The sequence below is a fragment of the Dendrobates tinctorius genome, unplaced genomic scaffold (assembly GCF_039654945.1).
Source record: "Dendrobates tinctorius isolate UK_male_01 unplaced genomic scaffold, ASM3965494v1 ptg000004l, whole genome shotgun sequence".
Classification (NCBI taxonomy): Eukaryota; Metazoa; Chordata; class Amphibia; order Anura; family Dendrobatidae; genus Dendrobates; species Dendrobates tinctorius.
In genome coordinates, this window is record NW_027361672.1 from 41,364,887 (window position 1) to 41,941,602 (window position 576,716).

At 43.7% G+C, this 576,716-nt stretch overlaps 1 protein-coding gene across 1 annotated transcript; it reads left to right on the forward strand.

The window, feature by feature from the left end:
- The first annotated feature begins 140,360 nt into the window (after positions 1-140,360).
- F13A1 (coagulation factor XIII A chain) lies at positions 140,361-450,191 on the forward strand. Its single transcript, XM_073567328.1, has 15 exons — positions 140,361-140,486; positions 159,554-159,718; positions 184,282-184,470; positions 268,680-268,931; positions 272,561-272,679; positions 292,123-292,230; positions 313,336-313,510; positions 349,795-349,933; positions 357,417-357,520; positions 368,984-369,072; positions 376,780-376,933; positions 392,721-393,008; positions 410,862-411,022; positions 432,794-432,930; positions 449,327-450,191. Exons 2-15 carry the CDS (start codon positions 159,565-159,567, stop codon positions 449,475-449,477), a joined length of 2,220 nt encoding a protein of 739 aa, XP_073423429.1. The 5' UTR covers positions 140,361-140,486; positions 159,554-159,564; the 3' UTR covers positions 449,478-450,191.
- The last annotated feature ends 126,525 nt before the right edge of the window (positions 450,192-576,716 follow it).

Below are 576,716 nucleotides of genomic sequence, written 5' to 3' on the forward strand. Positions count from 1 at the left end.
TGTCTGCAATCTGCCAAAACCCTATCAGAGACAAAAGCCAACAAGCTGATATAGAAATGGCCCTGAAGCAACTAAGCTTCAAAAACTAAATCAGCACTCAGGTACTTTCAGAAGACAGAGCTCACGGAACACTGCACACTCCAGCAGGAAGTGGCAGAATCCAAAAAGCAAGAAAAACAAAAACAAATCTTAAATGCAAAAAGGCAAAACAGAAAACTTAGCTTTAGGAGAGCAGGAATCAGACTGGTGTCCAAGAGTCCACAGAGAAATCACCCGCAGGGCAGAAAGGGCGTAGGCTGCCTTAAATCCAGTCAGAGACTCCACTCAGCCAATCGTCTTCATTAGTCCCAGGTGCCTGATAATCAGGCTCACTACCTTCCTTCACTAGAATAGGGAGTTCACCAGGCCTCAGTGACGGAGGGGAAAATGAACTCACAACAGTACCCCCCCCTTGAGGATGGGTCACCGAACCCTCAACAACGCTACCAGGGCGATCAGGGTGAGCCCGATGAAAGGCACGCACCAATCTTTTGGCATGAATATCAGAGGCAGAGACCCAGGAATTATCCTCCTGACCATAACCCTTCCACTTAACCAAATACTGGAGTCTCCGTCTAGCCAGACGGGAATCCAGAATTTTCTCTACCTCATATTCCAAGTTACCTTCAACCAATACAGGGTCCGGAGGTGCCACCTCAGGCACAACTGGCTCAACAAACCTCTTCAACAAGGACTTATGGAACACATTATGGATCTTAAATGTGACAGGAAGAGCCAAACGAAAAGAGACCGGATTAATAATCTCCAAAATCTTGTAAGGTCCAATAAATCTAGGCTTAAACTTAGGAGAAGCCACCTTCATAGCAATATTCTTTGATGATAACCACACCATATCACCAATCTTAAACTGGGGACCAATGGTCCTATGTCGATGGGAAAACCGCTGGGCCTTTTCCTGGGAGAGAGATAACTTATCCACCACTTGGTCCCAGATCTGGTGCATTCTCTCCACCACAGTGTCAACACCTGGGCAGGCAGAGGGCTCCACCTGCCCTGAAGAAAATCGAGGATGAAACCCAAAGTTACAAAAAAAAGGTGACATCAAAGTGGCAGAACTAGCTCTATTATTTAAAGCAAATTCGGCCAAGGGCAAAAATGAAACCCAATCATCCTGATCAGCGGAAATAAAACATCTCAAATACGACTCCAAGGTCTGGTTTGTTCTCTCTGTCTGCCCATTGGTCTGAGGGTGAAAAGCAGAGGAGAAGGACAACTGAATTCCCAACTTGGAACAGAACGTCCTCCAAAATTTAGACACAAATTGAACTCCTCTGTCAGATACAATGTTCTCAGGAATCCCGTGCAAGCGAACCACCTGTTGCAAAAACAGGGGCACCAACTCAGAGGAAGATGGCAACTTAGGGAGTGGTACAAGATGAACCATCTTAGAGAACCTATCACAAATCACCCAAATAACAGTCATTCTTTGAGAGTCCGGCATATCAGAGATGAAATCCATTGAAATATGGGTCCATGGCCTCCTGGGGACCGGCAAAGGCATCAACAACCCACTAGAGCGAGAACAAGATTTAGACCGGGAGCAAGTCCCACAGGACTGCACAAAATTCCTGACATCATGAGACAAGGTGGGCCACCAAAAAGAGCGACTCACCAGATCTCTAGTACCAAAAATACCCGGATGACCAGCCAATGCAGAGCAATGAACTTCAGACATCACTCTCTTCTTCCACTGGTCAGGAACATACAACTTTCCACTGGGGCAATGCTCAGGTTTGTCCTCCTGGAACTCTTGCAGAGCAAGTCTCAAATCGGGCGAGATGGCAGAAAGAACCACCCCTTCGCCTAAGATGGTAGCAGGCTTGGTCACCACAGGAGAATCAGCAAAGAAACTCCTAGAGAGGGCGTCTGCCTTGACATTCTTAGTTCCAGGAAGGAAAGAGACCACAAAATCAAAACGTGTAAAAAACAAGGCCCACCTAGCCTGTCTAGGGTTCAAGCGTTTAGCCGACTCTAGGTAAATCAAATTTTTGTGGTCAGTGAGGACCACAACTTGATGTTTGGCTCCCTCCAACCAATGTCTCCACTCCTCAAATGCCCATTTCATGGCCAACAGTTCCCGATTCCCCACATCATAGTTACGTTCAGATGAAGAGAACTTTCAGGAAAAGAAAGCACAGGGATTCATTTTAGATGTTACCGGATCCTTTTGGGACAACACTGCTCCTGCACCAATCTCAGAAGCATCCACCTCTACCTGAAACGGGAGTGAGACATCAGGTTGCCGCAGAACCGGGGCGGAGGTAAATCTACGCTTCAGCTCCTGAAAGGAAGCAACCGCCTCCGGAGACCAATTCAACACATCCGCACCCTTCCTGGTCAGGTCAGTCAATGGTTTGGCAATACTAGAAAATTTTGCTATAAATTTCCGATAAAAATTAGCAAAACCCAAAAACTTCTGGAGGGCCTTCAAAGAAGTGGGCTGAACCCAATCATAAATGGCCTGTACCTTGGCCGGGTCCATTTCAATAGTTGACGGAGACAAAATAAATCCCAAAAAAGAAATCCTCTGTACTCCAAAAAGGCATTTTGATCCTTTGACATACAGAGAATTCTCTCTCAAGATCCGGAACACAGTCCGAATATGTTCCACATGAGCATCCCAATCCTTGGAGAAGATCAAAATATCGTCCAGATAGATAATCAAAAATTTATCGACAAAGTCTCGGAAAATATCGTTCATGAAGCACTGGAAGACAGAAGGGGCATTAGTGAGCCCAAAAGGCATCACCAGGTACTCAAAATGTCCCTCCGGAGTATTAAACGCCGTCTTCCATTCATCCCCCTGCTTAATGCGGATAAGATTATACGCCCCCCTGAGGTCAAGCTTGGTAAACCAGCAAGCACCTCTGACTCTAGAGAATAGATCCGAAATCAGGGGTAACGGATACTGATATTTAATAGTAATTTTATTGAGGGCACGATAATCAATACACGGCCTTAAAGAACCATCCTTCTTGGCCACAAAAAAAAACCCGGCACCTAAGGGTGAAGAGGATGGTCTAATATGACCCTTCTCCAATGCCTCCTTAATATAGGACCGCATAGCCTCGTGCTCGGGTACAGATAAATTGAAGAGCCGACCCTTAGGAAATTTACACCCCGGGCTTAGTTCAATAGCACAGTCATAACTCCTATAAGGAGGCAAGGACGCAGACTCATTCTCACTAAATACATCATAGTAGTCCGCCAAATAGTCAGGAACCTCATGCGACTGAGGAGAGGTGGAAAAAACCGGAGCCTCAATAAAGGTACACCGGCAACCCCAACTCACCACAGACACAGACTTCCAATCCAAAACTGGATTATGAATCTGCAACCAGGGAAACCCCAGAACAACGGCATCATGCAGACCATGCAACACCAAAAATCTGCAATTTTCTTGATGGTCTGGGGCGACCCGCATGACCAACTGGGTCCAAAACTGAGGTTTATTTTTAGCCAGAGGGGTAGCATCAATCCCCCTCAAAGGGATAGGCGTCTGCAGAGGTGTCAACGGAAATCCACAACGTTTAGCAAAATCCAAGTCCATTAGGTTTAGCGCTGCTCCCGAATCCACAAAAGCCTTGGCGGAAAAGGTGGACAGGGAACAGATCAGAGTAATCGCCAAAAGAAACTTAGGCTGAATCCCACCAACAGAAAACGTGTGTGCAAAGCGTTTCTCACGTTTAGGACAAACAGAAATAATATGTGAGGCATCTCCACAGAAAAAACACAGCTTATTGCGCCTTCTGAATTCCTGACGTTGCGCCTTAGACAAAACTCTATCACATTGCATAGGTTCAGACGTCTGCTCAACCGGTGGCAACACCTCTCGTGTAATCCTGCGTTCACGTAAACGCCGATCAACCTGAATGGCTAAAGACATAGAATCGTCCAGACCAGAGGGAACAGGAAATCCCACCATAGTATCTTTTACGGTTTCTGACAAACCCTTCCGAAAGAGAGCAGCCAAGGCACTATCATTCCAGGTAGTAAGGACCGCCCACTTTCGGAACTTTTGACAGTACAACTCTGCAGATTCTCGACCCTGGTTCAATGCAAACAGGGTCTTTTCAGCCTGATCAATAGCATTAGGTACGTCGTACAGCAAGCCCAAGGCTTGAAAAAATGCGTTCACATTAGTCAGAATAGGGTCATCTGGTTTCAAAGAAAACGCCCAATCCTGGGGATCGCCGCGCAGCAAAGAGATGACAATTTTAACCTGCTGCGCGGGGCTCCCTGACGAGTTAGGCTTCAAAGCAAAAAATAATTTACAATTATTTTTGAAACTCAAAAATTTAGATCGATCCCCAAAAAATACATCAGGTGTGGGGATCTTTGGTTCAACAGCATGTGAACGAGCAAGATAGGCGGAAATTCCTCGCACTTCAGCAGTGAGCTGCTCCACACGATCAGACACTTGCTTTATCTCCATTGAGAGAAAAAAAAATTCCCCCTACGGCCTCAGAGATATAGAGGAAAGAATATACACACTCCTTTTTTTTTTTTTTTAAACACAATTCTTTCCTGCTATTGAGTACCCCAGGATCTGCGGTTTGGCGGGTGATTCTGATATGATTGAGTCACCATAGGAGTCAAAAACAGAAATGCTAGCTAAGTCCAGAAAACCAGAGAAGTTGGCAACTATCAGATTGCAGACCCCTGAACCTATCAACACAACTAGCAGTAGCCGTGGGGGGTTCCTACGATGACCTAGACCCCTCGATCACAGCCGGAGAGATACATAGGCCTAAAGAAGGAAAGGGGAAATCTAACTGCCCCAGAGCAGACCCCAAAGCAATAGGCAGCCCCCCACATATAATGACAGTGAAGCAAGATGAAAACACTTACACAGACAGAAAGACAGGCTGAGCAAAGACGGGGCCCAAAAACTACCTAGATAGGAACGGATAGGAAGGCTGCTGTCTGCAATCTGCCAAAACCCTATCAGAGACAAAAGCCAACAAGCTGATATAAAAATGGCCCTGAAGCAACTAAGCTTCAAAAACTAAATCAGCACTCAGGTACTTTCAGAAGACAGAGCTCACGGAACACTGCACACTCCAGCAGGAAGTGGCAGAATCCAAAAAGCAAGAAAAACAAAAACAAATCTTAAATGCAAAAAGGCAAAACAGAAAACTTAGCTTTAGGAGAGCAGGAATCAGACTGGTGTCCAAGAGTCCACAGAGAAATCACCCGCAGGGCAGAAAGGGCGTAGGCTGCCTTAAATCCAGTCAGAGACTTCACTCAGCCAATCTTCTTCATTAGTCCAAGGTGCCTGATAATCAGGCTCACTACCTTCCTTCACTAGAATAGGGAGTTCACCAGGCCTCAGTGACGGAGGGGAAAATGAACTCACAACAGTGATCCCCAGGATTGGGCTTTTTCTCTGACACCTGAAAATCCTATTCTGACTAATGTGGATGCATTTTTTCAAGCCTTGGGGTTGTTGTATGATGAACCTAATGCTGTTGATCAAGCTCAGAGAACCCTGTTGGCATTAAACCAGGGTAAGGATTCTGCAGAGTTAGACTGTCAAAAATTCCGAAAGTGGGCGGTCCTTACCACATGGAATGTGGCATTGGCAGCTCTCTTTCGGAAGGGTTTATCAGAGACCGTAAAAGATGTTATGGTGGGATTTCCTGTTCCCTCTGGTCTGGATGATTCTATGTCATTAACCATTCAAGTTGATCGGCGTTTACAAGAATGTAAAACTACACGGGAGGCGCTGCCACCTTTTGAACAAACGTCTGAACCTATGCAATGTGATGGGGTTTTGTTGAGGGCGCAACGTCAGGAGTTTAGAAGGCGTAATAAGCTGTGTTTTTTCTGTGGAGACACCTCTCATATGATTTCTGTCTGCCCTAAACGAGAGAAACGTTTTGCACACACATTTGCTGTGGGTGGTGTTCAACCTAAGTTTCTTCTGGCAATTACTCTGATCTGCTCCCTGTCCACATTTTCCACTAAGGCTTTTGTGGATTCGGGAGCGACTCTGAACCTGATGGACTTGGATTTTGCTAAACGTTGTGGGTTTCCTATGACACCTCTGTGGACGCCTATCCCTTTGAGGGGTATTGATGCTACTCCTTTGGCGAAGAATAAACCTCAGTTTTGGACCCAGGTGGTAATGCGGGTCGCCCCAGACCATCAAGAAAATTGCAGATTTTTGGTGTTGCATAATTTGCATGATACCATTGTTCTGGGATTTCCCTGGTTGCAAATCCATAATCCAGTTTTGGATTGGAAATCTGTGTCTGTGGTGAGTTGGGGCTGTCGGTGTGCTCTTGGTGACGCTCCTGTTTTCTCCATCTGTCCCCAGTCGCATGATGTTCCTGACTATTTGGCTGATTTTTATGATGTATTTAGTGAGAATAAGTCTGCATCAATAAGTATTGATGCCACTCCTTTAGCGAAGAATAAACCTCAGTTTTGGACCCAGGTGGTAATGCGGGTCGCCCCAGACCATCAAGAAAATTGCAGATTTTTGGTGTTGCATAATTTGCATGATACCATTGTTCAGGGATTTCCCTGGTTGCAAATCCATAATCCAGTTTTGGATTGGAAATCTGTGTCTGTGGTGAGTTGGGGCTGTCGGTGTGCTCTTGGTGACGCTCCTGTTTTCTCCATCTGTCCCCAGTCGTATGATGTTCCTGACTATTTGGCTGATTTTTATGATGTATTTAGTGAGAATAAGTCTGCGTCTTTGCCTCGTCATAGGAGTTATGACTGTGCAATTGAGTTGAGCCCTGGGTGTAAATTTCCCAAGGGTCGACTTTTCAATTTATCTGTACCCGAGCACGAGGCTATGCGATCTTATATTAAGGAGTCGTTGGAGAAGGGTAATATTAGACCATCCTCTTCACCCTTGGGTGCTGGGTTTTTTTTCGTGGCCAAGAAAGATGGTTCATTAAGGCCTTGTATTGACTATCGTTCCCTCAACAAAATTACTGTTAAATATCAGTATCCATTACCCCTGATTTCTGATCTATTCTCCAGAGTTAAAGGTGCTTGCTAGTTTACAAAGCTTGACCTCAGGGGGGCGTATAATCTTATTCGCATTAAGCATGGGGATGAATGGAAGAGGGCGTTTAATACTCCAGAGGGACATTTTGAGTACCTGGTGATGCCTTTTGGGCTCACTAATGCCCCTTCTATCTTCCAGTGCTTCATGAATGATATTTTCCGGGACTTTGTGGATAAATTTTTGATCATCTATCTGGATGATATTTTGATCTTTTCCAGAGATTGGGACTCTCATGTGGAACATGTTCGGACTGTGTTCCGGATTTTGAAGGAGAATTCCCTGTATGTTAAGGGATCAAAATGCCTTTTTGGTGTACAGAGGATTTCATTTTTGGGATTTATTTTGTCTCCGTCAACTATTGAAATGAACCCGGCCAAGGTATAGGCCATTTATGATTGGGTTCAGCCCACTTCTTTGAAGGTCCTCCAGAAGTTTTTTGGTTTTGCTAATTTTTATCGTAAATTTATAGCTAATTTTTCTGGTATTGCCAAACCATTGACTGATTTGACTAAGAAGGGTGCTGATGTGCTGAATTGGTCTCCAGAGGCTGTTTCTTCCTTTCAGAAGCTGAAGCGGAGGTTCACTTCTGTTCCGGTTTTGCGGCAACCTGATGTCTCACTCCTGTTTCAGGTAGAGGTGGACGCTTCTGAGATTGGTGCAGGAGCTGTTTTGTCCCAAAAAGATCCGGTAACATCTAAAATGAATCCCTGTGCTTTCTTTTCCCGAAAGTTCTCCCCATCCGAACGCAACTATGATGTGGGGAATCGGGAACTGTTAGCCATGAAATGGGCATTTGAGGAGTGGAGACATTGGTTGGAGGGAGCTAAACATCAAGTCGTGGTCCTTACTGACCACAAGAATTTGATTTACCTTGAGTCGGCCAAACGCTTGAATCCTAGACAGGCTAGGTGGGCCTTGTTTTTCACACGTTTTGATTTTGCGGTCTCTTTTCTTCTGGGCACTAAGAATGTCAAGGCAGACGCTCTCTCTAGGAGTTTCTTTGCTGATTCTCCTATTGTGACCAAGCCTGCTACCATCTTAGGTGAGGGGGTAGTTCTTTCTGCCATCTCGCCTGATTTGAGACGTGCTCTGGAAGAGTTTCAGGAGGACAAACCTGAGCGTTGTCCCATTGGAAAATTGTATGTTCCTGACCAGTGGAGGAAGAGAGTAATGTCTGAAGTTCATTGCTCCGCATTGGCTCGTCATCCAGGTATTTTTGGTACTAGAGATCTGGTGAGTCGGTCTTTTTGGTGGCCCGCCTTGTCTCGTGATGTCAGGAATTTTGTGCTGTCCTGTGGGACTTGCTCCTGGTCTAAACCTTGTTCTCGCTCTAGTAGGTTGTTGATGCCTTTGCCGGTGCCCAGGAGGTCATGGACCCATATTTCAATGGATTTTATTTCTGATATGCCTGTCTCTCAGAGAATGACTGTTATTTGGGTGATTTGTGATAGATTCTCTAAGATGGTCCATCTTGCACCACTCCCTAAGTTGCCATCTTCCTCAGAGTTGGTGCCCTTGTTTTTGTAACAGGTGGTTCGCTTGCATGGGATTCCTGAGAACATTGTGTCTGACAGAGGAGTTCAGTTTGTTTCTAGAATTTGGAGAACTTTTTGTTCCAAGCTGGGAATTCAGTTGTCCTTCTCCTCTGCGTTTCACCCTCAGGCCAATGGGCAGACGGAGAGAACAAACCAGACTTTGGAGTCTTATTTGAGATGTTTTATTTCTGCTGATCAGGGTGATTGGGTTTCATTTTTGCCCTTGGCCGAATTTGCTTTAAATAATAGAGCTAGTTCTGCCACTTTGATGTCACCTTTTTTTTTTACTTTGGGTTTCATCCTCGATTCTCTTCAGGGCAGGTGGAGTCTTCTGCCTGCCCAGGTGTTGACACTGTGGTGGAGACAATGCACCAGATCTGGGACCAAGTGGTGGATAAGTTGTCTCTCTCCCAGGAAAAGGTCCAGCGGTTTTCCAACCGGCATAGGACCATTGGTCCCCGGTTTAAGGTGGGTGATATGGTCTGGTTGTCATCAAAGAATATCTCTATGAAGGTGGCTTCTCCAAAGTTTAAACCTAGATTTATTGGACCTTACAAGATTTTGGAGATTCTTAATCTGGTCTCTTTTCGATTGGCTCTTCCTGTTACATTCAAGATCCATAACTAGAGTTGAGCGATACCGTCCAATACTTCAAAGTATCGTATCGGATGGTATCGGCCGATCTTTAAAAAAAGTATCGGTATCGCCGATTCCGATACCGGAAGTCCCATTCAAGTCTATGGGACTTCCGGTATCGGAATAAGAAAAACCCTTTCCTGCCCTTGTACAGCCTCTCTGGGGTCTGTACGGGCCTTTCGGGGGGCTGTGCCGGCCTGCCAGGGGGTCTGTGCAGGCTCCGGTGGTCTGTGCCGGCCTGCCGGTGGTCTGTGCAGGCTCCGGGGGGCTGTGCCGGCCTGCCGGGGGGCTGTGCCGGCCTGCCGGGGGGCTGTGCAGGCTCCGGGGGGCTGTGCCGGCCTGCCGGGGGGCTGTGCCGGCCTGCCGGTGGTCTGTGCAGGCTCCGGGGGTCTGTGCAGGCATCGTCCGATGGGACTACAAGTCCCATCTGGCGATGCCTGCTACCATGACAGTGATTGACACATTAGCCAATGATGGGACAGTAGTAGTCCCATCATCCGGCTAATGTGTTAAATGTAAAAAAAAAAAAAAAAAAAAAAAAAAAAATTACATGCTACATACATACAACATGCATACTACATACATGCTACATTCATACTACATACTACATACATGCTACATTCATACTACATAAATACTACATGCAACATACATACTACATATATACTACATGCATGCTACATACATACTGCATGCTACATACATACCACATATATACTACATATATACTACATGCATGCTACATGCATGCTACATGCTACATACATAACACATACATACTACATATATACTACATGCATGCTACATACTACATGCTACATACATACTACATATATACTACATGCATGCTACATACATACTGCATGCTACATGCATGCTACATACATACTACACACATACTACATGCTACATACATACTACATATATACTACATACATACTACATACATACTACATGCATGCTACATACATACCACATACATAACACATATATACTACATGCATGCTACATACATACTACATGCTACATACATACCATATACATACTACATGCATGCTACATACATACTACATGCATGCTACATACATACTACATGCTACATACATACTACATATATACTACATGCATGCTACATACATACTACATGCTACATACATACTACATATATACTACATGCATGCTACATACTACATGCTACATAAATACTACATACATACTACATGCATGCTACATACATACCACATACATAACACATATATACTACATGCATGCTACATACATACTACATGCTACATACATACCATATACATACTACATGCATGCTACATACATACTACATGCATGCTACATACATACTACATGCTACATACATACTACATATATACTACATGCATGCTACATACATACTACATGCTACATACATACTACATATATACTACATGCATGCTACATACTACATGCTACATACATACTACATACATACTACATGCTACATACATACCACATATATACTACATACATACAATACATTCATACAATACATACATAGACATACAGTACATATAACATAGAGTAACATACTTACCAATACTTGTCACATTGTTCCCCGAAGCCATTGTCTTTTCCGGGATAAATATTAACATAACAAACCACAAAAATACTCACCCACGATCCGAAGCAGTCCACGAGTGTGTCCCACGACGATCTTGGGTAGAGAACTGCAGCATCAGCTGTTGCTGCCGTTCTCTACGGGCTGCAGGAATCCAATGACGGAAGGTAGGTATCCTTCCGCACTGTATTCCTCCGCCACTTAAAAAAAAAAAAAGTCCCTAGTCTCACTTTATGCCATTGCTGTGTGGGAAATTCCCACGCACGCAGCAATGGCATAAAGTGAGACTAGGGACTTTTTTTTTTTTAAGTGGCGGAGGAATACAGTGCGGAAGGATACCTACCTTCCGTCATTGGATTCCTGCAGCCCGTAGAGAACGGCAGCATCATCTGATGCTGCAGTTCTCTACCCAAGATCGTCGTGGGACACACTCGTGGACTGCTTCGGATCGTGGGTGAGTATTTTTGTGGTTTGTTATGTTAATATTTATCCCGGAAAAGACAATGGCTTCGGGGAACAATGTGACAAGTATTGGTAAGTATGTTACTCTATGTTATATGTACTGTATGTCTATGTATGTATTGTATGAATGTATTGTATGTATGTAGTATATATGTGGTATGTATGTAGCATGTAGTATGTATGTAGTATGTATGTAGCATGCATGTAGCATGCAGTATGTATGTAGCATGCATGTAGTATATATGTAGTATGTATGTAGCATGCATGTAGTATATATGTAGCATGTATGTAGTATGTATGTGGTATGTATGTAGCATGTAGTATGTATGTAGCATGCATGTAGTATATATGTAGTATGTATGTAGCATGTAGTATGTATGTAGTATGTATGTAGTATGTATGTGGTATGTATGTAGCATGTAGTATGTATGTAGCATGCATGTAGTATATATGTAGTATGTATGTAGCATGTAGTATGTATGTAGTATGTATGTAGTATGTATGTGGTATGTATGTAGCATGTAGTATGTATGTAGCATGCATGTAGTATATATGTAGTATGTATGTAGCATGTAGTATGTATGTAGTATGTATGTAGTATGTATGTGGTATGTATGTAGCATGTAGTATGTATGTAGCATGCATGTAGTATATATGTAGTATGTAGTATGTATGTAGTATGTATGTGGTATGTATGTAGCATGTAGTATGTATGTAGCATGCATGTAGTATGTATGTAGCATGCATGTAGTATGTATGTAGCATGCATGTAGTATGTATGTAGTATGTATGTAGTATGTATGTAGCATGCAGTATGTATGTAGCATGTATGTAGTATGTATGTAGTATATATGTAGTATGTATGTAGCATGTAGTATGTATGTAGCATGTATGTAGCATGTATGTAGCATGTAGTATGTATGTAGCATGCATGTAGTATGTATGTAGCATGCATGTAGTATGTATGTAGCATGCATGTAGTATGTATGTAGTATGTATGTAGTATGTATGTAGCATGCAGTATGTATGTAGCATGTATGTAGTATGTATGTAGTATATATGTAGTATGTATGTAGCATGTAGTATGTATGTAGCATGCATGTAGTATATATGTAGTATGTATGTAGCATGCATGTAGTATGTATGTAGTATGTATGTAGTATGTATGTAGTATGTATGTAGCATGCAGTATGTATGTAGCATGTATGTAGTATGTATGTAGCATGTAGTATGTATGTAGCATGCATGTAGCATGTATGTAGTATGTATGTAGTATGTATGTAGCATGTAGTATGTATGTAGCATGCATGTAGTATGTATGTAGTATTTTTTTTTTTTTTAACATTTAACACATTAGCCGGATGATGGGACTACTACTGTCCCATCATTGGCTAATGTGTCAATCACTGTCATGGTAGCAGGCATCGCCCGATGGGACTTGTAGTCCCATCGGACGATGCTTGCACAGACCCCCGGACATCAGCACAGCCCCCCGGCAGGCCGGCACAGCCCCCCGGCAGGCCGGTACAGACCCCCACAGGGTGCACAGACCACCGGCAGGCCGGCACAGCCCCCCGGCAGGCCGGTACAGACCCCGGGCAGTCCACACAGCCCCCCGGCAGGCCGGCACAGCCCCCCGGCAGGCCGGCAGAGACCCCCGGAAGGCCCGAAATGACGGCGCATCATGATGCGCACACACCGCGCATCATGATGACGTCAGGCCGTCAATCAACTGAACTTCCGATTCCGATGCCGAATTCCGATATTGAAAAAATATCGGAAGTCGGTATCGGAATTCCGATACAGCAAGTATCGGCCGATACCCAATACTTGCGGTATCGGAATGCTCAACACTATCCATAACGTGTTTCATAAGTCTCTGTTAAAGAGGTTTGTTGAGCCAGTAGTTCCTGTGGTGGCACCTCCTGACCCTGTATTGGTTGAAGGTAATGTGGAATATGAGGTTGAGAAGATACTGGATTCTCGTCTGGCTAGATGGAGACTCCAGTATTTGGTTAAGTGGAAGGGTTATGGCCAGGAGGATAATTCTTGGGTCTCTGCATCCAATATTCATGCTGAAAGATTGGTTCGTGCTTTTCATCGGGCTCATCCTGATCGCCCTGGTGGCGTGGATGAGGGTTCGGTGACCCCTCCTCAAGGGGGGGTACTGTTATGAGCTCATTTTCTCCTTCACCTTTGATGTCCGATGAACTCCCTCTGCTGGTGAAAGGAGGTAATGAAATTGATTTGGATTGGGAAAAACCTGTCATCTGAACAGGTGAAGTGTGATTGGACATCTGGAATCTCTGAGTGGATATAAGGCCGCCGACGCCCTGCTGGGTTGCTGGTGATCCTCTCTGCTCTGAGCTCTGGCCTCCAGTTTAGTCCTGTCTACTAAAGCTAAGTTTTTGCTCTGCTATTGTTCCATGAGATTTTGTCTGGTATACTTAGTGTTTGTGTTCAGCCAGCCTTGGTTGGGACTGGCTGAACTTCATTTTTTGTCTCTGATCAGTTGATCTCTTTGCTCTGTTTTCGGAATATACCTGAGTGCTGATATAGTGATTTTGAAGTCTAGTGACTTCAGGGCCTTTTCTATCAGATGTGTCGGACTTTATTTTTGGCAGGGTTTTTGCGTGATTGCAGACAGTTGCTTCTCTTTCCTGTCCTATCTAGTTAGTGAGGGCCCCATTGTTTGCTCAGCCTGTCTTTCTGTCTGTGTTTGTGTTTTCATCTGTTTTCACCGTCAATACATGTTGGGGGCTGTCTATTGCTTTGGGGTCTGCTCTGGGGCAGTTTAGATTTCCCCTTTCTTTCTTTAGGTTTATTTAGTTCTCCGGCTGTGAACGAGGTGTCTAGGACCACCGTAGGAACACCCCACGGCTACTGTTAGTTGTTGTGAATAGAATCAGGAGTCTGCAATCCGCTAGCTACCAACCTCTCCCGTTTTCTGGACTTAGCTTATATTTTTGTTTTTTCCTCCTCCGGTGACTCATTCATAACAGTTGCCCTATGGGAAAATTGTATGTTCCTGACCAGTGGAGAAAGAGAGTGATGTCTGAAATTCATTGCTCCGCATTGGCTGGTCATCCAGGTATTTTTGGTACCAGAGATTTGGTGAGTCGGTCTTTTTGGTGGCCGGCCTTATCTCGTGATGTCAGGTATTTTGTACAATCCTGTGGGACTTGTTCTCGGTCTAAACCTTGTTCTCGTTCTAGTGGGTTGCTGATGCCCCTGTCGGTGCCCAAGAGGCCATGGACCCATATCTCAATGGATTTTATTTCTGATCTTCCTGTCTCTCAGAGAATGACTGTTATCTGGGTGATTTGTGATAGATTTTCGAAGATGGTCCATCTTGTACCACTCCCAAAGTTGCCATCTTCCGCTGAGTTGGTGCCCTTGTTTTTGCAACAGGTGGTTCAGTTGCACGGGATTCCTGAGAACATTGTGTCCGACAGAGGAGTCCTGTTTGTTTTCAGATTTTGGAGAGCCTTTTGTTCCAATCTGGGAATTCAGTTGTCCTTCTCCTCCGCATTTCATCCCCAGACCAATGGACAGACTGAAAGAACAAACCAGACCTTGGAGTCTTATTTAAGATATTTTATATCTGCTGATCAGGATGATTGGGTCTCATTTTTGCCCTTGGCCGAATTTGCGCTGAATAATAGAGCTAGTTCTGCCACTTTGATGTCACCCTTTTTGTGTAATTTTGGGTTTCATCCTCGATTCTCTTCAGGGCAAGTGGAATCTTCGTCCTGCCCAGGTGTGGACACTGTGGTTGAGAGAATGCAGCAGATATGGGACCTAGTGGTGGATAAGTTGTCACTCTCTCAGGAAAAGACCCAGCGATTTTCCAACCGGCATAGGACCATTGGTCCTCGGCTTAAAGTGGGTGATATGGTTTGGTTGTCGTCTAAGAATATTCCTATGAAGGTTGCATCTCCAAAATTTAAGCCAAGATTTATTGGACTTTATAAGATTTTGGAGATTCTTAATCCTGTTTGTTTTCGATTGGCTCTTCCAGTTACGTTCAAGATCCATAACGTATTTCACAAATCTCTGTTGAAGAGGTTTGTTGAGCCAGTGGTTCCTATGGCAGCACCTCCTGACCCTGTGTTGGTTGAAGGCAATGTGGAATATGAGGTAGAGAAAATATTGGATTCTCGTTTGGTTAAACAGAGACTCCAGTATTTGGTCAAGTGGAAGGGTTATGGCCAGGAGGATAATTCTTGGGTCTCTGCCTCTGATATTCACGCCAATAGATTGGTTTGTGCTTTTCACCGGGCCCATCCTGATCGGCCTGGTGGCGTGGATGAGGGTTCGGTGACCCCTCCTCAAGGGGGGTACTGTTATGAGTTCATTTTCTGGTCTACCAGTTGTGAGTTCTCCTTCCAGGCTCCCTCTGGTGGTAACAGGAGGTAGTGAGGCTGATTTAGTCAGTAGAGATTTGCCACCTGATAAGGAGGATAACGATTGGACCTCAGGAATCTCAGACTGGATTTAAGACAGCCGACACCCTATTCTGGTGCTGGTGATTCCTTCTGGCTTGTCAAGTCTTGGTTCTCAGCTCTGTTCCAGTCAGCTCAAGCTAAGTTTTTCTGCTAATGTTCACACTTGATTTTGTTGGTCTATTCAGTTTTTTTGTGTGATCAGCAAGCCCCGGCTGGGGCTGTGCTGAATTTCCACTCTTACTTATCTGTATTTGCCAATTTGCTTTTTGTCCCTTATTAGATTGGCCTCTTTTTGCTCTGCATCAGAATATTTCAGAGTGCTGATATAGTGGGAGAAGTCTAGTGAATTCAGGGTTAATTTTGTTATCAGAAGTGTTGGACATTATTTTTGTAGGGTTTTTGGCAGATTGCAGACAGTGTCTTTCCTTTCCTATCCTTTCTAGTTAGTTTGGGCCCCATCGTTTACTCAGCCTATTTTCCTGCCTATGTTTGTGTTTTCATCTTGTTTCACTGTCAATACATGTGTGGGGGCTGTCTATTCCTTTGGGGTCTGGGGCAGGTAGTTTTCCCCTTTTCTTGCTTTAGGCTTATTTAGTCCTCCGGCCGTGAAGAGGCGTCTAGGTTCATTGTAGGTACACTCCACGGCTGCTGCTAGTTGTGTGGTTAGGATCAGGGATCTGCAATCTGCATAGTTACCAACTTCTCTGGTTTTCTGGGGCTTAGCTTGTTTAGGTTTTTCCTTAACGGTGACCCATTTATAACGCCCCTCCCTCTCCCTCCTTTTTTGGCTGTTCGGGGAATCTCTTCCTCAGAGCTGCTCCAACCACCTTCCTATACCTCACGCCATGAAGGGTCAAGGACCTCATCATCTACACTACCCTCTTCAAACGACTGCTTCTCCTGGGTAGTCTCAACAGCACAGTACGCACCAGAAAGTGGCACCTGAGTCTCATCATCAGATGCGTACTGAGGTGTGCTGACCATAGGCACTGGCCCACCCGCCTCTTCAGATTCAGAGAGACAAAGCTGTTGCACATCATTGCATACTACTTCTTTTTCAAATTTTCGAATGCTGCTTGGCTGGCCCCCTCTTTCCAAGCCAACAGATTCAGAGAACAGAAGTAGAGATGGCTCCTGTCCAGGGCTTTCTGACTGCCTGGGCAATTTGGCAGGTGGTGAAGAGACAGATGGGTGCTCTTCAGTGCTCTGGACCTGAGAGGATCTGGAACTAATTGAAGTCGATGCGTTTGCTGCCATCCATGCGACAATGGCTTCAATTTGTTCGTCCCGCAGCAGTGGGGTACGGCGAGCTCCTACATAGCTGCACATAAAGGACTGTTCCTTGGTAAAACTGGGGGATGCTGAGTCACTGGTGCCCGCAGCAGGCACAGAATCCCCACGTCCTCTCCCTGCAGAAACTCCATGCCCACGACCACGTGCCTTACTCCCTGCCTTCATCTTGGTAAACTGATAAAGATAGGCAGAAAAGTACTAAGGTCTTAGTGTGCTTATTCCTGAGCAGCTGCTAACAGATATAAGAAACACTAATTTTTAAAGTGTGGACTAGACTTTAATGTGAGCTAATGTGGCCTACACAACTGTAAAGTGGAGTGTTTGGTGAACTTTATTAACTTTTTTTTTTCACAAAAAGACACTGGATGTGCCCAAAGATGCAAAACCGATAGTATCACAAACTTTTTGTAGCTATTACAATGCAGGAAGGTAACCTACAATGCAATAGATGAGGCTCCAAAAAATAGGCTAATACTAATCTGGCTGGGGCTGCAGGGCACAAACCAGCAGAAACGCTCCTCTATCTACTCCTATATAGTGTTTGCAAATATTCTAGCTGGATACGGATGGAACCACACTAATAGGAGAAATCTGGAAAAATGAGCAGCACTAATGCAGGGAGGAAATGGTTGAGGAGGTAAAAGTGGCTGGGACCCTAGGAGGTAGCGACCATGCTATTTTAGAATTTTGGATAACTAGAGGCGGAAGACCTGTGAAGACTCAGACGTCAAGGTTAGATTTCAGAAAGGCAGATTTTAAGGGATTCAGAAAGAGAATTGGAGGGATCCAGTGGCTGGATATCCTTAAAGACAAAAATGTCCAGGAAGGATGGGAAATCTTGAAAAATGAAATTCTCAAAGCACAGTTGTTAACAATTCCGAAAAGAGGGAAGAATAGGAAGCAGTTAAGGAAACCAGGATGGATGAACACAGAACTTAAGCACATGCTAAAAAGGAAGAAAAAAATGTTTATAAAATGGAAAGAGGGAGGCATATCTAAAGAAGAATATAATGCTGTCTGCAGAACCTGCAGGGCACAAATCAGATTAGCTAAAGCTGAAAATGAATTGAGGCTTGCAAGAGATGTCAAAAGCAATAATAAAGGATTTTGGGGATATGTCAAAAGTAAAAGAAAAGTCAAAGATGCTATAGGATTTTTACAGGATGAAAATTATGAAATGGTAAGACAGGATGTTGAGAAGGCTGAACTTTTAAATTCCTATTTTGCATCTGTTTTCTCTCAGAAAGGAAATGTAACATCAACTGTTATTCACTGTCCTATTAAGGGAATAGAAGAATCCAGGATATCTATAAACAGAAAGATAGTGAGGAAACACTTAGCTAGCCTAAATGAATTCAAGTCTCCAGGTCCAGATGAATTACACCCCAGAGTACTGAAGGAGATAGCAGAAGAAATTTTTGAACCCCTCTCTATAATCTTTGAAAATTCTTGGAGAACAGGAGAAGTGCCAGAAGACTGGAGAAGAGCAAATGTTGTTCCTATCTTCAAAAAGGGGAAGAAGGTGGACCCAGGTAACTATAGGCCGGTGAGTCTGACTTCTATACCAGGAAAGATCTTTGAACAAATTATTAAACAACATGTATGTCAATACCTGGATAAGAATGAAGTGATTAAACAGAGTCAGCATGGGTTTGTAACTAATAAGTCATGTCAGACTAACTTAATTTCCTTCTATGACGGTATCACTGATTGGGTGGATCAAGGAAATGCTGTAGATATAGTATATCTTGACTTCAGCAAAGCATTTGACAAAGTCTCTCATACAATCCTTATTGAAAAAATGATTAAGTATGGAATGGACAAGGCAACTGTTAGGTGGATTCATAACTGGCTTAGTGATCGGACCCAAAGAGTGGTCGTAAATGGCTGCATATCCAGTTGGAAGAATGTCTCAAGTGGGGTACCACAGGGCTCTGTCCTGGGCCCTGTATTGTTCAACATCTTTATCAACGATTTAGATGAAGGAATTGAGGGTAAACTGATTAAATTTGCTGATGACACAAAGCTAGGAGGGATAGCTAATACTAGAGAAGAGAGAGAGAGGATTCAAAAAGATTTAAATAAACTGGAGAAGTGGGCAGCAACTAACAGAATGGTTTTTAACAGGGAGAAATGCAAAGTACTACATCTGGGCAATAAAAATGGAAAAAGCATATATAGAATGGGAGGAATAGGGCTAAGTGACAGCACATGTGAAAAAGACTTGGGTATACTAATAGATCACAGACTGAATATGAGTCAACAGTGTGATGCAGCAGCAAAAAAGGCAAATGCAATTCTAGGATGTATTAACAGAAGCATACAGTCTAGATCACGTGAAGTCATTATTTCCCTCTACTCCTCTTTGGTCAGACCTCATCTGGAATATTGTGTCCAGTTTTGGGCACCACATTTTAAAAAAGACATCAACAAACTGGAGCAAGTTCAGAAAAGAGCGACCAGAATGGTGACCGGTCTGCAAACCCTGTCTTATGAGGAAAGGTTGCAGGATTTGGGAATGTTTAGTTTGCAAAAGAGAAGACTGAGAGGAGACTTAATAGCTGTCTACAAATATCTAAAGGGCTGTCACATTGTAGAAGGATCAACTTTATTCTCATTTGCACAAGGAAAGACTAGAAGCAATGGGATGAAACTGAATGGGAGGAGACACAGATTAGATATTAGAAAAAACTTTTTGACAGTTAGAGTGATCAATGAGTGGAACAGGCTGCCACGAGAAGTGGTGAGTTCTCCTTCAATGGAAGTCTTCAAACAGAGGCTGGACAGACATCTGACTGGGATGATTTAGCGAATCTTGCTTTGAGCAGGGGGTTGGACCAAATGGCCCAGGAGGTCCCTTCCAACTCTACGATTCTATGATTCTATGCAAAAAAGGACAATGTATGAGGCAGTGACGCACGCTGAGTGGACTACAACCAGAGGTGGCTGCAGAACACACTACAGTGTGAGCTGCACTCACACACAGAGACCTCGCAGACAGCCGTGAACAGCGCTGCAAGGCAAAAGAAAACTTCTCACACAACGGTTGCTAAAGTAGCCTGGGTAAAGCACAATAGAGCAAATCGCTAGCTCAAACTGTCCCTCAGAGTCAGAACAGCAGCGTCCTGTCCCTAAGTAAATTCACAGCAGAGTGAACCCAAAATGGCGGCGGCGGCTTTTATAGTGCATTATGAAATAATTTCAGCAGCCAATCACAGCCATGCCATTAGTTAACATGCCTAACATGCATAACAGGATGTGCCCACACTTCTTAGGATTCCTCATTGGCTGAATAAAATCAAACTGGCTCATTGCATTAGGGGAACTTCTGATTCCAGTATTCGATATTCTAAAAGTATCGGAACAAAGTATTGGAACTTCGATGCCGCGAATATCGGCCGATAACCGATATTGCAGTATCGGAATGCTCAACACTATTCAGGACCGAACAAGAGGGGGGGCACTACTAGACCTGATATTAACCAACAGGCCAGACCGCATATCAAATATAAGGGTTGGGGGTCCCTTGGGTAATAGTGATCACAAATTAATAAGTTTTTATGTATCCTTTAATAAGATGTGCAGCAGAGAGGTTACAAGGACACTAAACTTCAGGAAAGCAAATTTCCAACGGATGAGAGATGATCTTGGTGCAATTAACTGGGATGATATCCTGAGACATAAAAATACACAAAGAAAATGGGAGACATTTATTAGCATCCTGAATAGGACCTGTGCACAATATATACCATATGGGAATAAACATGTTAGAAATAGGAGGAGACCACTATGGTTAAATAGAGCTGTAAGGGGCGCAATAAGTGACAAAAATAAAGCATTTAGAGAATTAAAGCAAGTAGGTAGTGATGAGGCATTAAATAAATACAGAAAATTAAATAAATTCTGTAAAAAGCAAATCAAAATAGCAAAGATTGAGACAGAGAGACTCATTGCCAGAGAAATTAAAAATAATCCCAAAATATTCTTTAACTACATAAATAGTAAGAAGCTAAAAAATGATAGTGTTGGTCCCCTTAAAAATAGTCTGGGTGAAATGGTGGATGAGGATGAGGAAAGCGCCAATATGCTAAATGACTTTTTTTCAACAGTATTTACACAAGAAAATCCCATGACTGATAACATGATCAGGGATACAAATTCTCCATTAAATGTCACCTGCTTAACCCAGCAGGAAGTACGGCGGTGTCTAAAAATCACTAAAATTGACAAATCCCCGGGCCCGGATGGGACACCCCCCCAAGTACTGCAGGAATTAAGCACAGTCATAGATAGACCATTATTTTTAATCTTTAAAGATTCCATAATAACAGGGTCTGTACCACAGGACTGGCGTATAGCAAATGTGGTGCCAATATTCAAAAAGGGGACAAAAACAGAACTTGAAAATTATAGGCTAGTACGTTTAACCTCAACTGTGGGTAAAATCCTGGAGGGTTTTCTAGGAGATACAATACTGGAGTATCTGCAGACAAATAACCTCATGACCCAATATCAACATGGGTTTATGAGGAACTGTTCCTGTCAGACTAATCTGATAAACTTTTATGAAGAGGAAAGTTCCGGACTGGACCAAAGGAATGCAGTGGACGTGGTGTACATGGACTTTTCAAAAGCTTTTGATACGGTGCCACACAAAAGGTTGATACATAAAATGAGAACAATGGGGATAGGGGAAAATATGTGTAAGTGGGTTAAGAGCTGGCTCAGGGATAGGAAACAAATGGTGGTTATTAATGGAGCACACTCGGACTGGGTCATGGTTAGCAGTGGGGTACCACAGCGGTCAGTTTTGGGCCCGCTTCTTTTTAACATATTTATTAATGACCTTGTAGGGGGCATAGAGAATAGAATTTCAATATTTGCAGATGACAAGAAACTCTGCAGGGTAATCAATACAGAGGAGGACAATTTTATATTACAGGAGGAGTTATGTAAACTAGAAGCTTGGGCTGATAAATGGCAAATGAGCTTTAATGGGGATAAATGTAAGGTCATGCACTTGGGTAGAACGAACAAGATGTATAATTATGTGCTTAATTGTAAAACACTGGTCAAAACTGTCATTGAAAAAGACCTCGGTGTATGGGTGTACGACAAACTCACATTTAGTGGGCAGTGTCAGGCAGCTGCTGCAAAGGCAAATAAAATAATGGGATGCATTAAAAGAGGCATAAATGCTCATGAGGAGAACATAATTTCACCTCTATATAAGTCACTAGTGCGACCACACTTAGAATACTGCGTACAGTTCTGGTCTCCAGTGTATAAGAAAGACATAGCTGAACTGGAGCGGGTGCAGAGAAGAGCGACCAAGGTTATTAGGGAACTGAGGGGTTTGCAATACCAAGACAGGTTATTACACTTGGGGTTATTTAGTTTGGAAAATCGAAGGCTTAGGGGTAGAGTTGAGTGACTTTGGTCGGATCGGGGTTCTTGAAACAAAATTTGTTTCAGATGAAACTCGTCCGACTAGGGCAAAAAAAGTCGGAGTTTTGTCCGAAACCCGACCCCAATGCAAGTCAATGGGGAATAAAAGTCGGCATTGAGTGGATGACATTCATCCGCTCAATGCCGACTTTTATTCCCCATTGACTTGCATTGGGGTCGGGTTTCGGACGAAACTCCGACTTTTTTTGCCCTAGTCGGACGAGTTTCATCTGAAACAAATTTTGTTTCATGAAACTCGATCCGACCAAAGTCGCTCAACTCTACTTAGGGGTGATCTTATTACAATGTATAAATATATGCAGGGACAATACAAAGACCTTTCTAATGATCTTTTTACTCTTAGACCTGTGACGGGGACAAGGGGGCATCCTCTACGTCTGGAGGAAAGAAGGTTTAAGCATACTCACAGATGCAGATTCTTTACTGTAAGAGCAGTGAGACTATGGAACTCTCTGCCATATGATGTTGTAATGAGTGATTCCCTTCTAAAATGTAAGAAGGGCCTGGATGCCTTTATTGAAAAGTATAATATTACAGGGTATATACACTAGTTTCCTTAATATTGCGTTGATCCAGGGAGCTAGTCTGATTGCCGTATGTGGAGGCGGGAAGGAATTTTTTTCCCCAATGTGAAGCTTACTGTTTGCCACATGGGTTTTTTTTTGCCTTCCTCTGGATCAACATGTTAGGGCAAGTTAGGATAGAATATGGGTTGAACTAGATGGACGTAAAGTCTTCCTTCAACCTTAATAACTATGTTACTATGTTACTATGGAACTATAAGTATTTACATCGAATCTTGAGTTAGGAATGATTTGCTTTTGGTAATTTGTAAATAATACATCAGCAAAGACTGACACTATACTCTGTATCTCATCTGCTAAGTCACTAATAAAGAGGTTAAAAAGAACTGGTCCTAGCACAGATCCCTGTGGTACCCCACTGCTGACTATATTCCATTAAGAGAATGTACAATTTATGATGACTCTTTGTTTCCTGTCATTTATCCAATTCTTACTTACCCATCTGCATATACACTGCTCAAAAAAATAAAAGGAACACTTAAACAACAGAATATAACTCCAAGTAAATCAAACTTCTGTGAAATCAAACTGTCCACTTAGGAAGCAACACTAATTGACAATCAATTTCACATGCTGCTGTGCAAATGGAATAGACAATAGATGGAAATTATTGGCAATTATCAAGACACCCTCAATAAAGGAGTAGTTCTGCAGGTGGGAACCACATACCACATCGCAGTGCCAATGCTTCCTAGCTGATGTTTTGGTCACTTTTGAATGTTGGTTGTGCTTTCACACTCAGTGTAGCATGAGACAGACTCTACAACCCACAAAAGTGGCTCAGGTAGTGCAGCTCATCCAGGATGGCACATCAATGTGAGCTGTGGCAAGAAGGTTTGCTATGTCTGCTAGCGTAGTGTCCAGAGGCTGGAGGCGCTACCAGGAGACAGGCCAGTACACCAGGAGATGTGGAGGGGGCCGTAGGAGGGCAACAACCCAGCAGCAAGACCGTTACCTCCGCTTTTGTGCAAGGAAGAACAGGAGGAGCACTGCCAGAGCCCTGCAAAATGACCTCCAGCAGGCCACAAATGTGCATGTGTCTGCACAAATGGTTAGAAACCGACTCCATGAGGATGGTCTGAGGGCCCAACGTCCACAGATGGGGGTTGTGCTCACAGCCCAACACCGTGCTGGACGCTTGGCATTTGCCACAGAACACCAGGATTGTCAAATTCGCCACTGGCTTCCTGTGCTCTTTACAGATGAAAGCAGGTTCACACTTTGCACATGTGACAGACGTGACAGAGTCTGGAGACACCGTGGAGAGAGATCTGCTGCCTGCAACATCCTTCAGCATGACCAGTTTGGCAGTGGGTCAGTAATGGTGTGGGGTGGCATTTTTTTGGAGGGCCGCACAGCCCTCCATGATGTGCTTGCCAGAGGTAGCCTGACTGCCATTAGGTACCGAGATGAGATCCTCGGCCCCCTTGTGAGACCATATGCTGGTGCGGTTGACCTTGGGTTCCTCCTAATGCAGGTCAATGCCAGACCTCATGTGGCTGGACTGTGTCAGCAGTTCCTGCAAGATGAAGGCATTGAAGATTTGGATTGGCCCACCCGTTCCCAAGACCTGAATCCGATTGAGCACATCTGGGTCATCATGTCTCGTTCCATTCACCAATGTCATGTTGCACCACAGACTGTCCAGAAGTTGGCGGATACTTTAGTCCAGGTCTGGGAGGAGATCCCTCAGGAGACCAACCATCTGCCACCTCATCAGGAGCATGCCCAGACGTTGTACAATAGGGAAGTCATACAGGCACGTGGAGGCCACACACAATACTGAACCTCATTTTGACTTGTTTGAAGGACACTACATTCCACTTTAATTTTGCATGTGATGCCAAATCCAGGCATCCATTGGTTAATAAATTTGATTTCCATTGATGATTTTTGTGTGATTTTGTTGTCAGGACATTCAACTTTGTACAGAACAATGTAGTCAATGAGAATATTTCATTCATTCAGATCTAGGATGTGTTATTTGAGTGTTCCCTTTATTTTTTTGAGCAGTGTAGTTTCCCCCCAGTCCTTGCTTCTGTAGCTTCAGTATAAGGCTGTTATGTGGTACAGTATCAAATGCCTTTGCAAAGTCCAGAAAAATCACATCAGCCACATTACCAACATCGAAATTTGCACTTACCTCCTCATAGAAACCCAGCAATTGATCTCTGCAGGTAATCTCTTATGATGCCCTCAAAAACTTTGCTCACTACTAATGTCAGGTGTACTAGATGGTAGTTACCTAGCTCCACCTTCTTACCTTTCTTAAATATCGGTACCACATCAGCCAGCTTCCAATCCGGAGGCACAACCTCTGTTACAAGAGAGTCTAAGAATATAACATTCAGTGGTCTGTCAATTACTGAAATCAATTCCCTCAGTATCCATTTATATATGCCATCTGGACTGGGGGACTTTTTCAGATGCAGGTGTACTTCTTTTCCTTTTAAACTAGTTATATCAGGTGGTGAAATATGATTTTTGCCTTGTTGACAGATCACTAAAACAGTCAGTTCATTAGTGAACATAGAAGAAAAGTGTCTGTTTAATATCTCAGACTTTTCTTTGTCCTCTATACTTATCTTGTTATTATCGTCATTTAAGGGGCCGATGCTATCTGTTTTTTTCTTTTTTGGCATTGATGTATTTGTAATTAATATTGCTGATGCTTTGTTTCTATGTAGATGACCTTGTTAGCTTGATTTCTTTTTTTACATTTCTTATTTAGAGCTTTATACTCCTGAAATGCTATTTCTGTATTCTCGGCCTTCAAGAGTGCCCTTTGTTTTTGTCTTATTAAACTTTGCACTGTCTTATTTATCCATAATGGTTTCTTTTTATTCCTTAACATTTTATTTTCAGAAGGTATAAGTTTTCAACCGGATTGTAGTAGTATTTCCTTAAACATGCCCCATTTATGGTTGGTATCCCCAGTTACCATGACATGGTCCCAGTCTACTTGATTAAGCTCTTCCATAATTTGTTGAAATCTGCTTTCCAAAAGTTCCACATTTTTTCATTTTCCCTTTTGAATGTTTGATTGAAAATTACATTGAAACTCAGGGGCGTATCTAGGGGGGGGCAGCCGGGGCAGTTGCCCCGGGCGCAGCCAGCAGGGGGCGCAGTCGGGCCGCCTAATGCAGCGGTCCGCAGTGTCCTCCTTGGCGGCTGCGTTCTGCCGCCCCCCCGGCCTGAGAGTCGGCGGTTCTCTGTGTCAGCTGTCAAACTGACAGCTGGCGCAGAGAAAGTGCGCGTGCCGGCTCCCAGGGAACAATTGTACTCAATTGAAGCTCTGACCGCCGAGCCAGAGCAATGTCAGCAGCGTGATCAGGTCATGTGATCACGCTGCTGACGTCACTCCCCGGCGCCCAAAGCAAACGCTGGTGGTAAGTGTGCTCCTCTGTGGAGCTGAAGAACCACCAAAGATGGGAGATGAGGGGGAGTTAATGAGTGGAGATGGGGGGGATTTGTAGAGGGGATGGCGGTTAATGTGTGGGGGTATTTAGAGTGGGGATGGGGGTTAATGTGTGTGGGGGTTAATGAGTGGGGATGCCATGGGGTTAATGTGTGGGGGGATTTGGAGTGGAGATGGGGGTTATTTAATGTGATGGGGGTTAATGAGTGGGGATTGGGTTAATGTGTGCGGGGGTTAATGAATGGGGATGGGGGTTAATGTGTGGGGGCATTAATGAGTGGGGATGGGGGTTAATGTGTGGGGGTATTTGGAGTGGGGGTGGGGGGATTTGGAGTGCTGATGGGGGTTAATGAGTGGGGATTGGGTTAATGTGTGGGGGGATTTGGAGTGGGGATGGGGGTACTTAATGTGTGTGGGGGATTGGGGATGGGGGGATTTAATGTGTGGGGAGATTTGAGGACACAAAATAAAGAGTATGTATGAGGAAACAGTATGGGGGATTGGTGCAGACAGTATGGGGAGCGAATGGGTTAATGTATGTGAATGGACACCGTATAGGGAGTCAGGGATATGTGTGAGCAGACAGTATAGAGAGTGAGGGGGTAAATATATGAGGAGACAGTATGGTGAACAGGTGGGATGCTAGAGGGGAATAGTGTGAGGAGACAGTATATTGCAGATATTTTTATTTAGGAGCATTATAATGACACTTCTATCTTTAAGGGCATCGTGTGGAGATTTGCTGCAGAAGACCGGAGAAGTTGGACGTCTACAGAGACGAGATGTGGATGAGAAAACTCATCATGGGGTCTAGAAGAAAAGGAGACCGACTGCAGAGACGACGTCATCTATAAGGTACCTGGATGTAAATGTTATTTGTGATACTGACTAATTCTCATGTTTTTATTTGTTAGGAACATTATAGGGGTTGTCCAGGTTTGTGCTGAGTCTGCAGTCATTCTAGGTGACTGCAGACTTCTGAATTCTCACAGTGCTCACTGAACACTGTCAGGATTCTCTTGTGCCGGTAATTTACATACATGCGGTCACATGCTGACTAGACATGCGTGGCCTCACTCAATGAAAATGAACGGAGCGAGGCCGGGCATGTCTAGTCGGAATGTGGCCAGAAGTATATAAATCACATACTTGTGCTGATATGACATCAGCAAGGGAGAATCCTAAAAGTGTGCAGTGCATTCGTTGTGAGAATTCAGAAGCTGCAATGTCAGGATTCAGCTCTGCAGGTTCCAGTAGTCATCACATGGACACTTCACTCATATGCGATTTTCATAGGTATGGTCCTGTGACAACGAGCTTCTCTTCCTGCTTCTCTCAGTTTTTTACTGAACATTGAGAGCATTAGGAGGAGCAGCTCGCAGGTACATGGCTAAGTGTTCAAGTCGCATATGAACTTGGGCGGGGGGGGGGGGGGGCGCCGAACCGAATTCTTGCCCCGGGTGCCAGAAAGCCTAGATACGCCTCTGTTGAAACTTACCATATTATGGTCACTGCTTCCCAAATGCTCCCTGACCTGTAGATCTGAAACTTTATCTTGTCTTTTTGACAGAACCAGATCCAGCAGATTACCTCCCCTGGTTGGTTCATCTACCAGCTGAGAGTGGTAACTGTCCTGAACTGTGGATAATAACTTGCATCTTTTAGCACAACCAGAAGATTATGTGTTGCATTTAATGTTTGGATAGTTAAAATCCGCCATAACAAGGACCCTATTATTATTTGCTGCCTTTTTAATTTGTTGCAGCATTTCACCCTCCACCTGTTCTGCTATAATAGGAGGCATGTAGCAAACTCCAGTAAGCAGCTTTCCATTATTGCCATCCCCATTTACATTTACCCATACTGACTCTACATTGTCACAGCTCCCAACAATGTCGTCATTGAGCACGGGTTTTAAGTTAGATTTTACGAAAATACACACGGCTCCACCTTTTTTGTCTTTCCTAAATGTAGCGTAACACCCTCTATGTTTGTTACCCAGTCATGGCTTTCATCCAGCCACATTTCCGTAATGCCCACCACATCGTATTCTGTGACCGACTTAAGAGTCGTTTTTGTCATTTTGTTTTCAAGACTTCATGCATTTGCCAGCAGAAAGACAGAGGGAGAATAAAAGAGATTTTTTTTCTCCCTATAAAATTACTACAAAATAATGAAAATCAATTAAAATATAGTCATTTTTAATGCACTATTTAAAAAAAATAATGAACATCTCAAATCAGCAAATAACATGGACATATTTGCTGCCCTTCTAAAAGCAATAATCCGCACACAACACAGCTATCAGATTATTTACAGGATCGGTAAATGGTGCAAAAAATGGCGTGATTGATATTTTTTCTGTATTAAACCTGTAAAAATGTGTTAAAAATGTAACGCTGAGGCTGTGTTCACACATAGCATAAATGCTGCATTTTTTTCTACAGCTTTTTTCCTGCAAGTTTTCTGCAGGTATCCTCATCACACGCAATAATTAGAGAACACTGTGATTCCGTCATGTTTGCTGCGTTTCTTTTATGTGTGTTCCCCCATATTATATGCAATTTTGGCGCAGATATGAATCCGTGGTTTAATACTTTTTTTAATACTACATAAAAGCTTTGATTCTGCACTTAAAAAAATGCAACAGCATTTTTTTCATATATTTTTTTTCCAGAAGAAGCCTATAAAGAAAAAAATGCACCAAGACGACATACTTCAGCTAGGGAGAGAAGATTTCATGGAATCACATCCACTTTTGCTTAGACATTTAGACTGTGTTCACATGTAGCATAAATGCAGCATTTTTTTCTGTTATTTTTTGGCACAGAAATTCTACTGTGTTTAACTGTTCAAGCAAAGTGGGTGTGATTTCATGAAAGCTTCGCCCCCTGTGATCTAAAGACGGGGCAGAACTGTGCCGTCTTGGTGCTTTTTCTCTCTCATGTCTTCTACGTGGAGCCTAAAAAGATGCATCTGAAAAACGGTAGTTACTTTTTTAAATGCAGAATCAAAGCTTTTATGTACTATAAAAAAACACATTATAAACGCAACTTTACATCTGCATCAAAAAATAGATCAAACAAGGTGGAAAAGGCCTAAAAAATGCAGTAATCAAAGAAAAAACGCAGTATTTATGCATCGTGTGAACACGGCCTTACAGACACAAAAAAAACAGATGTCATATAGTCAAGCTACATAAAGATGAGAAAGTTTCTGACGGCTACAACTGTGAATGCTTGAGATCTGATTGACGGAGGAGTGGCAGAGCTATTAATAATGGCTTTGGAGACTTTTTCTGCTATAGGTTTATTTCAATTACTATGTCCAAATTTTATAAAAGTTATTTAGTGGTTAATTAATGTTGATGTTATATATATATAGCTTTTAAGTTCTCTTTCTTTATAATATAGTTCTCTTTGTATATATTCATCACTTTTCGATTAGTAGTAAGTGGGTCTAAGAAATTATTACTGCAAAGTGATGTTTATAAAAAAAAAAATGGACCAATGGGCTTAGCTACTGTAGATAATACCGTAGTGGCCCAAAAACTGTGAATTGGTGAATTAGTAGAACAGACTATAATACATGAAGTATAATAGTTTTGGAGGTGTGACAGATGTCATTATATAACAGGTATTCACACTGTGGCTAACACTTTTATTGCGGTTTACTTTCCACATTACTCATTACAAGATGCCCATTACAGGATGCTTAGTGACTGTTATTTCGCTTTAGTTACCGTACTATCAATCACAATTTGGTAGAGTTGCATTGTTTAAATTAATCTGTCGTTCCCCTGAAATTTTGTTACTTGTATGCACAGTCTTTCCATAGCATGTAGGACTGGTTGATGATTTTATTAGGCAGATATGATGGTGGTTGAGTACATTTAAGATGTCAAATGTCCTCTCTGGTGGCAGTTTAGGAGTCAGGTGGAAGTTGCAGACAAGCTAAGGTGGACTACCGTATTTTTCGGACTATAAGACGCACCGGACCATAAGACGCACCCCAATTTTCAGTAGGAAAATAGGGAAAAAAAAATAATGTGTCAAATGGGGGTCCGTCTTACAGTCCGAATTCAGCTTACCTGGGAAGGGATCCAGCACAGGTGGAGAAGTAGTCACAGGGGTCATTCAGTGGTCCAGGCTCGTGCGGTGGCGGCTCTGTGCTGGGGCAGGTTGTTTGTGCTGGGGCAGCTGTGCTGGGGTAGGGTCAGCTGTGCTGGGGCTGGGGCAGCTGTGCTGAGGCAGGGGCAGCTGTGCTGGGGCTGGGGCAGCTGTGCTGAGGCAGGGGCAGCTGTGCTGGGGCAGGGGCAGCTGTGCTGGGGCAGGGGCAGCAGTGCTGGGGCTGGGACAGCAGTGCTGGGGCAGCTGTGCTGAGGCAGGGGCAGCTGTGCTGGGGCAGGGGCAGCTGTGCTGAGGCAGGGGCAGCTGTGCTGGGGCAGGGGCAGCTATGCTGGGGCAGGGGCAGCAGTGCTGGGGCAGGGGCAGCAGTGCTGGGGCAGGGGCAGCTGTGCTGAGGCAGGGGCAGCTGTGCTGGGACAGGGGCAGCAGTGCTGGGGCAGCTGTGCTGAGTCAGGGGCAGCTGTGCTGGGGCAGGTGGGCTCTGCAGTGGTGGCAGCGGGCGGCGCTCTGCAGCGCGGTGGTGGCAGCGGGCTGTGCTTCAGTGCAGGGGCGGCGGCTCCGCCGGCATTTCTTCGCAGCCCGGAGGCCCTCGCACTTCCCTTGCTGGCCGCCGCCATGTTGCGGTGGCCTCCGGGAACATGGACGCCGGAAAGATGGCCGCCGGTCCGGGGACGGCGCATGCGCGGGATCAGATCTCGTCCCGAGATCTCTGGGGCGAGATTCCAAAACCTGGTCGTGGAAGATGGTGGCTGATCGTCCATCAGCTTGGAGGCCAAGGAGTGGATGCTGGACTTGTCACCTGGAGAGTAGTTTTAGCCCAATAGGCAAGCAGGAGGCCCTTCAAGTCACAGCAGATGCCTGGGTGACTATCCAACTCTGTACCCAACTGTAATCGTCCCCCAAAGTAATTTTTTCCCTCTAACAAGTGTCATGGTGACAATTACATGTTTCTCCCAAACTCTGGTCATTTTCTGGAACACAATGAACTCTGAGCTCCCAGGATGGCAGTGGATTTCTCTCTCTCTCTCTTTATTGTTTTCCTCCAATCAGCTTTCTGCTCAAACTGAAAAACATCATAAGGTCTGCAAAAGAGACTATCCAAGCAGAAACAGTGACATCTTGTGTCCGGAGTCCAATAGAGCAAGTCTATTAATTACTATCTCACATACCACCCCACTAGAAGTTTGTGTCCCCGATACACCTTTCCAGAAGAAACTGTGCTTCACATAACATTGCGGGGGTACTCCCACCGTAGCCTGAGTGGTCCTTCTCAGGACTGGGGCTGTCAGCTTCTCCCGTGCATTATCGCTGAGGACAGCCACAGATTGTACTGGGGCAATTGTTTCTTCCTGTATATCAGCATGCACGTGTCGCTTTCGAGGGGGTGAAGCATCTGGCAAAATTTATTCTTGTACTGTAGATCTAAAAGAGTGGCAAACCAATAGACAACACTATTTATAATTCTAACAATACTGCTAACAATCATGTTGCAGATAGTGCAGCAAGAAGGCGCTCATGTGTTGGGTGCTTTTATGAGATCCAAGCACATGGTGTGTTGATGGCGGAGTAACAGTCAAGGTTGCTTGCTCAGTCATCTCCTGACTGTTGCATGCTCATCACTTCTTCCTCCTCTATTTGTTCCTTAGCTCATGCACCTTTACTAACAGTTTGTCTGTTACTATGAGCCCCCCTTGATCTCTGTAATCCATCCTCCCATGACACCCGCCTGTGCGACGACAGTTCACATCTTAGAAATGTTATTGCCCACTCTGCAAGCATGATTTCCTACACGTTCGTACTGCGTTGGGCCAAACTATGCAAAACGTCATACTTTATCAGGGGTCGTCACTGCTACCACAGTCACTGCAACATTTGCAGAGTGGAATTCCACCATGTCAGCACAGCGCATATCAACCAGTTACACGGTAGCCCGAAAGACCTCTGTAGCGAGGCAAGTCAATGACATGTAGGGTGTGGACACCAGAAATGAGCACACAGTGATTGTGCTTTCTGCAGAAATACATCAAGGCTGGGATAGTGGGGTAGAAATTGCTGTACCACCAGTTTGAAAATGTGAGCCATGCATTATTCCAGGTTCAGTGGAGACACAGGTGCATCTCACAAAATTAGAATATCATTAAAAAGTTAATTTATTTCAGTTCTTTAATACAAAAAGTGAAACTCATATATTAGATGGAGTCATTACAGAGTAATGTTTTTCAAGTGTTAATTTCTGTTAATGTTGATGATTATGACTTACAGCCAATGAAAACCCAAAAGTCATTATCTCAGTAAATTAGAATACTGTATAACACCAGCTTGAAAAAAATGATTTTAAAATCTGAAATGTTGGCCTACTGAAATGTATGTTCAGTAAATGCACTCAATATTTGGTCAGGGCTCCTTTTGCATCAATTACTGCATCAATGCGGTGTGGCATGGAGGCGATCAGCCTGTGTCACTGCTGAGGTGCTATGGAAGCCCAGGTTGCATTGATAGCAGCCTTCAGCTCGTCTGCATTGTTGGGTCTGTTGTCTCTCATTTTCCTCTTGACAATACCCCATAGAATCTCTATGAGGTTATGCTCAGCTGAGTTTGCTCGCCAATGAAGCACAGTGATACTTTTATGATTAACCCCTTAGTGACAGAGCCAAATTTTAAAAATCTGACCAGTGTCACTTTATGTGGTAATAACTCTGGAACGCTTCAACAAATTCCAGTGATTTTGAGAATGTTTTTTCATGACACATTATACTTTATGATAATGATAAATTTAGGTCGATATGTTTTGTGGTTATTTATAAAAAATATCAGAAATTTGACAAAAATATATAAAAAATTAGCCATTTTCAAACTTTGAATGATTATCCCTTTAATCCAGATGGTCATACCATAGCAAAACATTAATAAATAACATTTCCACCATGAATGCTTTACATCAGCACCATTTGTAAAATGTTATTTTATTTTGTTAGCATTTTAGGAGCTTTAAATATGCAGCAGAAATTTTTCATTTTTCAAAGAAATTTACAAAATAATTTTTTTTTAGGGACCTATCCAGGTTTGAAGCGACTTTAGGGGTCCCGTATATTGGAAAACCCCCAAAAGTGATACCATTTTAAAAACAGCACCCCCTGACATACTGAAAACTGCTGTCAGATAGTTTATTAACCTTTTAGGTGCTTTTCAGGAATTAAGACAAAGTGGCATGATAGGAATGAAAAAGTTGATTTTTACCACCTAAACGTCGCTGACTTTTGAACAGGTCAGTGTAGCCAGAGAACTTCATGCTTCCCTCTGCTGACAAGCTTCTTGGAGTTGGAAATTTCATTCTCCAGCAGGACTTGGCATCTCTCCACACTGCCAAAAGTACCAATACTTGGTTTTAAAACAACAGTATCACTGTTATAGAGAAACTCTGAGGTATTGCAAAAAGGAAGATGAGAAACACCAGACCCCACAATACAGATGAGCTGAAGGCTGCTATCAAAGCAACCTGGGCTTCCATAACACCTCAGCAGCAACTTTGATGGTCTGTATCCACCAGGCAGAAAGGCAGCATTTCTGTGGTCAACAAATTGGATTGACCTACAAACTTGTCAAGGATTTCATCCAATTATCACAGAGATCACAGGGCCAGAAGTCATGCTGAACCACTCGAACAGCTCATAGCTGGCCCCTATCTTCCTGACAATTACACAATTGGGTGACGATCAACCGAGGAGGCCACAGTCTGTTGCTAATAATTATTTATTGGGAAGCTAACAGTGAGCGTATGGCATATACACCTCCGGATTACAACACATGGAATATGTGTACATACTGCTGTACGATCACCGATAATGCCACGATAACCCCACACTACTTGCTGTAACCACCAAGCCTTTTTTTTTTAAATAAATACAGGCTGATTGGACGCCATACTTCTTTTGAGGTACACACCATTAGGTTCTTCCTTCCCCTCTCCTTCAGAATATCTGTCACATACCATCCCCAAGGCACACCCACCCACATCCTTGACCACTTTTCTGCCTGGCTGCCGCATTTCATGTCTCCAGAAATGCCAACACTTTCCTGGGAAACTTCAACATCCCCATAAACAGCCCTACCTTCCGAACTGCATTCCAGCTTTTATCTTTAACCACGTCTCTAAGCCTCTCACAACTTTCTACCTCTGAGACACACAAAAACGGTAACATTCTTGATCTGGTCTTTGTCTGGCTCTGTTCAATCTCCTACCTAGATAACTCGCCTCTTCCCCTCACTACCCCAATAAATTAGGACTAACAAAATTTTAGGTGCTCCCTAAAAACACATCTGTTTGGAGCGGTCTATCACGTTTTCCAACCAAAGTCCTTTTTATATATATCCCATTCTCTACTTCTCTAAAATGTAACTTGGTCATCAAACTCCACCGCACCCAAAAGCACTACAAATATTGACTGGTGACTGCCACAGGCAGCCTTTATCTCTCACCCCCATTTCCTCATCTCACCCCCCCGTTTCCTCAAGATGGCTGGACCATCATTGCAAATAGGCACGTGTACTTTGCGTCACCCCCACCTCATAGTAAATTATAAGCTCTTACGAGCAGGGTCGTAATTATTTTTGCTTTAATTATTGGATTATCGATAACTTTGCAACTTATGACTGTTTTATATGAACTGCTGACTTGTAAAACATTGCGGAATATGTTTGTGCTATATAAATAAAGATTATTAGTAGTAGTAAATTGGAGATGATGAAGTTCAAGCTCTTACCTTTGCCATGTGTAGGAGGAAACAATCTTTTACGTGACCACAACTGCACAAACGAGTGCTGGCTGCTGTGCTGACAGAGGGTGGAGTAGGGTGTGTGACAAAGAAGGCAAGGACAGCAAGCCAATGAACATTCCAACAACTTTTATTGAGACGGGGAAACTATAACACCATACGTAGATTCCTTAGAGTCTGCAAGATAGCCACACAAAAGGGACAAATCCAGGGGCACCACCTGAAAATCCGACGCCAAGGAGTATGTAACAAAAAACTCTAGATTCGGTCCTCAAATCCAACTGGGTTGTAAGACATCCCAATTCCAAGTGATAAATGATCTTCTATCTCCATACATGGCACAGGTCTTGGCCGCAGCTGCAGATCCTCACCCTTCCCAAGATGCATCAACAACTAAAGGGTCTTTCACACATAGCGATATCGCTAAAGCGTCACCGTTTTGTGACGCAACAGCGATATTGCTAGCGATCTCGCTTTATGTGACGCGTACCTGCGACCGCCCCCCCGACTGGATATCGCTGATTGCGCTCTAATGTTCTGGGTCATTTTTTCCTCATTGGCAACCCACTGGCGCCGACTAGCGACGCATGGACGCAGGCGGAAGTCGTCATCATCGCTGCGGTGTGACAGGTAACAGCGACCACAGATGGATCGCTTATCGCTGCTGCGTCGCTGGTGAGATCTGCCTGTTTGGCAGCTCACTAGTGACCATTTACTGATGCACCAGTGATCCTGACCAGGTTGTATCATTGTCGGGATCGCTGGTGCATCGCTAAATGTAACGGGACCCTAACTCAACATGTGGCTTATTGTCCTTCCTCTCTTGGTATCAGCCCCCTTGTTGGGTAGAGATACTAATACCCACCCTCTTAAACTTTGCTCAAAGGATGAAGAATATTCCAGAAGCCCTGTCTGAGCCTGTCTGCAGGTTTGTGTATTCCTGGAAGCCCCCTGCAGAGAGGAACAAAGACCAATATGACCCCATCAGATGCAGGACAAGGAATGCTAACCTAGGCCTGATTACAGTATGGTCCATGTGTACAGGCTGGGGGTGACACTCTGTTACAGGATGAACACAACAAACTGCTGTACTGTGAGTGAGGTGCAGGTAGGGATATTAAGGTGGATTGAGAAAGATGTCATGTGCTCGGTGTCTGAGATTGGTGAAAAACTGCTGACTGGCTCTCACTCACTACAACTGTAGAGGGTAATCAAGTGGACACTCTGCAGACAGAGACCTGTGCGAGAAGACTTGTCACATTGATGGAGTTGAAAGAAGCAGCAGATGTGCTTGATGGGCCGGCCAGTGGTTGTCGATGCACGATAGCCACATTTTAAGGCAGTGAGATTCCCAGACTAACGCATATTGACTGGTTCATGCAGGAAATAGGCAAATTATTGGATTTTTGGCCTTTACTGAGTCATTTTTTACAAAGCTTGCAGATAACGGGAGTTGGGTCATCTTTTGTGGTCTCAAAACAGGGACAGACTAGCCAACCCTTGCTGCCCTTGGGAATTGCAGATCCGTGACCGCTGCTTGCCACAGACAGAGTTGTGGCTGAGGATGAAGTGCTTGTCATGGTTGCATCACTCAGTGTCTATGTCAAAAGCCCTAACATAACCTACTCGTCTTCCTCCTCCACCTCCTCCACTTCCTCTGATGAGCTACTTAGCTGCGTGCCTCTGGAGTCACACCAAGTGGGATCTACAATGTCATTGTCATCCTCTCTGTTCTCCCACTCCTCACCCTGAGAATCACTCTCCTCCTCTTTCTTCCCTGACAGCACAGTACTGTCTGCATGTGCCTCGGGTATCTGAGTCTCATCAGGATCACCTCCACACCCAGGGTTAACTTCTGGTGATTAGTGTTTGGATTCTGATTACACCCTACTTCATCTGTCATTGGATCCAAATGAAAAACATTTTGACCATCAGTGCAGATGCTTTCCTCCTTATGGGTCTGTGAATCTTTGAAGCGGACCTTTGATGCCCAAGGAATAGAATGTGCAAACAGCTCTGCAGACTTGCCCATCTGTAATTCCCCAAAGTCATTTGAGCAGTTGGAGAGTTGTGACATGGTGTGAAACAAGGGTAATTGGAGTGCCATTTTTGAGGACTGTACTGTGTGTGATGTTAAGGTGGAGGAAAAGGAGAAGAGGCCACTTGATGCAGAGCTTGCCATCCACTGCAGCACATGCACTTTCTGGCCCTCATCTACAAGGAGTAGCATTGTGCGGCTGCCAAAGTAAAGGGAGTTGAGTAGCCCATCCAGTAACACAAATTGTTAAAATGCTGCGCAATTACTTATTGTAGCAAAGCAAGCGTGCTTTTCATGTCTCATATCATCCCTGTCTCACAATGCTAAACAGATATTTCGTACTTTCAATTCTCTCCTCCGCCCCCAGCTCCCCCTCCCTCTCCACTCATTTCATCTGAAGACTTTGCCCCATTCTTGAAAACAGACAGCGTGGCGGTGGACCCGGACCCGGTGAGGGAGCGCGGAGAGGTAACATGGACAAGCTGTGAGGCCGGGGAGTCAAGTGGTCCGAGGTCAAAAGCCAAGAGAGTATACCATAGACAGAGAGATGAGACAAAGGCAAAGCCAGATAAAAGTCCAAGGTCACAATACAAGAAAGTAGAGGATCATGAGAAAAAGGGCTAGGCAAACCCAAAGTCGAGCAGCAAAGATCAGAAAACAAGACTTGCTCTGAGTAAAGACAAGGTTCTCGAGCAAAGCTGCAATTGGCAGCAATCTAAGGCAGCGAGCTGGCTAAATAGCCAGGTAATTACTCTGAACAGGAGACACATGGCACAAGCCTCGGCACACTCTGGTCGTGATTGGACGGCTTAACTGTCACTCAAGACTCTAACAGCTCACCACGCCCCAGCATCCGATTGGATGGCTGAGCTGTCAAAGTACTGACAGCTCATCACATACCTGTCCTTGATTAGACATCAGAACTGTCATTCACTGAATTTGGACATATTGAGAGGAGGAATCGTGACAATAGCACTGTGTAGTTACAATTGCTCATTTTGCCTTTCTACAAAGTTAAGTCTTTTGTTTCCCATTAGGTCTATGACATCCCATGATTACAGACTTACTAGCTGAATTATTCTCAGCTCTATGTAGGAACATGAAGTATATTTTCTCTGCACAAGTCATGAGTCACTGCAAAGGTTTATGGCAGGGGAGATGAGTGGAACAGCTGGGTCAGGAGCTGAAGAGGGGAATGAGTCATGCAGGGATAAGAGACTTCCTGTTTCTACATAAAACAGAGAAAAAATAACTGGGTAGAAAGGCAAAATGAGCAATTGTAAGTATGTAGTGCTGTATAATATGATGGCTGCAATATATTAAGAGGATACAAATTTTGATGGGAGTGCTTCTTTAGTCAAAAAAAGTTTTGAAATAAGTAGAACAAAGTTTTTAAGCCTTGATGCACTTAAATAGTTCAAATCAAGTTTAAGCCTTGTAAGAACAGTGATTATATAAATAACCCTATTAGTCTTCACTTATATCATCCTGCAGCACTGCTTGCTGCCCTGTAGTTATATCCGTGAGTTAGCAATGTTCCTTAATTTTAGTGAAGCAGAATTAATAATACAAACAAGCAGGACAATTAGGAATGCCCTTAATAGGCAGTTGCCGTAGTTCACGCTGACCTTACCATCCCTTTAGAACTTTATGTAATTAGCTTTTTTTCATAGGAATTAGACGGTAAGAAAAAAGCCTTCTACCTTTACACCCCGTAGAATTGTTCTTCTGATGTTTAACAATCTTTGAGTTCACCAGCTCTATTCAAATGTTACATAATTATATCTGAAATCAATTTATTTTAACAAGAGCATGATTCATCCAAAATGCAGTTTAATGGATTCCTTCTGGACACACTTCAAGAACTCCAGTTCTGCTGAGCACTCAGGAATTCTAGGTACACACAAGGATCTTACCGTGTTTCTAAAACTTGCTTAAGCTCATTGTGACACACAGCTAAGACACTCATCATGATGCTAAAACCAGACGCCGCTAGCGTGAAGCAACAAGCATCATGGCACTGAAACAGACTGGCACACTAGAGGCATACACATTTGTTAATACATTAATATATAATGTTCCTCGCTACCTAAAATATCTTTTTTTATTGTTTCCCTGTACAGTTTACCACATCCAAGAAAAAGGATTTGCATACATTAACTACAGCCTATTTCTACTGACAAAACAACCTCTTAATAATCCTGCATTTCTCATATTTACAAACAAGATACTGTAGAAACTATATAAATTCCGGACATCAATTACAGGAAAAGCCTGGTGCTTGGAGCAAGGCTGGTGACTAATACTAAATCGGCCAGAAATTAAAAGGAAGGAAGTCATAACCAACAGAAAACATGGAGGTGGCATTTATACTGGAGTTAAGGTGCTGTCACACTTAGTGATGCACCAGCGATCCCGACCACTGATATGACGCGGTCAGGATCGCTGGTGCATCGCTAAGTGGTCGCTAGTGAGCTGCCACACAGGCAGATCTCACCAGCGACATCGCTGGGGACGGGGGTCGCTACTTACCTGTCACACTAGGCTATCCTGATGTCCTCCCACCCGCGTCCACGCTCGTGGCTCGTCTCTCCACAGGAAGCCCAGCAGGAAGCTGACGACGAGAAACGGTCCAGGACGTTCTCGTGCGATCAGCGATAACCAGCGGGGGAGCAGTCAGAGGTAAGTATCAGACATAGCGATGTCGCTAGCAATATCGCTATAACGTCACAAAACCTGCGATATTGCTAGCGACATCGCTTAGTGTGACAGGCCCTTTAGGTTTTGTCCTTTTAAGATTCAGTTGCCACAATGAGCCTAATTGGAAATCTGATAAACCCATTATAGGTACAAAGGATTTGTTTAATGTCAATCAAAACGGATCATTCATATGTGTACAAAAGTGTAACTATAATAGGTGATTGCAAACGAACCAGGGCCCTGGAGCCTAGGGAGCCCAAAAGGTAACTTTGGCCAATAAGAAAAGACTATTACTATTAAAAACTTGCAATAGTTGGGGGACCCATTTGACTTTTTGCATTGGGGACCAAAAGCATCAAGTTACGCCACAGCGTGTCGAGATTGTTTAAAAAAAAGGAAGCCGTGATACCAATGTGAACGCATGTAGAAATGCGCAAAAAGAAACATTAGAAAAGTTGTTATAGAAATAATAGGAATTATCAAAAAATCACAGTGATAACACGGAGTAGGTCATTCATGATGAAGCTGGCAAAATCTCTGAGATTTTTGTGGAATTATTCCACTGTGACTTCAATGTAGTAAGAAAAAAAAACATATATACTGTAAAACAACAAGTTTATAAGTTCTAGGAACAATTTGAAAACCACCTTCTCTAAATTAATTTACATTGACAGTTCCAGGAAAACTCTTTAGGCATAGACGTGCTAGGAAACACAGCTATAAAAAGTGCAGACGTAGCAGTGGACCTTGTTCCTCATTCATTCACAGAAGATGACACTCTGGAGGAAAAATTGGCTCTCTTTAGGCCACGTTCACATTATTAGTACTTATTATCAGTATTTTAAATCAGTATTTGTAAGGCAAAACCAGGAATGGGTGATAAACAGCATCGGACTGGAGCACCTTGGGCCCACCAGAGAAAATCATTCTTGGGGCCCACTATGTAGCTACATAGAAATAAATACAAAACCACCAATTGTGCGGTAAAACACGCTAATATCAGGGTATAAAATAAAGTAGTACAAATCTTAATTATGTAGCAGGAGTTGGGGTAGAATCATAGAGTAGCCCCCTCATAGAATATAATGTAGCCTCTCTCATAAAATATAATGCAGCCCCCCTCATAGGGTATGCACCCCACAAAATATATTGCAACCCCCTCATGAGGTATAATGCAGTCCCCACCATAGAATATAATGTAGCACCCTCATAGGGTATAATGCAGCCCCCCTCATATAGTATAATGCAGCACCACCACAGAATATAGCATGATGTAGCCTCTCAGAATATAATGTAGTCCCCGAGAGAATAATGCAGCCCCACCACAGAATATAATGCAGCCCCCCATAGAGTATACTGTAGCCCCCTCATATAGAAATATGTAGCCCCAGGAATATAATGTAGCCCCCTGAGAGAATAATGCAGTCCCCCACAGAATATAATGTAGCCCCCTCATAAAGTATAATGCAGCCCCTCTCCACCCCATCATTATCCTCATCACCACCTCCATCATTGCCTTTTCCCCCACCACCCCTATCATTCTCCCCCACCACCCCATCACTGCCCATTCCACCACCTCAATCATTGCCTCCTCCCCACCATCATTGTCCATTTCATCACCTCCATCACTGCCTCCCCCACCACCATCATTGCCCATCACCTCCATCATTGCCTCCCCCACTGCCATCATTGCCTCTCCCCACCACCATCATTGCCCATCACCTCCATTATTGACTCCCCATCTCCATCATTGCCTCCCCCACCAATCATTGCCCATCACCTCCATCATTGCCTCCCCCCACCAATCATTGCCCATCACCTCCAACATTGCCTCCCCCCACCAATCATTGCCCATCACCTCCATCATTGCCTCCCCCACCATCATTGCCCATCACCACCATCATTGCCCATCACCTCCATAACTGCCTCCACCACCATCATTGTCCATCACCACCATCATTGCCCATCACCTCCATAACTGCCTCCCCCACCATCATTGCCTCCCATCACCTCCATCATTGCCTCCCATCACCTCCATCATTGCCTCCCCCACCGCCATCATTGGCCATCACCTCCATCATTGGCCATCACCTCCATCATTGCCTCCCCCACTGCCATCATTGTCCATCACCTCCATCACTGCCTCCCCCAACATCATTGCCCATCACCTTCATCACTGCCTCCGCCACCATCATTGCCCATCACCTCCATCATTGCCTCCCATCACCTCCATAATTGCCTCCCCCACCACCATCATTGCACATCACCTCCATTATTGCCTCCCCCCACCAATATCATTGCCTATCACCTCCATCATTGTCTCCCCCACTAGCATCATTGCCCATCACCTCCATCATTGCCTCCCTCCACCCCTCTCACACTCTCACAGCACCGGTCCGCATCACACACTCGCACAGCACCGCATCTCACACACACACACACAGCACTGCATCACTCTCTCACACTCACACACCACACCACATACACACACGCAGCAGACACGCAGCAGTGACAGCACAACTCACCTCCCCGCAGTAGCAGCACATCCCAGAAGCCTCTTTCTCTCCGGCAGCTTTCTCTCTGAGATGCACGCTGGATGATGACGTCATCCAGCTGGGCTGTCTCATACAGGAAAAGCCCAGAAAGCAGGATGCCGGGATGTGCTGCTGCTGCGGGGAGGTGACTTGTGCTGTGTGTCTGCTGCGTGTGTGTATGTGGTGCGGTGTGTGAGTGTGAGAGAGTGATGCCATAGGGGCGTGGGGAAGCGTGAATATTCATTTCGCTTTAGCAGCGGGGACAGGATCCTGTCTCCCGCTGCTGCTATGCTGGCAAAGGGCGGGCCCCCTTGACTCAGTGGCCTCATAGCCACTGACTTGGGGGCCCCTCGAGCAGTGGGGGCCCTTGGAGCAGGGGGGGCCCTAGGCACCTGCTGGCCAGTATGCCAGCAGGTGTCAGTGCCTGGGCCCACCGGAGAATCCTCCAGTTCTCTGGTGGGCCAGTCCGAGCCTGGTGATAAATACAGAAGTGGTGACGTGTTTCTATTAGACTTTTCCTCTGATGGTTCCTCTTCTGATTTTGTCTTAGAAATACTGAGGAAAAAAACTGACCAAATACTGAATGTGTGAATGTGGCCTTAAAGAGACCATCTGAGTATGCAGTCTTATTGACAATGATCCATGGGAGAAAAGAATGCAAATTTCCTCTCTTGCAAAACAGTAGAAACTATCTTGAAAATACCAACAGTGAGAGGTGGCTAATTTATCCTATAAATCAAAGACCCAGCCATTTTTTTCTTTTTGCACTTTAGTTTTTTCTTCCTCTACCTCTCAAAACTATTTTTCTGCTGATATAGCCATATGACAGCTTCAATTTTTGCGTAATAAGATGTAGTTTTGACAGCAAAAATTCATTTTTGATGTAATGTACTGAAAAACAAGAAACAAATGTAAAGAGTTTGAAATAAAAAGCAATAGAAAAAACAATTCTGCCATACTTTTGTACAACATTTAGTATGCAGTAAAAATGGCCTGATATTTTAGTGCCTAAAAGGTGCCATCAAGCTTTTTTTTTCTCTGTTATTGTTATACTACTTCACATCATATCAAACTTAGGAGAGAAAAGAAATGTGAATACAAAATATAGCTTGTATTGAATAAAAAATAAAAGATTAAAATCAATTGTGTGTTTTAATTTTTTTTTCATTTCAATAGTTTTTATTTGGGGAAATTTTACAATATCATGATAGGGGAACAGGTTATATGCGACAATATAACATGAATTAAGAACACATGAGACATGCACAAAAAATGTACAGGTCAGTAAGAAACTGTTCACACCACCCAAAGACTAAGACACAGAAAAAACACACAGTATGACAAACGTGCATAAATACTCTGTTGTAAAATATATGTAACAGTAAGCAGCAAGTTCTAGTAAAAGATGATAACAAACACAGGGTATATAGTTGATATGTTTTTTGCAAAAAATGTATACCAAGCTACTCCACCACGTCACAGTAACCCATCACGGAGCAGTCGTATCTAATGTATTTAAAACCTGATCTTGTGAACAATACCTACATGAGAAGGATTCAGAAAGGCGCTGCACGGTATGGGCACACTGGGCAAAATGGCTCCTTATGTGCATGTCCCACAAGAGAGAGGTGGGGATCTCCCAAAGCTTGCATATGCAAGAAATTAATTGATTAAGAACACTTGAGACATGCACAAAAATTGAACAGGTCAGTAAGAAACTGTTCACACAACCCAAAGACTAAGACACAGAAAAAACACACAGTATGACAAACGTGCATGAATTCTCTGTTGTAAAATATATGTAACAGTAAGCAGCAAGTGCTAGTAAAAGATGATAACAAATACAGTTCATGCGAACAATACCTACATGAGAAGGATTCAGAAAGGCGCTGCCCGGTATGGGCACACTGGGCAAAATGGCTCCTTATGTGCATGTCCCACAAGAGAGAGGTGGGGATCTCCCAAAGCTTGCATATGCAAGAAATTAATTGATTAAGAACACATGAGACATGCACAAAAATTGAACAGGTCAGTGAGAAACTGTTCACACCACCCAAAGACTAAGACACAGAAAAAACACACAGTATGACAAACGTGCATGAATTCTCTGTTGTAAAATATATGTAACAGTAAGCAGCAAGTGCTAGTAAAAGATGATAACAAATACAGTTCATGCGAACAATACCTACATGAGCAGGATTCAGAAAGACGCAGCACAGTATGGGCACACTGGGCAAAATGGCTCCTTATGTGCTTGTCCCACAAGAGAGTGTTTGTCATAATTTTTTGCGCATTTTTTGTCATATCTGAGTGCTTTTTCTGAATCTTAGACAATATAACATGAGTTGAAATGTAACATATATAGTATAATATTATTGGAGTATGATGAAAAATGCCATATAAACTATATGACACTATATGAAGGATAATAATACAACATTAGACAGGATAATGGGGAAGAGAGGAAAGGGAAAGAAAGGGAAGAAAAAAGACGAGAGGGGAGGAGGTGAACTTGGATGCAGTAGGACAAAGGGGAAATTAGGGATAAAACAAGGGAACAGACCCAAACAATAGTCCACTGAGAGTGGTGACACAGTAAAGAGCAACAATCTTAAAAGATTTCTACTTGACAAATCCACTGTCTAGAGATCCATATCAATCAGTTGTGAAGGACTGCATGTGGAGAAAAAACTGAATTCCATAATGCCCATTTAGATTTATACTTGGTAAGAGAGTTGTTGTTAAAGGCAAAAACTAATTCAAAGGTGTTATGGGATGCCATTCTGTCCATTAGCACATTGAGATTGGGAGTGATCTCAGATTTTCACCTGGCACCTATAAGCATTTTGGCAACTGAGAAAATATGAAAGGAGATTAATTTAATATCTTGAGGAAGAGAGTCAGAGTCTAGAGACAAAAGAGAGAGTTGAGGAAACATAATTAATTTGTATTTCCCTATTTTAAAAATTAGAAAATAAACTTCCTTCCAAAAGAGCTTTATTTTTGGACACAACCAAAAAATGTGCATTATATTGCCTTTAAATCCACATCCTCGCCAACATGTGTCTGGATAGGACGGGAAAGCTGGGTTAAGCCTGACAGGGGTAAGATGTAGTGACGAGTAAATATACTCGTTGCTCAGGTTTTCCCAAGCATTCTTGGGTGTCCTCCGAGTATTTTGATGTGCTCGGAGATTTAGTTTGTGTCGAAGCAGCTGCATGATTTGCGACTACTAGACAGGCTGAATACATGTGAGGAATGCCTATTTGTTAGGGAGTCCTCACATAAATTCAGGCTGTCTAGCAGCCGCAAATCATGCAGCTGAAACGACACAAACTAAATCTCCGAGTACAACAAAATACTCGGAGGACACCCGAGCATGCTCGGGGAGACCCGAGCAACGCGTATACTCGGTCATCACTAGTAAGATGCTATTTTGCAAAAATTTTAAAATAATTTTCCTGAATATTGGAGTTGATATTGTTTTTTATACATTAATTTAAAGGCTTGTTGTCAAGTTTTATTAGAAAATTTTTTATTTACATCTTGTTCCCATTTGATTATGTGATTTTTGTTTTACAAATTCCGTGTCAGAATTAAAAAAGTATATATTTTCCATATTCCACACTGAAAAGAAATGGTGATTTCTTAAGAGTATTAATAGCCTTAGGTAAAACTAAGGGGAGAGATATTTTGCTTCTAATAATTTTTCTAAGATCTAGGAGTGGTATGGAAATAAATATGTACATGTATTTCATATAGATCTCACTTGCCTGCTATAGGCTATATACTGCTATATACTCCATATACTCATGTATTCTTATATAGCCATATGCATACAGATACATATTCACAGTTTGAACCTTATAACTAGTTGGTGGAAGTTGACCTGCTACCCAGTCATCTCATGATAGCATTGTCTTCTGACTTGAGAAATATCTAGCAGACATAGGGAATGAGGAAGTAAGGCCAGATGGTCCAGCCGATATTGGAGACTTGCTGACGAGTGCAAGACTCCGGACAGTAAATCTCGTAGTGTCTAAGTAAACCCAGGTCGGACACCCATATATGTTCATGTATTTAAACTGACCAATTAGATAAGAAGTAAAGCCTTTATGTTAATGAGTAACCACTCCTTTCTGTACAGCTGATAAAACCAAGTATATTCAATAAAGGTTCCAGAGTTCTGCTGGAATGAATTGTTGCTAACCAAGTGTAGCTTCCTCTTTTCCTTTGAGCGCTTAATAAGACTCTGTCTAATTAGGACAGGCCACAGCATGCACAGAGATATATATCTACATCAATCAAAATTTCCACATCAGGAGGTTGTAGAGTTCCTCATCTGGCAGACCAAATGTGAATTTTAAAGTTTGAAATTTTGCTATAATATTTTTTTTGGGGTCTGTAAGTAGACACGAACAGTCTTTGATGCCTAGTTTAGACCATTTACTGCATGGAAAATTAGGAAGAATGGGAAAGAAAATATGCAATGGCACTTTTTCTAGTGGAAGAGAGGATAGAGTCGGAGATGTTAATTTATATATTTTTTCCATTATGTAATTGTGGTGTTTAATAATGGATGGGAAGGTAGTGGAAGGGAGGGAACCCATAAATGTTATAAAATTAGGGATATTAATGGCTTTTGGTTATTTTAGTCTTCTTCCAAAGTAAATTTATGTTTCATGTTGGGTATAACCCACTTTCCACTCTGCAGGGTAATATTTGCTCGATAATAAGCTTGTAAATTAGGGAGGCCTACACCCCCTTTATCCTTACTTTTGAAAAGGATATTTTTACTTATTCTTGGTGTTTTTTTTGCCACATGAAACATGATAGCTGTGAAATTTTTGATTCCAGGATGAAGAGATAATTAAAGGGACATTCCTAAAAACATATAGAAGTCTAGGAAGGATCAGCATCTTGTATATCACATTTCTACCCAACAATGAGGTATTTGTTTTGTCATATTTATCCAGTAAGATTTGAACGACCTTAAATATTTTCAATAAGTTGGTCTCCAGGGTTCGGCTTAGTGGGTTTGTTAAACTAATTCCCAAAAAGGAAATCTCTGATGCTTCCCATGAGTAAAAGAATTCATCCTTTATCAAATTCAAGTTTGTCCTTCATAGTGATCAAGATTTTACATTCTTTGCATGTTTTAAAGGGAAAAGTCTCCTGTAAAATGGCTGCCCATCAATAATTTAGTGATAGATGTAGCTCTACGATAAACAAAGGAGGCATTTTTCGTTAAATGATCTCAAAGGTCTGGGTCCGATCACAATGTCATCAAATGTTTTATTCAGTATGTAAAGCATTTTGTTCCAGTCTTGGTGATAATTAGTAATAAATATGATAATTTTCAGGGATAATTATTAGCCAATTGAGGGGGCAGGAGGTATCATTGATCTGTTAGTAGGGCAGTCTTGTGGACCTTCTTTATTGCCCTTTTTGAAAATTATATTTCCCCAAGTCAGTTTTTCAATTCTCCAACTCTCATTCTAAAAGTAAAAAAAGTTGAGCAATTCCTGCGTAAATGAAATAATTCTCCATTAGGGATTGTCCTTATGGTTTATTTTGAATTAGAACTTGTAGCATCGAATGGACTGTTTATGGCTGTTTCATTTTGATAAAGGTCTGACTTCTACATTTTTGCATATACATATCTCAATCTTAGAAATTGTGTTTATACACACATATGACAGTATTTGGCTAAGCGAATGTTTGATGTAATCTAACGGTCGTTATACTATTTGTCCTTTTTCTCAAAGGCAACTAGTGTATAAGAATAAGAAGATTAAAATAATGTACCGTAGTCTTATTTTTTATTTAATAAATACAGTAATTAATAAAAATTATATCTTAATTTAAATTTCTTTCCTCTATTACTTTTTGTAAAACTGACCTGCTAACATGATTCTGCAGGACAGTATGATTACCATGTTCAGCACAACTTTTTTTTTTATTTGACCTATGTAGCCCAGCCACAGGCATAAGAAACTGCCATACTTTTTTTCCAGTGTTCATGTGTTTATTTGTAGTGTTCTTTCAGTTTGGATTTGACTTCACAACTTTACATCATTGTATTGATTCATGAGTGAATACATACAGTATATTATATTCCACTAACATTGTAAGCATTCGATAATCAAAGCTTAATCAGTGATAGTGACAGGAGACCTCATTAACCATCAATAAAGAGTTAAGAAAAGTCCTTAGTTTAAAAAACCCATAGCACTCTAGTTTCTACCATGCTGCATCCCACAATATTAGTATACAGGTCAAAAAAAATGTGATGCTCTCCCAATATTATGTAAGAATTTAGCATTATGATACATGATCAGGTATTATTAACTAAATGACAGTCTAGATCACTTCTCAAGTTCAGACATAGTGGTGGTCTGTTTTCTATAGTGGAAAAAAACCTGAGTATGCTCCATGCATGAATGTTTTTCTTCTATCCTCTTATTTTTTTTTTGTTCTGTTAACCCTTTTCAAACCATCTAGCCATACCAGTGTTAAATGTCCTACATATCAATTTTAAGGTAGCGCTGTTATTCGAGTAGTGGATACTCGCTTAGCCGCCACAAAACTAGATCCGGCACGGGTTTTCCTTAAATAATCATAGTCCATGCGGTTTATTATGCAGCATAAACCCACAGCAGCAACATAAAGTTCACTTAATCAGCATAGCGTCCATGACAGAGTTCAGCTCTGTAATCCCTGTGGTCACACAGGTTATGCATACACAGGCTCTTCAGCCTCTGTTATCTCACCCACTCAGGGTTTCCTCATGGCTCCTTCATCATGCTGCAGATGTCCATTCCCTCCAGGGAATCATCAGGCACGTGCAGCCATTCAACACAGCATTCACGTGCTGTCAGGAAAGGAGACACATCTCCCAGCGGGACCTTCCACAACGGACCAACCGGGTCCCAGCATTCACCTCATGTGACCTACCCTAGCCACCTTATATGGTCTGTAGCCATGCCCACCAGGTCACATGGCTATGACCTCACCACAGGTCCTTGAACCATTCACACATACTTTGGATTAGCGTTCTTAAACAAACCCCCTTGGTGGGTTTGTAGGTAACTGGCTCCTCCCGTCTCCCCAGCTACCTGGAGACGACTTCTCCCTGACATATTGAAACAACACATCAGCAGTATCACTGCTGATCAACACACACATAAGTCTCCATCTCAAGGCCACCCACCTTGAGATACATAATGGTCATTCAGGACTCTGCCATTCATCCTCTCTCTTAGGACATCCACACAGCGCCCCCTAGCGGATACAGTGGTCACTACACCACATAATCAAGAACAAGGGGTATAAATGTACACAGATATAGTAGATAAATGGGAAAGGTTCACAAAATAATAGAAGTGGAGGAAGAGCAAAGCTAACTAAAAGAGAAAAAAAGAAAGGAAGAAGGTAGGCTGTCCAGCTTTAAAAAAAAATTCTATCCAAAATTAGATCTTCATAGCAAGAACTTTAAGCTAGTAATAGCCAAATGTTGTTGATTAAATAATTATGAGGCTTACAATTTGGGGAGTATTACTAATTTACTTGATTGATTATTTGACTAGCCTCTCTAAATCTGACATCTCCTTCTCTGTGGGTGGCACCATAATAATGCCTAGGCAGCAGGTGCACTGTCTGGGTATTATGTTTGACACCAATCTTTCCTTCACCTCCCATATACATTTTATTGGCCTCTCTTGTCGCTTACATCTGGAAAAGAAGATTATGATAACAATAAATATGACTGTTGTACTATTGTAGGCGCTAATCATAAGTTTAGAAATATAATGTGATCTTTTTTTACAGCACATCATTCCTCCAACAAGCCAATAGGATGATCAGTGGTCTTCTATTATCGCTGCCAAGTCTGATGTGCATGCGACTGCTTGTCCGACTCCACCCTCCTGTGATAAGCAGCTCACTGTCAACAGAATGTACATAGAGAGCCTGGTGTGGATGAAGTTAGCTTTCCCAGCTGTGCTGCTGTAACGAATGGAAACGGAGGCACAGATGGTGAACTGCACATTCATTTATTGAAATTTTTGTGAAACCACGGGACCACCCCCCGGGAGCTCTGAAGGGGGCATGACTAAGCGAGCCCCAGGCTCCCGTAGTAAGACCCCTCAAATAGGGTCAGAATGGAAAGTGTGGGAGATGCAAGGTGCTACCTCCAGTTAGACCCCGGGGCTGTGGAAGCTGACTCGGCCGGACTGGCGAGCAGGCTGGTACTGCAAGTAGTGGAGAACTAGGCAAGAGATGGGTGGCTGGAGCTGGTAGCGGGCAACAGCTGGCATGGAGAGATGCAGGTGGTGCAGGCGTTGTCCTGGTAGTTGTGGATAGACACACAGGGCACACTGAGGAGACAAACTGCTATTAGCGAGGTGTAGGCAGAGTGTGAACACGCAGATACAAGGTACCTGAGAACTAGTAACAGGGAACAATTGTTGCTCAAGCACCTCCCTTAGGTCAGAGGTGTCTGAAATAGTGCGAGACACTCACCTATTGGATAAGACCCTCTTTAGGAAATGGTGTGCTGGTGCACATGCACCCTTAGAGCAGTGCCTGAAGACCTGCAGACCACACGCTGAGACCAAGAAGCAGCAGCAGAGGCAAAGCACGTGGGACCCTGAAGGGAGGCATCGAGAGAGGGCCCCAACTGGTAATGGGAAGCAGATCGGGCATGGGAAATATGGCAGTGACCTTGCAGGGGAAGGGGACCAGAACTATGCAGGGGCACGGGCGTTACAGCTGTATTGCTAAAATGTAGCTTTTCTGTGTGGTCTCCGCACACATCAAACCCCTGTGTTGTGAGCTCATTTTCTGTTTGCCTCTGGCTTCTGGTGAGGGTTATGGAGCTGGCTGTGCTGACAGAGGAGTAGTGAGTTCTCTATCTGGACTCCCTCTGTTGGTGAAGGGAGGTAATGAAGCTGATCTAAATGGCAGAGACTGGCCACCTGAGGAAGAGGACTGTGATTGGACATCAGGAGTTTCTGATTGGATTTAAGGCAGCCGACTCCCTAGTTTCTTGCTGGTGATTTTTCCTGACTGTGGCTCCTGGTTTCCAGTTTGGTTCCTGCCTTCCTAAAGCTAAGTTTTCTCTGCTATTGTTCATATGAGTTTTTGTCTGGTTTACTTAGCTTTTGTGTTCAGCCAGCCCTGGCTGGGACTGGGCTGAATCCCCATTTTTGTCTCTGATCAGTTGATCTCTTTTGCGCTGTCTTCAGAATATACCTGAGTGCTGATATAGTGATTTCAGGGCCTTTTTCTATCAGACGTGTTGGACATTCTTTTTGGCAGGGTTTTTTGCGTGATTGCAGACAGCAGCTTTTCTTTCCTGTCCTTTCTAGTTAGCTAGGGCCCCATCATTTGCTCAGCCTATCTTTCTACCTGTACATGTTGGGGGCTGTCTATTGCTTTGGGGTCTGCTCTGGGGCAGTTTAGATTTCTTTAGGCTTATTTAGTTCTCCGGCCGTGACGAGGCGTCTAGGACCTCCGTAGGCATGCTCCACGGCTACTGTTAGTTGTTGTGGATAGGATCAGGGGTCTGCAATCCGCTAGTTACCAACCTCTCCGGTTTTCTGGGCTTAGCTTGCTTTTTGTTTTTTCCTCCTCGGTGACTCATTCATAACACCGCTGCATCCGGACGCATCCGCATACAACTCATGTCCCTGCATGCCCAATATTAAAGATAGGTATGCAGGGAAATGCAGGTCGCATACAGAAGTAGGCAGAGCATAGTCGCAGCTTCAGGGAGGAAGAAAGGAGGAAGTTGGCAGCCATCCGCAGCCCTCCTCCTGAACGCAAGTGTGAAACCAGCCTAAGCTATCTAGCTTACAGATTTTTGTTGCATTTATGCCCATGAGGTTACATTATTTTGGTTGCACTTGCATGATATATTGTTCTCAGATGTGGTAGCAAAACATGCTGAGTGCTGACAGATTCTCTTTAAGAATCTATTCCTCAAAGGGTTTCCTTATTGGACCATGTATCATTATCTAAGGTCTCTGATGTTGCTTTAGTGATTCCTTTAGGTTTGATGAAAGGTTAATACAGGAAACATTTCTACACTACTGTCAACCATGCAATACTACTGTCACTTTAAGCAATTCTAATGAAATGATGTCATTTTTTGGATATGTGAAGAAACTAATAAAACCTCCTCAGCATATTTGTGCCTATTGGTGTGCAGGTCCTCGAAATAACTTTATGCCATAATTGAATTTAGGAGCACAGTGATCTGCATCAGAAGAACTGGCACCCTCCATTTAACCTACAAATCAGCTAGAGTGTGTAACCCACATCCCTTTAGCAGTACTCTTTTGCACACCATGACAGGTTTTTCTGTGTAAATATAGCAATAGAATATTGGTCAACGTATGGATTCCTCTGCAACCCAGGAATCCATGTTTACAGAAGCCTGTCTTCAACAGACCGTAGGTACACATGCTTGTGCTCCACTCTATTGATTGTCTATGGGACTACTGCAGAAAGCTCAGTGCACCACTTAGCAATGTCCAACAGTCCCCTAGCCAATGAATAATGCAGATGTTGCGCATCCTATGGATAAGGAATAACTTATTAATTTGTGAATATTGTGAGTGTCTGAGCAAAGGGTCTGAATACTTAAGACCATGTGATATTTCAGTTTCTCTTTTTTAACCCCTTTCTGACATCTGTCCATGTGACCTAGGCCAATTTGACCATGGACGGAATATTTAGTCATCATGATCGGCTACGCACACGGGGGGTGTGTTGTTGATCCCCATCGGGTGTCAGCTGATTCTGACAGCTGACATCCAGCACTAGGTGCCAGGAGTGGTCACAGACTGCTTTCTGCACTTTAACCCCCGAAATGCTGCAATCGAACATGATCACATCATTCTGGAAGCCAGCACAGGGCTGATAGCCCCTCTGACTTTGTATCAGAGACCCCATGGCGTAACGCGGGGTTCCGATTGTTGGATTGATTGCAGGAGGTCTCCACGTCCCTGTTCCCTATCGCAGGGCCCACTGTTGTAACTGTTTCCCCTTCTCCCGTGTCTTGTTGTTATAGTTACCGGCCTGCTGGCTGTGTCACACTGGACAGTTTCACGTGCCGTGTCTTGTTTCAGTTACCGGCCTTCTGGTCACGTCACCCAGGATGGGTCCACGTGACATTATCACCAACCTTACATTTTTCTCTGGTGAACCATGGGCCAAGTTCAGACCAGTGAGCAGTTGCTTCTGGCCCTCACTGAGATTAATGAGGAGCTGAATGATGCGGTTCAGCAGCACTTGCAGCGGAATTATGGTCTGAGGCCTACCCTCTGCCTCAGCTAGAGGGTCCATATACGGCTTTGGCCAGGATGTGCTGTGGAGTCCCTGCTGGGGAGCAGGACTTGCTTATACAAGCGGATGTACCCAGGCAGGTGGGTGGAGTTGGTGTAACCATAGTGCTGCCTGGTGTTCTCCAAGGTGAAGGAGTACATCGCTGTAGTGAGCAGACTAATGATTTAGTCCTTGGCACTCACTCCGAAACTTCGGTTATATCAGAGAAGCCATGACCCCCTGGCCATGTGGAGGAAGATGACCTGGGAGAGTATATTTCCTCCTCGCCCTCAGAAGGTACTTTGTCAGCAGAGGTGATGGTTGGCGAGATACCTGAGGGCATACCAGTGCTTGTTAACAGTGGAGCAGAAGTCAGTCTGGTGGATGCTCAGTTTGTCCAGACCCATGGTCTGATGGTGAGACGCCGGACAAACCCATAAGCGTCCAGGCCATTAACTCTGTCCCACTGAGCCAGGGGGGGTTAAACCAAGTCGTAGAAGACATTGCGCTGTATAGTGAACATCATGACGAGTCCCAGTCATACTACATCTTGGAGGAAAATCCAGCACCTATCGTTGTGGGCCCCACTTGGTCTAAAAAACACAACCCGGTTTCAGATTGGCGGACTAGGGAAGTAATCAGCTGGGAGCAGTTGTGTGAGGGCTGCTGCCTAGGGGCTACTGTCTCTGCCGTCTCTCTACAATCGTCCCCTTCCTCTCCAGTGAGAGCAGCGGAGATGCTGCAGGAGAGTAGGGGCAAGTCTCAACCCTCGCCATTAGCCAACCCTGGGAGGCGGAGACCTCGTGGTGGAAGGGGTTAGAGGGTGGTGTACCCCATGGTGAGTTGCGAGGGTGTGAGTGTGGTGACACAGGGGGACGACTCTGCTGTCAGCTACAGCAAGATTTCACTGTATTGTGACAAACAAATGTGTGGCAATAAACGTTCAGGTCCGGACCTGTGTGTGAACGAGCAAGTATGGGTGGCCACCGAAAAACTTCCAGTGGAAGTGTGTTGCGGAGTCTTACCAACTCGAGTTACCCCAAAAAAGGTTTGCATGGCCGCTCAGCCATGCACTAGTATAGACATTTATTGTAACTTGTATGTGTGATGGTGGATGTATGGAACTGGTGATTGACTCATTATAAAACCTCATCCTTTGATACGCATGTTGTAGGGTATCTTAGTCTGAGTCAGCGCCTTGCAGTGGCTAAGTCTAGCGCCACAGTGCTTCCTATCCACAGAACTTCTCTTAGTGCCATATTGTGCCATCCAGCACAAGGCACCTAAGCAACTGCATCCACCAGCGCAGCGCCGTGCACAAGTAGCGCTTTCTTTACCCAGTCAGGGTGGTTAGTGGCATCCGCCAGATTGGTGCAGTGCACACTTAGTGTGTTAAATATATTCTGTTCATCTCTTGCTGGCACCGCTGCTGCGGCACCGAGCGCCAGTGGACTAGAGGGACTCCCACCCCATGTCCTTGGGGCAGAGGCCTGTGTCCATATCCTAGCGCTTATTCAGCTGAGCCCTGTGAGCTTAACAGGCTTCGGTATTTACTTTGTGCGGCACCGCCGTTCTGTGAAGGAACAGAACTCGCTCCTGTACACACCAGGTGACGCTAACCCATGTGTATTCACTTATAGAGTTGAGCGAAACGGGTCGAAAAATTTCAAAAGTCGCCGACTTTTGGCAAAGTCGGGTTTCATGAAGCGAAACCCGACCCTAGGATGAGGTCGGCCACAAGGTCGGCGACTTACGCGCCAAAGTCGCGTTTCAAAAGTTTGTTTTGCGCTCTTTTTCAGCCAATCAGGATCCACGGACACTGTGGGCAACGTGATGACATAGGCACGGGTCACCACCATCTTTCAGAAGGGCATGCAAGTGATTGGCTTGCTTTGGTGGGCATCACAGGGGGTATAAAAGGGCGTGCACTCCGACCGCCATCTTACTTCTGCCGATCTTAGCATAGGGAGAGGTTGCTGCTGATTCTGTAGGGAGAGTGTTAGGCAGGGAAGAAGAAAAAAAAACTGCTTCTGCTGCTAGCGATTGTGCCTGTACAACACACCAGTCACTGTGTGTGCAGTGCAAGGGGAGGCTATATTGTGGTGTATCAGTGGTGTTGGTTGTTGGGCTGCCTTCTAAGGCTTCCTGACAGCTGCATTGCTGTTTACCCACTGCTCTGCAAACTGCTTTTTTAAAAGCAATCCCAATTTTTTTTTTGTCCTGCTGAGATACTGAGCTGCAAACTGCTTTTTTAAAAGCAATCCCAATTTTTTTTTTTGTCCTGCTGAGGTACTGAGCGTGCATGTTTTCACACCATACAGCGGAGTACGCTCCTCACACACTACCGTGTAACGGCTGTTATCACAGCCACAGTGAAGCTATCTGTGTCACTCTGTGAGAATAAGTCGAGGACATGTTCCGTTCTTACAGACCTGCACTCTAGGGAGATTCCTACTCTGCCCAATTCTACATACACCTTGTAGTTTGTGATACACTAGCAAATTTCTGCCTGTGACATAGCGCTGTGATATTCAGTGGGCCTCACACAATCCAAAAGTGTCCAGTGTCCACAAGTGTCTGCAGAAATTCAAAATCTCCCTTATCCTCTAGTCACTTTGGTCACAGCTGTGCCATCGAGCCTGTGACATAGCGCTCAGATATTCAGTGGGCCTCACACAATCCAAAAGTGTCCAGTGTCTGCAGAAATTCAAAATCTCCCTTATCCTCTAGTCACTTTGGTCACAGCTGTGCCATCGAGCCTGTGACATAGCGCTCAGATATTCAGTGGGCCTCACACAATCCAAAAGTGTCCAGTGTCTGCAGAAATTCAAAATCTCCCTTATCCTCTAGTCACTTTGGTCACAGCTGTGCCATCGAGCCTGTGACATAGCGCTCAGATATTCAGTGGGCCTCACACAATCCAAAAGTGTCCAGTGTCCACAAGTGTCTGCAGAAATTCAAAATCTCACTTATCCTCTAGTCACTTTGGTCACAGCTGTGCCATCGAGCCTGTGACATAGCGCTCAGATATTCAGTGGGCCTCACACAATCCAAAAGTGTCCAGTGTCCACTAGTGTGAGCAGAAATTCAAAATCTCCCTTATCCTCTAGTCACTTTGGTCACAGCTGTGCCATCGAGCCTGTGACATAGCGCTCAGATATTCAGTGGGCCTCACACAATCCAAAAGTGTCCAGTGTCTGCAGAAATTCAAAATCTCACTTATCCTCTAGTCACTTTGGTCACAGCTGTGCCATCGAGCCTGTGACATAGCGCTCAGATATTCAGTGGGCCTCACACAATCCAAAAGTGTCCAGTGTCCACAAGTGTTTGCAGAAATTAAAAATCTCCCTTATCCTCTAGTCACTTTGGTCACAGCTGTGCCATCGAGCCTGTGACATAGCGCTCAGATATTCAGTGGGCCTCACACAATCCAAAAGTGTCCAGTGTCCACTAGTGTGAGCAGAAATTCAAAATCTCACTTATCCTCTAGTCACTTTGGTCACAGCTGTGCCATCGAGCCTGTGACATAGCGCTCAGATATTCAGTGGGCCTCACACAATCCAAAAGTGTCCAGTGTCCACAAGTGTCTGCAGAAATTCAAAATCTCACTTATCCTCTAGTCACTTTGGTCACAGCTGTGCCATCGAGCCTGTGACATAGCGCTCAGATATTCAGTGGGCCTCCTACAATCCAAAAGTGTCCAGTGTCTGCAGAAATTCAAAATCTCACTTATCCTCTAGTCACTTTGGTCACAGCTGTGCCATCGAGCCTGTGACATAGCGCTCAGATATTCAGTGGGCCTCACACAATCCAAAAGTGTCCAGTGTCCACAAGTGTTTGCAGAAATTAAAAATCTCACTTATCCTCTAGTCACTTTGGTCACAGCTGTGCCATCGAGCCTGTGACATAGCGCTCAGATATTCAGTGGGCCTCACACAATCCAAAAGTGTCCAGTGTCCACTAGTGTGAGCAGAAATTCAAAATCTCACTTATCCTCTAGTCACTTTGGTCACAGCTGTGCCATCGAGCCTGTGACATAGCGCTCAGATATTCAGTGGGCCTCACACAATCCAAAAGTGTCCAGTGTCCACTAGTGTGAGCAGAAATTCAAAATCTCCCCTGTCCTATAGACACCTTTTACCTTGTTTTACATTACTATATAGTTTGTTGGATTTTGTCTACATTTCTACCAAAAATGAGGAAGGCTGGTGGAAGAGGCCGTGGAATTGGGCGGGGGTTGGCAGCTGGTAATGATGGTGTTGGTGGTGGATCTGATGGTAGTGGCAAGAGCAAAATAGGACCGAATGCAGGAGGTGTTGAGCCTGCGTCATCGTCTGGCTCCATAAGGCTTCGAAGGCTTAGTTTTCTAGGAGTTGGCAAACCGCTTTTAAAGCCAGAGCATCAGGAAAAAGTTTTGTCTTACATTGCTGACTCAGCCTCCAGCTCTATCGCCTCCTCTTCTTCAGTTGTAAAAAGTAAAAGCACTGAGTCGTCATTGGAGGCTCATGTTCATGAACCACACCTTTCCTTGTGTCCTTCACCCCAACCAAGATTGAAGGATGACGCAGGCCATACTACTGATTACTCCATGGAGCTGTTTTCACATACCATGCCTGGATTATCAAGTCAAATGGTGAATTACCCAGGCCAAGATGAATCTGACATGGAGTGCACTGATGCACAGCCGCTGATGGATGATTCTGCTGGTACATTCACTCAGAGCACTACATTGTCCTCACAGTGTACAGAGCCAGATTCTGACCCTGATGAGACTCAGGTGCCCCTTCCCGCACACTATACCACCATACACGGTGACACAGAGGAAGGTGCACATGACATTGAAGAGGAGGTGATGGATGACCCAGTTGTTGACCCAGATTGGCATCCATTGGGGGAAGAGGGTGCTGCTTCCAATAGCTCAGATGATTGTAGAAGGATAGGGAAAATAAGGGGAGGTCAGCTCACCAGTCTCAGTTGTGATCCATAATCCTCCTGCGCACGGAGTCACCTTGATCAGGGGCGTTGACTGAAGCAAAATAGAGGATAGAATCTCCAGCGCTGGACTTCAGTTAAAAATTCATCATTTATTATAAATTCTTAAAATCGGACAAGAAAAAAGTATGAATAAGGACATACAGGCAGATGGGGTCTCTGGTGGTCTCCAACCAACGCGTTTCGACCTAGAAGGTCTTACTCATGGTTCCAACCATGAGTAAGACCTTCTAGGTCGAAACGCGTTGGTTGGAGACCACCAGAGACCCCATCTACCTGTATGTCCTTATTCATACTTTTTTCTTGTCCGATTTTAAGAATTTATAATAAATGATGAATTTTTAACTGAAGTCCAGCGCTGGAGATTCTATCCTCAATAGCTCAGATGAGGAGCATCCACAGCAGACATCGACATCGCAACAGCTGTTATCTGGCAGGCCCGGAGCACTCCAAAGACAGGTTCCAAACATCAAAAGAGTTGCTGGACAGCTTGTCCAGAGAGTCAAAAGATCACAGCGTGCTAGGCCGCAAAATGTCTGCCAAAGTAGGAAGAGTGCAGTGTGGCACTTTTTTGAACAAAATCCTCATGATCAGGCCAAGGTTATCTGTAAGAAGTGCGCAAAGACCTTTAGCCGAGGGAAAAATCTGAAAAATTTGAATACCAGTTGCATGCTTAGACATTTAAACACCATGCACTTGCAAGCGTGGACACAACACCAAATCTCAAGTGCCACATGTGCAACTGATCACAACGAAGGTAGTCAGCAACGCTACATTGTTTCCCCCACTGTAAGCCCACCGGTTAGCACAGCAGCAAATGTTGAGGTGTCGTTGCAAGGCCACAGCAGTCAGGGAATCCCACTGTTATATCAACGAAAGACTGATTCTAGGCCATCAGAAAGAACACCAACTCCATCACCATCATCAACCCTCTCTCAGTCCGCCCTGTCCACCGCTACTTCCACCATATGCAGCTCTCAAGTCCAGCTCACCCTCCCAGACACTATGAGTAGGTCAAGAAAGTACTCAGTCTCTCATCCGCGTACACTGGGTTTGAACGCCCACATTGCCAAACTAATCTCGTTTGAGATGATGCCCTTTCGGTTGGTGGAAAGCGCAGCTTTCCGCGAACTCATGGCCTATGCAGTACCACGCTATGACCTACCCAGTCGCCACTTCTTCTCTCGCAAAGCCATCCCAGCCTTCCACCATCATGTGAAAGACCGCATTGTCCATGCACTCAAGCAGTCAGTGAGCGGAAAGGTGCACCTCACAACTGATGCATGGTCCAGTCGGCATGGCCAGGGCCGTTACGTGTCCATCACTGCGCACTGGGTTTGTCATGATCCAGGATGGGATTTCGCTTTGACCCGTCCTGGTTAGACTATGGGTTAATTGTGCTGCCTCTCTCTGGCAGCAGGAGGCTATTTAGTGCTCACTGGACCTGGGTCCGGTGTCAGTTATACTCCTGCCCTCGGATGAGTTAAGTGACCTCTTGTATTCGTGTGCCTTGTGCCTGATATCTTGCTTGCTTGTTCGGTTGTGATCTGGTTCTGTCCCTGTTACGAGTTCTGCCTGACCCTCTTGTACTGCGCTACCTCTCGTGTATGACTCTCTGCTTGTGACCCAACTCCTCTCTGCTCGTCCCCTTGGTACCACGTCGCCCTCTTGTGTATGACCTTTGGCTCTGTCTGACTACCCGTCTGTTTGTCGCTCCTGTGCCTCGTTTGCCCGTACTGCTGTGACCTCTGTTTTGCCTGACTCTGAGTTGTTGTATGGTGTCCTGTCCTATCTGAATACAGGACACTAAGCCCCGCCCCCTTGCAGTCACATGACCATAGGTCCCGTGCAGACTATTCAGTTTCAGTGTCCGCAGGTCCTATGCATCTTTACTTTCCAGCACTGACTGGACCCTGACACTATTAGCCTGAAGCACGCCTGGTCACCTCTGCTGCCCTGCTCCCCAGATAACTCTTAGCACTGCTTCTGTACTCAGGACACGCGCACTGGCTCTATGAGCAAGTGCAGTGCGGTGTCTCTGACATTATAACTGACCCATACCATTTTTTTTTCTCTGCTCCCATTCACCTGTGTGTGTGATGGATCCTATGCACGCTCTTTCTGAGCAGGTTAAGCATCTGACGCAGATGTCTCAGAAACTCCTTGGAGAACAAAGAGTCCTGGCTCAGTCTCAGCAGCTGATCGCCGACACTGTGCAGGGGGTTCTTTCATGGGGGGCTCGGGATGTTACATTAATTTCCCCTGAGTCTCCGGTTAAGTTACCAGATACCTTTTCTGGAGATAAAAATGACTTCAGAGTTTTCAAGGAGGGCTGTAAGCTTTTTTTTTCCTTAAGACCACACTCTTCTGGGGATGAAAGTCAGAGAGTGGGGGTCATTATGTCACTGTTAAGGGGAGCCCCCCAAGCCTGGGCTTTCTCCCTTCCTACTACGGCCCCTGAGCTTATGACTGTGGATGCATTTTTTGAGGCCCTGGGGCATATTTATGATGAGCCTGATCGGGTGCGTATGGCTGAGGACAAGCTGATGAATGTTTGTCAGGGGAAACACTCAGCCGAGTGGTTTTGCTCAGAGTTCAGACGCTGGGCTGCTGAGGTCTGCTGGAACGACGCCGCTCTCCAGGGGTTGCTCCGTAGAGGCCTGTCTGAGCATCTGAAAGACGCCTTGGCTCTCCACTCCCCACCTGATGCCCTGGAGGAAGCTATGACACAGGCCGTCCGAATGGATCGCAGGTTATGGGCAAGGGGAGTGATACAAACCGAGACATCATTATTCTCCCAAGGAAGGGGAGCCAGTTCTTCATTGAAAATCACGGAGATGGGAACCGTCAACCTTAAGGAGGAAGAAAGGAGACAACGGCACGTGAGAAAATGCTGTGTTCACAGTGGCGAGTCTGGACATTGGAAAAAGGATTGCCCCTCTCGGCCACTAACCAGCAAGCGACTGAGCCCGTGTGATTATCGTGGTGGTCACCCAGGCTCTCAGGTACCCTTTTCTGCATTTTCTAAAATGTCATTTCAAGTGGAACTTTGTTGTGGGGGTGTCTCCACATCCACTTCTGCCTTCGTGGATTGCGGTTCATCATTGAACTTTATTGACTCTGACTTGGTGGCCAGGTGTAAGTTAGGGACAGTTAGGTTGGAAACTCCGATTCACCTTGTTGCTATTGACAAAACACCACTGGTTAAGAATGACATTGTGTTTTGTACTGAAGAGTTTCTCCTTAAAGTGAGTTCCTTACACCAGGAACGTATTTCATGTTTTGTAATGAACAACCTGCCTGCGGGACTGGTGTTGGGGTTCCCCTGGTTACAGCTGCATAATCCTGTGATTAATTGGGAATCTCGGGACATTGTTAAATGGGGTCCCTATTGCTCTGAGAAATGTCTTGTTTCTGTGTCTGTGTCGTCCGTGGGTCTAGAAGGCATTCCAGAGTGCCTGATAGATTATACTGACGTTTTCTCCGAAAAAGAGGCTGAGGTTTGACCACCACACCGCCCATTTGATTGTGCCATTGACCTAGTTCCAGGTGCTAAATTGCCCAAAGCCCGCCTGTATAACCTCTCGGGTCCGGAACGGGCTACGATGAAGGAATATATTTCCGAGAGCCTCCGTAAGGGACATATTCGTCCTCCTGTTTCTCCTGTGGCGGCAGGGTTCTTTTTTGTAAAAAAAAAAGACGGTGGTTTGCGCCCATGCCTCGATTTTCGTGAGTTAAATAAAATAACTGTGAGGAATACTTATCCCCTTCCACTTATTCCTGATTTATACAATCAGTTGTCCGGAGCTAAGTGGTTTTCGAAATTAGATCTACGGGGAGCGTATAACCTTATCCGAGTCCGGGACGGAGATGAATGGAAGACCGCTTTTCTCACTACTGAAGGGTTGTTTGAAAATTTGGTCATGCCCTTCGGCCTGACCAACGCTCCAGCGGTCTTCCAAAATTTCATAAATCATGTGTTCTCCGATTTGATTGGACGTTTTATGGTGGTGTATTTGGATGACATTTTAATCTACTCGCCTGATAAACAGACTCACATTGGTCATGTTCGGGCAGTTCTCCAAAGGCTCAGGGAGAACTGTCTGTTTGCTAAACTTGAAAAATGTTTATTTTTTGTTCAGGAACTGTCCTTTCTGGGGTTCATCGTGTCTGCTGAAGGGTATCGCATGGATCCTAATAAGGTGCAGGCCATTCTCGAGTGGGTTCAACCGTGTGATTTGAAGGGTCTGCAACGTTTCCTAGGGTTCGCTAATTATTATCGGAAATTTATAATGGGGTTCTCACAGGTGGTTAAACCCCTCACAGACATGACTCAAAAGGGGGCCGATATCAAGAATTGGTCAACCGCAGCGGTAGCGGTATTTCAGTTTTTGAAAAAATGTTTCATGTCGGCCCCGGTTCTTATCCAACCGGACCCCTCTGAACCATTTATTGTTGAGGTAGACGCCTCAGAGGTGGGGGTGGGGGCGGTATTGTCCCAGGGACCCGCCACTTTGACCAATTTAAGACCTTGCGCCTTTTTCTCAAAGAAGTTCTCCCCTGCGGAGAGAAACTATGATGTGGGGAATCGGGAACTTCTGGCCGTAAAATTGGCTTTTGCAGAATGGAGGCATTTTTTGGAGGGGGCTGTTCATCCTATAACGGTAATCACGGACCACAAAAACCTAGCTTACATTGAGTCAGCTAAAAGGTTGACTCCCAGACAGGCTAGATGGTCACTTTTTTTTTCCCGATTCAACTTCTCGATCACTTTTCGCCCAGGATCCAAGAATATCAGAGCGGATGCATTGTCACGCAGTCTTGATCCGGTGTCCCCCCCGGAACCTCCATCCTCCATTCTTCAGCCTGGGGTGGTGGTGGCAGAGGTTTCTAATGTGTTGGAATGGGAGATTCGAGAAGCCCAGGCTCTTGCACCTCCAGCTAAGCCGTTGGATAAACTTTTTGTGCCAGCTCAGTTTCGTCTCAAGGTCCTCCAGGAGTTCCATGACTCAGTTCTGGGTGGACATCCAGGGATCTCAGCGACCCGGAAGGCCATTGCTAGAATATTCTGGTGGTCTTCTTTAGCCTCTGATGTTGGGGAGTATGTGTCTGCGTGTGAGGTTTGTGCCCGTGCGAAAACTCCCCATAACCGGCCGGCCGGGGAATTGGTACCACTGCCAATTCCTGAGAGACCATGGACTCATCTGTCCATGGATTTCATCACCAACCTTCCCCCTTCCAAGGGTAATACCGTGGTCTGGGTCGTAGTGGACAGGTTTAGTAAGCAGGCACATTTTGTACCTTTGGCAGCTCTACCTAATGCGGAAACATTGTCCAGATTGTTTGTGGAGCATGTGGTGCGGTTGCATGGGGTACCCCTGAATGTGGTGTCTGATAGGGGAGTGCAATTTGTGTCCAGATTTTGGAGAGCTTTTTGTAGGAGGTTGGGTATTGGTCTGTCCTTTTCATCCGCCTACCATCCAGAGACTAATGGGCAGACTGAGCGGACCAATCAGTCTCTGGAGCAAATTCTGCGTTGTTTGACCTCAGCCCGACAGGATGATTGGTGTTCTGTGTTACCATTGGCTGAGTTTGCATTTAACAACCGCACTAACCAGTCTACGGGTACATCTCCTTTTTTTTGCAATTATGGGTTTCATCCTCATTTTGGAGAATTTTCCTGCTTGAATTCTGGGTGTCCTGGGGCGGACGAGACAATCCAGCGGTTGGGGGAGGTATGGCGGGAGGTCCAGAATAACATTACGAAGGCCCAGGACAAATTTAAATTTTTTGTGGACAAAAAACGATCCGTGGGTCCAGTGTTTCAGGTCGGAGATAAGGTATGGTTATCCACCAAAAATATAAGGCTCAAGGTCCCCTCTGCGAAGCTTGGACCCAAGTTTATAGGTCCCTATGTAATTACCGAAGCAGTTAACCCGGTGGCTTTTCGGTTGAGTCTTCCGCCATCTCTAAGGATCCCTAATGTTTTCCATAAGGCCCTTTTGGAACCTGTGAGGTCCACTGGGGAGGGATCATCATCTTCCCCGACACCGGTTCTGGTAGATGGGCAGGCTGAGTACGAGGTGGAACGATTTGTCGACTCCAGGTTGGTCCGTCGCGCCCTTCAGTATCTGATACATTGGAAGGGCTATGGTCCTGAGGAACGCTCGTGGGTTCCTGTTCAATCAGTTCATGTGGATCGGTTGATCCGAGCCTTTCACGCCTAGTACCCTGAGAGACCTGGGGGTCCGGTGGCCCCCCATTGAGAGGAGGGTACTGTCATGATCCAGGACGGGATTTCGCTTTGACCCGTCCTGGTTAGACTAGGGGTTAATTGTGCTGCCTCTCTCTGGCAGCAGGAGGCTATTTAGTGCTCACTGGACCTGGGTCCGGTGTCAGTTATACTCCTGCCCTCGGATGAGTTAAGTGACCTCTTGTATACGTGTGCCTTGTGCCTGATATCTTGCTTGCTTGTTCGGTTGTGATCTGGTTCTGTCCCTGTTACGAGTTCTGCCTGACCCTCTTGTACTGCGCTACCTCTCGTGTATGACTCTCTGCTTGTGACCCGACTCCTCTCTGCTCATCCCCTTGGTACCACGTCGCCCTCTTGTGTATGACCTTTGGCTCTGTCTGACTACCCATCTGTTTGTCGCTCCTGTGCCTCGTTTGCCCGTACTGCTGTGACCTCTGTTTTGCCTGACTCTGAGTTGTTGTATGGTGTCCTGTCCTATCTGAATACAGGATGCTAAGCCCCGCCCCCTTGCAGTCACATGACCATAGGTCCCGTGCAGACTATTCAGTTTTTGGTGTCCGCAGGTCCTATGCATCTTTACTTTCCAGCACTGACTGGACCCTGACACTATTAGCCTGAAGCACGCCTGGTCACCTCTGCTGCCCTGCTCCCCAGGTAACTCTTAGCACTGCTTCTGTACTCAGGACACATGCACTGGCTCTATGAGCAAGTGCAGTGCGGTGTCTCTGACAGGGTTAATGTGGTGGATGCAGGGTCCACAGGGGACAGCGGTGGTGGGACAGTGCTGCCTAGCCCACGGTATAGGAAACAGTTGGCTGTAGGCGTTCGACCCTCCTCCTCCTCCTCCTCCTCCAGAAGCGAAAGCTCGTCCACAGAGCGCAGTCGTACGAGCACTCCATCTGCAGCTGCCACTGTTGCACACGAGGTGTCCCCCTATCGAGCAGCTAGTGGAAAGCGTCAGCAGGCTGTGTTGCAGATGATGTGTTTGGGCGACAGACACACCGCCGAGGTGCTGGCCGAATACTTGAAGCGACAAACTGAGTCATGGCTGGGCAGTCTACATCTTGAGGCAGGCAAGGTAGTTAGTGATAACGGCCGTAATTTTGTGGCAGCCATAGCCCTTTCAAAACTCAGCCACATACCTTGCTTGGCTCACACCTTGAACCTGGTGGTGCAGTGCTTCCTCAAAAATTATCCGGAGTTAACAGCCCTGCTCCAGAAGGTGCGAAGACAGTGCGCGCACATCCGCCGGTCGCCTGTACACTCCGTTCGTATGCAGAAGCTGCAGCGATTGCTCCACCTTCCCAACCACCGCCTCATTATCGACATTGCAACAAGGTGGAACTCCACCCTGCACATGGTGGAGCGGCTGTGCGAGCAGAGGCAGGCCATAATGCATTTGTGGGAGGATACACGGCCAGGCACTTTGAGAGCAGACATGGAGTTGACAGGTGTGCAGTGGTCGAAGCTGAAAGACCTCTGTAAAGTCCTTCAGTGTTTTGAGGAATGCACACGGCTGGTAAGCGCAGACGATGCCATCCTAAGCATGAGCATCCCACTTATGCGTCTGCTCATGCAAACTTTGACGCACCTTAAGGAGCAGGCTTCTGCAGCCAATGTTGATGAGGAGGAAGAGGAGGAGGGAATCCTTGATGACATTCAACCATTGTCTGCTCAGGGACCTCTCCTGGACCAGGTGGAGGAAGAAGAGGAGGAGGAGGATGATGGGGATGATTACTTAGGGGAGGAGGATGCATCTCATGGGGCAAGTGAAAATGTTGGCGTGGCAAGGTCTGGTACAGGGTTTGTGCGTGACTGGAGGGATGTGGATTTGCCAGAAAGTGCTCCTCCAACCAGCACTCGCAGTGCATCATTGACACCGGGAACATTGGCCCACATGTCAGATTATGCCTTGCAGATCCTAAAAAGGGACCCCCGCATTGCCAAAATGATGAACGATGACGACTACTGGTTGGCCAGCATCCTGGATCCACGCTATAAAGGCAAATTACAAAACATCATGCCACAGGAGAACCTTGACCTAATATTGGCTAATAAACAAGCAACTCTGGAAAATCGGTTGCTTGAGGCATTCCCAGCACACAGCAGCGGTGATGGTTCTCACACGAGCTGTACGGGCCAGGGTCAGCTTGGCAGAGGTGTTCGTGGTGCACACAGCAGAAGTGGCGTTGGAGACAGGGGTTTCATGACAATGTTGTGGACTGATTTTTCAAGTACCGCTCACACAACTGGTAATACTGCATCGATGGAAAGTGACAGGAGACAGCAGTTGTCAACTATGGTTACAAACTACTTTTCCTCCCATATCGATGTTCTCCCACACAGGTCATTCCCCTTTGACTATTGGGCCGCTAAACTGGACACCTGGCCTGAATTGGCCCAATATGCCTTACAGGAGCTCGCTTGCCCAGCTGCAAGTGTGCTATCGGAAAGAGTCTTCAGTGCAGCTGGATCAATCCTGACAGAAAAAAGGACCCGTCTGTCAACCCAAAATGTGGATGATCTAACCTTCATTAAAATGAACCACGCATGGGTTTCCAAGGATTTTGTCCCACCTTCCCCTGATGACACATAGGGTGACAGAAAAATGGCTTGCTTTGGTCCACCTCTTCCTAGGACTTGACCTATTTCACCTTTTGCATCAGCTGAATGTCCAACATCAACATATGCCACTTTCTAAAACTCCCTAACTGTGCTGCCTCCCCCCCCATGGCCGGGGTCACCACCTAGCGCACGACACCGTGCGAGTGCCATTGCCCTGGACAGGTGGGTAGGCCGACTCTTGGGAGCGGGCACTGGCAAAGGGTCCCTCATAGTGCAATCAAGTGTCTCTGACGGTGGTGGTGCACACCCGCCGTCAGACTCACCGCCGTACTATGAGGGGCCCAGTGCCAGTACCGACGCCCACGAGTGGGCCCCCCTTGCTTGGGCAGGGCCCCAGCATTTGCAATCTTTACCTCTCCCTGCTCCTCCGCTGTGTAGTCTGGGCCGTCAAATCCATACTGTGCCTGACACCGTTTGAGCCAGCCTCCTGATGTATAGACATATATTTTGAATGTGTACGCTATCCATACATGTTATCTGGGGATACGGTACCCTTTCTCACCTTTGTGCAATCACGTGCAATCCATACTGGGCCTAACACCGTCTGAGCCTGCCTCCTGATGTATAGATATATATTTTGAATGTGTACGCTATCCGTACATGTTATCTGGGGATACGGTACCCTTTCTAACCTTTGTGCAATCACGTGCAATCCATACTGGGCCTAACACCATCTGAGCCTGCCTCCTGATGTATAGACATATATTTTGAATGTGTACGCTATCCATACATGTTATCTGGTGATACGGTACCCTTTCTAACCTTTGTGCAATCACGTGCAATCCATACTGGGCCTAACACCGTCTGAGCCTGCCTCCTGATGTATAGACATATATTTTGAATGTGTACGCTATCCATACATGTTATCTGGGGATACGGTACCCTTTCTAACCTTTGTGCAATCACGTGCAATCCATACTGGGCCTAACACCGTCTGAGCCTGCCTCCTGATGTATAGACATATATTTTGAATGTGTACGCTATCCATACATGTTATCTGGGGATACGGTACCCTTTCTAACCTTTGTGCAATCACGTGCAATCCATACTGGGCCTAACACCGTCTGAGCCTGCCTCCTGATGTATAGACATATATTTTGAATGTGTACGCTATCCATACATGTTATCTGGGGATACGGTACCCTTTCTAACCTTTGTGCAATCACGTGCAATCCATACTGGGCCTAACACCGTCTGAGCCTGCCTCCTGATGTATAGACATATATTTTGAATGTGTACGCTATCCATACATGTTATCTGGGGATACGGTACCCTTTCTATCCTTTGTGCAATCACGTGCAATCCATACTGGGCCTAACACCGTCTGAGCCTGCCTCCTGATGTATAGACATATATTTTGAATGTGTACGCTATCCATACATGTTATCTGGGGATACGGTACCCTTTCTATCCTTTATGCAATCACGTGCAATCCATACTGGGCCTAACACCGTCTGAGCCTGCCTCCTGATGTATAGACATATATTTTGAATGTGTACGCTATCCATACATGTTATCTGGGGATACGGTACCCTTTCTCACCTTTGTTGAATCACGTGTAATCCATACTGGGCGTGAGAATGGCTGGCGAGCTGTTAAGCAACCTACAGCACCTGTGGTTTGCATACGTAAGTTTTTCATTTTTTCAGGAATGACGGTTAGGCCTAATTCCGGAACTGCGGTTGACCTGCACTTACTGGGAAATCATTGTTCGCGGGTAATAATTGTAATCAGTGATCCCCATCACTAACGTTGTTCAGCGGGTTATCTGCACCTGTAAGCGACAAACGCTGGCCTTTTCAGTGTAGCGCACATGCAGCCACGGACATGTAAGGGCATGACACACCAGTTATTGGCCAATCTCATGTGCCAGAGCCTCACGTGTCCCTCTAGTAAGCCGGACTCGGACCGCGGGGCATGACGGAGTCTCGTTCGTTAACGGAATTAAGCTTGCAATGTGTGCATCTGTTCTGTAGCTGGCATGGTTGAGGTTTCCCAGGTGGAGTCGAATTTAACCGTAGGCTCCACTCCTGGTGGTGCCATTCTGGACATTCCTTTAAGGTTCAGCTTTGCAACAATACTGCCCACGTAAAACAAACACTTTGCCTTCATGAACGCTGTTTGGAGGGTCATGACTCGTGGGAATAACGCCGCCCAATCAGTTAACCTGCTAGAGAGATCGTTCGTTGCTCCCAAGCATGACATCACACTCCCTAGGAAGAAGGTAATGCCACTGTGGCGACCGTACTCCTGGGGGCGACACAAGTGCACTGATGCCCAGCCACTGCTCTTTGAATCTGCTGGTACATTGACTCAGACCACTACATTCCCCTCGCACGCTACACGGCCTGAATCTGACCCTGATGAAACTCAGGTTACCCTTCCCATATACAGTTCCATCTTACACGGTGACAAAGAGGAAGCTGCAGATGAAAGTGCAGGTTCGGCCCACCCGCCATCAGACACACCACCATACTATCAGGGGCCCTGTGCCAGTGCCGTCGCCAACGAGTGGGCCCCCCCTGCTTGCTCAGGATCACAGCACTTGCAAAGTTGAAATACTGTGCAGTGAGATGGAAGATGGGGACGACGAGGAGTCCAGACAAGTACAGGGATTCCCTAGCGAGGAGACTTATTTGATTGTTTTCAATGTTGGGACAGCAATTTTTGGGGAGCACTATACTCTGGAGAATGATAGATGGGGCCCACCCTACACTGGAACATTCCAAAGGTGGACATCAGACACTGGAGCAGCATTTACAGGGCCCATTATACACTAGAGCATTAGAAATGGGGCCCATTATGTTTGGAGCATTATTTGGGCCCATAAGACAGTGGAGCTTCATCCATGGGGACCAACATATACTGTAGCATTATGTGGAGCTCATCATATACTGTTTCAAACATTATATGGGACCAATGATTCTGTATGGAGAAATAGATGGGCCTCGTCATGAGATGTAAAAAGTGCAGTATTTTTCATTGTACTATACCGCTATTTCTCTGCCGTATCGGAACATGATGAGTTGTGGTATGTGTTAAAGGGACGCTCTTTCGCCCAGGGCACATGAAAACCTGGAGCCAGCCCTCCCCCCCCACAACTGTAGCCAAATAACCCCCATTTTTCAGTGCGTAACTTGTATTATGAAGTTAATTAAGGTTGACAAGCTTAAGTAAGTAGAATTGATGCTTTTGGCATTCAAATGGGCACTGTTGGTGTGTTTCCTGTCCTCCTCTCACTGCCGACTTTTATTCCCCATTGACTTACATTGGGTTTCGTGTTTCGGGACGACCCCGACTTTTCCCTATAATCGGACGATCTTGCTCGACCCAACTTTTGGAAAAGTCGGGTTTCACGAAACGAAACGCGACCCTAAAAAACCAAAAGTCGCTCAACTCTATTCACTTATTATTTGTCATGAGCAGCAGTTTTCCATCTCTGCACAGTGGACCCCGGGCTGCGAATGTACCTTATACCATCTTCATTATTTGTTGCGTTCCGCCAGCCACTAACATTATACTAGCAACAGGGTCTGGCTAGTAATGGCGGACGAGCAGCGACTTCACAGGTACATCCAGCAGCTGGGGGGCAGGTTGGCAGCTCTCAAGCGGTCAACCTCAGCTGTGGATCTTACCGTGGTCGCTGTTCCGGCGGCCACGGAGGCTGTCTTCCATGTGTCCACTGCCATCTCTGCCCCAACTTTGTCCCACCTCCTGCTGCCCGAGAAGTTCTCGGGCGATAGTACTTCTTGTAGGGGTTTTGTGAGCCAGAGCACTATATAGCTGGAGCTGCTGGCTGCACAATTCCCCACCGAGCGGGCTAAGGTGGGATTTAATTTCCTCTTGTCGGGCAGGGCTTTGGAGTGGGCTACACCGCTGTGGGAGCATGGTAATTATGTGGGGCAGAGTGCCTCGCAGTTCTTGGGCAATCTGAAGCAGGTCTTCCTGGGACCACGAGTCACCATGACACCGCGCTCCTACTGCTGGCATTGTCACAGGGCTCGTCCATGGTCAGCCACTATGCCATCCAGTTCCGGACGCTGGCCTCTGAGTTGGAGTGACTCGATAATGTCCTCATTCCGGCATTCTGGAGAGGTCTGGCTGACCATGTGAAGGATGCCCTGGCCACCAGGGAGATTTCCGCCTCACTGGAGGAGCTTAAGACCGTCTCCAGCCGTATAGACCTTCGCTTTGCCGAGCGAAGGTTGGAATGGTCCCAGTGTAGGCAGATGTTTAGGTTGGCACCCAGTTTTGCTAAACCTATAGAATCTCCCGATCGGGCATCTGAGCATCAGGGGGCTTCCCGTATGGGATCCAGGCCCCGGTCCGCTCGAGCTCCTGTGACCTGTCATGTTTGCCGGCAGTCTGGTCACCTTGCCAACCGGTGCCCACAGCAGCCCGGAAAACGCTTGCATCTAGTGGCCGTAGGAGTCGGCTCACTAGAATCTACAGCGTTTTCCTCCAAGCTGTCATTTAAGGGGACACTTGAGTTTGCTTCTTCCACTCACTTGGTGCATTCCGCCAGCCCCTAACAAATAATGTAAGTGGTTTTAAATTGTGAATATGACATTGAGAGATTTGATGTTTTATTATCTGTATATTTTTTACTTGATTGAAGTGGGCAGTACATTGTGAGTGATTGGTGTGCATGTGCCACCACACTATATAAGGCTGCCATTTTATGAATTTTGTATGCTTGGTAAAGACCTGCAAGGGTCGAAATGTTGCATCATGGCAGAATAAAGTCTTCATGAAATTTTCAATCACCTGGATGGGATGCTGTTCCTTTTCTTTATGGGCTGTGAAGGTAGGCTAGGAGTGGTTGGGGAAGTTGTTACAGGGGAAGTGGCAGTCAGTTGGAGGATTGAGTCAGAAATACCCCTTCTGACACAGCCTCTCCTGCTGCACTTTCATATGGTGGCTTCCACCTTTCTCACACCCCCCGCCCCAGCAGCAAACATGGCGGAGGAGTTGGTTTTCTCCTGTCAGATACCTGCTCCTTCACCCCAATCCCACTGCCACCCTCTGTTACCCTCCCTTCCTTTGAGGTGCACTCTGTGCGCATCTACTCCCCCTCCAACCTCCAACTGGCTGTCATCTACCGCCCCCCCAGGGCCAGCCACCACCTTCTTTGACCACTTCACCACCTGGCTACTTCATTTCCTTTCCGCAGACATTCCTACTATCATCATGGGCGACTTCAACATCCCCATTGACACTTCCCTCTCAGCTTCCACTTAACTTCTATCTCTCACTTCATTCTTCGGCCTCACTCAATGGTCTTCTACAGCCACCCACAAAGATGGCCACACACTGGACCTCATCTTCACCCGCCTCTGCTCCCTATCTAACCTCTCTAACTCACCTCTTCCTCTCTCTGACCACAACCTTCTCACATTCTCTTCCCTCTCCACTCCATGTCTACAGTCCCCACCCCACAAACTTTCACACCCTCGCAGAAATCTTAAACACCTTGACCTACACTCATTCTCTGAATGCCTCCTCCCTCTCACAGATATAAGTTCCTTACACAATGCGGATGACGCTGCTGCTCTATATAACACCACAATAGCTGTAGCTTTGGAATCTGCTGCCCCACTTACACATACCAAAGCTTGCAAAATGAACAGACAGCCCTGGCACACCAGCCTCACCAAAGAACTGAGGCGAGCTTCCAGGGCTGCTGAGCACAGATGGAAAAGATCCCACTCCAACGAGCACTTCATCGCATTCAAACAGTCCCTCACTACTTTCAAGACCACACTCGCCACAGCTAAACAAACCTACTTCTCATCTCTCATATCCTCCCTGTCTCACAACCCTAAACAGTTATTCAACACCTTCAATTCTCTCCTCCGTCCCCCAGCACCTCCTCCCTCCCCACTCATCTCAACTGAAGACTTTGCCTCATTTTTCAAGCAGAAGATTGATAACATCAGAGACAGTTTTGGTCAACAACCCCCCAGAGCCCCTCCTCCCAACTTCCCAGCCCTCCACCTCCAAAACCAACTTCTCCACCATTACAGAAGATCGACTCTCCACTCTGCTCTCAAGATCACATCTCACCACTTGTGCACTTGACCCGATCCCTTCCCACTTCATCCCAAACCTCACCACAGTCTTCATCCCAACCCTAACCCATCTGTTCAACCTATCACTAACAACTGGTGTTTTCCCCTCAAGCTTTAAACATGCCTCCATCACACCTATCCTCAAAAAGCCCTCTCTTGACCCATCCTCTGTATCTAGCTATCGCCCTATATCACTTCTCCCCTATGCCTCCAAGCTACTGGAACAACACATCTACCTTGAACTGTCCTCCCATCTCTCTTCTTGCTCCCTCTTCGACCGCTTACAATCTGGCTTCCGGTCACACCACTCCACTAAAACTGCCCTTACTAAGGTCACCAATGACCTCTTAACCGCCAAGAGCAAGCGACACTACTCTGTCCTCCTCCTCCTGGACCTGTCGGCTGCCTTTGACACAGTGGACCATTCCCTATTATTACAGACCCTCTCATCCCTTGGCATCACAGACTTGGCCCTATCCTGGATCTCATCATACCTAACAGACCGGACATTCAGCGTCTCCCACTCACACACCACCTCCTCACCTCGCCCCTATCTGTCGGAGTCCCACAAGGTTCAGTCCTAGGACCCCTGCTCTTCTCCATTTACACCTTTGGCCTGGGACAGCTCATATAATCTCATGGCTTTCAGTATCATCTCTATGCTGATGACACACAGATCTACATCTCTGAACCAGATATTACCTCCCTTCTAACCAGAATCCCTCAATGTCTGTCCACTATTTCATCCTTCTTCTCTGCTAGATTTCTGAAACTTAGCATGAACAAAACAGAATTCATCATCTTTCCCCATCTCATGTGACCCCCCCCAACAAACCTATCCATTACAGTAAATGGCTGCCCACTCTCCCGAGTCCCACAAGCTCGCTGCCTCGGGGTAATCCTTGACGCTGATCTCTCCTTCAAACCACATATCCAAGCCCTTTCCACTTCCTGCCGACTTCAACTCAAAAATATTTCACGAATCCGTTCATTCCTCAACCAAAAATCTGCAAAAACCCTAGTCCATGCCCTCATAATCTCTCGCCTTGACTACTGCAACCTCCTGCTCTGTGGCCTCCCCTCGAACACTCTCGCACCCCTCCAATCTATTCTAAACTCCACTGCCCGACTAATCCACCTGTCCCCCCGCTATTCCCCAGCTTCTCCCCTCTGTCAATCCCTTCACTGGCTCCCCATTGCCCAGAGACTCCAGTACAAAACCCTAACCATGACATACAAAGCCATCCACAACCTGTCTCCTCCATACATCTGTGACCTTGTCTCCCGGTACTTTCCTGCACGCAACCTCCGATCCTCACAAGATCTCTTTCTCTACTCCCCTCTTATCTCCTCTTCCCACAATCGCATACAAGATTTCTCTCGCGCATCACCCCTACTCTGGAACTCTCTACCACAACATATCAGACTCTCACCTACCATCGAAACCTTCAAAAAGAGCCTGAAGACCCACCTCTTCCAACAAGCCTATAACTTGCAGTAACCACCGATCGACCAAACCGCTGCATGACCAGCTCTACCCTCGCCTACTGTATTTTCACCCATGCCTTGTAGATTGTGAGCCTTCGCGGGCAGGGTCCTCTCTCCTCCTGTACCAGTTATGACTTGTATTGTTTAACATTATTGTACTTGTTTTTATGTATACCCCTCCTTACAGGTAAAGCGCCATGGAATAAATGGCGCTATAACAATAAATAATAATAATAATAATAATAAATATTGGCAGAGGATACATTGGGAGAAGAGGACACATTAGGAGTGGAATACAAGTTGGAAGGGATTGACACATTGGATGGGATAGAACAAAGGGAAGGTAGGGAGAGACTTGGAAACAGAGACACATTCAGAGGTGAGGGTGGAGGGGTTGGGTAAAGTTTTGTCGCTACTTTTCTTTTCCGGACCTTCGTTTTGCTGGTTCCGCGGCATTTTTTTCTGGACATGTTCAGTCTGAAGTACGCATGCTTTTCAAACACATGTGTACGCATGTCCTTGCGCTCCAATGCGTTGCATTTTCTTCCCAGAATAAGACGGAGTTGGCTGGGGGACATCACAGGGGAATGCAGGAGGGTCCATGGACACCGAAGGTACTGGAGGTGGATCGCGGGACCCCCTTTCTCTCTCCTCTGATGTGTGATCACATCAGAGGAGAGAGAAATTAAATGAGAAATCTGACTTTTTTTTGCGTTCGCCGTTATTATGTGAATAACGGCGGTTGCAACGCTGGGGTCGGTAAAAAATGACCCGAACCATGTTTCCCGACGCTGGGTGGCGCTTTTCCCTTTATTTCTGTGCCATTAAAAAGCGTGCTGTGGAATAAGTACCCTTAACTGCTGCCAATAAAAGGCATATCGGCGGTCGTTAAGGGTTAAGAAATTGTTACAATACTTTCAATAAAATTTATGGAAAAATAAGGATAGACACATCTTTACTGCAGGTATTATACAAGGAGAGGGTTGTCTGACAGTAAAGTTTTTTTTTTAAGTAATGGATCATTTTAAAATAATAAACTGAGGCATAGTCACCTTCCAAGTGCCCTGGTTGATCCAACTCAGGCTTCTCTGGACTAATGTCTGATTTATGTGGAAGTCACAGGGCCGCTGTAGCCTGTGATTGGCTGCAGGGGTTAGTTGACTACAAAAGTGCAGCGAGAAAAGTCTGATAATGTGCTATTCTTGCCACCTGATTACTGTAGCCAATCACAGGCTGTAGCAGTCAGACTTCTAAACAGTGCAGACATCACTTCTGGAGCTGGCACATACTTCCAAAGGGCCTGTACTAGATTCATAGTCACATTGTAATGTTAGTATGCTTCCATTTATTGTTTTAAGACTAACCATGCAAAATATATGTTATGGACTGAGATGGTTTGGAGCAGTGATATTGCAACCACTAGGGGCAGCATTGGCAGGTAGCATAGTCAGGGATAGCCAGAGATCGATATCAGGAGCAGCAATGTCTTTTGAAGGAATAAGCAGGAATCATAATCAGGGAAGCCAAAGGTCGATATCAGGAGCAGCATGTCATTTGAAGAAGTAGCAAGTGGAAGGAAGATTGACTAGAGGCTGATAGCTCAATAATCACTCTAGGAAGGAGAGAGGCCAGGTTTAAATAGGGTGTGCAATAAGGATAAGCCAATCAGGAACTCAGGGTGGTGAACAATAGAAACTCAGGGTGGCGACCATCAGCAACAACATAGGTACAAGTATTTGGATTAGCATGGAACTGTCCAGCAAGCTGAATAGTTCAAAGGGAAGAGCTGCCGTCTGGTGCACAGGATCTGCTGGGTTCAAATCCTGACTGTAATCCCCTCCTTCCTGAATGGCCTGTGGACATTTCAGGCACTGGCTTCCCTGGATGTCTCAGATGAAAAACTCTTGTAAGCCTGTGTTCATGGACGTTGCCATCTGGCTGCCATGAATTATCTTGTGGTCCCTAACCCCTCCATTGCACCATATATTGTAGTCTCCCTCTAAATTTTCTGGAGTCCAGAATTTTATCTGCAATGTACTCGTTTTCATCATGGACTTTTTCTGGTGGAGGAGGTGGCTGAGTTCTTCCTGGAAATGGGTTCTCACTGAAAAGGGTGAATTTTAAGGCTGCTAGGAAGTTTTAAACGGCAAGCAACTGGGTTATTTTGTGCAGAAATTTGGAAAGGTTCTATGAATTTTTCACCAAATTTAGAAGACGATACCTTTGTTTTCAGATTTTAGGTAGAAAGCCAAATCTTGTCACTGACTTGAAGGGTTGGAGGGGCTTTGCGACATTTATCTGCTGTTTCTTTGTAATCTTCTTGGGCCGTTTGAAACATCTCAGTTAGTTCTTTTTGAGCTTTCTGCAACTCCATAAGTCTGTTTGTAAAAGAAGGAACCGAAATATTAAATGGAAGATTAGGTATAAATACCGGATGCAAGCCATAGTTAGCAAAAAATGGGCTTTACGATCTAGAACTGTGTTTGGAGTTATAATAGGTAAATTCTGCGGCTGGTAAATAATCCACCCAGTCATCCTGTAGGTAAGAAATAAAACAGTAAAACAGCGCAGGTATTGTTCAAGGGTTTGGTTAGTTCTTTCACTCTGGCCATTGGATTGTGGGTGGAAGGCAGTAGACAAATTGACAGTATCTCCTAAGGCTCTACAGAAGGGTTTCCAAAATCTTGATGTAAACTGAACACCGCTATCAGAAATGACATTGTCAGGAAGTCCATGCAGCCTAAATAGCTCTTTTACCACTAATTCTGTGCTTTGTTCAGCAGTAGGAAGTCCTTTAGGCCTCTTTCACACTTCAGTTTTTTACAATCAGTCACAATCCGCCAGGTTTTGAAAAAAACGGATCCTCAATTTTCTTTTGAGGATCCGTTTTTTTCCCCATTGACTTGCATTAATGGCGGATTGTGACGGATTGCTGTCCGTTGCATCCGTTTTTTTTGAGGATCCGCCAAAAGTTGCTGTCCGTCACATCCTCAAACATTTCAAAGCGGAGCTTGCAACGTTTTTTTCTCTGGCGGATCCTCCAGACACTCATTTAACCCGAATTTCTTTCTGGGTGCCGGACAAAACAAGAAAAAAAAAATATTCTCTCTCTCTCTCTCTCTCTCTCTCCTTCCCGGCCAGTTCCTTTATTTCCTCATTTTCGGGATCCGTCTGAAAACCGATCCTGTGCCATCCGTTCACATCAGTTGAGAACGGATCCGCTTCTCTGACTTTTTGGCGGATTTGAACTGATGCAAAAAACTGAAGTGTGAAAGAGGCCTTAGTCGGAATAAAAAGGGCCATCTTTGTGAGTAAATCCATCCCAACAAGGATGACAGTTATTTCTTTTGAGGGAGGTAGATCCTTGATCAAATCCATTGAGATTGATCCGAAAGGCCTAGATGGAGCTGGAAGAGGTTGAAGAAGTCCTAGAGGAGAAGATTGTGGTGTCCTGTTCAGTGGACATGTTAAACAGGAAGAAACATATTTTCTACAATTAGGCCACCAAAAAAACAAAAATAGTAGTTCTTGCATTTTCATTACTCCAGGGTGTCCTACAAGTTTAGAATCATGGACACGTTTGAGGACTCCAAGTCAAGCAGATTTGGGGACATATATTTGGTGGTTCTGCATCCAAAATCCCACCATGAAAGAAAGATCAATGTCTTTAGAAGAATCGTTAAAAAAGAAGTCAGTTTGGTATCCCTCTTTAATTTTCATCAAAAATTCTTTGGAGTCCAGTGTTCCCCAAAATATTTTTGGACGTGGTATGGTAGAATCAGTGCTAGACTTCTCCTGATGTCCAGGTTCAGCAAATATCCTGGACAGAGCATCAGTCTTGTCATTTCTTGAACCAGGCCGATAAGAAATTATAAGATTAAACCTGGAGAAAAATAAGGCCCAACGTACTTGTCTTGCAGACAACCTCTAGCTGTACGGATAAATTCTAAATTTTTATGGTCATTAAAAACAGTCACCAGATGATTGGACCCTTCCAAAAGATGTCTCCATTCAGAGAAGGCAACCTTAATGACTAAAAGTTCCTTATTTCCAATGTCATAGTTCTTTTCTGCAGCTGACATGACATAAGAAAGAAATGCACTCGGATTAAGCTGCATTTTGTCTGCAACTGGCTGTGATCAAACAGCTCACCGCAGAGTCAGAGGCATCTACTTCAGCAACAAACTGCAGTTTAGGATTTGGATGGACAAGTAATGGTTCATAATCATAAGTAAAAAATGTCTTCAGTTTGTCAAACACCACTTGTGCCTCTGGACACCAAATAAATACTTTGGTTTTCTTTGTGAGTGAAGTAACTGGTAAAATTATTTTTGAAAAGATTTTAATGAATTTTCTGTAGAAATTTGCAACTCCTATAAAGCGCTAAACGTCTTTTAAATTTCTTGGGGTAGGCCAGTCAACTACTGCCCTGATTTTACTGGGATCCATGCTCAGACCTTCTGCGGAGATGAAATATGGAAAAAATTCCAGCATCCAGATCAATAATTAGATAAAAAAAAATTTTATTCCTTTATTCCAAAATTTAAAAAATCATAAGATTCTCCATCATGATAAGAGACGCATCAGGACGTGTAGTTGGACGCGTTTCGGACAAAAAACCAGTCCTTATTCTAAGACCAAAAATTGAGTTCTGGTTTGTTCTAATTCACATTTTTCGAGTTTTGATATAGAGATGGCTTCCCTGTAGATGTTCCAGGACTAACTGGACATGTCTCAATGCTCCTCCAAGGTACCTGAAAATTTAAGAATGTCATTGAGATAAACAACAACAAATGGATCCAAAAAATCTCAAAAAACATCATTGATGAAGTGCTGAAAGGTGGCAGGAGCGTTGCTAAGGCCAAAAGGCATAACCAGATATTCAAAATGTTTATATGTAGTTATAAAAGCAGTTTTCCACTCATCTCTCGGACGGATTCATATGATATTATAAGCCCCTTCTTAGATCGAGTATTACTGTATATGCCTGTCTGAATGTCACCCACTATTGACCATCCTCTAAGCTTCCCTGGTAGCATAATGCTGCATGTAGTACTGTCCTTACTTTCAAAATGACAGACGCAATATAATAGATCCCCAACAGACTCCATTGAAAGTATTGATATCTGTAGTGTGCGAATCCTACAGAAGCCAAGATGCAGATCTGAGTCTAATTTTGTGGTCACGGGTTGGTCACTGTTGGAATGTAACTGGTTGTTTGCCATATTTTGCGAAAATATTTGGATCATTTTGCCAAATAAACTAAAAATTGTCAGACAGCATGTTTAAATAAATGAAAGTTGTGCACAAAGTTATTTTTGCAAGTGAATGCTAAAAAGGATACGTTTTATAATGTTGGTAAGGAATAGTCAACATTGGTAAAGATCCAGTGAGAATCTAAAGGCGATGAATTCTGTATTATGTGATGAATAAAGTATGCCCTCAGGCACTAACAAATAGCACAATGACTTTCTGAAAAATGCCTGCTATCCAGGGACCATTTATTCTTTTACACAGGTAGAAGCAATCATTCGTATTTATCTCAGAATAAATGTACTGGGATGTACAATAATAAATGATTTAAAGCTTACTAAATTTGTACAGCTTAAACAGATGCAAATGGAGGACAGGATGGAGTGCAGAAAACCAAATAGAGAGAAATACGAAGAATTTCTTAGAAAAAAGAAGCAGATTTTCATTTAGGAGGACTGAGCAGAAACAAAAGTTTTTGACATAGACCTCAGTATGGTACTGTAAGACATAAATGGGGTCCCATGGGGCTTCCTGGAATGTTAGGCACAAAAATAGGGTAGTCCATCACTGATATAAACTTAAAGAACCCTGTTAACTTCAATGGGACCCATCAAAATCCACTAGTATCCATTTTAAAAAGGATCTGACATAGCAGTCATTCTTCCATTATAAACTGGAATAGATAGAATAGACAGTTTTATTAATATTGCCATTAAAATCAAAGGTTCTGCTGCACTCTCAACTACACTGATACACATTGAGGGCTCCTAAGAGAGTGGGGATTGCGCAATTTTCCGCAACCTAGCGCTGGCCATGATTCTGTATTAAAAATATATTATTCCTCCTTTAATTAAAAAAGCACTACATCATTTAAAATAAGTAATTTAATTAAAATAGAACAAAAGTTTAGAATGTCCCTATGTAGAAATCGAGGTCTGGATGATCCTCAGACTGCTGGTAAGTTCTTTGATAATACATAGTAACATAGTTATTAAGGTTGAAAGAAGACTTTAAGCCCATCTAGTTCAACCCATATCCTATCCTAACTTGCCCTAACATATTGATCCAGAGGATGGCAAAAAAAAAAACATGTGGCAAACAGTAAGCTTCACATTGGGGAAAAAAATTCTTTCCCGATTCCTCATACGGAAATCAGACTAACTCCCTGGATCAACGTAATATTAAGGAAACTAGTGTATATACCCTGTAATATTATACTTTTCAAGAAAGACATCCAGTCTCTTCTTAAATTTTAGTAGGGAATCACTCATTACAACATCATATGCCAGAGAGTTCCATAGTCTCACTGCTCTTACAGTAAAGAATCCGCGTCTGTGAGTATGCGTAAACCTTCTTTCCTCCAGATGTAGAGGATGCCCCCTTGTCCCCGTCACAGGTCTAAGAGTAAAAAGATCATTAGAAAGGTCTTTGTACTGTCCCCGCATATATTTATACATTGTAATAAGATCACCCCTAAGCCTTCGATTTTCCAAACTAAATAACCCCAAGTGTAATAAGCTGTCTTGGTATTGCAGACCCCCCAGTTCCCTAATAACCTTGGTTGTTAATTTACATAAAACCTCCTGTAATATAAAATTGTCCTCCTCTGTATTGATTACCCTGCAGAGTTTAGTGTTATTATTATTATTATTATTTATCATTATAGCGCCATTTATTCCATTGCGCTTTACATGTGAGGAGGAGTATACATAATAAATCATCTGCAAATATTGAAATTCTACTCTCCATGCCCCCTACAAGGTCATTAATAAATATGTTAAAAAGAAGCGGGCCCAATACCGACCCCTGGGGTACCCCACTGCTAACCGTGACCCAGTCCAAGTGTGCTCCATTAACTGCTTCCTGACCGCCCACAGTAGTTAAACGTCGGCGCTAGCTGGGCTTTGTGCAGCACTGACGTTTGTCTACGGTGGGTGGTCTCGCAGCGCTCAGGACCCCCAGGAGCCTGCAAGTGCTGCGATTCCCATGCAGAGCCGTTGCTCTGACAGGTGACATCATCGGGACCTGATTAGGAGGAGACCCCTGCTATTGTTACCTCTCAGACGCCCCCCGCAGTCAGATCAGCGTTGCCTGGCAGCCGGAGGTCATGTGATGTCCTCTGACTCTGTCAGCTATGGTGGCTTGTTAGGCTCAGCCTGCAGCTGAGTCTAACAAGCGATCTCCCTCTGCAGCACTGACAGGTCTCTTGCAATGCAATACATGTGTATTGCATTGTAAGAGACCAGTGATCAGACAAATGAAAGCGCCAACCTATAAAATGGTCACACTTGTTCACGCCTTCGGTGCACATCATAAAAAGAAAAAAAAAAAAAAAGGAGGAAAAACCTTTGCTTTTTCATCATGTCGCAGGACAAAAAGTAGAATACAACGCGATCAAAAAGTCATATCAAAATAAAAATGGTATTAATGAAAACGACATCTTGTCCCGCAAAAATCAAGCCACCATCCAGCTCCAACAGCGGAAAAATAAAAAAGTTATAGCTTTCAGAATAAAGTGATGCAAAAACAATTTTTTTTTCTATAAAATAGTTTTTACTGTGAAAAAGCGGCAAAACGTAAAAAAAAATATAAATGTGGTATCACTGCAATCGTACTCACCTGAAGAATAAAGCTGCCTTATAAATTTTACTACCCACAGAACGTCATTAAAAAAAAAAATTCCAGAATTCCTTGCGTTTGATCATTCTGTCTCCCAAAAATCAGAATGGAAAGCGATCAAAAATATTCATGTGCCCGAAAATGGTACCAATAAAAATGTCAGCTCATTTCGCAAAAAACAAGCCATCACATGACTCTGTGGGCCAAAATATGGAAAAATTATAGCTCTCAAAATGTGGTGTTGCAAAAACTTGTTTTCGCAATAAAAAGCATTTTTTTAGTGTGTGACAGCTGCCAAACGTAAAAACCGGGTATAAATTTAGTATCGCTGTAATTGCACCGACTCGAAGAATAAAGTCACCTAATCACTTATACCACACAAGGAACGGCATAAAAAATAAATAAAAAACTACTTCTACACAGGCTATTGGTTTTTTCATTCTGCCTCCCAAAGATCGCAGTAAAGGTACTGTCACACTTAGCGATGTACCAGTGATCCCGACGATGTGATATGACGCGGTCAGGATCGCTGGTACATCGCTAAGTGGTCGCTAGTGAGCTGCCACACAGGCAGATCTCACTAGCGACATCGCTGGGGACGGGGATCGCTACTTACCTGTCAGACGAGGCGATCCTGCGTCCTCCCGCTCGGCTCCACACATCGCTCGTCTTCACAGCAGGAAGTGCCGCAGGAAGCTGACGACGAGAAACAGTCCAGCCTGTTCTCGCGCGATCAGCGATAACCAGCGTGGGAGCCGGTCGTAGGTAAGTATCAGACACAGAGATATCGCTAGCAATATCGCTATAATGTCACTAGTTATAGCGATATTGCTAGTGATATCGCTTAGTGTGACATGCCCTTAAGGCTTGGCGCACATTTATCCTGCGCTCTGCACTGAACGCTTACACCATGGTTTCTGTGTAAATCTCTGATTAGGCACATCAGGGGCTCTCCAAACGCAACATGACGTCCGCTGTCGATTCCAGCCAATTTTGCATTCCAAAAGTCAAATGGCGCTCCTTCCCTTTCAAGCCCTGCTGTGCGCCCAAACAGTAGTATTCTCCCACATATGGGGTATCGGCGTGCTCAGAAGAAATTGCTCAACAAATTGTATGGAGCAGTTTCTCCTGTTACCCTTATAAAAATGCAAAATATGAAGCTAAAACGATTTATTTGTGAAAAATGTTCCTTTTTTTATTTCTACAGCTCTATGTTATAAACTTCTGTGAGGCACCTGTGGGTTCAAGGTGCTCAATACACATCTAGATAAGTTCCCTAAGGGGTCTAGTTTCCAAAATGGGGTCACATGTTGGGGGTTTCCACTGTTTAGGCATGTCAGGGGCTGTCCAAACGCAACATGGCATCCGCTATTTATTCCAGCCAATTTTGCATTCCCAAAGTCAAATGGCGCTCCTTCCCTTTCAAGCCCTGCCATGTGCCCAAACAGTAGTATTCTCCACATATGGGGTATCGGCATGCTCAGGAGAAATTGCAAAGCAAAATGTATAGTCCATTTTCTCCTGTAAGGCCGGGGTCACACTGGCGAGGAATACGGCCGAGCGAGAGGCGCTAAAAGCACGCATTAGACGGACCAATGATTCTCTATGGGGTCCCTCGCACCAGCCGTATATTTCTCATCCGTATTCTACGGTCCGTGCCAATCGCAGCATGTTGTGATTGTCAGCGTACTACGCCCGTAGTATGCCAATGCAAGTCTATGGGTGCGCAAAAAATACAGATTACACACGGACCACACATGTGACTTGCAAGAAATACACACCCGGTGTCTTTTAGCAAAGCCGGCAATTCAGTGCACTATACAGTAAACTCACACTGACAGGTTTAATAAAGAAACGAAAGGATAGATATATACACATAGAATACATATATATATATATATGCATTCTATGTGTCTATAGCTATTCTTTGGTTTCTGTCATAGGGCTCCATTATATGTCCATTTTGCAAGCCTGCGAGAAAATCTCGCCATACGGATTACATACGGATGCTTTCATGCGCAAAATACACCTTGATTACGGATGACATATGGAGCACTGTTTAGGGGCCATTCATCCGTATTACGCATGTAAAATACTGACCGTATTTTGCGTCGGTTAGTGTGACCCCGGCCTTACCCTTGCAAAAGTAAAAAAAAAAAGGTCTAAAGGAAAATTTTTGTGAAAGAAAAGGAAATGTTTCTTTTTTCCCTCCACATTCCATTCATTCATGTGAAGCACCAGAAGGGTTAATAGACTTCTTGAATGTGGTTTTGAGTACCTTGAGGGGTGCAGTTTTTAGAATGGTGTCACTTTTGGGTATTTCTTGTCATGTAGGCCCCCAAACTCACTTCAAATGTGAGGTGGTCAATAAAAAAAAATGGTTTTGTACATTTTGTTGTAAAAATGAGAAATCGCTGGTCAACTTTTAACCCTTATAACTTCCTAACAAAAAAAAATTGGTTCCAAAATTGTGCTGATGTAAAGTAATCATGAGGGAAATGTTATTTATTAAGTTTTTTGTGTGCTATATCTTGCTAATTTAAGGGCATAAAAATTCAAAGTTGGAAAATTGCAAAATTTTCTACATTTTCTCCAAATGTCCATTTTTTCACAAATAAATGCAAGCTATATGAAAGAAATTTTACCACTATCATGAAGTACAATAAGTCACGAGAAAACATTGTTAGAATCAGCAGGATCCGTTGAAATGTTCTAGAGTTAAGACCTTATAAAGTGATACTGGTCAGAATTGAAAAAATTGGCCCAGTCACGAAGGCAAAAACAGGCTCGGGTGCGAAAGGGTTAATAACCACCCTTTGTTTTCTATCCCTGAGCCAGCTCTTAACCCACTTACACATATTTTCCCACATATTGCAACATTTAGAAATTGATCTTTGTTAAAATAAAAGATGTATGTGTCTAGGGTCGTAGGTGAATCATGGGCAATTCTAGTAACTACATAACTTATTAACGGAACCTGTTAGCAAGTTTGTACATATGGAAGCGGTGGTATTGCTGCATGTGCATTTGACCCCCAATAAAAATTATATATGTTTTTGAATTCAGAAAGATTCAATGTGACAGTCATGAAAAATCTAGTGAAGAAGCCATATGCAAAATCAGGCTGGAGGTGCAATGGGGGAGTGTTAATGCACTTTCATTTGACACCCCCCCATGCACTCTCTTTCTGATTTGCAGTTAATTTCTGTTACATTTCTCATGCCTGGCACATAATATGTCTACAAAGATGCATTTTTTATTGCACCTGTACAGCCAATAATTATGTTGGAATTTTAGAGCATGGAGAGCAAGAAAATGAAATGCAGACTCTTGGCTCCATTTCTTTGACTTGATATATTTTGTGGTTATTCTGTAAACAGAACCTGATCACTAAATACTAAAAAGTTATGCAATTTCCTAATATATTTTAGACTTTACTTCCCCGGTTCATAAGACCTCTGCTTGCAATCAGTGGATTCAATAAGGAATAAATTCTTGGACTTTGAGTGCGCTGCCAGACGAATTCAATAACCACACAAGGTTAAAAAAGTTAACCCTTTAATCCCTACGCGTTTCGAAGCGTAACGCTTCTTCTTCAGGGGTATCTACCCCTGAAGAAGAAGCGTTACGCTTCGAAACGCGTAGGGATTAAAGGGTTAACTTTTTTAACCTTGTGTGGTTATTGAATTCGTCTGGCAGCGCACTCAAAGTCCAAGAATTTATTCCTTATTGAATTGTGGTACGGTTCCGCTGTGGACCGTTGGACGTGCAGCAGGCTGACTCACTATACAAGCTTTATTTTATCTTTGAGAAGGTGAGTTTAACACATTTAGTAATTGAGCATTTTACCCGGATAAGACCCTATTGCGCTTTTGTTTCAACCTTCTAGTGAAAATAACCTTGCAATCAGTGGATGGAAGTCCTATCATTGCCTGTATTCAGTCTATGCAACTCTGTAAGTTGGGTTCATCAGTCATGGAAGTCTCTCTCGTCTTTCTACTTTGCTTCAGTACATCCCTGTTATGGGCTTGTGCACATGGCCATATTTTTGCCAATGTTATTCTATGGGGTTGTGTCATTCTATGGGGCCGTGCACATGTCAGATTCTTTCCTTGGACTGAGCCGGTCTGAAGATAAAAATTGCTGCATGCCCAAGTTTGATCCAATATTTGGAATGCACTCAGCCATGCAAGTCATCGAGTCCATGGAAAATATTGTACTGCACTCAGATGACATCTGAGTGAAGTCCGATTTCCACGAACTGACAGAATCAGATCACGCTCTAATCAAACTCTGATCAGAATGTGATTTGTATAGTCAACCCGATTCCCTCGGGCGAGAGAATATACACATATGTGACCCTAGCCTATATCAAAATATCAGCCTGAAATCCAGGCTATTCAGCTGACAGATGACTGCCTACAATAGATGCAATTAAAGTAAACCGCCAGCTGTGAAAATTAGGCAGCGTTCATAAGAACATAGTTCACGGTCAGTATTTGGACCACAATACTCAGTGAGGCGGTGAGTCTCCATACCCGAACTTTATGTGTGTCTATGAGGCTTTAACCCCTTCACCCCCAAGGGTGGTTTGCACGTTCATGACCGGGCCAATTTTTACAATTCTGACCACTGTACCTTTATGAGGTCATAACTCTGGAACGCTTCCATGCATCCCGGTGATTCTGACACAGTTTTCTCGTGACATATTGTACTTCATGTTAGTGGTAAAATTTCATTCCAATAACTTGCGTTTATTTGTGAAAAAAACGGAAATTTGGCAAAAATTTTGAAAATTTCGCAATTTTCCAACTTTGAATTTTTATGCCCTTAAATCACAGAGATACGGCACACAAAAAACTTGATAACTAACATTTCCCACATGTTTACTTTACATCAGCACAATTTTGGAACCAAAATTTTTTTTTGTTAGGAAGTTATAAGGGTTAAAAGTTTACCAGCGATTTCTCATTTTTACAACACCATTTTATTTTTAGGACCACATCACATTTGAAGCCACTTTGAGGGGTCTATATGATAGAAAATACCCAAAAGTGACACCATTCTAAAAACTGCACCCCTCAAAGTGCTCAAAACCACATTCAAGAAGTTTATTAACCCTTTAGGTGCGTCACAGGAATTTTGTTGAATATTTTAAAAAAATGAACATCTAACTTTTTTTCACAAAAAAAATACTTCAGGTTCAATTTTTTTTATTTTACCAAGGGTAACAGGACACATTGGACTGCAAAAGTTATTGTGCAATTTGTCCTGAGTACGCTGATACCTGATTTGTGGGGGGAACGACTGTTTCGGCGCATGGCAGAGCTCAGAATGGAAGGAGCGCCGTTTGACTTTTTCAATGCAAAATTGGCTGGAATTCAGATCGGACGCCATGTCACATTTGGAGAGTCCCTGATGTACTTAAACAGTGGAAACCCCCTACAAGTGACCCCATTTTGGAAACTAGACCCCCCAAGGAACTTATGTAGATATGTGGTGAGAACTTTGAACCCACAAGGGCTTTACAGAAGTTTATAACGTACAGCAGTACAATTAAAAAATCATATTTTTTCCACAAAAATGATCTTTTCACCCTCAATTCTTATTTTTCCAAGGGCAACAGCACCCTAAAAGTTATTGTGCAATTTGTCCTGAGTACGCTGATACCCCACATGTGGGGGTAAACCACTATTTGGGCGCATGGCAGAGCTCGGAAGGGAAGCAGCGCCATTTGACGTTTTTGGCTGGAATTGAGATCGGTCACCATGTCGCGATTGGAAAACCCCTGATGTACCTAAACAGTGGAAACCCCCCACAAATGACACCATTTTGTAAACTAGACCCCCCAAGGAACTTATCTAGATGTGTGGTGAGCACTTTGAACCGCCAAGGGCTTCACAGAAGTTTATAATGCCAGGGCATGAAAATAAAAAAATCGTATTTTTTCCACAAACATGATCAATTAGTCCCCAATTTTTTTATTTTCCCAAGGGTAACAGGAGAAATTGAACCCCAAAAGTTGTTGTCCAATTTGTCCTGAGTACGCTGACACCCCATATGTGGGAGAAAACTACTGTATGTACACACGTCAGGGCTCGGAAGGGAAGTAGTGACGTTTTGGAATGCAGACATTGATGGAATGGTCTGCGGGTGTCATGTTGCCTTTGAAGAGCCCCTAATGTACCCAAACAGTGGAAACCCCCAACATATGACCCCATTTTGGAAACGAGAACCCCTAAGGAACTTATCTAGATGTGTGGTGAGCACTTTGAACCCCCAAGGGCTTCACAGAAGTTTATAATGCCGGGCATGAAAATAAAAAAATCGTATTTTTTCCACAAACATGATCAATTAGTCCCCAATTTTTTCATTTTCCCAAGGGTAACAGGAGAAATTGGACCCCAAAAGTTGTTGTCCAATTTGTCATGAGTACGCTGACACCCCATATGTGGGAGAAAACTACTGTATGGACACACGTCGGGGCTCGGAAGGGAAGCAGTGACGTTTTGGAATGCAGACTTTGATGGAATGGTCTGCGGGTGTCATGTGCGTTTGGAGAGCCCCTGATGTACCTAAACTATTGAAACTCCCCACAAGTGACCCCATTTTGGACACTAGACCCCCCCCCATGGAACTTATCTAGATGTGTGGTGAGCACTTTGAACCCCCAAGTGCTTCAAAGAAGTTTATAACGCTCGGACGTGAAAATAAAAAAATCATTTTTTTCCACAAAAATGATATTTTTATCCCCCAATTTTTTATTTTCCTAAGGGTAACAGGAGAAATTGGACCCCAAAAATTGTTTTGCAATTTGTCCTGAGTAGGCTGATACCCTATATGTGGGGGTAAAACACTGTTTGGGCGCATGGCAGAGCTTGGAAGGGAAGGAGTACCATATGACTTTTTCAACTCAGAATTGGCTGGAATTGAGATCAGACGCAATGTTGCATTTGGAGAGCCCCTGATGTGCCCAAACAGTGGAAACCCTCAATTCTAACTCCAACCCTAACCCTAGCCCTAACCCTAGCCCTAACCCTAACCCTAACCCTAACCCTAACCCTAGCCCTAAACCTAGCCCTAACCCTAATGGAAAAATGGAAATAAATACATTTTTTTTATTTTATTATTTTTCCCTAACTAAGGGGGTGATAACGGGGGGTTTGATTTACTATTTATGGCGGTTTTTATGTTTGGCAGCTGTCGCACGCTAAAAGATGCTTTTTATTGTAAAAATAGCTTTTGCATCACCACATATTGAGAGCTATAATTTTTCCGTATTTTGACCCACCGAGTCATGTGAGGTCTTATTTTTTTCGGGATGAGTTGACGTTTTTATCGGTACCATTTTCGGGCACGTGACATTTTTTGATCGCTTTTTATTCCGATTTTTGGGACGCAGAATGAACAAAAACCAGCGTTTCATGAATTTCTTTTGGGGGAGTGCGTTTACACCGTTCCGCGTGCTGTAAAATTGATAAAGCTGTGATAATCAGCTGACACCCGGCCGCGATCAGCGGTGCTCACCACGTGGGCGCCGCTGATCGCGGTAGACGTACTATCCCGTCCATGGGCATAGGGGCCCGGGTCCCATGGACGGGATAGTACGTCTGATGTCAGAAAGGGGTTAAGATCAAGTCAAGAAACTTGCTGTCAGTCTATGCATTGCAGTTCATAAACAGACCATAAAATATACTCATGTGATCCCGGCCTTATTGTGTTTGGACTAGTTTTCAACCTCTGCATGTAAGGCTGGTTTCACACTTGCGTTTTTTTGCGCTGTTTTTTAGCGCAAAAAAAGCATGGGTTTTTTTTCCCATATCTTTTACATGGGTGCGCATAGGTGCGCATACACATGCGTTTGTACGCGTTTGTATGCGCATGCGGTTTTTTGTAGTGTGCGCTCGGGCGCACAAAATGCATCCTGTTGCATTTTTTGTGCGTCCGACTTGCCCCAAAACAACGCATGCGCACGCAATGCGTTTTTTTTTTTACAGCAAAACACCCTTTAAAGTCTACGGGTGCGCATACGTGCGCATGGTAATGCGCACGAATGCGCAAAAAAACGCACCAAAACGCACACAAACGCATGATGCGTTTTTTCATGCGTTTGTGTGCGCAAAAAACGCACAGCAAAAAACGCACAGCAAAACAACGCAAGTGTGAAAGTAGCCTAAATAGGAATATTTCAAGAGTAACCATCACCTACATTTTTTTCATAAATCAATATAATACATGAAAAGAAGCAACTTTATAATATATCTTATCATATAAATCTTATCAATAGCAGCTTTCATCTCCTATACTAGTAATGTAAAAATCTGTCTTCACTGAATACAAATTTCAGCATGAATTAAGAATTTTGAGCATGAAAAATCAGTCCAGAAGGTTAAAAAGCAGATATATTACAAAGTTGCTTATTTTCATGTGTACTAATTATTTCTGAAATAAAAATTAAAACAACAGTTACTCTTTAAAATTAAAGATAGCAAGCAAGTGAAAATTGTCATATGCTAATTATATTTAAACAAGCTTTGAAACTATGTGCTATACAATTAGTTAAGTCTTTGGAGCAGTCTATCAGGTCGGTGTCACACTACCGTAGAATACGGTAGTGCAAGAAAACATGGCATAGCACTCGGACCAGTGTTAATGTATGGGGCAGCTCACATCACCGTTTATTTTCTCGGGCGCAGTCTGCGTACGTGTAAAATCGCAGCATTCTGTGAATGTACACGTATATCATTCCAGACTCACCAATGCAAGCCTATGGGTGCGAGAAAAAAATTACACAGCGCTCGGACCATACGAGTGTTGTACAATTTTTACGCTCCGGTGTCCTTTGAAAAGCCGGCAATTCATGTGTTGCATATAGTAAAAACACACTGACAGGTTAGAATAGAATAGATAGAAAAGATACAGTAGGTGCAGAAAGTTTTCAGACCCCTTTAAATTTTTCACTCTTTGGTATATTGCAGCCATTTGGTAAATTCAAAACAGTTCATTTTTTTCCCATTAATGTACAATCTGATAGGCGTCGGATTTCTGCGTTTATTCCGCAGGGATCCAGACCCTCACATTCTGCAGTCTCCTGCTGTTTATCTACTGCAGAGGAGATTGCAGAGGAGATTGCCTTGCAGCAAATCTCTCCTGAGGCTAAAGCGCCTGTCACACTAAGCGATATCGCTAGCAATATCGCTATAACGTCACTGGTTTTTGTGACGTTATAGCGATATTGCTAGTGATATCGCTATGTCTGATACTTACCTCCGACCACTCCCCCGCTGGTTATCGCTGATCGTGCGAGAACGTCCTGGACCGTTTCTCGTCATCAGCTTCCTGCTGGGCTTCCTGCTGTGGAGACCAGCGACGCGTGGACGCGGGTGGGAGGATGTCAGGATCGCCTCGTCTGACAGGTAAGTAGCGACCCCCGACCCCGGCGATGTCGCTGGTGAGATCTGCCTGTGTGTCAGCTCACTAGCGACCACTTAGCGATGCACCAGCGATCCTGACCGAGTCATTTCGCTGGTCGGGATCTCTGGTGCATCGCTAAGTGTGACAGTACCTTTAGTCCTTCTGTCCTCCTACTGAGCATGCTCATGGGATGATCTCCCATTGGAGATCGGGAGTCTTGTGCTCAGGTCCCGCTCCAGATCTCATTGGTCCATCTCAGAGATCTGGAGGCTTGCGAAAGGTCCCGGCTGCTATAAAAGGTGCGCAGGGCTGTTCCGCCATGTGCTAGTATAGACTTACTTGCTGCTGTGTGTATGAGGATGGATGTATGATTCTGGTGAATGACTCATTATAAACCCCTTCCCTCTGATATTACGTATGTGGTTAGGGACTGAGTTAGAATCAGCGCCAGTGTTCCTCTGCTGCAACATCCACAGCTGCTAGCATCCGACATTGCGCTTGCATCATAGCTTTGTCGTTTAGCGGCAGTGTCCACGTCGCGCTGCAGTAGCAGCTCTCCTTAGCGTCCGCAGCTGCGACGCCGCACACACGGTAGGTCTAGATGGACGTAGTCAGGTGGGCCCTTTGGGGTTTCTTGCCAGCACTGACTCACTGGCTGATGTAAGGGCGGATGCCCAGATTTTGTGTAATTTAACTGCCCCAGAATCGGTCCACCCCATAGATGAGGAATCTTTCAAACCTTTTACAGGGGGGGTGCCATCTACGTTTATGCCCCAGGTGACCCCTGGGAATGTAATTGATTTATTCAAAACACAGGTATTGAAAGATGTTGAATCTATTACTGTATATATCCGATTGCTCCGCCTAACCTCACAGCTTTAGAAAAATGCACTCTCTCTGAAATTAGAGAATGGCCTGATGTGGTTGTGAGGAATGTTGACAAGGGAGGTAACGTAGTCCTATTACCAAAAAAGCAGTATTTGGTGGAGGCCACAAGACAGTTATCGATACGTCTACTTATTTAAGATTGACACAAGACCCGACAACTAGGTTTAAGAATGAATTGCGGAGTTTTTTACATAAAAATGTGGAATTAGGTGTGTTGTCTACGAAAAAGGCTGAGAAATTGCTACCGGAGTTCCCACGTCGCCCCCATTGGTATTATATCCCAAAGGTCCATAAGTCCCTTACTACCCTGCCAGGACGCCCCATTGTGTCAGGGATTGGATCCCTTACAGAGCCACTGTCACAGTATATGGATTGGTTGTTGTGCCCTTTGTTGCATGACATCCCCTCTTATATTAAGGATACTGATGAGTTTTTGGGGGTCCTTAGAGGTATTACGTGGCAAACAGGTTTTTCCTTGGTTTCTATTGATGTAGAAAGTCTGTACACAAGGATCCCTCAGGATTTAGGTGTAACAGTTTTGAGGAAAATTTTGGGGTCACTAAAGAGAAGTGATAGCTTTGTCAATTTTGTATGTGAGGGCGTGGACTTCATATTGAAGCATAATGTGTTCAAATTTGAGGACTCCTGGTTTTTACAATGTACTGGGACAGTGATGGGAACTCCGGTCGCTTGTACTTTTGCGAACCTTTCTTTAGCTTTGTTGGAGGAGGATTATGTGTACAATGTTGGAAACAATTTTCTGAGACACATTAGACTTTTTGTTCGTTATGTGGACAACATATTCATGATATGGGATGGACCTCGTGAATCATTTGATGAATTTGTTCAGTATCTTAATGAGTCTAACCGAATGAATATGTCGTTCACATCGAGATATGGAGATCTCGATCTAGATTTTTTGGACGTACAAATTAATGTTGTAGACGGTGAGATGTATACCAAAGTATTTCGAAAACCATCTGCCACAAATTCCGCTCTACGGTTTGATAGTTTCCATCCGAACCACGTAACGCGTTCTCTCCCCTATAGCAAACTATTAAGATTGAAGAGGATCAATAACACTCACGAGGGTTACACTCAGCAAGCGGAGGAGTTGTGTGATAGGTTCCGCCGCAGGGGTTATCCTAATGATCTTTTAAATAAGGCTAAGGATAGAGTTAATCAGGTAGGAGACTATAATCGTGGTTCTGCCCATAGACTAAATATAAAAAAATTTTTTAGTTTTAAATTTGGCCCTATGGATGGTATTACATGATCCGCTATTCGTAGGAATTGGCACATTCTGGAGCACGACAAGGATATTGTGGAGGTGGCAGCAAGGGGTCCTATTATTTCTAACAGACGTAGTACCACTCTGGGTGACATAATAGTGAAAAAACGCATGATGAAGCAACAAACTGATTGGTTAAGTAAGGGTGTTCCGCATGGTAATTTCAAGTGTGGACATTGTCCTTTCTGTAATTACCATGATGTAAGTCGAACACTTTGTATAGGAGGAGTGTCCCATGTTGACAAGGATTTTATTACCTGTAAAAAGACCCATGTGGTTTATGTTGTTTTGTGTCGCTGTAAGGCTTTTTATATCGGTAAGGCCATTCGTACTCTGTATGAGAGGTTCAGAGAGCACTACAACTCAATTGCATCAGGTAAGGGTGTTCCACATTTAATTAAATATGTTAGGGAATTCCATGGAGGAAATCCAGAGATGCTTTCTTTTACTGGCCTGGAAAGGGTGTCTCTTCCAGCACAAGGAGGAGATTTATATAAGCTACTGTTAAAAAGAGAGGCCATATGGATTATGCGCACTCGAGCACAGGAATCCGCTGGTTTAAAAGAAATGGCCAGAGTGAGCCTCCCAGCCCCCTGTAGGAGGCGTGGGCGAAGGCCATCATGACGGGGGGGTTGGAAGGTTTAGCGGAGGGAAGGGTTACTGGGTAGGGGGAGCTAGGGGGTATTTAAGCCAGGGGCTGGGGGGTTCCCGCCCTCTGTTCCCGCGTTACCAGCTCCAGAACAGTCCCACACGCATACCGGGATGTCTGGAGTGGATCAGGCCCTGGACAGACTGCGGGCGGCAGCGGCGGGTCAGCCTCTGGGATGGTTGGAGGCTCAAGTGGCTGGCCTGCTTCAGGGGGCACCAGTGCAGGCCGAGGTGAGAGAGCAGAGATCCAGGCGGGCGAGGCCTCGGAATGGCTTTCGCCCGACACCGCTCCCCGGGCCTCGCGTCGCCGCCGGAGCCCCTCCCGGGACCCTCCAGGCCGCGCGACTCTCACCCCCCCGTCCAGGGCATCGCGGCCTGGGAGGAATCCTCAGGTGCGGCGGGGCCCTGCGGCGGTGTCCGGACCTTCGCCCCGGGGCAGGAGGAGGGCGGAGTCGGCGCGCGCCCGGCTTCAGGCTGCACCAGCTCCTTCAGGGGGCCGCGGCGGTTATGGACGTGCCACGCGGCCTGCCTCTTCAGTCTCAGGTATTTCAGCCGCCAGCAGAGTGGCGGCCAGCAGGGTGGAAGGGCCGGGTTCTTCTTCGTCCCCCAGCGGTGTGGGGGAACCGGCCGTGGCAGGGGGCACCACTGCGCTGGCCCCGCAGCTGCGCCTGCTTCAGATGACGTGACAACACCTTACAGCCCTGAGGCTGCAGCGGGACCGGCGGGCAGCCTGGCGGGGTTGGTGCCGGCTGCAGGAAGATTCGGGTGAAGGAGGACGGTTTCGGGCTCCCAGCTGTCTTGGGGGGCTCTAGACGCCCAGGTGCAATGCAATGGCACACCGGCAGGAACCCTCGGCGGGAGGTGCAGGAGGCTTTTGACTTGGGGGTACCGCCGCCTGGTTCAGTCCAGGGGTTCAGGCCTCCCACCCCAGCCCTCATTGCGGGGGTGTTGGGGTACAGCAATGCAGCAGCGAGTCCGCCACTGGGAGTCGCGAGGTCCACGAGGCGTTGGGGAATCCAGGCTTTCCGGCTGGAGGGCACACAGCCACCTCGCAGCCCGGTGAGTATGTGTCTATGTCCCCTGCTTGTCACCCGCTTTTATCTTCATCAGTGGTGGTAGGGGGGCCCTCAGCGGATTCCAGCGGTGTCGGGTTTGAGGCTGGGTTGAACATTTCAGGGTCAGCCGGGGGCATGTGTGATATGCTGGCGGATGTGAGTAGTTTGCTGTCGCGCTTGGAGCGGGTTTTGTTGGGTCATCACCGGTAACAGCGTGGGTCGGGCCACAGGGCGGAGGGTTGTCAGGTCAGTGCGTGGCAGTGCCGGGCCCTTGCGCTGGCGAGCCAGTGTCGGTGTCGGTGCAAACCGACAGAGAAAAGGAGTGTCGTGTGCATCTGGATGATCGGGCGCATGGCGAGGTGTACGTGTGCTTCGAAGGTTCGTTGGGGGCTCATTTAAAAAAGGAGGTGAAAGAGCGGATTTGGAAGGATGAATATGTGGAAATATTTTCGTTATTGCCTCTTGAGAAGTTTAATTTGGATAAAAGTAAAAAAGAGGATAGCAAAAAGGAAGAGGAAGAAAAGCGTAGGTGGCGTCTGATTCCTCAGACATTTGTAAATTGGCAGCAAGCTTTTGCCATTTTGGCAAGTGTTATTGGGGAAAAGGCCCCTGACAATTGCTCTGCGCGGTTTTGTTATTTGGACACCATTGGGGAGGCTTACAAAGTATATGGCGATCAGGCGTGGCTGAGGTATGACGAGCAATTTCGTCAGAGGAAAGCTGTGCATCCGGCTATTCGCTGGGACCAAAAAGATATTGGTCTGTGGATGCGTGTGATTGCGCAAAATAAGTTTGGAAGTTCCTTTCATGGGGGGGCTGGAAGCACCAGCCAGAGTAGCGGCACCTCCAGCTCTACGGGTGGCGGGGGTCAAGGGCAGTCAGGAACGCACAAGGCGGGGGTATGCTGGCATTTTAATGACGGCCAGTGTAAGTTCGGGGCCAACTGTAAATTTAAACACCTCTGCTCAAATTGCAATGGCGCCTCACACGGGGCATCAAAGTGTATCAAAAAAGGGAAGTCCAGAGTTGGGGGCGGTAATTCGCAAGGGGGAGACTCCGGTGAATCTGGGAAGGATGGTTCCCTATCTAAATAGGTACCCGGATAGGGAAAGAGTGGGGCTGTTATATTCAGGTTTTAAGGAGGGTTTTCGCATTCCGAGTCCTCCATTTGAAATCCCGTTTGTTTTGAAAAATTTGCGCTCAGCCTTGGAGCATTCTTCAGTTGTTTCGGAGAAACTCAGGAAGGAAGTTTCGTTGGGTCGCATGGCGGGCCCTTTCCTGGGCCCTCCTTTTCCAGATTTGGTGGTTTCCCCGTTGGGTGTTGTTCCGAAGAAGGAGCCGAATAAGTTTCGGCTCATTCAACATTTGTCTTACCCACGTGGGAGGTCGGTTAACGATGGTATTGATCCAGAGATTTGTTCGGTGGTATACTCTTCGTTTGACGAGGCGGCGCGTTGGGTGCGAAAATGTGGTCGTGGTGCCCTTATGGCTAAGACCGATGTTGAATCTGCTTTTCATCTACTTCTGGTTCACCCTGAAAGCGTGAGCTGCTGGGCTGTTTTTGGGAAGGCAGGTTTTTTGTGGATAGGTGCGTATTTCGAGACGTTCCTTTCTTGAGTGGGTCGTGTGCGACGTTTCTGGTTTCGACTCGGTTACTCATTATTTAGACGACTTCTTGTGTGTTGGTCCGGCAGATTCTTCACGTTGTTTCAGGATTTTGCAAGCCATTGAGTGGGTGACGGATCGGTTCGGGGTCCCATTGGCGCCCGAAAAAACGGAGGGCCCCAGCACGTGTTTGCGTTTTTTGGGGATCGTCATCGATACAGTTGAATGGGAATTTAGGTTGCCTCAGGAAAAGCTAGAAGATTTGAGGTCTGAAGTGGTCCGAGCGTGTCGGTTGCGGAAAATATCGTGGCGGGATCTTCAGTCGCTGTTGGGGAAACTTAACTTCGCTTGTCGGGTGATGCTGATGGGTCGAGTTTTTTCACGTAGGCTGGCTAGCGCTACTTCGGGGATTCAGGCTCCCCATCATTTTGTTAGGTTGTCGGCGGAGCTCAGGGCTGATTTGGCGGTCTGGGAGTCCTTTTTGGAGGAGTACAACGGTCGCTCGTTGGTAATGGCAGTTGTGGTTGGAAACGATGCATTGGATTTGTTTACAGCCGGCTTAGTGCGTAACATCATGTTGTTGGAGATTTTTCTGATTCTGGTGGCGGTACATTTGTGGGGGCAGGATTTTCGGAATCGGCGTGTTCGTTTTAATTGTGACCACATGGTCTTACTGCATCGTCCCCTTCAGTTGTTCGGGTTTTGCAGCAGTTGGTGCTATTGTGTTTGTCTTTGAATGCACACGTGCCCGCGACGCACGTGCCCGGCGTGAAGAACGAGATAGCTGATTCTCTCTCTCGTTCGCAGTGGGATTGTTTTCGTTCCTTGGCTCCAGAAGCAGAGTTCGAGGGTCTAATTTGTCCGGAGGAGCTGTGGAGGGTGGCTTATGAGCCGCAGAGTCACTGATCGAATCGTCATTGGCACCGAAAACTTGGGAGGCCTACCGGGCTGTGTGGCGCATGTGGGAGGAGGTTCTTACGGCCGGCCCCACCAGTGGGGTTGGGCTCGAGCAAGAGGGAATGTTGTTGTCTTGGTTGGGGCGGGGTGAGAGCGAAGGTTGGTCCCGTGCGAAGGTGACACGCTTGTTGGCAGGTTTGTCTTTTGGTTTTCGGCTGCGTGGGTGCAGGGATTTGACGAAAACATTTCTGGTAAGACAGGCGGCAAAAGGTTTCCGCCGTTTCCGAGGGGGGGGTGATTTAAGACGGCCTGTGTCATTTAATATGCTGGAGCAATTGGGGCTGGTTCTGGGATCGGTCTGTGAGGATCGATATGAGGTTAAGCTGTTTCGCCTTGCCTTTTCATTTGCATTTTTTGGGGCTTTGCGGATTGGGGAGCTTGTGTCTCCCAATAAAGAGTCGACGGGTGGTTTGTTAGCCAGGGATGTGGTATTGACCTCTCAGGGGGTTGAATTCTGGCTGCGTCGGTCTAAAACGGACCAGTCTGGTAAAGGCCGTCGAGTTGTGTTGGGTGGCGTGTCCAGGTCTGGAATGTGCCCGGTTCAGTGTTTGCGTAATTTTTGGGAGCTTCATCCCAGTTTGAGCGGATCCTTGTTGTGCCACGCAGACTGGGTAGTTTGTCTCGGTATCAGTTTGGTGCAGTTTTTAAGAAATCCATTCGGTGTTTGGGGATAGATGATTCCCGATTTGCCTCTCATTCATTTAGGATAGGAGCGGCGACCGAGGAGGCAGAGCGTGGTTTGGGTCCCTCTTTCATACAGCACATTGACGGGTGGAGGTCTAATCGGTAACGCAGTTATGTTCGGCCTTAAGTTGAGGGGGGGGTTTGGTTTGTGGTGTACATGGGGTCGAATAAATGTTCGAGGGGGTTGGCGTTAAATTTATGCTGTAAGTATGTTTTCCTGTTAGTGTCGTTTTGTGTTTCAGGTGCGGAACCGCTGCTGGTCTGGATTTTTGGTCACTCCGTTTATTGGGGAGCATTGCGAGCCAATGTCAGGAGCGAAGGCAGACAGTTGGGGCTTCCCAGGACGGTGACGGTGGTGCGGTGGCTCGGTTTTAGGGGCCTGGTGTGGCGTCGGGTGTTGCTGGAGATCCACGAGTGCGTCCGGTTGGACCGGGCACCAGATATTCTCGTTATTCATGCTGGGGGTAACGATCTGGCTGTTCGGCCCTTTCGGGAGTTGATCAAGGACATTAAGCAAGATTGCTTACGGTTGTGGTTGATGTATCGGGGGATCACGATTGTGTGGTCTGAGATTGTGCCACGCAGGTGTTGGCGGTCCATGAGATCATTGGAGAAGGTTAATCGGGCCAGGATTAAGGTTAACAGAGCGGTGTATGCTTTTATAGTTAGAAATGGGGGTGTTGCCGTGCAGCATTTCGATTTGGAAAAGGGCAAGGGCGATTTTTGGTTGGCGGACGGGATCCATTTAAATGCAGTGGGTTCCGATATTTGGGCCCTCGCCCTTCAGGAGGGCATAGAGAAGGCCGTCGCATGGTGGGTTGTGGAGGTCTCGGGTCATTGAGGTGTTCAAGGCCCCCTCGTTGTGGCGGTTTTGGGGGAGGGGGGTAGTCCTTGAAGTCGGTGGAAATTGGTTTTGGAGACTCGGTGTGTAGGGTCTCCTTCGTTAAAAGGTATGCTGGTCGTGATCTGGTGAAAGGTGGAAGAGGAGTTTTCCGTCGGAAGAGGGCGGATCTCCAAGTAGTTTGTGGACAATATCTATTGGTGTGCTGGTGCTCCCGAGCCTGTGGGGTAATGGCTGGGAGCAAATGGACGGTGTTTGTTCACAATATTTTGGACTACTTCACCATGATCTTGTGGCTTCAAGGACTTCTCCTTCCAGTGTTAAAGTCATTGTACTTATGTTATTTATGATACAGTATTTACTGTTTGTTTTTGTTGATATAATAAAAGGCTGCTGTGGCCATAAAAATTCCAAAGAAAATACCGGTGTCTGTGTATTAGTTGGCGCCGGTGAGGTGGTGGTGGGGGTTTCATGGTCACGCAGGGGTATCGGGGGAAAGTCAAGACGGTTGATCTCCCCAAGAGGTATACACTTGACAATACCAACGTCATGAAAGATTGGACATGTTTATTTTTAATAAGCCGCTTTTTTTGTATTTGTGTGTTTTTTGCATTTGTTTTTCAAAAGCATTTTAATTGTCATGAGTAGCTGCTGCACATGTGTTTAGACACCGGGGGTGGGGTTTGGCTATCTTCCTCCGTTAAGAGGTGAGGCCAGTCCCACTCTCCTATGAGACCAGTAGAAGCGCTACTGCAGCGCGAAACGGCTGTCATCATTTCCACTCCTGCTCCCATCCTCCCTATGCCGATGTTTTAAAGTATTGGAATAAAGAAGATTTTAACCGGTGAGTGCCATCCGTTTTCTTTTTTGGTCTAGACGCACGTAGTGCCGCCGTCTTGGGCTACTCCTGTGACGGGATACCATGTGTGTATTTATACTGAGTCCTGTGACCTCAACAGGCTCAGTCTTTGTATTTGTGTTTATTTGGCATCTCTGTGACTTAACAGAGATTGCTCTGTGCACCTGGGTGACGTTTAAACCTGTGCATATTACCGCCATATTGCTCCTGCCACCACTTAGCAGCGGTTATATCGCCTTCTGCACGGTGGACCCCGAGCGGCGAATGCACTTTATTATTATTTTTATTTAGTGCGTTCCGCCATTACTAACACAATCTGCACCCTATCTTGACTGAAAAAAACAGACTAAATATCACATGGTCATAAGTAGAGTTGAGCGACTTTGGTCGGATCGGGTTTCATGAAACAAATTTTGAGTCTGATGAAACTGGTCCGACTAGGGCAAAAAAAAGTCGGAGTTTCGTCCGAAACCCAACCCCAATGCAAGTCAATGGGGAATGAAAGTCGGCATTGAGCGGATGACATTCATCCACCAGAAGTCTACCTAGACCTGGCCGTCCAGCCAAACTGAGCAATTATGGGAGAAGAAACTTGGTGAGAGAGGTAAAGAAGAACCCCAAAATCACTGTGGCTGAGCTCCACAGATGCAATAGGGAGATGGGAGAAAGTTCCACAAAGTCATCTATCACTGCAGCCCTCCACCAGTTGGGCCTTTATGGCAGAGTGGCCCAACGGAAGCCTCTCCTCAGTGCCAGACATATGAAAGCCCGCATAGAGTTTTCTAAAAAGCACATGAAGGACTCCCAGACTATGAGAAATAAGATTCTCTGGTCTAATGAAATGAAAATAGACCTTTTTGGTTATAATTCTAAGCGGTATCTGTGGAGAAAACCAGGCACTACTCATCACGTGCCCAATACAATCACAACAGTAAAACATGGTAGTGGCAGCATCCTGCTATGGGGTGTTTTTCAGCTGCAGGGGCAGGATGACTGGTTGCCATTGAAGGAAGCGTGAATGCAGTCAAGTACAGAGATATCCTGGATGAAAACCTCTTCCAGAGTGCTCTAGACCTCAGACTTGACCAAAGGTTCACCTTCCAGCAAGACAATGACCCTAAGCACACAGTTAAAATAACAAAAGAGTGGCTTATGAATAACTCTGTGACCATTCTTGACTGGCCCAAGCAGAGCCCTGACCTAAACCCAACTGAGAATCTCTGGAGAGACCTGAATATGGCTGTCCACTAATGTTCACCATCCAACCTGACCGAACTGGAGAGGATCTGCAAGGAAGAATGGCAAAGGATCCTCAAATCCAGGTGTGAAAAACTTGTTGCATCATTCCCAAGAAGACTCATGGCTGTATTAGCGCAAAAGGGTGCTTCTACTCAATACTGAGCAAAGGGTATGAATACTTATGACCAGGTGATATTTCAGTTTTTCTTTTTTAATAAATTTGCAAAAATTTCTACATTTATGTTTTGTCAGTCAAGATGGGGTGCACAGTGTACATTAATGAGAAAAAAATGAACTTTTTTGAATTTACCAAATGGCTACAATGAAACAGAGTGAAAAATTTAAAGGGGTCTGAATACTTTCTGCACCCACTGTATATATTGTGATGTACCACTCTCACTGTGTTAGCAGGGATGTCACTGAAACTCAGAAGGATGGGGGTATTTCGATTTATTAATGCAGAGTTCACTGGATTTCTTTTGAGGGGTGAGGAGCCAAAGCATTTTCCAGATCCTTTGTGCTACTGTTAACAGGTACATAGATTGTTCTGTTGATACAAGTTAATGACTAATATCTCCGAGGGTATCTTGCACCTGATACCTTGACCAGAAGTGCATCACAGTGCTATTGGGTCCATCACAATCATCACTCTCTCTCTCTCGCTGGATTTTTTCTACAAAGTATTTTTGTTGGCCCTCACAATTGCCAGGAAGTACCGGTACGTCTACTTCCGGGAACAAACTGCAAAAGAGGATGTTTTAGTATGTTCAATGTCATGAAGAGGTTAAATTGTTCTTGTTTGGCTTATTACAAACAGCAGAACATTTGTAAATTTTGCTACTAAATCTTATTTGCAATGGGGTTGAATAATTGTTTCTTGTTGAATAAAATTGTTGAATAAAAGTTTCTTTTACACCTGCATTGGTCATTGAATTAGGGATGGTAATTCTCTTCTCTTCAATGTTAAGATGCAGATAATTGAATTCATGTTTCCCCCTTAAAGTTTTAAGTTAGAAGTAGAGTATTGAACTTAATAAATGTTCTTCACAGATATTATCACATACCTGCTTTACGACTAAAAGTAGTACTTCAAGTTCTCTAGAATGTTCCAAACTAGTATAGGGTACGACCTTCCCATTAAATCGAATTCCTTTCATTCAGTTTTTACTGACAGCTCTACTAGATACATGGTGTTCCTCTTACAGCATTAACAACGGTAAAGCTAGGAAGCTCAATCGTGGTTTACAATATGGTGTGTAATGTAAGAGTCATCATTAGACCACCGTCTTGTGAAATTTCAGCACTAATCAAAGTTTTAGCCAACTGACTAACGACCATTATCCTTCAGCAAAGTTGTCTACTTTTTAGATTTTTGACCGCTGGTCTCAAGTTCACAAAACATTTTATTTAAGAAAGAACGCACCCAGAGTAATCCCCGTAAAGATTGTGTGTCCATTGCCCTTTATCGTTGAACATGTCCAGTCAGTTTGAATTTCTGTAACAGCCAACATTGACTGAAATGTGTATGGTTGCATCAGTATAATTTTCTTTCATTAGATAAATAGTTGTCAACTATCAACTGACCTCTATCACTGAAAAGCTTGCCAATATATACAATGAATAGAGCAGTGAGTGCGCATGCTGACTACACCAGGGGACATTGGGATCCCAATTCCAGTAATCTGTGGGTGTCTCAGCAGTCAGACGCTGGATATGTGATATATGTTGCTTATGGGACTACCCATTTAAGAAACTGTGGAGAAGATAGTCAAAGATGAAGAGAGGAGGAAATACTGCAGACTTGGCTCATCGGTAATACCTAAGTTGTCAGAAGAAGGGAAACTGTGGGTAAACAACTGTTTGTATCATAGTACACAGCACAGGTCTGCGTCTCTATGCCAATAAGAGCCCACCATCTCAGAATTTATAGAGATAAAAACAACATTTACAAAATTAAGAGGAAAATTTTCTGGCTCCACGACATCTATTGTGTTGCTACTTGTCAAATTAATGTTTTTTAAATAACTTATTGTTAATTGCAACCCACTACATTTTCTTACCAGCAGTTCATTTCTGGTGGGCCAGTATATATTAGGAAAGAAAAAAAAGAAAAATATATATTATTACAGAAGATTGACAGCCCCGATAATATTGTCTAAATTACATTTACTATAGTATATACAGTGCAGATAATTGGACTTTCTCCAAACAATAATGCTAAATGGTTTTCTGCAGTCTGAGCAGGGTAAAGGTAAAGTATGCAAATTTACAGGAAAACAAAAAGTGAGTTAATCTCCTGCAGGTTTTTTCTGTTTGCACGTCTAACATATGGTATTTTCTGTTCCCTTTCAGTCATTTTTGTATTGCATAATTTGAATTCTTCCATAAATATTGCAAAACTTTTGACAATAAAACTGTAGCACATCTGCCAGTTGAAATATTGCCATTTAACCGTTTTTTTCTGTTTAGAAATTACTTACTATAGGGTACTTGCTCACATAGATAATTTAGTAAGTAAATAAGTAAAAAATAGTAATAGTACATGTAAATTATATATGGTACTTGGCGTACAATATTTTGATCAAAAAGCTTAAAAGCCATCCCACTGCAACAGGGTGTACCCAGTCGGGACTGTTCTATCCTGTGTCTAGTATTAAAACTTTATCTTATGTCAGCAAACCTCGAAGTTAAAAAGGACAGAGCAGGACAGGGCCCCAACTGGTCAATCATCAGCCCCTGTTTGTACAAAGTACAATAAACTACACTAAAACCAAAGAAATGAGCACGAGCATAAAGTGGTGCATGTGCAAAATATAAGCGCACGTTCACAATGTGGCCATAGACTAAACAAAAAAAACAGTTTTACTTGGGCAATCATTTTTTTGAAGCGGGGAATAATTGTTTTTTTAAATATTAAACAAAATTTACAAAAATCCAGATACTTATCTGGGACTGTCTACCAGACCAATATAGCGTCTTATTGCAGAGCTCATCCATAAACTGGGCTACATGGGATGATAATTTCTTTAGAATATTACAATACCATAAGTTTAAGGAGGCCACAGATATATCATAGATGTTGGCCAAAAATTATTTGATCTTCAACATTATGTCTTAGTTGCCCAAGAGCTTGACATTTTAATAGGAACCTAGACTTTAGGGAACAAAAAGATCTAAGCCTGCGGAAAGCTTTTTTTTTCTGCTAGCAGTTTGGCATTCCCTATAGAATCCAAAATTGAACAAACTCAGACTCATGATCTTCATGTAGCATCTACATTAACCCCTTCACCCAGCAAGCCAGTTTTCACCTTTATGACCAGGCCAAATTTTACTACAGTGTGTTCGTAAAGTCATGGTGCACTTTTGACCAGTCACTGGAAAGCAACAAAAGACGATAGAAATGTGAAATCTGCTCCAAATAAAAGAAAAACTCTCCCAGTTTCATACCTATTCAGTGCAGTTTGATGTGGGCTCCATTTGTTGCCTTACACACATCCAAACAATAGTGACGTTCTTGCCACACACGGGTAAGGACGCCTGGTGTAATTGAGTGAATAACGTCTGTGATTCTCTGCTTTAAGTGATTAATGTCGTTGATACGTTCAATGTACACATGTTACTTCACATAAACCCAAAAGTGAAAGTCTAAAGGCGTCAGATTCGGGGATCGTGGTGGCCATGGCTTGACAGAATCCCTGCCTATCCACCACCGGGGGAATGTTCTATCCAGAAACTCACGAACAATGGTGGCATAGTGTGGAGGAGCGCCGTCCTGTTGAAAGATGACACCCTCTGGAAATTGTGGCACTGCATACAATTCCAACATGTCAAGATATGTGTTTACCATCACAGACTGCTCCGAGGAAAAAAATGGGCCTATCACATTATCATGCATCAAGCTACACCACATGTTCACTTTAGGGGTGTTACGTTCGTACTCGACATAGGCATGAGGATGTTCAGCAGCCCATATTCAGACGTTATGGCGATGAACATGTCCACAAATATGGAAGGTCGCTTCATCACTAAACACAATCTTCTGCAAAAATCTTGCATCATTGTCGATCTCATGAAGCATAATTGTAGCAAACGCGCATCGTTTGGGTCTATCCGCCGGTTTGATAGTAGCCGCAATTTGTAGCCTGTAAAACACAGACATTTCTATAACACCTTATGAACTGTAGTCTTGCTTAGGTATAATTGTCAAGCACACGCACGCACAGATGTTTTAGGTAGCTATCCCGTATAGCCTCTACAGACTCGTCACTGACTGATGGCCTACCAGAACGGGGTTTCTCCACCAAATTGTCGGTTACCTTCAACTGCTTATCCCTCCGAGTAATGTTATTCCTATGTGGTGGTGCTTCGCTATAAACGTGCCGATATTCACATAGCACTTTGGTCACAGATTCTGAAAAACTGAAAACTGGGAGGGTTTTACTTGTATTTGCTGCAGATTTCACATTTCTATCGTCTTTTGTTGCTTTCATGTGACTGATCAAAAGTGCACCATGACTTTATGGACAGACTGTATTCTGAGCAGTGTCAGTTTATGGGATAATAACTGTGCCTTAACAGTGGAAACTCCCCAAAAGTGATGACATTTTGGAAAATAAACCCCTCAAGGAATTCATATAGATGTGTGGTGGGCACCTTGAATTCTCAGTTGTTTCACAGATGTTTATAACATAGAGCCGTGAAAATAAACAATACATTTTTCCCATAAAAATGTTTCTTTGACCCCAAATTTTTATTTTCGCAAGGGTAACAGTAGAAAATGGACCTCAAAATATGTTTTGCAATTTCTCCTGAATATACTGATACCTCATATGTGAGGGAAAACTACAGTTTGGACACATGGCAGGGCTTGGAAGGAAAGGAGCATCATTTGAGTTTTTGAACTCAATAATGCCTTGAGTCGAGAGCAAACACCATGTTGCATTTGGAGAGCCCGGATGTGCTTAAACAGTGGAAACCCCACATAATCAACCCCGTTTTGCAAAAAAGACTCCTCACGGAATTTATCTAGATGTGTGGTGAGCACCTTGAACCCCTAGGTGCTTCACAGAATTTTGTAATATAAAGCCATAAAAATAAAAAAATCACATTTTCCCCCAAAAAATGTTTTTTAGCCCCCAATTTTTTTACTTTCACAATGGTAACAGGAGAAAATGTACCCCAAAAAATTGTTGTAAAATTTCTCCTGACTACACTGTAGACTTATAGTTAACACCTTGAGCCCACAGGTGCTTCACAGAATTTTTTAACGTTGAACTGTGAAAATTAAAAAATACATTTTTTTCACTCGAAAATATTGGTTTTGCCCCAAATTTTTCATTTTTACAAGGGAAACAGGAGAAAATAGACCATACAATTTGTTGTGTAATTTCTTCTGAGTATATATTAAGCACCCATAGATAACAAGTGTCATGGATAGCTGAAGCTATGTATAGAAGTATCAGTAATTTTTTTGTAGCCAGAAAGACACAAAGTATTCAGACCATTATGCAATGTCAGATACCAGCTCTGCGCACCAAGCTGTCACTCCTGTGGGCATGGAAAGGAGGAATTAGATAAGGCGAACAGCCATGTTCAGAGTCAGACAGCCCTGCAGATAAGAGACTTTTGTGGAGCTGTGTATTAAGCTATCTGTCCTGCACACTGCAAATCACCAGCTAATAAACTACTTCAGGAGGGAAGGGCCTCTCAATTATGTAACTTCTGCTGCTGACGCATATATCTCCATGACTGAATTAATTTCAGATGTATAAGTCTCTGTGGAACACAGAAAATGAGAAATGATTCTTACATTATAGCCATAAACACATAATGATTATAAATTACAAAGAAACAATTGGAAGCATATTTTATGATTCACTATATAACAATTCTTCCTGACTTATTGATGTAACCAGCCACATTAAGAATATTTTTGTTATTAAATATCATAATAAGTCATTGGAAGAAATATATTTTTCAAAATATATATTGAGGGCTGGCTAAAAATTGTACTTTGATGCCCCTGGCATCATTTTCTTTGCTACCACAACGTTCTATCACTAGGCTAGTCAATAAATCCAAGCTTGAGACATGGTCACACTTATTACGTGGATTATCTTAAGCATTAATTTGATTGCTCCTTAAACGTCCATATAATGACAGGGGTAGATGACAGTGTATTCTCTTTAACCAAGATAATTGGGTAGATTGTGCAAACGCAAACCACACTCTGATCGATATCTGATGACCATAATGTGATTCTATTCTCTCGGATGAAGAGAAGATGGAGAAAAAAAATGTCTCCGTCTTTTCCATTGTGTCAGTCCATGGAAATCGGACTCCACTCAGATGTCACCAGAGTGCTGTCCGATATTGTCCAATAACTCATTGACTTGCATGGTGTGATCCAAATATCTGATCAAACTTGGACATGCTGCAATTTTTTCCCCAGACCAACTTAGTCCAGCAAGAGTTAATGTCAGTCTCTTGCTTGCAGCTTCTTTTAGGCTGGTCAGCTGATGTTGTCTGGTAACCACTCCCACTTCCCTTTAAATTTTCACATGACCCATTAGCTGATCATCAGTTATAGAGTTACTTCTATGCAGACCAGCTAAGGATGTGGAGCTCTCCTGTGACGGTGGTATTGTCGCTGTTTGAGTCTTGTTTACCTTGTGCCATTCATTCTGCTGCTGTGGAGCTTAGAAGGAGATTCTGAGCTAAGTTGTATTGTTTCTGTGAGTCCCTTGTTTGTCGCTTTCCCTGTGTGTGACCATCGGCAGTGGCGAGGCTAGCGTCCTTGCCAGCCAGTGCACTAGCCAGGGTTAGTAGAGGTGACAGCCAGGGAGTAGGCATGTGGTGGCAGAGGGGAAAAGGACCCACATAGGGCGTTAGGGGAGCTAAGGGACAGGCAGTGGTTGGAGTCCCATCCTCCTCTCTCTACCGTTAGGGCCTTCCTCTACCTTTATCATCCCATTGTACATATATGTTGTGTCATCTGCCAGACATACTCATGTCCATTCATGACACATACATAGCAATGTTCGACTGATTGCTCCTCTGTTTTCTGAGAGTGCCGATATCATACTCCTCAGACATTCGGCACCATGTGTTAGGGAACAGTCGGGAAGGTACCACAAATTTTACACTGTCAGCTGATCCTGCTGATATCGCCAGATGGTTTGGACAACTGTGGTGTAATGTGAATGGGGCCTTAGGATAGGTTAGCTGCCATATAATGTTATGTTAGGTTAGCTGAGATATAAATGCAGTATGCACAGATACTGGGACATAAACAATCACTTCACAGTGTTTGGTAGATGGCTAAGAAACCATAGTAACCTCCACAATGAAGGAGAAAATAGTGGAAAGAAATTACTTATTGGATTTGAGCCAATTTTGTGAGGTAAAAGTAACAAATTATGGCACAAAGCAAATTTCTTTCCACTCAGCACTTTTAAATGAGGTGAGGAGCAGTGAGCAGTCTTTTGCTGTATGAAGAAAAGCCCAACAAGTACAGAAAAAAACAGCTTTCATATTTGAACACAAATGCAAAATGAAAGCTGTGTCATGATTGTTTGTAATGACCAACAAAGAGAGTAGTACTTTCCCATCATTTCATAATTCTCTCCCGTTATGGCCGGGTGTGGCCGGAAGTCAAGGAAGCAAGACATGCCAGAGAGAACTCTGATCCCACAATATCCATTCCTGGGCTAACCATTATGCTTAAAGTAAGAAAATGGTTCAAAAAGCTCAAGATTTATTCAATTCCCCTCTTCACCCACCAGCCTGTTTTCACCTTCCTGACCAAATTAATTTTTTCAATTCTGACCAGTGTCACTTTATGAGGTCATAACTCTGTAATGCTTCAACAGATCATCGTGATTATGGGATTTTTTTGCGACGTTTTACTTCATGTTAATGGTAAATTTTAGTATATATGATTTGTGTTTAGTTAAGAAAATATTGAAAATTTGAGAAAAAAATTGAAAACTTTGCAACTTTCAAATGTTGAATTTGTATGCCCTTAAACCAGATAGCTATACCACACAAAATTCTTAATAAATAACATTTAACACATGACTACTTCACATCAGCATCATTTTTTATGCATCATTTTTATTGGTAGGACGTTAGAAAGGTTAAAAGCTTCTCAGCAATTTCTCCGACAAAATTTAAAAAAACTATTCTTTTAGGGACCACATCCCATTTTAAGTGACTTTGAGGAGTCTACGTGACAAAAAAAATTCTCAAAAGTGACACCATTTTAAAAGCTACATTTGTCAAAAGTGTTCAAAACCACATTCACGAAGTATATTAACCCTTTAGAGATTTCCCTGGAATTAAAGCAACAAGGAAGGAAAAAATGAGAATGTTACTTTTTCCCACAAAAATATTGCTTTTTACCTAAATTTTGCATTTTCAAAAGGGTAACAAAAGAAAATGGACAGTACAATATGTAGTGGAAAATTACTGGTTGGGCGCACTTCAGGGCTAGGAAGAGAAGGAGCACTATTCAACCTATGGAGCGCAAAATAGGCCATGTTGAGTTTGCAGAGGCCCTGGTGTGGAAACGCCCCTTAAGTGACCCCATTTTGGAAGCTACACTCATCAAGGAATTTGTCTAGAGGTGTAGTGAGCGCCTTGAGCCTGAAGATTCTTTACAAACAGTTATAAGGTTGAGCCATGAAAATATAAAAATCAAATATTTGCCACAAAAATGCTGCTTTAGCCCCAAATTTTTCATTTTCACAAGGGTAACAGGAGAAATTGGATCATACAATTTATTGTGCAATTTCTCTTCAGTACATCAATACCCCATATGTGGTGAAAAACTACTTTTTTGGCGCACAGCAGAGCAGAGCAAACAAAGTAGCACCATTTGACTTTTGGAGCGAATAATTGGGTGAAACAGATATAGGATGCCATGTTGCATTTACAGAGCCCATGATGTGCCTAAACAGTGGAAACCCTCCACAAGTGTCCCCATTTTGGAAACTATACCCGGCTCTGAACTTATCTTGAGGGGTGGTGAGCACCTTTAACCCACAGTTGCATCACAAAATGTTATAACATTGAAAAATGAAAAATAGATTTTTTCCTCAAGAATGTTGCTTAAGCCCCAAATTTTTCATTTTCACAAGGGTAACAATAGAAAATGGACCACAAAATCTGTTGTGCGATTTCTCAGTACGTCGATAACCCATATGTAGTGGAAGACTACTGTTTGGGAACATGGCAGGGCTTAGATGGGAAGGAGCACCTATTGAATTCTGGAGCGCAATTTTGGCTGGAATAGATTGCCTATGCCATGTCTCAGTTGAAGAGCCCCTGATATGCAAAACAGCTTTAATCCCACAAGTGGTTTCATTTTGGAAAATAAACTTCAAGGAATTAGTCCAGGGGTGTAGTAAGTATTTTTAAATCTCAGTCAATTCACGAAATTGTGAACAGAGACCCTGAGGTGCCAGAACAGCTACAAACTACACTTCTCAATTAATTCATCTAGGGGTACAGTGAGCATAACATATTAACATCACATGTGCCTCACAGAACTTTATACTAATGGGCAGTGAAGAAAGAATAATTAAAGAAAGAATTATTACATTTTTACCTCTAAAATATTGCTTTAGCACCAAGTTTTGAATTTTTATAAGAGCTAATAGGAAAAAATGGACCGCATAGTTTGTTGTGCAATTTCACCTGAGTGTGGTAATACCCTTAATATAATCATGAACTACTTTTCATGTACAGTGGAAAGCTCAGAAGGGAAGGAGTACCATAATATAGTGCAGATTTTTCTGCTATGGTTTGCAAGTGCCATGACCCAATGAAAGAGGCCCTGAGGTGCCAGGACAGCAGAACCCCACCAAAAGTGACCCCATTTTACAAACTACACATCTCAATGAATTAATCTAAATGTGCAGTGATCATATTGGCACCACGGATGTTTCACAGATTTTTATACCATTGGGCAGTGAAAACAAATAATTCCTTCTTTACAACACAAATTTTGTTGTAGCCCCAAGTTTTACATTTTCACACTGGGAAATGGGTAAAAATGGCACCAAAATTTGTCACATAATTATTGATGAACGTGGAAATACCCCATATGTGGCTGTACATTACTGCTTAGCCGCACAGCGAGACTTTTGAGGGACAGAGTGCTATTTGACTCTTGGAGAACAAATTATGGTAGAGTACTTTGTGGACTCCATATACAGAGCCTTTATGTGCCAGAAGAGCATAATCCCCCTCAAGCAACCCCATTTTGGAAAAACACCCATCTAGGAATTTATCAGCAATTTTGAATCCATGGGGGTTTTCCAGAAACAAACAGCAGGGGATTTTGCTGAGTTAAAATTGCAAATCTGCCATTGTAGTGCCAGTACATTGTAATGCCCAGAACATTGTGACCAGCTTGTGCACCTGGAGACATGGACCCCATAAGTTAAGCGCACTCCCGTAGCTACAGAAGCGCCAAACATGTGGATGCTAAATGCGGTTTAGGCATACTGAGGGGCTCAGAAGGGAAGGGGGGTATTTGGATTTGGAAATGCAGAATTTGCTGTATACCTTTTTGAGGGGAGGAGCCATTATACTTTTTCAGATTCTTTGTGCTACCAGTAACATTAAAAGGAATCTGTCACCGGAAGTTGGTGGCCTATGTAAATGGCCTGTGTCCGGTCAGATGGGCGGTGTTTCTTCTTTTTTTCTCCACCCCATCCATGGCTCCCGTCCGCGATCTTTTCCAGAATTCTAGTAGTTCTACTCCATAGTTCGCGCGTGCGCTAAGCAATCTTGCTTCGCGCACATGCAGTATGCTTTGCCCAACTGCGGGCAAAGCTAAAAATCATTACTGCGCAAGCGCCGGTACACTATGTCCCGGAACACAGTGAAATACTTCCGGGACATAGTGTACCGGCGCATGCGCACGCGTGAACTATGGAGTAGAACTACTAAAATTCCGGAAAAGATCACGGACGAGGGCCACAGATGGGGTGGAGAAAAAAAGAAGAAACACTGCCCATCGGATCAGACACAGGCCACTTACATAGGCCGCCAACTTCCGGTGACCGATTCCCTTTAAATCTCCCAAAAATTTCCATTGACAGATGATGGACCTGAGTGGGGACTTGCTTTTTTTAATGGATTGAGTTGAAGCTTTTACTGGGAACATTTTACATTTTGGATCACATTTATCCTATGCCCTACCCTGAGCACTTACATTTGGGTTTCCACCTAAATCTATGAATGATGTTATTCAGATGAAAGCGACGAAGGAACCATTCACTATAATGAGGCAGCAGAGTTACTCTGGACTGCATCTGGTCTCCATTCAGAGGTGCCTTTCTTTTCATAACTGCACAAAACTGGTGCCTGAGGTTCCATCTGAATCATGTGTTTCAGAGATTTAAATAAACAGAGACTGTGAAGGGAGAAGAGCACAATAGGGTAAAACCCTAATATAGGAGACAGTAAAAACAATAGGTTTGCTCACCTTGGGTGGTTGGTGTTTGTTTATCTATTTATTTTTCTTACACTTGGTAAAGAAGCCAGAAAGGCATTGAAGTGCGTAGTGAACAATAAAGAACCTTCTAAGAAATATTGCAGAAAGAGACTTCTTTCCAGCAGCGCAGCCAATTTTTAAACATGTTTTTTTCTGTTTTGGTGTTTTCAGAAATTTACACAGAAATTCTAGTGTTAGTGCTCAGCATAGAGCGCAGGATAAATGTGAGCAAAGCCATACTGCGATCTTTGGGATGCAGAATGAACAAATCAACAGCAGGTCAAGAATTGGTTTTATTAATTGTTTACACCATTTCTCATGTGGTATACGTGATTAGATTACTTTATTCTCTCGGTCGGTTCGATTACAGTGATACCAGAATTATATTGGTGTTTATTTTTGGCTGCCATCACACACTAAAAGTGCTTTTTTTGTGAAAACAAGTTCTTGCTTCTCCACATTTTGAGAGCTATAATTTTAACCATGAACCACCAGTAAAGTTAAAAAAATAGTTGATTGAAATTAAAGTTATTGAAGTTATTGCCATTATATACACATAGGTCTACAAAGGAGGAAATAAAAGGGAGAGCATCATAAATCCAAAGAATAAAATGCAACACTCAGCAAAAAAAACACCTATTGGAACAAAGTATATGCAGTGAACATACCATTATAAAAGCTAAGTGTCCATAACAGGTTAAATATGTAATTATTATAGAGTGTTGCTTACCCATAATGAGGAAAGATAAAATGATCCCACCACGCTGCCCCAACATGCATTTCGTGTTTAACCTTTCTCAAGGGGAAGTATACCTTGAGGAATGTATGACTGAGCATTTACTGTACATATTCTTTTTGTACGGGTTGGATGGTCTCTCTCATTCCTTAACATACTGTAATTTGCCCTTTAATAATTTGTGTAGTATTTATTTATTTGCTCTTGAGCCATATAGGGCAGGGATTTCTTGTAGCAAGCTCATAATTTTACTATTCTACTTTTGTGTAGTTTATGCTCAATATCTGCGCTTTCTTTTTTGGTCAGATCGGGTAGACTGTTTTTTAAGATTGGGAAACGCCTGCTATCATCTGCAATACACTTTCACTTGTCACTTCCTTTGCTTTTGTGGTTTCCAGCATTATATCTGATACTGATTACCACAATAAGACCAATTTCCTTGAGTAGACTGCAAAGAAAATTTACTCATTTCTTTACTTGTTTTCACTATAATAAATTGAAGAGAAGCCAACAAAAAGGTCTAGTGTAGTTTATTGATGGTCTTTACAAAGAACTGTCCTTGGGTATCAGGCTCTATGCTTGGCTTCTGTCAATACTATAGACAATGAATAGATTGGAGATTGAGCACAGGCAACTCCACTTCATTCAAGACCTTTATCTGCAGAGTCCAGGTTATGGGCTCCAGAGCACTATCCTTGGTATTGCTAGGATCCAAACAGTTTGAAAACCAGTGACGAGTAAGTTATTCCCTATCCATTATGAGATTGGGCCTCCATAAATCTGGCTTGTTTTTCCAGCACATCCAACAAATGCTTGATCAGTATGACATGGTACATTATCTGCTAAAAGAGGCCTATGCCATTTAGGAATATCATAGCAATGAAGAAATGTACTTTGTTTGCTACAGGTAAGTGTTACATATCAAAATAACAACTAAACGGATGACAATATCTAAGGTATCTTAGAAGAAACAACTCAAAGCTATCACATTGCCTTCACCTGCTTTACCTTCTTGCTCTAGTTCATCCGGTTGGCATCTCTTCCCCATGTAAGCATCTGGCTGTCCACACAATGGGGCATATTTATCAATACTGTCAGATTCATAGACATTGCAAACCTTAACCATGCAATATTAAAATGTGCCTGATTTTTCAACGTGATTCATGCTGATTGATAAATCTTCTGCATATTTAAACAGTCTAGTTGTCTTACTTTATATCAGATTTTGCATCACAATTTTAATTAATTTTTGATAAACAGTTTTTGCATGTTGGACCATGCCAACTTTCTAATTTTCAGCAAAGTCATATTCTCTTGTCGGACAAGATACAGAAAGTGTCCAAAACACATCAACATAAATAAATATGGTGAAACTCACAAGAGACTTTATTTTTCACAATGGTAACAGGTTTAGGCCAAGTAGGCTGAATGCTGAGTGGAATCTTATTAGACTTACAGGTACCTGTCCTTTTAACCTTCTAGGACAGTTTTCTCTTAGTATAAGAAGGCAATAGCCATTTTGTTGTAGACAAAATGATTGTAATTTGCTAATTAAAGGTTTATAGGAAATTATTTAGAATGTTGTTTCCATTCTTCTATTTATTTCATTCTATTCCCATAGAACTTCTTTGAAAAGGTATGTTTCATGTTATGGTTTCTATCATGTTATGTCAACCACATGGTTGAATTAAGATTCACACATATGTGAACCCAGAAGATGCTCTTTACATAAATATGTGATAATTAAAATATTTTTACCACACTTAACCAATAGCCACTTCTTAAGCAGAAATTAAAACTAAAATCATATTTAATCAAAACAAGTGTACTTGGTGTTCTGAACTGAAACATGTGTAAGCCTCCAACTTATGTTAGTATATTTTAACACTTGACCATTTTACTTTATTTTTAATAACTTTGCAACTAATATGCTGGTTTCACATAGGCAATATCTTTCTAAGTGCAATATTCTTGCAGTGTATACAGTTAAATATCAACAAATATCAAACAAACTTACTTTGCATCCCTCATATCCTCACTGTCTCACAACCCTAAACAGCTTTTCAACACTTTCAACTCTCTACTCCGTCCCACAGCACCTCCTCCATCTCCTCTCATTTCTGCTGAAGACTTTGCCTCCTTCTTTAAGCAGAAGATCGATACGATCAGAGAAAGCTTTGGCTCGCAGCCCCCAATGCCCCTCTTAGCCGCTCAGCCCTGTTCTTCCAAAACCAGCTTCTCCACCATGACAGAAGATCAGCTCTCCACCCTCCTGTCAAGATCACACCTCACCACTTGTGCGCTTGACCCTCTCCCATCCCACCTCATCCCTAACTTTGCCACAATCTTCATCCCAACTCTAACACACCTCTTCAACCTTTCACTTACAAATGGTATCTTTCCCTCAGCCTTCAAACATGCCTCAATCACACCCATCCTCAAAAAGCCCTCCCTCGACCCATCCTCTGTGTCTAACTATTGCCTGATATCTTTTCTAACCTACACCTCAAAACTACTGGAACAGCATGTATATCTTGAACTGTCCTCCCACCTCTCCTCCTGTTCCCTCTTTGACCGGTTACAATCTGGCTTCCGACCACATCACTCAACTGAAGCTGCCCTAACTAAAGTCACTAACGACCTACTAACCGCCAAGAGCAAGCGACACAACTCTGTCCTCCTTCTCCTGGACCTGTCTTCTGCCTTCGACACAGTGGACCATTCCCTCCTGCTGCAGATTCTCTCATCTCTTGGCATCACAGACTTGGCCCTATCCTGAATCTCATCATACCTAACAGACCGAACATTTAGTGTCTCCCTCTCACACACCACCTCCTCACCTCGCCCCCTGTCTGTCGGTGTGCCTCAAGGCTCAGTCCTCGGACCCCTACTCTTCTCCATCTACACCTTCGGCCTGGGACAGCTCATAGGATCCCACGGCTTGCAGTACCACCTTTACGCCGATGACACGCAGCTCTACCTATCTGGACCTGACCTCACCTCCTTACTGACCAAAATCCCACAATGTCTATCTGCTATTTCAGCCTTCTTTTCTGCTCGCTTTCTCAAACTGAACATGGACAAAACAGAATTCATCATCTTTCCCCCATCTCACTCTACCCCTCCAACAGACCTATCCATCAATGTCAATGGCTGCTCTCTTTCCCCAGTCCCGCACGCTCGGTGCCTTGGGGTGATCCTCGACTCTGCCCTCTCTTTCAAACCCCATATCCAAGCCCTTGCCTCCTCCTGCCGCCTCAAACTCAAAAATATTTCCCGGATCCGTGTATTCCTCAACCATGAAACCACAAAAACACTAGTGCACGCGCTTATCATCTCCCGCCTCGACTACTGCAACCTCTTACTCTCTGGCTTCCCTTACAGCACTCTGGCACCACTCCAGTCTATCCTACACTCTGCTGCTCAACTAATCCACCTGTCTCCCCGCTATTCCCCTGCCTACCTCCTATGCGACGCCCTTCACTGGCTTCCTATTGTCCAGAGGCTCCAGTTCAAAACCCTAACCATGACATACAAAGCCATCCACAACCTGTCTCCCCCATACATCTGTAACATGGTCTCCCGGTACCTACGCAACCTTTAATCCTCTCAAGAGCTCCTTCTCTACTCCCCCCTCATCTCTTCTTCCCACAACCGCATACAAGACTTCTCCCGTGCTTCCCCCCATACTTCGGAACTCTCTGCCGTAACACATCAGACTCTCACCAACAATGGAAAACTTCAAGAAGAACCTGAAGACCCACATGTTCCGACAAGCCTACAGCCTGCAATGATCCTCGGTCTACTGAACCACTTCACAACTAGTTCTACCCTCTCCTAGTGTATCCTCACCCATCCCTGTAGACTGTGAGCCCTCGCCGGCAGGGTCCTCTCTCCTTCTGTACTCATGTGCCCCTTGTCTTGCACATGTTTATTGTACTTGATAAAGATGACAGACCACAGGGCTAGAACAAAGTAACATCATAAATCATATATGAATAAGATGACAATAAAAAACACATCAGTGTCAGACCATAATAAATCAGTGCAGGACACACTGTAATTCAATATACAACGAGAGAAGCAGAGAAGCAATCAGTGCATAGACGTCCAAAGTATGATGTTGAATCACAAATATTTTTATTAGAAAACACAGGTTTAAAATTGGCACAAATGGCAGAGAAAAGGGTGACACAAAACTAAAACTGAGCTACAGGGTATACAGTGTCTAGAGGGCCCCCATACCCATAATAGCATATTATAGGTGATGGAAAAATTGTTATCTATTAGCCTGGTATCAAATAGTATCCCAGCTTCCACCAAGAAAAACTTACAGGCCATTATAGAATATAGTAAGGGGTATAATCCCCAATTGGACAGACATTTTGAAGGGGGCATGACCCTAGTCTTAGGAGTGGAACCAACAAATAGGAATGGCCTAATTGACCTCCGCCGGCGATTCCGGACTGCGGTGCCACTAGCTGAGATCCCGATGTACACAGAAGAATCGGACTCCGAGGTATCAGCGTCAATACTGGCTGAACCGCCGACAGCAGCTGAAGTGCCATCGGTGGTAGCAGATATGCCATCCCCACAGGCAGTTGACATTTCCATGGCCCTTTCAATTACCCCGACCTGCCCCTATCTCACCCTTTGGGAAGCATACATGCAATTGGCAAGTAACCAGCGACAGGATGAAGACACCCAAAGTATCTCCCCTGGAAACAGTTCCAGTAACCAGTCTCCAGAAATCCCAGGAGGAGACCACCACTAGTAGAAATAACTCTCGTTACCCAGGAGGGTATTTTCACGTTTGTGCTTTTTGTTTTTCTTATTCTGACCATTATAGTTTAGTTTTGTTTTTCCAGTTGTTGCCCAGTTTTTGATTGGCAGCTTACATATTGAACTGCAGAGATCATGAACGCTGAATGGTCTAGAACTGTTACTGTAAATAGTTGCACCTCTTTAGGTGCCCTCTCTTGGTTTTACATAGACACTTTGCGAAGATAAGGACTACCTAATCTGGAGCATGGCTCCTACTAAAGGACACTGCAAGAGATCCCGGCTGGGAGCGGTGTCCAGCACTTACAAGAATTATTGAAAGTTTTATTGTGGAGTATTTGATAATGTGTCTTATGAGAGTATTGAGGACTAGAGAATAGCTTCTACATAGGATTTAGGAATGTTTTAATAAAGAGATATGAATAAAGAAATGCAAGATTTGAATAAAGATTTGAGAAATGTAAGTGAGGAACCAGTTATCAGCGGTTATCACTTAAAGCTAATGACAGAAAATGTAGAAAATGTGAATAGAAAAGATGATAAAGAAATGTGTTGATAGTGAAAACTTGCACTTTGAATTAGGAATTGCACTAAGACATAGTTAAAATTGTTTGCAACGTTCAAGAATGAGTGCCTCTCACATTGAGAAGTTTAGTATAAGAAATGTTTATTCAGCATTACAAAAACTTTTTGCATGGAGGCAGGCATCTGTGTGTATTACAGACCGTGAGTAAAGCTTTGGAACTACATGCCCTGGTGTCCTCCACTTATTCCTGCACCAGCACACCCTGTACCACTGCATCTGGGTACCAGCCACTACACCGCCTGTGCCTCTCCTCTATCCACACATCTACACTGCCCTGGGACTACAGCTTCACCTGTGGGGAGCTTCACCATCTTGGCTGCAACACACCACCAGTCCCAGAGGATCTGCATGCAGCGTCGGCTTAACATCTCACTTGCCGAACACCACAGGTGGCGTCACAAACTATTCCTTCAATTAACTACATTTTCCACCATGCAATCACCCCATTACTTGGGCGCCCAGGGCCACGGACCGGATCACTGCTGCTGTGACACATCCCGCTGACACTGGCCCAGTACCGAGTGCCCCACGGCCTTGGGAGGGCGACCCACATGAAGTTACTACTCATCTCTCTTCTTTTTATACAGGTAAATGCTCACTGATGCTGATGCTGATTCTGCAGGGACAGAGATCTACTCAGCCCAGCAGTGAGTCCAGAAACGCTCATTTCCTTAAACCCCATCCCGAGCATTTTCCTGTGATGGAAAAGGATGGGGACTTGGACATATTTCTACAGGGGTTTGTTAAGACCTACAGACAGTACCAGCTGCCTGAGAAGCAATGGGCCCGATATTTTACTTAAAGGAAAAGCTCTGGAGGTGTTTACTTCTCTCCCTTGAGACCAAGTTGGAGACTATGAGGCCATCAAACAGGTCCTGATAAAAAAAAGTAACAACTGACTCCTGAGGTTTACTGTAAAAAGTTCCGGAACCTCCAACGTGGACCACACAACAGCTACAGCGATGTGGTGCATGAACTCAGAACCCACTTTGAGCAGTGGGTCTAAGGACTGTCAGTGATCACCTTTGAGCAGCTGAAGGACCTGATGGTAAAAGACCAGTTCCTACATCTTTGTTCAGCTGAGGTGCAACAGTTCAAGATGGACCGGGACCCCAAAGTCGCGGACAAAACAGCGCAGATCGCCGACACCTACGAGGCCAATCGTAAACTGGAGGCGCGGAAGTCGGTCACCGCAGGCTGGAAAGGGGGTAAGCCATCGCCCAACAGCCCTACCCCTGCCAGTCAACTCTCCAGAGACCTTGTTCCATCTGCCAATGCCAGGCCTACACCTAATCCCCGCAAGTCTTATATATGCAGTCAGATTGGACAAGTCACCGCCACTTGTCTGGAGAAGCCAAAGAAGAGCCCCCCAGCCAAGGCACTAATGCAGCAGTTCTTTTTGTGGGTGGGGCTGTTGGGAGGGCCTGTGAAAATTTGCAGAGAGTCACTGTGGGGGACACTGTCACTATAGTCCTCAAGGACACCGGAGCTGAACGAGCTCTCATCTGACCCAAACTGATGACCCCTGAAGAGATTATCCCAGGGAAAACCATGACTGTTGTCAGGATTGAGGGAGCCAGCTGTCCCTTGCCGATGGCCCGAGTTTTTATAGATTGGGGAGTCTGGAGTAGGGTGAAGGATGTGGGGGTGTCTGAAAACTTACCCAAACACGTTTTGTTGGGAACTGATTTGGGGAGGATGTTTACGTATTATGTCAATGACACCTCTTCCCGATCTAATACTGATGGTAATGTTGATGCTAATGATGTGAATGTGCATGCTTTACCTGATAATTATGTATCTGGAGGTACAGGAGTACTCAGCCATGTCAAGCTGTGGGGTGATACGGCTCAGGTACCCCTAACAGGAGCAAGCGTCTGTGCTGATGGAAATGGGGAGAGGCACAGGAACCATGAAGAAGGTGATGCCGTGCGACTGACCAGTGCCACAAAGGAAGGTGACCTGGACGATGGTAATTGTCCCATATATAGCACTGTTCCTGAGAAAATGGGGGAGGATGGGGAGGTAGTACCCATCGCCGAGCAGGCTGATGGAACTGTAATATTTCCCGGGGAGACGGCGCTGTCACCTGCAGTCAGAGTGCCCAGAAGGCAGGTAATGCCCTGCCTTCTGGACCCTCCTCAGTCAGAGGGATGACTGAACCAAGAGACAGACCCAGAGCAGGACCCAGAGAGTCCTCATGCGGAAGGGACCTTAACGCCGCTTCTGGCTGCCTCCAGCCAGAAGTTCCAGGCTGCTCTACACTCAGATGTTAGCCTAGAGACCCTGAGAAACCTCATCAAGAAGCCCACCTCCGAGACTGATAAGGAGAGGGTATTCTGGGAACAGTTGAGGTTGTACCAGGAGACGGTTCCCTGTAAACCCCAACAGCAGTGGTTGAGGGAGAGACAGCTGGTCATACTCTATCAATTTAGGGGTGAGTTTTTACGGATTGCCCATGAGATTCCACTCACTGGACACTTGGGGGTCAGCAAAACTAAGGCCTGGCTGTATCAACAATTCTATTGGCCCAAAATGGGGACAGATGTAACCAACTACTGCTGCTCCTGTATCACATGTAAAAGAGTGGAAAAGACAGAGCCTGCTCCCAAAGCTCCCCTGATCTCTTTGCCAGTGATAGAGGAGCCTTTCCAGAGGATTGCTGTGAACATTGTGGAGCCACTGTCTATGCCCAGCAGCTCTGGAAAATGTTACATCCTTACTATGGTAGATTATGCTACTTGGTACCTGGAGGCAGTGGCTCTGTCCTCAGCTTGGGCAGATAAGGTGGCAAATGCCCTGTTGGCCATCTTTTCACGAGTAGGATTTCCCAAGGAGATGCTTACCGACCATAGGGCTCAATTTATGTCTCGTCTAATGGAAGCTCTCTGTAAGAAAATGCAGGTGCGGCGTCTTGTATAAAACGTGTATCACCCCTTATCCAAAGGTTTGCATGAGCGCTTCAACGGTACCCTTAAACAGATGCTAAAAATGCTGGTTAAGACCCAGCGACGCGACTGAGAGCGGTACCTCCCAAACCTTTTATTTCCTTACTAAGAGGTTCCACAGACCTCGATGGGGTTCTCCCCCTTTGAGCTCCTGTACAGCAGGTGAGTCCAGGGACCCCTTGGGATGGTAAGGGAATCCTGGGAAGAAGAGCTGAGGCATTCAGAAGTGTCCATCGTGGAGTATGTCAAGCTTCCTTGACAAGATGCAGACCTTGACGCAGTTGGTGCATGACAACATGGCGCAGGCCCAGGCTGACCAGAAGCACTGGAACAACCATAACACCCAGGAATTGACCTACCAGGTGGGTCAGAAGGTGTGGGTGCTGGTCCCTGTACCAAAGAATAAGCTTCAGGTGGCCTGGAAAGGTCCATAGGTCATACACCAACAGCTCAACTCAGTCACCTATGTGGTCATTCCTCTTATCCTTGATGACTAGTGATGTTTACTGATATGCTAATTATGCATTGTCTAGGCCAGATAGTTTGTTGAGTTCAAAAACATAGGAAAAACTATGCAAATAGATTAAATAATCAGGTAATGCTACTTAAGCTCATTTCCATTCTTACACTTTATGTAAATGCTGAATGAAGGACACTTGTTATTTATAAAGAGGTTACTTGCCTCTAGACAGAGAGACAGAGACAGCCATAGATTCAGCCAAGACATTCAAACATCCAGGGACTCTACAGGACTGCAGTCAAGACATCATGGCTCTATCATGAGTGACACAGATTTATTATTCTACAGGATACCAGATTAGGGAACTTCGACCCCAGCTGGAAGAATACAGATCTGCTCCATTGACCATTGCAAATCCATGGATATGTTTGGAGAAAGCCAGGATTGGGACCCGCAGGTTGCCTGGCTCCATGGAGATGTTCAGAGAAGCCAGGTTGTCACTCTCCAGTCAACTGGCCTTGTACGAAAATGGACTGTCATCTTCCTATGGGTATGTTTCCACTTTCAGTATTTGCTGCAGATTGCACGCTGCGTACAGCTGCAGTATCCAATTCGCAGCGGCAAGATGTTACAGCACAGTGGATTGGATTTTATGAAATCCCATCTCCACTATGCGTTCAAAGATACAGGTGGCAGACCTGCATATACGCACATGTGGCGCGTCTTTATAAACCGTAGAACATCTATTTAGCTTGCGGAGAAGCTCACTATCCGTAAGATAAATATCACAATCTATGTATAGGATGCGATGATTCCGCATGGCTCAATGAACACATGCAGAATCAGTGCACTTACAAAAGCCGGCAGTGCTTTGGACGGAACTGTGTCCAAAGCGCTGCCGTAATGGACTGTGAAGCATACCCTTAGCATGTTGTTACCTTCTCTCTGCGTGCCACAGGTGGGGTCGTCAAGCCTGGAAGATGAAGCCAGGTCATGACCCTCCGATCAACTGGCCTTCTACCTGTATGTACTGTCATCTTCCTACATTTGTCATTACCTCCTCTGTGTGTGTGCCACAGGTGGGGTAGTCAACACTGGAAGCTCTGATTTAACAATTGTCATTATCCCGTTGAGTCACCGGAAGGGTGAGACTCTGTAAGGTGCACCATCTTAGGGTATTTTCCTGGGACTGTTCTGGGTGTTATCTGCCTGTTTTGTGGATCAATAAAGCATTGCCACCCTGTTTTTCCTTCACCCTGTGATATTTGAGTAGCGTTATGCCCACATTATAAGGAGAGTGGGCGTCCAGTGGGACAATCTCTGGTCCATGCAATTTTGGCTAGCGGACCGGGGTGCCTGCCGACGCCCCGGGTCTCCAGAGGGGTGAGACAAAAGAATAGTTTGGTCACAGTCCAGACATAAAATACAAGGAAGATATTGGATCAAGCAAAGGGTCAAAGCAAACGGAGGGTTGGGGCACGGTCCTAGGTCAGGCAGCAGTAGATCAGAGCAGAAAGTACAGTGAAACAAGTCAAACATACACCAGTGAGCAAAGTTACAATTGGCTCTAGTCTGAGGCAGAGACATGGCTAAATAGCCAGGTAATTATCGGAACAGGAGGCACATGGATAAAGATCATTCAACACCCTAAGTCCGACTGGACAACTAAACTGTCATTCAAGATACTGACAGCTCAGCATGCCCCAGCATCTGATTGGGTAGCTGAGCTGTCCATCAAATACTAATAGCTAAGCACACCCCTGCTCTAGATCGGACGGCAGACAATAATTCACTGCATCCAGACACACTGAAAGGTGTAATCTCTACACTGTCAAAAATAACGATATATTAACAGTTAAATGCAATAGTCACTACTCCCTGATGATTCTCCTGGATCTCTCTTCTGCATTTGACACCATGAATCACACATTGTTCCTCACTATACTATGCTATTTTGACCTGAAAGAAGCTCATCTCTCTAGGATCTCCTCCTACCAACTGATGGGGTTCCTCAGGGTCCAGTCCTAAGCCCCCTTCTATTCTGTCTATACCCTGCCCTTATTGGACAAACCATTATCAGATTTGATTTTCAGGACATCTATGACATCTATATGCTGATGATACCAAAAAATGCACATCTTCTCCTGACATCATCTCCACCTTAATAAAAATACCAGGGATTGTCTGTTTGCTGTCTCTAACACCATGTCCTCCCTCTGTCTGAAACGGAATCTCTCCAAAACTGAACTTTACTTGTTTCCTCCCTCTACTCACCCACCTATATCGAATATTGCAATTGCCTTAGGTGTGGTCTTTTTGACATAGAACTTTCCTTTATTCCCTATAACCAATAACTAACTTGCTCATGTCACCTGAATCTTAAAAACATCTCAAGAATCTGACCTTTTCTCACCTTTGAAACTGAAAAAATTCTCACTCTTATTAATTCTTGACTGGACGCCTGGACATCTGCAGTTCTCTACTGTGCATTTATGGGAGGAAGATGGCAGTGTCAAGCAGTTTCCTTGATACCTGTTCCTACTGCAACTCTCTACTGATTGGTCTCCAAACTTACCAAACTGTATTGGCAGCTATTGTTGTATTTATGTCTAAAGTAGTTGCTTTCCCGATGCCTCTAACATGTGCCAGTCATTGCACTGGTGACCCATCCACTTAAGAATACAGTATAAACTTATCTTTCTCACCCACTAAGCTCTCCACAGTTCTGCACCACCCTATATATCTTCCCTCCTCTCTATCATCTTATCCAAGCTCTCCATTCAGCAACTAATCTAAGACTAACATCCTCCATAATCTGAGTCTCCCATGTTCATCTTCAAGACTTCTCTCATGCTTCGTCAGTTTTCTGGAATGCACTATCCTAGACTATCTGATTAATACCTACCTTTTAAGTGTGCTTTAAAAGCATGTCTCTTTAGACCAGCCTATCACCTCACTTCACTAACCTAACCATTACCTGTTACTGCTTTCTAAATTTTCCTCATTTCCTCAGTTGCTGCTCCCTCCTATTCTTCTGTCTCCACACGTTCCATGCACCTGCTCAAGGTGCATTACTTGAAAACCCATTTTTAATATGATGACTGGACAAGTACTTCATTTTTACCTCTTGTGTACCTCTATTTCCTTATAGATTGCAAGCTTGCGAGGAGAACCCTCACTCCTCCTGTAGCTGTTGAACTACAGTATGTGTTACTTTGTGATGTCTGTATTGTTTGTACATGTCCCGCGCTTAATTGTAAAGTGCTGTGGAATATGTTGGAGCTAAATAAATATAATTATTAAAATTAATATGCTATATTCCTACTGCTTATTCACATCTCTGTCAGCTGGTCCAAAGTGTGAAGAGACAAGAGAATTGAAACTTGAAAGATGCTCTGGAAAAGTAAATGATCCTGGACTGCTCTTTGAACTTTGTATGACCTCTGGCATGGAGGGAATGCCCTTACCTAAAGAAAGATCCTGGCTTAATGGGTTTGTTTGGGCATGGAATATTGATTGACATCACTATCAGGTCGGTTGTGGTCTGATCAGACTGTTTAGCTTTATATAATGCTTGCTAATACCTGACTGCTTATAAAAGCTTATCAGTGGGGGTGCTGGATGTCTGATCTCAAACAATAAACATTGTTATTGATGACCTGTTCTAAAGATAGTTCATCAATAGTTTTAGTAAAAGTTTTGGTATCTTGAAAGAGAAGAGAGTGTCTTATGTGCAAAGAAGTCACAGTAGCCTGGACATGAGAACAGTGCTGTAACCTGAGACAGTGAGAGTAGCTGTGGCTGGCATTGACGAGATCTGCTGTGGTCTCATCTGTGAAATTTTTCTGGCCTGAGACAGCAAGAAGAAACTGTAACCCATTTTATGAGAAGGGTGAAGGAACTAAACAAATCGTTGTCTGCATCAGGGACAGACATACTATTAGTGCAACCTGTGCAGCCGCAGAAGAGCCCAAAAGGTAAGGGGGTCCACTTCAAACTCCAGGTTGGACCCTTTGCAGTCCAAAAGCTCATCATAATTGTGCATTATGATGAGCTATTGGACTAAAAAAGGGCCCATATAGTATTATTCTTCTGGTCTGCATCATACAAAGTGTGTGGTAATCGTTGCCCGAGACCCCAGAGTAGTCTTCAAACAAGTATCATCTGTTGTTCCAGTAGTAGACTATTACTATTATAATGAAATCATCAAGTCTAGTGTTTCTGTGTAGTAAGCTACTCCGTATCTATATATTGAAGTGTGACTGCCAAGCCTACAGATTATTCCAGGTAAATACCAAGCTCCATTGTGACTTATAGCTAACAATGTTTGCTCCATCATTGTGTTGTATAACCAATAACCCGTTCACAACATCTGCCGTACATGTACGGTGCCTATGGAGGTGCGTTCCCGGCGCTATCATCGGCGGGCGTTACGTATATATTATAGCTGATACCCTACAGAAATGCTCATGATCGGTGCTAGCACTGTTCGCAGGCATTTAACCCCTCTGATGCTCAACAACAGCAGCGACATCGATCAGCTTAGAGAGGGAGCTCCATCCCTGCTATCATCAGCATAACGTGATTGCATTCGCGTTGTGCCGATGGTCTCCATCGTGGCCCTGGGCTCAAATATGGCCACGGGGTCACCCAGCTAAGGTGGCCTGTAAGATCATGCTCAATTCAGGAACAGATACGCCTCCTCCCTTTGACTGAAAGCATTGCAGAGTGTTAGATCTGTGATCATGGCGTGAGCGTGGAATACGGTGAATATTCATTTCTCTTAAGTAGCGGCACACGTGACCACCGGCGGCTGCAGGAAGGCTCCGGTTGACACTGTGCTCGCTATAAAAGAGCAATGAATACTCATTGCTCTCCACGCACACAGTCCTGGCGTGCAGAGCAGTGAGTAATCCGGCAGTGAGTAATCCCTGCCATGCGCTGCTTACAAGCATAAAGCAGCTTCTGGCCTCGGAAAAAGACACTGCAAGGGATCGCCTTGAAGGTAAGTGCAATGGGTTTCTTTTTATGTTTTCTAATGGGGCCAATCATACCAGGATAAGGATGAGGCCATGCATACCAGGATGGGGATGGGTGTTAATCATACCAGGATGTAAAGAGAAATGAACATTCATTGCCCTCCACATCCATGGGAGTGGAATGCAGCGAATATTCATTTCTCTTTAGCAGCAAGCACAGGAGTTAGCAGCAGCAGCCAGCTTCCGCCTCTGTGGCTCGCTGCTCCACCAATGCCGCTCCCCACCTCCCCACCACAACCAGAGCCGGTACATCGGGACTATATGACACCCCCCCCATTTTCCTCAACATTTTTGGAGGAAATAAGTGCATCTTATAGTCCGAAAAATACGATATACGCAGATTGGTAAGAAATTGGCTAAATGTCAGGACACAAAGAGTCTTCATAAATGGTAAGGTTCTCTGAATCGGATGTAGTCAGCAGTGGGGTACCGTGGGGATCTGTGCTAGGACTGATTCTTTTTAACCCCTATATTCATGACCTTGTGGATGGGATTGAGAGTAAAGAGTCAGTCTTTGCTGATGACACCAAACTTTGTAAAATATTAAAATCTGACCTTGACATTCCAATATTGCAAAACAATCTGAATAAGATGACTGAATGGGCAAACACTTGGCAAATAAGGTTTAATGTAGATAAATGTAGAGTAATGCACCTAGGACGGAGTAATCCTATTGCTGCATATACATTAAATGGAAGTATTCTCAGGACTACAGAACAGGAGAAGTACTTGAGTATTCTGGTTGCAAGCAAGCTGAGCAGCAGTACTCAATGTCAAGCAACAGCCGCAAAAGCAAACAAGATTTTTAGAGCGATATAATCACGTTATCCTAACGTATTAATAACCCTCTATGAATCACTGATGTGGTCACATCTAGAATATGGGATCCAGTTTTGGGCTTCACACTTTAAAAAGGATATTCAGAAGTTAGAATCAGTGCAAAGATGGGCAACTAAATTATTACAAGGGATGGAAGGCTTCTCATATGATGAAAGGTTGGAAAATTTGGGCTTGCTTAGCTTAGAATAAAGATGCATCAGAGGAGATCTCATTTACATGTATAAATATACTGTATGTGTGGCCTTTACCAAACACTGGCACATAAGTTATTACTTCCAAAGACCAAACTAAGGAGTAGTGGACGCTCATTACAGGTGGAAGAAAGGCGTTTTCAGCAGCTAAATAGGAAAGGGTTGTTTACAGTAAGAGCAGTCAGACTGTGAAATGCTCTACCACAAAATGTAGTAAGGGCAGACACTATAACAGCTTTTGAAACAGGGCTGGATGATTTCCTTGATACACATAACATTGCTGGTTATAGATAAATTAGTGACGAAATGTACAATTGGTGGAGAAAGGTCCTTCAAGTTCAGCCTAGGTCATTTTTCACCCTATTTAACTATGCAACTAAGTAGCTATATAATGTTATAAATTTTCATGAGGCACCTGCAAGTTCAAGGTGCTCACCACACCTCTAGATAAACTCCTCGAGGTGTGTAGCTTCTAAAATGGGGTAAATTGTGGGGGATTTACACTATTTAGCACATTAGGGGCTCTACAATTGTTAGGGTACGTGCACACGCTGCGGATTCTGCTGCGGATTGATCCGCGTGGATTTTGCTAAATCCGCAGATAAATCCGCAGGTCAAAAGACCTGCGGTTTATCTGCGGATTAGCCTGCGGTTTTGCCCTGCGGTTTATCACCTCTACAATGGAGGAGATGGTAAACTGCAGCGGAATCCGACATGTCAATTCTTTCTGCGGATTAGAAACCGCAGCAAATCCGCGCGGAAAAATCCGCACCGTCTGCACTGGGGTTTCCATTTCCCATAGGATATTATGGTACTGTACACTGCAGCAGTTTCCGCAGAAACTGCTGTGGATCCGCAGGGCCAAAACTGCTGCGGATCCGCAGCAGAATTCGCAGCGTGTGCACACACCCTTACATGGCATTCACTCTTTATTCCAGCCAATGGTTCTCCTTCTACACCGAGCCCTGCCATCTGCCCAAACAGTAGTTTTCCACCACATATGGGGTATCGGCGTACTCAGGAGAAATTTCACAGCAATTGTTGGGATACATTTTCTCGTATTACCCTTTTGAAAATATTGTTATATATGTCTATGAAGCACCCGGGGTTCAAGATGCTAACCACACATCTAAATAAGTTCCATGCAGAGTCTAATTTCCCAAATAGGGTTACTTGTGGGGGGTTTCCACTGTTTAGACACATTAGGGGCTCGCTAAACTCAATATGGCACCCAATTTTGTGTTAAGAAAGTCAAATATTGTTCCTTCCTTTCCGAGCCCTGGCGTGTTTTCTCCTGTTACCCTTGTGAGCATGAAAAATTTGGGGCTAAAGCAACATTTTTGAGGGAAAAATATATTTTTTCATTTTTACATTATGAAATTCTTTGAAGCATCTACATATTCAAGGTGCTCACCATACCTCCAGATAAATTTCTTGAGGGGTGTAGTTTCCAAAATGAGCTCACTTTTGGGGGCTTTCCACCATTTAGGCACATCATGGCATCTGTTCAGGAGGAATTGAACAACACATTTTGGGGTCCATTTTCTCCTGATACCCTTGAGATAATAAAAAAATGTGGGGCTAAAGAACCATTTTTGTTTGAAAATTGAATATTTTCTTTTTTTCCTTAAATATTTTTTAATTCCTGTGAAGCACCTAGTACTGAGTGCTTTGTGAGGTGCAGTTTATAAAATGGTTTCACTTTTACGTGTGCTCAAAGTCATTTCAAACAAGCTATAGTCCCTAAAAAGATGGTTTTGTAAATTTTATTGGAAAAATGAGAAATTGCTGATAAAATTTTAACCTTTCTAACTAAAAAAAATTATGTTTAAATATCATGCTGATGTAAAGTAGACATGTAGTAAATGTTATATATTTTCTATTTTGTGTGCTATAACTCTCAGGCATATAAATTCAAAGTTTGAAAATTGCAAAATTTTCAACATTTTTGCCAAATTTTTTATATTTTGTCAAATAAATACAAAATATACCAGCATAAATTTAGCACTATCATAAAGTACAATGTGTCAAGTAAAAACAATCTCAGAATCAATGGGATACATTGAAACGTTCCAGAGTTATTATAAACCGACAGTGGGTAAAATATGAAAATTTGTCCTTGTCAGGAAGGTGAAAACAGGATCAGGAGAGAAAGGGTTAAAAAGTGCTCTCAAAGTCAGACTGAAACCATTAGGCTGTGTTCACACGTTCAGGATTTTTCACGTTTTTTTTGCGTTTTTGCCGCGTTTTTCCGCGGCAAAAACGCTTAAAAAATGCATACAATAAGCATCCTATTAATAGAATGAAATCTGCAATTCTTGTGCCCATGATGCTTTTTTTTTTTCCGCAAAAAAATGCATTGCGGAAAAAAACGCTGCATGTTCATTAATTTTGTAGAAAATTTGCGGATTTCATTGTATCAGGAAGCTCCTGAAAAAAACGTGAAAAATCCGCAAAAAAATTGGGCAAAAAACGCAAAAAAAAACGTGAATAAAAAATTGCTGATTTCCTGGGAAGGAGTCAGGTTTTTCTCAGGAAATTTCTGCATATGTGGGCACATAGCCTTATGGTTGCCTGCCTCAACCTTTATTAAATTTGTAAGCTAGACTGGCCATTTATGTAATTCTGTGCCATTTTCAACCTGGGACTTGTAAGGAACTACATACAAGTTCAAAACTGCTTACAAGCTGATGCCCATTATGCGATGGAAGATTGGCATAAACTGGTCTATTCACACTATGCACAGAATCTTAGGTTTTGGTGGATGACGTGTGTAAAAACGGCTCAGCACAATACATTTTAGATATCCAGATCCTTCTCTCCATGAACAAGCCCCCATGAACTGTACAGCATTCATAGTGATCTAAGATCACATCTTGTCTATGAACAGGGATCCATGAGTAGGAATACGATGTCCATACAATCCTGTAACTAGGACACTAAGCAAAGTGGTCTCATTTCAAGTGGGAAAACTAATTTTTCTTAAAATTTTGTAATAACCACAAGACTTATTGGTGAATGTTTGCGTATTACACCATTGCTGAAATTGCAATGGTGAGACAATTACGGAGAATTCCACAACTGACACAGATTCCAATAAAATAATAGAAACTTTGCCTAAACCTTTCACGAAAGGATGGCAATTTTTTATATTTATTGTCAACTCTTTCCTATATTCCACTTAATGCAAAATATAATTCCAAATGTAATAGTATTACCGTATGTGTTTACTCTTCTACATGTAATGAAGATATTGGTGCGCACCAGCAAGCTATATAACTGGAAATTCCACAGCAGCAGACAGTTAGCTAATATTATTGTAAAAAGTAGCAGCCATGTGTTAAATTGTTCTGCCCCAGAATTTATGACTCTTCATTCTATTTGTGAAAATGCCAAACAGCTCTATCATTTATACCGGAGAAACCAAGATTAGCACTGATTATGCTCTTGCTATAGTCATTAGATAGACCTGAAATAATGACGACGTATTGGAATCTTAATCAAGGAGCTCTCAGTTCCGGAAAAACATTGAGTATATACAGTTTTTTTGCAATGTGTGGAACTTTTGACCAAAAAAAACTAATTTGGGACTAGAATTAATTCCTAATTACAAATCTAAAGATTTATTACTGCTGTGTTGTTTTCCTGATGCTCGAGTTCAACATTTCCTGGATAGGGTTGATATATTTTTCAGAGGGGCTGGTGAAGATCGAACGGAATAAGGAAAATAATCAAAAAAGCTTTTATAATCTATTAATTTCCAATATCGCTTAGTTTAATTAATAATCATTCTTTTTTATTCTAAATAAGTTTCCTTTTTATTCAAATCAACTAGGAAGATCTTTGTTTGGAAAGGCAGATTTCCAAATCTGGGTTAGATGGAAGATTCTTTAAAATTATTCCATTGATTTGGGTAATAAATTTAAGGGTAGGTTAGTATTTTCTGAAATACTACCTGTACTATGCGCCAGGCCAGAGACACAGCAGGCGATTAGGGAGGTAAATAAGTTTCTTAGAAATTGGTGCAGGAAAAAGAGTTTTTGTGTTCCTGAGGAACCGGACTGACTTCTTTATTGGCTACAGGTTTCACTGTAGGAAAGGACTGTACCTAAATAGCGAAGGGTTCAGGTATGCTGGGGAAACAATGGCTAGAAAGTTGAAGGAGTGTTTAAACTAGAAACTGGAGGCCGGTGGGTTCAATTAATGTTGAGGATGGCAAATTATTGGGATAATGAATTGAGCTTAAAAATTAAAAGTAGGTGTGGCATGGATGACTAGGGCTGGAACAATTTAAACTGAGAAAAGGAATAGACAGAAAAATATAAAAAGTGCATGTGTGCAATGCCAGAAACCCACCAACAAGATGGAGGAATTAGATTTAATATTGTTGAAAGAGAATTATGATATAGTGAGGATAACAGAGACATGGATAGCTAAAATGCAGTGTTTTGTTCACATCTGAACCTCATTACAGCAATTGTTCAACCTTATATATACGTGGGTTTTTCCCCACCCTCCTCCTCACCACTCCCTGAGGAAGCATTGCAAAAGATGTGTGTCACACTGTAGCTCTGCAGGTAAATGCAAACTCCACGAGATGGCAGCAGAGTGGAGGGAAGACTGAAATACTGCTCAGAGTAGACCAGCAGCACTGCAGCAAGGCTACCACCAGGTGGCAGCAGAATAGTCAAACAAGCCGGATCGATACCAGAGAGTAGCACAGTACCAAGGGAAATACCAAACACAGAGTCAGATGACATGCCAAAAAGGTTAGTACTGGTCAGAAGCAGAAATACTTGAAGCAAGAGACAGGAGCAGGTCAGAACCAAAGCTGAGTCGGGTACCGGGGGATCCAAACATACAAGGACACACAGAGACGGGACGGGAGGGGATGGAGAACACAGACGCAAGCATCGTCAGCTAAGCGCAGCAGGACAAACCAGGGGTTCTCCAGAGTCAGCTACACAAACCATAGGCAGGAAATATAACTGACACTGCCTGCAGGAAGCAGTGCAGGGAAATCACCAACCTGACACCAGAACGAGGCAGAGAAAAGTTATTATTATTATTACTTATATAGCACCATTGATTCCATGGTGCTGTACATGAGAAGGGGTTACATACAAATTACAGATATTACTTACAGTAAACAAACTAACAATGACCGACTGATACAGAGGGGAGAGAGGACCCTGCCCTTTCGGGCTTACATGCTACAGGATGGTGGGGAAGGAGACAGTAGGTTGGGGGGTTGCAGCAATTTCGGTGTTGGTTGAGGTGATATCACCGGTAGTGGTGAGAGAGAAGGAGGTAGCGGGGTCATTGCCGGCTGTAGGCTTTCTTGAAGAGGTGGGTTTTCAGGTTCCATCTGAAGGATCCAAATGTGGTTGATAGTCGGACTTGTTGGGGCAAAGAATTCCAGAGAATAGGGGCTATTCGGGAGCCTTGGAAGCGGTTGGGTGAGGAGCAAATAAGTGTGGAGGAGAGGAGGAGGTCTTGGGAGGACCGGAGATTACATGAGGGAAGGTATAGGGAGATTAGTTCAGAGACATATGGGGGAGACAGGTTATAGATGGCCTTGTAGGTCAGTATTAGTAATTTGAACTGGATACGCTGAGGGAATGGGAGCCAGTGAAGAGATTTGCAGAGGGGAGAAGCGGAGGAGTAGCGAGGAGAGAGATTAATTAGTCGGGCGGCAGAGTTAAGGATGGACTGGAGAGGTGCGAGGGTGTTAGCAGGGAGACCACAGAAAAGGATGTTGCAGTAGTCGAGGCGGGAGATGATGAGGGCATACACAAGCATTTTAGTAGATTTAGGGTTGAGGAAAGGACGGATTCTGGAAATATTTTTGAGCTGGATGCGACAGGAGGTAGAAAGAGCTTGGATGTGCGGTTTGAAGGACAGGGCAGAGTCAAAGGTTACTCCGAGGCAGCGGACTTCTGGTACTGGGGAAAGTGTGATGTCATTAATTGTTATAGCTAGGTCGGGTAAGGAAGATCTGTGAGATGGAGGAAAGATGATGAGTTCAGATTTGTCCACATTGAGCTTGAGGAAGCGAGAGGAGAAAGAGGATATGTCTGAAAGACACTCTGGGATTCTGGACAGCAGAGAGGTGATGTCTGGGCCAGAGAGGTAGATCTGAGTGTTCTCAGCATAAAGGTGGTAGTTGAATCTGTGGGACTTTATGAGTTGCCCCAGACCAAGTGTATAGATTGAGAAGAGTAGGGGAAGGGTCCTAAAACAGAGCCTTGGGGGACTCCAACAGAGAGAGGGTGGGATGAGGAGGTGGTGTGGGAGTGGGAGACGCTGAATGTGCAGTTGGAAAGGTATCAGGAGATCCAGGATAAGGCAAGGCCTTTGATGCCGAAGGAGGAGAGGATCTGTAGTAGGAGGCAGTGGTCAACTGTGTCGAATGCAGAGGACAGGTCTACAAGCAGGAGTATAGAGTATTGTCCATTTGATTTGGCTGTAAGTAGGTCGTTAGTAATTTTGGTCAGGGCTGTCTCAGTGGAGTGATGGGGCGGAAACCAGATTGTAGATTGTCAAAGAGCAAGTTAGATGATAGGTGGGAGGAAAGCTCAGCGTGGACGTGCTGTTCCAGGAGTTTGGAAGCGAATGGGAGCAACAATATTGGGCGATAGCTGGACATAGCGGTTGGGTTGAGGGTTGGCTTTTTAAGGATAGGCGTGATTGTGGCATGTTTGAAAGCAGAAGGGAAGGTACCGGACGTTAGTGATAGGTTGAAGAGGTGGGTTAGGGATGAGATAAGTGTGGTGAGGTTGGAGAGGAGGTGGGATGGGATGGGGTCGAGTGCACAGGTTGTGACGTGCGATTTGGAGAAGAGATGATTAAGACCCCTTCACTGATTTTGGAGAGTGAGGTTATGGGGTTTGGGCATTGGTCTGGTATACAAAGGGGTTGTGGTGGTTGAGTGATGAAGACTTGCCTTGTTTGGTCAATCTTGCTTTTGAAGTGTGTGGCAAAGTCCTCGGCAGAGATGAGGGAGGTTGGATGAGGCAGTGGTGGGCGGAGGAGGGAGTTAAAAGTTTTGAATAACTGTTTTGGGTTGTAAGATAGGGAAGATATGAGGGTTGTGAAGTAGGCCTGTTTAGCAGAGGTGAGGGCAGATTTGAAATCGAGTGTTGCCTGTTTGAATGTGGTGAAGTCGTCTTGAGAATTTGTTTTCTTCCAGCGCCGTTCTGCAATCCTGGACACTTACCGGAGCTTTTTATTGGTGATATTGTGCCAGGGTTGTCTGTTGACACGTCGCATTCTGTCATGAACGAGAGGGGCAACCACGTTAATAGCTGATGCGAGAGTGGCATTGTAGAAAGCAGTGGCACCATCTGTGTCATGGAGTGAGGATATGGATGCCAGTGGTAGAATAGAGTCAGAGAGCGCGTGGGTGTCTAGGTGTGCAAGGTTTCTGTGGGGGTGCGTGCATGGCTGGACATGGGTGCCAGGTGAGGAGGACAGGGATGAGAAAGTGAGTAGATGGTGGTCAGATAGAGGGAGAGGGGAGGTGGTGAAGTTAGAAAAAGAGCAGAGACGGGTGAAGACCAGGTCCAATGTGTGTCCGTCTGTGTGGGTGGCTGAGGAGGACCACTGAGTAAGTCCAAAGGATGAAGTAAGGGACAGGAGTTTGAAGGCTGCTGACTGAAGGGTGTCAGTGGGGATGTTGAAGTCACCCATGATGATAGTGGGGGTGTCAGTTGAAAGAAAATGAAGAAGCCAGGTAGAAAATTGGTCAATGAAGGCAGTGGTCAGGCCTGGTGGTCAGTATATGACAGCCACTTGGAGGTTGGACGGAGAGTAGATGCGGACAGAGTGGACTTCAAAACAGGGGAGGATTAGGGAGGGAAGAGGTGGGATTGGGTTGAAGGTGCAGATGGAAGAAAGGAGAAGACCCACTCCTCCACTGTGTCTGCTGCCAGGGCAAGGAGTGTGGGTAAAGTGGAGGCCGCTGTAACACAGCGCAGCAGGGGAGGCGGTGTCAGAGAGTGTCAGCCATGTTTCTGTGAGGCCGAGGAAGGCAAGATTGTAAGAGAGAAAGAGGTCATGAATCACATGGAGCTTATTGCAGATGGAGCAAGCATTCCAAAGTGCTCCCGAGAGAGGGAGCAGGGGGTTGGGTGTCAATGGCACAGGTTTTAAGTTGAAAAGATTGCGGTAGTTCTTATTAGATAGGGAGCGGTAGGAAGGGGAAGTAATGGGGGGTATGAGCTGTGGGGTTCCAGGATTGGGAGATATGTCGCCAGCAGTGAGGAGAAGCAGGGAAAGGGAGAGCAGATGGGAGAAGGAGAGTGGGCAGCTTGTTTTATGTTTCATTCAGACAGATTTGAGGTTGAGGAGCAGTTCAGCAGAGGAGGTCAGGTGGGGAAGAAAGAGGAAAGGGGAGATGATTATTTGGTTAGAGGGTGCTGGGGTTTGGGGATAGCGAAGGAGAGTGAGGACTAAAGGAGTAAACACTGTGAGGGCATATGTAAACATGGTGAAGAAATAAGATAGGTTAAGAAAAGCTAAGTCCAAGTAATAAGAAGGGCTCACTCAGCAGACATACCCAAAAGAGACAGGTAGATAGTGTGGGATCCTGACTCCTACCGAGACTAACTGCCGTAGCAATAACTGCATTTTCACAATACTTTTGCTATCTGCCGTAATAATAACTGCATTTTCACAATACTTTTGCTGCAGTGATACTTATGCTACAGGGACACACGTGCCTGACCCGCACACGTGCCCCCCTAGGCAGCATCTGAATATATAGGACTGAGTAGAGGATCAGGTGAGAGGGATTGTGGGAACTGATTTGGAATAAATTACCAATTGCCTAGCACACCAGGGGATGTTAGACAATCAAAGGCTCAGGGCCTGGCTACATCCATATGCTAGTAACACCTTACACCTGATAACATCTCTACCGGCCCCAATATGCAGTAAGTATTGAGTTCAATGCAACAAATGAATTTAGCAAACATTCAGTAGGCACTGTTATATACCATTAAATGAAAGGTTGCACTAGATGACAGCAAACACATTGTCATGATCAAGTTAACCCCTGAATGACCAGACCGGGAAAAGGAGAGACAGGAAAAACCTCTGGATAATGACAATGTGTGGGATGGTGAGATGGAGGATGAGCAGTGCACTTTGACACTATAGGCTTGTAGTCCTTTTATTATTCTAACATGGATGTGACCCTTTATCTGTGAACTTTGCATACTTATTTATTTTTTTTATTTATTTTACTCATTTTTATAGCGCCATTAATTCCACAGCGCTTTACAGACATTATTTGCACTGTCCCTGATGGGGCTGACAATCTAAATTCTCTATCAGTATGTCTTTGGAATGTGGGAGGAAACCGGAGAACTCGGAGGAATCCCACGCAAACACAGCGAGAACATACAAACTCCTTGCACATGTTGTCCTTGGTGGGATTTGAACCCTTTTAGGTTATTTATTCTTGGTATTCCATCATTCTCTATGAATTGAACACTATATCGTTTATTCTATTAAAAGCTGCATTTTTTTTTCTATTGTGCAATGGCACTTTATTTTTTGTATTTATACATCAATTCTTTTGCACTCTACACTTTATTTTGTCAACTAACTTCTAGAGAGGGATATCATGAGCCAAGCACTTTTTGATAATTTACCAGGTCTATAGGATTTTCTATTTGATTAGTTATTTTGTGCTGGTCCCTAGGTCACTCCTTAATATAGATTTATATAATAACTTTTGTACAGTATTCCTCCACCTACATTTATTTTTTTCTAGTCTGTCTTGTCGCATATAGTTTTCATTAATGTGTCTTGTCCGCTTTGTTTTCAATAAATATTATTTTAATATTTCATTATCAGTCCTGTGCTTGATTTTTATAGGCGTTAGTAATATTGTCATAAAGCAAATAGATGATTCAGCAAATCAGGAATAAGCAATTATCTATCTATCTATCTATCTATCTATCTATCTATCTATTATCTATCTATTTATACATCTATCTATCTATCTGTCTCTATATCTAATATCTATCTATTATCTATCTACCTACCTATCTATTTATATATTATCTATCTATCTATCTATCTATCTATCTATCTATCTACCTATTTAATATCTATTATCCATCAACCTATCTATCTATCTATCTATCTATCTATCTATCTATCTATCTATCTATCTATTTTACTGAATTAGTGGCTGTATAGAACATGCAGAACTTTTTATTTGGCATGACATATTTATTTCCATGTCAGAACACTGTATGTGTCTTATTAAACACAAACTTGCAAAGTATTCACAAGTGAAACAACAGTTCCTCTGTTGAGCCCAGTGTTTGTCATCTGTTTCCTTTCTGCAGGCAAGGACCACAAAGAGGACTATTTTAAAAGCAGCCAGCAATGTGATAATAATTAGTCATCTGAAATGGGTGGAGAATGGAGATCACAGAGAGGAGAAACCAATGAGGCCAGGGTGGGAGTAGGGGGAGGTTTCACCAAAAAGACAACTTTCCCGGACAGTGTTAATTCTGATGGAAGCTAAAAACCAAAGCAACCAGTAGAAGACAAGGTATGACCTCGCTTTACCATTTTAAAGCATGTAGCCATCAATATCTGTGTGCATATGAGAGTTCACGATTTGCAGTGATAAATATTATTATTATTATTTATTGTTATAGCGCCATTTATTCCATGGCGCTTTACATGTAAGGAGGGGTATACATAAAAACAAGTACAATAATGTTAAACAATACAAGTCATAACTGGTACAGGAGGAGAGAGGACCCTGCCCATGAGGGCTCACAATCTACAAATGGGATTATGCATTTCCTAATGTAAATTGTCAAAATATTAAGTTTTTCTCTTCCTAAGACAATAGAAAATCACAAGTCCAAAGATAAGGTACATTTACTAAGACCCCCTGAGGAATCTTTTACTATTCTTTATAATTTATAGTATGGAGTAAATAAATCTGTATAATACACTTTTCCAGCTGCTGCAATATATCTTCTTGTAAAGAAAGTTTCTTATCTACCATTACAAGCAAGATCTCTGGATGCTGATTGTATATTATGTTATATTGCTGCAGAAGGGACGTAGAACTGTTTAATACATTGCTGCAGCTTCTGAGGAACCTCTTTTTGGAGAAGGGGGCACAACATGTCAGCCAATCGGTGGTTCACACAAAGAAGTATCGAGGGCAGACCATTTCTGTAGGATAAGCAGCGTCTTTGCGGTGTCTCTCATTTCTGTATAGTCATCACATTCTGACATCAGAAGGCATGTCAATGACAAATCTCCATTGATACACTGATTAATGTTTCGCATGATCTGACCATATTTCTACCTACTTGCACTGTTTTGTGATTTGATGGATCCATATATCCTCTGTCTTTTTAATATAAATTGTATCTGCTGTGTTTTACATTACTGACTGTGAAAGTGTCATGATCTGACAGTTTTAAATTGCACTGGGTGAACTTTTTTTACTTTGGAAAGTTCCAAGGTGTCTTGACTGTCCCCAGTGGTGGTTAGTGGTATTGCACTTTAGGTTTTTGTGCACGTAATTATGTATCAGGTGTGACACCCTATAAAGGTGTGCTAGGGGTGTGCAATCACTGCCTGTGATATTGTGAGATTGTTTTCACTCTGAGTTTGAGAGCCTGGAGGAAGGATGGAGCTGGTGAGGAGTCCTGCGCAGCTTAGCCAGGGGGGACGTGTTTCAGCTATGGTGTCTGGACGAAGGGCTGGCATGGCGTGGTGGGGTCGCAGTGATGGTGGCAGCGGGAAGTGTCTGCATGGGCTGGTGGAGTGGCGACTATGGAGAGTGGCACTCACCATGTGGGACTTGGCTGCTGAGCTGGACTCAAGCATGCTCGACTTCGTGTCAGAAGCTGAACTCATCCTTGGGACTCTGTTACTAAGCAGCTGCAACTGGTGGTGGACTCTGCTCCAAGGCTGCACTAAGGTGAAGGATCCTGTTATGGTGATGGATCCAAGTGGAGGAGAAGATGCACGCAGGTGGTGGGCTCTGTTGCTAGGAGCATACGCAACAGATCAAAGCTAAGTGGTGTTTCCCCTGTATTGTCTCTTTCCTCATGTGTGTTATTAGTGCAGTGGTGGGATTAGTCTCCGCACCGACCTATTCCCTAGTAAGGGTTTAGGTTCAGGGCGAGCAAGGGGTTAAGGTTTGCGTGCGGCGACAGGTTCGGAGCCTGTATAGGGAACGTAAGGAGTGCAGGGACACTGGCTCAGGGGAGCTTAGGAGGTCTCCACGTCCCCCATTCCCTATCGCAGGGCCCACCATTGTAATTGTTTCCCAGGTCCCCCTTATTATTTAAATTCGCCTTACTGGAGGCGCGGTTTCCAGATTGTATGTATAACGTGTAATACCCAAATTCGCCAGGTGGAGGCGGCGTATCCACCTGCACGTTTTATTATTTAAATGCGCCCCACTGGAGGCGGTGTATCCAGGGTCACGTGTGTCACATGGGTTCGCCTTGCGGAAACATCTGCGTCCAGACACACGTGATCATGACATTATCACAGGCCCTACTTTTTTTTTCTGGTGAGCCTTGGCCATGTGGAGACCTGTGGTAATTGCTGCCGGGCCTCACTGAGGTGAGTGGGGAGCGGCATGGTGTGTTAGAGCCGCTGCAGCAGCAGTTATCAGGGTCTGGGGCCTCTGCTCAGGTAACCAGGAAAAAAAAATGGCAGCTGCGGTCTGGCTAAAAGCCCCCTAGAGTCGCTGCTGGGGAGCAGGACTAGTTCATGCATGCGGGCGCACCCAGGCAGGTGGGAGGAATGGTGCCCCACGGAGCTGCCTGGTATTCCCCGAGGTGAAGGGGTACGCCCCTGTGGTGAGCTGACTGGTGTGATAGTCCGCGGGGTTTCCGCCAAATCTTCTATACCACCGAAGAAGCCGCCCTCCTGGTCGCTTGGAGGAAGGCGACCAGCGAGTGTATATTTCATCCATATTCCTGTCCCCTTCTCCTCCAGGTGTGTGCAGCAGGTGCGCTGCGGGGGAGTAGGGACAAGTCTCTACCCTCGCCATTGACCAACCCTGGGAGGCGTAGACCTCATGGTAAAGAGGGTTGGAGGGTGGTGTCCCGTGGTGAATAGCGGGGGTGTGAGTGTGGTGACTCAGGGGGACGCCTCTGTTAGAGTCCAGAATGAGTTCACCAAATTTATGACAAACGAATGTGTGCATTAAACGTTCAGGTCCGGACCTGTGTGTGAACGAGCATGTATGTGTGCCACCAAAAAACATCCTGTGGAAGTGTGTTGTGGAGCCTGATCAGCTCATAACAAACAAACATACACATACATAAACTCGTTCCCCAGGTCGGCGCTGTGGAGATGAGTGGTGCCTCCAAAATGAACTTTATTGCCAATACCAGCGGTGCGTTTGTCATAAACCTGAAGTGTCAGGTAATGGTGGGGTGAACTCAGGGTCTGGGTGTCCCCGCTGTAGGTGTTTCCCTAATGAGGGGTGGTCTTGAGGGTCCAGAGGCCCCTCATTAAGGAGGGGGTACTGTCATGATCTGACAGTTTTAAATTGCACTGGGTGAACTTTTTTTACTTTGGAAAGTTCCAAGGTGTCTTGACTGTCCCCGGTGGTGGTTAGTGGTATTGCACTTTAGGTTTTTGTGCACGTAATTATGTCAGGTGTGACACCCTATAAAGGTGTGCTAGGGGAGTGCAATCACTGCCTGTGATATTGTGAGATTGTTTTCACTCTGAGTTTGAGAGCCTGGAGGAAGGATGGAGCTGGTGAGGAGTCCTGCGCAGCTTAGCCAGGGGGGACGTGTTTCAGCTATGGTGTCTGGACGAAGGGCTGGCATGGCGTGGTGGGGTCGCAGTGATGGTGGCAGCGGGAAGTGTCTGCATGGGCTGGTGGAGTGGCGACTATGGAGAGTGGCACTCACCATGTGGGACTTGGCTGCTGAGCTGGACTCAAGCATGCTCGACTTCGTGTCAGAAGCTGAACTCATCCTTGGGACTCTGTTACTAAGCAGCTGCAACTGGTGGTGGACTCTGCTCCAAGGCTGCACTAAGGTGAAGGATCCTGTTATGGTGATGGATCCAGGTGGAGGAGAAGATGCACGCAGGTGGTGGGCTCTGTTGCTAGGAGCATACGCAACAGAGCAAAGCTAAGTGGTGTTTCCCCTGTATTGTCTCTTTCCTCATGTGTGTTATTAGTGCAGTGGTGGGATTAGTCTCCGCACCGACCTATTCCCTAGTGAGGGTTTAGGTTCAGGGCGAGCAAGGGGTTAAGGTTCGCGTGCGGCGACAGGTTCGGAGCCTGTATAGGGAACGTAAGGAGTGCAGGGACACTGGCTCAGGGGAGCTTAGGAGGTCTCCACGTCCCCCATTCCCTATCGCAGGGCCCACCATTGTAATTGTTTCCCAGGTCCCCCTTATTATTTAAATTCGCCTTACTGGAGGCGCGGTTTCCAGATTGTATGTATAACGTGTAATACCCAAATTCGCAAGGTGGAGGCGGCGTATCCACCTGCACGTTTTATTATTTAAATGCGCCCCACTGGAGGCGGTGTATCCAGGGTCACGTGTGTCACATGGGTTCGCCTTGCGGAAACATCTGCGTCCAGACACACGTGATCATGACAGAAAGTTTCACATGTGTGCTGGGGCGCTTGACTACATAACCAAATCACATACAGCCACAGCAAATATCCATCCAACTTCAGCTGAGCAATGGAATAAAGACACTGAAAAACATAGATAAAGTGCATGTATGCTAATGCCAGAAGCTTAGTCAAGAAGATTAAAGAATGAGAATTAATAATGTTGGAAGAGAATAATTATATAGACTGAATAGTAGAGACATGGCTAGATGACAGCTATAGATAGCGTGTAAATTTGTATTGTTATACTCTGGTCCGGAATTAGCTATGAATTGTTTGTATGTCAAATCTTCCCTGAAATTCATCCCGTGTGATCATTTATGGGAGGCAAATGAAATTGTAGGATTGCTACAGTTAGAAATAAAGGGAATAGAAAGAATAATAAAGTACTGAGAGGTGCTTGTTATAAGCCTCCACGTATAATGGAAGCAGCAGAAAATATTCCCATAACCTAAATAGATAAGGCAGTGAATTCCTTCTTACCCTGATATACAATAAATTGTAAAGCAGAAACCTGCAATTCTGGAATAAGAAAAAGGGTGTTGAGGATAATAATAATAATAAATAAAGCAATTACCTTTCACAACTAGTACAAAACTCAATAAGACCTAACTTTAACCAACAGGCCAAAAAGATTATCAAATGTAAAAGTAGGGGTCTCTTAGGTAACAATGACTTCAACATAATTGTCACTTATCCTTTAGTAAGATGTTTAGACGAGGGGCTACAACAATATTAAACTTCAGGAAATCTCAATAAATAACAGAATTTGTGACTATGTCCTCAAAATTAAAAGTGCACAAAAATTGGTTGACTTTTATAAGTATTTTGAATAAGACATGTGCACAATATATCCACTATGGGAATAAGCTAGGAATTTCTACTTTTAGAGATTTTTCAGTTTTAGCTATGTAATGCTGTACTACTGTATAAATGAAACATTATCCTAATGTCTAATATTCTTTATGTTTAAATGCTGACAAATTTCAAAATCTTTGATTGCTATGAATGAATGGCAACATTGTTGAAATCCCTTTATGTACCCAGTTCTCCACTCAGCTGAGCAGGGCTGCCACTAGGAATTTTGGGGCTTCATACTGGCAAAATTTTTGGGGCCCCCTTGAGAGTCCACCCAGGCTCCAGCCCAGTCCTGCCTCCACCCTTCGAACTGTCCACAGTCAAAAGATTTTTTAAGCCGCCACCACGACAAGGTAGACTCTTTTGGCCGGGCCCTACTCTACTGTAACCGATTAAACATTTTTGTTAAAATATCCAATACAATTTAGGTTAAATTTTTTTATCTTTCAATTTTTTAAATGACCAATAATATCACATACAGGGGACAAATACCACCGCATCATGGCCAGACACCATATTACCACACAAAGTGACCTATAATTCCACATACAAGGAACAAATACCACCTCACCATGTCCAGACTACATATTACCACCATATGATGACCAATAATACCTCATACAAGGAACAAATACCACCACACCATGACCAGATCACATATTACCACACATAGTGACCAAATAATAGCACATACAAGGAACAAATATCACCACACCTTGGCCGGACAGCATATTACCGCCACATAGTGACTCAATACTACAATATTCCATTCTGCCCCATGTCTCAATTATGCCCTGTGTCTCTATTCTGCCCCGTGTCTCAATTCTGCCCTCGTGTCTCCATTTTGCCCCTTGTCTCCATTCTGTCTCTTGTCTCCATTCTGCCCCATGTCTCCAATCCTGCCCCTGTGTCTCCATTCTGTCCCTGTGTCTCCATTCTGCCCATGTGTCTCCATTTTGCCCCATGTCTCCAATCTTACCCCTCGTCTACATTCTGCCCGTGTCTCCATTCTGCCCCATGTCTGCATTCTGCCCTTTATCTCCATTCTGCCCCCCTGTGTCTCCTTTCTGCCTGATGTCTCCAATCCTTCCCCGTATCGCCATTCTGCCCTGGGGAGGATATAGACACATGGTCCATGTGTCTCCATCCTGCCTGTGAAACATAGTGCGGTTGTCGCTTTCATTAAAAAAAACACCTTTCCTCTTACCTGGCCGCGCTCCTGCGGTGATGATCTCCCCCGGCGTTTCAAGGGCGCACTTGCCAGTGAATGACAATGACGTCATACGCCGGCGACGTGCGTGCTGACATCACTGCCAGCCTCTGATTGGATGGTGGCCTTAACTACTGCCTTGCAGGCCTACACAGGTTTCAGTTACTGCACCAGAGAATCCTGCCGCTGGGGCCCGATCAGCAGACCGGGCCCCATATGCCAGTCAGGGCACTAATGTCCTGATGGCAGGCCCCATACACCAGTCAGGGCACTAATGTCCTGATGGCGGCCCTGCAGCTGAGACATGGATGCGTAGAGCTTAGAATGGACAATGATCTGAAGGTTAAATAGATCAGTAGCTGTACAATAAATCATCCTTCTAGCTTGCTACAATGTATCATTCTGTAGTTCAGGATGTTTAGATCATAGTACATAGCTTACACCGAATTCCACCACTCAACTGGAAGCACAACTAGCTATAAGCTTTCTGCCTTTGAATGTAAAACATAAATTTACACACAGCAAACTAATACATTTAAAGTGGTCACCAAGAGTGAAATTATTTTTAACAATCTTCTATTGAAGCTTGTTACAAAAAGGTTGGGCCTTAAAAATGAGCAAAAAGATTTCCTAGTTCCACTTTTACACTCCGAGGCAGCTGGTTGTGAGAACTTTACTGACAGACACGTTAGTGCTGGCACCTCTTGCTATCACTAGACCCCTGCAATGTCATAATGTCATAAGACCAGGCTAACGCAAATCTTTTTGCTCATCTCTGCAGGCGCTATGTGACAACCTTGGAAAATCGCTGTATACCACTGCTACACCATAGCATAATGCTAGTGAGTGAAATTGCATTGTGAGCCACAATACACCGTGACAAGAAATTCGCAAAGAAATATGAACCATTTGATTTTTGGGGGATTTGCTGTACTCCTACCATGTAGCAATGACAAACAGCAAAGTTTAGCAAGGGATTTATATAACTAACACAATTTTGATGCCATCCTTCCCATTTGAAGCGGCTAACCGTATTATATATGGAATCATGAATTTTTGCAGTAATGTGATAAAATATGAAAATAGAAAAATAATTACAATGTTAAAGTTCGAGGAGAGGGATTACAATATGATTTTATTATGTGGGGGTGGATGGGTCATAGTGGAAAATTATGGATATATAACAGGTGAAATAAGTATTGAACACGTCACCCATCTTCCTAGTAAATATATTTCTACAGGTGCTATTGACATGAAATTGTCACCAGATGTTGATAACAACCCATCCAGTCCACAGAGGCAAAGAAATCAAACAATAGATATCAATAAATTAAGCTATGTGTTATAATGAGAAATGACAAAGTAAAAAAGTATTGAACACATGAAGAAAGATAGGTTCAGAAAGCCATGAAAAGCCATGACACCCGCTGAAATCTATCAGTTGAATCTACCAAATAGAAAGCAATACTGCTACTTAGTGAAGAATAATATCAGCTGTTCCAATTGAGAGGCTATAAAAAGGTGTCTCATTACTAAGGTGCTACACAAGAAACCAATAAGCTGTATCAAGACTTTTCCAACTTTATTGTTGCAAAGCATATGTGGCGCTCCTGCGGGTCCAGTCGCCACAGAGGTACTGCATCTCATCCACAGGTGTGGTATCTCACGACCAGGTAAGATGGGGGCACCTCACCACACTCCTAACTACACTCAAATCACACAAACTAGCTAGTCAGGGCACCTGGGCGTACCCTACGGGAGGATGGCCTCTTCCCAGACTGGCTAGGAAAGGGTGTTGGGAGCTAGTGGTAAAGGTAGGAAATGGGGAGGATCTTAGAAAGTGGAGTGACATAGAGCAGCCAATGAGAATAGCGAGTGGGTGGAGCTTAGAGAAAGAGTGGGAGATTTGAAGACAGTTGAGGAGAGTTCCCTCAGGGGAAGAGCAGGTGAAAGGATGCGTTTGGAGCAGCTCCTGTCAGGAGGAGCTGCCAGATAGATTGGCTGGGAGGAGAAGCTCCCGGGAGGAAAGAAAGGAATTTCTAGAGTCCCACGCTGATTGCTATCAGGTGGGAGAAGAAATTAGGTCGCAGAAGGGTCTCAGCCCCTAGCCTAGCAAAGTAAACAACGAACTTAACTAGCAAGCTGACAGTTGTGGTTGCTGTATGGGCCACATTGAATCCCACAGTTACCTTCCCAGAAAGGCAGCCACATAGGATCAAAGAACTGCCTGAGTGACAAATTCTGACAGGATCCGTAGCAGCTAGCCTGGGACACTGACTGTGAAGGTGCTGGAAAGGGAGGAAGGAGAGGAAACCAGTACAGTGAGACGGCCTAGGAAGGAACATATTGAAAGGGAGTGTTGGAGGGGTGTACTCATCTACCTGAAAGTTTACTGGACCCCTGACCTGGAGGACTCAGCACTGAAGTGGGCATCTGTACTGCAGACAGACTGTGAGTAAAGCCCATTGAACTACATGCGATTGTGTCCTCCATTTTATTCCTGCGCCACCCCTTTACACCACAACCCTACAAACAACTTCATCTATTCTACCCTGGGACTACAGCCTACCTGTGGAGGGCTACAACATCATAGCTGCGCCCAACATCCATCCCAGAGAAGCAACACCACAGCGCTGGTCACCTCTGACCAGAATACCACAGGTGGCGTCACGTTTTTAACCAACCATAAACTTTATTCCCATCTCCTTAAATACCACCCACACAAATTATTGCCATGACCGCCTGGGGCCACGAACTGGGTCCCCGCCGCCGTGACACCGTCCCCCGTTGAAGTCGACGGGCCCGGCTCCGAGTACCCCGTGGCCCCTGGGGCGCGTCACATACTGATGGCTTTGATTACATTAGAATGTCTAAACTACTAAAGGTTCCAGTGAGCACTGTTGAGGCCATAATCTGGAATGAAAGGAACATCATTTCACCATAAATCAGCTCCCTACAAGTTTTCAGGTGGAGGAGTGAAGACAAGTTCAGATGAGTTGTCTAGGAGCATGAACCATTTATGAAGAGCTACAGAAAGACCTGGAATCAGCAGATACAATTGTTTAAAAAAAATATATATAAGTAACGCACTCAACCTCCATGGCCTGTATGCTCACCACGCAAGACTTCATTGCTGAACAAAAACATGTTCAAGCACGTATACAGTTTGCTCAACAACATTTAGACAAGCTTGTGAAATACTGGGATATTATACTCTGGTCAGTTGAGACCAAAATTTAACTTTTTGGATGCTATAATACACAACATGTTTGGTGGCTAAAAGGCACTGCATATAACCCCCCAAAACACCATACCAATAGTAAAGTTTGGAAGTTGGGACATCATAGTGTGGACCTGTGTTTCAGCATAAGGCACTGGCAAACTTCATATGATTGCAGCAAGGATGAATGGACAAATGTACCAAGACATTCTTGAAAAAGATTTGCTGTCATCTATCAGGATGACATGAGGGTGGACATTTCAGCAAGATAATGATCCCAATCACATAGCCAAGAAAACTCTCAACTGGATTCAGGGAAATAAAATGATTCAGCTAGAATGGCCCAGCCAATCACCTGACCTGAATCCAATAGAAAATTTATGGAAAAAAATAAAGCTCAGGGGTCATAGAAGTAGACCACGGTACCTTCAGGATTTGAAGAGTGTGTGGAACAATGGGCCAAAATCACACTTGAGCAACGCATGATCTTGAAGCTGTCAGCACCAACAAAGGCTTTTGTATGAAGTATTATATAAATTTCAGTAAGCGTGTTCAATACTTTTTCCCTGTGTAATTTCTCATCACTACACACAGTGGGTACAGAAAGTATTCAGACCCCTTTAAATTTTTCAATCTTTGTTTCATTGCAGCCATTTCGTAAATTCAAAAAATTTCATTTTTTCCTCATTAATGTACACTCTGCACCCCATCTTGACTGAAAAAAAAACAAAAATGTAGAAATTTTTTCAAATTTATTAAAAAAGAAAAACTGAAATATCACATGGTCCTAAGTATTCAGACACTTTACTCTGAACTGAGTAGAAGCATCCTTTTGAGCTAGTACAGCCATGAGTCTTCTTGGGAATGATGCAACAAGTTTTTCATTATTCATTATTCATTTTTCATGTTTGCATGGTTTGGCGCTACAGTGTGCTTCCTTTTTGTGCTTGAATGTATATGAGTTGGTGACTCTAGGTTAAGCACCTGTTCACATTATGCTTGGAGGTGATGGTCAGTTTTTGAAATTTTGATTCATTTACCTTCTGACTGAGCACTCCACCTGTTAGCTGCAGGTGTTTTTAATCAAACCAGGGCCATTTCGCCCTCCACAGAGATATAGACTTCAGTCCTAACAGAGGATTTTTCATAGGTTCCCATTCAGATGGAGACTACAGTCTTAGTGAGGATTGGCATAGAATAGAGACCTGGAAAACGAGAAATGCCTTAACGTGGCTTCCAGGAACACATAACTTGGCCATTTTATGCGCTAAATTTTCTCAATTTTTCATACTTCTAATGCAGTAATGCAATTCATTATTCATTTTTCATGTTTGAATGGTTTGGCGCTACAGTGTGCTTCCTTTTTTTGCTTGATTGCAACAAGTTTTTCACACCTGGATTTGGGGATCCACTGCCATTCTTCCTTGCAGATCCTCTCCAGTTCCGTCAGGTTGGATGGTGAATGTTGGTGGACAGCCATTTTCAAGTCTCTCCAGAGATTCTCAATTGGGTTTAGATCAGGGCTCTGGCTGCGCCAGTCAAGAATGGTCATAGTGTTGTTCTGAAAGCACTCCTTTGTTATTTTGCTTTGTGCATAGGCCAAGTCTGAGGTCCAGAGCACTCTGGAAGAGGCTTTCCTCCAGGATATCTCTTTACTTGACCACATTCATGATTTCTTCAATTGCAACCAGTCGTCCTGTCCCTGCAGCTTAAAAACACTCCCATAGCATGATGCTGCCACCACCATGTTTCACTGTTGGGATTGTATTGGGCAGGTGATGAGCAGTGCCTGGTTTCTCTACACATACCACACTAGAATTATCATCAAAAAGTTCTATCTTCATCTCATCAGACCAGAGATCTTATTTCAAATTGTATGGGAGTCCTTCATGTTTTTTAGCAAACTCTATGCGGGCTTTCATATGTCTTGCACTGAGGAGAGGCTTCCGTCAGGCCACTCTGCCATAAAGGCCTGACTGGTAGAGGGTTGCAGTGATAGTTGACTTTGTGGAACTTTCTCCCATCTCCCTACTGCATCTGTGGAGCTCACCAAGGCTCTTCTCGATTGCTCAGTTTGGCTCGATGGCCAGGTCTTGGAAACTTCTTTCATTTAAGGATTATGGAGGCCTCTGTGCTCTTAGGAATCTTGAGTACTGCAGAAATTCTTTTGTAACCTTGGCCAGATGTGTGTCTTGTTAGGATTCTGTCTCTGAGCTCCTTGTTCAGTTCCTTTGACCCCATGATTCTCATTTGGTCTGATATACACTGTGAGCTGTGAGGTCTTATATAGACAGGTGTGTGCCTTTATAAATCAAGTACTATCATTTTAATTAAACACAGCTGGACTCCAATGAAGGAGTAGAACCATCTCAAGGAGAATCACAAGGAAATGGACAGCATGTGACTTAAATATGAGTGTCTGAGCAAAGGGTCTGAATACTTATGACCATGTGATATTTCAGTTTCTCTTTTTTAACAAATTTGCACAAATTTCTACTTTTCTTTTTTTCATTTTTTCAGTCAAGATGGGGTGCAGAGTGTACATTAATGAGAAAAAAATGAACTTTTTTGAATTTAGAATACAGATTCTCCAATCAAGTATATTTGAAAATAAATTTCAACAGACAGTGCAATGCACAAATAGCATCCAAAAATATAGAAAGTAGGACCGACTCATTTGGAAATAGACAACAAGGAGGAAAAAGAGTCCAAAGCTACATGAAAAATCATCAATTTATTAAATATTCAGAAGCACAAGAGAACAGGATAAAAATCGGGCAGAAATATAGTCAAAAGAGGATGGTAACCAAATACCCAGAACAATAACAGCCTGATTGACAACAACAGGGGTCACTCATATGTAACAGGTTGAGAGTTGAAGTAGCTGGAATAATAACATATACCTGGGATATTTAATATGTAAAGTGACAAAATTGATGCACAAATAGTGCTAGTTATGCCAAAAAAAACCCCAAAAAGGAACTGAATGGGAGTAGTAAATGGGTAAAAAAGATCATAAAGTTCACTCATCAAATAGTAATAGCCTGGGGATTGTCAGGCACACTGCACATAAGTGAAAACAAGTTATTGCACACTGACCCGGTAAATGGAAAAAAGAAGGAAACAAAATAAAGGTTCAAGACCTCAAAAACGTACCCATCATGACAGACCTCACTATGTGTGAATCAGGAACGCGCGTTGGGGTTTCCATGATTCACACACAGTGAGGTCTTTCATGATGGGTACGTTTTTGAGGTCTTGGACCTTTATTTTGTTTCCTTCTTTTTTTCAATTTACCGGGTCAGTGTACAATAACTTGTTTTCACTTATGTGCAGTGTGCTTGACAATCCCCAGGCTATTACTATTTGATGAGTGAACTTTATGGTCTTTTTTACCCATTTACTACTCCCATTCAGTTCCTTTTTGGTTTTTTTTGGCATAACTAGCACTATTTGTGCATCAATTTTGTCACTTTACATGTTAAATATCCCAGGTATATGTTATTATTCCAGCTACTTCAACCATCAACCTGTTACATAAGAGTGACCCCCTGTTGTTGTCAATCAGGTTGTTATTGTTTTGGGTATTTGGTTACCATCCTCTTTTGACTATTTCTCTGCCTGATTTTTATCCTGTTCTCTTGTGCTTCTGAATATTTAATACATTGATGATTTTTCATGTAGCTTTGGACTCATTTTCCTCCTTGTTTTCTACTTTTTTGAATTTGTAGATTGTGAGCCCTCGCAGGCAGGATCTTCTCTCCTCCCGTACCAGTCGTGACTTGTATTGTTTAAGATTACTGTACTTGTTTTTATTATGTATACCCCTCCTCACATGTAAAGCACCACGGAATAAATGGCGCTATAATAAATAAAAATAATTTACCAAATGGATGCAATGAAACAAAGAGTGAAAAATTTAAAGTGGTCTGAATACTTTCCGTACCCACTATATAGCTTAAATTATGGACATCTATGGTCTGATTTCTTTGCCTGTGTGGATTGGATGGGTTGTCACCGACATCTGGTGAGGATTTCATGTCAATATCACCTTAATTAATATATTTACTTAGAAAATTGGTGACGTGTTCAATACTTATTTCACCCGCTGGAGAAAAAATAAAACAAAAATTATATTAGAATATTGCAGAACCTTTTATGTTTGCAATGAGATTTTATTTGTATAAATGAAAAAATCTCGTTACCTTTTTTTCTAGTATTATGTTGCTAACTTTTACAACAGAATTCAGTCTGTAATGTGACATGTCACATTTGGATTTTTTTTTCTTACTCTAGTGTCAGTATTATTTTTACTGAAAATCCAGTTTAACTAAAAAATGCTCCAATAACTTTATGCCTGAATGTTCCAGCCCAGTGTTATGCAGTTCTCCTGTAAAGCTCAGTGACCAGTGGAGCTTGCATTCTCGGGCTATCGGAAGGTAGTTATTGCTGTTTATTACAGGAGCAGATTTTTCTCACATCAGCTCACATGCTAAAGATAAAAAAGGTTGAGGAACAGTTATAAGAAAAGGATATGAAGGGATGTGTACCAACAGCTTATTGCAAAACAATTCATTTTGCAAAACATACAGGAAATGTGATGTTTCAAAATATGTTTTTATATGAGTAGTAACATGATAATTGCAAAAGTTTTGTGCGGAATTTCGATAAAGACCCAATGCTAATAATTTACTAGTAGTAAAATAAAATAAGTTCATGTAGTTAAATTCACACATGATCTAAGCAATAAAAGAAAAGCTGGTGATAGTAAAAATTTTTGTACACATATGTTCCATGTGTATAAAGTGCAGAGAGGATAAGAAAAGCCACACTCACTGAATCCTTGTAGCTTTTAAAGTCCTTTAGGGTGTGTGCACACGTTGTGGATTGTGCTGCGGATTTTTCCTCGCGGATTTGGCTAAATCTGCAGGTAAATCCGCAGGTCAAATGACCTGCGTTTTACCTGCGGATTTAGTGCGGATTAGCCTGCGGTTTTCCCCTGCGTTTTGACACCTGGTAATGGAGCAGGTGTCAAACTGCTGCGAATTCCGCACAAAGAATTGACATGCTGCGGATTTTAATCCGCGCGGAAAGATCCGCAGCATGTGCACTGCATTTTTCCTTTTACATAGACTATAAAGGTACTGTAATACGCAGCAGAAACTGCCTCGGATCCACAGGATCAAATCCGCTGTGGATCTGCAGCACAATCTGCAACGTGTGCACATACCCTTATTCCATTACATGTGGAAGGTATCCAGCAGTATGCAGGTAAATGAGGGAATCATGTAGGGGGATGACGTCTATCTAGAGCTTCTACGGGTCCATCATGGATGAAAATCTCTCACACAAGAATTAAAAGACTCTTTTCTGGCTATAAAAAGCATTTACAAGCTGGGATACTTGCAAATGGGATGCTACTAAGTACTAACCATGCAGGGTGCTAAAACTTTTGCATCTACCCATTTTCTTTTTTTGCAATTTTAAAAATGTAGAAGATTAATTTTTTTCTTTTGCCTAAAATACAAAGGAAATGTGTTATCTTTAACTTTAGACCTTTTTAGATATCATTTCATCTTTAACTGGCTTAACTGTTCACAATAATGGTTATTTTCACCTCAGGTGCCCAAACTTTTAGATGCCACTGAGAACCTTGAATACTTGGGTTTTCTAATTTTAATGACTAGGTTTCCTAAATCTTTATAGTACTTCAATTACACTTAAATAGAGGCATTTTATTGCAGTAGTAGCAATTGACAGCATATCTTGAATATTCCATTACTTTTTTTTAGAGATCTAGACCAAACTGCTGGGATACCGGCCGATTACCATGAATAGTCTCTGTGCCATCATTGTTTAGTCGGTGGGGGCAGGGGAATAACTACAAGAGGTGCAGGGGTTGCAATTGCACCTGTGCCCTGGAGACTAGGGGGCCCACAAAGTCACTTTGGCCTATAAAAAGACATGCTATTAAAAACTTGCAATAATTGAGGACCCCTTTGGAGCTTTGCATTGAGGCCCATGAGCTTCAAGCTACACCACTAGGTTTGTAGGCCTTGTGGATTTTAGAATGAACTCACATTGGTACTTGGAAAGTATTAATCCTGTACAGTAGTATTTTCTTGTCTTTCACTGGACATTCCATAATAAGAAATAGCTGATCATACAGGTTGTAAAACCTGATACAAGACAGGGGCTTGTTGCGTGGTATTGAAAACACTCAGGGTAAGTAGTACCAGTCAAGAGTTTGGAAAAATATCTTCATGCAATGGTTTTTCTTATTTTTACTGAAATGTGCACATTGTAAATTTAGACTGAAAGCAGCAAAACAAAGAAGGCACACATATGGAAAAAAAGGAGCAAAGAAGCACATGTGAAACAAACTAGAATACTGTATGTGCTCCTCAAAGAACCCCAGCTTTTTAATCTGATTATAGCTTTAACTCCCTTGGCATTGTCTCAAGCAGCTTCATAAGGTTCTCTCCTGTAATGATTTTCCAACAGTCTTGAAGGAGTTCCCACAAGTGTTGAGAACATGTTGGTTGCAGTCCATCCCTCTCCGCATAGCACAGTTTTGTTTTGGGTCGTTATCCTGTTGCCGCAGAAATTATGTTCCCACTAAGTGCAAACCAGATGGGATGGCATGTTAACACAGAATGTTGTGGTAGCCATGCTGAGTAAGTGTGCCTTGCATTTGGAATAAATCACTAACAGTGTCACCAGCACTGCGCTCTCACACCATCACACCGCCTCCTCTATGCTTCAGGGTGAACACTACACATGTAGAGACCATCCTCTCACTTTTTATGTGTCTCAGAAAGAAATGGAAGTTGGGACCAAAAATCTCACATTTTGACTAGTTATCAGACAACAGTAGAGTTTTCCACTAATCTAATGTTCAGTTCTTGTGTTGCTTAGCCCAAACAAGTACTTTCTTGTTTATAGTCCTCAGTAGTGGCTTCTTTATTGGAATTCGTCCATAAAGGCCTTCTTCTGACAGTCTCCACATGGTAACGTGTCTGCTAATTGATATCTGTGCATAATTTATGAGGGCTGTTATCTGAGCTACTGTCAATTAGCATTTTCTGAAACTGACAACGCTGATGATCTTAAATTCTTCAGAGGTAAGGGTACCGTTACACATAACGATGTCCCAGTGATCCCACCAACGATCCGACGTGGATGGGATCACTGGGACATTGTTAGCTGATCGCTGGTGAGCTGTCACATAGACAGCCCCTCCAGCGATCAGGACCAGCGAGCACGCTGGTTACCAACGTAAACATCGGGTTTCTAAGGGCTTCGAGATTCTAGGAAATTTCTGGATTGATTAACCTTCATGTCTAAAAGTAAAGATGGACTATTATTTTTCTTATATGATTGTTGCCGAGTTCTGATTTAGAACAGTTGTTTAATAGAGCTTAGCAGTTCATGAAACTTTGTACCAACACTGCTTCTGCAAATCACACCTGATGGTCACAAGCACATTCTGAAGTTCGATGATTCCACAAATGAACTTTTGGTCAGACCTATTTATTGGAAGCCATTCCAGGTGACTACCTGATTAGCCTGCTTGACAGAATGTCAAAGATGTGTAAAGCTGTAATCATTCAAAATTGGGGATACTTTGAAGAATCTAAGGTTTAGCAAATAATCTGGTTTATTTCACACATAATTTTTTTAATATTTGTTTCCATAAGTGTTATTTTGTGGGGGTGTAACCAATCTTTAGGCTATTACTGTACATTACAATGCAGCTCCTTGGCCAGTTCCTTTGACCTCATGAGTCTCATTTGGTCTGACATCCACTGTGAGCTGTGAGGTCTTAAGGCCCCGTTACACATAACGATGTCCCAGCGATCCCACCAACGATCCGACATGGATGTTATCGCTGGGACATCGTTGGCTGATCACTGGTGAACTGTCACATAGACAGCCCCTCCAGCGATCAGGACCAGCGAGCAAGCTGGTTTCCAATGTAAACAGCTGGTATCTAAGATTGAAAAATTTAAAGGGGTCTGAATACTTTCTGTACCCACTGTGTGTAGTGATGAGAAATTACACAGGGAAAAAGTATTGAACACGCTTACTGAAATTTATATAATACTTCATACAAAAGCCTTTGTTGGTGCTGACAGCTTCAAGATCATGCGTTGCTCAAGTGTGATTTTGGCCCATTGTTCCACACACTCTTCAAATCCTGAAGGTACCGTGGTCTACTTCTATGACCCCTGAGCTTTATTTTTTTCCATAAATTTTCTATTGGATTCAGGTCAGGTGATTGGCTGGGCCATTCTAGCTGAATCATTTTATTTCCCTGAATCCAGTTGAGAGTTTTCTTGGCTATGTGATTGGGATCATTATCTTGCTGAAATGTCCACCCTCATGTCATCCTGATAGATGACAGCAAATCTTTTTCAAGAATGTCTTGGTACATTTGTCCATTCATCCTTGCTGCAATCATATGAAGTTTGCCAGTGCCTTATGCTGAAACACAGGTCCACACTATGATGTCCCAACTTCCAAACTTTACTATTGGTATGGTGTTTTGGGGGGTTATATACAGTGCCTTTTAGCCACCCGCTGTTTACATAGATACCCGCTGTTTACATTGGATACCAGCGTGCAGCGTAGCTGATCGTCGGTCTCCCGCTGCCACATGCAGCGATGCGCGCTGGCCAGCGGGAGACCAACGATCAGAAAACGGCCCAGGACGATCCTGCACGATCAGCATACCCAGCAGGGGGGCCGGTCGCTTATCCATGTCACACACAGCGATGTCGCTGGCGAGATCGCTGTTGCGTCACAAAATCAGTGATCTCGCTGGCGATATCACTGTGTGTGACGGGGCCTTTATACATCCAGGTGTGTGCCTTTACAAATCAAGTCCTATCAGTTTAATTAAACACAGCTGGACAACAATTAAGGAGTAGAGCCATCTCAAGGAGTATCACAAGGAAATGGACAGCAAGGGACTTAAATATGAGTGTCTGAGCAAAGGGTCTAAATACTTATTATGACCATGTGATATTTCAGTTTTTCTTTTTTAATAAATTTGAAAAAAATTCAACATTTGTTTTTTTTCAGTCAAGATGGGGTGCAGAGTGTTCATTAATGAGAAAAAAATGATCTTTTTGAATTTACAAATGGCTGCAATGAAACAAAGAGTGAAAAATTTAAAGGGGTCTGAATACTTTCCGCACCCACTGTCTATCGTCACTAATGGTTCGAAAGCAAATGGGAACAATATCTTGTGCAAAACTTTGTTCTTTTCTGCATCTGTTTGTGATACTTATTTTGTAAGAACAGTCTATTTCTATGACTTCTCCAAGTATAAGCCACTGTAGGTGCTGAGACCTTCACCGACTGTTTAGAAAGGAGAGGAGAGCACTACTGAACACTAAAGATCCTTCATTATAGCGATCAGTGGGGGTCTCACACAGACCCTCACAGATCAAAACTTTTGACATGTCTCTGTGAAGCGAAAAAGTTTTCTGAAAATATAGTTACACTATGAATTAACACGTTTAGCATCATATATAAAGTGATACATTAGCTGTCTCTTTTTCTTCTTGTTTCAATCTATGCAATGTGTCCTTAAAATTTACATTTTCAGTTACAGTAAAGAAATTATTTTGAAAATAAGAACCTTCATTTATTGTATAATAGTGTGTAAAAAAAAGCTCATTTTTATTCTCTAGAGTTTGCCATAATGTCAGCACCAACAGGAACTAATGTGAAGAAATCGAGAACTGCAGCATATACAGGTCGATTATCAGTGCCACCAAACATATCCAATGAGGATGAAGATGAGGTTCCCATCATGGAAACATTTGGAGTTCTCCCAAGGACTTTTGATAAGAAAGGTAAACACAAAAGTTCTTATTTTTGAGCACGGGAGCAGAACATTGTTGTACAGATCACAAAAGCATCCAGACAGAAAGCTGGGTTAAATGTATATACTGTTTACATATACAGTATATTCTGCCAGGTGTAGATTAAGAAAGCATGTCTTGTATTTTTCAAGAATTCCAATATATTTTTAACACCCTTGCCAATCAAAATATTTATACAGATGGCAGCAGCCATAAGAACTGAGACGACAATAACTAGATCACTTGTTCCACTAATCAGGGAAAGTGTAGAAGATGACATAGTACTGTTAACTGAGGTTACCACATACATAGATCAGACATCAAAAATTTGACATTTCTGAAAACTTTTTCTACATCTGACATACTATATAATCAGTGAATATTTGTAAAGATACATTTCTTGTATCCCTGTTCATCAATAATATGTAAACTTTTCCAGAAAAAGAGATGATTCTTTTTTTTAGATTTTGACTTATTTTGGAAGGGATATGAGCTCAGTCCATATTAATTTCATTGCTTTTATGAGGTTTTTCTTATGCTATTCTTTTTATTTTAGAATGCATTATGAATGACTTAAAGGGAATATGGCACCTGTTTTCTACTACCTAATATGAGATCAGCATAATGTAGAGACAGAGACCCTGATTCCAGCGTACTGGTCTGCTTAGTCTAGTTTTTATAAGATCACTATTTTATCAACATGAAATTATCACTAGAAATGGGTGAGCACTAAAATGCTCGGATGCTCGCTACTCGAATCAAGCAATTCCTAATGCTCGTTTTGAGTAACAAGTATAATGGGAGTCAATGGGAAATCCAATTTTTTCCTGGCAGACGCTACAAGGCGGACTGGGGGGCAGTGAAAATGTTGAAATAGATGGAAAAAGTGCTTAACCTCTTCCCGACCGCCCACAGTAGATAAACGTTGGCGCTTGCTGGGCTTTGTGCAGCGCCGACGTTTATCTACTGTCGGCGGTTTTGTGCCCCCCCGGACCACCACATACCTTACAACACGGGGATCCCGATGCACAATGCATGCTGGGACCCCTGACATCATCGAGACCTGATTGGTTCAGGTCCTGATGACGTCAGCGTCACAGCAGCCAATGGGAGAGATCGCTGGGAAAGCTGCTTGTTTCCCGGCGATCTCACTCATTGTAACGCGGCTTCTCCTCTGATCTAACAATGACAGATGATCAGAGGTGAAGCAGCGTTACTGTGTGACTAGATCACTGCCTGGCACAGCTGATCGCTGTGGAAAAAAAATGATTTTTATATTTTCACGCCTCTACATTATAAACTTTACTGAAACACTTGGGCGTTCAAAGTGCTCACCACACATCTAGATAAGTTCCTTGGGGATCTAGTTTCCAAAATGGGGTCACTTGTGGGGGGTTTCCACTGTTTAGGTACATCAGGGGCTCTGCAAACGTGACTTGACACCCGCAGACCATTCCATCAAAGTCTGCATTTCAGAACGTCACTACTTTCCTTCCGAGCCCCACCGTGTGCCCAAACAGTAGTTTTCTCCCACATATGGGGTACCAGCGTACTCAGGACAAATTGGACAACAACTCTTAGGGTCCAATTTCTCCTGTTACCCTTGTGAAAATAAAAATTGGGGGCTAAAAGATCATTTTTGTGGAAAAAAAATGATTTTTTTATTTTCACGCCTCTACATTATAAACTTTACTGAAACCCTTGGGGGTTCAAAGTGCTCACCACACATCTAGATAAGTTCCTTGGGGGGGTCTAGTTTCCAATATGGGGTCACTTGTGGGGGGTTTCCACTGTTTAGGTACATCAGGGGCTCTGTAAATGCAATATGACACCCGCAGACCATTCCATTAAAGTCTGCATTTCAGAACGTCACTACTTCCCTTCCGAGCCCCACCGTGTGCCCAAACAGTAGTTTTCTCCCACATATAGGGTACCAACGTACTCAGGACAAATTGGACAACAACTTTTGGGGTCCAATTTCTCCTGTTACCCTTAGGAAAATAAAAATTGGAGGCTAAAAGATCATTTTTGTGGAAAAAAAATGATTTTTTTTATTTTCACGGCTCTACATTATAAACTTTAGTGAAACACTTGGGGGTTCAAAGTGCTCACCACACATCTAGATAAGTCCCTTGGGGGGGTCTAATTTCCAAAATGGGGTCACTTGTGGGGGTATCCACTGTTTAGGTAAATCAGGGGCTCTCCAAATGCGACATGGCATCCGATCTCAATTCCAGCCAATTCTGCATTGAAAAAGTCAAACGGCACTCCTTCTGTTCTGAGCTCTGCTGTGTGCTCAAACAGTGGTTTAGCCCCACATACGGGGTATTGGCGTATTCGGGAGAAATTGCACAAAAAATTTTGTGGTTCATTTTCTCTTTTTACACTTGTGAAAATAAAAAAAATGGTTTTGAAGTAAAATGTTTGTGAAAAAAAGTTAAATGTTTATTTTTTCCTTCCATATTCCATTCATTCATGTGAAGCACCTGAAGGGTTAATAAACTTCTTGAATGTGGTTTTGAGTACATTGAGAGGTGCAGTTTTTAGAATGGTGTCACTTTTGGGTATTTTCTGTCATATTGACCCCCCAAACTCACTTCAAATGTGAGGTGGTCCCTAAAAAAATGGTGTTGCAAATTTTGTTGTAAAAATGAGAAATCGCTGGTCAACTTTTATAACTTCCTAAAAAAAAAAATTATGTTTCCAAAATTGTGCAGATGTAAAGTAGACATGTGGGAAATGTTATTTATTAACTATGTTGTGCGATATCACTCTCTGATTTAAGGGCATAAAAATTAAAAGTATGAAAATTGCAAAATTTTCTACATTTTAGCCAAATTTTGATTTTTTTTAACAAATAAGCACAGATCATATCTAAAAAATTTTACCACCATCATGAAGTACAATATGTCATGAGAAAACAATGTCAGACTCAGTAGGATCTGTTGAAGCGTTCTAGAGTTATGACCTCATAAAGTGACACTGGTCAGAATTGAAAAAATTGGCCCGTTCACGAAGGCAAAAACAGGCTCGGGTGCGAAGGGGTTAATGGAAGGAAAACAGCATGGGGAAGACACATGGGAAGACTCCATCTCCTCTTCCTCCTTCTCCATCGCTGCCTCCTCAGCCCATCAAGTAGGAGAGAGGGGACAAAGGTTGTGCGGGTACTAGCCTTTGTTGCTTTCCTATTTCTCATCCTCCTCTTCTGACTTCACGTCTTCATTGTTACCTAATCTGTGCTGCGCAAATGAGATGAGGCTGGGTAATATCCCCCTGTTTCACATATTCCTCTATCTCTGTCAAGATCCAGGATGGGGTTTTGTCTTTGGCCCGTCCTGGTCAGACAGGGGTTAATTGTTTCTGCCTCTCTCTGGCAGAGGGTGGCTATTTAGTGGCCACTCGACCTAGGTCCAGTGTTAGTTATACTCCTGCCCTCGGCTGAGTTAGTTGATCTCTGGCGTACATGTGCCTTGTGCCTGATAACTTGTTGCTTGCTTGGTTTTGATCCGGTTCCATCCCTGTTATGAGTTCTGCCTGTCCCTCTTGTACTCCGCTACCTTCTCTGTGTATGACTCTCTGCCTGTGACTTGACTATTCTCTGCTCATCCCTCTGGTACCGCGCCACCCTCTCCGTTTATGACCTCTGCCTGTTTGACCTGCGTTTCCCTCTCCTCTACTACAGGATCCCTGCAGTTAGTATATTACATCATCTGCAGCAGTAGGATGCTAAGCCCCGCCCCCTGCAGTAACAGGATCGTAGGTCCTTGTACTCCTTACTACTTTCAGTGTCGCAGGTCCTGTCTGCTTGAACTTTCACTGCAGTATCGTACCCCGGGCCCTCCCGTAGTGTGGGTAAGTCACCCTGCTCAGCCGTGGCAGTTTGCCGACGCTGACAGGATCCTGACATTATAACTGACCGTTGCCTTTTTTTTTTCCTGTGTGTGTGTGTGTGAGATGGATCCTATGCACGCTCTTTCTGAGCAGGTAAAGCATCTGACTCAGATGTCTCAGAAACTCATTGGGGAACGAGTCCTGGCTCATTCTCAGCAGCTGATCGCTGACACTGTGCAGGGGGTTTTATCATCGGGGGCTCAAGATGTTACAGTAGTTTCCCCTGAGTCCTCGGTTAAATTACCGGATACCTTTTCTGGAGATAAAAAGGAATTTAAAGTTTTCAAGTAGGGCTGTAAGCTTTTTTTCTCATTAAGACCGCACTCTTCTGGGGATGAAAGTCAGAGAGTGGGGGTCATTATGTCTCTGTTAAGGGGAGCCCCCCAGGCTTGGGCTTTTTTCCTTCCGACCACTGCCCCATAGCGTATGACTGTGGATGCATTTTTTGAGGCCCTAAGGCATATTTATGATGAGCCTGATCGGGTGCGTATGGCTGAGGACATGGTGATGAGTGTATGTCAGGGGAAGCACTCAGTCGAGTGGTTTTGCTCAGAGTTCAGACGCTGGGCTGCTGAGGTCTTCTGGGATGATGCCGCCCTCCAGGGCTTGTTCCATAGAGGCCTGTCTGAACATGTGAAAGATGCCTTGGCACTCCACCCTTCGCCTGATTCTCTGGAGGATGCTATGACACAGGCCGTCCGAATGGATCGCAGGCTATGGGTGAGAGGAGTGATGCAGATTGAGACCCCGTTATTCTCCCAAGGAATGGGAGCCAGTCCTACATTGGGAACCATCAACCTCAAAAAGAAGAAAGGAGACGACGGCGCTTTGGAAAACTGTGTTTTTACTACAGTGATTCTGGACATTGGAAAAAGGACTGCCCCTCCTGCCCACCGACTAACAAGCGGCTGAGTCTGGGTGATCATCTTGGAGGTGACTCAGACTCTCAGGTACCCCTTTCTTCATTTTCTAAGATACTGATAAAGGTGGAACTTGGTGTTAAGAACTGTTTTTTCCCTACTTCAGCTTTTATGGACTGTGGGTCATCCTTGAACCTGATTGACTCCAAGCTGGTGGCCAGCTGTAGATTAGGGACAGTTAGGTTGGAGACTCCTATAAAAATAATGGCCATTGATTCTACACCTCTCACCAAGGACCGTCTCCATTTCTTTTCTGAGGAATTCACCCTCAGGGTGGGGGCCCTTCACGAGGAGCGTATGTCATGTTTTGTTTTGGATAACCTCTCTGCTGGCCTGGTGTTAGGGTTTCCCTGGTTGCAACGGCATAACCCAATTATTGACTGGGGTTCCCGGGATATTGTTAAATGGGGACCTAATTGTTCTGAAAGATATCTTGCTACTGTGTCTGTGTCGTCCGTTGGTCTGAAAGGTATTCCGGAGTACCTGAAGGACTATATGGACTTTTTCTCCGAAAAAGAGGCTGAAGTTTTACCACCACACTGCCCATTTGATTGTGCCAGTGACCTGGTTCCAGGTGCTAAATTGCCCAAGGCCCGCTTGTATAACATTTTGGGTCCCGAGCGGGCTGCTATGAAAGAATACATTTCCGAGAGTCTTCGTAAAGGACACATTTGTCCTTCTGTCTCTCCCGTGGCGGCGGGGTTCTTTTTCGTAAAGAAAAAAGATGGTGATTTGCACCCATGCCTCGATTTTCGAGAGTTAAACAAGATAACTGTGAGAAATACTTACCCCCTCCCACTTATTCCTGATTTGTACAACCAGTTGTCTGGGGCTTAGTGGTTTTCAAAATTAGATCTACGGGAAACATATAACCTTATCCGGGTCCGGGAGGGAGATGAGTGGAAGACTGCTTTTCTCACTACTGAAGGGTTGTTTGAGAATTTGGTCATGCCTTTCGGTCTGACCAATGCTCCAGCAGTCTTCCAAAATTTCATAAATCATTTGTTCTCTGATTTTATTGGACGTTTTATGGTTGTGTATTTGGATGACATACTTATCTACTCACCTGATAAACAGGCTCACATTGGTCATATTCGGGCAGTTCTCCAAAGGCTCTGGGAGAACTGTCTCTTTGCTAAGCTAGAGAAATGTTTATTTTTTGTTCAGGAACTGTCTTTTCTGGGAATCATTGTGTCTGCTGAGGGGTATCGCATGGATCCAAATAAGGTGCAGGCAATTGTCGATTGGGTTCAACCTTGTGATTTGAAGGCTCTGCAGCGTTTCCTAGGATTCGCTAATTATTATCGCAAGTTTATAAGGGGGTTCTCACAGGTAGTTAAACCTCTCACAGATATGACTCAAAAGGGGGCTCATATCAAGAATAGGTCAACAGCAGCGATAGTGGCATTTCAGTTTTTAAAAAAATGTTTCATGTCTGCTCCGGTTCTTATTCAACCAGACCAGTCTGAACCATTTATTGTTGAGGTGGACGCCTCAGAGGTGGGGGTGGGGGCGGTGTTGTCCCAAGTACCCGCCACTTTGATTAATTTAAGGCCCTGTGCCTTTTTCTCTAAGAAATTCTCCCCTGCAGAGAGAAACTATGATGTTGGGAATCGAGAACTTCTGGCCGTGAAGTTGGCCTTTGAAGAATGGAGGCATTTTTTGGACGGGGCTGTACATCCTATAACCGTAATTATGGACCACAAGAACCTAGTTTACATTGAGTCACTAAAAGGTTGACTCCTAGACAGGCTAGATGGTCACTTTTTTTTTCCCGATTCCAGTTCTCCATCACTTTTTGGCCAGGATCCAAAAATGTCAGAACTGATGCCCTGTCACGCAGTCTGGTCTGGATCCGGTGTCCCCCCCTGAACCTCCATTCTTCAGCCTGGGGTGGTGGTGGCAAGTATTTCTAATGTGTTGGAGTGGGAGATTCGGGAAGCTCAGTCTCTTGCCCCTCCGGCTAAGCCGGTGGATAAACTTTTTGTACCAGCTCAGTTTCGTCTCAAGGTCCTTCGGTAGTTCCACGACTCAGTTCTGAGTGGACATCCAGGTATCTCGGCTACCCGAAAGGCCATCGGTAGGATATTGTGGCGGTCTTCTTTAGCCTCTGATGTTGGGGAATTTGTGTCTGCTTGTGGTGTATGTGCCTGTGCGAAAACCTCCCATAACCGGCCTGCCGGGGAATTTGTGCCACTGCCAATTCCTGATAGACCATGGACCCATTTGTCCATGAATTTCATCACCAATCTTCCCCCTTCCAAGGGAAATACCGTCATTTGGGTAGTGGTGGACAGGTTTAGTAAGCAGGCACATTTTGTACCCTTGGCGGCTCTACCTAATGCGGAAACGTTGTCCAGATTGTTTGTTGAGCATGTGGTACGGTTGCATGGGGTACCGTTGAATGTGGTGTCTGATAGGGGGCTACAATTTGTTTCCAGATCTTGGAGGGCATTTTGTAAGAGGTTGGGTATTGGTCTGTCTTTTTCATCCGCTTATCATCCAGAGACTAATGGACCAATCAGTCTCTGAAGCAAATTCTGCGTTGCCTGACCTCAGCCCGACAGGATGATTAGTGTACTGCGTTACCTTTGGCCGAGTTTGCGTTTAACAACCGCAGTAACCAGTCTACAGGTACATCTCCCTTTTTCTGCAACTATGGGTTTCATCCACATTTTGAAGAGTTCTCCCGTTTGGACTCTGGGTGTCCTGGGGCGGATGAGACTATCCAGCGGTTAGGGGAGGTATGGCGGGAGGTCCAGAGTAACATTACAAAGGCTCAGGCTAAATATAAGTTTTTTGCAGACAAAAAACGGTCCGTGGGGCCGGTGTTCCAGGTTGGGGATAAGGTATGGTTGTCTACCAAGAATATAAGGCTCAAGGTCCCGTCTGCGAAGCTTGGACCTAAATTTATTGGTCCCTATGAAATTACTGAAGCGGTTAACCCGGTGGCTTTTCAGTTGCGTCTCCCGCCGTCTCTACGGATCCCCAATGTGTTTCATAGGGCCCTTTTGAAACCTATGGGGTCCTGTGGGGAGGGATCATTGTCTTCCCCGCCACCGGTTTTGGTAGACGGGCAGTCTGAGTGCGAGGTGGAACAAATTGTTGACTCTAGGTTGGTCCGTCGTGCTCTTCAATATCTTGTGCATTGGAAAGGCTACGGTCCTGAGGACCGGTCATGGGTTCCTGCCCGATCGGTTCATGCGGATCGGTTGGTCCGGACCTTCCATGCCAAGTATCCTGAGAGACCCGGGGGTCCAGTGGCCCCCCATTCAGAGGGGGGTACTGTCATGACCCAGGACGGGGTTTTGTCTTTGGCCCATCCTGGTCAGACAGGGGTTAATTGTTTCTGCCTCTCTCTGGCAGAGGGCGGCTATTTAGTGGCCACTCAACCTAGGTCCGGTGTCAGTTATACTCCTGCCCTCGGCTGAGTTAGTTGACCTCTTGCGCACGTGTGCCTTGTGCCTGATAACTTGTTGCTTGCTTGGTTTTGATCCGGTTTCGTCCCTGTTACGAGTTCTGCCTGTCCCTCTTGTACTGCGCTACCTTCTCTGTGTATGACTCTCTGCCTGTGACTTGACTATTCTCTGCTCGTCCCTTTGGTACCGCGCCGCCCTCTCCGTTTATGACCTTTGCTTGTCTGACCTGCATTTCCCTCTCTACTACAGTATCCCTGCAGTTAGTATATTACATCATCTGCAGCAGTAGGATGCTAAGCCCCGCCCCCTGCAGTCACATGATCGTAGGTCCTTGTACTCCTTACTACTTTCAGTGTCGCAGGTCCTGTCTGCTTGAACTTTCACTGCAGTATCGGACCCCGGACCCTCCCGTAGTGTGGGTAGGACACCCTGCTCAGCCGTGGCAGTTTGCAGACGCTTACAGGATCCTGACAATCTCCACCTGGTCTGCATGCAAAGCTTTATGTTTAATTGTCAGCAGTGACTGATTAAGTAGGAACAGAAGCGGGATCATTGTGCTGATGATGGCGTCATCGCCACTCACCATCTTTGTGCAGTCCTCAAAATCTTGGACAACTGCACAAATTTCAGACATCCATGCTGTCATGTCGGACACTGTTCACACCAGGGTGTCCGGCAGACAGCGGTAATACCCTATTCCACTACAGTATTGTCATGTCGGACACTGTTCACACCAGGGTGTCCGGCAGACAGCGGTAATACCCTATTCCACTACAGTATGCTCAGGGACTTTGTTGGGTATTCTGTTCCAGTCGGGATAGGGTTAACCAGGTTGTCATGCTGGCTGAGGGCTGGGCCACGCCCTTGGTCTTTAAATAGTCCGTCCTGACTATGGGCGTCGCCGACTATAGCTTTTGCCTAGTGCTAGCAATACCGGTCAGCAGTGGTGGTTTTGGAGCGTCTGATATCTGGTGCAGTATATCTCTCAGTTGTTCTTTCTCCTATCTGTTATATATATATATATTTGGTTGCCCTTGCACATTATTGTATTCCCTTGTGTATTAACGGTGTGGTGCTTCTTTTACCCCTGTCCATACGTATTTATGGGGTCTGGTGTCTGGTCCCCTCACTGGGTGGAGGGTGGTGGGTTCAGCTTAGGGCTGGACAGGAGACAGGGACAGGGTGGAGGCCCAGGCCTCAGTGTAAACCCTGGGTTGAGGGACAGACAGGGTTTTCCCTAGTCTGAGGGACACTGCAGGGGTCCCGGGGTTTTAGCCTAAAGTAACCTAGGCATACCATGACATTATAGTCGGCCCAAATACTAAAGTAAAAAAAAAAAAAAAAAAATATAGATAGGGAATATAGGGGTTACTTACTATGGATCCTATACTTTCCCTAACCAAGCAGCTGGAGGCTCTATCCATACAGGTCACTGAACTTAGGGGGGCGGTCCAGCAACAAGGCCTGTCAGCTCCTGCGGTACCTGCTGAGGCTGCAGCCAGGGCAGCTGAACCCAAGTTTCCCCTTCCTGAACGATTTGCTGGTGATCGTGGTAAGTTCACGTTTTTTTGTGAATCATGCAAATTGTATTTCCGTATGCGTCCACATTCCTCAGGTAATGAGGCTCAACGCGTGGGCTTGGTGATTTCTTTGCTGAGTGGTGATCCACAGGCTTGGGCCTTTTCACTCCCTTCTGACTCACCGGCATTTGAGTCTGTAGATTTTTTTTTCTCTGCTCTGGGTTTGATCTATGACGATCCGGATAGATTAAACTTAGCAGAGTTTAAGATACGCTCACTACTACAGGGTGAGCGACCAGCTGAGGATTACTGCACGGAATTCCGGCGCTGGGCGGTGGACACGCAGTGGAATGACCCTGCGCTTAGAAGTCAATTTTTGCATGGGGTTTCTGGAAGGGTTAAACAGACTCTCCTAATGTACGAGACTCCCGCCTCTCTGGAGGCTGCGATGGCACTTGTAGTACGCATAGACCGCCGTCTCCATCAGGGGGCGCTGGTTTCGTTGCCTCCGGGAGGTGGGGGAGTTGTAGGTGAGGTTGCCTCGGGTGAATCCGTGGAACCCATGCAGATCGCTGGTATAGCACAGTCACCGAGTAACAAGCCTAAACGTCCTTGGCACAGAAGGCAGGGGGTTTGTTTTTTTTGTGGCAAAGGAGGACATTTTATTAACGCTTGCCCCCTGGTACCTAAGAAGGGTGCGCCGGCGGAAAACTGATAGGCTCAGAGGGTTTGGAGGAGTCTAGTCTGAGCCTTCGTGTATCCTCCGTCATGGTTTCCCAGTGTATGCTCCCTGCTAGGGTAGCACTTGGGGGGCAAATGCTCTCTATTACAGTGTTTGTTGATAGTGGCTCAGCTGCCAATCTCATTGATGAGAAGTTCGCGCATACAGCGGGATTTCCGGTGGAGAAATTGCCGAACCCCATCCGGGTGGTTACCATCAATGCTTCCCCGTTGTCTCAAGGGGAGATCACAGAGTGTGTGTTGGATATACAACTCCACATTGGAGTATTACACTCAGAGCGGGTAACTTGTAAGGTGCTTAGTAACTTACCGGCTCTGATGGTTCTGGGTTTTCCATGGTTGTCAATGCATAATCCTGTTATTTATTGGAAGACCCAGGACATAATTCAGTGGAGCAGGGAGTGTCAGGAGAGGTGCCTGGCTACATGTATTTCCGCTTTGACTCCCAGTATCCCGGAGCCGTTGCTGGACTATGCGGATGTATTTTCTGAGAAAGGTTGTTCAGAACTACCACCGCATCGCCCCTATGACTGTGCTATTAGGTTGAAACCAGGGGCCACGTTACCTAAAGCTAGAATGTTTAATATCTCAGGTCCCGTGAGGCTAGCTCTCAAGGAGTACATTGCGGATAGTCTGAGCAAGGGTCATATTAGACCTTCCTCTTCTCCTCTGGCTGCTGGCTTCTTCTTTGTTAAAAAGAAGGATGGTGGTTTACGCCCGTGTCTGGATTTCAGAGAACTCAACCAGATTACGGTTCGTGATCCTTACCCTATGCCACTTATACCCGATTTGTTCAACCAAGTGGTTGGTGCCAAGTGGTTCTCCAAACTGGACCTCAGGGGGTGTACAATCTTATAAGAGTCCGTCAGGGGGATGAGTGGAAGACGGCATTCAATACCCTGAGGGTCACTTTGAGAGTTTGGTAATGCCGTTTGGGTTGACTATGGCACCGGCGGTCTTTCAACATTTCATAAATGATGTCTTCTCTCATTTGTTGGGGAGATTTGTTATAATTTATCTAGACGACATCCTCATTTTCTCTCGCGACCATGATACACATATAGAGCATGTTAAACAGGTCCTGCAGTTGCTCAGAGAGAACAGGCTCTATGTCAAGCTTGAAAAATGTGTGTTTGTCGTACAGGAGCTACCGTTCTTGGGTTATATAATCTCCGCCTCAGGGTTTAAGATGGACACCGCAAAGGTGCAGGCGGTACTACATTGGGATCGGCCTGATAATCTTAAGGCGCTTCAGCGATTTCTTGGCTTCTCCAATTACTATAGGAAATTTATTAAGAATTTCTCTATGATTGCCAAACCACTTACTGACATGACTAAGAAGGGTACTGACTTTTCTGACTGGTCTGAGCCTGCGGTACAGGCATTTGAATTCCTCAAGAATAGTTTTGCCTCAGCGCCCATTCTGGTGCAGCCCGATGTCTCCTTACCGTTTGTCGTGGAGGTGGATGCGTCGGAGGTTGGAGTGGGGGCTGTACTGTCTCAGGGCCCATCTTGGGCCAAGTTGCATCCGTGTGCCTACTTCTCCAAGAAGCTGTCGCCTGCGGAGCGTAATTATGATATTGGCAACAGGGAATTGTTGGCCATCAAATTGGCATTTGAGGAGTGGCGACACTTCTTGGAGGGGGCTGTTCATCAGATTACTGTGATAACCAACCATAAGAATTTGCTTTATTTAGAATCTGCTAAGCCCCTGTCCTCCAGACAGGCTCGCTGGGCATTATTCTTCACCCGGTTCAACTTCATTGTTACCTATCGACCTGGTTCGAAGAATATTAAGGCAGACGCTTTATCCAGGTGTTTTCCTGGTGGAGAGTTATGTGAAGAGCCGGTGCCTATTCTCCAAAAGGGTGTGGTGGTATCTGCCATCACGACAGAAATTGAGGCAGAGATTGCGGAGGCTCAGGAGGAGGTACCGCCGGGGTTGCCTGCTAATAAATTTTTTGTGCCACTACATCTACGCTCTAGAGTGTTAGGCGAACATCACGACTCGGTACTGGCAGGTCATCCAGGGGTTAAGAGCACTCTGGAACTGGTATCGCGTCGTTTTTGGTGGCCTAAAATCCGGCAGGATGTGGCCTCATATGTGTCTGCCTGTACCACGTGCGCACGGGCCAAGACTCCTCATTCCCGTCCCGCTGGTAGGTTGCAGCCTCTCGGGGTGCCCAGTAAGCCATGGACTGAGATTTCCATGGATTTTATTACAGACTTGCCCACCTCGGCGGGGAACTCGGTCATTTTGGTAATTGTTGATAGGTTCTCCAAAATGTCACATTTCGTTGCTTTACCATCTTTGCCCAATGCTAAGACTCTTGCTCAGATATTTATTCGCGAGGTGGTCAGACTTCATGGTGTCCCATCTGACATTGTGTCTGATCGAGGTACGCAGTTTGTGGCAAAGTTTTGGAGAGCTTTTTGTTCTCGCCTTGGGATCAAATTATCTCATTCATCGGCTTTCCACCCTCAGTCGAACGGGCAGACTGAGCGGATGAACCAAAACCTGCTTTGTTTCCGACAATCAGGAAGAGTGGTCAGCGTTTCTTCCTCTGGCAGAATTCGCAATAAACAACCATTGCCAGGAATCGTCTGGGGAATCTCCTTTTTTTTGTGTGTATGGTCAACATCCTCAATTTTGTACCTTGCGTCAGGGGTGCTCGGTTGGCGTCCCTGAGGAGGACCAGTTGGGAGCTCAATTGTCGTCTGTTTGGAGGAGAGTCAAGCAGCGCTTGTTGAAGGTGGGTTCCAGGTACAAACGGGTGGCTGACTGCAGACGTGTGCCAGGTCCGGACCTGTGTGTGGGTGATTGGGTGTGGTTATCTACAAGGAACATCAAGCTCAAGATACCGTCACTTAAGTTGGGTCCCAGGTTCATTGGCCCATTTAGGATCTCCGCAGTGATCAACCCCGTGGCATTTCGTTTGGAGTTGCCGGCTGTGTATAAGATTCATAATGTGTTTCACAAAGCATTGCTAAAAAAGGTCGTGGGTTTGGTGGATGGTTCTCCCGGGCCACCACCTCCCGTCTTGGTGGATGGCGCGTTGGAATTTGAGGTGTCCAAAGTCGTGGACTCTAGGGTTGTGCGTCGCACTCTACAGTACCTGGTACACTGGCGTGGCTATGGTCCTGAGGAGAGGACATGGGTGCCGGCCTCGGACATTCATGCTGATCGACTGGTTACTATGTTCCATCGTCGCCATCCGGACAAGCCAGGTCCTCGACATGGTGAGGTTCCGGAGGTCCCTCGTAGAAGGCGGGGTACTGTCATGTCGGACACTGTTCACACCAGGGTGTCCGGCAGACAGCGGTAATACCCTATTCCACTACAGTATTGTCATGTCGGACACTGTTCACACCAGGGTGTCCGGCAGACAGCGGTAATACCCTATTCCACCACAGTATGCTCAGGGACTTTGTTGGGTATTCTGTTCCAGTCGGGATAGGGTTAACCAGGTTGTCATGCTGGCTGAGGGCTGGGCCACGCCCTTGGTCTTTAAATAGTCCGTCCTGACTATGGGCGTCGCCGACTATAGCTTTTGCCTAGTGCTAGCAATACCAGTCAGCAGTGGTGGTTTTGGAGCGTCTGATATCTGGTGCAGTATATCTCTCAGTTGTTCTTTCTCCTATCTGTTATATATATATATTTGGTTGCCCTTGCACATTATTGTATTCCCTTGTGTATTAACGGTGTGGTGTCTCTTTTACCCCTGTCCATACGTATTTGTGGGGTTTGGTGTCTGATCCCCTCACTGGGTGGAGGGTGGTGGGTTCAGCTTAGGGCTGGACAGGAGACAGGGACAGGGTGGAGGCCCAGGCAGGCACACCTTCAGTGTAAACCCTGGGTTGAGGTACAGACAGGGTTTTCCCTAGTCTGAGGGACACTGCAGGGGTCCCGGGGTTTTAGCCTAAAGTAACCTAGGCATACCATGACACATGCCCACTGTTCAATTGTTATGTGCAGAGGCTAACCAGAATACCGACGGGCATGGGAGTGTTGGAGCTGGTATTCTACAACTGGCCTCTGCTGCTCACCAAACCTTGCCAGCAGGTGGAGTGTGGAGTTCCAGCATGTGGTGATGTCGCACACCAGTCGGTGAACTGGCACTTGTATGCGCTGCTATAGCATTGCCAGAGTGGTGAAAGCTGTATCTGACTTGCAGAAATGGGCGCTGACATAGCGTACCATGACTTGAAGCTCTGGTTAAATGTGGGTAGGTTTTCAGAAACTGCCAAACTACCAAGTTGATCACGTGGGCCAAGCATGGTATGTGTGTTAGCTTGCCAAGCATCATAGCTACCACCAGGTTATGGCCATTATCACACATGACCATGCTTAATTGTAGGTTCAGCGGCGAGAGCCACAGATCTTTCTGGTCTGTTATTCCTTTCAATAACTGTGCAGTGGTGTGCAGTTTGTCTCCTAGACAAATTAGTGTCAGCAGAGCCCGTTGTCGCTTCACTGAGCCAGTGATGTAGAGCTTGCAGCTGATGTGTGCTCTATGATAGCATGTCGGAGATGGAGGATGAGGAGGAGTAGGGCGGAGTGTAGGAACTGGTGTAGTAGGTGGAGGAAACCTTGATAGACGTAGGGCCATCATTCCTGTGTAGAACATGTGCCATACCTGGGTGGGACTCTGCAACGGCCTCCACGATGTTCACCCAGTGTGCCATTAGTGAAATGCAGCATCCCTGACCACAATCGCTTGTCCATGTGTCAGTTGTTAAGTGAACAGTAACCGTGTTGATAAGGACACGGGTGATGTTCCTGGACTTATGCTGGTATAAGGCGGGTATGCTACAGCAGGAGAAATAGTGGCAGCTGGGACTGAGTACCATGGGTGGGCTGCCACAAGGAATTTCAGAGCCCCATATTGGCCACATTTTCGAGCACTCTTGAGACTCCATCTAGGCTCCATCCCAACTCCTCTTCCACCCCTCAAACATTCCACAGTCCCACTGCCCACTCTTGGAAAAACTCCACTTCTACACCATGTCCTCACCAATCACAGTTCCCATAGAAGACCATATCATATACACTTCCAAAACAAAAGTTGTTGGCTAAGATATTTTAAGCTGCCAGCACAACAAGGTACACGCTTTTGGCAAGGCCCTACTGCACTCTAACCTATTAAACATTTGTTAAAACATCCAATGCTCTTTTTAAGTATATTTTAATTTAGTTTTCTTTAACACCTTAGTGACCAAGCAAATTTTGACCCTAAGGACCGAGCCAAATTTTACAAGTCTGACCAGTGTCACTTTATGTGGTAATAACTCTGGAATGTTCAATGGATCCCACTGTTTCTGAGGCTATTTTTTGTGACATATTGTACTTCATGAAAGTGGTCAAATTTCTTCGATATGACTTGTATTTATTTATGGAAAAAAATGAAATTTGGCAAAAATGTGGAAAATTTAGCAATTTTCAAACTTTTAATTTAGGGACAAAATAGTTCAGAGATAACATCTCCCACATGTCTATTTTTCATCAGCACAATATTGGAATTTTTGTTTGTTAGGAAGTTAGAAAATTTAAAAGTTGACCAGCGATTTTTCTTTTTTCCAACAAAATTTATAAAACCATTTTTTTCTAGGGACCACATCACGTTTGAAGTAACTTTGATGGGTCTTAATGACAGAAAATGCCCCAAAGTGACACCATTCTAAAACCTGGACTCCTCAAGGTGTTCAAAACCACAATCAAGAAGTTTATTAATAGTGATGAGCGAATAGTGAAATATTCGGAATTGGGAAAATCAGCACGAGTAATTTATAGTATCTGTGTATTTGTATCCAATGCAAGTCAATGGGAAAGACAAATATTTTTCTGCTGGACCCAACAAACAGGTCTGGGGGCCTGATAAGAAAAGCTGAAATGGATGGGAACATGCTAAAACTAAATAGAAACAGCATGGAGAAGATGCCTGCATGCCTTTCTGACTCACCGCGATAAATGAAAAGCTGGCAATTCATCTGCCATGTACAGTAAAATCATAGCAGGAGACGACAGGATAGAGTAGACAGATTGCATACAGTATATACACATAGAATAGATAGATATATAACTGTCAGTGACATATACAATTAGTGCAGTGTGTGTGCAGATTACTGTACATGTATTTAATTAATAAAAGATGATTTTTCAGAAAAAAAATGGTGTGTGCTCCTGTGTAATTTTCTTAACCAGCAGAGGGAGAACCGATGGCTGGGTGCAGATGTTTATAGCCTGGGAAGGGAGTAATACCCATGGAGCATACCAGGTTATTAATATCTGCTCAAAGCTGTATACTTAGCCTTTACTGACTATAAAGATGGGGGATCCCCCCAAAATGACGTAGGGTCCCACTATAATTAATAACCGCCAAAGGCTAGGTAGATATTTGCAGGCTGATATTAATAGCCTAGGAAGGGGCCAGAGACACTGGATCCCCCCTTCGGCTAAAAACATCAGCTCTCAGCCACCCAGAAATGGCGCATCTATAACATGTGCCAATTCTGGCACTTAGCCTCGCTCATCCTACTTGCCCTGTAGCTGTGGCAAGTGGGATGATGTCACCTTTGTGTTGTCAAGTGTCTTCAAGCCCAGAGGTTTGTAACAGAGAGGCATCAATAAGATGCCGTTAGGCGTCGGGTTCCTGCCTTTGCACAGCAGGAATCCCAGGCCTTGCCTTCTGCGGTCTCCCATTCCTCTCCAGCCACAGAGAAGCCTGCTCAGCAAAGACATCGTTCCCAGTGTCTTGCTCAGGCTAGTGCTGTCAGGTTGGTTGCTGCTGCCACCTCTGGTTCAGTTTTAGCAATCCACACTAGCCTGCAGCGAGCAGCTCCAGAGTCTGTCCTTTTTGCAGCCTACTGAGCATGCTCATGGGACAACCTCTCATTGGAGGTCGGAGGTCACATGCTCAAGTCCTCAAGCGGCTCGGATTGGACCATCAGGAAGGTCCCGGAAGGACGCTCGGCTAGTATAGATTCATTTGCTTATGGGGTGTATGATGATGGATGCAAGTATCTGGTGACTGACTCATTTCAAACCCCTACCCTTGGTTGTGTCTGTTGTTAGGGTCTTGTGGTTAGAGTCAGCACCTGTCAGTGGCTAGGCTATATGCCACAGTGCTTCCAGGTCAGCACCTCACTTAGCACCATATTGTGCCATCCAACACAAGGCACATAAGTACCGCATCTACCATGGTGATGGCCCCCTTGGTTCCGGCCCGGATACACAGCGGGGACTCCTCCTCCTACACTCCCCCATCCTGTATGCTCGCCAGTCCTCTGGCGAGGGCTTGGGGAGGCCTGGGTTGGTGTCTTGAGACGAAAGTTTCCTTTGCCATACAAACTGATCCTGTTCATAGCGTTCGGGGGGTTTGCCAGCTGTTGACCGCTCGGAGCGTCTTGGTTCAACTGTGGTGGAGTATTCTGGGGTGGTGGAAGGTGGCGGGTCAGTCGGGCCTGGTGGGTCGACTGGGTCTGCTGGGATATTATTCCTTGAAGTGTCCGTTTGTACTGCTGGGAGGTCTTCCTCATCGTCCTCATCCCATACTGCTGGCAGAGGTTCTGAGATCTGAGGCGTAGTCTCAGGTCGTGTGGGGTCGGTGGAAGTACAGGGCTGTAACATATTACGGTGCACGGTACAGGTAGGGAGATCCCCGTCTTTCTCAGGTTGTATTTCGTACACTGGCCCGTCGGGGCTTACTCGGCGCAACACTCGATATGGACTCTCTTCCCAGCGGGGTTCCAGCTTGTTCTGAGGGCGCTGATCTTGTACGAGTACCCGATCCCCAGCCCAGAGGTCGATGGGTTGAGGCAGAGTCCCCCCTGGATGTTCCAGGTCCTGGAGTTTTGTGTGGACGATTTGGTGCAGGGTTTGTAGCCGTTGCCGGTGGTTCCGGACCCACGATGAGACCCCTGTCCACAGTTGTTGCTCTTCCGGATTTAATTACACCTCCGTGATCCCCTTGCCTTCCCGGCCAAACAGCAAGTAAGGGGTGTAACCGGTGACTCGGTGTACCCGGTTATTATAAACCCACACCAGTTCAGGGATGTACTCAGGCCAGCAGGCCTTCCGGTCGCTCTCCAGAGTGCGTAACATTTGAAATAGCGTTCAATTAAATCGTTCGCAGGCCCCATTCCCCTGTGGGTGGTACGGAGTGGTCCGGGACTTATCTATACCATATAGATGGTGTAGCTCTTCCATGACCTTTCCCAGGAAACATGCCCCCTGATCTGAGTGTATTCATTGGGGGCAGCTGTATACTTGGATAAAGCTTTTGCAAATCGCGTAGGCAGCCGACTCTGCAGTTTGATCTCGGGTAGGCGTTACCATGGCGAATTTGGTGAAATGGTCCACCATGACGAGACAATGTTCATACCCCTGGTGCGCGGGGCCAATGGTCAAATAGTCAATCATCAAGAGTTCGAGGGTTGCTGATGTTAGTATTTTTTGTACTGGGGCCCGCTGTGCGGGTGGTTTAGCTAGCTCGCATAGGCGGCACACCCAGCAAGCCTCTTCCACTGCAGTTTGTAAGCGAGGATGGTACGCCATTTGCTGTAACCAGTGAAAAGCCTTTTGAGCCCCGAAATGAGCCCCTTTTTCAAGGGCCTCTCGAGCTAGTTCACCAAGTTGGGCTCCCGGCACGACTACCTGCCAAGCTGTTCCTGATGTTGTCCGCGATACTGCCTTGCGGTACAATAGTCGCTTTCTGATCACTAATTTCTCCCATTGGCGCAGCATTAGCAACGTGTCCTGAGTCAAGGTCTGCCTCTGGGAGTCATTAGGTATTTTGCCGGTGGCCACCCATTGACATAGGGGTCCAATTTCTCCATCCTCCTGCTGTTGCTGGATCCTCTTATCACAGGGTTGTTCTAGCATGCCTCTTGGGGGCTCCATATGGGATTGTTCTCGCGTGGTGGCCGTGAGTCCGGCAGGGGCCAGAGCGAATGGCGTTTCCTCTCCTTCCAGTTCATCATCTCGACTTTGCCCTGGGGTTGTATGCCGGATCCTGGAGAGGGCGTCGGCATGCACATTCTCCGCTCCCCTTTTATAGATGATTTTGTACTTGAATTTGGCCATCCGGGCCACCCATCGTTGCTCCAGAGCCCCTAATTTGGCATTTTCGAGGTGGGCCAGCGGGTTATTGTCAGTTCGTACCACCACCTCGGAGCCCGCCAGGTACTTTGCGAACCGCTGTGTCATAGCCCACACTGCTGCGAGGAGTTCGAGCTTAAAGGAGCTGTAATTGTCGGTATTACGTTCGGAGTCGTGGAGTGATCGACTGCCGTAAGCGATCACTCTTTCCCGGCCGTCTTGGACTTGGGACAATTCAGCTCCTAGCACGTATTGGCTCCCATCAGTGTGCAGTATGAACGGCTGCAAGAAATCCGCATACGCTAACACCGGGGCGTCCAAGAGAGCGGCTTTGAGATCTCGGAAGGCCTCTTCTTGCGGTTCGCTCCACTGAATCTTTCACCCATTCGCTCCAGCAGGGGCCCCTTTCAGCAGGTCTTGCAGGGCTCGAGCGCGTCATGCAAAGTTCTTTACGAAGCGACGGTAATATCCGGCCAGCCCCAGGAAGGCTTGTACATCTTTTACCGTCTCGGGAGTAGGCCACCCTTGGTTCGCAGCGTCCTTTTCCATGGATGGTCTAACGCCTTCGGCGGAGATGGTATGCCCCAGGTATTCGATCTGTGTACGAAACAAGTAGCATTTCTGGGGCTTTACCTTCAACCCGTACTTCTGCAGCCGCCCGAGCACCTGCCCCAACTGCCGCAGGTGGTCCTCAAATGTGGCGGCATAGATGATGTTGTCCAGGTATATCAATGTGGCCTCGAAGTTGAGATCTCCCAGACACCGCTCTTTCAGTCATTGGAAGATCCCAGGGATGTTGGCCAGCCTGAACGGCATACGATTAAATTCGAACAGTCCCATGGGGAGAATGAACGCGGTCTTGGCACGGTCTTCCTCTGACATTGGCACCTGCCAGTACCCGCTGGCCAGATCTAAAGTCGAGAAGTATGTCGCCTTCCCCAGGGCGGATAGGGACTTCTCTATCCGAGGCAGCGGGTATGAGTCTTTGATGGTACAAGCATTCAATTTCCGATAGTCCACACAGAACCGCAAGGTGCCATCATTCTTGCAGACTACACGATGGGGGCCGCCCAGGGACTCTGGCTTTCTCAGATAACTCCTTTCCACAGCATTTGGTCCAGTAAAGTTTTCACCTCCTGATATAGTTGCGGGGGAATCTGCCGATACTGCTCTCTGATGGGAGCCGTTCCTATCGTGGGAATGCCGTGCATAATAGCTGTGGTACATCCAAAATCATCCTCATGGTTGGCGAATACCTCCTGGTACTGGCCCAAAAGCATTTCTACCTGGAGAATTTGGGCTGGGGTAAGGCCAGAGAGTTCTGCTCGCATTCTCTCCAGGATGGCTTGGCCCTTTTCTTCGGTCGAGGTCCCGGTGGTCTGAAGAGACCGGATAGACACCTCCCAAGGATACCCGGCCTGCACTTTTAGTTGGAACGCAGGGGTCGGAAGCACCTCTTTCAAAGGTCTCACCAGCTTCGCCATTTCGGCTCGTGGCTTCAGGACGATCTCTTGGTCTTCTAGGTTGACGCAATGCACCAGGACGGTCCCTTTCCGCACAGTGGCTAGGGTGCGGGCCACCAGGACTCTAGAGGGTAGGTGTACTGAGAAGCACGGCTCCACCTGCATCTCTACTCCCTCCAGGGGCACAGGGGACCGGATAGGCAAGGCCACTACTGTCTGCCCAGGCGTCAGCACGAGTGGAGGAACTGCCGGCGAGATTACCTTCCCCAGTACCTCGCCCTCCTGGCAGTCCTGCAGGACTCGCGCTCCCTGCACCAACTGCTGGAAGACCTGACCTTGGGGCATGTGGGAGCCCCACTGGCTCAGAGTCTCTTGCGTGGGCTCATTGAAGAGGAGGTTGCCGAACTCCCGCAGTATGTTCATACCCAGGGTAACCGGATGTTTGTTGTTTGCTTCTCCCGGCGGCTGAGTGATTTGCTGCTTAGCGAAATCTGCATCCAGACTACTCCGATGACAGGAACCGTGTAGCTGCTTGGCGGCTACCAACTTTATCACGGACCCCCACTGAGGTCTCACTGCTTCAGGAAAATGCTGCTGAAGATAAGTCTCTGGCATGGTCGTTACTTGCGACCCCTTATGTACTAGAGATCCAGAGGCACGGCCTTCAACCTCTGCCCATACCACTGGACACTGCGTGACCAGGTCTTCGTGACTTTCACCACCCCGTGTGGTGGGCTTTGGCACCGAACGGCGTCCCCCCAGCTCAGGGTCCTCTGAATTTATTGGCCAGCGGGGCAGGTTCCTCCTGCAACGTGGGCACTCTAAGGTGGGGTGTCCCAATCCTCCACAAATGTAACAGGCGAGTGGTCGTGGGAACCGACTCTGGTGAGGGCCGCGATGGTTCATGCCTTCTCTGCCCGGCCCTAGCTGACTTCTTGTGGCCTCTTTTTTCGCTTCGGCCATTTCGCCTTTAATACTCTGTATCTCTTGCTTCATCTCTTGTACCCAGTGGGGTTCACCCAGGGTGCTTACGGATGCTTCGATTCTCCGAGCCATCCCCACAGGGACAGTCACCCCTTGCTCCTGTTCCTAAACACGTGCCTCCTTTCCTATCTCTGAAAAGGTCAGATGCGGGTCCACTCGCACCTGCTCTCGCAGAGCCTGTTTCGTCAGGTTGTCTCTTAGCCCGGTCACTAAAAGGTCATGTAATGTTACGTCCATGGTCCCCACTCCAACTCCATCCTTCCTTTCAATGGCTACAAACAATTCCTGCAAAACATTCATACAGTATATTGCGTCACTGTTTTCCCCTCTTTCTGCATGCGACTAAACATCCGGGTTCTCAGTTCTCCCACATCAGTCGGGTCCCCATGGGTCTCCTCTAAGACCTGTAACACCCTGACGAAGGCATTTCACTGCCCCGGGGGCCTCAACATTACAGACCCCCGGGCCTCCCCTTCCAATGTCATTAGGGCCACTTCTGCCTCTAGGTCAGGGGTCAGCGGATGCATCCTAAATAGCCCACGCATTCGCTCCACCCAGTTCTACAGCATAGTATTGCTGCCGGAGAACCTGGGTCGATTGCTCAGCATAGCCCCCAAGCATAGGCTGGGCCGGGGCCCACCGTTGCCCCCCTGGCCCACACCATCTCCACTCGGAGACTGCATCCTGCCGACTACGCCAAATGTAGTAATCGCAGGTACGCGGGATGCAGTGACGAGGCGGGAGACGGGAGGAACTTTAAGATGTAACCTTTATATATATATATGCCTATAGGAGCTATCTCGAGCCACAAAACAAGTTAACAGCAGTTATCCTCGCAGGGATCAACACAAGAATACACTGGTAACACAAACACGATTAACCCGGCAAAGACTGGTCACTATAGGGGAACGGTATGGCCGACTACGGGTCCAGAATGTTAAGTACAACGTTTCACTTATCCTCTCTGACGTCCGGCAGAGCGATGGTCAGTGATGCTTTGGCATATCAGCCGCTGGGCCCAGCTGACGAGGATTTGGTGGAGACTTTGGGCTTTCCTGCGCCCCGGCGAAGTGGGGGCACAGCAGGCCCCTGAAGAGTTCCTCTGCATCGCACCTCCCGCCGGAGGTGGGACAGCGTTGCTCAGGGTCCGGATGGTGTAGGCCGCAGCTGCGGGCCGGAGCCGAGCTGGGGGGCCACAGGTGGCAGCAGACAGGCCACAACTGCGGGCTGGAGTGGAGCGGCCGTGGGCGGTAGCGGATGGGCTGCACCCGCGGGGTGGAATTGGGCGTCGGCTGCCATGAGCGGGGGCGGTCGGACTGCACCCACGGGGTGGAGTTGGGTGACGGCGGCCATGGGCGGGAGCGGTTGGGCTGCACCCGCGGGGTGGAGTCGGGCGGTGGCGGCCGCGGGTGGCAGCGGACAGGCCAAACCCGCGGGACAGAGCCGGGCAGTGTCTCTCCGTTGGACAGCTTGGTGCCATCTCCCTTCTGTTAGCGGTGAGTCTCCCTTCAATCTCTCCCGTCGCTGCTCTGCTCTCCTTGCTCTGGTTCTGGCTCTTGCTCTGGCTCTCTGGCACCCTCTAGCTTCCTATCTTCTCCTCTCCTGCTGCGTCGACTGACTCCTGCTGGCGTCCTCAGCCCCTTTTATAGTAGTTCCTCCCCCAACCTTTCTAGAAGTCTCTGCGGTCCATCCCCCAATTGTGTCCCCCGGAAATAGTTTCCCTAAGAACCTTGGTGACAGCCCCCTTGGTTCCGGCCCGGATGCACAGCGGGGACTCCTATTCCTACAAGCCAATATGCCATCCTCTTCAGGACTCTGGCCTCAGAGCTGGAGTGGTCAGATAAGGTTCTTATACCCATATTCTGGAGGGGCCTGGCTGTTCACGTCAAAGACGCCCTGGTCACCAGGGAGGTCCCCGCTACTCTGGAGGAGCTCATTACTGTCTCCACCCGCATCAACCTCAACAGTGACAGCAGAAGAGGCTGTTGGAAGTATTCCTCACCCACCACCTACACTATAAATAAATAAATATAAAGGCTTTGGAACTGCACCTCACTTGTGTCCTCTGATTATTCCTGCGTCACCTGCCCTGCATCATATCTACCAACATCACCTTTAACATCTACATCCAAGCTGCCCTGGGATACAGCTCTACCTGTGGAGAGCTCAACCATCTCTGCTGCCCTGTCACCATCCCAGGGGATCTGCATAGCAGCGTCAGTCCCCTGACCGAATACCACAGGTGGCGTCATGGACACTTTATTATAAACATTATAAACTTTATTATTTCCTTGTAAATATCCCTTTAATTGGACACCCAGGTCACTGCTGCCATGACACATCCCTTTTAAAAACTGGCCTGGTACCGCGTATTCCCCACTGCCCTGGCCGGCGATCCACAAGCAACTCACTTGGTTAACAATATTTGTCATTCCTTATCTGAAGTTGGTCACCTAAGATTCATGAATAATACAATATTCAGATATCGGTAATTTATAATATTCTCTTTATTTCTATAGATTATCTAGAAGTTGAGAACATTGAGCTGTTCAAGCAGCAATATGAAAAAAATAAGAGAGAACATCACACAGATAGATACTTCAACAACAAACTGATCATACGGCGTGGACAAACTTACAGTATTAGAATCGACTTTAATCGTCCATATAATCCAGGGAAAGATCAATTTTGGTTGGAATATCTTATTGGTAAGTAACTGGTATGTAATTTTTCTGATATTTGCATTGTGGCTTTACAATAATGTGCAATCTATAATTGGAGTGGCACTGTTCGGAAAAAAGCCAAAGTGGCTAATGTACTTTACTAAGCATAGATACCTCTTTGTTAAAAGCTCAGACATCAATCTAATCATTACATCATTAATGCGGGAGAAATCCTTTAAAAAAAAAAAACAGGTTTACTTGGAGACCAAAACTCAACCTTAGTACCACTGGGTCTATATTATAGTATTCACCTGAGAATAAACAACTAATGTCTTAGTCGTTGATAATTATTTAACCCCTTTATCCAGCAGACAATTTCCATTTTTTCATTTCTGTTTTTTCCTCCCCTTCTTCCCAGAGCCAGAATGCTTTTATTTTTCTGCCCACATAGACATACGAGGGCTTGATTTTTGTGAGATGAGTTGTACTGTACATTTGAATGACACATAGTGTACTCGAAAACAGGAAAAAAATTTTCAAGTGCTGTGAAATTGTGAAAAAAAACACAATTCTGACATTTGTTTTTTGAGAATTTTTTTGATGGTGTACATTTTGTGGAAAAGATGACCATTCAATATGATTCTCCTCATCAATGCAATTATGGTGATACCAAATGTACAGTTTTTTAAATTATTTTAGTGGTGAAAAAAAAATGAGAAGTTTGCAAAAAAAAGTTGGAGTTGTGTCGCCATTTTCCGAGACTCATAACATTTTTTTACTTTTTTGTCCAATGGAGCTGTGTGATACTTTACTTTTTTGTGGGGACAAGATGATGCTTTTATTAAGTACAATTTTGGGATAGATGGGACTTTTTGATTGCTTGTTATAGCATTTCTTGGGAAATTGCAGAGACCAAAAAAAACATGATTTGAGCTTGTAGTTCTTAAAAAATTTTCACATTTTTAAAACTTTTTTTTATTTTTTATTGATCTTGTTAGGCCCCTTAGGCTGCTTGAAGATGTGATCATCCAATCGCTTGTGCTATATACAGTGATGCCTTAGCATCACTGCAAATAGCAGAAATCACAATCTCCTTTAAAGCTCCATAATGAAAAGCATGGGAGTCATCAGCTGATCCCCAGCTGTCATGACAACCCATTGGCGACCCGTGATCACGTCATGGGCGTGCCGATGGGAGGAACTACTGACATGCACTCAAGTTAAAAATTAACAGTGACCTTTAACAGGTTAACAATTTCGACACCATCTGCGATTGTTAACGGCAGGTCCTTGCTGTAATACTCAACTATCGCCTGCCGGGTATAAGCCGACTTACTGTCTGAGCCAGCACCATACACCTGTTCCTGACATGCGCTGTATATATATATGGCGAATGACGTGAAGGTGTTAAAGGTTTTGCTATAATGGGTTTTGCTTATTTGTGTCAAAAAGAATAATAATTATTATTTATTTATATAGCACCATTGATTCCATGGTGCTGCACATGAGAAGGGGTTACACACAAATTACAGGTATCACTTACAGTAAACAAACTACAGTAAGAAACTTATACAGAGGGGAGAGGACCGTGCCTTTGCGGGCTTACAGTCTACAGGATGGTGGAAAGGAGACAGTAGTTTGGGAGTTGCAGCTGCTCCAGAGTTGGTGAGACAGTAGCTCCAGTAGTGGTGAGGAGGCAGCTGGGTCATGGCAGGTTGTAGGCTTTCTTGAAGAGGTGGGTGTTCAGGTTCCGTCTGAAGGATCCGAATGTGGTTGATAGTCGGACGCATTGGGGCACAGAATTCCAGAGGATGGGGCATATTCGGGAGAAGTCTTGGAGGCGATTAAGTGAGGAGTGAATAAGTGTGGAGGAGAGAAGGAGGTCTTTGGAGGAACGGAGATTACGTGAGGGAAACTATCGGGAGATTAGTTTAGAGATAAATGTAAGAGACAGGTTATTTATGGCTTTGTAGGTCAGTATTAGTAATTTGAACTTGATACGCTGAGGAAATGGGGGCCAGTGAAGAGATTTACAGAGGGGAGAAGCAGTGGAGTAGCGAGGAGAGAGATGAATTTGTCAGGCAACAGAGTTAAGGATGGACTAGAGAGGTGCGAGAGTGTTAGCAGGGAGGCCACAGAAAAGGATGTTGCAGTAGTCGAGGCAGGAGATGATGAGGGCATGCACAAGCATTTTAGTAGATTGAAGGCTGAGGAAAGGACGGATTCTGGAAATATTTTTGATGTGGAGGCGACAGGAGGTGGAAAGAGCTTGGATGTGGGGTTTGAAGGACAGAGCAGTGTCAAGGGTTACTCTGATGCAGGGGACTTCTGGTACAGGGGAAAGCGTGATGTCATTAATTGTGATAGATACATCAGGTAAGGAAGATATGTGAGATGGAGGAAAGATGATGAGTTCAGATTTGTCCACATTGAGTTTGAGGAAGCGAGAGGAGAAGAAGGAGGATGTGTCTGATAGACACTCTGGGATTCTGGACAGCAGAGAGGTGACGTCTTGGCCAGAGAGGTAGATCTGAGTGTCATCAGCATACAGTTGTTACTGAAATTCATGGGACTTTATGAGTTGTCCCAGGCCAAGTGTTTAGATTGAGAAGAGTAGCGGACCTAGAACAGAGCCTTGGGGGACTCCAATAGAGAGAGGGTGGGATGAGGAGGTAGTGTGGGAGACGCTGAATGTGCAGTTGGAAAGGTATGAGGAGATCCAGGATAAGGCGAGGTCTTTGATGCCAAATGAGGAGAGGATCTGTAGTAGGAGGCAGTGGTCAACTGTGTCGATAGCAGAGGACAGATTTAGAAGGAGGAGTATAGAGTATTGTCCGTTAGCTTTGGCTGTAAGTAGGTCGTTAGTAATTTTGGTCAGGGCAGTCTCAGAGGAATGATTGGGATGGAAACCAGATTTTAGATTGTCAAAGCGCAAGTTAGATGAGAGGTGGGAGGAAAGTTCAGTGTGGACGTGCTGCTCCAGGAGTTTGGAAACAAAAGGGAGCAGCGATATTGGGCGATAGCTGGACATAGCTGTTGAGTCGAGGGTTGGCTTTTTAAGGATAGGTGTGGTTGTGGCATGTTTGAAATCAGAAGGGAAGGTACCAGAAGTTAATGATAGGTTGAAGAGATGGGTTAGGGATGGGATAAGTGTGGTGGTGAGGTTGTGGAAGAGGTGGGTTGGGATAGGGTCTAGTGCACAAGTGATGAGGTGTGATTTGGAGAGGAGACAATTAAACTCACCTTCCGTGATATTGGACAGGGAGGTTATGGAGTTTGGGCATTGTTTACATCTGTTTCCATCAATTTAAATGTCTGGATAATCATTATGCATGAGAGAATATCTTTTAATAATCCCCTTTCAAAAGGGCAATATAACTGATTAAAAACCAAACACAATCAGGACTGGCTCCAGGTTTATGTGCCACTTTGAGCCCCTGTTCACTTTTGATTTTTCTTCTTTGCCTGCCAAGAGCTAGACCTTCTTTCATATTGTTTGGTGCTGTAGTTTTTATTGCTACCATTTTGGAGTCCATACAACCTTTTAATCTCTTTTTAATCCATTCTATTGGGAAATTCAGTTATTCAGAAATAGCAATTCTGCCAAGCTGATTTGATTTTTTTTGTTTTGGCATTCACTGTATGGGATAAATATTTTAATTTTTTATTAGTTCTGAAAATTATGCACACAGCAGTGTGAAATACATAATCTTTTGTTTTCTATGTTTTATTTACATTCTAGAAAAAGAAGGGAGAGGCTGAATTAAAATATGATATATTTATTTTTTGTTAAAGGTAACCTATTATTAGATTTATCTTGTCCAAATCATCGGCAATGTGAATCAGAGCCTGGCAGCATTATAGAAAACATAGTTTGAAAAGTTGGTCAGTGACTAAAGGAGAGACAAGACTTGTCCAGTGCCATATAGCTTCTCCCAGCTCCACTCCAGGAGATTGATGGCCTCTCAATATGTACACACAATAGTGACCTTTCAATCAACTAGAGTGGTTGGGCTCAGGGTGATGCATGTGTAGTCTTATCTATCCCTATAGCACATATGTCAAACTCTGGCCTGTGGGCCAAATCTGGTCTGCAAGGTGGTATATTTGACCTGCAATGCTGGGTGGGCCCAATACAACACGTCAGCTATACCGAGTTGTGCAGAGGATCTTAAGACACCATGAAGAGACCAGAGCAGCAGAGGAACGGGCAGAGATGAGTATTTATTTTTATTTTTTTAATGTGGAGCTCATTATACTGTATAGAGCACTCTGTAAGGCGCATTATACATTATGGAGCACTATGTAGGGCCATCATACTCTACGAAACACTATGTGGGGTAATTATACTGTATGGAGTATCATCTGGGACTATTATACTATATGGAGCACTATGTAGGGCCTTTTATAATGTATGGAATACTATTTGGGGCCATTATACTGTATGGAGCACTATGTGGGGCCATTATACTTTATGGACCACTATGTGGGGCCATTATACTGTACGGAGCACTATGTGTGGCCTATTATACTGTATGGAGCACTGTATGGGGTCCATTATACTGTATAGAGCATTATGTGAGGCCATTATACTGTATGGAGAACTATGTGAGACCATTTATACTGTGTGTAGCACTACTGTATGTGGGGCCCATTTTCCAAACTGAAAAACAGTACACAATGAGATGCTATGCCTGAATCTTCAGTGACGAGTGGTGACGTCATAGAGTTTACCGCCGGTCACTGAAGATGCGTTCCCAGGCTCACTTCACTGTGAGCTGGGATGGTGAACTGTGGTGACATCAATGAGATCACCTTGAGCACCATGAGAAGATTCTCACGGTGCTCGCAGAGATCTCATTGAGCTCACCGCAGTTCATCATCCCGGTTGACAATGAACTGAGCTCGCAGCACCTCATTGTGTCCTGTTTTTCAGCGAGGAAGGTAGCATCATGGCACTGTTCATGTTGAAAACCATGTAGTGCAGAAATGGGTTACGATGTGGGACAGTATGGCTTACCTGTTTCTTTCCAGGGGACATGGTCATTGGTGGATTAGACGTAAGGTGAGTATTTTTGTTTATTATTTTTTGTCTTTTACAGGTGACAAGGACTTCAATGGATTAGATGTAAAGTGAGAATGATTTTTTTAAAATAAATGTGTAAAACAGGATGTTGATTTTTATTTCAATTAAAGGACTTCATTCTGTGTCTTTTTTATAATATGACAATAGGGTTAGTAGTTGGTGTGTCTAATAGACACCTCTGCATTACTAAACCCTGGGCCTGAAAAACCAAAGGTGACATCAAGCCCAACCCTATTACCCCACTTGCCAACATCACAGATCAAATGTGAAGACTGAGGCTAAGCACCAGATTTGGCACATTTTATGGATGCACCATTTCTGGGATGGCTGATGTTGGTAGCCCGGTGGCGGGGGGGAGTGAAATATCTGTGACCCTTTCCCAGACTATTAATATGAACACACAGCTGTCTGTTTATCCTTTGCTAGTTTGAATTTTTTATGGGGACCCTACGTCATTTTTTCCCTGGGGTTCCCCATAAATTCATCAACAAAGGCTAAATAAACAGCAATGAGCTGTCATTAATAGCCAGGGAACCTTATGCAGTATTTTCTCTTGTCCCAGATTATTAACAGCCCCCAGCCATGGACTTTCCCTCTGCTAGTTATGAAAACTGTGCGGGAGCCCACTCCATTTTTTTAATTTAATTCTTTATTTTAGACAGGAGTTACACAGCTGCTGCTGAATATAACTACCATCATTGTTTCCTGACCGCACTGATCTCAGCACAAGCATGAACCAATGATGAGAACTGCCTCCAGCAGCCATCCAGCCCAGGGAACAGCACGAACTGTACCGCTTCTTCCCAGGCTCTTGTATTTGTCATGCTGATGTTAACTCACATAATTGTCTCCTGGTAGCGCTGATCTCAGTGCAACCAGGCAACAATGATGAGAGCTGCTTTCAGCAGCTGGCACCTTTGATCAGCATGAACTGTACTGCTTATCTCAGGAACCAGTATGTGACACACGGACGGCACACGAATGGCACATGGATGTAACACACAGACACAGGGTATTGTTCCTTGTCTCCCATTATTAACCCCTTTCCTACATTGGACGTACTATTCCGTCCATGTGACCTGGGACCTAAGTCCCAAGGACGGAATAGTACGTCTAATGCGATCAGCGGCACTCACGGGGGGAGCGCAGCTGATCGCAGCCAGGTGTCAGATGATTATCACAGCTGACACCTGGTACAATGTGTCAGGGGCAGTCACGGACCGCCCCCGACACATTAACCCCTGGCACACCGTGATCAAACATGATCGCGGTGTACCGGGAATTAAAGGAAGCATCGGCAGGGAGGGGGCTCCCTCCGTGCTTCCCTGCGACCCCCACAGCAGCGCGATGTGCAGCGCCGCTGCGGGGGTCGCCTTCCTTGCAGGTCCCCGGATCCAATATGGCGACGGGGACCTCCGGGGGCCTGCAGGGAGCTGGCTTCCTCACTGCCCGCAGAGCGCAGGCATGAGGAAGCCTGCAGCAGTGCCTGTGAGAGATCGCTGATCTGTCACAGTGATCTGTGATGTGACAGATCAGCGATCTGTCACAGGACAGTGATGTCCCCCATGGGACATTATAATAAAGTAAAAAAAGAAAGTGTAAAAATATTTAAAAAAAAAAAAATATTCCTTAATAAATTCATTTTTTGAAAATAAAAAGACAAAAAAACAATAAAAGTACACATATTTGGTATTGCCACGTCCGTAATGACCCACCCTATAAAACTGTCCCATTTGTTAACCCCTTTAGCGAACCCCTTAAAAAATAAAAATAAAAAAACAAAGCAAAAAATAATGATTTATTATCATACCGCCAAACAAAAAGTGCAATAACGCGCGATCAAAAAGACGCATATAAATATCCATGGTACCGCTGAAAGCGACATCTTGTCCCGCAAAAAACGAGCCACAACACAGAATCATCAGCAAAAAATTCAAAAAGTTATAGCTCGCAGAAATAATATTTTTTATATAGAAATTGTTTTCATTGCATAAAACCGCCACAACATAAAAAAAGACATAAATAAGGTATCGCTGTAACCATACTGACCAGAAGAATAAAACTGCATTATCAATTTTACCGCACGCGGAACGGTGTAAACGCACCCCCCAAAAGAAATTCATGAAACGCTGGTTTTTGTTCATTCTGTTTGCCAAAAATCGGGATAAAAAGCGATCAAAAAATGTCACGTGCCCAAAAATGGTACCAATAAAAACATCAACTTGTCCTGCAAAAATAAGACCTCACATGACTCGGTGGGTCAAAATATGGAAAAATTATACAGTGGGGAAAAAAAGTATTTAGTCAGTCAGCAATAGTGCAAGTGTGGCAACCTTGTGAAGACTTACAGAAACGTTTGACCTCTGTCATTGCCAACAAAGGATATATCACAAAGTATTGAGATGAAATTTTGTTTCTGACCAAATACTTATTTTCCACCATAATATGCAAATAAAATGAAAAAAAAACAGACAATGTGATTTTCTGGATTTTTTTCTCTCAGTTTGTCTCCCATAGTTGAGGTCTACCTATGATGTAAATTACAGACGCCTCTCATCTTTTTAAGTGGTGGAACTTGCACTATTGCTGACTGACTAAATACTTTTTTTCCCCACTGTAGCTCTCAAAATGTGGTGATGCATAAACTATTTTTACAATAAAAAGCTTTTTTTAGCGTATGACAGCTGCCAAAAATAAAAACCCGCCATAAATAGTAAATCAAACCCCCCATTATCACCCCCTTAGGGAAAAATAATAAAATATTTTTTTTTTAATTTATTTCCATTTTCCCATTAGGGCTAGGGTTAGGGTTAGGGCTAGGGTCAGAGCTAGGGTTAGGGCTAGGGTTAGGGTTAGGTTTGGAGTTAGAATTTGGGGATTTCCACTTTTTTGGCACATCAGGGGCTTTCCAAGCGCAACATGGCATCCTATCTCAATTCCAGCCAAAAAAGCTAAATGGCGCTGCTTCCCTTCCGAGCTCTGCCATGTGCACAAATAGTGGTTTATCCCCATATATGGGGTATCTGCGTACTCAGGACAAATTGCACAGTAACTTTTGGGGGCCTGTTACTCTTGGGAAAATAAAAATTGGGGGTGAAAAGATCATTTTTGTGGAAAAAATATGATTTTTTTAATTGTACGGCGGTACGTTATAAACTTCTGTGAAGCCCTTGGGGGTTCAAAGTTCCCACCACATATCTAGATAAGTTCCTTTGGGGGTCTAGTTTCCAAAATGGGGTCACTTGTGGGGGGTTTCCACTGTTTAGGCACATCAGGGGCTCTCCAAACGTGGCATGGCGTCCAATCTGAATTCCAGCCAATTTTGCAGTGAAAAAGTCAAACAGCGCTCCTTCCCTTCTGAGCTCTGCCATGCGCCCAAACAGTGGTTCCCCCCACATATCAGGTATCAGTGTACTCAGGACAAATTGCACAATAACTTTTGCAGTACAATTTCTCCTTTTACCCTTGGTAAAATAAAAAAATTGGAGCTGAAGTATTTTTTTTTGTGAAAAAACTAAATGTTCATTTTTTTTAAACATTCAAAAAATTCCTGTGAAGCACCTGAAGGGTTAATAAACTTCTTGAATGTGGTTTTGAGCACCTTGAGGGGTGCAGTTTTTAGAATGGTGTCACTTTGGGGTATTTTCTATCATATAGACCCCTCAAAGTGGCTTCAAATGTGATGTGGTCCCTAAAAATAAAATGGTGTTGTAAAAATGAGAAATCGCTGGTCAACTTTTAACCCTTATAACTTCCTAACAAAAAAATTTTGGCTCCCAAATTGTGCTGATGTAAAGTAAACATGTGGGAAATGTTATCTATTAAGTTTTTTGAGTGCCATATCTCTCTGATTTAAGAGCATAAAATTCAAAGTTGGAAAATTGCGAAATTTTCAAAATTTTCGCCAAATTTCCATTTTTTTCACAAATAAACGCAAGTTTTATGAATGAAATTTTACCACTAACATGAAGTACAATATGTCACGAGAAAACTTTGTCAAAAACACCGGGATCCATGGAAGCGTTCCAGAGTTATTACCTCATAAAGGGACAGTGGCCAGAATTGTAAAACTTGGCCCGGGAATTAACGTGCAAACCACCCTTGGTAGTGAAGGGGTTAACATCAGCCCCCAGCCATGGTCTTTTCCTCTGCCTGTTATGAAAAGTGCACAGGAGTCCATTCTGGTTTTTTAATTTATTTCTTTAGTTTACACAGGAGTTACACAGATGCTGATGAATACAACTCCCACCATTGTCTCCTGTTTGCGCTGATCTCAGCGCGAACAGTAGACAATGATGAGAGTTGCCTTCAGCAGCCAACCAGCGCCAGGGAACAGCACAAACTGTACCGCTTTTTCCCAGGCACCGGTACATATCACACTGATGACACATGAATGTCATCTGTGTGTCATCAGTATGCACATGTGCAGCATGCATTTTGACCGTGCTGCACAAAAATAACTGACATGTCTGCAAGGTTTTCTAAACATGGACACATGGTCCGTGTGAAAATCTGACATGTGCGCACCACTATTGAATGCAATGGGTGTGCGTGTCTCCATATTTGCGGTCCTTTAAAAACAAATGGCATTCAGACACAAAAAATGGCTGTGTGAAAGCCATATAGCACTGTAATTCTGATTAAATCAATACTGTGTTGAAGAAATCCACTTTGTTCCTATTCTTTAATCACCATTTGAAGTTTTACACTAATTAGATTTCTCCAGTACAAATGAATGACATAAATAGTCCTTTCTTTAGGCACAATGAAACAAAGCAAATGTAGCAGCCTCAACAATGTTGGTATTCCAGGTAGTATAATCTCAAGCAGGTTTAAATGCATTGACCAAACACACACGCATCTATTCTGCTCCAGCCCAAACTCCACTCTGCTGAGCTAACCCAGCTGCTGTTGTTCAACCTGTAAGCTCCAAGATGAATTATGGGACATTTTCCACACAGACTCTTCTGGTTGTTCCCAAATCCCAGACCCAAAACCCAGTCAAATTAAAACTCTCTCAGTAACTTAGTGTTACTAGTACAGACCTTTTGTTACTGAGCCCAACCACCTCGGTGACATATCTGCCATCCAGGACCTTAAGGCACTGTCACACTTAGTGATGACCAGCGATATGACATGGTCAGGATTGCTGGTGCATCGCTAAGTGGTCGCTAGTGAGCTGCCACACAGGCAGATCTCACCAGCGACATTGCTGGGGACGGGGGTCGCTACTTACCTGTCACACCAAGCGATCCTGCGTCCTCCCGCCCGGCTCCATGCGTCGCTCGTCGTCACAGCAGGAAGCGCCGCAGGAAGCTGATGACGAGAAACAGTCCAGCCTGTTCTCGCGCGATCAGCGATAACCAGCGGGGGAGCGGGTTGTAGGTAAGGATCAGACACAGCGATATCGCTAGCAATATCGCTATAACGTCACAAGTTATAGTGATATTGCTAGTGATATCGCTTAGTCTGACAGTACCTTTGCCTCCTGCTTTCTTATGATATGCATATTCTGATTAAAGAAAAACCACAAAGCAGATTTCTTCACCAAAGGTATTGATTTAATCACCATTTGAAGTTTTCTGCTAATTAGATTTCGATGCATAGGGGCTGGACTGTACACTGGGTCTTCTCCCTGTCTGTGATTCTCAAGCCCCTCCACCTAACACTGGTCTGTGAATGACCTGCCTTCTCTGTTTGATATCTCAGCAGTTACCTGTCATTCACAGACCAGAGGCAGGTGGAGGGGTTGGGGAATCACAGACAAGAAACAAAAGAACCTGTGTACTATCCAGACCTTGTGCACCAAAATCTAATTAGCAGAAAATTTCAATTGGTGGTTATAGAAAAACAAGAAAACGGATTTCTTCACCAAAAGGTATTGATTTAACCAGAATAACAGCACCACTACAGCCATATCTTTACTTTGCATTACAAAATTGTGCTGACAGGTTCTCTTTAATGTTTTTGTGTTTATACACATTCTCTAAGTACAGTCATGCAAATTCAGAAAATGTGAACACATTAATTATATACAAGCAGTATATACATACTGTAAGAAAGCATGAGGTAAGGATCTGGATAGCATCTATGTGACACCAAAGTGGTTGGCGACAGTAATGCAAAGTCTCTACTAGTAACACTAGGTTACTGAAATAGTTTTAATTTGACTCGATTTTGAGTCTGGGATTAAGGAGCAACCAAAATAGTCTGGGTGGAAACTGTTATCCCATGATTCAGCCTGGGGCCTAAATATCTAATAACAGCAGCTGGGTTAGCTCAGCAGAATGGAGATTGGGCTGAAGCTAAAGAGATGTGTATGTTTGGTGAACAAATTTAAAACTGCTTTAGCTTATACTGCCTGGAATACTAAAATTTGTGAGACCGCTACATGTACTATATTTCATTGTGCATGAAGAAAGTACTGTTTATGTTATTCATTTTTTACTGGAGAAAAACTGTTTTCATTTTGGAGCAGTAAAGTTTCTGATGAACAATAAATTTTATTCTGTTTTGATATAAAACCTTGAGCAGGTGCATATCTCAGGGGCTACCTGAGAGCTAAAACCCTACATTTTAAAGTCAGACTATCCTGCATAAAGGCAACTACAGAGTTGCAAACATGGTCTAAAAGCATGGAGGAGTCTATTAAACAATTGTTCCAGGGCAAACTTCAGCATCAGCAACAGCACCATCATCATCAGCATATGACTCACCTGACAGATATTGTTCAGGCCAGAGAATCGACACCTCCTGTAAGCCAAAGAAATGGTACCCATGTGATACGAAAAGTTCGAGAGGCCGTGCAGAAAATGACTCTAGAAGACAACATCAAGGTTTTCCTGAATGTCTTTGAGAGGGTGGCAGACAGGAAGAAACTGCCTTCAAAGCAACTGGTTGATGTTCTAGCTCTGTACCTTACTGGGGAACCACAGAAAACCTTGCCTTGCAGAATGCCAAGGAATATGGCAAGCTGAGATTATGGCATGTTTGGGTGTAACCCTTGCAGTCAGAGCGCAACAGGTGTACCTGTGGCTCTACCAAAGGGACAAGCCTCCCAGATTTCATAGGTTTGTTTCATCTGGTGCAAAAATGGCTGCAGCCTGAGATCTTCTTTATGGCACACATGATGGAAAGAGTGATAGTGGACTGACTTATCCACTCACTACGTAAGTCTGGGTAAAGCATGGTTGCCCAAGGAGGTCCACAGAATGCAAAGCACCTTGCAAGCCTCATGGAAAAATACTTGGCTGTGGTGGACTCCCTGAGTCTTCAACATAACCTTAGGTCACCTTTGTGGGATACAAAAAAGAATGGGTCCAAGTCCACATATGAGGGGCACCCAAAGACCAGGAGGGGTCAGAGGCAGTTCAAAAGGTACATCTCATACCACCATCTGTTGGACATGTTAGGCCATGGGTCATATAGGAGCCCATTGTCCTATGGTCCAAGAACTGATGGACTGCTCCATAGGCAGGCACATCATTTTTTGCGCATCCTGCATGCAGTGCTGTACCTAATCCTGGTGATGGATCTCAGCTGTACCAGGTAGCATTGAATAGTGTTACTGTCACTAGGTTCCAGGACTCAGTGAGTTTGGTTACCTTCTTAACTGCCACACTCCCACATCTGATAGTCCCTAGGAAGATGGTGAAGTATCCACAGATACATCAAAAACTAAACCATGGCCCAGGTCACGATACGCACAGACTGTGGTTTCTTGTCGCACCAAGTAGGAATTGTTGAGAACTTGTTGCATGCTGATGTTATCGGAAAAGATTTTCCTTTGGTCTGAGACATATAGCTTAAAGTTGAAGCATGCAGTAGTCTGGTATGCTGCATGATGTAACCAGTGAATTTCCTTTCACTGTGCTGGCTAAAGAAGAGAATGAGGAAGCATTGGCCGAAATCAATATCCCTGACCTGGAGGAGTCCCAGGACAACTTTAGGACTTAACATTGAAAAGTGTTCTGGAAATGTAACGTTGCTGAATGGTATGTACCAGGAGCCGATAATTGCTTTCCCCACTTGACCAGGCATAATGATCTGTTGTACAGAGGGAACAAATTGAGGAGCCAGGTAAAAGAGCACCTCCTCAGGGCACAAGAGGCACAACAGGTTGGCTTGAGTGAGAAAATTTCAGCATGGGGATCAGGTACTTGTGTTAGCGCTCACAGTGGAAATCAAGATACTTGCCAAGTGGCAGGGACCCTAAGAGATGGGAGAAAAGGTGGGAGAGGTCAACTATAAATTACACCGACCAGGAAAAAAGCCCTTGACAATATATCATATCAACCTACTAAATTCTTGTAAGGATAGAGACCAGCTTGAAATCCCTTGCTTGTTGTCCCAATCAGAAGTTAACATTGCCGGTGGCAGAAATTTTGCCACTTTCCCAAAACCAGCATTGCCGTAAATTAGTATTCCGAAATCGGGACAAATTCTCGAAGTTACCAGCCCCCCCCCCCCGCGGCATCAGGCATGAGATACACACTGAGCCTCACACTCAGCAATTTAAAGACTTATTGGACTCCTGAGGCCCAACTGGAGGCAGTCTCAGAGGAGGCGATACAGAACTGGTTACGTCCCCTCACAAAGAAAAAACAGGTCAGAGCAATTCTGGTTATTCTAGACTATTACAGCTGGTTTGTCCCCAATTTTGTCATAATATCAGCACATTTAACCGATCTCCTAAAAGGTACTTAAGCAGTTATGGTTAAGTTGTTTCCAGAGGCTGAGAGGGCATTTCAAGGGCTTAATTGGCCCTCTGTAAGCAACCAACATTGGTAGCACTGAATTTCTCCAAAACATTCATAGTCCAGACACATATATTGTCAGGTTAGTAGCTGTCCCAGGAGATCAGTGGGGAGCATAAACTCAGTAAGTTACATGGAAATGAGAATGTACAGTGTTAAAAGGTGTTCAAGGGTACAGTGTTAATTGGTAAATGTTTGGGCAGAGTGGCTGGTTATGTAAGAAAGCAGGAGGTAAGGTCCTGGATAGCAAATATGTGTCAACAAAGTGGTTTGCCTCAGTAATGTAAAGTCTGCACAAGTAACACTAAGTTACTGATAAGAGTTTTAATTTGACTAGATTTTGGGTTCGGGATTTAGGACCAACCAAAAGAGACTGGATGGAAAAGGTAATTCCCATAATCCAACCTGTGGCTCACAAGCCTAATAACAGTGGCTTGATTAGCTCAGCAGTGAGGAGTTTGGGGTGGGGCTAAAAGATATGTGTTCCGTGAACGCATCTAAAACTGTTTAAGTTGATACTGCCTGAAATACTGAGATTGGTGAGATTGCTACATTTATTTTATTTCATTGTGCCTGAAGAAAGGACTGTTTATGTTATTCATTTTTTACTGCAGAAAAGTTGTTTTCATTTTGGAGCTGTAAGGTTTATGATGGACAATAAACTTTATGAAGTTCTGATATAAAAACCTTGTGCCAATGCATATCCAAGTAGCTACCGGAGAGCAGAGTTCCAGCAATATAAAAAACAACCTACATTTGTATATTGATCAGCCTTAAAATAAAATCAACTATCTAATATTGTGTAAGTGGCAGTGCCCATTTTATTTCCAAAAAAACTCTGACTCATCAAGACATCGATTCCACAAGACCTCTGTCTGAGGGTTTCCATAGTGTCTATCACCAAGATTAATGAACTGGACATGTTTTTCCAGTACATCCAATAGATTCTAAATCTGATAGAGATCTAGAGTCAATACCTTGAACTCTGTTATATTCATCACTCCATTTCTGAGTGATTTGGCCTAAAGGTCCCGTTACATTTAGCGATGCACCAGCAATCCCGACAACGATACAACCCGGTCAGCATTGCTGGTGCATTGCTAAATGGTCGCTAGTGAGCTGTCAAACAGGCAGATCTCACCAGTGACGCAGCGATGCTCGGCGGTCGTTACCTGTCAGACGGCAGCGATGATGACGTCTTCCGCCTGCGTCCATGCGTCACTCGTTGGCTCCAGCGGGACTCCAGTGAGAAGAAAACGGCCCAGGACGTTCTTGCGCGATCAGCGATATCCAGCAGGGGGGCCGGTCGGAGGTAAGAGTCACATGTAGCGAGATCGCTAGTGATATCGCTGTTGCGCCACAAAATCGGTTACGCCTTAGTGATATCGCAAGCGATATCGATATGTGTAAAAGGCCCTTATCATTGGCTAAAGTTGAAACAACACATGGACTAAAAAAAAATTACAAGTCTAGTTCTCATTTCTTAACCATTTACCCATGTATACTGCATGACTGATTGCTCATTAGCCTCCAAAATGACGTGAGGCAGTCTGACCTCTAGTATTTCTTTATATCTTATTCTAATTCCCACAATGTGTTACCATAAATCAGCAGCTGAGATACTATTTCTATAAGTACATTTTGTTTAATTACTAGTGATTACTTTGTCTAGAGTGCAGAGCTGTCATGTATTGAATTGCAAAATCAATATATAAAATGATGTCTCGAATCAAGCAGTAAAATGAACATATTAAATCAACTTATCAGTGACTAATTTGCCGACAACCTATTATTACAGAGCTAAAGATTAGTAATAATATCTTTGTTGAATATAGTAGGCCTAATAATGACAACAGGAAAATCGTGTGATTAGATCTGATAATGTAACCATCGATCTCTGTTCTAACGGCGAGATGCTACGAACGTCCATAAATAATCCTAAAGCTTGGGTTCTTCAGCTCTAGTCTTAATGGTATACATAGTATCTACATAAATCTTACAAACAGAAGAACACAACACAGCTGATCTATTAAGAATGTCTGTATCAGTGTAGCCAGAAAAAAAATCATTACAAACTACTTAGTCATTGGTTGACACCCAAAATGCAAGAGGCTTTTCCGAAAAGAGAAGATTCTGAGGTTGTCTTCTTGGTAAGTTTTGTTTTGACTGAAGCAATACTTTGTAATATGAGTCTTGTGGCCAAAGGAAATGCATTGCAATATGAGCTTTAGTAGATAAATGCCCTTTAGCGATATTTTAGAACTTAACTCCATCAATACCGACCAGACTGCCATATTCTAGGGAAAACCTACACTGTCTAAAAATGAAGACTGCAGGAAAAATGAGCATTCAGTAAGAGGGTCATGGTTCGTGCTGAGCGTTGGAACAGTCTGCAGACACAGACAAACTATCTCAGCTCTCTAATTTAGAAAACGATCATTGTCAAACACTTTGATAATGGAAGGGATTTCCTCATTTTTTGTCACTACCACTTATACGGTGTAAAAAGCTGATATAATGCTACATCTGTCTCTGAAGGATCTTCCATATACAGCATTGCGCAAACATCAATGTCTCCTGTTTTGGAATTTAACACCTTCCACCAGACTCCATGCAGTTAGTTCACAGATTATGGCTCAGGACTCCAAAAATAGGATTCCTCGATCAGCCTATTTTCAGTGAACTTTCTTTTAAAAAAAAAAAAAATCGATCGTCAAACACAGATGTCAACTTTAGCATAGCCAATTAAAGAGTTTCAGGAAAGCTGATGACACTTTAAAGGAATCTTATATATTTGCAGCATGATATAAAGCAGAAGGAACTGAGCAGATTGACATGTTGCTTTGTAAAATAAAATTACTGTTTATCTATTTTAATTCCTGCTCATTCTGGGCTTAAGAGTCCAATGGGCGGTGCTACCCACTGACTGACAGCTAAACCTGTATACACTCCTACTGTAAAATTAAGGTTGTTATTCTCTGGTAAGAATTACAAGTTATAGAGAATATTTTCCATTTTCTAAAAAACTTTTGCACAAACGCTAATTTTTGTGTTAGAAAAAAACAAACTGAGCTTTACTTCTCAACACTGGGTTCAGCGCTGCATCCGGTGATCAGCTGCAGGGGTGACATCACAAGGATAATGCTGCCACTCATGACAGAGCTCGGCAGCTTCTGACATCTAGTTATATACCTAATGTTATATCCATAATCCTATGCCACATTGTCCAGCATTTCAGCCTGTCATGTTAGATCAAGTATTTTCCAAAGAACTTTTTGGCTTTGATTCATCAAAGCAATTTCACCAGGAGCCTGGCGTTCTCATGTCAGTTCCTCCCAGCTCCGCCAAAAAGCTGGTATGGGGGCATGATGCCACAGCTCGTCTAATTCATGATGATCTTTGACATTTCCTATACCAGGAACCTTACTCCAGTCCCTGAGTAGAGTAAGATTTTATGGTGAGGTGCAGGGAGGCACATGTCAATTGTCAGACGCTCTTCATTCATGATGAGGCATGCACCTTTCATGAGCCAGACGCTCTTCATTCATGATGAGGCATGCACCTTTCATGAGCCAGGAGCATTGGACTCCAATACGCCCCCTCACGAAGACTTGAGAGAAAATCACTAGTGATGAATTGAGGCCTGCTCCTATAGTATAAAGAAAAACTTTGAAGGTCACACTTCAAAACATGTATCAACTTACATACATACAGCTTTCTCCGTGTCCCGTCTTAATAGAAATTCACAAAAAGATTTGAACTACCCTGCTTTAGGGCCTGATTAGATCATGGCTTTATAGAGTGCTGTTGCGGGGGCCTGGTAAGTGGCTAGGCAGTGGATTTTCCACACAGAAGTGGGCACTGCCCGTGTCCGCCTGCCATGGAGCACTGCATTGGATGCTGAACCAGGGTAATTAGAACCTTCTGCTTCATCTCTTTTTTCTAAATTTTTTATTTTCACACCGATGCTGCTATGAGGGCCTAATTAAGACGTAGAGACCTATACATACGGTTCATAGCATTTATATGTGAATGTCAGTTATAGTCACAAAATACATCCTTAATTAATTATGAATGATTCTCTCCACAAATATGTAATGTATTCACATGTGTCCTGTTACATGGAGGTGCGAAGAGTCAATAGAGGAAGACACAACGGCACATGCGCCACAATCCAAGGCCGGTCATTCACCATGTCAGCCCATCATCTTGCCATCATTATGCTGCATTTTATGCATTATAAAATCCCCTTATCTTCCCCCTATTATGTGTATGCTACCTGAGGAAGTACTGAAGCACACGTGTCATGGTGCTGAGTTTATGCAGCATTATATAGGTTAGTTCAAATCTATTTAACTATTTGTCGATCTTTCATCCCTCCTATGGCTATACTTTTTTTTTTTATTACATATCTTGATTTTTTTTTACCATTTGTTAAAAAAAAACAACACTATAGTATCACTTTGCACTGAATTCCTTACAGGAATTTTCTATCTTTAATGGTAAATCTACATCCACTCATACGTTGAATGGGCTATCATCACATTGTCTACTCCTATTTATATATTTTCTACATTTTGGCAAAGTTTATGCATCACCATATACATCATTTATGTTGTGTGTAGATTTATGTGCAAATTTACCAGACTGCTTCACTATATACATCTGGATCCTGTGTTTCTTCATATGTGTTTTTTAGTGGGAATAATAATAATTTTTGATACGCATTGTAAATGTATTTCTTTCCCAGAAATGCCCACAGGTATAGATCAGCTGTGTATATAGGTTAACATAGGCCTGATTGCCATTCATCATTGCTAGAAACATGATGATAAACATTTAATGTCTATTTAATAGTGTTGAGCGAATAGTGAAATATTCGGATTCGGGAAAATTGGCACAAATAATTTCTATTATCCGTATATTCATACCGAATAACAAATCCAATGCAAGTCAATGGGAAAGCCGAATAATTTTCTGCTGGACCCAACAAACAGGTCTGGGGGCATGGGAAAAAAGCCAAAACGGATGGGAAAGAGCTAAAACTAAATGAGAACAGCATAGAGAAGATGCCAGCATGGTATCTGGGAATAATGTTGTCAGGCTATTGCGCCGGTTTTACAGGTTTACAAGAAGATCTACCAAACCAAACCTAGTTTTTTAAAGTGGAAAATGCTAAGAAACATTTCTTCCTTCATATAACATGTATATAATGGAAAATAAAATTAAAAAAAAATAAAAATTTTTACCTCCCTTTAGCATATGTTCACACAAAGCATTTTGGCTTTATTTTTTCCTTTAGGTTCTCACTCCTACATTTGGGAGGTCCCTCCCTCCTTCCAAATTGTTAGCTAATTGTTAGTGGAATACATATTCACCATCACTTTACAATACCAGTTAAAACATGCCCATTCGAATTTTGGGCTTTGCTTGCCACCGCCACCATTTCCACCGCCATGTCACTATGCGGCCCTCGCTTGACATTTTCAGAGGGCCAGCGGGTGCCGTGAAACCTGAGTTTTGTGAGCTCCACAGTTCATTTTGGCCACCGGATTCCAATGGAGCCAATATCATAGTGGGTGAAGCCGCTGTAAAGTGAACATGATACAGGAGTTGAGGGAGCAGAATGTTCAGTCTCAGTAAATTGGATTCTACCAGACACCAAAAGCATTAGAATTAAACCCTGAATTCAGTGTATGCAAGCTAGGGGCTGTATTGTGGCCAGTCTGTCAGGCCTGAAACCCATGTCAGGAACATGTACAAGCCTCATTTCACTTGGAAGCAGCCTCCACAAGCGAAAGAGACAGGAGTGCCATTGACCAATCTGCACAAGCCTACGCACTTCTTCTGGAAACTACACAACCAGGCAGAATGCATCTTTTTATGGTTTTGAGCAACAATGGAGTAACATAGTAACGTAGTTAGCAAGGCCAAAAAAATACATTTGTCCATCCAGTTCTGCCTATATTCCGTCAGAATAAATCCCCAGATCTATGTCCTTCCAAAGAACCTAATAACGGTAAGAAATAGTAGCATAGTTACTATAATTGCAGGATATGTCCCAGAGAGTGACGAGGTCTGTGAAGTGTATTACTCAGGTGACAGGCAGTGCTACAGAGCTCAGGTAAAGGCCAAGTGTGACAATGACCATGTTCCAATATGTGTAAGACTGCAGCCTGAATAAATCTGTCGAGTGTACTAACCCGGTCTCTTAGACGTGCTTAAAATGTACAAAAACTGGTTAATACCCCACCACCATTTTTTTTAGGACCCAAAATTAGAAACTGTAAGGGAAGCAACAGTTTAATAAAGAGACATAAGACTCATTTACAGTAGGAGCCTGGAAAAGCCAGCATTGGTCTTTGTCCAGCTCCGGACAATGTAAAGTGGTAACGAATATGTATACTATATCTAACTAACAATTTGTGAGCAGACATATATGCTGACAAGGGACAACTGAATGCTGCACTGGGACAACGAACTGGACGTGGTTGCTGACTGTTGTGTCTGTGCAACTGCAGGTTGTGGGCAGGCATCAGCGCCTGCTTCCTGGACAGCAGATTGGGAGTGCCGTAACACAAGGGAAGGACCAGTGGATTCACCCTCAGACACAGGTTTTGTACACAGGCATTCCGCCCACCTACTGGGGTGCTGCGTATGTGATCAGTATATGGTGTATGCTAGCAGAGGTATTATGTAGAATTTCCCTTTATAAAGGGATGTGTGGGTAAGATTTTCGAACTTGCAAGATATATATAGAGCATGTTTCATTACTCATATTATTATTCTGTGTAAGGCTGAAACCTGAAGAGGTGTGTGGAGCATATTAATGCATTAATGTTCCAAAATGTCCAAGTGCAGACCCAAAAACCAATCAACATCAGGCTACCAGATACACTCTGAAAGAGTCCGTGCTGGGGACCTTACAATAAATTTTGCAGTTATTGTCATTGCTATAGATAGGGAGTACAATTTTCACCATTGCACAATGTGCAAATGTTCAAAAAAATTACCTACAGGATCTGTATCAGACAAGCTGAAAGAGGCCGTGATGGGAACCTGACAATACATTTTGTAGTTATTACAAGAGGTAGAGATAGGGAGTACAAGTTTCACCATTGCACAATGTGCAAAGTTTTCAAAAAATTACCCAAGGGGTCTGTATCAGACCAGCTGAAAGACGCCGTGATGGGCACCTCACAATACATTTTGCAGTTATTACAAGAGGTACAGATAGGGAGTAAAAGCTTCATCATTGCACAATGTGCAAATTACCCATCGGATCTGTATCAGACTAGCTGAAAGAAGCCATGATATGTACATTACAATATGTTTTGTAGTTATTACAAGAGGTAGAGATAGGGAGTACAAGTTTCACCATTGCACAATGTGCAAAATTTTCAAAAAGTATAGAACATTACCCACGTGGGGTATACATACATTAGGTGACCACTAAGTACTTGTTGCAGAAGCAAGAGGAGGGAAGAGGCAATTTCCTGACCAAAAAGGGTTTGTATGGTAAGGGATAGACATTAAGACAACTTCCCATTATATTGCTGTCATCTGTAGAGCTTACAAAGTCGGAGGAAATCCAGCCCTTGTTCAATTTTAGAAGAGTCAACCTGTCTGCATTTTTCATTGACAGCCATGTGTGCCTATCCGTTATGATTGCACCAGCTGAACTAAAAACCCTCTCAGACAACACACTTGCGGCAAGGCATGGGAGCACCTCCAGTGTTTACAAGGAGATGTTGGGCTAAACGTGCAGCTTCGACTACCAATAGTTAAAGGGCACTGAAGAATCAGGAAGGACACTGGAATGGCCACTTATGTAGTCCTTCACCATCTTGGTCAACTTCTTCCTCCTCATCTTTGTTACATCCACTGATTGCTGATAATGACGGTTTCATGAATATGGCCCAGTTAGTGGACATTTCCCCCTCTGAGTTGCACCTGTTTTGTGTGGCCCTCCAATGTAATCCTTGTGGGTGAAAAGAGCCGGTACCTCTGCCAGCAGGGTTGCATGAGGGTAATCTTTTTAGCAAGTCTTCCACAACGACCCTCTAGCATGCATGCACTGAAAATGGCACGTCTGCCTCCCACATTAGAGAAGCAAATTTCTCCTTGTACCGTGGGTCAAGAAAGGTGCACAGCCAGTGTTTCACGGTGGACAAAATGTGTTTCACGCGAGGGTCTTAGGTAAAGCATCTGAACATGAACTTTGCCATATGTGGCAGACTACAAAGAATCAAATGTTCAATGTCCTCACCAGGAAGAACTCAAACAATCCTCTCCTCCTCACGACACATAACCTCCTCCTCCTCCTCTTCAGGCCATCCATACTGGACAGGCATGAAGCTGGGATTGGGAATCCACTGTGTAGCTGTAAGGGTAACAAGCAGGAATGAGGGATGCAAGGAGAGCAAGGGTTAACAGGTTTATTTACAGGGGAAATACTCCACGCAGGGAGGTAAAGAGTTAAACAGTATTAAAGGCACAGAACAATGCAACGGTTCAAATATTAGCAGACGTATAAGGAAGTCCTAATACTGCAGCTCCTGCTGCGAACTCAATGGTGCCAGCATTGCCGACGCAGTGTCCTCATTAATGTGGTTAAGCAGACAACAATACTCCCGTCTTCTGGTGATAGTGGTCAGTCTCCGGTACCTTCCACTGCCCCTAGTCCATTTACTGTAGTTTCCTACAAAGGTAAGGGCCACGACTACTGTCTAAGCTTGAAGAGACTCCTGCACAACTCTTCTCACAGTCTCGGTCAAGCGAGCCCAAAGTGGCTGACGGTCAAAGGGGCCACGATCTGGTTCGGGCCCCACGTGGCTCAGAAGTTGTTTAACGGCACGGTGAGGGTACAAGGGTCTGTCCTGTCCTTGGTCACTCATATGGGGCATATGTGTTGTACTCATGAACACGGAGTGTTCTATCCTTGCTTTCTGACAGTCACCGAACCCGCGCTGTACGTCCCATTCTCTCTGGTCACCGCTTTTGGCGACGGGTAACGACAGACACTGGCTTGCACACTGCTGGTGTTCTCAGGACATGGCGCTTCTCCCTCTGGCTGCTGCAAGGCTGGCTCAGCTCTATTCAGTGTGCATGTCTCTGCTCTATGTACACGGCTTGGTTCTGCACGGTTCTGCCTGGGGTATACAGCCTTGCTCTGCTCTGATTTGCATGGCTCCCCAGCAGTCTCTCTCTCCAGTGTGCTACTGTGCACACTTGGCTCTGCAGGCGATGGGGCTCTTTCTCTGTACTCTGTGCAGGGGACAAGGGAAGCAGAGCGCTTCACTCACCTCTCTGCACGCTGCTCTGCCCTGGTGCCAAACTCTCTTGTTTTGCGCGCTTTCCCTTTTTATCTGCCAGCTGTGCGCCCTTTTCAGGCTCTCCCTGCCCCCTCCTGTCTGCAGGAAGCTCTGTCTCTCTCTGGCCTCCCCCAGGCAGCAGGGGAAGGTCCGCCCTGCTCAGGCTTCCCCCCAGGAACAGAGGATGCAGCCCTTCTAGTTCCAGACCTGGCATGCAGGTATCCAAGGTCCAGTCTATCTCCTTATAGTGCACAGACAAAAAACTCCTGTTACTCCTCCTCCTCCTGTTCCTTGTCATCACACAATGTGGCCTGAGAAAATTTTGTGAGGCTGGGCTGTGTGGTATCAGCCACTGTAAAATCATGCTCCATAGCCCATTGCTCGGCATTCAAAGCATCCTCTTTGAGATTCTGCAGCAAATGTTTTTGTAAACAGAGCAGCGGCATGGTTACTCTCATAATAGCATCATAAGTCAGTTCACCCATTAGATGTCCAGGAGTCGGAGCACGGAAAACTGTGGTGCAGAAGAAAAGCAATCGATCACATTGGACATTGTGACTTCTATGCTGGATGTTATATTTTTAAAGATTTTTTCAATAAAATAAAATATGCTTTTATGTGACTAGTGGAGCTGGATTATACCTTCTTGATCAAAGTTTTGAAGAACCTCACATTTGTCAGCGATCCACACACACTCGGCAGTTGTTATATGTGTGGGCTGAGTGTTACTCTGATGGGTATTGAGAGGCTGGAATTCAGACACTGACCTGTGCTGCTCACTAAGCCTTGCCAACATATGAAAGGTCAAATTCCAGCTTGTGAGCATGTCTCAAATAAGTCGGTGACAAGGCAAATTAAAACGCTGCTGCAGCGAAGCTAGACCGGTGAAAGCCTGAGATGACTTTCAGAAATGTGCGCTGACACAGCGTACCTTGGCAAGTAGGTCTGGCAAGTCAGGGTATGTTTTTAATAACCACAGTACAACCAAATTCAGCACAGGGGCCATGCATGGAACGTGTACAAGCTTGCCGAGCTTTAAAGCTGCCACAAAGTTATGCCAAGTTATCGCGCACATCCAGACCTGGTTGGAGGTTCAGCAAGGAGAGCCACTGATTGGACTGTTCATTTGTCCCTTTCAACAGCTCAGCTGTGTTGTGAGCTTTATCACCTAAACAGATGAGCTTCAGTGGAGCGTGCTGATACTTTGCCGAGGCAGTGCTGCAGACGTCCCAGCTGGAGAGTGATGGATTGGCTAGGTCTGCTGAGGATGAAGAGGAGGAGAGACAGAAACTGGAATACAAGGAGACTAAAATCTTGATGGAAGTTGGGCCCGTTATTGTTGATTTGGGTAAGATGTGTGATGCTCCAGTGTTTGACTCTCTCCCAGGCTAAACCAGGTTAACACGGTGTGCCGTCATGGAAATGTAGCTTCCTTGTCCACAAGAACTTGTCCACGTGTCTGTGGTTAGGTGGACCTTCCCTGTGACTGCGTTGGCCAGAGCACAGCTGATATTGTGTAACACATGCTTATGTAACGAGGGGATGGTACACCGGGAAAAATAGTGGTGGAAGGGAATGGAGTACCGTGATGCTGCCACTGCCAGGAGGTCGCAGAAAAACTAATTTCCCACAAGTCGAATTGGCAACATTTCCAGGACTAGCAATCTAGCAATGTGGGTATTTAGCATTTGGACCTGAGGATAGGTGGATATTTCTTCTTTCTGTTAAATGACTGAGGCAGGGACAAATGAACGTTGCGCTGAGACAATGAACTGGACGTGGTTGCTGACTGTTGTGTCTATGCAACTGCAGGTTGTGGGCAGGAGGCATCAGCACCTGCTTAATGGACAGTAGATTGGGAACACCGTAACACAGGAGAAGGGGCAGTGGTTTCACCCTCAGACACAGATTTTGTACCCAGGCATTCCGCCCACCTACTGATGTGCTTGACTGCCATGTGCTTTTGCATGCTAGTGGTGCTCAGGTTGGCAGTGTTCTTGCCTCTTTTTAGCTTGGTTTGGCAGATGCTGCAAATTACAGTTGTTTTGTCTGAAGGAATTTAGGAAAAAACTGCCATACAGGGAACAACGCACCCTTGGCCTGTTATCTAGCCGATTGGAGGGGCTCTGTGGAACAGTTGACCGAGTTCTCCCTCTGGTCAAGCCACTACCTCTTCTTGCCTGTTTTCTTGCTATGGATCCATCCCTTTCTGCACTGCTATGCTAGCTAGGCATGCCACCTTGCCAGGTTGGATCAGTGGCCTCATCACTGACCACGTCGTCTTCCAATTCATCAATCTGATCCTTCTTCTGAGTTGCGATTTTAGGCTGACCTGATGGCAACTTTGTGTCATGATTATGATTATCCTCCACCTCTTCAGACACGAATTGACCTGGCCGTGGGTGCTGAAATGTTTGGGCATCATTGCACGCCACCTCCTCATCACCCTCTTTAATGGTGCACGTTGAAAGGCCTGAAAAATTACAGGGCAATGTAAACAGTTCCTCAGACTGGCCAGCGTTGAGGTCATATGTCTCCTGGAACTCTTGATGGTGGGAGGAAGGAGGACCAGGTTGAGGATTCAGAGGCCCAGCCTCTTGGCTACTGAGACTGGACCGTGTGGAAGACTTTGTGGTGCTGCTTGTCAACACACTGGAGCATTTGTCTACCATCCAACCCACAACATCCTCGCACTTGTCTAAGTTCATCAGTAGTGTAGTGCTCTGACCAAACTTTGACAGAAAGCTAGAACAAGATACAGTCACCTTCTGATCTGTCACACTGCCTTGGCAGGCATCACCACAGTCACGACCCTTAACCTCACCCTTTCTCATATTGAATATGTTAGTTCCTGGCTTTAATTTTCACAAGTACACTCACAGAGGTGTTATGTACAATTTCACTGTATGTAGCAATGTGTGGCTTTTTTTTCAGATATCAGCTTTATTACACATGGCAACAGCAGACTCACAAAAATTACAGGTAAATACTCATGTTTGCGTATCTCAGCAGGCTTTGCACCCATCACACAACTGCTAGATAAAGATATGCTATTTATTAAACCAATAGAATATTAGTATTTTTATATCGCCTTGCTGACACACTGCAACAGTGGACTAATGAAAATTATTGCCACTGGTAAATTGTAACGTTTGCTTATCTTTACCAGGATTTCGTCAGTCGCACAACTGCTAGACAAAGATACGCTATTTATTAAAACAATAGAAAACTAGTATTTTTTTATATCGCCTTGCTAACACACTGCAACAGTGGACCAATGAAAATTATTGCCACTGGTATATTGTGACGTCTGCTTATCGCTGCCCGGATTTCGTCAGTCGCACAACTGCTAGATAAAGATACTTTGAAGCTTGTCACTTCTCATGGCCAAGCCGTGAGTCAGAGCAGTCAAGGAGTACAATGTCAGAAGCTAGGAGGGTACATCATAAGCAGAAGGCAGAAATAAAAGTGTAGTCAGGTAATATTCCAAGGTCAGAGTATCCGGGGGGATAATGGATCAGAGCAGAATGGGATTAAACAGGTGGATGGTCAGAATGAAGTCCAAGGTTAGGCAACAGATCAAGCATATAGAACTCAAGGCACATGAAACACAAACCTCTCAAGCTGAATGTACGTCTAGCAGAGTTCTGGGAGACACAGCTCAGTTAAGAAGCATGGAAATTTATTGGAATAGTAAACACATGAAGACAGCCAGCACCTGAGAGCAGCATCCTTCCATAGAACTTTGATGGACCAGCCGAAACTCAGTACTGTAGTCCTCAGCTGTGCGACCCCCCTGTGCCAGGTTCATGATCTTAGCCTCAGTGTCCTGGATTCTGTCAGGTTCATCATAATCAGACCTAAACTGTCAAAAAAGGCATCAACAGAAAACCATTCTGTGGCTTGTGGGGACAAAGAAAATGCCCAGGTCTGAGGACCCCTTCGCAGTAGGGACATGATTATTCCCACCCACTGGAACTCCTCCCCTGACCGGGGGTGCAGGGTAAAAAATAACATACAGCTCTCCCTGAATACCTTAAACTCGTCTTTCTCTCCTGAAAATTTATCAGGGAGGGATATTACAGGTTCGGGAGAGACCAACTGTATATCAGAGGGTAATGACGCTACAGCCACTGCTGGCAGTGAGGGGTTATGGGGGTTCTTCATCAAGTTGTTCAACTGACCCTGCAACTGATATTGCAATCACTCCAGTCTCTGGCAATTTTTCACCAGATCCTGAGTCGTCTGTATCAAATTCGCCACCTGGTCACAAAGCGTGTAAACAGGATCCATGCTGGTGAAAAAGAAAAACGTATTGACCAGACATAATGAGACGCTAATTACTTCTCACAACCAAGCTGTGAGTCAGAGTAGTCACGGGGTCCAAGGTCAGAAGCCAGGAGGGTCCATCATAAACAGAAGGAAGAGACAAAAGAGTAGTCAGGTAACATTCTGGGGTCAGGGTACTGGGAGGATAATGGATCAGAGCAGAAGGGGTTAAACAGGCGGATGGTCAGAACGAAGTCCAAGGTCAGGCAACAGATTAAGCATACAGAACTCAAGGCACAGGAAGCACAACCCTCACACACTGAATGTACGACTGGCAGAGTTCTGAGAGTCACAACTGTTAAGAAGCATGTCAATAAACTGGAATAGTGAACACATGGAGACAGTCAATGCTTCACAGTCTCAGATTGGATAGCTGAGTCATCAATCAACACACTGATAGCTCAGCACACCCCTGAACCAAGTTGGATGGCCAAGCTGTCAATCAAAGTACCGACAGCTTCAGCCCACCCCTATACCAGATTGGATGGCCGAGCTGTCAATAACTGCATCCCAGACACACTGAGGGGTGGAACCATGACAGATACGCTATTTATTTAACCAATAGAAATTTTTGGAGATTTTTTAGATCCCTTTATGAGACACGCCTACAGCAGACTCAGGGAAATTACTGGCAAATCGTGACATTTCCATAACTCAACAGGTTTAGCACCAGTCGCACAACTGCTAGATAAATATTAGCTATTTAAGTAATAGGCAACGGATATTATTTAGCAATTAGCTTTTAAAAAAGATATTAAAATATGCTGGCACTGAGAAATATTATTTAGCTGTGAAAAAAATAAAATGTATATGCTGCTACATAGGAATATTATATAGCTCCAAAAAAATTGTTTTTGTATATGCTTCTACTAATATTATTTTCCTCTAAAAAGAGCTGATTTATGGATTATGGAAGTGGAAGACAGCCTGTATAACTCTCCTAATCCTAAAATATACAACTTACAATGCAAAATAGCAGGGATCTCTAGCATGTACTTGCAATGATGATGTGAACTGAAAACACCCAGGTGCCTGCCTTTCACTCTCCCTACTATTAAATCTCTCCCTACGCTATCTCCACCTAACAAATAACTTGTCTTCACCCTCAGTAGCTCTTAAAATAGCTTTTTGGAGTCAATAAATCTCCCTATACACTCCTTTCACTCTCCCTATGTTCACACTACACTCTCCCTACGCTGTTTCCAGCTGCATTGTGCGCAAGGTGGCGCCGGGAGGGATTAAATATCCCCTATGACGCTGTATGGCAACCCATTCACAGTAATAACACACCAAAGATGGCGCCGGCATTACTTTGATTGGCAAGCCAGCCCAGCATGTTCATTGGATGCAAATAAAGTGCCAAACACGCTGAGCAGGTCACTCAAATATATTGAGGCGAATACCTAATTACTCACTGAGTAACGAATAGCCCGAATACCGTACTATTCGTGCGAGTGACGAATAGTGCCGAATGTATTCTCTCATCACAACTATTTAACTAATTATACATTATAACACTTTGCCTTTGGTTTCCTAATTACTACACATAGTAATCTATATATATAGAGAAAAAAACAAGACTTTTTTTTTAAAAAAAAGGTTGTTCAGTATTGTACCAAAATTAATCAATATTTCAGTGTTATTGCTGTTAGCATATAAATAAAAAAATAAAAATATATCTTTATTTTTATATAGCGCTAACATATTCCGCAGCGCTTTACAGATTGCACACATTTTCATCACTGTCCCCGGTGGGGCTCACAATCTATATTCCCTATCAGTATGTCTTTGGAGTGTGGGAGGAAACCGGAGTGCCCGGGGGAAACCCACGCAAACACGGGGAGAACATACAAACTCCTTGCAGATGTTGTCCTTGGTGGGATTCGAACCCAGGACTCCAGCGCTGCAAGACTGCAGCGCTAACCACTGAGCCGCCGTGCTGCCGTGCTGCATATGAAATGAATTCTGATGGAATTCCGAATGCTTCTTTTATTTTACTAGTTTGTAGCCTCACTTATTTCACCAGTTTGCACAGTTTTGCTTTGTGCTTAATAATAAATGAGAAGGTTCCCAGACTTACGGCTTGACACAGTACTTATCTCAGTTTGATTCTCCAATATTCCTAGATTTAGCCATCGGTGTTTGGCTTATGATGCAGTAGGCTTTGTAAACAATTCATAAAAAGTGCTTTAGGATGTCAGCTCAGTACAAAATATGAATTCAGACCTTCTCTTAATGGTGTTTCTGGTTTCTTCCTTTTAGGGCTAGAGCAAATGGATTAAAGATTTCATCAGGTGTCATGGACCAGTGATAGATAAAAAATAATTCAGATTAATAAAAATATATTTCACAAAGTTGGCAACTAGTATCCTTTTCTGTTTGCCTTTCTATCTTTCTCTATTACAGCCCAATGACAATTGTATTATTCCGCCAAAAACCTTTCACTGTAGTTCTCTTCGATCATAGAAATAATCAAGATTCAAAAGAACCCTAAGAAAATAAATAGCTGCGCATGCTGTACGTAAAATGCAAGAAATTAAAAGCATATTGCACTTTTGAAAAATTTATAGTATCAAAAAATGAGAATCTATGTGCATAAAACAATAATCTTATTTTTTGTTTTAACCCCCTAAGGACCATGGGTCTTTCAGTTTTTTTGTCTCCATTTTTTGGCCCCCTTCTCCCCAGAGCCATAACTTATTTTTACATCAATATGGCCAAGTGAGAAATTGTTTTTTGCGGGACAAGTTATACTTTTGAACGGCACCATTGATTTTACCATATCACTACTGGAAAATGGGGAAAAAAAGTGCTGTGAAATTACAAAAAAAAGTGCAAATCCACAATTGTCTTTTTGGATTTCTTTTTACCATGTTCACTAAATGCTAAAACTGACCTGCCATTATGATTCTCCAGGTCATTATGAGTTCGTAGATACCAAATATGTATAGGTTCTTTTTTTATTTAAGTTTTTATTTTAAGTAGCGTCTCCATTTTTCAGGTTTTGGGGCTGGGTTGGGGCTGACGTTTTTATTGATACCATTTTTGTGGAAATATGACCTTTTGATCGCCTGTTAGTGCATTTTATTGCATTTTACAGTAACCAAAAAAACTTAATTCTGGTATTTTGCCTTTTTATTCTCATTATGCCATTTACCAATTGGACGCTCTTCCTGTGAGTGCAAGTTAAATGCCGCTGTCAGACATTGACAGCAGCATTTAACATGTTAACAGCCTTGTGTGTATTTTGATTCCACCCTCGATTGTTAGGGGGACATGACAGCTTATCAGATCAGCTTCCTTGAGCCAGAAAAGGTGTGAGCTTTGGCACTAGGTTGTGGCTTCCAGTATCATATTTATCTGTCATTGGACGTTAAGGGGTTAAAGGGAATCTGTCAGCAAAGGAATGTTATGCAATCTGTGGCGTGCATGTTATAGTGCAAGAGAAGCTGAACAGATTGATATTTAGATTTGTGGGAGAAGATTCAGTATTATTTTTATTAAAATCTCGGCTCATTCTGGGCTTACCAGTCAAGTGAGTGGTTTACTCAGTGATTAAGAGCCATATCTGTATAAGAGTGGATAAGTGTAGCTGTCAATCACTGATTAGGAACAACTATGTGACGCCTAAACTTAACTGGTTAACAACAAATGACATGCATTTTCACCATAAGTCACTAAGCAAAGTATGAAGCCTGCTCAGGAGCTGAGCCTGCTTCATACCAGGCATATTTTCATGGTATTTAATTCCATCATCCATGTGTGCTGTCTGACAAGTGTGAACTGCATCATATGTAGCAAGATATTTTCATGGTATTTAATTCCATCACTCCTGTGGTGGGTCTTTCTTTTTTTGTTTCTGCTTTAAAGTGTTGAAAGGTTTTTTTTTTCTTTCTTTCACTGTTTTATGGCCTTGTCCAGCATTGGTTGTTTACCCTGCATAGTAATGCCTGCTCTGGCCTTGTGCTAATTGGTTAATTACTGATTGTGGCCATTTGGTGGCTGAAGCTAGCAGACATTTCATTTCATATATATTTAGCTCTGGCTGGGATAGCACGCGTGCGGGCTCACGCGTGCAACAGATATTAAGTGCAACGGGATCAAGTGTTTTGCAGTTAGACAATGGCAGTTGGACAGGGCAGGAGACAGGTAAGGTGCATAAGTTTTTCATGCAAGCATGCTTCTTGGTCAGTCATACTACATTATGCATTGATCATATCAATCAACCTGCTGCTTATTTGTCTTCACTTCTGCTTTCTCACAACTCGCCGCCCTTTTACACATTCTGTGCACACTTTGCATATCCACACCTCCCTTCTCTCTCCCATGTATAACTCTGAGGCTCTACTGACATTTCTTACCCACTCTAAACCATCCAATACCTTCATGCAGCAATCAAAACGTTCATACAAATCATCCCACCACCTGCTCTTTCTGTTTTTTCTCCTTTTACTAGTTGCAGGCAACATCTCCCCCAACCCTGGGCCTCCCTCCACCAGCATACATTACTCTCCCCCGGCTGCATATAGAAACCCTGCTAATCTGATTAACATTCAGTACATGCCTTCTCCTATCGCTTTCCAATGTGCTCTCTGGAATGCATGGTCTGTGTGTAACAAACTGACTTACATTCGCGATTTTTTTCTCTCTAATTCCCTTAACCTTCTGGCTATTACAGAAACCAGGATCCAGCATTCAGACACCACCGCTGCTGCCACTCTCTTGTTTGGTGGGCTGAAATTTTCACATACCGCCAGACCTGAGAACAGACAGGGTGGAGGTGTTGGTTTGCTCCTTTCATCACAATGTGCTTTCCAGGTCATCCCCCCGGTTCCCTCACATTTCCTTCCTTTGAAGTCCACGCCGTCAGACTCTTTAAGCCCTTCTCCTTACCAGTGGCGGTTGTCTATTGCCCCCCAGGCTCCTCCCGCCAGTTTCTAGACCACTTTGCCACCTGGCTTACTCACTTTCTATCCTGTGACATCCCCACCCTCATCATGGGAGACTTTAACATCCCCATCAATGATCCCCTCTCCGAATCTGCCTCTCATCTTCTTTAAATTCTTCATTCGGCCTCTCACAGTTTACTAATTCTCCTACACATGAGGACGGGAATACTCTGGACCTGGTTTTCTCCTGTCCCGGCTCTCTGCACGACTTTACTAACTCCGCTCTCGGACCACAACCTTCTTTCCTTCTCTCTGTCAATAATTGTCTCCTCACCCGGGACACTCCCACTTACCACACTTATCGGAATACAAGTACTATTAATACCCAGCAGCTTATGAACAATCTCAACACATCTTTAGCCCCCATCTCCTCCCTCTCCTGTCCAGACTTAGCATTGTTACACTTCAATAATACACTGAAGAATGCCCTAGATCAAGCAGCACCTTCTACACGCAGAAAGACCCGACACAGACAACGGCAGTCCTGGCACACAATGCAAACACGCTTTCTTCAGCGCTGCTCAAGGTGTGCAGAGCGGCAGTGGAGAAAATCTCTCTTAGCTGAAGACTTCATCCACTATAAGTTCATGCTCAAAACCTATAACTCTGCCCTTCATCTGGCCAAACAATCCTACTCCACCACCCTCTTCACCTCACTAGCTCACTAGCCAACAACCCAAGATGACTTTTTGAAACCTTAAACTCCCTCCTGAAACCTAAAGTACAGGCCCCCATCACAAACCTCAGCGGTGAGGATCTGGCCACTTATTTCCTAGAAAAAATCAACCACATCCTTCAGGATATCTCAGCCCTATCTCCTCAGTGCCTGGATCCCCTTCCCTGCCACACCTCAAGCTCACTAGATATCTTTGAACCTGTTTCAGAAGAAGAAGTTTCCAAGCTCCTCGCTTCCACTCGGTCTACAACCTGCAACAGTGACCCCATTCCTTCACAGCTCCTGCAGTCTCTCTCACCAGTGGTCACCACTCACCTGACTAAAATATTTAACGTCTCTCTTTCTTCAGGTATATTTCCCTCATTTAAACGTGCCATCATAATCCCTTTACTTAAAAAGCCATCCCTGGACCAGAACTGCACTGCTAACTACAGACCTGTCTCTAACCTTTCCTTCATCTCTAAACTCCTGGAACGCTTGGTCCACTCCCATTTAATCCGCTATCTCTCGGATAACTCTCTTCTCGACCCCTTACAATTTGGTTTCCGCTATTTACACTCCACTGAAACTGCCCTCACTAAAGTCTCTAATGATCTAATAACAGCTAAATCGAAAGGTCATTGCTCCCTGCTGACTCTCCTGGATCTCTCTGCCGCATTTGACACTGTGGATCACCAGCTCCTCCTCACTATGCTCCGCTCTATAGGCCTCAAGGGCACAGCCCTCTCCTGGTTCTCCTCCTACCTCTCTGACCGCTCCTTCACTGTATCTTTTGCCAGCTCCTCTTCCTCTCCTCGTCCCCTTACTATCGGGGTCCCGCAGGGCTCGGTCCTAGGCCCCCTACTCTTCTCACTATACACTGCCCCTATTGGACAAACAATCAGCAGATTTGGGTTCCAGTATCATCTCTATGCTGATGACACCCAATTATACACTTCATCCCCTGACATCACCCCTACCCTAATTCAAAATACCAAGGATTGTCTGTCTGCTGTCTCTAACATCATGTCCTCCCTCTATCTGAAACTAAATCTCTCCAAAACTGAACTTCTTGTGTTTCTCCCCTCTACTAACCTCACTCTACCTAACATCGAAATAACCCTGGAGGGTTCAGCCATAACTCCCAAGCAGCATGCCTGCTGTCTTGGGGTCATATTCTGAAGAGGAGGATGAATGAACTCATGGAGATCAACATCCGACACTGCGGAGACACCATCACGTGTTTCTCAACGCAGTGATTCTAGAGCACTGCCCCCATCCCTTATGGGAAATATGCAAAACATGCAAAACAGAAGCCGCGGAGACACCATCACGTGTTTCTCAACGCAAGCAATGACCAGCCAGGTCTTTGTCCGGGAAGGAACAACCACGGGAAGGGCAGTCTCCAATGAAGGAAACCACCTATGCCAAAACATGGTATCCATCCACATACAGCTGTTTCGGGGTATTGCCCCTCATCAGTGTGGAGTAGGAAACTGGCTGGTAGGAGCAATGCCTAGTAAAAAGACTATGAAGAGGAGGATGAATGAACTCATGGAGATCAACATCCGACACTGCGGAGACACCATCACGTGTTTCTCAACGCAGTGATTCTAGAGCACTGCCCCCATCCCTTATGGGAAATATGCAAAACATGCAAAACAGAAGCCGCGGAGACACCATCACGTGTTTCTCAACGCAAGCAATGACCAGCCAGGTCTTTGTCCGGGAAGGAACAACCACGGGAAGGGCAGTCTCCAATGAAGGAAACCACCTATGCCAAAACCAGCCAGTTTCCTACTCCACACTGATGAGGGGCAATACCCCGAAACAGCTGTATGTGGATGGATACCATGTTTTGGCATAGGTGGTTTCCTTCATTGGAGACTGCCCTTCCCGTGGTTGTTCCTTCCCGGACAAAGACCTGGCTGGTCATTGCTTGCGTTGAGAAACACGTGATGGTGTCTCCGCGGCTTCTGTTTTGCATGTTTTGCATATTTCCCATAAGGGATGGGGGCAGTGCTCTAGAATCACTGCGTTGAGAAACACGTGATGGTGTCTCCGCAGTGTCGGATGTTGATCTCCATGAGTTCATTCATCCTCCTCTTCATAGTCTTTTTACTAGGCATTGCTCCTACCAGCCAGTTTCCTACTCCACACTGATGAGGGGCAATACCCCGAAACAGCTGTATGTGGATGGATGCCATGTTTTGGCATAGGTGGTTTCCTTCATTGGAGACTGCCCTTCCCGTGGTTGTTCCTTCCCGGACAAAGACCTGGCTGGTCATTGCTTGCGTTGAGAAACACGTGATGGTGTCTCCGCGGCTTCTGTTTTGCATGTTTTGCATATTTCCCATAAGGGATGGGGGCAGTGCTCTAGAATCACTGCGTTGAGAAACACGTGATGGTGTCTCCGCAGTGTCGGATGTTGATCTCCATGAGTTCATTCATCCTCCTCTTCATAGTCTTTTTACTAGGCATTGCTCCTACCAGCCAGTTTCCTACTCCACACTGATGAGGGGCAATACCCCGAAACAGCTGTATGTGGATGGATACCATGTTTTGGCATAGGTGGTTTCCTTCATTGGAGACTGCCCTTCCCGTGGTTGTTCCTTCCCGGACAAAGACCTGGCTGGTCATTGCTTGCGTTGAGAAACATGTGATGGTGTCTCCGCGGCTTCTGTTTTGCATGTTTTGCATATTTCCCATAAGGGATGGGGGCAGTGCTCTAGAATCACTGCGTTGAGAAACACGTGATGGTGTCTCCGCAGTGTCGGATGTTGATCTCCATGAGTTCATTCATCCTCCTCTTCATAGTCTTTTTACTAGGCATTGCTCCTACCAACCAGTTTCCTACTCCACACTGATGAGGGGCAATACCCCGAAACAGCTGTATGTGGATGGATACCATGTTTTGGCATAGGTGGTTTCCTTCATTGGAGACTGCCCTTCCCGTGGTTGTTCCTTCCCGGACAAAGACCTGGCTGGTCATTGCTTGCGTTGAGAAACACGTGATGGTGTCTCCGCGGCTTCTGTTTTGCATGTTTTGCATATTTCCCATAAGGGATGGGGGCAGTGCTCTAGAATCACTGCGTTGAGAAACACGTGATGGTGTCTCCGCAGTGTCGGATGTTGATCTCCATGAGTTCATTCATCCTCCTCTTCATAGTCTTTTTACTAGGCATTGCTCCTACCAGCCAGTTTCCTACTCCACACTGATGAGGGGCAATACCCCGAAACAGCTGTATGTGGATGGATACCATGTTTTGGCATAGGTGGTTTCCTTCATTGGAGACTGCCCTTCCCGTGGTTGTTCCTTCCCGGACAAAGACCTGGCTGGTCATTGCTTGCGTTGAGAAACACGTGATGGTGTCTCCGCGGCTTCTGTTTTGCATGTTTTGCATATTTCCCATAAGGGATGGGGGCAGTGCTCTAGAATCACTGCGTTGAGAAACACGTGATGGTGTCTCCGCAGTGTCGGATGTTGATCTCCATGAGTTCATTCATCCTCCTCTTCATAGTCTTTTTACTAGGCATTGCTCCTACCAGCCAGTTTCCTACTCCACACTGATGAGGGGCAATACCCCGAAACAGCTGTATGTGGATGGATACCATGTTTTGGCATAGGTGGTTTCCTTCATTGGAGACTGCCCTTCCCGTGGTTGTTCCTTCCCGGACAAAGACCTGGCTGGTCATTGCTTGCGTTGAGAAACACGTGATGGTGTCTCCGCGGCTTCTGTTTTGCATGTTTTGGGGTCATATTCGACACTGAACTTTCCTTTACTCCCTATATCCGATCACTCACTCACTCTTGTCACCTGCATCTTAAAACATCTCCAGAATCCGACCTTTTCTCACCTTTGAAACTGCTAAGACTCTTACTGTCGCTCTAATTAATTCTCGTCTGGACTACTGCAACTCTCTTCTGATCGGTCTCCCTCTTACCAAACTTTCTCCTCTCCAATCCATCTTGAATGCGGCAGCCAGGGTCATATTTCTGTCCAGCCGCTTCACCGATGCCTCCATCTTGTGCCAGTCATTACACTGGCTACCTATTCGCTACAGGGTCCAGTATAAACTCATCTCTCTCACCCACAAAGCTCTCCACTGTTCTGCACCGCCTTATATCTGCTCTCTCATCTTCTCTCGTGCTGCTCCAGCTCTCTGGAATGCACTTCCCCAGACGATCACACTGATACCTAGCCCCGACCTATTCAAGCGCGCTTTGAAAACCCATCTCTTCAAACAAGCCTACCACATCAACTACTCAGTAAACTAACTTTGCCCTGTTCCCTCCTTCAAAATATTATTCTGAATCTGCACCCTACTATTCATCTGTCTCCACACTCTCCATGCACATGATAACTGCACTTGATACTTGACTATTGCACTTAAACACACGGGCTGATGACCGGATCATGCATCTTTATATGAAAATCCCTATTTATTATAATTGCCAGACCTGAAATAACAAGCACTTCTCACCTACTGTGTCCCCCCCATTTCCTTGTAGATTGTAAGCTTGCGAGCAGGGACCTCACTCCTAATGTCACTGTTTAAACTGTCTTAACTTGTATTGAATTTATTGTCTGTACATGTCCCCGCTTAATTGTAAAGTGCTGCGGAATATGTTGGCGCTATATAAATAAAAATTATTATTATTATATACCACTATGTTAGGACCTGTGCACACCTTGAAGATTTGTTGCTTTTTTTCTGTGCAGAATTGTAACAAAACCTGAAGGGTTTCCTGATGCCAGCAAAGTGAATGAGAATCCTAAAGTCTCATGTTCACGTTGCTTATTTTTTACTTGCAGATTTAAACCTCCAGCATATTAATTCTTTCAGCATTTTTGCTGCATATTTCACTCATGCTAATGAGTGGGGAAAAAATCTGCACCAAAAACACATAAAAAATACACCATAAACGCGCCTATATTGCACCACGTTTTTCTTTGTCAAGAGATGGCGAAATGGTGCATTTCATTAGTATTGCACAGGTTGTGGAATTCTTGCCTGTCCCGGTGATGCAATTATTACCTGGGAAATACGAAGGAAATCCTGAAAACACGACCTTTTGGTGGAGTTTAAGGACCAGAGTTGGGGAACACTGCTGTAGAGATTAGCGGTAAGGTGATTATAAATGTTCTTCTTATTTTTTAATTATTTTAATCCATGGGCCTCCATTTTACTGAATCTGGTAAGAATCAAATTGCCAAAAATCAGAATTTTGGCAATTGCAGATTTTTGTAATATTCAAGCAGAACTCAATTCCAATATACAGTATTTGCTCAGCTCTAGTTACCATGGCAGCAGGGTGTCTGATATAGGCCCCCATAACTGCCATGTTAGTTATCCTGTGTTATTCACTCACAAGTTGGGCTTCATTAGAGAATCTTGATTTTACTATACATCAGTCACTGATGCTGCGCTACCTCAGCCTGACCCGCGCTGAACTCTTCAGCATGGGAAAATGCTGGCATCATCTCATTCATTCAGCAGTACTTTGCAGCCAGGACGGTTGCATCTTAGCACCATCCTGGTTGCAAACTGTTTAACCCCCCAGATATGGATTACGACATGGGACTGAACACCAGAAAGGTATGGTATATTGTTGGTTTATTATTTTTTCTTTATTTTACAGGAGAATGAGGACGTCGCATGGATTAGCAGAACAGTAAAGTTGGCAAACTGTGTTTATTATTTTATTTCATTAAAAGTCTTTATTCTGGTGGTGTGTTTTTTTTAATCACTTAACAACGCTAGGATTAGTAATGGATAGGCATCTTATTGACACCTCTGTTGTGAATTCTCTTTCTGGCCTCCCTCTGGTTATTACTGAAGGTAATGGAGCTGGTCAGATTGACAGAGGGGTTGCGAGTTCTCTTTCTGGGCTCCCTCTGGTGGTTACTGGAGGTAGTGGAGCTGATCTGATTGACAGAGGCTTGCCACCTGACAATGGGGATGACGATTGGAGATCTGGGGTTTCAGATTGGGATTTAAGACAGCTGACTCCCTCTATCCCTGCTGGTGATTTTCTTCCTGTGCCTTCTGAGGTCTGATGTCTCCTGCTCTGTCCCTGCATGGTTCAGTTAAGTGGTTCATTTGCTATTCTATTTGCATTTGATCTGGTTTTGTCAATATCTGCTTTGTGCGAGTCAGCCAGCTCCGGCTGGGGCTGTGCTGAATGACCGACTATATGTTACTGCTTGTGCCAGTTTGTTTTGTCCCCTGTTATATTGGTCTCTTTTTGCTTTGCTTTCAGAATATACCAGAGTGCTGATATAGTGGGGACGAAGTCGTGCGACTTCAGTGTTTTTTGTGCATCAGATGTGTTGGACTTTTTGCAGGGTTTTTTGCGTTTTTGCAGACAGTGTCTTTCCTTTCCTGTCCTGTCTAGTCAGTGTGGGCCCCATCATTTGCTCAGTCTATTTTCCTGCCTGTGTGTGTGTTTTCATCTTGTCTCACCGGCAATATATGTTTGGGGGCTATCTATTCCTTTGGGGTCTGCTCCGGAGCAGTTTAGATTTCCCCTTTCTTGCTTTAGGCTTAGTTAGCTCTCCGGCTGTGCCGAGGTGTCTAGGATCATCGTAGGTACGCTTCATGGCTACAGCTAGTTGTGTGGATAGGATCAGGGGTCTGCAATCCACTTAGTTACCAACCTCTCTGGTTTTCTGTGGCTTACCTGGGCCTGCTATCCTTCTCGGTGACCCATTCATAACAGAATGACCAGCCTAACTGTAAACTCTAGGGTACTCTAAAGATGGAAAGAATGTTAAAAAAAAAAGTGTCAGAATTTTTTTATATATATATTTTTTCCTCTTTTTTTTTTCCTGGGTGTGTAGGAGGATATTTTTTGTCTAAATGGAGATTAAGCAATTGTCTGATTGTGTTGAGCAGCTCGCTTCTGAAGTGCGGGGAATTTCTGCCTATCTCGCTCAATCATCTGCTGTTGAACCAAAAATCCCTACTCTTGATGTGTTTTCTGGGGATCTGTCTAAATTTTTGAATTTTAAGAATAATTGTAAACTATTTTTTGCTTTGAATCCTAACTCATCGGGGAGCTCTGTGCAGCAGTTTAAAATTGTCAACTCCCTGCTACGCGGTGATCCCCAGGATTGGGCCTTTTCTTTGACACCCGGAGATCCTATTCTGGCTAATGTGGATGCGGTTTTTCAAGCCTTGGGGTTGTTGTATGATGAACCTAATGCTATTGATCAAGCTGAGAAACCCTTATTGGCATTGAACTAGGGTCAGGATTCTGCAGAGTTATATTGTCAAAAATTCCAAAAGTGGGCGGTCCTTACTAAATGGGATGACGATGCCCTAGCAGCTCTCTTTCGGAAGCGTTTGGCAAACACTGTAAAAGATGTTATGGTGGGATTTCCTGTTCCCTCTGGTCTTGACGACTCTATGTCATTGGCCATTCAAATTGATCGGCATTTATGTGTACGTAAAACTACATGAGAGGCATTTGCACCTTTCGAACGAACTTCTGAACCCATGCAATGCGATAGGGTTTTGTCTAGGGCCCAACGTCAGGAGTTTAGAAGGCATAATAAGTTGTGTTTTTTTCTGTGGGGACGCCTCTCATAGTATTTCTGTCTGCGTTTTGCTCACACATTTGCTGTGGGCAGTGTACAGCCTAAGTTCTTTTTGGCGATTACCCTGATCTGCTCCTTGTCTACATTTTCCGCTAAAGCTTTTGCCAATTCAGGAGCAGCTTTGAATCTGATGGATTTGGACTTTGCTAAATGTTGTGGTTTTCCCATGATTCCCCTGCGGACTCATCCCTTTGAGGGGTATTGATGCTACTCCTTTGGCGGAGAATAAACCCCAGTTTTGGACCCAGGTGATAATGCGGGTCGCCCCGGACCACCAAGAAAATTGTAAATTTTTGGTGTTGTACAGTTTGCATGATGCTATTGTTCTGGGTTTTCCATGGTTGCAAACTCATAATCCTGTTTTGGATTGGAAATCTGTGTCTGTGGTGAGTTGGGGTTGTCAATGTTTTCTTAGTGACACTCCTGTTTTCTCCACCTCTCCCCAGTCTCATGATATTCCTGATTATTTGGCTGATTTTTCTGACGTATTTAGTGAGAGTAAGTCTGTGTCTTTGCCTCGTCATAGGAGTTATGACTGTGCAATTGAGTTAATGCCCGGGTGTAAATTTCCCAAGGGTCGGCTTTTCAACTTATCGTTACCCGAACATGATGCTATGCGATCTTATATCAAGGAATCGTTGGAGAAGGGTTATATTAGACCATTCTCTTCACCTTTAGGTGCTGTTTCTTTTTTTGTGGCCAAGAAAGATGGTTCATTAAGGCCATGTATTGACTATCGTTCCCTTAATATCACTGTTAAATATCAGTACCCATTACCCCTGATTTCTGATTTTTTTCCAGTGTTAAAAGTGCCTGCTGATTTACCAAGTTTGACCTCAGGGGGGCGTATAATCTTATTCGCATCAAGCACGGAGATGAAGGGATGAATTGAAGACGGCATTTAATACTCCGGAGGGACATTTTGAGTACCTGGTGATGTCTTTTGGGCTCACTAATGCCCCTTCTGGCTTCCAATCTTTTATGAACGATATTTTCCGAGACTTTGTGGATAAGTTTTTGATAATTTATCTGGATGTTATTTTGATCTTTTCCAGTGATTGGGATTCTCATGTGGAACATGTCCAGACTGTGTTCCGGATTTTGAGGGAAAATTCTCTGCATGTTATGGGTTCGAAGTGCCTCTTTGGTGTACAGAGGATTTCATTTTTGAGATTCATTTTGTCCCTGTCTGCTATTGAAATGGACCCAGCCAAGATACAGGCCATTTATGATTGGGTTCAGCCCACTTTGAAGGCTCTCCAGAAGATTTTGGGTTTTGCTAATTTCTACCATAAATTTATAAGTAATTTTTCTGGTATTGTTAAACCACTGACTGATTTGACCAAAAAGGGCACTGATGTGGTGAATTGGTCTCCAGAGGCAGTCTCGGCTTTTCAGGAGCTAAAGAGGATATTCACTTCTGCTCCGGTTCTACGGCAACCTGATGTCTCACTCCCATTTCAGGTGGAGGTAGATGCTTCTGAGATTGGTGCAGGAGCCGTTTTGTCCCAAAGAGATCCGGTGACTTCTCAGATGAATCCCTGTGCCTTCTTTCCTTGAAAATTCTCCCCATCTGAACGTAACTATAACATGGGGAATTGGGAATTGTTGGCCATGAAATGGGCATTTGAAGAGTGGAGACATTGGTTGGAGGGAGCTAAACAACAAGTTGTGGTCCTCACCGACCACAAGAATTTGATTTATCTTGAATCAGCCAAGCGCTTGAATCCTAGACAGGCTAGGTGGGCCTTGTTTTTCATGCGTTTTAATTTTGTGGTCTCTTTTCTTTCAGGCACTAAGAATGTTAAGGCGGATGCCCTTTCTAGGCGTTTCTTTGCAGATTCTCTTGATGTGACCAAGCCTACTACCATTCTAAATGAGGGTGTAGTTCTTTCTGCCATCTCACCCGATTTGAGACATGCCCTGGAGGAATTTCAGGAGGACAAACCTGAAGGTTGCCCTATGGCAAAATTGTATGTCCCTGACCAGTGGAGGAAAAGAGTAATGTCTGAAATTCATTGCTCTGCGTTGGCTGGTCATCCACGTATTTTTGGTACCAGAGATTTGGTGAGTCGGTCTTTTTGGTGGCCTGCCTTATCTCGTGATGTCAAGAGTTTTGTGCAGTCCTGTGGGACTTGTTCTCGGTCCAAGCCCTGTTCTCTTTCTAGTGGGTTGTTGATGCCCCTGCCGGTGCCCAGGAGGCCATGGAACCATATCTTAATGGATTTTATTTCTGATCTTCATGTCTCTCAGAGAATGACTGTTATCTGGGTGATCTGTGATAGATATTCTAAGATGGTCCATCTTGTACCACTCCTAAAGTTGCCATCTTCATCTGACTTGGTGCCCTTGTTTTTACAACAGGTGGTTCGGTTGCATGGGATTCCTGAGAACATTGTGTCGGACAGAGGAGTCCAGTTTGTTTCCAGATTTTGGAGAGCTTTTGGTTCCAAACTGGGAATTCAGTTATCTTTCTCCTCTGTATTTCATCCTCAGACCAATGGGCAGACTGAGACAACAAACCAGACTTTGGAGTCCTATTTGAGATGTTTCATATCTGCTGATCAGGATGACTGGGTCTCATTTTTGCCCTTGGCTGAATTCGCGCTAAACAATAGGGCTAGTTCTGCCACTTTGATGTCGCCCTTTTTCTGTAACTTTGGGCTTCATCCTCAATTTTCTTCAGGGCAGGTGGAATCTTCGGCCTGCCCAAGTGTGGATTCTGTGGTAGAGAGAATGCAGCAGATTTGGGACCAAGTGGTGGATAAGTTGTCCCACTCTCAGGAAAATCCCAACGGTTTTCCAACCGGCATAGGACCATTTTTCCCCGGTTTAAAGTGGGTGATATGGTTTGGTTGTCTTCAAAGAATATTCCTATAAAGGTTGCATCTCCAAAATTCAAGCCAAGATTCATTGGACCTTATAAGATTTTGGAAATCTTCAATCCCATTTCTTTCCGTTTGGCTCTTCCAGTTACGTTTAAGATTCATAACGTGTTTCATAAATCTTTGTTGAAGAGGTTTGTGGAGCCAGTAGTTCCCATGGCGGCGCCTCCTGTCCCTGTATTGATTAAAGGCAATTTGGAGTATGAGGTAGAGAAAATATTGGATTCTCGTTTGGCTAGACGGAGACTCCAGTACTTGGTCAAATGGAAGGGTTATGGCCAGGAGGATAATTCTTGGGTCTCTGCTTCCGACATTCATGCCGAAAGATTGGTTCGTGCTTTTCACCGGGCCCATCCTGACCAGCCTGGTGGCATGGATGAGGGTTCGGTGACCCCTCCTCAACTGCTAGTTGTGTGGATAGGATCAGGGGTGTGCAATCCGTTAGTTACCAACCTCTCTGGTTTTCTGTGGCTTAGCCTGGGCCTGCTATCCTCCTCAGTGACCCATTCATAACACTCTCCATTACTAAGCCAGGCTTGTTGTCACCTTATAATACAAAGGTGGCATCAACCCCCAAACCCCCAACTATTACCCCATATGCCACAGCTACAGGGCAGTAGGAAGAGAGAGGCTAAGTGCCAGAATTAGCGCATCTTAGAGATGCGCCATTTCTGGGGCGGCTGGGGGCAGTTGTTTGTAGCCGGGGGGGGCAATAACCATGGTCCCTTTCTAGGCTATGAATATCTGCCCCCAATCGCTGGCTTTCCCTCTCTGGTGCAGAAAATTGCGCGGGAGCCCATGCCATTTTATTTCTCCAAAAATTAATTTATTAATTAGATACATGTCCAATAATTTGCACACATGCTATACTAATTGGATTGGTCACTGACATGTACATATCTAACTATTATGTCTTCTACCACGTCGGCTCCTGCAATGATTTTTACAGAAGCCACCAAATGAATTACTGGCTATTCTTCTATCTCTCTATGAAATATAAATGTATGTATATATATATATATATATATACAGTGGGGAAAAAAAGTATTTAGCCAGTCAGCAATAGTGCAAGTTCCACCACTTAAAAAGATGAGAGGCGTCTGTAATTTACATCATAGGTAGACCTCAACTATGGGAGACAAACTGAGAAAAAAAAATCCAGAAAATCACATTGTCTGTTTTTTTTTTCATTTTATTTGCATATTATGGTGGAAAATAAGTATTTGGTCAGAAACAAAATTTCATCTCAATACTTTGTGATATATCCTTTGTTGGCAATGACAGAGGTCAAAAGTTTTCTGTAAGTCTTCACAAGGTTGCCACACACTGTTGTTGGTATGTTGGCCCATTCCTCCATGCAGATCTCCTCTAGAGCAGTGATGTTTTTGGCTTTTCGCTTGGCAACACGGACTTTCAACTCCCTCCAAAGGTTTTCTATAGGGTTGAGATCTGGAGACTGGCTAGGCCACTCCAGGACCTTGAAATGCTGCTTACGAAGCCACTCCTTCGTTGCCCTGGCGGTGTGCTTTGGATCATTGTCATGTTGAAAGACCCAGCCACATTTCATCATCAATGCCCTTGCTGATGGAAGGAGGTTTGCACTCAAAATCTCACGATACATGGCCCCATTCATTCTTTCATGTACCCGGATCAGTCGTCCTGGCCCCTTTGCAGAGAAACAGCCCCAAAGCATGATGTTTCCACCACCATGCTTTACAGTAGGTATGGTGTTTGATGGATGCAACTCAGTATTCTTTTTCCTCCAAACACGACAAGTTGTGTTTCTACCAAACAGTTCCAGTTTGGTTTCATCAGACCATAGGACATTCTCCCAAAACTCCTCTGGATTATCCAAATGCTCTCTAGCAAACATCAGACGGGCCCGGACATGTACAGGCTTAAGCAGTGGGACACGTCTGGCACTGCAGGATCTGAGTCCATGGTGGCGTAGTGTGTTACTTATGGTAGGCCTTGTTACATTGGCCCCAGCTCTCTGCAGTTCATTCACTAGGTCCCCCCCGCGTGGTTCTGGAATTTTTGCTCACCGTTCTTGTGATCATTCTGACCCCATGGGGTGGGATTTTGCGTGGAGCACCAGATCGAGGGAGATTATCAGTGGTCTTGTATGTCTTCCATTTTCTAATTATTGCTCCCACAGTTGATTTCTTCACTCCAAGCTGGTTGGCTATTGCAGATTCAGTCTTCCCAGCCTGGTGCAGGGCTACAATTTTGTTTCTGGTGTCCTTTGACAGCTCTTTGGTCTTCACCATAGTGGAGTTTGGAGTCAGACTGTTTGAGGGTGTGCACAGGTGTCTTTTTATACTGATAACAAGTTTAAACAGGTGCCATTACTACAGGTAATGAGTGGAGGAAAGAGGAGACTCTTAAAGACGAAGTTACAGGTTTGTGAGAGCCAGAAATCTTGATTGCTTGTTTCTGACCAAATACTTATTTTCCACCATAATATGCAAATAAAATGAAAAAAAAACAGACAATGTGATTTTCTGGATTTTTTTTTCTCAGTTTGTCTCCCATAGTTGAGGTCTACCTATGATGTAAATTACAGACTCCTCTCATCTTTTTAAGTGGTGGAACTTGCACTATTGCTGACTGACTAAATACTTTTTTGCCCCACTGTATACCTGCAAAAGATACAGATAGGGTAATAGATATCCTTAGGTAGTAGCAAAGTCTATGCTGCTAAAAATAAGAGAAAATTATGCAGAAGATTGGTACACCGAAAAACCAAGGTTAAATCATTGGCATAAGTGTGTAAGAGTGGTGAATTATTGAGATGGATACCTGGTATTATATAGAGGCTGGAGCACGATTCTGTCTGGTTGGAGTTGGATTAATGTGACTAAATAAGAAAATAATGAGAGAAAATTCAAAAGAGTGTTCCATGGGGCTGGATATTATATATACAGTCATATGATAAAGTTTGGGCACCCCTATTAATGTTAACCTTTTTTCTTTAGAACAATTTTGTTTTTTGCAACAGCTATTTCAGTTTCATATATCTAATAACTGATGGACTCAGTTATATTTCGGGATTCAAATGAGGTTTATTGTACTAACAGAAAATGTGCAATCTGCATTTTAACAAAATTTGACCGGTGCAAAAGTATGGGCACCTCAACATAAAAGTGACATTAATATTTCGTAGATCCTCCTTTTGCAAAAATAACAGCCTCTAGTCGCTTCCTGTAGCTATTAATGAGTTCCTGGATGAAGGTATTTGTGACCATTCCTGTTTACAAAACAATTCCAGTTCAGTTAAGTTTGATGGTCGCCGAGCATGGACAGCCCGCTTCAAATCATCCCACAGATGTTCAATGATATTCAGGTCTGGGGACTAGGATGGCAATTCCAGAACATTGTAATTGTTCCTCTGCATGAATGCCTGAGTAGATTTGGAGCGGTGTTTTGGATCATTGTCTTGATGAAATATCCATCCCCTGCGTAACTTCAACTTCATCACTGATTCTTGCACATCATTGTCAAGAATCTGCTGATACTGAGTTGAATCCATGCGACCCTCAACTTTAACAAGATTCCCGGTGCCGGCATTGGCCACACAGCCCCAAAGCATGATGGAACCTCCACCAAATTTTACTGTGGGTAGCAAGTCTTGGAATGCTGTGTTTTTTAGCCTCCATGCATAGCGCCTTTTTGTATGACCAAACAACTCAATCTTTGTTTCATCAGTCCACAGGACCTTCTTCCAAAATGTAACTGGCTTGTCCAAATGTGCTTTTGCATACCTCAGGCGACTCTGTTTGTGGCGTGCTTGCAGAAACGGCTTCTTTCGCATCACTCTCCCATACAGCTTCTCCTTGTGCAAAGTGCGCTGTATTGTTGACCGATGCACAGTGACACCATCTGCAGCAAGATGATGCTGCAGGTCTTTGGAGGTGGTCTGTGGATTGTCCTTGACTGTTCTCACCATTCTTCTTCTCTGCCTTTCTGATATTTTTCTTGGCCTGCCACTTCTGGGCTTAACAAGAACTGTACCTGTGTTCTTCCATTTCCTTACTATGTTCCTCACAGTGGAAACTGACAGGTTAAATCTCTGAGACAACTTTTTGTATCCTTCCCCTGAAAAGCTATGTTGAATAATCTTTGTTTTCAGATCATTTGAGAGTTGTTTTGAGGAGCCCATGATGCCACTCTTCATAGGAGAATCAAATAGGAGAACTACTTGCAAGTGGCCACTTTAAATACCTTTTCTCATGATTTGATACACCTGGCTATGAAGTTCAAAGCTCAATGAGGTTACAAAACCAATTTAGTGCTTCAGGAAGTCAGTAAAAAGTAGTTAGGAGTGTTCAAATCAAGAAAATGATAAGGGTGCCCATACTTTTGCACCGGTCAAATTTTGTTTAAATGCAGATTGCACATTTTCTGTTAGTACAATAAACCTCATTTGAATCCAGAAATATAACTGAGTCCATCAGTTATTAGATATATGAAACTGAAATAGCTGTTGCAAAAACCAAAATTGTTATAAAGAAAAAAGGTTAACATTAATAGGGGTGCCCAAACTTTAACATATGACTGTATATACGCGTGTGTGTCACTGATATATATATATTTATATATATACACACCTATTCTATGTGTATATATGTATTGTATCTATTCTATTATAACCTATTCTATTCTATACTGTATGCGGCAGATCATTTGCCGGCTTTTAATCAATCTATCTAATATTTATATTCTATCTGTCTATCTATCTATTGTAGAGATCAACCATATGAGTAGACGGGGATTAACTCACTTGGCTGCGATATTGAGGCACACAGGAACACTTTTGATTAAAGTAACAGTCTGTGTGGTTTATTTCCTTCTTAAACCAATGTCACAGGAACACAAAGCAAACAGTCTTACATCAGATGGATGAGTTCTTAATGTCCATAGTAGAGCTTCGCTCTCTCGGGCCTGTCGGCACACAGGCTGTGCCATATCCAGGACGCATGCAGTGTTACCATGTAAAGCATACAAAGTCTCTTACTGACCCCGGTCAGCGTTACTCACAGTTTATCCCTCACAGGTTATCAGGGAAGAGGCCGCACTGGGATCACTGTTCCAGACAGTGCCTTGCTCACTAGGCCATCTACAGTTGCAGAGCCACAGCCGGGCAGTAGCTTCCCTACACAGAGCCGTCACAGACTCTACCAGGTCCGGACCTTTCCACGTGCTCTTCCAGGAAGTTCAGTCCCAGACACTTCCAACACCCACAGGCCTTCCGGGACCTTGCAGCCTGACCACTCAGGATCAAAACACACAACCCATGTGATCAGACCTCAGTCACATTATATATCACACCACCACCATATGTGGCATGTGTATGTGATCCCGCACAGCTCTCTGACTAGCCCTATAAGCCGCCCTTATAGATAAACAACTCGTGGACTACAAGTCCTAGCATAACAACGCTATTTTGGCTTATAGCGCAGAGAACCTCTGTGACACATACTGGACATTTACAACTATGCCGGTCACTGTTTCACCATCAAGGAAATGTCCACATACATATTCGGAGTCGTATATGCAGCGCCCCCTAGCTTTAACAGAGGTTACTGCACCACACTATCTAAACAAGAAAAAGAGGAAACAGCACAGTACTTATCTTCGGGTGCAAAGCCCCCCTGGCAAAAAGTCAAATCCTTTTCCCAATATCCAATAGAAAGTCAAAAATGAAGGCAGCGCTCCATATGCCATATATTGAAAAAAGTGGTAAATTATTCAGACCCACATATCGCCCAGACATGTGGGTCTGAATAAATTTACCACTTCTTTTTTTCGTTTTAAAACGATGTGTACAGTTGTGTATTAGAATGCGATTTTAACATGAGCTTTTACATACAGAGAACTGCTGTATGTAAAAGCTCATGCTAAAATCACATTGCATACGGATGGCATAAGCATGTCATACGGATGTACCATGTAAAAATCGCACGGAAATCGCATTACACTCGCATGGCACTTGCATGAAAATTGCATGGCAATCGTCCAATTTTTCGGTCCAGAAATCAGACCGTTTTTTTTCTCACATATGGGTATGAGCCCTTATATGCAGATCGAAATGCACTGAGGTACAGCCAAAGCAATTTTTTTTTATGCCGAGTACAGCTGAGAAAAAAATATGCAGATCTGCACTGCCTCATTCAATAACATCTCAGCTCATTTCAGCATTATGGAGATCAAGGAGTCCTGAAAGAGATTACATGACCCCTACAGAGTCCTGATGTCAACATCTGTCTGTCTGGCATTGCATGAAGAGACATTTGCATAAGCCTTACATCCACATTAGATTTGTAGTTAGTTCTCAAACATGTTTGGAAGAGCCTCTGTCAAAAACTATGTGCAAGTGTACCTAGCAGAATTAAAGAATTGATGCTGCTTTAAGGCAAACAAAAATGGATTTTATTTAGATTTCTCTTTTGTGTAATCACTTTGCATTTTGTTAAATCATTACAAAGCTAAACTAATAATTCTATTTTTGAAAGCACTCTAAGGCTAAGTTCACACTGGGCATTTTTGCTGCGTTTTTTTCTGCAGCAAAACCTGAGTGCTTGACAGGAAAGAAGCTGCGGCAAAAACACAGGTTTTGCTGTGTTTTTTGTGGCATTTTTTATGTGTTTTTTTCCATTCAATTCAATGGGTTAAAAGCGCTGAAAAAACCCTGAAAGAAGTGACATGCTCTATGTCCAAAAAAAAACAAGCAAATCACAAAATACTGATGACAAAAAAAACAAGCTGTTGTCATGAGATTTCTGAAATCTCATAGATATAGCTGGTACTGTGAAATGAAGCTGAAAATTAGCATAAAAAAGCATTAAAAAAATGCAGCAAAAACGCCCAGTGTGAACTTAGCCTTACAGCGCACAGTATAACTTTTGCACAGTACAGTATGTATGTGCTCACGTCTGGTCATTCAGTTGTAGTTCCGTGTGCCGACTGGGGGGTGGTCCCTTTTGGCTACGGAACAGACTGGAGACAGACTCAGGAATCCATTCAATCAGGTCCAACTTTACTGGGTGTCCTCCTGACATCCACGGCATAAATGACAGCTTCTGCCCCTAGGCCCGGGTACCCATCACCTCCTGCTGTTCCTATTGGCAAAGCCCCTCCGGGTTTCTTCACCGTGGCTGCCATAAGGCCCACGGCCACACTGCTTCCCCCTGGCTGAGTCTGCCCGCTGTAACACTTACTCACTCTTCGGTGTCCAGCCATCCGGTGCCCCAGACCTTCCATTAGTCACTGCCGTCCTGTCCTGCGGTTGTCCTCTCAGGGCCACCCCCCTCTCTGAGTAACTGTCTATTTCTCTTCTGCCTTTCCTGAGCTTCTCCTCCCTCCGTCCTCTCCTGAGCTCTTCCCGCTTTTCTCCTCCTCCTGGGTGTCTGCCCTTCCCCTGGGACTCTCCTTCCTTATATCTCCTCCTTCTGGAAATCCCCTTCCCATTCCCTAACTCCACCCACCATGACTATGCAGTTTCCCAAGCCTAAGGCCTGATGTTGCGTCCTTTTCTCACTACTCTATGTCCCCATCTTGTGGCCAAAACCCAGTACTACACCATCTTTCACTAATTCTAGCTGTTGTCCCACACATACAAGTCAGAATAAAGCATTGTATACATCATCTCCTTACATTTCCCTTTTTATCAGACAGGTCCATAGATAAGTCCACCCCCTACACAGTGAGGAGGATTTTTCTTCTAGGCTTATATGAGCATTATGTCACACATTGGAGCACTTTTCATATTTACAATATCATAGTGCAGATTGGATGAGATTTTTATACTAATAACATTTTGAAACTGCTGACAGCCATATGTAAATATGTTCTCTTTGCAACCCATGAAACTACTGTGTTGTCTGTGGCCCTGGGTTCTGCTCCATGGATATCCCGCTATAGTTTTTGAAGTAATAAAGCCAACCCTTCTCTCAATACAAATACTTTATCCTACTGTGTTTTTATGTCTGTTTGACTACAGTATATTACAATCTTTCAAGACAATACACACTTTTTATCGATAAATGTCTCCTAATTTAATTCTATACACAATACTTTCATATTCCCTTGAAAAGAACATTATATCCCCATATTATTCCAGAGCTAATATTCCACAACTATAGAGATTTCTGGATATTATATTTATTTGGCACCATAATGCTGTATTATTCATTTCCATTTTCTGCTTTTTCTGTGTACTTTCCATTCTCAAATCATTCCCTTCTTGTGACACAACCCTTGAATGCTAAGATAGTAAAGCCAAGAAGATGCATATTTCCTGGGAACAGCTGCAAAATTGAATCCTTTTTGGTTAAAGATTCCTCCACTGCGCATAATAAATTAATTATTACTAATATATTACACAATATGTACATTTAAATGAAATCTGTTAGCAGGATTTTCCCCCCCAACTATTCATATGTGCATGTTATTCTTTCAAAAACAAGTCCAGCAAACACTTTACATGGTCTGTCCATTCATCCGACACTGATAAATCAGCATTTGAACACCAATGCAAATGAGGCTGAAAGGCTATTGTAGGTCTGAAGCCTCTGGCAATCCAGCTCTATTCCCTGCCCAATGAGGAATTGCTCAAACATTTTGTGACTCTTGGCGTTTTCAGGACAAGCGGGACATAAGGATACGGGGGCCGTGATGTCACAGCTTGTCTAATTCTTGATGAGCTGTGGCATTCCTTATACTAGAAATCTTACTCCGGTCTTTGACTGGAGTAAGATTTGTGATGAGGCACACAGAGGTTCTCCTGAGTCAGACACTTTTAATTAATTAAGAGAGTCTGACACCAACAGGCACATCAATATTATTTTTATTTATTTATTTTTAGAGCACTATTGATTTTATGAGATTTTACATAAGAGGTTACACATAATATAAATTACAGTGAACAATCTAATAATGACAGATTGGTACAGAAAGGAGAGGGCCCTGCCCTCACTGGCTTACAGTGTATAAGATAATGGAGAAGGAGAAAGTAGGTTAGGGTGATAGTGACAACTCCAATGGTGGTGAGTTGGGCTAATGCAGACTGTAGGTTTTCCTTCCTTCATTTTCCTTCTGAAAGTTCCGAATGTGGTGGATACAGAATTCCATGATACTCAGAAGAAGGTTTGGAGGTGATTGGATGAGAAACGTATAAGAATGGAGGAGAGGAGGAGGTCTTGGGATGACCACAGATTACGTGTTGGAAGATATCAGGAGATAAGTTCAAAGATATACAGAGGAGACAGATCATGAACCGCTTTGTATGGCAATATCAGTTTAGGACAGACTGCAGAGGTGTAAACATGATAGCAGGAAGGCAAATATTGCAGTAGTCAAGGCAGGAGATGATGAGGGCAAGCACTACAATTTTAGTAGATTTAGGATTCAGGAAAGGATGAATTCTGGAAATATTTTTGAGTTGGAGGTAGCCCGTCAACACTGCATTGAAAATCACCAGTCTTAATGACTCGTGGCCATAGTCTCTGAGTAGTCTTTGAACTGGGGCGGCACGGTGGCTCCGTGGTTAGCGCTACAGCCTTGCAGTGCTGGGGTCCTCGGTTCACGGTGGATGAGAGCATTGCACCACAGCATCTGTAGATGATGCTGAGGAGCATAAATATAACCAAGTGTGTTTGGAGACTCAAATGTGCATTCAGAAAATACATGGGGGACAGTGAGACTTACAGTGAGATTGAAAGGAAGTTTGGACTTTTAGTCAGTCACTGAATAAAATGCCTGCAGACTGTGAGAGATGGAAAAAATAGAGCCTGTGTGATGATAGTGGGTTATAGAGATGATATAAGTCCTGAAACTTCAAGGGGGCATGATGGAATTGAGAGTTGTACATTGGAAAGATTTTGGAAAGTTTTTCTTTTTGGCTGTTGTCACACACCAAAAAACACTTTTATTGCAAAAACTAGTTCTTCCATCACCATATTTTGAGAGATATAATTTTTCCATATTTCAGCTGACAGATACATGTGAGGGCTTGTTTTTTGCAAGACAAGTTGACGTTTTTGCTGGTACCATTTTCAGACACATGACATTTTTTGATCGCTTTCTATTTGGATTTTTTGGAGGAAGAATGAACACAAACCAGCAATTCAGGATTTTTTTGTGGGGGGGCCATTATGTCATTCCACTAGTGGTAAAATTGATAAGGCAGTTTTATTCTTTGGATCAGTAGGATAACAGCGATACCACAGTTATATTTTTTTCTATGTTTTGGCGCTTTTACACAATAAAAACTATTATATAAAAAAAATAATTATTTTTGCATCACTTTATTTTGAGAGATATAACTTTTTTATTTTTCTGCTGATGGAGCAGTATGATGGCTTGTTTTCTGCAGGACAAGATAGTGTTTTCACCGGTACCAATTTTATTTATATTCAACTTTTTGATCTTGTTTTATTCCACTTTTGCTCGGCCGTATGATCATAAAGCATTGCTTTTTGCCCTTTTTTTGTTGTTGTTCACTAAAAGGGTTAACGAGTGGGACAGTTTCATAGGTCGGGACGTTCCAAATGCAGTGATACCAATTATGTGTACCTCTATTTTTTTAGGGTTTTTTTTACATAAAAATATGTATTCATTCAATATATTTAGATTTTTTATTACTAATTTTTGATTTTTTTTTAATATTTTTACAATTTTTTAATCTTATTTTCAACTTTTTAAAACTTTTTCCCTTTGTCCCACTATAGGACTTTCATTTTTGCAGGTTGATCTCTTGTATAGCATGGGGATGCAGGAGCATCTCTATGCTATGCAAACTGTCAGTGCTGCACTTACAGGGTAAGTTGCTAATCATACTCTGAGCATGATCAAGCAACTTTCCTAGATCTAGTGACCCGGATGTTGTCATAACGACATCAGGTAACCATGGCAACAACAATTGAGACCCGCGGGGTCTCTGATCCAAGGGCAGAGGGGCTGTCATCCCTCTGCCCGCTCCCGAAATGTTGCGTTCGAGTTCGATCGCAGCATTTAAGGGGGCTAAAGTGACAGGAGCAGTGGCCAAACACTTTGATTGCAAATATCTTTTCAACTAAGAAGCGAAATAATAATAAAAAAAAATATTTTATTCCATTCTAAAGCCATTCTTATATTCTGTGTCTAGTTCAGCATGATACATTTGGTGAAATGGCCACAAGAGGCCCAAAATGTTTTCTCATTTGGATATTCAATAATTTTTTATTCTCCTTTTCATGATACATTGGACCCAGTTTTATGCCATCTTTATGTTATTAATCCTTTCTCCAATATCAGGGGAAAATGTGAGGAAATAAGTTTCTGCTTTTCACATTTCTTGATGCATTGGACCCAATTTTTATGTCATTTTTAAAAAAAAACATGAACAAAAAAAATGGCTTACTACTACAGGGCAAAATGACCGGTCTTGGATAATAGCTTCTCTGCTCTATTTATGGCTAAAGAAACAGACCAATAGAAAGAAAAGATAATTTTTCAAACATAAGAGCAAGATGCTCAAAAAAGTATCTAATACTAAGTATCGTAATACTAGCCAGCCCCGTTTGGAATGTGTATTCTATCTAGCACACTGTCACTAACTGGAAGAAAACCATTGTTTCAGCTTATTTTCCACATTCCAGGAATGCCATGATCACAACCTACGAGTATATTGTATGTGTATTACATTCTACCTACTAGTCATGATTTGCATAATTTATTAAATTTTACACAATATGTTTTCTCACTTCCTTAAAAATGCTTAGACGACAAGTTACATTTTGGTTAGCATCTATCTTCTGAAGTCAGTTTGTATTCCTCTTCTGATAAGGCACCTTCCATCCCGTCGCTGTTACTTCATCCCACAGTATCATATTTCTTTCACATCCAAAGGATATGATTTATTTCCCTTTTCTCCACACATAGTCTCTTTAATCTAATTCATATTGATGTTGATGGGAGGAAATGCTATACACAATGGTATCAGCTATTTTTAGGCTATGTTGTGCAACAGAAATTTTAAAAATCCATCATTATTGATCAGGGTCATGTGTAGTTTTTAATGCGCCAAATATAATCATGAATGAAATAACCACTTACCATGGATAAATGCGGTAAATGTGTTTCTAAATATAGTGGGCTATTGAATGGAACTTTCACCTTACCGATATAGATGTTTGAATTATATGGAGTAGTGGTACCGCAGAGTCACAGACAGTGTCTTGGAATGATCAATCTTTGGCTGAGATGTCACTGAGAACTGATGTATACATGTTTAAATTGGTATGACCCATATACAAGACAAGGCTTAGGCTGTGGCTGGCCGTACACATTAGAAGGCTGTTTGTGAATGATGCTTAAGTCGAACATTCAGCCGACAACCATGTCAGACATCTTTCCCACACACAGAAGCACTTCTTTATCATCTATCTGTGTAGGCCACCATCAGACTTCTTTGTCGGCGGCCTTTAAAGGGAATCTGTCACCCCTTTTTTGAGATATCATATAATGATATCATTCAATTGTGTGTCACATAAGGATTCTCTTAGTACTTTTGCTTCCCCCTGACCCCGCACCTTTCATGCATAAATACCTTTTTTATATCGGTTCAGATGTATGTAAACTGCCGCTGTCCGGTCCGATGGGCGGGGCTTATTCGCCTGCTCCCCCCCTCCCTCTCTTGCACTACGCATTTCTTCTTGTGTAGTTTAGAGTGTCTGCCGAGCCTGTCGATATGATTAGGTTTGACTGACATTAGGCTAATGTATTTGGGGTCTTTTTCTACATGGTTTTGGATTCTCTGTAGATCACAAGAATAACCTTGCACACATTGCTATTATTATAGTGGTTTGAAAAAACCATGTCTTCCGAACGCTACTAACTACTTCTTCTTATTATTATTAAGTTGATTTCCGCAATTAATGCGGCCCGAACCGCTACACGCACAGACTCCGTTAAGGTGTCGTTTCGAAGCCAGCGTCCATGAGAGGTGTGCTAAGTATTTTTCATGTCGATCGGATTTGTAGTTTTTGCGCAATTTGCGTTTGAAAATTTTTTTTCCCGTCATTGGAATGAATTGTCTCAATGCTTTTCAATGGGAAATGGCAAAACGTGCCCTGAGGTGATTGAAATGGCAGTTAAGCTCATTGATATGCGCAGGCAGACCCAGTTATTATGCCAACGTCTACGAACTTCACTTGACCCCCAAGACAGAGCTTCTGCCACATAATATCAGCTCTTAAAGCGAAACCCACAGCACAAATGCAAATCTAGCTTCATCACATGACACATGCCCCTGAGAGAGAATGTCCGCCAAAGTTGATTTAGAAGAAGCCCAGTGAGCCAAACTAGCTATTAAAGGGCCGACGCGCCAAAGTGATTGTTAAAGGGCCGGCGCACTGAAATGAGTCTTAAAGGGCCGACACGCCAAATCGAAAGCTGAGTGACCCCAGGCTCCAAATCGGAGGCTGATCGACCCCGGCCTCCAAATCGGAGACTGATCGACCCCGGCCTCCAAATCGGAGGCTGAGCCACCCCGGCCTCCAAATCGGAGGCTGAGCCACCCGGGCCTCCAAATCGGAGGCTGATCCACCCCGGCCTCCAAATCGGAGGCTGATCGACCCCGGCCTCCAAATCGGAGGCTGATCGACCCCGGCCTCCAAATCGGAGGCTGATCGACCCCGGCCTCCAAATCGGAGGCTGAACCACCCCAGCCTCCAAATCGGAGGCTGATTGACCACGGCCTCCAAATCGGAGGCTGATCGACCCCGGCCTCCAAATCGGTGGCTGATCGACCCTGGCCTCCAAATCAGAGGCTGATCGACCCCGGCCTCCAAATCGGAGGCTGATCGACCCCGGCCTCCAAATCGGTGGCTGATCGACCCTGGCCTCCAAATCAGAGGCTGATCGACCCCGGCCTCCAAATCGGAGGCTGATCGACCCCGGCCTCCAAATCGGAGGCTGATCGAACCCAGCCTCCAAATCGAAGGCTGATCGACCCCAGCCTCCAAATTGGAGGCTCATCGACCCTGTGCTCCAAATCGGAAGCTCATCGACCCCGGCCTCCAAATCGGAGGCTCTTTGACCTCGGCCTCCAAATCGGAAGCTCAACGACCCCAGCCTCCAAATCGGAGGCTGAGCGACCCCAGCCTCCAAATCTTACCCACAGTGGACCCACCCACCAAATCAGACCCAGAGAGGCCCTGCCCACCAAACCGGACCCTGAGGGGCCCTGCCCACCAAATCAGACCCTGTGGGGCCCCGCCCACTAAATCGGACCCATAGTGGCCCCGCCCACCAAATCGGACCCTGAGACGCCCCGCCCACCAAATTGGACTCAGAGTGGTCCCGCCCACCAAATTGGACCCAGAGGGGCTCCGACCACAAAATCAGACCCTAAGGGGCCCCACCCACAAAATCGGACCCTTAGGGTCCCCTGCCACAAAATCAGACCCTGAGGGGCCACAACAAAATCGGACCCTGAGGGGCCCCTGACACAAAATCGGACCCTGAGGGGCCCCAGTCACAAAATCAGACCCTAAGGGGCCCCACCCACAAAATCGGACCCTGAGGGGCCCCTGCCACAAAATCAAACCCTGAGGGGCCCCAACAAAATCGGACCCTGAGGGGCCTCGGCCACAAAATCGGACCCTGATGGGCCCCAGTCACAAAATCGGACCCTGAGGGGCCCCTGCCACAAAATCAGACCCTGAGGGGTCCCAACCACAAAATCGGACCCTGAGGGGCCCCTGACACAAAATCGGCCCCTGAGGGGCCCCAGCCACAAAATCGGACCCTTAGGGTCCCCAACCACAAAATCGGACCCTGAGGGGCCCCTGACACAAAATCGGACCCTGAGGGGCCCCAGCCACAAAATCAGACCCTAAGGGGCCCCACCCACAAAATCGGACCCTGAGGGGCCCCTGCCACAAAATCAGACCCTGAGGGGCCCCAACAAAATCGGACCCTGAGGGGCCTCAGCCACAAAATCGGACCCTGATGGGCCCCGGCCACAAAATCGGACCCTTAGGGTCCCCAACCACAAAATCGGACCCTGAGGGGTCCCAACCACAAAATCGGACCCTGAGGGGCCCCTGACACAAAATCGGCCCCTGAGGGGCCCCAGCCACAAAATCGGCCCCTGAGGGGCCCAACCCACAAAATCGGACCCTGAGGGGCCCCGACCAGAAAATCAGACCCTGAGGGGCCCCGCCAACCAAATCGGACCCTGAGTGGCCCCGCCCACCAAATCGGACACTGAGGGGACTCGCCCACCAAATCGGACCCTGAGGGGACCCGTCCGCCAAATCGGACCCTGAGGGGCCCCGCCCACCAAATCGGACCCTGCGTAGCCCCACCCAACAAAACAGACCCAGAGTGGCCCCACCCACCAAATCAGACCCAGAGTGGCCCCACCCACCAAATCGGACCCAGGGTGGCCCCACCCACAAAATCGGACCCTGAGGGGCCCCAACCACAAAATCGAACCCTGATGATCCCCGGCTACAAAATCGGGCCCCACCCACAAAATTGGACCCTGAGAGGCCCCGGCCACAAAATCAGACCCTGAGGGGCCCCACCCACAAAATCGGACCCTGAGGGGATCCGGCCACAAAATTAGACCCAGAGGGGCCCCGGCCACAAAATCGGACCCTGAGGGGCCACACCCACAAAATCGGAGCCTGAGGGATCCCCGCCAACAATTCAAGCCCTGAGGAGCCAAGGCCAAGAAATCAGATCCTGAGGGGCCCCACCCACCAAATCAGACCCTGAGGCCAAAGTGGCCCCTGAGAGGCACTCACAGTTAAAACGGATCCTGAGATGAAAGTCTTGCAGGGGCAGCAGGCAAGTCTCTCTTAAAGGGGCAGCCCGGGCACCATTTCAAACCACTATCTGTACTTCCTTCAGGAAATACACATCTAGTTCTTCTTATTATTCAGTTGATTTCCGCAATTAATGCGGCCCGAACCACTACACGCACAGACTCCATTGAGATGTCGTTTCGAAGCCAGCGTCCACGAGAGGTGTGCTAAGTATTTTTCGTGTCGTTCGGATTTGTAGTTTTTGCGCAATTTGCATTTGAAAATTTTTTTTCCCGTCATTGGAATGCACTGTCTCAATGCTTTTCAATGGGAAATGGCAAAACGTGCCCTGAGGCGATTGAAATGGCAGTTGAGCTCATTGATATGCGCAGGCAGACCCAGTTACTATGCCAACTAGAGTTGAGTGACTTTTGGTTTTTTAGGGTCGCGTTTTGTTTCGTGAAACCCGACTTTTCCAAAAGTCGGGTCGAGCAAGATCGTCCGATTATAGGGAAAAGTCGGGGTCGTCCCGAAACACGAAACCCAATGTAAGTCAATGGGGAATAAAATTCGGCAGTGAGAGGAGGACAGGAAACACACCTACAGTGCCCATTTGAATGCCAAAAGCATCAATTCTTCTTACTTAAGCTTGTCAACCTTAATTAACTTCATAATACAAGTTACGCACTGAAAAATGGGGGTTATTTGGCTAAAGTTGTGGGGGGGAGGGCTGGCTGCAGGTTTTCATGTGCCCTGGGCGAAAGAGCGCCCCTTTAACACATACCACAACTCATCATGCTCCAATACGTTAGAGAAATAGCGGTATAGTACAATGAAAAATACCTCACTTTTTACATCTCATGACGAGGCCCATCTATTTCTCCATACAGAATCATTGGTCCCATATAATGTTTGAAACAGTATATGATGAGCTCCACATAATGCTACAGTATATGTTGGTCCCCATGGATGAAGCTCCACTGTCTTATGGGCCCAAATAATGCTCCAAACATAATGGGCCCCATTTCTAATGCTCTAGTGTATAATGGGCCCTGTAAATGCTGCTCCAGTGTCTGATGTCCACCTTTGGAATGTTCTAGTGTATGGTGGGCCCCATCTATCATTCTCCAGAGTATAGTGCTCCCCAAAAATTGCTGTCCCAACATTGAAAACAATCAAATAAGTCTCCTCGCTAGGGAATCCCTGTACTTGTCTGGATTCTTCGTCGTCCCCATCTTCCATCTCACTGCACAGTATTTCAACTTTGCAAGTGCTGTGATCCTGAGCAAGCAGGGGGGCCCACTCGTTGGCGACGGCACTGGCACAGGGCCCCTGATAGTACGGTGGTGTGTCTGATGGCGAGTGGGCCGAACCTGCACTTTCATCTGCAGCTTCCTCTTTGTCACCGTGTAAGATGGAACTGTATATGGGAAGGGTAACCTGAGTTTCATCAGGGTCAGATTCAGGTTGTGTAGCGAGCGAGGGGAATGTAGTGGTCTGGGTCAATGTACCAGCAGATTCATCGAGCAGTGGCTGGGCATCAGTGCACTTGTGTCGCCCCCAGGAGTACGGTCGCCACAGTGGCATTACCTTCTTCCTAGGGAGTGTGATGTCATGCTTGGGAGCAACGAACGATCTCTCTAGCAGGTTAACTGATTGGGCGGCGTTATTCCCACGAGTCATGACCCTCCAAACAGCGTTCATGAAGGCAAAGTGTTTGTTTTACGTGGGCAGTATGGTTGCAAAGCTGAACCTTAAAGGAATGTCCAGAAGGGCACCACCAGGAGTGGAGCCTACGGTTAAATTCGACTCCACCTGGGAAACCTCAACCATGCCAGCTACAGAACAGATGCACACATTGCAAGCTTAATTCCGTTAACGAACGAGACTCCGTCATGCCCCACGGTCCGAGTCCGGCTTACTAGAGGGACACGTGAGGCTCTGGCACATGAGATTGGCCAATAACTGGTGTGTCATGCCCTTACATGTCCGTGGCTGCATGTGCGCTACACTGAAAAGGCCAGCGTTTGTCGCTTACAGGTGCAGATAACCCGCTGAACAACGTTAGTGATGGGGATCACTGATTACAATTATTACCCGCGAACAATGATTTCCCAGTAAGTGCAGGTCAACCGCAGTTCCGGAATTAGGCCTAACCGTCATTCCTGAAAAAATGAAAACCTTACGTGTGCAAACCACAGGTGCTGTAGCTTGCTTAACAGCTCGCCAGCCGTTCTCACGCCCAGTATGGATTACACGTGATTGCACAAAGGTGAGAAAGGGTACCGTATCCCCAGATAACATGTATGGATAGCGTACACATTCAAAATATATGTCTATACATCAGGAGGCAGGCTCAGACGGTGTTAGGCCCAGTATGGATTGCACGTGATTGCACAAAGGTTAGAAAGGGTACCGTATCCCCAGATAACATGTATGGATAGCGTACACATTCAAAATATATGTCTATACATCAGGAGGCAGGCTCAGACGGTGTTAGGCCCAGTATGGATTGCACGTGATTGCACAAAGGTTAGAAAGGGTACCGTTTCCCCGGATAACATGTATGGATAGCGTACACATTCAAAATATATGTCTATACATCAGAAGGCAGGCTCAGACGGTGTTAGGCCCAGTATGGATTGCACGTGATTGCACAAAGGTTAGAAAGGGTACCGTATCCCCAGATAACATGTATGGATAGCGTACACATTCAAAATATATGTCTATACATCAGGAGGCAGGCTCAGACGGTGTTAGGCCCAGTATGGATTGCACGTGATTGCACAAAGGTTAGAAAGGGTACCGTTTCCCCGGATAACATGTATGGATAGCGTACACATTCAAAATATATGTCTATACATCAGGAGGCAGGCTCAGACGGTGTTAGGCCCAGTATGGATTGCACGTGATTGCACAAAGGTTAGAAAGGGCACCGTATCCCCAGATAACATGTATGGATAGCGTACACATTCAAAATATATGTCTATACATCAGGAGGCAGGCTCAGATGGTGTCAGGCACAGTATGGATTTGACGGCCCAGACTACACAGCGGAGGAGCAGGGAGAGGTAAAGATTGCAAATGCTGGGGCCCTGCCCAAGCAAGGGGGGCCCACTCGTGGGCGTCGGTACTGGCACTGGGCCCCTCATAGTACGGCGGTGTGTCTGATGGCGGGTGTGCACCACCACCGTCAGAGACACTTGATTGCACTATGAAGGACCCTGTACCAGTGCCCGCGCCCAAGAGTCGGCCTACCCACCTATCCAGGGCAACGGCACTCGCACGGTGTCGTGCGCTAGGTGGTGACCCCGGCCATGGGGGGGGAGGCAGCACAGTTAGGGAGTTTTAGAAAGTGGCATATGTTGATGTTGGACATTCAGCTGATGCAAAAGGTGAAATAGGTCAAGTCCCAGGAAGAGGTGGACCAAAGCAAGCCATTTTTCCCTATGTGTCATCAGGGGAAGGTGGGACAAAATCCTTGGAAACCCAAGCGTGGTTCATTTTAATGAAGGTTAGATCATCCACATTTTGGGTTGACAGACGGGTCCTTTTTTCTGTCAGGATTGATCCAGCTGCACTGAAGACTCTTTCCGATAGCACACTTGCAGCTGAGCAAGCGAGCTCCTGTAAGGCATATTGTGCCAATTCAGGCCAGGTGTCCAGTTTAGCGGCCCAATAGTCAAAGGGGAATGACCTGTGTGGGAGAACATCGATATGGGAGGAAAAGTAGTTTGTAACCATAGTTGACAACTGCTGTCTCCTGTCACTTTCCATCGATGCAGTATTACCAGTTGTGTGAGCGGTACTTGAAAAATCAGTCCACAACATTGTCATGAAACCCCTGTCTCCAACGCCACTTCTGCTGTGTGCACCACGAACACCTCTGCCAAGCTGCCCCCGGCCCGTACGGCTCGTGTGAGAACCATCACCACTGCTGTGTGCTGGGAATGCCTCAAGCAACCGATTTACCAGAGTTGCTTGTTTATTAGCCAATATTAGGTCAAGGTTCTCCTGTGGCATGATGTTTTGTAATTTGCCTTTATAGCGTGGATCCAGGATGCTGGCCAACCAGTAGTCGTCATCGTTCATCATTTTGGCAATGCGTGGGTCCCTTTTTAGGATCTGCAAGGCATAATCTGACATGTGGGCCAATGTTCCCGGTGTCAATGATGCACTGCGAGTGCTGGTTGGAGGAGCACTTTCGGGCAAATCCCCATCCCTCCAGTCACGCACAAACCCTGTACCAGACCTTGCCACGCCAACATTTTCACTTGCCCCACGAGATGCATCCTCCTCCCCTAAGTAATCATCCCCATCATCCTCCTCCTCTTCTTCCTCCACCTCGTCCAGGAGAGGTCCCTGAGCAGACAATGGCTGAATGTCATCAAGGATTCCCTCCTCCTCTTCCTCCTCATCAACATTGGCTGCAGATGCCTGCTCCTTAAGGTGCGTCAAAGTTTGCATGAGCAGACGCATAAGTGGGATGCTCATGCTTAGGATGGCGTCGTCTGCGCTTACCAGCCGTGTGCATTCCTCAAAACACTGGAGGACTTTACAGAGGTCTTTCAGCTTCGACCACTGCACACCTGTCAACTCCATGTCTGCTCTCAAAGTGCCTGGCCGTGTATCCTCCCACAAATGCATTATGGCCTGCCTCTGCTCGCACCACCATGTGCAGGGTGGAGTTCCACCTTGTTGCAATGTCGATAATGAGGCGGTGGTTGGGAAGGTGGAGCAATCGCTGCGGCTTCTACATACGAACGGAGTGTACAGGCGACCGGCGGATGTGCGCGCACAGTCTTCGCACCTTCTGGAGCAGGGCTGTTAACTCCGGATAATTTTTGAGGAAGCACTGCACCACCAGGTTCAAGGTGTGAGCCAAGCAAGGTATATGGCTGAGTTTTGAAAGGGCTATGGCTGCCACAAAATTACGGCCGTTATCACTAACTACCTTGCCTGCCTCAAGATGTACACTGCCCAGCCATGACTCAGTTTGTCGCTTCAAGTACTCGGCCAGCACCTCGGCGGTGTGTCTGTTGCCCAAACACATCATCTGCAACACAGCCTGCTGACGCTTTCCACTAGCTGCTCGATAGGGGGACACATCGTGTGCAACAGTGGCAGCTGCAGATGGAGTGCTCGTACGACTGCGCTCTGTGGACGAGCTTTCGCTTCTGGAGGAGGAGGAGGAGGAGGAGGGTCGAACGCCTACAGCCAACTGTTTCCTATACCGTGGGCTAGGCAGCACTGTCCCACCACCGCTGTCCCCTGTGGACCCTGCATCCACCACATTAACCCAGTGCGCAGTGATGGACATGTAACGGCCCTGGCCATGCCGACTGGACCATGCATCAGTTGTGAGGTGCACCTTTCCGCTCACTGACTGCTTGAGTGCATGGACAATGCGGTCTTTCACATGATGGTGGAGGGCTGGGATGGCTTTGCGAGAGAAGAAGTGGCGACTGGGTAGGTCATAGCGTGGTACTGCATAGGCCATGAGTTCGCGGAAAGCTGTACTTTCCACCAACCGAAAGGGCATCATCTCAAACGAGATTAGTTTGGCAATGTGGGCGTTCAAACCCAGTGTACGCGGATGAGAGACTGAGTACTTTCTTGACCTACTCATAGTGTCTGGGAGGGTGAGCTGGACTTGAGAGCTGCATATGGTGGAAGTAGCGGTGGACAGGGCGGACTGAGAGAGGGTTGATGATGGTGATGGAGTTGGTGTTCTTTCTGATGGCCTAGAATCAGTCTTTCGTTGATATAACAGTGGGATTCCCTGACTGCTGTGGCCTTGCAACGACACCTCAACATTTGCTGCTGTGCTAACCGGTGGGCTTATAGTGGGGGAAACAATGTAGCGTTGCTGACTACCTTCGTTGTGATCAGTTGCACATGTGGCACTTGAGGTTTGGTGTTGTGTCCACGCTTGCAAGTGCATGCTGGTTAAATGTCTAAGCATGCAACTGGTATTCAAATTTTTCAGATTTTTCCCTCGGCTAAAGGTCTTTGCGCACTTCTTACAGATAACCTTGGCCTGATCATGAGGATTTTGGTCAAAAAAGTGCCACACTGCACTCTTCCTACTTTGGCAGACATTTTGCGGCCTAGCACGCTGTGATCTTTTGACCCTCTGGACAAGCTGTCCAGCAACTCTTTTGATGTTTGGAACCTGTCTTTGGAGTGCTCCGGGCCTGCCAGATAACAGCTGTTGCGATGTCGATGTCTGCTGTGGATGCTCCTCATCTGAGCTATTGGAAGCAGCACCCTCTTCCCCCAATGGATGCCAATCTGGGTCAACAACTGGGTCATCCATCACCTCCTCTTCTATGTCATGTGCACCTTCCTCTGTGTCACCGTGTATGGTGGTATAGTGTGCGGGAAGGGGCACCTGAGTCTCATCAGGGTCAGAATCTGGCTCTGTACACTGCGAGGACAATGTAGTGCTCTGAGTGAATGTACCAGCAGAATCATCCATCAGCGGCTGTGCATCAGTGCACTCCATGTCAGATTCATCTTGGCCTGGGTAATTCACCATTTCACTTGATAATCCAGGCATGGTATGTGAAAACAGCTCCATGGAGTAATCAGTAGTATGGCCTGCGTCATCCTTCAATCTTGGTTGGGGTGAAGGACACAAGGAAAGGTGTGGTTCATGAACATGAGCCTCCAATGACGACTCAGTGCTTTTACTTTTTACAACTGAAGAAGAGGAGGCGATAGAGCTGGAGGCTGAGTCAGCAATGTAAGACAAAACTTTTTCCTGATGCTCTGGCTTTAAAAGCGGTTTGCCAACTCCTAGAAAACTAAGCGTTCGAGGCCTTATGTAGCCAGACGATGACGCAGGCTCAACACCTCCTGCATTCGGTCCTATTTTGCTCTTGCCACTACCATCAGATCCACCACCAACACCATCATTACCAGCTGCCAACCCCCGCGCAATTCCACGGCCTCTTCCACCAGCCTTCCTCATTTTTGGTAGATATGTAGACAAAATCCAACAAACTATATAGTAATGTAAAACAAGGTACAAGGTGTCTATAGGACAGGGGAGATTTTGAATTTCTGCAGACACTTGTGGACACTGGACACTTTTGGATTGTGTGAGGCCCACTGATATATGAGCGCTATGTCACAGGCTCGATGGCACAGCTGTGACAAAAGTGACGAGAGGATAAGGGAGATTTTGAATTTCTGCAGACACTTGTGGACACTGGACACTTTTGGATTGTGTGAGGGCCACTGATATCTGAGCGCTATGTCACAGGCTCGATGGCACAGCTGTGACAAAAGTGACGAGAGGATAAGGGAGATTTTGAATTTCTGCCCACACTTGTGGACACTGGACACTTTTGGATTGTGTGAGACCCAATGAATATCTGAGCGCTATGTGACAGGCTCGATGGCACAGCTGTGACAAAAGTGACGAGAGGATAAGGGAGATTTTGAATTTCTGCACACACTTGTGGACACTGGACACTTTTGGATTGTGTGAGGCCCACTGATATCTGAGCGCTATGTCACAGGCTCGATGGCACAGCTGTGACAAAAGTGACGAGAGGATAAGGGAGATTTTGAATTTCTGCACACACTTGTGGACACTGGACACTTTTGGATTGTGTGAGACCCAATGAATATCTGAGCGCTATTTGACAGGCTCGATGGCACAGCTGTGACCAAAGTGACTAGAGGATAAGGGAGATTTTGAATTTCTGCACACACTTATGGACACTGGACACTTTTGGATTGTGTGAGGCCCAATGAATATCTGAGCGCTATGTGACAGGCTCGATGGCACAGCTGTGACCAAAGTGACTAGAGGATAAGGGAGATTTTGAATTTCTGCACACACTTGTGGACACTGGACACTTTTGGATTGTGTGAGGCCCAATGAATATCTGAGCGCTATGTGACAGGCTCGATGGCACAGCTGTGACCAAAGTGACTAGAGGATAAGGGAGATTTTGAATTTCTGCAGACACTTGTGGACACTGGACACTTTTGGATTGTGTGAGGGCCACTGATATCTGAGCGCTATGTCACAGGCTCGATGGCACAGCTGTGACAAAAGTGACGAGAGGATAAGGGAGATTTTGAATTTCTGCAGACACTTGTGGACACTGGACACTTTTGGATTGTGTGAGGCCCACTGATATCTGAGCGCTATGTCACAGGCTCGATGGCACAGCTGTGACAAAAGTGACTAGAGGATAAGGGAGATTGGATTGCTTTTAAAAAAGCAGTTTGCAGAGCAGTGGGTAAACAGCAATGCCAGCCTGTCAGGAAGCCTTAAAAGGCAGCCCAACAACCAACACCACTGATACACCACAATATAGCCTCCCCTTGCACTGCACACACAGTGACTGGTGTGTTGTGCAGGCCAAATCGCTAGCAGCAGAAGCAGTTTTTTTTTCTTCTCAGCAGGACAAAAAAAAAAAATTGGGATTGCTTTTAAAAAAGCAGTTTGCGGAGCAGTGGGTAAACAGCAATGCAGGAATGTCAGGAAGCCTTAGAAGGCAGCCCAACAACCAACACCACTGATACACCACTATATAGCTTCCCCTTGCACTGCACACACAGTGACTGGTGTGTTGTACAGGCCAAATCGCTAGCAGCAGAAGCAGTTTTTTTTTCTTCTCAGCAGGACAAAAAAAAAAATTGGGATTGCTTTTAAAAAAGCAGTTTGCGGAGCAGTGGGTAAACAGCAATGCAGGAATGTCAGGAAGCCTTAGAAGGCAGCCCAACAACCAACACCACTGATACACCACTATATAGCCTCCCCTTGCACTGCACACACAGTGACTTGTGTCTTGTACAGGCCAAATCGCTAGCTGCAGAAGCAGTTTTTTGTCTTCTTCCCTGCCTAACGCTCTCCCTACAGAATCAGCAGCAACCTCTCCCTATACTGAGATCGGCAGAAGTAAGATGGCAGTCGGCGTGCACGCCCTTTTATACCCCCTGTGACGCCCACCAAAGCAAGCCAATCACTTGCATGCCCTTCTGAAAGATGGTGGTGACCCCTGCCTATGTCATCACGTTGCCCACAGTGTCCGTGGATCCTGATTGGCTGAAAAAGAGCGCAAAACAAACTTTTGAAACGCGACTTTGGCGCGTAAGTCGCCGACCTCTTGGCCGACCTCATCCTAGGGTCGGGTTTCGTTTCATGAAACCCGACTTTGCCAAAAGTCGGCAACTTTTGAAATTTTTCGACCCGTTTCGCTCAACTCTAATGCCAACGCCTACGAACGTCACATGACGCCCCCAAGACAGAGCTTCTGCCACATAATATCAGCTCTTAAAGCGAAACCCACAGCACAAATGCAAATCTAGCTTCATCACATGACACATGCCCCTGAGAGAGAATGTCCGCCAAAGTGGATTTAGAAGAAGCCCAGTGAGCGAAACTAGCTCTTAAAGTGCCGACGCGCCAAAGTGATTGTTAAAGGGCCGGCGCACCGAAATGAGTCTTAAAGGGCCGACACGCCAAATCGAAAGCTGAGTGACCCCAGGCTCCAAATAGGAGGCTGAGCCACCCCGGGCTCCAAATCGGACAATGAGCCACCCGGTCTCCAAATCGGAGGCTGAGCCACCCCGGCCTCCAAATCGGAGGCTGAGCCACCCCGGCCTCCAAATCGGAGGCTGATCCACCCCAGCCTCCAAATCGGAGGCTGAGCCAACTCGGCCTCCAAATCGGAGGCTGAGCCACCCCGGCCTCCAAATCGAAGGCTGATCGACCCCGGCCTCCAAATCGGAAGCTGATCGACCCCGGCCTCCAATTCGGAGGCTGAGCCACCCCGGCCTCCAAATCGGAGGCTGAGCCTTCCCGGCCTCCAAATCAAAGGCTGAGCCACCCCGGCCTACAAATCGGAGGCTGCGCCACCCCGGCCTCCAAATCAGAGGCTGAGCCACCCCGGCCTCCAAATAGGAGGCTGAGCCACCCCGGCCTCCAAATCAGAGGCTGATCGACCCTGGGGTCCAAATCTGAGGCTGAGACACCCTGGCCTCCAAATCGGACCCAGAGTGGCCCCGCCCACCAAATCGGACTCAGAGTGACCCCGCCAACCAAATCGGACCCTGAGGGGCCCCGCCCACCAAATTGGACCCTGAGGGGCCCCGCCCACCAAATTGGACCCTGAGGGGCCCCGCCCACCAAATCGGACCCTGAGGGGCCCCGCTCACCAAATCGGACCCTGAGGGGCCCCGACCACCAAATCGGACCCTGAGGGGCCCCGGCCACCATATCAGACCCTGAGGGGCCCCGACCACCAAATCGGTCCCTGAGGGTCCCCGCCCACCAAATCGGACCCTGAGGGACCTGCTCACCAAATCGGACCCTGAGGGACCCCGCCTACCAAATCGGACCCTGAGGGGCCCCGCCCACCAAATCGGACCCTGAGGGGCCCCGGCCACAAAATCAGACCCTGAGGGGCCCCACCCACAAAATCGAACCCTGAGGGGCCCCGGCCACAAAATCCGACCCTGAGGGGCCCCGGCCACAAAATCGGACCCTGAGGGGCCCACCCACAAAATCGGACCCTGAGGGGCCCCGGCCACAAAATCGGACCCTGAGGGGCCCCACTCACAAAATCGGACCCTGAGGGACCCCGGCAACAAAATCGGATCCTGAGGGGCCTCACCAACAAAATCGGACCCTGAGGGGCCCCGGCCACAAAATCGGACCCTGAGGGACCCCGGCCACAAAATCAGACCCTGAGGGGCCCCACCCACAAAATCGGACCCTGAGGCCAAAGTGGCCCCTGAGAGGCACCCACAGTTAAAACGAATCATGAGTTGAAAGTCTTACAGGGGCAGCAGGCAAGTCTCTCTTAAAGGGGCAGCCCGGGCACCATTTCAAACCACTATCTGTACTTCCTTCAGGAAATACACATCTAGTCTTCTTATTATTATTCAGTTGATTTCCGCAAATAATGCGTCCCGAACCGCTACACGCACAGACTCCGTTGAGGTGTCGTTTCGAAGCCAGCGTCCACGAGAGGTGTGCTAAGTATTTTTTTGTAGTTTTCACGCAATTTGCGTTAGAAAATTTTTTTCCTGTCATTGGAATGCACTGTCTCAATGCATTTGAATGGGGAAATTTTGCTATAGACAAAACGTGCCCTGAGGCGATTGAAATGGCAGTTAAGCTCATTGAAATGCGCAGGCAGACCCAGTTACTACGCCAACGCCTACTTCACATGACGCCCCCAGGACAGAGCTTCTGCCACATAATATCAGCTCTTAGGCCGGGGTCACACTAACCGATGCAAAATACGGTCAGTATTTTACATGCGTAATATGGATGAATGTCCCCTAAACAGTGCTCCATATGTCATCCGTAAGCAAGGTGTGGTCGCGTATTTTGCGCATGTAAGCATCCGTATGTAATCCGTATGGCATCCGTATGGCGAGATTTTCTCGCAGGCTTACAAAATGGACATATAATGGAGCCCTATGACCGGGTTTCTAACAGAAACCAAAGAATATAGACACATAGAATGTGTGTATATATATATATATATATATATATATATATATATGTATTCTTTGTGTATATATCTATTCTTTCTTTCTTTATTAAACCTGTCAGTGTGAGTTTACTGTATAGCGCACTGAATTGCCGGCTTTGCTAAAAGACACCTGGTGCGTATTTCTCGCAAGACACATGTGTGGTCCGTGTGTAATCCGTATTTTTTGCGCACCCATAGACTTGCATTGGCATATTACGGGTGTAGTACGCTGACAATCGCAGCATGCTGCGATTGGAACGGAGCCTAGAATACAGATGAGAAATATACACCTGGTGCGAGGGACCCCATAGAGAATCATTGGTCCGTGTCTAATGCGTGCTTTTAGCGCCTCTCACTCAGCCGTATTCCTCGCCAGTGTGACCCCGGCCTTAAAGCGAAACCCACAGCACAAATGCAAATCTAGCTTCATCACATGACGCATGCCCCTGAGAGAGAATGTGTGCCAAAGTGGATTTAGAAGCCCAGTGCGCCAAACTAGCTCTTAAATGGCCGACGCGCCTAAGTGATTCTTAAAAGGCCAGTGCACCAAAATGAGCCTTAAAGGGCCGGTGTGCCAAATCGAAAGCTGAGTGACCCCAGGCTCCAAATCGGAGGCTGATCGACCCTGGCCTACAAATCGGAGGCTGAGCCACCCAGGCCTCCAAATCGGACCCGGAGAGGCCCCGCCCACCAAGTCGGACCCAGAGAGGCCCCGCCCACCAAATCCGACCCAGAGTGGCCCTGCCAACCAAATCGGACCCTGAGGGGCCCCTCCCACCAAATCTGACCCAGAGTGGCCCCACCCTCCAAATCGGACCCAGAGTGGCTCCGCCCACCAAATTGGACCCTGAGGAGCCCCTCCCACCAAATCAGACCCAGAGTGGCCCTGCCCACCAAATTGGACTCTGAAGGGCCCCACCCACCAAATTGGACCCTAAGGGGTCCCGCCCACCTAAACTGGCCCAGAGTTGCCCCACCCACCAAATTGGACCATGAGGGACCCCACCCTCCAAATCAGACCCTGAGGGGCCCCACCCACCAAATCGGACCCTGAGGGGCCCCACTCGCCAAATCAGACCCTGAGAGGCCCCGCTCACCAAATCAGACCCAGAGTGTCCCCGCCCACCAAAGCGGACCCTGAGGGGCCCCACCCACCAAATCGGATTCTGAGGGGCCCCGCCCACCAAATCGAACCCTGAGGGGCCCCACCCACCAAATTGGACCCTGAGGGGCCCTGCCCACCAAATTGGACGAGGGGCCCCACCCACCAAATCGGACCCGGAGGGGCCCCGCCCACCAAATCGGACCCTGAGGGGCCCCGCTCACCAAATCAGACCCTGAGGGGCCCCTCTCACCAAATCAGACCCAGAGTGGCCCCCGCCCACCAAAGTGGACCCTGAGGGGCCCCGCCCACCAAATTGGATTCTGAGGTGCCCCGCCCAGCAAATTGGATTTTGAGGGGCCCTGCCCACCAAATCGGACCCTGAGGGGCCCCATCCACCAAATTGGACCCTGAGGTGCCCGCCCACCAAATCAGACCCTGAGGGGCCCCGCCCACCAAATCGGACCCTGAGGGGCCCCACTCACCAAATCGGACCCTGAGGGGCCCCGCTCACCAAATTGAACTCTGAGGGGCCCCGCTCACCAAATCAGACCCTGAGGGACCCCGCCCACCAAATGGAACTCTGAGGGGCCCCGCCCACCAGATCAGACCCTGAGGGGCCCCGCCCACCAGATCGGACCCTGAGGGGCCCCGCCCACCAAATCGGACCCTGAGGGGCCCCGCCCACCAAATCGGACTCTGAGAGATTACGCCCACCAAATCAGACCCTGAGGGGCCCCGCTCACCAAATTGAACTCTGAGGGGCCCCGCTCACCAAATTGGACCCTGAGGGGCCCCGTCCACCAAATCGGACCCTGAGGGGCCCCGCTCAGCAAATCGGACCCTGAGGGGCCCTGCTCCATTTCAAAGGCGACATTATTAGATAGTGGAACCTGTTAGTTGCCACAGGCATCTGTTATTTGATGAATCTTGTATATTGTTTTGCGCTTTCCGGTGCTTCTATTGGTCCTTGTGTAATTCCAGGACCAGTAGAAGGGCAGGAAAGTATGAAGCGATCGTCGTCCCACACATGTGCTTCTTCCCTCTCTGCAGTCAGTTTTAAACATGTTTTTGTGAATAAAGATGTTGGATTTTAAAGTACCGGTTACTGCCACTACTTTTTCTTCCTATATACATGTTTGCATCTCATTTTGTGAGCACCTGGTACCTGCAGGCTTGATTGCTCAGTCCAAAGTTTGGTTTCAGGTCAAGTTCACACACACAGGTTGAATGGTGCTGGCTTTCTCCTTGATTTTGTTTCTGCAATATTTGAAGGATCTGCCATAGTGTTCCAGCTCATCTTTAACTAGATGCTATCATGGTAAATAATATTTAGCCATGATTTCATTTTTAAATAGGGAGAGTAATATTATTATGAATAATTATTTGATTTTAAATTCTGAATTGTATGTCTGATTTCTGATAAGAGATTGTTTTGCTTTTGCTCTTAGTTGTAAGTTGTTCTTGCTATCTTGGTCTATTTTGTGAAGACAGATCATTGGTATGAATGTGTTTGATTATGGTCAGAGAGACCATTCAAATCTTCGACTTAATGGATAGCTATCTCTAAATAATTTTTTTCTTTTAGCAAATATTTAGAGAAAACATGAAAAAATCCTTTCTCATAATGAAGTTCATTACTATATAGTATTTGTACAATACTAAAATGTAGACAAGTGAAAAAAACACAACTTGGAACTATGTACTGCAGTTGATAGACTGACAAGGAGACCTAGAGAGATTAAAAAGTATCAACTATTGATGACTCTCAATGTAGACATAATATTTTAGAAACAAGCAATATAACCACATGGTAATTTAGCTTGAATGCCTATTCCAAAAGTTGGCTTGTATCAGAATGTAGTGTCGGGCTAAGGGAGGCGATTAGGTGGTGCTGATCCAACAGGACAGGGGGGTGACCCACTTCGTGGCGCCGGCAGGCTTGAGACTGAGACAAGGGTTGTGTCCAACAGTTCAGATTTTATTGGCCGCTTTTCGGACGACCACCATACTTCATCACAGGATTTGTCCACAGTTCACTTTTTACACAGACCCGGGTACCTTTTCTTCCTTATATTATCGTTCGTGGCGTCCTCTATGGCTATTCCCTGCTGTGGCTGCCCTAAGCACTTCCAATACAGCGTTTCACCCTTTAGAGTATGCCGTCCACCTGGTACTCACAGTCTGTCTCTGTCCGCAGCCACTGTCCTTTTGGGTCACCCCCCGTGACCGTCTCCACTGTCAGTAGCTCTCTGTAGGCCTTTTCCGTCTTTTTACCTACAGCAAACTCTCCTCTCTAGTGAGCTCCCTTGGCTGACTGGAACTTCCAGAACCTTCCCTGACCTCTTATACTCCCCAGTCGCTCCGCCCACTATCACCTGACAGTAACCTTTAACCAATGGCAGTGACCTTGACCCATGGCAGTTACATAACTACTCTCTCCTACGCTCCCCACTGCCCTCTAATGGTCAAACGGCCAAATGTTGCCCCTGGCTCTATATCTCAGCCTACACTGTGCTGCTCCTCTGCCCCTCTTCTTAGGCAGATCCGTCCGTCAGACCAACCTCCCCACATTCCCCCTTACTTTGTCTATTGCTGTCCTTGACAATCTTACTCTGAGTGATGCGTGGTACTGGGGGCCTGACTCATGTACCCTGGTCTGTCTACACTCTTCCTGTCTTGACGTCCTGTCCTCTTAAATACGTCATGGTCGTCATACTGCATGCACCCGGAACCTGTTGAACACACACATTTTTTTAAATAACACTTTAACATTTCAAATTCTTTACACACTTTACCATATTTGTTGCAATACGTTTTTTTTTAGAACAATACTCTTTAAACACACAACAAAGCAAGCACAAAACAAAAAAAAAAAACTATTATCAGAATGAGTACAGGAGCGCTCCCCCTTCCTTAACGAACAACACCCCCACTGGCATTCCTGGTACATCAGGAGGAGGGTAGGCTTTCTACGGGGACACGGAACAGTCCCCTCTTTTGTGCAACGGTGCACTGAAGTCTCGGTAGTCCAATATAGTAGGTGCTCCGGGCCACCTCCTGGCGGCCGATGTCTTGCCGTAACAGGGGACTCAACCACCGTAGAGTCTCTGGGATGCCAGTAGTGTCTCTATTTTGGAGGCTCATACCCCTCAGGGTAAGCAATGACCGCTATGGCGTAGAGGCCACTGGAATGGTGTTCCTTGTAATACGAGAACAAGCCTCCCTCCCACAGGTCACGTTCATTCTTGACGGAGGCTACATTTAGGTAGATCTTGTAGCCGGTGGCCAGGTCCCGAATGAAACCATAACCTTTTCCCCTGTTCAGGTGTACCAGCTGCCCATATGATCGTGGAACAGACATGGCGGCCTCTCCTTTCTCATGGAGTAGCGTCCACACCTCCCGCTCTCTGGCCTTTTTCTTTTCAATAATCTCCGTAACCCAAGCGGAGGGTCTGGTATAGGCCGTAGAGTTCGGTGGGCGGGCTGCAGCCGAAGGTGGAGCAGAAGCGGCTGCGGACAAGGGGAAGCAAGCCGCAATCGGAGTATCAGGCGGGACTGAGGAGGCCGCGGGCATCTTCAGATTAGTTGGGGAGTCGGTCACAACCGGAATCAAGGCGGCCATGGGCTCCGGTATATAGGCCGCAGCCGTGGCCGAGGATACAACAACGGCAGCCACGGGTGTTGGTCCGTAGCCCGCAATTTTCCATGGCGGGCCCGTGATGACGGCAGGTTCTGATGAGCAGGCCACAACCGGACGCCAGATCATGGCAGGGGCAGCCGCACTTTGGTTCCGCACCGGCGTCGCCGGGCGGGGTGACTCAGGATGTTGGTCAGGAGGCATAACGTCATCCAGGGCCATAGTTGCTGGAGAGTGGAAGGCCAGCTGAGGGGGCCGATGGCTGGCGTCAGGGCCCAGGGACCTGTCTGGTGCGCTGGGCATGGGGGCGGGCTCTGTCTGCGATGCTGCCAGTTGGGCCGGGGGAGCGCTCACCTTCCCCGGAGTCGCAGCTCCCAACAGGTTGTTCCACCGCTCCTCCAATCGCCATAGATCTTTCCACAGCAGCTGCATCGGGGCACTGAGACTGGTTCCCAGGGACAGGTCTCCCGGCAGGCTTCAACTACCTGATGCCATCTCCATTCTAGGCGTCCGAAGCCATGACAGCTGCAACACCGCATTTCACCCGAGTTTCTGAGGCTCAATGGCGCCAAACAGCTGCACCCAATCTCTTCACCAGGGCCACTCCCGCTCAGGGGTAGGGCATTGATTGGCCTCTCCACCCACTTTCCAAGGGCCAGCATGGGAGGGCGGCTGCCTTCTGATGCAAGCCGTTCCCCCAGGGATGGATGTGACACAGTCCTGGATTGTCAGGTACGGCTTCAAACTCCGGTGTTTCTTCCTGCCACTGATGCGTCACCACCATATTAGCAGTCCATTTTTCTGCTCTGGTTTCACATTTTGACAGCCAGACACTCGAAGCTCAGTCCCAAATTGTAATCCACATGGAGATTAAACTTCTTCGCCCCGTACAGCTTGGGGGGGTCCTCTGGTACTCGCTGGCAGGCTTGTCGCTGAAGATGTTGTCTTTGCGGTAGCGATCCTGCCGACTACGCCAAATGTTGGGTTGGGCTGAGGGAGGCTAATAGGTGGTGCTGATCCAACAGGACTGGGAGGTGACCCACTTTGTGGCGCCAGCAGACATGAGACTGAGACAAGGGTTGTGTCCAACAGTTCAGATTTTATTGGCTTTTCGGATGACCACCGTACTTCATCACAGGATTTGTCCACAATTCACTTTTTACACAGACCCGGGTACCTTCTCTTCCTTATACTACCGTTCATGGCATCCTCTATGGCTCTTCCCCGCTGTGGCCTTTTCCGTCTTTCTACCTACAGCAAACTCTCCTCTCTGGTGAGCTCCCTTGGCTGACTGGAACTTCCAGAACCTTCCCTGACCTCTTATACTCCCCAGTCCCAGTAGCTCCACCCACTATCACCTGACAGTAACCTTTAACCAATGGCAGTGACCTTGACCCATGGCAGTTACATAACCACTGTGTCCTACGCTCCCCACTGCCCTCTAATGGTCAAACGGCCAAATGTCGCCCCTCGCTCTATATCTCAGCCTGCACTGTGCTGCTCCTCTGCCCCTCTTCCGTCAGACCAACCTCCCCACAAGTATGTAAAGGTGAGATGGCTGGTACTTTCAATATTTATGATTATAATAATTTATTGTTACTGATATGCGCTCACCTGGTAAAATGGATTCTCTAAGTCATAGATCAAGTTAAGCAACATGGACCAAATGTGATGGCACAGTGGACAGCACTTGCCGGGCAGCACCGAACAAGGAAAGCAATGACTGCAGGACAGTAGTGTTACAACTGGTGCAGGCACAACAGAAGACACCTGGAGGTTGGCTATGCACAGGACTCTGCAGTTCTATATACAACTTACAGCAATCAAATCGTTAATGTCAGAGTTATGCTATCAGCAAACTGATGATCAATGGCAGGGACGTATGCAATCAGAAAATGAACAGAAAACCACAGGCAGTAGTGATGAACAGGTGGCAGCATAACAATGTAAACAGCATTGGTATTTGCAGAGAAGAGATTGTTATGCTTATAGCAGATGAATAGCTTTTACTGCAGGTCTGGGCATATAGATTATAAAACAAGCAGGAGTTAATTAAAGTAATGACTAGCAAGCTAAAATAAATGGATGGTAAAGCAAAACTGAAGTACACCTATTAACTGAATGCAAAGTTCATTGAATATTCAGACTGTACACAGCTATCTGAGTCAAACACAAAAGTAATTTAGTGATGATGATTTTATAAGAGTTCATGTGATTAATTGGGAACTACACCAAAAGGAGGTGGCCATAGGAGAATGGAGCAACATCAGGCGCTGGTACCGGGATAGTAGAAGTCCAAAGCATTGGCAATTATCACTCCTAGAAACATCAAATTATGTCAAGAAAGGCAAAATTTTAAGTATTGTAAGATAGCACTCTCCAGAGAAATAACTATACAGGAAGCAGAGTGCAGAGGTTGTAGTCATATATCATTGCTTTGAAGCATGAGAAGGTCCAAAGGGTCCTCATCCTAAATGTGGATGCTGATTCTATAAGGTATATGTGATAGTAGGAGCCCTGGCAGACACAGAAAGAAAAGGACCCCTGTGCAGCAACAATATATGGGTTCTTTGCAACCCAATAGCTCATTATAGTGCACAATTCCATCTGCTTTGTGGTGGAAATCGGCTCTCTTACTGTCATAGACACCACACTGCACTCGCTCATAGAGCCAGTGCGTGTGTCCTGAGTACAGAAGCAGTGCTAAAAGATACCTGTAGAGACGGGCAGCAGAGGTGACCATGCGTGCTTCAGGCTAATAGTGTCAGGGTCCAGTCAGCGCTGGAAGGTAAAGAGGCAAAGGACCTGCGGACACTGAAACTGAATAATGTGCACGGGACCTATGGTCATGTGACTGCAAGGGGGCGGGGCTTAGCGTCCTGTATTCAGATAGGACAGGACACCATACAACAACTCAGAGTCAGGCAAAACAGAGGTCACACACAGTACGGGCAAACGAGGCACAGGAGGGACAAACAGACGGGTAGTCAGACAGAGCCAAAGGTCATACACAAGAGGACGACGTGGTACCAAGGGGACGAGCAGAGAGAAGTCGGGTCACAAGCAGAGAGTCATACACGAGAGGTAGCGCAGTACAAGAGGGTCAGGCAGAACTCATAACAGGAACAGAACCAGATCACAACCGAACAAGCAAGCAAGATATCAGACACAAGGCACACGTATACAAGAGGTCACTTAACTCAGCCGAGGGCAGGAGTATAACTGACACCGGACCCAGGTCCAGTGAGCACTAAATAGCCTCCTGCTGCCAGAGAGAGGCAGCACAATTAACCCATAGTCTAACCAGGACAGGTCAAAGCGAAATCCCGTCCTGGATCATGACAGTACCCTCCTCTCAATGGGGGGCCACCGGACCCCCAGGTCTCTCAGGGTACTTGGCGTGAAAGGCTCGGATCAACTGATCCGCATGAACTGATCGAGCAGGAACCCACGAGCGTTCCTCAGGACCGTAGCCCTTCCAATGTATCAGATACTGAAGGGCGCGACGGACCAACCTGGAGTCGACAATTCGTTCCACCTCGTACTCAGCCTGCCCATCTACCAGAACCGGTGTCGGGGAAGATGATGATCCCTCCCCACTGGACCTCACAGGTTTCAAAAGGGCCTTATGGAAAACATTAGGGATCCTTAGAGATGGCGGAAGACTCAACCGAAAAGCCACCGGGTTAACTGCTTCGGTAATTACATAGGGACCTATAAACTTGGGTCCAAGCTTCGCAGAGGGGACCTTGAGCCTTATATTTTTGGTGGATAACCATACCTTATCTCCGACCTGAAACACAGGACCCACGGATCGTTTTTTGTCCGCAAAAAATTTAAATTTGTCCCGGGCCTTCGTAATGTTATTCTGGACCTCCCGCCATACCTCCCCCAACCGCTGGATCGTCTCGTCCGCCCCAGGACACCCAGAATTCAAGTGGGAAAATTCTCCAAAATGAGGATGAAACCCATAATTGCAAAAAAAAGGAGATGTACCCGTAGACTGGTTAGTGCGGTTGTTAAAAGCAAACTCAGCCAATGGTAACACAGAACACCAATCATCCTGTCGGGCTGAGGTCAAACAATGCAGAATTTGCTCCAGAGACTGATTGGTCCACTCAGTCTGCCCATTAGTCTCTGGATGGTAGGCGGATGAAAAGGACAGACCAATACCCAACCTCCTACAAACAGCTCTCCAAAATCTGGACACAAATTGCACTCCCCTATCAGACACCACATTCAGGGGTACCCCATGCAACCGCACCACATGCTCCACAAACAATCTGGACAATGTTTCCGCATTAGGTGGAGCTGCCAAAGGTACAAAATGTGCCTGCTTACTAAACCTGTCCACTACGACCCAGACCACGGTATTACCCTTGGAAGGGGGAAGGTTGGTGATGAAATCCATGGACAGATGAGTCCATGGTCTCTCAGGAATTGGCAGTGGTACCAATTCCCCGGCCGGCCGGTTATGGGGAGTTTTCGCACGGGCACAAACCTCACACGCAGACACATACTCCCCAACATCAGAGGCTAAAGAAGACCACCAGAATATTCTAGCAATGGCCTTCCGGGTCGCTGAGATCCCTGGATGTCCACCCAGAACTCAGTCATGGAACTCCTGGAGGACCTTGAGACGAAACTGAGCTGGCACAAAAAGTTTATCCACCGGCTTAGCTGGAGGTGCAAGAGCCTGGGCTTCTCGAATCTCCCGTTCCAACACATTAGAAACCTCTGCCACCACCACCCCAGGCTGAAGAATGGAGGATGGAGGTTCCGGGGGGGATACCGGATCAAGACTGCGTGACAACGCATCCGCTCTGATATTCTTGGATCCTGGTCGAAAAGTGATCGAGAAGTTGAATCGGGAAAAAAAAAGTGACCATCTAGCCTGTCTGGGAGTCAACCTTTTAGCTGACTCAATGTAAGCTAGGTTTTTGTGGTCCGTGATTACCGTTATAGGATGAACAGCCCCCTCCAAAAAATGCCTCCATTCTGCAAAAGCCAATTTTACGGCCAGAAGTTCCCGATTCCCCACATCATAGTTTCTCTCCGCCGGAGAGAACTTCTTTGAGAAAAAGGCGCAAGGTCTTAAATTGGTCAAAGTGGCGGGTCCCTGGGACAATACCGCCCCCACCCCCACCTCTGAGGCTTCTACCTCAACAATAAATGGTTCAGAGGGGTCCGGTTGGATAAGAACCGGGGCCGACATGAAACATTTTTTCAAAAACTGAAATGCCGCTACCGCTGCGGTTGACCAATTCTTGATATCAGCCCCCTTTTGAGTCATGTCTGTGAGGGGTTTAACCACCTGTGAGAACCCCCTTATAAATTTCCGATAATAGTTAGCGAACCCTAGGAAACGTTGCAGACCCTTCAAATCACACGGTTGAACCCACTCGAGAATGGCCTGCACCTTATTAGGATCCATGCGATACCCTTCAGCAGACACGATGAACCCCAGAAAGGACAGTTCCTGAACAAAAAATAAACATTTTTCAAGTTTAGCAAACAGACAGTTCTCCCTGAGCCTTTGGAGAACTGCCCGAACATGACCAATGTGAGTCTGTTTATCAGGCGAGTAGATTAAAATGTCATCCAAATACACCACCATAAAACGTCCAATCAAATCGGAGAACACATGATTTATGAAATTTTGGAAGACCGCTGGAGCGTTGGTCAGGCCGAAGGGCATGACCAAATTTTCAAACAACCCTTCAGTAGTGAGAAAGGCGGTCTTCCATTCATCTCCGTCCCGGATTCGGATAAGGTTATACGCTCCCAGTAAGTCTAATTTCGAAAACCACTTAGCTCCGGACAACTGATTGTATAAATCAGGAATAAGTGGAAGGGGATAAGTATTCCTCACAGTTATTTTATTTAACTCACGAAAATCGAGGCATGGGCGCAAACCACCGTCTTTTTTTTTTACAAAAAAGAACCCTGCCGCCACAGGAGAAACAGAAGGACGAATATGTCCCTTACGGAGGCTCTCAGAAATATATTCCTTCATCGCAGCCCGTTCCGGACCCGAGAGGTTATACAGGCGGGCTTTGGGCAATTTAGCACCTGGAACCAGGTCAATGGCACAATCAAATGGGCGGTGTGGTGGTAAAACCTCAGCCTCTTTTTCGGAGAAAACGTCAGTATAATCTATCAGGCACTCCGGAATGCCTTCTAGACCCACGGACGACACAGAAACAAGACATTTTTCAGAGCAATAGGGACCCCATTTAACAATATCCCGAGATTCCCAATTAATCACAGGATTATGCAGCTGTAACCAGGGGAACCCCAACACCAGTCCCGCAGGCAGGTTGTTCATTACAAAACATGAAATACGTTCTTGGTGTAAGGAACTCACTTTAAGGAGAAACTCTTCAGTACAAAACACAATGTCATTCTTAACCAGTGGTGTTTTGTCAATAGCAACAAGGTGAATCGGAGTCTCCAACCTAACTGTCCCTAACTTACACCTGGCCACCAAGTCAGAGTCAATAAAGTTCAATGATGAACCGCAATCCATGAAGGCAGTTGTGGATGTGGAGACACCCCCACAACAAAGTTCCACTTGAAATGACATTTTAGAAAATGCAGAAAAGGGTACCTGAGAGCCTGGGTGACCTCCACGATAATCACCCGGGCTCAGTCGCTTGTTGGTTAGTGGCCGGGAGGGGCAATCCTTTTTCCCATGTCCAGACTCGCCACTGTGAACACAGCATTTTCTCACGTGCCGTGGTCTCCTTTCTTCCTCCTTAAGGTTGATGGTTCCCATCGCCGTGATTTTCAGTGAAGAACTGGCTCCCCTTCTTTGGGAGAATAATGAAGTCTCGGTTTGTATCACTCCCCTTACCCGTAACCTGCGATCCATTCGGACGGCCTGTATCATAGCTTCCTCCAGGGCATCAGGTGGGGGGTGGAGAGCCAAGGCGTCTTTCAGATGCTCAGACAGGCCTCTACGGAACAACCCCCGGAGAGCAGCGTCGTTCCAGCAGACCTCAGCAGCCCAGCGTCTGAACTCTGAGCAAAACCACTCGGCTGAGTGTTTCCCCTGGCAAACATTCATCAGCCTGTCCTCAGCCATACGCACCCGATCAGGCTCATCATAAATATGCCCCAGGGCCTCAAAAAATGCATCCACAGTCATACGCTCAGGGGCCGTGGTAGGAAGGGAGAAAGCCCAAGCTTGGGGGGCTCCCCTTAACAGAGACATAATGACCCCCACTCTCTGACTTTCATCCCCAGAAGAGTGTGGTCTTAAGGAAAAAAAAAGCTTACAGCCCTCCTTGAAAACTCTGAAGTCATTTTTATCTCCAGAAAAGGTATCTGGTAACTTCACTGGAGACTCAGGGGAAATTAATGTAACATCCCAAGCCCCCAATGAAAGAACCCCCTGCACAGTGTCAGCGATCAGCTGCTGAGACTGAGCCAGGACTCTTTGTTCTCCAAAGAGTTTCTGAGACATCTGCGTCAGGTGTTTAACCTGCTCAGAAAGAGCGTGCATAGGATCCATCACACACACAGGTGAATGGGAGCAGAGAAAAAAAAATGGTATAGGTCAGTTATAATGTCATAGACACCGCACTGCACTCGCTCATAGAGCCAGTGCGTGTGTCCTGAGTACAGAAGCAGTGCTAAAAGATACCTGTAGAGACGGGCAGCAGAGGTGACCATGCGTGCTTCAGGCTAATAGTGTCAGGGTCCAGTCAGCGCTGGAAGGTAAAGAGGCAAAGGACCTGCGGACACTGAAACTGAATAATGTGCACGGGACTTATGGTCATGTGACTGCAAGGGGGCGGGGCTTAGCGTCCTGTATTCAGATAGGACAGGACACCATACAACAACTCAGAGTCTGGCAAAACAGAGGTCACACACAGTACGGGTAAACGAGGCACAGGAGGGACAAACAGACGGGTAGTCAGACAAAGCCAAAGGTCATACACAAGAGGGCGACGTGGTACCAAGGGGACAAGCAGAGAGAAGTCGGGTCACAAGCAGAGAGTCAAACACGAGAGGTAGCGCAGTACAAGAGGGTCAGGCAGAACTCGTAACAGGGACAGAACCAGATCACAACCGAACAAGCAAGCAAGATATTAGACACAAGGCACACGTATACAAGAGGTCACTTAACTCAGCCGAGGGCAGGAGTATAACTGACACCGGACCCAGGTCCAGTGAGCACTAAATAGCCTCCTGCTGCCAGAGAGAGGCAGCACAATTAACCCATAGTCTAACCAGGACGGGTCAAAGCGAAATCCCATCCTGGATCATGACACTTACCTCGTGCCCGTGTGCAGCTGAACAGGTTGCATCAATGATATGCCTGAACCTGATTTGGAGCCAATTATAGATTTTGTATTGGGGAAAAGCAGATTCATGGTATGTGTCTGCCAATATATCAGCATTCTCACTATAATTGTACAATGTTAATCAGGACCTAGGTCTAAGGTGTAACTGGAGACTTTACACCGCCAATAGCTGTGTTTCTGATACATTTTACATCTCGTATAAACAAATAGGCAATTTATTTTTATTGTGTTTCTGCTATTTTATATTTTGGAAAATCCCTTTTCATTATTTTTTAAAAAATTAAGCTCAATTTTTATAATATTTTTGTCTTTAAGGACGATACCCACAACAAAGCAAAGGCACCTATATACCAATTCCAATTGTGGAAGAGCTGGAAGAAGGAAAATGGGGAGCAAAAATTATTCTCAATGATTACAACTCCGTCACTCTATCAATCTCGTCTGCCCCAAATTGTATCATAGGCAAATTCCGCCTGTATATTGCTGTGTTGACTCCTCATGGAATACTGAGAACACCCAGAAAGTCTGACACTGACACTTACATACTCTTCAACCCTTGGTGCAAAGGTAAGCAAAGGAATTTTACATAAAATAATAAATTAAGCCGGAATCAATTAAAATAAATAAATATATATATACAGTATATATATATATATATATATATATATATATATATATATATACACATAACATTGCAAAAATGTCAAGAAAATGTCGGCAGTGATGCAGAAGCGGAGTTCTTTCTCTGTGCATTGATTTTCCGCCTATGGGCTTCAGGAAAATGGCCTCCGGAGGCAGTGCATGCACAGATTTAGATCTTTGCTCGTCAGTGGCAAGTCCCTACTCAAGTCCGTCATATGTCAATGGAAATATGGGGGGCTTCCACGTTACTGGTAGTACAAAGGCTCTGGAAAAGCAAAATGGATCCTTACCACCCAAAAGAAATCCATCGAATTCTAATGCGCCCCTCCCTTCTGATCCCCACAGTGTGCCTAAACCACATTTAGCATTAACAATTGGCATTTCCATAGTGATGAGAGCCTACTTAATTTATGGGGTCTATGTATCCAGAAGCAAGAGACTGGACACAATGTGTGGGCACTACAACGTACGGGCACTACAGTGACATATTTGCAATTTTCACTCAGCATCATCTATTGCTGCTTGTTTTTGGATAATATTCAGGAGTCAAAATTGTCACCACACCTGTAGATAAATTTCCTTCCGAGTCTCGCCATGTGGCTAAGCAGTATTGTACAGCCACATATGAGCAGAAATTGTGTGACAAATTGTAGTGCCATGTTTACCCATACCCCATGTGAAAATGCAAAATATGGCGCTAAAACTAAATTTTTGTGGTAAAAATGTACCGTAATTATTTTTTCTTCACCACCCAATGGTATAAAATTTTGTGACACATCGTGATGAAAATATGATTACTGCACCCTTGGATGAATTCATTGTGAGGTGTAATCTGTAAAATGTGGTAAATTATGGTTTTTTTTTGCTGTAATGGCACCTCAGGGGCTCTGCCAATGTGACATGGCACCCTCCAACTATAACAACAAAATCTTCACTATAATATGGAGCTCCTTCCCTTCTGAGCTTTCCACTTTGCCAGAAAAGTATTTTCCGATTACATGTAGGGTATTGGCACATTCAGGAGAAATTGCACAACAAAGTTTAAAGTCCATTAGTCCTTATAAAATAAATAATATGGGGCTAAAACAACATTTTAGTGGGAAAAATATAATTATTCTTTCTTCACCACCCAATGGTATAAAATTCTGTGAGTCACAAGAGGTTTCAACATGCTCACTGCATCACTAGGTGAATTCCTTGAGAGGTGTAGTTTGTAATATAGGGTCACTTATGGAGGGTTTCTGCAGTTCTCTCAGCTCAGGGGCTCTGCCAATGTGACATGGCATCCTGATTCATTTTAGCAAAATATAAACTGGAATATGGCGTTCCTTCTCTTCTGAGATTTGCACTTTGACTCAAATGTAGTTTTTGACTAGATATGGGGTATTGGCATACTCAGGAGGAATTGAGTAACAAATTGTACTGTTCATTGTCTCCTATTCTACCTTTGCAAATTGAAAACTTGGGGCCAAAGCAACATTTTAGTGGGAAAAAATGGTAATTTTCCATTGACTCAGCCCAATTTTATACAATTCTGTGAATCACCTGAGGTTTAAAAATGCTTACTACACCTCTGGATAAATTCCACAAGAAGTATAGTTTTCAATATAGTCACTTGTAGGGGTTTCTGCTGTTTTCCCCTGTCGGGGGCTCTTCAAATGTGACATGGCATCCGCAATCTATTCCAGTCAAAATGGCGCTCCAGAATTCAATAGAGGCTCCTTCCCTTCTGTGCCCTGTTGTGTTCCCAAACACTAGTTATCCACCACATATAAGTTATCTGCGTACGCAGGAGAAATTGAAAACAAACTTTTTCCTGTTACCCTTGTGAAAAAGAAAAATTTGGGGCTAAAACAACATTTTTGCTGGAAAAAATATTTTTTTTCATTTTCACGGCTCAGCGTTATAAAATTATGTGAAGCACCTGTGGTTTCAAGGTCTTCAACACACCTCTAAATAAGTTACTTCACGGGTGTAGCTTCCCCCACTTTTGGGGGGTTTCCACTGTTTAGGCACATCAGGGGCTTTGCATATGTGACTTGTTGTACACTATCTATTCCAGCCAATTTTGTGCTCCAAAACTCAAACGGTGCTCTTTCCTTTCCAATCCCTGCTATGCACCCAAACAGTAGTTTTCCACCACATGTGAGGCATCGGTGTACTCAGGAGAAACTGTACAACAAACTGCATGGTCCATTTTCTCCTTTTTATCTTTGTGTGAAATTTGGGGCTAAACCAACTTTTTTGTGGGTATAAGTAAAATTTACACTTTTTCTCTTCCACATTGCTTTAATTTCTGTGAAGCCTCTAAAGGGTTAATAAACTTCTTGAATGTTGTTTTGAGCACAGTGCATATCTGGGCTGCAGAATGTTGACAATAAGTAATTTACCTTCTGTAGCCAGTCTGCACGGTTTCCAAGATATGATCTCTTGCTTGTAAGAAAAACGTCCGGGGGGTGTGTTCTGGCATTGAAATGAGAACTGGTCGTTTCCTCCTCACTAGTTTCACTTTCCATAGATCACTGTTCATCGTGTGTCTGGGGAGAAGCAGCTGGGTGGTTCTGCTCTCTGCACTGAGGCTGCTAGAGGGGGAGGATTTGTTACTGTGTGAGGAGGGATAGGCTTGTTCATGTGGTTGGGGAGGGCCTGTTGCTATGGAGGGTGGGGTTGTTGCTATAGAGGGCATGTTTTTAGTAGAGTAGGAGGAAACGACCAGTTCTCATTTCAATGCCAGAACACCCCCCCCGGACGTTTTTCTTACAAGCAAGAGAAGATATCTTGGAAACCCTGCAAACTGGCCACAGAAGGTAAATTACTTATTTTCAGCATTCTGCAGCCCAGATATGCACTGAGATTATGTAAAAAGCCCGGACAACCCCTTTAAAGGAGTGTAGTTTTTAAAATGGAATCAATTTTGGGTATTTTCTGTCATATAGGTCCCTCAAAGGAACTTCAAGTGGGATGTGGTCCATAAACTTGTTTTGTAAATTTTGCTGGAAAAATGAAAAATTGCTGATAAACTTCTAACCCTGGTCAGAATTTAAAAAATTGGCCTAGTAGGGAAGGTAAAAACAGGCTGGGTGGTGAAGGGGAAATACTGGGAGAATATAGTCTGGACAGGTTGGACCAAAATTGAACTCTTTGGATGCCATAATACACATGTTTGAAGGTCAAAAAGCACTGTATATAACCCTAAAACCATCATACCAAAAGTGATGTTTCGAGGTGGGAACATCACGGTGTTGGACTGTTTTTCATTATATGGGACTGGCAAACTTCATATGATTGAAGAACGAATAAGCAGACAAGTGTACTGAGACATTCTTGAAAAAATCTGCTGCCATTTACCAGGATGATGAAGTTTAAAATGAGGGAGGACATGTCAGCAAGGCAATAATCCTAAACACACAGCCAAGAAAACTGAAAAAATTGGTTTCATAGAAGGAAAACAATTTCATTATTACATTACATTATCTCAGTTACGGTACATTGATCTGTACATACAAATTTTGAAAAAAAATGTTTCTAAGTTCTTTACATTTCTACTACTACAGAGGATGCCGTTTACATGGATGATGAAAAAGAGATAGAAGAATATGTCATGAATGATGTTGGTGTAATTTTTCATGGAGAAGTTAACAATATAAAGACAAGAAGCTGGGAGTATGGACAGGTGAGAATATCTTTGCAATGTAATTTTCCAAAACATCTAATATAAAGGCTGGGGTTGTCATGTAGAAAAAAATTGCAAATAAGCTTAGAATGGATTGATAAAAAAAAGCCATCCTCACCAATCCTCTGCAACTTCTGTTCCTTTACAGCTGTTTCCTGACGTTCTCTACTCCTTGATCAAGTTTAAACCCACAGGAGCTGCTAGGAAATTTTCCGGACCAATCACTAGCTGAGGTATATCATTGCTGCAGCTAGTAATTGGCGGAGCTGGCATTTGTAATCATTTACTGGGTGTTGAAACAGGATCTGGAAATAGAGACCAGGAGTGACAGGGAGCCAGTGAATTCAATATCACTTCTGATATTTTGTAAAAACTATACTGAGCTCTCTTACGAGCATTTTTCAGCAGGTTAATCGATTTACGTACATAATCTGTCATTTAGGACCCTAATTTATTAGCTAGTGTAAAGAGTGAACAGAAAGATCATCTCATGAGCAATCTAATGATTTTAATTTGAATTGTGGCATGCTTAATTCTCCCTGGCCTGGTGACACAAAAGAATTGAATACTTAGCGGGTTCCCAAGTGCTTAGATCCTCGTTACTCAAACCGAGCAATTCCTAATGCTCAGATGCTCGTTACGAGTAGTGAATAAAATGGGGGTCAATGGGGAACCCGAGCAGAGCCTACAAGGAAGTCTGTTGGGGCAGTGAAAATGTTGAAATGTATGGAAAAAGTGATGAATGGAAGGACAATAGCATCATATCTGATTCCCAGATCGCTGGTAAGAACAATGGTGTCACATTTTTACTTTACTTTAAGGACTGACGAAAAAAACATTTCAAAATCAACTAGAAATTGAAGTTTACATGAAAAAAAGTTAAGAAACATTCTTTCCTGTATAGTGACTTGAACTGTATATAAGGTAAAATTTAAGCAGGATTTTAAAAAATTATAATTAAAGTAATCAAAATTGAAATCTTTATTTAAAAAAATTGGAAATTTCAGTGTAATTTATGAAGGAAGCAAAAACTGCCAAAAATATGATGGAAAAGTGACTCAGATACACCCTGTACTAGACATAAAGTAGGGCCTTATACAAACTCTGTTCAAATTGTCATGTAGTGGTACTCCTAGACTCATAAAGGCTATGCACTAAGTGCAAAGCATACCAAAAATTACAAGCAGGGTCATCCATACACCCTTGAAGGCACCAACTGTATAATTTTCTTCAAATATTGTAAACAAAGTGTAGTAATTGCTCTCCTACACTCAAAAAAGGTCTGCACGCAGTGAAAAACCGGCCAAAAATTACAAGCAGGATTATATATACACATTTGAAGGCACCAGCTGTAGTATATCATTCAAATATTGTGAACAAAGTGCCTTTGTGGTACTCCCACACCCCTAAAAGGTCTGTACACAGTGCAAAGACTGTAAATAAATACAGCAGGGTCAACCATACACCCGTAAAGGCACCAAAGGTGATATCTTATGCAAATATTGTGTTGCTGTGGTACTCCAACAGTCATAAAACAGCTGCACACTGTGCAAAAACTGCCAAAAATTACAAGCAGGGTCATCCATATAATCTTGAAGGCATCAACTATAAAATCCCATTCAAATATTGTGAACAAGGTGTAGTTGTGGTACTCCCACACTCATAATAGGTTTGCACACAATGCACAACTTGCCAAAAGTTACAAGCAGGGTCATGCATACACCCTTGAAGGCACCAACTATAGTACCTCATTCAAATATTGTGAGCAAAGTGTAATTGTGGTACTCCCACACTCATAAAAGGTCTACTTATAATGCAAAGGCACCATCTTGAGTGCCTCATAAAAGATTAAGAAAGTGCAGTTGTGGCACTTCTACACTCATAAAAAATTATAAGTAGGGTCATCCAGTCATGTGTATACCCTTGAACGCAACAACTGGTGGGCCTCATCAAAATATTGAAGAGTAAAATCACTTTATGTGCTGATATCATCTGGTGGTGTGGAAAAATCCAAGCTAATCCAGCCTTTGTCATTTTATCAGAGTGTGCCTGTCAGCATTATCTGTTGAGAGCCGAAAGTGCCTTTCTGTTATGACCCCTCAGGCAGCACTAAAAACTTGCTCAGACAAGACACTAGTGGCAGGAAAGGACAACACCTCCATGACATATAGGTACAAATCATTCTATGTGTCCAGCTTTGAGACCCAATCATTTAAGACAGCAAAGGAATTAGGGAGTATGCTGTTTTTGTTGGCCAGGTATTGCATGACCATCTTTAAAAACTTTATCCTCCTTGTCAAATATACCCGGTCATCAGACTGGCTCCAAACTTCCAGTTACCCTTGCTGCAACAAGTCACATCATCAGCCACTGAGATGATGCAGATTGAGCTGGACAAACTTTCTCTGCAGGAATGACAGCAGAGATACAAAGAGAAATGTACTCATGTACTGTGGAGGCAAGAGACATTTTGTTCATCAGTGTTCTATGAGACTTGGTAACTCCAGCACCTAGGATTGGCTGGAGAGATGATCTTAGGTGAGAGTAAATGCTCTCCAAAACTACTGACTGACGTTACCTTGCTCTGACAGGGGAGATTTCTCTCTACGGCTGCGTATCTGAATTCCGAAAGCAACTTCATTTATCAGGATCTGGTCATTCGACTTCAGCTCCCTACGCAACAGCTGGTCCATTTCCTGAATATTGCCTCCTTTGAGGGACAACTGCTGGCAGAGTCTACATGATTCTTCACACTGCCAATCATGCTGCGATTGGATGACTGCATTGTGAAAAAAAATTATTTTACGTGCTACTCAGATTCAGAATTCTGTTTTCTTGGATCTTCCACGACTTCATCTACAGTCATCGGTTTTTGACTGGTCCGAAAGTCAGGTGTTTGACTGGGGATTGTACTGTGCTTCCAACTGATTTGCCAAGATCAAGTCCAAGACTCCACCTTCTGTGACTTCAAACTTTGCTTCTCTGCCTGTACATTATCATTTTCAGACATCTTCTGAGAAAAGAAGGCAGAGGGCCTGCCTCTTCACAGACCTTATGACTGTCCCATTGACCTCCTACCTGGTATTTCAATAAACCAGGGTTTGGTCTATCCGCTATCTCTGCCTGACACTTGGGCCATGTCTGAGTACATTCAAAAAAACTTGGCTAAGGGGTACATCTGTAAATCCTCTTCTCTGGCCTGTGCCAGCTTCTACTTAGGCTGGTTTTACACTAGCGTTTTTTTGCGCTGCTTTTTAGCGCAAAAAACATGCGTTTTTTCCCCTATACTTTAACATGGGTGCGCATATGTGTGCATACATATGCGCACGTACGCGTTTGTATGCGCATGCGTTTTTTTTGCAGTGTGCGCTCGGGCGCACAAAATGCATCCTGTTGCATTTTTTGTGCGTACGACTTGCCCCAAAAAACGCATGCGCACGCAATGCGTTTTTTACAGCAAAATACCCATTAAAGTCTATGGGTGCGCATATGTGCGCATTGTAATGCGCACGTATGCGCAAAAAAAGCATGCCTTTTTTTAAAAAAAATGCACCAAAACCCACAAAAAAAGCACACAAACGCATGAGGCGTTTTTTTCATGCGTTTGTGTACGCAAAAAACGCGCAGCAAAACAACGCAAGTATGAAAGTAGCCTAAGGATGATTGTTTCCTACTTCCCTGTATTGACTATCAAGAACTTAATAAAATCACCATTAAAAACAAGTTTGCTCTGCCTTTGATTTTCAAACTGTTTGACAGAATCCATGCAGCAAAGATCTTCTCCAAATTGGATCTGCAAGATGCTTAAAACCTTATTCGTATCCACAAGGGTGACAAATAGAATACAGCCTTTAATACCCGTGATTGTCACTATGAGTATCTCGTTATGCTTTTTGGTCTGTGTAATGCGCCTGCCATGTTTTATGAATTTGTTAACAACATCTTCTGGGATTTCTTTATGTTTCCGCGGTGGTGTATTTGGATGACATCTTGATTTTCTCTTCTGACCTGTCTACCCATAGAAGGCACGTTCGTCAGGTTCTGCAAGGTCTATCAGCGAACATCTTGTTTGCCAAGTTATCCAAATGTAACTTCAAGAAACACTCCTTGCCATTCCTAGGCGATATCGTTTCCAGTCTGTGCCTCAAAATAGATAATGAAAAGGTTTCTGCTGTTCTCCCCTCACTTTGTCCCCAATGCTTGTGGGCCATCCAGTGGTTCATGGGTTTCACCAATTTCTACAAACAATGTATTCCGCATTTATCATTGCTCATGTCACCCATTTCCGCCTTAACCAAGCAAAGGCTAATGCCATAGTCGGCTGTGTCGGCGTTCCAACATTTGAAACAGGCCTTTGCAAGAGCCCCGGACTGCATCACAGACCTGTCTCTCTCCAAGGCTGACAACACTATCTGGTATGTGATGGATCATTTCTCCAAGATGGTTCACTTTATTCCCCTGGCCAGTTTTCCCTCTGCACCTAAACTTGCCACGCAGTTCTTTCAGGATGTTTTAAGCCTCCACAGTCTTCCTTTCCACATAGTTTCTGACCATGGAGTCCAATTCACTTCCAAATTCTGGATATCTCTTTACAAGCTGCTGAATATAGATCTGGATTTTTCCTCAGTGTACCATCCACAGATCAACAGGAAATTGTAATGGGAAGATCAGATTTTCAAAAATTAACTTTGCAATTTTATCTCTGCCTGTCAGGATGACTGGATACAATTATTCCCTTGAACAGCGTTATCCAACCCTGTTAGGGGGTCTTACAGAGCATCTCCATTCTTTGTTGTTTATTACCAGCGTCTTCAAATTCCCTCTCCTATGTCTGCATCCTCTGGGGTACCAGCAACTGACTCCTCTTATAGCGACTTCCTTCTAATCTGGTGGCAAACTCAGTCCTCTTTAAGGCCATGTCTCGGATGAAGATTCATACATACAAGAAGAGACGTTCGCCATCTCAGTATCACCCTGGGGATAAAGTCTGGTTGCCTTCCCGGAACATTCACCTGAAGGTGCCTTTGTACAATTTTTCCCCTGGGTTCATTGGGCCATTTCAGATTCTCAGGCAGGTCAATCTTCGGATCCCAAATTCATTTTACTCCTTACTCTTGAAGTCCGTAGTCCTAAATTATTTCTCTAATGCATATACTCCTGCTCCTACGTCTATTCTGAGGATCCTTCAGATGTGTTCAAGATTAAGGACATCTTGGACTGTAAGAAGGTCCTGAAGAAAACCTTCTTTTGGTTGGTTGGAGGGGTTTTGGTCCCAAGGAAATGTCTTGGGGGTCTGCTGGGAACATTTGCATTTCTGCCATTCACAAAATGCTCCTTCGACGGTCTAGCCAAAAACAGAGGCAGCGCAAGAAGGGGGAGTACTGTCACACCGATTACTTGCACCGGTGGTAAGTCCAACTCACTGCAGTCACTGCACTGCTATTTACAGTCTTGGACTGTCTCACTGAGTTGCCTCTTGCAGCATTTCCAATATCTGCTGCATCCTTCTGCTGATGTTGAGTCTCCACCTGGTCAGATTGTGCAGGAGCTTCACCCCACTCTGTCTTGCAGAGATTAGCTTCCCTGGCCTATTCCCAAGTAGTAGAGCGTTTATTAGGTGGTTCCTCAAACCTCTCCTTGTCTGATCTAAGGTCAGGTTCCTGGAGGCCTACAGGCCGCTCTTGCTGCTCTGCCACACATATGGCTGTGAAAGGACATGCTCGTACTCTGAATTCTTTTTGCTCTCTCCTCCAGTAATGGCGCTGAGCTTACTAGCATGTAGGATGAACCTCTTTCGGCCACTCTGCCTGTTCAGTCTCAGTCTCCAATCATTCTTCTAGAATCTGCATTAACGGGCGGTATTTCTTCTTTCTTCGCCACACCCACCGAAGACAGACACTGCTCATAAGGGTCTGAATTCTGGGCCCAGGCCACTGCCCATAGCATATTGGTTTTTGCACCGTTTTACTGCCAGGAGATTTTTCCAGCCTCCATGCCATCATTTGACATCTTAGTACTTCTAACGGCTGACATCTTTGCCAATAAACGGGTTCCTCCTCTTTCTTTGTCCAAGGAATCTGAATCCTGCCGACTACCCCAAGTTGTAATGTGCACAGGGTGGAAGTCATGGTTGTGAGTCTTCCCAAAGTGATTCCCCATCCAGCTTATGCCTAATTCGGCCATAGGTCCAGGATGTACAAGGAAGTTCCACTGAAGTTTGTTCCACTGAAGTTTGTTGAAGTTGTTCTCATGCTGACTGACAGTCCATAATCGTTTGTGCCCTTCTGCTTACTGACCTTGAACTTGCTACACATATTAGTATCTATAAGATTCAATGGATTTTCACGTTTTACATTACTCATATAATGCAGTATCTTTATATACAGTATATTTACCTTGTAATGTCTTCACATCCTGTTCTGTCCAGATGTGTCCAGATCCCAGAATTCCAAGTGGCGGAAGTTCACCGACCGCCATATTGATACACCCAAGTGGTGGGTTTCTCAATATGGAAATTGCTGGTATGTAAACTGCTGGTGGTACCAGCCTCTTGCGCGTTAACACCAGCGGAACAACATTGCACCACACACACACACACACACACTGTATACATTGTACGCACCACACACACATTGTATACGCTGTATGCACCACACACACTGTATACGCCGTACGCACCAAACACACACACACTGTATGCACCGTATGCACCACACATACACATTGTATACGCCGTGTGCACCACACACACTGTATACGCCGTACACACCACACACACTGTACGCTGTACACACCGCACACATTGTATACGCCGTACGCACCACACACACTATATACGCCATATGCACCACACACACACATTGCATAAGTCGTACATACCACACACACTGTATACGCCGCACACACCACACACACATTGTATATGCCATACGCACCAAACACACACACACACTGTATACACCGTACGCACCACACACACATTGTATACGCCGTATGCACCACAAACACTATATATACGCCGTACGCACCGCACACACACACACTGTATACACTGTACACACCGCACACATATTGTATACGCCGTACGCACCACACCAGAGGCGTAGCTAGGGATTTGGTTCAGGGGGGGCAAAACTTCTGAGTGGGCCCCTAACCAGAGAACCTCCGCAGATGACCACGCTGTTGTCAAAAATAATCTATATAATATATATATATGCTCCATTATTGCGGCATCAGCGCGGCCCGCAGTGCATGCTGCAATAATGGAAGAGAGAGCCATCACATGACGCTCCCTCTCCCATCATTACCCTCTTCCTCTGACACACAGTGGGTGCGCAATGACATCACTTCATCGCATCCCTGCTGTGTGCCGGTCTGACTGTAGCGCAGCTCCTGATATTAGAGCAGAGACGCCGCTGAAATCAGTGTGGGAGCGAGGAGGAGAGGTGAGTATAGTTTTTTTTTATTATTTATATAGTGAGTCCTGGTTGCATGATTATGATACCCCGTATGGGGGGGCGACAGCATGATACCCGTAAGAGGGGGGTAGTATGATACCCTGCATGAGGGGGGCAGCATGATACCCCATATAAGGGGGGCAGCATGGTACCCCATATAAGGGGGGGCCGCATGGTACCCCATATAAGGGAGGGCAGCATGATACCTCATATAAGGGAGGGCAGCATGATACCCCATGAGGGGGGCAGCATGATACCCTATGAGGGGGGCTGCATTATATTCTGAAGGGGGTACATTATATTCTTTGGGGGGCTGTATTATACCATATGAAGGGGGCTACATTATAGAGAAAGAAAGAAAGAACAGAGAGAGAGAAAGAGAGGAAAGAAAGAACAGAGAGAAAGAAAGAAAGAACAGCGAGAGAGAAAGAAAGATTAGAGAGAGAAAGAAAGATTAGAGATAGAAAGAAAGATTAAAGAGAAATAAAGAGGGGAAAGAAAGAAAGAAAGAAAGAAAGAATAGAGAGAGAAAGAAAGAACAGAGAGAGTGAGAAAGAAAAATAGATTAGATAGAGAAAGAAAGAACAGAGAGTGAAAGAAAGAACAGAGAGAGAAAGAAAGAAAGAACAGAGAGAAAGAAAGATTCTATAAAGATACTCTAGCAGCCCGGCTCCCATTGTAGTGCCCACCTGAGCCTCCCGAGGCAGGACATATCATGATCCGCTCACATGGCCTCCATCCCCGAGTCCAAGGCGATCCTGCTGTCCGCGCTGTCGGAGGAGACGGTGATGGATCTGCAGCATTCCCTGAAGTGCCTCCATGGTTCTGTCACAATCTCCTCCCGAAATTACCTAATTTCCGGTCAGTTTCCAGCAAGTCACTTCCGGTGGAACGTCACACGCAAATTTTAAAGTGATCCTCAGGGCTCCGCCATGTACTCCTGTGTCCGCGGGAAAAGTAAGCTCCTGACCGGGGCAGACTCTCTCTCAAAATCAAGATGGTTGGAAGGTATGAATGCTCCCCACCATACACCTCATACACACACTGTTCCGCTTTCTATGCTTCGTACACACACAGCTCCGCTCCGTACACCTCGCACTCACTCGGCTCCACTCAGTACACACATGGCTTTACTCCGTAAACCTCTTACACATGCGGCTCTGCTCCGTACACCTTGTACACACGTGGCCACGCTCTGTACACCTTGTACATATATGGCTCCACTCCGTAAACCTTGAACACATGCGGCTTTGCTCCATACACCTCGTACACACGCGGTTCCACTCCGTACACTTCGTACACACACGGCTCCACTCTTCACACCTCGTACAGACGCAGCTCCGCTCCGTACACCTCGTACATACGCGGCTCCGATCCGCACATCTCGCACACACGCGGCTCCGCTCCGTACACTTCGTACACACACGGCTCCACTCCATACACTTTGTAAAATGTGTTTTTTTTTGTCCTTATGTGGCCAAAGTAAATTAAAGCACCTTTGTCATAAATTTTTCCATGTTAATAAAATATTACCTTTACCTACTTTGCTTTCATTTTAACACAGGGGGAGGGGTGAGTGCACAATGGAAAGAGGACACACAGGGGGCAGACAGCTCAAATGAGAGAACACATGAGGGAAGAAGACAGCACAGTGGTGGAGAGAAAGCAGACAAGGGGAACAGCACACGGGGTAGACAGGTAAAAGAAGAGAGCACAGACGGGAGAAGTCAGCACATGGGGAAAGAGAGAGTGGATAGGTGGGTAAGCACTTGGGAGGGGAGAGATTCTCAACTCTGCAAAGCCTGCCCCCATCAAGACATTACCGCCCTCCTGATGCAATTGCATCAAGCCTCCATCTAGTAATACAATAAATCCACATTCTCACATGTATTCCAGTGCAGTTTTTGAAGATATTGTTTTTAGGGGGAGAGGCGTATGACAGCTCCTGTCACACCATTATAGGCTAACCTATAGGCCTATAGGCTAGCCTATAGGCTTGCTATCACTGTGTCAAGAGTGGGAGAAGAGGATTGCATTGACAATCCAACACAATGGGCAGCACTTTGAACACATTTAATAAGTAGTCATAAACTTGTAAATAACTCATGAAAGAATAAAGATACATTAAAACCAAGCACTCCATTGTTTTTCTTGCAAAATTCTCAGTAAGTGTGATGTGTCACATATCCCTCTTCCCATTGGAAAAAATAAAGTTGGATCCAAAATGTCTGACTTCAAAATGGCCACCATGGTCACCATCCATCTTGAAAAGTTTCCCTCTTCCATATACTAATGTGCCACAAACAGGAAGTTGATATTACCAACCATTCCCATTTTATTCAGGTGTATCCATATAAATGGCCCACCCGGTATATTCAATATATATATATATATATATATATATATGAGAACAAAAAGGAAATCCAGCAAGAACTGATTTGTCCCATTTGCGTTTATTTCTGCCATGTACTCTGGTTCCTGATTCTTGTGGGTCGTTTTTTAACCTTACAGTTCTTGCTGGATTTCCTTTTTGTTCTCCTATTGAAGGATTTACTCGTAATCCAGTCCGTGCAGGAACTTGATTACCAGGTGGAAAGACCCATGAGTCTCATTGCTGCAGCTGGACACTGACATACATATATATATATATATATATATACTAGCTGAAGAGCCTGGAGCTGCCCGGGCATAATAACTAACTGTGGTTAGTTACAGCAAATTATAATTATCCTCCATCCCATAGTCCCGTGTCCATATACCCATCATACATATCCACGATCCCATAGGCCCGTGCCCATATACCCATCATACATATCCTCCATCCCATAGTCGAGTGCCCATATACCCATCACATATCCTCCATCCCATAGTCCCATGCCCATATACCCATAATACATATTCGCCATCCCATAGTCGAGTGCCCATATACCCATCACACATCCTTCATCTCATAGTCCCGTGCCCATATACCCATCATATATATCCTCCATCCCATAGTCCCGTGCCCATATACCCATCATACATATCCGCCATCCCTTAGTCCCATGCCCATATACCCGTCATACATATCCTCCATCCCATAGTCCAGTGCCCATATACCCATCACACATCCTCCAGCCCTTAGTCAACCATTATGACATCATAATGAGGGGCAGGGCTTGATACACACACACTTTTTCCCCATTATGGAGATAGGGGCAAAATTGTTTGGTGAACTGGATTGCGCGGGGTTAAAATTTCACCTCACAACATAGCCTAGGACACTCTCGGGGTCCAGACGTGTGACTGTGCCAAATTTTGTGGCTGTAGCTGCGACTGTGCGGATGCCAATCCCGGACATACACACATACATACATACATACATACATACACACACTTGAGCTTTATATATTAGATATGTATATACTGCTCAAAGAAATAAAGGGAACACAAACAGCCTGTTGCAAATGGAATAGTGTTCCCTTTATTTTTTTGAGCAGTATATATATATATATATATATATATATATATATAAATCTGAATGTGTGTGTGTATCACCAACCAATCACGAAGCAGCAGAGTGGGACACCAACCAATCACGAAGCAGCAGAGTGGGATGTGGATGGAGAGTGGAGCTGAGGATGGATACAGCAGGACAGTGCATGGAGAGCGGGGCTGTGGAGGAAGACAGTCTTCAGGACAAGGGTGGAATAGTGCCGGCACCCTCCCAGCTCTGTCCCTGCTCAGTCGGCGCTCCCCGTCGCCAACTGCGCTATCCCCCCTCTCCCCTGCAGCTTCCCGGCCTAAATTTAGTCCCCACCTTCTACTGCGGCCTACTACAGCGCTAGGCCACGCCCCCCACAGGCTGCCCAATCACAAGTGCTGCAGCTCTGGTCTAGCTCCGCCCACTCTGGCCAAACGAAAAATCTGCGCACCTCTCTCTCCTGGTCCAGGCGTCACCACGTGTGGTGCATGGACAGTGGGGCTGTGGAGGAAGGAAGACAGCGGGGCTGTAGAGGAAGAGAGCGGGAGAGCAGGGCTGTGAAGGAAGAGAGCGAGGCTTTGGAGGGACTCTGGGACATGGATGTAGAGCACGGCTGCGGAGGGATAGAAGAGGACGTTGGGTGGAGATCGGGGCTGCGGAAGGAAAGAGCGTGATGGCGGGTGGAGAGCAGGGCTGAGGAAGGGGAGAGCATGATGGCGGGTGGAAAGCGGGGCTGTTAGGCCTGTTTCACATTTCCGTTTGTTGCCATTAGTCAAAATCCGCCATTTTGCAAAAAAACGGATCCGCAAATTTTTTGGCGGATCCGTTTTTTTTCCCATTGACGGATGGTCATCCGTTGGATCCGTTTTTTGACTGATCCGCCAAAATTTTGGCGTCCGCTGACTTGAGTGGACGGACAATGAAGCGTTTTTTGTCTGCGTCAAAATAGCGGATAGCAATGGATCCGCCGCTATCCGCCAATCGTTATAATGGTCGCCTATGGGCGGCAGATCTGCTGCCAACTGCTAATTGACGGAATCCGGGAACGGATCCGCTTTTTTTACACTGAGCATGCCCGGAAGAATTTCCTTGCCAGAAATTTAACCCCAAATTCCGTTCTGGCGGCAGAAAATTCTCTCTCTCCTCTTTTTTCCAGACTCGTGTTCCTTTAAATTTCCAGCACTACCTGATAAAGCGGATCAGTCAAAAAACGGATTCGTTGGCATCCGTTTGTGCAACGATGGAAACGGATCCGTTTTTTCACATTCTGGTGGACTTGGACTGCCATCAAAAATCGGAAATGTGAAAAAGGCCTTAAGGAAGACAGCGGGACCAACAGTTATGTACTATGCCCGGGCAACGCCGGACTCTTCAGCTAGTATATATAAATACAAACATCAAAAAAGACCACTGCAAAATTTTCAGTTTGTCTGACTTTTCTCTTTATAGGTATATTTTTGAGTAAAATGTAAATTGCTCTTTTATTCTATAAACTACTGACATGTCTTCAAATTTCCAAGCACTACATTTTGTATTTATTTTCAGAAAATGAGAAATGGTCAAAAGAACAAAAAAAAGCAGTGCTTGCAGACCTCAAATAATGCGAAGAAAACAAGTTCATAATCATTTAGAAACAACAATACTAATGTTTTAACTCAGGAAAAGTTCAGAAATCAATATTTTGTGGAATAACCATGATTTTTAATCACAGCTTTCATGCGTTTTGGCATACTTTCCACTAGTCTTTCACACTGCTTTGACCTTATGCCACTCCTGGTACAAAAAATTAAGCAGTTCTTCTTTGTTTGATGACTTGTGACTATCCATCTTCCTCTTGATTACATTCCAGAGGTTTTTAATGAGGTTCAGGTCTAGAGATGGGGCTGGTCATGACAGGGATTTGATGTGGTGGTCCTTCATCCACACATTGATTGACCTATCTGTGTGGCATGGCGCATTGTCCTGCTGGAAAAACAGAGTTGGGGAACATTGCCTGAGCAGAAGGAATCAACTGTTTTTCAGGATAACATTGTATGCGGCTTGATTCATACGTCCTTTGGAAAGATTAACCTGCCCAATTCCTGCCTTGCTGAAGCATCCCCAGATCACCACCGATCCTCCACCAAATTTCACAGTGGGTGCAAGACACTGTGGATTGTACGCCTCTCCAGGTCTCCGTCTAACCATTAGATGACCAGGTGTGGGGCAAAGCTGAAAATTAGACTCATCATAGAAGATTGCCTTACTCCAGTCCTCTGTGGTCCAATCCTTATGGTCTTTGGCAAACTTCAGCCTGGCTCTCCTTTGCTTCTCATTGATGAAAGGCTTTTTTCCAGCTTTACATGACTTGAGCCTCTAGGAGCCCGTTACGAACTGTTCTTGCTGTGCACATCACCCCAGCTGCACATTTGCCATTCCTTTTGTAGGTCACTTGATGTCATACTGCAGTTGCTGAGTGACATTCGAATAAGGTGATGGTTATCCCGGTCAGTGGAGAGTCGTTTTCGCCCTCTGCCGGTCTGTAGATTTGTTGTTCCCAATGTCTGCTGCTTGGCCTTGTAATGGATTGCCGTCTTAGAAATTTTAAGATGGTAGAAACAACAAGGCACTCAAATATACAGTCTCTTGTAGGTGCACAAGTAGGGTATCCAGCCCTTTCCAAAAACGATAATGAACTTGGCACTCAATATTTGTTGAAAATAAAATTCATTTTTATTTTGCATCCACGTGAAGTTTAAATTCTAAACGTTTTTGGTCCAGCATAGGACCTTCATCAGAGAATCTCTTAAAAATTACTGGATGCTGTATATGCTTGTAATAAGCTAGATAGATGTAATTTTGCAGTGCGGGTAACAGGCGACGTCCGTCGCTGTGGTATTGCACTGGGGTGATAAATCTTCTGGTGTATGTTGCGCTGTAGGTGAGGAGACCTCCCCACAGAGAGCAGCACAACCCACACGCCAGAGAGACAGCATCCTAGCGCAATACCAGAAGCGCCGAGGTCACCATACCTACAGCGCAACATACACCAGAAGATTTATCACCCCAGTGCAATACCACAGCGACGGACGTCGCCTATTACCTGCACTGCAAAATTACATTGATATATACCGCAGGCCTGCAGAGCCAGCTACACAGGGTATAATGAAAACAAAAGCGACAGTCAGTCGCCTCACTAATAACACTATCTGGCTTATTACAAGCATATACAGCATCCAGTAATCTTTAAGAGATTCTCTGATGAAGGTCCTATGCTGGACCGAAAACATTTAGAATTTAAAATTCAGGGGGATGCAAAATAAAAATGAAATTTATTTTCAACAAATATTGAGCGCCAAGTTCATTATTGTTTTTAGAAATTTTATGGATGGAGGCAACATGATGCTCACTGCATCCCTCTGCTAGTAAAGCCAGAATTGGGCCCTTCTTTTCCTCATTCAAGACATTTCTTTTCCATTACTTTTGCATGGTTAAACGTTATTTTTTCATTCCTATTACTTTTGGGATATATTACTAGCACTTCGTTTGCCATCCAGTTTGTCCTATTGCAAGAGGATTGTGAACACCACAGCAGGGTTTTTCATACTTTCCTTCGTTAAATAAGATTTGGTTCAGGTGATCACCTAATTAGAAGCACATTAAGTAGAATGAGGTGTACTCTGGTTAGAATTCAACTGACACTGGAATGGCTGTCAGACATGTAGAGAAGATGATTTTTATAAAACTGTGCAGTGGTCTCTTAATTTTTGCCAGAGCTGTAATATATATATATATATATACTGTATATATATATATATATATATATATATATTGTAATGCAGTGACCACTGTTACAGCTAGGGGGAGCTATGTGGGCTCCCCAGGTCATGCATACAGGCGTTCCCTCTGTGGTGATGCAGAAACAGTGGCTGGCAGGGTTGTGAATTGCCGATATATGTCACAGGGATGGATGCTCCCTGGGATGCAACCCGGAGTGTTTTATTATTAGTGCACGTGAGCACTAATATAACGGTTAGTGCACTTGGGTCTGGATGGCGGGTAGCTATGAGAGATGGGAGGGTCAGGCTACCCATATTAACTCACCTTTTGGTGATGGTGCTGGCTGTACCTGTTTTCCTTCAGGACCTGCAGGTATTTTCAGGACCTGCCGTGAGGTCATGACCAGGTGACCAGCCATGTGATCCATACCTCACAGTGGGGTGGGGTTACAGCCTATATAATGAAGGTGTGTTTAGCACATGAGAGAGTGGTGGGAGTCTGGATTGTGCACAGACCTCCATATGTCCAGGTGGGACACTACAGAGTTGTCTGTGACCTGGGAGGTAGAAGGCCTCCTGTGTGTGTGACTCCAGGCCAACCCTGCTTGCTGGATATCGCACAGCCAGGGGAATCAGTGCTGGCTTTCCTGAACCAGAGGAACGAGGTCTGTGTGATACCTCCAGAGTGGATGGTTGGACAACCGTGAGTGGCACTGACCCCGGTCAGTAAGAGACTGTACTGTCCTATGGAACTGAGTGTTTAACGGACATTGCCCTGGCCTGTGTGTGAACAGGGTCTGAGGGAGCAAAGCCCTGTTTATGGGCATTATTATTTTATGTTGCCGGACCTAAAGGCTGACTACACTGTGTTTGTGCTGCTGGGGATATGAAGCAATAAACCCAGGAGAACTTTTAAGGAAATTGAGTCTTCCTGTATGTTATAGTGCTGCCAAGTGGTCGTTCCTCAATGCACTCAGTGAGCGCTGCCTTACAATATTATATATATACAGTTGTGGCCAAAAGTACTGACACCCCTGCAATTTTTTCAGATAATACTCAGTTTCTTCCTGAAAATGATTGCAAACACAAATTCTTTGGTATTATTATCTTCATTTAATTTGTCTTAAATGAAAAAACACAAAAGAGAATGAAGCAAAAAGCAAAACATTGATCATTTCACACAAAACTCCAAAAATGGGCCAGACAAAAGTATTGGCACCCTCAGCCTAATACTTGGTTGCACAACCTTTAGCCAAAATAACTGCGATCAACTGCTTCCGGTAACCATCAATGAGTTTCTTACAATGCTCTGCTGGAATTTTAGACCATTCTTCCTTGGTAAACTGCTCCAGGTCCCTGATATTAGAAGGGTGCCTTCTCCAAACTGCCATTTTTAGATCTCTCCACAGGTGTTCTATGGGATTCAGGTCTGGACTCATTGCTGGCCACCTTAGAAGTCTCCAGGGATTTCTCTCAAACCATTTTCTAGTGCTTTTTGAAGTGTGTTTTGGGTCATTGTCCTGCTGGAAGACCCATGACCTCTGAGGGAGACCCAGCTTTCTCACACTGAGCCCTATATTATGCTGCAAAATTTGTTGGTAGTCTTCAGACTTCATAATGCCATGCACACGGTCAAGCAGTCCAGTGCCAGAGGCAGCAAAGCAACCCCAAAACATCAGGGAACCTCTGCCATGTTTGACGGAGGTTCCCTGATGTCTTCCCTGATGTCTTTTTTGACCGTGTTTTTTTCTTTAAATGCCTCTTTTTTTCTCCTGTAAACTCTATGTTGCTGCCTTTGCCCAAAAAGCTCTACTTTTGTCTCATCTGACCAGAGAACATTCTTCCAAAATGTTTTAGGCTTTTTCAGTTAAGTTTTGGCAAACTCCAGCCTGGCTTTTTCATGTCTCGGGGTAAGAAGTGGGATCTTCCTGGGTCTCCTACCATACAGTCCCTTTTCATTTAGACACTGACGGATAGTACGGGTTGACAATGTTGTACCCTCGGACTGCAGGGCAGCTTGAACTTGTTTGGATGTAAGTCGAGGTTCTTTATCCAACATCCGCACAATCTTGCGTTGAAATCTCTTGTCAATTTTTCTTTTCCGTCCACATCTAGGGAGGTTAGCCACAGTACCATGGGCTTTAAACTTCTTGATGACACTGCGCACGGTAAACACAGGAACATTCAGGTCTTTGGAGATGGACTTGTAGCCTTGAGATTGCTCATGCTTCCTCACAATTTGATTTCTCAAGTCCTCAGACAGTTCTTTGGTCTTCTTTCTTTTCTCCATGCTCAATGTGGTACACACAAGGACACAGGACAGAGGTTGAGTCAACTTTAATCCATGTCAACTGGCTGCAAGTGTGATTTAGTTATTGCCAACACCTGTTAGGTGCCACAGGTAAGTTACAGGTGCTGTTAATTACACAAACTAGAGAAGCATCACATGATTTTTCGAACAGTGCCAATACTTTTGTCCACCCTCTTTTTTATGTTTGGTGTGGAATTATATCCAATTTGGCTTTAGGACAATTCTTTTTGTGTTTTTTCATTTAAGACAAATTAAATGAAGATAATAATGCCAAAGAATTTGTGTTTGCAATCATTTTCAGTAAGAAACTGAGCATTATCTGACAAAATTGCAGGGGTGTCAATACTTTTGGCCACAACTGTTTATATATATATATATATATACACTAGCACTCTGTTCTCTATATTTACAGTCAAGGGACTATTAAGGTAGGTATTGGCTGATTTTAAATCCCCAACCTAATGGGTGTCCCTCGCACTACTGGGCCTGCCACTGTTGTATTTCCTCTAGACACCTCAACATGTCACGCAGGTCCTAATGGGGGGGTCACCGGTATTTTCTGCTAGGCCGCAAGACCTGGATTTGTGAATTACTTGGTACACAGAGTGCTCGTCACACTACCATTTTTGTTCCCTGAAGCATGGCCCCGACCCATACTCTGTACCATACATGTATGATAGAAGTAATGGCTCACACAAATGACCTTCCTCTGTGACCAGCTCTCCTTTTCAGTCCTAACAAAATAAAGCAGCACTGTGTATCATTATAGTATGCAAAAATGAAAAATATGAAATTTGAATTGCATTACTGCTGTAGAAAAAATGAAAAATTGAGAATACTTTGCGCATAAATTGGCCAATTCATGTGTACCCAGCAGCCACGATAAGGAGATTCTCATTGCTGGGACATAACCTGTGGGGACTTCTCTCTTGGGCTGATAGCCTATATTTACATGGGAAGGTAGGATCCTGCTATAATTAAAACTCTCTCTCAGCCCTGACTCGACTCTGGTTTCTCATCTCTGGCTTTGGCTCTGCCCACTCTTCTCGGATCGCTCAGCTCTAGTTCCTCCACTCGGATCTCTTTACTAAGTCTTTCACTCTCAAAGGCTGCGCCACATGTCCTTCCTGTTTCAGGTTTTGGAGCCGACTCCTCCACATCCTTTCCTTCCCAGGTTTTTTATAGTATCTAAGTGCACGACAGGTGTCACCTGACCAGGTGTCCTTCTCCCTCAAGGGACATGGTCTTCACTCTTGGGTTCCTACTACTGTAATTCTTGTTGCTTTCACTTTCTCTGTAGTCTTTGATCAGCACATGGTGGTGTGCGCTTGCACCTACTCTGTTAGCAGGGTCGGATTAAGGTTGGTGGGGGCCCCTGGGCAGAAAATCTGGTGGGGGCCCCCATATCATTAACATTTTAGCCATAACAGTAGAGCGCGAACTGTAGCACTTAGATGTACAATCTGATCTTATCCTCTTGTTCTGCCACATTCAGATTTACAGTACTACAATAGAGATACAGTCCAGGATAACTCAAAGCAGTCCAATTATAGACAGAAAGAGTTACTCACATTTTTTTTTATTGAACCCAATGTTAAGACAGCCAAGGAATAATAAAAATGCCGAAAGGGAAAGTTTTCACCGGCAGCAATTGTTGCTAACTACTGTATAACAATATGCTCTCTATTGTATTATCTCCGCCGCTGACCTGTGTGGAGCCGGCCACGATCCCTGCAGCATCGCTCGTCCTCCTGTCTGTGCCGGCCGCGGCTGTGTCTGGACACGTGAGCACAGCGATGACGTCATCTCTGTGCGCACCACTAGTCTCCACACACAGCCGCGGCCGGCACAGACAGGAGCTATATATAAATATATAGCTAGCTGGAGCCTGGAGGCAAGGGGGTTAATCACCGTGGCGCTGCAGTTGATTGGTGGGACCGTACACAGCAGGCGGCGGGCGCACGATGCTCGTGAACGCGGCGAGCAGGCAGAGCAGATCCACAGGACCGGAGGCGTGACAGGAGAGGAGGCGTGACAGGAGAGGATGAGGCGGTATCGGTATGCCTAGTTCATCTCAGCGTGACGGCGTCTAATATTTATCCTCACGTTGCGTTAATAAAATGGCGGTCGCTGCCCAGTGGTGGGGGCCCGCCCGGGCCCCCTTAGAAGCTCTTGTGGTGGGGGCCCCGGGGCTGAAGCCCCACCTGCCCCTCCTATAATCCGGCCCTGTCTGTTAGGCACTAACTGTTTGCGTCTTCTCTCTTGTTTATTTCCTTAAATGCGCTTTTATGACTTTTCTATGCCATGTGTGCCAGGTGCATTTAAAATCCTGAAGCACCTTCAATATTAAACGGAATATAATTATCATTGAATCAATTTATAATATACTATTTATTACTGTAGTTCACAACTGTACGTGACCATTAAAGACCACTTCTTTTCTTGTAATTACAGTTTGAAGAGGAGATACTTGATGCTTGCCTGTTTTTAATGGACAAAGCTCAACTTGATCTTTCCGGAAGAGGAAATCCTATAAAGATTAGCCGTATTGGATCTGCAGTGGTATGTGCTTTAATTTTTTTGTTACAAAGGCGACTGTCATTATTTCTATAATGATTTCTTTACAATATCTATTCAGCTGATGTTTTCAAAGATATTTTGATGATGTAATTAGATGGCTTTCTAAAATAGTAATAATATAACAGGTTTGTTTTCTATTTTGTCGAATCTATACATTTGTATCAGCAGAACTACAGAATTCGTTCAACAAAACTTATTTACCAATCATCCATAACATTAAAGAGAGCCTGTCAGCATGATTTTCTAAGGTAAAATAAAGACATGGCTGTAATGGGCTGTAATACATATTAAATTGATTCCTTTGGTGAAGAAATCCATTTTGTAGTTCTTCGTAATCAACATTTGAAATTTTCTGCTAATTAGATTTTGATTCAAAGGGATTGGACTGTGCCAAGAGTCGTCTCCTCCCTGTCTGTGATTCTCCTGCCCCTCCACCTGCCTCCGACCTTTGAATGACAGGTCACTGCTCTGATTTTAAACAGAGGAGGCAGATCATTCAAAGGCTGGAGGCAGATGTAGGGACAGGGGAATCATAGGCAGAGATGAGAAGACCCAGCCCTTGTTCGCCGAAATCTAATTTGTAGAAAACTTCAAATGTGTTACACACAACAGTGGCGCACATGGATTTATGGACCCATTGTGCCACAGAGTCGGGCCTACTGTGGAAGGGGCATAACTAAGCAGCTACCTGGTGTTCTCTGGAGCTCTTGATGGTGGAGACAGGCTGGGCTGCAGGCAGCCACTAGGTACCACTCCTAGGTAGATACCGGTACTGATGCTGCTGACCCCGATACTGAATCAAGAATGGCTGCACTAGGACCGGGGACAATGTTCAGGTGCTGGATGCACTGGGACCAGGGGACTTCAGGATCAGGACTGGCCGCAACAAGACCAGGGAGCTTCGGGTTCAGGACTGGTCGTACCAGTGTAAGGGGGTCAGGAATTTAACCCTTTAAATGTTTATGCTGCTATGTACATTTACCTGTATATAACTGTAATATATTACATTGTGTCGCATTTTGGTATCTTTGTACTATATTAAGCTAGGGACAGTGCAGTTAGGGAAAATGGCCACTAGATGGGGGCACTGAGCACACTGCATAGGTAGGTTTAGTTGTAGGACACTTAGAGGTTAATTCTAGGAGAGATAGCTGGGGAATAAGTTAGAGAGATTTCCTGGTTATAGTCAGTCAGGGGTAGACCCCTGTGTGCTGCTCAGGTGGCCTCTGGCCTGGGCTGTCTGGCTATCATGTAACATTAGAAGTAGAAGCCCAGCCATCCAAGGAAAGGAGTGGGAGTATAAAGAAAGAAGAAAAGAGTTAAGAGCACAGTATATGCAGCAACGTAGTGAAGAATTTCCAGAAGAAGTTTGGGTACAGAAGATGTTTGGGTACAGAAGAAGTTAGAGTGGGCCACCATGAAAGTGCGCAGGCAGGATAACCGTAAAGGGGTTGACGACCCAGTAGATAGTATTTCAGAGTCTGGGACAAAGTCAGTTTCAGGGAGATATATTGAAGTGGCATTTTCACCGGGCTCCTCGTCCCGTTATATCTTTGTGGCCTATTCCTGTCAAGCAGAAGAAGTTATGGAAAGATGAAGAAAATGCATTGCTGGTACTGTGACAAGTATGCTGCAAGTGTTATGGATGTGCTGTGTCCTGAAGACAATAAACCCATTGTGTTTAAAGTTGCTTTGGACTCTGCCACCTGTCCTTCGAACGCAAGGAAGATTGGGGGACACAGCAGGGAAGAAGCAGCTGCCAGCACAGTGAGTATGGTTGTGCTGACATGACTACAACCCTGTCGCTAGTTTACACCAGGACCAGGAGACAACGTTCAAGCTCTGATCACTCCAGAACCAGGAGACAGGGTTCAGTACCCTGGCTGCCCCAGGCCCAGGGATTTGGATTCAGGATACTGTCCACATCGGGACCAGGGTTTGGGTTCATGACACTAGCACACATAGGGACCAGGGAACCTTCCATTTGCACTGTTAGAACACCACACTACCTAATTATTAAACTCATTGATTGGTGACTCACAAAGGGAGAGGGAGTCTAAAGACAGGATGGCTCCCAGCAATAGTCTGGGAGCCAAGTTGCAGGTGGAAAATCATTATACTAAATGCCTCTCAGCAAAAGACTGATGGAATTTACTATATGCAGCCTTTGGTATTTTTAAATGTTTTTAATCATGTTTTTCAGTGTTTCAATGTTAATAAAAATGTATTAGGCAATCCCAAATATCTATGTATATTACTGTACTTTTTCTCTTTGTTCTTATCTATTTAATCTGTAATACAGCGCCATTTTAGCAATGTCTTTACTTTCCATTACGTAATGGTGATGACAGGTTCTTTTTAACATATAGTAAATCTAAAATATAAGTCAACACTTTGAACTCTTTATCACATTCCCTAAATTATAACTGAACAATTCTAACTGTGTGGCAGGGAGCATTATCCTGCTGGAAGAGGCTACTACCATTGGAGAATACCTTTGCCATGTGGGGTTTAGCTGATCTTCATCAATTTTAATTAGGCAGTATGTGTCAAAAGTAACATCCACTTGAATGCTAGGATCCAAGATTTCACAGTAGAACATTGCCTAGAGAATCGTTAACATCCGTGCAGGTTCCTGTGTCCTCTATTTCTGCTTCAGCCACTAGGTGGCGCCACACATTTGTGGTAGGTGGAGTGTGTCTGTATACTCATGTTTTATTCTGGATCTTTTGGTGGCACTGGATAAGGAAGCTATGGGGTTATTTTTGTGGTTTTAATTACTCCTTTCTAAGAGCGGTAGGTGGGTCTGTCTGCTGTTTTAACCCCTGGGTTTTTGAATTCCATTACCAATCAATACGTTGTGCTTACCTGTAGGTCTAGCCATTACTTGTGTGTTGTCTTGCTGATTTGTCACATATTTTTTTTCCTTGGCTTCTATTTTAACAATCTGCTGGCGTTCTGATTTTGTCCTTGACTTGACCTCTTGGCCTTGACCCTTTGTGGTAAATCTTTTTGCCTTCGGCTTGCTTAACCAATCAGTTGCTTACTCTGTGGCCCCAGCCCAGGGGCCCCTATATAAGTCCAGATCCCTTTACAGGGGTTAAAGGGTTTATAGCCAGATCAAACCCTGGAATTTGGTAAACAGAGTGTCTTGCTCTAAGCCTGTCTGTGTAATCTCTATCAACAGGTGCCAGGTTTCCATGAACAATGCAACTGCGAAAGTATCATACAGGTTGCTTCAACTTGCCTTTTTTTCTAATGCATTTTCATACCACCTCTGCCCTACCACTGATTTGCCCAGTTCTGATGGTTTTGTGCCCATTTATAAGTTGTTTTAGTGACAGAGAGCGGTCAGTATGGGCACTTTGAAAGTGTGTGACTACACTACCCTATAGAAACACATTTGTTTCACAGGCACCATTACTCCTTAATTAACAGATTTCTTTTGGAACCATACTAGCTAGGTATCCATGTAATCTTGTAAGACCTCTTGCTTTGTAGATATCCAAACTTTGCCATCTAACCATCACAATTTGTCTCTTATCGGTGTCTCTCAGATACTCTCACCTGCTCAATTTTTTCTACAATCTACACTGCAACTTTTCACTTGCTACGTAAGATATTCCTCCTCTAGACAAGCGTCATTGTAACAAAATAATGAATGTTATTCACTTAAACTGTCGATAGTTTTACTGTATGGCTGACCGGTATACATCCGTTTGTGATATATTATTCTTTCATATTCCAAACTTTTTAGATAACAAAGTAACATAAAACTAAATTTGCTCTTACACCTTTCCTCTATTGTTGAAACATGAAACATTTCTCCATTCTTTATGAGATGTGCATTATTATGCTTTTAGTCTAGTGTGATGGAAAGTGGCAGGCCAATATCTAATGCTCAGCAATAAGTCATTTATAGTCATTGACTGAATAATAATGGAGTATAATTGCCCATGGCATCAAAGATACAGCGAAGCTCTGGGGAAGGCATGCAACTTGACTTCAGATCTAATTGAGGGTAGCATCTTAACATTGTTTCAAACGTATGCAAAATGCTAGAATGTTATAGTAGTAGAGATTTTAAAACTAATTGGGGAGACTGACTCTCATAGAAGAATATAGAGATACAAAACTTGTTAGTATGGATGGCCCTACATTTCAATATTACAGGAATACATCTATAGCAGGTCATTTTAACCGTGTTTCACCATGGACTGTGTAAATAAACTGAAGTATAGGATTAGTCCCACAAAAGCAGACAAATCAAAGTCAGCAACAGAAAAATGTAAATATGAAGACCCCTCCAAAAATGTAGGAATGTTTACATGCGCCGATCAGTGAATAAACATTCATAAAAACACTCGTTTCCAATTATCGACCAGTCAAAGCATGGTGCGATTAGCTGAAGAACGAGTAAAACGCTTGTTCGGCAGTTGATTAAATTGGTTATATCAGCATAAAAATCATTTTTATCGGCACCACATCACTCCGTTTGAACAAGAGATGCGCTGCTAAACCCATGCATGTTGTGCGGCGACAAAACAGTCATATTTGCTGACTAGTGTGAATCGACCATTGAAAAAATACCAATGAACTAGTAAATGCTGTAGTTGACTGGCATTCGTTTATTGGCAGAAATTGGTCTGCGTAAATGAACCTATAGAATACTTTTAGCCAGAGAAGTTAATTAAATTTTAGCACCCAATTGTTTTGTTTTTTTAGGAAAGATAAATGGCTTTATTCTATCTCCCCATCAAAAACAGCCAACAGCTATATAATGTACATAGGCACCTTAAAAGGGGTCCGAAACTAATATTAAATTTCACTCTAAATGTCTCTCTATTTATTATAAGTAATGTAAAAGTTTTTTTTAGTATGGTTTAATTGAAAAGTCCTTAGCCTTCCTGCTCTAATTTAACTGCTTTATTTTTTTTTTTTACCTATTTCTGTTCTGTTCTGATGATGCTTTGCTTGCGAATCCTCAGTGCATTCTGGGATACTTAAATGGGAAATACTCCATTAATGAGAAGCGCGCAGTGCGCCTTGTAAGGGGATAACCCGAGCCGCTGGCCTCTGCTCACCACGTGCTCTCCTTAAAATGTGTCCTGACAGTGCGCTCTCTTGTCTTCTTGTCACTTCTCATTAGAGCCAGCAAGGGAGTGCACTGTCACTGTGAAGAATATTGCACAGTATTGAGAGATTATTACAATGAGCCGAAATGCTGTAAGTAGAAAGAATAGGGTTATCATAAATGGCATTAAAAAAATAAGATAAAAATACAAAGGAAATTATGTTATGTCAATAATAAGTACAAAAAAGCAATGGGTCAACCAGGTGACAAAGCTGAAAAAGGGTACAGTAAATAAAACTGATCATGTTGGCATAACAACTTAGTTAAATGTCTTTGATTCCTCAAAACACCAATGTATTTTTTAAGACCGGTATTGTGCAGCAGTCTTAGTGAATGGCTTGTTGGAGGAAGATGTACCACTTAATGAATTGGGTGCATCGGTTAACCAATGTCTGCCACCACCAAAGATATACTCCAGTCAGGGACTCTAGTACATTTCTGGAATGGTGTAAGTTTTCATGAATTTGATGGAAGGACATAGCCATGGTCCGTCCTGCCCATGTACCACCCATGCTACCCGCATATTGGCAAAGCTGGCTGAGACTGGTGTGTAAATGCCAAATGTTGTAATATTTTTGCATTATTTCCAAGTTACACAAAAAATATTGCAGCTTGCTAACGTGTTTTATATTAGAAATTTGGCATAAACACATTAATGAATTAGCACCATTCCCAATTGACAAGTATGTTCAGTTGTTAAAATAAGACATACTTTCTTAAAGGGTCTGTCTAGTTTACAAAATCAATTTTTAAGTACCGAATTAGTAGAGATAAGCAGCATCTGATTTGTCAGAGCCTGCACAACACCATTTTTGGATCATGACAAACAGATGCATCTCACCAGCCCTGCCTAATCAAAAGCCGAGCTGGGAACACTGGAAGGTAAGAGATTTGTAGGACTCCCATCAAGCCACCAAGATCCACTGTCCTGGATGATGGACCAGAGTCCAATGATTCGATCCACTCATCTGTACAAATTAGGCCACTGTGAATTAATAGATAATCTCTTTTTATCTTCATCAATTTTCAGACAGCAGTTAAAAGTTGTTGGCAGTGCATTATTCAGGATACTCTCCAAGTGTGTGACAACAGAGCATCTTTATTCAGGAACAATCAGGATCAATATAGATAAGCTTAGTAGATCAGGAATGCAGGAATAAATCATTTGTGTGTCTCCATCTGTGCAGCATCTACAGTAGGCTGCTTCTCTCATGCACAGACACAGGAAAACAGGAAATACACTCACATACTTTCCCTGTGTGAGCCTCTGGGACCTTTTTTTTTCTTCTAACTTTATGAACAGCATACAAATCTAGCAACTAAACACTCATAGACAGGAATGGAGTTGTTGCACTAAACATATTCCAACACCCCCACTCAACAACTACTGATCCTGTTAGTTCCATTGCAGTTCTGAAGTCCACAAACTTGGCTCTTGATAATGGCTGTCATGTCGGCGGTCTCGGCTGCACCCGCTCCCGCCCCTCCTCCAGCGGCAACCGCCGCCACCTCCTCCTACCGGCGTCCTCGTCGCGGCGCGCTCCCACGCTCTGCCTCCCCTCCTGTCACGGCACCGCGCTCCTTCCTTAGGGCGCGCGCGCGCACCAGCGTCCCCTCTTCCGCCTACGGGGGGTGGCGCTGGGGGCGGCACGTACCGCCCGCTTCCAGACCCTAGGGTATTTCTGGCGCGCTCTCTATGCAGAGGACGCCTGAGTGTTGCTGTGCGCTCGCCACGCTGCGCTTTGGCCCCCTTCCTATAGTGCCGCCTGTTTCCTGTCTGTCTTCCCCGTGGCTTCCAGCCCCCGGCTCTGCATCCTTGTTCCCAGTGTTCGTTCACCCTGCATGACCGCTCTGTTCTCCCTTCTGGTACCCCCTTGTGTGCTTCCTCCCGGTCCTCTCCCCTCTAGTACCTGCTCCCTGTCTGTCTACCCATCCAGTAGTCCTGTTAGGTCCTCTACCTTTCAGTCCGGTACTCCTGCCTACGGGCGCCTCTTGTCCTTGAGCCGCCCCTCCTGGTACCGGCTGTCGCGGTTCTGTCCTCGGTAGTCTTGCCCCAAACGATCCCTGTATAGGGGTCGGTCTTCACCTGGAGCGCTCGACCCCCGGGGCTCCAGATCCGCGACCCAGAGGGTCCACTCTCGGACGTCCTTTTCCGAAAAACGTCACAGTACACTCAGGCCATGGACCCCGCCGGTGCCACGGCTGCCACGCAGAAGGAACTGTTGTTCCTGCGTGAAAATCAGGCCCGAATCATGTCTTTTATGAAGTCCATGGACACCCGTTTGTCCGCTATGCAGACCTCTGACCCCGGGCATGCTCCCCTCCTAGCCAGCCTGCAGCAGGAGCTCGCGCAGCAGCGCGATGCCCAGTCCCACGTTTTGGGGTATATGGCGTCCATCGATGACCGACTGCTTGCCTTGCAGTCCGCTGCGGTCGTCTCTAACCCTCCCAGGGACGCCGTCTCCTCCCCGCCCCCCCGCCTGGGTAAGCCTCCCAGATATGGTGGAGATCCTAAACTTTGTCGGGGCTTTTTAAACCAGTGCAGACTGCACTTCGAGCTGTTGCCCCAACAATATCCCACGGATCGCGCCAAGGTGGCGTTCATAGTATCCCACCTCGAGGGAGAAGCCCTGTCCTGGGTGAACCCTCTATGGGAGAGGGATGATCCCGTCGTAGCGAATATCCAGAACTTCCTGGAAACATTTCGTAGGGTGTTTGACGAACCCGGCCGCTTGGCTTCTATCACAGAAGCTCTCTTTAATCTCCGCCAAGGGTCGCTTACTGTGGGGCAGTACGCCATCCGTTTTCGGACGTTGTCGTCTGAACTCGGATGGAATAATGAGGCACTTGTGGGTGCCTTCTGGAGAGGCCTTTCCAGCAAGATTAAAGACGAGCTAGCCGGTCGGGATACCCCCACCTCTCTGGAGGACCTTATAGCCCTGGCTACGCGCATAGACCTCCGTTTCTTGGAGCGCTCGCGGGAATCGGTTAGAGAACGCAGACCCTTCAGGCTATATCAAGCGCCCATTCCACGCTCTGCTGCTCCCTCTACTAGCAGCGTCCCCGAGCCCATGCAGGTAGATCGGGTCAGGTTGACTGAGCAGCGTCGCAGAGAGAGGATGACTAACGGGCTCTGCCTGTACTGTGGTGGGGCTAATCACTTCATCCGCACTTGTCCTGAGAGGCCGGGAAATACCTCCACCTAGGTCAGGTAAGAGAGGTCTCCCTAGGTGATCATAATTCCTCTCTGCCTCTTACCCTTTCAGCCTTAATTGTTTCAGGACGGGAGCTCAGATCTGTGGAGGCGTATGTGGACTCGGGTGCGGCTGGCAATTTCATCCGGCAGCAAGAGGTGGACCAACTTCAGATTCCGGTGGTTATCCTAAAAGACCCACGGGCTATCACCTCCGTCGATGGAACACCCCTTCCCGGGCTCGTTACCAGGATCACGACCGAAGTGGACTTACAAATTGGAGCGCTTCATTTTGAAAAGATAGCCTTCTATGTGCTGCCTAAATTGTCTCACGCTGTCCTCCTCGGATTACCCTGGCTTCGGCTGCACGAGCCAGTTGTCGACTGGCGCTCAGGGGAGATCCTCCCCTGGGGTCAATCCTGCCACACTCGTTGTTTGCAATCCGTCCTCCATCCTCGTCTCCTGCCTACGCCGACCAATCTCACGGGTCTCCCCGCACCGTACTACGCGTACGCCGACGTTTTCAGTAAAAAAGAAGCGGAGTCTCTGCCTCCGCATCGGGCCTATGACTGCCCTATCAACTTGCTTCCTGGAGCCACTCCGCCCAGGGGGAGGACGTATCCCCTATCTCCAGCAGAGACCTCGGCCATGACTGAATAAATCATAGAATCATAGAATCATAGAATGGTAGAGTTGGAAGGGACCTCCTGGGCCATCTGGTCCAACCCCCTGCTCAAAGCAGGATTTGCTAAATCATCCCAGTTAGATGTCTGTCCAGCCTCTGTTTGAAGACTTCCATTGAAGGGGAACTCACCACTTCTCGTGGCAGCCTGTTCCACTCATTGATCACTCTAACTGTCAAAAAGTTTTTTCTAATATCTAATCTGTGTCTCCTCCCATTCAGCTTCATCCCATTGCTTCTAGTCTTTCCTTGTGCAAATGAGAATAAAGTTGATCCTTCTACAATGTGACAGCCCTTTAGATATTTGTAGACAGCTATTAAGTCTCCTCTCAGTCTTCTCTTTTGCAAACTAAACATTCCCAAATCCTGCAACCTTTCCTCATAAGACAGGGTTTGCAGACCGGTCACCATTCTGGTCGCTCTTTTCTGAACTTGCTCCAGTTTGTTGATGTCTTTTTTAAAATGTGGTGCCCAAAATTGGACACAATATTCCAGATGAGGTCTGACCAAAGAGGAGTAGAGGGAAATAATTACTTCACGTGATCTAGACTGTATGCTTCTGTTAATACATCCTAGAATTGCATTTGCCTTTTTTGCTGCTGCATCACACTGTTGACTCATATTCAGTCTGTGATCTATTAGTATACCCAAGTCTTTTTCACATGTGCTGTCACTTAGCCCTATTCCTCCCATTCTATATATGCTTTTTTCATTTTTATTGCCCAGATGTAGTACTTTGCATTTCTCCCTGTTAAAAACCATTCTGTTAGTTGCTGCCCACTTCTCCAGTTTATTTAAATCTTTATGAATCCTCTCTCTCTCTTCTCTAGTATTAGCTATCCCTCCTAGCTTTGTGTCATCAGCAAATTTAATCAGTTTACCCTCAATTCCTTCATCTAAATCGTTGATAAAGATGTTGAACAATACAGGGCCCAGGACAGAGCCCTGTGGTACCCCACTTGAGACATTCTTCCAACTGGATGTGCAGCCATTTACGACCACTCTTTGGGTCCGATCACTAAGCCAGTTATGAATCCACCTAACAGTTGCCTTGTCCATTCCATACTTAGTCATTTTTTCAATAAGGATTGTATGAGAGACTTTGTCAAATGCTTTGCTGAAGTCAAGATATACTATATCTACAGCATTTCCTTGATCCACCCAATCAGTAATACCGTCATAGAAGGAAATTAAATTAGTCTGACATGACTTATTAGTTACAAACCCATGCTGACTCTGTTTAATCACTTCATTCTTATCCAGGTATTGACATACATGTTGTTTAATAATTTGTTCAAAGATCTTTCCTGGTATAGAAGTCAGACTCACCGGCCTATAGTTGCCTGGGTCCACCTTCTTCCCCTTTTTGAAGATAGAAACAACATTTGCTCTTCTCCAGTCTTCTGGCACTTCTCCTGTTCTCCAAGAATTTTCAAAGATTATGGAGAGGGGTTCAAAAATTTCTTCTGCTATCTCCTTCAGTACTCTGGGGTGTAATTCATCTGGACCTGGAGACTTGAATTCATTTAGGTTAGCTAAGTGTTTCCTCACTATCTTTCTGTTTATAGATATCCTGGATTCTTCTATTCCCTTAATAGGACAGTGAATAACAGTTGATGTTACATTTCCTTTCTGAGAGAAAACAGATGCAAAATAGGAATTTAAAAGTTCAGCCTTCTCAACATCCTGTCTTACCATTTCATCATTTTCATCCTGTAAAAATCCTATAGCATCTTTGACTTTTCTTTTACTTTTGACATATCCCCAAAATCCTTTATTATTGCTTTTGACATCTCTTGCAAGCCTCAATTCATTTTCAGCTTTAGATAATCTGATTTGTGCCCTGCAGGTTCTGCAGACAGCATTATATTCTTCTTTAGATATGCCTCCCTCTTTCCATTTTATAAACATTTTTTTCTTCCTTTTTAGCATGTGCTTAAGTTCTGTGTTCATCCATCCTGGTTTCCTTAAATGCTTCCTATTCTTCCCTCTTTTCGGAATTGTTAACAACTGTGCTTTGAGAATTTCATTTTTCAAGATTTCCCATCCTTCCTGGACATTTTTGTCTTTAAGGATATCCAGCCATTGGATCCCTCCAATTCTCTTTCTGAATCCCTTAAAATCTGCCTTTCTGAAATCTAACCTTGACGTCTGAGTCTTCACAGGTCTTCCGCCTCTAGTTATCCAAAATTCTAAAATAGCATGGTCGCTACCTCCTAGGGTCCCAGCCACTTTTACCTCCTCAACCATTTCCTCCCTGTTTATAAGGATTAGATCCAAGGTAGCAGTTCCCCTTGTTTTCTCCTTTACCTTTTGGAAGATAAAGTTGTCAGCAAGAGAGGATAAGAATTTCCTTGACCTGTTAGTTTTGCCTGAGAGAGATTCCCAACAAATGTCTGGATAGTTGAAATCTCCCATGACAACTATGTCATATTTTTTGGAGAACTTGGCCATTTGATGCATAAAGAGTTCATCCATATCTTCAGCTTGCACAGGCGGCCTGTAGTAAATGCCTACAATGGTGTCCTTTCCATTGTTCTGTCCTTGTATTCTTACCCAAACAGTTTCCACAGAACTCCCAGTCTCTGAAGCTTCAATCTCTGTGCAGATATACGCATTTCTAACATACAATGCGACACCCCCTCCTCGTTTATCAAGTCTGTTTCTTGCAAATAAGTTGTATCCTTCTAGTCTTGTATTCCAATCATGTGTATTGTCCCACCAAGTTTCAGTGATTCCAATGACATCATATTTCTTTTCCTGTGTTAGTAGTTCCAATTCTCCTTGTTTGTTGCCCATGCTTTGTGCATTAGTATAGAAACATTTTAGTTTGTGATTGGTTTCTCTTTCTCCAATATTTTTATTAATTAGATTCTTTCGTCTTTGTTCTTCCTTTCCACTTCTAATAGCAGAGTTCTCAATAGCATTTGTCAGGTGTATGGCTTTTTCTGGTCTTTTGCTTCCCTTCCCATGTTGTTCTAGTTTAAAGCTCTCCTTACAAGTGTAGCAAGGCGACTTCCAAATACCTGCTTTCCAGTCTTCGTAAGGTGCACCCCATCTCTAGCAAGTAGTCCATCGTATAAGTAGTTCACTCCGTGATCCAGAAATCCAAATCGTTGCTGACGGCACCATCGACGTAGCCAGTTGTTCACATCCGGGAGAACTTGGCGAAGGGGTTCATCCGAAAGTCCTCGTCCCCAGCTGGTGCAGGCTTTTTCTTTGTTCGGAAGAAAGACGGATCTCTTAGACCATGTATCAACTACCGGGGCCTGAACAATATTACAGTTAAGAATCGATACCCACTTCCACTTATCCCAGAACTCTTCGACCGGCTGAGAGGGGCTCGAATCTTCACGAAGCTGGACCTGCGGGGAGCCTACAATTTGATCCGGATTCGCGCAGGCGACGAATGGAAGACGGCCTTCAATACCCGTGATGGTCATTATGAGTATTTAGTCATGCCGTTTGGTCTCTGCAATGCTCCAGCTGTCTTCCTGGAGATCGTTAACGAGGTGTTTCCGGACCTTCTGTACACTTGCGTAATAGTGTATTTAGACGATATCCTCATCTTCTCGCCTGACCTTTCCTCCCATCGGAGAAGCGTACGCATGGTCCTGCACCGTCTCCGGGAGAATCACCTCTACGCCAAGATTGAGAAGTGTCTCTTCGAGCAGACCTCGTTACCCTTCTTGGGTCATGTCATCACAGATTCCGGTCTGAAGATGGATCCCGAGAAACTCTCGGCGGTACTCAAGTGGCCCCGTCCTGTCGGAATCAAAGCCATCCAGCGTTTCCTCGGATTCGCGAATTATTACCGACAGTTCGTGCCGCATTTTTCCTTGTTGACCAAACCTATCTCGGCCTTGACTCGCAAAGGAACTAAGCCTGATCACTGGCCCTCCGAGGCGGAAGATGCCTTTCTGGCGCTGAAACGCTCCTTTGCAGCAGCACCGGTCCTACATCGGCCGGTGGCCAGTAGGCCTTTTGTTCTTGAAGTGGACGCCTCTTCCACCGGAGCTGGGGCGGTCCTCTCCCAGCGAGTTCCCCCTGGACGTCTGGTTCCCTGCGGGTTCTTTTCCAAGTCCTTTTCCCCAGCAGAGTGCAAATACTCCATCGGAGATCGGGAGTTGCTGGCCATCAAGATGGCTCTGGAAGAGTGGCGGTACCTGCTCGAGGGGGCTGTGCACCCCTTTACCATCTTCACGGACCACAAGAATTTGGCCTATCTGCAGTCCGCCCAAAGGCTCAATTCCAGACAAGCCAGATGGGCCTTGTATTTTTCTCGATTCGACTTCCAGCTTCACTTCCGGCCCGGTAATAAGAACACCAAAGCAGATGCACTTTCCAGATCTCTACAGTCGCCAGAAGAGGACGAGAACCCCTCGTATATTATCGAGCCTGCCAAAGTGATCACCGTGGCCCCGATGAACTTTTCTACTCCTCCACCAGGCAAGACCTTCGTGCCTCAAAATAAACGTCTGGAGGTGTTGCGCTGGGGGCACTCCTCCAAGGTTGCGGGGCACGTGGGGTCCAAGAAGACTCTATCGCTACTCTCACGTTATTACTGGTGGGTCACCCTTCGCCAAGACGTGGCAGATTTTGTTGCCTCTTGCCCAACCTGTGCGCAGAACAAGGTTCCAAGAACTCTGCCCTCCGGTCTTCTCCATCCGTTGCCGGTGCCGAAGGCCCCTTGGCAGCAAATTACCATCGACTTTATAACCGATTTGCCCTGCTCAGCTGGTTGCACCACCATCTTAGTCGTGGTGGACCGCTTCTCTAAGATGGCTCATTTTATCCCCCTGGCCGGGCTGCCCTCTGCTCCGAAGTTGGCCGAGATCTTCATCCATCAGATCTTCAGGTTGCATGGTCTTCCCCTACGGATTGTGTCTGATCGAGGGGTCCAGTTTACTTCTCGCTTCTGGAGGGCTCTATGTCAGCTTATGGGTACGTCCCTCGACTTCTCCTCCGCCTATCACCCGCAGACCAATGGGCAGGTAGAACGGGTTAACCAGGACCTAACAACTTACCTGCGCCACTTCTCCAATGCCCACCAGGATAACTGGGTCTCTCTTCTACCCTGGGCGGAATTCGCCCATAATAACCACCCCAGTGAGTCGACCACCAAAACTCCGTTCTTTGTGGTTTCTGGTCGCAATCCTGGTGTTCCACTACCCTTTGTCGCCTCTTCAGGAGTTCCCGCAGCTGATGCCCTCGCCACTGAATTTTCGAATATTTGGAAGGAGACCAGAGAGGCTCTTGTGAAGACCAGTGCCCGAATCAAAAGACATGCAGACAAGAGACGGAGGGACCTTCCCCATACCACCCTGGTGATAAGGTCTGGCTCTCAACCAAGCACATCCGCTTGAAAGTTCCTTCCTATAAGCTGTGTCCTCGTTACATCGGTCCCTTCGAAGTACTAGAACGCATCAATGAAGTGTCTTACAAACTGAGGTTGCCGGCTTCACTCCGAGTCCCTAACGCCTTTCACGTCTCGCTCTTGAAACCTGTAGTTTTGAATCGGTTCCAACCGACCTTCATTGCCCCTCCTTTACCTATTGGGTCGGATGACATCTTTGAAGTAAAGGATATTTTAGCCATGAAGAGAGTCAGGGGGAGGACTTTCTTTCTCATTGAGTGGAAGGGATTTGGTCCTGAGGAGAGGTCTTGGGAGCCTCAAAAGAATATCAACGCTCCTCTAATACTAAAGAAGTTTCTGGCCAATCTCAGAAAGGGGGGATGTAAAGAGGGGGGTACTGTCATGTCGGCGGTCTCGGCTGCACCCGCTCCCGCCCCTCCTCCAGCGGCAACCGCCGCCACCTCCTCCTACCGGCGTCCTCGTCGCGGCGCGCTCCCACGCTCTGCCTCCCCTCCTGTCACGGCACCGCGCTCCTTCCTTAGGGCGCGCGCGCGCACCAGCGTCCCCTCTTCCGCCTACGGGGGGTGGCGCCGGGGGCGGCACGTACCGCCCGCTTCCGGACCCTAGGGTATTTCTGGTGCGCTCTCTATGCAGAGGACGCCTGAGTGTTGCTGTGCGCTCGCCACGCTGCGCTTTGGCCCCCTTCCTATAGTGCCGCCTGTTTCCTGTCTGTCTTCCCCGTGGCTTCCAGCCCCCGGCTCTGCATCCTTGTTCCCAGTGTTCGTTCACCCTGCATGACCGCTCTGTTCTCCCTTCTGGTACCCCCTTGTGTGCTTCCTCCCGGTCCTCTCCCCTCTAGTACCTGCTCCCTGTCTGTCTACCCATCCAGTAGTCCTGTTAGGTCCTCTACCTCTCAGTCCAGTACTCCTGCCTACGGGTGCCTCTTGTCCTTGAGCCGCCCCTCCTGGTACCGGCTGTCGCGGTTCTGTCCTCGGTAGTCTTGCCCCAAACGATCCCTGTATAGGGGTCGGTCTTCACCTGGAGCGCTCGACCCCCGGGGCTCCAGATCCGTGACCCAGAGGGTCCACTCTCGGACGTCCTTTTCTGAAAAACGTCACAGTGGCTTTGTCATACCATCGACTATCATCTTGTCAGACTTGCAATAAACAAACTCGAGTACACCACGTTCCACTAAGTCACATACAGTAAGTGGTGATGTTTTACATCAATGTGCTTAGTCTTTGCACTAATCTTCTCACTGCTGGCAAGTTTAATGCATCGTTGGTTATAATCATAGATAACTGTTGGTTGAGCAAATGGCAAGCCGATATCTTCCAAAAGTTGTTTCAACCAAATTACTTCTTGACTTGCACAAGCAGCAGGCATATATTCTGCTTCTGTAGAAGATAATGCGACTGACACTTGTTTTCTGCTTGACCAAGAAATTGAATTTTCTTCTAACTTGAACAAGTAACCACTTGTTGATTTCTGATCATTTGAATCTCCAGCCCAATGCATCCACATAACCTCTGAAAGTGAGACCTCCTGATTCAGATATCTTAAGATTTAGCCTTTGAGTTTCTTTAAGATACTGAAGATTTCTCTTAATTGCATTCCAGTCTCTTTAGCATGGCTTGCTTACACGTCGGCAGATAATTCCGACTGTTGCTGTGATATCTTGATGAGTTGTGGTTGCTATGTTCCCCCACTGCATGTATGTGACTCTCATTGCTAGGTAGCAGATTATCTTCTCCTTCCAACTTTAAGTATGATGGATCCATTGGTGTTGACGCACCTTTGGCTTCTGACATTCCAAACTGGTTTAGGATTAGTGATGAGCGAGTATACTCATTGCTCTGGTTTTCCTGAGCATGCTCGGGTGTCCTCCGAGTATTTTGGTGTGCTCAGAGATTTAGTTTTCGTCGTCTCAGCTGCATGATTTGTGACTGCTAGACAGCTTGAATACATGTGTGGAATGCCTGTTTGTTAGGGAATTCCCACATGTATTCAGCCTGTCTACAGTACAAGTCGCAAATCATGCAGCTGAGACAACGAAAGCAAAATCTCCGAGCACGCCAAAATACTTGGAGATCACCCGAGCATGCTCGGGAAAACCCAAGCAACGATGCTACTCGCTCATCACTATTTAAGATGTGTTCTGACCATATAAGAAAGGTGTCTAGCTGAGATACATTTGTTTAGCCTTTCTGATTTCCTGACTGGAGGTTGACTTGGTTCTTCTGTGTCTTCCTTGGTGACTTCAGAGCTTATCCACACTTTAGTGTTTTCCTTTTTGGTGTCAGGGTTTGGTGATTGAGATTCTTGTTCTTGCTTCTTAGGTTGAATAACTGGTGTAACTTCATGGAATTTGAGTGATACAGAGTTTTCATCAATCACTACATCTCTGCTAGTTGTTACTGTGTTGGTCTTTAGGTGCAGGATTTTGTATCCCTTTCGAGTTTCGCTATAGCCCACCTGGACTCCTTGCTTTGCGTGTGATTCTGTCATGTCGGACGCTATTCACACCACAGCGTCCGGCAGGCAGAGGTAGTTCCACCTCTGTCCACTATAGCCTCAGTGGCGCCTGCTTGATTTTCTCAGGCTATCTGGGGTTAATCTAGCTGGAGATCAGCTTGGATGTTTGGTCACGCCCATGGTCTTTAAATAGTCATGCTGGCCTATGGGCGTCTCCGATTATAGCTTGTGTTTTCTACCAAGTGGTTCCGGTCTGGAGTGGAGGTGTTGGAGAGAGAGAGATTCATATCTGGTGGCGTATGATCCGTGGTTACCCTTTCGCCTTCCCATATCTGTGCTTTGTTTTGCCCTGTTCACATTACTGTATAGTCCTGTGTGTATGCGGCGCGGTGCAGTTTAAGTTCTCCCTGTCTGTCATTACTGTGTGGGGCTTTGGTGGTTTGTCTCCTCACTGGGTGGAGGGTGGAGGGTTAAGCTTAGGGCTGAGCAGGAGATAAGGAAAGGGTGGAGGCTCAGGCATTTGCACCATCAGCAAAAACCCTGGGTTGAGGGTCAGACAGGGTTTCCCCTAGTTAAAGGGACACCACAGGGGCCCCGGGTATTTCAGCCTTAGTTGACCTAAGCCCCGCGTGACAGATTCCCACTTGGAACGTTTTTCTTTGGGAACATACATAAACTGTTTGCTTCCAAATATCCTGAGGTGCTTCAGGTTAGGCTTCTCGCAGTTGCATAGCTCATATGGAGTTTTATTTGTGGCTTTACCTGGCACTCTGTTTTGAAAATAGCAAGCTGTCATGATGGCTTCTCCCCAATACGTTGTAGGTATATTCACATCAAACAACATACTTCCACTTTCACAGAGAGTACGGTTCTTTCTCTCTTTTGTTCTGGGTTGTATGAAATGATAGTCTGGAACGCGATTCCATCCTTTTTCAAAATGGTTTTCATCTTACCACTCGTATATTCGGTTCCATTATCTGCCCGCAGGACTTTTGGCATTCTTCCAAATTTGTTAAACACTACAGCAAGATATTCTTTAAGTTTCTGTGGAACTTCATCCGTACTGTGAAGCAGGTAGGCGACTGTATATCTGGAGTAGTCATCATTAAATGTGAGAAAATATCTCTTCTTGCTAGGAGTTTGAACACTCATTGGACCACATACATCTGTATGTATCAGATCCAGTGACTGTGCAGATTTTTTGGTGCTTATTTTAGGAAGGGATTTTCTGGACATTTTCCCTTTAAGACAGCTAATGTACTTCATAATTTGACTACGCTGGTTGATTTCAATACCATTTGTAAGTTGAGCTAGCTTCTTTACTGCTTCTGGGTCTCTGTGCCCAAGACGTCTGTGCCATACATGGATACAGTTCTTATGCAGATCTTGTCTAGCACTGTATACTCTTTCTTTGCATTTTAGCTGATAAAGTTCATCTTGGATTTTTCCTTCTGCAAGAGTGTGACCCTTCTTTGAGATGATGCAGCTGTTATCTTTAAAAGTAACTACATCCCCCTTTTGCATGAGCTTCTTTACTGACAGAAGATTGCTTTCATGGCTGGTAACATAGAGAACATCTTTTATTGGGATCTTTTTGCTTTTTGCTGAGGAAACTGGACAGTAGAGGTAGCCGTATCCTACTCCTTCTGAAGTTATATAGTAACCATTAGCTAAGATGACCTTTTCTGACTTGCTTTTATTAAGGTCACTGAAGAAATCATTGTTGTTTGTCACATGGCTGCTTGCACCAAAATCTATACACCATATATGCTTTGCAGATGGGCCTGGACTGGCAATAAATGCAGCTTCAACAAATGCAGAATCTTCCTTTACAACTGTCTTAACCCATTGATTACTGTTCTGCTTTTTAAGCTTACTCATTCTTGCTTTCCAAATTCCGCAGTCTGTTTTAAGGTGGCCAAGCTTTTTACAGACAAAACATATTTAGGGAAATCCTGTGTCTTTAATGCTGTTTCTGATCTCGATTCATTACTGCTGCTTAAATGCTGCATTTTTCTCTTGAATTTGTCCACAAGTTTGCCTTTAACATACTCTAGTGTCAACTCATCATCTGACCATGCATCTAGTGCAGTCACGAGTGTGTTGTAACTTTCTGGAAGACCACTTAATAGATGTGCAGCAACATGAAAATCTTTAATTCCTTCTCCAATACTCCTGAGACGCTCCACAATCGCTAGGGTGTTTCTTATATAGTCCTGCATATTCTGTTCATCACTTAGCTTAGACTGATACAGCTTTCTCATGAGATAAAGCTTATTGCTGAGATTTGATCTTTCATGCACTTTCTGTAACTCATCCCACATCTCCTTTGCAATTGCACACCTGCATATAGGCAGAATCTGATTATCATCTACACTGAGGGAGATCATGCTTTGTGCTTTCTGTTCCTTCTCTAGTCAATCATCTGGTAATGATAAGGCACTTGTTCCTGAGTATATTTCCACATACCTTCTCTTATGAGCAACATCTTCACCTTGAGTTTTCAGGACTGGTAGTTCTGGTTAGTGAGGCTTGGCACTGAGAACTTGACAGGATTGCTGCTAGTGGACATCTTCTCTGTTGCTCTGTGCTTTTGCTTTGGGTTTCTGTTGCTGTGTTACTCTGGAGTTCTGTATCACTCTGGGCCCATAACCTGTTGGCAGCGGATTATTCAGGATACTCTCAAAGCGTGTGACAACAGAGCTTCTTTATTCAGGAACAAACAGGAACAATATATGATAAGCTTAATAGGTCAGGAATAAATCATTTGTGTGCTCCTATCTGTGCATCATCTACAGCAGACTGCTTCTCCCATGCACAGACACAGGAAAACAGGAAATACACTCACATGCTTTCCCTGTGTGAACCTCTGGGAGCTTTTTCTTTTTGTTGTTCTAACTTTATGAACAGCATACAAATCTAGCAATTAAACACTCATAGGCAGGAAGAGTTGTTGCAACAAACATATTCCAACAAAAGCCCATTTTCTGTGTATGGAGAACCAAGTAGGTCCATGCACAAAATGAACATTACATGTTTTTAATTGAGAACTGTAATACTGAATTTCTCCTGTGGGAGGTACTGCAAAGTAATCTAAGGTGTTATGATTAGGTAGCTGAGGAGGATAGCAGGGGAATAGACTAGGCAACCAGATAACCAGAGAGGTTGGTAGCTTAGCGGACTGCAGACCTCTAAACTGACAACACAACTAGAATTATCCGTGGGCCATACCTACGATGCCCTAGATGCCTTGGCACAGCCACAGAATTAACTAAGCCTAAAGAGAGAAATGGGAAGGCTAAACTGCCCCGGAGTAGAACCCCAAAGGAAAAGATAGCCCCCTAACATATATTGCCGGTGAGACAAGATGAAGCACAAAACACAGGCAGAAAATAGAGTAAGCAAATGATGGGGCCTAAACTGTCTAGATAGAACAAGACAGGAAAGGATACTGTCTGCAATCACGCAAAAAACCCTAAGAAAAATCCAACACGTCTGATATGCAAAAATACTGAGGCCACATGACCTCTTCCCCACTAAATCAGAACTCTGGTGTGAACTGGACGCAAAGCAAAGAGACTAATATAACAGGGGATTAGAGATACTAAAAAGACTGATATACGCTGTGGCATATGGAACAGAGTCCAGCACAGGTCCCAGCAGGGAACCAGGCTGAAATCACACCAGCTAAGCAAAAATCAGAGAAAAGCAAAAATGGGTCCAATGCAAAAAAATTCAAGAAGACAAATAACTTATCTGAAAGATGCTGTACGGAGCAGGAGACAAGCAGACTTCAAAACGTGCTCAGGAAGCAAACCAAATCACCGGCAACAACTGAGGGAAGGGTGCTCACTTAAATCTCTCCAGTCTGTAACACCTGACCTCCAATCATCCTCCTCAGGTGATTGACTTCTGTCAGCCAGACCAGCTCCATTACCAGCAGCAACCACCAGAGGGAGCCCAAACTCAGAGGCCAGGTCAAAAGTGTTCACAACACTTAGGCTTGATACTACAGTATATTTCCTTGTAAATTACAGCAGACTGCTAGAGCTTCAGATAGCAATCCCTCTAATCAGTTCAGCTTTGGGAACCTTTTTAATAAAATTCCTGTCAAAAAAAGACAACCCCTTTCCTGTGAAATTATAAACATAGACTGCCATAATTATAAATAGCTTGAATCTCTTAAGCATGTTTTATATCTTATAGAAAAATATACATCCTCATAAGTGTTTTTCTTTGTTTTATAGATAAATGGCCAAGATGATGATGGTGTGGTTGCAGGAAGCTGGAATAATGAATACAAATATGGGGTATCACCGTCAGCGTGGACTGGAAGCGTAGAGATATTGTTGGAATACTATAGCTCTAAGTTGTCAGTAAAATATGGTCAGTGCTGGGTCTTTGCTGGAGTATTCACCACATGTGAGTATAAAATACAAAAAAAATCTTCCAAGTAATGTGACCTGATGTATTTAAAATTGAGACTGATGCCCTGAATTTATATGTCCTATAATTTGTGTCCAGAGGTTACCCTTCGACCCCTATACAGGGATGTGGCCTTTCCTACGGGGCTAATTAGTTGTGCCTATGGAATAACTATTAGAACCTTGGAGAAAGGGACAAGGACAAAATTGGATCCAAATGCATAGTCAGAGAAAGCCTAAATTGCAGTCCTGAAATCCAACACAATAGTCTACACATTTCAGGACTGTACAGATGCCTTTCTGGTGCAAAAGATCATTGCCCTGACAAAGTTGTCAGTACAACACTAAAATGAGTAGCTTATAATGTTTTAATTAAAAAAAAACAATTAGATATACTATTACTGAGCCTTTAATGATTGCTCATCAGAGATCACAGTACGCCGTTTTCACTACTCTTGAATCACACCTCACAGCTGATTGACATTTTTATGCCTATGCACAGTGTTAGCAGAAAGTTGTCAATCAATGGTGTGTGTGTGGGGTTATACAGAGCTCATCAATGAGAACACAGGTAAAACAGTGATATCATCAAAATTACACTAAAGAACTTAGTAAATGACACACTATCTGAATTTGGTGACTCTTTCCCTATTTTATGATTCTCTGAGGTTCAAAGGCATACACTTGGTGACAGGTTCCCTTTAACCCCTTCACCCCAAAGCCTGTTTTCACCTTCCTGATCAGACCAATTTTTTCAAAAATCTGACCATTGTCTCTTTATGGGGTAATAACTTTGAGATGCTTCAATGGATCCCACTATTTCAAAGACTGTTTTCTCAAGAACCTTTGTACTTCATGATAGTGGTAAAATTTGTTTGGTATTTTTTGCTTTTATTTGTGAAAATATTGGAAATTTGGCAAAAATTTTGAAAATTTGGCAGTTGTCAAATTTTCATTTTTATGTCTTTAAACCACAGAGGTATGTCACACAAAAGACTTAATGAATAACATTTCCCAAATGTCTACTATACATCAGAACAATTTTTGAAGCACAATTTTTTTTTTATTAAGATATTAGAAGGGTGTGAGGCAGTGACATAGACATATATAACAATATTTTCAAAAGGGTAATACGAGAAAATGTATCCTGTATCCCAACAATTGTTGGGCAATTTGTCCTGAGTATGCTGATACCCCATATGTGGTGGAAAACTACTGTATGGGCACATGGCTGTGCTCAGAAGGGAAGGAGTGATGGTTTTGAGTGCAGAGTTTGATCGAATGGTCTTTAGGCAACACGTCACGTTTGGAGAGCCCCTGACGTGCCTAAACAGTGTAAACCCCACACATGTGACCCCATTTTGGAAAGTAGACCCCCTAAAGAATTTATTTATTTATTTAGAAGTGTGATGAGCACCTTGACCCCCCCCCAGTGCTTCACAGAACTTTATAATGTTGTGCTGTGAAAATTTAAAAAAAATTGTCCACAAAAAATATTTTTTAGCCCCATTTTTTTCATTTTCACAAAGATAACAGGAGAATATAGACCTCAAAAATTGTTATTCAATTTCCCCTGAGTATGCTGATATCACATATGTAGTAGAAATCTACTGTTTAGGCGCATGTCAGGGCTTGGAAGGAAAGGAGTGACGGTTTAAAGGAATGGTCTGCACGCACCGTGTCTCATTTGGAGAAACCCTGATGTGCCTAAACAGTGAAAATCCCCCACAAGTGATCCCCCATTTTGCAAACTACATCCTTCATGGAATTCTCTAACGGCATAGTTACAGTATAGTATTGATAATAATGCTTTTGATTTTACTGGTGTATGAATTTATAATGCGGTGGTATGTGTAAGTTGTGCTGAGTACATCAGATTATGAAAGTGTGTTTTGTCAACAGGTTAAAAAGAAATGTTATTAATTTGTGGGCATGTGGTATGCTTTGAAACAATACTTAAAGCAAAGGAAAGGTTTCTCAGGGCAGTGTTCACAATGGTAAATTGTGTCTTTTTCGAATTCCTCTCTTGGGGCATACCCTGTTCCTTTTTTTGTGACCTTCCCTTCTTCACTGTTTGGGGAACCTCTGCTGGAAAATGTTGACCTGATATGATACAGGTACCATCAGTTTCAGAATTACTGAGAACCCTCACCATCCTGATTGTCAAACATTAAGGCCTTGATGACTACTTCCCAAAACTAAAGGAAGGTCCCCGTATTGCCTGCAGATCGAAACAGCACAAAAGCATTGTACAGTGCCATCTGTACAATGTGCATGGCCAATTTTTCGTAACAAACTTTAGCTTTTTGCATGGCACTGCTTGGTTTGAGGACCTGATCTGAGAAATCTACACCTCCCGTGTACTTATTATAATCCAATATACAATCTGGCTTTGGGACCTGTGTTGTGGTACCTTGGACAATGACATAGGAGCTGTCGTCACGGTGTAAGGTGGCCAAGATGACCACCAGCATGCTGCCCCTGCATTGAGCCCTGCTTTCGCCCTTTCTCAGCAGTTGCCCAATTGGCGTCTTAGGGAGGCCTTTCTGATATTTTTGCACTGTGCCACATGCAACTGTACCTCTGACAGAAAAGATCTTGAAGAGTAGGATGCTGGTGTAAAAGTTATCTTTGTAGAGGAGATAACCCTATGCAGCAGTGGGTGCAGCAATTCCCAAACAATTTTCTAACTCATCCCCAGGACAGAGGGAAATTCCGGGGACGGTCAATCTTGGTGTCACTCCTTTCATAGACCCTAAATCTCTGGGTATACCCTGAGGAACTCTCGGACAGCTTGCAAGGTTTAATTCTGTACCTGGCCCTCTTACCTGGGCAGGTATTGTCAGAATTTTAGCCTTCCTTTGAAATTAACCAGAGATTCATCTATACAAATGTCCCTTAGTGGGTTGTATGCCTCAGCAAGTTTTCTGCTGAAGTGTTCAACTACTGGTTGATGATGATCAAAGTTAGCATCGTCTCTGGGAGGACACTGCAAGTCATTACTATAATGCAAAAAATTTTGGATCGCTTCAAATCGTGTCCTTGTCATGGCCATACAGAATACCGGTGTGCTGTAGAGTGTATCAGTACTCCACTATTGACGAAGATCTACTTTTCTGATTGTGCCCATATGCATCACAGTTCCCCAAAAATGTCAACATTTCTGCTGCATTTACAGGGTTCCATCTGGCATATGATGACGTGTGATTTGGGGTGAAAAATTGATGGGTATACAAATTTGTCTGGGCCTTCATAACATTTATTATTTCCTCGCTGAAAAAGAATTTGAAAAACTCAATATCACTGAGGCTTGTATCATCAAATTCCATTCCTGAGCTGCCCATGAAATCCAGAATAATAGGATAATAATTTTCGGGGGCAGGGAAAGTGGAGTCCATATAGGATCGATTGCTGAAGAGCTTGCCCGAGTCCTAGGGCACCTTGCTGGGGGTCCCTCCACACTAGATGAGGAGGAAGAGAAATAGAAATAGAGTAATGTAGGATCTTCCTCACTACCTGAATCCGTGTCAGAGGCAAGGAAAGTGAATGCCTCCTCTAGTGAATAGCATCTTTTTGCCTAATGGGTCATTTTTATTTTATTCTTCAAAATACTGGGGATGTGTGTTTAAGTGGTGCTTTTACACATATACTGTGTGGGGCTTGTGTAAAGGATACAAGTTATTCTAAAAACCAGAGAAAAAAGTAAAAATGTAAATATTTAGAAGCAACACTTAGAAGAAAACAATGAAAAGAAAAATCAGTAGATGTAAAAAAATTTGCTTAAAAAAAATCACAGTGACATTCACTGCACTAATGCCGCCATATAAAGTTACTTGGCGGTAGCTATCCTTTTTTCTTGAAAAAGGAAAGCAGGTGTCACTTACACTGTGACATATGCTCCCTTAATGCACTGGCTATAAGTTTACTCGGCGCTAATTTTTTTTTTTGCAAAAGAAAAACGAAAGTCACTAACACTGCAACGTACACTCCTATAATGAACTAGCTAAAAATGTACTTGGTGTTAACTATTCCGCAAAAGGAAAACAGATGTCACTAACTCTGCGACTTCCCCTAATGCACTAGAAGCTACCCGGCGATAACAATTCTTTTTTTGGCAAAAGAAGAACGCTACCTCTCTACCTATAAAGCTACAGTCATATGTTAAATGTAGCCAAAAATTTAAAGAGATAATTGTATTTATCAAACAAGTTAGACTTTAATAAATATTTATAATACAAACATCATATATAGAACAACATACATGGGCATATATTAATGTCATGTGACTGACTCCAAAGGTCAATGTAATGACCAAGAAAAACGGGACCCATAATGTGAATAACATATATACTATTCAAAGAGAAAAAATATTTTTTCTCAATTAGAAATTAAAACATATTTGTTTGTTATTCACATATTCTCCAGGGATGGGGTTTTAAACAGTGTAAACTTCCCCAAAAACCCACTATTTGTATACCGCTAGATGACTAACTTCACATAGACACAAATTAGCTCCTTTGTGATACAGTGCACAATAAAGAGAGGTCTATAAGAAAATAAGTGCAGAGTAATTACCCATAGCGGCGTGTGTGTAGTCCCGTCTTAACCTCAGTCAGATACCCCAGGGGTATCTTTATTGTGCACTGTATCACAAAGGAGCTAATTTGTGTCTATGTGAAGTTAGTCATCTAGCGGTATACAAATAGTGGGTTTTTGGGGAAGTTTACACTTTTTAAAACCCCATCCCTGGAGAATATGTGAATAACAAACAAATATGTTTTAATTTCTAATTGAGAAAAAATATTTTTTCTCTTTGAATAGTATATATGTTATTCACATTATGGGTCCCGTTTTTCTTGGTCATTACATTGACCTTTGGAGTCAGTCACATGACATTAATATATGCCCATGTATGTTGTTCTATATATGATGTTTGTATTATAAATATTTATTAAAGTCTAACTTGTTTGATAAATACAATTATCTCTTTAAATTTTTGCCTACATTTACTCGTTGTTCCTCCTTTATAATAATATGACATTGAGTTGCCTTATAGCATGGGCATTTGACATCTTTTGCTTGTATTTCTATTTGCAAGTCATATGTTAAAGTTTGGGCACCCCTATTAATGTTAACCTTTTTTCTTTATAACAATTTTGGTTTTTGCAACAGCTATTTCAGTTTCATATATCTAATATCTGATGGACTCAGTTATATTTCTGGATTCAAATGAGGTTTATTGTACTAACAGAAAATGTGCAATCTGCATTTTAACAAAATTTGACCGGTGCAAAAGTATGGGCACCTCAACATAAAAGTGACACTAATATTTCGTAGATCCTCCTTTTGCTAAAATAACAGCCTCTAGTCGCTTCCTGTAGCTATTAATGAGTTCCTGGATCCTGGATGAAGGTATTTGTGACCATTCCTGTTTACAAAACAATTCCAGTTCAGTTAAGTTTGATGGTCGCCGAGCATGGACAGCCCGCTTCAAATTATCCCACAGATGTTCAATGATATTCAGGTCTGGGGACTGGGATGGCCATTCCAGAACATTGTAATTGTTCCTCTGCATGAATGCCTGAGTAGATTTGGAGCGGTGTTTTGGATCATTGTCTTGCTGAAATATCCATCCCCTGCGTAACTTCAACTTCATCACTGATTCTTGCACATTATTGTCAAGAATCTGCTGGTACTGAGTTGAATCCATGCAACCCTCAACTTTAACAAGATTCCCGGTGCCAGCATTGGCCACACAGCCCCAAAGCATGATGGAACCTCCACCAAATTTTACTGTGGGTAGCAAGTGTTTTTCTTGGAATGTTGTGTTTTTTAGCCTCCATGCATAACGCCTTTTTGTATGACCAAACAACTCAATCTTATGCTTTTGCATACCTCAGGCGACTCTATTTGTGGCGTGCTTGCAGAAACGGCTTCTTTCGCATCACTCTCCCATACAGCTTCTCCTTCTGCAAAGTGCGCTGTATTGTTGACTGATGCACAGTGACACCATCTGCAGCAAGATGATGCTGCAGGTCTTTGGAAGTGGTCTGTGGATTGTCCTTGACTGTTCTCACCAATCGGCACCAAAGGTGTTAATCAGGAGAGTTGACATTGTGATCACAGCTCCAATCACAGACAGCACCAATCACAACATGTCCTATGTTTGTTTTTTTTGCCTTTTTTGAAACTTTATTGTGACATCACTGTGATTGGCTGGTCTGAATTGATCAGCCAAGCACAGCGATCGTTGGTGCAGGGGGGGCGGTACAGCACCCCAGGGAAAATTACAGAGGTGGCCTGCTGTCAAATACAGCAGCCATCTTAACTCGGCGCAGTGACCGGACATAGCAGTGGAGTATATATGCTGTGTTTTGCGGGAACGCAGCTCCCGCAGCACCGTATATATACGGCGAATGTTGTGAAGGGGTTAAAGTACCAATCAAGAGGGGTTTTTTTATTTTCCTAGCTATTAATAATGTTTGTTTAACCTAAGCATGAAAATTCTTATCAGTCTTTGTCTCCTGCCGTTTCCAGCGCAGTTGTTACTTACTAGCCTCTGCGGACTGCAAGTTACTTTGCCAATGTAAGCCTATAAAACTCAAAACAGGATCCTCATAGACTTACCATTGAGAGCGGAAGTAAAGGTCGGTTGTGTGAGCAAATCACATGATGCAGGAGAGAGACCGGAGCAATCCTGAAAATGGCAGATGAAGACTGTTGAATGAAAAAACATTAATAACAGCTAATGGATGGGAAATTAAAAAAACCCATAACAATGGCGTAGCGCTTTAAAGCCTATATTTTTTCCCAAATCACTAACCTAGACACTGCAGCATGGCTAAATTATCTTACAGTAAAAGTATAGTAAATGAGCTCCAACTCTCTTCTTATGCTACATGGACCTGTTTCCCAAGAGATCTTATTAATAGCTGTATGAAAGTATTCTTTCTCATTTGTAACCTGTTGGGAGGTTGGTGGAGCCGACTTGAAACTGTCAACAGACCAGTCACATAGCAATGCAACAGCTAGCAAGTGACCTCACAGCACATTTCATTCTGGGAGTGCAAGATAAGTAAACAATATGCAATTTATTGAGGAGCATATCCGCCTACTCGCGCTTCATGTCATCTCGCTATCTTTCCTATATATTCACCGCTATGCCCGACTGCTGACCCTGAGAGAGAATCATTAGCTTCACGTGTGTTTAGGCTGCATGACATAGTTATCGTTCATTGGTAAACGGGAAAATATGAGAGACTGGAAGTGTTATGTGATTACCTCTCATCCAACATATTTCATCCCTAACACTCGAGAGAAATGTGCAGCTGAATTCATTTTAACATTGAACGTATGTTTGCTTACTCATCGAAGAATGATTTGTGCTCTATAAGTTGACATCACTGAATACTCATAGAAGCACACAAGATTAAAAAGGGCTCAAGACGCAGAACAGCGCCATTCCTGTCCTATCATTGCTACTTGATCTAAAATAAGACAGTGCATCGATGTGGCACTGTAATCCTGTTGCCTGCTGATATTGATAGAAAGTAGTCTCAGAATATGAGCGTGAATTTTAAAGTTGCATACTAGTGATGGGCGAACGTGCTTGGATAACATCTTTTTGCACACGTTTGGGTGTTATCCGAGTATCTTGGGCGTGCTCATATATTACAGTGGGTATGGAAAGTATTCAGACCCCTTGAAATTTTTCACTCTTTGTTTCATTGCAGCCATTTGGTAAATTCAAAAAAGTTTTTTTTCTCATTAATGTACGCTCTGAACCCCATCTTGTCTGAAAAAATAGAAATGTAGAAATTTTGGGAAATTTATTAAAAAAGAAAAACTGAAATATCACATGGTCATAAGTATTCAGACCCTTTGTTCAGTATTGAGTAGAAGCACTCTTTTGAGCTAGTACAGCTATGAGTGCTCTTGGGAATGATGCAACAAGTTTTTCACACATGGATTTGGGGATACTCTGCCATTCTTCCTTGCCGATCCTCTCCAGTTCCGTCAAGTTGGATGGTGACCGTTGGTGGACAGCCATTTTCAGGTCTCTCCAGAGATGTTCAGTTGGGTTTATGTCAGGGCTCTGGCTGGGCCAGTCAAGGAAAAAAGTCTCATCAGACGAGAGAATCTTATTTCTCATAGTCTGGGAGTCCTTCATGTGTTTTTTAGCAAACTCTATGCAAGCTTTCATGTTATCTGAGCACGTTCGCCCATCACTAGTCTGCAACTTTAAAAGACATGCTTATATTCTGAGACTAGTACCAAATGGTTGCAATGAAACAAATAGTGAAAAATTTAAAGGGGTCTGAATACTTTCTGTACCCACTCTATGTTCGAGTACCTGCGGCTGCATAATTTGCAGTTCTTAGACAACCTCAACACATGCATGTATTCCCTAACAGGTAATCCCTGCATGTGTTCGAGCTGTCTAACAGCCTCAAATCATGAAGCTATGGGGATGCGAGCATAATAAACAAGCACCCCCAAAATACTCAGGTAACACTGAAGCATGCTCAATAAGACATTATTTGAGTATGTACGCGCACCACTGTTGCAGACCATCAACTGGATTATTGAAAAAGGTAGAGAAAACTGCACATTCTGATCCCTTCTCTGAAAACAACCAAATTGTTTTCCATCTTGATTAAAGAAACCATATTGTAGCTTTGATTATGCTACACAGAAAGCACGAGACGCGTTTCTAATGTGTGGCCTCCCTTAGTCATAGTCAATCATTCCTATGATTAAGACAAGCTACACACCAGACATGCGTCAGGTATTTTCTATGGAGCATACGCAATACTACAAGGTGCTGTTCTTTTAATCAAGGTGGAATAGAATATGGATGTTTTTATCCAAAGAATCAGGATGTGCAGTTGTCTTTACCCTTTTCAGTAATGGTGACAATAGATTCATTCTGAATGGTCATTATTAGAGTTGAGCGAAACGGGTCGAAAAAATTCAAAAGTCGCCGACTTTTGGCAAAGTCGGGTTTCATGAAACGAAACCCGACCCTAGGATGAGGTCGGCCACGAGGTCGGCGACTTACGCGCCAAAGTCGCATTTCAAAAGTTTGTTTTGCGCTCTTTTTCAGCCAATCAGGATCCACGGACACTGTGGGCAACGTGATGACATAGGCACGGGTCACCACCATCTTTCAGAAGGGCATGCAAGTGATTGGCTTGCTTTGGTGAGCGTCACAGGGGGTATAAAAGGGCGTGCACGCCGACCGCCATCTTACTTCTGCCGATCTCAGTATAGGGAGAGGTTGCTGCTGATTCTGTAGGGAGAGCGTTAGGCAGGGAAGAAGACCAAAAAACTGCTTCTGCTGCTAGCGATTTGGCCTGCACAACACACCAGTCACTGTGTGTGCAGTGCAAGGGGAGGCTATATAGTGGTGTATCAGTGGTGTTGGTTGTTGGGCTGCCTTCTAAGGCTTCCTGACAGGCTGGCATTGCTGTTTACCCACTGCTCCGCAAACTGCTTTTTTAAAAGCAATCCAATCTCCCTTATCCTCTAGTCACTTTGGTCACAGCTGTGCCATCGAGCCTGTCACATAGCGCTCAGATATTCATTGGGCCTCAAACTGCTTTTTTAAAAGCAATCCCAATTTTTTTTTTTTGTCCTGCTGAGAAGAAAAAAAAACTGCTTCTGCTGCTGATAGCAATTTGGACTGCACAACACACCAGTCACTGTGTGTGCAGTGCAAGGGGAGGCTATATTGTGGTGTATCAGTGGTGTTGGTTGTTGGGCTGCCTTTTAAGGCTTCCTGACAGGCTGGCATTGCTGTTTACCCACTACTCCGCAAACTGCTTTTTTAAAAGCAATCCAATCTCCCTTATCCTCTAGTCACTTAGGTCACAGCTATGCCATCGAGCCTGTCACATAGCGATCAGATATCAGTGGGCCTCACACAATCCAAAAGTGTCCAGTGTCCAAAAGTGTGTGCAGAGATTCAAAATCTCACTTATCCTCTAGTCACTTAGGTCACAGCTGTGCCATCGAGCCTGTCACATAGCGCTCAGATATTCATTGGGCCTCACACAATCCAAAAGTGTCCAGTGTCCAAAAGTGTGTGCAGAGATTCAAAATCTCACTTATCCTCTAGTCACTTAGGTCACAGCTGTGCCATCGAGCCTGTCACATAGCGCTCAGATATCAGTGGGCCTCACACAATCCAAAAGTGTCCAGTGTCCAAAAGTGTGTGCAGAGATTCAAAATCTCACTTATCCTCTAGTCACTTAGGTCACAGCTGTGCCATCGAGCCTGTCACATAGCGCTCAGATATCAGTGGGCCTCACACAATCCAAAAGTGTCCAGTGTCCAAAAGTGTGTGCAGAGATTCAAAATCTCACTTATCCTCTAGTCACTTAGGTCACAGCTGTGCCATCGAGCTTGTCACATAGCGCTCAGATATCAGTGGGCCTCACACAATCCAAAAGTGTCCAGTGTCCAAAAGTGTGTGCAGAGATTCAAAATCTCACTTATCCTCTAGTCACTTAGGTCACAGCTGTGCCATCGAGCCTGTCACATAGCGCTCAGATATTCATTGGGCCTCACACAATCCAAAAGTGTCCAGTGTCCAAAAGTGTGTGCAGAGATTCAAAATCTCACTTATCCTCTAGTCACTTAGGTCACAGCTGTGCCATCGAGCCTGTCACATAGCGCTCAGATATTCATTGGGCCTCACACAATCCAAAAGTGTCCAGTGTCCAAAAGTGTGTGCAGAGATTAAAAATCTCACTTATCCTCTAGTCACTTAGGTCACAGCTGTGCCATCGAGCCTGTCACATAGCGCTCAGATATCAGTGGGCCTCACACAATCCAAAAGTGTCCAGTGTCCAAAAGTGTGTGCAGAGATTCAAAATCTCACTTATCCTCTAGTCACTTAGGTCACAGCTGTGCCATCGAGCCTGTCACATAGCGCTCAGATATCAGTGGGCCTCACACAATCCAAAAGTGTCCAGTGTCCAAAAGTGTGTGCAGAGATTCAAAATCTCACTTATCCTCTAGTCACTTAGGTCACAGCTGTGCCATCGAGCCTGTCACATAGCGCTCAGATATTCATTGGGCCTCACAATATCTAAAAGTGTCCAGTGTCCAAAAGTGTGTGCAGAGATTCAAAATCTCACTTATCCTCTAGTCACTTAGGTCACAGCTGTGCCATCGAGCCTGTCACATAGCGCTCAGATATCAGTGGGCCTCACACAATCCAAAAGTGTCCAGTGTCCAAAAGTGTGTGCAGAGATTCAAAATCTCACTTATCCTCTAGTCACTTAGGTCACAGCTGTGCCATCGAGCCTGTCACATAGCGCTCATATATCAGTGGGCCTCACACAATCCAAAAGTGTCCAGTGTCCAAAAGTGTGTGCAGAGATTCAAAATCTCACTTATCCTCTAGTCACTTAGGTCACAGCTGTGCCATCGAGCTTGTCACATAGCGCTCAGATATCAGTGGGCCTCACACAATCCAAAAGTGTCCAGTGTCCAAAAGTGTGTGCAGAGATTCAAAATCTCACTTATCCTCTAGTCACTTAGGTCACAGCTGTGCCATCGAGCCTGTCACATAGCGCTCAGATATCAGTGGGCCTCACACAATCCAAAAGTGTCCAGTGTCCAAAAGTGTGTGCAGAGATTCAAAATCTCACTTATCCTCTAGTCACTTAGGTCACAGCTGTGCCATCGAGCCTGTCACATAGCGCTCAGATATTCATTGGGCCTCACACAATCCAAAAGTGTCCAGTGTCCAAAAGTGTGTGCAGAGAATCAAAATCTCACTTATCCTCTAGTCACAGGTCACAGCTGTGCCATCGAGCCTGTCACATAGCGCTCAGATATTCATTGGGCCTCACACAATCCAAAAGTGTCCAGTGTCCAAAAGTGTGTGCAGAGATTCAAAATCTCACTTATCCTCTAGTCACTTAGGTCACAGCTGTGCCATCGAGCCTGTCACATAGCGCTCAGATATCAGTGGGCCTCACACAATCCAAAAGTGTCCAGTGTCCAAAAGTGTGTGCAGAGATTCAAAATCTCACTTATCCTCTAGTCACTCAGGTCACAGCTGTGACATCGAGCCTGTCACATAGCGCTCAGATATCAGTGGGCCTCACACAATCCAAAAGTGTCCAGTGTCCAAAAGTATGTGCAGAGATTCAAAATCTCACTTATCCTCTAGTCACTTAGGTCACAGCTGTGCCATCGAGACTGTCACATAGCGCTCAGATATTCATTGGGCCTCACACAATCCAAAAGTGTCCAGTGTCCAAAAGTGTGTGCAGAAATTCAAAATCTCCCCTGTCCTATAGACACCTTGTACCTTGTTTTACATACTATATAGTTTGTTGGATTTTGTCTACATTTCTACCAAAAATGAGGAAGGCTGGTGGAAGAGGCCGTGGAATTGGGCGGGGGTTGGCAGCTGGTAATGATGGTGTTGGTGGTGGATCTGATGGTAGTGGCAAGAGCAAAATAGGACCGAATGCAGGAGGTGTTGAGCCTGCGTCATCGTCTGGCTACATAAGGCCTCGAACGCTTAGTTTTCTAGGAGTTGGCAAACCGCTTTTAAAGCCAGAGCATCAGGAAAAAGTTTTGTCTTACATTGCTGACTCAGCCTCCAGCTCTATCGCCTCCTCTTCTTCAGTTGTAAAAAGTAAAAGCACTGAGTCGTCATTGGAGGCTCATGTTCATGAACCACACCTTTCCTTGTGTCCTTCACCCCAACCAAGATTGAAGGATGACGCAGGCCATACTACTGATTACTCCATGGAGCTGTTTTCACATACCATGCCTGGATTATCAAGTTAAATGGTGAATTACCCAGGCCAAGATGAATCTGACATGGAGTGCACTGATGCACAGCCGCTGATGGATGATTCTGCTGGTACATTCACTCAGAGCACTACATTGTCCTCGCAGTGTACAGAGCCAGATTCTGACCCTGATGAAACTCAGGTGCCCCTTCCCGCACACTATACCACCATACACGGTGACACAGAGGAAGGTGCACATGACATAGAAGAGGAGGTGATGGATGACCCAGTTGTTGACCCAGATTGGCATCCATTGGGGGAAGAGGGTGCTGCTTCCAATAGCTCAGATGAGGAGCATCCACAGCAGACATCGACATCGCAACAGTTGTTATCTGGCAGGCCCGGAGCACTCCAAAGACAGGTTCCAAACATCAAAAGAGTTGCTGGACAGCTTGTCCAGAGGGTCAAGAGATCACAGCGTGCTAGGCCGCAAAATGTCTGCCAAAGTAGGAAGAATGCAGTGTGGCACTTTTTTGAACAAAATCCTCATGATCAGGCCAAGGTTATCTGTAAGAAGTGCGCAAAGACCTTTAGCCGAGGGAAAAATCTGAAAAATTTGAATACCAGTTGCATGCTTAGACATTTAACCAGCATGCACTTGCAAGCGTGGACACAACACCAAACCTCAAGTGCCACATGTGCAACTGATCACAACGAAGGTAGTCATCAACGCTACATTGTTTCCCCCACTGTAAGCCCACCGGTTAGCACAGCAGCAAATGTTGAGGTGTCGTTGCAAGGCCACAGCAGTCAGGGAATCCCACTGTTATATCAACGAAAGACTGATTCTAGGCCATCAGAAAGAACACCACTCCATCACCATCATCAACCCTCTCTCAGTCCGCCCTGTCCACCGCTACTTCCACCATATGCAGCTCTCAAGTCCAGCTCACCCTCCCAGACACTATGAGTAGGTCAAGAAAGTATTCAGTCTCTCATCCGCGTACACTGGGTTTGAACGCCCACATTTCCAAACTAATCTCGTTTGAGATGATGCCCTTTCGGTTGGTGGAAAGCACAGCTTTCCGCGAACTCATGGCCTATGCAGTACCATGCTATGACCTACCCAGTCGCCACTTCTTCTCTTGCAAAGCCATCCCAGCCCTCCACCATCATGTGAAAGACCGCATTGTCCATGCACTCAAGCAGTCAGTGAGCGGAAAGGTGCACCTCACAACTGATGCATGGTCCAGTCGGCATGGCCAGGGCCGTTACGTGTCCATCACTGCGCACTGGGTTAATGTGGTGGATGCAGGGTCCACAGGGGACAGCGGTGGTGGGACAGTGCTGCCTAGCCCACGGTATAGGAAACAGTTGGCTGTAGGCGTTCCACCCTCCTCCTCCTCCTCCTCCTCCAGAAGCGAAAGCTCGTCCACAGAGCGCAGTCGTACGAGCACTCCATCTGCAGCTGCCACTGTTGCACACAATGTGTCCCCCTATCGAGCAGCTAGTGGAAAGCGTCAGCAGGCTGTGTTGCAGATGATGTGTTTGGGCGACAGACATACCGCCGAGGTGCTGGCCGAGTACTTGAAGCGACAAACTGAGTCATGGCTGGGCAGTGTACATCTTGAGGCAGGCAAGGTAGTTAGTGATAACGGCCGTAATTTTGTGGCAGCCATAGCCCTTTTAAAACTCAGCCACATACCTTGCTTGGCTCACACCTTGAACCTGGTGGTGCAGTGCTTCCTCAAAAATTATCCGGAGTTAACATCCCTGCTCCAGAAGGTGCGAAGACTGTGCGCGCACATCCGCCGGTCGCCTGTACACTCCGTTCGTATGCAGAAGCTGCAGCGATTGCTCCACCTTCCCAACCACCGCCTCATTATCGACATTGCAACAAGGTGGAACTCCACCCTGCACATGGTGGAGCGGCTGTGCGAGCAGAGGCAGGCCATAATGCATTTGTGGGAGGATACACGGCCAGGCACTTTGAGAGCAGACATGGAGTTGACAGGTGTGCAGTGGTCGAAGCTGAAAGACCTCTGTAAAGTCCTTCAGTGTTTTGAGGAATGCACACGGCTGGTAAGCGCAGACGACGCCATCCTAAGCATGAGCATCCCACTTATGCGTCTGCTCATGCAAACTTTGACGCACCTTAAGGAGCAGGCGTCTGCAGCCAATGTTGATGAGGAGGAAGAGGAGGAGGGAATCCTTGATGACATTCAGCCATTGTCTGCTCAGGGACCTCTCCTGGACGAGGTGGAGGAAGAAGAGGAGGAGGATGATGGGGATGATTACTTAGGGGAGGAGGATGCATCTCGTGGGGCAAGTGAAAATGTTGGCGTGGCAAGGTCTGGTACAGGGTTTGTGCGTGACTGGAGGGATGTGGATTTGCCAGAAAGTGCTCCTCCAACCAGCACTCGCAGTGCATCATTGACACCGGGAACATTGGCCCACATGTCAGATTATGCCTTGCGGATCCTAAAAAGGGACCCCCGCATTGCCAAAATGATGAACGATGACGACTACTGGTTGGCCAGCATCCTGGATCCACGCTATAAAGGCAAATTACAAAACATCATGCCACAGGAGAACCTTGACCTAATATTGGCTAATAAACTAGCAACTCTGGTAAATCGGTTGCTTGAGGCATTCCCAGCACACAGCAGCGGTGATGGTTCTCACACGAGCCGTACGGGCCGGGGGCAGCTTGGCAGAGGTGTTCGTGGTGCACACAGCAGAAGTGGCGTTGGAGACAGGGGATTCATGACAATGTTGTGGACTGATTTTTCAAATACCGCTCACCCAACTGGTAATACTGCATCGATTGAAAGTGACAGGAGACAGCAGTTGTCAACCATGGTTACAAACTACTTTTCCTCCCATATCGATGTTCTCCCACACAGGTCATTCCCCTTTGACTATTGGGCCGCTAAACTGGACACCTGGCCTGAATTGGCACAATATGCCTTACAGGAGCTCGCTTGCCCAGCTGCAAGTGTGCTATCGGAAAGAGTCTTCAGTGCAGCTGGATCAATCCTGACAGAAAAAAGGACCCGTCGGTCAACCCAAAATGTGGATGATCTAACCTTCATTAAAATGAACCATGCATGGGTTTCCAAGGATTTTGTCCCACCTTCCCCTGATGACACATAGGGTGTCAGAAAAATGGCTTGCTTTGGTCCACCTCTTCCTGGGACTTGACCTATTTCGCCTTTTGCATCAGCTGAATGTCCAACATCAACATATGCCACTTTCTAAATCTCCCTAGCTGTGCTGCCTCCCCCCCCATGGCCGGGGTCACCACCTAGCGCACGACACCGTGCGAGTGCCGTTGCCCTGGACAGGTGGGTAGGCCGACTCTTGGGCGCGGGCACTGGCACAGGGTCCCTCATAGTGCAATCAAGTGTCTCTGACGGTGGGGGTACACACCCGCCGTCAGACACACCGCTGTACTATGAGGGGCCCAGTGCCAGTACCGACGCCCACGAGTGGGCCCCCCTTGCTTGGGCAGGGCCCCAGCATTTGCAATCTTTACCTCTCCCTGCTCCTCCGCTGTGTAATCTGGGCCGTCAAATCCATACTGTGCCTGACACCGTCTGAGCCTGCCTCCAGAGACATATATTTTGAATGTGTACGCTATCCATACATGTTATCCGGGGATACGGTACTCTTTCTAACCTTTGTGCAATCACGTGCAATCCATACTGGGCCTAACACCGTCTGAGCCTGCCTCCTGAGACATATATTTTGAATGTGTACGCTATCCATACATGTTATCCGGGGATACGGTACCCTTTCTAACCTTTGTGTAATCACGTGCAATCCATACTGGGCCTAACACCGTCTGAGCCTGCCTCCTGAGACATATATTTTGAATGTGTACGCTATCCATACATGTTATCCGGGGATACGGTACCCTTTCTAACCTTTGTGCAATCACGTGCAATCCATACTGGGCCTAACACCGTCTGAGCCTGCCTCCTGAGACATATATTTTGAATGTGTACGCTATCCATACATGTTATCCGGGGATACGGTACCCCTTCTAACCTTTGTGCAATCACGTGCAATCCATACTGGGCCTAACACCGTCTGAGCCTGCCTCCTGAGACATATATTTTGAATGTGTACGCTATCCATACATGTTATCCGGGGATACGGTACCCTTTCTAACCTTTGTGCAATCACGTGCAATCCATACTGGGCCTAACACCATCTGAGCCTGCCTCCTGAGACATATATTTTGAATGTGTACGCTATCCATACATGTTATCCGGGGAAACGGTTCCCTTTCTAACCTTTGTGCAATCACGTGCAATCCATACTGGGCCTAACACCGTCTGAGCCTGCCTCCTGAGACATATATTTTGAATGTGTACGCTATCCATACATGTTATCCGGGGATACGGTACCCTTTCTAACCTTTGTGCAATCACGTGCAATCCATACTGGGCGTGAGAACGGCTGGCGAGCTGTTAAGCAAGCTACAGCACCTGTGGTTTGCACACGTAAGTTTTTCATTTTTTCAGGAATGACGGTTAGGCCTAATTCCGGAACTGCAGTTGACCTGCACTTACTGGGAAATCATTGTTCGCGGGTAACAATTGTAATCAGTGATCCCCATCACTAACGTTGTTCATCCGGTTATCTGCACCTGTAAGCGACAAACGCTGGCCTTTTCAGTGTAGCGCACATGCAGCCACGGACATGTAAGGGCATGACACACCAGTTATTGGCCAATCTCACGTGCCAGAGCCTCGCGTGTCCCTCTAGTAAGCCGGACTCGGACCGCGGGGCATGACGGAGTCTCGTTCGTTAACGGAATTAAGCTTGCAATGTGTGCATCTGTTCTGTAGCTGGCATGGTTGAGGTTTCCCAGGTGGAGTCGAATTTACCCGTAGGCTCCACTCCTGGTGGTGCCCTTCTGGACATTCCTTTAAGGTTCAGCTTTGCAACCATACTGCCCACGTAAAACAAACACTTTGCCTTCATGAACGCTGTTTGGAGGGTCATGACTCGTGGGAATAACGCCGCCCAATCAGTTAACCTGCTAGAGAGATCCTTCGTTGCTCCCAAGCATGACATCACACTCCCTAGGAGGAAGGTAATGCCACTGTGGCGACCGTACTCCTGGGGGCGACACAAGTGCACTGATGCCCAGCCACTGCTCGATGAATCTGCTGGTACATTGACCCAGACCACTACATTCCCCTCGCACGCTACACGGCCTGAATCTGACCCTGATGAAACTCAGGTTACCCTTCCCATATACAGTTCCATCTTACACGGTGACAAAGAGGAAGCTGCAGATGAAAGTGCAGGTTTGGCCCACCCGCCATCAGACACACCACCGTACTATCAGGGTGTGGCGTCTGCCTGCGGTCTGGACTGCAGCCAGACAGCACCCCGAGAAACACTGATACCCTTTACCCCTAGACAGGGATCTGGATTTATAGCAGAGCCCAGGAGGCGCTGTCTGAATAGGAGCAATGACCAGAGCAGGACGGTCGCCAGAAAGGTGTTCCAATACAGGACACAGAGGCAATGATATCCGAGACTAAACCAGTCAGGCAGAAATGGTATAAAAACAGTAGACAGTAGCAGAGTCAGATTCCAGGCCGAAGCCAGAGTCATAAACCAGGAGGGCAGCAGAGGTACAGAATCGTTAGGCAAAAGCAGAGTCAGAATCCAGGCCAAAGTAAGAGTCATAAACCAGGAGGGCAGCAGAGGTACAAAGTCGTTAGGCAGAAGCAGAGTCAGAAGTCCAGGCAAAAGTCAGAGTCAGTCAAACAGCAATTCACACAGTAACACACAGGGGAACCAAGAATATATCCGGCGGCCTGCAAGAGCAGTCCCAAGGTATTTGAGGGATCAGGTCATCCCTTACAGGCCCGTGGCCTGATGATGTCATCCGGACCGCCCCCAGGACCAGGCTGGATGGTAATGCACCAGCCCCTTCATGACTGACCGAGGAGCGAAGCCTGCGTCCAGCGGACGCCTGCGCAGGAGCCTCATGGCTATCGCCGCCATCACTCGGGGTTGAAGCACAATGCCTCCCAGAGACCAAGGCCGAGACTGCAGGCCACGGGTCAGACGGTGATAGGACAGTCCGGGGCCTCCTAGTGGTCGAGGCTGGGACAGCAGGCCCTGAGTCTGACGGTGATGTGATAGTCTGGCGCCTCCTACTGGCCGAGGCTGGGACAGCAGGCCCTGAGTCTGACGGTGATGTGATAGTCCGGCGCCTCCTACTGGCTGAGGCCGGGACAGCAGGCCCTGAGTCTGGCGGTGCCGTGACACAGGGGCCCTGTGCCAGTGCCGTCGCCAACGAGTGGGCCCCCCCTGCTTGCTCAGGATCACAGCACTTGCAAGGTTGAAATACTGTGCAGTGAGATGGAAGATGGGGACGACGAGGAGTCCAGACTAGTACAGGGATTCCCTAGCGAGGAGACTTATTTGATTGTTTTCAATGTTGGGACAGCAATTTTTGGGGAGCACGTTACTCTGGAGAATGATAGATGGGGCCCACCATACACTGGAACATTCCAAAGGTGGACATCAGACACTGGAGCAGCATTTACAGGGCCCATTATACACTAGAGCATTAGAAATGGGGCCCATTATGTTTGGAGCATTATTTGGGCCCATAAGACAGTGGAGCTTCATCCATGGGGACCAACATATACTGTAGCATTATGTGGAGCTCATCATATACTGTTTCAAACATTATATGGGACCAATGATTCTGTATGGAGAAATAGATGGGCCTCGTCATGAGATGTAAAAAGTGAAGTATTTTTCATTGTACTATACCGCTATTTCTCTGCCGTATCGGAGCATGATCATTGATGAGTTGTGGTATGTGTTAAAGGGGCGCTCTTTCGCCCAGGGCACATGAAAACCTGCAGCCAGCCCTCCCCCCCACAACTTTAGCCAAATAACCCCCATTTTTCAGTGCGTAACTTGTATTATGAAGTTAATTAAGGTTGACAAGCTTAAGTAAGAAGAATTGATGATTTTGGCATTCAAATGGGCACTGTAGGTGTGTTTCCTGTCCTCCTCTCACTGCCGACTTTTATTCCCCATTGACTTACATTGGGTTTCGTGTTTCGGGACAACCCCGACTTTTCCCTATAATCGGACGATCTTGCTCGACCCGACTTTTGGAAAAGTCGGGTTTCACGAAACGAAACGCGACCCTAAAAAACCAAAAGTCGCTCAACTCTAGTCATTATTATTTTTGGCCATTTACAACAATAGCTTGTGGGCTCTGTCAACACTCTGAGCTTTGTTTAATTATCACCATATTTTTATCGTGAATAAGGATTGGTCAGTTTTAAGAAAAAATGTAATGACGTTATGGACATAGGAATAAACAGAAAAAAGCAAAAAAAAACACATTTTGCATTTCAGAACATTTTGAAATTTTTTTTTTCATTTTTCATCAGTAAATAAATAATAAATATTTAAGTAATAAAACAATGTAACTGAAACTGGTACCAGCAGAGGGCACTGTGGTTTGGTACTATATGCTGTATACAGTAGCATGAATCAATGTCCTTTTCACTATCAGTCTTAGCATAAAGACTAGTAACGTTAATTAAATTAACCGCTTAGTGACAAAGCCAATTTTGTACTTAATGACCAGGCCAATTTTTACAATTCTGACCACTGTCACTTTAAGAAGTTTGAGCTCTGGAACGCTTAAACGGATCCTGCTGATTCTGAGAATGCTTTTTCGTGACATATTTTACTTCATGTTAGTGGTAAGATTTCTTCGATATGAATTGTGTTTATTTATGAAAAAACAGAAATATGGTAAAAAAAAATAAAATGTTGCAATTTTCAAACTTTTAATTTTTATGCCCTTAAATCAGAGAGATATCTCACAAAAAATACTTAATAAATAACATTTCCCACATGTCTCCTTTACATCAGCACAATTTGGAACCAAAATATTTTTTTGTTAGGAAGTTATAAGGGTTAAAAGTTGACCAGCAATTTCTCATTTTTACAACAAAATTCGCAAAACCATTTTTTTAGGGACCACATCATATTTGAAGTCACTTTGAGGGGTCAATATGACAGAAAATACCCAAAAGTGACACCATTCTAAAAACTGGTGCTCAAAACCACATTCAAGAAGTTTAATAACCCTTTACGTGCTTCACAGGAACTGAAGCAATGTGGAAGGAAAAAATGAACATTTAACTTTTTTTTACAAACATTTTAATTCAGAACCATTTTTTTATTTTCACAAGAGTCAAAAGAGAAAATGAACCAAAAAATTTGTTGTGCAATTTCTTCTGAATACGCCGATACCCCATATTTGGGGGTAAACCACTGTTTGGGTGCACGGCAGGGCTTGGAACGGAAGGAGCGCCGTTTGACTTTTTCAGTGCAGAATTGGCTGGAATTGAGATAGGACGCCATGCTGCGTTTGGAGAGCCCCTGGTGTGCCTATACAGTGAAAAAACCCCACAAGTGATACCATTTTGGAAACTAGACCCCTAAGGCCGGGGTCACACTGGCGAGGAATACGGCCGAGTGAGAGGCGCTAAAAGCACGTATTACACACGGACCAATGATTCTCTATGGGGTTCCTTGCACCAGCCGTATATTTCTCATCCGTATTCTACGCTCCGTGCCAATCGCAGCATGCTGCGATTGTCAGCGTACTACGGCCGTAGTACGCCAATGCAAGTCTATGGGTGCGCAAAAAATACGGATTACACACGGACCACACGTGTGACCTGCGAGAAATACGCACCCGGTGTCTTTTAGCAAAGCCGGCAATTCAGTGCGCTATACAGTAAAATCACACTGACAGGTTTAATAAAGAAACGAAAGAATAGATATAGACACATAGAAAATATATATATATATATAAATATATATATACACGCATTCTATGTGTCTATATCTATTCTTTCATTTCTTTATTAAAACTGTCATAGGGCTCCATTATATGTCCATTTTGCAAGCCTGCGAGAAAATCTCGCCATACGGATGCCATACGGATTACATACGGATGCTGACATGCGCAAAATACGCGACCACACCTTGATTACGGATGACATACGGAGCACTGTTTAGGGGTCTGTCATCGGTATTACGCATGTAAAATACTGACCGTATTTTGCGTCGGTTAGTGTGACCCCGGCCTTAAGAAACTTATCTTTGATGGAATGTTATGTGGACATCATGTTGCATTTGCAATGCTCCTGATGTGAGTAAACAGTAGAAACCCCCCACAAGGGGGGCCAATTTTTGGGAAAGAGCGCTATTTCAAAATGCAGACTTTGATGGAATGTTCTGTGGGCATCATGTTGCGTTTGCAAAGCCACTGATGTGCCTAAACAGTAGAAACCCCCACAAGTGAACCCATTTTGTAAACTAGACCCCTGTAGGAGCTTATCTAGATGTGTGGTGAGCACTTTGAACCCCCAAGTGCTTCACAGAAGTTTATAAACGCAGAGCCGTGAAAATAAAAAATCATTTTTTTCCTCAAATGATTTTTTTAGCCCGCTATTTTTCATTTCACCAAGGATAACAGGAGAAATTGGACCACAAAAGTTGTTTTGCAATTTGTCCTGAGTACACTGGTACCCCACATGTGGGGGGAACCACTGTTTGGGCACATGGGAGAGCTTGGAAGGGAAGGAGCGCCATTTTGGAATGCAGACTTTGATGGAATGTTCTGTGGGTGTCATGTTGCATTTGCAATGCTCCTGATGTGAGTAAACAGTAGAAACCCCCCAAATGAACCCATTTTGGAAACTAGACCCCCGAAGAAGCTTAACTAGATGTGTGATGAGCACTTTGAACACCCAAGTGCTTCACAAAAGTTTATAACGCAGAGCTGTGAAAATAAAGAATCTTTTTTTTTCTCAGCAAAAGTGATTTTTAGCCCCCAATTTTTTATCTTACCAAGGGTAACAGGAGAAATTAGATCCCCAAAGTTGTTGTGCAATTTGTCCTGAGTATGCTGATGCCCCATATGTTGGGGTAAACCACTGTTTAGGCACACGTCTGGGCTCGGAAGGGAGGGAGCACAATTTGACTTTTTGAACGCAAAATTGTCTGGAATCAATGGTGGCGCCATGTCGCATTTGGAGACCCCCTGATGTGCCTAAATAGTGGAAACCCCTCAATTCTAGCTCCAACCCTAACCCCAACACACCCTGAACCCTAATCCCAACCCTAACCCTAATCCCAACCCTAATTCTAACCCTAATTCTAAGCCTAACCCTAATTCCAACGCTAACCCTAACAGGAAAATGAAAATAAATATATTTTATTTATTTCATTATATTTCCCTAACTAAGGGGGGTATTTACTATTTTTGATCACTGTGATAGGGTTTATCACATTGATCAAAATGTACATTGAATGAATGAATGAATGGAATCTGCAATTTTCTTCCCGGACAAAGATGGCTGCGCCCACCGGAGGTTGCAGGAGGGCTCGAGGGCCACCGGGAGGTACCAGGGGGATCGGGGACCCTATTTCTCTCTCCTCTGATGTGCGATCAGTTACTAAGCTAGCTATTTCTTGCGGCCGCCTCTTCCTCTACTGCACTGAACCTATAAAATTTGCGGCGACATCAGGAACTACCATACGTGCGAACGCAGATATATCTCTGAGGACATCCCTTCTCCTTTCTACCAGAGAGGAACATGGTATCGAGACATGATATGAGATCAAAAGGGCTGAGGAGTATGTACTGCATATATGAGGATGTATATAGGGGCTGAGGAGTACAAACTGCATATAGGAGGCTGTATTCAGGGGCTGTTGAGCAATCTACCTCATATAGAGGCTGTCTATAGAGGAGTATGCACTGTAGGATGGGATTGTATGTAGATGTGCAATAAGAGGAATAAATCTGCAGTCACATCACAATATTTAACCTCTTCATGACCTATGACATATAGGTATGTCTTAGGTCTTGTTCTTTTCAGGCACATGACAGTTGATTTGATCAAATATCATGTGCCCCTAACAGCGGCGGATAGAATCTCCCTATTTTTCCCCATTCACAGTAAAACAATAAAAAAATAAACATTTTTGGTATTGCTCAATTTAGAAACGGCCAATCTATCACAAATTCACAATATAAATAATTATCAGTAAACATCATAACAAGAAAAAGAATCGAAACACCAGAATGGAGATTTTTGTGTTCGCTGCAACATTGCACTAAAATGCAATAACAGGCAATCAAAAAATCCTATCTACCCCAAAATAGAATTATAAAATAAGCTCTCACCTGGTTCCAGATCCTGAAAAATGGAGATACTATGGGCTCGCAAAGAAGGTGCCATTTTTTTCCTTTTTTTTTTTTTTTTACAAACTTTGGATTTTTTTCACCACTTAAATAAAAAAGAACATATACAACTTTGGTATATACGAACTTATAATGACCTGAAGAATCATAATGGCAGGTCAGTTTTAGCATTTAGTGAAAATGGTAATAAAATTGTGTAATAGCACTTTTTTTTTTGCAATTTCACTATACTTGGAATTTTTTTCCCATCTGTTGGTTCACTATATATTAAAACCAATGGTGTTGTTCAAATGTACAACTCGTCCTGCAAAAAACAAGCCCTCACGGGGCCATATTGACGAAAAAATAAAAAAGGTTATGGCTCTGGGAAGAAGGGGAGCGAAAAACAAAAATGCAAAAATGGAAAATCCCAAGGTCGTGAAGGGGTTAAGATGCAGTCATGCAGCAACACACTTATTCTTGCTTCCAGACCAAGTACAGCACTTGGTTGCCGAAAGATGCCATTGTCCATGGCTATGACACCAGGAGAGACTGATCACTATCACAGAAGTACTACAAAGACTTACTAATAGGTATCATAATTTAGATTGAGAGCAACAATGGGGACAGTGATGTTAAAGTCTGTAAAACGCTGTGGAATTAATGGTGCTATATAAGAGAGTAAAATAAGTAAAAAATACAAAATACTCAGGTTGTTGAGTGCTGCCATTAGTTATTATTCTACATGGCTCATGTGATTATAATCCCAAAGGGAGGGAAATAATAATTCCAGGGTCTGTTACACTAATGGGAATTAAACAGAGGAGCGTAAAATCAAACCCACTATACACAATATTAATGGCACATATATATCTAATATACAGTATAAAGCTCAATGTGTGTGTGTGTGTGTGTCCGGGATTGGTATCCGCACCGTCGCAGCTACAGCCACAAAATTTGGCACAGTCACACGTCTGGACCCCAAGAGCGTCATAGGCTATGTTGTGAGGCAAAATTTTAACCCCGTGCGTTCCAATTCACCAAACAATTTTGCTCCTATCTACATAATGTGGAAAAAGTGAAAGGAAAAGTGTTGTAGGCAAATTGACAGCTGCCAGATGTGAACAAGGGGGACTTAAAGAATGAGAGCGATGGCACCAAAGAGTATATACCGTACAGTTGCTAAGGTGGGGCCCTGACATGGGATACTCATCACACACGGGGATATGAACACACACACAAAATGCGCCACACACTACCACGTGCTTCAACACATATACCACCCTCAGCACACATTTCACCACACATACACCAACCTCACCACATAAAAGTCAAAACACAAAAGACGCCACTCAAAACTCGCCACGCTGTCCCAGAGCTGTTTAAAAGATGAAAAATGAGCTGTGATTGGTTGCTATCAGCAACAGTTTTCTTTGTAGACAGTTGTGGTAACTGAGGCCTATTATTCTTGTCATTTCTATGGTGTTATCGTCTATTAGATACACGGCTCAGCAGTCAGTAACACACATGATAGAATTAGGTACACGGTTCAGCAGAAAGTATCACACAGGAGAGGATACTTGGGTTATCGTTTAGTTAATTTGTGTTGCAAATCTGTAGTGCTGAATATATGATGTGAAATGTTTTTTATGTGCAATATAATCATTATAATTTGTTATAACTAACCACAGTTGGTTACTATGCCCAGGCAATGCCAGGCTCATCAGCTAGTCTATATATAAAAATGTATTTTATGGTTGATTAAATCCCCTCTGAAGTAAATGGATGGCTAACCATCTGGTATCTGTAGAACTGTAAACTCAGAGATTGGTGGAAATAAAAACCAGCAGGGTATGAGATATAAAATAAATCAGATAAAAAATATAATAAAATGCAAATATTTTTAGATTTAAAAAATTGCCTTTATTAGAATTTTGGCACAACATGCAAGTGCATAATTTAAAAGGGCACAAAACCGCATTAACAATACATGTATGGGACCATAATACAAAAAAATCAATTAATTGTTACATTATATAAACCTTGGTTACCCATGACATAAGGCTCAGTTAATAAAGCTAGGCAAATGACCATACATCAAACAAGTGAAAAAAATATATTAATTAATTGTATAAAAAATAATATAAAAAATAACTTTTTTTTGCATAAGAAAGCGTGCTCCAAAGTGTAATAGTGCAAATATGCAATTGTGGATAAACCACTATAAGTATATGTGCAAAATGAGCAATTGAAAACAACCAAGTGCAAAATAAGAGACAGGATTTACCTGTTAAGCCTGGTATGCTATGTGGAGTGCCGTATGGGCACGTCATACGTAAATCTTAATTTTTGTCAGAGCTGTATATACTCTTCAACATTGATTTTGCAACATCAAGAACGAAAAGTCATGGAAATATGAAAAACATAGGTTCAATAGATATGTTAATGGTATGCAAATGATAAAAAAAACAAAATTTTAACAACATCTCGAGATTTATTCAGCATTGAAAATGAGTGTCACATGCAGTAATACACAAACTTATATGCCTTACAAAGACCCTATTGGTCAGTAATTGCAAAGGGTGCTGCCAGAAGTGGATTTTGATGATTTTCAAGCCCAACTTCATTGAACGTGGCAGATAAATATTAATAACATCATTGATAAAATACTAAGGAATGTAAATGCCTGTATTTCTACGTGTGGCACTCATACCTAATACTGAATAAATTAAAATGTTTTTATTTCTTGTTGCCATTTTTTCACCATTTTCATATGTCTAATGATTCTCTGATTTTCATAATTTCACAACTTTTCGTTCTTGGCATTGCAATTTGCACGGTTGAAGAGTGTAGTAACATGCAAACTTCATACACAAAAGTGTAATTCTGTAGAGACCCCAACCATGGTCAGTGTGTGATTACTACCACTGCATGACCTAGGAGTTCACCTCTGCCTTTACCTTTCACCACATAACTTTCTACATGCACTAAATCCATTTCTTTTACCCCGTGCTTTCAGTAAAAATCGATATATAACTGAGCAGGGATAAAGCTCTATTGTAGTACGCAATCACATTCCATTCATTTCTGTAAACAGATCCTGTGCATATTCATGCATATCCTTCGTAGCATTGCATACTCATGTCATGTTTAGTAGCTGACAGATAACTATATTTATTTACAGATGCGCTTATCCCTCTGGCTGGAGAATCATTTATTAAAAATGTATTATGCTGGTAGAGAAACATAGAAGTACATGATATAGCACCATGCCAGAGGATGCAATAATATTGCACATTGTGGTTTTATGTAAGTCTGCTAGCCTGAGCTTCTACAAGTTGTAGCTTTCCGAATATCATCTGAAAGAAAAGGCTACCCAAACATGCCATGTCTAAACATTGTTGCAAATTAGTGTCTCAGTTTGACCAGATTTAGGAGGGAAGCAGATTTATGTAGACACTGAATTCTTAAAGCGATTTTCTGGTGAAAAAAAAAATATTAATCACCTATCAGCAGGATAAGATCAGTGGAAGTCCAACCACTCTGACCCACACCAATCGGCAGAATGGGGCACTTTTATTCCCATTAAAATGGAGATGAAATGGGCATAATTGTCTGCTGCTCCATTCATTTCCAGTGGAACTGCCATGTGCTGCTTTTGGCATTTTTTTGATGGCTCACAGAGAATGAATGGTTGAGCATTCTTGCGATCAGTAGGGGTCACAACTAGCTAAATTTTTTCCAGAACTCCTGAGTTACGCCCTATACTGTTTCCTAACTGCTATTCACTTCTATAGGTGTTACAGAACCAGTTTTTCTCAACCACATTCACATTGTTTTATATATATATATATATATATATATATATATATATATATATATACACTACCGTTCAAAAGTTTGGGGTCACTTAGAAATTTTCTTATTTTTGAAAGAAAAGCACAGTTTTTCCCAATGAGGCTAACATTAAATGATCCAGAAATACACTCTATACATTGTCAATGTGGTAAATGACTATTCTAGCTGCAAATGTCTGGTTTGTAGTGCAATATCTTATTAGATGTATAGAGGCCCATTTCCAACAACCATCACTCCAGTGTTCTTATGGTACTTTGTGTTTGCTAACTGTGTAAGAAGGCTAATGGATGTTAGAATACCCTTGAAAACCCTTGTGCAAGTATGTTAGCCCAGCTGAAAACAGTTTGGCTGATTAGAGAAGCTATAAAACTGACTTTCCTTTGAGCTATTTGAGAATCTGGAGCATTACATTTGTTGGTTCCATTAAACTCTCAAAATGGCCAGAAAAAAAGAACTTTCATGTACAACTCGACAGTCTATTCTTATTCTTAGAAATGAAGACTATTCCATGCAAGAAATTGCCAAGAAACTGAAGATTTCCTACAACAGTGTGTACTACTCCCTTGAGAGGAGAGCACAAACGGGCTCTAACCAGAGTAGAAAGAGAAGTGGGAGGCCCCGCTGCACAACTGTGCAACAATACAAGTACATTAGAGTCTGTAGTTTGAGAAATCGACACCTCACAGGTCCTCAACTGACAGCTTCATTAAATAGTACACGCAAAACGCCAGTCTTAATGTCTACAGTGAAGAGGCGACTCTGGGATGCTGGCAAAGAAAAAGTCATATCAGAGACTGGCTAATAAAAGGAAAAGATTATTGTTGGTAAAAGAACACAGACATTTGACAGGAACATTGGAAAAAAGTGTTATGGACAGACAAATCCAAGTTTGAGGTGTTTGGATCACACAGAAGAACATTTGTGAGACACAGAACAACTGAAAAGATGCTGGAAGAATGCCTGATGCCATCTGTCAAGCATGGTGGAGGTAATGTGATGGTCTGGGGTTGCTTTGGTGCTGGTAAAGTGGGAGATTTGTACATGGTAAAATGGATTTTGAATAAGGAAGGCTATCTCTCCATTTTTGCAACGCCATGTCATACCCTGTGGACAGCGCTTGATTGGAGCCAATTTCATCCTACAACAGGACAATGACCCAAAGCACACCTCCAAATTATGCAAGAACTACTTATGGAAGAAGAAGGCAGCTGGTATTCTATCTGTAAAGGAGTGGCCAGTGCAGTCACCAGATCTCAACCCCATTGAGCTGTTGTGGGAACAGCTTGACCGTATGGTACACAAAAAGTGCCCATCAAGCGAAACCAACTTGTGGGAGGGGCTTCTGGAAGATTGGGGTAAAATTTTTCCAGGGTACCTCAACAAATTAACTGCTAGAATGCCAAAGGTCTGCAATGCTGTAATTGCTGCAAAGGGAGCATTCTTTGACAAAAGCAAAGTTTAAAGGAGAAAATTATTATTTCAAATAAAAATCTTTTTTTTCGAACCTTGTCAATGTCTTGACTAGATTTTAAATTCATTTGGCATCTCATTTAATTAGTAAAAGTATGAGTTTTCATGGAAAACACAAAATTGTCTGGGTGACCCCAAACTTTTGAACGGTAGTGTATATATATACTAGATGGTGGCCCGATTCTAACACATCGGGTATTCCAGAATATGGCCAGCGGGAGACCGACGTTCAAAAGATGGTCCAGGACAATCCACCACGATCGGCGATCTCACAGCGGGGGCCTGGTCGCTGCTGCGTGTCACACTGAGGCTAAGTGCCCACGTTGCAGAAATTCAAGCGCATTCCAAGCGATTTGAAGCATTGCTTGGAATGTGATTGACAGGTTGGTCACACTTGTCAAGCTTAGTGTTTGACAATTGTGATCAACTTTTTACTATTGATGCTGCTTATGCAGCATCAATAGTAAAAGAGAGAATGTAAAAAATAATTTTAAAAAATTTTAAAAAAGGTTATTCTCACCTTCAGACAGCCCCCGATCTCCTCTCCACGCTCCCGGCATCTTCCGGTCCCAGTAAAGCTTAGTGCGAAGGACCGGAGATGACGTCACTATCGCGAGAGTGCGACGTCATCAGCGGTCCTTCGCGCAAAGCATTACTGGGACCGGAAGATGCCGGTGCGTGGTGAGAAGAGGGAAAGAGTCCGGGGCCGTCGGAAGGTGAGTATATCACTATTTTTTATTTTAATTCTATTTTTTACAGGTTTATGGTATTCAGGGCCTGGAGGAGAGTCTCCTCTCCTTCGGACCCTGGGTACCATCCGCACATTGAGCGCTGCGCCAGTCATCTCCCGACTGCGTCGACACTGACCTCCGTGCGGCAGGAGATGACCCGTGGCAACCGTTGGGAGATCAGCAGCTAGTGCCGCAGATCTCCTGACGGTAGCGGTGGCGTGCGTTATTCGAATTCCACGCCAATTCGTGGCCGGACTGCGCCTGTCCGTTACAAACAGACAGACAGACAGAATTAGATGATTATATAGTAGATATACTGTATATATATATATACATTGAACAAAAATATAAAGTCAACACTTGTTTTTGCTTCCATTTTTCATAAGCTGAGCTCAAACATCTAAAACTTTTTCCATGTACACAAAAGGCCTTTTTCTCTCAAATATTGTTCACAAATCTGTCTAAATCAGTGTTGGTGAGCACTTCTCCTTTGCTGAGATAATCCGTCCACCTCACAGGTGTGGCATATCAAGATGCTGATTAGACAGCATGATTATTGCACAGTTGTGTCTAAAGGCCACGTTACACTAAATGATGCACCAGCGATCCCGACAACAATACAACCTTGTCAGCATCGCTGGTGCATCACTACATGATCGCTGGTGAGCTGCCAAACAGGCAGCTTCACCAGCGATCAGGACCAGCAAGGATGCTGGTATCTAAGGTAAATATCGGGTTACTAACCTGCGTGCTGGAGCCAGGAGCTGCTAGCACGCAGGTTTCTAAGGTACACATCGGGTAACTAAGTGATGCGCGCCGCTTAGTAACCCGATATTTACCTTAGAGACCAGCTCCCAGCGCCTGCTTAGAGCACTGGGAGCATCGCTGATTGTTGGCTCCCGCTGCCACACACAGCGATGCGCGCTGGCCAGCAGGAGAGCAACGTTCAAAAAATGGCGGTGTACGATAGTGCACGATCAGCGATACCCGGCAGGGGGCCCGGTCGCTGATCCCCGTCACACACAGCGATCTCGTTGGTGAGATCGCTGTGGCATCACAAAATCAGCGATCTCGCTAGCGAGATTGCTGTGTGTGATGGGGCCTTTAGGCTGGACACAATATAAGGCCACTCTAAAATGTGCAGATTTACTGTATTTGTGAGAATCCCGGGGGGTCAGAAAATGAGTTAGTATCTGGTGTGACCACCATTTCCTCATGCAGTGCAACACATCTTCTTCACATAGAGTTGATTAGGTTGCTAATTGAGGCCTGTGGAATGTTGGTCCTCTCCTCTTCAATGACACTGAAGTTGCTGGATATTGGCAGAAACTTGAACACGTTGTTATATACTCCGATTCAGAGCTTCCCACACATGTTCAATAGGTGACATATCCGATGAGTATGCTAGATATGCAAGAACTGGGATGTTTTCAGCTTCCAGGAATTGTATACAGATCCTTGCAACATGGGAAAACATGGAGCACTGAGCGCTTTTGCGATAAAATGGGGGGTCAGCTCTGTATGAGAGCTGGCACTGTGCAGCAATGTCCACAATCAGTGGTAGCACCAATCGTGGGCGTTTAACCACTATGATGCCGCTGTCAATAGCGACAGCGACATTGATGGTCATTGCAGAGAGAGGGAGCTCCCTCTCTGCTCCCATCGGCACAACGCAATTGCAGTCGCGTAGTGCCGATGGTCTCCATTGTGACCACGAGACAAAAGATGACCATGGAGAGCGGGAGCAGATATGACTCCTCCCTGCCTGCTGTGCACTGTTCTAATGCCCTTCAATGCAAAAACATTGCAGAGTATTAGAGCAGCAATCAGTCAGGGTAAGGACTTGCTCACACTTGCGATGTAATTGGACGATTGCAATCCATTAACAAATCGGATTGCACTCGGCCAAATGTTAACCTTTGGGGCTGTTTACTTCTGCGATTATTTTCTCATGACGATTCGGCATGTGAAAACAATGGAAGCATGCTGCGACTGCATCCATGAATCGGTAATATGTGTATATTTATGCAATAAGTCTATAGGTGTGTGTGTGTGAAACATCGCAGTGCACTCAGATACCACCTAAGTGCAGTACGATTCCCACATACACCGGGAATGGAGGAGATGGAGAAATTAATTTATTTGTCTCCTTCGCAGCTGTGCTCTAATTCTCCAAATCACAAAATAAAGAACAAAAAAAGAAAATATAGTAATCAAATAAATACATGTATTTATGTTAAAACAAAAATAGACAAGCAAAAGTAAACATATTTGATATTGCTGAATCTGGAACAACTCGAGCTATAAAACTACTTAATCCTTTTACTGAGCACAGTAAAAAAAAATAATAAAAAAAGGCAAAAAACGATGCTCTATCATCATACCGCCAAACAAAAAGTGGAATAAAACGCAATCAAATACAGGGGTTGGACAAAATAATGAAAACACCTAACGTTTTGGCATCATAATCTTCGAACATGTTATAAACATGCAAACCGTGACATATGGTAATGTTTTGTAGTTGATTATTTGTGTTATGTGATATGTGTATGTAAATTAACTGTTTGTTTTGCAGAATTGTAAGATCATTGATGAAAACCTGATACCAATGGCAGACCTCTCGGATTTTCAAAGAGACCAAATTGTTGGTGCTCGTATGGCAGGCGCTAGTGTAACAGAAAGTGCACGAATGCTTGGCATGTCAAGAGGTACTGTCTCCAAATTAATGACTGCCTTTGAAAGAGAAGAAAAAACGTCCGCAGCAAAGCACAGGTCCAGCCGAAAGTCGAAATTGACTGAGAGAAACCGTCGGACCCTAAAGCGAATTGTGAGAGAGAATCGCAAAACCACGGCTCCGAAAATCACTGCTGAGCTCAATCAACACCTACAGAACACAGTTTCCACGAAAACCGTTCGTCGGGAGCTGCACAAATCTGGATTCCATGCAAGAGCTGCAATTCGAATACCCCTGCTCTCAATGACAAATGTTTCCAAGCGTTTAGAGTGGTGTAGAAACCTCCATAATTGGTCCCTCGAGCAGTGAAAACATGTGATATTCTCAGACGAATCATCATGTACAGAATAAAAAAAAAATAAAAAACAATTGCTGTTTTTGTTCACATTGCCTCACAAAAATTGGAATAGAAAGCGATCAAAAAATGTAATTTGCTCTAAAATGGCACCAATAAAAGCGTCAACTCATTCCGCTAAAAGCAAGCCATCACATGACTCTGTCAGTTGAAATATGGAAAATGTATAGTTATCAAAATATATGGATGCACAAATTGTTTTCGCAATGAAAAGTGTCTTTTAGTGTGTGAAAGCAGACAAACATAAAAAAAATATAAATCAGGTATCGCTGTAATTGCACCGACCCAAAGAATAAATTTGTCTAATCACTTATACTGCATGAGGAATGGCATAAAAAATAAATAAAACACCTGCTGTTGATTTTTTCAATCTGCCTCCCAAAGATCACAGTAAGGCTCGGCTCACACAAAAGTGAAATTGCTCGTCGCCCTCACAAAAGAAATTCAGCAAATTCTGCACTCCTAAATCCAAATGCACCCGCCCTTCTGAGCCCCAGGGTGCGTAAACCACAATTAGTAGCCACATATTTGGTATTTCTTTAGCAATGAGGGCCTGCCTAATTTACAGTTGCATATATCCAGAAGCATGAGCTGGGCATAATGGACTGGTCACTACAACGTACTGGTGGATACAACATACCGGCCACAACAATGGCAGCTTGCAATTTTCGCTCAGCAACATCCATTGCTGATTGTTTCTGTGAATCACTTATGTAGTCAAAATTATCAATACTCCTGTAGATAAATTCACAAAGGGGTATAATTTCTAAAATTGGGACATTTGCAGGGGATTTTGCTCTTCTAGCGCTCAGGGCCTCTGTATATGATGTGCAAACTATTCTAGGAAAACCTGTACTCCAAGAGGCAAAGAGCGCTGTGTCCCTCCCAAGTCTCATTGTATGGCTAAGCAGTATTGTACAGCCACATATGGGGTATTTCTGCATTCAGCAGAAAATGTGGGACAAATTTTGGTACCATTTTTACCCATTTCCTTGTGTGAATATGTAAAATCTGAGGCTAAAACAAAATTTTTGTGGTAAAACTTTAATTATTTTTTCTTTATTGCCCAATGGTATAAAATTCTGTGACACACCTGTAGTGTCAATATAATCACTGCACCCCTAGATGAATTCATTGAGTGGTATAGTTTGTAAAATGGAGTCAATTATGGGGGGCCCTGCTGTTCTGGCACCTCAGGGGCTCGGCCAATGTGATATGGCACTCGCAAACCAGTCCAGCAGAATGTGAACTCCAATATGGCGCTTCTTCCCTTCTGAGTTTTCCGCTATGTCTCAAAAGTAGTTTTCAACCACATACGGGGTATCAGTCTACTCAGGAGAAAATGCACAACAAATTTTGTGGTCCATTTTCTACTGATATAGTTGTAAAAATGAAAAATTTGGGTCTAAAAGAACATTTTGTGGAAAAATATGTTTTTTTTATTTTAACAGCTCTACGCTATAAACTTTTTTGAAGTACCTGGGGGTTCAAGGTACTCACCACACATCTAGATAAGTTCCTTGTCAAGTTTACAAAATGTTGTCATTTGTGGGGGATTTCCTCTGTTTAGGCACATCAGTGGCTCTCCTAATGCGACATGGCATCCACTAATGGTTCCAACAAATTTTGCATTCAAAAAGTCAAATGGCGCTCCTTCCCTTCCAAACCCTGCCGTGCACACAAACTGTAGTTTTTCCCCACATATTGGGTATCAGCATACTCAAGTTGCACAACAAACTTTGGGGTCTGTTTTATCCTCTTGAATATAAACAAATTTGCATCTAAAGTAACATTTTTGTGAAAAGAAGTTAATTGTTCATTTCTTCCTTACATATTGCTTCAATTCCTGTGAAGAACCCTATAGGTGAATAAACTTCTTGAATGTGGTTTTGTGCATCTTGAGGAGTGCAGCTTTTAGAATTGTGTCACTTTTGGGCATTTTCTGTCATATAGACCTCCCAACATCACTTCAAATGGGAAAAAAATGAAGAAAAAATTGTCTGCTCACCACCCCTTAGAGATTGATTAGCTTGCACAGACTCCCACGCTGCAGCAGGGAAATGAAAAAGAAAAAAAGCAAGGTCCCGCATCCAGAAGATCTCCTTAAAAGTCCTTTGCATTCAGAAAGGATAAAAGCATGTGTAATCCATGTCAGTGATGAATAAAACTTCAATTAAAAAAGCATATTCACAGCGACACATTTTGATCTGAAATATGTTTCAAAAATTGTGCTGATATAAAGTAGACATGAGGGAAATGTTATTTATGAACTATTTTGTGTGACAAACGCTTTGATTTAAGGGCATAAAAATCAAAAGTTTGAAAATTGTAAATTTTTCAACATTTTCCCAAAATGTTTCAGTTTTTTTTTTTACAAATAAACGCAAGTCATATTGAAAAAATTTTTCCCTTATCATGAAGTACAATATTTCAAATTCCAGAGTTATGACTACATAAAGTGACACTGGTCAGAATTATAAAATTTGGCCTGGTCAGGAAGGCGAAAACAGGCATCAGGGTGAAGGGTTTAAAGGGGTGAAAACATTAAGGTGCACGATTATTGTGTATGCACTACAATACATGTCCATCTCCCTTTCTATAAAAGGTGCGAGGCATGCTTTTCTCTGACTTTGCATATGTGTCAGGACCCTGCATACTCCACTGAATACTTTTTTTATTGTGGGTGGAAAATTATGACATTTCCTGTGAGATCCTGTGAATTATATGTAAGGCCTTGCATTATTAGTTTTCTTTTTGCTTCCAGTATATTTGCTACTGACATTCATGTTCTTTCAAATTATATTCAGAAGTGGATAGTTTTTATTTATGTATCACATTTGTTGTCTTCCATTTTCCCGTTGAAAATGTTACAGTTAAATTTTATTACATGCAATTAGCAGCAATCTATGGCAATCATCTCTATTCGTAAAATGAGTTTAGCTTCGATCATATAGCTTACCTGTAAGATTCAGAATACAATTAGAATGAGTCTTTCCAATCAATGCCCTCATTGTCTAACTATCCTCGATCATGGGTGAGCAGAGCGATGTGATAGCTTTGAATGTGTAATTTATTAGTCAAAAATCTTTGTTTTCTCCTTGCAGTTCTAAGATGTCTTGGAATTCCTGCACGGCTTGTGACCAATTATTTTTCTGCCCATGACAAGGATGCCAATGTGCAAACTGATGTCTATCTGGATGAAGATGGCAAAACGAATAGTAAACTTACAAAGGACAGTATCTGGTATGTATGTGGAGGCCCTTAGTCGTAATTAGTTTAGCATAATAATTTGTCCGAAAATTTGACATTCCAAAAATATGTTAGGACACAAAGGTTTTTAACTGAGAATAATCTATTTGGTGAACCATATGTGGAGTACATTGAAATACTAATACAGCACGCCTTTTCTGCTGATTTTAATGCCAGAGGAGATTTAGATCGATGCAGTTATTGGTGACTCTAAATTGACTGTGCTATACCATGTGATGGGGAAATCCGCTAGGAGGCGCACAAGGTGATGTGAGTCTTGTCTGGCTGACATAATCTTTTGAAATGTGTAAAAGAGTAGAGGCCATTTTACGTGACGGAGCAAAGCAAATTGCAAATAGTTTAAATTTGCTGGGTTCGGCGAATTCCCCAAAATTCAACACAAATTCAATCTATATCAATATTAATACTGTCACCTCTAATATATTTAGATTAGTCTCTGACAACAATGAAAGTAGATGTCGTAGATAACATTGACATTACAATGACAATGGTAATCTCATGACAATGGTACTTATCAAGGAGGCAGAGGGTGAGCAGTTGAATTTTGAAGTTGATGCTTTGAAAGCAACTTTGACCAGGGACAAACTGTGATTCTGAATGACTGACTCAGAGCATTTCCAAGTTAGCAGGTCTAGTAAGGTCCTCCTAGTATGCTGTGGACAGTACCTACCAAAAGTGGCTCAAGGAACAACTAACAGTGAATTAAAGACAATGTTATGCATGCCCAAAGGTCTCTAATGTGCATGAAGAATAAAAAAAAGTATTCTGTAACAACAGATTGCTTGCTGCAATAGGAAATTGTCAGAAGACGCAGTGCTTGCTGTGTAAGAAGCTGACAAGCTACAGACCTATCAGAGAACCCATGCTGTCCCCTGTCAACCACCTAAAGCTCTAGCAATGGGCATATAAGCATCAGATATGAACCATGAAGTAATAAAAATAAGTATATGTTTTCTCTGACATCATGTGAACAGAAGGGCGCATTTGCATTGTTAACCTGGGGAATAAATGTCGCCAGGATGCACTATGAGAAGAAATTAGTCTGGCAAATGCAGTATAATACTCTGGATTATGATTAGCGGGAAAATGTTGAGTCAACTTTAATGGAAATTGTTTTTCGTAGTGACAGTGATCTCTATCATCATTATAACATATCTGTCACAATGCAATAAATGTTCAAGAATTGTTTGAGAAATTTGGTAAAAAGCTGAAGATATCTCCAAAATAAAACATCTCAGTTATATTGCACATCTATAGGATGTCCTGGAAAAACAAGCCCAATCCATGGAGATCAAACCTTGCAATTTACAGGACTGTGGGGATCAGCTGCTAACATCTAGGCCATTGCCTTAATACTGTATTCACATAATACTTCCATGCGAAGCCAAAATAATACACTGACACATTTTTGAAATAATACTACTAATGGCCACTCACAATGAGAATACAGATCAGAAAAGCTAAGGCTCTGTTTACACTTGTATTGCAATTTTCATCAATTATCAAAACCACAAAACATTGCTGGATTTGTTCCATGATGGATATCACTAGCAAAAAACAAATGGTCCCAATTAGGTGGACGTCATTTTTATGTGAAAAAGCAGCACATGTAGCACTATTCATTTTGAGTTTAGCAGAACAGATCATGTAATTTTCTAACTAACCAGCGCATAGTGAAACTTGTATGCTTTACCTTACTCCAATACTGCCTCAACATTACTTTTGAAGATGCCAGATACATGTCACTTACATAACTTACACCTGTGCACTTTCCCTATGAAAGGGAATTGTTTTTCGCTTCAATGAGAAACATCTTATTATATACCATCTCATGCATTCTGAAGATTCATTTCTGAGTAAAGCTGTGTTCTTGCACCGTTTAAAAAATGCAAGATTTGTAGATAGCTTTCCTTGAATAATTCTTTTTGTATGCTTGTGCCTCATTATATTTCTCCATTGACAAGTTTTCCTTGATCCGAGATTTTATTCTTGCTTTGAAATGGCTTGTTAGACAAGCTTTAGATCCTCTCAAATTCTTTCAGTTTCTGTTTTTGCCCATTATTAATGAAATGGTCAGAGTTTAACTATTCTGTTCTTTTTTTTACTGACATTTTTTGGCTGCTAAAATTTTACAGATCAGGAATGCATAAGTGGCTACTTGAATGAAATCAGCTTCTTCACACTTGGCAGGGTGCTGATCATTTAAAAAGCAACATTAACAAGAACTTGTAATAGACACATGGATACAATTCATGAATCCTAAATAAAGATATATTGGTTACCTAAATTAGACAAATGAAAGTTATACCTTTTCCTCATTAACTAGTAAAGAAGTGCATTTTAATATTATTTTGTTAGAAAAATGATAATCTGAGTAATAGCATTTTTTTTACTTATTACACTAAAAGATACTTTTGAGTTAACACCTATGTGGAGACACAGCATTGTATTTTAATTAAACAGCAACTATTTTTAGCAAACCAAGAAGAATAGACTGTTATCTGTATGTTGGCTTTTGAATTTATGTGTTGGTCAAGTAAACAGACTTTTGCTTGTGGTAGTCTGTAATATTGACACTTCATTGAACATATTGTGCTCTTATCCTTGATGACCAGTGATGTTTACTGATATGCTAATTATACATTGTGTAGGCTAGATAGTTTGGTGACTCTGAAAACAGAGGAGGAAAAATGTTGCAAATAGATTAAATGATCAAGTAATGCTACTTGATCTCATCTCCATTCTTACCCTATATGTCAATGCTGAATGAAGGACACTTGTTAAGTATAAAAAGAGGTTACATGCCTCTAGACAGAGAGACAGCCAGACATTCAGCCAAGACATCCAAACATCTAGGGACTCTACAGGACTGCAGCCAACACATCATGGCTCCATCACGAGGGACACGGATCTATTATTCTCCAGGAAACAACCTAGGGAACCTTGGCCCAGGTTGAAAGAATACAGATCTGCTCCATTGACTATCGTTGAACCAAGGACACATTTGGAGAAAGCCAGGATTGGGACCCGCCACTCGCCTGGCTCCTTGTAGATGTTCGGAGAAGCCAGGTTGTGACCCTTGTGTCAACTTGCCTTGTACCTTAATGAACTGTCATCATCCTATGCTTGTCATTAGTTCCGCTCTGTGTGTGTGCCACACGTGAGGTAGTCGACCCTGGAAGATGAAGCCAGGTTGTGACCCTTCGGTTAACTGTCCTTGTACCTGAATGAACTGTCATCTTCCTACGCATGTCATTACCTCCTCTCTGTGTGCATGCCACAGGTGGAGTAGTCAACCCTGGGAGCTCTAAAGTAGCAGCTGCCATTATCCCTGTGAGTCAGCGGAAGGGTGAGACTCTGTAATGAGTACCATCTTGGGGTATTTTGCTGGGACTGTTTTAAGTGTTATCTGCCTTTTTTTGCGGTTCAATAAAGCATTGCCACACTGTTTTACCCTCACTCTGTGTTGTCTGAATAGTGTTTTGCTAACATTAAAGGGAGAGCGGGCGTGTGGTGGAACGATCCCTGGTCCATGCCTTTTCAGCTAGCGGACCTGGGTGCCCTCCGACCCCCCGTGTCTCCACAGCCTAAATGACTTGTACTAATGAATAAGTTATGACTTATCATTAGGATATAGTATAATCTATTGATCACTGGAAGCTGACCACTGGAATACCCAACAATCCTGAAAATGGGACTCTACAACTGATTTTAGATCAAGCATGCGCATCTCTGCTCTATTCATTCTGTAAAGGATAATCAAGTGCAGCACTTTTCTATCTCCTGCATTTCAATAGAGAATAAAGGCCCCGTCACACATAGCGATCTCATCAAGTTTTGTGACGCAACAGCGATCTCACCAGCGAGATCGCTGTGTGTGAGACACCTATCAGCCGGTATCGCTGATCACTGTTGGAAAGCCCTGGACATTTCTTTCATCGCTCGTCTCCCACTGGCCAGCACGCATCGATGCGTGTGACAGGCGGGAGACCAGCGATCAGCTGGTAACTAAGGTAAACGCAGGGTTTCTAAGCACCGAGCGGTACTTAGAAACCCGATGTGTACCTTAGTTACCAACGCGCTGATGCAGGGAGCTGGTAACTAAGGTACACATCGGGTTTCTAAGTGACGCACGTCCCTTAGAAACCCGATGTGTACCTTAATTACCAGCTCCCTGCATCAGCGTGCTGGTAACTAGAGTACACAGCGACGCCGCGCACTCAGCGTCGCTGGTGAAGCTGTCTATTTGACAGCTTACCAGCGATCATGTAGTGACTCACCAGCGATCCTAATACGTTGATATCGTTGTCGGGATCGCTGGTGAGTCGCTATGTGTGATGGGGCCTTAAATATAGAGTAGGTAAACATGCTTAACTTACCCTCAATTGAAGAAAGTGGGACTTTTTAGAGCTCCTTTGTCACTGTCAGACCAAGCAATGAAATAATTATTCACTATTGTACTGATAAGGAATAATGTATAAACTTTGTAAAACCCCTCTAATATTGTGGTGGAAATACATTTTTTATATATGGTTTTATATTGTGAAATAGATAAAAGGAACTTGTCAAAGGGATTTACTTCAATGATGCATTAGCAGCACTTCATCAGCTTTTTAATAACATTTTTAATGGTGCCTTTATAAGAACTACAGTATGTATTAGGAAAATGCATGTAAACGTAATGTTTAATTCAGATGTGCTTGTACCTGGAATAGTCTGATAATGCTGTCCCTTATCAGTGCAGTTGGCTGGCATCACAACCATGGTGGTATGGCTGTCAAACCAGCATATATAAGAACAGAGAGGAGAAGAGAGATAGATGGATGGTCATACTGGTTGCATGATCAACAAAAAGACTTTTAATCTGCCTCATGTATTAAGGCAATGTCCACTGGATGTTTCCTTATTGTGACGTATCTTGGGCTATCTGCACTAAATGCTCTTTACCACAGCTCTAGTGTCCACCCAAGAGACTGTTAGAGCTGTTCAGTTGTAAAACACAGCTCATCTAAAGTTGTTAGGTCACAGCTCAGGCCTTCAAGTAATCAGGACTACATTGAAGCTTTTTCATAATTCACTTAAAGTTGGTACATCTCACAAACTTGACTAGAACCTTTAACAGGCCTATGGTCAAATAACCCCAGTCACTCCTTCCTGGTACTGTCAGACTGACATAGTCCCCGTAGTTATAGCAGACACTCCCACAAGAAATAACTTTATCCAGTGATATGTTACTCTTGGTCAACACAAACATGAGCAGCGGTCAGCTCAGAACACCTGAAAACCTTGTTATTCCATGGCTAGCCTACCTAGTCCCTCAGTCTGATTAGCAGTTGCTATAATGCTACATCTGTTTCTGGTACGGTTTGGTTTTGCTCGATAGAACAGTATTATTGTTCTCTTCCAGAGGTCCACCTCAGTGCACTTGACGAACCCCAAAACAACTTTCCTCAGAAGACAACCAGGTCTTTTGCCTCAATTCACCTTCATAGAAGGTTAGATTTTTAGGCTGTAAATACAGCACATTTCTCACAAGTGGTATACTGTAGACTTGAAGGCCAAACATTGCACAGGCGAACAACAATAGGCTTTGCATGATGACTATATATGTGCAAGGGTGGTTGACAATAGCTGTCTCATTCCTTGCCCTGAAGACACCAATCACGTCAATGTATTGTAACATGAATAATGTCTGCGTCTTATTTAAATATTGTGTAATGTCAATTGTAATGTATTGTGATATAGAGTGTGATAAGCATTGATAATTTATTGTGTTCCTGTACAGTGTGTAGTAATGTTAGATAAGTAATTTAATGTAATGCATAGTGTAAGGCATAATGTTATAAGATAATGTTTTGTAAGGAAGTTCTTCTCAACAACAGACAGTAGGGTCAGAAATAGTTAACTGTGGGTACTAACCCACAATAGGAGGGGTTAAAATATAGAGAGACAGAAACGGAACCTCAGTTAGTTGAAGTTGGAGTTGGAGTAGTAGAAGACCTAGTGTGTGATAAGGACAGATGTCTAATCTGCAGGCTGAAGAGACCATATTCAGTGGGTGACTTGTGTCAACTCAGGAGAGAAGAAGGAGACCTTACTGAGGTAGAAGAATAACTATTGTATTACATTCTAATGGCCAGACCCCTTAACCGACAAGGTACCGGGTTATTGTCACTGGTTTATGAGCGTAGTCAACTTCTCAAGCAGGTTTTCCCCAAGCGTCTAGGAGCACAAGGCGATAGGACCATAATGGAGACTAGTTGTTGAACCACTGGAAGGGAAGGTGATTATCACAAACTGTACTGTTGTGTTGGCTGAGTGGTGCTTGAACTAGTAACATTAGGAACAACCCAGCAGGAAATTAAACTGTGTCTGATGATGTGCTGTGAGACTGGAGCGTATTTGAAGGTATGTGCCCATGTATGAAGATATAACTTAGGAGCTGTTTGAACCATTAAGTAAAGAGCTAATGTTTAAGATGAACTGTCGGTCTCTTGAGTTCTCTTATGGTCCTGGCCAGCTGAGAACAGTGGCAGCAAATGGTCTGCATGAGTACACAACCCACACTACCAAAGTCCACACACCCAGCCAGGACCACATCTTTCATGTAGCATGCTGGGGCGTCGGGAGTCAGTCCCTCTCTCACGACTACCACCCTTATTTATGTGAACAAACTGTCCCCCAGTTGCTGTTTTGGCAAATTGCATTGGTATCATGACCCCAACCTTCCCATGAGGACCAGTCTTCCCTTTGGACAACTTTAGAGATGATCAAGTTGAAAGCACAACACAAATGGCATTCAAGTCGAACTTCCTAAAATCCGCGGTTCCTGGCAAATTTGAACAATGTGTGATTAGATTTGAACGAATTGCCATAAAATGTCCTTCACTATTTTACTTATCGTAGTAAATTGCAGAAGTCACTGACCATGTGGGTTTCCCAAAATACCTTACAACTATCATATAACATGGTAGACAAATTTTGGGGAAAAATTTTACAAACTTGAAGAATTCAAATTTCTAAAGGTTCAGTCATCTCTTGACAGCTTATCTATACCTTTTTCTTAGTGGCTGAAAGCAAAGAAGGCAGTCAATAATGCAACCTTCAAAACACGTTATTTCAAAACAATATATACACAGTTTATACAATTACACTGGTCAAGTGTGGTATAAAAATACAGAAGAACACATATTGATCGCATGATTCTCTTCTGAACTGTTGTGTTCCACATGAATTAGAAATTATACTCTAACACTGATGTTCTATAGGAAAAAAAAAATTACAATTATGAAAATGCAAAGTTTACAGTGTTTAAAATAGTTTAGGTTCCAAAGGCCAACCTAAAATTACTATTAGAAACCCAATATAATTGGGCTTTTGATGCACTGGTAATTTAATAATAATAATAATAATAATAATAATAATAACAACAAATGACTTATTTTTTTTCCCCAAGGAATTATCATTGCTGGAATGAAGCCTGGATGACCAGACCAGATCTCCCAGTTGGATTTGGTGGATGGCAGGCAGTAGATGCCACACCTCAGGAGAACAGTGACGGTATGTATTACTTTTAAACAGCAATCAGAAACCTTTTGTTCTAAATTGATGTGATATAGTATCACTGATATTAGAAAATGTATAATAATATACGTTTAGAAATAATGAATAAACATATGCAATGTTATAAAGTGCTCCCATTGACATTTCAAGTTACTTTGAAAGCAATCTTCCCCTTGAGTCTGTGAATGTTTCATGACATTTCACTATCTTAAGTATGGAAGAAAATGTTACAAGATACTAGGAAGTCAATCAATGATATTTTAAGTAAAGACATAATGAAAAGTAATTAAAACACGCAAAGTGTCCTTCAGGCTTACATACACTCTTGTCACAAAGTATTTCTATCTATTTTGCATATCGTTTAATTATGTTCTTAAGTTTTCCATAATTGATATTATTGGCATTATGGTTGAGAATTATTATATTAAGACCTGACTACTAAGAAAACTTTATGAAAAGTAAAGTTAGAGAATTAAATAAATTTCCCGAAGGGATAAAGGAAATCTGGGATTTTGTTTTAACCCCTTCACTAACCAGCCTGTTTTCACCTTCCTGACCAGGCTGAATCTTACAATTCTTGTCAGTGTAAATTAATGTGGTAATAGCTGGATTATTTCAACATTTCCCAGTGATTCTGAGACCATTTTTTGTGACACAGTGAACTTTATTTTAGTGGTAAATTTAGGTCAATATTATTTGCAAGTATTTATGAAAACATCTAAATTTTGGCATAAAATAAGAAAATTTAGCAATTTTCAAAATTTTAGTTTTTATGCCCTTATACCAGATAGCTATATCATACAAAATTGATAATAAATAACATGTACCACATGTCTACTTTACATCAGCATTATATTTGAAACATAATTTGTTTTTAGTAGGATGTGAGAATGATTAAAAGTTGATCAGCCATGTCCTGCTTTTCCAGCAAAATTTACAAAACCAATTTTTTTAGAGACTACATGTCATTTGAAGTGGCTTTGAAGGCCTATGTGACAGAAAATACCCAAACGTGACACCATTTTAAAATTGCACCCCTCAAAGTGCTCAAAGCAACATTCAAGAGGTTTATTAAGCATTCAGCTTTTTCACAGAATTAAAGCAACTAGGAAGGAAAAACTGAAAATTTTATTTTTTCTCACAAAATATAGCCACAAATTTTCCATTTTCACAAGGGTAACAGGAGAAAATGGACAATACACTTTATTGTGCAATTTCTGCTGAGTTCAAAGATACCTGATATGTGGAGGAAAGCCACTTTTTGGGCCCACCACATGGCTCGCAAGGGAAGAGAACCATTTGACTTTAGGAATGGAAAATTGTCTGGAATAGATAGCGGACGCTATTTCATGTTTGCAGAGCCCCTGATGTCCTTAAACAGTGGAAACCCCCAACAAGTTACCCCATTTTTAAAACTGCACCCCGCAAGGAATTCATCTAGCTGTGGGGTAAGAAACTTGAATCAGCAGTTTTATAATGTTGAGCCGTGAAAATAAAAAATCACATTTTTGACACAAAAATGTTGCTTTAGCCGTAATATTTTTATTTTCACAAGGGTATCAGATAACAGTGGACCCAAAAATTTGATGTGCAAATACTCCTTAGTACACTGATACCACGAATGTTGTAAAAAACTACTGTTTGGGAGGACAGCATGGCTAGGAAAGGAAGGAGCACCATTTGACTTTTGGAGTGCAAAAGAAAAAATTAAACAATACATTTTTCCCACAAAAATATTGGCTTCACACCAAATTTTTCATTTTCAGAAGGGTAACAGGAGAAATTGGACCATCCAATATTTTGTACGATTTCTCCTGAGTACACCGATTTCCTATGTGTGGTGGAAAAACTATTGTTTGGGCGCACGGCAAGGCTTGGAAGGTATGAAGCGCCACTTGACTTTGGTAGTGCAAAATTTGCTGGAATAGATAGCAGACGCCATGTCGAGTTTGCCGAGGCCCTGATGTGCCTAAACAGTGGAAACCATCCACAAGTGACCCCATTTACAGCCCTCAAGAAATTTATTTAGATGTGGCTTAACCACCTTAAACCAATAGGTGTTTCACAGAATTTTACAATGTTGAGCCGTTGAAATGAAACAATACATTTTTCCTGCAAATATGTTGTTTTGCCCTGTATTTTTCAATTTTCACAAAGGGAACAGGAGAAAAAGGACAAATCAATTGTTGTGCAAATTCTTCTGAGTATATTCATATGACATATGTAATGAAAAACTACTGTTTATGTACATGGAAGGGCTCGAATGGGAAGGAGCTTCAACTGAATTGTGGAGCTCCATTCTCACTGGAATAGATTGCAGACACCATATCATATTTGAAGAGCCCCTGACATGCGAAAACAGCAGAAACCCCCACAATTGACCTCATTTTGTAAACTATACCTCTCACAAAATTCATTTAGGTGTGTAGTGAGCATTTTTAAACCTCAGGCGATTCACAGAATTGTATAACATTGGGCTGAGTAAATGGTATATTGCCATTTTTTGCACTAAAACGTTGCTTTGACCCCACATTTTTAATTTTCAGAAGGGGTAATAGGAAAATGAATGTTTCAATTTTATGCAATTTCTCCTGAATATTCCAATACCACATATGTAGTTGAAAACCACTTTTGAGTCACAGTACAAAGCTCAGAAGGTAAAGAGCGCCATATTGGAGTGCAGATATTGGTGTAATGGTTTGAGTGTTCCATGTAGCATTAACAGATCCCCTGACATACCAGATATTCAGAACCCCAATAAGTGACCCCAATTTAGAAACTACAGCCCTGAATGAATTCATCTAGAGGTGCATTGAGTATATTGACACATGTGCTTCACAGAATTTCACACCATTGGGTGGTGAAGAAAGAATAATTACATTTTTACCACTAAAATAATGTTTTAGCCCCAAGTTTTTAATTTTTATAAGGGCTAATAGGAAAAAATGGACCTCACACTTGGTTGTGCAATTTCTCCTGAATGCACCAATACCCTACATGTAATTGAGAAATAATTTTCAGGCACAGTGGAAAGCTCAGAAGGGAGGGAGTCCCATATTATAGTGCAGATTTTGTTGTTATAGTTTGCTAAGGTGTATGTAGTAGTATTTGCCATGTTGTAAAAGAAACAATAAAACTTTATGTTTTTATGGACTGAAGCTGGATCCTTACTTTTCTCGCAAGTATAGTTTGCGGGAACCATATCACATTGGCAGAGCCCCTGAGGTGCCAGAACAGAAGAACCACCCAGAAGTGACCCCATTTTACGAACTACACCTCTCAATGAATTCATCAAGGGGTGCAGTGATCATATTGTCACCATGGGTGTGTCACAGAATTTTATACCATTGGGTGATAATGAAAAAATTATTAAATTTTTACCACAAAAATGTTTTTTTATCCCCAGGTTTTACATATTCACAAAGGGAAATGGGTAAAAATGGCACCAAAATTTGTCACACACTATCTGCTGAATAAGGAAATACACCATACAGTTGTGGTCAAAAGTATTGACACCCCTGCAATTCTGTCAGATAATACTCAGTTTCTTCCTGAAAATGATTGCAAACACAAATTCTTTGGTATTATTATCTTCATTTAATTTGTCTTAAATGAAAAAACACAAAAAGAATTGTCCTAAAGTCAAATTGGATATAATTCCACACCAAACATAAAAAAGAAGGTGGACAAAAGTATTGGCACTGTTTGAAAAATCATGTGATGCTTCTCTAATTTGTGTAATTAACAGCACCTGTAACTTACTTGTGGCACCTAACAGGTGTTGGCAACAACTAAATCACACTTGCAGCCAGTTGACATGGATTAAAGTTGACTCAACCTCTGTCCTGTGTCCTTGTGTGTACCACATTGAGCATGGAGAAAAGAAAGAAGACCAAAGAACTGTCTGATGACTTGAGAAACCAAATTGTGAGGAATCATGAGCAATCTCAAGGCTACAAGTCCATCTCCAAAGACCTGAATGTTCCTGTGTCTACCATGCACAGTGTCATCAAGAAGTTTAAAGCCCATGGCACTGTGGCTAACCTCCCTAGATGTGGATGAAAAAGAAAAATCGACAAGAGATTTCAACGCAAGATTGTGCGGATGTTGGATAAAGTACCTCGACTAACATCCAAACAAGTTCAAGCTGCCCTGCAGTCCGAGGGTACAACAGTGTCAACCCGTACTATCCGTCGGCGTCTGAATGAAAAGGGACTGTATGGTAGGAGACCCAGGAAGACCCCACTTCTTACCCCGAGACATAAAAAAGCCAGGCTGGAGTTTGCCAAAACTTACCTGAAAAAGCCTAAAACATTTTGAAAGAATGTTCTCTGGTCAGATGAGACAAAAGTAGAGCTTTTTGGGCAAAGGCATCAACATAGAATTTACAGGAGAAAAAAAGAGGCATTCAAAGAAAAGAACACGGTCCCTACAGTCAAACATGGCAGAGGTTCCCTGATGTTTTGGGGTTGCTTTGCTGCCTCTGGCACTGAACTGCTTGCACATGTGCATGGCATTATGAAGTCAGAAGACTACCAACAAATTTTGCAGCATAATGTAGGGCCCAGTGTGAGAAAGCTGGGTCTCCCTCAGAGGTCATGGGTCTTCCAGCAGGACAATGACCCAAAACACACTTCAAAAAAGCACTAGAAAATGGTTTGAGAGAAAGCACTGGAGACTTCTAAGGTGGCCAGCAATGAATTCAGACCTGAATCCCATAGAACACCTGTGGAGAGATCTAAAAATGGCAGTTTGGAGAAGGCACCCTTCTAATATCAGGGACCTGGAGCAGTTTGCCAAAGTAGAATGGTCTAAAATTCCAGCAGAGCATTGTAAGAAACTCATTGATGGTTACCGGAAGCGGTTGGTCGCAGCTATTTTGGCTAAATTTTGTGCAACCAAGTATTAGGCTGAGGGTGCCAATACTTTTGGCCACAACTGTACGTGGCAATACAGTACAAGACTCTGAAGGAATAGGCGCTATTTGACACATGGGGAACAAATTTTCATAGAATAGTTTGCAGATTCCATATACAGAGTCCTTAAAGGGGTTTTCCTACAAACAAAGTTAATTTTAATCAACATTTTAATCAATAGATCTCGGAAAAATAATACGGTAAGTTCCACAATTGGATGGGTTTAAACAATGTTTCTGTGCTGAGATAATCTTATAAATATGCCCCTGCTGTGTACAGTGTAATGTCTGACCGTACAGGAACATGGTCTGATCATACCACAGCTCCTGAATAGGGGAGAAAACAAAACAGTATACAGTCATTACAGCAGGGGATCACAGCTGATTCTTTCTTTGAGGTAAAACATTGCTTTAAATAGCCATTGAAATATTTTGCCTCACAAAAGAATCATTTGCAATCCCATTCTGTCCTGTCTGTATACTCCTTTTGCTTTCTCCCCTGCCCAGGATCTGTGGTAAGATCAGACCATGTTCCTGCGCAGTCAGACACGGCCATTACACAGAACACAGTAGGGACACATTTATAAGATTATATCAGATCCCTACCTCATTTTGTAAATTGCACTCCCCTGGGAATGAACTTACAGATGTAGTGACTCCATGGGTGTTTTGCAGAAACAAACACCAATGAATGTTGCTGAATGAAAATTGCAATTCTGAAGTTGCAGTGCCCTGTACGCTGTAATGCCCATACATTGTGCCCAGCTTATGCTTCTGGAGACATGAACCCTAAATTACGTGGGCTCTCATCAGTACAGAACTGCCAAATGTGGATGCTAACTGCAGTTTAGGCCGGCGTCACACTAGCGAGAAAAATGGACGAGTGCTATGCGATAAAAAATCGCATAGCACTCCGACCAATGATAATCTATGGGGCAGCTCTCATCATCCGATTTTTTTCTCGCCCGTTTTAAACGGGCTGGAAAATCAAAGCATGCTGCAATTGTTAGTGATTCTCGGCCAAGACACGCCAATGCAAGTCTATGGGTGTGAGAAAAAAACAGATTACACATGAACCACAAGTGTGACTTGCGAGAAATACACAGCAGCGTCTTTTAAGGCTGTGTACCCACATTGCGGACTGCATGCATTTTGGCCGTGTTTTCGCCGCGAAAACGCTGCGAAACTGCATACAGAACGCGCCCCATGCATTCCTATGGCATTCCACACCTGCTGTGCTAATGCTGAATTTTGTTCCGTGGCAGAATCACATAGCAGAAAAAAACGCAGCAGGCCCATTATTTTTGCAGAATCATCACGATTCCGCACACATAGGAATGCATGAGATCCGCTTACTTTCCGCATGTGGCTATGCCAACCATGCGCAAAGTGAGCGGCTCATGTGTGGATGGTACCCACGGTCCGGAGGAGAGGAGACTGTCCTCCAAGCCCTGGGTGCCATATCCCTGTTAAAAAAAAGAATAAAAAATAAAAAATCAGGTTATACTCACCTTCCAGATTCCCGCGCAGTGTCCCCAGGCCTCAGTGATGCTGATGATGTAGTGGTCTCACAAGACCGCTAAAGTTCTGCGAGACCGCTACGTCATCATATGTCATTATCGCAAGGCATCACTGGGAATGGGAGCATCGCTGAGGCCTGGGGATGCTGCGCGGGACGCCGGAAGGTGAGTTTATCAAGATGTTTTATTTTTTTTATTTTTTACATTTGCTATTGATGCTGCATAAATATTGCCACATAAATCTCTACTACCCGGTATTGTACATGTCCGACCATGGCATAAAAAATAGGGTCTAGTGAATAGAAGAGCACTTACATAGGTGGTGGTCTGCAAAACGCCCCAACACGCGTTTCATCCCTTTGTCAGGGACGAAGGGATGAAACGAGCGTTGGGGCATTTGGGGAGACCACATCCTGCAGACCACCACCTATGTAAGTGCTCATCTATTTACTATACCCTATTTTTTATGCCATGGTTGGACATGTACAATACCGGGTAGTAGAGGTTTATGTGGCAATATTAAGGGAAGGTGCTTAAGCACTGTTTACATGGGCTGTAGGTCAGGCTTTTGTTGGTATAAACCCCAATTATGGTAAAATAGTGACCTTGAATGAATTTTTTATCTATATTAAATTGTATAATCTCTATACGTATATTTCTCTGATTGAGTTAATAAAATTTGTACATTTTATACTGACACGTTATACTGGAGTTCTTTTTTGTGTTTGCTTAGCTAATCAGTTTTTTGTGCCTGGTACATTTTGATGGTTTTTATGTGATGCCAAGACCAGTCCTCAGCCACCCCAGAAATGGTGCATCCATAAGATGAGCCAAATCTGGTGCTTAGCCTCACTCGTCCCACTTGCTCTGGTGTGGTGGCAAGTGGGGCAATAGGGTTCGGGTTGATGTCAGCTTTGTATTGTCAGCTGACATCAAGCCCAGGGGTTGGTAATGGAGAGATATCTGTAAGATGCCCCCATTGCTAACATCATAGTTATATTGTAAAAAATATGTTGCAAGAATAAAGTCCCTTAATTAAAATAAACATACCCCACCTTGATTTCCCATTTATTACTGTAAAAATGAAAATAATAAAAAAACATATTCTTCAACTATCTGATGATAAACCATTTGCCCCCACACCAAAATCCATCTCTGCTACATCTGGATTACATGGCTGAGCAGCGGCATAATGCAACTGCTCAGTCATGAATTCAGAAGACACTGAGCTGAGCTTGGGACGCAGTTTCAGTGATGACCGGTGATGTCATAGATGTTACTGCGGGTCACTGCCAGCTCTAATAATAATAATCTTTATTTTTATATAGTGCTAACATATTCCGCAGCGCTTTACAGTTTGCACACATTGTCATCACTGTCCCCAATGGGGCTCACAATCTAAATTCCCTATCAGGATGTTTTTGTCTTTTGGAACTGAGCTGTTGCCATGCTCAGTTCAGTGTGAGCCAGCTGATGAACTGTGGTAACCTTCATTACGTCACTGCTAGCGCTGTAAGAAATTTCTCATGGTGCTAGTGGCGATCTCATTGATACATATGCACATGACAATTTTTAGTTATTTAAACCCATACATTTCATTTATGCCTATATTTTTCTCACTTCACTTCTCCACCTTAGACTATTTAGTGCTGATGCATCACACTCAAGTTGAATTACAAAAATATTTAAGCACAATTTGTAATTGAACAACAAAGGTAAAAAGCCAAGGGGGTGAATACACTCGTATGCCACTAATGCTATAAAATCATGATTTGATGGTACAAAACTTTGCTTGGCTTCACACTGTTTTCACAGCTTTTTCTTATGTATGCTGAAAGGGTCAAAATGTCTGGGGAACTATGGGGCACATTTGGTTGAGCTGTCCTCTCACTCAGGAACTATGAGAGGATATTACATCCCTCTATTATTCCCTGAATGTCTTGAAGGTTAAAGAAGCTTTCCCATTAAAATTTGTATCCTCTGAATATATTGCAATCATCACATTATAAATTAATCCAACTTTTCCTAGAAAAAATTACCAATGGCACATCAAACAGGAATGTATATCAAAAGCCAGAATGAATAAACTCCAGATAGAAGAGATCCATTATTAAAAATAAATTTATTTCAATATTTCTAAAACCGACATACAAAATTTTTAAAAAAACAAAAACAGGATGTCTCCAAAAGGAGATGTCACCACAAATCAGTAAACCACAGTATATACAATTCATACGGCAATACAAATTCACATAAAAAATCTCTCTATATATACACACAAATGTGGCTATCACGCGTCAGTCATATGCCCAATTATAGCAAGAACTATGCTTAAATATAGCCATCAGATATAGGGTATATAAGGTGATATAATGCCAAAATAGTATAGTGGGCTGATTAAAAGTTTTTAAAGTGCCAGGTAGTAAAAAAACTATATATAGTCTATTTTACCTAAATAGTGAGAAAAGAGCTCACTTGATGATAACCCCGCAGTCACATCTATACTCACAATGAGATAAGTAATGTATATCAAGTGCATATAAAGGGCTTCTTATAATAAATAAATATATACCTGGCAGCATGTAGTGGCAGCGTCTCACTACCCCGACGCGCGTTTCGCGGTCTGCTTCTTCCAGGGGCGTCATTTAGTGAGGGGAGGAGAAGTATTTAAATGCCATGGTGTCCAATAGCGGTGTCCGAATACTAAGTATATGCTGGCGGCGTATTAAAGCATGCACGCTAATGCGTGGGTTATCATCAAGTGGGCTCTTTTCTCACTATTTAGGTAAAATAGACTATATATAGTTTTTTACTACCTGGCACTTTAAAAACTTTTTATCAGCCCACTATACTATAGTTCTTGTTATAATTGGGCATATGACTGACCCCACATTATGTACCACTGTGTACTTACAATTGCTAATTTTGCCCTTCTACCCAGGTAATTCTTCTCTTTCTCGTTAGGTCTATGATATCACATGATTAAAAACTGACTAGCTGAATCCTTCTAAGCTCTATGTAGAAATAGTAAGTCTGTTTTCCCTGTATAAGTCATAAGTCACTGCAAAAGCCCTTGGCAGGGGGCAGGAGGGAGCAGCTTGTTCTGGAGTTGAAGAAGGGAATGATAAATGCAGGGAAAATAGACTTCCTGTTTCTAGATAGAGCAGAGAAAACAGAAGAATTAGCTGAGTAGAAAGGCAAAATGAGCAATTGTAAGTACACAGTGCAATATAATATGATGATTACAATACAGTATATTAAGAGGATAAAAACTTTGATGGGAGGGCTTCTTTAAAATTAAGTTAGAACTGTCTCGCTTATCATTTTGCCCTTTCCTATAAAGATAATAAAACAGAGTTTATTCAGACTTTTTCTTCTAGCTATGAGAATGACTAGATTATTTAAATTCTTTATTTCTCCCAGTAGGGTTCAGTGGCCCATGGAAGATCACAACATTATTTATATGGAAGATATGATAGCAACTTATTCTGACTTTCTCTCTTAGTGGATCCTGTGGTCACATTTTAGAGACTCTCCTCAATTTCATTTAAAATGCCCCATAGATATAGGTAATCATTGTGAAATATATGCAGACGATAGTACAAGTATTTTCTATAACTTATAGTTATGTTTTTCTATCATATTTCTTTCTTACATGACTTTGTAAGCTGTGTATAAGCATTGTGTAATGTCCATTGCATGGTTCCACTGCTTTCTCCATGCAGGGATGCCGACTTACTCACCACCCCAGCCACAGCAGTGTCCTTCACGCTCCTCTCCCTGCTTGCCTTGTGCACGCTGCACAGGCTTCGAATAGCATGCATAGATGGAAGGCATCTTGTATAAAAGGCACCCTCCCCAATAGGGAGGTGCTTGAGCAACCCCTATAGTTTGTTAGTGGTAGTGTGTGCAGCTTTATGTTGCCAGGTCCTCTGTCCTTAATTTAATATAGTTATTTCCCTATCCTATGCTGACCCTGTATTCCAGTTCAGTTTATACATGACCCTGAAGCTGCTCCGGTGTTACCTGAACCTGTAGCTGCATTGGTGGTACCTAATCCATTTCTTGAACCCTGCGTGTGTGAAGAAGAACCTATCCCCGAAGTCCACGTTGTCCATACTGTTCATTAGTCTTCCTGTCTGTGACTCCACTCCTATGTCTCTGTACAGCAAACCCAACATATTGGAACGGTAGCTGCAGTAAAGGGACTACGTAGGAGTGGTATCTGGCGGCTACCTGCACTCAAGCCTGACTCCACAAGCAGTAGCTCCAATGAACACCAGAGAACCACTTAGCTACATCCTTCCTAGGCAATCCCGGCCCCGAGGCACAGTGGGTCCATGAACCACGTACGCCACCGGCAAACGTGACACAATCTAACATGAACATATGTGCTTTGTAACCTTTTATTGGAAAATATTCAGCAAAATCTGATTTGACCAATAAATTTCTTTTGCTTTGACAAACTTGACCATTCATTCATTTGAATGGTCTCAATGTAATACCATAGTTTTCCTACAGCAGTAATTTAGGAGAAATTAATGGCTGTATGGAAATTCCTCTGATGAACACAACTGATTCCTGTGGGACCCAGAAGGTGATCTCATTAGGCTCAGACAATACTTTTATTTGTGTTGGAAGTTTTTCAGATGAGGTTTTTTTGTTGGGAAAATACTTTAAATGTCTAGTGTTTTGACTGGATGAGATCCTAAATACTGTACTTTTCAGATGTGGATGCTACTGAACTAGTACCTATACAAAAACATTACTAGCACTAGTGACAGTGACTAGTGGAAGTAAGTAAACATAAAAAACCTGTCTGATAGACTAAGCCCAATGGAGCCCAAGAATGGTGTCTGGTGGGTTGCTAAGCTGGCCAGACTGAGGAAATGGTTTATAACCTCCAAGAAGCTGCACACCTGTTGTTACAAATACAGTACATTTAATAAATGCAACACTTTATACCTATTGCACTTGTGATTATGGGCACAGTCTACTAACACTGACTATTTGTCATCAATTTAGGAATGTTTAGATGCGGCCCTGCCTCTGTCCAAGCTATTAAGCACGGTCATGTTTGCTTCCAATTTGATACACCGTTCCTTTTTGCTGAGGTAAGAATAATATATTGTAAATTGGTAGGATAGACTTACTAAATTAATGGTAACCTGTCATCACTAAACCTCTATAACTGCTACAGTACTGAATATAAAGGCTGGAGAGACATACAATGTGTCCGTAAAGTCATGGTGCACTTTTGACCAGTCACAGGAAAGTATACAAGTATACCATGATCCCCGGATCTGACGCACTTTGACTTTTGGGGTTATGTGAAGCAACATGTGTGTACATTGAACATATCAATGACATTAATCACTTAAAACAGAGAATCACAGACGTTATTCACGCTGTTACACCAGACGTTCTTACCTGTCTGTGGCAAGAACTTCACTATCGTTTGGATGTGTGTAAGGCAACAAATGGAGCCCACATCACACTGCACTGAATAGGTATGAAACTGGGAGAGTTTTTCTTTTATTCGGAGCAGATTTCACATTTCTTTCGTTTTTTGTTGCTTTCCAGTGACTGGTCAAAAGTGCACCATGACTTTACGGATACACTGTATTTCAGAAAACACTCATGTATAGCAGTAGTAATAAAGTATATCTAATGGTGCATTTGGACTAGTGGATTCATGAACAGAAATGCTTGTTTGCAATTATCTACGCATGTTAACATGCCGGTAATTACCCAGCAAATGAGCAAAATGTTTGTCGGGTAATAAAAAATCATTTATGCTGACATCACATCGCGTAATGTAAGAAGATGATGTGCAGCAAAACATGGTACTGTATTTGGATGAAGTGATCAGGTTGCCGCGAGAGGTGGTGAGTTCTCCTTCCATGGAAGTCTTCAAACACAGGCTGGACAGACATCTGTCTGGGATGATATTGTGAATCCTACTTTGAGCAGGGTGTTGGACGAGATGACCCAGGAAGTCCCTTCCAACTCTACCATTCTGTGATTCTATCATTTTGACCCTATTATTCTTGTTTGTCATCTTCTAAACCTAGGCACGGGTCAAACAAGTTGTATATAGTCAATCACGCTCATTAATGGTGCATTGATGGGACAAAATCAACAAGTCTAAATGCATTATTAGAAAAAAAATAGTAAATATTTAACACTTCCTGTGCTGTATGCAAATTAATATCTAAATGTCCACTGGGCTTTTGTTTAGTAGAGAAATGATAATGGTGTAAATGGGTCACCCCGTCCCAGGGCTGTGGGCTACCCAGTACCGGGCCGGTGTCAGGGGGATGTGCTGCGGTGGCGGTGACCCGGTCCATGGCCCTGGGCGCCCAATAAAATGGTGGTTGATGATGTAGTTTATATGGATAGTTCGTGACGCCACCTGTGGTGTTTGGCAAGTAAGATGTTAAGCCAACGCTGCGTGCAGATCCACTGGGACTGATGATGTGGTGCAGCAATGATGGTGTAGCTCCCCACAGGTGGAGCTGTAGTCCCAGAGCAGTGTAGATGTGGGATTAGCGGAGAGGCACGGGCAATGTGGATGCTGATACCCAGATGTAGCGGCGCTGATGTGAGACGCAGCGGAGGACACCAGAGCTTGCAGTTTCAAAACTTTACTCACAGTTCGTAGTGCACACAGGTGCCTGCTTCAGTACCGTGTCCTCCGGGGCAGAGGCCCAGCCAACCTCCAGGCAAGATAGGGTTCTCCCTGCCGACACCCCGCCAACATGTGCCTTTCTGAACGACTCCGCCAATGCGCCTTTAATGGTGAAGCACTCCAGTACTTAGTTACCCTGGAATGCCTCCTTCAGATGTTCCTAGAACTCTCACTTGTATGACAGACAGCTGTAGCCTGCTCGGGGATGCTCCTGGATCCCGGCTCTCTATCAGTTTGCTGTTGTGTCCCAAGTCTTGGATGGGAGTAGTGCATTTACAGCCCACTACTCCACCCGTGTCTGCTGCAGAACCATAAGTGTCCGTACAACCTCGGGGACCGGGCCTCGGCCTTGCGCTGAGAACCTATAGGCAGGGTTCCTATCCAACCCACTCCTCCTCTCTGTTCCAAGCAGGGAACCACCAGAGGTGCTCCTAATATATAGGAGAAGAGATTGACCTCACTGTGATGTGCTGAACTACCCTGTTGTGTGGGATGCAGGTGTTGGAGTGTGGCAAGGAGTTCCCACCTTACCTGGATGGTGGGGCACTACACCTTAGGAGAAAGTGCAGTACCTCTGTGGCGACTGAGCCTCAGGGGCGCAACATACCCCCCCGTTAAACACAGCACGTCCGCAGGCTGCAAGGTAAATAAAGTAGACAGCAAAGAAACATACAAAAATTTTATAATGCATAACAAACTTTTCTTATACTAAACTTCCTAGTATAGGAGGTACTCATCTTGAACGTTACCAACAATCCTATCTAAAATTCTATCTAAAATTTTTAATTCTAAGTGCAATTCGCAATTCAAAGTGCTATTCTTCTGTAACACATTTCTTTATTACTTTTCTCTTATTCTGTCAGTTTACTCTCATTTTTCTCTCATTCTACTAGACGCAAGACACTGACCGCATATACCTGGTCCGTCACCTGTCTCTTTCAATTCTTTATTCACATTGCTCATCTCTATATCAGACATTCCTAATTCTTACTATAAAAGCCATTTCTCAGTTATCAACATTCTTGTAAAACACATTATCAAATACTTTTCAATAAAACATTTCAAAGATTCTTGTAAATGCTGGACATCGCTCCCAGCCGGGATCTTTTCCAGTGTCCTTCAAGGTAGACATCATTCTTTGAAAAGTGTCCATACAAAAACACTATCTTCGCAAAGTGTCCTTTTATGTAAAACCAAGAGAGAGCACCTAAAGAGGTGCAAACTATTTACAAGAAAGTTTTGGATCACACAGCGATCATGATCTCCTCAGTTCAATAGAAAACAACGCTGCCAATCAAAAACTAGGCAACATGATGAACAAAAAGGCACAACTGGTGCAAACAAAACCCTCCTGGGTAACGAGAAATTTTAGATTCTTCTAACTGTGGTCCCCTCCTGGGGTTCTGGAAGCTGAACTGGAACCGCTACCAGATGTGGTACTGGAAACGTCCTCATCTTGATTCTGGTTTCTTGCTAGACGCATATATTCTGCTTCCCACAGGGTGAGATAGGGACTGGTTGGGGTAATAGATAGGGCCATTGAAACATTGACGGCCTGCGGGGATGGTGCATCCGCTGCTGCTGTTGGGGATTCAGCCGGCTCTGCCACTAGTTCCTCGGGGTCCGATTCCTCAGTGTCCATTGGGACTTCAGTCAGCGGTACCGCAGTTGGGGATCATCGGTGGAGATCAACTGGGCCATTCCTATCCATAGGTTCTGCTTCCAAAGTCAAGACCACCCCCGGGGCAGTAATCGTACCTGGCATTTCCAGCCGCAGTTCCGGCTCCGGTTCCAGATGGTGAATGGCAGCCGCCGCAACCCCCGGAGTGACTGATGGGATGGATCGCAGTTGGATCCGGGCCGGGGCCGGCCAGTCTCGGCCGGGGTCGCTGGTAGAGGTCGGTGCAACCGCACCCGGTCCAGGCGGGGACGCGGTCTTGGGCCTCCATTCTGCTCCAGCACCCGCATATATCTTCTCCGGACGGGACTCACCCAATGGCAGTATCGGGTGTGAGGTGGTGGCGACCGCTGCTGAGGATGTATCAGCGGTTGCAGTCCCTGCAGGGGCGGCCTAGGTGAGGGTGATTTCTCCCCCCCGTTCTGTCTTATCTTCCTTTTCCATCATGGCGTTCTGGCATTCTTCTTCCTGCCTCGGCCCCTTTCCCGCCACTGGCTTCTTCTGCCCCTCCTTCCGGGGGTGGCGCCTTCTTCCCGCGTCTCCATATCAAGCCAGTATACGAACCCCTAGGGGGTGGGCCATGTCGCTGTCACATAGTAATTAAGGCAGGGAAGGCCCAATACTCTTCACGGTCTTTTCTTAGGACCTCCCATCTCTTCACGCCCTTCTTCTCCACGCCAGCGGCCATTTCTAATGTCCATTTCACAGTCTATCAAATCAGGTCTTCTACACATTTTCAGAAATGCAAAGTCCAATAAATTTCAGGCGCACAGAACCCGATGGTATCTGGTCTCGTCATCCTGTTTGCAGTGCCAAAATAGGGTCGCCCCGTCCCAGGGCTGTGGGGTACCGGGCCGGTGTCAGGGGGATGTGCTGCGGCGGCGGTGACCCGGTCCGTGGCCCTGGGCGCCCAATAAAATGGTGGTTGATGATGTAGTTTATATGGATAGTTCGTGACGCCACCTGTGGTGTTTGGCAAGTAAGATGTTAAGCCAACGCTGCATGCAGATCCACTGGGACTGATGATGTGGTGCAGCAATGATGGTGTAGCTCCCCACAGGTGGAGCTGTAGTCCCAGAGCAGTGTAGATGTGGGATTAGTGGAGAGGCACGGGCAATGTGGATGCTGATACCCAGATGTAGCGGCGCTGATGTGAGACGAAGCAGAGGACACCAGAGCTTGCAGTTTCAAAACTTTACTCACAGTTCGTAGTGCACACAGGTGCCTGCTTCAGTACTGTCTCCTCTGGGGCAGAGGCCCAGCCAACCTTCAGGCAAGATAGGGTTCTCCCTGCCGACACCCCGCCAACATGTGCCTTTCTGAACGACTCCGCCAATGCGCCTTTAATGGTGAAGCACTCCAGTACTTAGTTACCCTGGAATGCCTCCTTCAGATGTTCCTAGAACTCTCACTTGTATGACAGACAGCTGTAGCCTGCTCGGGGATGCTCCTGGATCCCGGCTCTCTATCAGTTTGCTGTTGTGTCCCAAGTCTTGGATGGGAGTAGTGCATTTACAGCCAACTACTCCACCGGTGTCTGCTGCAGAACCATAAGTGTCCGTACAACCTCGGGGACCGGGCCCTGGCCTTGCGCTGAGAACCTATAGGCAGGGTTCCTATCCAACTCACTCCTCATCTCTGTTCTCTCTCCTTCTTCGTTCCGTACTCATCTTCCTCTCTCTTATGGAAATGCAGGTTGCAGTTCTACGTCTCTCTCCTTCTCTTTCCTTTCCCGTGCCAGCTGGCTCAGGTCACTGAGGCAGCTGCAGCACTCCTTCCTCTCTCCCTTCTTCCAGGGATCTTCACTCCTGTCTGAGTGATTTCTTTCTCTCCCTCCTGCTGTCAGACTCTTCTGACTGCCTGACCTCCCGGTCTGAACTGACTCAACTCTATCTTTCCCCTTCTTTTATACTAACTTCACCCACCTACCATCACATCCAGTGTTCCAAGCAGGGAACCACCAGAGGTGCTCCTAATATATAGGAGAAGAGATTGACCTCACTGGGATGTGCTGAACTACCCTGTTGTGTGGGATGCAGGTGTTGGAGTGTGGCAAGGAGTTCCCACCTTACCTGGATGGTGGGGCACTACACCTTAGGAGAAAGTGCAGTACCTCTGTGGCGACTGAGCCTCAGGGGCACCACATAAATCCCTCCTATCTAAACTTGACTGACAATTCTGCTACCTCCTGTGTCATCGTCTGTTCCCAACAAAGTTTTCTTAATCAATTCTAGATGTGAGGGGTTGTCACCAGGATTACCTGCTATTCTGACTCCATAACTGTGCTGCAAGTCAGAGGCTCCTGAGACAGTCCTTCTATGAAAAACTATATTAAACAAGTACTCACACAAAAATTTTGTCAGCTCAGCTTCAGAGGCATGTATGAAGATTCCAGGAGTTTTAGCAGTATCAGCTTGTGAAAAGTTAATTCTTAAAGAGGTTGTCCACTACTAGAACAACGCCTTCGCAATCTGAATGTTTGGCTCAGATAAAATAAAAAAGCTTATACTCTCCTCCCATGCCAGTGCTCTTCCAGCAGTAATGGGAGTCACGGCCCCAGGGCTCTTGTCTGGTTGTATGACACGTGGTGCCAGAACATGATGAGGAAGTCCAGGCAGCAGCTGATCTATGACTTCCTCTTCATGTTCAATTTGTATGAAGGCACAGACAGAGAGGCCAGAGCTGATTGGGCACTGGGCACGACTTGTCATACCACCGCATGAAAGCCCGGGACCGCGAGTGCCAATACCGCTGGAGAGGCACCAGCATGGGAGGTGACTATAGGCTTTTTTATTTTATCAGGGCCAAACATTCAGATCAAGAAGGAGTGGTCCTAGTATTGAACAACCCATTTAACTAAGGATGTACAGAAGATGAACCTCACAATGATGGCTGACCAAATTGTAACTGAGGAAGAAGGGAAGGGGTACTTACATGAGAGCTAGACTACAGGGAGACAGTCAGGACAAACTTCAAAAGGCAAACTACATAGGAGTATAAATTAATAAATAAATAATCATAATACAACACTGTATAATTACCAAGTTGTGGGACGTAATGTGACGCCCCTGAGAGTCCAGTTGCCACAGAGGTACTGCACCTCATCCAGAGGTGTGGTATCCCACTCTCGGGTAAGGAGGGAGCACTACCCAGGACTCTAACACTCGCACCTAACACACACCAGTTCAGTCAGGGCATCTGGGTGTACCCTTAGGGAGGATGGCTTCATCCCAGGCTGGCTAGGAAAGGGTGTTGGGGAATGAGTGTGGAAGGTAGAGAAGGGGTGGAGCTTAAGGGAGTGGCAGTTGGTGGGAGGAGTTATTGCTGAGGTAAGAAGATTGTTCTGGAAAGAGTCAGTCAGTCTGATGGGAGTGAGAGAAGGAGTGAGTGCTGACAGAGTCTGAGGAGAATTAGTGAGAACGTGAGTAGATAGAGAAGGAGTGTAGTAGGAAGAGCTGGAGAAAGAGTTGTGAGGAGAGCCTGAAGGAAGCTCCTGGGAGGACAGAAGGGGTCCTTGGGGCACGGGAGGTGCGGAGTCCTCCTATGGGGCCCGTATCCAGAAGTGGAGGGACCAGTTCGCAGTGGGGGAGGTGGCCCCTAAGACTAGTGGAGGACTACAAGACTCAGCTAGCAAGCTGGGGGCTTAGGTAGCTGTACGTACCTCAGCCATAACCACATTCATTCCTGAAAAGGCAGTTAGATATAGGAGCAAGGGGACTCAGAGGACGTCACCCAACAAGGTCTACGGCTGCTGGCTTTAGACACTGTTTGTGAAGGTGCTGGGCAGGAGGACAAAATCAGTACAGTGAGACGGCTAGGAAAGAAATACACAGAAGGGAGTCCTGGAAAGGTGTATCCCAATCTACCTCGGAGTTTGCTGGATCCCTCACCTGGAGGACACGGCACTAAGCAGGCATCTGTGCACAAGAGAACTGTGAGTAAAATATTGGAAACTGCACCCTGCTGTGTCATCTGTGTCATTTGCGTCTCACCTGCCTGCACCACACTCACCACAACAGCCACCACCAATACTTATAACATCCTACCTGCCCTGGGACACAGCTCTAACTGTGGAGAGCTTAACCATCTTTGCTGCCCTAACACCATCCCAGAGGATCTGCATTGCAGAGTCGGCTACCCTTTCCGAATACCACGGGTGGCGTCACAAACTATTTCCTCTACAAACTACCCTATCATAATCATCATTTATTAATTTTACTGGATGCTCAGGACCACGGACCGTGCAACTGCTCCGTGACATTCCACTTTAAGAACCGTCCGGCCCGGTACTGAGTACCCCACGGCCCTGTGGGACGCTCCAGTGACACCTTTTTAAATAAACTGTTCACCGGATCCAGGATCTTCTGAAAGTGGACAACTCCTTTAAAAGCAGACGCATGTGTGAAATATAAGTCTTCAAGAGATAAACTAATCCTGATTTTGTCTTTGCAGGTTAACAGTGATATTGTATATTCCAAGGTAATGAAAGATGGAACAAGAGAGGTTCAGTGTATTGACAAAACTCATGTGGGACAGAAAATATTAACTAAAGAAATAGGAGGAAATGGAGAACTTGATATAACGGACCTTTACAAGTTTTCAGAAGGTAATTACGCGTTTTCTGGACTTCTTACAAGGTGGTATTGGATTACTGTGAGCATGTTTTGATTGTTCACTTAACACAGTTATATCTGGATATCTGGAGATGCCCTTTTACTTGTAATCGGTTTACATTTCATGGAGTGTAATTGGCATTTCAATGGTTATAACCTCCTTGGTCTTTAGTTGCCATATACAGTGGGGAAAATAAGTATTTTATACACTGCCAATTTTGCAAGTTTTCCCACCTACAAAAAATGGTGAGGCCTGTAATTTTTATTGTAGGTACACTTCAACTGTAAGAGACAAAATCTAAAAATAAAAAACAGAAAATCACATGGCTTGATTTTTACATAATAAAATTGCATTTTATTGCATGACAAAAGTATTTGACACAATAGAAAAACAGAACATAATATTTGGCACAGAAACCTTTGTTTGCAAATACAGAGGTCAGATGTCTCCTGTAGTTCTTGACCAAGTTTCCATACACTGCAGCCGGGATTTTGGCCCCCTCCTCCATACTCCATAGTTGCTAATTATATGTACTATAGTCAGTTGAGATATATTAATTTTCAATAGCTGTATGTCAATATATATTCTATTTGCTCTCTGTTCATTAAAATCACGTTATTATTATTATTATTATTATTATTATTATTATTATTATTTGATAGCCTCTAGCCTTATTCTTGCAGCAGTCAACAGATGTCATTGTGACCTTCAGACTGACATTTCCCTACAGAGGCATAGTGGGGCAAGTCACTGTTTGAGAATGATGCTCCACTACTTTGCACAAATTCTTGGAATTTGATTACAAAGCATAACAGTTTGAGCACTAAGTTACTGTGGAATTTTTCATATTATTATGAACCGATTGAAGCTATTGCCTAGTTTATCTTCTGTTTTTACCTTTTGTGTACGTGTAAAATTGAAATATAAAAGCTGGTAATGTTCTGTATACACACATGTATAGCAATCTCTATCCTTGTCAGATGAAGCTTTACATAGCCAACATAATGGAACATGACAGATGGTCATCATGACAAGACAAAAGAATCCATGATTTTGTATTCTGATTTATCTGCCATCTACATTTATTATTCTGCTTATTGGCATGTCAACATTGAATTTCAATAAGTCTTCATCTGTTCCCATAATGTCCTCCTTAGACTATAAGAGTACGTGCCCACGATCAGGAAGGAGCAGCGCATTGGCCTTAGTGTATTTTTACTGCGTCCAAAACGCTGCATTCTAATCACGCAGGTAAATACGCACGTGTTCACGGAACAATGTGGATTTACTGCATCCAATACATTCTATTGTGGAATCTTCTGCTGACAGAAATTGACATGTTGCGGCTCATAAATAGAGATGACAGAATAGGTTCGGAAAATGATCACCAAACATAAATTCGGCACGAATATGGTACATTTGGATTAGTGATTAGTAACGCAAGGATTTTTCTTAAAATCGGAAAAAGTCGGTAACATTCAGTGAAAGATAGAATAAAAGCTGACAGTTCATGTGCCGCTTTCAGTAAAATCACAGAGTGACAGGCTACAATAGAATAGATATATACACATAGAATACATATATATAGATGTCAGTGACACACACATAAGTATATACTGTATGTATGTATATTACATAGATAGATAGAACAAAAGACTGTAATTCAGCAGCCGCAGTACAGTAAAATCACTGCAGGAGCCGACAGGATAGAAGAGATGGATTACATACAGTAAATACATACAGACTAGGTAGATATACAGATGTCTGTGACAATTACACTGCGTTCCAAATTATTATGCAAATTGGATTTAAGTGTCATAAAGATGTAATTTTTTGTTTTTCAAATAAACTCATAGATGGTATTGTGTATCAGGGCTCTTTGAATCACTGAAATCAATCTCAAATTCCTGTGATAATTAGTTTACCAGGTGAGCCCAATTAAAGGAAAACTACTTAAGAATGATGTTCCACATTATTAAGCAGGGCACAGGTTTCAAGGAATTTAGGAAAGAAAAAGGACCTCTCTGCTGCTGAAAAGCATCAAATAGTGCAATGCCTTGGTCAAGAGATGAAAACATTAGATATTTCCCAAAAATTTAAACGTGACCATCGTACTGTTAAGAGATTTGTGGTTGATTCTGAGCACAGACATGTTTGTGCTGATAAAGGCAGAATGAGGAAGGTTTCTGCCAGGCAAGTTCATCGGATTAAGAGAGCAGCTGCTAAAAAGCCATTACAAACCAGCAAACAGATATTTAAAGCTGCTGTTGCCTCTGGAGTCCCTCGAACCGCATGGTGTAGGATCCTTCAAAGGCTTGCTGTGGTGCATAAACCTACTATTCGGCCACCCCTAAACAGTGTTCACAAGCAGAAATGGTTGCAGTGGGTCCAGACATGCATGAAGACAATTTTTCATACAGTCTTGTTTACTGATGAGTGTCGAGCAACCCTGGATGGTCCAGATGGATGGAGTAGTGGATGGTTGGTGGATGGCCACTATGTCCCAACAAGGCTGCGACTTCAGCATGGAGGAGGAGTCATGTTTTGGGCCAGAATCATGGGGAAACAGCTGGTAGGGCTCTTTAAGGTTCCTGAAAGTGTGAAAATGACCTCTGCAAAGTACTGTATATAGAGTTTCTGACTGACAGCTGTCTTCCATGGTATAAAAAGCAGAAATGTGCCTTCAGGAGCAAAATCATCTTCATGCATGACAATGCACCATCTCATACTGCAAAGAATACCTCTGAGTCATTGACTGCTATAGGCATAAAAGGAGATAAACTCATGGTGTGGCCACCATCTTCCCCTGACCTCAACCCTATAGAGAACCTTTGGAGTATCATCAAGCAAAAGATCTATGAGGGTGGGAGGCAGTTCACATCAAAACAGCAACTCTGGAAGGCTATTCTGACTTCATGCAAAGAAATCCAAGCAGAAACTCTCCAAAAACTCACAAGTTCAATGGACGCAAGAATTGTGAAGGTGATGTCACAGAAGGGTTAATATGATAGCATGTAACTTGGCCTGTTAGGATGTTTTGGAGTTAAATAGCTTTTTTGTTCAGTGAATGTGACCTCCTAATGCTGCAAATTCCACAAATGAACATTTTCAGTTCTTTAAAACAGATCAAATGTTTAGAAATTCTACTGTGCCTAATAATTTGGAACAGTGCAATTTGAGTTTTTAGTCATTTTGGAGATTATACTGTTATCATTGGGAGGTTTCTTCAATAAAATTCGATGTATAATCTAACGGGTGATGACTTTTATTAGACTGACTGTCATTTGTACCGACTATTTAGGAAAATCAGAGAAAAATATCATTTGCATAATAATTTGGAACACAGTGTACAATACAGGGTGTGTGCAGCTTACTGTACTTGTATTTAATTAATACAAGATTATTTTTCTGAAAAAAAAATGGCGTAGGCTCTCGAGTAATTTTTGTAATTAGCAGAGGGAAAGCCGATGTTTAAAACCTTTTCAAAGGGTAATACCCATGGAGCTTCCCAGGCAATTAATATCAACTCAGAGCTGTATACTAAGCCTTTACTGGCTATTAAAATGGGGGATCCCCCCCAAAATATGACGTGGAGTCCCCTATAATAACCAACAAAGGCTATGCAGACAGCTGTGGGCTGATATTAATAACTTAGGAAAAGGCCATGGATACTGGCCCCCCATGCTAAATGCATCAGTTCTCAGCTGCCGCAGAAAAAGCGCATCTTGGCATCGTTCTTCCCACTTGCCCTGTAGCGGTGGCAAGTGGGGTGATGGTTGGGTGGGTTGGTTGATGTCACCTTTGCATTGTCAGGTCACATCAAGCCCAGAGGCTAGTAATGGAGAGTCGTCAATAAGACGCCCCCATTACTAACCCCATAGTCACATTGTAAGAAAACACAGACACCCAGGAAAAAGTCCTTTAATTGAAAGAAAGACACAGACTCCTTTAATAATCTTAATTAAACCATACTTATGACCTTGCCTATTCACCCAATGCCCTCATTATCTGCAAAAGAGGTTAAAAAAAACAAACAACAAAATTCCTCACCTTTCCGCAGAGATGCTTTTAATCCATTAGTCCCACAATGGGTCTAGCTCTGCTACATCTAGAAGGCAGACTGCATGGTTGCATGATGCGACCATGCAGCTTGTCCACCAGCAGACACTGATAGTGTGACGCCGGCCTTCATCAGCCGCTCCTGCGCTGTAAATAAATAATTTAAAAAAAAACTTGCATGGGATCCCCTGTATTTTTGATAACCAGCCTGGCAAAACTCACAGCTGGGGGCTGCAACCCTCAGCTGTCAGCTTCAGCAAGGCTGGTTAACAAGAATAGAGGGGTCCCCGAACCATATTTTTTAATTAAATTAATAATTGTCAACCAGCAGACACTGATAGTGTGACGCCGACCTTCATCAGCCGCTCCTGCGCTGTAAATAAATAATTTAAAAAAAAAACTTGCATGGGATCCCCTGTATTTTTGATAACCAGCCTGGCAAAACTCACAGTTGGGGGCTGCAACCCTCAGCTGTCAGCTTCAGCAAGGCTGGTTAACAAGAATAGAGGGGTCCCCGAACCATATTTTTTAATTAAATTAATAATTGAAAAAATCACATGAGGTCCCCCCATTTTTGACAACCAGCCTTGCTGAAGCTGACAGCTGAGCACTGGTAAGGGGCCATGGATATTTGCCCCCCAGCCTGAAAATAGCAGCCCACAGCCGCACAGAAAAGACACATCTATTAGATGCGCTAATTCTGGCGCTTTGCCCGGATCTTTCCACTTGCCACTGCTACAAGGCAAGTGGGGTACATATTTTTGAGGTTGATGTCACCTTTGTATTGTCGGGGACTTCAAGCCCACGGGTTAGTAATAATAATAATAATAATAATAATAAATTTTATTTTTATAGCGCCGACATATTCCGCAGCACTTTACATTTCAGAGGGGATTTGTACAGACAATAGACATTACAGCATAACAATAATCACATACAGTAGATTATAACAAATAACAAGAGGAGTGAGGGCCCTGCTCGCAAGCTTACAGTCTATGAGGAAAGAGGTAGACACGAAAGGTGGGTGGTAACAGTTTCTCTGATTGTATGGACCAGCCATAATGTTAAGTGTGTAACAGTACAGACACAGAGGGCTAATGGATGCATAAAGCATGTGGGAACATGATGCTGGGAACCTGGTTATGGTAAAACTTTTGGCTCTGCCACACAGGGATAGGTTAGGTTAATGTGTTGAGGCGATAGGCCAGTCTGAATAAATGCGTTTTCAGGACACGCTTAAAATTGTGGGGATTGGGGACTAATCGTATTGACCTGGGAAGTGCATTCCAAAGAATTGGCGCGGCATGTGTAAAGTCTTGGAGACGGGAGTGGGAGGTTCTGACTATTGAGGATACTAACCTCAGGTCATCAGCAGAACGGAGGGCGCGGGTAGGGTGGTATACTGAAACAAGGGAGGAGATGTAGGGTGGTGCTGAGCCATGGAGGGCTTTGTGGGTGAGGGTAATAAGTTTATACTGAATTCTGGAGTGGATGGGTAGCCAGTGTAATGACTGGCACAAGGTAGAGGCATCGGTGTAACGATTGGTGAGGAATATGATCCTGGCTGCAGCATTCAAGACAGATTGGAGAGGGGAGAGTTTGGTAAGAGGGAGACCGATTAGAAGAGAGTTACAATAGTCGAGACGAGAATGAATAAGAGAAACAGTAAGAGTTTTTGCAGAGTCAAAAGTAAGAAAAGGTCGAATTCTAGAAATGTTTTTGAGGTGCAGATGACAAGAGCGAGCCAGTGATCGAATGTGGGGGGTAAAGGAAAGCTCGGAATCAAGTATGACCCCAAGACAGCGGGCATGTTGCTGGGGAGTAATAGTGGAACCACACACAGAAATAGCAATGTCGGGTATAGGTACATTAGTAGCGGGAGGAAACACCAGGAGTTCAGTCTTTGACAGGTTCAGTTTCAGATATAGTGAGGACATGATATTAGACACAGCGTTTAGACAATCGCCAGTGTTTTCTAGAAAGGCTGGCGTGATGTCAGGAGAAGAAGCGTATAATTGGGTGTCATCAGCATAGAGATGGTACTGGAAACCAAATCTACTGATTGTTTGACCAATAGGGGCAGTGTACAAGGAGAAGAGGAGGGGGCCTAGAACCGATCCTTGAGGAACCCCAACAGTAAGGGGAAGGTGAGAGGAGGAGGAACCGGCAAAAGAAACAGTAAAGGAGCGGTCGGAGAGATAGGAGGAGAACCAGGAGAGAACGGTGTCCTTGAGGCCAATGGAATGGTGCATAGTGAGGAGGAGCTGATGATCCACAGTGTCGAATGCTGCAGAGAGATCCAAGAGAATTAGCATGGAGTAATGACCATTTCATTTAGCTGTTAGCAGATCATTAGAGACTTTAATGAGGGCAGTTTCAGTGGAGTGTAAAGAGCGGAAACCGGATTGGAGAGGGTAGAGAACAGAGTTTTCTGAGAGATAGCGGATAAGACGGGAGTGGACCAGGCGTTCCAGGAGTTTAGAGATGAAGGGAAGATTAGAGACAGGTCTATAGTTAGCGGCACAGTTTTGGTCGAGGGATGGTTTTTTAAGTAGTGGATGTATGATGGCATGCTTAAATGAGGAGGGAAAAATACCAGAAGAGAGAGAGAGGTTAAATATTTTAGTTAGGTGAGGGGTGACAGCAGGGGAAAGGGACTGGAGGAGATGTGACGGAAATGGGTCACTGGTGCAAGTAGTTGGGCGAGAAGATGCAAGGAGCCTGCTTACTTCTTCTTCTGTGACTGGTTCAAAATCAGAGAGTGAGTTAGATGCAGTGGGGGAGGGAGGACAGTGCATGGTATGAGGGGATTTGGAGATAATTTCCTGTCGGATCTGGTCAATTTTTTCTTTGAAGTAATTGGCCAGATCGTCAGCTCGGAGCTCCGTGGTTGGGGCCTGTACTCTTGGCTTGAGTAGAGAATGAAAAGTGTCAAAGAGACGTTTCGGGTTATTGGACAGTGAGGTGATGAGGGTGTTGAAATAGGTTTGTTTGGAGAGGTGAAGGGCAGTGTTGTATGTTCTAAGCATAAACTTAAAATGGATGAAATCTTCGTGTAGATTGGATTTTCTCCACAGACGTTCGGCGCACCTGGAGCACCGCTGCAGGAAACGTGTTTGCACCGTGTGCCAGGGTTGTCGCCGTCTGTGTTGTGGTGTTCTATTTATAAGGGGTGCAAATTCATCCAGGGCACTTTGAAGTGTTTCATTGTAATGCTTCAATGCAGAATCAGGACATGAGAGGGAGGAGATAGGGGCCAATGAAGACTGCAAGTTCTTCAGAAGTTTCTGGGTGTTAATGGCCTGTATGTTTCTATAAGTCTGGACAGTGGGGGTGACCTGAGCAGCCTGGCAGTTCTTTATAGAGAATGAAAGAAGATTGTGGTCAGAGAGCGGGAGAGGGGAGTTTGCAAAATCATCCACTGCACAAAACCGAGAGAAGACCAAGTCGAGGGAGTTTCCGTCTTCATGCGTTGGAGAATTAGTAAGCTGCGAAAGGCCAAATGAGGAGGTTAGAGATAAAAGGTGAGTAGCAGATGGGGAGAGGGGAAGAGCAATGGGGATGTTGAAATCTCCCATGATGAGGGTAGGGATGTCACAGGAGAGAAAATGTGGAAGCCAAGTGGCAAAATGATCCAGGAACTGATGGGAGGGGCTGGGAGGACGATACACCACCGCCACTTGCATGGAGAAGGGGGTGTAGAGTCTGACGGCATGGACCTCAAAAGAAGGGAAGACAAGTGAGGGTACTTGAGGGATAACCTGAAAGGTACATTTTGGTGATAGGAGCAGACCAACGCCTCCACCAGCTCTATTGTCTGATCTTGGGGTATGAGAGAAGTGTAGCCCCCCGTATGAAAGAGCAGCAGCAGCGGTAGTATCTGACTGCTGGATCCAGGTTTCAGTAAGAGCCAGGAGGTTAAGAGAATTAGAAAGGAAGAAGTCATGGATGAAGGAAAGTTTGTTACACACTGAGCTAGAATTCCAAAGTGCACAATTAAGAGAGACAGATGGCATGCAGGGAATATTAATAAGATTAGAGGGGTTTCTGAGTGTAGCAGTGGGGGGGTTTGACTTTCTATAACATGGGGGACCAGGGTTGGGAGCAATGTCTCCTGCGACTAGGAGAAGGAGGATAGAAAGAGTGAGCAGATGGTTAAGTGATTTGTGAGAGCATCTCTGGTGTTGAATGGTGGGACTGCCTGGATCTGTGCAATTTAACAATGTGAAAAGAGCGTGAGTGCTATACATAGGAGAGGAAAGAAGCGAGGGGCCAATATGGATGGAGTGTGGAGAGTTAATGCCAGGGCGGTGGATGTGTGTGAATGCAGCGGCCAGGATATAAATTACACAAATGCATATGGTATATATTTGTTGTACTCCAAATGTACAGGGAGTAGATGTATATAAATGTCTTACCTGTCTCCTGCCCTGTCTAACTTCCATGTTATAACTGCCAGAAGTACTTTGATACATGTACTTCGATTAGTTAGTAATGGAGAGATGTCTATAAGACACCTTTCCATTACTAATTCTATAGTTAAATTGTAAATAAAGACACAGCCAGAATCAAGTCCTTTATTAGAAATAATACTAAGCACAGTTTTCCATTTTATTTAAAAATAAGAAACACAGTTATACTCACCTAACGCCTATTCCACTAAAGCTCTCATTCTCCTGTAAAAAAAACTAAAATAAAAAAACACAATATACCATACCTGTCTGTTATTCTGTCCCATGCTGAAATCGATGTCTGGGGGATTTTAATTTTTTTCAACCTGGACGGTGCCAAGATGTGACCATCCAGGCTGAGAACCACTGGTAGTTCTCTTCCCATTTTGCACTGTATTTAAGGGGTTGTAAGCTAGTAAGACACGTCTGCGGGATTAATAGTTTTCAGACTGGATGGTGCCAAGATGCGACTATCCAGGCTGAGAACCACTGGTGAATGAGCTGCTGCGAGCGCAGCCTCAGTGACTAGCTGTGACGTCATCGAGATTACCTCCGGTCACTGAGGCTGCATTCCCAGCAGGGCTGAACTGCCGTGACCTCAGCACCAGCAGATCACTGTGAGAAATTCTCACGGTTATCTGCTGTGAAGCCACTGAGCTTAAACTGCGATGAACTCAGTGACTTTTTCCCACGGTGCTAGCGGGGATCTCACCAAGGTCACAGCAGTTCAGCTCGGCTGGGAATGCAGCCTCAGTGACTGGACATAACCTCGATGACGTCATTGCCGGTCACTGAGGCTGCGCTCACAGCAGTTCATTCGCCAGTGGTTCTCAGCCTGGATAGTCGCATCTTGGCACCATCCAGGTTGAAAACTATTAATCCCCCAGACGTGTCTGACTAGCGTTTAACCCCTTAAATACAGTGCAAAATGGGAAAAGAAAGACTCCCAGCAGTAAGTTATATTTCTGTCAGGCTAATACATTTTGCATTGAGCAGCAAAACTCCTCCTTTGTTTTGATAAAATAATTAGTAGAGGACCCAGCAGTCTTATTTCATATTTATTATGTATCTAATGCCTTTAGCTGGAATGCCTTTTTCAAAACTATTCGACATCTGAACCTCCACAAATGTTTCTACTTTTTGGATCCCCTTATAACTACTCCATGTCTGCGGCTCTTCTGATTCTTGGTAAGCCTTACAGGAACCAGGCTACAAGGAACTATGTAATAGTAGTGGGGAGAAGGGAGAGGAAGGTTTGGAGATTTACCACGTTGTGAATCGCTGGATCAGTGCTTCAGCTTGAGTTCGTCCTGAGAGTGCCGTACCCGCTGGTGATCACAGACAAGTAGTGGAAGAAAAGGGAGTGTATTGGCACATCCATCCAGGATATAAATAAAATCTGACTTTATTGAAAAATAAACTGACTCATTTCTGGTGTATATGGAGCGACCCACAGGGCCTTAGGATACTCGTTACTGGGCCAGACAGTTCTTAAAGGGGATGTCATGGCAGCAGTGACCCGGTCCGTGGCCCTGGGCATCCAGTAAAGTTAAAGATGACGATGAAGGGGTAGTTTGTAAGAGATGTTTGTCGTGACGCCACATGTGGTTTCTGGTCAGGCGCTGCAGGGCAGATCCTCTGGGACCGATGGTAATGCAGCCAAGTTGTTATAGCTCTCCATAGGCAGAGCTTTTGTCCCAGGGCAGTTAAGGATGATATAAGTAAAGATGGTGGCTGTGGTGGTACGTGCAGTGCAAGGCAGGCGAGATGCGAATGACACAAAGGACACAGCGGTGTGCAGTTTCAGAGATTTACTCATGGTTCACTTGTGCACAGGTGCCCGCTTAGTGCCATGTTCTTCAGGAGAGGGGTCCAGCAAACTCCCAGGTATATCGGAAACATCTTTCCAGGACTCCCTTTGATGTTCGCCTTTCCTGGCTGTCTCACTGTGCTGACCTTTACCTCTCAAACTCAATGCCTTCACAAACAGTGTCCCCGAGCCAGCAGCCACAGACCCTGTCGGGCAACATTCTCGGTGTCCCCTTGCTCCTATCTGGCTGCCTTTTTTAGGGAATGAATGTGGTTGCGGCTGAGGCACTTACAGTTACTTCAGCTCTGGCTTGCTAAGCTCCTCCCCTTTTACCTACCATCTCCGCCCACCTCCCAACACCCTTTCCTACCCAGCCAGGGATGAGATCATCCTCCTGTAGGGTACATCTAGGGTGCCCTGCTGCTAGTGTGTGTTGTGTGTAGGTGTTGGGTAGTGCACCTGACTTTCCCCCAGAGGCCGTGGGGTACTCGGTGCCGGGCCCGTTGATTACAATGGGAGATGTCACAGTAGCAATGACCCGGTCCGTGGCCTCAGGCGGCCAATGTAAAAGGGGTAGAGTGATGGGGATAAAGTCATTGAGAGGATTCGTGATGCCACCTGTGGTTTCTGGTCAGTTTGACCAGCATTGCAGGGTTGCCTCTCTGGGACAGATGGTGTGGTGCAGCAACGATGTTGTAGCCCTCCAAAGGTAGGGCTGTAGTCCCAGGGCAGAGTAGATGAGGTTAGCAAATGAGGAGTTAGTGAGGAGAAGTAGATAGTGCAGTGTTAGGCACAGAGATGTAGCAGTGCTGAGTGGGTTGGCGCAGGAAGAAGGCAATGAGACAGATGAATGCAGTTCCAGTTCTTTTACTCACGTTCTTGGCACAGACAGGTGCCCGCTTCAATGCCGCGGTCTCCAGATCAGGGGCTCAGCCAACTCCCAGGCAGACGGAATTAACCTTTCCAGCTCTCCCTTTCGTGTGCTTGTTCTGAATGTCTCCTTTCTAGCGCTTATACTGAAGTACTTGTAGCTGTGTGTTAAACCCAAGTTCCTCCTCTCAGATGTTCTTTGGAACTCTACTCGCATGACAAGTGACTGTAGCCTGCTTCGGGGACTCCATCCGTCATGTCCAGGCTCACACATAGGTTGCCACCGTGTCTTCGAGTCTTTTGTGGGAATAGAGTGGTCAGAGCTCCTATTCCTCCAGTGTCTGCTGCTGGAACATTAGTTTCACAAACAGCCTCAGGGACGGACCCTGGCCAGGCATTTCAAACTTCAGGAAGGGTTCTGCTCTGACCCTAGTCCTTAGTTCTCTTCTCCTTACGTTCCGTACTAAACTATCTTCCTTCTGAAGAATCAGGCTTTCTATGGCTCTTTCCTGTGCCAGCAGCTCCAGGTCACTGAAGTCTTCTGCAGCACCTCCTTCACTCCATCCTTCTATGGGGATCTTCTCTCACAGACTGACTCTTTTCCTAATATTTTCCTGCTCTCATGTGCAGTCTAAGCTCCACCCTCCTCCCAGCACTCTTCATGTTCCAAGCAGGGAGCCATGAAGGTTGCTCTGCTACACTACTGTGTTTGTGTGGGATGCAGGTGTTGGAGGCTGGTCAGGTGTTCCCTCTTACCTGGAGAGTGGGATACTACACCTCCGGAGGAGGTGCAGTACCTCTGTGGCGACTGAACCCTCAGAGGCGCCACACACCCTCCTTACCTGAGGGTGGGATACCACACCTCTGGATGAGGTGCAGTACCTCTGTGGTGACTAGACCCTCAGGGGTGCCACATATACAACACCTTTATTCATGGGGTTCTCCTATGTTTGGGAGCCGCTGGTCAACTGCCTCATAGATAACAATCCATCTCTTTATATGACAAGATTTGTACTTTCACGAGGTGGAAGAATGTGACACATGGGTCAAATCAAATTAATTATCTGGTAATCATAATGACAGCTTGCATACCGAAAAAAATGAAACCATGTCTACAAGTTTCTTTAGCATAGTATGGTATAAAATTTCTTATCCAAACCTAAGTGAATGATAGACTTGGACGTATGCCAGATGCACAGAAACCAATGTTTAATAATTCAGTGGAAGACCACTACTGGTCCCTAAGGGCGGTGGGCTTCCTGCTCTGAGCCTCCAATATATTGTCTACACATAAATAATGTATAGTTTCCACAATCAGAGTAATATATTTCAAAGCGACCATTAACTGATAATCAATTTCATTAATTGTTCTAATATTTTAATGAATACATTAATTTCATGTACTATTTTAACCAAAGCCATTGTCAGGGCGCACAAAGCCACTTACTGCTGATAAAGCATTTCCTTTGTGTGGCTTTCTGTTGTCTGTGTACAGCGGCTTTTGTTATTCATCCGACCTTTTAGATGAAAAACTGCATCTCTCAAAAGCCCAAAATGGAACTCATGTGACAAAACACATGCACTTTTCTTACTAAAATGAATTCAGAAGAAACGCTGTCAGAATCATTGAGATGTGGCCAGCGTATGTGTGAAAGAACATGTTAATGAATGGTACAGTAAATATTTTAGCATTTATTGCAGTTTTGGACTGAAAGTAAAAAGGAAAGGAAACTGGAAAAAAGTCTAGTGAAAGAAAGCATGTCAGTGATCACCATTAAGGTTTTTCAATATTTAATGGGAGGGCTATTTGCCATGCAATCCCTGGGAGATTTGTAGTGTGAGTACTGTGCGGTTGCTTAGCTACTGAATCCCAGGAGGATGGATGTGAGGAAAGGTTGTAGAATGAAAACCAAGCAGTTAACAAGAGACTGGAGCAATGACATCCAACAGGAAAGCAGAAAGTGTCACACACAATCCCGAGCCCTAATAAACACTAAGTCATGTAGGGTGTATAATCGCCATTGTGTCTGCTTGGAGAAAGAAAGAAGCTACGCTACAGAAACAGGCATTCAACAAGATGGATTTCAGAAGAGAGGCCATCCACATTGACGTATATGTGCATCCTGCTGGAAGAGTATCATTATGGGTCATTTTGGAATACCCCAAAATATTTTAGTAATTTTTACTAACTGCTTTTTTAATCTGTTAAACAGAATATTTCACCAGGTTTTTGCCACTTAATCTGAGATGAGCATAATGTAGAGACAGAGACCCTGTTTGCAGTGATGTGTCACTTAATGGCCTGCTAGCTGGAGTTTTGATACAATTACTGTTTTATCAGCAGGAGATTATCATTAGAGGATTAGTAAACCTGCTTCTATTCAACTCTCCATAACCCCACCTCCCACCACTGATTGACAGCTTTTTGCCTATACACAGGGAAAACAGCTGCCAATCACTGTTGTGGGCTGACGTCAGCACTCAGTGCACCTAGGCAAGTGTTAGGGTCCTGATGAGGCTTGCCATCGGGAACACTGGCACGCTATGGAGGCCTGGTGCCTGGGCCAGTGTCAGTGCCCGCGAGTGGGCTCACCGCATGCTTGCTCAGGGCCCCCCCGCCCGCTTACTCAAGGCCCCAGCACTTGCGATACTTACCTCTCCCTGTTTAACCGCTTTGGCATTTTCTGCATCTCCTGACTGTGACATTTCAGGTCAGAGAGTGCGATGACGTAATTAGTGTTCAACCTCTGCCTGAACAGTCACAGTGCAGAGAGCCAGAAGACACCGACACTGAGGAAACCAAGAAAGAACATATTATTTATTGAGTATTATATGGGGCCCATCATACACTGGAGCATCATATATGGGACCCATTATATATGGAGCATCATATAAGGCCCATCATACACAGGAGCATCATATAGGGGGCCCATTATATATGGAGCATTTTATGGGGCCCATTATTCTGTATGGATCAATATGTGGGGCTCATTATACTGTGCGGAGCATTATATGGGGCTCATTATACTGTATGGAATATTATATGGGGTCCATTATACTGTTTGGAGCAATACATGGTGCCGTTATACTATATGGAGCAATATATGTGGCTCATTATACTGTATGGAGCAATATATGGGGCCAGTTATATTCTGTTTGGGCCAATATATGGGGCTCATTATTCTATATGGAGCAATATATGGGGCTCATTATGCTGTATGGAGCAATATATGGGGCTCATTATACCATATGGATTATTATATGGGGTCCATTATTCTGTATGGATCAATATATGGGACTCATTATTCTGTATGGAGCATTATAGCTCATTATACTGTTCGGAGCATTATATAAGGCTCATTATACTGTATGGAGCAATGCAATATATGGGGCTCATTATACTATATGGAGCAATATATGGGGCATTTTATACACTGTATGGAGCAATATATGGGGCTCATTATACTGTATGGAGCAATATATGGGGCTTATTATAGTGTATGGAGCATTATATGGGGTCTGTCTTGTATGGAGAAATATATGGGGCTCATTATAGTGTATGGAGCATTATATGGGGTCTATCTTGTGTGGAGCAAATTTGTGGGGCTCATTCTGTATGGAGCACTATTTGGTGTCCATAATACTGTATGGAGGACTATACTGTCCAGTTTCTGAGCTATTGATGTCACTCATGTAATGAAAGAAGTAAGTGAATCCTTTGTCATTGTACTATACCTATATTTCTCTGCCATATCTGTGCATCATGAATTGTGGTATGTATTAAAGGGGCCCACTGAGAATCTTTTGCCTGAGGTCCATGAAAACCTGGACCCAGCCCTGGGGGCGGGGTTATACAGACCTCAGCATTCAGAGAATTGCTAGATCTGTAGTAGAGAACATTGCGATTTAATAAACACTACAGCAAGCGGAGCAGTAAGTGATACATCGCTGGAATCAGGGTCTCTGCATCATGTTGCTCTCAGATGGGGTTGAAAAAACCTGGTGACATATTTCCTTTAACGACACATGAATAATACATTATTACAACAGCAATTGTCCATGCAGCAACATGGCAAGAGGCTGTATTCAGCTAATAGTCCTGGGAGGGTAATGGTAGTGAATTACAGGTACATTTCCCAGTCACTGTAAGATTGTATTGCTTACTGGTAACAGAAGCATTGGCTATTCAGGAAATACTGAATTTTCAAGATTTTTATCATAAGTCTGTTATTCAAAAGTTTTCTTTGTGGGAAAAAAATGTAATATTAAAGCATTAGTACTATAGAAAGTTGTACATATATGAGGTCTACTCAAATAATTTGCAAGCACAATAAGTAGATTTTGCCTTTGGCATAGACGACAAGGAACACACTTCAAACTGATTTCTTAATTTTGTTCTAGCAGCTGTCCCCTGAGATAATGCAGAACTTCTGTTAGTGTTTTTGATAAGTAGCCCAGAGTCCCCCTTTAGGTAAAATATTTTGCAAATGCACCAATTTGGCAGAGCTAAATTTGCATAACACAATGGAATGAGATTTTGCTGTATTTTTACTACCTTTAATTTTGATTGCCCTTTTCTACTTTAACAGGTACTGAAGAAGAGAGATTGGCACTTGAGGCCGCACTCATGTATGGTGTCAAAAAAGAATTTCAAGACAAGGAACAATTTCGCTCTGGCTTTGACACTACAATGGAATTTCAAGAGGATAATGCAATATTTGGCAGTGACTTCAAAGTCACTTTAACTTTCAAGAACCAAAGTTCTAATCTTTATACAGTGTCAGCCTTCCTAACAGGACATGTTGTGTTTTATACTGGAGTGCAGAAGGCAGAATTCAAGAACAAAACCCTCCAAGTGACTTTGGAGCCATTATCCAGTAAGCTATGTTACCTAAATATTATTTTAAAAATATCAAGTTTCATTATTCTCAAATACTAAGATATCCCCTATCCACTAGATAAGGTATATTTTACTTGTCACTGGGGATCTAACCACTTGGACACCCACAATCTCTAGATCTGGGATCTGAAAACAAGAAACTGGGTCCTGCAGAGCTAGGTCTGGAATGAAGCTGAGGTGCTCAACCTTTGCACCATTCATTGACTATGGGACTGACGCATAAAGTCGAGTATAACTACTTCCAGCAGTCTCATAGACAATGAATGGAGCAAAGGTCGAGCATGAGCACCTTCACCACATTCGAGATGAGGCTGTGAGCCTGGCATGGGCTGCAGATCCCTGTTGTGAAATAGTAGGGGGTCCAAGTGATTGGGCCCCCAGCTATCAGTAAGTTATTCCCTATCCTCAGGAATATTTTAGGTATATCATTTAATATGCATTGTACTTTTGAATCATTAAATATATCACTGGGAATTATTTCTTGAATTTTTTTTATTTGAAAGCCATTGCTGATTTTAATTTTGACAGTTGTAGAATCCATCAAGCTCTTTACTACAGGGAGATCACTTTGTTTTCTAGTGAATCATTCATTTACAACCTTGAAGCATCTAATGTCAAAGAATGACAGTTAGGATTAAAATAACATTATTACATATTAAAATGACCTCTAACATAAATTTAAAGGTTTTATTTTAGGACGATCCCATAATCAATTTTTATTGCATAGCAAGCAATACCTTTCTGCTAAACAGCATCTGACATTCTTCTGACATGGATAAAATAATGCTCACCCCTTGTGACCCTCAGTCTGTCATAGAAAATCCCTTTCCTGATTACCTGAGGGAGACGAGGTTACTGGCAAGTCTTGTTGGGTTTACAGCAAATCTTAGTATGTTTCAATCATGTAGCTTCAGTGAGTTACTATAAATATGGTAAAGTATCAGCGATATGCGGGGAAAGAGTGAGGGCTCAATGCAAATAAAACCAAAACCTAGGTAAAGTGAATACAAAAAATAGCAATAATGGAATAAAAAAAACATTAAATAATGGCTTCATTTTAAATTCTCACCTTGAAATACCCTATATTAGGGAAATCAGAGTTAATGATTGGGATCCTCAGTTCCGAACCCTTATCATTCGGCCGCTGCAGAGAACAAGTATAAAATATCTCTCGCTTTAATGTATAAAGCACATCTGTATATTGATTTTATTGATGGTTAGCCGTTGACTATGGCAATCTACAGTTGTGGCCAAAAGTATTGACACCCCTGCAATTCTGTCAGATAATACTCAGTTTCTTCCTGAAAATGATTGCAAACACAAATTCTTTGGTATTATTATCTTCATTTAATTTATCTTAAATGAAAAAACACAAAAAGAATTGTCCTAAAGCCAAATTGGATATAATTCCACACCAAACATAAAAAAGAGGGTGGACAAAAGTATTGGCACTGTTCGAAAAATCATGTGATGCTTCTCTAATTTGTGTAATTAACAGCACCTGTAACTTACCTGTGGCACCTAACAGGTGTTGGCAATAACTAAATCACACTTGCAGCCAGTTGACATGAATTAAAGTTGACTCAACCTCTGTCCTGTGTCCTTGTGTGTACCACATTGAGCATGGAGAAAAGAAAGACCAAAGAACTGTCTGAGGACTTGAGAAACCAAATTGTGAGGAAGCATGAGCAATCTCAAGGCTACAAGTCCATCTCCAAAGACCTGAATGTTCCTGTGTCTACAGTGCACAGTGTCATCAAGAAGTTTAAAGCCCATGGCACTGTGGCTAACCTCCCTAGATGTGGACGGAAAAGAAAAATTGACAAGAGATTTCAACGCAAGAGTGTGCGGATGTTGGATAAAGAACCTCGACTAACATCCAAACAAGTTCAAGCTTCCCTGCAGTCCGAGGGTACAACAGTGTCAACCCGTACTATCCATCGGCATCTGAATGAAAAGGGACTGTATAGTAGGAGACCCAGGAAGACCCAACTTCTTACCCCGAGACATAAAAAAGCCAGGCTGGAGTTTGCCAAAACTTACCTGAAAAAGCCTAAAACGTTTTGGAAGAATGTTCTCTGGTCAGATGAGACAAAAGTAGAGCTTTTTGGGCAAAGGCATCAACATAGAGTTTACAGGAGAAAAAAAGAGGCATTCAAAGAAAAGAACACGGTCCCTACAGTCAAACATGGCGGAGGTTCCCTGATGTTTTGGGGTTGCTATGCTGCCTCTGGCACTGGATTGCTTGACCATGTGCATGGCATTATGAAGTCTGAAGATTGCCAACAAATTTTGCAGCATAATGTAGGGCCCAGTGTGAGAAAACTGGGTCTCTCTCAGAGGTCATGGGTCTTCCAGCAGGGCAATGACCCAAAACACACTTCAAAAAGCACTAGAAAATGGCTTGAGAGAAAGCACTGGAGACTTCTAAGGTGGCCAGCAATGAGTCCAGACCTGAATCCCATAGAACACCTGTGGAGAGATCTAAAAATGGCAATTTGGAGAAGGCACCCTTCAAATATCAGGGACCTGGAGCAGTTTGCCAAAGAAGAGTGGTCTAAAATTAAAGCAGAGCATTGTAAGAAACTCATTGATGGTTACCGGAAGCGGTTGGTCGCAGTTATTTTGGCTAAAGGTTGTGCAACCAAGTATTAGGCTGAGGGTGCAAATACTTTTGTCTGGCCCATTTTTGGAGTTTTGTGTGAAATGATCAATGTTTTGCTTTTTGCTTCATTCTCTTTTGTGTTTTTTCATTTAAGACAAATTAAATGAAGATAATAATACCAAAGAATTTGTGTTTGCAATCATTTTCAGGAAGAAACTGAGTATTATCTGACAGAATTGCAGGGGTGTCAATACTTTTGGCCACAACTGTATGTGCGGTCTGCAGAAAAAATTCAAATCAGAGTTGATATGAAGCAAATTGGCACAACTGTTTCCTCTTAGCTCTTGTAGTCACAGTGGTCAGACTTCCTACATACGAGTATATTATGTTGACGCCCTGCTATAAATATATTATAAGGGATAATTGTGTTTAATAGTGAAAAGTACATAAAGTCCTGTTTCTTTAAGAATACATAGCTCTGCATACAGAGACTTCACTGCATACAGCTGATGTATATAATGCATGGTCCCCAGGGTCCTGGTTTGGGTATTCAACTGCAAGCACGTCTAAATTAGCAAGTGTCAGCATCTTCCATTCTAAGCAACGTTCTACATCTAATATCATTTATCATCCTCACGCTAACTGATTCGTCATTTGACTGCTGAGGAGCTCATCTGTCCTTATAGTGTTGTAGTGCTTCTACTCACTCAGCTGCGGTTGAGGTAGGCACAGGAAGCGGTTTAGTCAAAATGTCCAGGCTGGGTTATTAAACTTCATAAACTGCTCAGCGTGAGCAAAACAAAAAGGCAGCCTTTTCCGGCATAGAGTGAAAAAATAAACAAAAAGCAAATTGTGCGTACAGTAGTGCAGGTTTTTTCCCACTCAGGTTGGTGTCCTTTTAACAAACACACCTGAGGTCTCCACACCTTCAGTCACAGACACTGAATGAGACACCTAGTCTCCAGTTTATCTGCCATACCACGCCCCCGGGATGGGATATGTGAGCAGCAAGTCCTACACATCTTTTTAACAGCTCATAAACCCAACCCTAATACGCCTAATTAACTCTCAGTACTATACGTGCTGAAGCCTTCTTTACCGGGCTTACATCAATGAAGCTATCAGCCTTGATGATGCATATCTTCCCTCAATGACCTGTCCAGCGGCCATTTTACAACTACAACTTGCTTGAAAAATTGACCAAGCTAAAATTGTGACCTTGACAGTGCATGCAATTTATAGTCAATTCTCATTGGAAAATCACTCATTTTTAATATGAGTTTACAGTAATAAAGTCACGCATGCAGCCAATTTTTAATGGAGATCACTTCATTGGTAAATATGCAAAGCCTATATACCAAGCCAGCACCCACAAATTGTGATGCTAATCAAAAGAGAAGCATATCGGGGTGCAAAGGATATATAGAAAAGGTTCAGTGCAAGAATAATGAAAATGATATAAAGAGAAAAAGCACTAGTACAAGAACCAAAATACTAAAAATAGAAAACTTTATTGAGATAACAAAAACACAAGTGTAGAAACAAAGAGGTAATGACAGGGAAATGACAGTGGTAAGCCAAAATCTAAGAACCACGGTTTGCAGACAGGTAAGGGAAACTACAGGCAAAGTAAACAATTGTAAGCAAACAGGTCTGCTCAAAGGTGCAAATGCATTGTGCAACAAGGTAGTAAACATAGAGAGTGTATCAAAAGGTACACTTGGAGCACAGAGAAAAAACCCATAGAGGCTGACCTCCACAATAGGAAGGAATGTACAGAGCAAAAGACCACAAAGATAAGGTAACCCTGGAAGAAGGCCCTAAGCTGAAATGTGCATTGGGGTGGGTGGCACCACGGCCCTCCAAGTAATCCCTCAGGCATATATGTATCTTATCTTTACTGTCATTTGTTCTGTACATTCCTTCCTATTGTGGCGGACAGGCACTATGGGGGTTTTCTCTCTGCTCCAAGTATACTTTTACCTTTTGATACACTCTCTATGTTTACTACCTTGTTGCACAATGCATTTGCAACTTTGAGCAGACCTATTTGTTTACAATTGTTTACTTTGCCTGTAGTTTCCCTTACCGGTCTGTACAGTGGTTCCATCTTTTTGACTTGCCACTGTCATTTCCCTGTGATTACCCCTTTGTTTCTACACTTGGGTTTTTATTGTTATCTCAATAAAGTTTTCTATTTTTAGTACTTTGGTTCTTGTTAGTGCTTTTTTTCTTTTTGTGATTTTCATTGGTAAGTATGTATAATACAATATTTCACACACAAAAATATAAATCTTACACAGCTTCTGCTTAAAGGTAACCTGTCACCACGTTTGCCCCATATGAGATACAGCCAACACCTTTCAGTCCTCATATACAGCATACTAATATCTTGTGTATATTCCCTAGATCTGACCTGCAACAAAAGAAAAAACATCTTTTACTATAATCATCTATGGGTCTGTCTGCTATGATGGGTGTCACTTGTCCTGGTTCAGCGCCTCCCTTCTTTCAATGCCATCCTTCTTGTGTGCTTTTGTGTATTTGTGTAATGAGGGAAGAAACACGAAATACAAAACCCTTTGTCAAGGTGTGCAGAATGATTAAGTCGCTTGTTTTCATCAAAAAAGATATAACTGACTCTGAAAAGTACAGAAAAAATGTTACAAGTCTTACAGAGGCATGTAACACTCTTGAAATTGCTAAGATATTGGGGTGTGATCACAGAGCCATCAAAGTTTTGTTACAAATAGTCAACAAAAAAAGAAAGAAAAAAGTCGCACACTCACTGCCAAAGATCTGAGAGAAAACAAAGGTGAAGTGACCAGGAACACATTATCCTCCAGTGCTGTTTTATTCCACAACTTCAACCTCCCTGGAGTGCCCTGAAGTATGAGGTGTTCAATGATCAGAGACATAGCCAAGGTAAGGAAGGCTGAAACCCGACAATCACTGAACAAGACACAGAAGTAAAAACGTCAACACTGGGCCAAGAAATATCTGAAGACAGATTTTTCAAAGGTTTTGTAAACTGATGAGATGAGAGTAAAGCTTGATGGACCAGACGGATGAGCCCATTGCTGGATCAGTAACAGGTTCATACCACCACTTTGACTCAGACGCCAGCAAGGAGGAGGTGGGGTACTTCTGTTTTGCTGTTTGCTGGTGCCCCTGGATGGTTCCCCTTCCCCCTCCATGTAGGGACACTGGCACACTCACTGACCTGGCCAGTCAGCATGGTCTCCTGCATGCTCCCTATCTTCCTGGTGCTCTACAAGGGGCAGCGCATGCACATAGCCCTGGTGCGGCCAGTCCTGGACCCAAAATTCCTAGTCCTGCTGCAGCCAGTGTCTGAACCTCATCCCCCTGTCTGAGTGCAGCGAGTCCCTGAATCAGTATCCGAGACCTGTGTGTCTGAACGTGTGCCTATGAGTAGCCCGTATATCCAGACTGTTACAACCAGTCTCTGAATCAGCCTTGTCAGACTTCATGTCAGCAACCATTCTACAGAGCATCCAGAACTTAGCAGTTTGAACTGAGCCCTTACCCTATGTATGTCTACGTACCTGATCCCTGGAGTCTGCAGCTATACTATCGGGAACTGCCTAAAAGTTGTAACTGGTGGCAACCTGCAGTCTGACTACCATCAGGAGCTCAAGTGAACACTCGGTAGCAGCTTAGCTATGCCCTTCCTAGATAAGACCAGCCACATGGAACAGTGGGTCCGCAAAATCACGTGTGCCACCAGCATGCGTGACAACTTCTATGTGAAGTATTAGTAAAGATAAGTTTGTTGGACTTCTTCAGGTTGATAGACTTAAAATCAACTATTTTTTGAAAAGTGGTACAGGAAAAAGTCTGCATCTTTCAAGAAAACCATGATTTTTATGCAGGACAATGCTCCATCGCATACATCAAAAGTACTCCACTGCGTGTATGCCAGTAAAGCCTTAAAGATGAAAAATAATGACATGGCCTTCTCCCCCACATGACCTAAACCCTATTGAGAGAGAACTTGTGGCCCATCATTCAATAGGAGATTTACAGTGAAGAAAAACAGTCACCTCTGTGAACAGTGTCTGGAAGCTCTGGTTGGTGCTACCAAAAAAGTTGATTGTCAACAGATTAAGAGATTAACAGACTCCATGAATGGAAGGCTTATGGCTGTCTTTGAAAAGTACTGTAACTGATTTTTTGGGGGAAATGTTAAAAACCTTTTTTCTTTTACATTTTGAGTATTTTATTATTATTATTTATTTATATAGCGCCATAATTCCATGGTTCTGTACATGAGAAGGGGGGTTACATACAAAGTTATAGATAACGTTAACAGTAAACAAATTTACAATGACAGACTGGTACAGAGGGGAGGGGACCCTGTCCTTGCCGACTTACATTCTACGGGATAGTGTTGAAGAAACAGAAGGTCGGGGGTGCAGCAGCTCTGGTGGTGATGAGGCGGCAGCTCAGGCGGTGATGAGGCGGCAGAATGGTCATTGCATGCTGTAAGCTTTCCTGAAAAGATGGGTTTTCAGTTTCCGTTTGAAGGATCCGAGGGTTGTGGATAATCGGACGTATTGAGGCATGGCATTCCAGAGGATAGGGGATATTCGGGAGAAATCTTGGAGGCGGTTGTGTGAGGAATGAATGAGTGTGGAGGAGAGTAGGAGGTCTTGGGAGGATCAAAGATTACATGAGGGAAGATATTGGGAGACTAGTTCAGAGATATAGGGAAGGGGATAGGTTGTGGATGGCTTTGTAGGTCAGTGTTAGTAGTTTGAACTGGATGCATTGGTGAATTGGGAGCCAATGGAGGGATTTGTAGAGGGGGGAGACAGGGGAGTAGCGAGGAGAGAGGTGGATTAGTCGGGTAGCAGAATTGAGGACAGACTGAAGTGGTGCTAGAGAGCTAGCAGGGAGGCCACAGAGGAGAGTGTTGCAGTAGTCAAGGCGGGAGATGATGAGGGCATGTACAAGACTTTTAGTAGATTGAGGACTGAGGAAGGGACAGATTCTGGAAATATTTTTGAGTTGGAGGCGACAGGAGGTGGCAAGAGATTGGACGTGTGGTTTGAAGAACAGGGCAGTCGAGAGTTACTCCGAGGCAGCAGATTTCAGGTGCGGGAGAGAGCGTGATGCCGCTTACCATAATAGATAGATCGGGTAGGGAAGATACGTGAGATGGAGGAAAGATAATGAGTTCAGTTTTGTCTACGTTGAGTTTTAGGATACGAGAGGTGAAAAAGGAGGATATGGCTGATAGACACTTTCAACTGTTCTCACGTTAACAGTTGAAAATTAACAATTGAGATGGGAAAATATACATTTTTAATTTAGTTGCCAATAATTATGCACACATAAGAAAGACAAAAGCTAAGAAAGACCAAATCTCACTTTAACTGCCTTAAATATTCAAGTTTCAGGCTTATTAACCTTTTAGATTGACTGATGCACTGCAGTTTTTCCATAATTAAATTAATCATAAAAAAATACAAATTGCCAATTAATTGCTCACACAGTGTATTTTGTAATATATAGGAGATGTGAAAATTGTTGAGCATACTGGCTTAGAGAGACACACTCATTCTTTCTACTGCTCCTCCTTGCAGCTGCAACATCCCATTTTAAAAGTGCAACAAGGATCATAGGAACTTCACACTACCAACAGGCGTGCCAGAGGAGCACTACCTATCAAACATTTTAAAGGGAATCTGTCAGCAGGATTTTACCAAACTATTTATTCACATGTGTAGATATTTCAAAGACATGTCCAGAAATGTCTTTACATGGCCAGTCTGTTCCTCTGTTAGACCGGGATCACACATGAGAGAAACACGGCCGAGTCTCGCATGTTAGTACCCGGCACTGCCATCGTCACTGGATCGGAGCAATACATGGACCCGCACACTCCGCTCCCGAGTGCCGGCGACATTAACATGAGAGACTCAGCCGTGTTTCTTGCATGTGGGATCCCGGCCTTACTGAGAAATCAGTGTTTGAATTTATATCCAAAGGTATATTGTAGATCTAAAGCCTCTGGCAATCCAGCACCATTCCCTGCCTAGCACAGCCTAGTATACTTAAAGGGGCTTTGTCAGCAAAAAACGACTGTTCAAACCAAATATATCTTGGTGAGGCCAAATATTTATATACCCCTTCCCACTTGGTTGGTTTCCATCTATCTCCTCACTTCTCTTGATATATGAAGCGAGAGCTGTCAATCAAATAAGGAAGGAGGGTGGAGATAGAGGGACAACAAACAGGTGGGAAGGTCTATATATATATACAGTATATATATATTGGCTCCACCGTGAAGCACCGTGCAGTGAGACTTAGTTTGAACAGTCATTCTCTGCTGGCAGGTTCCTTTAGACAGGGCCTGTTTTAGACAAAGTGGGGCCCTGTGCAAAAGTTTATAGTGGAGCTCCAAGTTTTAACATATTGCACCATCACACAGAAACATTTTGGTTATATGCACTGAGTTCAGGCCATTAAACGAGCGTGATCAACAATATTGAAGTTGTTTGACTCTTGTTTCCAGGCCTACTTACAATACCTGACGAAGAATGATGGGCACTGAATGATCACAAGTAGATCAATCTGTCCCCATACAGTATCATGTTATCAGCAGTATACCGTATATGCAGTTTTCACAGGGCGATGTGCTGCTGAGAACAATGATTTTTGTTCCTGCATATACAATCCAATCACTCGATGAATAGGCAGCATTTTGCTTGTTTAGTATAATACACCCAATAGTCCTCCATATTGTATAACGCACACCCCATAGTCCTCCATATAGTATAGTATGCTCATATCCCTCCATATACTTGAATACTTTAATACACTCCCCATATTCCTCCATATAATACATTACACTCCCCATTGTCCTCCATATAATACATTAAACTCCCCATAGTCCAATACACTCCCCATGGTCCTCCATATAGTATAGTATGCTCCCTATATCCTCTCTATAGTATAATTCACTCCCCATAGTCCCCAATATAGTATAATGCATAGTATAATGCATCCCATAGTCTTCCATATTGTATAATGCACCCCCATAGTCCTCCATATAGTACAATATGTTCCTCATATTATAATGCACACAATAGTTCTTCATATAGTATAATGCATTCCCCATAGTCCTTGATATAGTATAATGCAGGTCCCATAAAGTACATATAGGATATTGCACTCCCCACAGTCCATGATAGAGTATAATGCAGCCTCCCTCATGGATCATTATGCCGCCTCCTTCAAAGAGTTGCAACCCCCTCATAAAGTATAATGCAGCAAACAAATACAGTATAATGCAGCCCCCTCATAGATTATAATGCAGCAACCTAATAGAGTATAATGCAGGCACATCATCGAGTACAATGAAGTCCCCCTCATAGAGTATAATGCAGGCCCGCTCATAGAATATAATGCAGCCACCTCAGAGAGTATAACGCAGCCCCCTCATAGAGTATGATGCACCACCTCATAGAGTATAAGCAGCCCCCTCATAGAGTATACTGCACCCCTTATAGAGTATAATGTAGCCCCCAGATAGAGTATAATGTAGTCCCCTCATTCAGTATAATGCAGCCCCCTCATAGAGTATAATGCAGCCTCCTCATAGAGTATAATGCAATCACAACATAGAGTATAATGCAGCCCTTTCATAGAGTATAATGGCTTCTGAAGTGCTTCTCAGCTGCCCTACTGCCGCCACAGCCTTGCACACTATGAAGTGACGTCATTGTGAGCCCATTGCATCAGAGGCAGAGGGGGTGTGATGGCAGAGGGAGCGTCATCTGACTCTTTCCTCCATCATTGATTTAAACTGTATCGGTACCATGATACAATTGAATGCGGAGGGACACCGCTGCTGAGCAATAAGAACATAAAAGCTCGTTTCAGTTTTGCCCCAAAACATCTTGATGATCCCCAAGACTTTTAAGAGAATACTCTGTGGACTGACAAGATAAAAGTTGAAATTTTTGGAAGATGTATGTCCATTACATCTGGCGTAGAAGTAACATAGCGTTTCAGAAAAGGAAGATAATACCAACAGTTAAATATGGTGGTGGTAGCGTGATGGTCTGGAGATCTTTTGTTTCTTCAGGACCTGGAAGACTTGCTGTGGTAAATGGAACCATGCATTGTACTAAAAAATCCTGAAGGAGAATATCCATCTGTTCGTGGCCTCAAGCTGAAGTGCACTTGGGTTATGCAGCAGGAAAATAATCCAAAACACACCAGCAAGTCCACCTCTGATTGGCTTAAGAAAAACAAAAGTAAAACTTTGGAGTGGTCTAGTCAAAGTCCTGACCTTAATTCTATTGAGATTCTGTGACATTTCCTTAAAAAGGTGGGTCTTGCTCAGAAGCCCTCCAATGTGGCTGAATTTTAACAAATCTGCAATGATAAGTGGACCAAAATTCCTCCAGACCATTGTAAAAGACTCATTGCCAGTTATCACAAACACTTGATTGCGGTTTTTGCTGCTAAGGATGGCCCAGCCAGTTATTAGGTTTAGGGACAATCAGTTTTTAACTCAGGGCCCTGTAGGTTTGGATTTCCTTTTCCCTTAATAATAAAGACCTTCATTTAAAAACTGCATTTTGTGTTTACTTGCATAATCTTTGTCTAGTATTTAAATTTGATTATTCATCTGAAACATTTAGGTGTGGCAAACATGTATAAGAATAGGAAATAAGGGAGGTGGCAAACACTTTTTCACACCACTGTAAATTAATGGCCCTGTCGTGAAACACCGAGCGGTGAGACTTGAACAGTCATTCTGTGCTGACAGAGTCCCTTTAACTTACTGTCTCTATGCAGAGTGACTTCAGGCAAAAAGGTCATCAGTCAGAGCTGGAGTGACAGGGGCTTCAGATATAAAATTAGCACTTCAGTCTCATTTGCATATCAATTACAGCTCTGATTTAAGAGAGAAACAGACTATTCATGTAAAGATATTACTGGACTTTGAAGTGTGTTTTGGGTTATTGTCCTGCTGGAAGACCCATGACCTCTGAGGTAGACCCAGCTTTCTCACACTGGGCCCTAAATTATGCTGCAAAATTTGTTGGTAATCTTCTGACTTCATAATGCCATGCACACGGTCAAGCAGTCCAGTGCCAGAGGCAGCAAAGCAATCCCAAAACATCAGGGAACCTCCGCCATGTTTGACTGTAGGGACCGTGTACTTTTCTTTGAATGCCTCTTTTTTCTCCTGTAAACTCTATGTTGATGCTTTTGCCCTAAAAGCTCTACTTTTGTCTCATCTGACCAGAGAACATTCTTCAAAAATGTTTTAGGCTTTTTCAGGTAAGTTTTGGCAAACTCCAGCCTGGCTTTTTTATGTCTCGGGGTAAGAAGTGGGGTCTTCCTGGGTCTCCTACCATACAGTCCCTTTTCATTCAGATGCCGACGGATAGTACGGGTTGACACCGTTGTACCCTCGGACTGCAGGGCAGCTTGAACTTGTTTGGATGTTAGTGGAGGTTCTTTATCCAACATCCGCACAATCTTGCATTGAAATCTCTTGTCAATTTTTCTTTTCTGGCCACATCTAGAGAAGTAAGCCACAGTGCCATGGGCTTTAAACTTCTTGATGACACTGCGCACGGTAGACACAGGAACATTCAGGTCTTTTGGAGATGGACTTGTAGCCTTAATATTGCTCATGCTTCCTCACAATTTGGTTTCTCAAGTCCTCAGACAGTTCTTTGGTCTTCTTTCTTTTCTCCATGCTCAATGTGGTACACACAAGGACACAGGACAGAGGTTGAGTCAACTTTAGTCCATGTCAACTGGCTGCAAGTGTGATTTAGTTATTGCCAACACCTGTTGGGTGCCACAGGTAAGTTACAGGTGCTGTTAATTACACAAATTAGAGAAGCATCACATGATTTTTCGAACAGTGCCAATACTTTTGTCCGCCCTCTTTGTTATGTTTGGTGTGGAATTATATCCAATTTGGCTTTAGGACAATTCTTTTTGTGTTTTTTCATTTAAGACAAATTAAATGAAGATAATAATACCAAAGAATGTGTGTTTGCAATCATTTTCAGGAAGAAACTGAGTATTATCTGACAGAATTGCAGGGGTGTCAATACTTTTGGCCATGACTGTATGGTTAGGGTTGGGATTAGGGTTAGGGGTGTGTTAGGGTTAGGTTTGTAGTTAGGGTTATGGTTATGGTTGTGATTATGGTTAGGGGTGTGTTGGGGTTAGTGTTGTTGTTATGGTTGTTTAGGGTTGTGATTAGGGTTAGGGTGTATTGGGGTTAGGGTTAGAATTGAGGGGTTCCACTGTTTAGGTACATCAGGTCGCCATTGAGTCCAGTCAATTTTGCATTCAAAAAGTCAAACGGTGCTCCCTCCCTTCTGAGCCCTGCCATGCACCCAAACAGTGGCTTTCCCCCACATACAGGGCATTGGCGTACTCAGGAGAAATTGCACAACAAATATTGTGGTCTATTTTCTCCTGATGCCCTTGTGAAAATGAAAAAAATTGGTTCCAAAGTATGCTTTTTGTGAAAAAAGTAAAATATTCCTTTTTTCCTTCCACATTGCTTTAGTTCTCTTGAAGCACCTGAAGGGTTAATAAACTTCTTGAATGTGGTTTTGCACACTGCGAGGGGTGCAGTTTTTAGAATGGTGTCACTTTTGGGTATTTTCTGTTATATTGACCACCCAAACTCACTTCAAATGTGAGGTGGTCACTAAAAAAATGGTTTTGTAAATTTTGTTGGAAAAATGAGAAATCGCTGGACAACTTTTAACCCTTATAACTTCCTAACAAAAAACTTATGTTTCCAAAATTGTGCTGATGTAAAGTTAACATGTGGGAAATTTTATTTATTAACTATTTTGTGTGACACCACTCTCTGATTTAAGGGTACAAAAATTAGACGTTTGAAAATTGCAAAATTGTAAAAAATTCTTGCCAAATTTCCGGTTTTTTTCATAAATAAACGCAAGTTATAAAGTGACAGTGGTCAGAATTGTAAAAATTGGCTTGGTCATTAAGTACCAAATTGGCTCTGTCACTTAGCGGTTAAAACTCTGCTACATCATGCTGAAGCTGATGGAGGGTAGTCCCCTGTTTACGATCCATGTCTATAAATCAAAATCCAGCATGCAGTTCTGTAGTTGTATTCAATAAAATAAATGGATGCACATTGAATTCACTGGTCTCTATGCAATTCTTTATTTACTGTGCATGAGCATTGCAGAGAAAATACATAGTCCATATTGTTTTCTCTTAAAAAACAGATGACTGAAGAGGGCCACCAGCAGCGGAATCCCTAAAATCACCTGGTTTCAGGAGATAGCCATATACTGAATTTTTTTTCTAAACCGACGAACCCCTTTAGTAAACTTCATAATATTTTCATAAAGTGTGTACCACATTTTTCGGACTATAAGACGTGCTTTTTCCCCAAAATTTTTTTTGGGGAAAATGGGGGTGAGTCTTATAGTCGGAATATAGTTACAAATGCTGCGGCAGCGGTGCTGTATGGCACGCTGTGCTGTGGTGGTGGCAGCGTTCTGTGCTGGGACGGCGGCACTCTGTGCTGGGGCAGCGGCGGCTCTCTGTGCTACCCCATTTTAAAAAATGTGAAAATACATTATGAATAAGTTTCTTGATTGAGTGGTTTATCGTGGTTATTAGAGATGTTGGACGTCTTGTCGAATTACATGAAAATTGCAGGTTCCAGATAATTCAAACAATTTGCAATTTGATTCACAGAAATCACCCCAAAAAATTCCTGGCACCATGTCACACATTGCCAAGGATTGTATCAACCAGAGAAGGCTCACATGTTCTCGAGTGCGCCTATGCGAGCTTCCTCATAATGTCTTGCAGTTATCACATCACATGGTATTGCACAGCCAATCAGGAGGGACTATTAGAGGCACTATAAAAGCTAAGGCTGCAAGTGCAAAAGCCATTTTAGGTTGTTACAGACAATAAAGATGACCTCAGTGCAAACAGTTCAGCATTAGCCTTATGGATAGAAAAAGCTAAAACATTGAGCAGAGTGTGGTGCACAATTTCAGTGTTAAAGACAGAATATATGAATATATGAATAGTAGTCTTTGAATAATACATAGATTACATTAATAGGGCATATAATTTAGCACTGTATAATTCTTTGTTTTAAACGTTTTTAATGGGGGAGAATAGTGTAAAAATATATGTAAAAAAAAAACCTACACCTTAAACTTTTTGCATACTTATTTTACTACTTCGGTATCACATCCCTACATGCCACAGCAATGCTTTAGGCTGTTGCTGTATTTTGCTTTTTGAGAATGTACCTAGCGACATAGCATTTTATGTTACAACATTTTTGTTCAGGAGCAAAAATAGTGTTATGAAAACATAAGAAAACTATAAAAATCTACACCTTTAACTTTTGTATACCTCTTTTACCAGTTTTATTTGACAATAGTAAAAATCACAACAATATTTTGTCTCTTTGCATCATTTTGTTTTCTGAGCATGTACATTATTTTTGTTACAGCCTTTTGTGAAGGGGAAAATCTATGTATTTTATTGTGCAGGTCTGTTTTAACACCTGTTTAATTAATCACATTTTAGACCCTTACACACCAGACCAATCCTATGGGCTGTTGTAGCATTACAACATTTGTGCATTGTGTTGCTGACATTTCTTTATAAGTCCTTTTTGTCAAGTATCATTGCTAATTATACTTGTTGTGTATAAATGTATGATAAAGGAAAAAGTGACAACGGCTATGGAAGGGGTACTTTATAGGAAAATTAACATACCATTGCTAAGAATATGAAACTTAATAGTGGCAAAGCCACTGCCATCATTGGCACCAATCATCAGGAATATTCCAAAATTCAGGTCACAGTGAGCCGCGTTTCCGTTCATCAAGCAAATTAGTGGGAAGGAAGTAAAGGACAAAATGTAATATATGGAATATCACTTGACTCAATCACAGTAGGATGATGTTACCTCTGGCAATGACACCATCAGTTTTCATCAGTGTTTTGCACAGTCCACCTCCTCTACTTCTGTAACACTTAATCTTTTACATAATGGGCTTTCAATTCTGTCAATAACACCCTTATCTGTTATGCTCCTTGGTCCCCTAAACCACATCATGCTGGGGCTAAGGAACATATTTCACAACAACAGCTTCTTCCAGTTGATTTTTGCATGAGATGAATAGTTAGTCTTTAAACTCAGATAACATGTAGCAGGAGTATATGGAGGACAAAATTAAAATTATTAGCTGTTTTGTTGCCTCTGTCTGCTGGGGTGGTACAGGCTCAGACTTTCTGAATCACGATAAATCAACAGATGGGAATCAAACAGCACAACAAAGAGCTCAAGACGTTTTAACACATTCAGGCATCTGTTAGACAAATGAAGAATGATGAGGAAGGTGTTATGAACAAGAATTGAGAAGTAGATTAGGGTGTCAGTGAGGTGATGTCATCTGAGGAGTAGGGTGGTAGCATCAGCCTTAATGAGCTGAGCCAATGTCCAGCCAAAAGATCTTCCAGGGACAGATTTGCTTAATCTCCGGTCAACTCCGGAGTAGTTGGTGCCATGACTGTTGTTGGTGGATAAGGCTCATAGTGCTTGAACGCTCTGGTGGTAATTGTGGCCTATGTATGCACATCTTTTTTATGGAACTTATTTTCCATGTTGCCAAAGGACCAATTACCTACCGTGCAAGCACTCCAATTGGAAAATAAGTTGTGGGTATTTTAGCTATGAATCGACTAGAAAATGCAGCTATCTTTCAGCACATGAATCATGACTACCTGTAATTCTGGGAAAGCAAACTGACTAGCAATGTTAACAAGTACTCTTCTTCTTTTGGATGCCTTTCTATTAGCCAGGCCACATCCTCTAGTAGCAGTTCCCTTCCTCTTCTAACTTCATTGTGTTGTCAGAATTAAATGTGTGCCCAAGAAATATGAATCCAGTCATGCTTTCATGTAGAAACTCAACTCTCACATGGCCAAGTTCACCACAATTGATGCTGTACCTGGATTGTACTGCTTTTGCAAAATTATGGATCAGCCTCTATGGAAGAAATGTAGCCACCATTATTTTTTGAAGAAAGTGATCGGTGCTTCACCAGCCATTATATTTGCTGAAAATAAGTTTTTGGGCATAAACTGGGGTGAATTCCCCAGGTAACAATCTGCACAGAATTATTTCACTGGCAAAAAAAAAGTTAAATGATTTCAAACAAAAAATCGTGAGCTATCATGACTGCAAATTTTTTTTAATCTTTCTTTGCTCATCAACTGTGTAGGACCCTCCATAGGATTTGGCAGGGATGGGCAAAATAGGCAAATATTTTACTCAAACAAAAAATCATGAGTATCCATGGCTAGAATTTTTCTTCCTTCTTTGCTTCTTCTTCATTTCTAGAAGTGAAATTAAGTTTTAAAGTATCAATTCCCCTGGAAAGACCTTGCATAGGATTGGGTCCTTGGCCCTTTCAATGAAGCTGGTGAATTCGAATTTCAAAACATTTACTAATTTCTGGTGAATATCTATTTATACTTTTGGTATAAATCGATAGTTTATCAATCATAATTAGACCAAAGAGAAAACAATGACAAATATGGGAACATTCAATGTAGAAGAAAACGTATCTGCACACATTGCACAATATGTAAGGCTACTTTGCATACAGTATATACACATACATAGCATACAGAGCAGAAAAATACATTTTTCCTGTGTATATGTTTACATCCATCACAAACTACAAAAAAATTCACCGGATGTAAAATCATTAAAGGAAAAAGGAGAACAAAATATTTCACTTTAACAACGTGTTTGCAATTTCATAAAGCACAAATTGGAAATTGGATTCCCGTTTTGGAGAAATGATATCTCTTTATATTCTCTTCAACTTCTTTGTAACATTGCCAACCCTACTTGAGGTGATTTACATTAAAGTCTATTTATTATCAGCAGATTATATGACTGAAGGCTGGAAAGAGCCCCAGCCACAATAGATACTTTAGTCAAGCACACGTATTCCTTGCTGTTGTGTTGAGTGTGAAGAGCTGGAATTTGCGCATATTACCATTTTAGTTACCTGCAACAAACAAGATGAATGTACATACTTTGTGATTCTCGTAAATTCAATTCAGATGACCACTTCAGTATGTAAATTGCATTTTCTCTCTTCCATTTCGTTTTTTTTCCATTAGCTAAAACTGTGGATGTTCAAATAAAAGCTGGCGAGTACATGAGCAATATCGTGGATCAGGCATCGTTACACTTTTTTGTCACAGCTCGCATTAACGAAACAAAGAAGATAATGGCAAAACAGAAGATTGTAGTATTGCAGGTGCCAGAGCTACGCATTAAGGTAAGAGCCACATCAGTAAGAAAATCCACTGAGATCTTCCCATTCTGGCACCTGTCTATGTATTAATAGCGATATGAAGCATCCTGCTTTTCTATATGCTTTTCTGTAATGGATAATTCCCAGTTATTAATACAAGCTAATTGATTATATTGACAATGTATATGATAAGGCATTTGTTTTGAGCGCAATAGAATACTTTATCTTCAGTTGTGTTCTCCAAGAGATGAAAATAGAAGTTATGGCTTATTCACAAAGAATATGCCATAATATATATGTATATGTGTATATATATATATACTGCTCAAAAAATAAAGGGAATACTTAAACAACAAAATGTAACTCCAAGTCAGTCAAACTTCTGTGAAATCAACACTGATTGTGATTCAATTTCTCCTGCTGTTGTGCCAATGGAATAAACAACAGGTGGAAGTGATAGGAAGGTCACTAACATCCAGGTGTTTGCTCAGTAACAGTGACTAGTGTTCCCTTTATATTTTTGAGCAGTATATATATATATATATATATATATATATACACATACATATATTGAGTCAGACTGAACTGGAAAAAATGTATATTTTACAGAAATCTATGTGGCAAGACTGGATCTTTCATATAATTTGATTTGATAAAATGTGGTGGTATTTATTTATTAAACTCTTAACGACCATTCTGAACGCGGCGATATCAAATATATTTATGTTTGATTTTTTTTGTTTTACTTTGAATTGGGTGAATGGGGGTGATTTGAACTTTTCTTTTTTTTTAATTTTTTTATTTTTAAAAACATTTTTTCTACTTTTTGCATGCTTCAATAGTCTCCATGGGAGACCAGAAGCTGCAGTTGTCTGATTGGCTCTGCTACATACAGATCGCCTGTATGCAGCAGAAATGCTCATTTGCTATGAGCACCAACCACCGGGCGGCGCTCAGAGCAACTCGGCTTTGACAGCCATAGAGGTCTGCTGGAGACCTCTGGTTGTCATGCCAACCCATCGGTGACCCATGCTCACGTGATGAGGTCACCGATGGGTAGGATTTCCGATGCGCTTGCCGGAAGCGCGAGTTATCAGAGATTGACAGGGGCATTTAACTAGTTAACAGCCACGGGTGAATCACGATTCTACCAGCAGCTGTACACATAAGCTGTATATGTCAGTTGACATGTGCCTGGAAAGGTGCGGGCTCAGTACCAGAGCCCACACCAAACAGCGGGAGTCCTACATTGGCGTACTAATACGCCCAATGGAGGGAAGGGGTTAAGCTTGACTGGGGTTCAAACTAAAAATTATTTTAAGGTAGCATATGCAATCTGAATTTGTTAAGGAGCTAATCTTTATAGGAGATTTAGATGCCTGGATTCTCCCGCTGCGGGGGATAGATCCCAAGCATTGTTTGGTGCTGTTGTCTCCCATTCTGGTCCGGCCGCCGGGATTGCTGCTCAGCACAGATGTCAGTCCTGGCGTCTTGCATAGGCTCATGGTATGCACTTGGTTACTGCTGGCTCTACAGCCAAGTCTATGGTAACCAATGATATACAGGTGCAGCCTTGTGCTCTGAAGTCCAAGTCCAGAGATCATCTTATTGAGCATGTCCGTGATATGGTGTCTTCTCATTCGTGGTCAGGTGTTAGCTGCTCTGGTGATGTGGCAGCTCCGGATTGGCCTGCAGGCGATGGTCATGGCCAGCTGGACGTGAGTGTTTGGGGTGGAGCTTTGGGTTTAAAAGGCTCTCAGCGGTGCATGCGAGCATGCTAGTATCATTCAGGTTTGGTGGGTGTGAGGATACTCTGCCACTCTGTCTGCACGTGTGTATATTTGTCTACCTTCTGAGTCTGAGCTTCTTATGGTTTATTCCGCTTGTCTTAGCATCTGTCTCGTTAATGTGTGCAGTTAGCACAGCTCAGTTACAGAGCAAGCCCAACCTGTGTGCTGTACTTTTCTGTGAAGCCAACAGGGTTTTGTACCTAGTGTCATTTGAGTTATTTCTTTTGGCTTAGCATCTGTTTCAGTTACAGAGCAAGCTCAACCCTTCTGCACTACCCCTCTGTGATCGCTCGCTGCTTCATTCCACCATTATTTTCTCGTTAGCAGCAGTTATACATCTCTGTGCGGTGGACCCCAGGTTGCGATTGCACTTTAATTTTTATTTTTATTTAGTGCAATCCACCAACAATGGGTAGAAATGGCACCAAAATTTCTCACACAATTTTTGCTGAATGTGTCAATACCCCATATGTGATTGTAAAGTACTGCTTAACCACATCAAGTGACTAGGAGTGGAAGAAGCGCTATTTGATTCTTGGAGGAATACTTTGTGGACTCCATACAGCCATGGCCGAAAGTGTTGGCACCCTTGAAATTGTTCTAGAAAGTGAAGTATTTCTCCCTGAAAATTATTGCAATTACACATATTTTGTTATACACATGTTTATTTCCTTTGTGTGCACTGAAACACAAAACACAGAGCAAAGAGGTAAATTGGAAATATTTCACACAAAACCCAAAAAATGGGCCAGAGAAAATTGCTAACACCTTTCCACAATTGTGGATAAACAACTTTGTTTGAAACATGTGATTTAACGGGTATGGGCAATATGAAAGTCATACATGAAACCAGATAAAAAGGGGAGAAGTTGACTTAATCTTTGCATTATGTGTCTGTGTGCCTCAGCAAGCATGGAGAACAGAAAGAGAAGAAGAGAACGGTCTGAGGACTTAAGAACCCAAATTATTGCACAAAATTTCAACAATCTCAAGGTTAAAAGTCCATCTCCAGATATCTTGATGTTTTTTTGTCCATGGTGTACAACATAATCTAAAAGTTTACAACCCATGGCACTCTAGCTAATCTCCCTGGATGTGAACACCAAAGAAAGATTGTTGAAAGGTTGAAACGCAATATGGTCAACTTCCAAAGAAATTCAAGCTGTCCTGAAAGCTCAGCGTGCTTCAGTGTCAGAGTGAACATTCCTTTGACATTTGAATGAAATGAAATGCTATGGCAGGAGACCCAGGGGGACTGTAGAATGCAGTTTGCCAAAACGTACATGAGTAAGCCAAAATCCTTCTGGGAACTCATTTTGTGGACAGATGAGATCAAGATAGAGCTTTTTGGTAAAGCACATCAATGTACTGTTTACCAACAACAGAATGGGGTCTACAAAGAAAAGAACACCGTGCCTACAGTCAAATATAGTAAAGGCTCAAAGGTGTTTCAAGGTTGTTTTGCCTCCTCTGGTACTGGTGCAAGGCATCATGAAATATGGTGATTTCCAAAGTATTTTGGGTCGCAATGTAGTGCCCAGTGTCAGAAAGCTGGGTTTGCATCTTAGGTCATGGATCTTTCTGCACTACAATGACCCCAAACATACCTCAAAAAGCATCTAGAAATGGATGGAAACAAAATGTTGGAGAGTTCTGAAATGGCCACCAGTAAGACCAGATTTAAATCTCATGACCACCTGTAGATATATTTTAAAATTGCTGTTGAGAGAAAGCACCCTACAAATATGAGAGACCTGGAGCAGTTTGCAAAAGAGGAGTGGTCCAAAATATCATTTGAGAGGTCTAAGAAGCTTGTTGATGGTTATAGGAAGTGATGGATTTAAGTTATTTATTCCAAATGGTATGAAACCAAATATTAAGTAGAGGGTGCCAACAATTTGCCTAGCCCATAGTTTTGGGTTTAGTTTGAAATTATGTACAATTTGCCTTTTCTGTTCTCTATTTTTTTGTTATTTCAAATAATAAAAAGGAAATATACATTTGTATAACAAAACATGTGTAATTGCAATCATTTTCTGGGAGAAATACTTCATTTTCTGGAATAATTTCACGAGTGCCTACAAATTCAGTCATGACTGTATACAAAGCCTCTAAGTGCCAGAAGAGCAGAATCCCCCCTCAAGTGACCCCATTTTGGATATGACACCACTTTGGGAATTTATCACCGGGCGCAGTGAAGATTTTTACTCCAGTATTTGCCAGAAACAATCATCATTGAATGTTGCTGAGTGAAAATTTCCCATACATACCTTAATAACCATACATTGTATTACCCATACATTTTGCCTAGCTCATGATTCTGGAGACCTGGACTGCGAATTAAGCAGTCTTTCATCTCTACAAAAATGCCAAAGAAGAATGATTACTGCAAGCTCACAGAGGGCCTCAGAAGGGAGGGATCTCATTTTGATTTGGGAACTCAGAATTCACTTGATTTCTTTTGGGGGGGTGATGAGCCATTGCTCTTCTCCAGAGGTTTTGTGCTACCAGTAAGATGGAAGCCTTCTATCTTTCCATTAACCGATGACAGACCTGAGTGGAGGCTTGTTTTTTTAGTGGATTGAGTTGAAGATTTTTTTGGAAACATTTTACATTACATTTTAGAGCACATTTATCCTGCACTCTACGCGAAGCACTTACATTGGGATTTCCTTCTAAATTTCTGAATGATGCAATTCCTGAGGGATACATTCACTATGATGAGGCAGCAGAGTTATTTTGGGCTCCAGCTGGCCTCTTTCCAGTGGTGTCCTTCTTTTCAGAGGTGAACAAAACTGTGGTCGACCACACTTTTCTGCAGGCCAAAATGCATCTATAGTGTCTCCATCTGCCTCATTATAGGGAATATTCCACTGAGGCTCCCATCTTAATCATGTATTTCAGCGATTTACATGGAAACACAGGTGTAAGTGCTTAGCACAGAGTGCAGGATAAATGTGAACTGAGCCTTACTGCGATCAATGTGAGGCAGAATGAACAAATCAACAGCAGTTGAAGAATTGGTTTTATTTATTTTTTTTGCCATCTCTTGTGCAGTACATGTGATTAGATGGTTTTATTGCTCAGGTTGGTGCAATTACACCAAGACTGGATTTATATAGTTTTTTTTTTTCGTTTTGCTGCTATTACACACTAAAAGATGAGTTTCTTTGCAAAACAACATTTTGGCATTGCCATATTTGAGAGCTATAATTTTTCAACATTTGTGCTGTCATGTGAGGGCTTGTTTTTTTCTGGACAAGTTGCAGTTTTTATTGGTACCATTTTCGGTCATATAACGTTTTTGATCGCTTTCTATTCCTATTTTTGTGAGGCAGCATGAACAAAAAACAGTACTTCAATAAGTGTCTTTTCCAGGGGGCTTTATGCCATTCACCATGTGGTAAAAGAAATATGACAGCTTTATTCTTCATGTATGTACAATTACAGTGATACCACATTTATACTCACTCACTAATTTTGCTTTCAGGTGAAATTTCAGGATGATCCTAAAATGCACTCTAACCTTTTCAGGTGAATTTCATGTGACCATCTCTGTTCAATGTTTCAGTGCTTTTTACACAACTTGCTGTTCCCTAACAAGGAGCTTAATAGCAAAATTCACAACAAGTGTTTGCTCCATGAATCAGCCAATACATTTCAGGATTCAATTAGGATGGGCATTTAAGCAGTCCTCCTAATCATGCGGTTCACATTTTGACATCATGTGACCAGGTCAACAACTAACAATTGAAGCCATTGTTAGGCTTCAAGCAGGACATTCTCAGATGGATGTAGCCAGTGAGCTTAGAGTGTTATCAGTAGAGATGAGTGAATTTGTTTGGATTTTGGCCCCGAATCTGATTTTGCCATATTGGAGCCATATTCGAACACTATTCGTGCCGAATGTACAGTCGGTAAGGAAAGTATTCAGACCCCTTTAAATTTTTCACTCTTTGTTTCATTGCAGCCATTTGGTAAATTCAAAAAAGTTCATTTTTTTTCCTCATTAATGTGCACTCTGCACCCCATCTTGACTGAAAGAAAACCCAAAAATGTAGAATTTTTTGCAAATTTATTAAAAAAGAAAATCTAAACTAACACATGGCCATAAGTATTCAGACCCTTTGCTCAGACATTCACATTTAAGTTACATGCTGTCCATTTCCTTGTGATCCTCCTTGACATGGTTCTACTCCTTTATTGGAGTCCAGCTGTGCTTAATTAAACTGATAGGACTTGATTTGTAAAGGCACACATCTGTCTACTTTATATAAGACCTCACAGCTCACAGTGCATGTCAGACCAAATGAGAATCATGAGGTCAAAGGAACTGGCCAAGGAGCTCAGAGATGGAATTGTGGAAAGGCACACATCTGGCCAATATTACAAAATAATTTCTGCAGTACTCAAGGTTCCAAAGAGCACAGTGGCCTCCATAATCTTTAATGGAATAAGTTTGGGACCACCAGAAGTCTTCCTAGACCTAGCCGTCCACCCAAACTGATCAATCATGGGAGAAGAGTCTTGGTGAGAGAGGTAAAGAAGTACCACAAGATCATTGTGGCTGAGCTCCACAGATGCAGTAGGGAGATGGGAGAAAGTTCCACAAAGTCAACTGTCACTGCAGCCCTCACCAGTCAGACCTTTATGGCGGAGTGGCTCAATGGAAGTCTCTCCTCAGTGCCAGACATATGAAAGCCCACACAGAGTTTGCGGAAAAACATATGAAGTACTCCCAGACTATGAGAAATAAGATTCTCTGGTCTGATGAGATGAAGATAGAATAATCACCAAAACGTTCTAAGAGGCATGTGTGGAGAAAACCAGGCACTGCTCATCACCTGCACAATACAATCCCAACAGTGAAACATGGTGGTGGCAGCATCATGCTATGGGGTGTTTTTCAGCTACAGGGACAGGAAAATTGGTTGCAATTGAAGGAAACATGAATGCAGCCAAGTTCAGAGATATCCTGGATGAAAACCTCTTCCAGAGTGCTCTGGACCTCATCCTTGGCCTACGGTTCACCTTCCAACAAAACAATGACCCTAAGCACACTGCTAAAATAACAAAGGAGTGGCTTCAGAACAACTCTGTAACAATTCTTGACTGACCCAGCCAAAGCCCTGACCTAAACCCAATTGAGCATCTCTGGAGAAACCTGAAAATGGCTGTCCGCCAACGTTCACCATCCAACCTGATGGAACTGGAGAGGATCTGCAAGGAAGAATGGCAGGGGATCTGCAAATTTAGGTGTGAAAAACTTGTTGCATCATTGTCAAGAAGACTCATGGCGGTACAAGCTCAAAAGGGTGCTTCTACTCAATACTGAGCAAAGAATCTGAATGCTTATGACCATGTGATATTTCAGTTTTTCTTTTTCAATAAATTTGCAAACATTTCTACATTTCTGTTTTTTTTTCAGTAAAGATGGGATTCAGCGTGTACATTAATGAGAAAAATTCAAGAACTTTTTTGGATTTACCAAATGGCTGCAATAAAACAAAGAGTGAAAAATTTAAGGGGGTCTGAATAATTTCCGAACCCACTGTATGTCTTATGATCGGTTCCAAATATATTCTGTAATTTCTACTCTCATTGACTCTAATGATATTCAGCGAATATTGCAGAAACAATATTAGATTCCTATTCTATTTGGAACCAAATCCCAACAAATTCGCTCATCTCTAGTCATCAGCAGGTTGCAACAAAGATACCGAGACTGGAAGAGTCACAGAAAGGCATAGAAGTGGAAAGAAGTGGTCCTTTGGTTACATTCCACACTGACTGCTTCATTGGGAACAATGGCCTTCCGAACCGGAAGATGAATGCACACAACTCAGTCAAAGCACTTTTAGGCGAGATGAGAGACTCACTTGTCACATGAGTCCATTCAAAACCATTTTCGTCAGCGTGGTCTGCATGCTAGAAATCTCTCAAGGGTACCTGACTACCTAACCACATCATCAGGCACAGGCGTCATTGTCTTGTGGGACAAGGGACCAGTGGGCACATTCAATGATGAAAGTTGATTCATGCTGAGCAGAAATGATGGCCACAAGCAATGTTGGAGACATCAAGGAGAACCACTGTTGTCATTAGATGAACTAATTAGATGGTGTTGGTGTTACAGTGTGGGCCAGGTGTCCAGTCACTACAGAACTGCCATACAATTTGTGAATTGTACAGTGACAAGCCCCTACTACTTGAATACCATCATTAATCTAGTCATTGTGCCTCTGCATGAACAACACAGACCTAATTTTATCGCCATAGACAGCAATGCTTCAGCTCTTCAAGGATACATCATTAGCAAACGGCTGCTGGAGACTGGGGTACCTCAAATGGAGGGGCCTGCACTTTCTCTGGACCTGAATCCCAAAGAAAACCTTTGGGATCAGCTGAGTCGTCGTGTAGAGGCTCGTAACTCTGCACACCAGAACTTCAATGACCTGAGGGACAATCATTTAAATACACCTTCCCACCTGCTTGTTTTCCCTCAATATCCACCCCCTCTCGTCTTTGATTGACAGCTCTGGCTTCACAGAGACATAGAAGGGTGGAGATAGATGAGAAAACACCAAGGACCTGTACTTAGTTTGGACATTCATTCTCTGCTGACAGAGTCCCTTTAAACACATTAAAACAAGCAGAATTCACCAATAGGAAACCTCCCACTGTTCGATAATTTGAATTTGTTGAATTTCAATTTCAAAAGGTTATATCTAATTTGAATACACTTTTGCAATTAAATATTTAACCCCATGAGCGAATATACAATAATCTTGGTTATTTATTTATGTAGACACTGCACAAATATTACAGCATTTACAGAGTTTTATATTTCGACTGTGAAATCCCCATAGGCATAATAATGCATCTTTATACGTGAGGCTGATGGACGAATCTGTCACTCACTAACTTAATAAAAGAGGGCATCATCTCCTGTTAATACAGATGTAATGCATCTCAGTTCCGTAGGTTGCCAACAGTGAAGCATATGAATATTCTTGTTGTAGGAATTACGATTGAAATGATGATGTCATTCTTAGCTCTGCAGAAGAGATGTGCAATATCTATGCCACATAATAAAGCAATTTGTATACAAACTCCACAGTGTGGAGATTGCAGTTCATAAGGGAGACAGTTATAGCCAATAAGGGTAGACAGGTTGTGGTTATATCCAATGAGGGCAAACAGTGTGACAGTTATAGCTCATAAGGGTGGACAGTGTGGTGGCTACAGTTTATAAGGAGGAACAGTGTGGCAGTCATGGTGTGGAGGCCATGGTTCATAAGAGAGGACAGTATGGATATTATAGTTCATGAAGGCAAATTGTGGGGTGATTGCACTTCATAAGGGATGATGCTGTGGAGGCAATATTTTAAAGGAGAGGACATTGTGGAGGCTATGTACCATAACTGGGATGGTGTGAGAGTCTTATTTTGTGCAAGATGCACAGTGGGGTGCAATTATTTATTCATGAGCACAGTGTAGGAGAAATTTTTTTATTCAGGGACATAATAATGGCACTGTTATTTTTAGAGGCACTATGACGTGATGTGCTGCCGAAGACCAAAGAAGAGAGAAATTTGTAGATCTCCAGAGGCAAAAAGTGGAGTTGAAAAGTTACCATGGTGTCAGGACAAAATGAAAGAGAAGAAAGGGATCAGATGGACTCCAGTCAGAGAAAATGTCACCTGTAAGTTATCTGGGACTAAATACTGCTTCTGTATAACCAGTACTTTGGTTCCTGGATGGTCCTCGGTCTAATGATGGCTTTCAACAACAACTGCCAGTATCTCTTTACCATTGTTAAAGACATACTGAGAGTTATAGGTTCATGCAAAACAAATGTATATGGCGGGAACTAACCTGATCTCACAATTGATCACTATATTAAAAGGGTTGCCCCTTTCAGAAAATTCCAGTCCTCAAGCACAGTTTGTTATACACAAAAAAGAAACTGCACTTGTTTATTGTGCCACTGCTACCAGAGTCTGGCGGCAAAGAATCTTAGGAATGTGCCCGTGCTGTGTACTGTGTAATGACTGTGTAATGATCTATTGATTAAAATGTACTTTGTTAATGGAACAACCCTTTTAAAACATTGCAATGTATCGGTAAAAATTGGAAGATATATGGATTTTCCTTATGGGATCCATTTTTTTATTTCTGCACACCCACCTACAATTTTGATTGGGCAAGTCTCCAACATATGGAAAAAACGAGTTCATGCTGCAATTTATTTACATTCAGATTTGGTCTGTGAAAAAAAATCGCTCATATGAACTACTTTACTGAAAAACATTGCTCTGAGTGCCATGCATGTGCTGTCCATTTTTACACGGACTGAAAATACACTTACATATGTGAACCTACCCTGCCATACCATTGTCTCCTCAGACAAAATAGAGTTCCTGGACTTATTGATCTTTGTGAAGAAAGATATCAGCTCTGTTGATGTCATCAGTGTCCTCAGCCCACTGTGCCTTAAAACTATTCCATATAAACGGCTCATAAAGGAATGGAGAAAATGTTCCAACTTCATCATTTTTCTGAATCTGACCAGCGTTTTGAAGAATCACTTGAACCCAAAAAGTTATTCAATCCGTTTACTACAAGGAACTCTCAACAGTGTTAAACTACTTAAGCAAAAACACAAACAGTTAAAAGACAACATTCAAACCCAATTTCATCTCAACATACAATGCTGGTTACACTGTGATCAAAAACAGTTTACCACATCATTGATACATTCTGTGTAATGAACCTATCCTGAAAAATCACCTTACATTCCCACCCAAAATCACAAACAGAAGATCCTTGACTGTATCCAGTTTCCTGGTTCTTAGCCGTTTACGTAAGAAAAAGTCAAAAAATGAAATAGTCAATTTCCTACACTCATTGGTGCTTACAAGTGCAGAATCAAACAGTGTGAGTGTTGCAACAGCATTAATCATAGAGCAAAAATATTAAGCTACACAAAAATGAAGGAAATGTCCCCTATCAAAGCTTTCTTCATCTGCACTTCTAAATATGCAGTATGCCTCTCACAGTAGTTTCATGAAACAATCACTGACCTCAGGGAGACCAGTCAAAGAAAACACTGTGGCAGCCGGCAAAGGCGCTCAATCAGTGAAATCCTAGGTGCTCCCTGGGAAATACGAATATACAAATAAAGTCCGTGGAGCCTCATTTAAGAGTCTCAAACACAGGACTGGCCAGATCTGCCTCCAGGGAAGGACCCAGCCAAGGGGTGGCTCCTTTCGGAAACCACCATTACCACCATAGTAAGTGGCCCTTTAAGTCAATATCCAGCTCTTTACGAGTTTACAGATATGACAAGGGAAATACCAAGGCCAGGTATCCATCCACAGACAGCTGTTTCGGGGTGTTGCCCCTCATCAGTGTGGAGTAGGATTCTGGCTCGGTGGGAGCAATGCCTAGGAGACCAACATCGCGAAACAATCACTGACCTCAGGGAGACCAGTCAAAGAAAACACTGCAGCAGCCGGCAAAGGCACTCAATCAGTGAAATCCTAGGTGCAATGCTCCTTGGGAAATACGAATATGCAAATAAAGTCCGTGGAGCCTCATTTAAGAGTCTCAAACACGGGACTAGCTAGATCTTCCTCCAGGGAAGGACCCAGCCAAGAGGTGGCTCCTTTCGGAAACCACCATTACCACCATATTAAGTGGCCCTTTAAGTCAATATCCAGCTCTTTACGAGTTTACAGATATGACAAGGGAAATACCAAGACCAGGTATCCATCCACAGACAGTTGTTTCGGGGTGTTGCCCCTCATCAGTGTGGAGTAGGATTCTGGCTAGGTGGGAGCAATGCCTAGTAGACCAACATCACGAAACAATCACTGACCTCAGGGAAACCAGTCAAAGAAAACACTGCGGCAGCCGGCAAAGGCGCTCAATCAGTGAAATCCTAGGTGCAATGCTCTCACAGTAGTTTACAATACATAGGCCACACAAACCAAAAATTGCTCAAGAGAATCGATGAGCACTTCTCTAATGTCCAGACACTTTGCTCAGTTCCCCAACTCTTTTAGTGAACATTTTGCACTACCAGTCTAACAGATTCCCAAGGACATCTCCAATAAGCTGCAAACATTAAATCAACAAGAATCCTTGTACATGGATCAAGTATCATGCTTGAGCCCTGATGGCCTTAATGAAATGTCAGAAACTGCCTTTTAAACACTATGGCCCCATTTAACAAAGTGGGTTTTTTTTTTACAGATTTCTGGCTTAAAATGCTTTGAAAAGTTGTAAAATATTTAAACTTTTGGCGTTTTCACGCTAGTCCCAGTCGGCCAAAGTGGTAGGAGTATGGGTGGGATGGGCTGTGATGAAGCCCGCCTGGCAATTTTTCAACAGTTATTCCACTTTAGTGGCTTAACTTACACCAGAAATGTTTTCCAGTCCCTGAATGGAGTAACATTTCTGAAGAGGCACACGTAGGCACACGTCATTGATAACATGCACCTAATTTATTAAGTGAGTGGCATGCACCTCTTAAAGAATTAGGCCTGTTTCACACTTCAATTTTTTTGTGTCAGTTAAAATCCGCCAAAATGGCGGAAAGCGGATCCGTTGCTAACTGATGTGAACGGATGCCACCGGACCGTTTTTTTGACGGATCCGATGAATTAAGAATTTTAAAGGAACCACAGCCCGGGGAGGAGAGAGAGAGATTTTTTTTTTCCAGGCGCCAGAACAGACTTTAGGGTTAAATTTCAGGCTGAGTGAAGTCTTTCGGGCATGCGCAGTTTGAAGTGCGGATCCTGCCGCCCGAAAAAACGTTACATGGTCCGTTCGGGCATGTCGGCGGACGGCAAAATTTTGGCGGATCCGCAAAAAAACAGATCCAACGGATGGCCGTCCGTCAAGATCCGCCAGTAATGCAACTCAATGGGAAAAAAACGGATCCGCCAAACAAAATAGCGGATCCGTTTTTTTTGCAAAACGGCGGATCTTGACTGATGGACAAAAACTGAAGTGTGAAACAGGCCTTAGGCTCACCTTTCTCCTGTTTTCCTATCCTTAAGATGGGCCCATGTTTTTTTTTTAAGGCCTCTTTCACACATCAGGTTTTCGCCGTCAGGCGCGATCCGGCGCTTTTGACAGAAACCGGATCCGGCGAAATGCAATGCCGGATCCGGTTTCCCCCCCATTGACTTGCATTTGCGCCGGATCGCGCCGGATGGCCATGCGTTTCATCCGGTTTTCGCCGGATCCGGCAATGTGTCGCGATCCGGCATCTGGAAAAAACGGCTACTGTAACGTTTTTTGTCTCCGGCGAAAAAGCCGGACGCGCCGGATCCGGCGCGTCCGTCTTTTTCACACAATGAAAGCCTATGAGCGCCGCAATGCGCCTGATCCGGCGAAAGCCGGATCCGGTGGCCGGATCCGGTTTTTTTGGTCTGAGCATGCTCAGTAGCTCTGCCCACAAGACATATATAAAAGCAAGACAGTGGGACCCACAGCCACACCCAACATGCCACCCAAGAAAGCAACCAAGCGCAGCAGGAGAAGGCAGGAGACCACTGCAGCACCATCAGCACCACCACCACCCCAAATGGAGCAGCAAATGGAACATGCTGAGGAGGGGAGGCCAGCAGCAGATGAGAGACGGTAATTATCAAATCCCCCATTCCTCCAAACTAGGGCTATTGAATATCAAGATATACATTGGCCCTTTGTTTCTCTTTATTCAACAGCCGCCCAATAGATGCAGCAGCAGCAGCAGCAATGGCAGCAGCTGGAACACCACCCACAGGCATGGAGTGTGGCCACCAGGAAGACAGCACATCATCTTCTGGGAGCCCTCCCTCGCATCGTCAGCGTTTGACGGTAAGTTTTTATTTCCAAAATCCATCATCTCTGTAATATATGTCAATTCATTGCCTTTTATTTCAAAACAGGATTCACAAGATGAAGAGGAGCTCCCAGAAGAAGAAGGAAGGGGTGGACAGACACCTGGAGTGGGCTCACAATTGGTAAGTTTTTTGCATCAAACGCAGAAACACAACATCACACTACACACAACACATAGAAAACAATGTTCTGCAGACCACACACAGCAAACAAATGCCTACATCCAAAGACATAACATTTTTTGTTTTCTTCTCTAGTCTTCCCAATCTGGTGCTCGGCCAAGAGGTCCTCGCAGTGCCTCCCAGGGTCGTCGGCGACAGCAACGCGGCGGTCACCAGCGTGTAAGTATAAATATTTTTGCTTTGTTTTTTTGCACTTTTTATTTCATTTCTTTTGTGGAGGCTAATTATGTTATTTTTGTCTTTTTCTTTAACAGCCTTCACAGCGTGCTCCCGACTCTGACGGTGAGGATGGAGGACTCGATGTGGACCACCTCATCGATCTCGTCAGAGAAAGGGAGCCGCTCTGGAATATGGCTGACCGCCGCCACGCTGACCTTATCGTTACCCGACGACTCTGGGAGGAAATCTGTTCGCTCCTTGTGGGCCGCTGGGAGGACCTCGATGTTCGGGCCCAGATTAAAGAGCGTAAGTATATACAGTACCGGTTGCTTGATGTAAACCAGTGTTTCCCGAACTCCAGTCCTCGTGGTCCCCACGGATCATGTGTTCAGGATTTCTATTTACTATGGAAATCCTGAAAACATGACCCCTGGGGACCATGAGGACTGGAGTTTGTGAAACACTGATGTTGTATACTAACCACTCCTTTCTCGTTTCAGGGAACAGAATTGTGAATCGGTGGCGGTCTGTGAGGGATCGTTTCAAGAAGGAGTTCAATAAAGAGATGCGGGCCCCGAGTGGATCTGGAGGACGCAGGAGCAAGTACAAGTACGCACAAGCCCTGTCGTTCCTCCGGGAAACAATGGTCACTAGAAGGTAAATATTACACACCACATGTGAAAAAAAATGTTAGATGTAACTTTTTTTTTTCAGCCAGGGCCATACCATGTCAGTATTTTAATTGTTTTTTTTCTCTTTATTCCACAGCACGGTGAGCAGCACTCGGGAGCCTGCACGATTGGACCCTTCTGAGGCGATCCCTGAGGAGACCGGCACCGAGGGACACTTCGACCGCCCCGGTACATCTGCACCTTCCCAGCCCTCCCACACATTCGACCCATCTGTCCCATCCACCAGCACAGGAGCATCGTGGCCGTCTACATTACATGAAGCTGCTGGTGAGGAGATCGCTTTCCCTTTACCCCACCCTTCTGCCCCTGCCACCTCTAGTACACCTGCGGGTACTGGGCGGCAGCGGCAGAGGGGTCAGGAAAAGAGTTATGCGCCAGAGTTCTTGCATCTGAATGCATCTTTCCAGAATTGTCTAAAAGTCTTGTCAGAGCAAATCTCCGCAGGCTTTCAGCAGATCAACTCCAGCATTCTGGAGGTGAAGACACTTCTGCAAACCATGCATTCAGAAGCAAGATCTTCGCCAAACCACACCTTTTTCAGGTCTGTTGTGGAGCGCATGGCAACACTATCTCCTACCCAGCAGATGCATGTAATGCATTCGTGCCACGGTGCTCTACAGCAGGTTACCTCCCAACCTCCACCTCCCACCACTGTAGTTCCTCCACCTGCACCCCCTCCAGCCACTTTCCATCCTCCCCCTCCTATTACATCTGCACCCCCTCCAGCCACTTTCCATCCTCCCCCTCCTATTACATCTGCACCCCCTCCAGCCACTTTCCATCCTCCCCCTCCTATTACATACCAGCAACCTCACCAGTACCAGCAACCTTCCCAGTACCAGCAACCTCCCCAGTACCAGACATCTCCCCACTTCCAGCAACCTGCCCCGTACCAAACTCCTTCCCCGTACCAAACTCCTTCCCCGTACCAAACTCCTTCCCCATACAACTTTCCATCAACATCATCTGCTCCTACAGTCCCTGCCCAACCCTCCACTCCACCGCCCACCACCTCTTCTGCCTCCCACATGTCCACCCATTCTGTAGCTTTTTCCACACCATCACCTCTAACTGTTCCTTCCCCACCACGATCCCAGTCCTCTCTCCACACTCCCATTGTCGAAGTGTCCCGCAGCCCCTCCAGCAGTATTTCCACCCCACACTACACCGAGTTATAATGTTTTTTTTGTAATAAAAATGCCCATTTGGTTGGTTTCAAACCTTTATTAAAAAAGTTTTTTTAACTTTAAAAACAGTTTACACAAAAAAAAATATTTTAAATAAAAGTTAAATTATTGTTTACACTGGTTGTCTGTCATTTCTTTCTGCGGCGAAATATGTTTAAAAAAAAGGTTAAATACAGGGTATTTAAAAGGTAAAAAGGTATTCAAAACCAGGTATATAACTGTGGGTAAATTTTAGCTTTTTGCCACAGTTGTGTTCCTGGTTGTGTTTGAAGCAAAGTATTTCACCTAAAAAGTTGTGTTTATTGTTGGTGATTTCCTAACAATGTACACAACTTTTGTTAAAAGGTGAAATACTTTGCATAAAACACAACCAGGTACACACCTGTGGCCTAAAGGTAAAAATAGTAAGACCATGACAAGATAGCCAACTTTGGTTGGCAAAGGTATATACTGTTGGTCCAGAAGGTACACAAGTTTGGTTAGGGCACAAATCTTTCACACTCTGTCATCCCAGTGTACTCTGCCTTGAGGTGACATAAAGTATAGTGCAAAATTGTCCCTCATTACTGAAACCGTCACAGAACTTCTAGTGGTAATATTTCCAATGACAACATCCATCTTCGCCAGTAACTTGCTCTTCTCTCCAACCTGCACTTTCTCCTCTACAACCTGTCAAAGAAGGGCTGTAGGAACATGCTATATATAGTTTTCCAGTAGCCAATCCCGTTCGGAAGGCCACAAGGGTCAATTTTAAAAACCAGATCTGGCGTAATCCGTCGAAAAACGGATAGAAAAACGGATGAACCGGATGAGACGGATCCGGTTTTGTCTGTCAAGAACAAGACGGATCCGGCAGAAAACCGGATCCGGCACATCAGGTTTTACAAAACATTTGCCGGATCCGGCATTCCGGCACGACGCCGGATCGCGCCTGACGCCGAAAACCTGATGTGTGAAAGTAGCCTAAGACTGACATGGAACCCTTCCTCCAATCCTCTTGTGTTATTTATATTGTCTATCTTTTATTGCGATTGTAAGTTATTAGTCATTCTTTGTATTTTTGTTGTAATATATACATTCGCTATTAGAGATTAGGTGGCCTGGGAGGATACAATATTATTTGTAAAATGAATAGAGCTATGCTACACTAAATGACCCCTCTCTAACAGGCACAAAAACATAACTTTTATTAGTAAATTAAAAGTGAAGCAAATAAACATTAAGGTTAAAATAGAATCATTTTTGCCCTAATTCCTGATTATTATATTGCATTGAGTAGCATCCACTTATCTATTAATATTTTCACATATTGTGTGGGTATTATCAATGTATGATGGGCAAATAATGATTATATAAACCTCAAACATGCAACACGTCCCCACCAACATGTTTGACTGATCAAACGGCATCATCAGGGGATGAGCATTTACGCTTTTTTCCCAACCCCTGATGAAGCCATTCCATCAGTGAAACATGTTCCCCCATGGTTGTCTCAATTTCTCTACTAATGTAATTTAACATGTACTGCCTGAAATCAAGCCTTTCGTTTTTACTATGAATTTTAACAAAATAATTGTGACTTTAATATGTGGCTTATAAGTGTGGTTGGTAGAAAACCCAAGTTGTTTTATAAATGTTCTTTTATTTATTTATTTATTTTTCTTATTCAATCTATGGTGTCATGACCATTGACTCAAACCCATAAGGTAATTTCCTTTTCCTGTTTAATCATGGATATAAATTCCTGTTTTTTTTCTCCAGTATGGAATTAGTCCAGTGCTGAAGCACACAGACCTCTTTATTTTTAAATATTTATTTTGTTTGCTGAACAGCACCCTGCAAAAGGTTTAGGGAGGTGAGAAAAATGCTGCAAAGTAAGAATGTTTTCAAAAATAGAAGTGTTAATAGTTTAGTTTTATCAGTCACCAAAATGCAAATAAATATGCAAACATTCATTGACTTTAATCTATTTTGTATCCTATTGGCGTAATGCAATGATCTCTTAACTTTTTAAACCACTCTCTTGGCTTGGCCATAATTCTAACATGTAGTCTAAGGTCACAGTCAACAAACCCCTAGCTAGTCCAGATATTTGATGTGTTTTATCTGAAACACATCTAATACACCTAAGGAAGCCCTTAATTAGTTACATCAGATGGCCTCAAGACTAGTGATGAGAAAACTCGTGGATGTTCGGGTCCGGCGTGTTCGGTCAAAAATGTTAAAGTTCGGTTCAGGTACCAGAACAGTACCTGAACTCAAACCTGAACCCAGAGCCTATTCAGTAGAATGGGGGACCCGAACATTAATAGTTTGCCATGCTGTCATCTGCATGACAGTGTGGCAAACACAGGCTGTGATCGGTAGTAAGATTGTTACCGCCAGTCAGAGCACTGCAGTTCCCACGCTGTCATACAGATGACAGCATGTGAGCCAGCAGCTGTTACTGGCAATAAAAGGTTAGCACCGGTCACAGCCGTCAGCTGATGAGAGTATGCTCTCATCAGCATATGCCTGCTGTTGCTGATAGCAGTAAGAGCAGGTGTATGATGATGAGAGTAGTCATCAGTCGGCACCAGCGCCATAAATAAATACATTTTAGAAAAATGTGACATGAGGTATCTTCTATTTTTGATAACCAATGCAGGCAAAACCGATAGCTGCAGCTTCAACCTTCAGCTGTCTGCTTTATCATAGCTGGTTATCAAGAATAATTTAAATAATTTAACTAAATAATAACAAAAACCTCCAGCCAAGTTAAATTAGACAGCTGAGGGCTGGTATTCTCAGACTGGTAAGGGGCCATGAATTTTAGCCCCCCAGCCTAAAAATAGCACCCTGCAGCCACCCCAGAAAAGGCCCATCTAATAGATGCACCAATTCTAGCGCTTTGTGCGCCTCATCCCATGTGTCCTGGTGTGGTAGTAAGTGAGGTTATAGGTTTGGGGTTGATGTCAGCTGTCCTTTTGCCGCCGACATCAAGCCCAGGCAATAGTAATGGATAGGCATCTATAAGACGCGCAACTCAGTGTCTCTACTAGCTGCCAGGTTGAATACTCGCATCATGCAAGCATTCAGCATGGCAACTAAATGTAGCAGAGCTAGACTCTTTGAGGGACAAATGGATTATCTTCTCGTCAGACAGATGAGAAATATGGTTGTTTATTATTTTTGGTCTTTTTTTACAGGGGATATGGGCATCAGAGAATTATCTTCATGTCGGACTGTTGAGGGATATCATTGCTTTTTATTTTCTGTCTTTTACAGGGGAACGTAAAGGTGAGTATAATCTTTTTTTATTTCAAATAAAGGTGTCAGTCTTTATTTCAATTAAAGGACTTTATTCTGGCTGGTGTTTTTTTTTACCATCTAACTATGGGGTTAGTAATTGGGGTGTCTTACAGAGGCCTTTCCATTTCTAAGCACAGGGTTTGATGTCAGTGGCCATAAAACAGCTGACAATAACCCTAAACCTATTAACCCACTTGCCGCATCACCAGGGCAAATGGGAATAACAGGGCAAGGTGCCAGAATTGGTGCATCTAATAGATGCACCTTTTCTGGGGCGGCTTCAGACTGCTATTTTTTAGGCTGGGGAGGGCAAATATCCACGGCCCCAGACTCAGAATACCAGCCCCAGCTGTCTGCTTTAGCATGGCTGGTTTTCATGGGGGCACCCAATGCCATTTTCTTAATTATTTATTTAAATAATTTAAAAACAGCGTGAGACCCCTCTATTCTTGATAACCAGACATGATAAAGCTGAGAGCTGAGGGCTGCAGCTCACAGCTGTTAGTTTTGCATGTGCTGATTACCAAGAATAGAAGAGACTCCATCTCATTTAAAAAAAAAAATATTTATAGCACAGGCACCGGCTGATGAATACTCTCAACAGCCTTGCCTGTTCTTGCTGCTATCAGCAACAGCAGGTGTACGCTGATAAAAGTAGTACTCCCTCATCAGCCAACGACTGTAACCAGTGATAACCTTTTTAATGCCAGTCACAGCTACTGTCTGACGCTGTCATCTGACAACGTGGGATCCGCAGCACTCTGATTGACGGTAACTAACTTACCACCAATCAGATGACAGAGTGGGAAACAGCCGATGTTTGGGGAGCTGAGCTCAAACAGTCACACTGACTTCCTGTAGAAGTCCATGTTCGGGGTCCTTGCAGGGACACTAGGTGTTCGGTACAGTCCCCAAACTTTACTGTTCAGGTTTGCCCATCACTACTCGAGACAAATATGATTTGCAAATGTGTGGTCTTATGAGAGATTTTATTTAGGGGGTTGAAAAATTCAGAGACGGCAGTACTGCAATAGTAGTGGCAATTTGTGTTAAGTTTGCAGAAAACACTTATTATATTAGTTGTGCTGCGCTACTTAAATTGTAATTGGTTAATCACAAATTTTGCTAATAAACCCAGTTTGTAATGAGGACTGAAACTGTATGTTTGTCCTTGCCTTATCTGAAATGCTCTAAGGTTTTTGGTTGATATGTACAAAAATAAGTAAACTATGTGAGAATTCACATTAACATTACTTGTTAATTCATAAATTATTAGCTTAGCATCAAAAGCTAAAATGCAGGCCAAATAAAAAAACACACACAAAATTAGGTCAGGGAAGATTTCATGCTACCTAAGGCAAAATTTAAAAAGCATAAAGTCTGCACTTGTACATTTTTCATTACTTTGCTTAGTTTAAAATTGGAAAGAATTAAGTTAAAGAGCGATTTTCTAAAGACAGTCAACATCCTTCAAATTGGCTGTTTATTCCTTTCTCTTGCAGTGTTGCGGAAAACAAAGACTGAAACAAACTACAAGATGATTATGCAATACATTTCAGATAACAAAAGAGAAGAAACTATTAGATTAGATGTACCTGCTGACATGCTGAGTTTCAGATATCACTGACAGTTTCTATATTTTTATTAACATGGCATAGTTGTAATATCCATATTTTTACATTTATGATTTGAATGAACAACCAAGAACAGAATAATGCTCTGTTAAAAGAGAGAAGAAAGGATGTACAGTATTGCTCCTCTCCACACTGGGGATGGGAAAATGCAATGATAGACTATTCGTATCAAAATACCACCACTTGATATCAAAGTAGGGTGCTGCTGTCACAAATTATCTCAAATCGGGAATAAGTAGCCTGAGCAGGGCCGAATTCTAAGGTTGCCAAATATCACTCTTGGTCTTCACCACCTTGGAAACCTAGGAGACTTTATCATGTATATTCATTGATGGTCTCTTTGACGTTTAGCAGAAAAGAGGTCAGGAGGTGGAAATAAATGTGCTTGGCTCTCCCTTTTAAAATTTAGAAGTCTTGCAGGCTCAGCAATCTCCATAACTGAAATAAACTTTGGTGGAGATGTTATATACTGAACATGCTCACCCATTTCTTTTATACGTGGCTCTGATCAGGAGGGCCCAATTTATCCTTAATCCAGCCTAGGGTCAGAGTATGCAAGCTTATGAAAAATTACAGAAGCCATTACCAACATTCATCAACTATTCTATTGACACTTCTTACTAAGGCCACACAGTAGACAGGAACAGAGGGCTTAGGACCCCTGTTTTGACGATCTAAGGAGAGGAGGATTTTGGGATGAAAGGTAAATTCATAATTTTGAGGCCCGCAGTGATCAGATATTTGTAATGTATCCTGTGGATTGGTGATAAATGTCCATTGTGGGATTACACATTTAACAATAAGATTAAAGTAATATACTTTTATATTATGAAATAAAGAAAGGTAATAATGTGTTTTACTACTGTATTCACAAGATTACTAACCTTATGGATTGATCCTAAGCAAAATTAAAAAAAATACAAAATATTCTAAAAGTTGCATATTTCTTGTCATTCATTTAGACAATTGGAGAGAAGATGGTTGGGAAAACACTAACAGTGGTTTTAGAGTTCACTAATCCATTGAAGAAAAAACTCCAGAGCGTCATTTTGCGTATTGGAGGTCCAAGTCTTATGAAAACCCAAACTCAGATTTACAAGTAAGTAGTGCTATATTACACATTATTATAAAAGTAAGCCACATGAAAAGATATTATCTATATTAGAGACCAGCAGCTTATAGAGTAGGCGGTACAAATTTGTGCACCGTTGAGTACTATTTATACAGTGGGTGAAATAAGTATATTGAACACCTTTGTTAAGCAAATATATTTCTAAAAGTGCTATTGACATGTAATTCTCATCAGATATCAGTAACAACCCATCCAATCCACACACGCAAAGCTATCAAACCATAAATTAAGATATGCGCAATAATGAGAAGTGACACAGGAAAAAAGGATTGAACACAAGAAGTAAGAGAGGTGCAAAAAGCCATGGAAATTCATGACACCAGCTGAAATCTATCAGAAAGCAATCCGGCAACTTAATAAAAAAATAATGTGAGCTGGTTCAACTGATGACGTATAAAAGTTGACTCATTACCAAAGCATCACACAAGAAACATGTCGTGATGGGTAAAACCAGTTAGCTGTCTTAAGACTTTCAAAACCTTATTGTTGCAAAATATACTAATGGCATTGGTACAGAAAAATTTCTAAACTACTGGAGAATAGAAAAGAGAGATGTGAAAAGAACATAATTTCAACATAAACTAGCCATTACTAGGTGCATCTGATAAGATTTCAGACAGAGGAATGAAGAGAATTATCAGAAGAATTTTCTAAGAGCCAAGGACCACCTGTGGAAAGCTGCAGAAAGACTTGGAATCAGCAGCTACAATTGTGTCAAAGAAAACTATAATTAATGCACTTGACCTCCCTGGCCTTTATGCACGCTCAATACAAAAGACTCCATTGTTGAACATAAAGCATGTTCAAGCACGTTTAAAGTTTGCTCAACAACAAATAGATAAGTGTGTAAAATTCTGGGAGAATTGGGAGAACATAGTTTGGTCAGATGAGACCAAAATTGAAGTCTTTGAATACCTTAATACACAGCATGTTTGGATGCCAAAAGTCACAGTAGATCACCCCAAAAACACCATTTTTGAAGTTTTGAGGTGGGAACATCATGGTGTGAGGCTGTTTTTCAGCATACAGCACTGGTAAACTTCATATATTTGAAGGAAGGATAAATGGCCAAATGTAGCGAGACAGTCTTGATAAAAAAAATTTGTTGCCATCTGCAGAGATGATGAAGATAAAATGAGGGTGAACAGTTCAGCAAGAAAATGATCCCAAACATACAGCCAAGGAAACTTTGAATTGGTTTCAGAGAAAGAAAATAAAGCTGCTTGAATGGTCCGGCCAATCACCTGACCTGAATCCAATAGAAAATTTATGGAAGGAACAAAAGCTCTGGGTTCCTAAAAGGAGCCCATGGAACCACAAGGATTTAAAGAGTGTGTGGAAAAATGTGCCAAAATCACACCCAAGCAATGCAAAAGACTAGAGTCTCCATACAGGAGGTGTCTTAAACTGTCATCCCCCAACAAAAGCTTTTCTACGAAGTAATAAATTAATTTTAGTGAGCTATGACGCTGAATCACTCTTCTGTAAGGAGTCTGAGGTCAGAAGACAGAAAGGTATGTCTTAAATAGAAGAAAGAGACACAGGCATAGTCAGTTAACATTCCGAGGTCAGAGTACCGGAAAGACAGCAGATCAGAGCAGAAGGGGTTAAACAGATGGATGGTCAGAACGGGATCCAAGGTCAGGCAATGAAATATCTATAGACAGAAAGCAAGGCACAGAGAGACAAACCATACAGTAGCTGAATGTAAGTCTGGCAGAGGTATGGAAATAACAGCCCAGGTAAGTAGCCTGTCAATCACTTGGGTTAATGAACACCTGGAAATAGCCATTGCCTCCCGGTTTCAGAATGGATGGCTGAGCTGTCAATCAGCACACTGACACCTGCACATGCCCCTGCACCAGACTGGACAACCAAGCTGACAATCCAACTACTGACCCCTGTACCAGATTGGATGGCTGAGATGTTAGTAACTGCATCCCACACACCGAGGGGTGGAACCGTGGCAGTTCCCCCTCTTCTAGGGGGGCCACTGGAACCCCAGGCTTCCCAGGAAATTTTCGATTGAAGACCCTGACTTACCGATTAATCTTCACATCTCGAGCTGGAACCCAGGATCTCTCCTCTGGTCCTTTTTCCCTCCAGAGAATGAGGTATTGTAGGGAATTTCGGACCTTACAGGAATCCACAACCCTCTGAATCATCATACTCCAAGGCACCATCAACCGAAACCGGAGGAGGCAGAGATGGGGGAGACTATGCTGAAGGGACAAACTCCTTTCATAGGGATTTATAAAATATATTAGGGATGTACTAGGGATGTCTTTGTTCCAAAGATTAATTTGTCCTCTCAGTCTGACCATTGTTTTCAGAGTGGTAAGCAGATGAAAATTACAAGTCAATCCTGAGTTTACCACAAAAAGGTCTCCAGAATTTAGAGACAAATTGTACTCTCCTATAAGACACAAATTTAAGAGGGATGCCATGTAACCTTACAATATATTTATATGAGAAATAACCTGGAGAGTGTCTCTGCATTAGGTAATCCTGACAAAGGAACAAAATTAGCTTGTTAGCTGAATCGGTTAACTTCAACCTAGATAGCACTTTTCCCACCAGACAGAGGCAACTCCGTGATTAAATCCATGGATAGATGAGTCCATGGTCCTTCTGGAATTGGCAATGAAGCCATTTTCCCGGCCGGCTATAACTGACTTTAGTTCGTGCCCAGACTTTACAAACAAATGCAAAATCTTTAATATAGTAACCCCAGGATGACCATTCAAGATGGAATCATAAAATTCCTGTAACACGGGAAATCTTAGGTACACAGGCACAAATAATTTGGACTGTGGAGTAGAGAAGGAGTCAACGATTGGACTTTACGGATCTTCTCATCCAATGCTGAGGTTACCATAGAAACCACAGTACACTGAGGAATAATGGAGGATGGAGGCTCTGGAGGAGAAACTGAATCAAGACAGTAAGATAATGCATGAGCTTTCACATTCTTAGACCCCGACTTGAAAGCAATCGAAAAATTAAAGCTAGAGAAAAACTGGCCTGATTAGGAGTTAACCTTTTAGCCGATTCAATGTAAGCTAGATTCTTGTGATCAATGACCACAATAACTGGATGAACCGCCCCCTCCAAAAAATGCCTCCATTCCTCAAAGGCCAATATGACGGCAAGTAATTCACGATTCCCAACATCATAATTTTTTTCCACAGGCAAAAAATGTTTAGAAAAAAAACCACATGGACGCAGGTTAGGCAGTTTTTGGCCCCTGTGATAAAACTGCCCTTTCCCCAAGGCATCCACCTCCACAATGAACTGTTCTTGGAGATCAGGTTGGATCAGAATGGAAGCAGATATGAAACACTTTTAATTTTTCGAAAGTCTTGATAGCACCCGGCGACCAAACCTTGAGATTCGCCCACTTACGTGTAAGGTCAGTAAGAAGTTTAGTAATCTGAGAAACTCTTGATAAATTTTTCATAATAGTTACTGAATCCAGGAAAATGTTGCAAAACCTTAAGATCACTAGGTTGAACAAAATCAATTATGGCCTGGCAGATAGAGACAAACCACACAGTAGCTGAATGCATGTCTGGCAGAGGTCTGAAAATAACAGCCCAGTTAAGTAGCCTGGCAATCACCTGGGATAATGAACACCTGGAGACAGCCAGCGCCTCCCAGTCTCAGACTGGACGGCCGAGCTGTCAATCAATACACTGATAGCTCAGCACGACCCTGCAACAGACTGGACAAGTGAGCTGTAAATCAAAATACTGACAGCTTCAGCACACCCACATACCAGATTGGATGGCTGAGCTGTCAATAACTGCATCCCAGACACACTGAGGGGTAGAACCATAACATAGGCATGTTCAATACTCTTTCACTGTCATTTCTTATTATTCAAAATGAGGAAATGGTTGCACTCAATTGCATTAAGGCATGTCAATCTGAAATACAAGAAGTGTGAATAGCATAATGGCTTTTGAAATTTAGGAAAAACACATGAGATACTTAGCACAAAATTTGGCCAAAATATGTGAGCCCATTCACCAACGTCAAGGTGATCTCGTTGAATGGGTCCCTGACCTGACTGCCTAGTGTGAACACTTACCTCTGGCTAATAACTTGTTAAAGCCTATATTCATAGGAACGTTGGAACCAAATGTGATTGGATGGAATTAAAATCACAGCATGGTGAAGGGCAGAGTGTTCAGTCAGAAAGCTAGCATACAAATTACAAAAAACTGACGGCACATCAAGAACTAGTCTGAACAAGTGCATACCAAAAAACAGCTTAAGCAGACTAGTTCTTGATATGCCGTCAGTTTTTTGCAATTTCTTATTATTCCACATAACTTAGTTTATTGACATCTATGGTTTAATGTCTTTTCTTGTGTGGATTGGTTGGGTAGTTACCGACATCTCGTGAAAATTTCATGTCAATAGTACTTTTAGAAATATATTTACTTAGAAAACTGGCAACGTGTTCAATACTTATTTGTATATGATGTTACGCTATGAACTGGTAATCAATCATTTACTATATAATTTGTAAAAATCTCAAGTGCTGGGTTTAGAAACCATTTAAGGCTATGTGCACACTGTTGTGAGTTCATTTTTCCCTTCACCGTTGAGGTCTGATGAACTCCCTCCTCTGGTGAAGGAAGGTAGTGAGGCTGATTACCAAACACCTGGGCAGCTAGATGATGACTGGGTGGCTGGAATTGAGGACTGGATATAAGGCAGCCGACGCCCTTCTGCCTTGCTGGTGATCCTGCTGGATTCTTGGAGACCAGTCTGATTCCTGCATCTCAAAGCTAAGTTTTTCTGCTCTGCTTTGTACACTTCAGTTTTGTTTTTGTTTTGCCTTGTTTTTTGGGAGTTCTGCCATCCCCGGCCGGGGGTGAGCTGAATTCCATTTTTGTCTCTGATCTGTTGATCTTTTGCTCTGTCTTCAGAATATACCTGAGTGCTGATATAGTCTTTTGAAGCCTAGCGACTTCAGGGCCTGTTTTTCCTATCAGTCAGTTGGCACATTTTGGATAGGGTTTTTGCAGATGGCAGACAGTGACTTTCCTATCCTGTCCTATTTAGTTAGCTTGGGCCCCATCATTTGCTCAACCTATCTTTCTATCTGTGTTGGTGTTTTCATCTTGCTTCACCGTCATTATATGTTGGGGGCTGCCTATTGCTTTGGGGTCTGCTCTGGGGCAGTTTAGTTTTTCCCCTTTCTGTCTTTAGGCTATGTAGTTCTCCGGCTGTGATCGAGGGGTCTAGGGCACCTGCGGATTTACCTGCGGATTTTTCCAAATCCGTGCGGAAAAATCCGCAGCACCTTTCACTACGTGTGCACAAAGCCTAAGAACTCCTGTCCTGTGACTTGTACAATTTGACCAAGATATTATGTTTTTTAAGATTTAAACCAGCAGGATCTTCGTGTCCATTGCACACATTGCTACTGCCATTTTATTGCTTTCATATGGTCCTAAAAATGTATTTTCAGGTCTTGAAAAATAAAACATTTTCACATACATTATTTTACAATTTTGAGTAAATATATACCATAAATGTACCTATAATCTTTTATCTGATGTGGAGAGAAATTGCAAAAAGTTTATTTTCCACTGGAGATCACAACATGTAGTTCGCTACATGGATCACCCATTACTTTCAATGGTATGGTACTTTTTATTTTATAGGTAAAAGGTATCTTTCACTAATTTAATGCAAAAGGAAACCTATTTGTTAATTTAAGACATTTTCATAAAATCTCTAGTTAATTTTTGCAGTGCTACAAGGTCGTTCGTCTGTGCATAGGAAGATAGCAATAAGCAATGGTGGATAGGGATGGTGCAACTTATGAATACAGAGGATTTGGCTGCATGTACACATAATGGAGATGACTCCAAGGCTGGAGAATATAACTAGATAATGTATTCTTATCTTTCAGGCAAAGTTTAGAGTGGTTAAAAAATGCATCTCTCACTCAGGAGGACCAGAGTGTGCAATTTTTCTTTTGACCTGTGATGGTGCTGCATCTCAAATAAACAGTTTCTGCTGGGATCACCTATGGATCTCAGTAGATCAATTTCTGCTTCAGAAATTTTTTTATTTGCGCTTTTTGATGAAGATTTTTTTTCCAACTCACTAGTATGGGAGAAATCTGCAGTAAAAACGCTGAAGGAATTGACATGCCTAGCATGAGGAAACCATTTTATCAGCTTATTTTAAGCTATTTTAAATCTGCGTTTACACTAGTTGACTTGTGTTAGACAACCATCGATTTGACTGTCAGTGGTTGTTTAATAGACCGTGCTTCACATGCGCAGAGAACGAACAGTAATAGATCATATTGTGCACATAAACTTGGCAGCACAGGACCTGTTCACAAAGGGCGATGTGCTGCCGAGAAAGATGATCTTTTTACCAAGCCAATAGATCACTTCACCCGACAAGTGAACATTTTGCTAATTCTTTAGCTAATCAGCAGCCTGTTTACACTGCAGCATTATCAGGAGACGAACGTTCCTAAGGACGCTCACTACACTATATTTGTGGACTGTAAATGGATCTTATGATAAAGGGAGTGTTTAAATTAAAAAACTATTTAAGCATCCAAGTATACTTTATAGAACATAATGCAATTTCAATGCAACGGTAGAATCACAGAATAGTAGCAGTTTATTTAAATAATAATCCCATTTGTGGCTAGGTATTCAAGATGATAAATAACATCTGTCTCATGATGGCTCAGCACATTATTTGGAAGTATTCATCACTATGTTTTGTTCAAGGCAAAGCACTTTTTCATATATAAACCTTTTTTTATGAAAGAGATTAAATATGTTATTATACCTTTCTTTTTCTCTATCTTCACTTGACATTTAGGTTTCTCATTTCCTGTTTTGTTTCCTCTCCTTTGTTTTGTGCATATTTCCATAATAGTAATACCTTAACAAGTAAAGTCATTCACAATAACAATACTTTCTGCTAAGGAACTACAATATATCTACTGGTAATGGTTTCTTGCATAAGGAAATCCTCTAAAAAACACCAGGTTTGGAAAAATGTCAGAGAAATTTTATTAAGTCGGCTCACTGCTTGAAAAATCATTGTCCTTTTTTACTCAAATAGAGGTGTCCTTTAAAGTAAACCTGTCATGTCAGATAACGCAATTCGCCTGCAGATATGACTTTTATCTGTAGGTTAATAAGGTTAATAAGGTTAGAAAGATTCCCAGCTACCTTATGGAAAGACGGCTCCTGACGATGCCCAGTGTGGTGAAACATGCGTCAAGGTGCTTGTGTGCCCCCCTCTTGGTGTCTCTTCCTAGTGCCTTACATTACTGACCTCATATTGTCTCTAGGTAAAGAGCATGCATTATAGTTATGCACTTTCTGCACTTTAAATTGATTGCTGCTATGAAGTCTATCAAATATGCCATTTATCTATATACTTACTACATTGCTATTTCCATTTATTTGTCCTATATGACATTATGCCACTTTATCCCATACCTCACTTAATCACTAACGTCATCTAATGCACTGTATATTAAAATACTGTTTATAATACATTTATATGTTTTGCCTATGTAATACATAATACAAAGTAATTTATATCATTTCTAGCTGAAGAGCCCGGCATTGCCTGGGCATAGTAACCAACTGTGTTTAGTGATAACAAATTATAATGATGATATTGCACATAAAAACCGTGCATCTAATCCTATCCTGTGTGATACTGACTGCTGAGCAATGTATCTATTCCTTTCCTGTGTGATACTGACTGCTGAGCTGTGTATCTAATCATATCCTGTGTGATACTGACTACTGAGCCATGTGTCTAATCCTCTCCTGTGTGATACTGACTGCTGAGCTGTGTATCTAATCCTATCCTGTGTGATACTGACTGCTGAGCCATGTATCTAATCCTATCCTGTGTGATACTGGACTCCCCCTGCAGTCTGTGTCAGAGGGTGGTCTGTGTTGGTACGGTAATAAATTGTGTTATTTCCAGCTTTACAGAAGGACGATAACACCGTAGAAATGATAAGAATAATAGGCCTCATTTACCACAACTGTCTACAAAGAAAACTGTTGCTGATAGCAACCAATCACAACTCATTTTTCATCTTTTAAACAGCTCTGGGACAGCGTGGCGAGTTTTGAGTGGCGACTTTTGTGTTTCGACTTTTATGTGGCGAGGTTGGTGTATGTGTGGTGAAATGTGTGCTGAGGGTGGTATGTGTGTTGAAGCACGTGGTAGTGTGTGGCGCATTTTGTGTGTGTGTTCATATCCCCGTGTGTGGTAAGTATCCCATGTCAGGGCCCCACCATAGCAACTGTACGGTATATACTATTTGGTGCCATTGCTCTCATTCTTTAAGTCCCCCTTGTTCACATCTGGCAGCTGTCGATTTGCCTCCAACACTTTTCCTTTCACTTTTTCCCCATTATGTAGATAGGGGCAAAATTGTTTGGTGAATTGGCACGTGTGGGGTTAAAATTTTGCCTCACAACATAGCCTATGACACTCTCGGGGTCCAGACGTGTGACTGTGCAAATTTTGTGGCTGTAGCTACGACGGTGCAGATGCCAATACATACATACACTTTTTCCCCATTATGTAGATAGGGGCAAAATTGTTTGGTGAATTGAAACGCGCGGGGTTAAAATTTCGCCTCACAACATAGCCTATGATGGTCTTGGGAGCCAGACGTGTGACTGTGCAAAATTTTGTGGCTGTAGCTACGACTGTGCAAATGCCAATACATACACTTTTTCCCCATTATGTAGATAGGGGCAAAATTGTTTGGTGAATTGGAACTCGCGGGGTTAAAATTTCGCCTCACAACATAGCCTAGGACGCTCTCGGGTCCAGACGTGTGACTGTGCCAAATTTTGTGGCTGTAACTGCGACGGTGCGGATGCCAATCCCGAACATACACACATACATACATACACACACTTGAGCTTTATATATTAGATTAGAGATGGGTGAACCCAAACAGTAAAGTTTGCGGTCCATACCAAAGAATAGGAAGTCCGTGTTACTGTTCAAGTTCGGCAGCCAAAACATTGGGTGTTTCAACCGCTATCATCTGCATGACAGCGCGAAAAACACTGGTGCCCCTGTTCGGTGGTAAGATCATTACTGCCGGTCAGAGAGCTGCAGTTCCCATGCTATCAGATGACAGTGTGAGCCAGCAGCTGTGATCAGCAGTAAAAAGGTAATCTCTGGTCTTATGCATCGGCTGATGACAGAGTACTACTCCCATCAGCCTACGCCTGCTGTTGCTGATAACAGCAAAAATAGGTGCTGCTGATGCGAGCATTGATCAGCCAGCGCCTGTGCTAAAAATAAATAAATAAATACAATGACATTGGGTCTCTTCTATTTTTTATAACCAGCATAATCAAAACTTACAGCTGTGGGCTGCAACCCTCAGCTGTCAGCTTTATCATGGCTGATTATCAAGAATAGAGAGGTCCCATGCCATTTTTTTTTCATTATTTAAATATATAATTTTAAAAAATGGCATGGGTCCCCCCATTTTTGACAACCAGCCAAGCTGTCGTGTACACCGCACTGCACTTGCTCACTGAGCTAGTGCGCATGTCCTGAATAAGACAGACTGTGCTCAGAGATACCTGTGGAGCAGGGAAGCAGCGGTGAAGATGCGTGCTTCAGACCAACAAGACCTGAAGCACGTGACTGCTGGGGGCGTGGCCTAAGCTCCAGAGAGCTAGGAGCTGTAGGAAAACTCCTAGAAGGGTAACTCTGGGACAAAGTTACCAAGGGACATAGACAGGGACGAAAATCAGATCAGGCCGGGGTCAAAACACGAGATAGCACCACAGTACCAAAGGATGAGACAGAACGGATAGTCAGGATGTAGCAAGAAATCAGTAAACCAGAATGGGCAAATACACAGTACCAAGACAGCAGGCAAACTCACAACGAAGAGATGGACCGGGTCAAATCCAAACAAGCAACAAGATATTAGGCACAAGGCACACGTACACAAGGGGTCAACTAACTCAGCCGAGGGCAGGAGTATAACTGACACCGGACCTAGGTCGAGTGGCAACTAAATAGCCGCCCTCTGCCAGAGAGAGAAAGAAACAATTAACCCCTGTCTGACCAGGACGGGCCAAAGACAAAACCAAGATGATCACCCAGACTCAGCCGCTTGTTAGTCGGTGGACAGGAGGGGCAGTCCTTTTTCCAATGTCCAGTGTCACCGCAATAAAAACATAGATTTCCTAAACGCCGCCGTCTCCTTTCTTTCTCTTTGAGGTTGATGGCTCCCATCTCCATGGACTCCAATGTAAGACTGGCTCCCCTTCCACTGGAGAATAACGGGGTCTCAAACTGCATCACACCTCTCGCCCACAGCCTGCCATCCATTTGGACGGCCTGCATCATAGTGTCCTCCAGAGAATCAGGCGGGAAGTGCCAAGGCATCTTTCAGATGTTCAGACAGGCCTCTATGGAACAAGCCCCGGAGGGCGGCATCATCCAAAAAGACCTCAGCAGCCCAGCATCTGAACTCTGAGCAAAACCACTCGGCTGAGTGTTTCCCCTGACACACACTCATCACCATGTCCTCAGCCATATGCACCCGATCAGGCTCATCATAAATATGCCCAAGTCCTCAAAAAATGCATCCCCAGTCATTCTCTCAGGGGCAGTGGTAGGAAGGGAAAAAGCCCAAGCCTGTGGGGCTCCCCTTAACAGAGACCTAATGATCCCCACCCTATGACTTTCATCTCCAGAAGAGTGCAGTCTTAATGAGAAAAAAAGCTTACAGCCCTCCTTGAAAACCTTAAATTCCTTTCTATCTCCAGAAAAGGTATCCGGCAATTTAAACGGGGGCTCAGTGGAAATGAATGTAACATCTCGAGCCCCTGTCCCATGAGCACCAGATGATAAAGCCCCCTGCAGAGTGTCAGCTATCAGCTGCTGAGACAGAGCCAGAACTCGTTGTTCCTCATTAAGTTTCTGAGACATCTGAGTCAGGTGCTTTACCTGCTTAGAAAGAGCATGCATAGGATCCATCACACACACAGGAAAAAAAAAGTAGAAGTCAGTTATAATGTCATGGACACCGCACTGCACTTGCTCACTGTGCCAGTGTGCGTGTCCTAAGTAAGACAGACTGTGCTGAGTAAGGCACTCTCAGACTGGTAAGGGGCCATGGATATTGCCCCCCCCAGTCTAAACGTAGCAGCCCACAGATGCCCCAGAAAAGGCTCATATACTAGATGCATAAATTTGCCCTGTTGTTTTTTCAAGTGAGATAATAGTTGAAGGGTTGAGGTCACACAAACAGTTATACTCACTTTACGTTTAATCTATTGAAGCCCTTTTCTCCTGTAAAAAAAAAACAGGTTTAATAAACAACCATAATACTCACCTTAAGTCTAATTCATTGAAGCCCTTGTCCTCTGTAAATAAATCTGTAAATAAATCAAATAAACCACCATGTCCCTCACCTGAAGATTAGCAATACTGTCCCATGCCATAATCTATCTCTGTGATACCTGGTTTACAACTTGAATGGTGCCATAATGCGACTGTCCGGACTGAAAACAGGACACAGTGAGGTGCTGTGAGCACAGCTTCAGAAGGTACATTCCCAGGCTCACTTCACTGTGAGTCATGACAAAGAACTGCAGTGACCTCAATGAGATCACTGCGAACACTGTGAGAATTTAAATAAAAGATTTTATTTGTGCTTTGTGTTTGTTTCCAAACTTACTATGGAGTTAGTAATGGGGGCGTCTAATAGATGCCTCTCCATTACTAGCCCCTGGGCTTGATGTCACCTGACATTGCAAAGGTGAAATCAACCCCACAAATATTTCCCCACATGCCACTGACACAAGTCAAGCGGGAGGAAGGAGGCTAAGCCCAGATTTAGTTCATCTTATTGATGCACCATTTCTGGGGTGGCTGAGGGCTGATGTTCTTAGCCTGGCAGGTAGGCCAGTTTCTCTGGCCCTTTCCCTAGCTATTAATATCAGTCCACAGCAGTCTGTTTATCCTTTGCTGATTTAAAATTATGGGGGGGACTCTGCATCATTTTTTCTGGGGACCCCCATAGAATAACCAGTAAAGGCTAACCAAACAGCTGTGTGCTGATATTAATAGCCTGGGAACCTTTAGAGATATTGCTCTCCTTCCTAGAATATTAATATTAGCCATCAGCCGTCGGCTTTCCCTCTGCTGCTTATAAAAAAACATGCATTTATTTATTTGCCACTCTGTCATGCAGATGAAAGCGTAGCAAACAATACATATTCTTGCCCCCTATTTATATGAATGAGGTCTAGGTTCGGGTTTGGGTTCTGTTCTGGTACCCGAACCAATCTTTTTTTAGATGTTCGGCCGAACCCACCTAACCCGAACATCCACGGGTTTGCCCAACACTAATCATTATATTCTCCATTGGGAATATCTTTTACATTTGGATTAAAATGCATATCTCATTTTTCTGCTATATATCCTTTATGGTCTTTCTTTATTGTTTCCATTGATTATATATTAAATACTGAGAGTGTACCCAAAATTGGGGAACTTTGTCTCTTTCTGTCAGGGTAACTTTTTGATCTTTTTTGGTCAAATTTTCAAACTTTATACTGATTGATTTTTTGTTTTAGTAGATCTTCCATCCATATGTATATTATCTTTTTTCACTATTGTCTAATAAACTTGACTATATTATACATTATAATATATCCCTTTTTCTGTCTTTCTACTATGTTGCCATTTTAGCTCAAATACTGTTATCTTTATTTGATACGCAGTTGTTTCAATTGTTTATAAGTTGTCTATTCAGAGATTGCATTTATAAATCAGGAAACTTTGAACGTTTTTGACCTTACTGAAAGTGCAGCTTCCGGGAGAAACTGAACTTTATTCCTTCTGGGAGCTGCCGACTTTGTCATGTAGATGTACCAACATGGCTACAGTCACAGCTCAGTATACTTTCAGTGGTGGCTGAAAACATGCCCCTAGCACTTTTAATGACAACTGGCTCTGCACTGATGTCTTTACAGCCACTGCTCATAATGCAGTGTGCTATGACTGTAGCTGCACCGATACACCTCTGACTGAAAGCCGGTGGCTCCTGAGATGAATAAAATTAATTTCCTCCTGGGAATTGGGCTTCCAGGAGGCGGCCAGGCATCATTGTAAAGCCATGAGCCTGCAGATTAGCCCCATATTTGCAGGTTAATAGCGTTATTAAATGTGACAGGTTTCCTGTAAGGTAGATAAAAAGAAATACTGCATATAGAGGAGAGCACTAGGACCCGGTGGTGTTTGCCTGCTGAGTTAAGAGCAGATGCTGGGAGTGCCCGGAAAACTGTGCGTGCTGGAGGGGGTGGGGCCTAGTGTCTGCTGTCTAGAGCTGTAAGGAAAGCTTCAGTAAGAGGAGAGACTGCCCTGAGAAACACTGTGTGTGTGGAGCAGCTTGTGAGAAGAAAAGAGTTTGGACGCTGTAAGAGACTGTTCACTGCCAGCATGTGTGGAGGGTGTTAACCCCTTCATATTGGGAGCCTGAGACCTTGCTGTGAAACATAGAAAGAGTGTTCCTGAGAGCTGTGTGACTGTGGAGCTCTGTGGAGTCCCTGTTGTGAGCTGAGAAGCAATATTGGAGAGATATTTTATACAGAATCAGGCGGATTGCTTCTAGGAAGAGAGATAGCATCTTGAGGCTACAGAACTATAAGTCCTGTGGCGTTTGGGCTTGGCATCAGCCGACAAGACGAGGAACCTTGTGTTGCTGCAACTGATTGATGCCAAAGATTTAGGTCTGGCTGCAGCCGATGCAATCAATATGCCTGAGAGGAGACTCACCTCAGGTTAACGGTACCATAGTCATAGATACCCGGGTATTCCTAGTTAAATCACTTAAGAACCTTGTATTATATTATTATGTATTGTTATTGTAGGATTGTGTAGGTTATACTCAGGGTGCCATCCCAATGGGTCCCTTGATATCACTTCATTCGATTACACCTGTTCTCTGAGTACCTGAATTCACCATTTTGACAGGTAAATTTATTTTAAATCAAAGTGTAATACACTTTTTCAGGGAACATTGGATTGGCATAGTGATCTCAGCTCCGCTGAGTGAGTGTACTGTATTAGGGTATGTCAATCTGTTTCCTCCACATACTAAGTTCTACTTTATCTGCTATTTGAGTAAAGACAGTTCTGGGAATTCTGCCTCATTTTCCGGTTTGTGACCCACTGGATCTTATTCGGACCTCTTGTGATTACATTTTGACAGATGCCTATATTAATTATAAAGTATATAGGTCATAATAACACATAGATGTAAATCTTTTTCTTCCCCAGTCAGTAAATTCAATAGTATATTTTCATTATATATGGATTTTATTATCTATGGATTTCTAAAATATATAGTAGGTTTCTGGTTATTGATTTACTATCTACTGTGCAATACGTGTCCCATGTGGACTTGAAATATTTGGTCTCTTATAGCCAATGTATTGTTTGACAGTCTTTTTACATGTCTGTAATTAAGTTATTAGTGGCGTGGTGTATTTGTTCACATTGTACAGTTTTACACTGACATTTTGGATACCACATCATAATCATCATCTACTGTTTGTCATACCTTGACAACTCCTCCTTCTGTTGTACCAATAAATATCCATATATGATTGTGTGATCAGGAACTAACCATACTCTTCCAGTCATTCACTTATGTGCCAACTCAACTCCCACCTGGTCAAGTTACTGGTTGTGCAGTCGCTGCCTGCCATACCACATAGTAAATTTTTATAAACTTTGTTGTGCACTAATGTTGTAATGAAACTATATTGTAATGAAACTATGTTGTGCACACCTTGCTGGAGAATACTGAGACACCGTTATTTCTCACAGATAGAGGTGCCTGCACTGTCCTCATATGACTTGGGGAGTAGCAGCCATGGACAGAGACAGTAAATGTCTTGAAGGCCCACTGGATCAATGTTTTGAGCAGCAGTAAAGCACCACTACAACCGGGCAGGTGGTGATGCATCCACAGTTGAGGGCTAGGTCCAATTCCATCTCCAGTCTGTATGTATACTCCACCACCTACACCTGCTTTGCATCCACCTCAGTGGACAGAATCCAATCCCTGCCAGCAACAGCACCTTGCATCCACTTAATCCCCCCCTGTGTTTTTGTTCTTGCAAGCTTAAGCACTGATAAGCCATTTTACAGCATGTGAGCATTGGTGACAAAAGCCATACAGCAGAAGAGTTGCTCCTCTGCATTAAGTAGCAAATCTCATGGTAGATGGCATACCCAACAATTGCCAGAACATTGTGGTTGCGTTACTTTAGGGCAAAGGAACTCATGCTCGCTGCATGGTACACACCCTAAAATTAATTGTGTAAAATTTGTTAAAGAAATATACCTTCTTGAAGAAGGTGATGGTGATAACCAGGAGTGTGTCTGGGAATTTTTATGAACCAAAGCACTCCCTCCAGGCTTTTCAAAATCAGAACGCTCAGCCAGAGCACCAATTGATTTGTGACATTATAGCCTGATGGAATTCAATGCTGCATATGTTAGAGCAGCTGTACAAGCAACATAAAGTGGGGACTGAGCATAAAAAGTCTGTCAGTTCAGTGTCTTATTAGGCAGACTGTTAGTTGCCACCCTATACCATCTGTTTGCTCATAACCATACATGTTAATGTCACTCTGACATTACTAAGGCTATGCTTGCATTGAATAGTTTGAAAGGGGATGAATACAGCCCTAGGACATCTTAGAGTGTTATACAAGACCGCTCAAGTCATTTGAAGACTTTGCAGTATCTGGTTCACCGTGAATCAAATTTTTGGCGAATTTGAATTCTGAATGATTTATTCCTCCCTATATGTTAATAATTGTAATAGCCTGGTATTAAGAAATGTAATAAAACTATATAACTCAATATCAGTACCTGTCAAAATATTTACAAAGCTGTAAGTGGATTGGACAAAAGCACAAGAATACTAAAGCAGTCTATCCATGGTGAAATACATTCTTTAATAAAAGAAAAAAAGTCTATGCTATTGAGCCTCTATACAATGTGTTTATTATGTTAATCATTAACAATAATAATTATTATTTCAATTTATATTGTGCCAACATATTCCCCAACACTTTACATTTCAGATGGTACTTGTACAGCTTGTACAAACAGTAAAGACATAACAGAATAACTCAGAATTGAACAGATACTGTACCAAGAGGAGCGAGTGCCCCGCACGCAAGCTTACAATCTATGAGAACCATTAGGAAAAATGTGATCATATAATGACAGACGCACTAACATATCTAATATGTATAATTCATTCTTTCAGAGAAATCGCTGAAAATACAACTGTGACTTGGGAAGTGATTTGTACTCCAAGAGTGGCAGGCAACAGAAAACTTATTGCAACTCTTGACTCGGAAACTCTTCGACATGTGTATGGAGAGCTGGACTTAGAGATTTTGGCTGGAGACAATTAGTGTTGGAGTTCTTTTTTACAGGTGTTATTTGAATCCGTATAGTTAAAAAAATAAAATTTTAGTAAATACAATGTAGTAATTAATGCTACCTTACTAGGTATATGCATAAGCAGGATGTCCAAACTTGACCCCAAAATCTATAATCCAACTGTTATCTATTTTTTCTAACCGTATTCTATTTGAAATCTACAAATAGTAGAATAGTTTACATTCTATAGCATCATTTATGTAATGCATATGTTTCTAGGAATTTAAGCCATTGAACTTGTAAGAGTTTTCATTCTATAGTTCTTGCACTCTGTAACTTAAATCCAGGGGTGCCACAGCTTAGTTCTGAATTAGCCCATTTATTCACTTGAATGCCATGGTCACTGTTCACCTCTCACAGCAGTCACTGGCAGGCATCTGCTGTGTAAAACATCCAGCACCTCCAAGTCGTCCCACCTTCTACCATACATGTAAGGCAGATATTGGGAGAAGGGGGAAGACACCAGGCAACATGTGATACAGCACTTGGTCACCCTAGCTCATGGGCCCATTAGCAGTAACTTGACATGTTGTCATTGGTGGTATGCAAGTGAAACTAAGCCAATTATCCTTTCACACTTTAATACCAATGTATTCACATTATTATCATCACATTTTTGTTTGCTTTCTATATTGTATAAGCTTTTAAATACAATTAATAAACCATATTTCAGTATAAATCCTAAAGGATGTGTTTTCATTTGTGTCCCTTACTTGCCCCATTTAACCACAGTTATCTTTGCTCTAAATACTTACATTTGATGCCTCTACACAGTCTAAGGGAATTTATTTCAACATTTTACTCTGAGATATGTGTCTATAGAACTGGAAACATTGATCATATGTTGCGTAAAGTTAGAAAAACTTTTTTTTTTTTCTGCATTTTCAGGTGATAATGGAATCAGTATACCCAGGGGGTACATACCACCAGTGCAGCTGGACAATGGTCCAGAGATGGAGGGGGACCCATGCTAGCTGTGTAGGGTCTTCTTATAATATGTGTAGGGTCATCTATATATATAAATGCCTTATCATGTCTGTCTGTAACCGAAATCGCGGGTCGCTGATTGGTCGCGGCCGCCAGGCCCCCACCAGGCCGCAACCAATCAGCGACAGGCGCAGCTGTTTGTAATGGTAAGCCACGCCTGCCGCTGATTGGTCCAGGCCGCGATCAATCAGCAGCGGGCGCAGTCGGGCGCAGCGCTCAATCGGGCGCAGGCCTTAATCTGTAAACAAGAGAATTAAAATAAAAAAAGGTTATTCTCACCTTCCGACGGCCTCCTGTCTTCTTTCCACGCGCCCGGCCTCGCATTCCCGGTAATGCTTTGCGGCTTAGACCGCTGATGACGTCACTCTCGCGAGAGCGAGAAAGAAGACCGACGTCACTCTCACAAGAGCGAGAAAGAAGGCCGACGTCATCAACGTTCTAAGCCGCAAAGCATTACTGGAAACGCGAGGCCGGGCGCGTGGAAAGAAGACAGGAGGCCGTCGGAAGGTGAGAATAACTTTTTTTATTTTTTAATATTATTTTTTTACATGCTAGGGAGCCACGGCAGTGATTGGTCGTGGCTACAGGGCCTCGTGGCTGATTGGTCGAGGACAGAGGGTCACGACGTTGATTGGTCGCAGCTACACGGAAAGGGGGGTGAGGGGACCATGCATACCAGGAAAGGGGGGTGAGGGGACCATGCATACCAGGATTGGGGGGTGAGGGGACCATGCATACCAGGAAAGGGGGGTGAGGGGACCATGCATACCAGGAAAGGGGGGTGAGGGGACCATGCAAACCAGGATTGGGGGGTGAGGGGATCATGCATACCAGGAAAGGGGGGTGAGGGGAAAATGCATACCAGGAAAGGGGGTGAGGGGACCATACATACCAGGATTGGGGGGTGAGGGGACCATGCATACCAGGAAAGGGGGGTGAGGGGACCATGCATACCAGGATTGGGGGGTGAGAGGACCAAGCATACTAGGAAAGGAAAGGGGGGTGATGGTGAGCATACATACCAGGATTGGGGTGTGAGAGGACCATGCATACAAACAAAGGGGGGTGAGGAGACCATGCATACCAGGATAGCGGGGTGAGGGGACCATGCATACCAGGATTGGGGGGTGAGGGGACGATGCATACCAGGAAAGGGGGGTGAGGGGACCATACATACCAGGAAAGGGGTTGAGGGGACCATGCATACCTGGATTGGGGGGTGAGGGGACCATGCATATCAGGATTGGGGGGTGAGAGGACCATGCTTTCCAGGATTGGGGGTGAGGGGACCATGCATACCCCGAAAGGGGAGTAAGAGGACCATGCATACCAGGAAAGAGAGGTGAGAGGACCATGCATACCAGGATTGGGGGTGAGGGGACCATGCATACCAGGATTGGGGGGTGAGGGGACCATGCATACCAGGAAAGGGGGGTGAGGGGCCCATGAATACCAGGATTGGGGGGTGAGGGGACCATGCATACCAGGAAAGGGGGGTGAGGGGACCATGCATACCCTGAAAGGGGAGTAAGGGGACCATGCATACCAAGAAAGGGGGGTGAGGGGACCATGCATACCAGGAAAGGGGGGTGAGGGGACCATGCATACCAGGATTGGGGGGTGAGAGGACCATGCATACCAGGAAAGGGGGTGATGGTGAGCATACATGCCAGGATTGGGGTGTGAGAGGACCATGCATACAAACAAAGGGGGGTGAGGGGACCATGCATACCAGGATAGGGGGTGAGGGGACCATGCATATCAGGATTGGGGGGTGAGAGGACCATGCATACCAGGATTGGGGGTGAGGGGACCATGCATACCCCGAAAGTGGGGTAAGAGGACCATGCATACCAGGATTGGGGGGTGAGGGGACCATGCATATCAGGAAGAAGGTGAGGGGACCATGCATATCAGGAAAGGGGGTGAGGGTACCATGCATACCAGGATAGGGGGGTGAGGAGACCATGCATACCAGGAAAGGGGGTTGAGGATACCATGCATACCAGGATTGAGGGGTGAGGGGACCATGCATACCAGGAAAGGGGGGCGATGGTGAGCATACATACCAGGATTGGGGTGTGAGAGGATCATGCATACCAGCAAAGGGGGGTGAGGGGACCATGCATACCAGGATAGGGGGGTGAGGGGACCATGCATACCAGGATTGGGGGGTGAGGGGACCATGCATACCAGGAAAGGGGGGTGAGGGGATCATGCATACCAGGAAAGGGGGGTGAGGGGACCATGCATACCTGGATTGGGGGGTGAGGGGACCATGCATTCCAGGATTGGGGGGTCAGGGGACCATGCATACTAGGATAGGGGGTTGAGGGGTAGCATGCATATCAGGATTGGGGGTGAGAGAACCATACATATCAGGATTGGGGGTGAGAGAACCATACATATCAGGATTGGGGGGTGCATTATTATTACATCTCCAAAAATAAACTGCATACATATTCTAGAATACCCGATGTGTTAGATTCGGCCCACCATCTAGTCTTATAATAAGAGCAATCCTGTCGTGTCACTCGGAGGCTGAGGCTTAGGGGAACCCAGAGCAAGACTGCCCCCATCACTGTTGCTTAGGGCAGGGAGTGTTCCTGAAACTCTGATGTCTAGAGTAAAAAATAGCAGCACAGCTGCAGGAAGGAAACCATCATCAGCTTCCTGTCTGGCACTTTCGCTATGATTCAGATGCAAGTATTAACCCTTACATTTACTACACTGTGGGAGCTGCATTCCGGCAAACCGCAGTATATGTACAGCGCTGCAATCGTGAGGACTCACGCTGCATCCTTCAGGATCCTGCAAGGAAGGTGGCCTAAGAGCTGAAGCTGACACGCCTCCTCCCCCGCCTGTCAGATGCTCCTCTGATGCCCTGAAATGCAAAAGCATCACAGAGTAATAGATCAGCGATCTGTCACTATGCAGTGATGTCCCATCCTGGGACAATGTAAAAAAAGTAAAAAAAAAAAAAAGCTATTATAAACTGTAAAAATATTTAAAGAACACAAATACAGAATAAAAAAATGAAAAATATGAATCCAATCAATACATTTATTTATGAAAAAATAGATAAACAAAAGAAGTATACATATTTATCACCACATCCGGAATAACCCGACCTATAAAACTGTCCCACTACTTAACCCCTTCAGTAAACACCGCAAAAAAAATTAAAAAAGGAAAAAACTATGCTTTATCATCATACCACCAAACAAAAAGTGCAATAAGACGCGATCAAAAAGACAAATGTAAATAAAAATAATACCACTGAAAACATCATCTTGTCCCACAGAAAATAAGCCACTAAAAAGCTCCATAAGCTGAAAAATAAAGTCATAGCTCTCAGAATAAAGCAATGCATAAATAATTATTTTTTCTATAAAATAGTTTTTATTGTATAAAAGCGCCAAAACATTAAAAAAAAGTATAAATGGGGTATCGCTGTAATCGTACTGATCCAAAAAATAAAGCTGCCTTATCAATTTTACCACACATGGAACGGGATAGAAAAAAAACAATTCCTGAATTGCTGGTTTTGTTCATTGTACCTCCCAAAAATCAGAATAGTAAGCGATGAAAAAATGTCATGTGCCCAAAAATGGTGCCAATAAAAACATCAACTTGTCCCACAAAAAAGTTGTCTCATGACTCTGTCAGCCGAAATATGGAAAAATTATAGCTGTCTAAATACAGTGATGCAAAAACTATTTTTTGCAATGAAAAGCATATTTTAATGTGTGACAGTAGCCAAATGTAAAAACCTGATATAAATCTGGTATCGCTATAATAGCACCGACCCGAAGAATAAAGTCGTCTAATCACTTATACCACAAGAGCAACAGCATCAAAAATAAATAAAACCAATTCTTCACCTGCTGTTGATTTATTCATTCTGTCTCCCAAAGATCGCAGTAAGGCTCGGCTTACATTTATCCTGGCCTCTCTGCTGGGGTTTCCGTGTAAATCTCTGAAACACGTGATTCAAACGGAACCCCTGGTGGAAGATTCCCTATAATGAGGCAGATGAAAACACTGTGGGCGCTGTCTGACCTGTGATCCGGTGGGGTCTGTCTTTTTGAAGTCAGCATCAAAGCGCAGTCGTACACAGTTTTGTGTACTTCTGAAAAGAAGGACAACGCTGAACAGAGGCCAGACGAAGTCCAGAGTAACTCTGCTGCCTCGTTATAGTGAATGAATCAATCGGGGGTTTCAACTGTACTCAGAGATTTAGATGGAAACCACAAAGAAAGTGCTCTTCGTAGAGTGCAGGGTAAATGTGATACTAAATGTTATGTAACATGTTCCCAATAAAAGCTTCAACTCAATCCTCCAAAAAAGCAAGTCCCCACTCAGGTCTGTCACCTGTCAATGGAAATACAGTATAGGGGGCTTCCATGTTACTGGTGGTACAAAGGCTCTGGAAAAGTTAGATGGCTTCTCGACCCTCAAAATAAATTCTGCAAATTCTGCTCTTCCAAATCCAAATGCCCCCTCCCTTCTGATCCCCAGTGTGTCTAAACCACATTTAATGCCCACATGCTTGGCATTTCTGTAGTGATGAGAGCCCGCCTAATTTACCAGTGCAAGTCTCCAGAAGCATGAGCTGGTCATAATGTACTGGTCACTTCAACATACTGGTTCCTTCAACATACACTACAATGGCAGTTTGCCATTTTCACTCAGCAACATCCACTACTGCTTGTTTCTAGAAAACATACATGGTGTCAAAATCATAACTACACCTGTAGATAAATTCCCAAAGTGGTATAATTTCCAAAATGGGGTCACTTGAGGGAGGATTTTGCTTTTCTACCACTTAGGTGCTCTGTATATGGAGTCCACAAACTATTCTAGAAAAATCTGTCCTCCAGGAGGAAAATAGTGCTCCGTTCCTCCCGAGTCTCGCCGGGTATTTCTACATTCAGCAGAAATTGTGGAACAAATTTTGGTGAAATTTTTAATCCATTTCCCAGTATGAAAATTAAAAATTTGGGGCTAACATACAATCTTGATGGTAAAAATGGTCTATAAGTCTGTGACTCACCTGTGGTATCAATATGATCACTGCACCACTAGGTGAATTCAATGAAAATGGAGTTTGTAAAATAGAGTAACTTATTGGGGTTCTGCTGTTTTGGCACCTCAGGGGCTCTGCCAATGTGACATGGCACCCTCAAACCAGTTTAGCAAACTCTCTACTGTAATATGGCACTTCTTCCCTTCTGAGCTTTGCACTGTGCCTCAAAAGTAGTTTTTGACCATATATGGGGTTTGCTCTACTCAGGATAAATTGCACAACAAATTTTGGGGTCCATATTCTCCTGTTACCCTTGTGAAAATGCAAAATTTGGAGCTAAAAGCCATTTTTGTGGGACAATGTGATTTTTTTTATTTTCACGGCTCAACGATATAAACTTCTGTGAAGCACCTGGGGTTTCAATGTACTCACCACACATATAGGTAAGTTCCCTCAGGGGTATACTTTCCAAAATGGTGTCACTTGTGGGGAGTGTACACTGTTTAGGGACATCAGGGGCTCTCCAAACACGACATGACATCTGCTAATTATGCTAGCAAATTTTACATTAAAAAATTCAGATGGTGCTCATTCCCTTATGAGCCCCGTTGTGTGCCCAAACAGTGGTTTTCCCACATATATGGGCTATCAGCATGCTCAGGAGAAATTGCACAATAAATTTGTTATCCATTTTCTCTTTGTTACCCTTGTGAAAGTAAAAAAATAGGTCTAAAGGAACACATTTGGTAAAAGTTAATGTTTATTTTTTATTTCCACATTCCATTAATTCGTGTGAAGAACCTGAAGGGTTAATAAACTTCTTGAATGTGATTTTGAGCACCTTGAGGGGTGCAGTTTTTAGAATGGTGTCACTTTTGGGTATTTTATGTCATATAGGCCCCTTAGAGTCACTTCAAATGTGCGGGGTCCCTAAAAAAATGGTTTAGTAAATTTTGTTGCAAAATTGAGAAATCGCTGGCCAACTTTTAACCCTTACAACTTCCTAACATAAAAAATTGTTTCAAAGATTGTGCTGATATAAAGTAAACATGTGGTAAATGTTATTTATTAACTATTTTGTGTGACATGACTCTCTAATTTAAGGGAATAAAAATTAAAAGTTTGGAAATTGCAACATTTTCAAAATTTTTGACAAATTTCCGATTTTTTTCACAAATAAACTTAAGTCATATCAAAATTTTTTTAGAAATATCATGAAGTGCAATATGTCATTAAAAAAAATCTCGGAATTAATAGGATCCATTGAAGTGTTCCAGAGTTATGACCTGACAGTTGTCAGAATTGAAAAAATTGACCTGGTCAGGAAGGTGAGAACAGGCTTCTGGGTGAAGGGGTTAAACATGTCAGCATATCGCCTGCATCATTTAGAAACTACCCATCAGAAGAGGAAGAAAGCGATGCTGCAAGGGGTCACCTGGAGAGGTACGTGATTGTTTTTTTTACACATTGGGAGAGCATTATAATAAAAAAATGGCATTGGATGCTACACAGGGATTTATTATGAGTTGGGGGGGTGGGAGAGCACCCCATACAGGGACTTTTAATGAATTGGGCAGTGAAGGATATGATATCAGGGTCTTATAATTGAGGGGTGAGCGCAGATGCTACCAAGTACATATAGTGAATTTGAGGATTGGAGAGGATGCTATACAGGCAGTTATAATGAATAGGGATCTGGAGAAAAACACTATGCAGAGACTAATAATTAAATGGTGGGGCGAACGCTGTATATGGTCTTATAATAAATTGGGGGTGAGAAGAGCGTTAGCAGCAACTTTTAAGGAATTGGGAGTTGGAAGGATGCTAGCAGGGACTTATAATGAATTGTGGTGTGGTGGAAGACTCTATACAGAGACTTATAATGAATTATTGGGTTTGGTGATATCGCTATACAAGAACTTATAATAAATTGGGGGGACACACGACAGGGACTTGTAATGAATTTGGGAAGCAGAGGACACAGGACAAATGACTTGGTGGGAGTCATACTGACTGATTCATTTATATTTACTGGGCAGCAGAAATGATAGTTAATGAGGGCACACTGCTGGCTTATCAATTTAAATTTTGAATGGTATGCTACTAATTATTTATTAATGTTGGGATGCATTTTTCTATTCAGTGGGCAGTTGTGTGGATTTTTTTTTCCAAGGGGTAAATTTATATATGCAGTATACGTGACCTTGCAATTTTCAAGGCCGTAATGCTCAGTGTGTCAAGACGAATCATGGCTGAAAGTTGTCAACATGAATGTATGATCCGATTGACAGAAAAACAAGTCTATTTATATGAGGTATCACCGGTAAGTTCATGGACTTCAATATTTATTCTGTATTTATATGGTAGGATTTGCAAAGAGATGATGGAAGTAATATTCTTGTTTGTAAAGCAACCTCCCTTGGACATTCCCCACGAATGTGTGAATGATGCCTATGTACTGCCACATGTTTTTATTAGACAGCACAGAGACCCATAGAGTTTCATAAATCAATTCACACATCTGTGAAAATCATGGATTTGAGAATGAGATCTGTGACACTGAGAGCATGTGCTATTCTAATCCGTTTTTGAGGATCAATAATGGAATACGCAAATGGTCTATGTGCTGTGCAAGAAAAAAAATGACCAACACTTCAAAATGTCATATGGATGTGTGAATGTCACTTTATTATGTAACATAGTTAGCAAGGCTGAAAAAAGACATTAGTCCATCCAGTTCAGCCTATATTCCATCAGAATAAATCCCCAGATCTACATCCTTCTAAAGAACCTAATCACTGTAAGATATAATATTGTTACGCTTAAGGAAGACATCCAGGCCTATCTTGAACCCCTCAACTCAATTCACCATCACCAGCTCCTCAGGCAAGGAATTCCAGATTCTCACTGCCCTAACCGTAAAGAATTCTCTTCTATATTGGTGGAAAAACCTTCTCTCCTGCAGACACAGAGACTGCCCCCTTGTGACCGTCACCTTCCTTGGTATAAACAGATCCTTGGAGAGATATTTGTATTTTCCCCTTATATACTTATACATGGTTATTAGATCGTCCCTCAGTCATATTTTTTCTAGGCTAAATAATCCTAATTTTGCTAATCTCTCTGGGTATTGTAGGTCCCCCATCCCCTTTATTAATTTTGTTGCCCCCCTTTGTACTCGCTCTAGTTCCATTATATCCTTCCTGAACATGGGTGTCCATAACTATACACAGTATTCCATGTGCGGTCTAACCAACAATTTGTACAGAGGCAGTGTGATGCTCTCATCATGTGTATCCAGACCTCTTTTAATGCATCCCATGATCTTGTTTGCCTTGGCAGCTGCTGCCTGGCACTGGCTGCTCCAGGTAAGTTTATCATTAACTAGGATCCCCAAGTCCTTCTCCATGTCAGATTTACCCAGTGGTTTCCCATTCAGTGTGTAATGGTGATATTGATTCCTTCTTCCCATGTGTATAACCTTACATTTATCATTGTTAAACTGTATCTGCCACCTTTCGGTCCAAGTTCCCAACTTATCCAGACCCATCTGTAGCAGAATAGTATCTTCTCCTGTATTGACTGCTTTACATAGTTTTGTATCATCTGCAAATATTGATATTTTACTATTTAAACCGTCTTCCAGATTGTTAATAAATATGTTGAATAGGTCCCAACACCGACCCCTGCGGTACCCCACTGGTCACAGTGACCCAGTTAGAGAATTAACCCTCTGCTTTCTATCACTAAGCCAGTTACTTACCTATTTACACACATTTTCCCCAGAGCCAGCATTCTCATTTTGTGTACCAACCTCTTGTGTGGAACAGTCTATAGCTTACCTCTTCATAAAAACTGATTAGATTGGTTTGACAGGAGCGATTCCTCATAAACCCATGCTGATATGTAGTTAAACAGTTTTTCTCATTGAGATAATCCAGAATAACATCCCTCAGAAACCCTTAAAATATTTTACCAACAATAGAGGTTAGACTTAATGGCCTATAATTTCCAGGTTCACTTTTAGAGCCCTTTTTGAATATTGGTACCACATTTGCTATGCGCCAGTCCTGTGGAACAGACCCCTCCGCTATAGAGTCCCTAAATATAAGAAGTAATGGTTTGTCTATTACTTAGTTCTCTTAGTACTCGTGGGTGTATGCCATCTGGACCTGGAGATTTATCTATTGTAATCTTATTTAGCCGGTTTTGCACCTCTTCTTGGGTTAGATTGCTGACCCTTAATATAGAGTTTTCTTTGGCTCTCGGCTTTTCACCTAACATTTTATTTTCCACCGTCAATACCGTGGAAAAGAAGGTGTTTAATGTATTAGCTTTTTCCTCATCATCTACAACCATTCTTTCCTCACAATTTTTTAAGGGGCCTACACTTTCACTTTTGATTCTTTTACTATTGATATACAGTAGCTAAAGAACAGTTTGGGATTACTTTTACTCTCCTTAGCAATGTGCTTTTCTGTTTCCTTTTTGGCAGCTTTAATTAGTTTTGTAGATAAAGTATTTTTCTCCCTATAATATTTTAGAGCTTTAATAGTGCCATCCTGCTTTAGTAGATAAAATGCTTTCTTTTTACTGTTAATTGCCTCTCTTACTTCTTTGTTTTCTTGTCCTTTTATTCCCCCAAGATATAAACTGCTTACAGAGCCTATTTAGGATGTTCTTAAACATTTCTCATAATCCGCATTCTTATTTCTGAGGACATTGTCCCAGTCAACCAGATTAACCCCTTTCTGCCATGTGACGTACTATCCCGTTCATGTGCCCTGGGACTTAATTTCCAGGGACGGGATAGTACGTCACAGCGATCAGCGGCGCTCACAGTGTGAGCGCCGCTGATCGCGGCCGGGTGTCAGCTGATTATCACAGCTGACACCCGGCACGGACCGCCCTCGACACATTAACCCCTGGCACACCACGATCAAACATGATCGCGGTGTACCGGGGGTTAAAGGAATCATCGGCAGGGAGGGGGCTCCCTCCGTGCTTCTCTGCGACCACCGCAGCAGCGCAATGTGCAGCGCCGCTGCGGGGCTCTCCTTTCCTGCAGGTCCCCGGATCCAAAATGGCGACGGAGACCTTCGGGGGCCTGCAGGGAGCCGGCTTCCTCAGCGCCTGAAAAGCGCAGGCATGAGGAAAGCCTGTGCAGTGCCTGGGACAGATTGCTGATCTGTCACAGCGATCTGTGATGTGACAGATCAGCGATCTGTCACATGACAGGGGGACTGTGTAATAAAGTAAAAAAAAAGTGTAAAAATAATTTTTAAAAAAATCGCTAAATAAATTTAAAAAAAAACATATTCCTAATAAATTCATTTTTTGGAAATAAAAAAAAGAACAATAAAAGTACACATATTTGGTATCGCCGCGTCCATAACGACCTGCCCTATAAAACTGTCCCATTAGTTAACCCCTTTAGAGAACCCCTTAAAAAATAAAAATAAAAAACAAACCAAAAAGTAATGATTTATCATCATACCGCCGAACAAAAAGTGCAATAAAGCGCGATCAAAAAGACGCATATAAATATCCATGGTACCGCTGAAAATGTCATCTTGTCCTGCAAAAAACGAGCTGCCACACAGCATCATCAGCAAAAAAATAAAAAAGTTATAGCTCGCAGAATAATTATTTTTTATATAAAATTGTTTTCATTACATAAAAGTGCCAAAAAGTCACAAATGAGGTATCGCTGTAACTGTACTGACCCAAAGAATAAAACAGCCTTATCAGTTTTACCGCACGCAAAATGGTGTAAACACACCCCCCAAAAGAAATTCATGAAACGCTGGTTTTTGTTCATTCTGTGTCCAAAAAAATTGAAATAAAAAGCGATCAAAAAATGTCACATGCCCGAAAATGGTACCAATAAAAACGTCAACTCGTCCCGCAAAAAATAAGACCTCACATGACTCGGTGGGTCAAAATATGGAAAAATTATAGCTTTCAATATGTGGAGATGCAAAAACTATTTTTACAATAAAAAGCGTGTTTTAGCGTGTGACAACTGCCAAACATAAAAACTCGCCATATATAGTAAATCAAACCCCCCATTATCACCCCTTTAGTTAGGGAAAAATAATGAAATAAAAAATGTATTTATTTCCATTTTCCCATTAGGGATAGAGTTAGAGTTAGGGCTAGGGTTAGGACTAGGGTTAGGGCTGAGATTAGGATTAGGGTTGTGTTGGGGTTAGGGTTGGAGTTAGAATTGGGGGTTTTCCACTGTTTGGGCACATCAGGGGCTCTCCAAACACAACATGGCGTCTGATCTCAATTCCAGCTAATTCTGCGTTGAAAAAGTCAAATGGTGCTCCTTCCCTTCCAAGCTCTGCCATGCGCCCAAACAGTGTTTTATCCCCATATATGGGGTATCAGCCTACTCAGGACAAATTGTAAAACAACTTCTGGGGTCCAATTTCTCCTGTTACCCTTAGGAAAATAAAAAATTGGGGGCAAAAATATCATGTTTGTGGAAAAAATATGATTTTTTTATTTTCACACCCGGGCGTTATAAACTTCTGTGAAGCACTGAGGGGTTCAAAGTGCTCACCACACATCTAGATAAGTTCCTTAGGGGGTCTAGGTTCCAAAATGGGGTCACTTGTGGGGGGCTTCCACTGTTTAGGTACATCAGGGGCTCTCCAAAGAAAAGACACCCGCAGACCATTCCATCAAAGTCTGCATTCCAAAACGTCACTATTTCCATTCCGAGCCCAGACATGTGTCCATACAGTAGTTTTCTCATGCATATGGGGTATCAGCGTACTCAGGATAAATTGGACAACAACTTTTGGGGTCCAATTTCTCCTGGTACCCTTGGGAAAATAAAAAAATTGGGGATTAAAAGACCATGTTTGTGGAAAAAATGTGATTTTTTTTATTTTCACACCCGGGCGTTATAAACTTCTGTGAAGCACTTGGGGGTTCAAAGTGCTCACCACACATCTAGATAAGTTCCTTAGGGGATATAGTTTCCAAATGTTTCTCATTTGTGGGGAGTTTCAACTGTTTTGGTACACCAGGGGCTTTCCAAACGCGACATGGTGTCGGATCTCAAATCCAGCCAAAAAAGTCAAATGGCGCTGATCATTTTTGTGGAAAAAATATGATTTTTTGATTGTACGACAGTACGTTATAAACTTCTGTAAAGCCCTTGGGAATTCAAAGTTCTCACCACACATCTAGATAAGTTCCTTGGGGGGTCTACTTTCCAAAATGGTGTCATTTGTGTGGGGTTTCCACTGTTTTGGTACATCAGGGGCTTTCCAAACGTGACATGGTGTCCGATCTCAATTCCAGCCAAAAAAGTCAAATGGCGCTGCTTCCCTTCCGAGCTCTGCCATGCGCCCAAATAGTCGTTTACACCCACATATGGGGTATCAGCGTACTCAGGACAAATTGCACAATAACTTTTAGGGTCCTGTTATCCTTGGAAAAATAAAAATTGGGGGGGGAAAGATCATTTTTGTGGAAAAAAATATGATTTTTTAATTGTACGGCTGTACGTTTTAAACTTTTGTGAAGCCCTTGTGTGTTCAAAGTTTTCACCACATATCTAGATAAATTCTTTGGGGGGTCTAGTTTCCAAAATAGGGTCACTTGTGGGGGGTTTCCACTGTTTAGGTACATCAGGGCCTCTCCAAACATGAAATGGCATCCGATCTGAATTCCAGCCAATTTTGCATTGAAAAAGTCAAACGGCGCTCCTTCCCTTCTGAGCTCTGCCATGCACCGAAACAGTGGTTCCCCCCCACATATCAGGTATCAGCGTACTCAGGACAAATTGCACAATAACTTTTGAGTCCAATTTTTCCTTTTACCCTTGGTGAAATAAAAAAAATTGGACCTGAAGTATTTTTTTGTGAAAAAAAGTCAAATGTTCATTTTTTTTTAAATATTCAAAAAATTCCTGTGAAGCACCTGAAGAGTTAATAAACTTCTTGAATGTGGTTTTGAGCACCTTAAGGGGTGCAGTTTTTAGAATGGTGTCACTTTTGGGTATTTTCTATCATATAGACCCCTCAAAGTGGCTTCAAATGTGATGTGGTCCGTAAAAATAAAATGGTGTTGCAAAAATGAGAAATCGCTGGTCAACTTTTAACCCTTATAACTTCCTAACAAAAAAATATTGGTTCCAAAATTGTGCTGATGTAAAGTAAACATATGTGAAATGTTACTTTTTAAGTTTTTTGTGTGCCGTATCTCTGTGATTTAAGGGCATAAAAATTCAAAGGTTTAAAATTGCGAAATTTTCAAAATTTTAGCCAAATTTCCATTTTTTTCACAAATAAACGCAAGTTATTTGAATTAAATTTTACCACTAACATGAAGTACAATATGTCCTGAGAAAACATTGTCAGAATCACCAGGATCCATGGAAGCGTTCCATAGTTATTACCTCATAAATGGACAGTGGTCAGAATTGTAAAAATTGGCCCGATCATGAACGTGCAAACCACCCTTGGGGGTTAAGGGCATCTCTAAGCTGGTCAAACATTGCCTTCCTAAAGTTCAGTGTTTTTATGACTCCTTGACAAGTCCCCCTAGCGAAAGACAAGTGAAACTGCACAATATTGTGGTCGCTATTTCCTAGATGCCCGATGACCTGCAGATTTGTTATTCTGTCAGTTCTATTAGACAGTATTAGCTCTAAGGTTATGAGCACACGTTGCAGATTTTTAGCATTTTTGCCTCATAAACGCATGCACAACGCAACTCATTGAATTCAATGGGATTCCGCAATGCTGTGCTAATGATGCAGATTCTTCCGCGGCGGAATGGCATCGCGAAAAAATATGCAGCATGCTCATTCTTTTTGCAGAATTGCAAGCATTCCGCACACATAGGAATGCATTGATCCGCTTACTTTCCACATGTGGCTATGCCCACCATGCACAAAGTAAGCAGAAAATGTGCGGATGGTACCCAGGGTCTGGAAGAGAGGAGCTGTGGAATTTCTGCGGCAATTCCGCATGTGTGCACATAGCCTAAAAGCCTTTATGGGTTTCGCAGGTCTCTGTTTCCCAGTTAATATCCAGGTAGTTAAAGTCCCCCATAACATGGACCTCATTATGGGTTGCAGCTTCATCTATCTGCCTTAGTAGTAAACTTTCCATGATTTCTGTTATATTTGGGGTTTGTGCATATTCATGACTTTAATGAGCGGTACCATGTGACCGCTGAAGGAAGGGAGCGAGACCATGGGAGGAGCAGGGCTGCAGAGACTGTGCCAGGAGGGAGTAAGTATATGCAATATTCACCTATCCCCGGTCCATCGCAGGGCGCCGCTGTGTCCTCCGTGTCCTCCAGTTGTGATGTTCAGTCAGCAGAGGGCGCGATGACGTGGTTAGTGTGTGCTGCGCCCTCTGCCGGAACGTCACTGACAGAGGACCCGGCAGACAGCAGCGAGCAGTGATGGACCGGGGACAGGTGAATATCTCAGGTGCTGAGGCCTGAGCCAGCGGTGACACCAGCACCTGGCCCCAGGGATGAGAGGTGAGTATGCCATTTTTATTTGCAGCAGCGGCAGCATATGGGGGCATAATCTTATGGGACATCTTATGGGGGCATAATCTATGGAGCATCTTATGGAGCATCTTATGGGGGCATAAGCTATGGAGCATCTTATGGGGCAGCATATGGGGCAGCATATGGGGGCATAATCTATGGAGCATCTTATGGGGGCATAATCTATGGAGCATCTTATGGGGCCTATTCTATGAAGCATCTTATGAGGCAGCATATAGAGGCATAATCTATGGAGCATCTTATGGGGCAGCATATGGGGCATAATCTATGGAGCATCTTATGGGACCTATTCTATGGAGCATCTTAGGGGGCATCATATAGGGGCATATTCTATGGAGCATCTTATGGGGCATAATCTATGGAGCATTTTATGGGGCAGCATATGGGGCATAATCTATGGAGCATCTTATGGAGCAGCATATGGGGCATAATCTATGGAGCATCTTATGGGGCCATAACCTTTATGGAGCAGCATATGGGGCATATTATTCTATGGAGCATCTTATGGGGCCATTATTATCCTTTGTGCAGCATTATATGGGGTGTATTTTGTATGGAGCATCTTTTGGGGCCATCATGAACTGTATGGAGCATTATATGGAGCTCCTGATTCAATATGGATATTCAAAAACATTTAACCTACTGACATCTCAATTAATTTTACTTTTATTGGTATCTATTTTTATTTTTTAAATTTACTGGTAGCTGCTGCATTTTCCACCCTGGGCTTATACGCGAGTCAATAAGTTTTCCCAGTATTTTGTGGCAAAATTAGGGGGGTCGGCTTATACACGAGTATATACAGTATTTATAGCACCATCCCTTACATAGCTTATTCTCTTGTTGCTTTTATTATTCACAGTGACCTCTTTTTATCACATAGAATCCTTTCTTATTAGATATAAAATCAAATGACTGCTGACAGAGTAGTATCTGACCTGAAGATCAGTCCATCAGCCTCCTATATTACAAAAATAAGCTTTACCTTATTACATCAGCAATCAGTTTATTTTCTATCTAAAAATGAGAGGACAATATAAAACAAAGAGATGGCGCTATAAATATAAAGAAAGGGCGCTATGTTATAAAGCGAGGATGCTATGAATAGCATAAATAACAAGAGAAAACTTTTTGTAACGGACATTGCTCTACATCAGGGGTCCTCAAACTTTTTAAACAGGGGGCCAGATCACGGTCTCTCGGACCATTGGTGGGCCGGAATATAGTTTAAAAAAAAATTAGCACCAAATTCGTAGGCACTCTGCACATATCTTATTTAGAAATCATAAAACAAAATAGGAACAAATACAATATTAAAAATGAAGAAGTAAAGTTAAATCATCAAACTTACCGATTCTTTTGGGTTCTTCGAATATCCTACACTTCGAGTCAATTTTTTCTCTTTCTTGATATCATTGTTTCCTAGGGATTCAAAATTGCTATTAGTAAAATACCAACATATATACAGCGCTACAAAAACAATATACCAGCAATAAAATTGCCCATACAGAGACATACAGACTGCACTGCCCATCAATGCAGCCTGATCAGTGCCCATCAAAGCAGCCTGATCAGTGCCCATCAATGCAGCCTCACCAGTGCCCATATTGGTGGAACTCCACTTTTACCTCAGGCTCAGACTAGTGTGGTGCAAGTATCCCCAAGAGGCAGCATTGGTCCCTAAAAGGCAGGTAAATGTCCCCAGTAAGCAGCACAGGTCCCAAATAGGTAGCACAGGTCCCCAATAGGCAGCACAGGTCCCCAATAGGCAGGTAAATGTCCCCAATAGGCAGGTAAATGTCCCCAATAGGCAGGTAAATGTCCCCAATAGGCAGGAACAGGTCCCCAATAGGCAGCACCAGGTCCCCAATAGGCAGGAACAGGTCCCCAACAGGCAGGTAAATGTCCCCAATAGGCAGGTAAATGTCCCCAATAGGCAGCACAGGTCCCCAATAGGCAGCACAGGTCCCCAATAGGTAGCACAGGTCCCCAATAGGCAGGTAAATGTCCCCAATAGGCAGCACAGGTCCCCAATAAGCAGCACAGGTCCCCAATAGGCAGGAACAGGTCCCCAATAGGTAGCACAGGTCCCCAATAGGCAGCACAGGTCCCCAATAGGCAGGTAAATGTCCCCAATAGGCAGCACAGGTCCCCAATAGGCAGGTAAATGTCCCCAATAGGCAGCACAGGTCCCCAATAGGCAGGTAAATGTCCCCAATAGGCAGCACAGGTCCCCAATAGGCAGCACAGGTCCCCAATAGGCAGCACAGGTCCCCAATAGGCAGAAAAATGTCCCCAACAGGTAGCACAGGTCCCCAATAGGCAGGTACAGGTCCCCAATAGGCAGGTACAGGTCCCCAATAGGCAGATACAGGTCCCCAATAGGCAGGTAAATGTCCCCAATAGGCAGCACAGGTCCCCAATAGGCAGCACAGGTCCCCAATAGGCAGCACAGGTCCCCAATAGGCAGAAAAATGTCCCCAATAGGCAGGTACAGGTCCCCAATAGGCAGGTACAGGTCCCCAATAGGCAGATACAGGTCCCCAATAGGTAGCACAGGTCCCCAATAGGCAGGTACAGGTCCCCAATAGGCAGGTACAGGTCCCCAATAGGCAGATACAGGTCCCCAATAGGCAGATACAGGTCCCCAATAGGCAGATACAGGTCCCCAATAGGTAGCACAGGTCCCCAATACGCAGCACAGGTCCCTACTAAGCAGGTAAACGTCCCCATTTTGCAGCACAGGTCCCCAATAGGACCCGGAGTTAAAAAGAAAAAAAAAAAAACAGTACTCACCTATGTCCCCTGCTGTTCTGAAGAGGCACCCGCTCGTCTCAGTCTTCTTCCGGCACAGGCGGCGTGACGTCATTAGGCCGAGCAGGCGGCGTGATGACAAACACGTCGTCTGTGTGGTCTCTGCTGCATACTGAGGGCTTCACAACGCCTTTCCTCGGCGCCTCGTCCCGCCCGCGAGTTTTCACTCTGCAGTCTAGTTCTTTAGTGGGCGTGTCAGGGGGGTGGCAGTGTTTGTGAGCTGCAGCGCTGATTGGTTCATCACGGCTGCAGCGCTGATTGGTTCACCACGGCAGTGAGGGCGGTGCAATCAGTGCGGTTAATGTCAGCCTGGCCAAGGGCCGGATAAAAGTCCTTCGCGGGCCGCATGTGGCCCGCGGGCCGTAGTTTGAGGATCCCTGCTCTACATAATAAGAAAGGATTATATGTAATAAGGGATGGTACTATATATAACACGAGAGGATGCCATGTAATAAGGGATGGTACTGTACATAACAAGAGAAGATTCTATGTAACAAGTTAGTAATAAGTTAGTGTTTGCCCCTGAGTACAATTATACTAATTACACATTAGCATATTCACTAAAATATTGACATGTGCCTCATAGACTTTAATAGAGAGTGACTGTACACACACAGAAAATAATCTACCAGGAAGGAATACTGTACGTCCCACCATTTACATTTTAATGGTACATATGCCATAAAATACTATTATTGGAAACCCCATCTCTGACCTTTTATTAGAGTCATGGATTAAGGTTGGTCGTTCATGAAATGGTTTGATTTTTCTACAATAATCTCACTTAGAAGATGGTCTTCACAAATATAGCAGTATAGACTTTTATACAGAATATGTGTAATTTCTTAGTTAGTACCCCCCAGTAAAAAATAGTAATAATTAAGAAGTGACTGAAAATATTTGTGCAGCAGCAGGGATATGGTACCATCTCAGCTGCAGGAGTGGATCAGATTGAAAATTAGACTCTTGTTTATTGGTATATGCTGTCAGTTCTTGACATTTATGAAGATGAACTTGAGGTAGCTCCTACCAAATGAGACAAAAGTTAGGAAAAAAAATTGTCACTATGAGCTTTCTTTTATGCTAAAGGTTTTGATCAAAATATGAAATGGCTAAAACTAGAAATATTATCCGAAAAGGAACGGTGTGATGTCAATTTACCTTATGTCTGCTGCAGTTTGGTGTACATTAACTTTTCAACAGCTGCCAAATGTTAGTACATAATGGTGCCACTCTTATGATGCAATAATTCATGGGATGTTCATGGATGTTACCAACATAAACATACAGAATATACAATATATGACCCATTAGTATGATTTTGTAGAATTTCTCTAAATATCATTAACATGTGTTTTTTGTCTCCTTTCTAGCAATTAAAAAATGGTGCACTAATGACTACAGCCTCTGAGAAGTTTTATGGGCAGAGAGATAGCTCCCTATCTCGGCTCATTCCCAACTACAGCAACCTCCACATGGTGCAGAAGGTTTTCTAGAACTATACACTCCTGAGAAAAGTTAGAAAAGCCTATCAGATTCTGCTGAAGACATTGGTAGGCTGAGAACATATAAAGACCACTGTACAACCTATGTAGTGCAATAAAAAAAATCACATGTTCAAGAATCACTGTAAGATTTATAAATATTGTAATACATAGTTTTGAAGTGTTACAAAGAAAATAAGAGAAAAAAGAAAAACAATTTTACCAATAAAAAAACAGTTTATTTTAGAAAGAAAACGAATCCCTGCAAAAAAAACTACGCATATTTGGTTTAGTTTTCCATGTTATAAAACCTTTTCCATTATCATTACTGTATGGAAAAACAATGCCGGAATTGCTGTTTTTATTCACCTTGTTACATAACAAATGAAGTTAAAAGTTATCAAAAATGTGTATGTATTCTAAAATGGTATAAAGCCACAGCTTGTTAGACAAAAGAAAAGTCGTCATGCAGCTTTGTAAAAAGAAAAATGAAAAACTTATAGCTCTCAGAATAAAATGGCCATTTTTTTCTAAGTGCAAAATTAGTAAAGCATAAAAAATTATGATTTGGTTATCAACATTAGTAAAGCATAAAAAATTATGATTTGGTTATCAACATTGTTAGACAAAAGAAAAGTCGTCATGCAGCTTTGTAAAAAGAAAAATGAAAAACTTATAGCTCTCAGAATAAAATGGCCATTTTTTTCTAAGTGCAAAATTAGTAAAGCATAAAAAATTATGATTTGGTTATCAACATAATTGAATTGACCCACAGAATAAAGATATGTCAATTATACTGCATGGTAAATGGTGAAATTGAAGTACAAACTCCAGATTTAGTGATTTTTGCTAAAGCGTTGTGCATACACAAAAATAATGCCAGTGAAAACTAAAGTTAGTCCAGCAAAATTGTTCTTAATTTTTTGTTTATGCAAAAGCAGAAAAACATAATAAAACAATATTAATCTGGTACCATGTAATCATATCGACCTGCAAATTGATAACAAGTCAATTATACTCAGTGGTGAATGGTGTTTTAAAAAATAAATACCGTACATAAAAAGAAGAAATTATAAGCAGGGTCATCCAGTCATCCATACACCCTTGAAGAATTAAGAAAGAGTAGTTGTGGCATTTCTACTCTCATAAATGTTTTGCACACTTGAAGGTAACAACTGGCGTGCCTCATTTTGAAAGTATAGTTGATGTACTCCTACACTCATAAAGGCTTTGCACAAAGTTCAAAGCCATGAAAAAATTATAAGTAGGGTCATCCAGTCATCCATACAACTTTGAAGGCAACAACTGGTGGCTCCCATTCAAATATTGAAGATTAAAAACAGTTTATGTTCTGCTGTCATCTGGTGGTATGGAAAAGTCAGGGCTAATCCAGGCTTTGTTCATTTTTATCAGAGTGAGCCTGTCAGCACTTCCTGTTGACAGGCAAAAGCCTAGATCTGTTATGACCCCCCCCGGTGGCACTAAAAACCTGCTCATACAAGACGCTAGCGGCAAGGAAGCACAAGACCTCCAAGACATAGAGGGACAGCTCATGCCAGGTGTTCAGCTTTGAGAGCCAATAGCTGAAGGTCTCAGAGGAATCTGGGAGTATGCTGGTTTTGTGAGCCAGGTATTCCTTGACTGTGTTTAACAACTTTTCCCTCCTTTTCAAAGATACAAGGTCTTCAATGCATGGACGCTGGGAGGGTGTCATGAAATTAGCCCAGACCTTTGACAGTGTATCCCTGCCTCTGCTGTACCTAATGTGTGTATCCCTTGCCTCTTCACCTTGATTGGGCAAGGAAACTTACCTCCCTGCCGCTATCGTTGCCTGATGTGAATTTTTTAAACATATTTTCCACAATTGCCTTCTGGTATAGCACCATTTTAGAAGACCTCTCTGCCTCAAGAAGAAGAGATGCAAGGTTCTCCTTGTAGCGTGGGTCTAGCAGAGTGACCAACCAGAACTCTTTTTTGCCCAAAATGAATGTAACGCAACAATCATGGGAAAGGCAGCGATACATACAAGCTGCTTTCTAGTTTCAAGCTGCCATATGTGTCAAGGTCCCAACAGCCAACACTTCCCTGTCTCCACCATGATGACTATTCTCCATATCCTCTTCCTCCATCTCTTCCTCCTCATTCCCCTCCTCAGACCATCCACATAAGACAGATGAGACAAAGCTTGTGTGGGTACTAGCCTCTGTTGCACCAGCTCCTGTTCCTCCTCAGCCTCCACCTCCTCATTGTTATCCAATCTGTCCTGAGCAGATGAGATGAGGCTTGGTAGTATCTCCCTGTTTCATGTCTTCCTTCATCTCTACCTGGTCTGCATGCAAAACTTCATGTTTAATTGTGATTGTAAATAAAAACCAAAGGAGTACAAAATACCCATATAGATATCACAATTCAATTTATTAGTTACTCTCATAGACATCCATTACAAAAATGTGTTATTAAAAAAGTTTTGTGGACAAACTAGCAAAGTGAAGGACACAAAACAAAAGATCCGACTTAGTTACAATAATATATGGACCGGGAATAAGGAGACCATATTAAACATCATAATGCAAAAAATATTATATGTATTAATAAAAATATTGCAGCACTATCATGGCATCAGACAATAAAAGTAAAAATAATGCTATGGGTGTGAAAAGATGACATGAGACATGTTTCATGTCATCTTGATTAGATGAGTGGCAATATGTCTTATGTCAAATTGTTACACCCATAGCGTTATTTTTACTTTTATTGTCTGATACCATGTCATGATACCATGATAGTGCTGCAATATTTTTATTAATACATATAATATTTTTTGCATTATGACATTTAATATGGTCTCCTTATTCCCGGTCCATATATTATTGTAATTAAGTCAGATATATATGGATAACTACTATTTGAACCATTTTTTTTTGTTTTATATACCACAGTAATGTAATACTAACCACGTTAAACTCTATGGCTGACTAATTGAAACCAGAAAAAAAATTGAACTGTTTTTGGAGTTTTATATACCACCATAATGTAACACTAACCACGTTAAACCATGGATGAGAAATTCTTTCCAGAAAAAAAATAACTTTTTTGGGAATTTTATATAACATTGTAATGTAACACTAAGCAGTGTGTTAAAGTCATATGATGACTAATTCAATACAGATACATTTCTGAACTTTTTTTGGTTTTATATACAGCCGCAATGTAACACTAACCATGTTAAACTCTTTGAATATCTAATTCTTTCCAGAAATAATTTTGAATGTTCTTTTGGTGTTCATGATACCATAGGTACCACCGAAATAAAACATTAAGCAGTTTGTTAAAGTTTATGGGTGAATAATTGAATCTAGAAAAAATGTTGAACTTTTGTTGGCATATTATATACCACCGTAATGTAACACTTAGCAGTGTGTTAAAGTCTATGGATGATTAATTTAATCCAGATAAATTTTTTAGCTTTTTTAATTTTATATACCACCGTAACTTAACAGTAGGCACATTAAACCTTCTCGGATGACTAATTCAATCCAGAAAAAATAATTGAACGTTTTTTGGAAGTTTTTTATACCACCATAATGCAACACTAAGCAGTAAGTCTGTGGAAGACCAATTCAATCCAGAAAAAAGTTTTAACTTTTTTTGGAGATTTATATACCACCGTAATGTAACACTGCATGGGTCGCAATATAGTCAAATTTTTTACCTCCCAAAAAAAGAATGTGGTCACATGCAGCAGCTATTTTTTATAGCAACAGACTGCAAAGTCCTAAGCCCTGCCATCAGGCTATATTTTGCCACTCTCCTTGCTCCATCAACTGTCCCTAGGCTAGCCCTTAGAAGGACTGTTAGTATGATGGTTCAGCATCAGTATCAACACTAAAGGACTCTTATTAGTTAAACTGTGCACAGACAGGCCTGGATAACTGCTCTTTGAGGTCATGTGGCCAGCCAATCACAGTAATGCCAAAACCAAGATGGCTATGACATTACAGTGACTGACAGGCAATTCCCATGTTTATTGGCTGTGTAACAGGCACCAAACATGCAAGGTGGGGATTCGAGCTTCAAATCCGAGCACCAGCCAATGCTCATCAAGTGCCGAGCACCCAGATACTCGAGTGATAGCCACTTAAAGTCCATAAAGTCCATGCCAGAAAGTGGACTTAAAGTGGACTTAAAGTCCATGCCAGAAAAATTTTTTTTTTTTTTTTTTTTTTATACTTTTTTATACTTTTTTTATACAGTTTTATACTAGTTTGAGGGTGCTGAATTCAAATCTGATCTTATAATTTCTCTATCACATCACGTTTTTGCGCTATAGGTATATAGCCCATTTTCATGAATTCCATGAAAAATATAAGTAGTGTATGAAAAGTGCCAGTTTATACGGTTCACTAAGGTAAATTTAGTTTTCATTTAGTCACCCAATAAATGTGAGAATATCTTTGTTTTCTTTGAACATGCATAATTCCCATTTGTTATGATAAGAAAGTAAAGAAACAGTTTTCAACGAAAACAACAGTCGTGTGCATGTCCTGTTTTATTTATTGAAATTTTCAATGAATTTTGATATTTATTGTTTTTATGCTGCTGTTTTTCTGTTTTTTGTTTGTGAATCAATACCTAAGGTGTGGGGGGACAGAAATTCAATGAACAACTCATGTAGCTAGCAACTTTTATCTTGTATTCCTCTGCAGGATGTTTTGCTGATTTAACAATGGCCTCTGCATCTCGCAGAAGACAGTGCTCAAATGATCCAAATATTTTTTGTTACATCTGTGGAAACTTTACTGTGAAGACTCAGAGGCGCAACATTACTGACTTTGTTAAGAGGGTGTATTTTGTGTACTTCAAAGTAAAACTTGGAGACCAAGACAAGCATTGGGCTCCTCACAAAGTGTGCAAAACCTGTATTGAGAGCTTGAGATCATGGTCTCAAGGAAAGAATGCTAAACTTCAGTTTGGAGTTCCTATGGTTTGGAGAGAACCAAGCAATCATTTCGAAGACTGATATTTCTGCCTTGTCGATGTAAAAGGTTTCAATAAGAAAAACAAGCAATGTTTGCAATACCAGAGTATCCCTTCAGCTATTCGACCAGTTGCCCATAGTGAAGACATACCTGTTCCAAAATTTACTGCGCTTCCAGAAAACATTGACACAGATCTCTCCTCACATTGTTATTCTGATGAAGAAGACAATCCAGATATTTTTCAGCCATGTGATGAAGATTGTGACAAACCAATTCTGTTTACTCAATCTGCTTTGAATGATCTGGTTAGAGATTTTTATCTACCAAAAGAGTCTGCTGAACTATTGGCTTCAAGACTACAAGAGAATCGAATGTTGAAACCCAGTACAAGTGTCTCATTTTATCGTACCAGGGAAGCAGAACTGCGTAAGTACTTCCATTCAGATGGCCAGCTTGTCTATTGTACTGATGCTGAAAGGCTACTTCTCTTTATGGGACTTCCAGCATATGATTCAAGGGATTGGAGGCTTTTTATTGATAGTTCCAAAAGAAGTTTAAAATGAGTTCTGTTACACAATGGAAATAAGTATGGCTCTGTACCAATAGGTCATTCTGTAAAAGTTAAAGAAGAATATAAAAACATCAAGATTGCTCTAGAGAGGTTACAATATAATGTTCATGGGTGGTTAATTTATGTTGATTTGAAAATGGTTAACTTTCTTTTGGGTCTGCAAGGAGGGTACACAAAACACCCTTGTTTTCTGTGCTACTTGGACAGTATAGCTACAGCAGAGCATTGGGTGAAAACTGAATGGCCTCAGTGACAGAGTTTGGCATCTGGCGATAAGAATGTCATCCATGATCCTCTAGTGGATAGGAAGAACATTGTCTTTCCTCACTTGCACATAAAACTTGGGTTGATGAAGCAGTTTGTCAAAGCTCTCAATCACAGTGGAGAATGCTTTAACTATATATGTTCAACATTTCCTGGTCTTAGGGAAGAAAAAGGCTGGAATATATGATGGACCTCAAATAAGAACACTTATGAGAGACCCAAATTTTATCACATCAATGAATGAAACAGAAGAAAGAGCTTGGAATGCATTTTGTAAAGTGGTGCAGAATTTTCTAGGGAATAAGAAAGCAGACAACTATGAAGAGATAGTGGAAGAGCTACTAATGAGTCTGCAAAATCTTGGATGTAGAATGAGTATCAAGATTCACTATTTACACAGCCATTTGGACTTTTTTCCAGAGAACCTTGGGGATGTGAGGGAGGAACAAGGGGAGCGTTTTCATCAGGACATTAAAACAATGGAAGAACGGTATCAAGGCCGGTGGGACTCACATATGATGGCTGACTTTTGCTGGAGCATGATGAGAGACAACCCAGAAGCTGTACATCACAGATCAGCCAAGAAAAGAACGTTCAAATAACTGCCATTTGCCATTCATCTATGTGCCATATATATTTGTGTTTGTATATTTTGTAGTTTAATTCTGTAAGTATATTTGATTTGTTGTACATAGACTTTGTAATCTTTGTTATTCCTTGATTAAAAATATACAAAATGTAGTACCGAAAATCATGTTTTTATCATAAAACATTCGATAGGAGTAATTTTCATCAAAAATTGAAAATATCTCGAAATCCTGATGTGATAGCCAAAAACGGAGTTCATATTCGTAATCAGCAGCCAAAATTGAGTTAAAATATGTTTTAAAACCTTTTGCCAGAAAAATTGCGTTGACCAGTTAGCTATACCATATGAAAGCAATTCAGCTAGTCCAGCTATTAGCTATTAACTCAACTATTTAACTATAAGGATGATTACCAGCTATATTGCCTCACCTAATTTGGAAACTGAGAGCAGAAATCACTTTTTATGCACAAATAAATGTACATATTGTTTGACATTGTTGGTATATACAGTAACTATGATAAATGGGTGAAGTGAGAACGACATGTGCAAATTGATAAAATGCTAAAACTAATTCCATGATTCCACACTTATTCATATTTATTCAATTTAGAAAGACTTTATGGCATCATTTAAGTACCTAACACTATGAAAGTCAAACTGGGACTTACCTGAGTATCTCTATAAGCCTAAATGCTTCCAATATAAAAGCTGGTATACATGGTAAATATGTGGCTGAGCTGGTTTTATCAAGTGTCAAATATGATCAATGCCAATAGAGATCTGTAAACAGAGGTGGGGGAAGAAGGAGGAATAAGCTACAAAATGAGGCAAAAACCATGTAGAGAAAACTACACATATGACAGCTTATTCTGAAAAGTGATTCTAAAACGACAGTTACGTTTTCAAGTTTGTGATCAGTTGCGCCCCAATTGGAATGGAGAAAAAATAGGGCACAGAAGCCCCCCTTTCCCGTCCACGACTGTCTGTATTTCCATTGGGACATCCAACTCACTTCTTAAAGTGTGGGAGGAAACTGGAGAGCTCTAGAAAACTCATGTACATGCAGGGAAAACGTATAAACTGCATGAAGATGTTGCCATTGGTCAGATTCATACCCAGCACACAAGTTCTGTAAGGAAATGATGCCAGCCAGTGATCTAGCCCATCTGACCTGATTCATGTCTTTGATTCATTCAATTACTTTTAACAGCCTTGGTTAAGTAACTACAAGTGTTTCTTTTGCCACTGGTCCCCATCTATACCTATTCCGAGTACAGTGCATTAACTGGCAAGTAGCAAGAGCAATGTGTGTTCATCCCATTGGTCACCCATCCTGCAATTGGTCACCTTACCTCCCTCATTGCGTCGCTGGTGAGCAGGACCTTGATCAACATGAATGGTGTATGCAGAAGGACAATGTATTCCTCTACTAGAGGAGCTATTGAAGTCTAATGGGTGATAAGCACATCGATTAGCAAATACATAAGCACTGCTTTCTACAGAGTTGCACATGAGAATGGAGTATCAGCATCTGACATGCATGAAAGCTGGCAAAGGAGTTGGACAGGTATGCAGTGATACTTTTTTTATTTAAAGTAAATTAGTATGTACCAACTACTTTTTTATGAAAACATGATAAAAAACTTTTTTTATCTAGTTGAAAAAACACCTGTAATGCAGTTTCTAGACTGTTCTGCAAAGTTTTTAAAATTCTGTTCACCATTTTCCAATTGTTTACTTTAGAAAAAAAACAACTTATTTGATAAATTGCCCAACTGTTGTAAAATATCTAAACACATCTATTAATCCAAAGAGCAATCCTATACTAACAGTTTTCTTAATAAGATATTTGATTATAAAAATGATTGATTTGAGAAATCATTATTGTATTTCAGCAAAGTTTCAGAATTCTGTGCAGCATAAGTTTACTAAGCCTGCAGCTTCTTTCAGCAGTATAATATCATTGGAAATATAATATATAATATATATATATCACAGTTCCCATTAAAAATTATTGTCTGCATGCATTGTAAATAGAATTGAGCGACTTTGGTCGGATCGGGTTTCATGAAACAAAATTTGTTTCAGATGAAACTGGTCCGACTAGGGCAAAAAAAGTCGTAGTTTCGTCCGAAACCCGACCCCAATGTAAGTCAATGGGGAATAAAAGTCGGCATTGAGTGGATGAATGTCATTCACTCAATGCCGACTTTTATTCCCCATTGACTTGCATTGGGGTCGGGTTTCGGACGAAACTCCGACTTTTTTTGCCCTAGTCGGACCAGTTTCATCTGAAACAAATTTTGTTTCATGAAACCCGATCCGACCAAAGTTGCTCAATTCTAATTGTAAATATTATAAACTCTCCTGGTGAGGTGGATTCAGGGTGAGCAACATGGACCAAAGGCAATGGCACAGCTTGCAGAACTTGCTGGACAGCATGTGAATCAGCAAGGACAGGGGTGGGATTCAGCGGGTTCTCCCCGGTTCGGTGGAACCGGTTGTTAAAAAAGCAGCCGGTTCCCCGAACCGGGGAGATTCACAGCCGCGATCCGGTACTTTGATGTTCCTGCAGCAGCCGACAAGGAGCAGGAGCAGAGGAGGACTCTTGCTCTGCTTCCTAGTCCCGCCCGCCGTGCCGGATACCGCGCACTGATACGTGCAGCCGGCCAGCCGCAGGGACTGAGCACACCCCACCGGACCCCAGCGCCCCCCGCGCACTGATACTAACCAGGACGAACCGCGCGCCGCTACCCAGAGTGAGCTGCGCATGGTCTGCGGCCTGCCTTCCTAGTCACCCCGGGCCCGGCCTGCCATCTTCATCATCCTGGACTGGTCACACCGGTGCTGCTGTGTCAGGTCAGTATGTGCTGCTGCTGCCTAATGGGGACCTGCTGTGCTGCCTAATGGGGACATGTGCTGGCTGCCTAATGGGGACCTGTCCTGCCTAATGGGGACATGTGCTGGCTGCCTAATGGGGACGTGTGCTGCCTAATGGGGACGTGTGCTGCATATTGGGGATGTGTGCTGCATATTGGGGACCTGTGCTGCCTAATGGGGACCTGTCCTGCCTAATGGGGACATGTGCTGCCTAATGGGGATGTGTGCTGCCTAATGGGGATGTGTGCTGCATATTGGGGATGTGTGCTGCATATTGGGGACCTGTGCTGCCTAATGGGGACGTGTGCTGCATATTGGTGACCTGTGCTGCCTATTGGGGACGTGTGCTGCCTATTGGGGACTTGTGCTGCCTATTGGTGCTGCCTATTGGGGACCTGTGCTGCCTTTTGGGGACCTGTGCTGCCTTTTGGGGACCTGTGCTGCCTATAGGGAACAATGCTGCCTATTAGGGACCTATGCTGTCTATTAGGGACCTGTGCTGCCTATTGGGGACCTGTGCTGCCTATTAGGGACCTGTGCTGCCTTTTTGGGACCTGTGCACTGTTCTGATCTCATTCCAATTTATTATTTTTTTTTTAACTGTTTGACTGCGCCCCTACTTGTATATGTTTGAGGAAAAGGTGCGTGTAAATGGGTGTGGCTTAAAAATGGGTGTGGCTTAAAAATGGGTGTGGCTTTCCTACACACAAACACAGAACCTGTTGTTAAAAATTTGAATCCCACCACTGAGCAAGGACCAAAATAGCAGGGTATGCAGGACAGACTAAAGGCAGACAAAAGGAGCAGGAAACAGCAGAAGATGCAAAGCTAGGAGTGTGTGTGTGTAAGGGGTTGCAAAGACTTTATGATTTTCCTGTTTGTGCTCAATCGTCTGGAGTGTCTTCGGCAGCCCAGAAGAGACCCTGAAGGTGCAGAGAGCAGAGAGGCAAGCATACTGACAAAGGGACATTGTTTGTATATGATGGGAGACCAGGGTGCACAAGAGCCGTTACGCTCAACCACAACTGCAGCCCTGGCGCTCCCTGACACAGGGCGTAGTCGGCAGGATACCGCAGCTTTGCAAAGTGGGGATGCTGTGAAGAAGGAAGAAGATACTGATACCCTGAATGTGACTATCTTTGGACTTGACCAACACATTATTTGTGGCTGGAGTCACACTCAATGTATAAAAATACGGACCGTATTGTACGGTCTTAATACGCAGAAATGTTCCCTGAACAGTGATCCATATGTCATCCATTGTCAAGGTGTGGCCGCGTATTTTGCACATGTAGGCATCCGTATGTAATCCGTACGGCATCCGTATGCCGAAATTTTCTCGCAGGCTTGCAAAATGGACATATAATGGAGCCCAATGACAGGTTAAAACCCCAAACGAAAGAATAGATATATACACATAGAATACATATATATATATATACAGTATATATACACTCACTGGCCACTTTATTAGGTACACCTGTCCAACTGTGTGTTAAGACTTAATTTCTAATCAGCCAATCACATGGCGGCAACTCAGTGCATTTAGGCATGTAGACATGGTCAAGACAATCTCCTGCAGTTCAAACCGAGCATCAGTATGGGGAAGAAAGGTGATTTGAGTGCCTTTGAACGTGGCATGATTGTTGGTGCCAGAAGGGCTGGTCTGAGTATTTCAGAAACTGCTGATCTACTGGGATTTTCACGCACAACCATCTCTAGGGTTTACAGAGAATGGTCCGAAAAAGAAAAAAAATCCAGTGAGCGGCAGTTCTGTGGCCGGAAATGCCTTGTTGATGCCAGAGGTCAGAGGAGAATGGGCAGACTGGTTCGAGCTGATAGAAAGGCAACAGTGACTCAAATTGCCACCCGTTACAACCAAGGTAGGCAGAAGAGCATCTCTGAACGCACAGTGCGTCAAACTTTGAGGCAGATGGGCTACAGCAGCAGAAGACCACACTGGGTACCACTCCTCTCAGCTAAGAACAGGCATCTGATGGCTACTTTCAGCAGGATAATGCGCCATGTCATAAAGCTCGAATCATCTCAGATTGGTTTCTTGAACATGACAATGAGTTCACTGTACTCAAATGGCCTCCTCAGTCACCAGATCTCAATCCAATAGAGCATCTTTGGGATGTGGTGGAACGGGAGATTCGCATCAGGGATGTGCAGCCGACAAATCTGCGCCAACTGTGTGATGCCATCATGTCAATATGGTCCAAAATCTCTGAGGAATGCTTCCAGCACCTTGTTGAATCTCTGCCACGAAGAATTGAGGCAGTTCTGAAGGCAAAAGGGGGTCCAACCCGTTACTAGCATGGTGTACCTAATAAAGTGGCCAGTGAGTGTATATATATACACACACACATGTCATTGAGACACATATATATATATTTACATTTCATAGAGTTCTACATAGCAGAATAGTCGCAAAATCAATTGCCGACTTCTGTAAAATCATTCTAAAACCCGACATGAAATGACACATGGTTTACATACAGTAAACCATTTCATTTCATGTATTTTTTTATATGTCCCTGACTAATAATTAGATTATGATTTGAGTGTAAAATTTGAAATGTCTAGGTGTTAAATTAAGGGGTTAATTTGTTGGAAAAAAAATATGTGGGCTCCCGTGGAAAAATCACAACCAGAGAGGAAAAGCAGGTGAGTGAGGGCAGATTTTAATAGCCTTGAGAGAGACAATTGTTTTTGCCCCCCCAGCTACAAAAATCTGCCCCCAGACACCCCAGAAAAAGCACCTTTTCTGGCACTTATCCTCTCTATTCCCATTGCCCTGTAGCAGTGGCTAATGGGTTAATGTCACATTGCAATTGGAAGGTGAGATTAAGCCGATTAATAATGGAGAGATGTCAATAAGACACTGATCCATTATTAACCCTAGACTATTAAAGGGTTAAAAAAACACACAGACATTAATGAAAAATTATTTTAATGAAATAAAGACACCTAGCTTTTGACCAAATTTATTACTCTGCTAATCCATAAAGAAACCATGGACCTGTAACAAAAATAAAACAAAAAAACAACCATATACTTACCTCTCCGCTGGCCATTCTTGTCCCCAGCTGCAATCCGTCAGAAGGGGTTAAGTGGTTTACACAGGGACCAGTGATAATGCAACCAGTCCTATGTAAACCACTGCCTGAATGAATTATTTCATCTCTGCGCAGCCTCCCTGGCTGCCCGGAGATGAACTAATGAGCTTGGGAAAAAATGCAGAAACTTTCCCACGCTCATTAGTTCATCAGGCAGACAGGAAGGCTGTGCAGAGATGAACTAATTTATTCTGGCAGTGGTTTACATGGGGCTGGTCGCATTAGCACCGGTCCCTGCATAAACCACTTAACCCCTTCTGATGGATTGCAATGGAGGGACGTGATTGAGCAGCAGAGAGGATAGTGTTGCTTTTATGTTATATTTTTGGATTAGCAGAGCAATAAATCTTGTCAAAATCTAGGTGTCTTTATTTCATTAAAATAATTTTTAATTATTGTCTGTGTGTTTTTTTGACCGTTTAATAGTCTAGGGTTAATAATGGATAAGTGTCTAATTGACACCTCTCCATTATTAATCGGCTTAATGTCACAAGGTGACATTAAGCCATTAATATTAACCCATTAGACACCGCTACAGGGCAATGGGAATAGAGAGGATAACTGCCAGAAAAGGCGCATCTTATAGATGTGCCTTTTCTGGGGTGTCAGGGGGAAGATTTTTCGAGCCAGGGGTGTTGTGAATTCGCTTTCTGGCCTCCCTCTGGTTATTACTGAAGGTAGTGGAGCTGGTTAGATTGACAGAGGGGTTGCGAGTTCTCTTTCTGGGCCCCCTCTGGTGGTTACTGTAGGTAATGGAGCTGATCCGATTAACAGAGGCTTGCCACCTGATATTGAGGACGATGATTGGAGATCTGGGGTTTCAGATTGGGATTTAAGGCAGTCGACTCCCTCTATCCCTGCTGGTGATTTTCTTCTGCCTCCTGAGGTCTGATGTTTCCAGCTCAGTCCCTGCATGTTCAGCTAAGTGTTCATTTGCTATTCTGTTTGCATTTGATCTGGTTTTGTGTTGGTCAGCCAGCTCCGGCTGGGGCTGTGCTGAATCACCGTCCATATGCTACTGCTTGTGCCAGTTTGTTTTTGTCCCTTATTAGATTGGCCTCTTTTTGCTCTGCTTTCAGAATATACCAGAGTGCTGATATAGTGTGCGAAGTCGTGCGACTTCAGTGTTTTTTGCATCAGATGTGTTGGACTTTTTGCAGGGTTTTTTGCATGATTGCCGACAGCGTCTTTCCTTTCCTGTCCTGTCTAGTCAGTGTGGGCCCCATCATTTGCTCAGTCTATTTTCCTGCCTGCATTTGTGTTTTCAACTTGTCTCACCGACAATATATGTTTGGGGGCTATCTATTCCTTTGGGGTCAGCTCTGGGGCAGTTTAGATTTCCCCTTTCTTCCTTTAGGCTTAGTTAGCTCTCGGGCTGTGCCAAGGCATCTAGGATCATCGTAGGTACGCTCCACGGCTACTGCGTGGATAGGATCAGGGGTCTGCAATTCGCTTAGTTTCAAACCTCTCTGATTTTCTGTGGCTTAGCTTGGGCTTGCTCTCCTCCTCGGTGACCCATTCATAACAGAATCAACAGCCTAACTATAGACTCTAGGGTACTCTAAAGTAGGAAAGAATTTAAAAAAAAAAAAAAGGTTGTCAGAATTTTTTTTTTCTTGTATATTTTTTCCTCTTTTTTTTCTGGGGCTGCAGGAGGAGATTTTTTTTTCTTTTTCTAAATGGAGACTAAGCAATTGTCTGATCATGTTGAGCAGCTCACTGCTGAAGTGCGGGAAATTTCTGCCTATCTCGCTGAATCATCTGCTGTTGAACCAAAAAATCCCTACTCCTGATGTGTTTTCTGTGGATCGGTCTAAATTTTTGAATTTTAAGAATAATTGTAAACTGTTTTTTGCTTTGAAACCTAACTCATCGGGGAGCTCTGTGCAGCAGGTTAAAATTGTCATCTCCCTGCTTCATGGCAATCCCCAGGATTGGGCCTTTTCTTTGACACCCAGAGATCCTATTCTGGCTATTGTGGACGCATTTTTTTCATGCCTTGGGGTTGTTGTATGATGAACCTAATGCTATTGAGCAAGCTGAGAAAATCTTATTGGCATTGAACCAGGGTCAGGATTCTGCAGAGTTATATTGTCAAAAATTCCGAAAGTGGGCGGTCCTTACTAAATGGAATGACGATGCCCTAGCAGCTCTCTTTCGGAAGGGTTTGGCAGAAACCGTAAAAGATGTTATGGTGGGATTTCCTGTTCCCTCTGGTCTCGACAACTCTATGTCATTGGCCATTCAAGTTGATCGGCGTTTACGTGAACATAAAACTACACGAGAGGCGTTGCCGCCTTTCGAACGAACATCTGAACCCATGCAATGTGATAGAGTTTTGTCTAGGGCGCAACGTCAGGAGTTTAGAAGGCGTAATAAGCTGTGTTTTTTCTGTGGGGACGCCTCTCATACTATTTCTGTCTGCCCTAAACGAGAATAGCGTTTTGCTCACACATTTGCTGTGGGCAGTGTACAGCCTAAGTTCCTTTTGGCAATTACCCTGATCTGCTCCTTGTCTACATTTTCCGCTAAGGCTTTTGTAGATTCAGGAGCAGCTTGGAATCTGATGGATTTAGACTTTGCTAAACGTTGTGGTTTTCCTATGATACCCCTGAGGACTCCTATCCCTTTGAGGGGTATTGATGCTACTCCTTTGGCAGAGAATAAACCCCAGTTTTGGACCCAGGTGATAATGCAGGTCACCCTGGACCACCAAGAAAATTTTAAATTTTTGGTGTTGCGCAATTTACATGATAATATTGTTCTGGGTTTACATTGGTTGCAGACTCATAATCCTGTTTTGGATTGGAAATCTGTGTCTGTGGTGAGTTTGGGTTTTCAATGTGTTCTAGTGACGCTCCTGTTTTCTCCACCTCTCCCCAGTCTCATGATATTCCTGACTATTTGGCTGATTTTTCTAATGTATTTAGTGAGAGTAAGTCTGCGTCTTTGCCTCCTCATATGAGCTATGACTGTGCAATTGAGTTAATGCCCGGGTGTAAATTTCCCAAGGGTCGGCTTTTCAACTTATCGGTACCCGAACATGATGCTAAGCAATCTTATCTCAAGGAGTCGTTGGAGAAGGGTCATATTAGACCATCCTCTTCACCTTTAGGTGCTGGGTTTTTTTGTGGCCAAGAAAGATGGTTCATTAAGGCCATGTATTGACTATCGTTCCCTAAACAAAATCACTGTTAAATATCAGTATCCGCTACCCCTAATTTCTGATTGTTTTTCCAGAGTTAAAAGTGCCTGTTGGTTTACCAAGCTTGACCTCAAGGGGGCGTATAATCTTATTCGCATCAAGCACGGGGATGAATGGAAGACGGCGTTTAATACTCTGGAGGGACATTTTGAGTACCTGGTGATGCCTGTTGGGCACACTAATGCCCCTTCTGTCTTCCAATCTTTTATGAACGATATTTTCCGGGACTTTGTGGATAAGTTTTTCATCATTTATCTGGATGATATTTTGATTTTTTTTCCAGTGATTGGGATTCTCACGTGGAATATGCCCAGACTGTGTTCTGGATTTTGAGGGAAAATTCTCCGTATGTTTAGGAATCAAAGTGCCTCTTTGGTGTACAGAGGATTTCATTTTTGGGATTCATTTTGTCCCCGTCTGCTATTGAAATGGACCCAGCCAAGATACAGGCCATATATGATTGGGTTCAGCCCACTTCTTTGAAGGCTCTCCAGAAGTTTTTTGGTTTTGCTAATTTCTACCGTAAATTTATAAGTAATTTTTCTGGTATTGTTAAACCACTGACTGATCTGACCAAAAAGGGTGCTGATGTGGTCAATTGGCCTCCAGAGGCAGTCTCGGCATTTCAGGAGCTTAAGCGGAGATTCACTTCTGCTCCGGTTCTACGGCAACCTGATGTCTCACTCCCATTTCAGGTGGAGGTAGATGCTTCTGAGATTGGTGCAGGAGCCGTTTTGTCCCAAAAAGATCCTGTGACTTCTAAGATGAATCCCTGTGCCTTCTTTTCTCGAAAATTCTCTCCATCTGAATGTAACTATGACGAGGGGAATTGGGAATTGTTGGCCCTGAAATGGGCATTTGAAGAGTGGAGACATTGGTTGGAGGGAGCTAGACATCAAGTTGTGGTTCTCACCGATCACAAGAATTTGATTTATCTTGAATCAGCCAAACACTTGAATCCTAGACAGGCTAGGTGGACCTTGCTTTTCACGCGTTTTAATTTTGTGGTCTCTTTTCTTCCGGGCACTAAGAATGTTAAGGCGGATGCCCTTTCTCGGAGTTTCTTTGCGGATTCTCTTAATGTGACCGAGCCTACTACCATTCTAAAAGAGGGTGTAGTTCTTTCTGCCATCTCACCCGATTTGAGAGGTGCCCTGGAGGAATTTCAGGAGGACAAACCTGAATGTTGCCCTATGGGAAAATTGTATGTCCCTGACTAGTGGGGGAAGAGAGTAATGTCTGAAATTCATTGCTCTGCATTGGCTGGTCATCCAGGTAATTTTGGTACCAGAGATTTGGTGAGTCGGTCTTTTTGGTGGCCTACCTTATCTCGTGATGTCAGGAATTTTGTGCAGTCCTGTGGGACTTGTTCTCGGTCCAAGCCCTGTTCTCGTTCTAGAGGGTTGTTGATGCCCCTGCCAGTGCCCAGGAGGCCATGGACCCATATCTCAATGGATTTTATTTCCGATCTTCCTGTCTCTCAGAGAATGACTGTTATCTAGGTGATTTGTGATAGATTTTCTAAGATGATCCATCTTGTACCGCTCCCAAAGTTGCCATCTTCTAAGTTGGTGCCCTTGTTTTTACAACAGGTGGTTCGGTTGCTCAGGATTCCTGAGAACATTTTGTCGGACAGACGAGTTCAGTTTGTTTCCACATTTTGGAGAGCTTTTTGTTCCAAACTGGGAATTCAGTTTTCTTTCTCCTCTGCATTTCATCCTCAGACCAATGGGCAGACTGAGAGAACAAATCCGACTTTGGAGTCCCATTTGAGATGTTTCATGTCTGCTGATCAGGATGACTGGGTCTCATTTTTGCCCTTGGCTGAATTCGCACTAAACAATAGAGCTAGTTCTGCCACTTTGATGCCGCCTTTTTCTGTAACTTTCCGACCTGTCCAAGTGTGGACACTGTGGTAGAGAGAATGCAGCAGATTTGGGACCAAGTGTTGGATAAGTTGTCCCACTCTCAGGAAAAAGCCCAACGGTTTTCCAACCGGCATAGGACCATTGGTCCCCGGTTTAAAGTGGGTGATATGGTTTGGTTGTCTTCAAAGAATATTCCTATGAAGGTTGCATCTCCAAATTTCAAGCCAAGATTCATTGGACCTTATAAGATTTTGGAGATCCTTAATCCCGTTTCTTTCCGATTGGCTCTTCCAGCTACGTTTAAGATCCATAACGTGTTTCATAAATCTTTGTTGAAGAGGTTTGTGGAGCCAGTAGTTCCTATGGCGGCACCTCCTGACCCTGTATTGGTTAAAGGCAATTTGGAATATGAGGTAGAGAAAATATTGGATTCTCGTTTGGCTAGACGGAGACTCCAGTACTTGGTCAAATGGAAGGGTTATGGCCAGGAGGATAATTCTTGGGTCTCTGCTTCTGACATTCATGCCGAAAGATTGGTTCGTGCTTTTCACCGGGCCCATCCTGATCGGCTTGGTGGCGTGGATGAGGGTTCGGTGACCCCTCCTCAAGGAAAAGTACTGTTGTGAATTCGCTTTCTGGCCTCCCTCTGGTTATTATTGAAGGTAGTGGAGCTGGTCAGATTGACAGAGGCGTTGCGAGTTCTCTTTCTGGGTTCCCTCTGGTGGTTACTGGAGGTAATGGAGCTGATCTGATTAACAGAGGCTTGCTACCTGATAATGAGGATGACGATTGGAGATCTGGGGTTTCAGATTGGGATTTAAGACAGCCGACTCCCTCTATCCCTGCTGGTGATTTTCTTCTGCCTCATGAGGTCTAATGTTTCCAGCTCAGTCCCTGCATGTTCAGCTAAGTGTTCATTTGCTATTCTGTTGGCATTTGATCTGGTTTTGTGTGGGTCAGCCAGCTCCGGCTGGGGCTGTGCTGAATCACCGTCCATATGTTACTGCTTGTGCCAGTTTGTTTTTGTCCCTTATTAGATTGGCCTCTTTTTTTGCTCTTCTTTCAGAATATACCAGAGTGCTGATATAGTGGGCGAAGTCATGCAACTTCAGTGTTTTTTGCATCAGACGTGTTGGACTTTTTGCAGGGTATTTTGCGTGATGGCAGACAGCGTCTTTCCTTTCCTGTCCTGTCTAGTCAGTGTGGGGCCCATCATTTGCTCAGTCTATTTTTCTGCCTGCGTTTGTGTTTTTACCTTGTCTCACCGACAATATATGTTTGGGGGCTATCTATTCCTTTGGGGTCTGCTCTGGGGCAGTTTTGATTTCCCCTTTCTTGCTTTAGGCTTAGTTAGTTCTCCGGCTGTGCCGAGGCATCTAAGATCATCGTAGGTTCGCTCCACGGCTACTGCTAGTTGTGTGGATAGGATCAGGGGTCTGCAATCCGCTTAGTTACCAACCTCTCTGATTTTCTGTGGCTTAGCTTGGGCTTGCTCTCCTTCTTGGTGACCCATTCATAACACAGGGGGGGCCAAAAACAATGGTCTCTCTCAAGGCTATTAAAATCTGCCCTCACTCACCTGCTTTACTTCTCTGGTTGCGATTTTGCCGCGGGAGCCCACACATTTTTTTCCAATGAATTAACCCTTTAATTTAACATCTAAACGTCCCAAATTTTACACACAAACCCTAATTTAATTATTAGTCAGGGACATATAAAAAAATACATGAAATGAAATGGTTTACTGTATGTAAACCATGTGTCATTTCATGTCGGGTTTTAGAATGATTTTACAGACGCCGGCATTTGATTTTGCAGCTATTCTGCTATGTCGAACTCTACGAAATGTAAATATATATGTATCTCAATGACACATATACACTCACTGGCCACTTTATTAGGTACACCATGCTAGTAAGGGGTTGGACCCCCTTTTGCCTTCAGAACTGCCTCAATTCTTCGTGGCAGAGATTCAACAAGGTGCTGGAAGCATTCCTCAGAGATTTTGGACCATATTGACATGATGGCATCACACAGTTGGCGCAGATTTGTCGGCTGCACATCCCTGATGCGAATCTCCCGTTCCACCACATCCCAAAGATGCTCTATTGGATTGAGATCTGGTGACTGAGGAGGCCATTTGAGTACAGTGAACTCATTGTCATGTTCAAAGAAACCAATCTGAGATGATTCGAGCTTTATGACATGGCGCATTATCCTGCTGAAAGTAGCCATCAGATGTTGGGTACATTGTGGTCATAAAGGGATGGACATGGTCAGCAACAATACTCAGGTAGGCTGTGGCGTTGCAACGATGCTCAATTGGTACCAAGGGGCCCAAAGAGTGCCAAGAAAAAATTCCCCACACCATGACACCACCACCACCAGCCTGAACCGTTGATACAAGGCAGGATGGATCCATGCTTTCATGTTGTTTACGCCAAATTCTGACCCTACCATCCGAATGTCGCAGCAGAAATCGAGACTCATCAGACCAGGCAACGTTTTTCCAATCTTCTACTGTCCAATTTCGATGAGCTTGTGCAAATTGTAGCCTCAGTTTCCTGTTCTTAGCTGAGAGGAGTGGTACCCAGTGTGGTCTTCTGCTGCTGTAGCCCATCTGCCTCAAAGTTCGACGCACTGTGCGTTCAGAGATGCTCTTCTGCCTACCTTGGTTGTAACGGGTGGCAATTTGAGTCACTGTTGCCTTTCTATCAGCTCGAACCAGTCTGCCCATTCTCCTCTGACCTCTGGCATCAACAAGGCATTTCCGGCCACAGAACTGCCGCTCACTGGATTTTTTTTCTTTTTCGGACCATTCTCTGTAAACCCTAGAGATGGTTGTGCGTGAAAATCCCAGTAGATCAGCAGTTTCTGAAATACTCAGACCAGCCCTTCTGGCACCAACAATCATGCCACGTTCAAAGGCACTCAAATCACCTTTCTTCCCCATACTGATGCTCGGTTTGAACTGCAGGAGATTGTCTTGACCATGTCTACATGCCTAAATGCACTGAGTTGCCGCCATGTGATTGGCTGATTAGAAATTAAGTCTTAACACACAGTTGGACGGGTGTACCTAATAAAGTGGCCAGTGAGTGTATATGTATTCTATGTGTATATATCTATTCTTTCATTTCTTTATTAAATGTCAGTGTGATTTTACTGTATCGCGCACTGAATTGCCGGCTTTTGTAAAAGGACACCGGGTGTGTATTTCTCGCAAGTCACACGTCTGGTCCGTGTGTAATCTGTATTTTTTGCGCTCCCATAGACTTGCATTGGCGTATTTTGGCCGGAAAACGCTGACAATCACAGCATGCTGCGATTGTCTCATCCCATAAAATACGGCCGAGAAATATACACTTCTGACAGCAAAACGTAATGGTGACCACTCTCTGCTCATTCTTCTCGACCTTTCTGCAGCTTTCGACACTGTTGACCATCCTCTCCTACTCTCTAGGCTCCAGTCACTAGGCATTAAGGACACTGCTCTTTCCTGGTTCTCCTCCTATCTTTCCGACCGCTCCTTCAGTGTTCTGTTTTCTGGCTCCACTTCATCTCCTCTTCCTCTCGCTGTTGGGGTACCTCAGGGCTCAGTCCTTGGCCCCCTTCTCTTCTCTCTCTACACGGCCCCAATTGGACAGACCATCAGCAGATATGGCTTTCAGTACCATCTTTATGCTGATGACACACAACTGTACACATCATCCCCTGACCTTACCTCCGCTGTACTACAGAACGCCACTGACTGTCTGTCTGCAGTCTCCAACATCATGTCTGCTCTCTATCTGAAACTCAACCTCTCCAAAACTGAACTTCTTCTGCTCCCACCATCTACCAACCTCCCTAAATCTGACATTTCCCTCTCCGTGGGTGGCACCATAATAACACCCCGACAGCAGGCGCGCTGTCTGGGTGTTATGTTTGACTCCGATCTCTCCTTCACCTCCCATATACAATCTCTTGCCCGCTCGTGCCGCTTACACCTAAAGAACATCTCTAGAATCCGCCCTTTTCTCACCATGGAAACAACAAAAACTCTCACTGTCGCCCTGATCCACTCCCGCCTGGACTACTGTAATGCTTTATTAATTGGCCTCCCTCTCACTCGACTCTCCCCTCTCCAGTCTATCCTTAATGCAGCAGCCAGGGTTGTCCATCTGGCTAATCGTTACTCAGACGCGTCCGCTCTTCGCCAGTCGTTACACTGGCTGCCAATTAATTACAGGGTACAATTCAAAGTACTTGTTCTCACCCACAAAGCTCTCCACAGTGTGGCACCCCTTTACATCTCCTCCCTCATTTCTGTCTATTGGCCTAACCGACCGCTGCGCTCTGCAAATGACTTTCGACTAACCTCTGCCCTAATCCGTACCTCCCACTCCCGACTCCAAGACTTCTCCCGTGCTGCGCCAATTCTCTGGAATGCTCTACCCCAAGATATTAGGACCATCCACAATTTGCATAGTTTTAGGCGCTCGCTCAAAACACATTTGTTCAGAGCGGCCTATCACATTCAGTAATCAAAGTCATGTTATGTTTGTGTGTGTGTGTAGCCCATTCACTATCTCCATCTAACCCCCACCCCCTGAAGATGACTGGACCATCATTGTAAATACATCATTGTAAATACAAACCTGTGCTTTGTATCTCCCCCACCTCATTGTAGATTGTAAGCTCCCACGAGCAGGGTCGTCTTATTTCGCTTTAATTATTGTATTGTTAACTTTGTTACTTATGACTGTTGTGTTTGAAACTGTTCAACTGTAAAGCGCTGCGGAATATGTTGGCGCTATATAAATAAAGATTATTATTATTATTATTATACAGCTGATGGGAGCTGCCCCATAGAGAATCATTGGTCCGTGTGCAATGCGTGTTTTTTACACCTCTCACTCATCCGTATTTCTCTAGTGTGACCCCAGGCTAAAGATGGCAGCTTTGCAGATGATGGACATTGGCGCCAAAAAGGAGAACGACAACTGTAATCTCACCCTTCGTGGGCGTGACAACTCAGAGATGGTGCAAAAAGCTGTCTGGTGACATCCCTAGTCTCACCCTTGGAGGGTGCGCCATAGAAGAAGAAGACCTGGCCCCCTACAACAGACTGCAAGGACATGGATGGAGCTTCACGGCGCCATTATGGGACATGACACCAGCAGTGATGCATCACTCCTGTACCCAAAATAAGGAAATGGTTGCACTCAATTGCATTAAGGCATATCAATGTGAAATACATGAAGTGTGAATAGTGTAATGGCTTTTGAAATTTAGAAAAAACACATGAGATGCTTAGCACAAAATTTGGCCAAAAAATGTGTGCCCATTCACCAACGTCAAGGTGATCTCATCGAATGGGTCCCTGACCTAACTGCCTAGTGTGAACACTTACCTCTGGCTAATGACTTGGTAAACCCTATATTTATTGGAAGGTCGGAACCAAATGTGATTGGATGTAATTAAAACCACAGCATGGTGAAGGGTGGAGTGCCCAGTCAGAACGCTAACATACAAATAACAGAAAACTGATGGAACATCAAGGACTAGTCTGAATAGGTGCAAACCAAACAACAGCTTACATATCAAAATAAGGAAATGGTTTCACTCAATTGCATTAAGCCATATCAATGTGAAAGTCATGAAGTGTGAACAGCGTAATGGCTTTTTTAAATTTAGGAAAAACACAAGAGATGCTTAGCACAAAATTTGGCCAAAAAATATTTTTTTCACTCCTGTACCCATCACTGCAGGGGCATAGACCGCATGGAGTGGAAGTGGTGCCAGGAAGAGAAGATCCGAACCGGATGACGAAGGGGAGTCGCCGATGAATTCCAGAGGGACCGATTCCCAGTACCTGCAGAAGAGAGCTGCTGGTGGCTGTCGGAGCCGGAACACCGCCCCTGGGAGATGGAACATCTTCTTCGGGAGCCGGAACATTGCCATCGGGAGCTGGAGACCTGCGGATCAGAAGCAACGACTGCCCCAGTGGAGCCCGCGCTGGAAGTAAAGGCCAAGCCAGAACTTCAGCCTCATGAGTCGTAGTGCACAGCTGCGTCCGCGGAGGGATCCAATAGTCGCAGGATGGGTGAGGTCAGGCTGCTGAAATCAATGGCGGTGAGTGCACCTCAGCCCTTGACCCCGGTAGGCTGGACCATGCCACGGCACCTCACCCCAGAGGGCCGGTCTGTCCCTCAGACTCCTGTCTCAGGGAGCGAGCCCCTGTATAGCAGTCCAGTGCCTCTTGACCTCTCTCATGGTCATCATGTTCAGGAGACCAGATCCACGTCCGGTGCTGTCTCATCGCTGGGCACGTCACGCTTTCATCAGGCGGTGGAGGGCCCGTTCCCATCTCCTAGTCAAACCACTTGGATCGCAGGAGTGATAGAGCGGAACAAGCATCGAGAAAAGAAAATCTGGGCGGAACTGCACTGACGAGGAGGGGGCGCTATGGCCAGGCACTGCACTCACGAACAGTTAGTCCATACCAATATAGACCAGGGGTATGGGTTCATACGAGAGGCAGGCACAAACGACAAAGTGTATGTGAATGCCGCCTCTGTGAAATTCGGGAAACCCCTAGAAGAAGGGGACTGCGTCTCCTTCATAAAAAGAGGACTGCCCCAGGGGCTACTTTGCAGTGGCAGTGACTTTGTGTCCAGACGAGGACTTGGAGCTGTATAAGGGCCCAGAGCAGGTTCAGTCAGTTCCCTGTTCTCCTCCTACCTCCCAGTCCATTAACCCTTCAGGTGCTTCACAGGAATTAATGGAATGTGAAAGGAAAAAATGAACATTTAACTTTTTTTCACTAAAATGTAACTTTAGGGTTCATTCCCACTTGCGATGAAATCGGACGAATGCAATCCGATAAAAATCAGATTGAATTCAGATCAATGTTGTTCTATGATCGTGTGTTCATCTGCGTTTTTTTCCAGCTCGGAGAGGATCAAAAACATCAGCATGCTGCGATTGTAATCGGAAATCGGATCACATCCCGCAATAGAAGTCAATGAGTGCGAGAAAAAAATCACACAGCACTCGGGCCATGCGAGTGCTGTCCGATTTTTACACACCGATCATATTTGAAAAGCCGGTAATTCATATGCGGCTACAGTAAAATTATACTGACAGGTTATAATAGAATAGATATACACACATAGAATATATATATATATATATACACATGTCAGTGACATACACACATATATATGTATTTATATTTCATAGATAGATAGAAGAAAAGCCGGTAATTCAGCAGCCGCAGTAGAGTAAAATCACAGCAGGAACCGACAGGAGAGAAGAGATGGATTACATACAGTAAATGCATACAGAAAAGGTAGATATATAGATGTCTGTGACAAATACAATTAGTACAGTGTGTGTACAGCTTACTGTACATGTATTTAATTAATAAAAGATTTTTTTTTGGGAAAAAATGGCGTTGACTCCCGCACAATTTTCAAAACCAGCAGAGGGAAATCCGGTGACTGGGGTTAGATGTTTATTGCCTGGGAAGGGGGTAATACCCATGGAGCTTCCAAAGCTATTAATATCAGCTCACAACTGTATACTTAGCCTTTACTGGCTATTAAAATGGGGGACCCCAAAATAAAATGATGTGGGGTCCCCCTATAATTAATAACCAATTAGTAGCCTAGGAAGGGGTCAAGGATACTGCCACCCCCGCTACAAACATCAGCTCTCAACCGCCCCAGAAAAGGCGTACCTCTAAGATGCGCCAATTCTGGCACTTACTCTCGCTCTTCCCACTTACCCTGTAGCAGTGGCAAGTGGGGTAATAGTTGGGGGGGTTGGTGTCACCTTTGTATTGTGTGGTGACATCAAGTCCCTTGGTCAGAAATGGAGAAGCGTCAATAAGATGCCTATTCATTACTAATCCTATATTTGTTTAGAAAATAAAGACACAGCCATAATAAAGTCCTTTAATTGAAAGAAAGACACAGACTCCTTTAATATTCTTATTTAAACCATACTTACGACCTCACCTAATTCCTGTGAATCCCTCAATTTCCTTTAATAAAGGTAAAATAAAAAAACAAAAATATACCATACCTGTCCATCATTCTGTCCCACGCCATAATCCATGTCTGGGGATATACAGTTTTCAACCTGGACAGTGCCAAGATGTGACCGTCCTGGCTGAAAACCACTTGTGAATGAGATGCTGTGAGCGAGCTTCAGTGACTAGCGGTGACATCACTGAGGCTGCCCTCCCAGCCGGCCTGAACTACGGTGAACTCTAGGCCATGGGAAAATGCCAGTGATGAGCTCACCATAGTTCAAGCTCAATGTCTTCACAGCAGATCACCGTGACAATTTTTCACAATGATATGCTGTGAAGACACTGAGCTTAAACTGTGGTGACCTCATCACTGGCATTTTCCCACCAGGGCGGTATATATATTGGAGCAGCGGCCGATGAGTAGAGACCAGGCAGAAGTCGGCACATGAGTGGCCAGGAGGAATTTGGAAGTCACCGCTGACCCGCGTCATGTGACTGACCACATATTTTAAGGGGAAGCTCAAGATGTCTCCCTTTTAAAAACATTACCCCAAGACTTTAAAATAAACCATTTATGTGATACCTCCCTGTTGAAGGTTGTAGGAATTGATATGATTCATCCAGGCATCAGAGGAGGGAGTATCAGCGTCCCCCTGGCTAAACTTGAAACCAAATGGATATGGACACTTAAAGCAGTGTCCCCATATGGGCTCAATGAAAGTTTATCTTTTGTTCCTTTCTTTTAACCACTTGTTCCTGTTGTTGTTTTATCTTTTGAATCGCGTTGGTTTTAATTATTTATTGCCAGATGATTTTAATGTTGTTGTGATTTTATCTTTATATTATTAGCTTACCATCTGTATTTCACGGCCTGTGCAGTGTTCCTGGGTGGTTTATGCTTTCACAGTTGGTCTGGTCATCGTTGTTTTTGTCCTGTAAATGGAGAAACAGAAACATGTTTGAGGATTGCAAGTGATATCCATGAACTTGGTCTACAAATATTTGAGCAGAAACATATCTTGAAGATATAGAAAGTTTTAATGGAAGTGATCTATCTCCTCAGTTTGCATTTTTGTTGTTCTTGCATCTACAATATATGAACTTTTTATAACCCTGCAGCATGTTGTCATGGCGGCACCATTATTGTTTTTTCTTTTCCATTTTTCATTTTTTCTTTTTTATTATTTTTATGTTTATGTCCAACTCTCTATTTCTTATTTTTTATGTATTTTTATTATTCATTTTTATGTTTTATTTTTTATTTTTATTTATTTTTATTATTTTTCATTTTTTACTTTATATTTTCTATTTATCATATTTCTAGGATATATGATCACCATTATCATGCATCCATTGCCATATTATTAAATATATTTAGATAGTATATATAGATTTTTTATTCTATGTTCACATTATAATGACGGCTATCCATTTATGTGCACTTTTCCCCTCTTCACCGTTCACTTTCCTTCACTTCACTTTGATTTTCAGATTCTCACTTCACTTTTACTTTTAATTCATCACTGGTATATATATAAGTACTGCGTATTGCTTTGTAATAAACAGCATCATCACTATTCTGTGTTCGTTTATTCGATTCACATTCACATATCTTTACTTTTATATGTATTTCGTTATTTTCCATTTATCATCTATTACTCATCACTTTCTATCACTTACAGTTTTATCTGTAACCTTATATGCATGGATTCCCTTATTCATACATGATCACTATTTTGTCACTTTTTCACATTTATTATGATTCCTCTGGATATCATAGGGTTTCACATCATTCACACTTGGCATTTTTTCAATCTTCTACTTTATGGTTCTGTGACATCCTTTGTCTGTTTTTGTTTGCATTTATGTATCACATATCATACTTCCATACCGGAATCTTGCGGTGTCTGGCCCATTTTTATTGACACGTCCCATGGACTTAGACTGACTATGTGCGCTTGCGTTCCGACAGCTGTCCACCGTCTGCATCTCTATGTACCTGACGCGTTGAGTCACCTGACTCACACGTGTTCAGTCACAAAACGCGGGTCAAGTCCCATGGTGTAAATCAAGATCTGGGGGTTAATCAGTTTACAGCCGGAGCGGTGCTAATGGGAATGAATGGGAAGCAGCGCACACAGGCTCAGTGACGAGGTGATTTTCTGGATTTGTTTTCTCATTTTGACTCTCATAGTTGGGGTCTACCTATGATGTCAATTACAGGCCTCTCTCATCTTTTTAAGTGGGACAACTTGCTAATTGGTGGCCGACTAAATACTTTTTTCCCCACTGTATACGAAGTTAAGTAACAAATTTTGCAGTCCATTTTCTCCTATTTATCACTTGTGAATATTACAAACTTGGGGGTGAAAACATTTTACTGTAAAAAATGCAATTTTCAACTATCACACCCAAATGACATAAAGTTCTGTGAAGCACTTGGAGCGCCCCTCAGGGTCCTGGGGTACTCGGCACCAGGCCGGTCAGTTCTTAAAGGGGGTTGTCACGGCAGCAGTGACACAGTCCGTGGCCCTGGGCATCCAGTAAAATTAATAAAAGATGATGATGATGGGGTAGTTTAAAGGGGATTTAGTCATGACACCACCTGTGGTATTCGGCAAGGGTAGCCGACGCTGCAATGCAGATCCTCTGGGATGGTGTTAGGGCAGCAAAGATGGTTAAGCTCCCCACGAGCAGAGCTGTTTCCTAGGGCAGTTAGGATGTTATATGAAAAGATGGTGGCTGTGGTGGTGAGTGCGGTGCAGGGCATGTGAGACGCAAATGACACAGATGACACAGCAGGGTGCAGTTGCCAATATTTTACTCACAGTTCTCTTGTGCGCAGGTGCCTGCTTAGTGCCGTGTCCTCCAGGTGAGGGGTCCAGCAAACTTCCAGGTAGATTGGTATACACCTTTCCAGGACTCCCTTCTATATATTTCTCTCCTGGCCGTCTCACTGTGCTGGTTTCTGCCCTCCAGCCCAGCACCTTCACAAACAATTTCCCAAGCCAGCAGCCACGAACCTTGTTGAGCGACGTCCCCTGAGTCCCCTGGCTCCTATATATGGCTGCCTTTTTGGCACTAACTCCTCCCACCAACTGTCACTCCCTTAAGCTCCTCCCCTTTTTCCTACCTTCCCCACCCACTCCCCAACACCTTTTCCTTGCTAGCCTGGGATGAGGCCATCCTCCCTAAGGGTACACCCAGATGCCCTGACTGAACTGGTGTGTGTTGAGTGCGAGTGTTAGAGTCCTGGGTAGTGCTCTCTCATTACCTGAGAGTGAGATACTACACCTCTGGATGAGGTGCAGTACCTCTGTGGTGACTGGGCCCTCAGGGGCGCCACACACTTATGGGTTGAAAATGCTCAACACACCCCAAGATCAATTCCTCAAGGGATCAAGTTTGCTAAATTCGATCACTTTTGAGGATTTCTGCTATTTTGGTATCTCAGGGGCTCTATAAATGAGACATGGTGTCTGCAAAGTATTCCAGCCAGATTTATGCACCAAAATGCAGATAGCATTTCTTCCTTTTCTATCCCCAATGTGCACCCAAACAGAAGTTTTTTAACCACATATGGGATGTTGCCACATTCAGAAGAAATTGTCTAATAAATTTTAGGGTCCATTTTCTCCTATTACCCCTTGTGAAAATGAAAACTGTGCAGCTAAAGCAATATTTGAGTGGAAAAAATAAAATTTTTAATTTTTCCATTCCACTTTCCCTTTTAATTCTGTGTTACCAAATTCCCTAACAACAGCTAAGAATAATTTGAGGGGTGTAGTTTTAAAAGTGGTATCACTTCTGGAAGGTTTCCGACATGTATAGGCCACTCAAAGTCCCTTCAAAACTGAATAGGCCAATGAAAATAGGACCTCGACATTTCCTTGAAAAAAAATGAAAATATGCTGATAAATTTTAATCTTTCTAACATCCTATCAAAATGAAAGGATGCTTGAAAATTTATACTGGCCTAGACACGTTATACATTTTCTAATTTTGGTGCTATGACTATCGGGTTAAAGGACATAAGCATTCAATAAAGGATTAAAGAGAATCTGTCAGCAAATATTTGCTATACAATCTGAAAGCAGCATAATGTAGGAACTGAGAGCCTGTTCCATGGATGTGTCACTCATTATGCTGTGCGTTGTAGTTACAATACAATCAGTATTTTATCAGTAGATTATCGCATTGTAAAGAAAGAATGCAACAAGCAGGGCCCATCCTCGCCCCCAAAAGTGACATCTGTTTTGGGGGCGGGGCTGGTCTCTGCATTTCCTGCTCACCGGGTTCTCTCCTTACACTGTGCACTGACATAGTGCTCTTTTTCCAACTTGCCTCTTCTCATCAGACCCGGAGAGGCAGTGCACTGTCACTGTGCTTCGAAATCAATATTGCACAGTGTTCTGCCCATTTATGTGCAGCTAGTAATTTCTTAAGTGCTGTTACAGCTATGGTCATTAGATGTCATAGTTGTCCTCTTTTCCTATTCATGGATTTATAAGTCTTTCCCTTTAATAGTTGTTCTGTTTAGAACCGCCCCTTCATCTTTCCCGGGCTAGGGAAGTTGTAGCCATTTTCTCCCTGGATCTCTGAGCTACACATACGTGTCCTGCTCCCTGCAACTCACTGCTTCTGTCAAGCGGATTCCGGTGAGGGCTTTATATAGTTATGTGTTGTGCTATGTATCTATGTTAGCTAGCCATAATGCAGCCCCCATGATATGTACAATGTATTTCCAGCTCGTTGTAATGCTCTTGCACTGCATGTAGTTAGATGCATCCCTGTTCAGGTAGTGCAATGCTGGCAGCCTAAGTTGCTTAGATATCTCTCTTCACTGCATTGTGTATTGTATTACTCAACTTCTGTAATAATGCCTGCTTCTGATGTAATAGCACTCTGTATCATTGCCTTTACTGATGTAATAGCACCCTGTGTTACTGCTGTTCTTGCTATGTGCCAGTACTGATATACTGTACGGTCTATTTTCTTTGTAGTTTTTACCTGATCTCATCCACGATTGTGTTCACCAATCTCCTCCACTATATCATCCGTTATCATCTACCATTGTTGTTCACATCATCTCAATAAATATAGACTTAAGCACCCTTACAGTCTTTTTACTGGGAGTGGATGAAGGGTTTAGCTGTATGCTGGAATCCACACAGCGTCATACGTGGAAGAAGGCAGTACACACAGTGACAAGGAATTAACAGCCAATGTATGCTCAGTAAAGCAGGGACTAGCCCAGCAAGTACTGGTATCCTCAAACAAAATATCATCAAAACAAAAGTAGATAGGAAAAAACAGTCAGATGGATTAGAGAGGGAACGATAGGGACTTTTTTAACAGTATATTAGAAAAGAGATTGGATTTTTACCATAAATAACCATTTAGGATTAAAATCAAGGTTAGTTTTGGATCACCTCTTTAATATTGTCAGGATTCGTACCGGGGTCTAGTCTGTGTTCCACAGCAAGTCTCGCTGCCTTACTGGCTGTGCCACACAACCAGTCTTAATATACAGTTTCTGATCAACTAGTTCTTTTTCGTTCATCGTTCTTCCTCCGTTCTGGTGATTGGCTGCTTCACTGTTTCCTGTGCTTATGTCCCGCCTTTTTCCTATTTAGCACTCCACAGGGCTCTCACTCCTTGCCGGTGATTCTTCTGTGGTACGGATTCCTGTCTTCCCTACAGCGCTGTCCGCAGCGTCGGACTGGCCCACCGGAGAACCGGAGGATTCTCCGGTGGGCCCTGGCATCTGGTGGGCCCTGGCACCTGCTGGCATACAGGGCCAGCAGTTGCCTAGGGCCCCCGCTGCTCCAGGGGCCCCCAGCCAGTGGTGTGTCGCACACTATGCAGCTGCTATGGGGGCCCCTGCCAGCGGAGCAGCAGCGGGTGTCAGGAGGCAGGAGCCCCTGTCCCCGCTGCTAAAGAGAAATGAATATTCACTGCGAAGCAGTGAATATCATTTCAGGACTCCACCCCCAGAGGCCCCGCCCCCAGCCCAGTAAGCCGCTCTGCAGACTACAGCTGTAAATCAGGGCCGGCGCCGCCCTCAGTCCTCTCTGCTCCTGGCTCACAGCCAGTGCGCGATGACATCACTACATCGCGCACCCGCTGTGTGTCTGGCAGAGGGGGCAGCTCCTGACACTGAAGCCGGCTGCCGGAATCAGCGTGGGAGCGAGGAGGAGAGGTGAGTATTGTGTTTTGTTTGTTTTTTATATCTCTCTCGCTCTCTCTATCTGTTTCTCTCTATCTATCTATCTATCTATCTATCTCTATATATCTCTCTTATATCTATCTATCTTTCTATCTCTATCTATTATCTATGTCTATCTATCTCTATATCTATCTCTATCCATTATCTATATCTATCTATTTCTATATCTATCTCTATCTATCGCTCTATCTTTATATCTATTTTTCTATCTGTACATCTATCTCTATATCTATCTATCTATCTCTATATCTATCTATCTCTATATCTTTCTATATACACTCACTGGCCACTTTATTAGGTACACCATGCTAGTAAGGGGTTGGACCCCCTTTTGCCTTCAGAACTGCCTCAATTCTTCGTGGCAGAGATTCAACAAGGTGCTGGAAGCATTCCTCAGAGATTTTGGACCATATTGACATGATGGCATCACACAGTTGGCGCAGATTTGTCGGCTGCACATCCCTGATGCGAATCTCCCGTTCCACCACATCCCAAAGATGCTCTATTGGATTGAGATCTGGTGACTGAGGAGGCCATTTGAGTACAGTGAACTCATTGTCATGTTCAAGAAACCAATCTGAGATGATTCGAGCTTTATGACATGGCGCATTATCCTGCTGAAAGTAGCCATCAGATGTTGGGTACATTGTGGTCATAAAGGGATGGACATGGTCAGCAACAATACTCAGGTAGGCTGTGGCGTTGCAACGATGCTCAATTGGTACCAAGGGGCCCAAAGAGTGCCAAGAAAAAATTCCCCACACCATGACACCACCACCACCAGCCTGAACCGTTGATACAAGGCAGGATGGATCCATGCTTTCATGTTGTTTACGCCAAATTCTGACCCTACCATCCGAATGTCGCAGCAGAAATCGAGACTCATCAGACCAGGCAATGTTTTTCCAATCTTCTACTGTCCAATTTCGATGAGCTTGTGCAAATTGTAGCCTCAGTTTCCTGTTCTTAGCTGAGAGGAGTGGTACCCAGTGTGGTCTTCTGCTGCTGTAGCCCATCTGCCTCAAAGTTCGACGCACTGTGCGTTCAGAGATGCTCTTCTGCCTACCTTGGTTGTAACGGGTGGCAATTTGAGTCACTGTTGCCTTTCTATCAGCTCGAACCAGTCTGCCCATTCTCCTCTGACCTCTGGCATCAACATGGCATTTCCGGCCACAGAACTGCCGCTCACTGGATTTTTTTTCTTTTTCGGACCATTCTCTGTAAACCCTAGAGATGGTTGTGCGTGAAAATCCCAGTAGATCAGCAGTTTCTGAAATTCTCAGACCAGCCCTTCTGGCACCAACAATCATGCCACGTTCAAAGGCACTCAAATCACCTTTCTTCCCCATACTGATGCTCGGTTTGAACTGCAGGAGATTGTCTTGACCATGTCTACATGCCTAAATGCACTGAGTTGCCGCCATGTGATTGGCTGATTAGAAATTAAGTCTTAACACACAGTTGGACAGGTGTACCTAATAAAGTGGCCAGTGAGTGTATATCTCTATATCTATCTATCTCTATATCTTTCTATATATATCTCTATATCTATCTATTATGTCTATCTATCTCTATATCTATTATTTCTATATTTATTATCTATCTAGCTACCATCTATATCTATCTATCTTTATCTATATATATCTCTATCTAATATCTATATCTATCTATCTCTATACCTATCTATCTATTTATCTATCCGTTATCTATCTCTATATCTTTTCTCTGTATCTATCTATCTCTATATCTATATCTCTCGCTATCTATCGCTCTATCTCTATATCTATCTCTATATCTATCTTTATATCTATATCTATATATCTATCTCTATCTATCTCTATATCTATATCTATTTCTCTCTATATCTATCTCTATCTCTCTCTATAGCTATCTATCTATATATCTCTATCTCTATATCTATCTCTCTGCATATCTATCTATCGCTCTATCTCTATATCTATCTTTCTATCTATATATCTATCTATCTATCTTTCTCTATATCTTTTCTCTGTATCTATCTCTCTATATCTATATCTATCTATCTCTATATATATCTATTATCTCTATATCTATGTCTATTTCTCTCTATATCTCTCTCTATATCTATCTATCTATTTATCTCTATCTCTATATCTATCTCTCTGTATATCTATCTATCTATCTTTCTTTCTATCTCTATATCTATCTCTATATCTATCTATCTTTCTCTATCTATCTATCTCTATCTATTATCTATATCTATCTGTATCTATCTATCGCTCTATCTCTATATCTATCTTTCTATCTCTACATCTATCTCTATATCTATCTTTCTATCTATCTATTATGTCTATCTATCTAGCTATCTCTATTATCTATATCTACCTATCTCTATATCTTTCTATCTTACTCTATCTCCATATCTATCTGTTATCTCTATATTTATTATCTATCTTTATCTATCTATCTCTATCTATTATCTATATCTATATCTATCTCTCTATCTATTTATCGATCTCTGTATCTATCTCTCTCTCTATCTCTCTCTCTATCTACCGCTCTCTCTATCTCTATCTATCTTTATATCTATATCTATCTATCTCTATATCTATCTATTATCTCTATATCTATCTACCTATCTATCTCTATATCTATCTCTATATCTATATCTGTTTCTCTCTATATCTATCTCTCTCTATAGCTATCTCTATATCTATCTATCTATATATTATCTCTATATCTATCTATCTATCTCTATATCTATCTCTATATCTATATCTATCTGTTATCTCTATATCCATATCTATCTCTATATCTATCTATCTCTATATCTATTTTTCTATCTAACACTATATCTCTATATCTATCTCTATATCTCATTATCTATCTATCTATCTCTATCTCTCTCTCTTTATCTATCTATTGATCTATCCATCTATCTCTATATCTATCTATTATGTCTATCTATTATCTCTATTATTTATATCTATCTATCTAGCTATCTCTATCTATCTCTATCTCTCTATATATATATCTATCTTTCTAACTCTATATCTATCTATCTCTATACATATCTCTATATCTAGATATTATCTCTATATCTATCTCTATATCTATCTTTCTATAGCTATCTGTCTCTATATCTATCTATCTCTATATCTATTATCTCTATATCTATTATCTCTATATATATATCTCTATATCTATTTTTATTTATAGCCATCTATCTATATATATTTATCTCTATATCTATCCATATATGTCTATATTATTATTATTATTATTATATCTGTATATCTCTATCTATTATCTATCTCTATCTATATATCTATCTATCTCTATATCTTTCTATCTATAGCTATCTATTTCTATATCTATCTATCTATCCATTATCTATTTTCTATCTGTCTCTATATCTATCTACCTATTGATCTATCTATCTATCTATATTTCTTTCTATATCTATCTTTATATCTATCTCTATCTATCTCTATCTCTATGAATCTTTCTATCTATATCTATCCATTATCTACTTTCTATCCATTATCTACTATCTATCTCTATATCTATCTATTTCTACATCTATCTTTCTATCTATATCTATCTATCTATATAGCATTATACCCTATGAGGGGGGCAGTATTATACCCTATGAGGGGGCAGCATTATACCCTATGAGGGGGCAGCATTATACCCTATGAGGGGGCAGCATTATACCCTATGAGGAGGCAGCATTATACCCTATGAGGAGGCAGCATTATACCCTATGAGGAGGCAGCATTATACCCTATGAGGAGGGCAGCATTATTCCCTATGAGGAGGCAGCATTATACCCTATGAGGGGGCAGCATTATACCCTATGAGGGGGGCAGTATTATACCCTATGAGGAGGCAGCATTATACCCTATGAGGAGGGCAGCATTATACCCTATGAGGAGGCAGCATTATACCCTATGAGGAGGGCAGCATTATTCCCTATGAGGGGGTGCATTATTCCCTATGAGGGGGGCAGTATTATACCCTATGAGGGGGGCAGTATTATACCCTATGAGGGGGCAGCATTATACCCTATGAGGGGGTGCATTATTCCCTATGAGGGGGTGCATTATACCCTATGAGGGGGGCAGTATTATACCCTATGAGGGGGGCAGTATTATACCCTATGAGGGGGGCAGTATTATACCCTATGAGGGGGCAGTATTATACCCTATGAGGGGGTGCATTATTCCCTATGACGGGGTGCATTATACCCTATGAGGGGGGCAGTATTATACCCTATGAGGGGGGCAGTATTATACCCTATGAGGGGGGCAGTATTATACCCTATGAGGGGGTGCATTATACCCTATGAGGGGGGCAGTATTATACCCTATGAGGGGGGCAGTATTATATTCTATGAGATGGCTGCATTATATTCTATTAGATGGCTTCATTATACTATGTGAGGGGGCTGCTTTATATTATATGAGGGGGCTACCCCAACTCCTGCTACATAATTAAGACATGTACAACCTTATATTATACCCGGATATTAGCGTGTTTTACCGCATAATTGGTGGTCTGGTATTTAACTCTATGCAGCTACGTAGTGGGCCCCAAGAATGATTTTCTCTGGTGGGCCCAAGGTGTTCCAGTCCGACGCTGGCTGTCCGGTACTACCTCTGACAGCCTCCCGGTCTCTCTTTTGTTGAGTACCTCTGGGACTCCAGCTTTCCGCTTTTGTCTTTGCTGAAAGCTTAGTATTTTTTGTGTTAGTTTGGGGTTTCGTGGTTTTACCCTTCAGGTTCATTCACTCTTTAGTTTCACTCTAGTAGTCCTCCTTGCTGCTGCTTGTCTCCCTTAGGTTGTCCTGCACTCATTCCACCCTTGGTTTACCCTCACTGTAGCTCCCTGCACTTACGCCGAGGTAGGGACCGCCGCCCAGTTGTCGCCCACCGGCTAGGGTGGGACCGGCAAGTAGGTAGGGTCAGTGGGGGGTGGAGCTCAGTGGCACCTTCTTCCCCCGCCGTGTGGTGGAATCATAACAAATATAGAGTATGCTTAAATACAGACTTCCTTAATATAACCTTTGTTCTCTTTAAGTTCGTTCTTAGTGAACCATAAAATTAATGTAAGGAGTCAAGGCACACAATTATAGGGGTACCACATTTAGATTTTGCTACAACATAAGTTTACAATTCTTGATGATGAATGTATAATCCAGTGTGTTTTATGAATTATGAGTTTCAAACATGAAATTAGAGCAGGATCTCTTAATGCTGCATGGTTAAGATGCTTCAAGAGGTCAATTAACTTTCAGACAACTTGGTACCATGTGATGGATAATGTGTTAAACGGTAAATCTGTAACCCACGTTATGTAAAAATAATGCCTTACCACCAAAAGTCCAAAGTGCCAACAACTAGGTGACTCTTTTTTCATACTTGCAGTCCACAGCCAGTTTTCAAGTGTCATTTGTTTCTAGCAGCAGGGATGCCAAAATGAATTATGGGAAGAGATGCAGAGTCTTTGTCGTCTCTTGCTCTTCTATCTGTCAAATTGCACACGGGCATAGCAATGAAGCAAGCTTTTAGTTTGAGGCAGGAAAACCTTTTCTCAATGTTAAGCCATTAGGGTAAGGTCATCCCAGCACCTCTAGTGCAGACAGAATGCTAATGAAAAGGATTAACCCCTTAGTGATGGAGCCAAATTTTTTAAATCTAACCAATATCACTTTATCTGGTAATAACTCTGGAACGCTTAAACAAATCCCAATGATTTTGAGATTGTTTTTTCATGACACATTATACTTTATGATAATGGTAAATTTAGGTTGATATGTTTTGTGTTTATTTATAAAAAATTTCAGAAATTTGAGAAAAATGTTAAAAAATTAGCAACTTTCAAACTTTGAATGATTATCCCTTTAATACAGATAGTATACCACAGCAAAACATTAATCAATAACATTTCCCTCATGTCTGCTTTACATCAGCACCATTTGTAAAATGTTATTTTATTTTGTTAGCATTTTAGGAGGTTTAAAAATGTAGCAGGAATTTTTCATTTTTTCAAGGAAATTTACAAAATTTATTTATTTTGAGGGACCGATCCAGGTTTGAAGTGACTTTGGGGGTCCTATATATTGGAAAACCCCAAAAGTGATACCATTTTAAAAACAGCACCACCTGACATATTGAAAACTGCAGTGAGGTAGTTTATTAACCCTTCAGGTGATTTTCAGGAATTAATGCAAAGTGGCATGACAGAAATGAAAAGGTGTATTTTTACCACCTAAATGCCGCTAACTTCTGAATAGGTTACAACAGCCGTCAGACTTTAAGGCCGCTATTTGGTCATGAATTGCCATGGCAAACATCAGGACCACACAATCATGATCTCAGGGTGCTGATGGGGATGAAGAGGAAGCCCCCACACTCTCTTAACCATTTATATCATGTAGTCACTATTGACAGTAGCATCTAAGGGGTTAAACAGATTTGGATGTGCAAACGCTGATCGTGGCTGATGTGTAGTGTACAGCAGACAGCTGCTGGATTGTCACCTGTATGGGGAGGCTGTTCTCTTATATCTCAAAGCCAGTAAAAAGACGTATTGGTGGCCATTAAGGGGTTAAAGCATAAGAAAATAGACTGGTATGTTTACAAATAGCAGCTTTAGCAACAACAAAACCATAGATACTACAAGACTATGCCCTTTTTACATATTTTGCATAAAAAGACAGGTACACTTATACACAGGATGTTAGATACCAGCAACAGAAGCAATGTGTGGCAATGGTAGTGCATCTTCAAATATACAGTTAAGGCCGGTTTCACATTTGCGCTTCAGGGCACAGCGACGGCCTGCGCACGGCCGCTGCTAAGCCCCGCCCCCTGCCTCGCCTCTGCCGGTAGCTCCGCCTCCGGGTGCATGACGCTACATGCGTCATGCGTCCCCTATCTTTATCACTGAGGACGCAGGCCGTGCGCAGTATGCGTTTGGCGGCGCCTGCATCCTTTTGACAGTGCGCCGAGCGCAACCAAATTGCAACAGGTTGCGTTTGGCGCTGGTCGGCGCACCATCAAAAGGATGCAGGCGCCGCAATAACGCATACTGCGCACGGCCTGCGTCCTCAGCGATAAAGATAGGGGACGCATGACACATGCAGCGTCATGCGCCCGGAGGCGGAGCTACCGGCGGAGGTGCAGCAGGGGTGGGGCTTAGCGGCAGCCGTGCGCAGGCCGTCGCTGCGCCCTGAAGCGCAAATGTGAAACCGGCCTAAAATGAACACTTTTCCTCTGGATGCATTCTTAGAAGAAAAAAAATAATTGTTGCATTCCAAGAATCCTAACTTTTATATTTTATATACTTTTATATAAATGTTATATTTTCCTGTTGACAAATTGTATTTTATTAAATGCCACCACTTTGGGTTCATTTCACATATCGTACAACTTAAAATTGTAATTGGGGGTGGGAAATAACAATTAAGAAGTTGTCTCTACGTTACGTTTTTACATAATTCAGTTAAATCTCTGGGTTGATAAGGATTATGTTAAGAACGAATTTATATATTTTTTAATGTTTAACAATATTGTGTTATTATTATTTTGAAGTGTCCTTTTTGTTTTTCTGTTGCTGTGTTTTCAAGACTCATAATATTTTGACTTTTCAGTTGGAAAGCTGTTGGAGGGAGTGTAATTGGTTTGTATGGAGCGGTTTTAATAATGCAGTCTGTGTCTAGATTGACGGGAGAGGAAGTCTGCAGCATCCGCACAGTTGACATGAGCATTTACAGCTGCCTGGGCAGCAGCGATTAGGTGAAGTTCTGATACACGCAGGTTAAAATGGTTACATTTGTTTTCCACTTTATCTGTCTGCTCGTCAGCGAGGATGAAGCATTCCGCTGCACAAGTCCTGAAGGCTCAAGAGAAAGCCGAATAGGAAATCAATGAAATTTCTCTGTTCAATTAGGTTCATTGTGATGCAGCACCACCTATTCACATTACAAGACCCGCCAAAGATCAGGCACAACTTGCTATGCTTCATTAGCACCGGCATTTCCTCTGGACGTGTGAAAGTCTGAGTTTTGCAACGCATCAAAATGGATAAGTATCGGCAATCACTAGTAACGAAGTCTAATTATGAGGGCCACTGGAGTAAGAATGAGATCACATCCATTTCACTTTATATCCAACTTATTGCTATAACATTACACTGCATATGTATCTGGGTTCACCTTTTCAATCTGACATATTCACAATTTTTAAAAACACAAATAAAACCTTCATTCTAAAATATAAAAAAAATTTTTTACCTCTTACAACTGCGAACACCATTCATTGCAAATATGCCAACAAAATCATCTCACTCATGGGCGCCTTCGCAAAATATTTCATCAAAGTGCATCGAGTTTTAAAAAGAAAAGCATGTAAGTTTATGTTTGAGGTTAAGGGCTCGTGAACATGACCGTATTTTTGGTCCAAGTGCGATCCGACAATACTTAGTATCGCACTCGGACCAATGTTATTCTATGTAGCCGGGTACGTGTCTGATTTTTTTGCCTCAAACTGAGCCAGTCTGTGGAAAAAATCACAGCATGCCCGAGTTTGATCCAATATTTGGATCATACTCAGCCATATAAGTCAATTAGTCATCGGACAAAACATCGGACTGTACTTAGATGACATGTGAGTGTAGTCCATTTTCCATGGACTTACAGAATGGAGAAGATGTTAACTTTTTTTATCCGGTCGTGTGACCCTAACCTATAAGTAAGACCCCAACAGAGCCTGAGGCATACAACACACCTTATCTATAAAAATACAAGATGTGCAAAGTTCAATACCTACACACTTCATTACATATTCAGTAGGACTAATTAGACTAAAAATTTCTATAAGGTCAGTATTTTTACCTCAGCATTTGTAAGCCAAAACCAGGAGTGGAACAATCAGAGGAAAAGTATAATAGAAACCAGTCACCACTTCTGGATTTATCACCCACTCCTGGCTTCGGCTTACAAATGCTGAGGTAAAATACTGACCAAATACTCAACATGTGAACGTGGCCTTATGTAGATGCCTATAAACATTTACATAGTAACATAGTAACATAGTTTTGAAGGCTGAAGGAAGACCTTATGTCCATCTAGTTCAGCCTATTTTTAGTGCAGCTGTTCTGTTGTTGATCCTGGGGAAGGCAAAAAACCCACAGAGTAGAAGCCAATTTTCTCCATAGGGAAAAAAAATTCCTTCCCCTAAGCTGGGTCAACCATCTACGTATAATATTCTGTTATTCATAACCTTCTATACTGTTACTCACAAGAAAAGCATTAATTCAGTGAGTTGGCCATCACCACTTCCTCAGGAAGAGAATTCCAGAGCCTCACTGCTCTTACCGTGAAGAACCCTCTTCTATGCTGGTGCAGAAATTGTCTTTCCTCCAAATGAAGAGAATGCCCCCTTGTTCTTGTCACAGTCCTTGGTACAAACAGTTCATTGGAGAGATCTCTGTATTGCCCTCTGATATACTTGTACATATATATTAGGTCTCCCCTAAGTCTTCTCTTTTCTAGAGTAAACAGACCTAATTTTGATAACCTTTCTGGGTATTGTAGTGAACCAACTCCATTTATCATTTTAGTAGCCCGCCTTTGAACCCTTTCAAGTTCAGTAATGTCTTTCTTGAGCACCGGCGTCCAAAATTGCACACAATACTCCAAGTGTGGTCTGACTAGTGATTTGTACAGAGGGAGAATTATGCATTCATCTCGTGTCCCCAGACCTCTTCTAATGCATCCCATGACCCTATTTGCTTTGGTGGCAGCTGCCTGACACTGGGCACTCCAATTTAGCTTCTTATTGACTAAGATGCCTAAGTCTTTTTCCATGTCTGATTTCCCCAGCAGTTTCCCATTTAGTAAGTAATTATAGCATCTGTTTCTCCTTCCCATGTGCATAACCTTACACTTATCTGTGTTAAACCTCATTTGCCATTTTTCAGCCCAATTCTCCAATTTACTCACATCTGTCTGTAGTTGCAAACTGTCCTCCTTTGTGTTAACTACCTTACATAGTTTTGTATCATCTGCAAATACTGATATTTTACTGTGTAAGCCATCCACTAGATGATTAATAAATATATTAAATAGTAGGGGGCCCAATACAGAACCCTGTGGTACCCTACTAGTAACCCGGGCCTAATCTGAGTATGCACCATTAATAACCACTCTTTGTTTTCTATCACTAAGCCAGCTCCCTACCCATCTACACACATTTTCCCCTAGCCCAAGCTTTCTCATCTTACTTACCAATCTTTTATGTGGGACAGTGTCAAATGCTTTAGAGAACTTTTTGACTCTCAATGTCAACAAATGTCCTGGTGATGATTGGATAAGCAAAAACTCCTCTACTCACTCTTTGGTAGGAAAAAGAAACCCTTGACTATGAAGTGTGACAGTCAGCGAGCATATATCCACTCTCATTGGTTTGGGGGGTGATGGCATAAGGAAAAGCTCATGCATCCACTCTGAGCATGCCAGAAGGCTGTCCTTAGTGAGAGTTGATAGTAATAGGATGAGATCTTCTTGATGTTACTTCTCCCCTCCCACCACAACTTTACACAAAGGACCACAAAGTTAAACTTTCATGCTGCTAAGGCTATGTGCACACGTGCAGAATTGCCGCCAAAATTTCCGTGACAATTCCACAACTCCCTGCCACAGGAAATTCGCGGGAAATCCACATGTGGAATTCCCGTGAGAAACAAGCATTTTGCAAGCGTAATTAGCTTGCAGAATGCTAGCATTTTCCATGCGATCTGAAGCATCTGATTGACAGGTTGGTCACACTTTCAAACATAGTGTCTGACAAGTGTGACCAACTTTTTATATTGAGGCTGCCTATGCAGCCTCAATAGTAAAAAGATATTATGTTAAAAATAATTAAAAAAATAAAAAATCGTGATATTCTCACCTTCCGGTGTTCCCAGGCTTCAGCGATGCTCCCGGCAAGTGCCGTTCCCAGCGATGCCTTGCGACAATGACCCCAGATGACGTAGCATCTTGCGAGACCGCTACGTCATCACAGGTCATTGTCGCAAGGCATTGTTGGGAACGTGAGATGGTGGGAGCATCGCTGAGGCCTGGGAACGCTGCGGGGGACGCCGGAAGATGAGAATACCATGATTTTTTATTTTAATTGTTTTTTTAACAGGGATATGGTACCCAGAGCCTGGAGGAGAGTCTCCTCTTCTCCAGACCCTGGGTACCATCCGCACATTTTCCGCTTACTTTGCGCATGGTGGGCACAGCCACATGCGGAAAGTAAGAGGAACAATGCATTCCTATGTGTGTGGAATCCTCACAATTCCACAAAAGAATGAGCATGCTGGGTATTTTCCCACGATGCGATTCCGCTGCGGAAAAATACGCAGCATTAGCACAGCATGTGCGGAATGCCATTGAATTAAATGGGTTTCTTATTTTATGCATTTTCGCGGCTAAAAAACGCAACAAAAAGGCATAAAATCCACAGCAATTCCGCACATGTGCACATAGCCTCAAAGTTAAACTAGTGCTGTCTTCTGAATATTGAACCTAGCATTGATCCCGGTATCATTTAAAACCTATAACTTTCACCTCTATTTGAGCTCTTGCTACTGTTGTTCTTGTGTTTTTACTTTTTTTTTAACGATGGTTGCCATGTGGGATATATAATGTTAGATTTTGGATTTACAGTCAAGGAGATGCTAAATAGGTTTATTTTGTTATCTCTTTATTTACTCAATATTAAAAGGGATAGTTTAAACAGAGTCTGTCACTCCCAAAAGTGAAAATCATTTAGACATTTATATTGGAGGACATAACCCATATAAAAATCATACTTGTACTATTGATTTTAGTACATTTGTTTTTTAGAAAACAGTTTTATTAGACATGTATATGAGGCAGCTTTGGTTCACCCTAGGCGTGACTAAGGGCTTTGTACATCTTTCCACCTCTCAATTACAATACTTTGCCCCTCCCATCATGGTGATCCACAGCACTCACTTTGGAGCTCTGCCTCATTTAAATTCCCAGCCCTGTACTTACTGACACTGTAGGGACAAAGCACCTTCATGCACAGTATCAGTGTGTGCAGGGGAAGAATTCTCATTCCTCTCCTGTGTGTAGCGGCCATTCACTTCATAAAGAAACACAAAACAGCAGCGGCTGATGCAGACATGAAAGGGGGATATAAGAATGAGCACAATGTCAGTATGTGCAAACAAAGAGGAAAAGACGATAGACAGGTCCAGAATTGTCAAACAAAGTACACTTTATTATTAAAAATATAACAACTGGTTTAGGGGAAGGGAAACTATGCAGTATATTATGTCACAAAAGGTGTGTGCTGTAAAAACCTAGAGCGCAGGCAACATGGGCATGGCTGCATACAGCAAGAAATAACACACAATGCTGCAGATAGTTATTCTATTAAAATACCTAAAATCACCAACCATAATACCACAGCAGTAAATAACTAAGAGGTACAATCCCTGCTTAGAAAAAGGTGCTAAATAGCATTAAGGCCCCGTCTCACATAGCGAGATCGCTAGCGAGATCGCTGAAGGGTCACCGATTTTGTGACGCAACAGCGATCTCACCAGCGATCTCCCTACATGTGACACATAGCGGCAACCGCCCCCCCGCTGGATATCGCTGATCGTACTCGAATGTCCTGGGACATTTTTTCATCGTCGGCGTCCCGCTGGCAAGCGTGCATCACTGTGTTTAACACCGACGAGTGACTTTGTTTGCGATGCATATCTCAGGGACACAGGCGTGAGTCGTCAGAAAAGCTGCTGTGTGACAAGGTACCAACGACCGCTGAGGTCGTTATACGGATCGCCGTCGGATTGCTGCATCATTGAAGAGATCTGCCTGTTTGGCAGCTTACTAGCGACCATGTAGCGATGCACCAGCGATCCTTACCAGGTCGTATCGTTGTCGGGATCGCTGGTGCGTCGCTATGTGAAACAGGACCCTTACTGTAGAAGTATATCAATCAACTTCTGGTAGCTAGGTGCTAGCCAATGGAGACAAACCTTGAAAAAAGACATTACCTATATGAGGTGCAGCCAGATTCCCAAAGGGGTGATCATCTGCCCCAACGAGCATATTGGTCCAGCCCTGACAAAGTCAACTAAGGGGTTCAATTTAAAAAATCTGAGTTAGCAACGATCTCTGTAGTTACTAGACAGGTCTCAACTGTGTGACACAGCTGACACATGCCATGTATAAAGCAGACTCAGCTCCTGAGCTCTGATCCTAATATGTTAGCCGCAAAAAGCAGGAGTTAAAAGACTCATGATGTATTACATACATCCATGACAGTAATTGTTAAATATTCCACTTTTTTATTAGAAAACAATGGGAATATTACTCTATGCTTATTGATTGGTTCATTGTTCATTGTTCTAATCTTCATTATTTCCTCATCCATCCATATAACAAGTCTATCCTGTTAGAGCACAATAAGCACAATGTCCTTATTAGTGCAGTTGTAACCTTTAAAGTGTGGTATTGATTTGTTGTACTTAAAAGTACAATGACTTAACTTTTAATGTGCCATTGATATGCAACTGTGTACGTTAGCATTATATGTTGCAACAATGTGTAAGAGTTTTTTTGCATCATTATTCCATCTAGAATGCAGTATAAGAGTTTTGGAAACAGAATTTGCATCTACCTGTGTAGTTATCACAGCAAGTCCTCAGAACATAAAGTGGACCCACTGCATCACTATTGAATTTGGTTTGCATGTTCTCTTCAAAGTCAGTAGATTGTGTTTACATGCAAAAGATCGTACAACCAAAGTTTAAAGCCTGTCAAGAGATGATTTATGAACATTATTTTGACCTCTTTAACCAATGCACAGTTCAAACAAATATGCAACAAACTGAAATTTTAACTTTGATCACGAGTATATAAAAAGTCAACTTAAAAGATATTTCTCAAAAATATTTAACTATACAGCTCTGACAAAAATCAAGAGACCACCACATCAAAACCCTGTCATGGGCAGCCCATTCTTCAGACCTGAACCCCATTGGAAACCTCTGGAATGTAATCAAGAGGATGATGGATAGTCACAAGCCATCAAATAAAGAAGAACTACTTAAATTTTTGTGCCAAACGCAGTGTGAAAGGTTGTTGGCAAGCATGCCAAGACACATGAAAGCTGTTTTTAAAAATCATGGTTATTCCACAAAATATTGATTTCAGAACTCTTCCTGAGTTAAAACATTAGTATTGTTGTTTCTAAATGATTATGCACCTGTTTTCTTAGCATTATTTGAGGTCTGATAGCACTGGGGAATTTTTAATGTTGACCATTATTCTTTGTCAGAAAAAAAATACAACATTTTTTGCTTGGAAATTCGGAGACATGTTGTCAGAAGTTTGTAGACTAAAAGAACAATTTAAATGAAGTAGAATGTCCAGCTCATAGTGAAAAGCAAAGTTTTATTCACCATGGACACATTCCAAAGACAGGATAAAACATCAGCATGACAGGTTACAAGTAGTCAGATCAACGCGTTTCTGGACCAAGCTCCCTTAATCATGAAGACCGACATTGAAAAACACAGCACCTTTATACCAAGATTCCTCACGTCTTGACACAGCGGGTCCATGCTCCAGGCACTAACAAGATGCAGAAGTGGTGAGCTGGAAAATCTTTCCCTAAAAGAACAATTTGCATTTTACTCAAAAATATACCTATAAAGCAAAAAATCACACAAACTGAACATTTTAAAGTGCTCTCTCTAAGCATATTAGCTTCAGCACAGCTTGTTCCCGCTTTGATGAGGCAGTGCTGCAGTGCTTCCAGCTTGTGACTGATGTGCTACTTTTGTAGCTGGATGCTGCATAGGAGGCAAAGGAGGAGGTGCAGGAGCTGAACACTGTGGGGGCAACCCAAATTGACATAGGGCACGCAATACTCGGTGTTTGGGAGGATGGGCACCATACTAAGGTCAGAGTGGGTCCCGGCTTCCACTGTGTTAACCCAGTGTACCCTCAGTGAGATGTACCGTCCCTGACCACAAGCACTTGTCCACGTGTTTGTGGTTAGGTAGACTTTCCAAGTAACAGCCTTGTGGAGGGCACAGGTAATGTTGTGGGACACGTGCCCGTGTAATGCCGGGACGGCACATCGGGACAAATATTCCCGCATGTTCGTGGCCTCGGGGTGATCCTCAACTGTGCCGCCTCTTCCAAGCTACATATCAAAGCTCTTGCCTCATCCTGTCCATTACAACTCAAAATCATTTCCTGGATCTGTACAATACAAGAAACTTAAAAAATGTTTGTGCACGCCCTCATGATCTCCCAACTTGAGTATTGCAACATTATACTCTGTAACCTCCCCTCTAGCACTTTTGCACCACTCAAATCTATCCAAAACTCTGCTGCCAGAGTAATCCAACTGTCCCTCCTAAATATGACATACAAAGCCTTCCCCAACCTATCTCCTCCATACATCTGTAACATGGTCTCCCAATGTTCCACTGGTTCATGACTTTTTCTACACAAACAGTGTGCCATCAGCAAGATGTAATATAATTGGTCGGAGGGCACAGCCAAATTGATATGAAACACTAAAGGGTTCACCAAAGATATATTCAAAACAGCATACAAAAGAAAGGGAAATCAATATATCTAAATATGGGAACTCCACAATATATAAAAAAATATATAAATTTTATTTATTCATGAATTCCTGACACATACACAAGACAGCAAAAAAGAGACATTAAAAACATTTAAAAAATGCAAAAAATGCAATCATGTCAAATCATGAGATAATGATATAGTGATTCTCCCACAACAAAAATCCCCACTTAGCAGCAATAATATATAAATGAGTATCAGGCAGACCACCTCAAACACATTGAGTATCACAGACAGTATGCATAAGACAAAATAGTCATAAATAAATGAGGGGGCCTTAGTATGAAAGATACAAAAAAAACGCTATTCACAGCACCATGTGTACCAAAAAGGGAAAAGGCAAAAAAGTGAACTTGTTAATCAAAATCCCTAAATAAGGCACACAAATACCCAAAATGTCAAATACCTGACCATGGATATGAGAGGCTAATAACCCCTAAACTGGCAGGTACACAAGGACTAAAAAGTGTTCGGCATGCAGATGAATATGGTGCTGAAGAAGTGCTGGGAGTAGCTTGAGGAGTAAGGAAGTGGGGGGAGCAGAGCCCCACACGTATCGCCACTCTCTGTGTGGCTTCAGGATCGCCCTCCCAGGGCAGCGGGGTACTCGGAGCCGGGCCCGTTGATTTTAATGGGAGTTGTCACGGTAGCTGTGACCCGGTCCGTGGCCCTGGGCATCCGTTGTAAAAAGGGGGATGTTGAGTGTGCGGATGCTGATTAAAGTTTATGAGTGAATGCTTTACTCACAGTCTGTTGTGCATACAGGTGCCCGCATCCATGCTGTGTCCTCCAGGTAAGGAGCTCAGCCAACTCCCAGGCAAGATGAAGTATTCCATCCCAACACTCCGCCAACATAAGTGCCTTTTCTGAACATCTCCCTTTTGTGCCTATAGTGAAGTACTCTCAGTACTGAGTTACACTGGAGTTCCTCCTGTTAGATGTTCCTATGAACTCTACTTGTACGGCAGACAGCTGTAGCCTGCTTCGGGGACTCCTTGCTACCAAGTCCCGGCTCACTATCGTTGCTGTTGTGCCCCCAAGTCTTGTGTGGGAATAAAGTGGTGACAACTTCTATTCCTCCGGTGTCTGTCGCAGGACCATTAGTATCCAAACAACCTCGGGAACCAGACCCCGGCCTTGCGCTGTGAACTTGGGAAGGGTTCTGCTCTAACCCTGATCCTTAGTCCTCCTGTCCTTACGTTCCGTACCAATCCTTCCTTCTTATGGAGAGAGTCAGGCTTCCCATCAATGTCTCTTTCCTGTGCCAGCGGACCCAGGTCACTGTGGTTGGCTGCAGCACTTCCTTCATCCATCCCACTCAGGGGATCTTCACCCCTCCACTGACTCTGTCAGACTGACTGACTGACTGAACAAATCCTAAACTCTTCCCGCTCTTTTGATGCAGACTAAACTCCACCCGCCTCCCAGCACGCTTCGTGTTCCAAGCAGGGAGCCACCAAAGGGTGCTTTGCTGCACTACTATGTTGTGTGGGATGCAGGTGATGGAGTGTGGTCAGGTGTCTCCACTTTACCTGGATGGTGGGACACCACACCTCAGGAGGAGGTGCAGTACCTCTGTGGCGACTGAACCCTCAGGGGCGCCACACTTCTTCAGGGGTGGATAGAGCGCTGAATAAGTGCATGTGCCATATATCTATATATCACAGTCACACATGGTGTATAATTAATTAAATTTAAAAAGGCCAATACTGACCCACGAGACAGAGAAATGCTGCATTGCCGTGGACATCTTGTCAGTGTTGTTCATAAACTAATAAAGTTATTCAAGAATCAATGACATCGCCGGACGAAAACAGTGCCTGCGCAGTGGAGACAAGGAGACAAGGCAGACATAGCGCATGCACCCAGGATATACTAGACAAGATGTAGTCATGACCAGCTTGTTAGTATACTTAGAAGCAAGTGTTAGTACGGTAACAATGCCAGACACAAGGCGCCTGTGCAATGAAGGCAGGAGACAGCGCACGTATTTGGAATATAGAGGAACCTCACATAGCAGTCGCCAGCTTGTTAATGATTAAAAGCAACTGAGGTCATTAATAAGACCCATAAAATGCACCCAGCGCATATGTAGTAAGGGTAGTAAGAAATGAAAGAGGCGCCTGTTTGAGAATAATGCTTATATGGAGCTGACGCATGTACAATCGCAGAGAATGTGTATGAGATCCAAAAAACACACTGAAGCAACACTTTTCAAAAAAGGGGGTATTGCAAAAAGGTACAAATGAACTCAAAATAATCTCATCACCATTGTTGCATAGAGGATGAATAGACATATCTAGATAGTGCCTCAGAGTATAATCAGGCCATTGACGCATGCACAATGTGCATGGAGTCTTAAGTAAGACACATGAAAAAAGGTGCAAAAAAACCACTCTGCTACCAAAAGAGCAGTGTGTTACATAGTTTGAAATAACATCACATATAAGTTCCAAGCTTGGATAAGAAAACTAAAATGTTGTGTCGTTTTTGAGGTTGGTGTACATATTTATAAGCGGCACACAGAGACATATCCATATGTGTTGCCTATGGATATGTGGTGCCCTGCATCTTTATCACCACAAAAGGGTTAAATATGTACTGTTTTGTATGTGTTTTGTGAGCAATGGGAGTTATGCTTTCTCTGCTAGAGACCACAACACACACACACAATTTTCCTCACTCCCTCACTTGTCTGAAGCTGTGAGCTTTGCAGACATACCCTAACTGGGAGGGGGAGGGGCCGAGCTGTTGTTTTCAGTGTGAAGGAGAAGAAGAAAGCTCTTGGGAGCCATGACACATGTGCTCAATCCAGGAGTGAAAGCTAAGAAGCATCAGGGACCAGTCCCTAGACCATGCATGCTTTCAGAGCAGGGTGGCAAACTGAGAGACTGCGTGGGATTATACGACCAGCAGAAAAGTGTTTTCCCTCAGAAATACTGCAATAACCTAGGATCATTGAAGGATCGTGCAAGTGGGAACTTGAGCTGCGTCACACAGGATTCACACTGTAAGTTGCTGAAGGAGAAATACACAGTGAGTAGAGGCAATACTGGGAAGTTCTAAACTCCAGGAAGCCTTGGTCCCAGCAGGGATTAGAATAGCAGGAAGTTACATTGAGTCATAGCAGGGAAAGATAACTCCCATTCTCCAGAGCAGACTGTAACCTGGTGAGAGGTGTAATATCTCCTCTGAACTGCACCTGAATTACAGTAAATAATAAAGTGACTTTCCTTGTCTCCTGCCTTATTACTCCGTATCTTCCACTTGCATCACAATCTCTGGAGGTCTGCCCTGGTTGGAGAGGGTTTAACAGATGCACTGTCATCACCATCTACCCCCCAGGGATCATCTGCAGTGCCGGCTATACTACAGTCGAACACTCCAACTGGCATCATGAATCACTACAACATCCAGCAGTTACGTACCACCAGGGGGCAGTATCCTCAACCCAGGTGCCTGCAGTACAGCATGTGCAGATCCCAGTTGATGATTCTACTGCAGATTTATGGCTGCAAGTACAGGAACTAACTAAAAATATGCCTGCTCTATGTAAAACTGTTCAGACTCTCCAGACTTATTCCCCCACAGAGAGGATCCAACTAGCATCAAGCCTGGATGATCTCCCATGGCGATGGCCAAAGAGGATGCCACAAGATCAGCAATGACTGACTCGCTCCGGCAGGAGAACAATGGACAGATTTGACTCTTCTGGAAGACACATCTGCAGACAGTGCCATAAGGTTGATCATATTGAAAGAGAATGTCCTTTAAATGGGCGACCCCTGGGGCCGAGGACCACCCCCCAGGAGTAAGACAATCTGGTCCAACTAACTGGAGAAACAGGTATGTTGGAGGACATCCACTTATACCCGTGGTAGTGGATGGTATCCCCTTCACCGCCCTCATGGACACTGGATCACAGGTAACCACAATGCCTCACACACTGTACCAAAGATATTGGACTGATGCTGATTTCACCAAACTTCCTGATGGTAACTTGTCATTAATAGCAATTAATGGTCAACCTCTGACACAGGTGGGGTACAAGGAGGTTGTCATTAAAGAGGGGAAGGTGGAGCTCAAAGCTCAAGGTCTCATGGTGGTAGAGGTGGAAAGAGGAGAGTGTCCACCGATCATAACATTGGGCACAAATTTGATTGAAAATTGTTTAAGTGAGGTCATCACCATTTTGAAAGACATAGCCAAGTTGGCCCCGTACATAGAACAGCATGCCCTCAATAAAGATATCAAGGCCCTTGTGCAGCAACAGCAGGTGCTGTTAACTGGTGGAGAGATTGGTAGCGTAAGGGTGAGTGATCCCCACTCCATTATGCTTCCCCCTAGGAGTGTTAAACTCATCTGGTGCAGAGCAGCCATAGGCATCAGAGGACGGGACTACCAAGCTCTCCTTGAACCAGTCTATTCAGATAGCAGACCTACTGTGCTGACTGCTAGGGGAATTGTTGATGTTAAAAGGGGCAGGGTTCCTTGGGCGGCTCCCCTGGTGGTAGTCAGAAAGAAAGATGGTACCATGCTCATGTGTGTAGATTACAGACAACTTAACAAAATTACTCACAAAGATGCATACCCCTTACCGCGCTTAGAGGCAGGGTTCCGGTATGTGCTCTGAACTGTGGAGAGAAGGAAGCTTGCTTGCCCCATTATGCAACCATAGCCAAACTATTCACAGTCAGCAACAACGATATTCAGGCTGTAGAACCCTTGACTCCGTCAGAAGCGACGGATGCCAATTGCTCTTCTGTTCAGATGGAGGAATGGTTCCAAAAGATACATGTTGGCACCGACTCCACACCTGTACATCAGAAAAATGGAGTGCAGTGAGTGGTGCAAGAATACGAGAGGGTTTTCTGTAAGCATCCTTTGGATTTTGGGCAGGTAAAAGGGTTTCAACATAACTTCCCCACAGGAGATCACCCAACTATCAAAGAAAAGTATCGTCCTATACCTCCAGCTCATTATCAGTGTACAAAAGGCATTCTAAGAGAAATAAAACAAGCAGGGGTAATCAGGGATAGCTACAGTCCTTGGGTGGCTCCCCTGGTGTTAGTCAGAAAGAAAGATGGTACCATGCGCATGTGTGTAGATTACAGACAACTTAACAAAATTACTCACAAAGATGCATACCCCTTACCACGCATAGAGGAGTCTCTAGCAGCGTTAAAATCAGCTAGGTACTTCTCCACTTTGAACTTAACCAGCGGGTACTGACAGGTTCCTGTTGCTGAGGCAGACAAAGAAAAATCTGTGTACACTACTCCTGTGGGGCTGTGTGAATTTAACTACATGCCGTTCGGATTGAGCAGTGCTCCTGGGACCTTTCAGAGAATTATGGAATGTTGCCTGGGACATATGAATTTTGAGACTGTGCTATTGAACTTAGATGATGTGATTGTATATTCCAGGACCTATGTGGAACATCTACAACACCTGGCAGAGGTCTTTGAGGCGTTGTCCAACTTCGGCTTAAAGGTAAAACCATTTAACTGTCATCTCCTAAAGCCCAAAGTGCAGTATTTAGGCCATGTCGTGAGTTCAGAAGGAGTAGCACCCGACCCAGACAAAGTGACTGTCATCATAGACTGGCAGGTACCCACCAACATCCATGAGGTCAGACAATTCCTTGGCCTAGTGGGGTACTACAGACGCTTTTTCAAAGACTTTACTAAATTGGCAGCCCCTCTTCAAGATTTCCTAGTTGGCCAACCCAAAAAGGCCAGAGGCAAGAGTCCCCTGATTGAGTGGAATGCTAGGTTGGATGAGTCATTCAACAGCCTTAAGTAAGCACTTACTGGAGAAGAGATCTTAGCGTATCCAGACTATGATCAGCCGTTTATCCTGCACACCGATGCCAGCAATGTTGGGTTAGGAGCTGTCCTATCTCAAGTGCAGCAGGGTAAGGAGAAAGTCATTGCTTATGCCAGTCGGAAGCTTTGTCCTACTGAGAGGAACCCTACCAACTATAGCTCCTTCAAGCTAGAATTCTTGGCTATCGTCTGGGTAGTGACCGAGAGGTTCAAGCACTATTTGGCCTCATCCAAATTTATCATCTATACGGACAACAATCTGTTAACCCATCTGGAGACAGCAGGCTCGGCACCTTGGAACAAAGATGGATGGCTCGGTTGTCCAAGTATGAGTTCATCATTAAATACCGAGCTGGCACTAAAAATGCCAATGCTTATGCTTTGTCCCGTATGCCAAATGCTCCTGATCCAGCAGAAGATCTAGAAGACCAGGAAGAAGCAGAGATGCCAGCATTTCATCGCCACGGTGCCTCACAAGACTCTATCTACGTGACAGGGAGAAGTCTTGCCGTTCACAAAGTTTCCCTTAATCCACTACCTCACCATGGTTGGGCAGAGACGCAGAGCAGTGACCCAGCTATATGTATGGTCAAAGAACTCCTTGGAGAAGCAGATTCGTCTCCAGCTCCTGATGTGCCTGACGATGTCCAACAGTTGTGGAAAGAGAGAAAGAAGCTGTTCCTTTATGAAGGCAAGTTGATCCGAAGAGCTATTAACCCATGTTCGCATGAACAGGTATGGCAGATCGTGGTCCCCAAAAAGGACGTGCCCATGGTCTTGGAAGCTTACCATAATCAAGCGGGACACTTTGGTTGGAAAAAGCTGGAAGTAGTCATCCATGACCGCTTCTTCTGGACAGGTATGAGACGGTCTATTGAACAGTGGTGTAGGGAATGCGGCCTGTTGTGAATTCTCTTGCTCAGAGTTCTGAGCCGAAGCTCCCTCTGCTCCCTCTGGTGGTTGCTGAGAGTAGCAGGGCTGGCCAGGTATGGAAGTTCCCCACATGACGACGATAATTGGAAACCTGGGATTACTGGCTGGGAGCATATAATTGAGCTGGCTGCTCTTGGAGGTTGCTTGTGATTTCCTCCATGTGCATTTGGAGCTCTTTTGTCCCCTGCCTGATCTGCATGGTTCAGCTAAGTGATTCTTTTGCTAATCCTTTGCATCTAATTTGGTTGTGTCTTTTTTTTGCTTTCTGCTTTGCTGCTAGGGTTCAGCGTGCTCCCTGCTGTGGGCAGCGCTGGGCCCTGCTTCATATGTTGCAGCTTGTTCAGTCCCCTGTTATGTTAGTATCTTTTTGCTTTGCTGCCAGTTTATACCAGAGTCCTGATCTAGCGGGGGTGAGAATGTGTTACCTCAGGTTTTTTGTATATCTGAAGTGTTGGACTTTTTCAGGGTTTTGTGTGTGATTGCAGACAGTATCTTTTCTGTCCTGTCCTGTCTAGACAGCTTAGGCCCCACCATTTGTTCAGTCTGTTCTCTGCCCATGTTTGAGTCTCATCTTGTCTCACCAACAATATATGTTTGGGGGCTGTCTTTTCCTTTGGGGTTCTGTTGCGGGGCAGTTTAGATTTCATCTGTCTGTCTTTAGGCTTAGTTAGTCCTCTGGCTGTGGCGAAGTGTCTAGGGCATCGTAGGAACGCTCCACGACTACTGCTACTTATGTGGATAGGATCAGGCATCTGCACTCCGCTTAGTTACCAACCTCTCTGGTCTTCTGGTGGCTTAACCTGCTCCTGCCATCCTCCTCAGTGACCCATTCATAACAGCGGCCCATGTAATCTCAGAAGAAAGAACTCTGCCAACCAAAGGGCCCCTTGGAGCCCATCATCACTAAACAACCTTTGGAACTAGTGGCCCTAGACCACGTGCAACTAACCCCGAGCCGATCAGGATATACCTAGGCCATAACAATAATGGATCACTATTCCCGTTTCCTAGTGGTCATTCCGGTGAAAGACCAAACAGCAAGAACAGCTGCAAAGGCATTCCAAGAATATTTCTGCAGACCCCATGCCTACCCAGATCAAGTGCTGACAGACAGAGGTCCAGCCTTCGAAGCAGAAGTCTTTCAAGAATTTTGCTCCCTCTATGGATGTAAAAAGATCAGAACTACACCATACCATCCACAAGGCAATGGTCTTTTCGAAAAACTGAACCATCTGGTAATCAATTTATTTCAGATCCTACCACTAGAAGGAGCCAATGGCCTGAGAAATTGCCTGATTTGATTGAAATGTACAACCATATCCCAACCAGCGCAACAGGATATGCCCCAGCTTACTTGATGCGTGCACGGCCAGGTAAACTCCCCATCGACCTGGAAATGGGAGTCCTAACTCCTGAAACCATATCCAGCCAATTGAACACGGATTGGAATACGGAAAGACAACTGCAATATCAAAAAGTTCAACAATGTGTAGAGGAAAGTCTTGCGCAAGCTAGGCAAAAACAGGAAAGGAACTTTAACAGACATGCTGTGGCGACCCCCTTACCAACAGGTGAACAAGTGCTGAAGAAAAAGAGAAGAAACCACAAGTTAGATGACCAATGGGAGGCTCAGCCTTACACTATTCAACCATCTTGCTCTGACAACAGCAAAGTGTGTACTATCTCCAAAGATGGCAGAAAAACGTGTACTACCGTATCCAGAGACAATCTGAAAGTATGTCCAGCACAATTGCGTGAAAGAGTTGAGACTAAGGAAGATCCTCAGTTAAAAGAAAAGACTGATACAAAGATTCGCATTGTTCTAGGTGAATTCCCTAGTTCTTGGCCACAAGTTAACAACACAGTGGTAATTCCAGTGATGGTGTTCCCACAAAGGTCTTTACCAGAGACCCCAAATTGTTCTGGAAGCAATGAGTCGCTAATGCCAACCACTAATGCTGTGCATGAGGAAGAATCAGAACACTTGCCCACAGACAGCAGTGAACCTGTTGTACCCATGGTAGGTTCAAAGAGTCGTAGGAAGTCGTCTAGTATTCCTATCTTGCGCCGATCACAGCGTAGCACAAAGGGTCAAACCCCTTCTCGCTATAGAAATGATTTATAGAAATGATTTGTAAAACGCTAGTTTTGAGTTGTATTAACATTGAACTTTGCCTAAGGTAACGTTATTACAAATGTTAAAGAATTGTGCTCCCATGGACTAATTTGCCTCAATCACTCACTTGTCTGAAGCTGTGAGCTTTGCAGACATACCCTAACTGGGAGGGGGAGGGGCCAAGTTGGTGTTCTCAGTGTGAACAAGAAGGAGGAAAAACGCTCCTGGCAGCCATGATGACATGTGGTTCATCCAGGAGTAAAAGCTAAGAAGCATCAGGGACCAGCCCCTAGACCATCCATGTTTCAGAGCAGGGTGGTAAGCTGAGAGACTGCGTGGGATTATATGACCAGCAGAAAAGTGTTTTCCCTCAGAAATACTGCAATAACCTAGGATCAGTGAAGGATAGTGCAAGTGGGAACGTGAGCTGCTTCACACAGGATTCACGCTGCAAGTTGCTGAAGGAGAAATACACAGTGAGTAGAGGCAATACTGGGAAGTTCTAAACTCCGGGAAGCCTTGGTCCCAGAAGGGATTAGAATAGCAGGAAGTTACACTGAGTAACAGCAGGGAAAGATAACTCCCATTCTCCAGAGCAGACTGTAACCTGGTGAGAGTTGTAATATCTCCTCTGAACTGCACCTGAACTACAGTAAATGATAAAAGTGAATTTCCTTGTCTCCTGCCTTATTACTCCGTGCCTTCTACTTGCATCACAATCTCTGGAGGTCTGCCTTGGTTGGAGAGGATTTAACAGCTGCACTGCCATCACCATCTACTCCCCCAGGGATCATCTGCAGTGCCGGCTATACTACAGTCGAACACTCCAATTGGCGTCACGAATCACTACATAAACTTTATCCCCATCCAATTCTTCCCCTTTTTACATGACCGCTTGGGGCCACGGACCGGGTCACCGCCACTGTGACATTTCCCATTGAAGTTGACGGGCTTGGTACCGAGTATCCCACAGCCCCTCGGGCACGTCTGATATGTCTCTTTATTTTGTAATATACACAGCCTCATGGACACGATGTCTCTGTGTGCCAAAAACATTAACTCCTTTCCTACATTGGACATAATATTCCGTCCATGTGACCTGGGCCCTAAGTCCCATGGACGGAATATTACGTTTAATGCGATCAGCGGCGCCCACGTGGTGAGCGCCGCTGATCGCAGCCGGGTGTCAGCAGATTATCACAGCTGACACCCGGCACAATGTGTCAGGGGCGGTGATGGACCGCCCCCGACACGTTAACCCCTTGCACACCGCGATCAAACACGATCGCGGTGTACCGGGGCTTAAAGGGAAGCATCGGCAGGGAGGGGGCTCCCTCCGTGCTTCCCTGAGCCCCCCACAGCAGCGCAATGTGCAGCGCTGCTGCGGGGGGCTCCATCCCTACAGGTCCCCGGATCCAAGATGGCGACGGGGACCTTCGGGGGCCTGTAGGGAGCTGACTTCCTCAGTGCCTGCAAAGCGCAGGCATGAGGAAGTCTGGGTCTATGTCTGTGACAGATCGCTGATCTGTCACAGTGATCTGTGATGTGACAAATCAGCGATCTGTCACATTACAGGTATGTCCCCCTTGGGACAACCTAATAAAGTTAAAAAAAAAAATTAAAAAAGTGTAAAAATAGTTTTTAAAAAATCGCTAAATAAATTAGAAAAAAAAATATTCCCAAATAAATCCATTTTTTGGAAATAAAAAAAAAAAACAATAAAAGTACACATATTTGGTATTGCCGCGTCCGTAACGACCTGCCCTATAAAACTGTCACATTAGTTAACCCCTTTAGTGAACCCCTTAAAAATTAAAAATAAAAAACGAAGCAAAAAATAATGATTTATTATTATACCGCCGAACAAAAAGTGCAATAACGCGCGATCAAAAAGACGCATATAAATATCCATGGTACCGCTGAAAATGTCATCTTGTCCCACAAAAACGAGCCGCCATACAGTGTCATCAGCGAAAAAATAAAAAAGTTATAGCTCGCAGAATAAAGCGATGCAAAAATAATTATTTTTTATATTAAATAGTTTTCATTGCATAAAACCGCCAAAATATAAAAAAGACATAAATGAGGTATCGCTGTAACCATACCGACCCAAAGAATAAAACCGCTTTATCAATTTTACTGCACGCGGAACGGTGTAAACGCACCCCCCAAAAGAAATTCATGAAACGCTGGTTTTTGTTCATTCTGCATCCCAAAAATCGGAATAAAAAGCGATAAAAAAATATGTCACATGCCAGAAAATGATACTAATAAAAACGACAACTCGTCCCGCAAAAAATAAGACCTCACATGACTCAGTGGGTCAAAATACGGAAAAATTATAGCTCTCAATATGTGGTGATGCAAAAACTATTTTTACAATAAAAAGCGTCTTTTAGCGTGTGACAGCTGCCAAACATAAAAACCCGCCATAAATAGTAAATCAAACCCCCCCGTTATCACCCCCTTAGTTAGCGAAAAATAATAAAATTAAAAGAAAATGTATTTATTTCCATTTTCCCATTAGGGTTAGGGCTAGGGCTAGGGTTAGGGCTAGGGTTAGGGCTAGGGTTAGGGTTAGGGCTAGGGTTAGGGCTAGGGTTAGGGCTAGGGTTAGGGCTGAGATTAGGGTAAGGGGTGTGTTGGGGTTAGGGTTGGAGTTAGAATTGGGGGTTTCCACTGTTTGGGCACATCAGGTGCCCTCCAAATGCAACATGGTGTCGGATCTCAATTCCGGCCAATTCTGCGTTTAAAAAGTCAAATGGTGCTCCTTCCCTTCCAAGCTCTGCCATGCACCCAAACAGTGTTTTACCCCCACATATAGGTTATCAGCCTACTCAGGACAAATTGCAAAACAACTTTTGAGGTCCAATTTCTCCTGTTACCCTTAGGAAAATAAAAAATTGGGGGCAAAAGTATCATTTTTGTGGAAAAAAAGATTTTTTTATTTTCACGCCCGGGCGTTATAAACTTCTGTGAATCACTTGGGGGTTCAAAGTGCTCACCACACATCTACATAAGTTCCGTGGGGGGGTCTAGTTTCCAAAATGGGGTCACTTGTGGGGAGTTTCAATAGTTTAGGTACATCAGGGGCTCTCCAAACGCACATGACACCCGCAGCCCATTCCATCAAAGTCTGCATTCCAAAACGTCACTACTTCCCTTCCGAGCCCCGATGTGTGCCCATACAGTAGTTTTCTCCCACATATGAGGTATCAGCGTACTCAGGACAAATTGGACAACAACTTTTGAGGTCCAATTTCTCCTGGTACCCTTGGGAAAATAAAAAAATGGGGGACTAATTGAGCATGTTTGTGGAAAAAATACAATTTTTTTATTTTCATGCCCGGGCATGTAAACTTCTGTGAAGCCCTTGGGGGTTCGAAGTGCTCACCACACATCTAGATAAGTTTCTTAGGGGGTCTAGTTTCCAAAATGGGGTCACTTGTGGGGGGTTTCCACTGTTTAGGTACATTAGGGGCTCTCCAAAAGCAACATGACACCCGCAGACCATTCCATCAAAGTCTGCATTCCAAAACGTCACTACTTCCCTTCCGAGCCCCGACGTGTGCCCATACAGTAGTTTTCTCCCACATATGAGGTATCAGCGTACTCAGGACAAATTGGACAACCACTTTTGGGGTGCAATTTTTCCTGGTACTATTGGGAAAATAAAAAAATTGGTGACTAAAAGATCATGTTTGTGGAAAAAATGCAATTTTTTTATTTTCACGCCCAGGCATTATAAACTTCTGTGAAGCACTGGGGGGTTCAAAGTTCTCACCACGCATGTAGATAAGTTCCTTGGGGGGTCTAGTTTCCAAAATGGTGTCTTTTGTGGGGGATTTCTTCTGTTTTGGTACATCAGGGGCTTTCCAAACGCGACATGGTGTCCGATCTCAATTCCAGCCAAAAACGTCAAATGGCGCTGCTTCCCTTCCGAGCTCTGCCATGCGCCCAAATAGTGGTTTATCCCCACATGTGGGGTATCAGCGCACTCAGGACAAATTGCACAATAACTTTTAGGGTCCTGTTATCCTTGGAAAAATAAGATTTGGGGGTGAAAAGATCATTTTTGTGGAAAAAATATGATTTTTTAATTGTACCGCTGTACGTTATAAACTTCTGTGAAGTCCTTGTGGGTTCAAAGTTCTCACCACATATCTAGATAAGTTCCTTGGGGGGGGTCTAGTTTCCAAAATGGGGTCACTTGTTGGGGGTTTCCACTGTTTAGGTACATCAGGGACTCTCCAAATGCAACATGGCGTCCGATCTGAATTCCAGCCAATTTTGCATTGAAAAACTCAAACGGCGCTCATTCCCTTCTGAGCTCTGCCATGCGCCGAAACAGTGGTTCCCCCCACATATCAGGTATCAGCGTACTCAGGACAAATTGCACAATAACTTTTGCAGTCCAATTTGTTACCCTTGGTAAAATAAAAAAAATTGAACCTGAATTTTTTTTTTTGTGAAAAAAAGTTAAATGTTCATTTTTTTTTAAATATTCAAAAAATTCCTGTGACGCACCTAAAGGGTTAATAAACTTCTTGAATGTGGTTTTGAGCACCTTAAGGGGTGCAGTTTTTAGAATGGTGTAACTTTTGGGTATTTTCTATCATATAGACCCCGCAAAGTGGCTTCAAATGTGATGTGGTCCGTAAAAATAAAATGGTGTTGAAAAAATGAGAAATCGCTGGTCAAATTTTAACCCTTATAACTTCCTAACAAAAAAAAATTTTGGTTCCAAAATTGTGCTGATGTAAAGTAAACATGTGGGAAATGTTACTTATCAAGTTTTTTGTGTGCTGTATCTCTGTGATTTAAGGGCAGAAAAATTCAAAGTTGGAAAATTGCAAAATTTTAAATATTTTCGCCAAATTTCCATTTTTTTCACAATTAAACGCAAGTTATTTAAATGAAATTTTAGCACTAACATGAAGTACAATATGTCACGAGAAAACAATGTCAGAATCACCGGGATCCATGGAAGCGTTTCAGAGTTATTACCTCATAAAGGGACAGTGGTCAGAATTGTAAAAATTGGCCCGGGAGTTAACGTGCAAACCACCCTTGGTAGTGAAGGGGTTAAGTTAGTTGGCCTCCTATGAAATTATTTTTAGTTTGTGTATGAGAAATTAAGGAGCAATGATCTTTGTACAGAGATGTAGAATGTGCTGCTTCTATAGAAGCATACAAATATCAGTGTCAGTAAGCTAGAAAAAATAATGAATAGAATAGTTGCAGCAATACAACCCAGCTGAAAAATAAAAAGTATGAAAAAATAGGATATAATTTTTACTTGTTCCAGGGTTTACCCACAGGAAAGGCTAAATACCTAGTAATACCTCAACTATTGCATCAGCTGGCAACACTGTCTAAAGCAATACAATATTTTAACCTTAAAGCCACATTCACACGTTCAGTATGTGGTCAATATTTGACATCAATATTTGTAAGCCAAAATTATGAGGGAAAGTATAATAGAAACACGGGCACCCACTACTCATTTTGGCTTACAAATACTGATGTAAAATAATGACCAAATACTGAACATGCCAATGTGGCATCATTAACGGGGTTATCTGGGACTTTGCTTATTTTCCCTATCAAACTAATAACTTACAGTCACGCAGTTGCTAGCTACCTGTTCTCCCCGCTGCTGATCTCTGCCGGCTCAGAGCTCTCAACATACCGCTCATGTCGGCGATTCTGCTGCTTCATTTGACCACACATCAACAGAGCAGCTCTTGCTCCTCCAGTCTGCTTTGGCAACAGGAACGTCACTGCCACTGTAAAACTGAGTGACAGCCAACTCCCAGCAGTTAGGAAGTGAAGATTCAGCTCTCAATTAGCATGAAATTGGCAGCGATGTCAAAGAGGAGGAAAAGAAGCTGCTCTATCAAAGTGATATCACCAGAATCGATGTCAGGAGTTGTCCGTGACCGGTCTCAGATGGCAGTAGAGGCAGGTTGCAGGGGCTTAACCATTGAGGACCATTTTCAGCTAAATTGTGTACCCTCAGTCACCGACTTCCTGCACTGCGATAGATATATATGTCATCGGCCATCAGAGTTTGGCAATGACATCATACTCTGCCTGTCCCTCTTGCTATGGAGCAGGATAAGGACGCTGCCTATTATTAGAGCGTGGACATGTAAAAATAATCATCTATTTTTTTAATGTGTTGGAGAAGAGAGTCAGGTAGGGGAACATTATTAAAAGGACCAGAACAGGGAACATTATAACAAACTTGGCCTAGGACAGTGAATATTATTACAGATTGGGGGCTCAGGACAGGGGACATTACTACAGGACAAGGGTCAAGTAGGGTTGCATTATTACAGGAAGTGTCAAGGAAGGGGGCTATAATCACAGGAAGGGGTCTAGGATAGGGGAAATGATTACAAGAGCAACTCTAATAAGCAAGATAGATATTGGTAGCTTGGTGAAATGTGTAACAGATAAATTATAAAGCAAAGAAATAGAACATAGTGGGAGAATGTGGCTGTACTTTGATCCTTTTAGACTGATAATAACTGAAATCAGTTTTATATAACCTTTAAAATCTAATATATAAAGCTCAATGTGTGTGTACATGTATGTGTGTATGTTCAGGATTGGCATCTGCACCGTCACAGCTACAGCCACAAAATTTTGCACAGTCACAAGTCTGGACCCCGAGAGCGTCATAGGCTATGTTGTGAGGTGAAATTTTTTGACCCTGCGCGTTCCAATTCACCAAACAATTTTACCTATTATTCTTATCATTTCTATGGTGTTATCGTCCTTCTTTAAAGCTGGAAATGACACAATTTATTACTGTGCCAACACAGACCACCCTCTGACACAGACTGCAGGGGGAGCCCAGTATCACACAGGATAGGATTAGATACACGGCTCAGCAGTGAGTATCACACAGGAGAGGATTAGACACATCGCTCAGCAGGCAGTATCACACAGGATAGGATTAGATACACGGCTCAGCAGTCAGTATCACACAGGATAGGATTAGATACACAGCTCAGCAGTCAGTATCACACAGGAGAGGATTAGACACATGGCTCAGCAGTCAGTATCACACAGCATAGGATTAGATACACAGCTCAGCAGTCAGTATCATACAGGATAGGATTAGATACACAGCTCAGCAGTCAGTATCACACAGGATAGGATTAGATACACAGCTCAGCAGTCAGTATCACACAGGAGAGGATTAGACACATGGCTCAGCAGTCAGTATCACACAGCATAGGATTAGCTACACAGCTCAGCAGTCAGTATCACACAGGAGAGGATTAGATACATGGCTCAGCAGTAAGTATCACACAGCACAGGAAAAGATACACGGCTCAGCAGACAGTATCACACAGTATAGGATTAGATACACGGCTCAGCAGGAAGTATCACACAGGAGAGGATTAGACACATGGCTCAGCAGACAGTATCAAACAGAATAGGATTAGATACACAGCTCAGCAGTGAGTATCACACAGGATAGGATTAGATACACAGTTCAGCAGTCAGTATCACACAGGATAGGATTAGATACACGGCTGAGCAGTCAGTAACACACATGATAGGATTAGGTACATGGCTCAGCAGACAGTATCACACAGGATAGGGTTAGATATACGGCTCAGCAGTCAGTATCACACAGGATGGGATTATGGATTATATATGGATGGTGTGTGAATGACAATATACAAGAAAATCATCCTTTTTATACACTTGTGGAACTTAGCCTGGTAATGCTTCTGAGTATTTGAGAATATAGTAAAAATAAACTTGGGCAAAAAAGGCAAAACAAAATGAGTGAAAAATCATGTGAAACTATATTTAGTTGGGACTGGGCAAAATGATCTCAAAATCCATAAAGAGAACCTTTCAGTATGATTTTTGACTTATTAAACTAGTCTATAGCTGTATAAGTCATAGAGGACTATAAAAATGATACCTTTCTTGCAGTAATCCGACCTGCCATTGTTGAGAAATCAAGCTTAGAAGCCACATGAAAATTAGCCTGGAAGTGCACTGGGTGGAGTCGATGCACACAGGCTTCATCAAAACATCCCTTATGCATTCTAGGCTAATTTGCATGTGGCTTCAAAGCTTGAATTCTCAGTGGTGGCAGATCGGATTACTACAAGAAAGGTATCACTATTAATGTTGTTCTATGACCTACATAGCCTTACCACTAGTTTAATTATTAAAATCTTCTGACGTGCTCTCTTTAAAAATAACTTTTTAACTTAAAACACCAGAACAGACTTTTGATAAACTCCATTAAGATTGCAGTGTTATTACCAGATCACAGTTCACCATAACAGCAAATCACAGACACGATACTTTTATTCAGGTCACTGTTTTGCTACGAGCAGCAAAACTGAACGTCAGCATTCTCTTCTGCTCACCTATCCATACACCCTATATAAACTGATAGCTACATTTCAGAATGAAGCACCAATGTTTTATATCCTCAGGCATTTACTCAGTCTCACTAGTACAACCACTGTACAAAATTACATACAGATTATATTTGGCACCGCATTACTGAAATGTTATTGTTCTGGTTTGATTCAATAATTTTTTGTAATGCATTGTCGATCCTTTAGAATTTCTACTTAATCGTGTGCACGGGTTCATATGTTTGTACATATACAATTTTGTAACCCTTTGCACGTACTTTCTGTACCAATATCTACTGTACATTATACAGCTGCAAATTGTAATAAAGTGGAAAAGTGCTATGTTTTGATGTATAATACTTTTTTTGTTTGCAAAGGTAACAGAACTTTTTATTTCTTTCTTTTGGGCTACATTTTTTTCTAACGTTAGGGCTCTTTCACATGTCAGTGTGTCAGGTACGTGTGGTGACAGTTTTCACACTTACTAGAGACATTTACACACATAGACCCATTCAATATCAAAGATCTGCAGTGAACGCACTCTCACAGTGCTGAGGTAACTGCAGTTCAGCCCGGCTGGGAACGCAGCCTCAGTGACCCGTGATGACCTCAGTGATATAACGCTAGTCACTGAAGCCACGCTCACAGCTGGTCATTCATCAGTGGTTCACAAATCAACTATGAAAGAAACCGAACAAAACTGATGTCCAATATTTACAATAAAATAGATATTTTATTCACATTGTTAAATCACATACAAAACATGGTGGGAACACAAATACCAAAATGGAAAGGGCAATACTGGGAATCAAATAGCACTTATAAATGTTGCACATAGAATAATTCATGTAATCCTATATACTCAGCAGTAATTTATATATGCAAATGTAAAATTGCTGATAAAGTGGCGAAGTGCACTAATAATAATAATTTGCATAAAGTGCAAAATTTAGGGCAAAACACATCCAAAGTAATATCAAATAGAGTGCAAATGCAAAATATCAAAAAGGATCTCACAAATTGAGATCACTAAGTAGGATTTAAATTACATACATGAAAATTACATATACCCAAATTGAAAAAGGCGCACAGATGAATAGAAGTCTCAGAGTATGCTAGGCACACAAAAAGCAGATGGTACCAGTACAAAAAATTCTCTATAAACTAAAATGTACCAAAACAAAATTGTTGCAACAGGAGCACACAAAAAAAATATATATATATACACAATGCCAGTGCAAAATATGATATTGTGTGTCATCTCTGTGCCCACACCTGCTGCAGGCTGACATTAATATAGAAAAGTTATAGATTGGTAAATAAATTGTTCATGCACACAGGTGTGTTCCAGGCCAAATGGCCATGTGCTACAAAGCTCACAAGTGCTACAGGCTAACAACAATAAAAAAGGTAATGGACTGGTAGATAAATTATCAATGCACACTAGTGTGCTGTAGGCCACGTGGCCACATACTGCAAGCCTCAGTACATCGTGCTATGTGTCAACAATGCAAAATAAAGAAACCATGTAATTACCTAATGCCCGTGGTGAAAGATTCCCAGGATGCACCCGACCCCGACGCGTGTTTCGGCGTCTGCCTTCGTCAGGGGGTGGCGTCATCCAAATGAGGGTAGGCTTTGATATAATACAGAGCCAATGGGAGAGAGAACGGGATGGAATGATGCGCCCCGACATCCAACGTCACCAGGGTAACCCACCCCTCCACTCCACATGATCCCCGCGGCCACGAATAAATATCGCAGACACAGGGGACATGGATGTGGTAGGCTAGGATCCCTCTGATGCTGACATCAGCGTGCATTCTGCCCGGCCCCCTGTCATTGCTGAAAAGAGATCACATGACTGGAAGGTCCTTGTCGGTCATGCACGGTCCCCTGTCATTGATCGAAATGGGTCATGCTGTGAGCTCATTTTCGGGTTTGCCTCTGGCTTCTGGTGAGGGTTATGGAGCTGGCTGTGCTGACAGAGGAGTAGTGAGTTCTCTATCTGGACTCCCTCTGTTGGTGAAGGGAGGTAATGAAGCTGATATAAATGGCAGAGACCGGCCTCCTGAGGAAGAGGACTGCGATTGGACATCAGGAGTTTCTGATTGGATTTAAGGCAGCCGACTCCCTAGTTTTTTGCTGGTGATTTTTCCTGACTGTGGCTTCTGGTTTCCAGTTGGGTTCCTGCCTACCTAAAGCTAAGTTTTCTCTGCTATTGTTCATATGAGTTTTTGTCTGGTTTACTTAGGTTTTTGTGTTCAGCCAGCCCTGGCTGGGACTGGGCTGAATCCCCATTTTGTCTCTGATCAGTTGATCTTTTTTGCTGTCTTCAGAATATACCTGAGTGCTGATATAGTGTTTTGAAGTCTAGCGACTTCAGGGCCTTTTTCTATCAGACGTGTTGGACATTATTTTTGGCAGGGTTTTTTGCATGATTGCAGACAGCGGCTTTTCTTTCCTGTCCTTTCTCGTTAGTGAGGGCCCCATCATTTGCTCAGCCTATCTTTCTATCTGTGTCTGTGTTTTCATCTTGTTTCACCGACAATACATGTTGGGGGCTGTCTATTGCTTTGGGGTCTGCTCTGGGGCAGTTTAGATTTTCCCTTTCTTTCTTTAGGCTTATTTAGTTCTCTGGCCGTGATGAGGCATCTAGGACCACCATAGGCACGCTCCATGGCTACTGCTAGTTGTTGTGGATAGGATCAGGGGTCTGCAATCCGCTAGTTACCAACCTCTCCGGCTTTCTGGGCTTAGCTTGCTTTTTGTTTTTTCCTCCTCGGTGACTCATTCATAACAGAATCACCAGCCATACCGCAGATTCTATGGTACTCAAAAGCAGGAGAGAATTGTAAAAAAAAAAAAAAAAAACTGTCAGAATTTTTTTTTTGTATGTATATTTTCTCCTCTTTTTTTTCTGGGGCCTTAGGAGGATTGTTTTTTTTTTTTCTTTTTCTCCTTGATGGAGATTAAGCAATTGTCTGATCGTGTGGAGCAACTCGATGCTGAAGTGCGAGGAATTTCCACCTATCTTACTCATTCACATGCTGTTGAACCAAGGATCCCTGCTCCTGATGTGTTTTCTCGGGATCGGTCTAAATTTTTGAATTTTAAGAATAATTGTAAATTATTTCTTGCCTTGAAGCCTAACTCATCGGGGAGCTCTGCGCAGCAGGTTAAAATTGTAATCTCCTTGCTGCGCAGCGATCCCCAGGATTGGGCGTTTTCTTTGACACCTGAAGATCCTGTTTTGACTAATGTGGATGCATTTTTTCAAGCCTTGGGGTTGTTATATGATGAACCTAATGCTATTGATCAAGCTGAGAGAGCCCTATTGGCATTGAACCAGGGTCAAGATCCTGCAGCTATACTGTCAGAAATTCCGAAAGTGGGCAGTCCTTACTACATGGAGTGATAGTGCATTGGCAGCTCTCTTTCGGAAGGGTTTGTCTGAGACTTTAAAAGATACTATGGTGGGACTTCCTGTTTCCTCTGGTCTTGATGATTCTATGTCATTAGCCATTCAAGTTGATCGGCGTTTACGTGAGCGCAAGACTACACGGGAGGCGCTGCCACATTTTGAACAAATGTCTGAACCTATGCAATGTGATGGAGTTTTGTCTAGGGCGCAATGTCAGGAGTTTAGAAGGCGTAATAAGCTGTGTTTTTTCTGTGGGGATGCCTCTCATGTTATTTCTGTCTGCCCTAAACGAGAGAAACGTTTTGCACACACATTTGCTGTGGGTGGTGTACAACCTAAGTTTCTTTTGGCAATTACTCTGATCTGCTTCTTATCCACGTTTTCCGCGAAGGCTTTTGTGGATTCAGGAGCGGCCTTGAATCTAATGGACTTGGATTTTGCTAAACATTGTGGTTTTCCTATGACACCTCTGCGGACGCCTATTCCTTTGAGGGGTATTGATGCTACTCCTTTGGCGAAGAATAAACCTCAGTTTTGGACCCAGGTGATAATGCGGGTCGCCCCAGACCACCAAGAAAATTGCAGATTTTTGGTGTTGCATAATTTACATGATACCATTGTTCTGGGTTTTCCCTGGTTGCAAATCCATAATCCAGTTTTGGATTGGAAATCTGTATCTGTGCTGAGTTGGGGTTGTCGGTGTGCTCTTGGCGACACTCCTGTTTTCTCCACCTCTCCCCAGTCGCATGATGTTCCTGACTATTTGGCTGATTTTTATGATGTATTTAGTGAGTGCAAGTCTGCATCTTTGCCTCCTCATAGGAGTTATGACTGTGCAATTGAGTTGAGACCTGGGTGTAAATTTCCCAAGGGTCGACTTTTCAATTTATCTGTACCCAAACACGAGACTATGCGATCTTATATTAAGGAGTCATTGGAGAAGGGTCATATTAGACCATCCTCTTCGCCCTTAGGTGCTGGGTTTTTTTCGTGGCCAAGAAAGATGGTTCATTAAGGCCTTGTATTGACTATCGTTTCCTCAACAAAATTACGGTTAAATTTCATTATCCGTTACCCCTGATTTCGGATTTATTCTCCAGAGTTAAAGGTGCTTGCTGGTTTACTAAGCTTGACCTCAGGGGGTGTATAATCTTATTCACATCAAGCATGGGGATGAATGGAAGACGGCATTTAATACTCCGGAGGGACATTTTGAGTACCTGGTGATGTCTTTTGGGTAATGCCCCTTCTGTCTTCCAATCCTTCATGAATGATATTTTCCGGGACTTTGTGGATAAGTTTTTGATCATCTATCTGGATGATATTTTGATCTTTTCCAGGGATTGGGATTCTCATGTGGAACATGTTCGGACTGTGTTCCGGATTTTGAGGAAGAATTCCTTGTATGTTAAAGGATCGAAGTGCCTTTTTGGTGTACAGAGGATTTCATTTTTGTGATTTATTTTGTCTCCGTCAACTATTGAAATGGACCCGGCCAAGGTACAGGCCATTTATGATTGGGTTCAAGCTACTTCTTTGAAAGCTCTCCAGAAGTTTTTGGGTTTTGCTAATTTTTATCGTAAATTTATAGCTAATTTTTTTGGTATTGCTAAACCACTGACTGATTTAACTAAGAAGGGTGCTGATGTGCTGAATTGGTCTTCAGAGGCTGTTTCGGCCTTTCAGGAGCTGAAGCGGAGGTTCACTTCTGCTCCGGTTTTGCGGCAACCTGATGTCTCACTTCCTTTTCAGGTGAAGGTAGACGCTTCAGAGATTGGTGCAGAAGCTGTTTTGTCCCAAAAAGATCCGGTGACGTCTAAAATGAATCCCTGTGCTTTCTTTTCCCAAAAGTACTCCCCATCTGAACGCAACTATGATGTGGGGAATCGGGAATTGTTAGCCATGAAATGGGCATCTGAGGAGTGGAGACATTGGTTGGAGGGAGCTAGACATCAAGTTGTGGTCCTCACTGACCACAAGAATTTGATTTACCTTGAGTCAGCCAAACGCTTGAATCCTAGACAGGCTAGGTGGGCCTTGTTTTTTACGCGTTTTGATTTTGTGATCTCCTTTCTTCCAGGCACTAAGAATGTTAAGGCAGATGCCCTTTCTAGGAGTTTCTTTGCTGATTCTCCTATTGTGACCAAGCCTACTACCATCCTAGGTGAGGGGGTAGTTCTTTCTGCCATCTCGCCTGATTTGAAACGTGCTCTGGATGAATTCCAGGAGGACAAACCTGAGCGTTGTCCTATGGGAAAATTGTATGTTCCTGACCAGTGGAGGAAGAGAGTGATGTCTGAAGTTCATTGCTCCGCATTGGCTGGTCATCCAGGTATTTTTGGTACCAGAGATTTGGTGAGTCGGTCTTTTTGTTGGCCCGCCTTATCTCATGATGTCAGGAATTTTGTGCAGTCCTGTGGGACTTGTTCCCGGTCTAAACCCTGTTCTCGCTCTAGTGGGTTGTTGATGCCCTTGCCGGTGCCTAAGAGGCCATGGACCCATATTTCAATGGATTTTATTTCTGATCTTCCTGTCTCTCAGAGAATGACTGTTATCTGGGTGATTTGTGATAGATTCTCTAAGATGGTCCATCATGTACCACTCCCAAAGTTGCCATCTTCCTCAGAGTTGGTACCCTTGTTTTTACAACAGGTGGTTCGGTTGCATGGGATTCCTGAGAACATTGTATCAGACAGAAGAGTTCAGTTTGTTTCCAGATTCTGGAAAGCCTTTTGTTTCAAGTTGGGAATTCAGTTGTCCTTCTCCTCTGCGTTTCACCCTCAGACCAATAGGCAGATGGAGATAACAAACCAGACTTTGAAGTCCTATTTGAGATGTTTTACATCTGCTGATCAGGATGATTGGGTTTCATTTTTGCCCTTGGCCGAATTCGCTTTAAATAATAGAGCTAGTTCTGCCACCTTGATGTCGCCCTTTTTCTGTAACTTTGGGTTTCATCCTCGATTTTCTTCAGAGCAAGTGGAATCTTCAGCCTGCCCAGGTGTTGACACTGTGGTAGAGAGAATGCAGCAGATTTGGGACCAAGTAGTGGATAAGTTGTCTGTCTCCCAGGAAAAGGCCCAGCGGTTTTCTAACCAGCATAGGACCATTGGTCCCCGGTTTAAAGTGGGTGATATGGTTTGGTTGTCATCAAAGAATATCTCTATGAAGGTGGCTTCTCCAAAGTTCAAGCCAAGATTTATTGGTCCTTACAAGATTTTGGAGATTCTTAATCCGGTTTCTTTTCGATTGGCTCTTCCTGTTACGTTTAAGATCCATAACGTGTTTTATAAGTTGCTGTTGAAGAGATATGTTGAGCCAGTAGTTCCTATGGCTGCACCTCCTGACCCTGTATTGGTTGAAGGTAATGTGGAATATGAGGTAGAGAAAATACTAGATTCTTGTCTGGCTAGACGGAGACTCCAGTATTTGGTCAAGTAGAAGGGTTATTGCCAGGTGGACAATTCTTGGGTCTCTGCCTCTGATATTCATGCCGATAGATTGGTTCGTGCTTTTCATCGGGCCCATCCTGATCGGCCCGGTGGCGTGGATGAGGGTTCGGTGACCCCTCCTCAAAGGGGGGTACTGTTGTGAGCTCATTTTCGGGTTTGCCTCTGGCTTCTGGTGAGGGTTATGGAGCTGGCTGTGCTGACAGAGGAGTAGTGAGTTCTCTATCTGGACTCCCTCTGTTGGTGAAGGGAGATAATGAAGCTGATCTAAATGGCAGAGACCGGCCTCCTGAGGAAGAGGACTGCGATTGGACATCAGGAGTTTCTGATTGGATTTAAGGCAGCCGACTCCCTAGTTTCTTGCTGGTGATTTTTCCTGACTGTGGCTTCTGGTTTCCAGTTTGTTTCCTGCCTTCCTAAAGCTAAGTTTTCTCTGCTATTGTTCATATGAGTTTTTGTCTGGTTTACTTAGGTTTTTGTGTTCAGCCAGCCCTGGCTGGGACTGGGCTGAATCCCCATTTTGTTTCTGAGCAGTTGATCTCTTTTGCTCTGTCTTCAGAATATACCTGAGTGCTGATATAGTGTTTTGAAGTCTAGCGACTTCTGGGCCTTTTTCTATCAGACATGTTGGACATTATTTTTGGCAGGGTTTTTTGCGTGATTGCAGACAGCGGCTTTTCTTTCCTGTCCTTTCTAGTTAGTGAGGGCCCCATTGTTTGCTCAGCCTATCTTTCTATCTGTGTCTGTGTTTTCATCTTGTTTCACCAACAATACATGATGGGGGCTGTCTATTGCTTTGGGGTCTGCTCTGGGGCAGTTTAGATTTTCCCTTTCTTTCTTTAGGCTTATTTAATTCTCCAGCCGTGACGAGGCGTCTAGGACCACCGTAGGCATGCTCCACGGCTACTGCTAGATGGTGTGGATAGGATCAGGGGTCTGCAATCTGCTAGTTACCAACCTCTCCGGTTTTCTGGGCTTAGCTTGCTTTTTGTTTTTTCCTCCTCGGTAACTCATTCATAACAGGGTCACATGACTGGAAGGTCCTTGTAAATGAGTAAAAAATCAAAGAAAAAATCCTAATAGCTGATACTAGTGTAGTTTCTTATATAAACAATACCGGAATAATCAATATTAAGTACATATAGTGATAAGTGTGAATTAATAAATGTGCTAAATATGAATTAAGAAGATGAACAATAAAGTGCAATATAAGTGGATACATATATTACTAAATAATGAAAATTAAAAGAAAAAGAAAGAAAGGCAAAATAAACATATATATGTATATAAAAATAATAAATAATACCAGAAAATAATAACTAATAAAATAAAATATATAAAAAATACAAATATAAAGAAAAATAATAATAAATAATAATAATAAAAAAAGAAAAAAATAATATATGAAAAAAATAGTAAAATATTGAAAATGAAGAAAAAATAATTAAATACAATTAAATAATATATATATATATATACATGCATATATATGCATACATATACACATATATGCATATGCATACAAGAATAAAGAATAACTAAGAAAAAATATATAAATAAGAGAAAAGGAGAAAAGAAAATATAATTAATGTTTTAATTGTAGTACATAAAGAAATAACATTAAATGAAAAATAAAAAATAATATAAAAAATAAATAAAAAATAAATAATAAAAAATAGCACCAACAACCATATGCTCAAAAATGTCACAGACAAAATATGAGAATAAGTGATTGTGGAATAGACATATTCGAAAATATCACAGACAAGATGTAAAAGTAAGTGATTATTAGATAAACATAGATAGACATGAATGTGAAAAAGATAACCCTACAACACAGTATGGTTGTAATATATAATACAAGGTGAAGTGTATATACAAAGTAAAATATTAAATGTTAAATATACAATGTGTAATTTTTCTTCTTTTTTTCTTTCTTTTTTTCTTCATTCTCTTTGTTTTTCCTTTATACCTCCACCCCAAGGATGGAAAACTTCCTACACCGAACAAAGGACCCAAAAGAAGATCAAGATTCCACTGGAGAATGGAAATATATCTGTACATATAAAAGTACCGGAGACAAAATGAAGTGACTACAACTAAACAAAAGACAATAAAGGTTAATCACCAAATAATGTATCAGAGTCCTGCAGTGCGCAGGCGTCGGGAGAGGTCTGGCGCCTGCGCACTGCAGAATTCTGCTCTGCCCTCAATAGGGCAGAGCAATTCGCCTGCGTCGGAGCCATTTCAGGACGGGAGAAGAGGACGTCATCGCATGAAGAAGGGAGGCGCCGGACCGCAACACCCATTGGACCGGACCGCCCACCTCGGTGAATATAATATAAGGTGTTTTTCTTCTCTTTCAGGTTACATCGGGGGCTTATCTACAGCATTACAGAATGCTGTAGATAAGCCTCCGATGTCTATGCCGGCAGCTAATAGGGGATAAAAAGGGTGATAGATCCCCTTTAAACATTAGAGACCTAGCAAAGATATGCAGGTCCTTAATAGCAGAAAAGGTGTTGAAATGAGAATCTGGACAGAATGATAAACCCTTATGAAGGACCCCCAGATCAATTTTAGAAAGATGATGAGAGCTCAGATTAATTACCTTGAGAAGGTTATCTTCCGAGGAATGGTCATTGTTGCATCTATATGGTAGATTCCTCATATTCCTTTTTCGTTTGAATGTATCTTTATACGATACAGAAGAAGATGTAGAAGCATCAGAATAATCGCTTTGAGATGGCATCGAAGAGCTAGAGGAGGTTCGAATCCATGTTGTATCAGATGTCATCGGTCTTCTCCAACGGTATATCCTATTTGTCTGTCAATCTTTCATGTCACTAGCCAATTTACTTGCTTGGCTTTCCTGTATGTCCTTAACCCAAATATCCAATTCTTTCTCCATAGCTACATTAATTGATTGGAAATTCTCAGTAGCTAATTGGGTTTTAGCCAAATTATATGTGACCTCAAGTTGTTGATCTAAATTACTAATATTTGTGGTGTTAAGATTACTTAGTAATTCCATGAATTTTTTTGATGAATTATTGCAAACCTCTTCCCATTTTTTAATAAACTCGTCATCCTCTATGGGAAATGAGGGAATAACTCATTGGTATCAAGTCTTTGGTAATGTAATTTAGCAAAAACGCTTTGTTCCACCATAAACATGTGCATTTATGTAAAAAGTTTTTTATAGTGGAGTTAAAATCCACTGTACCCTGACCACCAGAGCCATTGGTATTGGACCCACCACTGCTGAAAAGTTGGTTAACCCGGCCTTGCCAGGATTGTTCCTTGGCTTTGAAGTCCATAGCCTCAAAGAGAACCTGTGCAAAACACAGTATATTGTTAAATGTCATAAAAAATTCAAGGCAAATGTGCATATCCTTTCTAGGTGTGCAAATTGTAAAGGATCACATGGGGGGATCATGTGGGGCGGAGATGAAGGCAGATGCCGAAACGCGCGTCGGGGTTGGGTGCATCCTGGGAATCTTTCACCACAGGCATTAGGTAATTACATGGTTTCATTATTTTGCAATGTTGACACATAGCACGATGTACTGAGGCTTGCAATATGCGGCCACTTGGCCAACAGCACACTAGTGTGTATTGATAATTTATCTACCAGTCCATTACCTTTTTTATTGTTGTTAGCCTGTAGCACTTGCAAGCTTTGTAGCACATGGCCATTTGGCCTGTAACACACCTGTGTGCATGAACAATTTATTTACCAATCTATAACTTTTCTATATTAATGTCAGCCTGCAGCAGGTGTGGGCACAGAGATAACACAGAATATCATATTTTGCACTGCATTGTATATATATATTTTTATTGTGTGCTCCTGTTGCAACAATTTTGTTTTGGTACATTTTAGTTTATAGAGAACTAGCTGAAGAGCCCGGCGCTGCCCGGGCATAGTAACTAACTGTGATTAGTTATAGCAAATTATAATTATCCTCCATCCCATAGTCCCGTGCACATATACCAATCATACATATCCACCATCCCATAGGCCCGTGCCCATATACCAATCATACATATCCACCATCCCATAGGCCCGTGCCCATATACCCATCATACATATCCTCCATCCCATAGTCCCATGCCCATATACCCATCATACATATCCTCCATCCCATAGTGCCGTGCCCATATACCCATCATACATATCCGCCATCCCATATTCGAGTGCCCATATACCCATCACACGTCCTTCATCTCATAGTCCCATGCCCATATACCCATCATACATATTCTCCATCCCATAGTCCCGTGCCCATATACCCATCATACATATCCTCCATCCCATAGTCCCATGCCCATATACCCATCATACATATCCTCCATCCCATAGTCCCATGCCCATATACCCATCATACATATCCTCCATCCCATAGTCCCGTGCCCATATACCCATCATACATATCCGCCATCCCATAGTCCAGTGCCCATATACCCATCACACATCCTCCATCCCATAGTCAACCATTATGACATCATAATGAGTGGCGGGGCTTGCAATCTATGATGACATCAGCGTCGCCATGGCAACCATTATGACATCATAATGAGGGGTGGGGCTTGATACGCACACACTGTTTCCCTATTATGCAAATAGGGGCATTATGACATCATAATGAGGGGCGGGGCTTGACACGCACACACTTTTTCCCTAGTATGTAGATAGGGGCAAAATTGTTTGGTAAATTGGAACGCGCAGGGTTAAAATTTCGCCTCACAACATAGGTTAGGACGCTCTCAGAGTCCAGACGTGTGACTGTGCCAAATTTTGTGACTGTAGCTGCGACGGTGCGGATGCCTATCCCGGACATACACACATACATACATACACACTTTGAGCTTTATATATTAGATAAGAGACTTTATATCTGTTTGTTTATTTACAATGCAACTATAGGATTAGTAATGGATAGACGTCTTATAGATACCTCTACATTACTAATCTATGGGTTTGATGTCACCAGACAATACAAAGGTGACATCAACCCCACAGATATGAACCCCACTTGCCGCCTCCACAGGGTAAGTGGAAACAGGCGAGCAAAGCACCAGAATTGTTGCATCTAATAGATGTGCCTTTTTGGGGGTGGCTGTGGGCTGCTATTTTTAGGTTGTGGGGCCAATATCTATGGCTCCTTACCAGCTTGAGAAAACCACCCCCAGCTTTCTGCTTTAGCATGGCTGGTTGTCAAAAATGGGTGGGACCCCACGCTGGTTTTTAAAATGATCTATTTAAATAATTAAAATATATGGTGTAGGACCCCTCTATTATTGATAACTAGCCTTGGTAAAACTGACAAGTGAGAGTTGAAGCTGTCAGTTTTGCCTGGCTGGTTATCAAAAATACAGGGGATCCCACACTTTTTTTATTTATTTACTTATAGTGCAGGCAGCGACTGATGAATTCTCTCATCAGCCGCTGCCTGCTGTCGCTGTTATCATCTGAATACAACTCTCAACATTCTCCACTGCTAGCGCTGATCGCAGCGTGAGCAGGGGAGAATCATGAGAGCAAACTTCAGCACCCGGCACCGGTATGTGTGATACTGATGCGGCACATGGGCGGCACACGGATGCCACACGTATGCCATAACTATGTCACACATGGACACTGATTTTTCCAGTACTGTTTTTTCTGGTACCGGAGCCCTAAAAGAGGATTTGTCACCACTTCTATCATGACTGTTTTAGAAAATATCTATATTTTTCATGAAATAACATTTCTTGCCATCTTTATAATTCCACATTGTGACGTTCCTCTATTATTTCTCCTACAAATTAATAAAAACTAGGTATTACTGTTTGGAGCTGTGTCCTCACACATTACTGATGCCTTAAAAAATAATGCAAGCACATGGATCACTGAGGAAATCCTGAAATCATGATCTGTTTGGGGCCTTGAGGACTGGAGTTTGGTGGAACACTGGTCTAGGGTCACAAGACTGTTTTTCTCTCACCCTAGAAAACCTTTCGATTATGCTAATCACACTCTGATCAGAGTATAATCCTAATTTCTCGAATGTGGAAAATTAAAAAAAATTATCCAGCTTCTCTATTCTGTCAGTCCATGAAAATTGGACCACGCTCGGATGTCGTCCGATTTTTTCCATGGACCCATAAACATGTATGGCTGAGTGCAATCTTCGTTCAGAGGAAAAATCGGACATGTGCACCGCCCCAAAGAATAACACGGGGATAAATGCTATCCATCAAAACCACAGATAGCACTTGGCTGAGTTATACTGTCATCTGCAGGACGCCTTAAATTATGTCAAGACGCACAAATAGTAATGCCTAATAGTCAATTTATGCTTCAACCCACACAAGGTGATAATCAAATGTTTCAGTTTATTGTGTGGGGATGTATCGATACACATCTAGATTTTTCATACAGATAGTTTCCACAGACATATTTTCTGAATTGGATTGGCTAAAATTTTTGAATTTTGTGTACTTTACATTCTTGATAGCCAAAGCTAATTTGTTAGTATTGCTGGCAACTGGATTATTTACTGAGCTTCACTTCAATCCAGAAATTTTTACCCCCCTTAAAGTCGCCTTGATATATGTCATGCATTGCTTTACATAATGGCTGCATGACATACAGGTGTGTCATGTTTGTTTTATTGGTACAAAAGATCAATAGTAGGCATCCAGAGCTAATTGACAGCCAAGCTCCTGCTGTAATATCTCAGAGAAACATCCTTTTTTCTATCATTTTCTTTTTTTTTTTTTTTTTTTGCAAGCACTAAACGTAAAAATTGTATTTGATCCATAGAATAAAGTTGATTTGTCATTATACAGTGCGGAAAATAACTATTTGTTACACTGCCGATTTTGCACATTTTGCCACCTACAAAGAATGGAGAGGATTTTATTATACGTACACTTCACCAGTGAGACAGAATCTACAAAACAAAAATCCAGAAAATCACATTGTATGATTTGTACATAATTAATTTGCATTTTATTGCACGAAATAAGTATTTGATACAATGAAAAAACAGAACTTAATATTTGGTACAGAAACCTTTGTTTGCAATTACAGAGGTCAGTCGCTTCCTGTAGTTCTTGACCGAGTTTACACACACTGCAGCAGGGATTTCGGCCCACACCTCCATACAGATCGTCTCCAGATCTTTCAGGTTTTGGGCTGTTGCTGGGCAACATTGAGTTTCAGCTCCCTCCAAAGATTTTCTATTAGGTTCAGGTCTGGAGACTGTCTAGGCCAGGGTTCCCCAACTCCAGTCCTCAGGGCCCACCAACAGATCATGTTTTCAGGATTTCCTTAGTATTGCTCAGGTGATAATTGCTTCACCTGTGCAATACAAAGGAAATCCTGAAAACATGATCTGTTGGTGGGCCTTGAGGACTGGAGTTGGGGAACCCTGGTCTAGGCCACTCCAGGACCTTGTCATCTTAATTATATGGGTCCACTGCATCCTGATAGTGCATTTGTCTGGAGGCCTGACCGGGTAAACCTTTTTGCTCTTTTGCTGTTTTATATTATTGGTGGACTTTCAAGTCCTCTTTCTGTGCTGTATCACTGTTAGGATTTAGTGTTAGGTACCCGTAAACATGGAGATCTTTGACGCAGGTTACGGGCTCACGTATTTTGGCAAAAATATCAGCTAATACTCCACATTTTTTTAATGTGTTTTTTTTTTTGCACTTTTTATTCAGGGTGCAGTTGAGCCCATTTGGTCTTGTAAACTGCGGTGTCTGTTCACATGGCATGCATTTTGATAGCGCTGGGCCAGCCCGCCTGAGCTAATAGAAGGGTGTCACTACTAGGCTGGCCTGGATGCTGTGCATGGCCATAGTGTGAACAGCGCCGCATACAAGTGTTTTGTTGTGCATTAAGATACCAGGCAACCGCCCCCTCCATGTATTGGTAGGCTGCGAGCGGTTGTTTTAGGCCGGGGTCACACTGGCGAGGAATACGGCCGAGTGAGAGGCGCTAAAAGAACGCATTACACACGGACCAATGATTCTCTATGGGTTTGCTCCCAACAGCCGTATATTTCTCGGGCGTATTCTACGGACCGTGCCAATTGCAGCATGCTGCGATTGTCAGCGTACTATGCCCGTAAAACGCCAATGCAAGTCAATGGGTGCGCAAAAAATACGGATGACACACGGACCACACGTGTGACCTGCGAGAAATACGCAGGTCTTTTGGCTGCTGCCAGGAAATGGCACAATCCATCATCAGGAAGCTGATACATGCAAATGAGCTCAAAAAGCGCTCCAGACATCCAGGAAGTACGCCTCCACGGAGTACAGCAGCGTCATGGCATCCACTTATATTAATGTGGAAATGCTAATTGTCCTGGTGCAGGAGCGGCCCGAAATATGGCACCAATGTGATGCCCATTATGCCAACCGGGTAAGAAAGGAGGCGTCATGGAGGCGCATATATAGGCAGATGTTCCATGACTTTGGTGATCGGCCACGTGAGGAGCAGCAGAAAATGAGTAAGTACAATCCAAAAAATGAGTAAAATTACCGCACACCAAAAAATGAATATAGAATCAGCAGCCCCCTTCCTGTGCTTCTACTTTTTTCCTCATGAGGCCGTTAGATTTAGATTTGACATGTGGTTTGACACTGCCATAATTTTGGTCAGGCCAAAAGCTCCTCATCCTCCTAGACAAACAAGTTATTAAGTGTAGTTACTTGATACATCAACTAATGTGACCCTGTGTATCTGGCCTGTATGCCCCAATTAGATATGCCACCATGGGTAGAAAGCACACCACAGAAGGCCCCATGCCTAGACTACTGGTAGCAAATGTGACCTATCAAATATGTGTATTTCACAATATTTCCTGTCACATTGCAGTGGAAGATGTGATGAGACGCTGGCAAAGCATCCGGGACCAATACCGCCGGGAACGTCAGCAGCGGTCCAGGAGTGGGGATGCGGGCTGCGTGAAACGCAAATATGTGTATTATGACCGCCTCTCCTTCCTCGCCCCAATTCTGGATCTCAGACCGTAAGTAGATACCTCACACCACATTACACATACTTTACAGGGCCAAAAATATTTAGTTATTTTTGGCTCTGTTCGATTTCGTAACAGAACTCAGTCCAACCTGATGGACAGAGGAACTGGCTCCAAAACCGACCCCATCATCAACCCTGTGTCTGCAGGGGAAGAGGTGGCTGGCGCATCTTCGCCCCCTACTAGGAGCTTGGCAGAAGATTCCAGTCAGGAAGTGCCATTGCCTGCGCCCCAAAGCCCACCACCAGGACCATCTGGTGCTGCTGCAGTATCAGAAAGAGCAGAGGAGCAGGGCAACATCAGCAGCAGCCCAACTGGCCACATCCGGGGGTCCCCACAGGCTGCCGCCACATCCCGGCGAGGAAGAAGCCGAAGGCGGCAAATACCTGCCACTGATACCCACACTAATGTGGATACTGGGGTCCTAAATTATTTAGCCAGAGTAAATAGTGATGATGGGGAGGAGGCATACTCTCGCAGCCTGGCCAATTATCTCCGTGCCCTTTCCCGTGAGGTCAGGCTCCGTATTAGAGGATGTTTTCAGATCCTGCTTGATGCATGCACATACCCCAATACCCCCTACGAATTATTTGAATATATTGAGAGGTGGCAACTTTCACCAAGAAATCTTATGTGCCTTAGGCACCCCCCACAAATGCATGTTCAAGCAGGATCTGAGGATCCTCAAATACATGGGCCTACACCTCACCCCTTTCCTCCCACTACCCAACCTTCAATACAGCAGCCACAAATGTCTGCCTCTAGCCAACCACACCAATATGGCCACTTGTTCCCACCCAGTGTTGGAGGCTGGTCCCAACCTGGTTGGGGACGATATGGCTATCTTGGTGGCTATGACACACGTGCCTACCACAGCCAACAAGATGCCCCTCCTCATTATTACTCTGGCCAGTACCCCCAACATTCACAGGAGGCAGGACATTACCAACATCATGGGCAATAGTATGGCCCCACACAGGGCGATGTTGGCCACAGTAGCCAGCAGCAAATACAGGCTACTGTTCCGCCTTCTCCTTCACCAACATATGAGAATTTATAATTGTGTGTCCACAATCAGTCTGATGCAAGGAGATGTCCACTGCTTTTTCCCTGGTGCTCAAAATAGCAAGCCAAAGGAAAAAACAGGTGGTCTCCATCGCCAAACTTTGAGACAATACACTACTCACTTGCTAATGCCTAGAAAAGGCGTGCTGGCCTTAGTGAAGTAGTCACTTTTTTGCAAGCTTACTATAGTCACAAATCAAGGCGACCAGCCTTAAGAACATCACGCTCTCTCTATGTCTTAACAAGTGAGTAGTGTATTTTCATCCTTTGACTTTACAGTATAGCGTGGTTCAATATTCTCTTTTGTACAGACATGTAATATCTGTCTGAAAGGCGTAAGGTAGCCTTGCCTGTCATGGTGGATTATTAATATGATTGGCAAACATTCTGAAGAAATGTGAGTGTTATCTTTTAGCAAGAATTTTGGTGCTGGAGACCACCTCTTTTTTCCTTTGGATTGTAAAATTCTAATGTAGCAATGTTGTTATTGCATAATGTAACTTTGTGTTGTGTTTGATAATGTTACTTTTCAAAAAAGTTTGCTTATGCCAAAAGGGCAATTTGGCCCATTGCCACAGTTTTAAGATGGCAAGAATATGTTTGCCTTAAAAAAAAAACACAAAAAGGCAAAAGTAAAAATTTGTCTACTACAGTTTACGTATCTGTGTGATTTCTCAAAAACAGTGTCAGCATAATAGCATACGCTTACCAATGCAATGAAACAGTCATAGAATCAGAAGGGGTATAAATATATATATTGAAGACAAACACCAAACAAAAAATTAGAACATAGACACAGCATGCTCTTGCCAAGAAGTTGCCCCCTCAGGTGATATAAAGTAATTAGTGTAAATATCACGCACTTTGAGGCCAGAGAGCAGTCTACGTTGAGGGTTGATAGGTGGTCTCACCCTACGCACATTGTCCGGCCTACGCACAACGCCAGCAGAGGAGGAACAATCATGTATCCTGGTGAAGTTATGAAGAACTAAACAGGCTTTAACAACTTCATTTACATTTTGTTCACTCAGCTGAATGGCAGACTGGAGTTCCCGCCATTTGGCACAAAGAATTCCAAAGGAACACTCCACCAGTCGCCTAGCACGTGATAGGCGCAAGTTAAAAATTCTGCGCCTGTGGTCAAGGTTGCGCCGGAGATATGGCCTCATGACATTGCGCGTTAACTGAAACGCCTCATCTGCCATAAGGACATAAGGGACTTATTCTTCAGTGGAGCCTAGTAGCTGGCGTGGTGGTGGTATATCCAATTGGTTGGTGCGTAGCCGCCGAGCCATTATGGAAGTATTGAAGACTCTAGAGTCTCCCGTCCTTCCATAGGCCCCAATGTCAACAATTATAAACTTGTATTGAGGGTCTGCCAGAGCCAACAATACAACAGAAAAGTATTGTTTATAATTGAAGAATTGGGAGCCAGAGTTTGGCGGCTTACGCACCCGGATATGTTTTCCATCAAGGGCCCCAATACAATTCGGAAACTGGCATTCCTCCTCAAGTCCCTTGATATCCTCAACCAGTCTTCCATCCTGGGCGCGGGCATGACGACTTGATGGAGTATTGTCCAGATTTCTATACATGTTGACCTGACTATGCCCGAAATGGTAGATCTTCCAATGAGAAACTCATGGTGGAGGGCGGCATAAGACAGGCCAGTGGACAGGAAGCTGAAAAACAACAGAAATGGATAATTTTAGAGTGCAGAAATGCCAAAAAAATCAGTTGAATACCGACCAAACTTGGTAGGAATTGAGATAGACTAACACACACATATTTGGTTGCACAATGACTAAGTGATATTGAGTACATATTTGACCTAACATTCTGGTCTGTAAGTTTAAACATATGTGGACTAAGATGAGGGCTTTAAACTTAGTCCAAGAAGCAAAAAATACATACTTTGGCCCACACATTATGAAGTTAGAGAATGTGGTTTTGTACTACATACCGTATTGTGAGAAGTCGCTCCTCTGCAGATATAACTTTGCGCATCCTCGTGTCCTGAAAGGTTATCCCAGGGCGCACTGTCTCCAAGAGTTGATCAAATGTCGCAATGCTCATGCGACAGTATTGGTAAAATTTTATTGGATGCTCCCGCAGAGAAGAATAGAGGCAGTGAAAATGACCTCTTGTGAGTCGTTGCCTCAAAAGTGGATGGACCCACATGCGTCTCCTCCTCCGCGGATCCACTATCACTGGGTATGGTTGGCCAAAGCGGCGTGACAAAAGCCAGTTGAAGAGAACCTGCTCAGTTGTGGTGAAACTCAGACCCTCTGCCATGTTGCACAAAGAACACCAACACACCTCGTGAAAGCAAGGTCACAAATGGACAGAATTGAGGCAGCCACCTGTTCCTGAGTGTATAAATAGGGTGCAGGCTAATGATTTAAATTGTTAGCAGGCCTCAAAACCGTTAAATGTCCATTTTGCAAGGCTGCGAGAAAATCTCAGAATACGGATTGCATACGGATGCCATACGGATTACATACGGATGCTTACATGCGCAAAATACGCGACCTCACCTTGCTTACGGATGACATACGGAGCACTATTTAGGGGACATTCATCCGTTTTATGCCAGTAAACTACGGACCGTATTTTGTGTCGATTAGTGTGACCCCAGCCTTATCGGTATTCTTGTACCTGTGTTGTCATCTTAATTATATGGGTCCACTGCATCCTGATAGTGCATTTGTCTGGAGGCCTGGACGGGTAAAACTTTTTGCTCTTTTGCTGTTTTATATTATTGGTGGACTTTCAAGTCCTCTTTCTGTGCTGTATCACTGAATTTGATTAGCTAAAATTTTTGAATTTTGTGTACTTTACATTCTTGATAGCCAAAGCTAATTTGTTAGTATTGCTGGCAACTTGATTATTTACTGAGCTTCACTTCAATCCAGAAAGTTTTACCCCCCTTAAAGTTGCCTTGATATATGTCATGCATTGCTTTACATAATGGCTGCATGACATACAGGTGTGTCATGTTTGTTTTATTGGTACAAAAGATCAATAGTAGGCATCCAGAGCTAATTGACAGCCAAGCTCCTGCTGTAATATCTCAGAGAAACATCCTTTTTTCTATCATTTTTTTTTTTTTGCAAGCACTAAATGTAAAAATTGTATTTGATCCATAGAATAAAGTTGATTTGTCATTATACAGTGCGGAAAATAACTATTTGTTACACTGCCGATTTTGCACATTTTGCAACCTACAAAGAATGGAGAGGATTTTATTATACGTACACTTCACCAGTGAGAGACAGAATCTACAAAACAAAAATCCAGAAAATCACATTGTTTGATTTGTACATAATTAATTTGCATTTTATTGCATGAAATAAGTATTTGATACAATGAAAAAACAGAACTTAATATTTGGTACAGAAACCTTTATTTGCAATTACAGAGGTCAGTCGCTTCCTGTAGTTCTTGACCAAGTTTACACACCCTGCAGCAGGGATTTTGGCCCACACCTCCATACAGATCGTCTCCAGATCTTTCAGGTTTCGGGCTGTTGCTGGGCAACATTGAGTTTCAGCTCCCTCCAAAGATTTTCTATTAGGTTCAGGTCTGGAGACTGTCTAGGCCACTCCAGGACCTTGAAATGCTTCTTACTGTTCCACTCCTTAGTTGCCCTGGCTGTGTGTTTCGGGTCTTTGTCATGCTGGAAAATTCAGCCAGCATTTATTAACATTGAGATATTCCATAATGGTATCCCTTAGAAACCCTTCAAAAATTTTACCCACAACAGATGTTAAGCTTCTGGCCTATAGTTTTCAGGTTCCCTTTTACACCCCTTTTTGAATATTGGTACCACATTTGCTTGCCGCCAATCAAAATGAACAGACCCTTTTTCTATAGAGTCTTTAAATATAAGGAATAGAGGCCTGTCTATCACATTGCTTAACTCCCTTAATACCCGAGGGTGAATGCCATCAGGGCCTGGTGATTTGTTAATTTTAATCCATATCAACATGGATTTATGAAGGCTCGCTCCTGTCAAACTAACCTGATCAGCTTCTATGAGGATGTAAGCTCTCAAATGGACCAAGGAGAATCATTGGATGTCATTTATCTCGACTTCTCTAAAGCATTTGACATTGTCTCACATAAAAGATTGGTAAGTAAGATGAGAAAGCTTGGGCTAGGGGAAAATGTGTGTAGATGGGTAGGTAGCTGGCGTAGCGATAGAAAACAAAGAGTGGTTATTAATGGTGCATACTCAGATTGGGCCAGGGTTACTAGTGGGGTACCACAGGGTTCTGTATTGGGCCCCCTACTATTTAATATATTTATTAATGATCTAGTGGATGGCTTACACAGTAAAATATCAGTATTTGCAGATGATACAAAGCTATGTAAGGTAGTTAACGCAAAGGACGACAGTTTGCAACTACAGACAGATTTGAGTAAATTGGAAAATTGGGCTGAAAAATGGCAAATGAGGTTTAACACAGATAAGTGTAAGGTTATGCATATGGGAAGGAGAAACAGATGCTATAATTACTTACTAAATGGGAAACTGCTGGGGAAATCAGACATGGAAAAAGACTTAGGCATCTTAGTCAATAAGAAGCTAAATTGGAGTGCCCAGTGTCAGGCAGCTGCCACCAAAGCAAATAGGGTCATGGGATGCATTAGAAGAGGTCTGGGGACACGAGATGAAAACATAATTCTCCCTCTGTACAAATCACTCGTCAGACCACACTTGGAGTATTGTGTGCAATTTTGTACGCCGGTGCTCAAGAAAGACATTACTGAACTTGAAAGGGTTCAAAGGCGGGTTACTAAAATGATAAATGGAGTTGGTTTACTACAATACCCAGAAAGGTTATCAAAATTAGGTCTATTTACTCTAGAAAAGAGAAGACTTAGGAGAGACTTAATATATGTGTACAAGTATATCAGAGGGCAATACAGAGATCTCTCCAATGAACTGTTTGTACCAAGGACTGTGACAAGAACAAGGGGGCATTCTCTTCGTTTGGAGGAAAGACAATTGCTGCACCAGCATAGAAGAGGGTTCTTCACGGTAAGAGCAGTGAGGCTCTGGAATTCTCTTCCTGAGGAAGTGGTGATGGCCAACTCACTGAATGAATTTAAGAAAGGAATGGATGCTTTTCTTGTGAGTAACAGTATAGAAGGTTACGAATAACAGAATATTATAGGTAGATGGTTGACCCAGCTTAGGGGAAGGAATTTTTTTCCCTATGGAGAAAATTGGCTTCTACTTTGTGGGTTTTTTGCCTTCCCCAGGATCAACAATACAGAACAGCTGCACTAAAAATAGGCTGAACTAGATGGACATAAGGTCTTCCTTCAGCCTTCAAAACTATGTTACTATGTAATACCCATCTTCAATGCTCTTACTGAGTGAAGGAGGTTGTTGGACAAAATCTTGCGATACATGACCCCATCCATCCTCTCTTCAATACAGTGCAGTTGTCCTGTCCCCTTTGCATAAAAGTGCCCCCAAAGTATGATGTTTCCCCCACCATGCTTCATGGTTGAGGTGGTGTTCTAGGGGTTATACTCATCCCTCTTCCTCCAAACACGGCGAGTGGAGTCGATGCCAAAAAGTTCTATTTTGGCCTGATCTGACCACGTGACCTTCTCCCATGTCTTCTCTTGATCATTCAGATGGTTATTGGCAAACTTCAAATGGGTCTAGACATGTGCTGGCATGAGCAGGGGGCTCTTGCGTGCCCTGCAAGATTTTAATCTATGACGTTGTAGTATGTTATTAATGGTAATGTTTGAGAATGTGGTCCCAGATCTCTTCAGGTCATTGACCAGGTGCTCCTATGTGGTTCTGGGATGATTCCTGTACTTTTTCACAATTATCCAAACCCCACAAGGTGAGATCTTGCATGCAGCCCCAGGTAGATTGACAGTCATCTTGTGTTTCTTCTTTTTGTAATAATTGCGCCATCAGTTGTTGCCTTCTCAACAAGCTGCTTGCCTAATGTCCTGAAGCCATCCCAGTTTTGTGCACGTCTACAATTTTGTCCCTCGTGTACTTAGATAACTCTTTGGTATTGGCCATGATGGAGAGGTTGAAGTGTGATTGATTGTGTGGACAGGTGTATTTGATACAGGTAACGAGTTCAAACAGGTACAATTAATACAGCTAATGAGTGCGGAGAAGTGCTTCTTAATGGAAAAACTAACACATCTGTGAGAGCCAGAATTCTTGCCGGTTGGTAGGTGATCAAATACCTATTTCATGCAATAAAAGGCAAATTAATTATGTAAAAGTCATACAATTTGATTTTCTGGATTTTTTCTGTCTCTCACAGTTGAAGAATACCTATGAAATTACAGATCTCTCCATTCTTTGTAGATGGGAAAACCTGCAAAATCGGCAGTGTATCAAATACTTACTTTCCCCACTGTATACACAGTGGGTACGGAAAGTATTCAGACCCCTTTACATTTTTCACTCTTTGTTTCATTACATTTGTTTGTTAAATTCAAAAAAGTTCATTTATTTCTCATTAAAGTATACTCTGCATCCTATCTTGTCTGAAATAAAACAGAATTGTTGAAATTTTTGCAAATGTATTAAAAAAGAAAAACAGAAATATCACATGGTCATAAGTATTCAAACCCTTTGCTTAGACACTCATATTTAAGTCACATGCTGTCCATTTCCTTGTGATCCTCCTTGAGATGGTTCTACTCCTTCATTGGAGTCCCGCTGTGTTTAATTAAACTTATAGGACTTGATTTGTAAAGAAACACACCTGTCTATATAAGACCTCACAGCTCACAATGCATGTGTAGGGTCGGTGGCCGAGCTGGGGGGTGGTCCCTCTTCTTACCGCGCAGAGACGAAACAGAGACAAGATGGAGACAGATTCTGGGTGCAACATGTCCAAGCTTTATTCATTCGCTGTCCGCCTGACAGTCTCACAGCACTCCGCAATTTTCCTCCAGGCTCTCCGGTTACAAAACACCACAGAACACCGCACTTTCGCCAGGGACGTATATATACGTACCGTCCCTTTACTCTTGTTGACGCTTTTGACAGGTCCATCACTGTGGCCGCCTTAGGCTGGTTTCACATTTGCGTTTTTTAGCGCTGGAAAAAAACGCATACGTGCGCATGCGTTTTTTCCCCTATATTTAACATGGGTGCGCATACCTGCGCGCTGGTAAGCGCATGTATGCGATTTTCATGCGCTGCGTTTTTTTGGGGTGTGCGTTTGTATTTTCCAGACGCAGCATGTTGCATTTTTTGGCCCTGCAAAAAAGCGCATGCGCACATATGCGCACGTTTTGCGCTAAAAATGGCCATTATAGCCTATGGATGCGCATACATGCACACTGGCATGCTCATGTATGCGTTTTTTTGCACATGCGTTTTTTTTTGTTAACCATGGAATTTAGGGGTTTGGGTTAGAGTTAGGGTTAGTTAAGGGGGTTTAGGGTTGGGGTTAGGGTCAGGGTTAGGGTTAAGTATGGTTTGGTTAAGGGTCAGGGTCAGGGTTAGGGTTGGGGTTAGGGTCAGGGTTAGGGTTAAGTATGGTTTGGTTAAGGGTTAGGGTCAGGGTTAGGGTTAGGGTTAGGGTTAGGGTCAGGGTTAGGGTTAAGTATGGTTTGGTTAAGGGTCAGGGTCAGGGTTAGGGTTGGGGTTAGGGTCAGGGTTAGGGTTAAGTATGGTTTGGTTAAGGGTTAGGGTCAGGGTTAGGGTTAGGGTTAGGGTTAGGGTCAGGGTTAGGGTTAGTAAAGTCATGGTTTGGGTTAGTGTGAGGGGCCACCTAATGTTGGAAAAAAACGCAAACGCGGTAAAAACGCACTAAAAACGCATACAAACGCATAAAAACGCTGCGTTTTTTTCATGCATGCTCATAAAAATGCTTGAAAAAAACGCAGCAGTTGTATGCTTTTGTATGCGTTTTTCAATGCGTTTTTTTGCGGGAAAAACGCGCTGCAAAAAAAAGCAAGTGTGAAACTAGCCTAAGGCCCATAAACCAACAGTAATTTCACTGGTCACAACGTCTTTCTTAACACGGTATCCGTAACCTCTGTGCCTCGTCGATATAACCTCTGTGTCTCGTCTATTTTGCGGTATTCCTGTCAGGACCACCCCCCTGACGTTCTCTCTCCTCAGTCCCCCTGGTTTGGATTCTCTTCACAGCGCACAGACTGTCACAGTCGTCCTGTCACTGGAGCTCCCCCTGGGGACTGGAACCTTCTGGAACCCTCCCTCAGTATTTATAGCACTCCCGGTCCCCTGTCACTGTAACTCCGCCCCCCATGACCAACGGTTTCTAAAGCCCTAAGCTGATGTCAAGTCCTTTGCTCACACTCCTCCCTGCCATCTAATGGTCAACCCAAGGTACTGCACTTCCACTACACTTTCCTAGTTGTTTCCCCACTGTAGTAACTGACACCTGTCTAAACTGTGCAAACCTATCTTTCTCTATACTGACACGTCCGTCCGTCTGTCAGGTCACCTTCCCTACACATGTCTGACCAAATGAGAATCATGAGGTCAAAGAAACTGGCCAAGGAGCTCAGAGACAGAATTGTGGCAGGGCACAGATCTGGCCAAGATTACAAAAGAATTTCTGCAATGCTCAAGGTTCATAAGAGCACAGTGCTCTATAATCCTTAAATGGAAGACATTGGGACCACCAGAAGTCTTCCTAGACCTGGCCATCTAGACAAACTGAACAATCATGGGAGAAGAGCCTTGGTGAGAGAGGTAAAGAAGAACCCCAAGATCACTGTGGCTGAGCTCCACAGATGCAGTAGGGAGATGGGAGAAAGTTCCACAAATTCAACTATCACTGCAGCCCTCCACCAATCGGGCCTTTATGGCAGAGTGGCACAACAGAAGCCTCTCCTCAGTGCCAGACATATGAAAGCCCGCATAGAGTTTGCTAAAAAAAAAACACAAGAAGGATTCCCAGACTATGAGAAATAAGATTCTCTGGTCTGATGAGACGAAGGTAGAACTTTTTGGTGATAATTCTAAGTGGTATGTGTGGAGAAAATCAGGCAATGCTCATCACTTGCCCAATACAATTCCAACAGTGAACAATGATGGTGGTGGCAGCATCATGCTATGGGGGTGTTTTTCAGCTGCAGGGACAGGACGACTGGTTGCAATTGAAGGAAACATGAAACAGAGATATCCTGGATGAAATCCTCTTCCTGAGGGCTCTGGACCTCAGACTAGGCCGAAGGTTCACCTTCCAACAAGACAATGATACTAAGCAAACAGCTAAAATAACAAAGGAATGGCTTCAGAACAACTCTGTGAGCATTCTTATCTGGTCCAGCCAGAGCCCTGACCTAAAGCCAATTGAGCATCTCTGGAGAGACCTGAAAATGGCTGTCCATCAACGTTCACCATCCAACCTGACAGAACTGGAGAGGATCTGCAGGGAAGAATGACAGAGGATCCCCAAATCCAGGTGGAAAAAACTTGTTGAATCATTCCCAAGAAGAGTCATGGCTGTACTAGTGCAAAAGGGTGTTTCTAGTCAATACTGAGCAAAGTGACTGAATACTTATGACCATGTGATATTTTGACTTTTCTTTTTTAATAAATTTGCAAAAATGTCTACTTTTTTTTTTCAGTCAAGATGGGGTGCAGAGTGTACATTAAAGAGAAAAAAAAGAACTTCTTTGAATTTACTTAATGGCTGCAATGAAACAAAGAGTGAAAAATTTAAGGGGGTCTGAATCCATTCCGTACCCACTGTATATGTGTGTGTAATCAGAGATCTAATTTATGAGATACAGTATTTCTTAGGCTATGTTCACATGTCCAGTAATGATCCGTCAGAACGGACCGAGCAGCAATCCGCTGGCAAAAATGTTGTGCAGACACAACTTTTCAGTCCATTTTTAAAAAAACATCTCTGCTGGACGCTTTTTATTAACACTGAAGTCTATGGAAAACGGATCCATAAATTAGCCACCTGTTGGTCTCCCATTAGCGAAAGTTCCAGTAAGCAAAAACGGATCCTTTACAAATGAAACATGTGTGCTGCTGAGAACAATGCTATTGTATGTGCAGAGTCATGTTGGTAATCATTGGGTGCACATGAAAGTGCGATCGGCCAACTTTTACCATAATTGACCTATCTAAACTATTAATATGGTCATACAGGTTAAAGAATGCTGAAAAACGTCATCTGCTGTGAATTCCCTTGCTCGGACTTCTGAGCAGGAGCTCCCTCTGGTGGTTACTGGGAGTAGTGGAGCTGGCCAGTCTGATGGAAGTTTGCCACCTGACGATGATAATTGGGAATCTGGGATTACTGGCTGGGAGCATATAAATGATCAGGCTTCACTTATTGGTTGCTGGTGATTTCCTCCTTGTGCATTTTGAGCTCTTCAGTCTCCTGCCTAATCTGCATGGTTCAGTTAAGTGATTCTTTTGCTATTCCTTTGCATCTAATTTGGTTGTGCCTTTTTTTTGCTTTTTGCTTTGTTGCAAGGGTTCAGCATACTCCCCGCTGGGGGCAGCGCTGGGCCCCGCTCCATAGGTTACAGCTTGTGCCAGTTTGTTCAGTCCCCTGTTATATTAGTATCTTTTGCTTTGCTTCCAATTCACACCAGAGTGCTGATCTAGCGGGGGTGAGGTCGTGTGGCCTCAGGTTTTTTGTATATCAGATGTGTTGGATTTTTTAGGGTTTTTCATGATTGCAGACAGTATCTTTTCTGTCCTGTCCTATCTAGACAGTTTGGGCCCCATCATTTGCTCTGTCTGTTTTCTGCCTATGTTTGTGTCTCATCTTGTCTCACCGACAATATATGTTTGGGGGCTGTCTATTCCTTTGGGGATCTGCTCCGGGGCCTCTAGGGCATCGTAGGTATGCTCCACGGCTGCTGCTAGTTGTGTTGTTAGGATCAGGGGTCTGCAATCCACTGAGTTACCAACCTCTCTGGTTTCCTGGTGGCTTAGCCTGATCCTGCCATCCTCCTCAGTGACCCATTCATAACAGTCATCCCTTTATGAATCATATCAGATGCCTTGTTGTTGATAAATGATTTTTTATCACTTTTTGTAAATGACCTCTTCCAGGCTCTGGGGAGGATGCTGCCTTGAATAAAACTCTGCTTCCAGAGATTATTTTACATGAAGGGGGAGTTAACAATGTGTGAGACACGTAACTAACGCAGAACAGGAGAAATTAACTGTGACTTTTTACAAACATATTTGCTGCAGCTCTCACAGCTCTGCTGTACTGCCACCCTGTCTGAATGTGAGATGGAAGCTAAAGCTTAGAAGAACCTTGCAGATGTTTCAGCAAACTTGGTTAAAATGTAAGTCTCTTTGTTATCCAAATGTCAAAAATGGGCAAAAAGTAAGAAAAAACACATACACCAACAATCCAAAGGTGCAGAGGATGGGGAAAATTACAGTTACCAGACGCATTTCGAATGCTGTATATGTTCTTAAGCTTGGGGATGGATGTGTGGCAAGGAAAGGGAAGAACCTTAAAAGTGCACAAGATTGATTACTCAGCAAATGTGTCAAGTTGTTATATGAGAGGTTTGGAAAACAATGGAATAAAGAAGCAAAAAAAGAGTATTATACTAACTCAAAAAATTATGAAACAGAAAGGAAAAATAAAAATCAATTATATTAAAACAATATTGAACATAATACCAAGTATTTTCATAACATGATTTCTCTTCTAAGACTTAACCCTGAGGGAACCCTGATGTTTAAAGAAAAAATCCAATATGCTTCCCTATTATGAAGTGTTCTTTCTCGATCGCCATCACGTATGTGCTTTGGAACATGGCTTCTGTCAGACACCCTGATTACTAACCCATTAGTCAAAAGAAATAAACACACACAAAAAAATCTTTATTTGAAAAAAAAAAACTCCCAAACAATTTCTCCCTTTCACTGATTCATAAAAAAAACAAACACCAGTCTGCCGGAGTCCAAATGGAAGTTTCATGATGATCCCAGTCTCCGTCTTCCAGTGTATTGAGCTCCGTTTGGAGAACAGGGCTCCATAGACTGGAGCAGCACCCACTGCCTGATCTCACGCTGTACTCCTCTGGGTCTCACGTAGTACAGCATGAGAGCCGTAATGATGAGCATGACATGACCGCAGGTGACTTATGCAGCCTCATTCTCGAGAATAAAGCTGCATGGGTCACTCGTGGTCATGTCTCACAGGTGATGACATCAGTCAGAAATTGTTGGGGGTTTTTTTTCAAATAAAGATTTTTTTTGTGTCTGTTTATTTCTTTTGACTACTGGGTTAGTAATGGAGTTGTCATTGCCAGTTATTGCAAAAGTTTGATTGCAGTTGTTGTGGCTAAGGGTGGCCCAACCAGTTATTAGGTTTAGGGGGCATCACTTTTTCACACAGGGCCGTGTAGGTTTGGATTTCTTTTTCCCTTAATAATAAAGACCTTCATTTAAAAAACTGCATTTTGTGTTAACTTTTATAATCTTTGTCTAATATGTAAATTTATTAGGTTATCTGAAACATTTAAGTGTGACAAACATGCATTAGAATAGGAAATCAGGAAGGGGGCAAACACTTTTTCACACCACTGTATGTTCCTGTTATCAGTAGCATTAAACAAACACAAGTCAAGCTGATGGTGGTGGCACACGGCTGGGCATGAGCAAGAATTGGTGCACTTGTCAGGAATCATCTCACGCTTAATAGAACAAAGATTTGAAAGTGAGATAATATGCTTAAAATGTCTCACTTTTACTCTGCATATCATTAAATATCAAAATCAGATTTTGAATGGCAACACAGGGATAGTTAGATTAATGTGTTGAGGCGGTAGACCAGTCTGAAGAAATGCGTTTTTAGGGCACACTTAAAATTGTGGGTATTGGGGATTAATCAATTTATCCTGTGTAGTGCATTCCAAAAAATTGGTGCAGCACGTGAGAAATCTAAGAGTTCAGGGGTTCAAAATTGGGAAAGATTTGGAGTACTCGGCCTCCAGCTATAATTACACACCCATGACATACCATCAAAAATCTCACAAATAGATTATCTATGATTCAATACAATAGGAATTGACTGGTTCCAAAGCCACCTGCAAATGAGGTTGTCTTAATAATAATAATATTAATTTTATTTCTATAGCGCCAACATATTCCCCAGCACTTTACATTTTAGAGGGGACTTATACAGACAAGAAAAGACATTACAGCATAACAATAATCACATAAATCAACAAATACCAAGAGGAGTGAGGGCCCTGCTCACAAGCTTGCAATCTATGAGGAAATAGGGGAGACATGAAAGGTGGGTGGTAACAATTGCTTGTATTGTTCGGACCAGCCATAATGTAATAAATCGGGTGTTCATGTAATGCTGTATGAACCGGTTATCAGCCTAGGTATTTAACAGTACAGACACAGAGGGTTATTAAATGCATAAATCACGTGAGAATATGATACAGGGAACCAGGTAACGGTAAAAATTTTGAATGCGCAAAACAGGGATAGTTAGATTAATGTTTTGAGGCGATAGGCCAGTCTGACGAAATTAGTTTTTAGGGCTCCCATAAAACTGTGGGGATTGGGGATTAATCAATTTATCCTGGGTAGTGCATTCCAAAAAATTGGCGCAGCACGTGAGACGTCTTGGAGACAGGAGTGGGAGGTTTTGATTATTGAGGATGTTAACCTCAGGTCATTAGCAGAATGGAGGGCATGAGTAGGGTGGTAGACTGAGATGAGGGAGGAGATGTAGGGTGGTGCTGAGCCATATGGGCAGCACGGTGGCTCAGTGGATAGCACTGCAGCCTTGCAGAGCTGGGGTCCTGGGTTCAAATCCTACCAAGGACAACATCTGCAAAGAGTTTGTATGTTCTCTCTGTGTTTGCGTGGGTTTCCTCCGGGCACTCTGGTTTCCTCCCACACTCCAAAGACATACTGATAGGGAATTTAGACTGTGAGCTCCATCGGGAACAGCGATGATAATGTGTGCAAAACTGTTACACCGCTGCTAGGTAATGACAGACGAGCAATATGGCGGTAAAATGTGCACAGGTTCAACGTTACCCGAAGTGCACAAAGCGGGCTCTGTTCACACACAGAGGTGCCGCAACATAAACATAGACAAAAGCTGAGCCTGTTAATGTCACAGACCACAGGGAAATGCACACACGGTATCTGGTCACAGGAGCAGGACCCAAAGCAGAGGAGCTGCGTCCGGACGCAAAGGAGGACTGCAACTGCAGCGCGGCATAGGACACAGCCGCTAGTCGACAAAGCTAGGAAGCAGGCGCAATGTCGGCCTAAGGCTTGCCACTGACTGGCGCTGACTGCTACACTAATTCCCTATCCACATATCAGAGAGAAGGGGCTTCAAATGAGTCAGTCACTAGAGTTGAGCGACTTTTGGTTTTTTAGGGTCGCGTTTCGTTTAGTGAAACCCAACTTTTCCAAAAGTCGGGTCGAGCAAGATCGTCCGATTATAGGGAAAAGTCGGGGTCGTCCCGAAACACGAAACCCAATGTAAGTCAATGGGGAATAAAAGTCGGCAGTGAGAGGAGGACAGGAAACACACCTACAGTGCCCATTTGAATGCCAAAAGCATCAATTCTTCTTACTTAAGCTTGTCAACCTTAATTAACTTCATAATACAAGTTACGCACTGAAAAATGGTGGTTATTTGGCTAAAGTTGTGGGCGGGGGCTGGCTCAAGGTTTTCATGTGCCCTGGGCGAAAGAGCGCCCCTTTAACACATACCACAACTCATCATGCTCCGATATGGCAGAGAAATAGCGGTATAGTATAATGAAAAATACTTCACTTTTTACATCTCATGACAAGGCCCATCTATTTCTCCATACAGAATCATTGGTCCCATATAATGTTTGAAACAGTATATGATGAGCTCCACATAATGCTACAGTATATGTTGGTCCCCATGGATGAAGCTCCACTGTCTTATGGGCCCAAATAATGCTCCAAACATAATGGGCCCCATTTCTAATGCTCTAGTGTATAATGGGCCCTGTAAATGCTGCTCCAGTGTCTGATGACCACCTTTGGAATTTTCCAGTGTATGGTGGGCCCCATCTATCATTCTCCAGAGTATAGTGCTCCCCAAAAATTGCTGTCCCAACATTGAAAACAATCAAATAAGTCTCCTCGCTAGGGAATCCCTGTACTAGTCTGGACTCCTCGTCGTCCCCATCTTCCATCTCACTGCACAGTATTTCAACCTTGCAAGTGCTGTGATCCTGAGCAAGCAGGCGACGGCACTGGCACAGGGCCTCTGATAGTACGGTGGTGTGTCTGATGGCGGGTGGGCCGAACCTGCACTTTCATCTGCAGCTTCCTCTTTGTCACCGTGTAAGATGGAACTGTATATGGGAAGGGTAACCTGGGTCAGATTCAGGCCGTGTAGCGTGCGAGGGGAATGTAGTGGTCTGGGTGAATGTACCAGCAGATTCATCGAGCAGTGGCTGGGCATCAGTGCACTTGTGTCGCCCCCAGGAATACGGTCGCCACAGTGGCATTACCTTCTTCCTAGGGAGTGTGATGTCATGCTTGGGAGCAACGAACGATCTCTCTAGCAGGTTAACTGATTGGGCGGCGTTATTCCCACGAGTCATGACCCTCCAAACAGCGTTCATGAATGCAAAGTGTTTGTTTTACGTGGGCAGTATGGTTGCAAAGCTGAACCTTAAAGGAATGTCCAGAAGGGCACCACCAGGAGTGGAGCCTACGGTTAAATTCGACTCCACCTGGGAAACCTCAACCATGCCAGCTACAGAACAGATGCACACATTGCAAGCTTAATTCCATTAACGAACGAGACTCCGTCATGCCCCGCGGTCCGAGTCCAGCTTACTAGAGGGACACGTGAGGCTCTGGAACATGAGCTTGGCCAATAACTGGTGTGTCATGCCCTTACATGTCCGTGGCTGCATGTGCGCTACACTGAAAAGGCCAGCGTTTGTCGCTTACAGGTGCAGATAACCCGCTGAACAACGTTAGTGATGGGGATCACTGATTACAATTATTACCCGTGAACAATGATTTCCCAGTAAGTGCAGGTCAACTGCAGTTCCGGAATTATGCCTAACCGTCATTCCTGAAAAAATGAAAAACTTACGTGTGCAAACCACAGGTGCTGTAGCTTGCTTAACAGCTCGCCAGCCGTTCTCATGCCCAGTATGGATCACACGTGATTGCACAAAGGTTAGAAAGGGTACCGTTTCCCCGGATAACATGTATGGATAGCGTACACATTCAAAATATATGTCTCAGGAGGCAGGCTCAGACGGTGTTAGGCCCAGTATGGATTGCATGTGATTGCACAAAGGTTAGAAAGGGTACCGTATCACCGGATAACATGTATGGATAGCGTACACATTCAAAATATATGTCTCAGGAGGCAGGCTCAGACGGTGTTAGGCCCAGTATGGATTACACGTGATTGCACAAAGGTTAGAAAGGGTACCGTATCCCCGGATAACATGTATGGATAGCGTACACATTCAAAATATATGTCTCAGGAGGCAGGCTCAGACGGTGTTAGGCCCAGTATGGATTGCACGTGATTGCTCAAAGGTTAGAAAGGGTACCGTTTCCCCGGATAACATGTATGGATAGCGTACACATTCAAAATATATGTCTCAGGAGGCAGGCTCAGACGGTGTTAGGCCCAGTATGGATTGCACGTGATTGCACAAAGGTTAGAAAGGGTACCGTATCCCCGGATAACATGTATGGATAGCGTACACATTCAAAATATATGTCTCAGGAGGCAGGCTCAGACGGTGTTAGGCCCAGTATGGATTGCACGTGATTGCACAAAGGTTAGAAAGGGTACCGTATCCCCGGATAACATGTATGGATAGCGTACACATTCAAAATATATGTCTCAGGAGGCAGGCTCAGACGGTGTTAGGCCCAGTATGGATTGCACGTGATTGCTCAAAGGTTAGAAAGGGTACCGTTTCCCCGGATAACATGTATGGATAGCGTACACATTCAAAATATATGTCTCAGGAGGCAGGCTCAGACGGTGTTAGGCCCAGTATGGATTGCACGTGATTGCACAAAGGTTAGAAAGGGTACCGTATCCCCGGATAACATGTATGGATAGCGTACACATTCAAAATATATGTCTCAGGAGGCAGGCTCAGACGGTGTTAGGCCCAGTATGGATTGCACGTGATTGCACAAAGGTTAGAAAGGGTACCGTATCCCCGGATAACATGTATGGATAGCGTACACATTCAAAATATATGTCTCAGGAGGCAGGCTCAGACGGTGTCAGGCAAAGTATGGATTTGACGGCCCAGATTACACAGCGGAGGAGCAGGGAGAGGTAAAGATTGCAAATGCTGGGGCCCTGCCCAAGCAAGGGGGGCCCACTCGTGGGCGTCGGTACTGGCACTGGGCCCCTCATAGTACAGCGGTGTGTCTGACGGCGGGTGTGCACCACCACCGTCAGAGACACTTGATTGCACTATGAGGGACCCTGTGCCAGTGCCCGCGCCCAAGAGTCGGCCTACCCACCTGTCCAGGGCAACGGCACTCGCACGGTGTCGTGCGCTAGGTGGTGACCCCGGCCATGAGGGGGGAGGCAGCACAGTTAGGGAGTTTTAGAAAGTGGCATATGTTGATGTTGGACATTCAGCTGATGCAAAAGGCGAAATAGGTCAAGTCCCAGGAAGAGGTGGACCAAAGCAAGCCATTTTTCTGTCACCCTATGTGTCATCAGGGGAAGGTGGGACAAAATCCTTGGAAACCCATGCATGGTTCATTTTAATGAAGGTTAGATCATCCACATTTTGGGTTGACAGACGGGTCCTTTTTTCTGTCAGGATTGATCCAGCTGCACTGAAGACTCTTTCCGATAGCACACTTGCAGCTGGGCAAGCGAGCTCCTGTAAGGCATATTGTGCCAATTCAGGCCAGGTGTCCAGTTTAGCGGCCCGATAGTCAAAGGGGAATGACCTGTGTGGGAGAACATCGATATGGGAGGAAAAGTAGTTTGTAACCATGGTTGACAACTGCTGTCTCCTGTCACTTTCCATCGATGCAGTATTACCAGTTGTGTGAGCGGTATTTGAAAAATCAGTCCACAACATTGTCATGAAACCCCTGTCTCCAACGCCATTTCTGCTGTGTGCACCACGAACACCTCTGCCAAGCTGCCCCCGGCCCGTACGGCTCGTGTGAGAACCATCACCGCTGCTGTGTGCTGGGAATGCCTCAAGCAACCGATTTACCAGAGTTGCTTGTTTATTAGCCAATATTAGGTCAAGGTTCTCCTGTGGCATGATGTTTTGTAATTTGCCTTTATAGCGTGGATCCAGGATGCTGGCCAACCAGTAGTCGTCATCGTTCATCATTTTGGCAATGCGGGGGTCCCTTTTTAGGATCCGCAAGGCATAATCTGACATGTGGGCCAATGTTCCCGGTGTCAATGATGCACTGCGAGTGCTGGTTGGAGGAGCACTTTCTGGCAAATCCACATCCCTCCAGTCACGCACAAACCCTGTACCAGACCTTGCCACGCCAACATTTTCACTTGCCCCACGAGATGCATCCTCCTCCCCTAAGTAATCATCCCCATCATCATCCTCCTCCTCCTCTTCTTCCTCCACCTTGTCCAGGAGAGGTCCCTGAGCAGACAATGGCTGAATGTCATCAAGGATTCCCTCCTCCTCTTCCTCCTCATCAACATTGGCTGCAGACGCCTGCTCCTTAAGGTGCGTCAAAGTTTGCATGAGCAGACGCATAAGTGGGATGCTCATGCTTAGGATGGCGTCGTCTGCGCTTACCAGCCGTGTGCATTCCTCAAAACACTGAAGGACTTTACAGAGGTCTTTCAGCTTCGACCACTGCACACCTGTCAACTCCATGTCTGCTCTCAAAGTGCCTGGCCGTGTATCCTCCCACAAATGCATTATGGCCTGCCTCTGCTCGCACAGCCGCTCCACCTTGTGCAGGGTGGAGTTCCACCTTGATGCAATGTCGATAATGAGGCGGTGGTTGGGAAGGTGGAGCAATCGCTGCAGCTTCTGCATACGAACGGAGTGTACAGGCGACCGGCGGATGTGCGCGCACAGTCTTCGCACCTTCTGGAGCAGGGCTGTTAACTCCGGATAATTTTTGAGGAAGCACTGCACCACCAGGTTCAAGGTGTGAGCCAAGCAAGGTATGTGGCTGAGTTTTGAAAGGGCTATGGCTGCCACAAAATTACGGCCGTTATCACTAACTACCTTGCCTGCCTCAAGATGTACACTGCCCAGCCATGACTCAGTTTGTCGCTTCAAGTACTCGGCCAGCACCTCGGCGGTATGTCTGTCGCCCAAACACATCATCTGCAACAAAAGCCTGCTGACGCTTTCCACTAGCTGCTCAATAGGGGGACACATCGTGTGCAACAGTGGCAGCTGCAGATGGAGTGCTCGTACGACTGCGCTCTGTGGACGAGCTTTCGCTTCTGGAGGAGGAGGAGGAGGGTGGAACGCCTACAGCCAACTGTTTCCTATACCGTGGGCTAGGCAGCACTGTCCCACCACCGCTGTCCCCTGTGGACCCTGCATCCACCACATTAACCCAGTGCGCAATGATGGACACGTAACGGCCCTGGCCATGCCGACTGGACCATGCATCAGTTGTGAGGTGCACCTTTCCGCTCACTGACTGCTTGAGTGCATGGACAATGCGGTCTTTCACATGATGGTGGAGGGCTGGGATGGCTTTGCGAGAGAAGAAGTGGCGACTGGGTAGGTCATAGCGTGGTACTGCATAGGCCATGAGTTCGCGGAAAGCTGTGCTTTCCACCAACCGAAAGGGCATCATCTCAAACGAGATTAGTTTGGCAATGTGGGCGTTCAAACCCAGTGTACGCAGATGAGAGACTGAGTACTTTCTTGACCTACTCATAGTGTCTGGGAGGGTGAGCTGGACTTGAGAGCTGCATATGGTGGAAGTAGCGGTGGACAGGGCAGACTGAGAGAGGGTTGATGATGGTGATGGAGTTGGTGTTCTTTCTGATGGCCTAGAATCAGTCTTTCGTTGATATAACAGTGGGATTCCCTGACTGCTGTGGCCTTGCAACGACACCTCAACATTTGCTGCTGTGCTAACCGGTGGGCTTACAGTGGGGGAAACAATGTAGCGTTGATGACTACCTTCGTTGTGATCAGTTGCACATGTGGCACTTGAGGTTTGGTGTTGTGTCCACGCTTGCAAGTGCATGCTGGTTAAATGTCTAAGCATGCAACTGGTATTCAAATTTTTCAGATTTTTCCCTCGGCTAAAGGTCTTTGCGCACTTCTTACAGATAACCTTGGCCTGATCATGAGGATTTTGTTCAAAAAAGTGCCACACTGCACTCTTCCTACTTTGGCAGACATTTTGCGGCCTAGCACGCTGTGATCTTTTGACCCTCTGGACAAGCTGTCCAGCAACTCTTTTGATGTTTGGAACCTGTCTTTGGAGTGCTCCGGGCCTGCCAGATAACAGCTGTTGCGATGTCGATGTCTGCTGTGGATGCGCCTCATCTGAGCTATTGGAAGCAGCACCCTCTTCCCCCAATGGATGCCAATCTGGGTCAACAACTGGGTCATCCATCACCTCCTCTTATATGTCATGTGCACCTTCCTCTGTGTCACCGTGTATGGTGGTATAGTGTGCGGGAAGGGGCACCTGAGTCTCATCAGGGTCAGAATCTGGCTCTGTACACTGCGAGGACAATGTAGTGCTCTGAGTGAATGTACCAGCAGAATCATCCATCAGCGGCTGTGCATCAGTGCACTCCATGTCAGATTCATCTTGGCCTGGGTAATTCACCATTTCACTTGATAATCCAGGCATGGTATGTGAAAACAGCTCCATGGAGTAATCAGTAGTATGGCCTGCGTCATCCTTCAATCTTGGTTGGGGTGAAGGACACAAGGAAAGGTGTGGTTCATGAACATGAGCCTCCAATGACGACTCAGTGCTTTTACTTTTTACAACTGAAGAAGAGGAGGCGATAGAGCTGGAGGCTGAGTCAGCAATGTAAGACAAAACATTTTCCTGATGCTCTGGCTTTAAAAGCGGTTTGCCAACTCCTAGAAAACTAAGCGTTCGAGGCCTTATGTAGCCAGACGATGACGCAGGCTCAACACCTCCTGCATTCGGTCCTATTTTGCTCTTGCCACTACCATCAGATCCACCACCAACACCATCATTACCAGCTGCCAACCCCCGCCCAATTCCACGGCCTCTTCCACCAGCCTTCCTCATTTTTGGTAGAAATGTAGACAAAATCCAACAAACTATATAGTAATGTAAAACAAGGTACAAGGTGTCTATAGGGGGAGTTGGAAGTTTCGCCCCCAGCAGTTCGCCCCCAGCATTTCACCCCCAGCAGTTCGCCCACAGCAGTTCGCCCCCAGGTACACTTCGCCCCCGAACATTTCGCCCCAGGTTGTTTTGCCCCCGCACATTTCGCCCCCGCACATTTCGCCCCCAGCAGTTCGCCCCCGCACATTTCGCCCCCAGCAGTTCGCCCCCGGATGTTTCGCCCCCGGATGTTTCGCCCCCGGATGTTTCGCCCCCAGCAGTTCGCCCCCGGATGTTTCGCCCCCCCGGATGTTTCGCCCCCGGATGTTTCGCCCCCAGCAGTTCGCCCCCGGATGTTTCGCCCCCAGCAGTTCGCCCCCGGATGTTTTGCCCCCAGCAGTTCGCCCCCAGCTTTTTGCCCCCAGCAGTTCGCCCCCAGGAACACTTCGCACCCGAATATTTCGCCCCCAGCATTTCGCCCCCAGGTTGTTTCGCCCCTGCACATTTCGCCCCCGCACATTTCGCCCCCAGCAGTTCGCCCCCGGATGTTTCGCCCCCGGATGTTTCGCCCCCAGCAGTTTGCCCCCGGATGTTTCGCCCACCGCAGTTCGCCCCCGGATGTTTCGCCCCCAGCAGTTCGCCCCCGGATGTTTCGCCCCCAGCAGTTTGCCCCCGGATGTTTCGCCCACCGCAGTTCGCCCCCGGATGTTTCGCCCCCAGCAGTTCGCCCCCGGATGTTTCGCCCCCAGCAGTTCGCCCCCGGATGTTTCGCCCCCGGATGTTTCGCCCCCGGATGTTTCGCCCCCAGCAGTTCGCCCCCGGATGTTTCGCCCCCAGCAGTTCGCCCCCGGATGTTTCGCCCCCAGCAGTTCGCCCCCGGATGTTTCGCCCCCAGCAGTTCGCCCCCGGATGTTTCGCCCCCAGCAGTTCGCCCCCGGATGTTTCGCCCCCAGCAGTTTGCCCCCAGCAGTTCGCCCCCGGATGTTCTGTCCGGCGGCCTGTTTAGAGAGGGAGTTGGAAGTTTCACCCCCAGCAGTTCGCCCCCAGGTACACTTCGCCCCCGAACATTTCGCCCCCAGCAGTTCGCCCCCAGGTACACTTCGCCCCCGAACATTTCGCCCCCAGCATTTCGCCCCCAGGTTGTTTCGCCCCCGCACATTTCGCCCCCGCACATTTCGCCCCCAACAGTTCGCCCCCGGATGTTTCGCCCCCGGATGTTTCGCCCCCGGCAGTTCGCCCCCGGATGTTTCGCCCCCGGATGTTTCGCCCCCAGCAGTTCGCCCCCGGATGTTTCGCCCCCAGCAGTTCGCCCCCAGCATTTTGCCCCCAGCAGTTCGCCCCCAGCATTTCGCCCCCAGGTTGTTTCGCCCCTGCACATTTCGCCCCCGCACATTTTGCCCCCAGCAGTTCGCCCCCGGATGTTTCGCCCCCGGATGTTTCGCCCCCGGATGTTTCGCCCCCAGCAGTTTGCCCCCGGATGTTTCGCCCACCGCAGTTCGCCCCCGGATGTTTCGCCCCCAGCAGTTCGCCCCCGGATGTTTCGCCCCCAGCAGTTCGCCCCCAGCAGTTCGCCCCCAGCAGTTCACCCCCAGCAGTTCGCCCCCGGATGTTTCGCCCCCAGCAGTTCGCCCCCAGCAGTTCGCCCCCAGCAGTTCGCCCCCGGATGTTTCACTCCCAGCAGTTCGCCCCCGGATGTTTCGCCCCCAGCAGTTCGCCCCCGGATGTTTCGCCCCCAGCAGTTCGCCCCCAGCAGTTCGCCCCCGGATGTTTCGCCCCCGGATGTTTCGCCCCCAGCAGTTTGCCCCCGGATGTTTCGCCCACTGCAGTTCGCCCCCGGATGTTTCGCCCCCAGCAGTTCGCCCCCAGCAGTTCGCCCCCGGATGTTTCGCCCCCAGCAGTTTGCCCCCAGCAGTTTGCCCCCAGCAGTTTGCCCCCAGCAGTTCGCCCCCGGATGTTTCGCCCCCAGCAGTTCGCCCCCAGCAGTTCGCCCCCGGATGTTTCGCCCCCAGCAGTTCGCCCCCAGCAGTTCGCCCCCAGATGTTTCACCCCCAGCAGTTCGCCCCCGGATGTTTCACCCCCGGATGTTTCGCCCCCAGCAGTTCGCCCCCAGATGTTTCGCCCCCAGCAGTTCGCCCCCGGATGTTTCATCCACAGCAGTTCGCCCCCACATGTTTTGCCCCCAGCAGTTCGCCCCCGGATGTTTTGTCCCCAGCAGTTCGCCCCCGGATGTTTCGCCCCCGGATGTTTCGCCCCCTGCTTTTTGCCCCCAGATGTTTCGGCCCCAAATTAGGCAGGTAATTTTGGCCTTGTGTTTTAGCCCTAAGACCGCTTTCACAGTAGCCACTTTCCCAAGTGCTAAGCACTGGAAAATCGCTAAGAAGATTGCCAATTTTGAATATACTACATGGTGGCCCGATTCTAATGTATCGGGTATTCTAGAAGGCACAGCCACGTGGTATGTTGCACAGGTTATGTAGTATATTGGACAGTCCACGTAGTACATTGTACAGGCCACGTAGTATATAGGAGTATATAAAGATATACTCACCTCAGCCATGGGCCCTGAAGTCCTCGCGCCTCTCTGCAGTGCTGGCGGTGGCTTCCGGTCTGAGCGTAGGACCTGTGATGATGTCGCGGTCACATGACCGTGACATCATCGCAGGTCCTGGACGGTGTGCATTGGAGAGAGGCGCGGAGGACAGCGCGACGTTGGAGGGGGTGAGAATAACTTTTTTTTTTTATCATTATTATTTTTAACATTACATCTTTTCACTATTGATGCTGCATAGGCACCATCAATAGCGAAAAGTTGGTCACACAGGGTAAATAGCAGCGTTAACGGAGTGCGGTACACCGCGATCCATTAACGCTGGCATTAACCCTGTGTGAGCGGTCAGCGGTGAGTGCAGGGCAGTGAAGCAGCGGCCATTTTTATGGCAGACTGTGACCGTCGCTGATTGGTCGTGGGCGTTTTGCCACGACCAATCAGCGACTTGGATTTACATGACAGACAGACGCCGCGACCAATGAATATACGAATAAAACGTTACAGACAGAAAGACGAAAGTGACCCTTAGACAATTATATAGTAGATAAGTCAATGGCTAGAAAAGCGAGGTGTTGTTTCGGCCAGCTCTTTTTATTTTATTACAGGAGCTATTTTTGAGCACTTAGCGTTCATCAATAGCCTGTATCTTATGGGTCATTACCGAGAGCGCTCACAAAAGCGCTCTGAAAAATGCCAGTAAAGCACGTGCTTTGGAGTTCTAAAACAGTGGCAGCATAAGTGTGCTTTCAAACTTCCGCTACATATGCACTACAGACCGCCCGTTCGCTTCTGTAATGCCGCATTCCGCTAACCTGCAGCGGAACGAAAAGAAGAAAATGCTCTTCTTTTTGTTCTGACACTGATAGCGGAATGCGGCATTACGAAAGCGAACGGGCGTCTGCAGATCGCGGAACCCAGCCGTTCACTTCTATGGGCAATGCAAGCGGAATGCCAGCATTCAGCCAGCATTGCCCTGGGGTCAGCTGGATGTCAGATCCAGAGCGGATCGACCTCTGGCGGCCACAAACACAAGTGTGAAACCACTCTAAAATTACAGTGTGCAAGAGGCCTAAAATCTAAACAATTTTGAACTTTTACCTGACCCAGCACTGACCTGCTTTGTTGCAAGTTTTGTTGCAGATGTAACAAGTAGCATGGTCACATGTCCTGCAAGTTACATTAGGCCTCTTTCACACATCAGGTTTTCGCCGTCAGGCGCGATCCGGCGCTTTTGACAGAAACCGGATCCGGCGAAATGCAATGCCGGATCCGGTTTCCTCTCCATTGACTTGCATTTGCGCCGGATCGCGCCGGATGGCCATGCGTTTCATCCGGTTTTCGCCGGATCCGGCAATGTGTCGCAATGTGTCGCGATCCGGCGTCTGGAAAAAACGTCTACTGTAACGTTTTTTGTCTCCGGCGACAAAGCCGGACACGCCGGATCCGGCGCGTCCGGCTTTTTCACACAATGAAAGCCTATGAGCGCCGCAATGCGCCTGATCCGGCGAAAGCCGGATCCGGTGGCCGGATCCGGTTTTTTTGGTCTGAGCATGCTCAGTAGCTCTGCCCACAAGACATATATAAAAGCAAGACAGTGGGACCCACAGCCACACCCAACATGCCACCCAAGAAAGCAACCAAGCGAAGCAGGAGAAGGCAGGAGACCACTGCAGCACCATCAGCACCACCACCACCCCAAATGGAGCAGCAAATAGAACATGCTGAGGAGGGGAGGCCAGCAGCAGATGAGAGACGGTAATTATCAAATCCCCCATTCCTCCAAACTAGGGCCATGGAATATCAAGATATTCATTGGCCCTTTGTTTCTCTTTATTCAACAGCCGCCAAAG

Excerpts from the sequence above, each read along its gene's own strand:
- F13A1 (XM_073567328.1), top strand. The coding sequence starts at position 159,565 with ATGTCAGCACCAACAGGAACTAATGTGAAGAAATCGAGAACTGCAGCA. Across the intron at positions 292,231-313,335 it reads GCCGTATTGGATCTGCAGTG|ATAAATGGCCAAGATGATGA; the intron begins GTATGTGCTTTA and ends TTTGTTTTATAG. Across the intron at positions 349,934-357,416 it reads CTTACAAAGGACAGTATCTG|GAATTATCATTGCTGGAATG; the intron begins GTATGTATGTGG and ends TTTTTCCCCAAG.